Source organism: Pinus tabuliformis, chromosome 3_1, assembly GCF_031772625.1.
Source record: "Pinus tabuliformis cultivar Carrire ecotype Pingquan chromosome 3_1, CPIR1, whole genome shotgun sequence".
Lineage (NCBI taxonomy): Eukaryota > Viridiplantae > Streptophyta > Pinopsida > Pinales > Pinaceae > Pinus > Pinus tabuliformis.
The window spans coordinates 48,592,307-49,169,022 of record NC_142301.1 but is presented as its reverse complement, the minus strand read 5'-3'; the positions used below and the strand labels follow the sequence as shown (position 1 = coordinate 49,169,022).

Below are 576,716 nucleotides of genomic sequence, written 5' to 3'. Positions count from 1 at the left end.
GTGAAACACTTAAGAAAATAACAATTTGACAAAGAAAATACTTCATTGAAGTGGCTCAACACATGAATCCTATAATGTAATCTCTTTATTAATCAGTCCAGTCTGCTCACTTGAAAAATTGGTACAATGAACCCTTAGGTTACAGATCAATACAACTATAGAAATGTCTAGCAATCCACACCCTATACTTCGAATTATGAAGTATTTATATAAAATAGTTTACAAAATATCCCAAACAGTCTTGGGAATTAATCTAGGAAAAATAAATATCTCCATGCAAGAAGATAGAGATAGACATTCAATTGCTGCAATCTGTCCCTGTTTATTAGGCTGTGTTGTCTTATTCTTTGATCTTTTGTTGTTTATTCTCCTTTGCTGTTGGTCTTCCACGCTGACTGTTCTTTTTAATTTTCTCTTTTAACTTATACTCTTTCATCTGAGCTGACCTTTTCCTTTTCTTTTGCATCTGAGCTGACCTTTTCCTTTTCTTTTGCATTTTATAGTAAGTCATTTAATTTCTCCCAAGTGTCTTGATTTGGTAATTTGATATTTACCATTTTTTTGTAGATTTCATCTGCTTCTGTGTACTTTGCAACGGTGGAACTATTCACAAAAAGGTGTTTTACCTCATTCTGGAGGTAAAATAGGTTCTCAAAAGTTTTGGTACATAACCTTTCCTATAGGCATCCCTTTCATAGAAGAGTTATTGGCTTGATCTCTTTCCACTTCTCTGATTTGACTGTTGTAATCTTCATGTGGCATCAATCTATCATTTATAACCAAGGGATTTGGCAGGACTTTCTGCCTCAAAGCATCAAACTTAACCATGAACCTGTCTATAACCAACTCCATGGTTTGGCATTTTTCCTCAAGATTCATCATTAAGTTTCTCTTGGTGAGCACTTTATTCACCTCTAGTATGGTGCCAGTCCTGTCAGCTATGTCCAGCTCCTGCAATTCATATTTATTTTTGGAGTTAAGGAATTGGATTATTCTGGTGGCTTCTTCTGGCATGTCTCCAAGTTCAGCCTTAACTCATTGAATTGCTTCAGTAGCCTCTTTGAATAAATAATTTTGTTCAAAGATGACTTGTATAGATGGACAAATATCATTGACAGAGTTATCCTATTTGATTTCTTTCAGTTAACCTGTTTGATTTCTGTACTTCATTCTCGTGCATAAGCTGTGCCAGTTTCTTCTCATCCTCCAGACTTGTTATTTCTTCTGTTAGTTTATTTATCTCATTGATCTGAGTGGACATGTCCTCCATTGTTTTGACCAGTTTGCTTGCCTCATCACTTGGCTGAGCTGCTGCTGTTGTTGAACCTATTGCTAATGTAGATGTTGTTGTAGCTAGAAGTGCTATAGCTAGTGGAGCTGTGGGGACCAATGATGCTGCCAAAGTTTATGGAACTGATATAGTGACTGTTGGAATAGTAGTGGCAGTGGCTGTCTCAAGGTTGGCCTGTTTCCACTGTATCAAACTGTCCAATTCCTTCTCCATTTCTTTCAATTGATCATTCAATTGAAGAATGAGATCCATCATTTCTTCCTGCTGGGTTTGGCTCTCAAGGACCTCCTAGGTCTGTGGATGCTTTGAATGAGGCAACTTCAGTTGCTTCTTTAAAGAAGCAATATCCTCATTTTTATTCTTTATCAATTTCTTTGCAGCCTTGACATCACTGGGATTATATCCAAGCTCAATCACTAGGTCTTCCAGTGACTTGATTTTGTTATCCTTGGCCTGTGAGGATGCCTTTTCCAGCTTATACTGTGTTGTGATGTTGTCTAGTGAGCTTTGAAGTTTGTGCACAATCATTTCTTTATTTGTCATTGTGGAGTAAATCATTTCACCCGCCTGCTTATGGAACTGAATTTGGTCAATAGGGTGAACATCCCTAGCCAAAAATTCAAATTCAGTCTTCCTGTAGTCTACTGATGATTTGGGCTGCTGGACTGTAGGTTGCATGAATGTCATTTGCATCTTCCCAGTCTTAATGTCAAAGGCTGACATTAATCTATTTTGATTGGCAGGTGTTTGTTTGAAGTACTGGGCATAAGTCTTAGCCTTCAATGCCTCATTTCTCAACTTAATTTCCTTGTACTTCTCTTTAATATCTTTCTCTTTATCCACAAGCTTGCTAGATGAAGAAACTTCAATTCTATGTTGTTTCTCAATAAGTTGAGTGTTTGAAGTAGAAGGCTGGTGACTTTCCTTTGAAACTGCTGGGCCTTTACTCCCTCCAACCATTGTGTCAGCGTCAGTCATTTCCACTATATTAATGGTGTCTTCTTGTTCGGTTACATGATTAAGCTTAGGCCTCTTCCTGTAATTGATCTCAAATTGGTCATTTGTGGTGTCCATCCTTGAGCTAGAACCTTCTTCCCTGGTTCTTTTCACATTTCTGTCCTCATTGGCTGGAGTCTATAGGATGGGAGTAATAGTCATTTGTTCTTGTAGTTCTGGAACCTGCAGAAAGGAACTAGTATCAATCTACTTTTCCACATCAATTAAAGTACTCTCCACATCTATCAAAGTGTTTTCCAACCATTCTGACTAGTTGGCATATCTCTCAATGTATGGCCTGGGATCATGTATGAAAGGACTCAATTTGAGTTTGAGCCTTAGTTTATTTATGACTCCATTAGGGTCATAGTTGCTGTAAGATTTTGTCTGCCTCTCGTCCAACTTCCCTATTATTACAAATAAAAGGGCCCAATTGGTTTTAATTTTAAACTGAGTCTTCTTCCTAGCTAACAGGAAATTAACTTCATCAGAGTTTATGATTTGTCTAAAATACTCTAATGAAAATATCCTCATGGGGAGGTATTTGGGCAGCTTGTAGGGAGTGAGTTGGCATCCATATATTTTGATTTCTGTGTGGTCTTGGTATAGATACCAGTCTCCCACTCTACTGTTCTTAGCCAAATGTAAAACTCTCTTAATCTCTTCACTTATTTTGGGCTGATAGCTACTGGTTAGCATGTTTATAACTGGATGAACAAATGAATCAATGAAATATTTATAAGAAAAAAGAGTGGAATATATTTGGATCAATGGTGTCCAAAAGATGACATATCTTGGATTTCCCTTGGTGTCTAACTTTTGAATGCTGACTGGAAACTTATCTGATTGAAAATATATGAACATGTGAAACAATACTGATGAGTATTTGAATACTCTCTCATTTGGTAATCTGATAAACAATTCATGGATTCTGTCTGCTATGAACTGAGAAAAGTTGTAAACTATAGCAGGAGGCTTGCCTGGGCAAAAGATAGAAAGGAAAGCAAGAACAACCTCATCCACATGTTCATCTGTGGTGTACCCTAGAATGCAAGAGAGCATGGTAATAATTTGTCTGCCTCTCTCAGAGAAAATGGTGGCAGCATATGGAGGACTATCTGTAGGAGTATGAGACTCCTCTATGATGAAAGTTTGAAAAATCTGAGCCTTCTTAGGAAGGTCTAGCTTTGTGTAGAGTTTAAGTAAACCTTCAATGGAAAGTGGGGTCTCATTTGGGCCTGGCTAGATTTGCAGCATTTGATTAATTGATTCTGCAGTAATGGTGAAAAAAAACTTGCTGGTTAGGGGAGATTATGGCTCTTTGACTGGGAACATAGCAAGCTTGGCAGAAGTGGATGATTTCTGGGAATAGGTGTACCTGTGGGAACAAGTACTTGGGCAAATTGGACTCCCATAGGTGAATGTCATCATTCTGGTTCAAAAACTTGTCTTTACTCCAGTAGTGGAGTTTCAGTAAGTGGGCAGGGGAAGCAGTATCTTTAATTTGAAATTCTCTATCGGCTAATGGGAGGTGGTCAATATCTAGGTGAGGGGTTTGCAGGGTCTTACATCTAGAGAGGTTTGGGAAGCCATAATTTGGTATATTGAATTGAATTACTCTTTTTGTGGCTTTAGGAGTAAGGTTGGAAGGTCTAGAACAGTGGGGAGGGTAATAACAATATGTAAAAAGGGGTTTGGGTGCACAGTGGGATTTTCTTCAGTTTAGGAAGGTTTTTTAATTAATTTAATTAATTAACCTCGGATAATTACTATGTATAATTTAAATTCATAGGGTCATTCTGGTTCTATCAAGAATACCTGGAAATTTGACAGTTTGATGCACAAACAGGGTTCTGTGGTGGCAACAGAGGCTTCTGAGGCTTCAATTTGTCAATTTGCTGCTTCAATTGGGTGTCTGCAGCGTCTTCAGGTGGAAAAAGTTGGTAAAAATGGTCGCACAGAGGTTCAGGGTGTCAGAGTTGGTTTAACAGAGGTTTTCAATGAAAATAAGCGAAAAGAGCAAAATGGGGCATTTTTGGCCTTTTAACCAATAACGATTACATTTTGGTGCGAGAATTGGCGAATGAACAGTGGCCATTTTTGGTTTAGGTGGGGAGGTGGTTTTTGACCATATTGCATTTCTTTTAGATGGAGGGTGGTATTTTTCGCAAGCACACGATATAACCTAGTGCCACCACGTAGTATAACAGTGCTTAGCGAAAACCGCGAATATCACGTGCTCTCGGGCCGTTAACTGTCAGACGATGAATCCGCACGATATGGATGTGCACCATTGGATCTAGGTGGTGGGAGATCAGAGGGATATCGCACGGTGAAGTTGCACGGATGGAGTTCGAAAGTGGTGGGCAGGGCCCGGGGTTTAATTACAATGAATTGTAATTAATTAGCAGGTAATGATGGGTTTTTCATATAAGAAATGGGTTAATAAAGGTGGGGACCATGGGTTATATTGCGAGGTTTTTAACTATACACCAAGGCTTGGTGGGTTAAAAAAGGGTGTCAGGAAATTATAACGTGGGGGATTTATAAAGCGGGACTTTAGGAAAAACTTAGGATAAAGGGTTTTTTGTGGGTTTTTAAGGGGAAAAGGGAAATTAATAAGGGGGGAAAGTATTATTTGTGATGGAAATGTGTTTCACACTAGGGAAAGGGGTTTTGGGAAGGGGGAATGATTTTTTGAAGGGTAAGGTGTAGGGAAATGTGTGAAACAAAGGGATAAAAGGTAAAAATGAAGGGAAAGGGTTTTTATGAGTAATGAAGAGATAATTAGGGGAAATTAGCAAATAAGTATGTGGGGGTGTAGTGAAATGAGGAGAAATTAGTAAATAAGCTTTAGTGAATATCCTTTCTCTTTCACAATTCCTCCTGCACATGAAACATAGGATTAAGCACGATGAATGTGCTTTTTGACATAGCAACCTTATGCACTTGCAAAACTTCTTCTACCTACCCTTTATTTACCCTAGCATTTTTTCTTCATTCATTGGGTGCATTTGAGCTTGCTAACCCTTTATTCCTTTTCTTTTGATAAGAAAACTATCTAATTCTAACCTTATAACTTCTAATGGCTCAAATTAAATTGATGAGCTCATTATTATTCTCTACCTGACTACTGATCTGCCAAGATTAAATGGTTTGGCTAGATCTTTATTCTCTATCTATCAACATGAAATCTAAAGCATGAATGAGTCAAGATTAAATTATTTGACCATCATGGATTGTGGCATTTTTGACAAGCTACACACAATCTTATTTTTCAAAGTAAAGTAAAAGGTGGTGGCATTTGAATTTGCACACTTTCATGATCTATTTTTATCTCTTTTTGGGGTTCATACTTTTTACTTTTTTGATATTTTTCTTTCTTTTTGTCCTTTGATTATTCTTTTAGGACATACCCTCTTTACATTTTTAAATTTTAATATGGGAAAACATTTTGCAGAAAGCCAAAGTATGTACAATATTGTTGGACACCTAATCCTCTATGGGTTGGTGTAGAATGTGAACAGCCATGAGAGTCCAAGAGAACTTGGGATGTGGAACCCAATGGTCACACAAATGTACTATAAATGTATATCATTGTCAAATAATAGGTGTACTCTCCTCCTTATCATTTAATATTTTGTTGCTGCCATGTATGTGTTTAACATGATATCAGAGCTACTAGGTTCATAACCTACTCAATCTTAAGTGAGCCACTTGTTTCTGTGACCTTTATGTCTATTCTATTAGCAGACCTACGCTGCTCAGAAACGCCATTTTGGTGAGCCTGCCAGCACTGACATATAAATTATGTGGCCATGAGTGTTTGTTAGTCCTTAACACTCAACATTTCCATATGCTAATTCCTTCCATTTTTCAAGTTTTCCATTATTGCATAACGCTCCTCTGGAAATGAAAATGGTTTCAATAGTTTCTCTACTGAACCATTGTATGTGTAGACGAATTCCATAAGCCTCTCTTCTGCGTTGCCTGACCTCTGGCACTGTATACACTGCACCTGACTCTTTGGCTATTTTAATGCCCCCGCTAAATCCTGAACTCTCTGTGGTTGTCAGTGATATCTGGTTTTGACTGTCTCAACAACTTGAGTGTGTTCTACCCATCTATGTGCTAGTCTGTCTAGACCAGTCTCCTATTCTATCATGCGTTACTTATGCCTAGACCAGTACCACAAAAACTTTCACTGCATACCTAACGCTTAGCTCTCTACCATCTCTGTTAATTTTCTGTGGCATCTCAAAATCAAAATTCTGGTGTCCTCAACTTTGAATGTAACGATTTACAGTTTCCCTTATTCTCCGATCTTTTTATTTGACCCAGGGAAAGATTCAATCGCAGCAAGCCTTGCCACTTTCAAAAGCCATACCATCGTTGTGGAAAATTATTCGTGGGTCAATGGCGTAAATTCCTAGCTTCCCACTATTATTATTGACGAATGGTGATGTATTTCAGCCAACTTGGAGGGATTATGTATTTCTAAAGGCTTCGATAATGCTAAAGTCAAGGTCAAATTTGGGAGCATGGATTCTCCTTCAACTGGTTTGGATATAGTCAAGTCAGAATTTGGAGGTATAAAACATTTGGTGAGTTTGTTCTTGTTGAGAGACCCATCATTGAAACCTCGGGCCGATGGTTCAAGTCTCCTCATTTGAATTGTGCGTAGAGTGTGAAAGTGTACAGAAAAGGGGGATCGCCATGGAAAGGAGGTGTGTATGGTATAATTTCATCCTCTTGGTAGATCTTGAAATCGTTGCGCAGTGGAACAACCCAGTGTAGATATTCTCCAAGTTCTAGGAAGTTTTTATCAATGTGTGTGTCTCAAACTTCCATAATGAAATATCAATTGTGATACCACGTTCACGTTCAGCTTTGAGCTTGTCAAGAACCAAAGCATACTTGAATGACCTCTTGTTCATCTCAGTAGCATCTTTCTCAAAGCATTCTTGTCAATTCCTCCAATTGGAGCTGGGTTGGTTGTGCTTATTGAGGTGCCTAGCTATACCACCGTTGTTGGAAATCTTGCAAGATTGGTGGGAGGCAAGCATAATCCTTCTATGCTAAAGGAGATTCCTAGCAAGATGATGGATCACACTTCATTTATCAGTGAGTGGTCTAACTATGTAATTTGATGTTGGATGCAGGCTGTCATCATCGCTTGCTTTAATAAGCTCTATCAAAGATCACGCAATTAGCACTATGTATGAGTCCATAGGAATATTTTATACTGATCTTCCTGATTTAAAAATAAGGAGATCCTTAGCACAACCATGTGGAACTCGATGTGACAGTATTGGGTTTGTTTAGAATTTCTTAGAATCTCCAAGCTTGTAGATCAAATGCCTAGTGGTTGTTGACTTGTCAGAGTCGACATGGCCAATAACCACAATGTTGATATGGGTTTTCTCCTTTCCCATGATGAACTAAATTCTCTTACATAAATGGCTGCCTGAGTCTGGAAAATCAGAAGCACTGTAGAACAGCTTCGTAGCGGTGTGGAGAGCAGAGACACTCGCACAAGATGAAGAGGAAAAATGATTGATATCAAAGCCATTGTTGGTGTTTCTCATTTCAAATTCGCATTCGATGAGCTCATCCACACTGTGGTAGCTGGTCAAACTAAATTACAATCCAATTCAGGGCATCGATTTGTGCCACCATAGCTTGACTCCTGCCATCACATCTAGAGCATCTGTAAATGCCCGAACTGCATATTGCTCCACTCCAGAAATCTTGGCAGTGGTAGCTTGTACAACATGTGAACATAAAATTTCTACCACAAATAGAAACTGTCACTGCCTTTGAATTTGCACACTGTTCTATGTATAACATCCGATCCTTAGTTGTGCTAAATGCTTTAATTTGGCATTGAATGTATGGATGAGTTTGGGGTTCTTTTAAGAAGGAAAATTGATATGCGCGTGACTCATTCATGTACTGTTCGGTAGAGCGTTCTAGGTAGCCTTCGATTGACTTTCAGTCCTGTCAAACAACTAGTATTCATTTTTGAAATCTTTAATAGCTGGGGTTTGTCTAGCCTTGCTACAATGTCCACTAAGATTGTTGAGTGTTCAGTTCTTTGTGAGACAATGGCTAGAATTTATGATACATTAGAGTTTATGAGAGATTCTTCAGCGTAAATCACACAGAATATCATTTGTGACGCATTTCGAACCAACTAGTGTGGTTCATCGTCAGGACAAGTTGATGATGAACCACACTAGTTGGTTCGAAACGCGTCACAAATGATATTCTGTGTGATTTACGTTGAAGAATCTCTCATAAATACATTAGAGTTGTTAAATATACTAATTCATTCCACTGTTGATGGAATGGTAAAAATTAGGTCTGATACACTTTCTGATATTAAAATTTGTCTGTAAAATGCACATGAAAAAATTGACTTTTTGCAGCTCGAATCTTAATTCCAACAAGAACAGCTACATCAAAATAGACATCATTCTGAATGTGTTTTTGTTCAAACCATTGAGACAACCAACCATCAACAAGAAGTCAATATTTTTGAAGTTCATTCAAATTTAGTACCTAATGAAGCAGTAGTTGTACATGCAGATGCAAAAGTTTAGTTTGCACTTCCCAAGCCCATCATCAGACCTTGGGAAGAGCTTGTCCACAAAAAGAAAAGAAATGGTCTTAGATATGGTAAGGATGTGTCCTTTCACATTCCAGACTACTCAAATCTCATTCAGTTTCAGAGTGCTGGATTCCTTCATGACAGTTCACCTTCAGCTGTTCTAGATTCTGCTCCTCTTCCACAGCAACAACAACAGATTGTGAAATGCCAACACTGTGACCGAGTTGTCCATATGAAAGATCACTGTTTTGATCTTCATCCATGTAAGCACTGTCATAAAGCCAATCATTCTTCAAACAGATGCTTCAAAAACAAACCTCCTACAAGAACAAAGATTCATCTTGGATGGATCACTTCTTGGCAATGGGCATCAACAACCAAGAAGATTTTCCAGTCATATGTCAAAACTTGTTCTAGTGTACTGAAAAGTCTTGCAGTTGAGATATCTTCATCTTCTCACCTTGTATCTGATAGGGGGGGAAATGATGGTCATCTATAAGCTTCAAAGCCACATCAAGCGAGCCTGAGCCACAACCTGCCATAACAGATTTAGAGTTGTAGCCAGAGACAAAGATGCCAGCGAGCATGCCTTCAGTTTGTGACACCTCTTCAAAGAATTGGGGACACTTCCTCTAGCATAAGACTTCAACTTCTTGCCAGTTTTGGAAGAGTTCCATGAATTGCATTAAGCATTCTAGAGTTGTTGGTCATCCTTAAACCATCACAGGTTGAGACCTCCCTTTTCGGGTTGAGGTTCTCCCTTTTATGCGGGGTGGGACCTCCCTTTCATGGTTGAAGGTTTCCCTCTTCAAAACATTAGGAGCACTTCCTCTAGTAGAAGACCTCAGCTTCATGCCAGAATTGGAAGAGTTCCGGGAACTGCACTAAGCGTTCCAGTGTTGGTGGTCATCCTTAAACCATCGCCCTTTATACCAACATTTCAGAGAGCACATTCAGCCTAGTGCTGCCATGTTTTTTGCACATTTTGTATTACAACTCTCTTCTTGGACTCATACATACCCCTTTGGATTAGGGGGGGAATGTTGGACACCTAATCCTCTATGGGTTGGTGTAAAATGTGAACAACCATGAGAGTCCAAGAGACCTTGGGATGTGGAACCCAACAGTCACACGAATTTACTATAAATGTACATCATTGTCAAATAATAGATGTACTCTCCTACTTATCATTTAATATTCTGTTGCTGCCATGTATGTGCTTAAAAAATATTACAAGACTTACCATAGCCAATTCAAAATTATGAATCCTATTATTATAGGACCCTAACAGTTTCAATGATATTATTTGCAGCATCGGTCGCTCTGGAAATTTCTTTTTCTATCTGCTTTAGTTGAATGACCCAATCGGTAAAGAGGATGTCTTTATGAGATTCCTATATCCTGGGAAGATATTCTTTTCTGCCCTCTAGAGTGTCCTTCCATGTTATATATCTCGAGATCTTATCATCAATCTCATTAAAAGTCACCCTCAGATTGGATGCTTGATTCATCAGTGAATCACTTGTCTTGCACATTGGATTGATGATAGACAACTTTTGACAGAATGTTTCTTGTTGCTTTGATAATAAAGAGTTGACCTCTAATGCTTCCTTTATAAAATCCTCGACCTTAGGATTATCCTTCAACTGGTCTAGTGAAAACTGTAGCTGTTGTATCTGGATATCCTTAGCACTTGTTTTTGCTTGATACTGGAGCTTCAATTGGTCAAAGCTCTGTTGTAATTGGGACATTTGACTCTTCATTTGATGGTCAACATTCTGTCTCTCTTCTATCAACTGTTGCTCTAGCTGCTGGATTCTCTCCTCTTTCTCTCTTACTAGTTGCCTGACTTCAACTGCCTTGTCAATAGTAGCAGATGCATAAGCACCTACAAACTGTGATAATTTTGTCAAATTTTTTGAAGGATCCATGGGGGTATCCTTCCATACTACATCCATAGGTTCATTATTAGGAATTATTGCTGATGACTGTTCTATTCTCCTCCTTTTCCTCTGTCTTTTTACTACAACCCGATGCTTGGGACTGTAAAAGACATCAAGAGGAGGGATTTATTCTACCCTAAGAATGATTTTTGATGAAGGGAAGGCCGGGATGATCTCAACTTCCTTCGTAGTGACAACTTTATCAGTGGCCCTTTCAGTAAGCAAGCCCTACCCAATGTTTTGGGGAGTGTTGAATGTTGTTTCCATTTCAACATATTTTTACCCTTCTTGTCCTCTAAGTTTCTGTTCAAATTGTTTCTATGCCTCATATAGCTAGTTCTCGAAAGGAGATTCATCTGTATACAATTCAGTGGATACTGTTATCACTCAGGTTTTCCCAAAAGTTGTAAGAAAGGGAAGATTGCCGAGGTAACCACAGACCAATATTTTAGATAAAGAATCTAGCCAATCTGTATCTAGAGAGGGCTCTCTCTATATGATTTAGTTTTGTTTTTAAAGGTATTAGGCTAGTTATGAAATTCAAGGGTTTTGTTTGAGTTTGGGTGGTGAGATTCAATAGAGCAAAGAGGTAAAACAGAGTATTTCATTCCATTGGGCTAATGGAGTCAAATAAGATGGCTTTCTGGATTTGGTTTCTTAACAGAGGATAGCTTCACAGAGCAAGGTAGTTAAACAGGGAACAAATAAAGACTTGAAATAGATGGAATGGACTCAAATTGGGTGAAGAGCAGTTAAGAATCCTTCAACCTATTTAAAGAGGGAAATTGGATGATTACTGATAAGGAGCAATTAAGTATTCGTTAGAAAATAATCAACATGAAAGAATTAGGAAACAGGAGCAATTAATATTTCAGTGCTTATCCTAATTCTGAAGAAAACATAGAGAAAAATAATGACTGAAAATAGAGTGCAATCAAGAATATTCTGAAATTAATCTTTTATTTATCATTCAGATTATGAAACATAGATGATATAATGGACAAGAAAAATTTAAAACACAAGATATAGAGGACTTATTGATCCAGTGATTGATTCAAGAAATCTGTGACAAGTCCTTTGCTTCAATTCTTCATCCGGTAGGCCATACAACAGTTGATTCCAACAGCTCTTTCTTCCAAAAATCAATATTACAGCAAAGTCTAGGAATCCACACCCAATACTCCAATGGAGGGGGTATTTATGCTCAAAATTGTAAAACAAATATCTCAGTGAGATAATATCTAGGATGACTAATAATAAAATAGAAACAACTAGTCTTGAAAATAGAAAAAGATAACTGATGTTGTGTTGGAGGCAGGCCTCAAGATTAGGCTTGCAGCGATCTTCTTCAGTAACTCTGTGTTGGCTGCGTGTCTTAACTGATACTCTTTAATTCTGATCTACTACACTTTAATTCTGATCTGATACAATTTAATGTTGATCTGATACTCTTTGTCAGCTCTGATACTCTTTGATATGCTTTGACCCCTGCGCATCGCTGTCTGGTAAAACAAAAACTTCTAACGTGTCTTCTAATCATCTTTTCTCTGGAAATTTGTGTCTCTGAAGGTTCACTGGTTTGGGTAGCAAATCTCCCTGTATCTCTCTTTATTTCTCTCTTCTGCAAGCTTGGAAGTCCCTCGGTGTTGGTTTAAACTGCATTAAATAGGAAGAAACTGTAAAATTGCAAGTTGGTTGAGGTCGCGAGCTCATTGCTGGAGTCTTTGTGGTTAGGTGACGATCGAGAAACTGGAACTGTGAACTCGGTCGATTTTATGCCTGGAGCGTTGCATGCAGCAAACTACAGCTAAAATGGTAATTTTTCGGTTTTATTTGACAAAATGAAGGTTTGGCGGGTTTTTTTGATTTGATGGGGAGGATGATGTAAGCCGTACGACATATGACATGGCGGGGGGAAGGATGGATGACATTAGCAAAAGGATGGATGACGTCAGCAGATGACATGGTAGGTGATGTCAGCAAAGGACAGATGACATCATCAAAGGGTGGTAAGCGGTTTTTCCCGCACCACTTTTGGGCCTGAGTGGTTTCGGGCTGGGAGCGAGCGAGCACCTCGGATGGGCGACGTGTGGCAGAGGTACGGGGGAAAAACCGCTGGACCCCGCGAGTTAAACAACGGTGGTTAGGGGGGTTGCGAAATGGATGCGGACCGTCGGATGAGCGAGCGGTGATCGGACAGCGACGCGCTTTGGAGATGGCGGGAGGTTATGCTGCGAGGCCAAAACAAACAAATAATGTTTTTAATATATCGCGACTATTTTGATTGGTTTGCGGGGTTGGTTATTATTTAACCCAGATGGATAATTAATTCTGATTGCGGAGCGGGGTTTAGGTTATTAATAAATTTCAAATAAATCCATTAATCCCTATTTAACTATATAATGGTTATATACCATCGGGGCGGGAATACATAAAAATCAGGGTTTTTAATATAATTACATACTACGGGAAGGTTTTAACGTTTATATGGGATTTATATAATAAACATGTTAATTGTTAATATGAATTATGAAATAAAAAGCGCTAAGTTTAAAAACAGTTCACGTGTATTTTAAACTTAGGCTAAAGTGGGAATGGGGTTTATATGAGAAATGCGGCCATTTTCCTAGGTAAACTAGGGTTTTACTTAGGCAAACTTTACGAAATGGGATGAGTGGTTTATGAGTGATATTAAGAACAAATTCTTAATATTTTAGGGGGAATTAGTGAATGATTAGGGAAAAATATGAAGGGGATTTAGTCATGTAACCTTGCCTTGCTTGAACTGCATCAGGTATAATGTCCGCCATTGCACTTGTGATAGAGATAAATATTAACACATTTAGAGACATAATCTATCACAAGTATCATTCTGCAACACCATCTACCTACCCTGCCTACTTTAGCCTAGCATTTTTCCCTTCTTTACGGGGGCACTTAGACTAGCAAACCCTTTTTAATCTTCTTTTCTTATCATGGTAAGCCTACCTAAGTCTGCACTTATTACATCCAAGGGCTCAGATTAAACCGTTGAGCTTCTTCTTATTTTACCTACCTATCTACTTATCTACCAAGATTAAACAGTTTGGTCAAACTTTATTCTCTATCTTTAAAACAGGAAATTCAAATGTGAACTAGCCAAGATTAAGCTATTTGGCCATTCATCAATTGTGGCATAAATTAACAAGCTGCACATAATGCTTATTACAGAAAATGAAAAGTAGTGGAATTTTGGACTTGCATACTTTCCTGGTTTTTCTTTTTTTGGGGTTCATTTCTTTCACTTTTTTGACCATTTTATTCTTTTTACCCTTTGATTTTTCTTTTACTGTATACCCTCTTTACATTTTTTACATTTTTTTATTTTTTTGATAATATGGAAAACCTTTGCAACAAGGAAAGGAATGAATATATTACAGATCTCATCAAGTCAATCATGAAATATGACACCTATTGGTATAGGAGCATAACAATGGATCCACTTGGGGATGGCTTTCCCTGGTGGAAAGTCAAGAATAGCAGGTCAGATGGCCTTCTGAATAACTTAGACTATGCTCTGAAATCTCCTTTTGCTGGTTGTTTTATTGTATGTATGACAACACACTTGTGAAGCTTAGGGCCTTCTCTTCGGGTTTCAACTCCAGCAAATTACCATCCAATCCAAACTGTGACATTATCAAGGATATAGTATGTACATGTCAGAGTTAGAATACATTTAAAAAACTAGATCAAAGTAATGTTTTAGCATTTGACCATTCACTGGTCCTTCTTCTGTTTCTGTGCCATCTAGGCTCTTCAGAAAGTAAGTATTGTTTCCTTGCAATGCCTGTATGATAAATGGCCCTTTCCACAGGAAGTCAAACTTCCCATGTTTTCCTTTGTCTTCTCTCTTGAAATCCCACTTTAGAACTTTGTCTCCAAGGTAGAAGTCTTCTGCTTTGGTCCTTTTATCAAATATTTTCTTGAGTTTTTCTTGTAACACTTGGGATATTTGGTGCACTTTTTCTCTGGTCTACTGCAAATGTATGGTCTGATTTATTCTCTTTTGAATGTCATTGGGTTCCACCTGAGCTTCTTGCAGTAATTTCATTACATGAACTCCTAAAGATGAAGGAATCATAGCCTCCATGCCATAAACTAACTCATAAGGGCTACTTCCAATAGATTTATTTGTAGTAAGTCTGTTTGCCCATAATGCATTTGTAAGTTTCTTGTGCCAGTTTTTCTTATTCTCCTCCAACAATTTTTTAATAATATTAATCAAGCTTTTATTGGAGGATTCAGCTAGACCACTACCTTGAGGGTAATAGGATGTGGAATGGCCTAAAGTGATATGGTATTTGTTACAGAAATTTATCATTTTCTTGGACTTCAAAACAGCAGCATTATCGGTTATGATCTTTTTAGGACAACCAAATCTAGACTATATGTTGGTTTCTAAGAATCCTATAATCACTATATCATTGGCTTGTCTAGAAGGAATGGCTTCTATACATTTGGTGAAATAGTCTGTGGCAGCGAGGATCCATTTATGTTGGCCAGAAGAGGGAGGGTGTATTTCTCCAATGAAGTCCAAACCCCATTGTTGAAAGGGTTTTCCAGTGGAAATTGGTCTCAAGAGTAAGGGTAACAGTTTCCTTTTGCCTTAAAAAATTTGGCATTTGTGGCAAGCAGTGACAAACTTATTTACATCAGCGAACAAGGTTGGCCAGTAAAATCCAACCCTTAGGATTATGTCTGCAGTTGATTTCCAGTAAAGGTGTCCACCACAGTCCCCTGCATGAAATTCTTTGAGAACTTTGTCAGTTTCTTCTTTTATTAAACAATTCAATAGACTACCTTCATGATTTTTCCAAAAGAGAGCATTATCTCAAATACAAAATTTTGAAGCTTTCATCTTTAGGAACCTTTCCTTTGTTCTGGATAACCTTGGAGGAGCCTGCAGGTTTAATAATACATGAGTTATATCAGTATACCAAGGTGATTCCAAGAAGGCTTGGCTGATTTGTGGAGTCGCCATCTCCTATTCATTATCCAGTTCATTAATATCCAGGGCTTGAAATTTTGTTTCAGTCATGAGTTTAGCCAATCCCTATCCTTTTATAAGCTTTGTAGGTTTTATTTCAATATCGTACTCCAATATATTAGCTATCCATTTACCTCATTTGCCTTCAATTCCATCCTGAGTCAGGATGTCTTTGACAACAGTATTTGTTACATAAGCTATTACATGGGAGTACAATATATAGACTCTGAAGTCTTTAATAGCTTTCACAAGTGCAAAAGCCTGTTTTTCCGTGATTTTGTAATTTAGAGGCGCATATCTAAGTGATTTTCTGAAAAAAGCTATGGTTTTTTCACATCCTTGATCATATTTTTGTAGTAAAACAACTGCTATAGTATATTCTGATGCAAATGAAAAAATTATGAAGTCTCTATCGAACTTTGGACTTGTAAGGACTGGTGTTCTAGTCAAAGCCATTTTAATTTTTTCAAATGCTTGTTTGGCTTCCACTGTCCATTTAACCTTTGAATCCTTTTTTAACATATTGTTCAACAATCTAATTAATTCAGCTAAATTAGATATGAATCTTCTTAAAAAGTTAATCTTTCCTAGGAAAGCTTGAAGTTCTTTGACATTTCTAGGGTGGGGTATTTGCAGAATAGCTTCTATTCTAGCAGGATCAATTCTGATGCCATCTTTGGAGATGATATGGCCTAACAGTTTGCCTTCTTCTAGACCAAACAAAGACTTTTTAGGATTTAATGAAATACCATACTTTCTGCATTTTAAAAACACTTGTCTCAAATGATCTAAATGTTGCTAATCTGATCTAGAAAACACAATGAGGTCATCTAGATATATAACCAGAAAATCGTGAATTTCTTTTGCAAAAGCTATGTCCATTGCTCGTTGAAAGGTTGCCCCTGCATTCTTAAGTCCGAATGGCATTTTAACATATTTGAATGTACCCCATGGTGTTGTAAATGCAGTTTTTTCTTGGTCATCAGGATGAACCAAAATCTGATTATAACTTGAAAACCCATCCAAAAGTGAAATCCTAGAAGCACCTACTACTCTTTGTAAAATATGATCCATCTTAGGTAAAGGGTAATTGTCTTTCAAAGAAACCTTGTTTACATTTCTTAAGTCAACACATAATCTAATTTCTCTTGTTTTCTTCCTGGTAGGCACTAAATTAGACACCCACTCTGAAAATCTGATTGGAGCAATTATCCTTGCATCATGCATTCATTTGATTTCTTTTTCAATTGAAGGAAGCAGTACAAGGTTGATTCTTCTGAGCTTTTGTTTGAATGGTTTTTTATTTTCCTTGAGGGGTATTGTATGTTGAATTACAGAGGTGTCATAAGATTTCAGGTCTTCATAGCTCCAGGCAAAAACATCCTGGAATTCTTTGATCAGTTCAACATACTTAAGTTTTTGATCAGGGGGCAAAGATTTGGATAATTTTACCATTTTTGGATTCTCTTCAGTTCATATGTTGTAGTCTTCAATTTCTGCTTTTAGAGGTTCCATCTGGAGTTTCTTTGGAATATCGTTGAAATTAAAGAGATCTTCCAAAGGATTTAATCTTTGGGCAAATGATTGTCCTTCAAATTGATAACTTCAAATTCTCCTTCAATAATCTCATCAACATCTGTTTCTTTAAGATCCTGTATTTCCTTTTTGGTAAATTTCGTTGGATGAAGCATTTGAGTTGCATTTTCTACTGAAATGTCTGTTTCTATCTTATTTGTTGGATCAAACTCACTAATTGTATCTCCATCTACGTTAGTGCTAGAAAATTCTTCTTCCAGGGTTAAAAAATTGTTGATCTGACTATCACTGTCAAACACTTGTCAGTTCTTTACATTATCAGGTATGGCTGGCCTATGTCTAATTTCAGCTGTGAATTGATGATTTGGTTCAAATGGTAATTTACAAGTGCTGGCAAACATTGCCAGGCTATGAGCTTGCAAGTTATGTTTTCTCAGGATTTTGGCAAGCTGAGTTTCTAGAAATGTATTGAGGATCTTTATAGCTGTTCCTCTGTACTCTCTTAATCTGGGATCATTTGTTAAGAACTTCCATTTTATCTGTTCAAAGATTAAATCAGAATCTCCCAGGACTGACACTCTAGTTGCTCCCAGTTTCTTGACTAGTTTAAGACCTAGCAATAGAGCTTCATATTCAGTCATATTATTAGTGCACCTAAAGGTTAACATGTAGGCATGGTCTTCAGCATGATTGTTTTCAAGATTGTGCACCCAAACTCCTATTCATGCTCCTAATTTGTTCACAGAACCATCAAATTCTAAGTACCAAAGGATTTCATGTTCATAATTAGTATCTGGAGTTTCATGGATCTATTCAATAGGGAGATCTAGTTTTTTAATTTCTTCTGGTTTATCTAATGTTTCTTGATTTTCAGAAATTTCTTGGATTCAGACACTAGACCTTTCATTTTCTATTTCTTCTATTTCATCTGCTAAAACCTTTATTTCATGTGGGGGATCAATTTCAACATTGTAAAAGATAAAAGAATCCATATCTGAATGTATTGAGTAGATAGGTAAATTTTGAGGTTTCTCTTGACTACTTACTACATACTTCATTAAGGTTTCTCTGTATAGCTTCTTGGGTTGACCAAACACTGGAATGGTAGCATAAGACATGTCTAAATGTAGAGATCCTTGAAGCTTTGCACCCCAAGATATAGACAATAACATGCCATACTTTGGTGGAATATCAGCTACTACTATTTCCATTAAGATGGTTTTGGCAGGATATTGGACTAGTGACATACATAAGTCTTTGATTAAACCCAAACATTTGACCTGACTTGAATCAAGAGAGAAAAGGTATTTATATGTCTTGGTGATGTCAAGGTCTAGTCTCTCCAATACAGATTTAGGCATTAAGTTATGGGAAGCACAAGAATCAAACATGGCATTATGAAGTATTTTATCATGTATGTTTAAACTTAAATAGAAAGGAGGAACTTCTCCCTCTACTATTTTTCCATTTATTCCAGGGCCAAATATCAATTCAGGCTGGTCATCAAAAATATTTACTGAATATTCGTTCACAGAAATTTTATGTGATCTTCTGATTTGACTTCTATAGACATCATGTTTAGCTAATTGTGATAATGGAACAACTATCTTTAGTTTGCCTACTTTTGTCGCAAGATTGAAAGGTTTTTCGGTCTGAGTTCTTATATTTCGGACAGCTGGATTTTCTTCATTTCTCTCCTCTTCAGGAGTGGGATTATGGGCTGAAGTTACTTCCAAATCAAGTTCTAGAGGCTCTCCTACTTTTCCTTTAGAAGGAATAGAAGTGAAAGGTTGTCTGTTAGGTGGTTGATTATCTGATACATCTTCAACAATTGGGTTATTAGGGTTAGGATCTATTCTAGCAAGAATATGGACAGGAGGGGCACTGATCTTACCTTTGTTGGGTTGCTTGGTATTTTTCTGTTTACTGGTTTCAGGGACATCTATTTTTCTGCTCCTCAGATTGTATTGTTTGTGGACTTCATAAATGACTGTATCATATCCCTCCCTAAAGTCAAATGATTCACCTCACTGAGTTTGGAATTGTTTAAGGATGTGAGATTTTTGATCCTCTTGGGTCAAGAAAACTTTTTGTTCATTGTTGAGTCCCATCAAATTAATTTGAGTGTCTTTTGTTGGTTCATCAGAAGTTGAGGCTTCAACATAATTTTCTTGAAATTGGGGCCTTATATTTTGGTTAGGCCCTATCTTTCCAGTGTTAGGATTTTGGTTCTTCCTGAAATTTGGATTTCTCCCAGTATTGCTTGGTTGACCATCCCAAGGAGATTTTATCTCGATTGTTTCTACTATATCTCCAAGTCTATCCATTCTTTTAATAATATAATCTAATTTATGTTCAAAGGCAAAAGGTTCTTCTTTGAAAGGTGCCCTCCTTTCAGCTCTGGCTCTAGCTCGTTTCGATATCAGGTTGGCCTCAACACTGACAGCTATACTCTACATCTCTTCTAAGTTTCGAGGAGCTCTTTCCCTAGGTTGGTATGCCATATCAGAATCAAATGAATCATAGAATTTGATCAAGGCCAAATCTGGAGGAGGTATGAGATTTTGAGGAATGGCATTGTAGACATTATTGAATCTGGTACAGTAATCTTGGACAGTTTCTTGTGTGCCTCTTCTTAGATTTTCATACTCTGATAAAATGTGGAGAAGAGATTTCTTCTTTTCCCATCTGTTCAAGAAGGTCTGATAAAGAGCTTGTGGGTCATTGATACTATTTGCAGGGAGGGCTCTAAACCAGGTTCTAACATCTCCAATTAAACTTTGAACAAATACTTTCATTCTAACATCATCAACATCAACCTCATATCTTTCAAAATAGTCAGTCATTTTATTGGTATGCTGTTGAGCTGTGTAAGTGCCAGTATCTTCAAAAGAAGGGATTTTACTTTGATAGTATTGGGGCATAGCCCCTTGATTGGCAGGTAAATGTAGGGGAGTATATCGGTTTTCCATGGTTTCAGAAATAGATGTGACAACTGGAGGAGTAGGGATAACAATGGAAATGTGTGTTGTAGATGGAGGAGTGGAAAGGGTAGTTTGAGGTGCTGATGGTGAACTTGGAGAAGCTGTAGTAATCACAGAAAGGTTTGGTGTTCTTTTAGAGGTAAGCTCAGATTGAATGGAGTTCTGAAAATGTTTGTCAAGGTGTGAAGTAACAACTTCAATATGCAAATTTTCAATGAATATTGGATTTCGAACTGTGTGGGTTAACCTAGATTCTGAAAAGGTCTCAAATAAAGAGTTTTCAAAATACTCACCAAAAGGTTCGTCCTCAGGGTAGATCCACTTCACAGGACAAGGTCTTGATTTGTATAGAGGCCGAGAACTAGCAGAATTTTCTTGGCTCCCTTGTCTTCTGAGAATCCTAGGAATCAGATTAGGATTTTCAAACACAAGTAGTGGGATTTGGATCAGGATTTGATTTGGTGTAATGAATCTTTTCTGAAGCTAGGTTCCTAGGTGTGTTTTTGGTTTTTTCTTGAAATAGATTTGACAATACAACTTTAAAAATCTCTTTTAGGAGGTTTTAGATGTGGGAGTTTTGAACTTTCCTAAAGACTTTTTTGAAAAGAGGAACTGATCAAGTATTTGAAACCAACTGTCCAATCTATAAGCTAGACCAGAGATAGACTGAAGTAGCATTCATTTACTTCTGCAATTTCAAAGGCTACTTGGCTAACTTCAGGCTCCATCTATAGCTTATGAAATAAACAATAGTAACAAACAATTATTCAGGTCCCCAGTGGAGTCGCCAATGATGTTATCACTCAGATTTTCCCAAAAGTTGTAATAAAGGGAAGGTGGTAACCACAGACCAATCTTTTAGATACAGAATCTAGCCAATCTGTATCCAGAGAGGGCTATCTCTATATGATTTAGCTTTGTTTGTAAAGGTATTAGGCTAGTTATGAAATTCAAGGGTTTTGTTTGAGTTTGGGTGGTGAGATTCAATAGAGCAGAGAGGTAAAACAGAGTAGTTCAGTCCATTGGGCTAATGGAGTCAAAGAAGATGGCTTTCTGGATTTGGTTTCTGTTGATGCCTCGAAAATCGCTGCAACAACAATGGGGGATAACCACCCGGTCCGGACCTTAAAGCAGCTCCTTTTCCATTTGGTGTGGTGGCTCCGACTGGTTTAACTAGGTCCAGTTACCTTCTCCCTATCGCTATTGGTTTATGATGTTTCTTTAACTACCAATAGACAGGGATATCAGATCACTTCTTCTTGCTGATTAGGCAAGAGAATGACCCTTAAGCTGATTTGGGTTCAGCCAAGCCACAACTAAAGTTTTGCCTCTTTGAGAAGAGGACTTAAAAGAATGTAGAAATTACTCTAAATGCAAGCTTATTCTATGATGCAAGCAAAAGAAACTAATCTAAATCCTATCTTAATTAGGCAGATATAGATATAACCCAACTAAGAGCAAGATAATTAAAGTATTGAGATTTAAATATGTCTTGTTTATAATGAATATCAAGTTAATGAAGTAGTTCAATTAACTGATATTATGGATATCAAAACACATCCTATTGAGACCTTTTAACTGAAATAATAAACCAACAACATTCAGGAAGTAGTTCACAAAAATGATATTAATTATCAAATCAGTAAATCCAATAATTGAATAATGATATGTGGAAATAGTTCACAACACATTACCATTCAATTAAATCAGTTTTATAAGACAGATTTCTGAGTAAATAGTTACTCAGAAATCAGAAATTAATTCATAAGAGCAGAGATACATAATAACAACATTGAGACAAATTACCCATATTGACAATAGTGCGCAAACATGAATAAAATGAGACATTTCTGTTACCATAAAAATGAAACTGATATTTGAAACAGTAGTATTAGAAATACCAATTTATTGCATCCATTTCTCTGTCCTTGGTCTCCAACAACTATTTACATTGCTTGAACTTCTACTTTCAAAACTAAAGCCACAATAGTGCAAGCTTTACCCTTCATATATAATTCAAGATACAAAGAAAAAATCCTCAATAATCCCCAGATCTGAGATTTTCTCTCCTCCCTACTACAACTCTAAATTCCTATTACAAAAGTGCTTTCAGAAGTCTAAAATTTCAGAGGAGAGCAGCCCTTAATTACATTCTGCAATCTATTATTTATACTATTTGCAAAGGAATTTTGGAGAGGAGAGTTTATTGAAGAGAAATCTGCCAAAGACAATTTTATTTGCTCAAAATTCAAATCTTTAAATGTTGGAGCCTTCTCATTGATTGAGATCATTTTCTCCATATTCCTTTTACTGTTTTCCTGCAAAAAGAAATCAAAATGAATTAAGATGCAACAATAAAATCAAAATATCATTCTTGGCATTAAAATAAATCCAATCAAATTCAATTAAATAAATAATTGAAAATAAAATGTAAGTTTTCTATTGATGCATGGGATGGTTTGATTGGCCAAGGATATCATTGACGAGTGAATCTGCAATTAGAAGAGACTTTGGACAAATGAAAATGAAGAAAATAACTCAGAAAATTGATTTTGTTTTCAAAATTCGGAGCTTGATCTTCTGCCTGATTTTTGACCCAACAAATGATTAAATCTGTTAGTGAAACTTCCTAAAAAAATGTTCTCCTTGATTTTCTCTTTCCAATGAGCCGTCCTGGGCCTCATTTGGCCAAGTATAACTCAATCTATGAGCCTCCAAAGTTGATGGATGAAATCTGGCATAAATCTGGAAATTCTGTTGCTGGGCTAAAAATTAGAATTTTAATTAAAAATCTAATCTTAAATTAGAATTCTAATTATCTAATAATTAATTCTAATTTAATTCTTAATTATGAACTAAACTAATTAATTAATAAACTATTATTAATTAATCTTAATCTAACTAATTAATATAATCTATTTATAAATAAATTAATCTAATTAACAATTAAATTTTAATTTGATTTAATTAATTAAATTTTATATATTAATTAATTAAATTAATTTAAAATTTATTATTAAATATTTTAAACTATTTTAATATTAACACTAACTTACCACTCCCTTCACTCATTCACTCACAAATTAGTTTGAAACTAAAAACTAACGTAAAGTTTATAATAAAACTAAAACTTAATACCTTTGTATTTTATTATCGGCCATCGGCATCGGGGAGGTGTCGGGGTCTTTAAACTTATGACATTTGAAAGCTCCGATTGCCGATCTTTCGATCGGGTAAAAAAATAAAAATTTATTTTAATATTAAACTCAATAAACTTGCCATTACATGTATGTGTAACTTTTTGGGATGCTTTCATGTTTTTTTATTTTTCGCAATTGGCATATCGGATCGGGGGAATGAGGGGATATCGGGATTTCACAAATGTGTCAAGTAATAAACCTCCGATGCGATACATGCATTTTTTATAATCGGAATCGGGAAGATTGAAGTGTCGGGGTTTTTAAAACTTGTTTTTGCTCCGATGCGATCTCCCGATTACGAAATAAGTTATATATATATATATATATATATATATTTAATTAATATATTAATTTAATTTAATTAAATTAAGATTTAATATCATTTTTTATTTTGATTTTATTTTAATGAAATTTAGTTAAGTTGTGAAATTATCTAAACTACAGCCACTTGAAAAATAAATAAAAATAATAAAAATAAACTACAGCCACTTGAATGTTTGGGTTTTCGAGATTAGGATTTGATTTGGAAATAGGGATGAATTTCTTAAATCCCGATGCTTAATAATTTCGCTGTATAAGTAAAAAAAATTAAAATGTTAGTAAGAACTAACCAGGGGTAAATATTTAAAATAAATGCATTATTGAGCTAATTTATTTACAAAATGCAATATTTTTATATTTTATGCATTTTTAACCCAGGCTTAGATAAACAATGAGACTTCAAAGCAGTGCCATTTTCAAACCAGTTGACCAAATGACGCAAAACAAGCGTCAATGGGAAGCTTATAAAAAATCGATTCGAACAAAGCAATCAAAACAAGAATCCAAAGAAAATGAAAAATTATCAAAAGCGTATGACAATCAACTAAATAAAAATCCAAAAAGGTGCTTAGCCAAAAATTTTATGGAAAGGGTCCCCATTATTTGAGTTGAGCAAGTCAATAATGGGGGGGTTGTGTTTTCACCACAACAATGACAACACACGGGAGAAGAACCAGTTATCTCTGTTTGATATCAATAAGTTTTTCCTAAAATCAAAGTAAAAATAATTAATGAAGAGAGAATTATAATTGAAATGCTTGACTAGGTTCATTAGTCTGAATAAAAGCAAGGATCATCTAACTGTAATTTTCTTAAAATTTCTCATAAATTAAAATATTTCAAAACTCTATATCAGTCATTAATTAGTTGTAGAGATAAAGCAGGGGTCACTTTACAGCTTAGCTTTTAAAATATACTCATTTGTCACAGGTAGAGCCACTGCTGCCAGCAAACATCTATAGTCTCGACAAGGTTACCTTTTAATCATCAATGATTCAGAATCCCATTTCTTTAAAAATTATTGATCTAGAAATAAATCCATATATATATATATATATATATATATATATATTTTATTTTTTTTGGTTATAAATCTTAAAAGCCATTGTCCTGGTTTGGTGGCCAGATAGTTGACAATGCCATTCACTGGTTATAATCGGATTGAACAAGCTGGCTCGTGATGAGACCCTTTGTCTTATAATTATTTGCAATCATAAGCCATTACCCTGGTTTGTTTAGCAGTGTTGGTAATGTCAGCCTATTTTTCCCCTATGATCATGGTAAGCAGGCTCATGATGAGACATCTTATCTTTTAAGTTTAAATATATTTCTGGATTATACTCTAGAAAAATAAGATTCTTTGGGACGGGGAGAATCATTGACTCCTTAAGAGTTAAGAATGACAATTTCAGAGTTTAAGGTGCTTTGCTGTAAAGTGTCTTTACTTGGTTATAAATAACTTTTCTTAACTGATAATAAAACTTTGAAAGATTTTAATAAAAATTTTGAAATCTCAAAATGATTACAATTTTGATGAAAAAGAAATTTCTCCAGATTTTATGATACTTTGTCAACTTTTCTTGATTGATAATCTCTTCCTTAAGTATTTCTACCTTTATAATAAGAAAATCAAACTTCACTAAGAGATTTAAGAAAAAGCTAATAGGTGACTATTAACAATTTTTCTCCATGTATGCTGACCATTGTTAGGTAACAAGTAGGCCTTCCATATAAATAATGGCAAAGTCACCAAAATCAAAATTGAAATCCTAAGGAAAAGAATTCTTATGCTAAAATGAGAAAAAAATCAGTGAACAAAATAAAAACGAAGAAATCTTAAAAATGGAAAGGAAAATCCTAGTTTCGAAAGATAAACTCAAACAAGAATGTTTATACCAATGTCTCAACAATATGAAGAAGAAGAAATTAATCGCGTAATCATTTCTTCTTATGTCGAGATTTAGAAAAATCATACCTTGCAGGGTTGTAAATGCTTTAGGCTTTTTGGATAGCAGTGACGATTAAAATTCAGCCACAATGAAAACTTTCTGTCTGATATTATTCTTCTTGTTTCAAAGCATCATCTTAATCATTTTCTAATAAAATGAATGCTTAAAGAAACAAACTAAAGGTTCAGAAACTTCCTGGTATAGCTGTTTTGACGAAGGTTATCACTGCTTCTTGAAATAAAGCCAAGAGAAGAGTATAAGACCTCAAAAATCTGATTCGGCAGAGGATTGAAAGCTTCAAATGGAGAACTGCAAAACAGATTTTAAATATCAGAAAAACAAAACTGAAATTAAAGTAATGAAATGGAAATTAATGAAAGTGGGCACATGAATCTTACCATTGGATAATTGCTTTTGATCTTACCTGAAAGGTATCAGTTTCTCCAAACTAGTTGACTTCTTATTTTAATTATGAAGAAGTCAAACTAACCAAAATCCTATAATCCAAAATCATTATTTATTTTATTTACACTAAAGCAAGCAGTAAAATGTAAAAAATAAATGTTGTGTTCAAGGGAATTGAAATTAAAACCAATGCATCAGAAATGAGAATGATAATTTGCAGTAATGAATTTCTCAAAATATTATAAGTTTTATATAAACTCCATGATTTTATAAATTTTTGAGAATCAAGACCAAATCCAAGATAATAAAATTTAAATATGAAGATAGAAAGGTCTTGAATTTCTTATTTAATTATGGAATTATATATTTAAAACTAAAATATATGAGAAATCAAAATGATTTAAATACACTGCAAATTGGTCATTAACTGCTTTCTTACCATCGTAGTTACCCAAGCTTGCTTTTAAAATAACATATTGCTGTATCGGATAAGTCGCATCACATGTGTCTTCACCATGCTTCAATTTTAATTTGCAAGACTTCACTTTTGTTGTTATGCCATATATCGGTTAAATGTTAATGGCTCAAAGGCATGCATTGGAAGCTATCGCATCGGAGATTGCAATGGCAAATTGCCGATAAGAACATGTGCAATGAAATGAAGCGATCACATCATTAAAGAAATATTATATTGGGGATCGGAGAATATTTACATTGTGATTCCCATATCGCAAAACGCACATCGTAGATTCAGAGAAGTGACGTGAGCATAAAAAATGTGATGAAACGATTGCAATATCGGCGATGTGATGGATGACATAGCTAATCGGCAATCGACAAACTTTGGGTACCCGATGTAACACAATATGATTCCTTGCGATGCCAATATGCGATGAAGAGCGGACCCAATAACTTTTTATGATGGGATTCTAATAACATATCGGATCCGAGACATCGGCCCTTTTAAAGTTATGCTCCTACTATTATTGCGATTAAATGGATGCGATATTTTTTTAAACTTGATTTGAATTTCATATCGAGTCCGGAATTATGTGGTCATCGCAATATCGGTAAAGTCGATTATCAGAGATCGGCGATTCATGATAATGGAAGTATACTTCAACTGCAAAGCTCCGATATGCGAAATGCGATATGGCATATGAGTAAGATAATACATCGGAGGTCTTTTATGAACAATTTGTTATCAAAATAAATGCTAAGAACTACTTCCGATGAAATCTTATGATGCGAATGGTCTTATGATATTCCTTGAAATTTCAATTGGGTTTTCTAAGTGAATAAAAGCAAAGTTAAAGAATGTTCAAATTCTAATGAATCAAAAGTAAAATTTCCCTGAACTTGTTGCAAATTTGAAATGGGTTTACTGCTTACTTCAAGTTTTTGAAAACAAATGAAAATCTGTAAATAAAACAGAACACGAATAAAAAATAAACTAAGGAAAATAGAAACTAATAAGAGATGAGGACGGACTTTGTAAATGCGTACCTGGAAGGAAATTGTTTGAAGATTTTACCTCATAAATCTTCAAATTCTTAATTTGATTAAAATCATCTCATTATTTATTCTAAATCTAAGTGTGCAATCAGCCTGAATGAAATCAATTATTCATGTTCATAAAACAGAAAATTTACCAGAAATAAATATAAAAATAGACTTCCATTTTGAATTGAAACAACAATTTATTACCTTTGCTTATTCTAAATAACTTGAGAAGAATCCGTATTGTTATAGCGACTGTTCAATAATGTCTTTAGTAAATGAATATGATGCGTATTGCAGCATCAAATAATAAACTAAAGATTAGAATGGGATAAAGCCACTAATTGTAGAAAAATATCAAAATAAATTTGAATGTGTGCACTCAGCAAAATGGACATCCTTAAGGTCAGCTTTAGCAAATTCCGAGGAAGATAATATGAACTTCATATGATTATCGTGAAAGGTTAGACTGAATAATAATGATTGAATTAGAATTAAGCTTATCATAGACAGTCAATACATTTCATGGGATAACGGGATCATGAAGCTTTTATATCCTCAAATCCTTACCATATAAATTTCAAAAGAAAATCTTAGAAGGAAATCCCGAAATGAAGAAAAGTGGCTTTGAGGCAATCGATGCCAAGTGAAACTTTAATTGAATTTAATCAAGAGATTATTCAGAATAGACAGAGTAGAGGTATTGCTGTAAGAAATTTTGATTTAAAAAGGAAAACAAAAATAAAACTTTTTGATAGGAAGAAAATGTTTTCATTAAACATGAATGAGAAGGGTTGATTGCTTTGTTTTATTTATATCTACAAAACTGTTGAAAATAAATTAACTACATAAAACAAACTAACTAAAATTAATTCTACTCCTATTCTAACCATATACATGAACATGATTAGGTATAGTCATATTTCTAGTGTAACCATTTTCTCATTTTAATTCCTGCATGTATGTACATTTCAAATGTTAGTAATAAAAATAGAAATCTTATTGAACTAAGAAAATTAAATATGAAATCAAAATGTATAATTATTGTTAGCAACTTAATTAAAACCTCTTTTTCTTGAAATTTCCTTTCCAATTGAATACCAATTGGATCATAGAAATCTGGATGGATTTTTATTAAAAATTGGGAAATGTTCAAAGGAAGAGATAACAAGCCAGATTGTGAAGATGAATTTTTAGATTCAAAAGCCTGGAAAAAATTGTTAGTGTTATGTACAAATGTTAAGCTATTAACAATCTCCTTTGAGAGAAAAATTTTCAAATATTTTTCAAATGAATTAATGAAAAATGGATGGAAAACTTTCAAATGAAATGGAAAATTATTAATGGAATTGAATTGCTAGCCAGATTGCAAAAATACATTCTCTTGTTGACATTGTCTTTGAAAAAATAGAATCTTTTGATAAAACATTAGCATTGATTGAAATTGAAATATTAATATCTTTTGATGCTCATGATTATAATATGAAACTTCAATTTCCCAATCGGGCAATGCATCAATTGAGTGTTTGATAGTAAGGTGTTCAATATGCCAGTGCAAAGTGTGAAAATTTTGCAAAATAAAATCAGAAAATAAATCTAAATTTAAACAAAATAACTATGAAAGAAAAACTAAAATGAAATCACAATTTGTACAACTAATGTTACAACACAATTGGGATTGTTTTGAAATAATTTCTCTTTCACAAGGATTGGCTAGAATTATGAAATTTGGGTAATTTCGAATTCCAACTTGTGAAATAGAAAACGAATTATGATTATAAATAGGAATGGGAGTTTGATCCTGATATGAATCATAAATTGGGATGTTTTCTCGAATAGTGAAATCATGAAGATATTTTGTTGCTCTAAAATGAGGATTGGTTGGGATAATTTCTAAATTGAAGCGTTCCCCATTCTCAGATGTTATCCGAAATTTATCATGAGGATTCTCTTGAAAAGAATAGAAATCAACATCCTCAATGTCAGAGTAATTATCATAAATGAATTCACAATATTCTCTACAATTCCCTTCTATCTCATCCAATATATCCAGACAAGGCGGAACAAGAATTTCATGTTCATTAGTGGCAAAAGAATGATCATTAATTGTTTCTCTATCTTGATAAAAATTAATTGGTATTTCATTTAGATCAATCTTTATATTTTCTGAAATATCATTAATACCAAGAGGGGAAAAATTATCATCATTAAAAATATCAGGATAAAGGGAAAAATGTGAACCTGAAACAATGCATTTAAAACTGTCTCTGTTCGAGAAATCTTGTGCGTTATGCTCATTGTAAATTTCAGATTCTAAATCATTCCTTTGCGTGCTCATGCTTTCTTGAAGAAGGCTATTTTGCTGCTCTGATTTCGGCCTTTGCTCATCATGGAAAAATTCAGAAATTTGTACAGCAGTCTGCATGTTATTATTTACTTTGATTGTTGCTTGTACTTGTTGATTTGCGATTTGATTTTCTGAATTGACCGCAGAGTAATTTTCAGATTCCAAAGCAGCTCTTTCTCCAAAATTGTTGTTGTTGTCTTCTTACATTTGATTAGAAATATTTTCCAAGCTTTGTGAAACCATTTCATCACAATTTATTTGCACGTCCATATTGGAATTCTCATTTATATTAGAAGAGGATGAAACAAAGCTTGAATTAATTTCATATGGATTGGAAATGGGTTGAAGAGAAAAAATATATTCAAATCAATCTAATGATTCTTCTTCCATAGGTTTATCTTCATCTTTAAATCTTAAACAATTCAAATGAAATCGAGTATTAAAATCATTAACAGACTCATTTTCAAACCATCGTAGATATTCAATTTCTTCACATACCTGTTCATAATCATAGTCGTCAAATTTACAAAGGAAAATTGTAAAAAATTGATCCCAGCTGTGGATTGAGGCAACCGGAAGAGTTCTGTACCAGTTTCTGGCTCTTGCCACAAATGTGAGAGTAAAAATTATGCATAAAATGCCTTCATCAATTCCTTGAAAATCATAATTTGAAATATTTTGAATAAATTGAAAGACATGGTTAAAAGCAGAAGAATTTCTCTTACCATTGAATTTTACATAAGACAAGAGTCTTACCACTTCGGGTGGAGTATTGGAGGATGCACGTCTATGGATACAACTCCAAATTGGAAGTTTAAGAGGAGCCATCATGATTAAATAAAGTGTTAAATTGAAAAGACCCTAATAGACAAAATATCTCGGGCCTTCCTTCTAGCGCCAAAAATGTTGATGCCTCGAAAATTGCTGCAACAACAATGGGGGATAACTACCCGGTCCAGACCTTAAAGCAGCTCCTTTTCCGTTTGGTGTGGTGGCTCCGACTGGTTTAACTAGGTCCAGTTACCTTCTCCCTATCGCTATTGGTTTATGATGATTCTTTAACTAACAATAGACATGGATATCAGATCACTTCTTCTTGCTGATCAGGCAAGAGAATGACCCTTAAGCTGATTTGGGTTCAGCCAAGCCACAACTAAAGTTTTGCCTCTTTGAGAAGAGGACTTAAAAGAATGTAGAAATTATTCTAAATGCAAGCTTATTCTATGATGCAAGCAAAAGAAACTAATCTAAATCTTATCTTAATTAGGCAGATATAGATCTAACCCAACTGAGAGCAAGTTAATTAAAGTATTGGGATTTAAATATGTCTTGTTTATAATGAATATCAAGTTAATGAAGTAGTTCAATTAACTGATATTATGGATATCAAAACACATCCTATTGAGACTTATTAACTAAAATAATAAACCAACAACATTCAGGAAGTAGTTCAAAAAAATGATATTAATTATCAAATCAGTAAATCCAATAATTGAATAATGATATGTGGAAATAGTTCACAACACATTACCATTCAATTAAATATGTCTTATAAGACATATTTCTGAGTAAATAGTTATTCAGAAATAAGAAATTAATTCATAAGAGCAGAAATACATAATAACAACATTGAGACAAATTACCCATATTGACAATAGTGCACAAACATGAATAAAATGAGACATTCCTGTTACCATAAAAATGAAATTGATATTTGAAACAGTAGTATTAGAAATACCAATTTATTGCATCCATTTCTCTGTCCTTGGTCTCCAACAACTATTTACATTGTTTGAACTTCTACTTTCAAAACTAAAGCCACAATAGTGCAAGCTTTGCCCTTCATGCATAATTCAAGATACAAAGAAAAAATCCTAAATAATCCCCAGATTTGAGATTTTCTCTCCTCCCTCCTACAACTCTAAATTCCTATTACAAAAGTGCTTTCAGAAGTCTAAAATTTCAGAGGAGAACAGCCCTTAATTACATTCTGCAATCTATTATTTATACTATTTGCGAAGGAAACTTTGGAGAGGAGAGTTTATTGAAGAGAAATCTGCCAAATCCAATTTTATTTGCTCAAAATTCCAATCTTTAAATGTTAGAGCCTTCTCATTGATTGAGATCCTTTTCTCCATATTCCTTCTACTGTTTTCCTGCAAAAAGAAATCAAAATGATTTAAGATGCAACAATAAAATCAAAATATTATTCTTGGCATTAAAATAAATCCAATCAAATTCAATTAAATAAATAATTGAAAATAAAATGTAAATTTTCTATTGATGCATGGGATGGTTTGATTGGCCAAAGATATCATTGACGAATGAATCTGCAATTAGAAGAGGCTTTGGACAAATGAAAATGAAGAAAATAACTCAGAAAATTGTTTTTGTTTTCAAAATTCGGAGCTTGATCTTCTATTTGATTTTTGACCCAATAAATGATTAAATCTGTTAGTGAAACCTCCTCAAAAATGTTCTCCTTGATTTTCTCCTTCTAATGAGCCGTCTTGGACCTCATTTGTCCAAGTATAACTCAATCTATGAGCCTCCAAAGTTGATGGATGAAATATGACATAAATCTGGAAATTCTGTTGCTGGGCTAAAAATTAGAATTTTAATTAAAAATCTAATCTTAAATTAGAATTCTAATTATCTAATAATTAATTCTAATTTAATTTTTAATTATGAACTAAACTAATTAATTAATAAACTATTATTAATTAATCTTAATCTAACTAATTAATATAATCTATTTATAAATAAATTAATCTAATTAATAATTAAATTTAATTAATTATATTTTATATATTAATTAATTAAATTAATTTAAAATTTATTATTAAATATTTTAAACTATCTTAATATTAACACTAACTTACCACTCCCTTCACTCATGAATCAGTTTGAAACTAAAAACTAACGTAAAGTTTATAATAAAACTAAAACTTAATACTTTTGTATTTTATTATCAGCCATCGGCATCGGGGAGGTGTCGCGGTCCTTTAAACTTATGACATTTGAAAGTTGCGATTGCCGATCTTCCGATTGGATAAAAAAATAAAAATTTATTTTAATATTAAACTCAATAAACTTGCCATTACACGTATGTGTAACTTTTTGGGATGTCTCCATGTTTTTTTATTTTTCGCAATCGGCATATCAGATCGGGGGAATAAGGGGATATCGGGGTTTCACAAATGTGTCAAGTAATAAACTTTTGATGCGATACATGTATTTTTTATGATCGGGATCGGGAAGATTGAAGTGTCGGGGTTTTAAAACTTGTCACAATGCAAAAGCTCCGATGCGATCTCCCGATTGCGAAATAAGTTATATATATATATATATATATATATATATATATATATATATATATATATATTAAATTTTAATTTAATTAAATTAATTATATATTAATTTAATTTAATTAAATTAAGATTTAATATCATTTTTTATTTTGATTTTATTTTAATGAAATTTAGTTAAGTTGTAAAATTATCTAAACTACAGCCACTTGAAAAATAAATAAAAATAAACTACAACCACTTGAATGTTTGGGTTTTCGAGATTAGGATTTGATTTGGAAATTGGGGTGAATTTCTTAAATCCCGATGCTTAATAATTTCGCTGTATAAGTAAAAAAATTAAAAATGTTAGTAAGAATTAACTAGGGGTTAATATTTAAAATAAATGCATTATTGAGCTAATTTATTTACAAAATGCAATATTCTACATTTTATGCATTTTTAACCCAGGCTTAGATAAACGATGAGACTTCAAAAGAGTGCCATTTTCAAACCAGTTGACCAAATGAGGCGAAACAAGCGTCAATGGGAAGCTTATAAAAAATTGATTCTAACAAAGTAATCAAAACAAGAATTCAAAAAAAATGAAAAATTATCAAAAGCGTAGGACAATCAACTAAATAAAAATCCAAAAAGGTTCTTAACCAAATTTTTTATGGAAAGGGTCCCCATTATTTGAGTTGAGCAAGTCAATAATGGGGGGGTTGTGTTTTCACCACACCAGTTTCTTAGGAGAGGATGGCTTCACAGAGTAGGGTAGTCAAATAGGGAACAAATAAAGACTTGAAAAAGATGGAATGGGCTCAAATTGGGTGAAGAGCAGTTAAGAATCCTTCAACCTATTTAAAGAGGGAAATTGGATGATTACTGATAAGGAGAAATTAAGTATTCTTTAGCAAATAATCAACATGAAATAATTAGGAAACAAGAGCAATTAAGATTTCAGTGCTTATCCTAATTCTGAAGAAAACACAGAGAACAATAATGACTGAAAACAGAGTGCAATTAAGCATATTTTGAAATTAATCTTTTCTTTATCATTCAGATTATGAAACACAGATGATATAATGAACAAGAAAACTTTAAAACACAAGATATAGAGGACTTATTGATCCAGTGATTGATTCAATAAATCTGTGACAAGTCCTCTGCTTCAATTCTTCATCCAGTAGGCCATACAACAGTTGATTCCAATAGCTCTTTATTCCAAAAATCAATATTACATCAAAGTCTAGGAATCCACACCCAATACTCCAATGGAGGGGGTATTTATGCTCAAAATTGTAAAACAAATATCTCAGTGAGATAATATCTAGGATGATTAATAATAAAATAGAAACAGCTAGTCTTGGAAATAGAAAAAGATAACTGATATTGTGCTGGAGGCAGGCCTTAGGATTCGGCTTGCAGCTGTATTTTTTAGTAACTCTGTGTTGGCTACCTGTCTTAACTGATACTCTTTAATTCTGATTTGCTACACTTTAATTCTGATCTGATACAATTTAATGTTGATCTGATACTCTTTAATGCTGATCTGATACTCTTTGTCAACTCTGATACTCTTTGATCTGCTTTGACCCCTACTCATCACTGTCTGGTAAAAAAAAAACTACTAACGTGTCTTCTGATCATCTTTCCTCTACCAATTTGTGTCTTTGAAGGTTCACTAGTTTGGGTAGCAAATCTCCATGTATCTCTCTTAATTTCTCTCTTCTGCAAGCTTGGAAGTCCCTCGGTGTTGGTTTAAACTGCGTTAAAGAGGAAGAAACTCTAAAATGGAAAGTTGGTTGAGGCCGCGAGCTCGTTGCTGGAGTCTTTTTGGTTGGGTACCGGTCGAGAAACTGAAACTGTGAACTCGGTCGATTTTATGCCTGGAGCGCTGCATGCACCAAACTACAGCTAAAATGGAAAGTTTTCGGTTTTATTTGACAAAATGAAGGTTTGGCGGGATTTTTTGATTTGATCGGGAGGATGACGTAAGCCGTACGGCGGATGATGTGAGGGGAGGACGGATGACGTCAGTAAAAGGACGGATTACGTGGCAGGTGACATTAGCAAATGATAGATGACGTTAGCAAAGGGTGGTAAGCGGTTTTGCCTGCACCGCTTTTAGGGCTGAGCGGTTTCGGGCCGGGAGGGAGTGAGCACCCCAAATGGGCGCCGCGTGGCAGATGTACGAGGGCAAAACCGCCGGCCCTTGCGAGTTAAAAAGCGGCGTTTAGGGGGGTCGCGAAATGGATGTGGACCGTTAGATGAGCGAGCGGGGATTAGACGATGGACGCGCTTTGGAGATGGCGGGAGGTTATGCTACGGGGCCAAAACAAATAAATAATGTTTTTAATATATCGCGGCTATTTTGATTGGTTCGCGGGGTTGGTTATTAGTTAGCCCAGATGGCTAGTTAATTTCGATTACGGAGCGGGGTTTAGATTATTAATAAATTTCAAATAAATCCATTAATCCCTATTTAACTATATAATGGTTATATACCATCGGGGCAGGAATACATAAAAATTGGGGTTTTTAATATAATTACATACTACGGGAAGGTTTTAACGTTTATATGGGATTTATATAATAAACATGTTAATTTTTAATACGACTTATGAAATAAAAAGCACAAGTTTAAAAACAGTTCACATTTATTTTAAACTTAGGCTAAAGTGGGAATGGGGTTTATATGAAAAATGTGACCATTTTCCTAAGTAAAATAAGGTTTTACTTAGGCAAACTTTACGAAATGGGATGAGTGGTTTATGAGTGATATTAAGAACAGATTCTTAATATTTTAGAGGGAATTAGTGAATGATTAGGGAAAAATATTAAGGAGAGTTAGTCATGTAACCTTGCCTTGCTTGAACTGCATCAGGTATCATGTCCACCATTGCACTTGTGATAGAGATAAATATTAATACATTTAGAGACATAATCTATCATAAGTATCATTCTGCAACACCATCTACCTACTCTGCCTATTTTAGCCTAACATTTTTTCCTTCTTTACGGGGGCACTTACACTGGCAAACCCTTTTCAATCTTCTTCTCTTTTCATGGTAAGCCTACCTAAGTCTGCACTTATTACATCCAAGGGCTCAGATTAAACTATTGAGCTCCTTTTTATTTCCTCTACCTATCTACTTATCTGCCAAGATTAAACAGTTTGGTCAGACTTTATTCTCTATCTCTAAAACAGGAAATTCAAATGTGAACTAGCCAAGATTAAACTGTTTGGTCATTCATCAATTGTGGCATAAATTAACAAGTTGCACACAATGCTTATTACAGAAAATGAAAAAGTAGTGGCATTTTGGACTTGCACATTTTCCTGGTATTTTTTTATTTGGGGTTTATTTCTTTCAATTTTTTGACCATTTTATTATTTTTACCCTTTGATTTTTCTTTTAGGGTATACCCTCTTTACATTTTTTACATTTTTTTATTTTTTTGATAATATGGAAAACCTTTGCAACAAGGAAAGGAATGAACATATTACAGAGCTCATCAAGTCAATTATGAAATATGACACCTATTGGTATAGGAGCATAACAAATACATCTTCCACTTATTTCTCCTTGGAGGCTTTTTCTGTTTCCTTTCCTAGACTCTTTTCAGGAATCTTCTCTGGACTGTGCTCTGAGTTGTGCTCAGAGCCTTGTTTTGAATCATGCTCTAAACTATGTTCTGAGCCTTGTACCTATTTATTCCTTGAAGTCCGCTCAGGACCTTGGATCCAGTCTCAAAGTAGCCAAATGTTTCACTTGTGAAAACAACTCAGTAGACTCAAACAGGTCGTCAAAATCATCATCCTCATGGATGAACTGTCTAATTTTCACTTGGGTAGTGAAGTTCTGTGCAACCTTATTGGGGTCAAATTGTCTGCCAAGAATGGTGGCAAGTTTTAAACATGTAATGTGATTGATTTCAAGCATAACATGCTTGAAATCATGTAATGCATAAACACCGCATTGGAGGGGAAAGGAAGGCCAAAGAGACTTCTTAGATTCTTTTAGGGTCTTGGTTAACCCATCCCCTACAGTTTGGTAAGCAATCTCTCTAGCAAGTAGTTTATCTGGTACATACCATGGGAGAACATGGGGAGGTGCTAGGCTTCCATAGACTCGGACATAAGTAAACAGTTCTTCTCCAAACCACCTACCTATTGGTAAAAAGTCAATTTTGGCCTCATCAGACAATCTTGAGGCCCTTCTGTAAAAAATGACTTGGTGGATGGGAAGCATAACTCCTTGACAAATCTTATAGAAATGGGTTTGGAAATTGGATTCCCATAGGATTTTATGGTATATATGGATGGGAGTGGGATCTCGAATAGTCCATTTCCATCCCATGGTTGGGAAATTAGTAGTGAAATAGACTGCATCCATAATGTAGGAACTCGTGAAAAATAGTGGGACTGTTCTAGTGGTGACATATCAGTGTTGTCTAAAATCTAGGATTTGAGAAGCAATATTATTAGACAAGATAGTGCCCCAATCCATTATAAAATAATTAACAACAACATCAATTAGGGGAACCCACTCAGCAGAGAACTTAGTTGTATTAGCATAATAAAAAACTCTACACATCATAGCTGCATATACGAGTATGGAGCAGCAGAGACGATATAGAATACATACCCAATTTCTCATGTGTTATGTAAAAATTAGTTAGATTAGGTTTACTATTTAATTTTTAGTTAAATTAGATGAAAGGGCACGATCATAAGATCATGCCCTTTCCTAAAAGGGTGTCCATGGCAGTATATAAGCCAGGAACCCCATTTGTAATCAACATCATCTATCTATTCATCTTTTTAATAAATATTTATATATATAAATTTCTGCATATCATAAGTTCTCTGTTCTATTTGGTATCGGAGCAAGTTCGATCCTCTAGACAAATTCTCGTTGCATAGGTCACCACCTTACACGCACCCACCGTTTCTCCCATCCGCACCACTGTTCCAATCCTTCCGCCCGGCAGCGCTCCAGCCAACCATAGGTTGCTACCCGTTACTCCCTTATCACTCCTGTCCACTAGCGTGCATCCCACATGCGTCAACTCCTGGCGTCCACCTCACACTGTCACAACAAACCTCAACTTCCGTCCGCAGTCTTTGACATAACCGTCCCCATCCGTTCGCTGTCCAGACTTATCCCGTCCATTTCCGCCTTCCGCCAGTCACCTGTCACACCCACCATCGACCCGTAGCATCCGTTAAAAGACTGCGGTGATAAACTGCGCGATATTTTTTTTTAAACAGTCAAAGGGTTCCGTCAGCCAACGTGACTGTTCGATAGTAATATATAATATATATATAATATAGTTATATCATTAATTTATATATATATATATATATATATTACATAACTTAATCTAATTATATATATATATATATATATATATATATATATATATATATATATATATATAACGTCAATTTAATTAATTAATTTTTTATTAATTATATATATATATATATATATATATATATATATAGATATATTTTTTAAATTTTACGCTGGCAGATAAATATACGCCGCCACAAACTCGCTCAATGTCGACAATGACAATGGCGGATTTCCAAAAAAAATTGGTTGACGGAGAGCATAAGATAAATAACAACCACGACGAGGTCAGTAAAAGATTAAATGAATTCCAGATCAAGCTTGGGGAGCAAGCGGACGAAATCAAAAGTCTTCACGATACGACAAACCGAATAGAAACAAAAATGGATTGAAAAAATTGCCGCTTTTGACTTGGAAATACTACATAAAAGAGGTAAAGACAATGTAGTAGCAGATGCCTTATCCAGGAAAGATGAAGAACCAACACTACTTGCAATTTCGGTTGCTGTCCCTGAGTGGCTTTGTTAGCGCTTGAGATTTCACCCTAGGCTGAGGAAGGTAAACCTTCAAGGCAACATCAAACCATTTCACCTCGTAGCTAGCCCTACAGGGTATGAGAAGGCTCTCTCCGGTCAAACTCGGTAGATCTTTCAATAGGATGAGCTGACCCAATTAGGAACACTGATACTAGGCTAGTAAACTGATAAGGAGGGTTGATTTAAAGTTTTTTGGGGTTTTTGGTGGCAATTGGAGGAGTGCAATTCAGGGTGCGGGGATTGAGCTCAGTTTTTGCAGGTGGGTCTTTGGGGCAAGGAAGGAGTTTGTGCTGATGCCTTAAGCTGAGATGGATGATCAAGGAAGAAAGAGAGGGAGCTAAAGAGGGCAAACAATGACTTTGAATCCTCTTTAGACAGTGGAAAACATAAATATTAAACAAAATTGAAAGCTGAGCATGGCATGCATGAATTCAAACTTTATCACTTCTTTTGTTTAATTAGCAGCAATAGAATAAGAGATGGAACACATAAACACACTTACAATGACAAGTAGGAAACACACCATCAACACAATAATCCACAAGAATCCACAATGATGTCTGCAAAACCCTGGCCTTCCTTTTCCTCAAATTGCAGAGATACAAGTAAAATATACAATAGAGCTTCTCCCTCAAGAGTCCAACCATGAAAATGAGCAAGAGAAGGCATAATATAGATCATCTAACTCCTTTCCCCACCTCTAGGGGTCGAGCTCAGCTTCCTAGGAACAGTTTGAACTAATTCTAAACTGAGCACTAGATAATAGGCAGTCAAAACAACTTGCCTCTAAAACTTAGGTAATCCATCCATGCATTTAATATTCACTATTTACATCAAGGAAACTTCTAGAAGTGTTAAAGGAGAGTAAATGTATCCATGTGCCATGAAAATTACCCAACAATCCATCATTTACATACATCAAAAGTCAACTAAAGTAAAAACAGTGTTTTGCAGGCCGAAATAGTCAAAATGGTGAAATTTCCCTGAGTGGTCGCGCCCCTCCCTTGGAGTGGTCGTGCACATTGACAGCTGTGTTTGAAGGCCTTTCTTGTGTCCAAATCAGGTACACGATAGCTTTTTGGAAAGGTCTATGAGTCTACTTTCCAACCCCACTGGAATTTCTGAATTTGGAGTTGATTTGACCCCTCAAAAGTCATTTCTCCCAAGGCAGCTTTCTGCAACTCAAAAAAGGGGCAGAAAGTCAAAATTTGCATGTATTTTGAGCTTTTGGAAGCCCAAATCTCCATAAAATCTGAAACCCATCCATAGGCAAGTGTATTTTTGCATGAAAATTCCAAAAATGCAAAGTTTCCCCCATTCTGAGCTGTCCCCACGAGTGGTCGCGCGCGGGGTGAGACCACTCCAATGGCCAAAACCTGTAAAATTCCCAAAAATGCCAAAAATGCTTCAAAACTCTCAAAATTTCTTGGGTTTGCTGCTAGGAGGATGCTAATGAGTATCATGGTGAGTGAGAGAGGCCTCAGCCAAGATACGGAGCGGGTTTGGCCTTTTTCTCCGTTTTAGTGCCTTGGTCAAACTCCTTGGATCTGGCGATTGTAATTTTGGCATTTCTCTAAAACCATGACACCTGTGAAAAAAGTGAAGGATGTTTTTCTTCTTTGGCATGTTATGGACAACAACCTCTCTCAGTTTTCCAAAATTCATCTTTTGTTGCTCTGAAACATCATTTGAGTGAAACTTGTCCCGATGTGTGAAACAAGGGATTTTGTCGAAATGAAGCGAAATGAAAGGGATAGGGGGCTTCTAATTTCTTGGAGAAATTTTTGGGAGTAGGGAGGGATGTTAGGAAGCAGGGGAAAGTGGAATCTCAGAGATTGAGTGAGGGGAAGGGGTCCAAAAGGGCAAAACACAGGCCAAACCTAGAAAATTGCCAGATTGTAGCTAGAAACTAGGGTTTGTGCAAAAATGAGGAATTTGGCAGATCTAAGGGATGGGAAATGTTTGATAAGGTACTTTAAGGATAGGGGAAGGTGTATGAACATCAGGAAACAAGTTTTGCCGATGATTTGACCATCCAAGAGAAATTGCCTTCAAAACCCTAGGAGAGGGAAATGACCTTGCCTAGGTGCAACTGAAGCATGAACAAGGTGTGAAATGACTCATTAGACACTGAGATGATAATGACAACCCTATGAATGATGATAGACTCAGCTGAATGATGACATGGACTGACATTTGGGCAAACCCTAGACCTAATGCCTAGTGACCAAATTTTGCTTGAAAACTCTTTGAAATGACAAAATTTGACCTTGACACTTCAAAATCACTTTGTAAGAGCATATTTGATCACTGAAGGAAGGCTGGAAAGACTGACACTAACAGGCTTAACAAAATTCGAAGTGAGTATGCCAAGGATCTAGAAATAACATTAATAATCAATAACCTTCCCAACAACTCAAAATTTGAGTGGAAGAATGATATCCTATGGTATAAGGGAAGAATCTATCTAAATACAAATTCCAAGTTTAAGTTTAAAATACTCAAGGAACTACATGACTCACCGTCATCTAGACATGTAAGATTCTTTAAGACTTACTACAATGCACGTCAATCCTTCTTTTGGAAGGGAATGAATCGTGATATTCAGAAGTATGTAGCAGAATGTGACACATGTCAAAGGAATAAAAGCGAAAATATTACGACACCAGGATTACTTCACCCCTTAAACATTCCAAATCAGAAATGGGAGGAAATCTCGATGGACTTTATTGAAGGATTACCATTATCTGAAGGCAAGGACAAGATTTTCGTAGTAGTCAACAGAATCACCAAATATGCTCACTTTATGGCAATAAAGAAGTCATACTCAGCAAAAGAAATCACTGAAATATTTTGCAAAAATATATACAAGTTACACGGTTTTCCGAAAGTCATTGTGAGTGATAGAGATGCCAAGTTCAAAGGTAATTTCTGGAAGGAATTATTCAGCCATATAGGAACTTACCAAAATATGAGTTCCGCTTATCACTCTCAAACAAATGGTCAAACAGAGGTTGTCAATAAATGTTTGGAGGCCTACCTATGTTGCTACGCTACAGAAAAACAAAATAAATGGGCTCAATGGCTACATCTTGTTGAGTGGTGGTATAATTCCACTTATCATACATCAGCAAAAATGATGCCATTTCAAACTCTATATGGGTATGAACCCCCAAAATGGAAGGATCTAGCTATTACCCAGACAAATCTACCCGCTGTTAAAGATCAACCAGAAGAAACCCAAAAAATCGTCCAAATATTAAAAGAAAACCTGAATAATGCAAGGAATCGTATGAAGCAACAAGCAGACGGTAACAGAACCAAAAGAGAGTTTGAAGTTGGAGAATGGGTATTTGTTAAGCTCCAACCATACAAACAATTATCCTTAAAACAAAAAGGAAAAAACAAATTGGCACCAAAGTTTTATGGACCTTATCAGATCAACAAAAAGATTAGCCAAGTTGCGTATGGTTTAAGCCTTCCAGAGACAAGTCGTGTTCACAATGTCTTCCATGTATCTTGCCTTAAAAGGGCACTAGGTAACAATCAAACAGCGCAAACAACACTTCCATCCTTAGATGATGAGGGAAGAGTCATTTTAGAACCAGAAGGTATTTTGTCTACTAGAGAAAGAGAGCTTCGATATCGTACTATCAAGGAATATCTGATCAAGTGGAAGGACTTACCCGAAGAAGAAGCTTCTTGGGAGAATGAAGCATTTTGTCAACAACATCCGTCATTACGTATGCTTTGAGGACAAAGCATTCTTTCGAGAGGAAGGCAATGTTATGTAAAAATTAGTTAGATTAGGTTTACTATTTAATTTTTAGTTAAATTAGACGAAAGGGCACGATCATAAGATCATGCCCTTTCCTCAAAGGGTGTCCATGGCAGTATATAAGCCAGGAACCCCATTTGTAATCAACATCATATATCTATTCATCTTTTTAATAAATATTTATATATATAAATTTATGTGTATCATGAGTTATTTGTTCTATCATGCTTGTGCTTGTTCGAATTTGACCTCCATTGTTTAATTGGGTCTGATGGAACATCATTTTCACTTGAGAATTTCTCAAGAAAGGCTTTATCATATACCTTCTGTGAGTCTGGTACATGATACATTCTCTTCAAGTCTTCTGCGGTGAAATACCCTATAACTGTTTTCCTTGAAGTCTAAAATGTCCAATCAGTAATGTTAATGTTTTCAATTATCCATTTTACCATATCGGTGTAAGGATTTTTTTTGGGCCTAGCAGCAATTCTATGGAGAAAAGAGTTGGCAGCTTCAAAGTGGGAGGCTTCTGAAGAGGTAGTAGTGTCGGTTGTCGCTACTCTTTGAATTATCTTAGGACCCTCGCTCTCCAGCAACTGGTACATGGTTTCCCATGAGGAAGTACCGCTGTCGATTATGCATGTCGTATCTGAGAACAGTGGGGGCATTTCTGTTACATATGAAGCAGAAGATTGTGAAGCCTCCATAGTTTTCTTTCCCTTCTTTAACTTAGTCATCTTGTTACAAATTTCTTTCTCAGGCTAAATTTGCGAATTGAGAACACAGAGAAATGAAGAGAAATAATTGTGAAATGTGGAAACATACAAACACACAAGGCTTTGAAATGACAGAAAGGATAGTTTAAATGTAAATCAATCTATACAGGCCATCAAATCACCTTGGGCTTTGAAATCATAAATATCGTTAGAATTCTTTAAATAACTGAAATCATGGCTTTGCATGGTTATTTATTATCCATTAATATATCGCATCGCAAAAATCCTTTTCAAATGGTAAATAAAACTTATTTTCAAGCACTTTGCCGATATGCAATAACGATATCACTGTATCAATTCATTAAGTATGAGAGATGTGTGATTGCGATAATCATGATATCACAATCAGAGGTTGGCCAAAGGCTTTCTGCGATTTTGAAATCACGAGACATGATGTGGCGTTACAAAGGGCCCAACAGATTATTGACAAGCATAGCTTATTTTTTTTAGTTATTCAATCTTATGATTTTATTTAAACACCCCTTTTGAGAAATAACTTTATTGCAATCGAAAGGAATCAAGAGTAGAATTAGTGGGGAGATTTTGTTATAATCTGTGATTTAATCAGATGCAATACGTTTGTTATTTTATCGAGTTGGATTCGCTTATCGCATTTCGCAATAGGAGTGTTCCTTTGCCTTTTCGTATATCGTTTTCGTTATAAGTTTGCGATGTGAGCAAGTTCTGTTGTGAAGTAATTTTGTTAACACTTAAGCCTTTTAAGGAATATATATGCTTAGTTCTCGGGGGCTATCCTTTATCGCATCACAAGTTTCGAAAAGGTAAAAGAAAAGTGTTGTTTCTTTGAGACTTTGTGATGTGCAATATCGTCGGGATTTTCCTTAAGACAGGCTTTATTCAAGTTGTTTGGGGCTGATTGGATATGTTTTATTCAAAAATGAGATTTATTATTTCAAAGACTTAAACTATGTTATTTTCTTATGTTTTTAAATTTTTAAGGGTCCCCATTTATTTATATAATAATTTCCTAAGAGATTTATATATAAATAAATGGGGGTGGGTGGGTGTTGCATAACACAACCAGTTCCCAACACTAGGAATCTGCATTAATGAAAAGAAACACATTCCTAGATATTCTCAATCAGTGGAGCTCCAAAATTTGTGAAATAATTTCATAATATACTGTTGATTTATTATCCAATCTTGATCCTCTTGTAGCAGGGAGAAAGTCCCTAGATTATCTCATGCTCCAAATCTTCATAATCTTCCCAATATTCTCATAATATTCTACAAAAATAAATAATATTAGGCACAAATATGAAATTATATCTAAACCTTCCTAATTAACATATTAAAGCTAAAAATATGTCATCTAATGCAAAAATATAAGTTTAATTTGTTGAAGGATGGTCATATGGGCCTTAGTTTATGTCTAATTTGGAGGCCCATCATACCCCCTGCTGAAAGTGTTGCTCATCCTCTAAGCAAGTTAGTGACCTAATTGTGCCTCATTCATGGCCTTGGTGGCCTCCTTAACATCCCAAGCTACCTTAGAAGGATTTTGGCACTGATACCAAATGTAGGTTTTAACCCCGTACAAAAATTACCTGCATACATATTTTAAAACACAGAAAATAAATAATGCGAGAGCATAACACATAAAACACATATACACAGAGATTTTCCCTTGGATCCCAAAACCGGGACTACTAGCTTGATTTTTCATTATGTTCCTTTCAATGTTACAATACATATATATACATGGCGAAGCATCTAATACCATGGAACAAAAACCATCGCACCCAAAACCATGTGGGAAAACCATGCACAAAACCATAGGTAGGTCCACCCACCTAATATAGGGTCCCAAAAAATTTTCCCTGGGGCACTACCCTGGACCCCGTAGAGGTAGCCCCCCCTCAAACCCCCTGTGACCCCCCCATTGCGCAATCAACGCAATCAAGCGCGGGGGGGTTTTGACCCCCCTCTAACCCCTCAGTTAACTAGGGCGGCTAGTCATGAAAGAATATAACACAAGCCAACATTCTCCCACTTGTTGTTTTCTTTCTATAGGGAGCCACAAGAGAGCTTAGTCATTTATCTAGCCCTGCAATGCCCATTGTTTCTCTACACCAAGAGAACTTCTCAGAGCTCACAGATTTTGTCAATGCATCTGCAGTATTCTTCAAAGTGTCCACCTTTACCAGAAACACCTTTTTTTCTTCTATCATATCCCTCACAAAGTGATACTGAACATCAATGTGCTTTGTCTTTGAATGATAAGCAGGGTTCCTTGCCAAGAAAATTGCACTTTGGCTGTCACAGTCTATCCTTATAGCTCCTTGTACTAACCCCATACTTGAATACAATCTCTGCAACCAAACTACTTCCTTGCTTGCATGGGTGGCTGCCATGTATTCTACCTCTATAGTTGATAGTGCCACTACAAATTATTTCTTACTCATCCAACTAACTGCACCTCCAAATAGGTTAAACACATACCCACTTGTAGATCTTCTCTGATCTAGATCTTCGACCCAGTCTACATCAACAAAGCCACGAATATCCAACACTTTGTCCAATCCTGGTCTTCCTTGGTAGCACAAACCATAATCACTAGTGCCATGCAAATACCTGAAAACCTGCTTCGCTGCTGTCCAGTGCTCCTTCCCTAGTTTTGACATAAACCTGCTCAATACTCCCACTGCTTGTGCAATGTCTGGTTTAGTACAAACCATTGCATACATTAGGCTACCGATTGCACTTGCATATGGAACATGGAACATGTCTTCTTCCCCTTCTTGTGTCTTGGGACACTATTTTGTAGATAACTTCACACCTACAGGAATAGGAACCTTCATTGGTTTACTATCTTGCATATTAAACCTCTGCAGTATTGTCTTGACATACTTCCTCTGGTTTAACCAGAGCTTCCTCTTTTCTTGATCTCTTTTAATTTCCATGCCCAAAATATAGTTTGGAGTACCAAGATCTTTCATGTCAAATTTGGATAACAATTGGGTCTTCAAATCTTGGATAATTTCTTTGTCATTTCCAACCAGCAACATATCATCCACAAATAAGACCAAATAAATAACACGGTCACCAATTAATTTAAAATACACACAGTGATCTGCTTTGCTTCTGGTGAAGCCAAGTCCCATATAAATGTATCAAATTTCTAATACCACATCCTTGGTGACTGTTTTAACCCATACAAAGACTTCTTTAACTTGCATACCAGTTCTTTCTTACCCTTCACCGCAAAGCCTTCAGGTTGCTTCATGTAGATCTCCTCTTCTAGATCCTCATGAAGAAATGTTGTCTTCACATCCATCTGTTCTACCTCAAAATCAAAAGTAGCAACAACAGCTAGAAGTAATCTAATAGAAGCTATCTTGGCAATAGGAGAAAAAATATCACCAAAATAAATTCCTATCACCTAGAAATAACCTTTTTCTACCAATCAAGCTTTGTATTTCCCCACTTTTCCTTATGCATTTGTCTTCTTCTTGAACACTCATTTGCTGCTAATGGGTTTCCTTCCAGCTGGAAACTCCACCAGATCCCAAGCCTCATTTTTGTGCAAAGGTGTCGTTTCATCAACCATGGCCTCTTTCCAAAGTTTGCCATCCTCTGAATCTACTTCTTCATTCACAGTTCTGGGATCATCATCAGTAATAGATAAAACAAAATTTGAACAGAAAGAATATGGACTATACCTTTCTAGCTTCCTTCTTTCTTGAATTGATCTTTTCACAACCAGAGTTTGTGGCTCTTCATCTTCTGATTCCTCTTTTGCTGTAGAGTTTGATTATTCCTCCTTTAGCTCAAACTCTATCTTCTCAGGTTCCTTTGGTTGGACTTCATGTTTAATAACATCTTTCACCTCTCTGAACACCACATCTCCACTGTACACAACCTTCCTTGTTACTGGGTTCCAAAGTTTATAACCCTTTAAACCATCCTTATACCCAATAAATATGCACTTTTCATATTTACTATCCAACTTGGTTCTTTTCTGCTTTGGAACATGTACATATGCATCACATCCAAATACCCTCAAATGTGAAAGAGAGGGTTTCATACCAGTCCATACCTCTTGTGGAGTCTTATCCTCCAACGTTGATGAAGGTGATCTATTGACCAGGTAACATGCTGTCTCCACCGCCTCTGCCCAGAATTCCTGTCCTAACCCGACACCACTAAGCATGCTTCTTGCCCTTTCCATCAACGTCTTGTTCATTCTTTCTGCAACTTGATTTTGATCAGGTGTATATGGAGTAGTCTTCTGTTGTGCTATACCACACTTCTTATAGAATTCTTCAAATTCCTTACTGCAAAAATCTCCATCGTTATTTGTCCTCAACACCTTTATCTTCTTCTCTGTCTGGTTTTCCAGTAGAGCCTTAAATTCTTTAAACCTGTCAAAGGCTTCAAATTTCTTCTTGAGGAAATATACCCATGTATTCCTTGAGAAGTCATCTATAAATGATACATAGTACACAAACTTACCCAGTGATGGAACCTTCACAGGTCCAAACACATCACTGTGCACAAGCTCTAATATCTGTTTCGCCCACTTACCACTAGAAGGGAAACTCACCCGATTCCGCTTCCCTTATATGCAATTTTCACATAAATCAAAATTGAGAGAGATATTAATCATACCTTCTACCATACCTTTACCATGAAGTATTCGAAGGCCCTTCTCTTCAATATGTCCAAGCCTTTGATGCCACATCATGGTCTTTTCTCCAGAGACCACTAGATTTTCTGCTCCACTTTCAGGAACCACAGAACTGTTGCAGCCATCAACAACAGTGCAACCTTGTAGCTTGTAAAAAGTTCCAATCCAAACTCCCCGCATCAATACCAGTGCTCCCTGAACCATCTTGCAGGTATTTTTCTTGAACATTGTTTTTACACCTGCATCATCGAGGTTGTTTACAAAAATTAGATTTCTGGCCAATGCAGGAATAAGCAGAACACTCGAAAGTGTTCTAATCCTTCAATCTTTCAACTTCAACTTTACTTTTCTGTGACCAACGATTCTAGCCTTCTTGTCATCCCCCAAGAAGACATCACCACCATCATATTTATCATACTCATAGAACCACTCTCTATGGGGAGTGAAGTGAAAGGATGCACCTGAGTCAATCAGCCATGCCTTATGATCTACATGTGTACTTGAAGAAGCCAAGTACACATCCCCACCTTCATCTGAGGTGGTTTTCGTCTCTGCAAAAAGAGCATCATCAGATCCCTTTCCTTTGTCAGCAGCTTTAAACTTACAGTCTCATTTGTAGTGCCCTTCCTTTCCACATTTCTAGCACACCACCTTTACAGGTTTTCCTGGAGATTTAGTCTCCCTCTAGATTTAGATCTCCCACTCGATGACTTATTTTTGTTTATGTTTTGGGACCGTCCTTGTACAGACAAGGCATCACCATTCTGTCTCTCAATATTTTTTTCGTCTCATCTCCTCCGTCAGTAAGGATGAGACTATTTCATCAAACTGCAAGGCAGTTGCATTGCTACCTATTGAAATAACTAGACTATCCCACGAATTTGGTAGAGTACACAATAAACTGATGCACAAATATTCATCTGAAATTTTAATATCAACAGATAATAACTGACTTACCATAGTATTAAATGTGTTCAGATGCTCTGTCACCAAGTATCCATCTTTCATTCTTAGGTTATACAACTTTTTCCGTAGGAATAGTTTATTCACTAGAGACTTAGATTATTACAAAGTCCTTAACTTGTCCCACAAAGCCTTTGTCGTAGCTTCCCCTGATATATTCAACAATAATGAATCTAAGACACACAATCGTATTGTGCTCTTTTCCTTCTGATCCAAATTCTTCCATTCTTCATCAGACACTTCCGTTGGTTTAGTACCCAGATCTACCACGATCCACTGATCTTTGTCCACCAATAGATCCTCCATCTTGAGTTTCCACAACTCTGACCATTAAATTTCTCGATCTCTATATTTTCACTACTCGTCATCTTCTTTCACCACCAGAATCGATCCCGTAGATCTCCCACTGAACAGGGTCTACCACAGGCTTGAGCGAAACCCCTCAGTAACAAAGGTGTCTCCTTGAAGTCAAAACAACTCTGATATCAAATGTAGGTTTTAACCTTGTACAAAAATTACCTGCATACAAATTCTAAAACACGGAAAATAAACAATGCGATAGCATAACACATATACACAGATATTTTCGCCTGGATCCCAAAATTAGGACTACCAGCTTGATTTTTCATTATGTTCCTTTCAATGTTACAATACATATATATACATACCGAAGCATCCAATACCATGGACCGAAAACCATCGCACCCAAAACCATGTGCGAAAACCATGCACAAAACCATAGGTAGGTCTGCCCACCTAATATAGCGTCCCAAAAAAATTTCCCTAGGGGACCCTGTAGAGGGGGACTAGCCATCCCCCTCAAACCCCCTGGATATGGGGGGCTGCCAACCCCCCTGTGAGCCCCCCTGCCATTCAATCGGTGCAATGAAGGGGGGGCTCCTCGCACCCTCTAACCCCTTGGTTAACTAGGATGGCTAGTCGTGGAAAGAATATAACACAACCCAACATTCTCTCGCTCCATCCTCTTCCTCTTCTTCTTCGGTTTCTTCTTCTATAGATCTGTCATTTTCTGCAAGTTCTAATTAGGCTTGTGCTTGTGTCTTAAGAAAAGTCTCCTTGTCTATGTCCACAAATTTTTCCCATGATACAAGTTTTCATAACATATATGATAATTGACATCCTTGATGTGTTAGTGGACTCTCTTTAATTGAAACCACCCCCCATGATTGTCACTATGATTTTCCAAAGTTTGGAAAACCAATACTCCAAATCTACTACAGGGGTAAAAGAGTAGTTTTTTTCATATTGGTTAGAGGAAGGAAAACTTCAAACTCAACTCAAAAGCAAATCCATCACCTTTTTAATCTTTCTTAAATCAAAATAAACACTCACATTCAATTTTTTATTCTCAAACTAGCATCATAATTTTGTCAAAGTATGCATTGTTTTGTTCCCTAGATGATTCATTTCTTTTTACTTTCTACAAAACAAAAAATTTCATTAGGCATCTTCCATTTCAAGAAAAAAAAATTACATTGCATTAACATTCTCATTCATTTTTTTTTTGTTTAATAAAAACAAAAAAAAAACTTCTCCAACACCAACCACCCCATTTGATCACGTGGTGCAGTAAGAGCCACATCACCATCCATTTTTATAGGTAGAAGAATACGAGGTGATAGAGAAGGTAGGATAAATGGATGGAGATGATGACAATGAGGAAGATCCTATTGGATTTCCCATTCAATATATCGATAACAGTGTTCATATGAAGAACATCCCTCCATATTTTTTCCCAACTTCCATGGTATGAGGTCAGAGGATCAAGAAACCTTTCTCTTTGAATTTGAAATCCTTTATAGATCTTATGGTTACTTATTGTTGGGATGACGTTCCCCAGGTCAAAGTTTTCTCTAAATTTTGAGTCAATTTTGATGTAATATTGTAAAGTCTCCTCATTTTGAGGAGCAGAGCGCGAATAACACAGAAAATTAAGAGTCAAAGGGGCTTTTAGGCAGGTTAAAACCCCTTATTTCATAAAGGGATGGGATATTTTGATTAAGTAATAAGCTCTGCCCATAGTTCGCTAACCATGGTAATGTAATGTAAAAGCTATAAAAATAAGTCATCTAGGAATCATTAGGCAATTCATGAATGGGATTTTGAGTCTATTTTGTCTATAGTTGCGTATTTTAGTGAAGGGGAAGGCTCCTGTAGCTGAGTGTGCAGAGACCTTGGCAAGTCTGCAACTGAGTTTAAAGGCCCCTGCAGTCGTATGCATAGGGTCAGAACAAGTGTATTCATTGAATATCTAAAGTAATAAAGCCTATTTGGAGCAATTCCGTGCATTCTATGTATATTTATATGTTTCTGTGTTTATGCTAAGTTATGATTTAATTCTCAGTAATATTGTTTTAGTTGCATCACGAAGGTCCATATCTACTTTGGTATGATAACTTATGCATGTTAGAACAATTAGGAAAATCTCATATATCTATTTAATTAGAAACCACTTTAATTCTGTGATTATGAAAATAAGGGTTCACGAAGGTCGGATCGGGCCCTAGAATAAAGAAACACCTTGCTGCTACATCACATAACCTTCTGGATGGAGAAACTTGGTTCTAGAATCCCCTAATACTACCTCGGGTGAGACTGTGGTATGCGCTAAGTGGCCTGTTGCTGAAAAGGATGGTAGTGTAGGGTTTTTTGGGTTAGCATAACTAAATCTCAACCTGGGTCCAAGCTCCCCCAAACCAACAAATGGTTCCATTTCTAGGACCGGGATCTATCTAAGGGATGTATGATGTGGCGTCCATGGAGACAATGACAGACATCAAGCATGGACTCCTTAACTGATTGAGTGTCTTGAAGAGTATGATCATAAGGTTGTAAGGGATGTCAACTATTGGATCAATAGTATTTTGGGTGGTTTCATCACTGAATTTTCAATTGACACATATGTATCTTATAGTGAAGTTGAACACCAATTCTTTAAGGGTTTGAGAGGTAAGTACCTGAAATCGATAGAAACTTGGATTAAAATGTTGTTGTGCAAAAAGGATGTTATGCCTTTGAATTAATACTCAAAAGAGGCCAGATGAGATCTACATAAAGTGGAAAAAAGTTTCTGAGTGGATCGTGAAAGATACACTGAAGGTGAATACAGTCCGTTGTTAGGGGATTCAGAAATTGATGAAGAGGGAAACCCTAACACACTTGGAGGTGCACCGCAGATAGAATGTTAGGGAACTTCTGGGATTCCACATCCATCCACTCCACCTCCACCTTCCTCGCCACCTCATATGCCTACGCCTCCACCTCCACCTCCACCTTCCCCACCACCTCATATGCATACGCCTCCACCTCCACCTTCATTATTCAATATGTCAAATACATTGAAAATCCCTGTATTCAAGGGTCAGGGATCAAAGGATCACGATCGGTTTTGGTTCAACAAAAGCTATGTGGAAGGCGTAGCAGGTTAATGATGATGATATGAAGAAAGAGAAATTGGTTACAGTGCTACAGGATAGAGCGCTTACATGGTATATCAAATATAGTACAACCAATATAAATGCTACGTTGGCTAAGACAAAGACTGTGTTGAATGCATAATTTAGAAAGCCGAAATCACAAGCTCAATGTGTTACTGAAATAAAGGAGATCAAGAAAACAATTAATGAGTCTGCGTGGGATATAGATTAGAGGTTGAAGTGCTTATTGAGACAAGCTAATCTTCAAATTTCAGTCAAAAAACAAAAGGAATGATACATAGCTACACTATTGCCACACTTAAGATTGCCTTTGTCTCAATAGAAGATCGGATCTCAGGTCGAAGCATTAGAGATCATGATGAAGCTGGAGGCTTTGACGATCCAGGACACAAATATAGGAGTCCAAAAGATCCAATAATAGTTAGAAACCCTGCATATGGAGTTGCTGGATCTAAAGAAGGGAAAGGAGGTTCAATTGGGAATACGCCTTGAATTTTGATGCATGAAGTGCAAGGCTATAGGCCACTATAAGGATCAATGCCTTGAGTACCGGGACTATATAGCTATGGGAGGTCCCAACCCCCTGAAACCAGAGTCTCAAGCTGGATCAAGTGTCAGTTCAAGTGTATGGTGTAGTATCTTCCGAGTGTCAATACTGCATCTGACAGACAATTTTTATCTATTGCAAAATTTTGTACAGTCACCAAAGCAACTATTTTGCAAATTTTGTAAATCGACTGCCCATGATGAAAGATATTGCCAAAGCTATGACTTGATGCTAGATAGAACCCTAATGTATAGGATGCAGGCTGAAACCTGTGCATAGAATAATCAAGGCTCACCTGTGGCTGACAAAGGATTACAAGGATGGGGAAGAGGATGAGGAGGAGGCGCTGGAAGAGGTAGCGGCCAATTCATTTTCTACAACTGTGAGAATCAAACCCATCCTTCTTGTCAATACTGTAATCAATTTCATCATGTTATAGAATATTGTCTTGCATTAATAGCAAAGATGCAGGAAAAGAAGAACCAACAATCGACACAGAACATTCAGATGATGAGATCCAAGTCATGTGGAGACAATCCTAGTGTTAATATAGTCACGCGAAGCGGTAGAGCCACTAGTGAAGACAAGGTAGAAGGAAAGAAGTTAGTATTAGATACATGGGTTCACAGGGCTAGTGAGAAGAATGTTGGATTTGAATTACAAATATAAAATGAGACGTTTATGGAGGCAAGAAATTTCTTTATGGATTATGTGTTTCTACGTCTAAAAAGTAGATACAAATAGCCCCACTAAAAGAGAAATCTGAAAAAATTACTGCGATGGAGAACTTTGATCGCACAGTGCTTAAGTCATTTCTACAGACATGCATGAAGCTACTGAGGGATTAGAAGGTAGTTGAAAGACTATAAGAACTGATAGATAACTACGCTAGCAAAGACAAGTTGTTACCAGAACAAAGCGCAGTGAATAATATGAACCGAAGAAAGAAGAGGACTGGTAGGGAGATGCGATTGAGAGCAAAGATTGGTGATTTTGACATGGACCAAGTAATTCTAGACTTAGGATTTGACGCTAATGTACTACCAAAAAATACTTGGGAACGTATGGGGAAACCTAAGTTACAATGGTCACCAATCCAACTGCGCATGGAAAACCAACAAAATATAATTCCGATGGGTCACTTGCATGGAGTGGTTGTAGATATTGAAGGAGCCAGTGTGCTCGCAGATTTTGAAGTTATTGAAATAGTAGATGACAATAATCCATACCTAACATTTCTCAGGATTGATTGGGCTTTTGACATGAATGCTATTATTAATTTGAAGAAGCGAAGCATGGTGTTTGAAAAGAACGACCTTAGAGTGGTTGTTCCATTAGATCCAGCTGAAGGTGTGTGATACATAGAGCCAGCCCGTGATGACTATGATGATGAAGACATTGATCACATATATAAGCTCACTGCGTGAGATGAAGACTGGATTAATCCCACTGCGGATGGATGGATCAATTGGGAGAAGGATAGTTCATGCCAATCAGACTTAGATGAAGAATTAGAAAATTCGCAAAATAGGTTACATGAGGTCTCTACACTACAATGAAATAGGCTTACAAAGTCTCTGCGATGTATATCAATGGAGGTATGAAAATTACCTTATTATGATGGGCTAGATTATGTCAATATTTTTCTTGACCATTTTGAAAGAGATGTACTAGAGGAGCATAGGTTTCAAGCTCTAGATTTGACTTTAAGAGCTACACCTACAATATGGTGGGGAACCCACAAGGATAATATCGATGATTGGAAGGAATATCGTAGAATGATGAGATTAATATTTGGCTACGCAAAAACACAGCTCAGTGAAAAGTATACAGGTAAGGATGACTCGCGCAAACATTTGGCTAGACTAAGGCTTGGGGTGAGGTACCTCAACCGAAGTGGGCACATATCTTTATTCATACTGTTGGGTTATGTTATATTCTTTCCACATAGTTAACAGGGGGTTTGAAGGGCACCCGTAACCCCACTTTATGGGGTTCGGGGCAGCGCCTCGGAAAATTTTGGTTTTGGACCCTATGTTAGGTTGGGTGGACCCACCTATGGTTTTGTGCATGATTTTCGCACATGTTTTTTTGGACGCGATGGTTTTTCGGTCCATGGTATTAGATGCTTCGGCATGTATAAATATGTATTGTAACATTGAAAGGAACATAATGAAAAATCAAGCTGGTAGTCCCAGTTTTGGGATCCAGTGGGAAAATCTCTGTGTATATGTGTTTTATGTGTTATGCTCTCGCATTGTTTTTCTGTGTTTTAGAATTCGTATGTAGGTAATTTCTGTACGGGGTTAAAACCTACATTTAGTATCAGAGCAAATTTGGCTTCAAGGGGACGCCTTTGTTGCTGAGGGGTTTCGCTTGGGCCTGTGGTAAACCCTATTCAATGGGAGATTTGCGAGATCAATTCTGGTGGTGAAAGAAGATGGCAAGCAGTGGAAATATAGAGATCGAGAAATTTAATGGTTAGAGTTTTGACTTATGGAAACTCAATATGGAGGATCTATTGGTGGATAAAGATTAGTGAATCACAGTAGATACGGGTACTAAACTAACGGGAGTGTCCAATGAAGAATGGAAAAAGTTGGATCGGAAGGCAAAGAGCACAATACGATTGTGTGTCTCAGATTCAATATTGCTGATTGTATCCGGGGAAGCTATGACAAAGGCTTTGTGGGACAAGTTAGGGACTTTGTACCAATCTAAGTCTTTGGTGAATAATCTGTTCCTGTGAAAAAAGCTGAATAACCTGAGGATGAAAGATGGAGACTCAGTGACAGAGCATTTGAACACATTTAATACTATGGTAAGTCAGTTAGCATCTGTTGATATTAAAATTTCAGATGAAGATAAGTGCATCAGTTTGTTGTGTTCTCTACCAGATTCGTGGGATAGTCTAGTTATTGCAATAGGTAGCAATGCAACTGCCTTGCAGTTTGATGAAATAGTCTTAGCCTTGCTGACGGAGGAGATGAGACGAAAAAATATGGAGAGCCAGAATGGTGATGCCTTGTCTATACAAGGACGGTCCCAGAACAGAAACAAAAATAATTCATTGAGTGGGAGATCTAAATCTAGAGAGAGATCTAAATCTCCAGGAAAACCTGTAAAGGTGGTGTGCTGGAAATGCGGAAAGGAAGGGCACTTCAAAAGGGACTGTAAATCTAAAGCTCCTGACAAAGGAAAGGGATCTGATGATGCTCCTTCTGCAGAGGCGAAAACCACCATAGATGAAGGTGGGGATGTGTACTTGGCTTCTTCAAGTACACATGTATATCATGAGGCATGGTTGATTGACCCAGGTGCATCCTTTCACTTCACTCCCCATAGAGAGTGGTTCTGCAAGTATGAGAAGTATGATGGTGGTGATGTCTTCTTGGGGGTGACAGGAAGGCTAGAATCATTGGTCGTAGAGAATTAAAGTTGAAGTTGCAAGGTGGAAGGGTTAGAACACTTTCGGGTGTTCTACATATTCTTGCATTGGCCAGAAATCTGATTTCTGTAAGCAAGTTGGATGATGCAGGTGTAAAAACAGTGTTCGAGAAGGGTACTTGCAAGATGGTTCGGGGAGCACTGGTATTGATGCAGGGAGTTCGGATTGGAACTCTGTACAAGCTGCAAGGTAGCACTGTTATTGATGGGTGCAATAGTTCTGTGGTTCCTGAAAGTGGAATAGAAAATCTAGTGGTCTCTGGAGAGAAGACCATGCTGTGGCATCAAAGGCTTGGACATATTGGAGAAAAGGGCCTTCAGATACTTTATGGTAAAGGTATGGTAGAAGGTATGAGTAATAGCTCTCTAGATTTTGATTTCTGTGAAAATTGTGTATATGGGAAGTAGAATTGGGTGAGTTTCCCCTCTGGTAGTAAGAGGGCGAAACAGATATTAGAACTTGTGTACAGTGATGTGTTTGGACTTGTGAAGGTTCCATCACTAGGTAAGTCTGTGTACTATGTATCATTTATAGATGACTTCTCAAGGAATACATGGATATATTTCCTTAAGAAGAAATCTAAAGTCTTTGACAAGTTTAAAGAATTTAAGGCTCTGGTGGAAAACCAGACAGAGAAGAAGATAAAGGTACTGAGGACATATAATGGTGGAGAGTTTTGCAGTAAGGAATTTGAAGAATTTTGTAAGAAGTGTGGTATATCATGACAGAAGGCTACTCCATATACACCTCAGCAAAATGGAGTTGCAAAAAGAATGAATAAGACTTTGATGGAAAGGGCAAGAAGAATGCTCAGTGGTGCCGGGTTAGGACAGGAATTCTGGGTAGAGGCGGTGGATACTGCATGTTACCTGTGTCAACAGGTCACCTTCATCAGTGTTGGAGGATAAGACTCCACAAGAGGTATGGATTGGTAAGAAACCCTCTCTTTCACATCTAAGGGTATTTGGATGTGATGCATCTGTACAAGTTCCAAAGGAGAAATGAACCAAGTTGGATAGTAAATCTGAAAAGTGCATCTTTATTGGGTATAAGGATGGTTAAAAGGTTATTAGCTTTGGAACCCAGTAACAAGGAAGGTTGTGTATAGTCGAGATGTGGTGTTTAGAGAGGTGAAAGATGTTACTAAACATGAATTCCAATGAAAGGAACCTGAGAAGATAGAGTTTGAGCTAAAGGAGGAAGAATCAAACTCTACAACAGAGGAGGAATCAGAAGATGAAGATCCACAAACTCCGACTGTGAGAAGATCAGTTCGAGAAAGAAGGCAGCCAAAAAGGTATAGTCCATCTGCTTTTTGTTCAAATTTTTCTTTGTCTATTACTGATGATGATCCCAGAACTGTGAAGGAAGTAGTGGATTCAGAGGATGGAAAACTCTAGAAAGAGGCCATGGTTGATGAAATGGCATCTTTGCACAAAAATGAGGCTTGGGATTTGGTGGAGTTGCCGTCTGGAAGGAAACCCATTGGTAGCAAATGGTTGTTCAAAAAGAAGACAAATGTAGAAGGAAAAGTGGAGAAATACAAAGCTCGGTTGGTAGCAAAAGGGTATTCCCACGTGTTGGGAATTGATTTTGGTGATATTTTTTCTCCTGTTGCCAAGATAACTTCTATTAGATTACTTTTATCTGTTGCTGCTGCTTTTGATCTTGAGGTAGAACAGATGGATGTGAAGACAACATTTCTTCACTGGGATCTAGAAGAGGAGATCTACATGAAGCAACCTGAAGGCTTTGCGGTGAAGGGTAAGAAAAAATTGGTATGTAAGTTAAACAAGTCTCTGTATGGGTTAAAACAATCACCAAGGATGTGGTATTAGAAATTTGATACATTTATACGGGGACTTGGCTTGACCAAAAGTAAAGCAGATCACTTTGTGTATTTTAAATTAATTGGTGACCGTGTTATTTATCTGGTCTTGTATGTGGATGATATGTTGCTAGTTGGAAATGACAAAGAAATTATCCAGGATTTGAAGACCCAATTGTCCTCCAAATTCGACATGAAAGATCTTGGTGCTACAAACTATATTTTGGGCATGGAAATTAAAAGAGATCGGCCAAAGAGGAAGATCTGGTTAAACCAGAGGAAGTATGTCGAGACAATATTGCAGAGGTTTAATATGCAGGATAGTAAACCAGTGAAGGTTCCTATTCCTGTAGGTGTGAGGTTATCTACTGAACAGTGTCCCAAGACACAAGAAGAGGAAGAGGACATGTCTCGTGTTCCATATGCAAGTGCAGTCGGTAGCCTGATGTATGAAATGGTCTGTACTAGACCAGACATTGCGCATGTAGTGGGAGTATTAAGTAGGTTTATGTCAAAACCAGGAAATGAGCATTGGATAGCAGTGAAGCGGGTTTTTAGGTATTTGCGTGGTGCTAGTGATTATGGTCGGTGCTACCAAGGAAGACCAGGATTGGATAGAGTGTTGGATATTCGTGGCTTTGTTGATGCAGACTGGGCTAGAGATCTGGATCAGAGAAGATCTACAAGTGGGTATGTGTTTAACCTATTTGGAGTTGCAGTCATTTGGATGAGTAAGAAACAATCTGTAGTGGCACTATCAACTACAGAAGTAGAATACATGGCAACCACTCATGCAAGCAAGGAAGCAGTTTGGTTGCAGAGATTGTGTTCAAGTATGGGGTTAGGACAGGAAGCTATAAGGATAGACTATGACAGCCAAAGTGCAATTTTCTTGGAAAATAACCCTGCATATCATTCAAAGACAAAGCACATTGATGTTCAATATCACTTTGTGAGGGATATGATAGAAGAAAAAAAGGTGTTGTTGGTAAAGGTGGACACTTTGAAGAATACTGCAGATGCATTGACAAAATCTATGAGCTCTGAGAAGTTCTCTTGGTGTAGAGAGATAATGGGCATTTCAGGGCTGGGAAAATGACTAAGCTCTCTTGTAGCCCCTTGTGGAAAGAAAACAAGAAGTGGGAGAATGTTGGGTTGTGTTATATTCTTTCCACGTAGTTAATAAGGGGTTTGAAGGGCACCCATAACCCCACTTTATGGGGTCCAGGGCAGCACCCCGGAAAATTTTGGTTTTGGACCCTATGTTAGGTTGGGCAGACCCACCTATGGTTTTGTGCATGATTTTCGCACATGCTTTTTTGGATGCGATGGTTTTTCATTCCATGGTATTGGACACAATGGTTTTCGGTCCATGGTATTGGATGTGATGGTTTTCAATCCATGGTATTGGATGCTTCGACATGTATAAATATGTATTGTAACATTGAAAGGAACATAATGAAAAATCAAGCTAGTAGTCTTGGTTTTGGGATCCAGTGGGAAAATCTCTGTGTATATGTGTTTTATGTGTTATGCTCTTGCATTGTTTTTCTGTGTTTTAGAATTCGTATGCAGGTAATTTCTGTACGGGGTTAAAACCTACACATACCTTAGATGTTATACCAATGAACTAATTGATACAAATGGATCCTAGAAAAACCTCTAAGTCTTCAAAATCAAAAGAATCGCGAAAGGATGAACTTTTCAAAAAGTCGGAAAACACTATCAGCAGCCAAAAACATGAAGAAATAGTGTAAAAATCGAGTATCGGCGATTTAACACTACTTTGCATGAGAGCCATCAGATCTGGCTGATCAACGGTCCAGATCCGATCGACATATCACAAATCAGCGATGGTAAAGGGAGGCTATCGGCGGAGACCTCAAAGAATATGCGACAGCGATCAGCGGGGTCAACAAGGACCGTCGATCAAACACGTAGATCAATGACCCAAGTTGAATCACAATATCGCTATCGGCAAATATAAAGGCGCATTTACAACGACCGGGGTATGTGCGATGTGCGATTGCGATCAATCTCATTGAAACATCGCATCAGGACATTTCAATGGAGTAGGGGCCAATAATAACCATGACTGTGATAGCCGGACCCGATAAAACTATGGATGATATTTGATAATATTTCAAGTTCCGAAACAACGCTTTTTAAGTGTAAACCACATTTTCGTTAAACAAACGAAATACAAGGGATAAAGCGCCGATGTGATGTTACGGACCCGAAAGGGTTTATTAATGTTGTTGAATACTAGTTCAAGTCCGATATGAGTGGGATTTCATGTGTTAATGTATTTTTTTAATATAAAAGGGAAATCACAAAACAGGAAGGATTTCAGGAGGACCAAGGCGATAAGTGGTTTGGGCCGGGCTCTGCCCAAGCCCATACATTCGCTGCCACGTGTCGAGGCTGAAGAGAGAGAAAACCACCCTTATCAGGCGGTTAACCTCGTACGAAAGGGTCGCTCGAAATGAACCACAACCATTGGATCTGGATCTCCCAGATCAATAGTGGAGATGCGATGATGACATAAAGGCAGATCCGATAGGAGTATAAGGCAGAATTATGGATGTTTGAAGTCGGATAAACAGTGTTTGGCAAACGTTTCCTGTGTTTGAATGTATTTCTCTGTGTAAACAGAGAACGGCGATTTCAAAGGATTTCAAAGGCTCGATGACATGTTCCGTTATAGTACAAGTGGCCACCATCCCTGAAAGCATTTAGCAATGATTGCTAACGCTCAGAGGGGGATCTGAGCGAAAAGAGGTTGGGAAGACAGAGAGCCCGAGAAGGTGAAATGAACAGACAATGCTGATTGGCTTTAAAGCCACAGACAGAGAACAAACAGAGGTAAGCAGCACTGAGACACAGCAATAGAGATAGAGAGTCAGTAAGGAGAGTCTGTGTACTCAAAAGAGACTTGGGGGATCCAAGTAAAGCATTATTGTTTTGTATATGTTGTGTGAGGTTCAATTTGAGATCACTATTGTAAAACTCTGCTTTTGAAGACATAATAGAGAGGCCACCACTAAAGGCTGGACCAGGAGACGTAGCCCAGGAGTTTTGGGTGAACTCCATATTAAACTTGTTGTGTTTATGTGTGTTTTCTATTATGCTTCTTTACTGCTTTATTGTCTGTGTATTTCGCAATCTTATCGATCCATTCCACAAAATAACATAGGCATATCCATGCACATGAGTTTGTAATACCTTAATAATTGTCTAAAATTTCATTATCAGATCACTAATATTTGGAGACAGAGATGCGACACAGGACTATTGATTTGGATGAAATGAAGGAGAGTTTTCTGCTGACATTCAACTTTGAAGACGGGTTCAAATGGATTGTTGAGGTGCTTCAATAGATTAAGGTAGCGATCTTCCGAACACCGATAGAACCTATAACTTAGATGCAACCTAATTGGAGCATGCAGCTACAACATGCTTTGGAATGCTACAATGTTACACAGAGTAAGGCAATGAGAATCTGCGAAATATACATATTCCTGAGTTAGAGGGACTGCGCAAAGTTGCAGGATCTGATGTAAAGATCCTTGTTGGGATAGGTCCCCAGGGTCAATCTTGGGTTAGCTTAACCAATTTTTGTAATAGAATTTGTAAAGAATGTAAGGACTCTATGAAATGTGGAAGTGGATTGCGCAGCTAAGTAGGAGTCAAAGGGACTTTAGCCCCTTGTTTTGGTAAGTAATAGGTCGGTATGAGACTCACCCATAGGCCGCAGGCCATGGCATTGTATTGAAAAAGCTATATATAGTTGAGTCATAGCGAGTCTAAAAGGCAGTCAATAGAATGAATCTAAGATAGAAGATTGTTGTTTGGGAAAGTGCTAAGGCATGAAAGCTCTATTTCATGTACTTAGGCGAAAGGGGAAGGCTCCTGCAACTAAGTGCATGGAGACCTTGGCAAGTCCGCAGAAAAGTGCACGGGCCCCTACAACAGAGTGCGCAGGATAGAAGAGTCTGCATTTTGAACATTGAACCTAATGAAGACTGATTTTGGAACAAATACCTCGCCTTTGTGTATTATTCTTATTCCTGTTCAAGTTATGCATTATGGCTTAATGATTTGTTTTCTATGAAATAAAGTGTAATTGATGCGTAGACCTCTTGAATATTTAATATCTATGCATGAACTAAGTAACAACTTATTTTCGCGAAGATAAAGGTTAATTCTATTACTATTTATGATGAACTAGATAGATCTGCGCGAAGGAATATCTAGGGTTACTATTTAGTGCGTGAAAGTGGATAGATTGCTTCCTTTAGGTCTATAAAGTTTGATCACAGACCTTCGTGAAGGTCTAAAGGCCATTTTCTTAGAGTTGTTGTAGTGGACCATAGAAGGATACAAGTATGCACGAAGGCAGATTTGAGATACAATGGCTTAATATCACTTATCACACGGTTTTTGGATGTAGAAACCTTGTTCTAGCATCCCCCAATACTACTTTGGGTGAGACTGCAACTTGCACTATGCAGGTTGTTTCCAAAAGGGCCAACAATTAGGGTTTTGTTGGTTGGCGTGAACAACTCTGAACTTGGGTCAGGCCCCCTTAAGCCAACAACTGTTTCTGTTGCTGAGATCGGGATCTATCTAAGAGATGTGTGATAAATGGTTTCTTACAAAGAAAGATATTGACAAGTGGATTGATTGAAACATGCACACGTTCACAGCTCAAGAAAACATGAGCCGTAAATTATCCAAGGAATAGTGGTTTCAAAGATTTTTGTACACAGACGAGACTAATGCATTCTTTTGTTTCTTTCGTGAAGAACTACATGAGTGGCTATCTAAATTGGTTGATAGTCAAGGAACGTGGAGGCTTGACGGTCCTATGGTGTGGACCCCTGAACTGGTGCAATGTCTGTGTTAGAGTCGGTCTAGTAGCCCTCCATCAGCGATCAAAGCTCTTTTCATTTGCATAAGTAGGTGTCTCATCAGTGTCATCTCATTGCATTCCATTAGGCATGTCATAACCCTAATGGAGGAGCTGGTGTCTTTATTCCCCTCTTGGCACTGCTGGATCAAGTTGTTTCAGCCAATAAACCCTTTCAAGGTTTCTTGTCTTGTCTTGAGGTCAAAAGTCCTAGGTCTAGGGTTTAGGTCCAATTTGACTTTGAGGTCATGTCTTTAAAAGTCAATAAATGCACAGCAGGCCAGAGGGATGACTATCAAAGTTTTTCTTCAAAAGATTTCATCTTGTACAGCTAATTTTTACCTTGGATTTAAAAACCCTGTTTTTAAAGACAAGGTCATTTTTTTTCATTTTTGTAAAAGTTGTGAAAATTCAAAATTCTTTGAAAGTCAGCATACAGCCCTGGTCCCCTTTTCTAAGATTCCTCAGAAGCTATCCCTGCAAAAATTTTCAAGAAAAAGCATCAGTTCAACCAATTTCAGGACAAAAGGAAACCATAAAGTCAGCAGCATTTAAATTTTGAAAAAGTGTCAAGTTAAAAACATTAGAAAGAGGGTTTGAGGGGAAATTAATTTAAATCAAGCCTAAAAAGCCCCTCTCTCCCTTCATTTGATCATCATTTTCCTCAAAGCAATAGTCAAGAGCGATTTGGAGAGAAATTGGGTGAAATTGTAAACAGAGCCCGCGCGTGACCTGTCAAGACCTGCGCGCGACGTGTTAGGGGGGTCTTAGCAGTTAGGAAAATACACTGGCATGACGTGTTGGGTGCGAGCGACCTGTCAAGACCAGCTCGCAACGTGTTGGGAATTCATCCACAAAAAATTGCCTGTAAACTGCCAAACGATCCCAAAATTCTTCAAGATTGTAGGTAGGCCTCTGATCATTAAAGTATATTGCTTGATAAAGAAAAATGAGCATGGGAAATGTGTTTTAATGCCATCAAGTTGAAATGAGAAGTTCATGTATATTTGCTGTAAAATGTCAAAATGCAAGTAGAGATAGGGTTTTGTTTTGCTGCTCTCAAGGTCATCCCTTTCACTCCCATTTTTTCCCCCACATCCCAACCATCTCCCTTATCATTTTTACCTAATCTCCCTACCAAAAAATATCAAAGTCCCAACACCCTACCCATATCCCTAAAATCCAATAATATAACTTTAAACCCTACTTCCCATAAAATCTTTGCAAATGATAATGGTATGATGTTGTATATGTCATGATTCCTTCCCTTAATTCCCTTTTTCATGTATTTTCCCTAATTCCCCTTAGAAGTCTCCCTTCCCTAACATCTCCCTTGTGTTATTTGTCCCCTTGAAGCAGCATTTCAAACAGGGAAAAACAGCAACTCATTTGAGCAGAAGCAGCAGTACATTTCAGCCACTTTGCCTTGAAACCATGTCAGAAACCGAAACCGACTATGAGCAAAGTGATGACCGTGAGTCAACACCAGAGGTTGAGGTACAAAGGAGGCCTCACAGGGGTGGTAAGAGTGGTCACCATGTGAGAGAGGAGCCCACCTCTTTTACCTATTTGCAGGCTTGTCCACTTGCAGTCACATGTTTCCGCCACCTCTCATGTTATGAATTTTGCGAGAGGATTTCTCAAATTCAGCACCATAGGGAATTGGTCCGCTTGTTTGTTTTGCATCTGCATGATGGGCATGTAAATCTTGCAGGGGTGGATTTTATATTGTCATCTGAAATTATTACTCAAGCAACAGGGATACCCAATGTGGGAGAAGAGTGGAACAAGCGCAAACTATTGGACAGATTTCAGTATGAGCCCTACATTAAACCTGCCTACATGAGGTACATGACTGGTGTATTTCCTTTCAGATTTTTGAGGGATGAGTATGCTCCCTTGATGAGGCTCATCATGCGCTATTTCACCTGTGAGGGCAAATTTTCATGTTTGTATTCGTACCATATTCGCTTGTTGATGCATTTCACACAGGTACGGATGATGAACATACCATTTTTCATGTGCCGGAATATTGAGAAGATGGTGCCCTTGATGCAGAGAAAGAGCCCAGCACAGCAACACAGGAGCATCTATCATTATGGTTTGATCCAGCTTGTGGTCATACATCAGTTGGCTCAACAGGGTATCCCATGGGAGGATTTTATCTCTCGAGATTTTTTCACAGCACCAGCATCATCACCCCCTGAGGTTGTTCATGAGGAGGGAGGGCCTTCACAGCAGCATGATATTCTTGAGACCAGACATGTCAGCTCCCCTCCATGGGTCACATATCAGAAAGGCCACAGGGCCTTATTTGCATCAGCTAGGCGGGTATTTTCTCCACACCAGGTGGAAGGGGTCTCGCCTTCTTCATCAGCACCGCGAGTGTTATCTCCACACCAGGTGGAAGGGGCTTCTCTTCCGACAGCAGCACAGGTACAGGAGAGAGGCAAGAAGCCCAATATTGATGAGGGGCCATCAAGTGATCCAGGCATAGATGTTGTTGACCTTGATATCAGTTCTCCTAGCCTAGAGCCAAAGGAGATCATCCAGCACCTAAGGGCTGAAAATGACTCGTTGCAGCAAAGATTGGAAATGGCAAATTGGACAATCACCTACTTAGAGCAGCGCAACAAGCAACTTGAAGATGAGCACACTCTTGATGAGTTGCGGAGGATCCATGAAGACCGCAACTTGGCTCGTAAGAGACCCGGTGATTTGGTACCCGTTGAGCGAGAGGCTATGCTTCTCCAGGTCAATGCTCATTTGGAGAGGTTGCTGTCCAAGGCCAAAAAAGATAAGGACCTACTCCGGAACATGAAGAACCACTATTGGGCCCGAATGCACGTATGCAAAGCAAGAATGAAGGTGCTCCAAAGACGGTTGGCCAAAGCACTAAAATGAAGGAAAAGGCCTGATCCCCTCCACATCTTGGCTGAGGCTTCCTTGAAGGAGCATGATGCTAAATGACTTAACTCCAGCACAAATTTCAAAAAAAATTGAGCATTTTTTGGTCACTTGTGAATTTTTGGGCAAAAACCAGGTTTTCTCCACCAACACGTCGCGCGCCGCGCGCGACCCTTTCGATGGGCAACTCCATTTTGGGAAAACTCAGCATTTTTGGATTTGTCATGCAAAGATACACCTGCTCACCAATTACCAAGAGATTTCATCAAATTTTGAGCCTCCAGAAGGTCAAAAAACAAGCAAAAAATGACTTTCTGCCACCTTTTTGACACACAGGAAGCAGTCTTGGGAGATTGCAATTTTGGAGGGGAAAATGGCCACCAAATTTAGAAATTCCACTTGGGTTGGAAAGTAGACATCCAGAACGTTCCAAAAGCCCACTTTGGCCTCATTTGGACACCTGGAAGTGCCTCAAAAGCAGCTCCAAAGGTGCGCGACGTGTTGGGAAGTTTTCACAGAAATTCACCTACAACTCAGCAAAACGCAGTTTTGACTGGATTTGACTTTTTGGAGTAGATTTTGATCCTCGTTGTAAATGATGTAATTTTATGATATTTTGACACTTATTTATCTCTTCTAAAAGATTCATTCATGATATAGGCAAAAATTTAATGAATGAATTGGTTTCCTAGCTTATAGAGGCAAGTTGTTTTGACTGCCTAGTTTTCAGTGCTCAGTTTAGAATTGGTTGAAATAGCTCCTAGGATAGTGAGCTCGACCCCTAGAGGAAAGGAAAGATGTTATATTGCCTATATTATGTACTTTCTTGGTCATTTTCATGGTTGGACTTTTGAGGGAGAAAGCTTCTATTGTATTACTCGTTGTATCTCTGCAATTTTGGCAAAGGAAGAAAGACCAGGGTTTTGCAGTCCTTTTTGGGATTCCTGTGGTTACATGTATTGATGGTGTGTTTCCCTTTGTACTTGTAAGTTTGTTATGTGAATCATCTCCTTACTTTTCCTTCTGCAAATTAGGCAAATGAAGTGTTAAAGTAGAATTCATGATTGTCATGCTCTGCTTTTAAGTTTGCTTAATATTTATGTTTTCATCTGTCTAAAGAGAAATCTTGAAGGTTTCTTGCTCTCTTTAGCCCCTCACCGGTCATTCCTATCCATTCACTTAATTCAAAGGCATCAATACAATCTCCTACCTTGTCCCAAAGAACCCCCTGCAAAAACTGTGTCCAATCCCCGCACCCAAAATTGCCTTTCCCCGATTTTCCACCAAAATCCTAAAACTTCCCAATTCAAACCTTTTTATCAGTTTACTAGTCTAAAATTAGTGTTTCCTTATTGGTTATCTCGCCCGTTGAAGATCTTTACCGAGATAGACCGGAGAGAGCCCTCTCCTGCCCCGTAGGGCTAGCTACGAGGCTAAGTGGTTTGATGTTGCCTTGGAGTTTACCTTTTTCAGCCTGAGGTGAAATTTCAAGCGCTAACATATTGGCGACAATACTGGGGAGAACAAACTTGTTTGTGGGTTGATGTGTTTGTCTCATAAGTCTTATATGGAGCCTGAAGTTATGCCAGGTAGCCTTCGAAACGCTTTTGCTTTGCATAAGCAGAAGTAGATAAATGCTGCTTCAGTCCATCTCCGTGAGCTTGTGAATACAGCACTTCATTTGCATTTCACCCCAGTACATGTATCAAGTTCAGATCTGATTGTTGATGGTGGACAACGATCAGACACTTGAAAGGCTGAAATCATTCACCTGGCAACTCTAAATCATCTTTGAGATCAGATCCAAAGACTCCACTGGAGGATGATCCCGACCAGAAAAAACATGAAAGGACAACATGGACAGACCAGGTATTCAAGTTGGAATTGCATCCAAGACATTTTGTTCTTTGTTCTAAATTATTTCTTCTCTTTTACCAAGAATGTTAAGAAGGCTTTGCAAAGTATATTGTATTTGAGAAGAGATCCTCAGCCTACAGTTGATTCTTTCCCTCTGAAGATTGTGAATACCAAAGATTTGCATGCCTTTGAGCTTGATCAGGATCCTTTTTCCGAATTTTGTGATGACCATCTACCAATTGATGAAACTCAAAAGACCAAGACCGATTCTATACCTGCTGTACATACCCCTACACCTTGTAAAATTCCATATCGGTATAAACCTCTTGTTTTACCTTCTGTTCTTCATGCTTTCCCCAAAAACTATGATCTATACTTTCCGAGGTTTGATGGTGAATGTAAGAATGTCAACGCTGAGCAACATGTGCAGAATTTTGATTATTTTCTAGACCTTTTTGAAGTTGATAGCGAAGATGTTATTATTAGGCTTTTTGCTCTTTCTTTGCAAGCCAAAGTGAAGAGTTGGTTCAAAGCCCTGCCCGATGCAAGCATTTCAGATTTCCAGCAGTTTGTCAAAGTTTTTCTCGACAGGTGGATGATCGGATAGAACCTTTTTCTTATTGTAGAAGAGTATAACCAGCTGAAAAGACTACCAGGGGAGACAGTACAACAATTTTCAGCCCGATTTAATCAAGTTTATTATTCGATGCCAGTTGATATAAGGCCTACTCCTAGATCGGCTCTCTTGCACTATCCGGGTGCCTTTGATCCGGAGATGGAGTTTCAGCTGAGAGAAAGGGATATTGCAACACTTCACGAGATGCAAAACAGTGCAGTAAATGTAGAGGCTCATCTGCTGATCCGAAGGGCAAGGTTGAAGGAAGAAGAGATGAAAAACATAGATCCGGAAAAATCGACATCTCTAGAGGTAAAGCTTGACATTTTGGTAAGTGCAGTAGAAAAGATGATGGACAAGATCAACGCAAGGAATGATTATGATGTTCAAGCTCATGGCACGCTAATTGAAGAAGAACAAGTTGCTGATCCAAAACATTTTGTTTCTTATCCTAGTTGTCATAGTGAATGTTTTATATATCCTTTTGAAGAAGAAAGAACTGTTGATATGACCTGCATGCTTGATGATATGTTTTATACTGATAATTTGCCTCAGTTTGATCAGTATGATGATGATTATGTTCTCCAAACAAAAGCTAATCTTACAGACAAATCAGCAGCTAGTTTGTGGGAGGAAGAGGTTCACTTACAGCAGCTCGAGTACAATGATCAAATGATGCATATCAGCTATGACAATGATGAGGAAAGTGCAGCAAATTTTGAAGTAAGTGAAGGATCTTTACCTTTTTGTTTTGATTCATGTCAGTTCATTAGAGACAACTTCCATGAAATTAGAAATCAGCTGTCAACAAGTCTTGATCTAGACCATCTTGAAGGCAATAAAAACCTTGTTCCATACTTCTCACATTCAGATTTGCAGCCCACAAATGCCATTGGTTTTCAAGTTGCAGATGAAAGCATGGAAGCTGACATATTTGATCAAATGATACAAGAAGGTTCCCTACCTTTCTGTTTTGAATCATTTCAGTTTTTGAAGGGAAATTTGCATAGTCCATCTTCAGTGAAGAATGAGCAGCATGTAGGCAATCATGTAATCACAATGGAACCAATAGAAAATGGGTTGCAACAGTATTTTCAAGTTTTTCATGATCCAATAGCTGATGTTTTGGATGAGGTTTGCAGTCAAAGTCTTTCTCCATTGACTACATGTGAGCTTGAAACATGTGCTGATATGAATTTGATCCGGCAGCCGATTTCTTTCTCATTTTCAGCAGAGGTCTCGTCACAAGGCTTAGATCAAAGTTTGCATTCATGGTATGAGGAAACGAGAAGTAATCCATTGGATGAGCTAAGTTCCAGTGTGCTTGAATTTCAAGATCCTTATGCAGTGTTTTTGGAGGTGGATAGTGAATCCATATCATTCAACGGATCTATTTCTAAGTTGTCATGGGAGTTTCCTTTCAGTAGTTCTCTCTTGTTATTCATAAGCGAGAACTTGTGGAGAATTCAACCAGCAGACGGGATACTTACTTGGTTGCATTGGTTGTTTCATTTCACTTGATCAGGTGATGAATGAAACTGTTAGAGTAGGTTTTGATGAATAAGCTCCACTTTGAGCATCATTTCCAGTTTTTCGGTTGTGTTTAAGTATTGAGTCAATTTTTAGTTGAGTGAGAGTCAATTTGTGTTGTCAAGTCATCGTTTTTCAGTCATGCATTTCAGCTTGAGTTTTTGACTCCATCGCCTAATGGATGAAGGCACTGTCTAGCTCTTACAGAGATCTGCGGTTCTTGGCACCTCCAAGGAGCTACCATCCCCATTGGAGCCAATGTTAGAGTCGGTCTAGTAGCCCTCCATCAGCGATCAAAGCTCTTTGCATTTGCATAAGTAGGTGTCTCATCAGTGTCATCTCATTGCATTCCATTAGGCATGCCATAACCCTAATGGAGGAGCTGGTGTCTTTATTCCCCTCTTGGCACTCCTGGATCAAGTTGTTTCAGTCAATAAACCCTTTCAAGGTTTCTTGTCTTGTCTTGAGGTCAAAAGTCCTAGGTCTAGGGTTTAGGTCCAATTTGACTTTGAGGTCATGTCTTTAAAAGTCAATAAATGCCCAGCAGGCCAGAGGGATGACTATCAAAGTTTTTCTTCAAAAGATTTCATCTTGTACAGCTAATTTTTACCTTGGATTTAAAAACCCTGTTTTTAAAGACAAGGTCATTTTTTTTCATTTTTGTAAAAGTTGTGAAAATTCAAAATTCTTTGAAAGTCAGCATACAACCCTGGTCCCCTTTGCTAAGATTCCTCAGAAGCTATCCTTGCAAAAATTTTCAAGAAAAAGCATCAGTTCAACCAATTTCAGGACAAAAGGAAACCATAAAGTCAGCAGCATTTAAATTTTGAAAAAGTGTCAAGTTAAAAACATTAGAAAGAGTGTTTGAGGGGAAATTAATTTAAATCAAGCCTATAAAGCCCCTCTCTCCCTTCATTTGATCATCATTTGCCTCAAAGCAATAGTGAAGAGCGATTTGGAGAGAAATTGGGTGAAATTGTAAACAGAGCCCGCGCGCGACCTGTCAAGACCTGCGCGTGACGTGTCAGGGGGGTCTTAGCAGTTAGGAAAATACACTGGCGCGACGTGTTGGGTGCGCGCGACCTGTCAAGACCAGCTCGCGACGTGTTGGGAATTCATCCACAAAAAATTGCCTGTAAACTGCCAAACGATCCCAAAATTCTTCAAGATTGCAGGTAGGCCTCTGATCATCAAAGTATTTTGCTTGATAAAGAAAAATGAGCATGGGAAATGTGTTTTAATGCCATCAAGTTGAAATGAGAAGTTCATGTATATTTGCTTTAAAATGTCAAAATGCAAGTAGAGATAGGGTTTTGTTTTGCTGCTCTCAAGGTCATCCCTTTCACTCCCATTTTTTCCCCCACATCCCAACCATCTCCCTTATCATTTTTACCTAATCTCCCTACCAAAAAATATCAAAGGCCCAACACCCTACCCATATCCCTAAAATCCAATAATATAACCTTAAACCCTACTTCCCATAAAATCTTTGCAAATGATAATGGTATGATGTTGTATATGTCATGATTCCTTCCCTTAATTCCCTTTTTCAAGTATTTTCCCTAATTCCCCTTAGAAGTCTCCCTTCCCTAACATCTCCCTTGTGTTATTTGTCCCCTTGAAGCAACATTTCAAACAGGGAAAAACAGCAAGTCATTTGAGCAGAAGCAGCAGTACATTTCAGCCACTTTGCCTTGAAACCATGTCAGAAACCGAAACCGACTATGAGCAAAGTGATGACCGTGAGTCAACACCAGAGGTTGAGGTACAAAGGAGACCTCACAGGGGTGGTAAGAGTGGTCACCATGTGAGAGAGGAGCCCACCTCTTTGACCTATTTGCAGGCTTGTCCACTTGCAGTCACATGTTTCCGCCACCTCTCATGTTATGAATTTTGCGAGAGGATTTCTCAAATTCAGCACCATAGGGAATTGGTCCGCTTGTTTGTTTTGCATCTGCATGATGGGCATGTAAATCTTGCAGGGGTGGATTTTATATTGTCATCTGAAATTATTGCTCAAGCAACAGGGATACCCAATGTGGGAGAAGAGTGGAACAAGCGCAAACTATTGGACAAATTTCAGTATGAGCCCTACATTAAACCTGCCTACATGAGGTACATGACTGGTGTATTTCCTTTCATATTTTTGAGGGATGAGTATGCTCCCTTGATGAGGCTCATCATGCGCTATTTCACCTGTGAGGGCAGATTTTCATGTTTGTATTCGTACCATATTCGCTTGTTGATGCATTTCACACGGGTACGGATGATGAAAATACCATTTTTCATGTGCCGGAATATTGAGAAGATGGTGCCCTTGATGCAGAGAAAGAGCCAAGCACAGCAACATAGGAGCATCTATCATTATGGTTTGATCCAGCTTGTGGTCATACATCAGTTAGCTCAGCAGGGTATCTCATGGGAGGATTTTATCTCTCGAGATTTTTTCACAGCACCAGCATCATAACCCCCTGAGGTTGTTCATGAGGAGGGAGGGCCTTCACAGCAGCATGATATTCCTAAGACCAGACATGTCAGCTCCCCTCCATGGATCACATATCAGAAAGGCCACAGGGCCTTATTTGCATCAGCTAGGCGAGTATTTTCTCCACACCAGGTGGAAGGCGTCTCGCCTTCTTCATCAGCACCGCGAGTGTTATCTCCACACCAGGTGGAAGGGGCTTCACTTCCGACAGCAGCACAGGTACAGGAGAGAGGCAAGAAGCCCAATATTGATGAGGGGCCATCAGGTGATCCAGGCATAGATGTTGTTGACCTTGATATCAGTTCTCCTAGCCTAGAGCCAAAGGAGATCATCCAGCACCTAAGGGATGAAAATGACTCGTTGCAGCAAAGATTGGAAATGGAAAATTGGACAATCACCTACTTAGAGTAGAGCAACAAGCAACTTGAAGATGAGCACACTCTTGATGAGTTGCGGAGGATCCATGAAGACCGCAACTTGGCTCGTAAGAGACCCGGTGATTTGGTACTCATTGAGCGAGAGGCTATGCTTCTCCAGGTCAATGCTCATTTGGAGAGGTTGCTAGCCAAGGCCAACAAAGATAAGGACCTACTCCGGAACATGAAGAACCACTATTGGTCCCGAATGCACGTATGCAAAGCAAGAATGAAGGTGCTCCAAAGACGGTTGGCCAAAGCACTAAAACGAAGGAAAAGGCCCGATCCCCTCCACATCTTGGTTGAGGCTTCCTTGAAGGAGCATGATGCTAAATGACTTAACTCCAGCACAAATTTCAAAATATTTTGAGCATTTTTTGGTCACTTGTGAATTTTTGGGCAAAAAACAGGTTTTATCCACCAACACATCGCGCGCCGCGTGCGACCCTTTCGATGGGCAACTCCATTCAGGAAAACTCAGCATTTTTGGATTTTTCATGCAAAGATACACCTGCTCAGCAATTACCAAGAGATTTCATCAAATTTTGAGCCTCCAGAAGGTCAAAAAACAAGCAAAAAATGACTTTCTGCCACCTTTTTGACACACAGGAAGCAGTCTTGGAAGATTGCAATTTTGGAGGGGAAAATGGCCACCAAATTCAGAAATTCCACTTGGGTTGGAAAGTAGACATCCATACCTTTCCAACAAGCCCACGTTGGCATCATGTGGACACCTGGAAGTGCCTCAAAAGCAGCTCCAAAGGCGCGCGACGTGTTCTGGATCAGGGCGCGACGTGTTGGGCAGTTTTCACAGAAATTCACCTACAGCTCAGCAAAACGCAGTTTTGACTGGATTTGACTTTTTGGAGTAGATTTGGATCCTCCTTGTTGTAAATTATGTAATTTTATGATATTTTGACACTTATTTATCTCTTCTAGAAGATTCATTCATGAGATAGGCAAAAATTTAATGAATGAATTGGTTTCCTAGCTTATAGAGGCAAGTTGTTTTGACTGCCTAGTTTTCAGTGCTCAGTTTAGAATTGGTTGAAACAACTCCTAGGATAGTGAGCTCGACCCCTAGAGGCAAGGAAAGATGTTAGATTGCCTATATTATGTACTTTTGGTCATTTTCATGGTTGGACTTTTGAGGGAGAAAGCTTCTATTGTATTACTCATTGTATCTCTGCAATTTTGGCAAAGGAAGAAAGACCAGGGTTTTGCAGTCCTTTTTGGGATTCCTGTGGTTACATGTATTGATGGTGTGTTTCTCTTTGTACTTGTAAGTTTTTTATGTGAATCATCTCCTTACTTTTCCTTCTGCAAATTAGGCAAATGAAGTGTTAAAGTAGAATTCATGATTTCCATGCTCTGCTTTTAAGTTTGCTTAATATTTATGTTTTCATCTGTCTAAAGAGAACTCTTGAAGGTTTCTTGCTCTCTTTAGCCCCTCACCGGTCATTCCTATTCCATTCACTTAATTCAAAGGCATCAATATAGTCTCCTACCTTGCCCCAAAGAACCCCCTGCAAAAACTGTGTCCAATCCCCGCACCCAAAATTGCCTTTCCCCGATTTTCCACCAAAGTCCTAAAACTTCCCAATTCAAACCTTTTTATCAGTTTGCTAGCCTAAAATCAGTGTTTCCTTATTGGTTATCTCTCCCGTTGAAGATCTTTACCGAGATAGACCGGAGCGAGCCCTCTCCTGCCCGTAGGGCTAGCTACGAGGCTAAGTGGTTTGATGTTGCCTTGGAGTTTACCTTTTTCAGCCTGAGGTGAAATTTCAAGCGCTAACAGTCTGGAGGCATCAAAAAGAAATATCACATGGGATGTGGATTACTGGATTGATCGCACACTGGGAAGTTTTGTGACTTATTTCGCGATTGATAGAAATATCAACGATAGCGAAGCAGAGAGAAGGCTCTTTAAAGGACTGCAAGGTAAGTATTTGAAATCATTAAAGACTGGGATTAAAATGGTGTTATGTGAAAAGAGGGTTATGAAATTACCTTGATGTTTGGGACTACACGAAGTAGGAGATTATTTAGAAGAAATGAAGGATCAAGCCCATAATATAGTCCTCTCATTTAAGCCCCTTCAAGTGACGACGAAGGGAAGGTACTGAATACACCGTGAGTGCAGTTTAGTTAATTATGCAGGGTATCCCAAGGATACCTCATCCATCCACTCCACCTCCACCTTCGTCTCTACCTCATACACCTATACCTTCACCCCCTCCCCCTCCACTTCCACCATTCAACATGGAAAATATGCAATAAAAGAAGGTGAAACCCTAGCAGCCTACGCAGAACATTCAAATGATGAGGGCTCAACCCTGCAAGGAGGATCAAAGCATAAATATAGTTACAAGAAGTGCTATGGTGACTGGTAGAGATAAAGGTAAGCAACCTGAGGATGACGGGTGGGTGCGCACAACTGCTAAGAAGGAAATACACTTCGGTCTTAATTGCACTAAAGCGAACTTCATGGAAGCAAAGAAGAACTTCGCTGAGGCCTCTACCTCAGGAAGTCAAGAGAAAATGCTAGAAACTAGAGTGACACAAGAAGTAGATCCTTCGGTACTAGCTACTTTTTCTCTATACTTGTATGAAGTTACTGCATGATCAGAAAGCAGTAGAAGGGTTGCAAGAGTTAATTGACAAGCGCGCAAATAAAGAAAAGACTCTTGCTGAACATCGCACTGTGAGGAAAATTGGTAAGCATAAGAAGCGCACGAGGCACGAGATGAGGCTGACCGTGCAAATAGGTGAATACGAAATCGACCAGGTAATTTTGGATCTCGGGTCTAATGCGAACGTCCTACCTAAGTATACATGGGAAAGGATGGAGAGACCTACGCTGCAGTGGTCTCTTATTCAGCTGTGTATGGAAAATCAACTTATATAGTGTAACAATGGACATTAAGGGCGCAAGTGCACTCGTTAACTTTGAGGTCATTGAAATAGTGGATGATAATAAACCATACCCCACACTTCTAGGAATTGACTAGACTTTTGATATGGATGTTTTAATCAAATTGAAGAAGTAGAAGATGACATTTGAAAGGAAATCGCTCAGGGTTGTAGTGCATTAGACCCTACAAAAGGAGCGCGTTATACTGAACCTGTTCGTGACTTTGTAGAAAGTGATGATGATCTAGATCAGATATACAAGATTACATCATGAGATGAAGATTGGATTAATCCTACGGGGGATAGATGAATTGTGTGGGACAGGGATAGCTCCTGCACCTTAGATTCAGATGAAGAGCTTGAATAGTGGAAGAATCAGTTGCATGAAGTATCTATGCTTTGTTGCAATAGGATGACCAAATCACTGCGATGTGTCTCGAATGAGGTAAGGAAGCTACTGCATTATGATGGCTTGAATGATGTGGAGCTGTTTTTAGATGAATTTGAAAGGGAAGTACTAGAAGAACATCACTTCCAGACACTAGAATTGGCACTGCGTGCTACGCCTGCCCGTTGGTGGGGTACGCATACAGAGAACTTTGCTGGATGGAAGGAATACAGAAGGATGATGAAATTATGGTTTGGATATGATAATACTCGGATGACAGAAAAATACCATGGGAAGGATGATCCACACGATCATTTGGCATGATGGATTAAGGCCTGGGGAATAGAACCACAACTAGAATGGGTACACATTTTCTATCATACCTTAGATACAATTCCAATGAACTGGTATTTGGAGACAGAGCTTCGCCATGGGACAACTGAATGGGACATTTTAACGGAGAGATTTCTATTAACTTTCATCTTTGAGGATGGGTTTGAATGCATTGATGAAGCACTCCAGGAAATAAAAGCCGCTATATTCAAAACACTTAAGGAACTGGTAGAATGGCCTTAGTCGGATTGGAGTACATAGCCGCGTCATGTGCTGGAGTGTTACAATGTGAATTCCGAAGAGGACAAAGAAGACCCATGAAACATTAACATTCTAGAAACAGAGGGACATCGCAAAGATGAAGGACTGAAAACTGCGAACCCAGATATATCAAAACCTTTGAAAACTAGACAAGTAAACTTTGGATCTGAAGCAGAGCCTAAGTTCGCGAAGATAGGAGAATATTGGGACAAAGATACAGTTGATAAGGTAGTTGAGCTACTGTGTGAGTGCCAAGATTTATTCCCAACAAAGTTTTCGGATGTGAAAGGGATCATCAAAGATTTAGGTGTTATGAATATTACGTTGAAGTCGAATGTGAAGCCTGTTAAGTAGATACCTTATTGGCTAAATGAAAAGTATAAGGAAAAGGTGCACCAAGAACTGGATAAGATGCTGGATGCCAATATTATTGAACCATTAGAGGAATCCGATTGGGTAAGCCCAATGGTGGTCCAAGAGAAGAAAAAGAAAGGCGAAATTCGAATATGTGTAGATCTAAGAAAGTTGAATGATGCATGCATGCACGATCCGTTTCCAACACCATTTACTGATGAAGTGTTAGAAAATGTTGGTGAATAGAAGGCTTATTCATTTACTAATGGCTTTCCGGGATATCATCAAATAAATATTGCGCCAGAAGATTGAAGCAAGACAACCTTCATGACAGAGTGGTGTTGCTTTCAATATACATTAATGCCATTCGGATTGAAGAACGCACTTACAATTTTCTCCCTAGTAATCACGGCATTCAATGAATTTTTTCATAAATTTCTAGAGGTGTATTTTGATGATTGGATTGTGTTTGGGTTGGTGAAATGCCATGTTGCGAGTCTGTGCCTCATGTTGGATACATGTCGAAGGTATCAGATTGCGCTGAACTTGAAGAAGTGCATATTCTATGTGCCCTTTGGAATTTTGCTCGGCCATGTTGTATGTAAGAAGGGATTAATGGTGGACCCCACGAATATTGTTGTGATTGTAAATTTGGAAGCTCCTAGGAATGTGAAATAGTTGCGTGTGACATTGGGGCACACTGGGTATTATAAGAAGTTTATCAAGGAATATGCTCAGATAACTATGGTGATGCAAAAATTATTGAAGAAAGATGCGATGTTTTGCTGGGATGAGGATTGTCAGCGCATTTTGGATGTCTTGAAGGAAAAGATGGTAACTGTGCTTATCTTGGTGTTTCCAGACTAGAAGAAAGAATACCATGTACATGTAGATGCCTCTTGCATTGCACTAGGAGCGGTATTAACACAGGAAGGTGAGGGAGAGATTGATCATCCGATAGCCTTTGCGAGTAGAAAGTTATCCAAGGATGAGAATAATTACTCCACTACAAAGTGCGAAGGGCTGGTGATGGTCTACACACTACAAAAGTTATGACATTATTTGTTGGGTGGACACTTTGAAATGTATACAGATCAGTTCGCGCTGAAGTACCTAGTCAATAAACCTGTGTTGGGGGGGAAGATCTGCTGATGGTTATTGTTGTTTCAAGAATATGAATTTGAAGTTATTGTGAAGCATGGAAGACTGAATGTAGGGCTTGACAATCTATCAAGGATTGAAACAGGTGAAGAACCAAATAGTTTGGAGGAAGGATTGTCGGATGCACAGCTCTTTGCGGTACAATTCCAGATGGATATTCTACTTAGCAGAAGAAGGAGTTAGTAGTCCACGCTGCAGATTTTTCAGTGATTGCAGGTCACTTGTATAAGATGGGAACAAATGAAATATTGTGAAGGTATGTTCCAGAGTTTGAACGCGCTAGTATCCTCGCTAAAGCACATGGAAAAGCGAAGAGGAGGAAGATTTTGCGTTCTGGGTTATGGTGGCCCACATTACATAAGGATTCGAAGGCATACTGCAAGGCATGTAATGCTTGCCAAAGGACGGGGAAGCCTTCGCAAAGAGATGAATTTCCTTTAAATCCTCAAGTTTCACTGCATGTATTTGATAAGTGGGCCATTGATTTCATAGTTCGAATACAACCACCAAGTAAGAAGACAAGCACATGGTATATCATTACTGCAACCGAGTAATTAACAATGGGCTGAAGCACAACTAGTAAAGGATTGTACAAATACCACCACTGTGAAGTTTTTGTTTGAATATGTCTTAACGCGGTTTGGATGCCCTAATATATTGATGAGTGATAGGGGTACACATTTCTTGAATGAAATGATCAACACGATGCTTGAAGAATTCTAGGGGTATCATTAAAAGAGCATGCCCTATCACCCACAAGCGAATGGAATGGTGGAAGAATTTAACAAAATTTTGGAGAATGCATTGACAAAGGTATGCAACGTGTAGAGGAATGACGGGGATATGTGCGTACCAGCAATTCTATGGGATTATAGGACGACCTGCAAGAAATTGATAGGCCAAACACCATTTAGGTTGGTTTATGGGATTGAAGGAGTGATGCCTATGGAGTATATTGTGCCAAGTTTACGTATTGCAACTTTAACAGAGATGGCGGACCACGAGACCTTGGAGGAACGACTCACGCAACTGATGAAGTTAGAAGAATACCGCTTTCTTGCAGGATTTCACTAGCAAGTTCAAAAGGAACGCGAGAAAGCATGACACAATAGGCATATTAAACTGCAAACTTTTAAGATAGATGATTTAGTGCTTCTATATGACAGCAAGTTCACAAAATTTCAAGGGAAATTTCAAATGCATTGGTTAGGGCCATATGTTGTTAAGGAGATCACGGATTGTGGCGCAGTTCAGCTCGCAAAGCTGAATGGGAACCATTCCCTGGAAAATTGAATGGAAGTAGGCTAAAGCTGTATATAGGGGATCCTGCCCCTGCGCAATGACTACATGGTAGCGGGACAATCTTAGTAATCCAGGTAGCTGCAAGGGATTGTGGGACTATAAACTACATCGCCTGAACAAGAGAAAAACATAGTAGGGAAGCTACGCGACAAAGGATAGGAGTACGATAAGTGAAGATGCACTGGATGAACTGCACCATGGGGGTTGGCACCACACAGGTCGGTCCAAAAGTAGTTGTCGGAGTCACTATTCATGATTTGATGGTCCTCATGGAAGGGGATCTCGATGAGATTGGCGACAAGATTAGAGACACCACAACAGAGTTGTGGCAGCAGTTTGAACAACTATACATGCATACGCTAGGGAGTGTCCAAAAGGATATGCGCAAGTTGTAGATCCACATAGGTTGGAGTCAAGCAAACATTGGGAAAACGAGTAGGGTGAAAGAAAGCCATGCACAAGGGAGTGAGAAAGTAGCAGAGCTGGAAGGATCTCTGGACCTCAGAGTCATAGCCTTACCATAAAGAACTGTTCGTGTGGAATCAGAGGAATATCGCGTTGTTTTGAGCACAATTAAAGATATGAGGGTGAAATTAGCCGTGCTACTACTTCTGACCTTCCATGCGTTGTATCAGGGGGTTTCAGACAAGCTGAGGATCAGAGAGCAGCGTGCCCTTACAGTCATCAGTGAATTCAAAGTAAACACCGACAAGATGTTCATGAAGAAAGGTCAGGCTCTGAAAGAAAAGGAGTTGCAAGCACATAGTCAGAGCCTGGAGACAGCAATAACGTAGACGTGCAAGACAACTCCAGAATTAAACATTTTGGAAGATGCCGCAGAGACAACAAAAATCAGGAAATTGGTTGCTGCGGTCCGCGTGTCCAAGGATGAGATAGGTAAATTCATGTTTTTCTTTCAGATGAAGATCTCAGAGCTTCAGCTAAGGTTGCAGCCAACCACTTCACCAGAGGTCTGGGAGCAACGTGGAGCAGCCATCAGGGAAAACATGGGCACATTCATTACAGTCGTCACAGATTGTGCGATGATATTTGATCAAGCTATGGAGTTATGGATGAATATGAAGGAGGACCCAAACCTGCAGAAGCTTAACACAGACATCTGGGAAACACAATGCACATTTGATGAAGTCAGAGAAACTGCATGCACTTTGGCGCCAGTCCAATGCCTCGCACGATTTCAGGAAGGCAAATAGTTGCAATCACATATTGAAGAGCTACATTGGAAAGAGACCCTTCTTAAGGCCAGACTACAACCATGGATAGAGGAAGCCTATCAACTTACACTATCACTTCAAAAAATGTTAAAGACACTGTAGGAGACACAAAGGATGATGTGCCTAGTAGTCAAAGGCCCAACGAGAGAAAAATTGGTAGAGGAAGTGCAACAGGTCGCGATACAGAGTTTTGCTAATGTAGCAGCATTGCAGGTCACGTTAGGTGGCCTCCACAATAAGATCGAGGTGCCAACCGAGTGACTTGAGGGTGAGTAACCACATTTTTGTTGGGGGCCTGTTGGGATAGGGTCCACAGGGTCAATTTTGGGTTAGTTTAACCAATTTTTGTAATAGATTTTATAAAGAATGTAAAGTCTTTGCGAAATGTGGAAGCAGAGAGTGCAGCTAAGTAGGAGTCAAAGGGGATTTAGCCCCTTGTTTGGGTAAGTAATAGGTCGGTTATGAGACTCACCCATAGGCCGAGGGCCATGGTATTGTATTTAAAAAGCTATATATAGTTGAGTCATATCGAGTCTAAGAGGTAGTCAATAGAATGAATCTAAGATTGAGGATTGTTGTTTGGGCAAGTGCTAAGGTAGGAAATATTTGTTTCTTGTACTTAGGTGAAAGGGGAAGGCTCCCGCAGATGAGTGCGCGAAGATATTAGCAATTCCACATCTGAGTGCATGGGCCCATGCAGCTGAGTGCGTAGAGTAGACGAGTCTGTATTTTGAACACTGAACATAATAAAGACTGATTTTGGAACAAATACCTCACCTTTTTGTATTATTTTTATTCCTGTTCAAGTTATGCATTATGGCTTAATGATCTGTTTTCTTTGAAATAAAGTGTAATTGATGTGCAAACCTCTTGAATCTTTAATATCTATGCATGAACTAGGTAACAACTTATTTTCAAGAAGATAAAGGTTAATTATGTTATGATTTCTGATGAATTGGATAGATCTGCGTGAAGGTAGATCTAGTGTTACTATTTAATTCGTGAAAGTGGATAGATTGCTTCCTTTAGGTCTATACAGTCTGATTGCAGACCTTTGTAAAGGTTTAAAGGCTGTTTTCTTAGAGTTGTTGTAGTGGACCATAGAAGGATACAAGTCTGTGTGAAGGCATATCTGAGATATAAGGGCTTAATATCACTTATCACACAATCTTTGGATGCAGAAACTTGGTTCTAGCATCCCCCAATACTGCTTTGGGTGAGACTGCAGCCTACGCTATGCAGGTTGTTTCCAAAAGGGCCAATAGTTTGGGTTTTGTTGGTTAGCATGAACAACCCTGAACCTAGGTAAAGCCCCCTTAAGCCAACAATCCCTGATATATCACAACCGGTAAAGACGGTTGGTGTTCAGATATGAATCATACAATTCACCCAATTCCACATTAATTGTCAACCCAGGGCTCTATGAGTTATTTCAAGGTTATCATGCAAAGTATATGCAGGCCACAGTTTCCCTACTCAACATTGAACATTCAATTATAAACTGAGCAATGTGTAACAACAAGCAATAACTATAATAGAAATAAGAGTAACAACAAGTAATAACTATAACAACAATAAGAGTAACAACAAGTTATGACTCACAACAACACATTGATAATAATTCACAACAATAAATAACTCAACAGAAATAAACCTATGAACACATCTATTCCAACAACACCTGGTCAGGAGAGTGGGCCCAACACCCTAATCAAGGTTGTGGCAAGCTCAAGAAGTCACGAAATGCTCATAATATCATAATTTCATTAATCAAAGGGTATTACAACGTATGTTGTTACAAACCCAAAGTTAATGTAATTCTCTACAATCTTAATTGTTGGCTTTCACAGCCCCGTAACTCTACTTATACAATTTGTTAACACTAACAACTCCTAGAATTACGGTAGTTGTCTGCCTACAATTACATAATGGTTTCCAAAGAAAAGAAAAATATAAAGATATTAGTGCGTTAATTGAGAGGTTGATCCATCATTGTAGTTGATGTCCTAGGATAGCGCTACTAGCTCAATGGTCACCATTCGTTAAACCATGGTCTTCATCATTCTTCCTCCAAATCTGCAAGAATAATCAAATTAGCGAGCCACTTAGGCAAAAATCCCCTATGACTATGCTTCATTGATTAATGATTCATAAAAACATGACAAGAGGTATACCTGTGTAGTTTAGAATGTAAATTTACCAATAATGGTGTAAAATGGATATAGGAAACTGTTGGCTAGTTGAATTGTTTATGAATTAAACATTCAAGTACCACATTAATTGTTGACCAGGGAAAGTCTTTTTATTTCAAAGGCACTGCATACTGTATGTACTTAAAGTCTAAAAGCATCGAAAGCTGTAGTATACGTAATCCTTACGCTATGTCATTACAGTACTTGTTAAAATGAAAGCAATTAATTAAAACTACGAATCTGGAAAGCAAAATAATGGACGCTCTGTTGGCAGAGGATCAGGACCCTATCCTCCAGATGGGGATGTTCAGCACCTGCCCCTGTAATCAGAATTACTGATGCACACTGCACTCTCATTCACCGGTGAGAAACAAACTCAAAGATCAATGAAACAGAGTACTAGTAAAACAAAGAATACCAGAGGTAATGCTATCAAATCCAAACAGAGTACCAAAAAGAAATTACTGCACACTTACACACTTGACAGGAAAGTAAATGGGTGAATCTTGTGAGGAAGGCGGGCCCAGTCCCTCTCACAAGATTCCCCAGGGAAACGAAGACGGAATTAAGTGCTCAAAACAATTTTATATTCATCTGCCAAAAAGATTAAATACAATAGAGTTCAGACTTGCTGATGTTCTCAGAATCTCGATTACAGACTGACCATAGACACCGACTAACTCCCTCTTCCTATAGATGTCTCCTCTTTATAGAGGAGACATCTATTACAATAGAATATTACAGCCTGTTCAGTTAACCCAAAAATAAGCAATTCAGAGTGTTGTTACAACAGTATGATAATACATTCTTTTCTTGAGCTTTAGCTGTTACACGGCGGGTAACTGACTTTGACTGTATCCTCGGGATCTTCATATTCCTTCGCCATTTCCCCATGTTGTTCCTGCTGACTGTGTTCTTCTTTCTTTAGACTTCCGCTTGATTATGCCACGTCACGATTCTCTAGATAGCTGCCATCTATTGTTCGTGGCTGTTACAAAATAGCTTGCTTTAGGTAATTGTTGTTGCTGGTGTTGCAGCAACTGCGTAGTTGTTGTTTCTGGTGTTGCAGCAACTGGGTAGTTGTTGTTTCTGGTGTTGCAGCAACTGCATAGTTGCTGTTTTTAGTGTTACAGCAACTATTCATTATAACTCCTGCAAGCTTAAGACAACTATTTGACAATTTAGTCAGCGTTTCCAAGGATAAGTATAAAGATATTCACGAATATGAAATAAACAATTAAACATAGACATGCGGAAGGTTACTTCATACCTTGGGGTTAATATGTCATTATAAAATAAAAGCTTTCACTTATGACTGCAAAAGGGTAATTATACGGCAAAAGATAAGGTCAAAAATAGGTCAATTGTGAGTCCCAACATCCCCCCCAACTGAAGAGATTGCATGTCCCCATGCAATGTCTACTCTGAGTCTGAGTCGGAGAACTGGGACGAACAATGGAGATTACTAAGACAATAGCTGTAGGGAGTAACATCAAACTTGTCTCTGAAACCATAAACAGTTCGTATCTGTTTCCATACTGCTGCCTCTTCTCTGTTAGAAAGTCCAAACTGACCCTTATACTGATCACCCGGCAACCATAAAAGTGGGAACTTGAATTTGTAACCTATCCAGTTCTCTGCACAAATTTGCATGCTTTCAACATACCGAGGTACCCTTGATAATGCTACTTGCAGATTTGATGGGTTATATGGGTGATATTCTTTCCTTTCTGCGGGGCAGTTATCCCAAAATAGTTTATTTGCTTTCACAGCCAATGATGCTTTGGTTTTTATATACTGCTGACAGTCTGTTAGGACCTCTGTTCGCAGTCTCATAACATGATCCTTCATCTTATCATTGTCTATCATTTTTAAATATTGCAAAATGAAAGTGGCAGCGTTCTGTGGTTCAGCCCGAATCCACAAGAGGCAATTCTGTTCGTTCTGGATGCCTGAGACATAGGCATTTTGCCAGGTGAGCTGATTCGCCAAAAAGGAAATGAAAGCTCTCAATTGTATGTCACCTGCTACAGGTGTCATATTAGTGTTTCTTTCTTCAGACACAACCTCATTATGGAGGTATAATTCACATAGCAGGTTTTGGTCACTTTTGGGTGCTTCTGCAAAAGTTTTCATAAACTGATCTGTTGTGACCACTTGATAAGGCCTCCCCTCCTTGATGGCCTTCAGCTGAATAAATGCAAGCTTTTCCCTTAAGAATGTGGCATAGTTGAAGGAGGGTTTCCTTGCGGCGAGCATCCTTTGGCATAACTCAAACATCAGGGACATCCTGTGTTTCAGTTCCTTAATTTCTTTATACTGGGCCCTGCACTGTTCCAGTGCTTCCCAGTTCCTATAGGCATGATCAAACCAGGTCCCTTTCTGTTGTTCAAATGCTTTCCCTCGAGATTGATGATATTCTCTCCACCATATGCGTTTCAATTCCAGAAGACTTTCTGTTTCTACACATGCATCTCTAACAGTGGGAAGCTCTGTTTGCATAGAGGCATCAACCAAAATCGTTTGTTCTGTTGAAGTGGGCTGGGATGATCCAGCATCTTTTTCTTCATCTTCCACCAGAACTTCTTCCTCCTGCTGGGCTAATTCATTGTTCTCCAGATTGATTTTGGTGGTCCGGGGTGAATCTGTCTCTTTTTCTTCTTCTGCTCCTTGCTTCAATTCTTCCTTGTTTTCTTCTGAGACTGTTTGCTCTTTTTCCATAGTAGTCTGGGTAGGCCGGGGTGAATCTGTATCTTCTTCCTTTTCCATAATAATCTGGGTAGGCCGGGGTGAATCTGTATCTTCTTCCTTTTTCTCCTGCATAGCATCGGGAAGCTCCTTTGTTTGTTCTTGTGCAGCCTCTGAGGAACTTACTGGTTCTTGTGTGTCAGTAAGTTCTTGATCTTGTACAGCTTCAGGTGGACTTACTGGTTCTTGTGTGTCAGTAAGTTCCTGTTCTTGGTCTTGCATGTTCTCTGGATGACCTGTTGGTTCTTGTGTATCAACAGGTCTCACCGACTGCATTTCTTCTAAGGATCCTGTTGGTTCTTGTGTAACAACAGGGTTCTCTTTCTGCACTTCCTCTGAAACTGGTTCTTCTATCTGCACATGCTCTGAAACTCCTGTTGGTTCTTGTGTGTCAACAGGCTTTTCTGTCTGCACTTCTTCTGAAGCTGGTTCGTCCATCTGCACATCCTCAGGGCTTTCTGACTGTACTTTTTCTGAAGCTACTGTTGGTTCTTGTGTGTCAACAAGGCTTGCTGACTGTGCTTTTTCTACAGATCCTGTTGGTTCTTGTGTAGCAACAGGTCTTTCTGTTTCAGCAGAGAATTGTGAAATTTTTACTTCAGCATCAACAGACTCCTTTGTTTCATTTTCAGCCTCGGGGGCTTCCTCTATTGGTTCCTGCACTAACCTATACCCTGCCTGAGCATATATCTCACCACAACTTGTACACAGATATTCGATATCTTTGCTTTTCTCTGTTGCCGAGGCTGCTCTTGCTAAAACATGCAGACTGAATTCTTCTTGATATGCTTCCTTGATTCTTATTATCTCTTCCTGGTAATCCTGAATCTGAGCTTTTAGAAACTCGATTTCCTCTTGCAGGGCGGGTATAGTAGGCTGATCCTGTGAGACAGTAGATTCCAGTGGAGGCAGAGGTTCTACTACGTCAATTTGGTCAATATTTCCCACAGGTGGTTCTTGTGTGTCACCTGGGGTAGTGGCTGGTTCTTGTGTTGCAACCACTTGCTCACTATCATTCTGGGTGTCGGCAGCTGGTTCTTGTGTATCAGCTGTCTTAAGATATGATGCCACGAAGCTATGAACGCTCTGCATCTCAGCCTCTGTGGGTGAGGGAGAAGGGTTTCGAGAAGTGGCTGGAGTACGGGGTTTTAAAACAATGGATGGTGGGCTGGAGGGATCAGGGGATCCAACTACTGCCGATTTTCGTTTTGGTAAAAAGGCAGGGAATTGAGGTGTTTTTCTCTTCCTGCTGGCTCTTGTGACCGGAACAGTAGTCGGGGTGGTGGGTGCTTTGGTTGAAACCCTCGTTCTTCTTCTTTTTACTGGGGTTTTCTTTGCCTGCTGCATTTTTCGTTTAAGCTGCGTAATTGGGATATTATCTTCAGAATCATCAGTGGAGATACTGAGTATGGGGGCGGGAGAATTGGTTCTTTTGGGCGACACAGTTAATTCCACTGCTTCTTGTTCATTTTCTGTAACATGCAGAGGTATTTGCTGGGGTTGTTCGGGGATATGCTCTGTCTGCTGAGGGTTTTCCGAAGGGGTTTGCTCAGGGGTGTCGTCCGTTTGTTGAGGAGGCTCCTGGTCTTGCTGAGGTATGTCCTCAGCTTGACGAGGAGTTTCCTCTTCTTGATGAGGACTACCCTGCACAGGCTGTGGACTTCTTTCCTCCGGATGGGGATTAATGGGGGGTGGAGGGATGTTCAGAGGAAGAGCTCTGTTAATCAGCAGTTGAACTAGGCGATGGTGTTTTAGGGAGAGGGCTGGATTCTTCGCTTTCATAGCATATTGTGCCATATTTTTAAGACAACCCAGCAAATAATATGGCATGTTCAATAATTGACCATTTCTTAAGTGATTTAACAGAACGAAGTCGTGCTGGTAGATTACTTGGTAACGACCTTCGCATGTTAAATACTGCTTGACGAATTCGGCGACTCTTGGCCATGGTTGAGGTAACGACCGCAATGCTACACCTCTACCCTTGGTTTCTACTTCCTCGCCCGGACGGAGAAAGTCTTGTTGCGCGTTCAGAATCAAGTGCTTCCTGCTGAACCATCTTGTACCAGTGGTTGGGAGTCCGGTGACTTCGGCTATGAATTCTTCCGTGACCGGAACTTGAATTCCTTGGACGACAGAGAATCCTTCTGTCAAATTGCATGTGAATTCCAGGACTTGCTGCTCGTCAAAGTCCGGAAGTCTCCTGAAATATTCTATCCATCCGGCTTGCAGGAAAATTTGGTAAATTTCCGGAAAGAGCTCTCTGAAATGTCGCTGGAGCATTACACAACCCAAATGGCAGTACTCTGTAGGCAAAGGTTCCCCATGGGCTGGTAAATGTGGTTTTGTCCTGATCCTGGGGTGCAATCCTGATTTGGTTGTATCCACTAAACCCATCCAAGAATGAGAAGAATTTCTTTCCTGCTAAATTATCCAATACTTGATCAATAAAAGGTAAAGGGAAATGATCTTTTTGTGTTGCTTTATTTAATGATCTATAGTCTACACATACTCGCCATTTCCCATTCTTTTTTGGTACAATTACGAGTGGAGAAACCCACTCGCTGTCAGATATTGGGTATATGAATCCTGCATTTAGAAGTTTTTGGAGTTCCTCCTTCACAATTTCTCTGAGGTTAGGGTTCATTCTTCGTTGGGGTTGGCAGACTGGTCGGGATCCCTCCTTAATGTATATACGATGAGTACATAATTCAGGGGAGATTCCTTTCATGTCTGTGTAGTCCCATGCGAATGCCTCTTTGTTTGCTTGGAGTAGCTTTATTACTTTCTGTTTTTCATCCTCAGTCAAATCAGGATTTATATTCAGCGTTTTACCAGGCTCAATTTCAACTGTCGTGCTCTTGGAAGAGTTACCTAGCGCTGTTTGGCATAAGTTTTCATCATTCATATTCTGCTGGGATTCCGGTTCTAGGATTGCAGCGAAGTGATTAGATGTTTCTTGGTTAACCGAAGAGGGTTCAGAAATAAAACTGCTAATTAGCTCATCTTCGGTGGAATCTTTAAAGGTCAAAGCTTGTCCAATAGTTAATATTGGTTGGGTTTCCTCATCCTCATAGTCTACCCATATAGAATTATCACTGTTAATCATGGGAGTGGCATGGGGATAGAGGGTCAGCTGTTTAGTTTCTTGTCCATTGGAGATGGTCATTGATCCATATCTACAGCTGATGAAAGCATCTGTTGTAGCCAACCAAGGTCTCCCTAGAATCAACGGATGACCCCCCAACTTTGTTTTGGTTTGTAAGACCACAAAGTCAACCGGGTAGTTCCAGGATTCTACAGAGATTATAAGGTCTTCAATGACCCCTTCAGGTTTGATCGTAGAACGGTCAGCTAGTTCTAAGATAGTAGGAGTTTCCCTGATAAAATTTTTCAGTTGGAGCAATTGAGCTGTTTCGAGAGTCATGATGTTTATTGCAGCTCCTAAGTCTACTAAGACTTTAGAGATAAAGGTCTTTCCGACCTGGACTGTTACTGTAGGATGACCAGGGTCACCGTACTTGACAGGATAATCTTTTTCAGTCATTAAGGCAGTTAATTCCCCCATCACATGAACTGTGAGGGGGTCTTTAGCCTTCCTTCCAGGTTTCTTTACACAAATGTCTCTAATAGTTCTAGCGTATATAGGAACATCCCTTAGTGCTTGCAATAATGGGATTTTGACATACAAGTTCTGTAACTCTCCTAAAAGATTGAAGGTAGGTTGTTCAGGTACTTTAGTGAGAGTTAGTCTTTCAGGGAATGGTGGGTCTACCGTTTGGTCATTATTGTTAGGTGTTGTTTCTATTGTTTCAGTATTAAGGTTAGCTGGTTTCTCTTTTCTAGTTTCTTCTTTATCACGGTCTGTGATATCATCTATAATAGGTTCAACTATTCTCCCTGAGCGGAGATGGATGTCATTACATTGCAGGGGAGGAATAGACTGACTCTGAATGTCAATAACTTGCAAGGCCTTATTATTCGGATTAGGGTTAGGTTGTACAGGCAGCTGTGGTCTCATTGCCTGATTATTCGGAGGATTATTAGGTGGTAAGGAAAAGATTGTTGTTGTTGAGGAAAAGGTATCTGTTGGGCTGCCCAGTTTGGGTTCCATTGATTAAAGTATGGTTGCTGGGGGGCCCAAGGATTCCACATAGTAGGGTCAGGAAGAGGTTGCTGCATAAGTGGAAAGTTCATTGTGTTGAAGGGTGGGTATTGCATTTGATTCATGGGTGGGTAAAAAGGAGAACTATTATTCCAACGATTGAATGTTGTATTAGAGCTCGTACCTTGTCTTTGCAGCCATTGCCTCCTCTGAGTCATTAGATACACCGCTTCAGCTTCTTCTTCAGTTGTTTGCAGTGCTGCTTTGATTCCAGGCAGAGAGGGGCATTGCTGTGTTTCATGATCCTTCTCGCAGATTGTGCATATAGGCATCCTATCCAGTGGGCATTCTCTAAGTGGGTGTTTCTCTCTGCATTTTGAACAGAAAATTGCCAGAGCAGCTTCTACTTCTGCCTGTTTCTTTTTGACCTGCAGAGCGTCAATCTGTGAAGCAAAAGAACTTAGCATTTCAGTTTTAAATTCTTCTAATAAGTTACCTATCTCCGCTCTTGTTGCTCCTCCACTGGCTGATTTTTGAACCCTTGAATACACATTATCTCTGCCTTTCGATCTGCCTGCCGCTCCCCTTGAACACCGCATACAGAGCTTAATTATTTCATCAAAGGGTTCTTTAGAAATGTCCCCTTTTCCAAGCATGTTCAGCATGTCCAGGCAATCATCTCTTACCCCTTTTAGCAGTATGGTCTTCAAAATATCTTTGCTCATATTAGGATGATCAGACCGCTGCAGATTATACTGTAATCTTTCCACGAAATCTTCTAAATTCTCATCCTCTTTCTGGACCATTTTAAACAATTCTTCCTTTCTTTCTCTTGTCCGACAGTAGTCTTGATACTTAGCCAGAAATCCCTCTTTCATTTGGTCCCAGGTGGTGATTGCCTGAGCTCCCAAGCTCATAAACCACCTCAATGCGTTCCCTTTTAGTGTTGCTGGAAACAATTTCAGCTTCTGATTAGTACTTATATAATCATAGCTTCTACACATTATGTCGAATTCGAAGAGGAATTCATCCGGATCTTCGGAGGACAACCCATGGAAATTGGGTAATGCCGAGAGTGGAATATTTTTCATGGGGGTCGTTCCTCTCGGAAGTTCCCCAATAGGGAATTCTAGGGTAGAGAGCGAGTTTTCCCCTCTCCCTTCTGTTCTGTTATCCTCCATCGGAATTTTCCCTGAATCACTTGCCTTGTCTTCTGTGTCTTCTGTTTCTTCAGGTTCCTCTTCCGGTTCCTCGGTGTACTCTGGTGCTTCCAGCTTCCTCTCAGGTCCTATCACTTCCTCCGTCTGCTGGTCTGTTTGTGAGGAGTATTGGATCTGGGGTCTCCGGGAACTCGTCCTCTGTGATGCTTCGACCTTAGAGATGATTTCGTCGATGTAAGTCTTCCTTCCTCCTTTGTCGCCTGTAAAATTAGGTTTCTTGCGTCCTCTCATACACCTGTTATTTTCACAAAGAAACCATTAATGCTTTTAGAATTCTTTAGTTGCCTTCCCCGGCAACGGCGCCAAAATGTTGGCTAGTTGAATTGTTTATGAATTAAACATTCAAGTACCACATTAATTGTCGACCAGGGAAAGTCTTTTTATTTCAAAGGCACTGCGTACTGTATGTACTTAAAGTCTAAAAGCATCGAAAGCTGTAGTATACGTAATTCTTACGCTATGTCATTACAGTACTTGTTAAAATGAAAGCAATTAATTAAAACTACGAATCTGGAAAGCAAAATAATGGACGCTCTGTTGGCAGAGGATCAGGACCCTATCCTCCAGATGGGGACGTTCAGCACCTGCCCCTGTAATCAGAATTACTGATGCACACTGCACTCTCATTCACCGGTGAGAAACAAACTCAAAGATCAATGAAACAGAGTACTAGTAAAACAAAGAATACCAGAGGTAATGCTATCAAATCCAAACAGAGTACCAAAAAGAAATTACTGCACACTTACACACTTGACAGGAAAGTAAATGGGTGAATCTTGTGAGGAAGGCGGGCCCAGTCCCTCTCACAAGATTCCCCAGGGAAACGAAGACGGAATTAAGTGCTCAAAACAGTTTTATATTCATCTGCCAAAACGATTAAATACAATAGAGTTCAGACTTGCTGATGTTCTCAGAATCTCGATTACAGACTGACCATAGACACCGACTAACTCCCTCTTCCTGTAGATGTCTCCTCTTTATAGAGGAGACATCTATTACAATAGAATATTACAGCCTGTTCAGTTAACCCAAAAATAAGCAATTCAGAGTGTTGTTACAACAGTATGATAATACATTCTTTTCTTGAGCTTTAGCTGTTACACGGCGGGTAACTGACTTTGACTGTATCCTCGGGATCTTCATATTCCTTCGCCATTTCCCCATGCTGTTCCTACTGACTGTGTTCTTCTTTCTTTAGACTTCCGCTTGATTATGCCACGTCACGATTCTCTAGATAGCTGCCATCTATTGTTCGTGGCTGTTACAAAATAGCTTGCTTTAGGTAATTGTTGTTGCTGGTGTTGCAGCAACTGCGTAGTTGCTGTTTTTGGTGTTGCAGCAACTGCGTAGTTGCTGTTTTTAGTGTTACAGCAACTATTCATTATAACTCCTGCAAGCTTAAGACAATTATTTGACAATTTAGTCAGCGTTTCCAAGGATAAGTATAAAGATATTCACGAATATGAAATAAACAATTAAACATAGACATGCGGAAGGTTACTTCATACCTTGGGGTTAATATGTCATTATAAAATAAAAGCTTTCACTTATGACTGCAAAAGGGTAATTATACGGCAAAAGATAAGGTCAAAAATAGGTCAATTTTGAGTCCCAACAGAAACAAGGTAAAAATGTGGTTAAAAACATGCAAATTTAGCCACCAAGGTCTCCCCCTAACTAGTCTTTCTGCATGTCCTCATGCAGATCATCGCCTGCACAAATCTGGGTTGGAGTTGCAGTGATCAACATGAAGCCATGCGAGATCATATTTTGCAGCAATTTGTGTTTCCTGAGGCTTATATCCATATTTCTGGAGGACTTCCTTCCACCAATCCTTGCTTACCATTTAAGCTGGTTTATATTGATCAGCTGGAAGCTAGATAATGGGGAACCGGAGCCTCAAACCCATCCATTGGACCCCATGAAGTTGCATGCATGAGATATACTGAGGTACTTTGTTTAAAGCCTAGGAAAAGTTGGGGGCCCCAAAAGGTTCACGTATCCTGACGGCTTATGACGACAGCATCCACTGGTTTTGGCAGTTGTCCCAGGCCTTCTCCTGACAAGTAAAAAATTGTTTTGTGAACATTTCAATGCACCATTTCTGGTTTTCCAACATCTGTCCTTTCTTTCCTTCGATCTCCATGAAGGTTTGGTGTCTGTTATAGACATTCACAGACTAAAAATTCTCCATCCTAAGGACAAGTGGTCTATTTTCTTGATTCTCTTTGAACGTTTCGAAGGCCTTCTTCCACTTAACTTGATTAATTGTGTAGGAGGTAAAGGCTCTCAACTAAATATCCCCCACGTATGCCACTGGGTTGAATGATTGATCATCACCCATAAAGTAATCATGCATATAGAGTTTGCACATTAGGTGTTGTTTTAGGGTATTGTGACTCCTCAAGATATGGAAAAAACTCTATCGGGTCCTCTATCACATGGTTGATTTCCTGATGATTGTTTTCTAAGAAAATGAATAAATATTGTTCATGGAGGAACAAAGCATAACTGTGGGTATGGGGTTGGCAAGCCATTACCTGCTGCACTAGAGTGAACATTTCTTCCTTGTCAGACTTCAGTAGCTGCACTTTCTCTTTTAGTTCCTCAATTTTCTTTTACTGCTTCTGCTTTTATTTCTCTATTTGCTCCATGTAATTGGTAACTATTTTCTCAGGTTTCTCACGAATTCCCCTCACTCATTCTCGGTGCGATTCCACAGGTATGGTCTCATTTTGAAGGCGAGATGCATTAGCTTTCCACTTCTGAATCTCTGCAGTCACTAAAAATTCTCGTGCCTCGATCAAATTAAAAAATGACTCAGTTTGTGTAGTTGTGAAGGTTATGGGACTGTCTTCGGTCTACACTGCTGCTGCAATGGTTTCGGCCCCAAGTTTTGTAAGATTCTTCTTATGCCTCCTCACCTTTCTTCGTAAGCGCATCACCTACCTCCTTAGCTTGACGATTTCCATTTTTAGCTGCATGTTTTATATGAACTGTGACTGTTACCTTTCCTTAAGAGGCCTTCTTTTTGCACATTGTGTAATGAATTCTTGTTTAACAACAACCTCCTCCACTGATCTCATAACTAGTGTGGGGTTTGGCAGATTGACATCGACAAATTCATCAACTGGATCTTGTTTTATCTTGATTCCCTCTGTTTGTTCCTCAACTCGGGAACAATCCCAACATCTTCTCCTTCGGGTCTCGAGACCTCCACATCTTCCCTTGGTGGCTCTAGAGTCACTGCAGGTGTTTGCAGGGTAGCTTCTTTGACACCCTTTTCTTGCGACTGCTTCATTTCCCAACCGTCTTCTCCTTTGGGTCTTGAGACCTCCACATCTTCCCTTGGTGGCTTTTGAGTCTCTGTAGGCCTTTGTGGGGTAGTGTCTTCGACATCCTTTTCTTGCAACTGCTCCGTCGCTCGACCATCTTCTTTCATCTGCTTAAAAGTTGTTTCTATCCCTTGTGGGTTAGTTTCAACAACAACATTCTCCTCTAATGGCCCTATGGAGACAATATCGGCCAAAATTTCTCTAGTTTGTCCTTTGTTCGGAACTGGTTCTTGTGTGGCAGTGCCGACCACCAATCCCTTAATTTTTGCAATTTGTTCATCAGTCAACACTGGTTCTTGTGTAACAATGTCAACGATTGTGCCTTTAACTGTCCCGACAAATTTTAAGATCGGGGAGATGATTTTTCCTTCACCAAGTGTACAGGGGAATTAAACTTCCTTGCCCCTCTTGGAAAATACGCAAGAAGAGGAGAATGAAAAATGTTTTCTTTAATGTACATTCTCTCAATGCCTACTACCTTAGGCCCTCCTTCAACTTACCTTGTGTTCATTGGCTAGTCTGTGCTCCCATTTTCTTTTTCTGCTTATGCTTCTTCCAATTTGTCCTCCTGCTCAACAATCGACACTAGTTCTTGTGGAGCATTTTCGACTACGCCCCCTGTTTCTTCTAAGGGTTCTGTATTCACTTGAGCAGTTGATGTTGGTTCTTGTGTATCGACACCTCTTGCAACTTCATCCAAAGGTTCTTCATTTTATTGGACATTGTGATGCTGGTCCTTGTGTGTCAGCACCACTTGCAACTTCATCCAAGGGCAGCGATTCTCTCCTCAAATTGGCAGTCGATGCTGGTTCCTACGAAACAACTTCGACTACATTCTCTTCTATCTCCATTATTTCTACTCCCATTGGGCCAACATACGACGTTGGTTCTTGTGGAGCAGCATCGTCTATGGCCCCTTCTGTCTCCATTACTTCTACTCCCATTGGGCCATAAGACGATGCTAGTTCTTGTGGAACAACATCATCTACGACCTCTTCTTCTTCCGCCACTAATTCTTCCTCATCCTCCCTTGCAGGCATCATAGCCACAGGTTCTTCCTCTGCTAACTCAGTGAATTGTGGCCAAGCCACAAAAGTTCGAGGCAGAGCATGCACCACCAATATTCTGACTAGCCCATGATTTGTAAGGACTGCTAATGATTGTCGAGACTGACAAGTAGATTGCGCCATTAGATGAAGACTATTCCATAGAAAATATGGCATAACTAAAGAATGAATCTGCACATGCTGGAACCAAAGGCATGCAAGAAGCTTGAAATGATATTTAAACAAGGTAGCAAACCGACCTTCACAAGTAATATACCTCATGAAAAATATGCAACCTCATCCCATGGGTGCGGTAGATACTTTCGATCATACTCCCTACCCCTATGGACTACTATTTCTCCAACTTGCAAAAACAATTCTAGGAACTATGACAAAGGAGATTTTCGAGAAAACCATTTCTGCCCTTCTTGCGGCAATCCGCTGACAGCTGAAATTACTTCCTCCAAGACGAAAATATCCAGCCCATGAACTCTAGAATGATTTCCATCCAAGTTTAATTTGAATTCGACTGTGATAGCTTCGTCAAATCCCTGTAGCCTCTCAAAATACACATGTCATCCTGCATCTAAAAAGACTTGCCATACATCTGGATTGCATCGAACCTACACTGTGTTTTCTGGTTCATGCCTAACAACTTGCCCACCCATTTTGTAGTTGCTCAATAGAAGTAATTGAAGTAATAGTGAGACCGTTGAGGAGGAGTGTCAGCAGGTAAATTTGCGGTGATAGGGTTTTTGGTGGTGACGAGGTACAGTGATAGTGAAATTTGGGAAGATAATGGTGAAATATGGAAAAAAAAAACATGGCGGATTATGGTAATAATGAGGGACAATTATGGTAATCATTTCACATCATTGGAAAGGACCATCCATTAACACAATTGCACTTATTTCAAGTCCTGATGCATATAAGTAACCATGCAAAGTATGGTGGGGGTTATGGAGTGTACGTGCTAGCACAGGGTTCAATGGTGATAATGACAAGTCATTACTACATTTTAATTATGGCATATTTGTATTTATTATAATACCCCCCACCCCCCCCAACTAAGGGATGACCGTCCACGGTCATGTCGATTCATGTCAAATGAATTATCGATCAAATCCACAAAGTTGATCGGGGATGTACCTGGCCACTTACCTTGACGGAGTAACAATAGTGGAGGAGAAACAACATGACAGGGAGTAACAACACCCGAGGAGTAACAACACTGGAGTACTTAGTCCAAATCGCCACGGAGTAACAATACCGGAGGACTAACAGCACCGGAGTACTAAGATGAAATCACCACGGAGTAACAACACCATTGAAGTACTTGCAAGAAAGAGAATGATAGAGTAGTAACAACATTATATATATATATATATATATATATATATATATATATATATATATATATATATATATGAGAGGTGCAGAGGAAGAGTTCTTTGCACTAACAATTTCAAAACCAAAATTATCAGAGAAATGTTTAATAAAGGAGTCTTTAGAAGTTGGACGGTGATACAGTCTGAGGCGGTGTCCATTTACAAGCAGAGGAGTGTGTGCCTCATCAATTGTTATAAGTCTAACAATCCCGTTATCAAACACCGTGTCAACTTCATATGGTCCCATCCATCTAGAGCAAAGTTTTCCTTTAAAATATTTGAATTGAGAATCATAGAGCAATGCCCAATCTCCTCTTTGAAACACCTTTTTCTTAATAAATTTATCGTGCCATTTAGTTCGCTACTACTAAATTGCAGCAGTATTCTGGACAACTACCAAACAAATTTCATCCAACTCATTTAACTATTCCAATCGATATTTCTATGCCTCTTAAAGATCAAAAACTACTTCCTGGGTTGTCTTGAGCGTCTTATTTTCGAATTCCACCAGAAACAAAGGGGATTTCCCATAGACAAGCTCGTATGGTGAAAATCCTGTTGTGTTTCGCCATGTTGTTCTATACACCCACAATGCCTTAGGAAGTTTTTTCAGCCCAATTTCAGCGATGGTTTTCTACGGTCTTTGCAAGAATATTTTCCAGTACCTTGTTTGTCCTCTTGACTTGACCATTCACCTGAGGATGATATGGAGATGTTACCCTATGCTTGATTCCATATTTCTTCATAAGTCCTACTATCAGATGTGATGTAAATTACACCCCTCCATATGAAACTATCTCTCTAGGAGCTCCATATCGAGCAAACATTTCTTCAAATAAATTTTTTGAGACAACCTATTATGTTGCTTTCACAATAGCCTTGGCCTCTACCCACTTTGTCACAGAATCCATGCAAACTAGAATGTAAACTTTCTAATGTGAAGGTGGATTGAACGACCCAATGAAATCGACAGCCCATTTCTCAAAGGGCTCAAGAGCTAGTTGCGGTTGTAACAACATCTCATCTACCCAACCAAGTTGACCCATCCATTGGCAACTATCTCACCCTCAAACATATTTCCTTGCATCACAAAAAATATAAGGCCAACAGTACCCCATTTGCAACACCTTATGACCTATCTGCTTATCTGCAAAATTTCTCCCATAGGGGCCATCATGAGCAGATTTCAAGACATCATAGATGTCATCTTCACTTATGTAGCATCGGATTTGTTAGTCAGGTCATGTATAAAAGAGATATCCTTATATCCATGAATACTAGGCACTATGATGGATAATCTTCCACTATTTTTATATGGTAGGTGTTGAGCCACTTTTCCTGTAGCAAGATAGCTAGCAGTATTTGCATACCACGGAGTGTGAGTAGAAATTACGAAGAAATATTCATTTGGAAAGCTATCCTCTACAAGTGTACCTTCATCACTAGTATCCATCCTATACAGGAAATATACAACTACAATATCTTTCCTTGGCTTATCTACAATGGTAATATCAAATTCTTGAATTAACAACAACCATCTTGTAATATGACTAGGGGTTATCGGTTTACTCATCAGATACATGATATCTGTATGATCAGTGCGCACGAAAGTAGGATACCCTGTAATGTAATGCCGAAACTTATTAATAGCATAAATAACAACCAAGAACTCCTTTTCAGTTACTGTATAGTTCAGTTTAGCAGGAGTTAAGTTCTTTCTAACATAATAGATCGCATACGGTTTCTTGTCCTCTTGTTTCCCTAGGACTGCCCCTATTGTTGTTTGAGAAGTATATGTAGAGATGTGAAACGAGAGCTTTCAGTTAGGACCACGTAATATCAGAGCTTTACAAACTAGTTCTTTGATTTCCTTAAAGGCTTCTTCACATTCATCTGTCCACACAAACTCTGCATCTTTAGGTAACAATTGAAAAAGTGGGAATGTTGTCTTAGATTTTTTTTTCTATAAAACCCCTGTAATAACCAACATAATCAATAAAGCTACGTACATGTGTTGGTGTCTTAGGTGTAGGAAAATTCAATATTACCTCTACCTTAGCAGGATCAACCTGAATTCTTGTAACTGAAAGATGGTGTCCCAACGCTATTCCTTCCTTCATCATCATATGACATTTTATTGTATTAAGAGAAACATGTGTTTTCTTACATATTTTAAGTATTTTCTCTAAATTTCCTAGACCTTTTTCAAAAGAATACCCATATGGGGTGAAGTCATCCATGTAGGTTTCAACACTATCATTGATTAGATCAGAAAAAATTCCTAATATTTCCCTTTGAAAGGTAGCAGGTGTGTTACAGAGACAAAATGGGAGGACTCAATAGGCAAAGGTTCCCCAAGGGAACGTGAAGGTAGTTTTATATTGATCCTCAAGATCTATCTGTATCTGATTGTATCCACTGAATCCATCCAAAAAGGAGAAAAACTTCTTCTCGGCTAATGTATCAAGGACCTGGTCAATAAAGGGTAAGGGAAAATGGTCTTTTAAAGTCACTTTATTTAATTCCCTGTAATCTACACAAATCTGCCACTTGCCATTCTTCTTAGGAACAGTGAGTAGTTGGTAAACCCATTGATTGTCCAATATTGGATAAATAAAACCCACATCTAATAGCTTCTGTAATTCATCTTTGACAATGTTTTTAAGGCAAGATTCATTCTTCTCTATGGCTGCCTAACAGATCGACATTCTTCTTTTATGTACATGTGATGAGTACCTAAATCAACAGCGATGCCTTTCATATTTGTATACTCCCAAGAAAAGGATTCTTTATGTTCTTGAAGGACCTTCAGTAATTGTTCGGTTTGGGAGGATGAAAGGTTAGGATTAATATTTAGCATTTTCCCTAGTTCAATTTCTACAAAAATACTATCACGGGGTACAATTATAGGAATATTTCCAGCTTCTGTTTCTAGTTCTATATCTTCCTGAACATTGCAACTCATGACAGATTCTAACAATTGGTGAGTTGGATCAGAAACGAAGTTGGGACTGCTAAGAAAGGTGTTAATGGCATCTTCCTCCATTTCATCCTTAAAACATAGCCTTATTGATGGTAAAGATAGGTCTAACTTCTTCATTCTCAGGTTTAGGCTCTTTCATAGGTAGATATTTTTGCATCAAGGTAAATCCTGGTTTATCTGATGAACTTGGTTCGGCAGGGGGGTAGAGGATAATATTCTTTGTAACTTCCCCATTGGATATTACCATATTTCCAGACCGACACCCAATGTAAGCATATGTGATCGCAAGCCAAGGTCTTCCTAAAATCAAAGGATGTCCACTGGCTGGGGATTTGGTATGTAAAACCAAAAGGTTGATAGGGTATTGCCATGAGTCTACGGAAATAGTTATATCTTCCAACTGCCCTACTAGTCTTAGAGTAGACTGATCTGCTAATTCTAGAATGGTGGGAGTTGGTTTAAGGTTTCGCAGACCCAAGGTAATCACAATTGTAGAGGTTATGACATTAATTGCTACCCTCAAATCTACCAGTACGTTTGGGATATCAACCCCATTAATCTTACTGTCAGAATCGAGTTCCCTGGATCCCCGAATTTTACAGGTATAGGCTTTCCCAAAATTATATCTGGTAGTTTTTCCATAACATGAATAGTGAGTGGATCCTTTGGTTTTCTGCTAGGCTTCTTAGAGCAATATTCATTAATTGTTTTGGCATAAATTGGTATGTCCTTCATAGCCTGAAGTAATGCGATTTTGACAAATATATTCTGTAGTTCCCATAAAATGTCAAATTCAAGATGATGGTTTTGTTTACTTAATGACAATCTCTCAGGATAAGGTGGACCAATCTGACATCCTCTAGTAACAATTGTTTTCGAAGGGGTTTTTTGTTTCCTAGGAATTTGTATTGACTCATCCCTAGTTGTTCTAGTAGAATCTCCAGGCTCTAGTTCTGAGACTTAATCATCAATATGTTCAACAATTATTGGTGCAGTATGAATATTCACCTTCTGACTGGATCAGAGATTCAATTCGTTACATTTCGTGGTGGTAATAATATATGAAGGGAGGTTGAGTGTCTCAACCTATTAAGCCCCTCTATTGTTTGGATTTGGATTGGGTTGAACATGAAGTTGTGGACGAAGAGGAGGATTACTAGTGGAGGCATTAGAAGGAAACTGTAGTTGTTCGTGTGGCATAAGTTGGGAGAATTGTCGTGAAGGAGGAGGAGGTCCATGCCAGTTCTGGGACCATGAAGGGTTTGGACCAGATTGTGGGTACCATGGTTTCCATGGCATTGGATATTGATAAGACTACAACCATGAAGGTGAAAAATGTACAGACTGAGGCCCATAATTAAAATTATTAAAATACTGAGAAGGGTCTTGAGGCATACCTTGATTCATGTTCTGTGGCCATGGTTCCCATGGTTTCTTTGATCCCATGAAATATCATTGATCTAATTCTTCATTTGTTCCTGAAAAACTGCCTTCACCCCAGGAAGAGATAGACAGGTGCTAGTGAAATGACTCTGTTCACATATTTCACAAGTCTTGATGGAATTCAATGGGCATTCCTTCAGCGGGTGCTTCTTCCTGCATTGAGGGCAGAAAATGGACATAGCCTTCTCTGCTTCCATCTATTTCTATTTCGCTTGCAAAACATCCAACTGTGATGACAGTGTGCTCAAGATATCAGTTCTCAAGTTGTCCAACAAGTTCCCAATTTTTGCTTTTGTAACTCCACCGTTGGATGTCTTGAGAGTTCGGAAGCCCTGCCTATGATTCACAACTCCTCATGAACACCTTCTACACAATTCACAGATGGTACCAAATTCTTCTTTTGATATGTCTCCTTTTCCTACTACATTCAATAGTTCCAAAGATTCCTCCCTCAATGCCCGAAGAAAGATTATTTTCAAGATATTCTTATCCAGATCACTATGGCCTAATCTCTGCAAACTATATTTAAAATGTTCCATAAAGTCCTCCATGTTCTCATCCTCTTTCTGCATAATCTTAAATATTTCTTCCTTCACATCTCGGGATTTGCAATAGTCTTGATATTTTTCGAGGAAAATCGTCTTCATATCGTCCCATGTAGTAATAGGTTCCCCCCCTAAACCCATAAACCATCTCAAAGCTATCCCCTTCAAAGTAGCGGGGAATATCTTCAACTTTTGAGCATCAGAAATATAACCATACCCCCAACAAACAACGTCGAATTCAAAAGGGAATGTGTCCGGATCCTCGGAAGAAAGACCATGGAGATTAGGTAATGTTGTTAAAGGAATAGGATTCATAGGCGCATCACTTCTGATATCTCCAATTGAGAATTCGATTGAAGAAGTTGCAGGAGCCATGAATATCTCCCAATATTCACTTGGAATCTCAATAGGTTCTAGCTCTAGTTGTTCTATAACAGGTGGTTGAGATTGTTTAACAACACTTCCGCGATCAAATGGTGCAAATAATTCCCTCAAATCTTCTTCCTATGAACTTGCGATATGCAGTTCCTCAGATCCTCTACCTGCTACTTCTTCTTCCCTGAATTGCACTTCTATTATTGGAGGAGGTTCTGGTTGTGAAACTGATTTCCCTTTAGATCTCTATGAGATCTCACCCTAAGAACAACTCGCAAGGATGCTCCTAGCTCAGCTCTTGAAATGATCTCTTCGATGTAGGTATTTCTTCCTAGATCTCTCCCTGTTCTTTCAGGGGTCTTCCTCTGCCCCTTTAATGCATATCTTTGTTCATGTAATCATAAAATAAAAAGGAAAACATTCAAGAAAATTGAAAGCTCAGGACCTAGAGCAGGGTGAGAAATTCCCTCCCTAGGATGAGAGAGTGGCCCCTAAAAGCAAAACAAAAGAAGAAAATAAACTAATCACAAATTTATGCTCAGGGCTTGAAACATGGTGACATAAAACTTCCCTTCCCAAGATGAGAGAGAGGTTCCTATGAAAAAGAAAATAGGACAATCTAATACTCAGGAGATGGAGCAGGGTGAAAGCTTCCCTCCCTAGGATGAGAGAGTGGTCCTAAAAAACAACAAGAAATCAAAGCAACCAAAATGCTATAATGCTTAGGACCTCGAGCAGGGGGAAAAACTCCCTTCCCAGGATGAGAGATCAGTCCTATGGTCAATACTGGTCATACTTTTGCGCCTTCGATAGCCTCCCTGACAACGATGCTAAAATGTTAGTATTTAGATATGAATTATGAAATTCACCCAATTCCACATTAATTATCAACCCAGGGCTCTATGATTTATTTCAAGGCTATCATGAAAAGTATATGCAGGCCACATTTTCCGTACCCAACATTGAACATTCAATTATAAACTAAAGAATGTGTAACAACAAGCAATAACTGTAACATGAATAAGAGTAACAACAAGTAATAACTATAACAACAATAAGAGTAACAACAAGTTACGACTCACAAAAACACACTGATAATCATTCACAACAATAGATAACTCAACAAAAATAAACCTATGCACACATCTATTCCAACAACACCTAGTTAGGAGAGTGGGCCCAACTCCCTGATCATGGCAATGACAAGATCAAGAAGTCACGAAATGCTCAAAAGATCATAATTTCATTAATCAAAGGGTATTACAATGTATGTTGTTAGTAGTGTGTTGATTGAGAGGTTGATCCACCATTGCAACTGATGTCCTAGGATAACGTTGTCATCTCGATGGTCACCATTCGTTAAACCATGATCCTGATAATTCTTTCTCCAAATCTACAAGAATAATCAAATTAGAAAGCCACATAGGCAACAATCCCCTATGAGTATGATTCATTGATTAATGATTCATAACGACATGACAATAGGTATACCTGTGTGGTTTAGAATATAAATTGACCAATAATGGTGTAAAATGGATACAAGAAGCAGGGTAAAAACATGAAAATTCAACCACCAACAAAGACAAAAAAGTAAATATTGGCTCAGAAGTAGAACCAAAGTTCGCACATATTGGTGACTATTGGGATGAAGACATGGTAAGCAAGGTTCCTAAATTATTTCATGAATATCAAATTTATTTCTGACAAAGTTCTCTGAATTGAGGTATAGTAGGTGATTTGGGTACGATGAAGATCAATCTAAATCCAGATGTGAAGCTGGTTAAGTAGTGCGCACATCGACTGAACCCCAAGTACAAGGAAAAGGTAAGAGACGAGCTGGATAAGATGCTCACGACAGGTATAATTGAGCCAGTAGAAGAGTCAGAATGGGTCAGTCCGATGGTGGTATAGGAAAAGAAAACAAAGGGTGATATAAGGATTTGTGTAGATCTGCAAAACTTAAATTATACATGCGTGCATGACCCCTTTCCTACACGTTTTACAGATGAAGTTCTAGACAACATTGGCGAACACGAGGCTTATTCATTCACAGATGGATTTTCGGGATATCACCAAATTAAGATTGTGCCGGAGGATAGAAGCAAGACTACCTTTGCTACAGAGTGGGGTTCATTCCAATATACAATTATGCCTTTCAGACTGAAAAATGCTCCTTGTAATATTTTCAAGGGTGGTAGTCGCAACATTCAAGGAATTTATTCATAAGTTTTTGGAGGTCTAATTCAACGATTGGACAATATTTGGGCTAGTTAAGAAACATGTTTCTAGTCTACGCCTAATGTTGGATAGATGCAGGAAGTATCAGATTTCCTTGAATTTGAAGAAATGTATTTTTTGTGTACCTTATGGAGTACTGTTGGGACATGTCATATGAAAGTAGGGATTGATGGTAGACCCTGCCAAGATCGTTGTAATTATCAATTTGGATCCACCCAAGAATGTAAAGCAGCTACACACAACTTTGGGTCATACAGGGTATTACAGGAAGTTTATAAAGGCGTATGCGCAGATCACTGTGCCAATGGAGAGGTTGTTGAAGAAGGATGCTACGTTTTGCTGGGATGACAATTGTCAGAAGAGCTTGGATGTTCTTAAGGAGAATATGGTTACTGCGCCAATCCTAGTATTCCCAGATTGGAAGAAAGAATTTCATGTGCATGTGGATGCATCTTGAATAGCGTTGGGAGTTGTTTTAACTCAACTAGGTCAAGGAGATAATGACCATCTGATTGCCTTTGCAAGTAAGAAACCATCTAAGACAGAGAGAAACTATTCAACCACATAATGAGAAGGAGTGGCCATGGTATGTGCACTACAAGAATTTAGGAATTATTTGCTAAGTGTGCACTTTAAAATGTACACGGATCATTCTACATTGAAATACCTGGTCAATAAGCTTGGTGGGGAAGATCTATAGGTGGTTGCTTCTCTTCCAGCAATATGATTTTTAAGTGATAGTTAAGTTGGGGAGGTTGAATGCTAGACCTGATTACCTATCTAGGATCGAGAACAACAAAGAAACCACTAATATTGATGAAGGGTTACTTGATGCGTAGCTCTTCACTGTCAGAGTTGCTGATGAACATTTTGCAAACATTATTTATTTTCTGTCTACTGGCATAGCTCCTGAAGGATACACAACATAACAAAAGACACAACACAACAAAAGAAGGAACTAGTAGTCAGGGCTGAAAATTTTTCATTGATTGCAGGACACTTATATAATATGGGACCGGATGAAGTTATGTGTCAATATGTACTTGAGTATGAACAACATAGTATTTTGGATGAAGCACATGGTGGTGTCACAGGAGGACACTATGTAGGTAAGGCAGTTGCGCAAAAGATTCTGCGAGCAAGATTATGGTGGCCTACGGTACATAAAGATTTTAAAGAGTACTGTAGTGCATGCGATGCGTGTCAGAGGATTGGAAGACCATCACGAAGGGATTAATTGCCCTTAAATCCATAGGTCACGTTGCAAGCATTTGATAAATGGCCAATTGAATTCATTAGACAAATTAATCCACCAGGAAAGAATATGGGTGCATGGTATATTATCACATGTGACATATTACTTGAATAGATGGGCCGAGGCACAACCCATGAAGGATTGCATTACGAAAATTGTTGTGAAGTTTATATTCGAGTATATTCTGTCACGGTTTGGATGCCTCAAGATCCTAATGAGTGACTGAGATTCACACTTCTTGAATGAAACAATTGAGACATTGACAGAGGAGTTACAAATGCGCCATCAGAAGAGTACACCGTATCATCCCCAGGCGAATGGAACTGTTAAATATTTTAACAAAATATTGGAGAATTCCTTAACGAAGATCTACAATGTTAATAGGAATGACTGGGATGTGCGCATACCAGCGGTTCTATGGGCATATAGGATGACTTGTAAGAAATTGACAAGGAAAACACTGTTTTGACTAGTATATGGACAAGAAGAAGTAATTACAATGGAGTATATAGTTCCTAGCCTAAGGATCGTAGCATTTCCTGAGATGGAAGATTGTGATTTCATGGAGGAATTCTTAGCGCAACTGCTTTCATTAGAGGAGGACCGCTTTTTGGCTAGTTTTCATCAATAGGTGTAGAAGGCTAGGGAAATGGTGTGGCATGATCGCCACATTAAGAAACACACTTTTAAGAATGGAGATTTTGTCCTGATGTATGACAAAAAGTTCATAAAATTTTCTGGGAAGTTTCAAATGCATTGGCTAGGACCCTATGTGATCAAGGATATTTCAGAGGGTGATGCAGTTTAGCTTGCACATCTAAATGGGGAGTTGTTTCCTAGAAGGATTAATGGGAGAAGATTGAAGGTATACAGGGAAGATCTTGCCCCTGAAAGGATGCAATGACTATATGACAATAGGAAAGTCTGAGTGCTTCAGGCAGTTGGATGGAAGCGCAGGACTATAAGCTACTCTGCCGAGGAAGGGCTCTACCGAAGAAGGAGGGTTGCGTGATGTTTAGGGAGATGGTGTAGGTAGAGAAAGTTGCGACAATGTAGCTGCGCCATAAGGGAGGGTCCAACACAACCTACCCAAAATGTGACTGTTGGAAAAGATACAGTTGATTTGACATCGATTTTTCCGTTAAAGGGAGTGGGGGAAGTGTATTTAAGGAACATATCTATGAAATCTGTTGCCAAATTTGCATTTATGAGGAGGATATGAAGGAATTCAAGGCATTATAATTAGAATTTGGCTATAAATATGGCATCCTGCTCTACATTTAGAAACTTTTCCTCTTGAAGAAATCTTGTAAGATTTTGTACCTAAGTCTGAGCCGAGAGAAGTGTTGTATGTCTAGTGAGGATTGCCAGGATGTCTACTGGGAATTTTTGGAATGAGGATTAACAAACATCATGACTTATACACCTCCTACACACACCACAACTCCTATATCACCCAGGTCGAAGCCCACGATTGCAGCAATGGCAACAACAACGGTAGAACCAACATAAACAATAGCACTAAAGAAACAAAAGAACCACTGAAGCGAGGAGCAAGGAAAATATGGACAAAGGGAAAAATAAGCAACTAATGGAGCCAGTTGACTTATAGGATGAAGAACCTGATGTAGGAATTGAGGATATAAGTGTCGATGAGGCTGAGCTGATTTCATGGTTACCTCCATATATGCCGCCGAGAAAGTTCACTGCTAAGGTGACAAAGGACCCTGATGCAATAAAATTTTCCACTTTTACACCTTTTCTACCATAAGATGTGCCCTTTGATGGAGAGTTGTTGGCACAAGTGCCACAACTACACATGGAGGATTGGGATTTGGTGGATAGGGCCAAATTTCCTCATTTTGAGGCAAATAAATACTTTAAGATGGTATACAATGAGGAGTTTGGTGTAACGAGATTAGAGCCAATGAAGTGGGTGGCTGGGATTCAATGCACCGGTTTACTGAACATGTTGTCTGTGCCTCATTTTGGGCACAACAACATCATTACAATATGTGTGCACCAGTTGCTGGCTTTGGTGCACGACAGAGCGTTATGGATTGGGATGAGGATCCAAATTGATGATATATTTATCAGGAGGATCATTGCACTGCCATGTGAAGGAGAAGACCCTACCAACGATTTTGTTGGCAAGTCTCAAGAAAAGAAGCTTGCATACCAAGTAAAGAAAGATTTCAATATTGTCAAGAAGTTGCAAGGCTACGATATAAGCTCGATTTCTGATAAGGCTATCGCCTTTTCCACGTCCATTCTAGCCAGTAAGATTATGAGGAAGTGTAGGGCAGACGAGGTGCCAACCCCAGTAATTCAATTGGCTACATAGTGCAGCCAAGGGGTGCAGTTTAATTGGGCAGGATACCTCTGCAAGGAGTTTTTGGATGATTGTCACGAGTCCCAAGAAGAGGGGAAACCCTTGCATTATGCATGGCTATTACGTTTGATTTCTTTGACAACTTGGAGAACCCCTGACAAGTCGCAGATCCCTACTGCCGACCCAGACTTGTGCAAAGCTAAGAGGTACACTTCATTGAGGGTGTCGAAGAATCCAAGTCGGGTGGTAGAGAATAAATTATTTTGGGTCTTGTTTGAGATGGATCTGCGCATTGTGATCAGCTAGAAGTCATGACTATCATCGATGTTACTTAACGAATATCGTGGAGTTGCAAACTTCAAAGAAAACTTCCACAACATAGACATACATGCGAAGAAAGATGCAGAGGGCATATGGTATGAGTTGCCCGATGGTATGAGTTTCCCAATTTGGTCACAGAGCAGGACATTTTTTCGGTAATATCTAATTGGTCAAGCGTGTGGTTGGATCCCAGCAAGGAAGTCGAAGGATACCAGTAAGGTACTAGCAAAGCAACGAAGGCCACAGGAGGTACACCGACTGTGAAATCTGCGCTGAAGGAAGACACAAAGAAGGTGCTTCAAAAGGTCACTATGGACCTTGAGAAGAATACCTCGCAGGAGCTAGAGTGCATAGAAGAAGAGGAGTAAAAAATGGAGGAACCAGAGCAGGGTGGAAGAAGAGGAAGAAAACCACCACTAGAGGTGTGTGAAAGAAGCAAAAGTCTGACAAGACCTCTAGCACTGAGCCGATGGTCCTCACTGAGGGGGACATTGATGAGATCGATGACATTGTGCGATTAGTCACCAAGGAAATGTGGGAAAATATAGAGGATCAGTACAAGTCAGTACTGACGCAGGTCCAACAGGGCCTTAAAGAGCCATAGGTACAAGCAAGTGCGATTTAAGTGAGCGCGATTCAGGCGAGAGAGAATCAAGCGAGCATGGGAACGTCAAGTTCGAAATCGACATTACCTTTGATGTTGGTGATAACCACAGAGGTCTGCGTAGTACCCATTCTAGGAGGGTTGATGCATTTTACTACTGAGGAAGATTAGGTAGTAGTGCCATATGGGAGGAATTCAATGCTAAACTTAGTAGCACTACGCATTCATGCATTGCATGAACTCCACTAGGGAGTGTATGGCGAACTGAAAATCCAAGAAGAGCGGGCGCTCTTCGTGATCCAAGACATAAATGGCCACAATGAGAAGCTAACTGAGGAAGCTTCTAGGGCCATCCAGGATAGGGACGTAGATGATGTGCATAGGCAACAACTGGAGGACGCCATTACCCATACTTGCATTGAGCTGCCAGAGCTCCTCATACAGACTGAAGCAACTTTCGAAGAGAAGCTCCACAAGCTGGCAACCACAGTAAAGGAGTCCAAAGTGGAGGTTGAATGAGTAAAGTTTGAGATGCAGATGTAGGTCACAGAGCTGCAGATGAAGCTACAACCAACAACACCTCCAGAAGTTTGAGAGCAGCATGAGGCTACTATTAAGGAAGACATGGATGTACTAGCAGCTGCAGTTATGGACTGCAACTAGATTTTTTAAAACACCATGGAGATGTGGGCCTCGTTGTAGGAGGACCCACATCTATAGAAGATTGAAGTTGACATAAGACAAAACAACTACAGTTCAATGAAATCAGGGCAACAACGCAGACCTTAACACTTGTGCAACAGTTCACCAGACTTCGGGAAGGGAATCTATTCAGACTCAGATAGATGAGTTGCGATGCAAAGCATCAATCATTTTAGCGAGAACACAGCCTTAGGTCGATGAAGCTAGTCAAATCTCTCAAGTTGTAGAGAGTAAAATGAAAGGTATGCAATAGACACAAATGACCATTGGCTTGGCAGTAGAGGGACCAACTACTAAGAAATTCGTCAAGGAGGTTCGTCAGGAAACCGCGTAGTGCATAGTAGAGCTTCAAGCATTGAAGACAGAATTCAACGACCTTAAAACACATTTCAAGGATGTACTAGTAGAGTGACTTGGGATGAGTCACATCTTTGTGTTGGAGGCCTATTGGGATGGGGTCCTCTAGGTCTAAGTTTTGTCTAAATTTTGAGTCAATTTTTATGTAATATTGTAAAGTCTCCACATTTCGAGAAGTGGAGCGTTAATAGTGAAAAACTTTAAGAGCCAAAGGCGCTTTTAGGTGGGTCAAATCCCCTTATTTAGTAAAGGGATGGGATGTTTTGATTAAGTAATAAGCTCTGCTCATGGTTCGTGAACCATGGTAATGTAATGTAAAAGCTATAAAAGGAAGTCATCTAGGAGTCATTAGGTAGTTCATGAATGGGATTTTGAGTCTATTTTTTTCTGTAATTCTATATTTTGGCTAAGCAAAAGTCTCCTGCAGCTCGAGTGCACAGAGACCTTGACAAGTCCACAACTGAGTGTTGGGGCCCTTGCAACTGTGTGCACATGGTCAAAAGAAGTGTATTCATTGAAGATTTGAAGTAATAAATCCTATTTGGAGAAATTTCGTGCATTCTCTATATATATGCTCAGTTATGATTTGATTCTCTATAATATTATTTTAGTTGCATCGCGAAGGTCCAAATCTACTTTGGTATGATAGCTGATGCATGTTAGAACAAGTAGGTGAAGGTCATAGATCTATTTAATTAGAAATCGCTTTAATTGTGTGATTTTGAAGATAAGGGTTAGCGAAGGTCAGATCGGGCCCTAGATTGAAGAAACGCCTTGTTGCTACATTACATAGCCTTTTGGATGCAAAAACCTGGTTCTAACATCCCCCAATACTGCCTCGGGTGAGACTGCGGTATGTGCTTAGCGGACTGTTGTCGAAAGGTCCGATAGTGTAGGGTTTTGTTGGTTAGCATAGCTGACTCTAAACCTGGGTCCAACTTTAATTGTGTGATTCTGAAGATAAGGGTTAGCGAAGGTCAGATCGGGCCCTAGATTAAAGAAATGCCTTGTTGCTACATTACATAGCCTTTTGGATGCAAAAACCTGGTTCTAACATCCCCTAATACTGCCTCAGGTGAGACTGCGGTCTGTGCTAAGCGGACTATTGTCGAAAGGTCCAGTAGTGTAGGGTTTTGTTGGTTAGCATAGCTGACTCTAAAACTGGGTCCAATCCCCCTCAAACCAACACTTATTAAACACTAAAAAAATGAGACTATTTCCGACAACATTGAAGGATAAAGCTCTTAAATGGTTCATGAGTTTAGGGACTAATTCAATAAGATCATGGAATGATATGCAAAATATATTTCTAGAAAAACATAAAGATCATGATATTAAAGAAGAAATATTTACAATGACTCAGAAAGAAGATGAGAGCCTTGAGGAATTAATAAAAAATTCATGTATAATGTGAAGAGGGAAAAATTATATCCAGGATCTGACACACTGGAACCCCTCTTACGTAGAACAACCAAGGATGAGTGGATTGATCTCATGAGTAGAGGTGATGTGTACCAATTATCATGTGAAGAAATTTGTGAAACATGCAAACACATATCAAGAAGAAGGGAAAGAGTAAGTAAATCAACATCAAGATCGATAAGTCAAGCTAAACTTGGAAATTTGTTTGATGACTTAAAAAAAAAAAATTCTTAGCAATCTACGCGAACAAGTAGAAATGTTAAGGATGCAAGATGAGGAAAATAAGATGTTGATATTTGTGTTGTCCATGCTGAATCACACGCTATTAAATATTTCCCCTCATTACCAAGGTTATGGGAGTTTACCAAGAGGACAATGGAGCAAGTCGATTGCCAAAGCAAATATGTTATGTAGCTCCAAGAATACCATGGAAGTCTAGTCAACCTAATATGATGCAAGAACATAATTGACAACTTCAAGCTTATGCATATCCGTATCAAAGTAATTGGAACATACCCTTTCCTTCATAACCTTGGCCATTTCAACCACAAAACCAATCTTGGAAACAAGGTTGGCAAGGAACTTATGGGAGCCATCCACAATATTTTCTTCAATATCCTCCATACCCAACTCCATGCTATCCCTACCCTCTGCCTCCACCACAACCACAACCCCAAACACATCAATCTCAAAGATCCAATCCTACTCAACTACCTGTATCACCATTTCCAAACCTACACAAGGAAGTAGCTTAGCCCACTTATAGTGCTGAGGTACAACACTTCCTAACATCTCCTCTTGATCTCAATGGTATTCATATTAGCTCAGGAAGAGTATTGCAGAAAAAAAATAAAAAACGTTATGTCATTGAAGGACAACATTTAGAACAAAAAGATTCAAATGAGAAGACCATAGAATCATGGGAAGCACTTGATTAAGAGCAGACATCAGAATCAGAGATTGAAAAATTTCCTTCATGTTTACCACTAGATCCTCCATGTGTTCAAGATAATAATCCACAAAAAGAGGAATTTTTGAATACCATGGTAGAAGAATACATGAATAATGACCCAGATGAGCAAGAGAACTAAGGGCATCAAAGCTATATTGAGGTTTAATTCCATAAAATCAACAAGATGGATCATTACTCTCTTCTTCAACTGTGCTTGATATCGTCAAAATCAAATCATTTGGTCTTTGATATTCAGGTACATGTCAAAGCATATATCTAGAGCCTACACATCAATTTATATGTCATATTGATGTGCACATGGTTCCATTGGAGTATTCCTATACTTGAAAGAGATTTTGTTTTTTCAAGTAGAGTAGGGTGGAAAAAAAGAAATAAAAAAATGAAAAAATAAGAGGAAAAATAAAATCTTAGATGAAAAACTCCTTTGAGGTGCCTGAGATTGGCTCATTGATTGAAAACCTCCATGAGGTAGTCAATGGGTTGGAAAAAGAGAAAAGTAAAATATCCTAGGTGAAAACCTCCTTTGAGGCACCTAGGTAGACCTACTAGTAGAAAACCTCATTGAGGCAGCTAGTAGGCCTAAAAGGAAAAAAATGAAAAAAATTATTTGCTCCATGCATCTCTCTCTGGTGAATCCAGGTGCTATCCAACCTTTGTAAGTGATAAAAAGAAGTTAGCACCAAAAGAAAAAGTTGGTCAAAAACCTAGTCAAAGGAAGTCAAACTTGGACTTTCTCCTCTTTTGCTCAGATGCTCCAAAAGGACCAAAGCTGTGTCAATCCATCACCCTCATCCATTTCTAACATCCACCCATCATTCCCAAGCCTTTCTCATGCATTTTCCTTGTTGTCCTAAAATGCTACATGAAGGCCAAAATACACAAAGCAAAAAGTTGTTTTTATCATATCTTGAAAACCATGCATCCATTGGCCACATTGTTTCATGGGGAGATGCATATGGATGATGGTAACATGCTTAAGCAATTTCAACAAATTCTAGTGCACATGTTTCAAAAAAGTTGCCTCCATCACATACAACCATTTTAAAGTTTTTTCTAGATTCGTACAACCATTGGAAATATGTTTTTATGGGGAAGTGCATAAGGATGATGGAAACATGCTCAAAAAATTTTAGGTCAATCCAATCTACTGTTTGAGAGATATGGTTAAAACAATTCTACTACAAGAGATTGTCCTTAAATATTACAGGAGGAGCCTGAAATGCTACAAGAGGAAGATTCGATTGGAGGAAGGGGTCAAAAGGTCATGCATTCTTTAGGAAAAGTTGAGAGGGGTCTTCCAACACCACTTTTATCACCCATACATTCCATCTAGCCAAAATTCATCTTCAAAATCCACTCTGCCATACATAAAAACAAAAAAAAATCTTTTCTTTCAATTTTTCCGCCACTTGCACCACCTCCCGATGATTTTATTTTTCTCCTTGTACCCTTTTTTTTTACTTTCCCTCAGCTCCACATGCAATATAAGGTCTCAAAGAAGAATTAAGTGACTGCTATAGGAGGGAAATTCCTCCTATAATAGCCTATATAGTCATGTCAAAATCCAGGACTCATTTTTTTCCACCTGTAGAGTAAAAGATCCATCCACCTTGAGCATCATGAAGCCATTTCTGAAGTGAGAAGGGGTGCACCAACAGATAATCCATCCACTCCAAAAAAAACAGATTGAAAACAAGAGAGATACTTGCAAGCAAGAAAGGTTCCATCAATCAACTATATCATGTGAAGACCTGTGCACAAGCAAAACAAGGAAATTAGCACCTCCAAAGAACCATGGATCAATCATCAGCCTAACAGTAACATGCATGCATCTCTAGAAACCATCAGGTAGGTATAGGTATGCAATATTCTTCAGCTCTTCTCTTGAGCATATTACAGTTAGAAATTTGTTGTCAATGCATGAGAGATGAGGTTTTATAACCTAAGGATGGGTCAACAGTCTCGGTCACCCTCAACTAGTTAATTGTAGCTAACTCCCTCACTCATCTAATGTGGAAAATCCAAATTAAGAAGGGTGATTATTATGAGGAGTGGGGACAAAAATTAAAAGATGAAATTTATGCAAAGGCGAAGTCACTGAAGCGCTCTAAGCCATTACCAAAAAAGGGAATAAAATTAACAGGCTCAAATTCACTTTCACAATTACTCATTCCCAAGAAACAGTTGGAGAAACCCATCAAGGTATAAAAGGAAGAGTTAGATGCTTCCAAGGGCTACCTAGGGTGCTATAGAAGAGATACAGGGTTGATTTGTGGGTGCCATGGGATCTAGCATAAGTTCTACAAGAGAAACAAGGTTGCTACATGAGAGACAGACTGTGTGCTACAAGAGAAACAAATTTTCTATAGGAGAAGAAATTTTTTCTACAGGAAGTTCAGAGAGCTGCAAAAAATATAAAACCCTATATTTGAAGTGAGACATCTCTCTTGTACATTCCTTAGTCCTTTATCTTAATAATCTTGGTTGTAGGTTCTGCAAGGGCAAGCACAAAACTGTAGTTGTTCTTTTCATGATTGTTTAACAATCCTTCAAGTACAAAAACATAACTTTCTTCAAAAGCATAACTTTCTTCTTTGCAAGTGAAATTTGTTGGCTTGTAGATCCATTGCATTCACACCCTCTCCCTTGACACCTTCATTATATTTTCGCTCATTTTTCCAAAACTATTTGTACATAAAAAATCACATTGTTTCTATTTTGATGGTGAATGCATTCTTTCCTTTTGTTTCCTTCTTCTTCTCTTTTGTGCCCTATATGATTGCTTAATGGGTTCTTGAGTTCTTGTTTTGATTAGGCCTCTCTTAGGAATTTCTATTTTAGTTTTTAGCACAATTTGTTCCTCTTATGGTTACCTCCATATTCTTCTACTTCTTCATTAGCTTGTTCTTCTCCTTCTTCTTGGATGTGGGTTTTTTATGGTTAGATACACCCCCCATAGCCTTCAATACAACTTTCCAAAGTTGGCAAGGCGATTCCCTATTTCTGCGACAAGTTTTAGATATTTTTGTGTAATAAGGGTTTTTAAGATAGAAGAAAAAAGAACAGTGTTATATTTCCTGGAGGAAGAGGATATCATGATTACCCAATAATAATTGCTATTCCCCTTCTTATCAGGCTCAATTCAAAATAAACATCCACATTTCATTTTTTATTTGTAAACTTCTATCAAAAGTTTCCCATAGGCTATATTACTAAAAAAATGAAAATTTTGCAATTTTCTTGTTCACATATGGCAAGTAGAAATATGTATTCACCCTTCCTTTGGATGTTGTCCTTTGAATCCTAGCGTTTGGGGGTGTAATTCTTCAAAATCAGGGCCTTTTGCAATAACTTCTGCCTTCCTGTAGCATCTCTGTTTTATCTTGTAGTAGTGATATTTCTCTTGTACCAACATTGTTTCTCTTGTAGCAGCCACGTTTCTCCTGTAATAGGTATGCCCGATCTTGTAGCACCAGCAAATCAACTTTGTATCTCTTTTCTAGCACCCTAGGAAGCCCATGGCATCATCTAGGTTTCCCCTCAATTCCTTAATGAGCCTCTCTAACTATTTTGGGAATGAGCATTAATACAACTGAAGTTGAACCTTCTTCTTTTATTTCTTTCTGTGATAGTGGGCTTGATGGGCTTGGGTGACTTGGCCTTTGCACGAGTTTCATCTTAATCATCACCCTCCTTAATTTGGCTTTTCCACATTGCATGAGTGAGGGAGTGATGCCAGCCTAAGCCAAATTTACCCACAGTATGCATATAAAATGCATAATCTCATTTGTCCCAGGAATTTCAAGTACCTTGCCTAGTCAAACCTTCATAAATTAAGGTTTAAGGCCCCTTAATTAAATCTGATGCGGAAACATTATAATTCACTGTCCATGGTCTTAAAATTTAATAAAGCCTTTCCAATGGAACTTTTTTCACCTTCATAAAATTTGGTTAATTCTATACCCCGCGCATATTAACCATACCCTCTTAACTCTGGTCTCAGTTTAACTCAACGTTAACCACACCATGGTCCTAGACTTGGTTAAACTCGACTTAACCTTTTAATTCATTAATCCCACTTTATTTCTATTACAATTTTCCTATAATAGAAATATAACATAAACCACACTTAACCTTACCTTTTTACCTTTCCTTGGCCTTTGCACATTTCCCAATGCTCACCTTTGTTGCATTCAACCTCCACCATTGATTTCACTCCATCAAATCAACGATTGTCGCGTCGTATCACCACTTAAACCCATTAATCCGACGGTTGTTGATACACTCGATCAACAAACCCAATCGCCAATCCTCCACCATTTGATATCACACATCGCACATCACATTTTCTTAAGGCCAAGGTTCATTCACTCATAAATGATTGCGAAGAAAAACTAATCGGCGATCCTCCACTGTTTGATCAAAGGCACAATTGATCCAACAGTTAACAACGATATCTTGCGAGCCACTTGCACGAGGATTACTCGTCCAATAAAGCGGTTTCCTCTCTCCTTCGACGTGCTATGTGTTGATGGCTAAATGGGATCGGGTGACCACCTCGAATTACCACTTACCACTTTTCTCCACTTGATAAACAACTTCCACTTATAAAACCACCTTCTTCCTTGACTATTGCATGCATTGATTGGCGTGCAATGACCATTAGATATAAGAGGCCATCAAATCTACGGTTTGTCGGACTTCAACTAGCACACAGTTTAAAACAACCTTAACCCCCGTAGTTGACTGTGATGTAAGACGTTGAATATAAGATGGACGGCTAGGAGTGAGTGCAGGGCTTCAGCTACGATCAAGGAAACTCGTACTCTCCTACCCTAGCAGTCGCTGATCACCGTCAATCTAACAAATTTGTCGATCTGATGATCCAGATCTATTCCTCCACCATTCTTCTTCTGCCATTAACATCCGTTGATCGAAACGATCCGACGGCTCCTGTGCACATTTACTTCCTTCCTTTGTGCCTTTACTTTCTTTGCATTTACGCTATTTCTTAATGTTCTTTTGCAGTTTCGGTTTTCTTCAGGGTTCTAGTCTTTCGTTGTTCTGCCACACAACTCTCTCCTAAGCTTAACTCTGCATACTCTTTAATCACTGTCACTCCCGAACTTCACTTTGATCCTTCAATTGGATTCAACGATCCGACACGATCCTTCATCCTCACTTCTTCTCTGTGTTCTGCCCAAACTCCACCTACATACATATACTATGCAGAACTTCTAATTCACGCACAATTTGTCCTTCGATTACTCAATACACACACATGAACTCAAAATCGTGTTGTTTGTATTAATAAACAAGTATTTACATAAGATTCTCTCTCTATGGCCTGATATTCTAATCACTAGCCTCTATTTTCCTACGTGCTCGTAGGCTTACAATCAAACCTATCTAACTCTCGACCTGACTAACTAACTAGTTAACCCCTGACTATGCCTTTTAGGCTTACATTTATACAAAAGGATTCTACAAGCAATTCCTGGTTTAGATCCATAACCTTCTCAACGAAATCCGAAAATCTCTTCCTTATCTCTAAGGATCCTCTCTAATCCACAAAATCATAAACTAACTCCTAATCTAAGTTTTACAATTAATTCTCAAATCTCTCAATCTCTCAACTATCCTGATTCTCTCATGTTCTCTTACATTCGAGAACATTTACAAATATGCCCCACTATAGTTAATTAAATACCTATTCTAGCTTCTCTCATTAAAATCACTCAAAACCTTGATAATTACATAACTCAAAACATAGAAAACCAACTTCCTTGAAAACACAAGACCCCATATGTCTATTAAGATACAAAACAATGTAAACTTTGAAACAAGAACTATAAACTCAAAACGAGAACTTTGCCCAAAAAACCCCGAAGAAACATGAAAAATAGTGCTAAAAACGAAAAGTGTGTATACTAGAACGATGGTTTTTTTTTAAGGTCAATTTTGAACATGTTTTAAAAATGGCAGTGAGAACGAATTTTTTGTGCAAAAATTGTGCAAAAACTAGCTTGAAAATGAAAAGTGCTAATAATGGAACGATGGTTTTTTTTTAGGGTTAATTTTCAACATTAAAAAAAATGCCAGTAAAACCGAATTTCTATGTGCAAAAATTGTGCAAAAAACACCCTCAAAACGAGAAGTGTTGATGTTTGAATAACATTTTTTTTCGTTTTTGGGTAATTCTCAACATTACGAAATAATGGTGTAAAATTTTTTGTTATGACTCTGAAAAACATTAAAATTTCAAAAAAATAATGAAAACATAAAATTAAAAATAAAAACAATGTAAAAAATACAAAAAAAAGTTTTCGTATAAAATTTGTGATTTTGACATGTCAATTCTAGCAAAAAATTATCAAAACATGTAATTTTTTAGTTATATTTATGTTAAAAATGGTTATTTTTATGTCCATTGTTAAAAAATATTGTTTTTTAGAAACGATTATTTCATGTGGATTGAAAAATTAATTAAGGATGTATAAATATGTAAAATATCGAAAATTCAAAATATCAACCTTATAATTTAAAAATGCAAAACAATAAAAACCTCACTACAAAAAATTTAAAATTAAAATAAAAACAAGAAAATATGAAGGAAACGACCACTTCAAAAATTATTAAATTTACAAAATAATTATTTACATTTCATACATTAGAAAATTTAAAGTAAAGAAATAGGCCTTTTAAAAAAAGGGTCTGATGCAGAATTACCACTTTTTAAAATCAACATGAAAATCACTACCATTCTAAAACGCAATGTACATAAAAAAAATTAAAGTGCCAAAAACTATGCTCTAAAAAAAACATGTGTGTTATACATCACCCATTTTTAAAATCAGGTCACTTTTCTGCTATCTCTATGAAATGGGTAACAGTATCAGTTCCCGTTTCAAAGTTTACATTGTTACAATGATATTGATGAGTTGAATGCTCCTGCATCAAACTCTCAAGGTTGAAAATAATCATGATTTCCTAATCATGTGCTTTCCATCTGTGTCCTCCTGGATCCCATATTTTGTTATGTAGTCTGTCCTTGGTTGCTGCTATTGTTTGTTGTTGTTCTCTAGGTCTCCACACTTTATACTGCATTGCCCCACTAGCTACGCTCTCACATTCTGCTGATGTCTTTTCTTGTTGCTTCTTTTCTTTCTTTCTGTTGTCTTCTCCTTTTGAGACACTTTTTTCATCAAATCCATCATCAATTCAATCTCTATGTCCAACTCATTTCTTTGTTAGACTCTTTCCTCTTCTTTTCTTACATATCCCTTGCAATTTTCATCAGGTTCTTTCTTCCTTACTGGTGCTTTCAGCCATTTCTCTAGTAGCTCCAATTCTTTCTCCCATTCACTGATCCTTTGATGAGAGTTTAGTCCTTCTTTATTGACTGTCTCAACAGTTTCCCTGGTTATCTCCACTATGCCTATCATCATGATGGAATGATGATCCTTTACTATGTTTTTAGCTAACATAGTTTTTTCTTTAAATTTGTCTTTAATCTTCTGCTAGTTACCTTCACTTTGTAGTTGATGGTTCCTTACTGCCACCTTCACATCCTTACCCTCTTGTTGCTTCTTAACTTCCATTTCATCTCCAGATAACTTCTGTTCAATTTCTTCGATCACAGCTTCACACTCAATCATTCTATGCACTGTTCCTGTAAACAAACTATTGGTTTGTGAATCAAAACTCTTCTGTCTCCATGGCTTTTAAAGACCCTCTGCTACTGTTAAGTACTATTGTAACCATTTCTTTTTTATTGCCATTTCCTCCTAGCAACTTCTCCAGCAATTCAATTTCCTCCTTACATTTAGCAAGTGTCTTATCACAATGCTCTTCATTTCCAGTTTCATCCTTCACATGGTCACTATTGCCCAATGATTCAATCATACTACCTTCCATAGACCATTATCTCTCATTCATCTCCACAGAAATAAGTTCTTGTTCAACACTTATAATCCCTGTATTCACACAACAATTTTCAGTTTGAAAAATGTAAGGCTCAACAGCCTCAACTAATGTTTCACATATCAACTCTTCAGGTTGATCTTCATCTCCTTCTTCCACAAGGAATTGTCCTTGTTTTGTGACAGTTCCAAATATCAATTCATCAATAATTTTTTTTGCTGCAACAATTCAATATTTTCCTCATTCAAGAGGCATTCTTCATCATACTCTACTCTAGAATACTTATCCTCTGAAAGTACTCTTCATCCTCTGTCAGTACATCAGTATGCTGATCCAAGTTCTCCTCTGGACTCTGGTAATTTTTATCAAGTTTTATGACAGCTTCATAAAGCTGCCAATCCACTGCAAAACCTACACTCACAAAACAATTATTATAATTAAAAACATAAGGCCTCAATAACTCTTCTTCCTTTGGCAACACTTCACTATGCTGCTCTGAACTATCCTAATAGTTCACTGATGTCCATTCTTCATCTTCACCCAGAACTTCACCCTGTTCTGGTTCACAAATGGAAACTTCCATTTTCAACTCAGCTTCTCTGAATTTTTCCACCAACCACTTTACTTGCTTCTGTTGTAGCATTCTCTATAACTTATGCCACTTTACTTCCTTTTTCCTCAAGACCCAACCTTGTCTCTGGCTTTCCTCTAGTATCCTCCTTAATGCATCGAGTTGTTCTTTTAACTTTGCAATTTCCTTGTCAAGCTCCTCTTGACTCATTCTCTTGCCATTTGCCTTGGCATCCTCTTTCTTCACTTTTCTTCTGTTGTGGTCTTCCTCAGAACCTCTGCTATGACTATCAGTAGTCATCTTCTTCTCCATCTCTATGAGTTCTTCACTCACTCACTATGAGCTGCATTAAAGCCTCTGCAACAACAAGTCCTCCCTGCTGCCTCTTACCTCACCAAGCTTTCCTCTGTACTTGGTCTTTTGGCAAGCCCTTGGTTCTCTATCTCTGGAACCTCTTTTGAGCACTTCTCTCTGCTCCTTCTAGGCTTCAACTCATCTGCATCTTCTAAGAACACAACTGTCCTCTTGTATTTCAATCACAATGAAATACTTGGTTCTAACCACCTATTCTTTCATTCAGAAACTTTACCAGCGTCTTTCATCCCTTAGCAATTCTACCCACATCCTCTGTGGAATTGCCTTTGTGAGCTGCAACAATACCTCTGCAATAACAAGTCTCCTTCTTGCTACATATGCCTCACTAAGCTTCTCTCCTCTGAGCTCAGTCTTTTGGCATCTCTCTGGTTCTTTCCTCTGGAACCAATTGAGCACTCCTTGCTCTAGGTTGTTGCAATCTTCTCACCTTCTTATGCTGCTACCTGTGCAACAATATAAAGACCACAAACTCTCCAGTATTCAAATCAAATTAAAACAAATCATATCATTTCACCTTCAAGATCTCTGCATGATCTTGTTCTACCATTCACCTGCACTTTGAATGGATTGTCCTTTGTTCCCTTGCATCTGCAAGTTCTGCTACACATTATCTCTGTGTGCCTACTATTTGTCAGATTAAAATCTGATCTCTTCTTGCCTGCATACACATCTTAAAACATAACTCTGTTCTAAATTTTTTCAAAGATGTTTTACACAAAATTCCCTTATTCTGTTTTAATATCAATTGTTTCAACCACAATTCTGCTTTGATACCAAATGATGCCAGCTTAAGCCGACTTTACCCACAACATGCATATAAAATGCATAATCTCATTTATCTCAAGAATTTCAATTACCCTGCCTAGTCAAACCTTCATAAATTAAGGTTTAAGGCCTCTTAACTAAATCTCATGCAGAAACATAATAATTGACTGTCCATAGTCTTAAACTTTAATAAAGCCTTTCTAGCGGAACTTTATTCACCCTCATAAACTTTGGTTAATTCTATACCCTGCACATATTAACCATACCCTATTAACTCTTGTCTCGGCTTAACTCAACGTTAACCACACCATGGTCCCAGACTTGGTTAAGCTCGACTTAACCTTTTAACTCATTAATCATGCTTTATTTCTATTATAATTCTCCTATAATAGAAATATAACATAAACCACACTTAACCTTACCTTTTCACCTTTCCTCGACCTTTGCATATTTCTCAATGCTCACCTTTGTCGCGTTCAGCTTCCATTGTTGATTTCACTCCATGAGATCAATGATTGTCGCATCGTATCGCCACTTAAACCCATTCATTCGACGATTGTTGATACACTCGATCAACAAACCCAATCACTGATCCTCCACCATTTGATATCGCACATCACACATCACATTTTCTTAAGGCCAAGTTTCATTCACTCATGAATGATTGCGATGCGAAACTAATCAGCGATCCTTCACTGTTTGATCAAGGCACACTTGATCCAACCGTTAACAATGATATTGAGCCATCCACTTGCATGAGGATTACCCGTCCGATAAAGCGGTTTCCTCTCTCCTTTGACGTGCTACGTGTCGACCGCTAAATGGAATCGGGTGACCACCCCAAATTACCACTTACCACTTTTCTCCACCCAATAAACAACTTCCGGTTATAAAACCGCCTTCTTCCTTGACTATTGCACGAGCTGATTGGCACGCGATGACCATTTAGATATAAGAGGCCATCAAATCTACGGTTTGCAGGACTTCAACTAGCACATGGTTTAAAACGGCCTTAACCCCCGCAGTTGACTATGATGTAAGACGTTGATGTTGACTCCTAATCCGAAACGGATGAGGTGAAGCTGGACAGTCATCTAGAAGATGAACTGATCCGTTGTGTATATGTATAAATAAATAATTGTCTAATGAATAAATCAATCAGTTTTGTCTTGCGCTCAGTAATATCTAGAGTTACCCTAGCCTGACATGGTATCAGAGGTCAGGTCCCAGTCCCTAAAATTAGCTGTAACTCCTGCCTGTGCGCTCTATGGCCTGAATACACTGCCTCTGTCATGCGTTTCATTCAAGTAACTCCTGCCTCTACTCTCTGGTGCGCTTAGCCCTGAGTATCAATAATTCTCTGTGCGTGGAATGCATTGTTGAATGTCAGGCTCTGCTGCCTCATGAAACCTCTGTCCTGAGCGCCCTGAGCTTCAGTTTCATTGCATGAGGACTCTGTATTGACGTTGGAGAATTTGCGTTGAGCGAGATTCGGATTGTGCGGAGGTCGACGAAGGCTGTGAGAGATGGAGCTCCATACGAATTTTTGAGATGAGGTAGGCGCTGCCTGTATCAGTCCACCCTCGGCCCATACTCGCTATCCTGGTGGTGAGTAGTGGCGATAGCTTAAGCTACGTCCGGAGTTCGAACGGTCCGACCTGCCGGAAGCCGGTGGGGTCTGGAGTGTTCCAGCTGTTGGTGCCTTAGATTTCGAGAGCATAACTACGACGGTAATATTTTACAACTTTATCAGTGGGTTGCACCTGTATTTAATCTAACTGTTGAAGAGTTGATTTGCTGCATTGAGGATTTTTTTTGCTGCGTCGAATGGCGTGCTATGGATGGTGCATTAAAGTCGAAGGTGCTGGTGTGCAGTAGCTACTGGTTACGTATATCCTAACTGTGTTATGTAATATGCATTGGTTTAATACACTGCAAGCTCATCACCTCGGCCTCGCACTCTTCCACCCTTCAACAGTCCTCCATTTGATCTCCCATACACATTGCGCCTCCATTGATATCATAAGCTTCTCTGCATAATCGTTGAGCCACTCTGATCTGTGTGTCTGCATACATGCTGCCCCTCTCCGCTCCGTGTGTCTATATTTTTTTTGTTCTGTCGGGAGGGATTTAACATTCAGGTGAAGCACTGCAGTGTGACTCTCTTGAATCGACTGCATGTGAAAGAGCTCAGCGATTTGAAGAAAAGGACTGTAAAAGTCGGTTCTGACAATCAAAGACTCGCAGAACGCAAGAACCTCAACAGTCGCCGGCAACACTGGGGTGGAGATGCTTTTTTTTACAGTGATATATGTGAGCAGTGATATATATGAGCGCCCTTTTTTTTATAGTGATATATGTGAGCAGTGATATATATTTGAGCGCCCTCGTTTTTTTTCTTAAAACATAATATTATGGAAGTGATATAAAGAAATGGTGATGCTCATGATATGCTGATGGAATGTTAGAAGAAAAATAAAATGCATAAGGCTATCATATAAGGATTTTTTTCTCTCTCAACAGAAGTGTTTTTGGTAGAGATATTTTTTTTTTACAGAATGCATTCAATCATTTCTATGGTCGGAATAGTTCTCACTAGCAAGGAGAACTATTATGAATGGTCCCAGATGGTAAAACACACCCTTATCTACAATGAGCTGTGGAAAGGAGTGTGTGTTGGAGAAGAAGATAAAGACCCTGTGCAGCCCACATCAGACAAAGAACTCGCCATTTGGGAAAACAAAAACAGCAAAGCCTTTGCATTGATCACAGCATCTGTAAATGAGGAAGTAAGTCGTCATATTTCATCCTATTCCACTGCCTTTGAAGCTTTACAAAAGCTGAAAGAACTCTATGATACACATTCTGCACTTGAAGTTGTTCAGCTCATGATTAAACTCTTCACTCTTGAACTGAAAAATAATGATCCTCTTACTCTTGCATCTGAAATAAAGTCTATAGTGCATGATATTAAATCCACTAAGGTTGAGCTGGATATCTCTCTTATTGCCTTTCTCAAAGCACTCTATCCTACCTACTCTAACTATCTTGAGTCTTTACAAGCAAATGGAAATCTTAAAGATATAACCTTTGACACTCTTGTGAAAAAGTTTGCTGAAAGAGAGAAAGCCTTTGGAAAGAAAACAGTCCCTGAATCTTCTGAAGAGACTGTTTGCCTTGCTCATAAAGAAAAGCATCCTGCTCAAGATTCTACAAGAGGAAGAGGTGGACGAAGAGGAAGAGGAAGATACTTCAGAGGCAGGGAGGGCAGACATCCTCAAGCAGAAAAGGCAGATCTGCATTGCATTCGCTGCAAACGAAATGGATCACATGATGCTTCTACATGCAAGCTACCATGGGACAAAGTTGAGCAGAGAAGAAATCAGCAGAAAGGTAAAACTGATGACACAGACAAAGGTAAAGCACCTGAATCTGCTCACTATATTGAGGCACAATGTAACATTGGAGTAAATGAAGATTTGTTTAATGCTTCACTTGCTTCTTCCAAAAATGATTGGTTGCTAGATTCAGGAGCGACCTGTCATATGACTCATAGGAGAGATTTCTTTGAAGATTTCACTGACAATGTTGATGGAGCAGTATACTTTGCAGATCAGTCAAAAATCAAGCCATCAGGGCTTGGCACAATCACGCTTAAACAACCTGGTCTTCCAGACTTTCTTCTGGATCATGTTCTATATCTCCCACAGCTCAAGAGAAACTTGCTGTCCCTGGTCCACATTCGCCAGCAAGGTCACTCCATTCACATGTTTGATGGCAAGCTTGAGGTAAGAAAGGCATCTGACCACTCACTTGTCATGAGGGGTATAGAAGAAGAAAGACTCCTTAAACTGCAAGGAACCTCTTCTCATGCACAACATTTCTCATATATTTCTCATCATGAAGAAGGTGCACTTCCATCAAGTTTATTATGGCATGCTAGATTTGGACATTTAAACTATGATAGTCTCTACTTGTTGAAGAAAAATGGTGTTGCTGGTTTGCCTACAATTCCTAGAAAACATAAACAATGTGATGCTTGCATTCTAGGAAAGCATAGCAAACAGTGTTTTCATGATTCACATTCAAGAGCACATAGGAAGCTTGAACTTATTCATTCAGATTTATGTGGTCCAATGCCTGTTCCTTCTGCAAATGGAAATAAATATATCATGACATTTATTGATGATTACACCAGAATGTGTTGGGTTTATTTTTTGAAGAACAAATCTGATGCTTTTCAAACATTCAAGAATTTTCATAAATGGATTGAAAATGATGCACAATCTCATATTGGGTCTATTCGCACTGATAATGGAAAAGAATATACATCAAATGAATTTGAACACTATCTTCGCCAACATGGGATTAAACATCAAACAACTGTGCCTTATAATCCTCAACAGAATGGTGTAGCTGAAAGAATGAACAGAACAATTTTGAATATGGTACGATCCATGCTTTTCTTCAAAAATGTAAAGACAATGTTTTGGGCTGATGCTGTTCTATGTGCTGCATATATAAAGAATAGATGTCCATCTAGTGCTATAAGAAACAAGACTCCTTATGAATTGTGGTATGGACATGTTCCTTCGATAAAACATCTCAGGATATTTGGTTCCACCTGTTATGCTTTAATACCAAAGGTACATAGAAACAAACTTGGTGCTAGAAGTCGTAAGTGTATCTTCCTGGGGTATTCAAACACATCTAAAGCATACCGCCTTTATGATGAAGTAAATAAGAAGTTTGTTTTATCTAGAGATGTCATTTTTATTGAATCATCCAAATCTGACAGTGTTGTTGAGCGGCAACTTGATCGCTTGGATAGATTCACAAAACCGAAATCATTCCAAGAATTTGATAATTAGATTCCACATCTTGAAGGGGGGATTCCTATACTAGATCAACATGTGGAATCTCCTTCTGAAGAACAATCTCCCCTGCATGACACTCCAACAACGGATGATGCTTTAAGTGATGTAATTAATAGAATTGGGAGACTCAATCTTGATTCAGACCCAACTCAATCAACAGAACAGCCTGGACCATCTCAGAAAGGTCCCCCAAAGTGGCTGACAAAGACACTTGAAAGTGTTCATCCTGATGAAATTGGAAAAACAGGAACCAGAAATTCAAACCGACAAGATGGAGGTGATGTAGATAACTCTAATTCACCTGTTGATATGGATGTTACTTATGATTGTGAATTGAACTTGTCTACAGATTTTGAACCAACTTCCTTCAAAGAAGCTGCTTCTCATGATGAATGGAAAGAAGCGACGCAGAAGGAGTATGATGCCCTCATAAAGAATGGCACTTGGAAGCTGGTTGATCCTCCATTTGGAACCAAACCAATTGGCTGCAAGTGGGTCTACAAGAACAAGTACAAAGCTGATGGCTCACTTGACAAGCACAAAGCTAGGCTTGTGGCAAAAGGTTTTGCACAGAAGGAAGGGGTCAATTATGAGGAAACTTTTGCTCCCACAACAAAATGGGCCACCATCCGGACACTCTTTGCACTCGCTGCTCAGAACGGTTGGAAAGTCCATCAAATGGATGTAAAAACCGCATTCTTGAATGGAGATCTAAAGGAGAATGTTTTTATGTCCCAGCGTGAAGGATTTTATTCCAACAGCAAATGAAATGTCTGGTCTGGTAGTAGTGAGGTAGATGAGACTTCCTACAAGCTGTCTATACTTTGTTGCATCCTCAAATTCCTTTCCTTCAGTAGATGTGAGCTTCAAGTTTTGTTCCATTGGAGTAGAAAGGGGATTGCACTCTGTCATGCGAAATCTGTATAACAAATCTCCAATGTATTTCTTTTGAGAAAGAAATATGGACTTTGGATGTTGGGTTACTTCAATGCCAAGATAGTAATGAACATAGCCCAAATCAGTCATTTCAAAAAAATTTCCTAATTCTTTCTTTATGGATGCAATATAGCTTTCATTGTTCCCTGTCATTAAAAGATCATCTACATATACCACAAGATATACCACTGTTTTGCCAACTTTCTTGACAAATAAAGTTGCATCATCAAGATCAAAATGATTGAAGTTGAGTTTCAGAAGATGCTCAGTTAGTTTTTCATACCAGGCTCGCGGTGCTTGTTTGCAGGGAAAACAAATACAATCAACTCCACTCATGATTGATAACACCTCTGCAATAAAATTGGCCAAGAACCCAAAGTTCCATGATCGTACTAAGCACATCAATACTAAATATCATCTGATCCGACATCATGTTGAGGCCAAAACAATCCATCTCCGTCATTGTTCCACAAACGAGCAAATTGCAGACATCTTCACTAAAGCGCTTGGAAGAGAAAAGCTTGAAAGATTCAGAATGATGCTTCGACTCACCAACATCCCTTCAGATTAAGGGGGGGAATGTTGACACCTAATCCGAAACGGATGAGGTGAAGCTGGACAGTCATCTAGAAGATGAACTGATCCGTTGTGTATATGTATAAATAAATAATTGTCTAATGAATAAATCAATCAGTTCTGTCTTGCGCTCAGTAATATCTGGAGTTACCCTGGCCTGACAGTTGAATATGAGATCGACAGCTAGGAGTGAGTGCGGGACTTCAGCTACGATCAAGGAAACCCGTACTCTCCTACCCCCACAGTTGTTGATCATTGTCGATCTGACAATCCAGATCTATTCCTTCACCATCTTTCGCCATTAAAATCCATCGATCTAAACGATCCGACGACTCTTGTGCACATTTACTTCCTTCCTTTGTGCCTTTACTTTCTTTGCTTTTACGTTATTTCTTACTGTTCTTCTGCGGTTTCGATTTTCTTCAAGGTTCTGGTCTTTCGTTGTTCTGCCACACAAATCTCTCATGAGCTTAACTCTCCATACTCTTTAATCACTGTCACTCCCGAACTTCACTTTGATCTTTCAATCGGATTCAATGATCTGAAATGATCCTTCATCCACACTTCTTTTCTGTGTTCTGCCCGAACTCCACCTGCATACATATACTATGCAGAACCTCTAATTCACACACAATTTATCCTTCGATTACTCAATACACACACATGAACTCAAAATCGAGTTGTTTGTATTAATAAACAAGTATTTACATAAGAGTCTCTCTCTCTCGCTCTGGCCTGATATTCTAATCAGTGGCCTCTGTTTTCCTACCTGCCCATAGGCTTACAATCAAACCTATCTAACTCTCGACCTGACTGACTAACCAGCTAACCCCTGACTATGCCTTTTAGGCTTACATTTATACAAAAGGATTCTACAACCAATTCTTGGTTTAGATCCATAACCTTCTCAACAAAATCCTAAAATCTCTTCCTTATCTCTAAGGATCCTCTTTAATCCACAAAATCATTAACTAGCTCCTAATCTAAGTTTTACAATTAGTCTCTCAATCTCTCAACTATCCTGATTCTTTCATGTTCTCCTACATTCGAGAACATTTACAAATATGCCTCACTATACTTAATTAAATCCATTATAACTTCTCTCATTAAAATCACTCAAAACCTTGATAATTACATTAATTCAAAACATAGGAAACCAACTTCCTTGGAAACACAAGACCCCCTATGTCTACTAAAATACAATGATATTGATTATCTTAATGCTCCTGCACCAGGGAGTTAGCAAAACTTAAATGATTGAGGGTAATTGAGACTTTTGGCCCATCCTTAGCTTATAAAACCTCATCTCTCATGCATTGACAACAAATTTCTAACCATAACATGCTCAAGAGAAGAGGTGAAGATTATTGCATACTTGCACCTTCCTGATGGTTGTTGGAGAGGCATGCATGCTACTGCTAAGTTGATGATCGATCCATGGTTCTCTGGAGGTGCTAATTTCCTTGTTTTGCTTGTGCACAGACCTTCACATGATGTAGTTAACTGATGGAACCTTTCTTGCTTGCAAGTATCTCTCTAGTTTTCAATATGCTATTGTTGGAGTGGATGGATTATCTGTTGGTGTGTCCCTTTTCACTTTAGAAAGGGCTCCATGATGTTCAAGGTGGATGGATCTTTACTTTGTGGGTGGAAAAAAATGATTTTGAGATTTTGATGTGACTATATAGACTGCTACAGGGGGAATTTCCCTCTTATAGCAATCAATTATTCTTTGAGACCTTATATTGTATGTGGATATGATGGCAAGTCAAAACAACTACAAGGACAAATATAAAATCATCAGGAGGTGGTGTAGGTGGTGGAAAAATTGAAAGCAAAGCCTTTTCTGTGTTTTTTTATGTATGGAAGAGTGGAATTTGAAGATGTATTTTGGCTAGATGGAGTGGATGGGTGATGAAAGTTGTGTTGGGGGACCTCTCTCAACCTTCCCTAAATAATACATGACCTTTTTACCCCTTCCTCCAATAGAATATACTTCATGTAACATTTTAGGCTGCTCCTGTAGCATTTCAGGACAATCTCTTGTAGCATAATTGTTTTGTCCATATCTCTAAAATGGTAGAATGTATTGACTTGAAAGGTTTTGAGCATGTTACCATCATCCATATGCACCTCTCCATAAAATATCATGGTCAATGGATGCACGAATCTAAAAAAACATTAAATATCGTTGTACGTGATGGAGGCTAATTTCTCGAAAAGTGTGCACTCGAATTCGCTGAAATTGCTTGAGCATGTTACCATAATCCATATGCATTTCCTTATGAAACAACTCAGCCAATGGATGCATGGTTTTCAATATATGATAAAAACAATTTTCTTCTTTGTGTATTTTGGCCTCTTGTAGTAAAACAAAGCCCTCATATAGCATTTTAGGACAACGAGGAAAATGCATGAGAAAGGCTTGAGAATGATGGGAAATGTCATGGAAATGGTTGAGGGTGATGGATTGACATGTCCTTGGTCCTTGAGCAATTTTCATGGAAGGTAAGAAGCGCAAGGTTGATTTTTTTTACTTTTTGCTTGCGTAATTGTTCATTTATTTATTTCTCTTGTTTTAGCGCTAACCTGTTTCTTTTTCTTATGTAGGTGGAGTACCTGCATGAAAGTACTTATATGCAATTGGAAAAACAAATCTTTTTTTTATTTCATCATTTTTCCTTTCTTTTTTCTCTCTTTTTATTTCATTTTTTTTGTTTAGGCCTACTAGTTTCCTTAATGAGGTTTTAATTTAGTAGGTCTTCCTAGGCACCTCAGAAGAGGTTTTCACTTAGGATATTATTCATTTTATCTTCTTTTTTTCCAACCCATTGACCACCTCATGGAGATTTTCAATAAATGAGCCAATCTCAGGCACCTCAAAAGAGGTTTTCACCTGAAATTTTATTTTTTCCTCTCATTTTTTATTTCTTTTTCTATCCTACTCTACTTGAAAAACAAAATATCTTTTAAGTATAAGAATAATTCCAATGGAGCCATGTGCACATCAATATGACATATAAACTCATGTGTAGGCTTGAAATATATGCTTTGACATGTACCTGAATTTTAGAGACCAAATGTTTTGACGATATCAAGTATTGTTGAAGAAGAGAGTGATGCTCCATTTTTTTGATTTACTGAAACCACTTCGACTCATTTGAAGACCCATGAGGTTATTATTGTGCCCCCACACCCACTAGGAAAAACACAGGTTTATTGTTTGGAGAACAAGGGACCAACCCCTTGTCCATCAATTTTGAGGGTCCTATTCCTCATTATGGCACCTATGGACCTCATCAGGCCACTTGGAGGGCCCTACTACATGTATTATTCATCATTTGACCTCTCAAGAGACTTATTCTTTCATTTGTGAGCTAGTTTGATGGGCTTGTCACCAAAAGTTAGATTATTAGTACATTATTTTATTTTTGGGGCTTATGTAGGCAAAGGAGACTAATTCGAACTCCTCATTAGTGTATAAATACAATTGAGATGAGTTCATTTGCTCATCATCGCTTTGGATTGGATCTCTTCCCCCTATTGAGAATTTCACACTTTTTCTTGGAGGATGAATTGGAGCTTTATGGATGAATTTTGATGTTTGGATATCTTATCTCGGAGCTTCTCTATTGTCAAATTGTGGATAGTTAGATATGTTCTATTACATGTAAGTACATGTTTTTAATGTTATTCTTGTTTTACTTTGTCATATACATTGGATTGGGATTGTCACTATTTTTAGGGCTAATTGTTGCATGCATTTATTGCTTAAATTGTGGAATTGTGTCTCTATATAACATCTCTCAATGTATGGGCCATGTAATTTGAATGAAATTTCCTAGGGATAATTCTATCAACGAATTCATCTTGATAAGCCAACACCTTTTGCAAGTCGAAGTATAAAAGTTGTAAGGTTGCTTCCCTTTGCCCTAGAAGGCTGGTGAGGTAGTCTAAAGGCTACTTTGACTAAGAAACAAGGTCCTTATTCATATTAATCATAGACTCCATTCTCCCAAGACTAAGGCATTGATCTACCAAGAGGTGGTCACCAAAATCAAATATTTTTCACCTTTTTCTAGGTGTAGCCAAGTTGGGTCACCTAGGGCATCATTTTCACGACAAAATAGCCCTCCAAAAAGTTCGATCTCCTAGCCCCTCTTGCGCTGGTGTGTCCTCAAGGCCTCCTCCAATTTTGAAGCCATTCCGATGGTGGAGTTGTAAGAAAATCCACGCCCTAGCTTCGAGATCAAACTTTTCCCTAGTATCCCCAGGGCTAGTTCCTCATAAGATCAATTCAATACCTTTAAGTGAAAATCCGTTCTTTGATCCTTTCCCCCTTCCTGTATAGGTTAAGAATATCATTGGTTGCTAAATTCTTGCCTCCTGACCTAAGCTAGGTCCACTTGGTCTCGTGTGGTCCCATTCCTTTGAAAGGACAATTCTTCAATAACCATTTGGGATACCAATTTCTATAAGAATTTTAGGGATTGGGAAACCTTTTCATAAGTCATATCCCATAAACCTAGCCCTTGAATCCCCACATCCTTCTCCTAAAGGGCATTGTACCTTGCATATAAAGCAAGCAAGCTCCATCCTTCAACCTCTTTTGGAAAGGGATTATTTGGGTCACTTTATATCCACCTGTTGATTTATCCTTCATTTGTGACTCCATATATACTAGGTCTCCTCCCATCGGTGAAAGTCGGTAAATAGTAGGGATCCTTAGTTGAGGTGATAGTGCGCTATGTCTCCACTTGTTGCCCTTGGTCTAACATTTGACCCTTTAGGAATCCCTGTTAGGCCCCTTGCTAGTTTGAGTGGTAACAATGCTCACCTCAATGTGCAAGGTTGTAAGTCATATGGCTACAAAATTTGCAGACTAGAAGGCCAACTTTTGGGGACAAAATAAAATATCCAACCCAAACTGTAGAATTTCAAATATTCTGTGGATATTTTCTACCTAAAGGAAGTAATTTTTTTTGTGCATATGTATTTGACACTTGCCACACATGAAATATGATCAATGTACACCACTGCACTCTTTGCTTCTCTATCAAGCTATTCAGGTTGACCATCTGTTGGGGCATGCCATATTGGCTTCATTTCTCCTTTTAACTTATTATCAGGTTCTTTATATAAACAATTAACTGTCACTAGATATTAGCAACTAAGCATTTGATCATAACAAAAATTTAAAATATAGACCTAACACAATATGAATGTGTTGATTCTGTGCAGTCTGCTTATTACTCTTCAATCTACAAGCCCTGATATAAGCAAGCCCTGCTGTTTATATTTACAAAAACACTACAAAATAAGCATTGGAGTTGGCTACAAAATTGAGCTTCAATTCATTCATCTCTTCACATCAACACTAATACAATTTGTTACAAGGGATATTTCTTCCCAATATTTCCATTTCACATAAAGAGGGCAATTTTTTGATCTCATGTTCACTTTTGACACAAGAACCTAAATAGATGCGAAGTACAACAGTCTAATTAAATATGTCCTTGAGAAATCTTGATGGCTTGGCTTCAAGATCCTCTCCTTCCATAATATGCTTAATATCACAAATTAACTATGTCATTGACAAATCTTGATGGCTCTGCTTGAATTTCCTCTCCTCCTATGATATTTGATGTCGACAATGTTATATACCTGTACCATTTTATTGCCATTAGAAAATAGATGAAATAAAATTTAAATGAATTGAATCACAATACAAGTTTGAAACTTCCACAGGACTTACAGACGCTGCATTGCCCTTGTTACTCCTACATAGAAAAGGCGGCGCTCTTCATTCACATTCTGACCAGACAATGGAAGCAAATCCTCTTGCAGACCAGTGATGAACACACAGTCAAATTCCAATCCCTTGGCAGCATGAAGAGTCATAAGCTTTACAAAGTTCTTGCCACCTTCACCCTAGAAAAAAGAAAAAACACCTTGTTAAATGTATTAGATAAAGCTCTTAAAGATGTTATAATATGATTTTCTTATTCCTTTGCTTTGCTTTAAGCATCAACTCAGAAGCAAGGAAAAGTTTTTGAATAAAAAACAACTCAAGGAAAGGCACATGTAAACATTGTATGTGCTCTCACTATTAAGAGGGCTATTTAAAGTATGGAAGAAGATAAAACATGTGCTCCGATGTAAATTAGACTAGATTAGTAGAGGTTTGCCAATCTCCAAAATTAGCATATTGTGGATCCCAGTCAATGAATAGGACTTGTGAATGTTTGATCCAGTGTTAAGAGAATTAAAAGGTCCCAATCCGACAGTGAGAATTCAGCGTCTTTAACTATCATTAATTCTCTAATTTTCATTTTGTTATTACATGGAGACCTAAAGACTAAAACATCTTAGAATAAATTGAATACTAACAATTGCAAGGTTTCAATCCACTTAAAACAGCTCTACATGTGTACACCAAGATGCTCAGTCACCCAGTTATGAAAATAGTGTAAACATGATAGACTGTCTCCACCTTAAGAGCAATTTGAAAGCATATACGCGGCAGCTACAAGGAAAGAAAAGAGAAGTCCCAAATTTTGGAAGGTTCAATTCCCTTACCATCTCACTCTTCTGATCAGATACAAAAGAAATTTCTTGAAGAAATCTAAGATGGGCCGACTGCCCAGTTCCATACTTCTGTGCTGATGAATCTGCAATGGTCTTCAAACACCAATGTAGAAGTCTTAGAATCTCCCCATATCTATTTTATTAAATTAAGATGCTACAAAGCACTAGATATTGAACTTGAAAATGTGCTTTATTAGTGCCTTTTTCAAACAAACTCTTAATCAATTTACTGGTGTTAATTACAGATAAAACATGATAGAGCTCTCTGCAGATTTCAGATGAATAACTAACTGTTGTCAGTAAATTTGAATTAGAGAAGATGAACCACTGAAAGCTGCAGGCCAGCAAATAGAACATACTCACACACAAGAAAAGCATAAGAGAGCATGACAGGAGATTTCCCAAACTTTATGCATGCTATACAATCATTTATATCACTAGATATAGATTTCAAAGTTGTGGAAACAGTGATAAAAAATGGTCATGTCTCCAATAAAATACAATGAAGTGGGCGAGTGATCAATTTAGATTAAGTCCCCAAAAGCAGTAAGGATATATTACAACATAGCAATGTACAAATATAATACATGTTGACACATGTTCACTAGCCTAAGTCTCGTGGATTCCTTCCTGTTGACATAAACATGATAAGCTGACTTTATTGATGTCTAACAAATGATCACCAAAGTAGGTCAATGAGACTAAAAGATACATCCAGTGTGAATATAATGTAGGAGTGCAAAAGCAGCTCCTAGGTAATGCTGAAAGTAAGACAAAAAAAACGAAAGAAAAACTCACGAGTGTGACAGCCATTGGCTTCAGCAGGCAAAGTGCCTTTGTGGCCCACCATGTAAGTGATAAATTATATAATTTGATGATGCCTAGTGGATATGCTGAGGAAATCAAGTGTATATTTAGGAAGAGAAGACTGAAAATATCAAATCGTGGACCCTGATTGCATGACTAGAACAGATTCCTCCAAGTGAGCTGGCTCATACATCGCTGACATTCACCTCATCATGATGCCAAGCTAAGGTGGGAGGTCCAACTCGAAGGCATTAGGAGTCAGGATCCATTTGCTGTATGATAGTGTAAGGGCCATATATAATGGGATTGAGCTTGTGATGCTGCTCATTCTTGAAGTGCTACTTATCCAAATGCAACTAAACATGGTCACCAACATGAAACTGTGGAGCAACTCGATGTTGACCATAAAGTACCTTGTACTTGTCCCATATGTAATAGAGGATGCCTTGAACCCTGTTGTAGATCTTGGCCAAGTTCTGCACAAAGGGGGAAGCTCTATCTTGCTCCCTTTGCTGGTGGGATGCGGATGGATCTGGAAGAGAAACATGAATTTTGGAAGGGTTAAGACACGAGAAACCAGAACAAACCTCAAAGGAGGCATGTCCAATCAAGATATGGGTGGCCCTGTTGTAGTTTTTTACTTGTTTCCAAAGGTATATTGAGAATCACAGTCCAAGAATCCTTACTAAAATTTTAGCACCATATAGTTATGCAGAGAAATGAATTAGGGTGGGCTGACCCTATCACAATATAACAGTTTTGTTCAGCACATCACATTGTATTGTTATTTCATCCATGTTAGCATCAAAAACAAGGAATCAAGTAAAAACTTGCGTACAAACAAAGATGTAACCTTCTTTAGGCTATGCTTTGAGGAAAAATCATCTTTTAAGTGGGATTCAATGTAACACACATAAAGTTGTATAAACTACATAATATTAATAATACTAATAATCAGTGTTGCGAAAATCACGATTAAATTGGCCGATTAAATCGACGATTTTTTCATTTTGAAAAAATTGCAATTTAATCACGATTTGTTCAAAAAAATCACAATCAGGCCCCAAAAAATCATATTTTTTTTGTATTTTTATTATTTTTTTAAATTTTGCCAATTTTTACCAATTTTATCCCGATTTTTACGATTTTTTCTTTTTCTAGGTCCTCGCTGATTTAATCCCAATCGTGATTATCAAAACATTGCTAAAAATAATATATTAAACACAACAACAATTAATAGACCAAAAGGTCATGTCTATTCATGCTGGTGACCAATCAATATATTTTATCAAAATCAATCATTCATAACAAATATATATTTGATCCTAAATGGATTTCTCTTCCCTTCTTTATTTGAATTTGATGTTTATTTAGTTATTGAACAAATTTGTTCATAACATAGTTCCAATTTTGATAACATTGATCTAAAATGCTCATTCAATGCAATAATTACTACTCTAGTCCAGAGCATGTTCTAAATAACGCAAGCAAGACCTTGGTACCTAAACTCCACTTAATTCTTGAGTCTCTTGTCTAAGGCTTGATTGCCAATGATACCTAATCACTTTAGGGAGTCCTCTCTCCTAGTTCTCATGGGATTCTGTGAGGAAAATAAGGTCTCTAGAAGTGAGCATACCCTAGAATGTGCCAAGGAACAATCATGCTAAGCCAACACAATTCCAATAAGCAAGAAGATATATAAGGGCTCCACCTTACCCCAGTGAGGGCATCATCTAGCTAGCTAAGGTTTTCCCCAAGTAGTAGAGGAAGAGTCTCAAATAATTGATTTGAGATCTTGAGCCACTACCAAATTTCCTTTTTCCTAGATCTACATAATTGTTCTAAGATCTCAAATTGTCACCAAATTTCCTTTTTCTTGGATCTACTTGTTCTCTTCCCCTCCTAAATTTGTTTGCTTGGAGCTTAATGAGATTTGATCAAGCAAATGATTTGGGGGAAGAGATAAAAGCTACTTATTGGCTCTAAGTGTGATACTCATCCTCTTGTAGAGAGTAGTACCTTTACTAGCACCTTTTATCCTTAGAGGAGAACCTTCCTCTTGGAAGGTCACAATGATGGTACTTTGAGGCATCATTACTTGTCCAACCTATTGGTGTTTCTATTGATCATCTTCTCACTCCAAGTACTCTCTTGATGCTCTTGTTCATCTCTTGCTCTCCAAGTAGCAGTTGAATTAGGTGATAAGAAAGAATATTTCTAGACAATACATACAAGTCCCTTGGATTCAGGATTACCATTCCCAAGGACCTTTGTCCTAAGATGGGTTTCCACCTACGCATTTCATGTTGGTAAGGGATGGTGTTCTTATGAGTATATTTAAAAATGATTGATGCATAGTCTCATGATTCCTTTGGGCCAATTTAGAGTTTGCTCATATAGGCCCTAAATTGAAAGAGATCATCCCATTTCAATATTGGAGAAGCTTTCTAAGGTTTTCCATCCACAAGACATTGAATCCAACAAGCACCTCATCTTTTATTATCTTGTGTACCACCGAGAGGGCGAAGTCATCAAGATTGGATTGATAATGAAATGAAAGAACACAATACTAAATAGTCATAAATACACAATGTTGTGCAATTGTAATGAAGAGTGTTGCATTTTTAGAATAGGTAGACATACACTTTCTAGCATTTTAGTTATAAAGATATTTAATATATGGAGAATGAAGCCTATATACTTTGATGTATATTACACATTCCCCTCTTTAAATATGCTTCATCCTTGAAGCATTATTTAGAAGAAATGTCATAAACACTTAATTGATTTTGCCAAATAGGTCAATTTGACTAATTTATAGGGGTCACTGGTTCAAACCAAGGGTTTAAACTAGAAATGGTTGGTTCCATCCTGAATTGATTGGATGACAAAAATTATCTAAAAAAAACATGTTAAAAGGCAAAACCCTAGTAATTAATAGAGCTCTCTACGGTTTTCATACGAATAACTATATTTTGTCAATAAATTTGAATTAGAGAAGATGAGAAAGTAAGAGTTGACATTCTCCTTTATCTTCCTTCTTTATCCTTTTATTTAATATTTAGAATTACCATTAATTGTTTCAAGATGTTTGAGAGTGGTTCCAACTTCATTGGCCTTCATAGGGAGAAAGTAAAATTTGAAATTCCATTCAAAATTTAGTGGACTTACTAGTTTTCATGATTTCAAGATTGCAGGATTCCAATGTTTACACTAGATTTTGTTATGTATGAGGCTATGGAATTGACATAATCAAGAACACCAAGCCCTCCATGTACCTCAATGTTGGTAGCGTTGATTATTGGACTCCTCTATCACAACCCTAGTAAAATGTACCCTTCACTCAAGCAAATTCACTGATTAGGCATGTTAAATTTTTTCTACCTTCTTTTAATTCTTAGAGGGTGACATTGATGATGAGGATCCCAATATAGGAAATATCTTTGATGATATGTAGTTATTCATTGTAGCTTGATTTTTTTGAACTCTATAGGCCATTTGGAACCTCTACGCTTATGTATTTTGGTTCATATATGGATTGCATTTGATGTTATTTTGGTTATATGCATCCTTTCTATATACACGAGAAAAATTATGTATTTGTGTCTAATGGTTTGTGTTGTTGCACAAACTAGCAGGCTTGGTATATAGGAGCTAGAGGGCACAACAAAAATTTGGGACAAAGGCCCACTGTCACCACAGCCTATGTCCCCTTCTCTTCTTGGATTTTCACTGATGAGAGGAGTCTTATTATGGAGGAAATCACTTAGGATGATGGATCACTGGTAAGGTCTGTAGTGATTTCCAAGGCCCATTCAAAGGAGAGGCTCAATATAAGGCTCTCTTACTTCAATGAAGCTCAAATGGCTCTCCAAGAAAGACCTAAAGGCAGGGATCAAGATATAGGGATTTATGAAATTATAAAAAGGTTAGGTATACCTAGAGTCAAGATCTCCGAATTAAATAGGTTCTTTTGAATAAGATCTTTGAAACAAGCGATTGCTTTGGGAAACATGTTGCTAAAATTGAGAGACCTAGGTTGGGTCCACAAGCGACTTAGGGTTTATGGATAATCAAGGGAAGAGGCCCTCCAAGGAGCTCACTAGGTCAAGGTAGCTAGAGAAAGGTTTTAAATTGATTTATTCCACTGAATACTATGTGCAAAACCCTCAAGGAGACCACTAACCAAGACGTTTAAGATGATTTTCAGAGATATGAATAGGGCTTGACTTTTCTCACAATCTGACTGTGGGAACAGGCTCAAAACTGAAGGATCACTAGGGGAAACAACAATGCAGTAGCCTAACCAAGAGATTTTCCAAAGTCAACCATCTAATGCAATTCACATCAAGCCCTAGCTAGCCATCCAAGGTTAGGGCCGAAATTTAGAAAGAGGAGAAAATGAGAAAGAAAGGAGGGTGATCACCAAGATTTTTTGGAACAGTGCCTTGTCCTTGGGTTATGAAGTCTATGTGATTGGCTGAAATCATCTTCAAGGAGGTTAGAAAATGATGCCCTAGCAAGCACTCTCTATCATTTACCCACCCAGGATTTATTGACTTTCAATGAAAGAAAACAAGTTCTACTCCACTAGGAACATTCATTTACTTGTTATCAATGAGTAACATGCACAAATTTGCAATCTAATAATCCTTTACAATGATATTCAATAATTAGGGCACAAAAGAAAGAGCTAGTCACAAAATTTCCACACAAAAATCTTCCAAAAGATTACTTACAAGACAACAAGAGATATATCCAAATCCAAGGTCAAGAAGATGGCTCCAAGAGAATGAAAATTTCAGCTCTAAAGATATCGAAATGCATCAAGAAATATATTGAAAATATAACTAGTATCGGTCTTCATAATTGTTGTCTAGCTTATGACCAATGTTCCACCAAGGTTTCGGGATGAGGGGGCGAGGGAGCGAGGAGGCGCGGGAGCGACCTATGCAAAAGCTCCCCACCATTTTTTAGGAAACATGGGGGAGCGTCAGGGTCTTAAAAACTTATAAATATAAAATATAATTTATTAATTAAGTCCACCATGACAATTGGGTTTGAATTGAAAAGCTGCAAAGCATGATCATTGATATGAATATCATTATCTAAATTTCTAATATCATATAAATTTAAAATTCTAATTTAAAATCATACATCATAAACTAAACAATCTATTCCAAAATTCACCAAACCAAACCAAACCACTTAAACTAAACAATCTATTACAAAATTCAATCCCAATTTTACCCATAACAATCAAATATAATGTTTTCTTTTAGACCTGCAAGAACAACTTTATAAAGCACGGTGTGAAATTAAGGATGAGCCGCTTAGCAATACAATTTTTCTCACAAGCCACGACAATTTTCCCTTGAAATCCTTAGCTTCTTACGGGATTAAAGGCCATGTGCTCTGAGCGGGCGTTGCTTCAAACTTTCAAGAACAACTGCTACTTAATAGCATAATTATATTCATTTCAAATCTCCAGAGATCTCGACAATTCTGCTAAACCAGACACATATACTAAGTCAACGACAGAAATCGTTGTATCTATAAAGTCATCAAAAATACAAATATAATGCTGAGAAGGGAGCGTTTTCAATTAACCACTTTCTTCCAATGTGTATATACATTCTATATGAAAATTTCGTACACCATTTCGTCAAACGAATACGCACATCCTGGAGTTTATGTATATATATTTGGAGTGATCAAAATACGGTGTTTTCCAGCGATATAGGAATGCGAGTGACGTTATTTAAAGAATATGAGGGTGGTGCGTGTACTTATACCTTGGAGACTCTGGTATCTAGAAATATTAACAATTATATTACTTATTAGTGACGAGGTTGAGCTGTTTCTTCATCCTGCAACAAAACGTGCTCTACATATGTGAGATCAAGATACGACTTGATGTTGGAATCTTACAACCTATCATATTATCAACCTCCAAAACGTTAGCAGTGGAAGATGTAGACGGGAAACGACCCCCCTCGTCCCCCTTTTCGGAAACGCCCCCTCAGGAAAGGGAAACAACCCCCCTCGTCCTCCTCTTTGGAAACACCCCCTCAGGAAAGGGAAACGACCCCCTGGCACGTCCTCGGAGTTTCCTCATTTTTGGAAGCATGGGGAAATGTCCCCTACTCGTCCCCAAGTCCCCGGAGCACGGGGGAGTGAGGAAACTAGATCCCTGGGGGGTCCCAATGGACCACTGCTTATGACATGATGGAATTCATTTGTATTGGTAAAAAGAAGAAAAGAAAAACTATTGTAAAGATCAAAGAAAATTATTTTTATAAATCATGGGTTTCATGCTCATTCTATTATGTTTATAGGTCAAAGCACCCATTTTGTGCTTCTAGGGTTGAGTCATAAGTCATTGTCATTGTCATCATGTCTTGGACCCTTATTGGGCATTTTGTATCAAAGAAGAAAAATTATTTTCATGTAATTTGGTCATGTAAACCTCCACCCACCAAGTTGGCCTCATGAAGGTGATTCGACCACACAAAGAGACTATAAATAAGTAGTGCATTCGACCTAGTATGGCATCAATCAAATGAAGTTCGATCTGCAATCAAAAGGAAGTGTGAAGGCCTAAAGGAGTGAAAAATACTTGAAGAAGAAGGAGACACCCTAGTGAAGGAAGAAGGAACCCTAGCGAAGAAAGGAAGGCTGATTTCCTCTTGTTTTAGCTCACACGTGTCAGGATTCCGAGCTGTAGGAGGGCCAAAAATTGCAGCTCTGCAGTAGAGGCCGAAATTCTAATGCGGGATGGATGAAATCTGTGATTGAAGAGGGTTGACTTTTGTTGACTAGAAGCAAACTTTTGTCCTCTTGAAAGGACTTTGTTGGATGGTTGACTTGGTGGATTGGAGGAGGTCTTCGTCTTGATCAAAGGGACTTGGTTGTCTCTTTTGATTTGGTTCTTGAAGAAGAGGAGATTTTTTGGGTTTTCCCCTAGTAGAGGGGTTTTGCCCTGGCTAAGAGCCTACATATTGTTTCCTTGTCATTTTGATCTTTATGAATTTATGTTTTGGTAGTTGCTTGATGATAAGAAGATAAAAGAAGGCAATAAGAATACACAGAAATCAGAAATAATTATCAAGATAAGAAAATCTTTCTGCCTTTCTGATTTCTAACATGGAATCAGAGCTAAGGTGAAGAAAGGGAAAAAGGCAGCTAGAAGATCATTTAGTAAGGGTTCAAGAAAGGATTTAAAGAAGTTTTGGACTCTTGAAGTGTTGAAGATAGGAAGTCTTGGGACTGTTAGAAAATGTAACTATGTTTGGTCTTCAATAATGTACTTGAGTCATCATGTAATGTACTTGTCAAAAGAATAAAGAAAAGAATTATTATTATTATTATTATTATTGTGACTTATTAAAGCATGGGGTTCATGCTTGGGTCGCCATGTTTTAGGTCAAAATCTCCATTGAGGACTTCTAGGATTTATTCTGAGTCAATAGAGTCATTATACTTTTAAACAAAAACTTTTTGGGCTTTTGAATCATGTCAAAAGGTTAAGTATTGAGTCAAATATGAATTATGTAACCTCCACACCATGTCAGCCTAGAAAAAGATCAAGTCAGCCTAAGGACCCTATTCGACCCCACATGAAGCCTATAAAAGGAAGCTCATTGAATTCATTTGGATCATCATTCTCTCACACAAGTTCGAATTCTCTTGTAGCTGGGAAGAAGTATGAAGTTCTCTTGTAGCTGGGAAAGGGTGCGAAGTTTGTTGTCGGGAAGTCAAAGTGAATGCGAGTTTGGGGAAGTCTAAAGAGAGAAGGAAAATCGAAATTTGGTGTTTCTCTTTCTATGTTTCGTGTCCTGGATTGGGAGATCGAAGTCTTCCAAGTTTCACTGTTGCCGGAGGCTGCCAGTTGTTAATCTAGGTTGTCATTGATGTCAATATGGCAGTCGCTGGGATAGAAAATATTCCTGAAGATGCCAGAAGATGACTATAACTCTTGTGCCCTACCTCCAATGATAAACCTCCAATAATGTTGAAGGAGACAAGGTGATGAAGAAGGCAATCAAGGACATGATGGTGTCCCTACATTGAAGAAGGCAAGCATGATGGTTTCCCTATATTGAAGAAGGCAAGCATGATGATAACCCTACATTGAAGAAGGCAAGGACATAATAATGAGGACCCTATGAAGACAAGGACATGACAAGGACACAATTATTAACAAAGGAATCACCATGAAGAAGCCCTACACTCCATTTTTGCACTAATAAATAATCAGTCACATTAAAAAATATTTTTTGCTACCTTAGAGGCAGAATTCTTCCATGAGACCTACACCATCTTAAAGAGCATAATTTTTCCTTTCCAACGAGCTATTACTCAGCCCGAAACTCCAAGCGGTTTAAAAGTTATGAATTTTACAAGTTAAGGATATAAAATTGGTCCTTGAGCCGACCTGTGCAAGCCTACTTATGTCGGCCTACTCCAGAGACGTGCCCCTTCACTTTGACTAGTGGAAAACACTATAAATATACTGTTTCGTCCTCATTTCTGTGAGGGAATTTCGGTGATCAATTCAGAAGGTAAGAACAGAAGATGAACAGAGGTTGAAGAAGACAAGAAATAAATTTGTTTGAGCTTTAATACCACTGGACAGAGATTACTTCTTGACTCGAACAATATGAAGCATCACAGGTCAATACCTCTTGCTGTTGGACAGAGTAATAGCCTAGCCTCGGTGCCTTAGATACCTGTGCAAACCACTTCTTGTAGCTCGGACTATACACGAGTAAATTCTCAGCCTCCCTATGATCAAATAATTAAGGCAGAGCTACAGGCAGCGGTGGATTTCTGTTTGATACACTACAGGACAGCATGCTCAACACTTATTGAGGCTCTGTTTTGAAGCTACTATTGAAGCTCACTCTGATATCATTTTCTGATCTTATACAGGAAATACTAAAAGGAAGTTTAAAGGAGGACAAATCAGAGTTTGTAAGCAGACCTTGAAGAAGATCTTGAAGTTGTTTTTGGTGCCTATTCTGGAGCAAAATTTGATATTTGTCTTATTCTTGAAGCAAATGTGACATACATCTTGGAATTGTCTTGAGCAGACCTTGGAGTATCATCTTAGAAGTACCTTGTGAAGAAGACTTTGCGAGCCGTGAAGTACAACCAAACATATCTTGACAAAGCAAAGCTATAGGATTGGTGTCCTTGGAGTTTGAGCTCCTAAACTCAAAGTTGGTGCCTTGGATAAGATAGGGTCAAAAACCTAGAGGTCAGAGCCTCACTAAAGTCCAAGTTGGTGCTTGGCAACAGGTTGGAGCTTGGGAAATTGAAGATTGATGTCTTCATCTAGGGTTGGAGCCCTATATATCAATGTTCCACCAAGTCTCCGGGACGGGGAGACGCGGGTGCGGGGAGACGCACAAAGGGGACGTGTGGGAGAACCCTGAAATTTTAGGGAAATTTAGGGGAGACGGGGAGACGTCGAGGTATATATAATATAATTTTTAAATATATATATTATAAATTTATATATATGTGTATAATTTTGAAAATTTCATGTTCATATTCATTGTTCAATAATGCTAATTCATCAAGATTCAATACCATAAGATTCAATAATAAAATTCAATATGAAATTCAAATATTCAAATACAATATACATTGATCCATATCAATTATCATTCATCAATCATCATTCTATAATTTACATTGAAAACCAAAATAATAACTAAAACTAACATATATTCCAAACAGTTGTTTCTATATGATTAAATCAAAAAGTTATAAATAAATTAACTAATAATATATCTGACCAACCTGTGCTATTTTGCTTTGGTTTTCACTAAAAGAATGACGATAGATGAACCACATACCTGTAATCTTACAATGCTCTTAATTTGTTCACGGTCTAGAGGTTGGAAAACAATATACTCATCAATGCGATTCATGAACTCAGGGCGGAATGTCGTTTGAGCCACTTCCATAACCCTGTTCTTCATTCTCTCATACAGTTCCTCTTTTGAGCCAGTTCATCATCAAGCCTACTTAGAATGTACTGAGAACCAATGTTTGAAGTCATAATAATGACAGTGTTGGTGAAGCTTACAGTTCGACCCTGAGAATCAGTGACCCTTCCGTCATCTAAAATCTGAAGTAGAATATTGAAGGCATCTGTATGTGCCTTCTCAATTTCTTCAAACGGAATAACTGCATAAGGCCTTCTACGTATAGACTCAGTCAACTGTCCCCCTTCTTCATAACCCACATACCCTGGTGGTGCTCCAATCAGCCTTGAAACTACATGCTTCTCCATGTATTCGCTCATGTCAATCCTCACTAGAGCTTCATCAGTATTAAATAAATAGGATGCAAGAGCCTTAGCTAATTCTATTTTGCCAACACCTTTTGGGCAACGACTCCTAAGTGCTAACAGCAAGCTGCTGCGTGGAGAAGAGTGAGGATGCGCTGAAGCTCTCGTGGGCACAGTGAGAGCATATGGAAGAAAAAAATGCGTTGAGGTAAGAGCATAATGAATGGCGGCAGAATGAAAACTTGAAAAGTGGAGTTAACCCTAACTTGTTCATGTAATTTTTTATTTGTAATTGTTAATTTAGTTTATTTTTATTTTTTATGTTTTTTTAATAAATTAATTTTCATTTTTAATTTTTTTTTTTGGTTTATAAAGGGTAATTAGACAAAAATGAAGGGGGGACGCCCAGAAGAACCCCATTTTTGGGGGGGACGCCCAGAAGTACCCCTTTCGGGGAGTCGAGTCTCCCACATTGGGGAAACGCACCCCCTTGCGTCTCCCCGAGTCTCCCCAAAAGGGGGACGTGGGGAAACGCACCCTCGAGAGTCTCCCCGTCCCGGGTGCGTGGGGTGCGAGGGGTGCGCGCACCCCACCCTGGGGGACGCGTCCCCGTGGAACACTGCTATATATATTGTACTTGATTCATTGTAAAGATTATATTAATAAAAGCATTTACTCCTATTGTTCATTTTGTGTTCTAAATATAATTGATTTAACTAGTAAAAGTAACAATTGAAAAGCAACACTGATTCAGCCCCCTCTTAGTATTTCCAACACTAGTTGCCGTAAGTTGTTGCCTAGTCGAAGTTTTTGGAAAGAGGTCGAAATTATAGGAGGTTGACTTGGTGTGGAAAGAAGGTCTGGTCTTGGTCTAGGGTGAAGAGTCTCAACGAATACTATTGAAAGGAAGAATTATCTTGAGTGGGTTTTCCCCTTGAGGGGGGTTTTTCCCTGGCATGTGCCTACATCCGGTGTCTATTGTTTTATGTGTTGCTACTTTGGTAATTGCTTGATGAACTAAAAGAAAGAAGATATAAAGAATCGTAATAATAAGAAACATCACAAGTAGTTATCAAGAATAACAAAATATTTTTGCCTTTCTAATTTTCTAACATGGTATTAGAGGTTTGGTGAAGAAGTAAAAGGTAATCTCAAGCACTTGATCTAGGAGCCATTCAAAAGGACTATCTCAGAGAAGGAATCTATTATAGGAAGATGTCTAACTCAATCAAGGGTGAGAACAAACTTGAAGGAGCCTCTAACTTCAGGTCATGGAAGAAGAGGATCGACCTAATCCTTGAAAAGAACAAGGTACTGGACTTGGTAAGAGGAAATGTAAAGAAGCCTATGAAGGAATCTAGTCATGCCGACAAAGTGAAATACAGGGAATTAGAATTGGTGGCCATGACTTTGATGGTAGAAGGAATAAAGGCCAAACTTGTCCCATTCATAGCTAACATCGATCATGCTCAGGAAATGTATGAAGCCTTGTCGAAGTTATTTACTATCAAGAACATTGGACAAGTAGCAATTTTGAAGAATGAGCTAAGGACTATGAAGATGACTAAAGAAGACACTATTGTAACCTTCTTTGTGAAGATAGCTAGACTTAGGGATGATCTCTTGGCAATGGATGAGATTGTTCCAGACAAAGAACTTGTGATCACTGCTCTATTGGGATTGCCACCCTCCTGGGGTGCATTTGCTGCAGGTCTCAACAATTGGAAGATAGCTCCCACCTTTGAAGAATTGTGGACCGCCTGGAATCAAGAAGAGTTAAGGATCTCTATGGTTACCAATCTTGAAGGAGTATCAAATGCATACATTGCTCATCATAAAGGAAAGAGATCGAAGGGACCAAGGAAGAAAGTTGACATGTCCAAGATAGAGTGCTATCAATGTCATAAGAAAGGTCACTTCAAAAGTGACTATCCCGACAATCCAAAGAATAAGAAGAAAGGAAGGGATCAAGCCAACCTTGTTGTAGAAGGAGAATCTAAGAAAGTCAACTCTAAAGAACCCGACATTAGGGACTTACACTACTAAGTCCTTTGCTTGTAGTTTTATATATATCTTGTTTTATATGTTTTAGAATTTATAGGTTTTTAATATATTTTGGAAAAGACATTTTATAAGTTTGTAGGTATCCCTCAAGCTTTGGAGGGAGCCCCCAACAATTACCTAAGATGAGTATCTCATGTATTTTCAGTTTTGGGTTCATGTATTCATTTAGTTTTGATTATATTAACTACTAATAAGCTTTCTCCCTCTATTGTCTTGATTAGGAAAAATATCTGCAAGAAGTATGAAGGACATCTCAAGACAAGGTTTGTTAAGAAACAGAGGTATGTTTTAAACACAATGATTGAAAGGATTACTCATTTGATGATCTATTACTAACCTTGTTTTGTTTAGTTATATTGAATCATAGTGATTCTTGTTTGGGTGATTCATCTCTTGATAAATCTACCCACCCCTCTCATATTCTTGAATGACTATGTAGAACCCTAGATAGGTTCTGGAAAACCCTAACCAAAGGGTATGCTAATGTGAATGTCTGAAACTCTTAGTTGATTAGGGTGATTGTGAAAAGCAATTTGAAGTCTTTATTGATGATGTCATGTTTGGGATTTTGGTATGATCTGGAAAACCTAACTTGGCAGGGTTGAGTGATGTCTAAAATCCTGAACCTTTGAAGTCTTGTTGATTGTTGGTTTTGCTATGTTTCTACATTGAAACCCTAGCCCATTAGGGTTTGGTGGAATGTGTAAGCAATAACCTTATATTGTCTTAGAAATGTTTTCCTTGGTATGTGTGTGTTTGTCTAAGCAAACCCTAGTCTAATTTGGTTTGTATATCTAACTCTTATTTAATATCGATGAGAAGATGGGTTTGACTAACACATGATATGAAATGTATTTGCATGATGATGAAATCTAGGCATATATAGATATGTCCTTTTGGTTGAAACCCTAGCTTGGTCTAGGTCAATTGTATTAATGTTGTTGGACATATGATATGCTTATGTTTGATTATGAATTCCTAGATATGTGTTGACCTAGTCATTGATGGTCATAAGTTTTAGGATTTAATGGAAGTCCTTGTCTGAGATTCTAGGATAATGATATTTGGAAATCTAAGGTTTTGTAGTTAAACCCTAGTGAATATAAATTGTCTAGTATGTGTGATATAACAATCTGGAAACTATTAAATGATTGCTGAAAATGAAAATCTAGGGTTTTGCAGTTAAATCCTAATAGTAACATTCTCTAGCGTGTGTAATATAACAATCTGAGATCTATATATTTAATGATTGTTGAGTCTATGAATATGGAACTCTAAGGTTTTGGAGTTGAACCTTAGTCAAAATAAAATCTTTTAAATATGATAATTTGAGATTTGTGTAAGATTGTTGAAATTGTGAAAATGGAATTCTAGGGTTTTGGAGTTAAACCTTAGTCGAAGTAGAAATATCTGATATATGATGACTATATGATAATTTGAAATTGTTGAAATTTGAGTTTTGGATGGATTTGATGATTAATCGAAAATTTAGGGCTTGCAACTAACCCTAGTGGACGTTGGTCAGGTTAATGACTAAGCTATGATTGACTCTGATTGGTTTTGTTGTGTGAAATCAAGGATTTGTATGAATCCATAGTGAGAAGTCTAACATATAAGTTTTGAAAGGTTGTTAGATGCCCTGTAGATCTATATTTGTGTGAACTGTTTCTAGGGTTTGTTATATGTTGGAGAAAGGTATGTCATACCTTTGGAAGAAACACTGAAACCCTAGACGGAATGAAAATTGTTATGAAGTAGACTAGGGTTTATGATAAAGTCCCTAGCAAGATGATGAAGGGTATATGTCTCTTGTTTGTGATTAAATCTGGGTGTCTGATATGTATAAATGCTTCTGTGGTTCTGATATGGCTAACATCATGCTTCTATAGTTTTGGTTGTACTTGCTATCTAAGTTGTGCAGGTACACAATCTTCAATATGGTGAAGATGCTCATTGATGTGACAAACATGATGGGGACAATGATAACTCTAATGAAATGGTTGGAAGCCGTGAAAGATTCTCCAATGACGAAAAGAAGTTGATCTCCCTAAATTAAGAGGAAGCATGAATAGAAGAGATCTCCCTAAGATTAAGAGGGAGTCCAAATGAAGAGATGCTTTCTAGAGAGAGGGAGGGCATAACTTGGTGTTAAACTTAAGAACGAATCTTGAAGGATATGTTGCTGCATGGGAAGTAGGAAGGAAAAGTGTACGATTGAGGAATCTTCTGTCAAAGATTCGGTTGATAGTCCTACTATGAAAGATGAGAAGCAACATCAAGTTGTCTGAAAGAACCCAGAGGTTTGTATTTGATTATGTACATATGAAAGTATATTATTAATTGGGCTTGTGTTTGTACAGGTGAATCTCTTGAAGGTTTTGATAGCATGTTGGTCACTAATCAGTTTGATTGAGAGAGATTGAACACTCTTGATCTGCTGGATCAAGGCGTGTTGAGGTTTTGCGAGTGAAGCATTGCCCAGGAAGACATATGCTGACACTTTATATTGATGTCTGAGTCCCGAAGTTGGAAAGATGGTGTTGGTTATTGAGCACCGTGTTGGATACACACCTGATTTTTGGGTTGATGGTTAGTAACCCTGAGGGTACCTAAAGGGGCTGAAAGCTTGAGTCCATCTTAGTCCCACCTGGATAGATTGCCTTGGTGAGGAATCTAGTCCATGGCATTGCAGTGCCTAAACTGTTGAGTGACTGATTGGATAGATTGCCCAGGTCAAGAATCTAGTCCATGGCATTGCAATGCCTAAAGTTCTTCATGGTTCATATAGTTTCAGATCTTCCATTGTATTTGTACATTATGAATACCTCCTTCGTTAAGAGGGAGTGTTCGAAATGCAACTATGTTTGGTCTTCAATAATGTACTTGAGTCATCATGTAATGTACTTGTTGAAAGAATAAAGAAAAGAATTATTATTATTATTATTATTATTATTATTATTATTATTATTATTGTGACTTATTAAAGCATGGGTTTCATGCTTGGGTCACCATGTTTTAGGTTAAAGTCCCCATTGAGGACTTCTAGGATTCTGAGTCAATAGAGTCATTGTACTTTTAAAGGGAGCCTTCTTGAGCTTTTGAATCATGTAAAATGGTTAAGTATTGATTCAAATATGAATTATGTAACCTCCACACAATGTCGGCCTAGAAGAAGATCAAGTCAGCCTAAGGACTCTATTCGACCCCACATGAAGCCTATAAAAGGAAGCTCATCGAATTCATTTGGATCATAATTCTCTCGCGCAAGTTCGAATTCTCTTGTAGCTGGGAAGAAGTGCGAAGTTCTCTTGCATCTGGGAAAATGTGTAAAGTCTATTGTTAGGAAGTCGAAGTGAATGCGAGTTTAGGGAAGTCTAAGGAGAGAAGGAAAATCAAAATTTTGGTGTTTCCCTTTCTCTATTTCGTGTCCTGGATTGGGAGATCAAAGTCTTCCAAGTTTCACTATTGTCGAAAGCTGCCAATTGCTGTAAGTTGCTGCTAGTTGCCATAAGTTGCTGCCTAGTCGAAGTTGCTGGAGAGAGGTTGAAAATCTGGGATGTTGACTTGGTGTGGAGGGAAGGTCTAGTCTTGGTCTAGGGTGAAGAGTCTCAAAGAATACTCTTGAAAGGAAGAATTATCTTGACTAGGTTTTCCCCTCGAGGGGGGTTTTTCCCTAGCATGTGCCTAGCTACTACTTTGGTAATTGCTTGATGAACTAAAAGAAAGAGGATATAAAGAATCGTAATAATAAGAAACATCACAAGTAATTATCAAGAATAAGAAAATATTTCCGCCTTTCTGATTTTCTAACAGGGACCTCCCTTGAAAAAAGTATTGATATAGTAAACAATCTTTTGGAAGTTCAATAAAAGACCTCATCAAAAGTATGACATCATCAATGAAATCCAAGAATAAACTTCAAGGAGCTTCTAACTTAGAGCATGGAAGACAAGAATGGACCTTATCATTACAAGAAATAAAGTATTGGACTTAGTACAAGGAAAAGTCAAAGAACCAATTGATGATGTTGGAAAGCAGAAGTACAAGGAAAATGACATTATAGCTATGAGCCTAATTGTGGATGGAATTAAAGACGACTTGATTCCCTACATATCCACGCAAACTACTTCAAAGTAAATGTGCGATGCCCTCTCCAAGTTATTTACAATCAAGAATATTGGACAAGTGGCAAGTCTAAAGAATGAACTTCAAACTATTAAAATGACCAAAGGCACTTGGGTGGTTAGAACCTCACGAGAGGTATCGTTAATGAGGCCATAACCTCCTTGTGGGCTTCTCCCTACAACCTACATTTGAGACTAACTTCAAAACAGTTGAGCAAGAGGACTCACCTAGATAGGGCATGTTACCCACCATTTTGTGGGTGATATCCCTAGGAGAAATTTTTTCTCCAAGATGGTCCTTTGCTGGCAGCGAACAGCCTCTTACAGCCGCCAATTAGCTCGTTGTGCCATCTCTCTGCCACATGATCCAGCCATGTAGCCCCTCACCCATCTGTCATGATTGTATGTTTGAAGGTGGGACTCCCAAACCTAAAGGTATGCCTTATCAATTGGTAATTGAGTATTGTAGTTTACTTATCATTGAGACTTTTAGGCATGAATTAATGGGGGGATTTAGCGTAAAGAGTGGGCTAGGTCTGCGCTCTTGTCCACTAGACCTCTTTTGGACGTTATCCTTGGACCCTAGTCCCATGGGATCTCTTTTATTGACCTTTAGGCTCTCAGAATGGTACTTCATCCGAAACCTCGATTTTGGTTGTGGTCCCGCTCCCTCATCCACATACATCACTCGCCCTCTACCTATGTTACCAGAAACGAGAAACGGGAAACGAAACGAGAAACGAAAACGGTACGAGAAACGGAGTTTGGAGGTTTCGCACTCAAGAAACGAGGAGAGAGAAAATGAAAATAAAAATAAAAAATACAGCGTTAGTTTCAATTTTCAATATAGTTTCAACTAAATTTCCAGCGCAAATTTTAATAAAAACCTAAATAATTTAAATAAGAAACTGATGCTTAGCAAATTGACTATTAAATATATACATTCTTATGCCTCCTAATCAATTAAGTGTATACATTTTTATCCATTTTGCGCCTTCAGCTAATTATTATTTTCTTAAAAAAATTCCAAATAATTAGATATATATATATATATATATATATATATATATAAACAATAAATAGAATCTGCAATTAAATGTAAATTTCTTGAGTCACATATGTGTTTAAACTATGAATTTTAACAATATACATGTTAAAAGAAAACAAATCAACTAAAAAAGGGACAATAGTACAGAAATGATCAACTTTCTATATACTTGGTATATGTCTCTAAGTTATTGAATGAATCTACAATAAAGAGTGAAAATAAAGAGCTGATAATGATATGCAAAAGAGCGGTAAAAAATTTCTCATAAAATATATGCACCGGTTGACTAAAATGACCGTAGAAAACGGCGTTTCCGTCTGGTTTCTGTTTCTTACACGTTTTTTTACGGGAACGGTGGCAACTGTCCCGTTTCTGGTAACATAGCCCTCTACTCATTATAACCCCATTCATCATTTCTCCCACCTGGGTCAAAATTCCTCCACTGGGTCAACATAGGGTTAGCCTCCCCTTCCCCTTGCCCACACCTTGGGTCGGGCCTAGAACGATGCCCCAGAGGTTGATGCAGCTGAAAAGAAAAGTAAAAGCATAATTGGCCACATTCAACAGGAAAATGTACCACAAAATGCAAAAGATGGTTGGGACAAACACATTTAGCACATGGGAAAAGGCTAATGCGTAAGCTCTACCCCATTCTCATGGCCATCACCCTAGTTCCTATAAGCCCTAGATGAGCCTCCTTTATCATTCAGGAACCCATGATTGTCCCAACCCCTAGTGGGCAATGAACCGCCCCACCTCAAGTGGGTATCCACTATTATACTTTACATATCATGCTCTTACTGCTTGAGCCCCGAGCAGTTAACCAGAGAAAAATCATAAAAAGTAAAAGGCAAATGAAGAAGGGTGGAAAAATCAAGACTGAGGTGACTCATGTACCATGATTTCTCCCACCAATACATTATATAACCAAGTGTGGGTTTCCCCTTTATTAGCTACCTTGTTAACTTGGCATATAACCCAGGATTGCCCCCTCCATCTCCTACTCCGTTCCATCACTTTATCACATGTCACCACCATTTGAAGGATGTACCTTGGACATATCATCCCCTTTAAAAGTAGAAACCACCTAATAGGGAACTTCGTTAACCCCCCTTGGAGCTTGGAGACATTAGCACATGCCAAAGCCCACTATGGAAGGGCATGCCATTATGAAGTGCCCACCTGTTGTCCATGGTTTGTAAGCTCTTTAAATGAGTTGTTGTACTAGAAGGCAAGGGGACACAATGGTTCTTATGCAGGATTATAGATGGTCTCCATTTTGGGTTTGGTCTCCCTATACAAGGTCCTAACCCTCCAGAGGGCTACATTAGAACATGTAAAGTGTGTGTAGAGAGCCATGGGCCTCCATGGCAGTAGACGACATTCCATGGATCCCCAAAGATGTTCAGAGATTGCTCGAGTTTCATCTATTGGACAAGGAAGATGCACCTGGTTCACCATGCCCGGTCAAACCCACAATTGTATCATGCACTTGGTAGATGACCCAGGACTTGTATGATGATGTGGCATCACTTATACCATCATTCGAGCCCTTGCAGATGGTCTACAAGAATCTTCAATCTATTTGGGGACCCATGAGGACACTTGTGTGCCCCCACACCCATTGGGAGCACCACAAGTTTATTATTTGGAGAATAATGGGCCAACCCCTTGTCCATTACTTTTGGGAGTCCTATTTCTCATTATGGTACCTATGGACTTCACAGGTCCCTTAGAAGGCTCAACGACATGTATTATTGATCATTCGATGTCTTGAGAGGCTTATTCTTTTGTTTATGACCTAGTTTGGTGGGTTTGTCACCAAAAGTTAGTTATTTTACACATTATTTTATTTGAGGGGCTAATGTAGGCCTAATTAGCTAAATCAAACTCATTAGAAGTGTATAAATACAAGTGATGTGAATGCATTTTAGCATCATCACTTGGATTGGACTTGTATCTCTCTTGAGAATTTCACTATCCTTCTTGGAGGATGAATTTTGATGTTTGGATTATTTTCTCTTGTCTTGGAGCTTCTCGATTAACAAATTCTTGATAGTTGGATTTACTCTTAATACATGTAAGTACAATTTAATGCTATTTTCTTTTCTATTCTTGTCACGTACATTGTTGTTGGGATTTCGCTACACTAGGGCTAATTTACTGCATCCATTTATGTGAAGTTGTGGAAATTCAGTTTCTAGATAGTGATGTTTCATGTATGGGCCATGTATGATGAATGAATGTTCCTAGAGATGCTTCTTCATTGAAATTCATCTTTATAAGCCATCAATCTTGCAAAACGAAGTATAAAGTTCTTGAAGCTGCTTTTGCTACTTCCCTAATGCTATGCGAAGTTATCTTTGAGGCCTCCTTGACATAGAAAATTCAATGTCCATAGTCATAATTACTCTTGACTCCAAATCTCCCCAAAGGATTAAGCACTGGTCCACCATAAGGTGATCACCTTAAACCTATTTTCCTTCTCCCCTCTCCTCTTCTCTAGGTCTGGTCATCCAGGTCACTTAGGGCATCAATTATCTCACAATCTAGCCATCCAAATACTTTGATTTTTGGTCCACAATTGCGCTGGTGTGTCCTCAAGAAGCCCTCCAAATTTCATGAGATTCCGACGGTGGGATCTTGAGATATCGCAAGCCCTAGCTCGAAGACAAATTATTTCCCTTAGTTTCCCTTAGGCTAGAAACCTCACTGGGATCCTTGCATTGACTTTCATTGAAAATACATTCCTTGATCCCTTTACCCTCCCTAATTAGGTCAAGTATATCATTGGTTGCTAAATCCTATCCCCTTGACCTAACTTCGGGTCCACGTGGTCCCATGTGGTGCCATGCACTATCAAGGATAATTCTTCAAAGATCACCTGGAACCCAAGTTTCCCCAAGAATTCTAGGGCTTACGGATCTCCTTTATAAGACATACTCAAAACCTAACCCTTGAAATTCTCCCCAAGTCCTTCCTTGAGAGCCTTCCATCTTGTCTTCCAAGACAATCAAGCCACATATTTGAACCTCTCTTGTGAATAGGCTTCCAGGATCAACCCTCACCCTATCATTGGTCCATCCATTTCGTGATCCTTATCATAACGGGTCTCCTCCCATCGGTGAAAGTCTGTAAAGATTAGGGAGCCTTATCTGAGGTGACAGTGGGCTATCGTTCCATTGTTGCCTTTAGCCTAGTAGTAGCCCTCAAGGATCCCCTTTTAGGACCCCTGCTAGTTTGAGCGGTAATAGGGCATTTAACTAAAATCTACCAAGATCTTGCATTTCACTTAGATTTAGGTCTTGCACTTCATTTAGGATAGATTTGCATCCTGCAACAATTGTTCATCGGGTGACTTGGAATTATAATTCTGTTAAATTGGAAACTAGGGCCAAAACTCCATGGGGGTCATCTTATTTATGGCCGCTGACATTTTTATTGGATCCCTCTCATCGAGAGGTGTAGGACTGATATAAAGATCCTCCGATTCCGTCAAGTATTCAAGGAGTTATGAATTTATTTATGTTATAAGACAAATTGTCAAGTCGGCCAGCAACTTGAGTAGGCTCAGAAGCCCAATAGTCATGTCTATTCATCATCTACGTTTTAGTATAAATAGAAGAGGATTTGAAGTCATTTTGATACACTCTTCATGTGATCTTCTCTCCATGTCTTGGGTTTTTGGAGAAGGAGAGACACTAAAGAATACACTGGCCTAAGATGATGCCCTAATCCAACGCAGCCATGAAGACATCTATCCGCTGTAAATGGAGACACCTTATCCGCAGCAAATGGAGACATATACACAGATCAGGGAGACTTATACCCTGTTCATAATGGAGACATATACACAAATCAGGAAGACTTATACGTTGTTCATGATGGAGACTTATACACTGTTCATAATGGAGACATATACGCAGATCAGGAAGACTTATATGTTGTTCATGATGGAGATATTCCTACGCAGTCATGAAGACTCATGTCCTTATACATTATACGCAGGGCATAGAGATATTCCTACGCAGTCATGAAGACTCATGACCTTCTACATTATACGCAAGGCATAGAGATATTCCTACGCAGTTATGAAGACTCATATGCAGTCAATGGTGACACTCATACGCAGTCAATGGTAACACTCAAACGCAGTCAAAGGAGACATGTAAAACGCAGTCAAAGGAGACATGTAACACGTAGCTTCCTCCCAGAAATTCCGAGTATAGTAGCCGCAGTCAAGAAGCGAACTGAACTCGGGTACAGGGACTAGCATTCAAGGGTGATAGAGAGCAGCAAGGTCACCTAATAGACAATCTCAGCATAGAGATGTCTCTGAGGTACAGTTGTAACTAGGAGGCGTAATGATGAACAACAATGATAGAATGGCATACCTGTAGCAGCACTATCACAATGAACAACAGTGATAGAACTATGATGGTCAAAAGATCCTTGGTATGCCTGTAAAAGCACTCAACATAATGGAAATGATAAGGATGAACAGTCTCAGATCATAATGATAGAAGTAGCATCATGGGCATGTCAGTAAAGCGCAGCATGATGATGAATGAGACAGCATGATGGGCATGTTAGTAAAGGGCAGCATGATGATGAATGAGACAGCATGATGGGCATGTTAGTAAAGGGCAGCATGATGATGAATAAAACAACATGATGCAGCACGATGGTGCTACATAGTAAGGTGCAACAAATGAACGAGAGGCAACATTATGATAGGTGAAGGAGTCATCTTAGAGAAATCAGTTGAAGCAATATGTCTTCAACTGATCTCATGCTGATATCAAAAGTCAAAGTATTGACTTCTACTGTAAATGTACTCTCTCTCACTTTCTCTGCTGAACTTTGAAGAACATACAAGAAGAATTGATCAAGGGTTTCCCCACATTGTGGGGTTTGTCCCTGGCTAGTGCCACATCGTGAGTCCTCTTGTCTTGGCTTGTCTTCTGCGATTTATGTTTATGTTCTATCTGCAGTTTACTTTAATGCTGATGTGATTGCTAATTTGGAAAAGATATCAAGCTAACTGTGAAAATTTAAATAAATTGCTCTAGCATAGAACATACCTAAACTTAAAATGGTATCAGAGCTGAGGTGAAGACAATGCCCAAGCAAGAGTGAAAGAGCAACCTCCAAAGACAGATGGGACAAGACAAAAGGATCAATGGATTCCTCATCTCTCTTCAAATTCACCGAGGGCAAAGTCGAAGTAGAGAATATTATCAAAATAGCGTAGCGGAAGTTTTTGATGGCCTACCTAAAGATCACTTCATTGGGAAGTTCGGATCGAAGGGTGGAAGGAAAGGCGAATGCCTTGCAATAAGTTCAGCCATTATGCAGAGGAGTGTCTGAATGGCAGCGACACATCTCTTGATGAAGATAAAAATCATTCTTGAGACATCTTCAAATGATCAAAGGAATGACAAGTAATGTAGATCATCAGAAAATGGCTGACTCTTCAAAGAAAGCAAGGAACCCCAAATACTTCATCGAAGAGATGGGTGCACTCTCTAACTTGGTAGAAATGGAAACAATCGTGGGATTATACTTGGAGCTGATGCCACCTATCCTGGAAAGGGTGTAGGGAATGTTATCCCTCAATTGAATGAGGGTAACTTGATTCATTTAAAGAATCCCTTTTATGTACCTGATCGCAAAACGAACCTAATGTCCATTTCAGCAATGGAAGTCAAAGGTCTCAAGGGGGCACTCATCGATAGAAAGGTACGTGTTTGAAAATAGAATTTTCAAAGATGTTTTTGAGTTCAGGGTTGTATCAAGTTGCAGGAAGACCATTGGTGACCATGTCCATTGACAAATAGCATCGAAGGTTTGTAAGTCAGATGATGACTGGGATGTCTGAATTCAAAAAGAACATGAAAGTACATGTCTGAGATGTACTAAATAAAAAGGGGACCATTACCCTCATGTAGTAGGTCCTTAGGTTTGGAACAACCCGAGGGGTTTGAGATTGATGATTAGGAATCTCATGTATATAGATGGAAGAAAGCCCTCTATGGCTTGAAGCAAAAACACCCCGGGCATAGTATGAGGATTGATAGCTGTCAAATGAAGCTAAGATTCACCAAGAGTGAAAATGATCCAAACCATTAACCGAAGGTTGTGGATGATAGACCTCTCATACGACACCTTATGAGGACGACTTATGTCTAACAGGTGCAGACCCTCTCATTTCCAGAAGAGGGAGTTGGATTCTGAATGTGGAATGATAAATTGCAAGCCTATGACTACCTCGAGGATCTTAAGTTATATGGTAGTGATGTCGGACCACATTTGGGAAATGCCTATGAGTTCCATAAACTCATTCGCGTTGATGTTCTTGGTGAACCTCCGTTCGGACATATGTTTTGCAATTAGCATGGTGAGCTCATATTTGGTTGAGCCTCATTGCATTGGTGCCAAGAATATTTTGAGATATCTTCAGGGCACAATCTCTCATGGATTAAGACACGCTGCCGGAAATATGAAACTGCATTATTATTCGAATGCTGAATGGGCAGGCAGTGTGTAGGATCACTATAGCACTTTTCAGTGCTGGTTCTCTTTGGACTCTGCTTCGATATCATGGAGGAGCAGGAAGCAGAAGTCGGTTGCTATAAGCACCACCGAGACCGAATACATGGCTACGAGTATGATCTCATGTGAAGCGGCATAGTTGCAGAAGCTCTTAAGTGAGCTGTTTGTACACATGGTGAATACCACTGTGATTCTCTGTGACTAATAGAGGTGGGATTAGATTATTGAGGAATCCCGTATTCGATGATTGCTCCAGCAAATAGATATCAAATACTGCCTTATCGGGATATGGTAAGTCGATAAGCGAGGAGCCTCCATCACACTGAGGCTGATGTACAGGTCACAGACATTTTTGTCAAAGCCCCGTGGAAAGGTCAAATCTGTGACTTTCCCGAACAACTTGGAGTCGTTGCGAGACCTATTATAAAGGTCCTGCATGTTGCATGCATTGAGCTCTGGGAGCTCTGGGGGCCTTGGGGTACTTACTGGAGCAACATACGACCACAGGGCGACTCACCCTCCCCTGGTGGTGCGTTATAGACTGGATGATGTGTTCTGCATGGCGACTTTGGAACAGGATGATTAGCTCTCCTGTGTGTCTGGATGATGTGTTCTCCATGACGATTGTGTAGCAGGATGATTAGTTCTCCTATGAGGGCTGGATGATGTGTTCTCCATGACGATTGTGTAGAAGGATGATTAGTTCCCCTGTGAGGTTTGGATGATTAGTTCCCCTGTGAGGTTTGGATGATGTGTTCTCCATGACGATTGTGTAGCAAGATGATTAGTTCTCCTGTGAGGTCTGGATGATGTGTTCTCCATGACGATTGTGTAGCAGGATGATTAGTTCTCCTGTGAGGCCTGGATGATGTGTTCTGCAGGGCGATATTGGAACAAGATGATTTGCTCTCCTATGGGCCAAGATGATTAGTTCTCCGTGTCATCCACTAGACATAATGATTCGCTATCCTGTGGACAGGATGATTAGTTCTCCTGTCGAGGCATCCTACCCATGCAGTCTAGGACTCATGAGAAGTACCTCTCCTCTGATCAATGAGCAGGGAAATGAGGATAGGGACCATAGTAGTACCGATGGACGCATCACTGTATCTAACATACTCCCTATGCTAGGACGACCTTCATTGATCTGGGATCAATGATACTGGTCTGGGACCAGTAGTAGGAGTTGTACCCACTATGACACTGACTTCGGGTCAGTAAAGGATTGGTTTGGGACTAGTGGTACATACTCTGAGATTGACTTCGAGTCAGTAGAGGACTGGTCTGGGACTAGTGAGAGTGGTACTTACTATGACACTGACTTCGGGTTGGTTGAGACTGGTCTGGGACCAGTAGTACACATTCTGAGACTGACTTCGCGTTAGTGGAGAATGGTATGAGACATTCTCGATCAATTCTTCTTCTTCATGGTTCAACAGAGCAAATCTGAGTAGAACAGAGCTTACCAGAACTGAGCAGAGCAGAGCTGAGCAGAACAAGAGCAGTGCAAGGCACTGATGGCAGAGATAGTACTATTGGATTTATGGATCAACAGATGGAGTTCTCCCTAGTTGAGAGGGAGTGTTAAATTGGCAACTAGGGCCAAAACTCCATGTGGGTCATCATATTTATGGCAGCTGATATTTTTATTGGATCCCTCTCATCGAGAGGTGTAGGATTGATCTAAAGATCATCAGATTCCGTCAAGTATTCATGGAGTTATGAATTTATTTATGCTATAAGACAAATTGTCAAGTCGACCAGCGACTTGAGTAGGTTCAGAAGCCCAATAGTCATGTCTATTCATCATCTACCTTTTCGTATAAATAGAAGACGATTTGAAGTCATTTTGATACACTCTTCATGTGATCTTCTCTCCATGTCTTGGGTTTTTGGAGAAGGAGAGACACTAAAGAATATGCTGGCCTAGGATGATGGCCTAGCTGTAGATGATGCCCTAATCCAACGCAGTCATGAAGACATCTATCCGTTGTAAATGGAGACATATACGCAGATCAGGGAGACTTATACGTTGTTTATGATGGAGACTTATACACTGTTCATAATGGAGACATATACGCGGATCAAGAAGACTCATACGTTGTTCATGATGGAGACTTATACACTGTTCATAATGGAGACATATACATAGATCAGGAAGACTTATATGTTGTTCATGATGGAGATATTCCTACGCAGTCATGAAGACTCATGTCCTTATACATTATACGCAAGGCATAGAGATATTCCTATGCAGTCATGAAGAATCATGACCTTATACATTATACGCACGGCATAGAGATATTCCTACACAGTTATGAAGACTCATACGCAGTCAATGGTGACACTCATACGTAGTCAATGGTGACACTCAAACGCAGTCAAAGGAGACATGTAAAACACAATCAAAGGAGACATGTAACACGCAACTTCCTCTCTGAAATTCCAAGTATAGTAGCCGCAATCAAGAAGTGAACTGAACTCGGGTACAGGGACCAGCATTCAAGGGTGATAGAGAGCAGCAAGGTCACCTAATAGACAATCTCAGCATAGAGATGTCTCTGAGGTACAGTCGTAACTAGGAGGCGTAATGATGAACAACAGTGATAGAATGGCATACCTGTAGCAGCCCTATCACAATGAACAGTGGTGATAGAACTATGATGGTCAAGAGATCCTTGGTATGCCTGTAAACAGACTCAACATAATGGAAATGATAAGGATGAATAGTCTCAGATCATAATGATAGAAGCAGCATCATGGTCATGTCAGTAAAGGGCAACATGATGATGAATGAGACAGCATGATGCAGCATGACGGGCATGTTAGTAAAGGGCAGCGTGATGATGAATAAAACAGCATGATGGTGCTACACAATAAGGTGCAGCAAATGAACGAGAGGCAACACTATGATAGGTGAAGGAGTCAACTTAGAGAAATCAGTGGAAGCAATATGTCTTCAACTAATCTCATGCCGATATCAAAAGTCAAAGTATTGACTTCTATTGTAAATGTACTATCTCTCTCACTTTCTCTGCTTAACTTTGAAGAACATTAAAGAAGAATTGATCAAGGGTTTCCCCACATTGTGGGGTTTGTCCCTGGCTAGCACCACATCGTGTGTCCTCTTGTCTTGGCTTGTCTTCTGCGATTTATGTTTATGTTCTATCTGCAGTTTACTTTAACGCTGATGTGATTGCTAATCTGGAAAAGATATCGAGCTAACTGTGAAAATTTAAATAAATTGCTCTAGCATAGAACATACCTAAACTTAACAAATTCAAATTGTGCAAGTAATCAATTTTAAAGGCACTGGTCTCTAACTAATAAACTCAATAAATATAATCAAGTGGTGCTTAATAATCATACTTGCCTATAAATTTTAACCAAGTTTCTAGGCCATTTAGTTGTGTCTCCTCATTTGTTGGTTTCCAACAAGTAGTTCATCTCTTCATCCATAGGGACTACCCCCCTTAGTCTGCAATTAGGAGACAAATTAGATGGAGAGGGTAGGGATCAAAGTGACAACCCATTCCTGAACGTTGTCCATTTCCGTGTACAATTTGAGCAACAACAAGCTCATGATGGAGTTTCCGGCATGTATTTAGCTCATTTTTTTATGTATCCTTGTTTTAGTTCATAACCAAACACAAGGGAAGATTTGGCGATGTAGATGAGATAATTTTAAGTGGTTACAATGGGTATTTGATTTCACCTAGCAATGGCATTTTCCAATTTGAAACTAGGGTAGGAAGAATAACCTAGATTCATGAGCATTAGGTTTCATTTTCCATATTTTGTTTGGCAATTTGACTCATGCCTTTCTTTGTAAATCCAATTTTGAAAATTTTGTAACTTAAAACAAAAATACTAGATTGTTTATAGTTGGGTTACGGAATGTGAAGCTTGGATCCATCTCGCCACTATTTTTGCTCACTTTCATTTCACAGTTTTAACAGGTAAAATAGAGATCTGAGGTTCTCTTACAATCCTTGAAAAGTGAAAGTCCCTGTATAGAGCCAGTTGTTACCACCCAAAATGCATAACCATTTTGGATCTACAAAGGACTCGTATCAATAATTGGGTGCTAGGAAGATGGTGATGAATGTTGAAAAATTAGGTACCTGAGGTCGGTATTTTCATCATGTGAAGAAATTAAAATTTTGAATTTATATGTGCCTCCAAAATATTCCAAGTCAACCTAATGTTGTTTAGGTTAGCTGGGCCCCTAAAAGGCACCCATTCAACCCCCACTTAAAGGCTACATAAACGAGATCATCACTCCTCATTTGGACACATCGAAGTTACCTTGTGCATCTCTAATCCATTGAAATTACAGGGACGTCCGAAATTTCAAGGAGGGCCAAAATTTAAGGAGCTTGGTTTTTGTCATGGCACTTGATCATGATTTTGGTTACTAGTTTGGCTATTATTCTGATATTGTTATTTATGGTGTATTGATGAATCTAGAAACTCTCTCTCTCTCACACACATAAGGAAGGACTTTTCTGGGTTTTCCCCTTGTAGGTTTTTCCCTGGCTATTTGCCTAATTTATGTGTCTTGCGTCTCATCACTTCTGCTGCTCTTTGATGGTTTAATGGTTGATATTTTCTTTTGTATCACTGCTTAATGATTTTTTGAATGAATGCTATTTGTAAACTCTCTCTCACTCTCTCATAAGGAAGGACTTTTCTAGGTTTTCCCCTTGTGGGTTTTTCCTTGGCTGTGAGCCTAATTTATGTGTCTTGTGTCTTATCATTTCTTATTGCTCTTTCATGGTTTAATGGTTGATATTTTCTTTTGTATAGCTGCTTAATGATTTTTTTAATTAATGCTATCTGTAAATTAATGCTAACTAATCACTGGAAGTAGTTATCATGTAGAAGAAAATTTGTTTCTAACTGTTTTCCCTAGAAATTCAACATGGTATTGGAGTGAGGTTGAAGAGAAGTGCAAGTAAAGTTCTCCCCCATGACAATCAAGCTTCTCTAGCTAAGCAAATTCCGTGGCAAATTATCTTGTAGGAGAGGGCAAAATTCTATAACTCATGTGCAAGAAGGTCGTAGAACAAAGGTCTGGCCTGTGATCGAGTATCCTCTGAGGTATGAAAGACATTATTTTCTATTTATACCATTGTTTTAAAAAACAACCGAGTTGACTCTGACTTGGCCGAGTCAGACTAAGCCAATGCCTAGACAGGTCGGCTCGGTGGCCAAAACGGAATGGCTAGCCGGGTTGTTACCGAGCCAGTCATTGACTCGGTCGACTCAGTAACAACTCGACCAACTCAGTAATGACTCGGCCGACTCGGTAGCAACTTCGCCGACTCGGCTCTTTGACAAAAATTCTGAAGCACATTTGTCAAAAGTTGTTCTGCCTCCTACATGTCAATGGTTGGGTTGTTGTTTATTGCATATTTATAGCTCTAAAATCTCTCTGAGAAAGTTTTGAAAATTACAAGGCCGAAGTATGGTTATCCTAGTGGCATGAATTAGAAAACTGAAACAATGCATTGAGGCATACAATGTTTTTAAAAAGGCAAACGTTCTAGCAATGGACTAATAAATAAATATTTACCTTTGATTGTTCTAGAGCTTGACCAGAATGAAATCAAGGGTTTTGAGACTTCATTAGGGGCAGAGAATTGGTATTATTGTTGTTGTAGTCTAGTGATTGTCCTTAGACTGAGGCAGAAAAGAATCCTGGCATTGGTGGCTAAGTATGAACTTGTACTGGACAGTGCACTGGGTGCCATTTTGATATAATGGATATATTCACGAGCCTACTTTGATCATATGTTGTCTTCTCTCTATATTCTAAAGCTTTGTGTTTGGACACATCAATGAAAATCTTTGAAATTATGTTTTTATAAAAAAATAAATATTTAATGTATTTTTTATAACGATTGAGTCATTGAAATCAAATCGGCCGAGTCAATACCAAGTCGGAGTCGACCCTCGGTCGTTTCCGAACCGGAGTCAGAGTTTTAAAACACTGGTTTATACAAGCAATCTTCTTGTCCTCCTATGATATGGCACCTAATTCTCTGAACTTTTGCGGTCTTGTGGTTATTACTCTGCGTTATTTTCTATGATATTTTTACATGTGAAATTTGTGTACTCTATGATGTTAATTTTTCGGTGTTCTATGCAACACAATCACTTGTTCCAATTCATCTTTTATAAGCAAACAATTTATCCAATATAATTCAATCTTCCAGCAACAATAGGCAATTGTAAATAGAATAGTAAATCTAATGCACAATATAAGACAACTAAGAGCAAGAGAAACACAACAGTGTCGTGAACATCACGATTGAGATTAAATTAGCGAGGGCCTGAAATCAGAAAAAATCGTAAAAATTGGTAAAAATCGGAAAACTCGACAAATAGAAAAATATTCATTTTTTTCAATTTATTTAATATCTAATGCTTCCACAACATAAATTAAATGCACTGATACAAAAATATGAAAAAAAGAATTAATATATAAGATGTGTAATATCATTTCTAGTGCTACATCACACATAACAATGAATCATGTCCTGAATACTAAGTTCTGAGTCCCAACTCAGCCTCAAAATATCAACAAAAAATATAATAATGTATCTCATATCATGAGTCATAATGTCATATACAATGAAATGAGCCAAATAACTAATACTACTGATTTCCTCTGCCCCTCTTACGAGAAAATACAACTTTCCCTCTAGATGTAGATGGCGGTAGAGCTCGCAGTGCACTTTGCTGTGCTCTAGAAGTTGAAGAACTAGGATCTATAGGAGGTAGACCACGCCCTCTATTGGTGACAGGGGTAGGTGGTATCACCTCCTCCTCCTCTACCCCCTCAACTACCTCCTGCTCTAACCAATTAGGGGCCGACTCCATGATAGGCCTCTCGGCCTCAACCCTCCATGCAGCAGTGGTGTCAATCCCATCCAATGAGATTGCCTCCACATCAGGTGTTCTCTCAAGTTGCCTCACCCACAATCAAAGATTGTAGTAGATGTAGAACATGTCATTAAGTCGTTGGGACTCCAACCTGTACAAGGGTCATAATTAATAAACTATAAATAATAAAATAATAATTATTTAATGAATTCAAAAATTAATTGGAAAATTGGAATATTTTAACCTGTTGCGCTTCTTGGTGTGTATTTTTTCAAATACACTCCAGTTTCACTCGCATCTCGAGGATCTATATGTTTGGTTGAGCACTCGAATGGCAAGCTTTCGAAGATCAGGTACTCTGCCACCATAGCTTTTCCACTGTGCATCTAAAACAAATAAGATAAACAGGAGAAGAAAATGAAAGTTGAAAGTTGAAGCAAAGTATGAACTTGAAGAAACAATGAAAATTGAAACAAACTAAAGCTTACCTGGAATTTTAGTCTTCCTATCCACAACAACCATGTCAAAGCTAAATGTGCCACTTGCCATTCTGAATATCTCCATTTCTTTAGAGATTTTTGCACGTTTTGTTGGAGATGGCACCATCCTCTAAACACAAGTGAATGTTGATTTTGGGTAGCATCAGATGTGCTCTAGCCTTGAAATTTGGAGGAGAGGCTAAGGCACATGAGATCTCCAAGACCCAGAAATCGTTTTCAGAAATTCCACACAGATGAGGAGTTATTAAAATAATTAATATTTTTAATGGGTTCCTAAGTCTAAACTTAGGAAAATAAAAATATTAATGGGTATTAATAAAGATAAGGGTGAGAAGCTTCTAAGAGACAAGGATAAAGTTTGTTTAATCTTAGCCGTTGATTAGAGACTTAATCTCGGTCGTTGATTCATCAATAAGAAAAGTATAAGAGAAGACTTGAAGATCATTTGGAGACACACCAGAAGATACTCAGTATCTCAAGGAAAATTAATTCTCAAGAGAAAGAGATTGATTTCAGAGGGAGAGTTGCAGGGTGGAGGAAGAGGAGAGCATCAACAGCGGTCAGTGACTGAGGAGGAGGTGACGCAAGGACATTGAGATGTTGATTTGGGGTAGCATCGGATGTGCTCTAGCCATGAAAATTGGTGGAGAGGCTAAAGCACATGAGATGTCCAAGACCCATAAATGGTTTGGGCAGATTCTACCCAGTTTGGGAGATACTAAAATAATTAATACTTTTAATGGAGTTCCTAAGTCTAAACTTAGGAAAAATAAAATATTAATGGGTATTAATATAAAATTGGGTTAGAAAGTTCCAAAAGACATGGATCAAGCCAAATCTAATCTTATTCGTTGATTAGAGATGTAATCTCGGTAGTTGAAGGACCAATAGGGAAAGTATAAGAGGAGGCTTGAGGGTCAGTTGGAAAACACACCAGAGTGATCAGTCATTCGATTTTCTAGAGCGGGGTTTGCTAAGAAAAGTCGAATCAGTGATCAGTTTGCAACGAGGGGCAGTGAGCACTGGACAGAGAAGAAAAGATAGTGCCGAGAGACCAACGCAGATGCAGAAGCCAGAGCAGGCCACACAGAGGTTAGTTGAGACAGCACAGAGGCCAGAGGGCCTGCGTCATCCATGCAGAGGGCAACAGGAGTGACGCAAAAGGCCGTATAGGCTGCATAGTGCCTCCAAGGGCTGTCGCAGTGCTTCAGTTGTGATGGAGAGGGTTTCGTGGGACAGATTTTCTAAATATTTGCTTCCGAATAGAGAGGTATTACTGCCGTTTATTTTTCTCTGTCGAGTAAGCCAGTTTGACACCCAATTGTACTCAAGGATATACTGCATAATAAATAACCCTCAGAATCGCTACACCGGTTTTCCCAAGTTGGGTTTTTTCCGGGGACAAATTGTCCAAAAATAACGGTGTCACTTGTGTGTTCGCTATTTCTTTCAACTATTGATCTGTAGATGGTTGAGATTGTATTGCGTTTATTTCGATATTTATATGTTTAAATAACTTGTTCGTAATTAACAAGCAGGAGAAATAAACCAGAGAATACAGATAAAATTTCTAACGGGTAATACTTAGAAATTTCAACATGGTATCAGAACATGGTTGCAGAACACAGGAGAGCTGAAGGCATCAACTGAAGTAGAGAATTTGTAGTAGAAACCAATGTCCTGAGTGACATAAGTTGTTCTTTGCAAAAAGCGACAGAAGAAGGGTTGACGCAAAGGGATCGCGTCATCAGTCCGGGCTAGAGAGAGGCCAGTGCGGAGACTAAGGAGGGCAGAAAAGGCTCATGTAGAGACCAGGAGGGTTGACGCAGTTGGCTAGGGGAGCATTCGGCAAGTGCCGGGATTGTGGACAGCCTAGAGGCTCAGTCCTTCAGTTGTTGAGGCATAGGAAGCTGTGGGCAGATTGCGAGGAGTGAAGTTGGTGGGGTGTTGTCGCTGCTGAGATAGAACAGTACCTAACAGGGAAAAACCAAGGTAGAGGGAGTCGCTACCAAGGTGGATTTTTAGCCAAGGAATTCGGATCAGTGTTGCAAGTGCACAGGATATCGAATAGGTGTGACTTGACGGATGGCAGGAAGATTTCCAGGAGGGAAATCGAGACCCAGAGGGAGTCTAGCAGAGAACTTCCAGACGGGAAGTAGCGACTCAGAGGGAGTTGAAGAGAGAACTTCCAGAGGGAAGTAGAGACTCAGAGGAGTTGAAAGGAAGAGCAGAGAGATGCCCATGAATGGACTGAGGGATTAGGACAAGCTGGACGGGGCATCCAACTTTGTGGTATGGAAGGCCATGATCCTGTCCATTCTAGATAGACATTGCATCAAGGCCTTTGCCTTGAGAACAGTGGCTATACTAGTTGACCTGGCTGATAATGAGAAGTATGAGGCAATGGCCAAGGCGAAATTCATCATCCTTGATGGGATCAAGGATCATGTGGTCCAACATATTGTCGAGAAGGATACAACAAAGGAAATGTGGGACACCTTGAAGATGTTGTACCAGCATACTTTCGTGCAGAGGAAGATGTTACTTGAGAATTAGCTACGGTCATACCAGATGCAGAAGGGGGAGCAGATAGATCACTTCCTCGGTCGGTTGAAGGAGATCCAAGACCAACTGACTTCCATAGGGGCCAAGCCAAATCAGGAGTTGATGGTGAAGACTGCTCTAAACGCAGTCTCCGAGGAGTGGGAGACATTCGTCCAGAGCATTCTGGGCAGGGCGAATCTTCCAAATTGGGAAGAATTGTGGGCGACTTTTTGCCAAGAAGAGATCAGACAGCTATCTAAGACGGGAAGTAGCAGCAAAGGAGTCTGGATCAAGAAAGAAGATGAAGAGGATGCAACTCTGGCATTTGCGGGGAAGCAGGAGAAGAGAAAGAAAAAGGACCTTTCCAAGGTCAAGTGCTTCAATAGTGGGGAACTGGGTCATCATGCGAACTAGTGTCCGAGGAAGAAGAACGAGAGAGAGGCGTCTGACTCCAAGGCAACGCCAGTGAAAGCGAAAAATGAGGTAGAGGAGGATGACAATTGTGCCATAAGTGTTCATGTACCTCTAGAGAAGAGGTGGGGAGACATCGAGTTGTAGTTAGGAAGACTACAGGCGATGAGGGGCAGGATCCTTGAGGTACCCAAACTCTTGGATTGTACGTTGCTATGGGAGCCCCGAAGAGAGAGTAACAAGACTGGCGGACGTCAGTAGAAACGGATGCGGATGAAGCGATAGAGAGTGCTACAGTGCAGGAGTCCCAGGCAACGCAAAGCTAGCAGGTTGCAATAGTGCGAGAGGCATAGAGAGGGTTGCAACAGTGCAGGATGGTACAAAGAGGTTTGCAGTGGTGCGAGAGGTAGGGAGTTGTTACAGAAGTGTAGAGGCAGTAGAGGGAGCACTTGATAGAGGCAGAGAGAGCTTCAGCATTAGGAGTGTTTCTAGCCTGATAGGGATGTCAGTAGTTGGGTGGATTAGTTACTTACTTCTCAGTAACTGAGTTGCAGTGCAGTGGCAATTAGCAGTAGCATGATGCAGCATGATGAGAGGGGGTTGCAGTGCAGATGCAGTGTTGGGAGAAAGGACCAGCAATAGCACAGATGCAGAGGGAGCTGCCGTATAGATGCAACAGTGGCAGTGGCAAGGCCATGGGCAACATTACAGGATGCAGCAGTGCAAAGGATGTTGGATGTGGAGGCCTAGCATCAGCACAGGTACTAGTGCCATATAATCAGGGTGATGCTCAGTGTGGAGTATTACTAGAGCACAGTCCTCGCTAAGAGGGAGTGTTGATTTGGGGTAGCATCGGATGTGCTCCAGCCATGAAAATTGGTGGAGAGGCTAAAGCACATGAGATCTCCAAGACCCATAAATAGTTTGGGTAGATTCTACCCGGTTTGGGAGATATTAAAATAATTAATATTTTTAATGGAGTTCTTAAGTCTAAACTTAGGAAAAATTAAATATTAATGGGTATTAATATAAAATTGGGTTAGAAGGTTCCAAAAGACATGGATTAAGCCAAATCTAATCTTAGCCATTGATTAGAGATGTAATCTCCGTTGTTGAAGGACCAACAAGAAAAGTATAAGAGGAGGCTTGAGAGTCAGTTGGAGAACACACTAGAGTGATCAGTGATTCGATTTTCTAGAGCGGGGTTTGCTAAGAAAAGTTGAATCAGTGATCATTTTGCGGCGAGGGGTAGTGAGTACTAGACAAAGAGGTAGAGATAGTGCCGAAAGACCAGCGCAGAGGCAAAGAGGCAGACGCAGAAGCCAGAGAAGGCCACACAGAGGCTAGCTGAGACAACACAGAGGTCAAAGGGCCTGCGTCATCCACACAGAGGGCAACAGGAGTGATGCAAAAGGTCGTATAGGCTGCGCAGTGCCTCAAATGGCTGACGCAGAGGCTAGGAGAGCTAACGCAGTGCTTCAGTTGTGCTGGAGAGGGTTTTGTGGGTCAAATTTTCTGAATATTTGCTTCCGAATAGAGAAAAATTACTATCAGTTATTTTTCTCTGTCTGGTGAGCCAGTTTGGCACCCAGTTGTACTCATGGATATATTTCATAATAAATGACCCTCAGAATTTCTGCACCGGTTTTCCAAAGTTGGGTTTTTTCGGGGACGAGTTGTCCAAAAATAATGGTGTCACTTGTGTGTTTGCTATTTCTTTCAGCTATTGATCTGTAGATGGTTGAAACTGTATTGTGTTTATTTCGATATTTATATGTTTAATAAACTTGTTCATAATTAACAAGTAGGAGGAATAAACCAGAGAATACAGATAAAATTTCTAACGGGTAATACTTAGAAATTTCAACATGAAAGACAACGCACAGTGAGACACAGTCCAGAGGAGAGACATAGCCCTCATGCAGGCTAATGCAAAGCCACTCAGAGCCACGTTGAGCCATGCAGAGTGACGCAAAGGTGACGCAGGAGTGGGAGAAGGGTCTCCAAAGTGTCAAAAAATTCCAGGGGAAAGTATAAGGTGTTTTCTTTCAGTTTCTCTATAAAATTATTCCTTTTGAAAGCGATTGTTGCTGAAGATTAATAAAATCCTCATCTGCTGCACCAGTTTTCCTGCATTGGGTTTTTTCGGGGACAATTGTCCAAAAACAACTGTGTTGATGTGATTGGTTCTTGTGCATGTATTTTCTTTGTGTAATTATGTGATAACTGGAGTAGAATGTATTTTAATATTTGCTAAAGGGATTTTGTAAATAGCTTATTGTGAAGAATAAGTAGGTGAAATAAATCAGTTGTTGAAGTAGAATTTTAGATTAGAAATTTTCACATGGTATCAAAGCAGAGATTTGGCAACAGGAGAGAAGAATTGACTATGGGTCAAGAGCATGATGCAGAGGCATCAACTCAAAGGGACTCACACAGATTTCTAGAAGAAGGCACAAGGTACATGGATCACGATTATTCTATGTTAGCTTCCACATTGGAAGAAGAAGTTGCTTGCCTAGCAAGCTCTACCTCCTCTGAGGTTTGGTATGTAGACAGTGGAGCTTCCTGGCATATGACAGGGATTCGAGAATGTTTTGCAGATTATCAGGAAGAAAGAATGAATTTTCAGATCACCATGGGAAATAAGGCATAGTGTACCCCAGTAGGAAGAGGTACTGTAGTCTTTCAAACCGAAGCAGGAGAGCGACTTTGAGCAACCAATGTTCTGCATGTGCTAGGATTGGGGATGAACTTACTCTCCGTATCTCAAATTCAAAACAAGGGCTATAACGTTTTCTTCATTAAGGAGAAAGTATATGTCAAATACCTGAGTTGGAAAAGGAAGGCCTAGATTGGAATCAGAAGTAACAGGCTGTATAGATTACAGCTAGAATCACCAATGGAATTGATAGGCAACAATGAAGACAAAGATTTGAATGAACTATGGCACAAGAGGATGGTACACTTACACCATGGGGCTTTGAGAATTTTTAGGAAAACAGTATCAGGAGTTCCAGAACTAAGTACCAAACAAGATGATGTATGCAGAGGGTGCGCTCTGGCCAAGTATGCCAAAGCAGAGTTTTCCAGAAGCAAAAATAGAGCTAAGAGTGTTCTAGGATTGATAAAGTCAGACATCTGTGGACCGATGTCCACAAAAGCTCTTAGTGGTGTCGAATACTTTGTCACCTTCATCGATGACCATTTCAGGAAGACTTGGATTTACTTTATGAAAACCAAGGATGAAGTTTTTGGTCGATTCAAAGAGTTCAAGGCTCTAGTGGAGAATCTGACAGGAAAGAAGATAAAAATGTTGCGCTCAGACAATGGTGGAGAGTATCTTGACAAGGAGTTCACCGATTTTTGCGCTAAGGAAGGCATCAGAGAGAGTGGACAACTCCTTACAATCCTGAGCAGAATGTAGTAGCAGAAAGGAAAAACAAGACTATTGTTGAAGCAACTAGGGCAATGTTGTATGATCAGGATATGCCCAAATTCCTATGTTGGAAATACTGAGAGGGGGGCTGAATCAGTGTTTCTTTTCAATTGTTACTTTTACCAGTTAGATCACTTATATTTAGAACACAAAATGAACAATAAGAATAAATGCTTTTATTAATTTCTTCTTTACAATAAATCAAGTACAATTAATGTAGGGCTCCAACCCTCGATGAAGACAACGATCTTCAATTCCCCAGGCTCCAACCTGTATTTTGCCAAGCACCGACTTGGACTTCCCAAGGCTCCAACCTTGTCACTTTGAGGCACCAACCTCTAGGGCTCCAACCCTATCTCTAGTACAGGCACCAACCTGGTCTCTTGAGGACTCCTATCCTCTAGGGCTCCAACCCTATCTTCCAAGGCACCAACCTTGTCTCTTTGAGGCTCCAACCTCTAGGGCTCCAACCCTATCTTCCAAGGCACCAACCTTGTCTCTTTGAGGCTCCAACCTCTAGGGCTCCAACCCTATCTTCCAAGGCACCAACCTTGTGTCTTTGAGGCTCCAACCCTTAGCTTTACTTCATCAAGATATGTTTGGTTATACTTCACGACTCCCAATGTCTTCTTCAACAAACCCTATCAATCTTCAGCTATGCCTTCACTTAGTCTCCACGTCACATCATCAATGACAACCTTGTTCTTCACATGGTGGTGTCCAGTGTTGTGAAAATCGCGATTTTATCGTTTCATCGCTAGTTTTTCAACAGAACGAAAATATCGCGAGTTTTATTCGAAATTATCGGCGATATTTTTTTTTGCCCGATTTTTGGAAATTATCGCGGGCAGTCGGGGCAGCGAGGTTTTATAAGGGATGCTAAATGTTCGAAATGCAATTTTTTTTGAAAGAAACAAATAATTTTTGAGTGGGGCAACCTAATGATCAAATTTAGGCCCTAGTATTGATATGCTATTCATGGTAATGTTAAATTCTTAAAGTAAAAGTGACATTCTCCTTAATCTTCATTTTCATCCTTTTACTTAAATTTTTAACATTACCATGAAATGACTCAGGATGTTTGAGAGTGGTTCCGGCCTCATTGGATTTCATATGGAGAAAGTAGAATTTTAGATTTCATTCAAAATCCAACAGACTTATCAGTTTTTCAAGATTTCAGGATTGAGAGATTGTAATGTTTCCAGGTGACACCACCTACCCAGGCTACCCCTGCCACCAGTAGAGGACGTGGTCTACCTCCTTAGCTCCTACTTCTAGTTCTTCAGCTTCTAGAGCATAGCAGACTCCACTGCCAACTCCACCAGCACCAGCATCTACATTTAGAGGGAAAGGGAACGCTGTGGCATTTTCTTGCAAGAGGGGCAAAGGAAATCTATATGATTAGACTTTAATTATTTTCTTCATTTTACTGTATATGACATTATGACATGATGAGATACATTATTATATTTTTTGTTGATATTTTGAGGTTGAGTTGGGACTCAAGAGTCGGGACTTACTATTCAGGACATGATTCAATGTTATGTGTGATTTTAGCACTATAAATGATATTAAACATCTTATATATTAGTTATTTTATCATATTTATGTGTCAATGTATTTATTTTATGTTGTGGATGGTTTAGATATTAAAAAAATTGAAAAAAAAAATGAAAAAAAATGAATATTTTTGTACCAAATGATTTTTTCCTGATTATTTCCGATTATTTCCCAATAATTACAATTTGTTCTAATTTTTTCCTCGCATTGATATTATCCCGATAACGATTAATGCAACATTGAAGGTGTCACCATTGCTCTTCATGTTATCCAAACAAAACTTCTTCAAGGTCACCTCATGATGGCTTCAATGCATCATGGCCTTCAATGATCTCCACAAAATCTTCAATATGTTGCTTCACAAAGTTCTCAAACTCTGCCCTATTCTGTTCTCAAGAGAAGACTTCAACAAGCTCTATTTGTCCAATCCCAATAAATCAACACTTCGACCATGGCAACTATGACAACTTTGACCACGACAACTTCAACCACGGCAACTACGGCAGCTTCGACCACGTAAACTACGACAACTTCAACCACGGAAACTACAGCATCTTTGACCACAGCAACTATGGCAACTTTGACCACTGAAACTACGACATCTTTGACCACGGCAACTACGGCAACTTCGACCACGGCAACTACAGCAACTTCGACCACGACAAATACGGCAGCTTCAACCAAGATTTTATGCCAAAACAGAGTTATCCTTTTTTCGTCCTAAACAATAGTCTCCTTGTTCTCCTCGACCTTCTGTCTTCTCCTGTACTTCGTATCACTAAATTCTTGCCCGAATTGCTGATCAAAATGAAGTGTTTAGACGTCTATTTATAGAGATTTCATTTATAACTGAAGGGACACGTCTATTTGAAGTGAGGCTGACTTGTATGACTGAGTGTAGGTCGTCTCACTGCTAGGAATAATTTCCTTAACTTAAAAATTCAATATCTCACAAACTATTGGGAGTTTTAGGGCAAATAAAGGCTCGTTAGAAAGAGGAAAAAATCCTCTTTAAGATGATCTAGGATCCATTTTGAAAGGATGCCTCCAAGGTGTCCAAAATAGTTTTTCTTTGTCACTGTCCTTAAATTTTATGCATAAAAAGTTTGGAACAGCATGAGGAATGTTTGGAACAACGTGGCTTCTTCATCCTTTGGCTTCTTCATTGTTATCAATGTCATCATAGGATCATAAAGTCATTATGTAGGAGTGCAACATCCATGTAGCATGACACAAGAACAATGTCATCATATACTAGTGCAGTCATAGTGCAACATCATTATGAGAACTCCAAAATAATCTTCCAACCATCAAATCATCTCCAACCATGTTATCAAGACCTCATCAAGTGCCATCATCAATTGTGGTCATTTATCAAGAATATGACATCATCAAATGTATTCCTCCATATGTCATCAAGGGCTTCTAAATACTTGGCACTTCTTAAGACTTCTTCAAAAAGTGACTTGACATATTAATTGATGACATTCTTATGAAACAAGAGTTATGACATCATCATTTGGATCCAGGCATCTCAACAATATTTGCCATCTTGGCTAGTGCCATATTGACATCAATGACAACCTAGATTAACATCCTATGGGCAGAAGCATGCAACATAGTTTATGTCCAGAAAGGGACTCCACACAGGGCATTGAGCAAAATCACTCCGGAAAGGGTCTTCACTAGGAAGACACTTGAAGTCAGTGATTTTAGGATATTCGGGAGTTTAGTGTATTGTCGTGTATCCGAAGAAAAGAGAGAGAAATTAAATCAAACTGCTGAGAAAGGATATCTTGTGGGATATAGCGAGAATGCTAAGGCATATAGAGTCTATCTTCCAGGGAGTAGGAAGGTAGTAGTTCGGTGGGATGTAAAGTTCATGGAGGACAAAGCTTTTAGGAAATCTCGAGAAATGCCTTCCAAGGAGCAGTTAAAAGACGATCCGTTGGTCCAACCACTTTGACCATCAGAAACTAGTACCAGAAATTCTCCTAAAGACAAAGCTTCAGAACAAGAGGAATCTCAAGAAGAGGAAGAGTTGATAGATGTACCCACTACTAGTGGAAGAACGAGCTGTGAACTTTGACAGTTCTACGGGATGCAGAGGACTTCATTGGTGCACCCAGGAATGATAAAAAGGAGTGAAAACATCCATACAGATATCAGGCCCTAGTAGCTCAGGTTGGGGAACCTTCTAGTTTTCAGGAGGCCGTTCAGCATTAAGTATGGGTAGATGCTATGGTGGAGGAATACAGTTCTATAATGCTCAATGACGTCTGGGAAGTGGTACCTAGGCCTCAGGACAGGTCAGTGGTAGGTTCGAAATGGACCTACAAAGTCAAATATGCTACAAATGGGGATGTGGAGAAATACAAAGCCATGTTTGTGGCTAAGGCGTATGCTCAGAAGGAAGGGATAGACTACGAAGAAACCTTCACCCCAATAGCTAGGTATACTTCTATTAGAACCATGATATCTCTTGCAGCACAGATGGGGTGGAAGATTCACCAGATGGATGTCAAGACGACATTCTTGAATGGGGTAATAGAAGAGGAAGTATACATTGAACAACCAGAGGGTTTTTGACACATGAGAAGAAATATCATGTATGCAGATTAAAGAAAGCCTTGTATGGGCTTAAACAGACACCTAGAGCATGGTATGGTCGAATTAATGGCTACTTGCAGAAGATGGGGTTCGTCAAGAGTGACGCATATCCTAATCTCTACTATCTTGTTGTAGAGAATGAGCCTCTAATCCTAGTGTTATATCTAGATGATCTTTTCCTGACAGGATCATCCAGGCTCATCAAAGACTGCAAGAAAAACCTAGCGACAGAATTCGACATGAAGGATTTGGGACAGATGCATTATTTCCTGGGGTTGGAAGTTTGGAAGCAGAAGGGTGAGATCTTCCTTGGACAAGGGAGATATGCTACAGAGATCTTGAAGAGATTCAGGATGCAGGACTGTAGACCTATGGCTACTCCAATGATCACCAATTGGAAGAATATTGATGCATCAGAAGATAAAGACGTTGATCCCACCTTGTACAGGCAGCTTATAGGGTCCCTGATGTATCTGGTCAATACTAGGCTATACATTTGTTAAGCTATCAACACCCTCAGTCAGTTCATGGTGGAACCTAACAGGGCGCACTGGGCAGCAGCCAAACATGTTCTCAGGTATATACAAGGAACAATCGAGCATGGACTATTGTACACCGAAGGCAATGACATCGGGCTGAGTGGGTTCACTAACGTAGATTGGGCTGGAAGTTCAGTAGATTGGAAAAGTACAAATGGGTATTGTTTCAACATTGGATCAGGAATGACCTCCTAGTGTAGTAGGAAACAGAAATCCATGGCTCCGAGGTCAACTGAAGCAGAATATATGGAAGCTAGCACAACTTCGTGCGAAGCCATATGGCTTAGGAAATTGCTTGTGAATCTATTCAGGATAAGGATGGAAGAGACTAGGATCTTGTGTGATAATCAAAGTTGCATCAAGCTCTCTGAGAATCCAGTATTTCATGATTGGCCAAAGCACATTGATATCAGGGGTCACTTTGCCAGAGATTGTGTCCAATGAGAGCAGTACAGTGGAGGTACACTCCTACAAGAGAACAGGTGGCAGACATCCTCACTTAGGCTCTAGGAAGAATAAAGTTTGTTTATTTCAGGGAGAAGATGGGAATGGTGAAGAATCCATTTTAGTAGAAGAAATGGATAAGTGTCGGGAGTTACAGTGCAACAGTTAACAGTGGCAGTGCTATGGGCAGCATCATGCAGCATGTTGAGAGGGAGTTGTAGTACAGATGTAGCAGTGGCAGGTAGCAGTGCATGAAGCAACAGTGCAGTGGATGTGGGGCAGCAGGCCAAGCATCATCACAGAGGACAGATGTGGAAGATCAATGTGATGCTTCTATTGTGAAGCATTGCTAGAGCACATTCCTCGCTAAGAGGGAGTGTTTATTTTGGGTAGCATCGTATGTTCTCTGGCCTTGAAATTTGGAGGAGAGGCTAAAGCACATGAGATCTCCAAGACCCAGAAATCGTTTTGAGAAATTCCACCTGGATGAGGAGTTATTAAAATAATTAATATTTTTAATGGGTTCCTAAGTCTAAACTAAGAAAAATAAAAATATTAATGGGTATTAATAAAGATAAGGGTGAGAAGCTTCTAAGAGACGAGGCTCAAGTCTGTTTAATTTTAGTCGTTGATAAGAGATTTAATCTCGCCCGTTGATTCATCAATAGGAGAAGTATAAGAGAAGACTTGAGGATCATTTGGAGGCACGCCGGAAGATATTTAGTGTCTCAAGGAAAATCGATTCTCAAGAGAAGGAGATCGATTTCAGAGGGAGAGTTGCAGGGTGGAGGAAGAGGAGGGCATCAACAGCAGTCAGTGACTGAGGAGGAGGTGACGTAGGGACATTGAGAGACAACGAAGAGTGAGACGCAGTCCGGAGGAGAGACGTAGCCCTCACGCAGGTTGACGCAGAGCCACTCAAAGCCACGCTGAGCTACGCAGAGTGACGCAAAGGTGACGTGGGAGTGGGAGAAGGGTCTCCAAAGTGTCAGAAAAGTTCTAGAGGAAAGTCTCATGTGTTTTCTTTCAGTTTCTTTGTAAAATCATTCCTTGTAAAAGCAATTGTTGTTGAAGATTAATAAAACCCTCATCTGCTGCACTGTTTTCCCGCGTTGGGTTTTTCCAGGGACAATTGTCCAAAAACAACTATGTTGATGTGATTGGTTATTGTGCATGTATTTTCTCTGTGTAATTACGTGATAACTGCAGTAGAATTTATTTTAATATTTGTTGAAGGGATTTAGTAACAACTTATTATGAAGAATAAGTAGGTGAAATAAAACAGTTGCTGCAATAGAATTTCTGGATTAGAATTTTTCACGGTGAAGAATCCATCCATGACCTCAACATCAAATAAGAAAATACAAGAGAAAGAAAATGCGGGGTTCAAGTAGATCCATACAATATGAATGGGACTATGGAGTGTATTATTCCATCATTCATCAATCATTTCCCATATGAGTTGTTGTTTCTTAAACCCCTCATCCCCCTTATCATCATAGCAGTTCCGAATGGATTTTTTGGCCCTATCCATGGCCTCATACAAGTAGCCCATTGTTGGCATGTCTCCATCAACTAATCGAAGAAACTTTACCAAAGGTTCAGTAACACCACACACCTCATGCACTCCTGCCCAGAAGCTTTCCTGGTATGAAACTAAATTGCATATGGCCTCTCCCTTTCGTTTGCGGCTAAATACCAAAGCACGCCACTCCTTTGAAAGAAACATTCTCTTCACATCCCACATAATTCAAGAGGGATTGAAGAAATATGAAACTGGCGGAAAACCGTGTAATGGCAGGGCGGACCAACTCCTTCTTGTTGGTGAATGTTCTCATCAAATGAAGCACAAATGCATGATTATCTATGGATTTTGTAATGTTTTTTTATGACTCAACAATAGCCTTGACAAAAAGAATTTTTCCTATGTCCTCCAATATCAAATCAATGCAATGTGTAGCACAACGTGTCCAAAATAAGGTAGGATGCCTCTCCATAAGCATCTTGCCAGCAACAACATAATTTGAAACATTGTCTATTATGACTTGGACAACATATTGTGGACCAACCTCCTAAATGAACACATGCAACAAATCACATAATAATCGTGCATCTTTGATTTGTGCAGATGCATCAACAGATTTCATTAACATTGTCCCCTTGGGAAAATTAACCAAGAAGTTAATAAGGCTTCTACCCTTTTGATTGGTCCAACCATCTGACATGACAGTGCATCCTGTGTGTCCCCATGATGCCCTAAACTCCTCCAATCTCTTAGTGTAGTCAACCTTTTCATTTTGAAGAATGGACCCTCTAAAGTCATCATATGGAGGGACTTTGTACCCTGAGCCAACAATAGCAATCGCATCAACCGTGAGCTGGAAAAATGGATTGTCGCTGACAACGCTGAAAGGAATATCACTCCAAAGAAGAAACTTGCCCAACAACTTGTCAACTTCTTCCTTCTCCTTTTTTAATAATTGACGAGATAGATGGTTGTGCACCAGGTGTGGTTTTAGGAACAAAAAATGATGATGTAGCTACAGGGTTGGATGTAGATGCTGATGGTGAAGTAGAACCAGTACTATTCTCATGGTCATCTCCCAATCCCGACACTCTACTCCTTGCTATTTGACTCTTCAAAGCTGACTTGGACAATTTGGTTGTCTCTATTTCTTCCAATGATATGAGGGCTTTTCAGATGATTTTGGATTTGTATTTGAGCAAGGCCCTACATCAGGTCCAAGAACTTGTGCAAGCTGATACTTCAATATGTATATTCCCCTGTCATATGATGCCCACATAACTTGCAAGTCAAATTTGATCTATCAAACCCTCAATCCGGTTCACCAAATTCCCATAAAGGGTCCAATTTCCTTGGCATGTTTGTAACTTTGTTGAACTCTTGAGTTTTAATGTAAGATAAAGTTTGAAGTTTAAACCTAGGGCACAACAAGAATTGCAAGTTAAAAAATTAAATTAAAATTTACATACGACATTTTGAATTTTTGACCAAAAAAAACCCTCAGCTCAATGCCACAATAATGGCAAAAAATACACATTTAAACCCAAGCAAAAATGATGGAAAAAACTAAGGCACAAAAAGAAATTAAACAAATAAATCTAACAATCAAGTTTTTGTATTTTTGACCAAAATAAACCCTCTCCACTAAATGCAACAAAAATGAAAAGAAAACACAATCAAATCCAAACAAAAATCATGGAAAATAAATGGGTGATAGAAACCCAAGGAAAAACAAGAAAAAAACAAAAAAATGGCCAAATTTAATGCCCATACCTGAAAACCATGCTTTGTTGAAGAAACTTGGTCCAAACTTGAATTTTTTTCGCTTGGGATGCTAAATTCCTTCACTTTTCTCCTCTCTTGCCCTTGTAGATGAGTTATCCTCCTACTTATCTCTCACTCTTGCCCTCTGTCTACAAAAAATGAGCAAAAAAAAACCAAAATTTGCTTTTAGAAGTCTCTATTTCACGCCCCCACGATTTTTTCAGGTCAGATCACGATTTTTTGAAAATAAAAAAAAATTGCCGAAAAAATCGGCGATTAAATCATTTTTGCGAAAAAATCGTAAATTTTTAAAAAATCGCAATGTTCGTATCACTGAAACATAATATTTGGTCAAAGACTAGGGAAAAACCCCACAAGGGGGGAACCCTTTTAAAATTCTTCTTCTATTAGATTGTCATCAAATGTTCAGCAAAGAGATACAATGTTACAATTCATTGACAATGAGTCAAAGTCAAACCTTTGACTATCCAAGAATCAATTAACCATATATCAAATCCAATGATGAGCTCAAAAGTCAAATCTGGTCAACAAGTCAAATTTGCAATTCTGGTCAAAGTCAACAGCAACAACAACAACCCTAATTAGTCAATGGTTAATGATCCTCCAAACAATTTGGTCAAAGTAGCATCAAATTCAGCCTTCAAAAATTAGTCAACCCAAGTCAAAATAGTCAAAATTCAGCCAATACAAATTCGGTCAAAGTCAACCTTTAACCTGTGAAAACCCTAGCTGCAAGACAACAGTCAACATTAGTCAAACTTACTCAAAAAAATTTGTTCAACCTTTCAATCAACTTTGCCTCCCAAATAGATCATAAATTTGGTCAAATAGAGTCAAAATCTCCATGGTCAACATTGGTTAAACTGTCCCCAAACAAAAGACAATGCACCAAAACAGAAAAAGATTCCTTCCCTTCGCATGTGTGGAGTCAACCTTGCAATTTCAGATGTAGTAAGAACTAATCAAGAGGAGAGATGTGTGTGATGATGGTCCAAAGTGATGTGACATGAGGTCTATTTATATGTGGAGGAGACCCAATTTGTCCTTCGGGTCGACTTGTACTTTTGTGCACATGTGGGTTTCACATTGAAAATAATATTTTTCCTTTGACCAAATTAAATTCTTCCAAGGCCTAGTAGGCGCTTCTTTAGATGAGGAAGGTTGTCGAATGGAGGGAATTTCTCCCCGAGCTACCAAATTTCAACATATGGCAATTCCTACACAAGCAAACACAACATCCAAGCTCTGCGATCTATTTTAATATAGTCCTATAATGATGTTATTGCGTCGTTATATTGTGCGAGCCCCTATGATGCTACTATGCGAACTCTACTATTATTTTCTGAGACATTACGTCTCTACACAATGGAATGATTTGAAGACTGTGATCTAGCCCAAACACTGCGATTCCTAACTATGTGATCATCTGAGTTCTGTTGTCTTACTATACTCTTACTAAGCAAGAAAAATGCAAACCTATCTGTATGCAATCTTCTCTATGACGTAGGCTTCTTTGTGCAAAATCAGTGTATCTTTGTGGAATAAGAAAACTGAGTCTTGTTATACGCATCTTTGTGGATTAAAGAAATAAAAAACTCACCTTTGCAGCATCCAAAGCCAAATTACGAGTTTTGTAGCACCTTCATGTGAGCATCTCTGTAGAATTGTTCCCCTATAATATGTGAGTTACTAAGCAAGCATCTATGTGGTATTGTTACCCACCATTTTGTGGGTGATATGCCTAAGAGAAAAAAATTCTCCAAGATGGTCCTCAGTCAGCATCTAGCAGTCCTTTGCAGCCACCAACTAGGTCATTGTGCCATTTCTCTGCACTTGAGCCAGCGATGTGATCCCTCACCCATCTGTCATGATCGTATGTTTGAAGGTGGGCCTCTCAAACCTAAAGGTATGACTTGTCATTTGGTAATTGAGTACTGTAGTTTGCTTATCATGGATACTTTTGGGCATGGATTAATGGGGGGATTCAGTAAAAAGAGTGGGCTAGGTCTGTGTTCTTGTCCTCTAGACCTCCCTTTGAGGTTAACCTTGGAGTTTAGTCTCGCGGGATTTCTTTTACTGACCTCTGGGCTTTAGGGATGGTACTACATGGGAAACCTTGATTTTGGTTGCATAGTCCCGCTCCCTCATCCACACAGATCACTCCCCTTCTACCCATTATAACCCTATCCATCATTTCTCCCACTTGGGTCCACATTCCTCCATTCGGTCCACATAAGGTTAGCCCTCCCCCTCCCATTGCCCACACCTTGGGTCATGCCTGGAATGATGCCCTGGAGGTTGATGTAGCTAAAAAGAAAAGTAAAAGCATAATTGGCCACATTCAACAGGAAAATGTACCATAAAATACAAAAGATGGATGGGACAAACACATTTAGTGCGTGAGCAAAAGCCAATACATGAGCTCTACCCAATTATCATGGCCATCACCCTAGTTCTTATAGGCCCTAGATGAGCCTCCTTTATCATTCAGGAACCCATGATTGTCCCAACCCCTGGTGGGCAATAAACAGCCTACCTTAAAGGGGGTATCCACTACTATACCTTACACATCATGCTCTTGTCTCTCAAGCCCTGAGCAGTTAATCAAAGGCAAATCATAAAAGGTAAAAGGCATATAAAGAAGGGTGGAAAAATCAAGGCTCGAGAACCTCATGTACCACAATTGCTCCCTCCTATACATTATATACCTAAGTGTGGGCTTCCCTTTTAATAGCTACCTTTATACCCCAACATGTGGCCCATGGCTGCCCCTTTCACTCCCTACTCCATTCAACTCTTTATCACATGCCACCACCTTTTGAAAAATGTACCTTGGACATACCATCCCCTTTAAAAGTAGAAACCACCTAATAGAGTACCTGGTTATCCCCATTTGGAGCTTGGAGTCATTAGCACATGCCAAAGCCCACTATGGAAGGGCATGTCATTATGAAGTGCCCACCTATTGTCCATGGTTTGTAAGCTCTTTAACTCGATTTCCTTAAATGACTTGTTGTATCGGAAGGCTAGGGGACGCATTGGACCTTATGTAGGATTGCAGATGGTCTCCATTTTGGGTTTGGTCTCCCTATACGAGGTTCTAACCCTCCAGAGAGCCACATTGGCATATGTAGGGTGTGTGTAGAGATCCATCAGCCTCCACAGCAGTAGATAACACTCTATGGATCCCCAAAGATGTTTATAGATTCCTCGAGATTCACTTATTGGACGAGGAAGATGCACTTGGTTCACCATGCCCAGCCGGCCCCACAGATGTACCATGCACTTGGTAGATGACCTAGGACTTGTATGCTGATGTGGCATCACTTACAACATCGTTTGAGCCCTTACAAATGGTCTGCAAGCATTTTAGATCTACTTGGAGATCCATGAGCTTACTCGTGTGCCCTCACACCCATTGGGAGCACCACAAGTTTATTATGTGGAGAACAAGGGGCCAACCCCTTGTCCATTACTTTTGAGAGTCCTATTCATCATTATGGCACTTATGGACTTCATCAGGCTTCTTAGAAGGCCCAACGACATGTATTATTGATCATTTGACCTCTTGAGAGGCTTATTCTTATGTTTATGAGTTAGTTTGGTGGGTTTGTCACCAAAAGTTAGTTATTTTGCACATTATTTTATCCTAGGGGCTAATATAGGCCTAAATAACTAAATCGAACTCCTTAGAAGTGTATAAATACAAGTGATGAGAGTTCATTTATCATCATCACTTAGTTTGGACTTGTATCTCTTTAGAGATTTTCGCTATTCCTTCTTCGTGGAAAAAATTGTGGAGCATGGAATGAATTTTGAGGTTTGGATTATCTATTCTTGTCTTGGAGCTTCTTGATTAGCAATTTGTTGATGGTTGGATATATTCTCTTACATGTTAAGTACAAATTTAATGCTATTCTTTCTTTTACTTTGTCACATTCATTGTAATGGGATTTGCGCTATACTAGGGATAATTGTTGCATGCATTATTACGAAATTGTGGAATTAGTGTTTCTAGATAGCATCTCTCCATGTATGGGCCATGTATGTTGAACGAATTTTCCTAGGGATAATTCTATGGTTGAATTCATCTTGATAATCCATCTCATCTTGCAAAATGATGTATAAATCTTTAAGGTCACTCCCTTTTTCCCTAATGTTAAGCGAATTAGTCCTTGACGCCTCCTTGACCTATAAACAAAGTTCATTCTCATTATTCATCTTGACTCCAATCTCCCCAAAGGATTAGGCACTGGTCTACCATAATGTGATCATTTTAAGAATCATTTTTCTTCACCTTTTCTTCTTTATTCTAGGTCTAGCCACATTGGGCATTCTAGGGCATCATTTTCCCGACAAACTACCCACAGAAAAACTTCGATCTCTTGGGCATTTCTGCACTGGTATGTTTCCTAGGTCTCCTCCAAATTTGAAGGAATTCCGACGGTGGGATTGCGAGATATCCCAAGCCCTAGCCTTGAGACCGATTTTTGCTCTAGGTTTCCCTAGGCTAGTACCTCATAGGGATCATTTTAGCACCTCTAAGTGAAAATCCTTTCTTTGATCCCCTTCTCTTCCTTGTTTAAATCAAGCTCACCATTGGTGCTAAAATCCCTCCTCTTGACCTGACCTGGGTCCACTTGGGCCCGTGTGGTCCCATATCTTATCAAAGTCAACTCTTGATAAACTAGTTGGGAAACTGAGTTCCACTAGGATTTTATGGTTTAGGAAGCTCCATTGCAAGTCACATTCCCTAAGCCAATCCCTCAAATCCCTATTCCCCTATCCTAGAGAACTTTGCACCTTGCTTAAGAAGCAAGCAAGTCCCACTCTTGGGTCTCTCCTACAAAAGGGTCATGGAGACCACTTCACATCCATCTCAGTTGATCTATCCTTAATAAGTGATTCTCTATATAGCATGTCTCCTCCCATAGGTGAAACTCCGTAAAGAGAAGGAAGCTTTAGTTGTGGTGACAATGGGCTTTAGCTTCATTGTTGTTCTTGACCTAGCAAGTGCCCCTCTAGGACCACTGCTAGTTTGAGTGGTAGCATTTTGGCACCGTTGTCGAGGAGGAAGCAGGTCTACCTCCCTAGTGAATCATTGAGGAATAGATTCATTGACGACAATTCAAGTATTCCTCTAGCGACTCCACCCACTCTTAAAACCCCTAGTTTACTTGAAAGCGAGAACATTCCTGCCGAAACTAGGGCTGCTACAAAAGAGAAGGAAAGAGCCCCATCACCCGTTGGGACTACTCTTCTCCCTGAATTTTAAGAGGTCAATGACCCTTCCCCATAGATGGCATCTAGTTCTAACACTAACCCAAAACAAGACCAACCAAAGATGACCAAAAGTGAAAGACACTTGGTTAGTGTCTTTGCCCCTTTGAAATTGAGTGATGACCCCAAACCATTATCTAGAAAGTATAACCAATGGTTACCAAAGTTCAAAGGGGATGGTACTTGGAATGCTCGTGACTTTGTTGAAGAATTCTATTGGAACATGTCCCCTAGGATGATCTTCGATGAAGATAGGCTCATGATGTTTTTTTCTCTATCACTTGAAGGACAAGCAAGAGAATGCTACCTTAGTCTTCCCCTAGCATGCATAGAAGACTCTGATGACTTCGAGGACCTATTCATGAAGAGATGGTCATGCAATGCCCAAGGAACCTTGAACCAATGTGGAAAAAGTCGAAGTCGGGATTAATTCGACAAGGGTCCAAAAGTTGAAAAATTCGTCAAAGTCGGGAGTTTTTTGAAAAAGTCGGCAAAATTAAAAAAACACAAAATTATTCATTTTTTTAACTTCTTTTAACATCTAGAGTGTCCACAACATCAAATAAATGAATTTCCACATAAACATGTAAAGTAAGCTAATATATGATATGTATATGAAGTCTAGTGCTACATCACAAATCAAAATAGTCAATCAACTCCTGAATTTTGAGTCTTGTCTGAGTCTCAACTCTCAAAAGTCAAAATATCAACAAAAAATATAATAAATGTATATCATGAGTCATCTAAAAGTCATCAAGTAACTAGTCACTGAGATCCTCTTCCCCTTTTTATTTTTGTTTCCTAATTGTATTAAGAAATAAGTCATGCATTTATTCAGTAGATTGTAATATGCTTGGGTAATAAGGTGTCAAGTGGTAGGTCCAATGAAAATTAACAGTGAGTATCACAATGGATGTGAAGATTAACGCATGGTGACTCCAAGCTGCTTATTTTCTAAGAAAACAGTAGATGTTAGATTACTAACCTAGCCTTGGCATCTATTATTCAAAAACTCTTGGAGGTAAAATCCACCTCTGATACATAACCTTTCCCCACATCTACAAGGAGTTCACCACTAAAGAAGATTCCCTTTCAAAACGTGCTCTCATTGCAGGAAGGATCTTTGCTATCACAAGATTTCACAAGTACTTTGTTCCTGTCTGAGAAATGGGTTTTTTTAGGCACTGGTTTTGTTTTTTTTGGATAGGTTGTTGTTATTTAATCTTCATGACCTCTTTGTTGTTTCTTCTAGAATCATTCAACAATTGTAACAATGTTTTTGATGGTGTGGGGTTCTTTCTACGGAAGACTATTGTATGCCTGTCCTTTTGGTACTTTTGTAATCTTTTGAAGGGGCAGTGGTTGTTAGAGTCTGGATCACTGAAAGCCTAGAGGCTTAGCCAATGTATACTTTGCTTTCTAACTAGAAATATGAAGTATAAAGATTTGTTTTTCCTTGGAAAACAAAAACATATCTTAACCTCAAAACTAACAGATTACAAATGAGACTACTATGCTCGTAAAAAGTATGACAAACAATACAATGCAATAACTTGAAAATGCATGGATGGAAGCTTCAATTTACAGTTTTTTTCACCTTTGCGGCCTCTTTATCCGTAGCCTGGGAAGGGAGGAAGGCATTTTGGGTCGACTCCCGATTAAATCGGGAGTGTAAGGAAAAAATTGCGATTTTTTCCTTTGTGAAAAAGTCGCCAAAAAGTCGGGGGATAAAATCGTTTAGTTCAAAAAATCGCGTTTTTAGGATTAAATCGGGATTTTTTGCAGGCTTTTTCCACACTGCCTTGAACATTGAAAAATTCTATCAAATAACTAGGGGAAGGGAAGACATTCGGGAATTCATTCAAAAATTTGATAGGGTAGTTAGGGATATCCCTGATCATTTGAAACCCTCTGAAGCTAACATCCTTGACAAATTCATAAAAGTTGTGGGTGGCCTATGCATTAAGGGACAAGAAACCTTCCACATTAGCTGAAGCCAAAGAGATAGCAATGGAAGTTGAGGAAAACTTAAGAATCTCGAAAGTGGATGTCACTAACCACCCTAGGGCTAAAATCGAGGTCAAGAAGGAGAAATCTAAAGATCAACACGAAGAGACCCTCCTGGCCATCCTTAATAAAATGGAGAAGTTTAGTGAAGAAGTCAACTCACGTGACAGGGTTATCATGAATAAAATCACTGCCTTGGAAAGGGCCCAAAAATCTAGTTATATTCCAAAAGGAAAACCCTTTCCCAAAAAGCAAAATGAAGAGGATAAGTCGAGCTCATCTCAAATCCCAAACACTTTGGCTCCAACTAATGTAGTTGAGCAAGACTCGTCTTCTGAAGATGAGGGAAGTGAAGAGGGGGGAAAGTGATAATGAAGAAATAAATGAGCAAGCTAACCTTGTGGAATATGATATTTTCAACATTTTGCTAGGAGGATCGTACACGCATCCTCCCATTAGTGAAGTCACTCTTAAGGAAGAAAAGGAAGAACCTGTTCTTAATACTGATAGCAAGGGGAGGTTCAAAGGGGTTCAATATTCACGAAAGGACAATAACAAAGACTTTACAACCTCTAAGGAACCACCTAAAAAAACCCATTGCGCAAGCAAGCCCCTCCCACGGAGTCTCTCCGTGAAATTCCTCCCAAAAAGGATCCCCCAACCAAAGGAATTCAAAAAAGGATCCTCCAAGGAAATAAAACATCAAGAAGAAAGAGAAGGGAAAAAAGGCTAGGCTTGATAGTGACGTAGGGGTTGCCATAGGAAAAATAACCATACCCATTCCTTTAAAAGAGATTGCAAAACTTCCCAAGTAGCAACAACAAATCAAGAAGTCCCTAGGTATTTAGGAAGAAGAATTACTCAAAGAATTACAAAAAAATTCATATTGCTGATCGAAACCCTGGGTATGAACCATTTATTCTCACTTTGGCTATCAACGACCTCCTCTTACACAATTGTATGTTAGACTCGGGGGCTTCCACAAACATCATGCCTTTAAAATTTATGAAGCAATTGGGTCTCAACATCACTTGCCCATACAAAAAGGTATGTGGTTTTAATTCTAAGCCCGTAGAGGTGGAAGGTCTCATAAAAGACCTAAAGGTCTCTTTGGCTAGGAACCTTGATATATCGCTTCTCATGGATGTTGTGGTCATAGATGTCCCTGATGTATGGGGGATGCTCTTATCTAGGAAATGGGGAACCACAGTTGGAGGCCATCTCCAAATGGACTTGTCATATGCTACTATCCCACACCCAAAGGTCTTTTTGGCTAGGAACCCTGATATATTGCTTCTCATGGATGTTGTGGTCATAGATGTCCCTGATGTATGGGGGATGCTCTTATCTAGGAAGTGGGGAGCCACGGTTGGAGGCCATCTCCAAATGGAGTTGTCATATGCTACTATCCCACAAACCGATGGTACTCCTTTTGTCCTCAATAGAGAGCCTACCTATCTTTCTCATGCGATCAAGCCCGGACCAATCCCATATTATGAAACATATGAAATCAAGAAGCCTTCTCCTATTCTCCCATCACAAGAGGTCTTCATTCTCAAACGACTAAACCACAAGGCGAGCAAAAAGTGGAAGCCTAAAAGGGAATATAAGTTCAGGGACTATTATTACATTGCCAGACTCAATGACGAACTTTGGCTCGAGCCGGTCAAGTTAAGTCGTATCACCCCTTTCCTTGAGACTTGAAATTGTACCATATGCATGGTAGAGTAGGATGCATTGCATTAGAACTAATGTCATATGATATTTCTCATGACAGATTAGCAACATTTAGATTTAAAAATTGCATTTGAAAGATTACTTCTATGAGTTGATTTTATGGGTCTAATCCAAGCATGTGCGATCATGAGACATCGCGAAAGCATGCTGCTCCGTGTTCTTCATCTATTATATCTGTAGGTAACAGGTCTACGGTAACCAAGAGATTGTTGAAGTTCTTGTGACCTCCTGTTTGAGTAGTTTCGTCCACTTTTCTGAGAGATCACATCCCATTTGGAGCCAGATGTTAAAACCATTTTGTGGGTGATATTTGTTACCACTCAAACTAGCAGGGGTCCTAAAGGGGGATCCTTGAAGGGCTACTACTAGGCTAAGGGCAACAATGGAGCAATAGCCCACTGTCACCTCGGCTAAGGCTCCCTGCTCTTTATGGACTTTCACTGATGGGAGGAGACTTGCTATGTTGAGGATCACTAAATGGATAGATCAATGATAGGGTGAGGGGTGATCCTAGAAGCCTATTCACAAGAGAGGCTCAAATATGTGGCTTGCTTGCTTTGGAGGCAAGGTTTAAAGCTCTCCAGGAAGGGCTTAAGGGGAATTTCAAGGTTTAGGTTTAGGGTATGTATCTTATAATGGAGGTTTCTAGGCCTTGAAATTCTTGTGAAAGCTTGGATTCCCAGTGATCCTTGAAGAATTACCCTTAATAATGTATGGGATCACACGGGACCAAGTGGACCCGAGGGGTAGGGTTTAGGAACCAATGATATGCTTGACCAAATCCAGAGGGGGAAAGGGACCAAAGAAAGAATTTTTAACGCAGGACAATGTGAGGGTCCCAAAGAGGCTTCTGGCTTAAGGAAACCAAGGGCAAGATTCAATTTCAAGGCTAGGGCTTGAGATATCTCAAGATCCCACCGTCGAAATTTCTTCAAAATTAGAGGCCACCCAGGAGACACACCAGCACAGTAGGGGCCAAGAGATCGAACTTTTTTGATGGGTAGTTTTCAAGATAAATGGTGCCCTAGGAGACCTAATGGGGCTAGGCCTAGAAAAGGAGAGGGAGTAGGATGAAAAAGGTTTAAGGTGATCACCTTTGGGTGGACCAATGCCTAATCTTTTAGGGAGAAATGAAGTCACATAGAATTATGACTAAGGACCTTTGAATTTTCTAGGTCAAGGAGGCCTCAAACACAAATTTGCTTGGCACTAGGGCAGTAGCAAAAATAGCTTCAAAGACTATATACTTCATTTTGCAAGATAAATGGCTTATCAAGATGAATTTCAGTAGTGAAACATCCCTAGGAACATTCATTCATTATACATGGCCCATACATGAAGCATACACTATCAAGAAACAAAATTTCCACAACTTTGCATAAGAGATGCAGCAAATAAGATCTAGTATAGTGAAATCCCAACAACAATGTATGTGACAAAATTAACAAGAAAGAATAGCATTAAAATGCACTTGCATGTATAAGAATATATCCAACCATCCAGAAAGTTGCCATCAAGAAGCTCCAAGACATATGAAAATTATCCAAACATCAAGATTCATTCCATGCTCCAGAAATTTGTCCTACAAGAATGATCACGAAAATCTCTAAAGAGATACAAGTTCCAAATCCAAGTGATGATGAGAAATGAAGTCTCATCATTTGTATTTATACACCTAACGAGCTCGATTTAGCTACTTGAGCCTAGATTAGCCTTTAAAATAAAAATATGCGCAAATAACTAACTTTTGGTGATACATGTCAAATGACCAAGAGGTCGAATGATCAATAATACATGTCATTGGGCCCTCTAAGAGACCTGATGAAGTCCATAAGTGCCATAACGATGAATAAGACTTCCAAAAGTAATGGACAAGGGGTTGGCCCCTTTTTCTCCACATAATAAACCTGTGGTGCTCCCAATGGGTGTGAGGGAACACAAGTGACCTCATGGGTCTCCAAGCAAGTCAAAGATGCTTGTAGACCATCTGTAAGGGCTCAGATGATGGTGTAAATGATGCCACATCAACATACATGTCTTGGGTAATGAAACGAACAAAGTTCGTCCTTCAAGTTAAATACTCTAGAAGACTTCAAATATGAAAATATCCATTGAGGATACAAATATTATTATATGTAAAATGTCTGAAAAATGATGAGACAATGAGAGTGAGGGTCCTATATATATAGCTAGGTAAGTACCCTTTCACGAAGAGTCATCTCTGTAGAGACATGCCTCTTTGTTTAACTAATTATTATTTAATTATATATTATTATGATTATTATTTCTTATCTATATTTATTACTTTTACATAATTTATGTTCATACCATTGCCTTCCCCTTCAAAAATATTTGTCCTCAAAGTTTGTTGATGAAAGGGTTTGATCTCTTTTTTTTCTACAAATGTCTTTTCGTCTCAAGACAATCATCTTTGTTGATACAAGTTGATATGATCCTTGGGGAGTGATCTATAAAATTGTCATATTGAGAACGAATCGGACCATCCTAGAATGATCTTTTGTGGAATCAAATTTTGTGATAAATAGTCATTGTAGGACTGGATTCTACAAACTTCAGTATTCCCGAGAACATAAATTTGCCGTTTATGTTCTGAGTGATAATGACAAGTCGATTGATTGGAAAGGCTGCTCTTGTGATTCGGGTGCCGATAAATAGTTCTTCTGTTTGGACATTCCCTTATCATGTTAGTGGTTGTTTTCTAATTTCTTTCAAGTGTTGTTGTTGCTGAGTTGGCGACTGAATCATTGTTAAACACACATGGACAGTAAAACAATGTGAAAGGATAAATCATTCAGTTCATTTTTTATTAACATAAGATACACATTTATAGTACAATACGTGACTCTTGGGATTCAGATCCCAAGGTCTCTTGGACTGCTTTTGTCCATTCGAATTCCACACTAACCCTTTAGGATTAGGTGTCCAACATTCCCCCCCTTAATCCGAAGGGTTATGTATGAGTCCAAGAAGAGAGCTGTAATACAAAATGTGCAAAAATGCATGGCAGCACTAGGCTGAATGTGCTCTATGAAATGTTGGTAAAAAAGGGCGGTGGTTTAAGGATGACCACCAACACTGGAATGCTTAGTGCAGTTCCCGGAACTCTTCCAAAACTGGCAAGAAACTGAAATTTTCTGCTAGAGGAAGTGTTCTCAATCTGTGATGGTTTAAGGATGACCAACAACTCTGGAATGCTTAATGCAATTCCTGGAACTCTTCCAAAACTGGCAAGAAGCTGGTGTCTTCTGCTAGAGGAAGTGTTCTTAATCTGTGATGGTTTAAGGATGACCAACAACTCTGCGATTCCTGGAACTCTTCCAAAACTGGCAAGAAGCTGGAGTCTTCTGCTAGATGAAGTGTCCCAGATTGCCAACTGAAGGCATGTTCACGGGCATCTTTGTCTCTGGCTACAACTCTGAAACTGCCAACTGAAGGCATGTTCACGGGCATCTTTGTCTCTGGCTACAACTCTGAAACTGGTGTGGCAGGTTGTGGCTCAGGCTCGCTTGATGTGACTTTGAAGCTTGTAGATGACCATCATTTCCCCCCCTGTCAGATACAAGGTGAGAAGATGGAGAAAACTCAACTGCAAGACTATTTAATACTCTGGAACAAGTTATGATATGTGTTTGGAATATCTTCTTAGCTATTGATGCCCATTGCCAAGAAGCGATCCATCCAAGATGAATCTTTGTTCTTGCAGGACGTTTGTTTCTGAAGCATCTGTGTGAAGGATGGCTAGTTTTATGACAGTGCTTACATGGATGAAGATCAAAACAGTGATCTTTCAAATGGCCAACTCGGTCACAGTGTTGGCATTTCACGATCTGTTGTTTTTGTTGTTGTTGTTGCTGTGGAAGAGGGGCAGAATCTTGAACAGCTGAAGCTGAACTGTCATGAGGAGCAGCTGAACTGTCATGAATGAATCCAGCACTCTGAAACTGAATGGGCTTTGAGTAGTTTGGAATATGAAAGGACAAGTCCTTGTCATATCCAAGACCAGTTCTGTGCTTGTTGTGGACAAGCTGTTCCCAAGGTCTAATGATGGGCTTGGGAAGTGCAGGCTGAGTTTCTGCATCTGCATATACAACTGCTGCTTTATTTGAATGAACTGTAACATTATTAACATGCTGCTGATGGGTGGTTGTCTCAAAGTTCTGAACAAAAACAGGTTCAGAATGATGTCTATGTAGCTCTTCTTGCTGTAGCTGTGATTCAAGCTGCAAAAAATCAATCTTTTCCTGGGCATTATATAAGCATGTTTGAATTTCTGAGAGAGATCATTTGCTGATTTTTAATGTGTCATCAACAGTAGATTGTATAAGAGTTTTCATGAACTCTAATACTTCACTGATTCTGGCCATCTGTCTTAATGCAGAAAAATAATATCTACTCACAATACACAGCAATATCCTTTATAAATGTCAGCAAATGATCAGTGTGCAGCATAAAAGATTACAATCAGCTCACCAAAATCTTTATGAAGCAATTGAATCAAGGAAACAATGCACTATAATGAGTTTTAAGTACAATGCCACAATTAGGGCAGCAGCAACTGCAAACTTGCTTGGATCCTTCAAGTACTCCTTCACTTTCAAATCAGTATCAGCAAAAAGTTCCCAGAATCCAGGTTCTTTAAAACGGACTAATAACATACATCTCAGCTTTTTTTTTTTTTTACCCAAATCAAAAACCTCAATAGCTGGCAATTTCACAACTGTACCATTTGCATGCGGAGGCTTATCTTTCATGTGGTTCAAAAACATTCACCACTGATTTCATACTTTCATTAAAAGTCATCATATATGGAATTATCTCAATTCCCATATCTACTCATCAGCAGGCAAATTTATAACTTCTTAAACCCAATGACTCAAATCATTCAAATGCTCATCAACCCAATAAACATCATTCATATATGACCAAAATACAATGAAACAATGTGCCCATTATTTTAATCAATGAAAGGCTTGGACTTGTCCTTACTCAATGCGCCCTTGATATTTTAGCATTGGTACAAATGATCCCCAATGAATCTCAGCCCCCTTTTACATACAAAATCAAATTGCTGAAACGGCAAACACTGATATATCTCGTCCCTCCAGGTTACAAAATCAAAATATTGAAATTGTAGTCACTCCAGTTGAAACTTATATTTCAAAGCAAGTTCTTTGCATTAAAACTGAAATTATAAGCCCTTAGACCAAAAGAGAACTGCTTACTGCTACTGGAGACTAGATATAGATTTACTTACTGCTTCTGAGATTTACTTACTCTACTAAACACTGGTCTTCCAGAAAAGAATACAGAGATAATAAATAGCATCATACTGAGAAGCAAAATTCAAAACTTCCCATGTTAACAAATGGTGGTCTCACCCAAAGTATTTAGTTGGCTGCAGAGGCCTTGATGTTATTGCTCAGCATGACTGCCTTACTGAATTTCCCATAGAACCCAACGTTATTGAATATACCCTAAGCATTATAGATTTCTCTCCAGTGTTCGTTTGAATCTATCCAACGTTACAGGCAGCCGTGTATGTTTGGATACTTGAAACCACCGATCCAGCTCATTTAGTAGCTTCTCCTTTTGGAATGGAAGCCGGCAAGTACATTCGGTATATAGCAGAGCAGGTGGAAGTTCTGGAACGTCTTTACAATGACAGCGCAAAGCCCAGCGCTCTGCGTCGCCAGCAACTCATCGTTTGTATGGAAATATATCACAAATTCAAACGAAACAATTACCCTTATCAATGTCAGCAGTTGTGGCTCCAGTGCTCTTAAATTTATGCTAGGATCAGAGAAATTTCACTCACCGTAGCACAGTAATTTTCTAAAACTACTTGTCTCAGTCTGGTCCTTCGCTGCAGCTAATGAGTCATTCTGAGAACAGCAGTAATAATGGCAATAATACTATGCATGTGATGGGTGTCGGTGTTAAACGTGAATATAGTCTTCTCAACAACATGACGAGAGTGAAAAGGAGAGACGAGGAGGGTTCCCCAGCTCGGTTTCTGAAGAATTGGAAGGTATAATATGACGCCGGAACGGAAAAGCTCGAAGTTACTCCTATCTGTCTTCGGCTACCTAGGCTCCCTCTGCATCTCTGGTTAGGATATGTGTCCCATGAAATCGGGACAAGCTGGGCTTCTTTTATGAATCCGACTTCTCTTTTCTGCAGAGTCGATATATGAGGACGTCTTTCATTTTGGCGCGCTTAGATCTGACCAAGGGTATAGCAGATTTCATCACCATCAAGCGGGACAGTCCATCCTACCATCAACCTCTCGACTACGAAGGTGTACACTTCAAATGCGGAAAGTGCAGAGATTATGTACACTTCGGGTCCAACTGTGCCATAGTCGGGGTAGGCAAACGTTGATTTAGGAAGGCGCAGTTACATTCAGAACCTTCCTCTCAGTTCCTAGAGTCAAGGGACCCATATAATATATTCCAATCCATTGTTGTTCCTGAAGCTCCTCAAGCTCCCTCACAGGTCTCCTCGACCCCAGCAGAGACGCAGGCTCCTCCAACTTCAAGAATCAGCTCGTCCGTATAGTGGCTGCTTGCCTAGCAATCATATCAACAACAACCCAAAAAGTGTTGAAGTCATGGCCTCTCTGCCTCCTTTTTCAAATTCGGACCTCCGGTAACAGGAAATAACCACGCACTAGAAACACTGCTTCTGAATCAAACTCGAATTTATGTGGATTGAATGCACTTCATACCATGCTATTCTATTGGGTCTGAATGCACAACTTCAGATTTCTTTCTACATGTATATGGGGTATAAGCGTTCAGTTTAATTTGCATGGGAGAATACAGAAAACGCATACCAATTCACTGAAAAAACGCAGAGGATAGAGGCGTTGATGACAGAGGCGTCAGAACAGTTAGCGCAGAGCGACCAGCGGAACCGATGGGGAGAGCGCCAGGGTGAGCGTTAGACTCGTTAGACTGAGAATGGCAGAATATATAAAACGCATAGATGATAAGCGCAGAGAATTGTCAGACAGTAGAGGCGCAGGTGTAATGAAGACTAGCCCAACACTATTCAAGGGAGCTCAGACATTGAATTATGAGCAGAGGTGCAGGATTGACATGCACATAACAGGCCACAGAAAAACAAGTGGCTCTGATACAATGTTAAACACACATGGACAGTAAAACAATGTGAAAGGATAAATCATTCAGTTCATTTTTTATTAACATAAGATACACATTTATAGTACAATACGTGACTCTTGGGATTCAGATCCCAAGGTCTCTTGGACTGCTTTTGTCCATTCGAATTCCACACTAACCCTTTAGGATTAGGTGTCCAACAATCATCGTCTGGAATGTCCATCGTTTGAACTGCAACTTCTGCATGCGTCTCTACTTCAGTAGGGTTATCCTTTGCTTGAGTTACGATTTTGACTGGATCAATATTTGTTCATTTTTCGTCAAACTGGATTGCTACCTCTGAAGATTTTGATGCTTCCTTTGCGACAATTTCTTCGAACCTATTCGTCAATGATTTCTTATCATCCTTAAGTTTTTTAATCTGTTTGAGCAGATTTTGGTTATGATTTTTGAGATGTAAGCATTCCTCATTTCCTGAGTCAACTTTATTTTGGCATTCAAGCATCTTGTTTTTTAAACACTTTATTTGTTCTAATAATTTTTTGTTAAGGTCTTTTAAGCATAAATTTTCCTCTTCTTTCTCTGATAGACTTTCGTTGAATTTCTTGTCGAACCTTTCTTTTTCTTGTTCTAACTTGTGCTTCTTAGTTTTACACTTTTTGACTTGTGCAAGAAGTTTCTGGATATGATCTTTTAAACGAGAATTTTCTTCATTTTTATTGGATATAACTTCCTCAAGCTCTTTTTGCTTCTCCGATATTAAGTTTTGATTCCTTTGAGGTATTAATTTTGTGACATCTTTAAAGTCTTCTGATGAGGACATTATCGATTTTGACTTCATTGTCATGTCTCGAAATGTGATCATCTTTCCCTTATAAGAAAACATCAAATTTTTTTCTCTATGTTTAACATGAATGCACCCAATTCTCTAAACCAAGGTTGACCCAGAATTATGTCAACCTCCATGTCATACATTTTTACAACACTAAATTGGGATGTGTACTCATAATGATCTACTGTTATTTGTAAATCATTAATTTCGTATTTCTTTCCAAAAATATCTGTTGTTTCGCCTACATTGGCATCTGAAATTAGTAGTTGATTCGCTAGATTAATATTTATGTACTTTTCGTCATTGCTTGTACTAATAGCAATATTAACTTTTTTCCCTTGGATATTCCCTCTTAATGTAATTAGCTTGCGATGTGTGAATAAAAGGATAAAATATCCTTATAGGAAAATCGTCCGTCCTTCATCATTTTCGAATTAGGCTCCATTCACTTTTTTCTTCAAAAATGGATTTCTTTTTTAAAATAAGTGCCCTTTTATTTGATAAACTTGAACACCTTTATAAATTCCTTTAACTTTTATTTTCCTCAATTAATTTTTTCCCACTTTAAAAAAAAAGTTAATATAGCTCCACTATTTAAATAAATTGCGCCTTATATTTATTATGATGCTTTTAAAAAGTACTAATCCTTTGTTATAACTTGTTATCCTTACGTCTCTTTATAGTTCTAGATTTAACCCTTTATAAACTTTAATATATGGATCTTTCAAATAACCTTTTATAATAATACCCACTTTGTACTTAAATATATTTTCAATAATGTTATGACTTGAACTTTTCTTTAAATACCCCTTTATAATATAATACTTCTCTTTATATATATTTTATTTATAATTTTTTATTTATAATTTTTTTTTTTTTTTTGGAAAAGTTACAACCCTAGTGAAATGTGGCTATTCACCTCTTTGGGGTATAATATAAAATATATGTCCACTTATGTGCTTTTGACTGGGTTAATGTTCTCCACATAAAAAGTAAAACTTACCATTCACATCAAGAGATTATGTATTCCTTTTGTTTTTTTTTACCTTTAAACTACCATGGGCAATTACCATGGGTTTCTAAAACCACAAGCTTGTAAACCACTTAATGAAGAATCAAGATAATATTATCTACTCTTCCTTTTCTTACATATAGTTTTAAAGATATTTGGAAAGATTCCCTTTTTACTTTGTCATGCACTTTTTATCAATAATGTAGAACCTTTATACATACATATATATATATATATATATATATATATATATATATATATATATATATATATATGAATGTTCTCCTTCAAAATTTACCTTGGACTATATATATATTTAACTAGAATAATTGAAATGTGAATGGCCAAAGGCCTTTTTTTATTTTTTAATTAACTAATTCTTTTTTTTTAACTCTTTTCTTTTATAAGTGGCCTGGGGCCTGACCGAAAATGGAGAAACTCCAAACTCTGAGTGAAACACTTCAATTACACAACAACAAGGTTGATGGGAGGTTGATGGCCAAAGGCCTGGTGATCAGCCAAAACTGGCTTTGATACCAATTAAATGAACAAAGTTCGTCCTTCAAGTTAAATACTCCAGAAGACTTGGAATATGAAAATATCCATCGAAGATACAAATATTATTATATATAAAATGTATGAAGAATGATGATACAATGAGTGAGGATTCTGTATATATAGCCAGATAAGTACCCTTTCACAAAGAGTCATGTCTGTAGAGACATGCCTCTTTGTTTAACTAATTATTATTTAAATATATATTATTATGATTATTATTTCTTATCTATATTTATTACTTTTACATAATTTATGTTCATAACAGATCGTCTGCCAAGTGTATGGTACAACTATGGGGTTGGCTGGGCAAAGATGAACCAAGTGCATCTTCTTCGTCCAATAGGTGAATCTCGAGCAATCTTTAAACATCACTGGAGATCCATGGAGTGTTGTCTATTGCTATGGAGGCCCATGGTTCTCAACACACACCGTACATGTGCTAATGTAGCCCTTTGGAAGGTTAGGACCCTGTATAGGGAGACCAACTACAATCTTGCATAAAATCTAATGCGTCCCCTAGCCTTCTAGTACAAGAAGTCAATAAAGAAATCGAGCAAAAGAACTTACAAACCATGGAAACCAGGTGGGCACTTCATAATGTCGTGCCCTTCCATAGTGGGCTTTAGCATGTGCTAATGTCTCCAAGCTCCAAATGGGGTTAACCAAGTATCCTATTAGGTGGTTTCTACTTCTAAAGGGGATAGTATGTCCAAGGTACATGCTTTGAAGGGTGGTGGCACGTGATAAAGAAATAAATGGAGTAGGGGATGAAAAGGGACAGCTCTAGGCCACATGCTATGGTACAAGGGTAGTAGCTAATAAAAGGGAAGCCCACACATGGGTAAATAATGTATAGGAGGGAGAAATCGTGGTACATGAGGCCCCCTGACCTTGATTTTTCCACCCTTCTTTATATGTCTTTTATGATTTTTCTTTAATTGATTGCTTGAGGCTCAAGGGGTAAGAGCACGATGTGTGAGCTATAGCAGTGGATACCGCTTTAAGGGAGGGCGGTTCATTGCCCACCAGGCGTTGGGACAATCATGGGTTCCTGAATAATAAAAGAGGCTCATCTAGGGCCTGAAGGAACCAAGGTGATGGCCATGATGATGGGGTAGAGCTCATGTATTGGCTTTTGCCCACGTGTTAATAATTCCTCAACCGGGTGGAATTTCTCAAAACGTTTTCTAGGTCTTGGAGATCTCATGTGCATTAGCCTCTCCCCCAAATTTCAAGGCTAGAGCACATCCGATGCTACCAAAACTCAACTCTCCCTCTTAGCAAGGAATGTGCTCTAGAAATGTTTCACTATAGAAACATCACATTAATCTTCCGCTTTGGTACCTGTGTTGATGCTTGGCCTGTTGGCTCATATCCCCTGCACTACTGCTTCCTATATTGTTGCCTATGACACTGCCACTACCACTGTCGTACCTGTACTGCAGCTCCCTCTCAACATATTGCATCATGCTTCCCATAGCATTGCCACTGCTAACTGTTGCACTACAACTGCTGACACTTATCCATTTATGCTACTGAAATGGATTCTTTACCATCCCCATCTTCTCCCTGAAATAAACAAACTTTGTTCTTCCTAGAGCCTTGGTGAGGATGTCTGCCACCTGTTCTCCTATAGGAGTGTATCTCAATTGTACTGCCCCTCGTTGGACACAATCTCTGACAAAGTAACATTTGATATCAATGTGCTTCGACTGATCATGAAATATTGGATTCTCAGAGAGCTTGATGAAACTCTAATTATCACACATGATCCTAGTCGCTTCCATCCTTCTCCTGAATAGATTCACAAGAAATTTCCTAAGCCATATGGCTTCGCACGAAACTGCGATAGCTGCCATATATTTTTCTTCAGCTAAGCTCAGAGCCACGGATTTTTGTTTCCTATTACACTAGGAGGTCATTCCTGATCCAATGTTGAAACAGTACCCAGTTGTACTTTTCCGATCTACTGAACTTCCAACCCAATTTGCGTCAGTGAACCCACTCAGCCTGATGCCATTGCCTCTAGTGTACAATAGTCCATGCTCGATTGTGCCTTGTATATACCTGAGAACATGTTTGGCTACTACCTAATGCGCCCTCTTAGGTTCGACCATGAACTGACTAAGGGTGTTGACAGCGTCACAAATGTCTGGCTTGGTATTGACCAGATAGATTAGGGACCCTATAAGTTGTCTGTACAAGGTGGGATAAACGTCTTTATCTTCTGATGCATCAATCTTCTTCCAGTTGGTGATCATTGGAGTAGCCATAGATCTAGAGTTCTACATCTTGAATCTCTTCAAGATTACTGTAGCATATCTCCCTTGTCCAAGGAAGATCTCACCCTTTTGCTACCAAACTTCCAACCCTAGGAAATAATGCATCTGTCGCAAATCCTTCATGTCAAATTCCGTGGATCGATTCTTCTTGCAGTTTTTGATGAGTCTGGATGATCTTGTCAAGAAGAGATCATCCACATATAACACTAGAATTAGAGGCTCATTCTCTACAACCAGATAGTAGAGATTAGGGTCTGCTTCACTCTTGACGAACCCCATCTTCTGCAAGTAGCCACCAATTCGATTGTACCATGCCCTAAGTGCCTATTTAAGCCCATATAAGGCTTTCTTTAGTCTGCATACATGAGATTTCTTCTCTTGTGTCTCAAAACCTTCTGGTTGTTCAATGTATACTTCCTCTTCTATTACCCCATTCAAGAATGTCGTCTTGACATCCATCTGATGAATCTCCCACCCCATCTGCACTGCAAGAGATATCATAGTTCTAATAGAAGTATACCTGGCTACTGGGGCGAAGGTTTCTTCGTAGTCTATCCCTTCCTTCTGAGCATACCCCTTAGCCACAGATCTGGCTTTGTATTTCTCCACACTGCCGCTTGCAGCATATTTGACCATGTAGATCCATCTCGAATCTACCACTGATCTGTCCTGAGACCTAGGTACCACTTCCCAGACACCATTGACCATCATAGAGTTGTATTCCTCCACCATAACATCCCCACCCATACTTGATCTTGAACGACCTCCTGAAAACTAGAAGGTTCCGCAACTTGAACTACTAAGGCTTGGTATCTATCTGGCTGTCTTCGCTCGCTTTTACTATTCCTGGGTGCACCAATGAAGTATTTTGCATCCCGTAGAATCTGTCCGAGTTCCTGGCTCGTTCTTCCACTGGTAGTAGGCACATCTATCAACTCTTCCTCTTCCTGAGATTCCTCCTATTCTGAAGCCTTGTCTTCAGGGGAATTTATGGTACTAGTTTCTGTTGGTTGAAGTGGTTTGACCAACGGCTCATCTTTCGACTGCTCCTTAGAAGGAATTTCTCGGGATTTTCTGAAAGCTCTATCGTCCATGAAATTTACATCCCGTCGAACTACTACCTTCCTACTCCCTGGAAGATACTCTATATGCCTTAGCATTCTCGCTATATCCCACATGATATCCTTTCTCAACAATTTGATCTAATTTCTTTCTCTTTGGGTATACGACAATACGCTAAACTCCCAAATATCCTGAAATGACTAACTTCAGGTGTCTTCCCAGTGAAGACCTTCTCCTGAGTGATTTTTCCCTATGCCCTGTGAGGAGTCCTATTATGGACATAAATTGTTGTGTTGCATGCTTCTGCCCACAGGAATTTAGGCATATCCTGATCATACAACATTTCCCTAGCTACTTCCACAATAGTCCTGATTTTCCTTTCTGCTACTCCATTTTGCTCTGAATTGTAGGGAGTTGTCCACTCTCTTCTAATACCTTGCTTAGCGTAAAAATCGATGAAGTCCTTGTCAACATACTCTCCACTGTTGTCTGAGTGTAGCACTTTTATCTTCTTTCCCTCAGATTCTCCACTAGAGCTTTGAACTCTTTGAATCGACCAAAAACCTCATCCTTGGTTTTCAGAAAGTAGATCCAAATCTTCCTAGAATGGTCATCATGAAGGTGACGAAGTATTCAGCACCACTAAGAGCTTTTTGGACATCGGTCTGCAAATGTTTGAGTGTATCAATCTTAGCACACTCTTAGCCCTATTGTTACTTCTGGAAAACATTGCTTTGTCATACGTGCCCAGAGCGCACCCTCTACATACATCATCTCGTTCAGTACTTAGTTCTGGAACTCCTGATACTGTTTTCCTTAGAATTCTCAGAGCCCTATGGTGTAAGTGTCCCATCCTCATGTACCATAGTTCATTCAAATATTTGTCTCCATTACTACCTATTAGTGCCATTGGTGATTCTATGCAACTTGTACAACCTGTTACTTTTGATTCCAATCTGAGCCTTCTTTTTCCAATTCGGGTGTTTGACATATACTTTCTCCTTAATGAAGAAGATGTCATAGCCCTTGTTCTGAAGTTGAGATACCGAAAGTAAGTTCATCCCCAATCTTGGCACATGTAGCACATTGGTTGCTCAAAGCCGCTCTCCTGCTTCGGTTTGAAAAACTATAGTACCTCTTCCTACCGGAGTACACTTTGCCTTATTTCCCATGGTGATCTGAAAATTAATCTTTCTTCTTGATAATCTGAAAAACATTCTTGGATTCCTCTCATATGTCGGGAAGCTCCACTGTCTATATACCAAACCTCCGAGGAGGTAGAGCTTACTAGGCAAGCGGCTTCTTCTTCCAATTTGGAAGCTAACATAGAATAATCGTAATTTATGTCCCTTGTGCATTCTTAACCTGCGCGAGCCCCCTTGAGTGGATGCCTCTGCATCATGCTCTTGACCCATAATTGATTTTCCTCTCCTGTTGTCAGATCTCCGCTCTGATACCATGTGAAAATTTCTAAAATAAAATTTTACTACTACAACCACTGATTTATTTCACCTACTTATTATTCACAATAAGCTATTTACGAAATCCCTTAAGTAATATTAAAATAAATTCTACTACAAATATCACACAATTACGCAGAGAAAAACACATGCACAAGAACCAATCACATCAACACAGTTATTTTTGGACAATTGTCCCCGGAAAAACCCAATGTGGGAAAGTCGGTGCAGCAGATGAGGGCTTTATTAATCTTTAGCAGCAAATGCTTTTACAAGGAATGATTTTATAGAGAAACTGAAAGAAAACACCTGAGACTTTCCTTTGAGACCTTCTGACACTTTGGAGACCTTGTTCCCACTTTTGTGTCACCCCTGCGTCACTCTGTGTGGCCCAGCATGGCTTTGAGTGGGACTGCATCCCTCTGCGTCAGCCTGCGTAGGCTCTGTGTCTCTCTTTGCATTGTCTCCCACCGTCCCTGTGTCACCTCCTCCTCTTTCACTGCCTGTTGTTGATTCCCTCCTCTTCCTCCACCCTGCAAATCTCCCTTTGAAATCGATCTCCTCTACTTGAGAATCAATTTTCCTTGAGATACTACATATCTGTTGGTGTGTCTCCAAATGATCCTCAAGTCTTCTCTTATACTTTTGCTATTGATGAATCAATGGTCGAGATTAAGTCCCTAATCAATGGCTAAGATTAAAACAGAGTTGATCCTCATCTCTTAGAAGCTTCTCACCCTTATCTTTATTAATACCCATTAATATTTTTATTTTCCTAAGTTTAGATTTAGGAACCCATTAAAAATATTAATTATTTTAATAAATCCTCATCCGGGTGGAATTTCTCAAAACGATTTTTGGGTCTTGGAGATCTCATGTGCCTTAGCCTCTCCTCCAAATTTCAAGGCTAGAAAACATCCGATGATACCAAAAATCAACATTTAAGTCTTGTGATGTATGATCGAATGAGACGAGCTTACATATTCTAGGTACTCGTGTGGCTAAAATTTTCCATTCCCAAGTGTATTCATCCACATCGCCTTTTTGTTGCAATTTGGTGAATGTTGAGAAAAAATCTTCCTCCTTGACACCTTGGAACCTCTTAAAGAATGCATTTTTGAATTTCTTCCAACTGATGGCAAGTGTCGTCTTCTTCCACTACATATACCAGTTATATGCTTCGCTTTCCATCTGCATGGATGCATACCCGATCTTTTCATCCTCATTATCAATACCATAAATTTCAAAATATTCTTTTGCTTTGTTGAACCAAGCAATGTTGCACTTCTTGTTACTGTCAAATTTCGAGAGTTCAAGTTTCGCTCTTCGTTGATACGTCGCAACTGTTGGAGTAAAGAAATGGTATTGATTCGCAAGTTGCATATTTGAGAATTGATACCAGAGCTGCATATTTTGAAATTTCATGTTACTATTTTGTTGAAGGGGTATGGATGATGCTTTTGGGGACTCGGGTTTCTCATGTGAATATGACGAGTTTGACGAATCCGGCAAATTGCGATGTTGAGTAGCTTCATTATTCAGGGGTATTTGATCGGGTGTAATCTTCAACTTGTCACAAATACAAGTCAACATCACCATTGCTTGACTATGATTTTTATTCACCGTATTTGAAAGGATTGCATGATCCCTTTTAAATTCATTATGGCACTGCTCGAGCTCATTTTATTTTCTCTTTGATGTATTTTGGAGTTCCTCGATTACCTTAGTCTCTAGATCTACCAATCTTTTATTGATCGGATATACTTATCCAGTTTAAGTTTCCTTAAATTTATTCTAATTTATTTTTTTAGAAGAAAAACCTCTTTTTTAATTAAATTAAATTTTATGTAAAAACTAATTAAATTAAATACTTTATATTATAACTATATTATATAGTTATATATAATTTAAGTGGACCGCATATTTAGATGGACTCAACGAGTGATGGTTGACCGGCAGAAAAGAACAAAAGGAGGATGGGACAGTGTTGGTGAAGGGGACGTAAGATGACGGTCAGAACGTGGACGAGGGATCGGGGAAAGGTGTCAGTGTCGAGGTCGAGGAGGGGGGCACAACGACAGTGTCGTGGTTTACCCACACTATGGTTGTGGTTGGATCTAAGGGTGAGCGGGTCGGTAACGGGTCTATGGTGGAGGGGTGGTGGTGGCACGCGGGCCGATAGAAATAGGGACGTCAACGTGGGTGGAGATAGCGTGAGTTTAGAAGAGTTGTCAGGCGGGGGAATGGTGGTACATGAAGACGGGACAAGACGGTGAGGGAAGCGGAACAGCAAGGGAAAAACCAGTGGTGGAATTGGTGATGGCAGGGGCAACGAAACGGTGATGAACTGCACGTTGAGGGGTCGTGGATTAAATGAGGATGTCGGATGTCGAGCAATGGACGGACGGAGTTGGGCAGCAGATGTTTGATAGGGGCGGAAAAGGGGACGGCTTGGAGGGTGGAGAATGGTGGTGGAGAAAGGGATGGCGTGGAGGGAGGAGAGATGAGACAAGGGAGCCGATGGTTGAGGATGACGATGACGGAGTCGTAGCAGTCTGCACAGTTTGGCTCTAATACAAAATGGAGCAGAGAAACCCAACATTTAACAGAAAATGATATGTATATATTATTAATGAATAAGATGACGATAAAATTGTGGGAGGCCCCTGGCCTAAACACTGCCTTGGGTGCCTTCTGGTGAATGGGCGTGATCTTTGATCATGCCCTTTGCCTTAATCTAACTAATAATTACAGGGATAATTAATTTTTATATATCATTCTTATTAGTAATTGTTAGAAATTTTACTAACAATCTGAAACATATGTCATAAACCATAGCCACACATGCCACAATTCAGTGAGCAACTAAACAGAATAGCATCTAAGATTGCTAAGTTCTAACATTTTCTACCTTTGTTACTAGTTGCTAATCAAGCATCTCAAAACAGACAATCACACATTCATCATCTCTTTCGTAAATTCAAATGGCATTCCTGCAATGTGAGTTAGGCCTTTATAAAAGGATCATGTATGTTATCTCCTCTTACTAACTTAAGCATACACAGGCATCAGCTATGACGCTAAAAGCTTTTAATGTGTAAATAGATCTTGGACAAGCCTATATTCTTATTTAGTGCGCGTCATAACCCAATGAAACTAAAGATAGGTTAAGCTATATAGACATGCTCTGTAAATTGTATAAACTTGCACCATCCATAGTAGTCTAACGGAAACAGTGGGTTAGGAGAAGTGGAAATCAAATTGTAAAGTTCAAAAAAAAGCTCATCATATCACTAAAACGTGAATGATTACAAGTAAAAGCCAACTTAAGTTTTTCCTAGATAAGATTTCTATATATATATATATATATCCCATTGCAATATATTAGTTTAATGATTTCTAACCAACCAGCTATATATTCAAATTCCTAATGTAGGTTCTAACTGTATTTTAAGGGAATGAACATTGAAAACATGTTACCTGCAAAACTGAAAGTCGATCTAATCGTTCTATACAACTTTTCTCACTATCATCAAGTCTTTTGACGTAGCTTTTAAAATCAGTCCTGCAAAAGAATAAAGTCAATAAATGGAATCCATAGAAAAATATGAAATATACTTTAATGTTGTGCTGAAAAATAAAAATTCTAAATATGCCCAGTCAAAACACAAATGTTCAATGGATCTTGCACCAATCATACATTCAAACATATGAAAATATAAAGGAAAAAGGCAAAATTTCAAATACATGGCCTTATCCTGATATCTACTTCAACATCTGGAATTGTTAGGAATCTAGGTGTTACATGAGATTTTCAATTTAACATTTGTGATAGGCCTATAAGAAAATGTCGGTTGAAGATGCTCACATGTTTGAAGCTAGAGTATGTGAAGGCAGCTAAATTGTTTAGGAATAAGTGTAGGTAAGTGTTACTAATCCACAATAGAAAAACCAGTTGTGAAGCGCAAAGTCAACTCTCGACAAAGTAATCATGCTAAGGTTTTTAAGAGAACAAGGTGGAATTCTTCAATGTATCAGACAATTTTCATAAATGTGAGATGTAGGAATCCTTTGGAGAAAATTACATTTGAAGAAGCTTAAAAATACCTCCTAGACTGTTTATCCTACATATTCCTCACACAATCCCTGCAACACTAAAAGAACATTCAATGAAAACATTGAAAAGAATGAAACAAAATCACATCTTCTATATCTAGAAAATTTGGTGTAAGCCCAACCGGGTATCAAGTTTCTGTGGAATCACAAAAAGTTAAATGCCCAACACATGTTTTATGCTTCTGTCATAAACAGGAACATTTTTCAAAACAGGAAACAACATGAGCCCACTCTACCCGTTCACTTCTGCTTTTGCTGAGAAAAGTACAAGCAACCCATAAATTTAACACAAGATATTTTTGGTCGAATGACCCTCGAAAAACCTTGAAAGGAAAACCAATGTGAGAAAGATTTATTTCTCATCAGAGAAATTATTACACAAATAAATGCAATGCACACAGCCAACGTATCTCATTTGATTTCATGCTCATAACTCCTTGGGAAATGTGTTGACAGATCCTTCAAAAATTTTGCTAGCAGCCCTCAATTTCTTTGTTGTACAGACCTCGTTTTTTGTGCCCAGATTTGCTCAGAAAATTGTGCCTCAGCCCCCCTTGATATCTGTACCAGCTGCATGAATTTATCTGCTGTTTTTCTCCCTCAAAATCACGCTAGGTTTCTCGAAAATCTTGCTGGTCTGTAGCTCTATCAGACTGCAATAAATGTGGTTTGACCTGCTCGGTTTTCACGCTCAGTTTCCTTGGAATCTGCACTGCCTCTGACAAAATCAGCCCTAGTCTGCCTCGAAATCTGTGCTCACGCAGCAGCAGCAATTGCACAGAATTTTCTCCTCAAAATTTGTGCCATCCTGCTCAGCCTCTGCCTTGGAATTCATGCATGTAGCCTTGTTGTTGTAGCTGTTGTACTCTCCTTCCTCTGTTGTACTTTGTCCTCTCAGCCTCCTCCTCTTCTCCAAATCTCATGAAGAAAGTACGCAAATGGTGCCTCTGCCCCCTTGCTTTTTTCTTTTTGTTCTCTCATATTGAGGAGAGACTTAACCCTAGGATCCAATGGATGAGATTATATCTCAGCCATTGAGATCAAGGGTGGGGATTTAATTCCTCATTGACCCATAAGTCACGTTATCCCCTAAATCCCCTTTTCATTAATTAACTCAAAAATGCACTTTATGACTTTGTCTTATAAAGTCACTTTATGACTTTATGTATTATAAAGCCACATTAACTTTATTTCTCATAAAGTTAAGTCAAGGGGGTCATGCACAGGATTTCTAATGCACAGGACGGTCGTGAGGGCTGTGATCAAGCTAGAATAAGGGAAGGAACTGTTCAGATATCAGTGCAGGAGTTTATGGGCCATCAAGAGAGGTTTATGGCGTATGCAAAATTTGAGGGCTGTTTTGGGCCGCAGTTAGGGCATCCATGAGGCTGCTACAGGAACCCTAAAAGAGGGCCAAAAATCTTAGTGATATAAGTGCCTAGGCTGAGTTTCTTTTGTTGGAAATATTGAGAGGGGGGTGGAGCATGTTGGTTTTGGGTAGCATCGGATGTGCTCTAGCTCCGAAATTTTGTGGAGGGGCAATAATACAAGAGATCTCCAAGGCCCAAAAATCGTTTGGATAAATTCCACCCGGATGATGAGTTATTAAAATAATTAATATTTTTAGTTGTGCTCCTAAGTCTAAACTTAGGAAAATAAAAATATTAATGGGTATTAATAAAGATATGGGTGTGAAGCTTCTAAGAGACGAGGATCAAGTTTGTTTTAATCTTAGCTGTTGATTAGGGACTTAATCTCGGTCGTTGATTCATCAACAGGAAAAGTATAATAGAAGATTTAAGAGTCATTTGGAGACACACAGTGAAATACTCAGTAACCCAAGGGAAATAGATTCTCAAGAATAATGAATTCGATTTCAGAGGGAGAGTTGCAAGGTGAAGGAAGATGAGGGTTTCAACATCAGTCAGAGATTGAGGAGGAGGTCACACAGTGCCTCAGAGAGAGCGCAGAGGGAGAGCTCTAAGAGACAACACAGGCAGGGACGTAGTTCTCACGCAAATGACGTAGGGATGACACAGTCCTCACGCAGATGATGCAGGGGTGATGCAGTGAAGGATAGAAGGTCTCTAGGGTGTCAAAATTTCTCCTAGTTTAGGAGGAAAATTATCTTCGGTGTTTTCTTGAAGGTTTCTCTATGTACTGCAAAATCATTCCTTGTAATGAGATTGTTGCTGAAGAATAATAAATAAACCCTCATCTGCTGCACCAGTTTTCCCGCATTGGGTTTTTTCAGGGACAATTGTCCAAATATAACTGTGTTGATGTGGTTGATTCTTATGCTTGTGTATCACTGTTATTTTCTCTATGTTATTATGTGACAACTGTAATAGAATTTATTTTAATGTTTACTGAAGGGTTTTGTAAATAACTTATTGTGGAAGATAAGTAGAAGAAATAAATCAGTTACTGCAGTAGAATTTCGTGTTAGAAATTTTCAAATGGTATCAGAGTAGAGATCAGGCAACAAGATTAGAGAATTTGTTATGTGTCAGCAGCATAATGTCGGGGCAATAACTTAGAAGGACTCATGCAATTCTCCAAGGAAAGGATAAAGCACGAAGAACATGGATCACGATTATTCTACCTCCTGGCTTAGCAAGTTCTACCTCCTCTGAGGTTTGGTTTATTGATAGTGGAGCTTCTACGCACGTGCTAGGAATACGAGAATGCTTTTTGAATTATCAAGAAGAACAGAGGAACTTCCAAATCACCATGGGAAATAAGTCAAAATGTATCACCGTAGGAAGAGGTACTGTAGTCTTTCAAACGGAAGCAGGGGATCGACTTCAAGCAACCAGTTTGCTACATGTGCTGGGATTGGGGATGAAATTACACTTTGTATCTCAGCTACAAAACAAGGGTTATGATGGTTTCTTCACTAGGAAGAAGGTATATGTCGAACACCCAAGTTGGAAAAAGAAGGCTCAAATTGGAGTCAGAAGTAACAAGCTGTATAGGTTACAGCTAGAATCTCCAATGGCACTGATAGGCAACAATGGAAAAAAAGATTTGAATGAACTATGGCACAGGAGGATGGGACATTTACACTATGGCGCTCTAAGAATTCTCGGAAGAACAGTCATAGGAGTTTTAGAGTTGAGTACCAAACAAGACGATGTATGCAGAGGGTGCGCACTAGGCAAGTACGCCAAAGTGGCTTATTCCAGGAGTAACAATAGGGCGAAGAGTGTTCTAGGATTGATACATTTAGATATCTGTGGACCCATGTCCACGAAAGCTCTTAGTGGTGCCGAATACTTTGTCACCTTCATCGATGACCATTCCAAAAAAACTTGGATCTACTTTCTGAAAACCAAGGATGAGATTTTTGGTCGATTCAAAGAGTTCAAGGCTCTAGTTGAGAATTTGACAGGAAAGAGGATAAAAGTGTTGCGCTTAGACAATGTTGCGGAATACATGGACAAGGACTTCACTGATTTTTTCGCAAGGGAAGGCATCAAAAGAGAGTGGACAGCTCCCTATAATCCAGAGCAGAATGGAATTGCGGAAGAAAGAACAGGAGTATTGTTGAAGCAACCAGGGCGATGTTGTATGATCAGGATATGCTCAAATTCCTATGGGCAGAAGCATGTAGCACGACAGTTTATGTTCAGAACAGGACTCCTCACAGGGCATTAGGTAAGATTACTCCAAAGAGTGTCTAAACCGGTAAGAAGCTTGAGGTGAGTCATTTCAGGATATTTGGGAGTTTGGCATACTACCATGTACCTGAAGAAAAGAGGAAGAAATTCGATCAAACTGTAGAAAAAGGATATCTTGTGCGATATAGCGAGAATGCTAAGGCATATAGAGTCTATCTTCCAAGGAATAGTGTAATATCCCTTATCAGGAATATACCTCAAACACAAGAAAACTCCAACCAGAGATGGACTGGGAGGGCATTTACCAGATATGTCGCCTCTAAAAAGAGGAGGAGATCCGGAGGCTACCTGGCCCTTTCCAGACTCTGTCTAAGAGTATAATAGAAACAAACAAGTGGTATAATAGCCGAGAATGCTCAAAGAGATACAAATAACAATGGTATGATATATATCAAATAAACCATAAGCAGATACATAAGAAACGCAGAGAGAATGCTAAGCCATTTTATTATACTGAGTAATAAAATGAGTACAGGAGGTGATCAGGAAGATGGACCTCTACTCGCACTAGGCAAGTGAAGAAATACACTCAGAATAGTGAAGGAATGGCCCCTCTCTGATCTGCATCCAAGCTGCTGGGAAACTGCTATGTTGTTGTTGCTACTAGAAATCAAATGAGGATTTGGGGCTGCTCACCTCATCAGAAAAGGCTGAAACTCTAAAATCAGACTCTACTCAAGAAACCCAGAAAAACCCAGAAAGCTCTCGTGGAATGGTCAACCCCCGAAAATCACCCCCTTGGGGTTCTGCGCAGTTCCTCATTGCTTTGCGTTGCCACTGAATGAGATACTCCAGAAACCTACCTGAAACCCTTGCCAAAACTCCGCAATATGCAAGGGTTGATCCCCTGCTCTATCTCTCAACACCAAACCTCCTACAAACCCTCAACCCAGAACTACGTCCCTCTCACAGTACTGCGTAGTCCTTCAGAACTGCGTCCCTTTCCTAGTGCTGCGCAGTCCTCCAAAACACTGCCACTACTGCTACAAAAGGCTGATGAAACTACTGCTGAAATGCCAATGGGAATACCTTGCCCAAGCAGGCACTCGAAGTCCCCCGGGGCTAAGGGTGAGATCTTTGAACGGAGACACTCAATGCACTAAACAATGTTGCAGACTAGCTAAACAGCCAGCGTGCTCCAAGTCGAAATGACTATCACAAATGCTCATAACAGAATGATCAAAATGAGGGGGCTCCTCTCTCATTTATAGCCTTTGCCTCTCTCAATCCCAAGGCTCACCTCCTCCTGCGTGATTCCCCTCTTGCCACGTATCTCTTCCCTCCTGCGCAGTCCCTCCATGTGTCTGTGTGGGCTCCATTTCTGCGTCCCCCTTTAGCCCCCTTGGCTCCCCTTTAAGTCACAACGTTGTGCTACTAGGAAGTGACTTTTTATTCTAAAAGTGAGTTATGTCCCCCTTCCTCACTTTTTTATTTACAAATAACTATAGAAGGCAAAATCTGGACAAAATCGAATATTCCAATTAGCCATGGCTAATTAGGAATATTACAGTCTCCCCCGGCAAAATGTTGCTTGTCCTCAAGCAACTGAAGTGATGGATGCTGTAAGATCTTCTCACTCTCCCAAGTGGCATCCTCATCCGGCAAATTCTTCCACCTCACCAAGAATTCCCAGACCATCCTGCTCCGCAGCTGCCTCTCCCTGGTATCAATGATAGCCTCCGGCTGCAATACCAAATGCCCCTCATCATCCATGGGTGGTAGCTCATCTGTCATCGTCACCTGCTGCCCCAATGCCTTTTTCAGGCATGATACATGAAAAATGTTATGAATCTTGCTGCCTTGGGGCAACTCCAACTCATATGCAACCTGTCCAATCCTGCGTATCACCCTGTATGGCCCATAAAAGCTGGGCTTGAGCTTCTCAGCCCCCTTCTGCTTCAGTGACGACTTTCAGTATGGCTGCAATCGTAGGTAGACCATGTCCCCTACCTCGAACTATCTCTCCACCCGACCCCTGTCGGCATATAGCTTCCGTTGATTCTGTGTTGTAGCCATGTTGTCCTTGAGAGCTCGGAGGATATCCTGACTCTCTTGGATCCAAATCTTGGCTCTAGGAGCCCTGCTATCACCAAACATCAATTCAACAAAAGATAAAGGATGATACCCATACAAGCATAGAATGGTGACATACCAATGGACATGCGATGTGAAGTATTGTAGCAGTACTCCCCCAGATGCAGCCACTTCAGCCATGCTCACTGCTACCCACTGACATAGTTACGCAAGTAGCCCTCCAACCACTTGTTAACTATCTCTGTCTGCCCATCCGTCTGTGGGTGATAACTGGTACTCGGTGTCAATTCTGTCCCCACCAACCAGAAAAGCTCCTGCCAAAACCCGCCCGTGAAACGGTTGTCCCTATCACTGACGATGGTTTAGGAAGACCATGTAGCCTGAAGATCTCCCTGAAGAATAGCTCGGCCACCTGTGCTGTTGTATAGTGTGCGGAAATGGCAAAAAAATGTGCGTACTTTATCAGTCGATCAACGATGACAAAGATACAATCCTTGCCCTGTACCAGGGGCAATCCTGTGATGAAGTCCATCGAAATACTCTCCCATTTCCCCTCCGAAATGGGAAGAGGCTGCAATAATCCCGCAGGATGGCTCATCTCCCCCTTGTTTCTCTGGCAAACATCGCACTCCTTAACATGCTGGAATACGTCCTCCTTGAGGCCCTTCCATGAGAACCTCTCTCTAATGGCCCTGCAGGTTTCGGTAAACCTCTGATGGCCTGCCAATGGTGAGTCATGTGATGCCTGGAGTATCTTCTTCTTGAGCTGAGACCCCTCAGTTAAGAAGATCTGATCCCTGTAATAGATGATCTCATCGATCACCCTCTACCTGTCATCTGCCACCTGCCCGTCCAGAATCTCACATGCAAACTTGTCCTTGGAGTACTCTACTAAGAGTCGAGCCCTCCAGTCTGTATCCAAGCTCATAAGAGACAACGTGGCTGGTCTACGAGAAAGGGCATCTGCTACCACGTTGTTCTTACCCTTGACATACTCAATATCAAAGTCATATGCTTGGATCTTACTGATCCACTTCTGTTGCCTCTCCTGTAGCTGCTTTTGCTCCAAAAAGAACTTGAGGCTGTTGTGATCAGTCCTCACCCTGAACCTATTACCCACCAAATACTGCTGGTACTTAGCCAATGCATGCATGATGCCCAGCATCTCCTTGTCGTATATAGAATACAGCCACTTGTGCGGAAGGAGCTTCCGGCTCTCAAAGGCTATAGGGTGACCTCCCTGCATCAATACTGCGCCAATCCCCTCTCCTGACGCATCACACTCCAAAACAAATGGCTGCGTAAAATTTGGCAATGAAAGCACTGGGCAGCTGCTCATAACCTCCTTGACCCTGTCAAAGGCTTGTTGCGCTGTGTCCGACCAACTGAATACCCCTTTCCTCATCAAATTTGTCAGGGGTGTAGCAAGCTGTGAGAAACCTTTGATGAACTTCCGGTAGTAAGTACAAATGCCAATGAATCCTCGAAGTTCTGTCACATTTCTCAGCTCCGACCATTCTCTGATGGCCCTGATCTTCTCCTTGTGGACTCTCACTCCGTCCACCCCTATGATGTGTCCCATATATAACATCTCCATCAACCCAAACTCACACTTGGATTTTGGCATACAACTGCTGCTCCTGTAAGATACACAATACTGTCTCAATGAGCTGGAGATGCTCCTCCCAAGTCCTGCTGTAAATGAGAATATCATTGAAGAATACCAACACAAACTTCCTCAAGTGACTACGGAAGATGTGATTCATGCAGGACTGAAATGTAGCTGGTGCGTTGGTTAGCCCAAAAGGCATCACCAAGAACTCAAAGTGCCCATAGTGACACCTGAAGGTGGTCTTGGGAATCTCCTGCTCCCTCACGCGAATCTGATGGTACCCCGATCTCAAATCAATCTTTGAGAAGAAACGCGCCCCTCTCAACTCGTCCATCAACTCATCAATCCTGGGTATGGGGTATCTGTTCTTCAGGGTCTTCTTGTTTAGGGCCCTGTAGTCAATGCACATTCTCAACGTACCGTCCTTCACCAACACCACAGAAGAAGCAAAAGGACTCGTGCTCAATCGAGTGCGCCCAAGAGCCAGCAACTCCTGGATAGTCCTCTCAATCTCATCCCGATAGGCCTTGGGGTGCCTATAGGGAGTGGTGATCACTGCATGTATGCCTTGCTCTAGCTCGATGGTGTGCTCAAACCCACGATCCGGTGATTTCCCTGGTGGAATCGCTCCAAACACTATGGTATACCGATCAAGGATAGACTATATCTCTGGATGTACCGTCTGCCCTGTAGACCCTGCCTCTGATGCACGCAGCTCCACTGCCCACTCTATGTCTCCCTTTCAGAAGACTGCCTCCATCCCATGAGCCAAAACAGTCTGAGGCAGATATGTGTGCTGTCCCCGTATCTTCTCATGCCTCCCTGTCTTCTCATCATCCCACTCCATCTCTAGGGTCTTCCAATCTGTCGTGACCTTCCCTAGAGTGATAAGCCACTGAACACCCAATATCATGTTGGTGTCCAGAATATCGACCACGAAAAAGTGGTCAGTCAAAGTGTAGGTGCCCATTGTCACTGAAAGCTCTGGAACATAACGAGCACACGTCATGGTTTGATCTCCTGGGACCAAGACTAAAAACCCATCGAAGCTCTCTGTCTGTATACCTCTCCGCTCAACCATCTGTGCATCGATGAAGTTGTGGGTCGCCCCACTGTCGACCAAAACTGATACCCGCTGGCCACGCATTGTCCCTCGTACGCGTAGCATCAGATACTTGGGAACTCCTCGCAATGCTGCAAGGGCCCCTCCAGTGGGTGCAAATGATGCACCTCCCGCTAGTGGTGGTGGAGGTGGTAAAGGTCCCTGTACGGCATGGCTATCTCCTGCCTCCCCATCATCCTCGTCATCCTCTTCTCCACTGCTCTCAGAGAAGACCTCAATAAAATGTGCTTTGCCAGCAGCACATCTATGTCCTGGTGCCCATGGCTCCTGACATGTGAAGCACAATCGCTTCTTCTTCAGCTCCCTCCTGGCATCATCATCAAGCTATACTCGTCCTGGATTCCCCTTTGGAGGTGGAATCCTCACGTCCTTCCCCTTAGACTGGAAAGTCTGTCTCTGGGGGTAAGGTGTCCAGGTCCTGGGTAAGACATCCTGTAAGTCCCGGGTCCTGCTGATAGCGTCCTGAAGTGTGGCTGGTCTAGTGGATCGGACTAGACCCCAAAGTGGCTCTAATAACCCCTCAACATACATATAGACCCTTCGTGCCATGGATAGGTTTGGCACCATCACAGAGACTCTCAAGAAATCTGCGATGTAGGTCTCTGGGCTCCCTGTCTGTTTGAGCCTCGTCAGCTCAACAAAATGTTGCTCTGGATCCCTCCGATCAAATCGCTCCATCAATCTCCTGGTAAACTCAGCATATGTCGTCACTGTAGAGTGCCCAAATGTAACCATCCCATGAAACCACCAATCCTGGGCCTCACCATCCAAATGCAATGTTGCCACCTTGATGGCCTCTATCTCCGACATCTGGTTAAGATGGAAATAAATGTCCAGCTTCTCCACCCAAAGACTTTGCCGAACTGTTTGATGAACCATCAAACGTAGGCAAGTGGAATCTACTTGCTACACCGTGGGTGTCACCATCATGATAATGTTGGTACCTTCTGTGATGGTCGCAGGGTCTACTATCCCGTTGGAGTTGAACAAAATCTCTGAATGAGAGGGCTTCCCTGAACTCCTGCCCATAGGCCTGGTACTCTGTGAAATAATCACCCATATGTCTAAGCTCTGCCTCCTGCTGGGCTACGGCCCCCGTGTCTGCTCCTAAGAAAGTGGGCATGGTAGAGCGTGTAGGGGCATGTGAGGCCACCAGCTGCGCAGTATCACGCTGCTCTGGAAAATGGTGGAATGCGCCTGATCCCTCACCAACCTGGAAAACCCGTGGGCTCTCACGCTGTCTGGTCTCTACTGCCGTGAATCTCTGTCTCATCACCTCAATCTGCCTCGACAGATCCTGCACCGATTTGATGAGCATATCCGCAAATCTCTTCCCGTCATCATCTGCCATTGGAGCCTCCTACTCTGCGTCCACCACAGGCTCCTCCTGTTCTACGTCCACCACTGGAACACAGTCTCCCTCTCCGTAGGTATTCTCCAACCTAGGCCCAGTGCCTCTATATCTCTGACCTCTATAACAGATATATGGTTTTTCCCCCGGTGTCATAGATTGCTAGCTCCACAGGCTGAGCCAGATCTATGCTCTGATACCACTGTAATATCCCTTATCAAGGATATACCTCAAACACAAGAAAACTCCAACCAGAGATGGATTGGGAGGGCATTTACCAGATATGTCGCCTCTAAAAAGAGAACGAGATCCGGAGGCTACCTGGCCCTTTCTAGACTCTATCCAAGAGTATAATAGAAACACACAAGTGGTATAATAGCTGAGAATGCTCAAAGAGATACAAATAACAATGGTACGATATATATCAAATAAACCATAAGCAGATACATAAGAAATGCAGAGAGAATGCTAAGCCATTTTATTATACTGAGTAATAAAATGAGTACAGGAGGTGATCAGGAAGATGGCATCTCTACTTGCACTAGGCAAGTGAAGAAATACACTCAGAATAGCGAAGGAATGGCCCCTCTCTGATCTGCGTCCAAGCTGTTGGGAAACTGCCATGCTGCTAGAAATCAAATGAGGATTTGGGGCTGCTCACCTCCTCAGAAAAGGCTGAAACTCTGGAATCGAACTCTACTCAAGAAACCTAGAAAAACCCAGAAAGCTCTTGTGGAATGGACGACCCCTGAAAATCACCCCCTTGGGGTTCTGCGCAGTTCCTCACTGCTCTGCACTGCCACTGAATGAGATACTCCAGAAACCTGCCTGAAACCCCTGCCAAAACTCCCCAATATGCAAGGGTTGATCCCCTGCTCTATCTCTCAGCACCAAACCTCCTGCAAACCCTCAACCCAGAACTGCGTCCCTCTCACAGTACTGCGCAGTCCTTCAGAACTGCGTCCCTCTCCTAGTGCTGCGCAGTCCTCCAAAACGCTGCCACTACTGCTGCAAAAAGGCTAATGAAACTACTGCTGAAATGCCAATGGGAATACCTTGCCTGAGCAGGCACTCGAAGTCCCTCGGGGCTAAGGGTGAGATCTCCGAACGGAGACACTCAATGCACTAAATAGTGTTGCAAACTAGCTAAACAGCCAGCGTGCTCCAAGTCGAAATGACTATCACAAATGCTCATAACAGAATGATCAAAATGAGGGGGCTCCTCTCTCATTTATAGCCTTTGCCTCTCTCAATCCCAAGGCTCACCTCCTCCTGCGTGATTCCCCTCTTGCCACGTGTGTCTTCCTTCCTGCGCAGTCCCTCCATGTGTCTGCGTGGGCTCCATTTCTGCGTCCCCCTTTGGCCCCCTTGGCTCCCCTTTAAGTCACAACGTTGTGCTACTAGGAAGTGACTTTTTATTCTAAAAGTGAGTTATGTTCCCCTTCCTCACTTTTTTATTTACAAACAACAATAGAAGGCAAAATCTGGACAAAATCAAATATTCCAATTAGCCATGGCTAATTAGGAATATTACAAATAGGAAGATCCTAATTCGACGGGATGTAAAGTTCATGGAAGACGGAGTTTTCAGGAAATCCCAAGAAATGCCTTCTGAAGGGCAGTCAAAGGATGATCCATTGGTCCAGCCACTTCGACCAGTAGAAACCAACACCAGTATTTCTCCTAAAGATAAACCTCCAAGGGTATCGCAACAGGTGGAGTCTCGGGAAGAGGAGCAGTTAGATATACCCACTACTACTGGAAGAACGAGACAAGAACTTCGACAGATACTACCGAATGCAGAGGATTTCATTGGTGTGCCCAAGAATGAGAAAAGGGAGTGTAGACAGCCTAACAGATACCAAGCCTTGGTGGCTCAGGTTGGAGAACCCTCTAGTTTTCAGGAGGTCGTCCAGCATCAAGTATGGGTAGATGCTATGGTGGAAGAATACAGTTCCATAATGGTCAATGATGTCTGGGAAGTGGTACCTAGGCCTCAAGACAGGTCAGTTGTACGTTCGAGATGGATCTACAAAGTTAAATACGTTGCAGATGGCAGTGTGGAAAAATACAATGTCAGGTTTGTGGCTAGGGGTTATGCTCAGAAGGAAGGGATAGACTACGAAGAAACCTTTGCCCCAGTAGCCAAGTATACTTCTATTAGATCCGTGATATCCCTTGCAGTGCAGATGGGGTGGGAGATTCAAAAGATGGATGTCAAGACTGCATTCTTGAATGGGGTGATAGAAGAAGAAGTATACATTGAAAAACCATAGGGTTTTGACACACATGAGAAGAAATCTCATGTATGTAGGTTAAAGAAAGCCTTGTATGGGCTTAAACAGGCACCTAGAGCATGGTACGGTCGAATTGATGGTTACTTGCAGAAGATGGGATTCATCAAGAGTGACGCAGATCCTAACCTCTACTATCTGGTTGTAGAGAATGGGCCTCTAATCCTGGTGTTATATGTGGATGATCATTTTCTGATAGGCTCATCAAAGATTGCAAGGAAAACCTAGCTACAGAATTTGACATGAAGCATTTGGGACGGATGCATTATTTCCTGGGGTTGGAAGTTTGGTAGCAAAAGGGTGGGATTTTCCTTGGACAAGGGAGATACGCTACAAAGATTTTGAAGAGGTTTAGAATGCAGCACTGTAGACCTATGGCTACTCCAATGACTACCAAATAGAAGAAGATTGATGCATTCAAAGATAGAGAAGGCGATCCCACTTTGTATAGGCAGCTCATAGGGTCCCTAATGTATTTGGTCAATACCAGGGTAGACATTTGTTAAGCTGTCAACACCCTCTGTCAGTTCATGGTGGAACCAAAGAGAGCGCGCTGGGTAGCAGCAAAGCATGTTTTCAGATATATATGAGGAATAGTCGAGCATGGACTAATGTACACCCAAGGCAATGACATCAGGCTTAGTGGATTCATTAATACAGATTGGGCTGGAAGATCAGTAAATCGGAAAAGCACCTCTGGGTATTGTTTCAACATTGGATTAGGAATGACCTCCTGGTGTAATAGGAAACAAAAATTTGTAGCTCTGAGTTCAGTTGAAGCTGAAGCTAAATATATGGCAGCTAGCACAGCTTCGTATGAAGCCATATGGCTTACGAAATTGCATGTGAATCTATTCAGGAGAAGGATGGAAGCGACCAATATTTTGTGTGATAACCAGAGGTGCATCAAGCTCTCAAAGAATCTAGTTTTTCATGATTGGTCGAAGCACATTGACATCAGGTGTCACTTTATCAGAGACTATGTCCAGCGAAGAGCAGTACAATTACGGTACACTCTAATAGGAGAACAAGTGGCGAGCATTCTCACCAAGGCTCTAGGAAGAACAAAGTTTGTTTATTTCAGGGAGAAGATGGGGATGATTGAGAATCTGTTTTAGTAGCAGAAGCAGATAGCGCAGGGAGTTGCAGTGTAGCAATTAGCAGTGGCAGTGCTGTGGGCAGTATATAGCAGCATATCGAGAGGGAGCTGCAGTACAGATGCAGCAATGATAGTGGCGGTGTCATGGGCAGAAGTACAGGTTGCAGCAGCGCAGTGGATGAAAAAAGCAAGTCGAGCATCAGCAGCAAAGAGGACCGATGTCGTGGATCAATGTGATACTTCTATTGGGAAGTATTGCTAGAGCACATTCCTCGCTAAGAGGGAGTGTTGATTTTGGGTAAGGTCTAGAATACATGAGATCTCCAAGGCCCAGAAATCATTTGGAGAAATTTCACCCAGATGATGAGTTATTAATATAATTAATATTTTTAGTTGTGCTCCTAAGTCTAAACTTAGGAAAATAAAAATATTAATGGATATTAATAAAGATATGGGTGAGAAGCTTCTAAGAGAGGAGGATCAAGTCTGTTTTAATTTTAGCCATTGATTAGGGACTTGATCTCAGTGATTGATTCATCAACAGGAAAAGTATAAGAGAAGACTTGAGAGTCATTTGGAGACACAACGGGCAAATACTCAACAACCCGAGGGAAATCGATTCTTAAGAAGAAAGAGTTCGACTTCAAAGGGAGAGTTGTAGGGTGAAGGAAGAGGAGGGTTTCAGCATCAGTTAGAGACTGAGGAGGAGGTGATGCAGTGCCTTAGAGAGACAGCGCAAGCAGGGATGCAGTCCTCACGCAAATGATGCAGGGGTGACGCAGTGAAGGCTAGAGGGTCTCTGGGGTGTCAAAATTTCTCCTAGTTGAGGAGGAAGATTATCTCAGGTGTTTTTTTGAAGGTTTCTCTATGTACTGCAAAATCATTCCTTGTAAAGAGATTGTTGTTGAAGAATAATAAATAAACCCTCATCTGCTGCACCAGTTATCTCGCATTGGGTATTTCCGGGGACAACCATCCAAAAATAGTTGTGTTGATGTGATTGATTCTTATGCTTGTGTATCACTATTATTTTCTCTATGCTATTATGTGATAACTGTAGTAGAATTTATTTTAATGTTTACTGAAGGGTTTTGTAAATAACTTATTGTAGAAGATAACTAGGAGAAATAAATCAGTTACTGCAGTAGAATTTCGTGTTAGAAATTTTCACAAATCAACGTTTCACTTACAATTAGTTTATTTTTAAATTATTAGAGAAAGAACAAAAAACATCAATCAACACATCACAAAAACAGTACACAACAAATTTTTGGTGGGAACCCTTCCAGGAGAAAAACAACCAGTTACCAAACACTTCTCTAAGATTTTTAAGAGTACAAAATATGCTTCAGCCCCAACTCCCTAGTACTCTAGAAAAGCATTCAATTTACCAGCGTCAACTAAAAGGATGCTCCAATGAACTATTAGCTCCAACTTGCCCTTGCACCACCCTGCCACCTTGAAGTGTTCTCAGACTACATCTTGAAGGAGACTTCAATCTCCTGCCTTGCACCACCCTACCACTTTGAATTTGATAATAAAATAGATAGGCAATTGTGGGCTCTTGTACTAGGGATAATGGCCCACTTACAAAGGAAGTCAATCAACCCTTGTGTGCTTCAAATATACAACAAAAGACCGAACTTCCTTAATTGTTGCAAATACTGATGTGACAATGACAGAACCATGGATAATGTACCTCGGATCTGTTGATATAAGAATAGGACTAACCTCTGCCTTATCTATCCTCAATGCCTGTCTTGATTGCTAAAGAAGATTTGATATAGATTAAAACAAAATCTATGCAATTTGTAGTGTTAAAAAAAGGAGCAATACAATTTTCCCATACTTCTCATATCAACAGAAGATCAAAGTATAAATTAATTATGTAGAGTGACAAATCTTAAGCTAGGACTTCACGTAAACTCTGCTTGATAATGGCTTCTTGTACAAGGGTTTAAATGGCTCACAAGAAGTGCATGTAGTTACTCGAGTAAAGTACCAAAAACTTCTTCAGCAAAAGATGCAATAGGCCGAAACTTTCTAGAGAAGTTACTTCAAGTCTACAACAACTTATCGAGCCAAAATTCTCCAGACTTCTTCAAAATTTGGTGCCTCTTTTCTCAATAGAGTTGATATTTAAGAGCAATAGAGAATTTCTCGTCATGGTAATTACTTGTGATTGTGTTATGTATTTATTTTTCATTTAGTTCTTTACTTCATTCATTAGATCATCAAGAAATTACACAAATCCAATACAAAATACAATAGACCCTAGAGATTAAGCTCCAAGCGAGGGCAAAACGCACAAGGGGAAAACCCGTCAATCCTTTCCTTATAGAATTTTTGCCAACAAGAGAAATCCAAGTCAAACTAACCAGTGATCCAAGTGCTAAATCAGCCCTCTGAATGCAGCATCATCATGGTAGAATGTGTCTCTGAAACTTACATCAATATATGACTTTCAAGTTTGCATTAACCATTGGAAATGTATCTTGGGAAAACACTGAACATGTACCATAGAAGACTTGCATCAACGACAGAATACATAGCATAGGGAACTCGCATCAGCCACAGAAATGTGTCATAGGTAGCATTGCATCATTCACAGGAAATCCACAGAAAAAGTATCATACGTATCTCGCATTATACACAAAAGGTAACTCTTATTTGCCTCATATCATATGCCACAAAGAAACTAACATTTGTCTCATAGTATAGACTACAGGAACTTCGCATTAATCTCAGAATATGCACCACAGGAAACTACCTCAGATGACTCGCATATATAACTCATAACTCACCATAGAAGACCAACAAATTACTTGCCAAATGATTGAGGATACACCCCAATTTATAGTTCTTTCCATATGTCAAAAGGTCATGTCCATTGGGTAAGCCGACATGAACTTTAGGAGGGCCGATTTGGAAACATAGAGGAATAAATAACATTTACAAAATTCAAAATTTTCTTTCTTTTTATAGGGTCACAAAGAACATGACCTTTTGATTTTTTCATTTTGCTCTCACAAGAAATACATATTGATACAAATACATTAATTATGAAGGTCGAACCTAGTTACAATTTCAACACTCCCTCTTAAGTAGGGAGGTATTCATAATGACTTCTCAACATACTCTAAATTTGAGAACTTCTATAGGAAAGGATCCAGATTGATAGGCATCATCAAGCATCGTCATAACCAGCATTGTCAATTACAAAATAGCAAGGCTTTGAATGACAAGCTCTATGTCTCCACTATATCAAAGCACAATGCTGGGAGGCATACATTTGGACACCACCACCACCGCCTCTCAAGGCACATACCCCATCCGAATGTTCACCGGGTATGTCCTTACAAGACTATTCTTATCTTGGATTCCCAATCCTCAAAGAATTTGGGTCCTCCCTAGAACTACTTTTATCTTGGATACCCGGACCTATCCTCAAAGACTATCAATCCTCGGGACTGCTACCCACCGCTTGTGAGTGACACCCATAGGACATTTTTTTCTCCTAGATTGTCTTCAGTCGGCAACCTCTTGTAGCCAACAAATAGCTCAATGTGCCACCATCTCCGCCACTTGAGCCCACCATTATGTGTCCTCGCCTATCTATTATGATCATATGTTTCAAGGTGGGCCTTCCAAACCTAAAGGTATGGCTTTCATTATGTAGTTGGGTATTTTTGCTTGCTTATCATGGGCACTTCTAGGCATGGATTAGTGGGAGGATTTGGCGGAAAGAATGGCTTGGTTTGTATTCTTGTCCCCTTGTCCAACTGGGTTGTTAACCTTGGATCCTAATCCCATGGGATCTCCTTTATTGTGTTGGAAACAGTGTTGCGGGGGAGCGCCCCCCCCCCCTCCCCCCTCGATCCCACTCCCAATTCATGCTCCGGACGGCAGCGACTTGGGAGCTGGTCGGGAGCGCGCTCCCAAAATCAATCCCGAAAAGGGAGCGATTTTGGGAGCGCGCTCCTAAAAAAAAACACCCCCTGCCTTTTCGGGAGCGTTTAGCCTTTTTTACATTTTTTTTTTTGCAGTAATGTTCCAAATCTTCATTTTCATCCTTTTACTTAAATTTTTAACACTACCATGAAATGACTTAGGATGTTTGAGAGTGGTTCCGATCTCATTGGATTTCATATGGAGAAAGTAGAATTTTAGATTTCATTCCAAATCCAGTAGACTTATCAGTTTTTCAGGATTTCAAGATTGCAATGTCAATGTTTCCATTGAAATTAGGGTATGAAACTCATATTTAATCAAGAGCACCAATCCCTCTATGTACCTTGATGTTAGTGACATTGGTTTTCAAACTCCTTTATCATGACCCTCCTAAAAATCTACGCATCACTCAAACAAATTCTTGACTTGACATGCTATGCTTTTTCTATCTTATGTTAATGCTTAGAGGGTGATATTAATGACAAAGATACCTATACAGATACAAAGGTAATGGATACCTCTGGATATTAATGCGTAAAGGGTGATATTAATGACAAAGATCTTGATTTTCCAACAAGACTAAAAAATTAGACATTTCTCTTGGTGGCAAGAGGCCCAAGCATAAGCAATAGATAATAGATTTACTTGTCTTTTTTAGTTTCTAGTAGCTTTTATAACTATTGACTCTTTCATATTTATTATGATATTTTTTTAAACAATATATGACAATTTAAGTTTGAAGTTGGCAATTATAACTCACTAGTAATGAATTATGAATATGATGCTTCATGAAAGCTCAAAGTCGTTTCATTTCATTTTATAACATTTCATTTCATGTTAGATATTATTTGTTGTAATGGTTACACTTAGCTTACAAGTACAACTTTGGTGATCAATGATGATAAATGTTTATATTGAATTTTGAAAGCTTGAAACTTTAAGATTGATGAATCACGAGACTTAATATGTTGTATGTTACTATGTTACTAACTTGTGGACATGGTTGATGAAGATTATAACTTCTAGATGATTGTTGTTATATGGTTCAATCTATGTTTTTTTATGTTTTTCATATCTAATTCATAATTCTACATGTTTTTGTTGACATATATGTATCAAAATATAAAAATATGAAAATTATATATATTATATAAAAAATGCTCCGGGATTCGCTCCCAAACCAGGAGCTTTTGAAAATGTCGCTCCCGCTCCCGTTTTCGCTCCTGCTCCCCGCTTTCGCTCCCGCTCCCAAGTAACACTGGTTGGAAAAACTAAGAGAGAGGGTGAATCAATATTTCTTTTCAATTGTTATTTTTGCCAGTTAGATCACTTATATTTAGAACACAAAATGAACAATGAGAATAAATGCTTTTATTAATTTCTTCTTTATAATAAATCAAATACAATATATATAGGGCCCCAACCCTAGACGAAGACACTGATATTCAATCTCCCATGCTCCAACCTGTATTTGCCAAGCACCGACTTAGACTTCCAAGGCTCCAACCTTGTCAATTTTGAGGCACCAACCTCAAGGGCTCCAACCCTATATCTAGTTCAGGTTTCTTGAGGACTCCGATCCTTTAGGGCTTCAACCCGCGGCTTCAATTTGTCAAGATAAGTTTAATATTTCTTCAAGGCTCCCAATATCTTCTACAACCAGCCCTGACAATAATCTTCACCTTCAAGGCTTCAACAATGCCTTTGATCTCCAAAGGACTTAGCTCATCAATGACAACTTTATCTTCTCAGAAGGTGTCTCCACAACTCTTCATGTTACCCAGACAAAACTTCTTCAAGGTCACCTCATGATGGCTTCAATGCATCATGGTCTTCAATGATCTCCACAAATCTTCAATATGTTACTTCACAAGTTTCTCCAACTCTGCCCTATTCTGTTTTCAAGAGAAGACTTCAACAAACTCTATTTGTCCAATCCCAATAAATAAACACTTCGACCACAACAACCATGACAACTTCGACCATGGCAGCTTCAACAACAGCAGCTTCGACCACGGCAACTACGTCAACTTCAACCACGGCAACTACGACAACTTCGACCATGGTAGCTTCAACCACGGCAACTATGGCAGCTGCAATAGCTTCGACCACCGCAACTATGGCAACTTCAACCACGATAGCTTCAACCTGGCAACTACGGCGACTTCAACTATGGCAGTTGCGAACACGACAACTAAGGCAGCTTCAACCACGGCAACTTCGACCACGACAACTTCTCTGCTCCTAGCTCAAACCTGTGGGAGACTATTTAACCCAAGAATAATTCCACAAACTTGTCTTCCTTGCTTTTCTAGGCTGCGGCTACTTTTCTACCTCCTGTCTTGTCTCCACCGAAAAATCTAAGCTTGAATGGACAAATTTAGGTTTATATTCATAGTGGTTTTTCCATATTCTGAAGGGACACGTCTCTTTGCCAAGGGTGATGAGCCTACTCTAGTTGGCTTGGATAGTTTGACAATTTTTGACATATGCTAATTTCAAAACTTGATTTCTCTTCAACAGTAAGGAATTAGGAGGCAAGTGAGTACTCATTGGAAAGTTTATGACCTCCTCTATAAGCTGATATAGTATTTCCTTCAAGATATACCTCTTATGATGGAAATTTAATTTTTCTTTCATCATATGCATATTGTTTCATAACAGCCCTATTAAAGAATTTCTTTTATGGAATTAGAGCATCAAGTGGATTATAATTTTTTCACTATTTTGACATGCTAGTGCATGTGATCTTCATGCATTAGGATTGCATACAAGGACTAGGGTTTCTTTGACATATTCATACATCTAGGGTTACTAGATTAGGGCTTCATCACATGGGAATTATGAGCATCATTCAACAAGGCTAGGGTGCCTTTTCAATATGTCTTCATGGGCATCTTCAACAAGGTAACTTCTTTCTTAGGGCATCTCCAACAAAGCTTGGGCAATGCATATAAGGGCAAGTTATTGGCTTGCCATCATTAATGACCAACATGGCTAGCTTCAACAATGCAAACATGATATCATAATGACATCATTGCTAGCGCTTTGTTATGGAAAGTGCATCTAGAATTTCATTAATATATACATGCACCTAGGGTCTAGTCAAGTAGTTAGGGTTTAGGTCGCGTGGGGTTCGCACAATATCCAGGGTTTGTTTCAACAATTCAGCTATGGTGCCATCAATGACAACTTTATTCAACATATTGGCTACTAGTTTTAGGAATGGCACTACATGAGAAATCTCGATTTTGGTCCCACTTCCCAACACCACATACATCACTCCCCTCTGCTCATTATAAACACTTTCTACAAATTTCCCATCTAAGTCCACATTTTTCCATTGGGTCCATAAGGAGCTAGCATCCCCTCCCCTTGCCCACAGTTTGGGTTGGGCTTGGAAAGATGCCCTGGAGGTTGATGCAACTAAAAATAAAGTAAAAAGCATGATTTGGCCACTCTCAATAGGAAACACACCATAAAATGCAAAAGATGGTCGACACATACAAATTTAGCAGGTGGGCAAAAGCCAACATGAGCTCTACCCCTATCATCATGGCCATCACTTTGGTTCCTAGGGTCCTTGTATTGGCCCCCTGCATCACTAAGGAGCCCATGATTGTCCCAACCCCTGGTTAGGAATGAACTGCCCAACCTTAAAGGGGGTATTCATTGCTATATCATTCACATCATGCTCTCATCCCCTAGAGCCCCGAGTAGTTATAAAAGAAACATCAATAAAAGGCAAAAGGCATATGAAGAAGGGTGGAAAAAAAAGGCCGGGGTAACTCATGTACCATGATTTCTCCCTCCTACATCTATACACCCGAGTGTGGGCTTTCTTCATCATAGCTACCCTTGTACCATGGCATGTGGCTTGGAGCCTTCCCCTGATGCCCCACTCTGTTCCATCATTATATCACAAAACACCTGCCATATGACGGATGTATCATGGACCTATCACTCCCTTAGAGGTTGAAACCAACTAATAGGGTCCTTGATTAACCTCCTTCTTGAACTTGGAAACACTTGTACACTCTAAAGCCCATTATGGAATGGCATGCCTTTATAAAGTGCCCACTTGGTTCTATGATTTGTAAGCTTATTTGCTTAATTGCACTAAAGAATTGTTGTATTGGAAGGTGAGGATATGCATTGGATCTTATACAGGTTTGCATGTGGGTCTTCATCTTGGGGTTTGGTCACCCTATACGGCGTCCAAGTCATCAAGAGGGTCATATTGGCATTTATAGGGTGTGCGTTGAGAGCCATTGGGCTCCACTATAGCATAGAGCAGATAGCCATGCCATGGATCCTTCAACACCATTCATTGTTCGCTCGCGTCCCACTTATTTGATGATGATGATGCACCTAGACCACCTTGCTCAGTCGGCGACACTCTTGCACCACACACTTGCCAGTTGATCCAGGGCCCAAAAGGGGTTGTGTCTCACCATGGGAGACAGAGGGAGGGCTTGCATCATTGTTTTAGCCCTTGCAAATGGGATACATGCTTGTTCGATTCAATTGGAGACCCAAGAGGATGATTTTGTGCCCCCATAGCCACTTAGGGACACCATAGCTCATTTGCTTGGAGATCAAGGGGCCATCCTCTTCATCACTATTTTTGTAGCCCTTCTATTCATTTTGCACATGTTGGACTTCATTTGGCTTTCCAACAACCCTCTTAGCTACTTATCTATCATTTCGGCCTAATTGAGAGGCTAATTATTCTTATTGTGGAGCTATTTGGTGGGCTTGTCACCAAAGGGATGTTATTTTGCACAATATTATTATTACAGGGGCATTATTATGCATAATTAGGCCATTCAAATCCCTTGGAGGATCATATAAATATGAGAGAGCTTCATTTGATCTCTCATCATCACTTGGAATGGTATATCTTTGGAGAAAAGTACTTGGACCTGCTATTGTTGGATGATTTGGATGTTAATTGATGCATTTGATATTTGGAAGATTGTTATCATGTTTTGCAGCTTCATTATTGCAAAACAAATGGATGGATATAATCTTTTTGTCATGTAAGTGCTTTCTTATGCGAAAATTTTCATGCTTTATGTCTAATGTATGGATGTTATTCTTGGATTATGTTTGTGCCCTAATTATTGGGCGAAATTCATAAACACATATAATCTTGGATCGTTCTATATACTACTCATCTTGGCAAGAAGATCGAACTATGCCTAGGGGTGGCTTAATACCTTTCACCTTGGAACTCCACTAATTTGTCTAAAGACGTATAAATTTCTCTTGTAACCTAGTTGCTGCATCTCTAGCCAAAATCCTAAATCAATTTCACTTTGACTCCATTCTCCACAAATGGCTAGGCACTAGTCTCAATCCTTGATGATCACTCTAAATTTCCCTACCTTCCACAATTTTTTTGCATTAACCCTAGAGGGCAAAGCTAGAGCATCCAACAAATTCCATTAGAGACATCATCTTGCTCAGCGATTTGGCTAAGAACTGCATTGGGGTGTCCACCACATGTCCTCCAAGTTTGAAGTCAATCCCATAGCCAGTTTGTGAAATACACCAAGGCCTAGGTTCAAAATCGTTTCGCTTTTGGTCCTTCTAGGTTAGCGACACTCTTAGGAGTCCTTTGTGCTTGAAAACTCAAAGGAAGTTCATCAATTGTAGAGAGCTCTGACACAGAGGGAGAGCTCTGATGTAGTAACACAGAGGGAGAGCTCTGACGCAGTGACGCAGAGGGAGAGCAGTGACGCAGTGTCGCAGAGGGAGAGCTCTGACGCAATGGCGTAGAGGGAGAGCTCTGATGTAGTGACGCAGCTCCTAGAGGAGGTGATGTAGTTCCAGTGCAGAGCTTGGAGCAGCCATCGCTGCCCAACACTGGGAACAGCGCAATCACCTGTGGGGTTTGTTCATCTGTCTCTGGATAGAGGTACTTCTGCCGAGTTTATTCTCTGTTGGGTGAGCCAGATTTGGCACCCTAGTTGTATTCATAAATCTTCTTAATAATACAAACCCTCTATATGTTGCATCCGTTTTCCCGAATTGGGTTTTTCTGGGGATGATTGTCCAAAAATAATAGTGCCCCTTGTGTATTTGTCTCATTTTATTTCAGTGTGTAGTCTGCAATAGTGTTTTCATCGTTATTTAAATAATTAAATAACTTGCTGAATGTAAAAAACAAGTAGGAGATGGTAAACTAGTGATTGCGGTAGGATTTTTGATGTGTAGATTCAGAAATTTTCATTACAACTGGACCCAACATGCCCCTACGGCGGCCTTGACACAAATTGATGGATAGTAGCTAATTCAAAGCCCAGATGAGGATGGTCTCACATTGATAGACTAGGGAGGGCTTGTTCCACCCAAGAAGCTCTCAACGATAGTGCAAAGGAGGCCATTCATAGCAGTTGGAAACCCATGGAGATCACTTTGTGGTGTCCCAATTGGATCTTGAGCCCTCGCAGGAGGCAATGAGGTGAATTTGAGGTCCAACCCTCAAATCATCGACTTGGCATACTTCTACACCACCTTGGACACCTCATCACCCTTGGACATGCCATTTACAACACTTTTAATTGAATGATGTTACCCTATAGATCTTATGGCTCACACATGAGGGCAAACTAGGGAATATTTCACAGAGCTAATGGGTTGGCTTTTAATCCAAGCATGTTTAGACATCAAACATTTTTTAAGGGCTTGCACTAGGCTAATTATAGTCCTAATCCTCATATAAATAGAGGAGAGATTCATCATTTTATATCATCGTCCCTTGGACATAATTTCAGCCTCATAGAGATTTTGGCCTTTTTGGAATCTTGTGGAGATGTGATTCTATGGAGTACTTGCTACTCGGAGCTATTTCTTTGGCAATGGAGATGTTACTTTGAATCAATAAAGGATTATTCATGCATTTTTTCTTGTAAGTAAGCCTTGTATTTGAAAAGTCTTTGTTCTTGTGTCTAATGTATGGAATGAATTGTTATCTAGGATTTTTCTATTATGCATTTATTATTGAAGATCAATTGTATAGAATCTAGATAATGACATTGTATGCATTATTCATCTATGAAATGTGAATGACAATCCCCTTGGTGAATCTTTAAACTAGCTTTGCCAAGTGACCATGATCCCTCACAAAATTAATAGCTATGGTTTGAGCTGGGGCTTGAAAATTCTCTTACTCCTTACCAAGATTTAGCCCATTTTCAATCTCATAGACTCCATCGTCCCAAGCATTAGGAACTGGCTTTGTCACTTGGTTGATCACTCGCAAATTCAACCCTAAACTCATTCTCTATACTTTTTCTGATTTTCAGTCCTCTTAAGGTCAAGTCGCTAAATAGGGCTAGGGTGTGAGTTGATCTAGAGTTGGAATTTTGGCTTGTGGAAGGATGCAACATTGAAAGGAGCCTTGATTGTCTCAAAATCAACTCCCTTTAGTGGCCAATCCATCCATTCTAAGCCTGAATTCTCTTGCCCAAGGTAGATTTTTCCCTAGGCTTCAACTTTGGGGCATATTGAAGGTCTCTTCATCCATTTGATAGCTAATAATCATTGTTGGGAAACCTTTTCTTGGCCTCTTCATTCTAGGCTAATTCATTTGGCTTGCTATCCCTCAAGCCCTAGATCAATTGTACCCTAAATAGGAATTCTTAGAGGATGTGGGTTGCCTTTCTTAGCTTGTTGAACCTTGTTCTTAAGAAGAGTTGTCCTCTATAAGCCTCTCTTGTCACCTTGATCCTTTATTTGATATATCTTTGGGTGACCTATCAAAGGGAAGACTCCCAGTGGTGAAAGTCCACAAAGAGTAAGAGGTAGTGGCTGTGTTGACAGTGGGCCACACCTCATTTTTGTCCCTTGGTCTAGTTTTTGCCTTTTAGGTTACCCCTCACAAGACCTACTTGATTTTTAGGCAACATTGCACAATGGGAACATGTGGATATATTCTTACAAAGGTGGCATATTTCAAGCTTTTTGCACAATTCTATGCAAATAGCACAAGCATTTTTAAAATGAGATTCATGGTTGTATAAGAAATTCCTTGCTTTGAGCTTTCCAAATGAGCTCTTGACCAAAAAAGATTTATGTTTCGAAGAAATAAAGGAAACAGAGATAAGATAAAGCACAGCACAATGCAAAAGAATAGACATTATCCACTGTGGACAATATGTCATGACTCATTACCTACCATACATAGAAATCTTGCAAACAGATTACCAGAAACAGGTATAAATTTAAAAAATTACAATCCTTGTTCAAGTAAATGGCTAATCAAGTACCTTTTAATGACAGCTTCCATAGTCCTGACAACTGTCTCACTGTGACATAGAATTCTGAGCTCTTCAATCAGTTTTGAGAATTGCAGCAAAGAATCTCTACATAACATAACTTAGCAATTGTCACGACTGGACTTTTTCAACCTCAAAGGTCATAGTTGTGATTGACATTTAACACTGATAACAAACATAGAAATCTGGAATATAACCTTGCTTCAGGTGTTATGTTCAACTCCTCATGACTGATTTCCTCTGCATGGATGAACTGCACGATATAGGTTCTTTAGATGGCATATCAATAATTTCATATACCATGCACAACTAATCTAAGAAAATTCTTCACATGCAAACCTAGTTTTTCATCATACATACTAACTGTTGAAAATTGCACACATTTAAAAATTACTCGTAATATGAACACCACGACTGAAACGATATACAACAGTAAAAGGGCGTTTCACAAAGTTAAGGCCATAGACATGATAGAGTGGAGATATGATCATTTATTAATTATATAATGAGGTCTGTTGATTTCAGGTAGCATCGGATGTGCTCTAGCCACGAAAATTGGCGGAGAGCCTAAAGCACATGAGATCTCTAATACTCAGAAATGGTTTGGGCAGATTTTAAACAGTTTGGGAGATATTAAAATAATTAATATTTTTAATGGAGTCGCCAAGTCTAAACTTAGGGAAAATAAAATATTGATGTGAATTAATATAAAGCTGTGTTAGAAGGGTCCAAAAGTCATGGATCAAGCCAAAATTAATCTTAGCCATTGATTAGGGACTTAATCTCGGCCATTGAATTGTCAATGAGAAAAGTATCAGAGAAGGCTTGAGGGTCACTTGGAGAACACACCGAGTTGATCAAGATTTCGATTTTCTAGGGCAGGGTTTGCTGAGGAAGTCGAAAGAGTGATCAAAGTTGCAGCTGAGGGACAGTGAATACAGAAGCAGAGAGGCTGAGAGGGTACCGGGAGAATCAGCGCAGAAGCCGGGAGAGAGGGACGCAGAGCCAACCAGAGGCCACACAAAGCCAGCTAGGTCCCACGCAGAGGCAGCTAGGAGCTGCGCAGTGCCTCAAAGAGCCAGCGTGGGTGACATAGAGGCTCTAGAGGCTGACGCAGTGCCTCCAGAGGTTGACGCAGGGGTTATTGCGCTGACGCTGGGCCAGGAAGGGCTGATGCTGGGCCAGGAAGGGCTGACGCAGTCCCTAGAGGCTGACGCAGGGGTTTTCGTGGGGCAGATTGATGCTGGGAGTTGTCGAAGTGTTTATCCGGGGTTTCAGCTAGAACATCTGTCTCCAACTGAGAGGTATTACTGCTGAGATTATTCTTTATTGGGTGAGATGGTTTTGGCACCCAGATTGCATTCAAAAACTGCATAATAATAAAACCCTCAGATAGTTGCACCGGTTTTCCTGCATTGAATTTTTCCAGGGACATTGGTCCAAAATGTGTGTTTGTTTTGTTTCCTTCAATTGATGATCTGTAATGTGTTGAGCATGTACTTGTATTTATTTTCAGTATTTACATGGTAAATAACTTGTTAACTAATCATAACCAGTAGGCAGAAATAAATCAAAAAAGTACATGAAGGGTTTCTAACAGTTAGACTTAGAATTCCAACATGGTATCAGAGGGTGGTTGCAGATCATAGGAGAACTAAGGACATCAATGGAGCAAAGCAGCAGCAGCAGAAAACAGTTGTCCCAAGTGACAAAAGTTGTTCCTAGCAAAGAAGCAGCAAGGAATGGGTGACATAGTGCCTGCGTCATCAAGTTTGAGTTGGGAAGAGGATTAACGCAATGGCAGAGGGGAGCAGACTCGACCTACGCAGTGCCTGATCATCTTTCTCAGTCAGGAAGGATTGACGCCCATGGCTAGGAGGTGCGAATCTTGCTGGTGCCAGGATTGCGCAAAGCCTAGAAGCTCTAACCTTCAGTTTGCTGGGGCTTAAGAGGCTGTGGGTAAGTTGCAAAGTGAAGCTGGTGAGGTACTTTAGTCAGAACAGTACCTAACAGGACAAGACCAAGGAGGAGGGAGTTGCTACCGAGGATTTCTAGCCAATAAATCTGGATCAGTGGCGCAGCTGCACCAATGTTGCAAGAAGCGCCCCCCCCCCGGCGGTTCCAAGCCCCGCACGGAAGTGCCTAGGAAGCGTGGCCCGAAGCGGCGCTTTCGAATTCGGAATCGCCGCTTCCTGGAGATTTGGAAGCGCGGTACGGAAGCGCCGCTTCTAGGCCTCCGAAGTGCGCTTCGGACCTCAGAAGCGTGACACTTCGGAGGAGGAAGCGTACGCTTCTGTACGCTTCAGAAAGGAGGCCGCGCGCAAGGCAAAAAAACAATTTTTTTTTTAATTTATGTTAACTTAACATAAAGGGGGTGGGTTAGGGTGAAGTTAGAGTGAGATTAAGGTGAGGAATGAAAAGAATAAAGCCCCCATTCATTCCTCATTTTCTCACTTTGAGTTTATGAGAGTTGGAAAAGAGAAGAGAGGAGAGGAGAAGACAAGAGAGGAGAGGGGAGGAGAAGAGAGGAGAGCTTGGAGGAGTGAAGGAGGAGGAGCTAGGAGAAGGAGGAGGAGCTTGGAGCAAGAGCTTGGAGGACTTCATCTACAAGAGCTAAAGAGGTAAGTTCAAACCCCAAACTCCCTTATTTTTTTGACAATTTTTTTGTATTTTTCTCGTCCCTCTCCTACTCTTTCCCATTGTTTCTACTTGCTCCTTTACTTACAGGTTGTCCACCACCTATATCCATATTCCAAGATGGTGTTCTTTTGGCTAATATGTATTATTCCACTCTGGGTTTTAATGATGGCAAGGGGGAATAGAAATAGAAGGGATGAAACACAAGAGGACATTGGTCCCAATATGAGTGACCCAATGTATGATGAGGAGGAAGGGTTTGAAGAGGAAGGGGATGAACCTGAAGAGGACACTGAAACACAAGATGGGAAAGCTACATCAACACCCTTGTGGAACTATGTGACCAAACTTGATGGGGGAAAGGGTGGTGGATCTTACAAATTTGTGTGCCCTCATGGTTGTCATGAAGGAAAACCATATTGTGGTTCATATACCCGTTTGAGGAGGCATCTTTGTGGGGTGCTGGACAGTGATGAAAAAAAGGGCCCTGTGGGGGTACAAATTTGCCCAAACATTTCAACTAAAGAAAGAAGAAAATACATCCAAATAGAGATGGTTGCACAACAAAAAAACAAGAAACAAAGAACTCATTCTGAATCAAGTGCAACCTCTAAATTTGGTAGCTACTCATCTCCTCATGGTACTTCTGCAAGCTCTGGAGGTAGAAGAACAATAGGGGATTTCCTTAATGTTGCTAGGAGGGATGATGTGGATGGAAAGATAGTCCGTTTTCTTTATGCTTGCGGTGTACCATTCAATGTGCTTCGCTCTCCCTATTGGCATGAAATGGTAAAGGCCATCAATGAAGCCCCAAAAGGATACAAGGCCCCCATCTATGAGAAAGCTAGAACAGTGTTATTAGAAAGAGAAAAAGCTAAGGTTCAAAGAGCTTTGACACGTTTTACAAATGAGTGGGTAGATTCTGGGGTATCCATTGTATCAGATGGGTGGACAAATATTAGAAACCAACATTTGATAAACGTTCTTGGTGTTTCTTCTAGTGGTGCAGTATTTATTACATGTCATGACTCCTCCTCCATCACTGCATCTGCACAAAACATTGCAGATCTCCTATTGAAATCAATCAAAGATGTTGGTCTGAATAATGTGGTTCAAGTGATCACAGATAATGCAGCAAATTGTAAGGCAGCAGGAAAAATTATTGGGCGTACTCATCCACACATCTTTTGGTCTGGGTGCCTGGTTCACACATTGAACCTTTTGATGCATGATATTGTGAAGCACAAAGAATGTGGGTGGACTACTGAGCCTTACAGGAGAGGGAAGCAGCTCATTAAATTCATCACATGGCATACAAGGGTAAACTACTTCTATGGCACTTACTCCAAGTTGCAATTGCTTAAAATTGCAAAGACAAGATTTGCTAGTTATTACCTTACCTTTAGGCGGCTAGTGAAGGTGAGACAAGCTTTAACTAATCTGGTGTGTGCTAAAACATGGGATGAAATTAACACTGACATAGATGGTGCTAATGCAGTCAAGGACACTGTTCTTGACAGTTACTTTTGGTCACAGGTTAAATATGTTTTGCAATTCACCAAACCAATTTATTACATGATCAAGTTTGCAGATTCAGATCGACCAATAATTGGGGAGGTGTATGAGCAAATGGATAGCATGTTGGGGCGGATTAAAGACATTGTTGAGCCTAGAGATACCACCTTGTACAATTATATTCGTGTAGAGGTGCAAAACCGATGGGAAATGCTAAATGTTCCATTGCATGCATTAGCATATGTTTTGACACCTAAATACTATCATCCATCATGGCTTTCAACACCAGCACCTGGGCGGGGGAAGCAGGAGAAAACCACACCAAGATCAAGAGGTTCACAGAAAATATATGGCTGCATTGAGTAAATTAATCCCTAATGAGGAGGAGGCTGCATTGGTACGGAGACAGGTGAGCAACTATACGCTTAACACTGGTCCATTTGGGAGCATGCATGCAATTAAAGATCGAGAGACTTTTTCTTTTCTTGAGTGGTGGAACATGCATGGAGGGGGTACTCCACTTCTACAGGCTTTGGCATTGCAGGTGCTACCACAGGTGGTAAACACTTCTTCTGTAGAGAGGTGTTGGAGCTCTTATTCTTTCATCCACAGTGTTAAAAGGAACAGGTTGAGTTTATACCGGGCAGAGAGCTTGGTTTATGTTCATTACAACTTGCGATTGTTGTCCCATTACTGTGAAGATGCAAAGTCTAATAAAGACCTGTTGATTTGGGACAAGAATCCAGAGGAGCCCAATTTGGAGGATCGAGTGTTGCGATTAGAGCAATTAGAGGATGCTCTTATCCAGGTATGTCCATTGTGGTATGAATTTTCCAATTTTTCCTTATAAAGCATTTCTCTAATTCATGTTTTTTATTTTTTTGTTAACTAGTGTTTTTTTTGCATGAATTTTTTGAGCGATTCCAGGATGATGATGATCGTGTTGATATGCCACCCCCACCCCCATTTGTTCCCTTGGTTCCTAGGTTCCATGGTTCAACACCAACAACAGGGGGTTCTTCTTCATCAGTTTCAGTGCCACTTCCACAACTTCCATCGACACCATCTTCTTCATTGCCACCATGTGGAGGCCCCGGCCCGCCGACACGTTCTGTTCGTGGTGGAAGGAGGAGAGATTAGTAGATATATTCACAGTCTACTACCTTTTGTCATAGATTACCCATTAGACTTGTAGGCTTGTGAATTTGAATTTTGAACCTTTTTTGTCTTGGCGGTGACCAAGTGACATATTTTGTAAACATTATTATTTGAATTTTGGACATGACAAATGTTGACAATTGCTTACTTGCTAGATAAATCATAATATGCTCTATGTTTTATGTTTTATAATATGCTTAAACGTTTTATGTTTTATAATATGCTTAAAAATTTGATGTATGTTTGTAATAGCTAGAATATAGATGATTGTTGTACATACTAGTAACTACAATGGAATCATGGATGCCATATCTATCTTGATTTATGCAAAAATATGCATGTTTTCATGTCTTCTACAATTAATTTGCTATTTGGGATGTTTGTTTTGAGTATAAATGCAAAAAAATATAAAATATATATATATAGCAGACGCTTCCACGGACGCTTCGCTTCCTAGATTTTTGGAAAATGACGCTTCTGCTTCCAAAAAACGCTTCCGCTTCGCTCCCGCTTCGTGCAACATTGAGCTGCACTAAGGATCGGAGTGGGGGCATCTCGACATTAGCAAAGGGGTTTCCAGGAGGGAAATCGAGGCTCAAAGGGAGTCACACCGAGAACTTCCAGAAGGGAAGTAGAGGAGCAGCGAGATGGCAGTGAACGAGGTAAGAGACCAAGACAGACTGAACGAAGCCTCAAACTTCGTAGTCTAGGAGGCCAAAATCTTATCCATTCTAGACAGGAACCATCTCAAGCAATTCATCTTGAGTACAATAGCGGTCCTAGTTGACTCGGCTGATAACGATAAGTACGAGGATGCAATGGAAAAGGCCAAGAGCATCATCCTTGACGGGGTCAAGGACCATGTAGTACCACACATTGCCGAGAATAATACAACAAATGAGATGTGGGAGGCCCTAAAGAAGTTGTATCAGCATACTTCCGTGCAAAGGAAGACGCTACCAGAAAATCAACTGCAGTCATACCAGATGTAGAAGGGAGAACAGATCGAGAATTGATGGTGAGAACAACCCCAAACGCAGTCTTAGAAGATTGGGAGGTGTTTTTCCAGAGCATATTGGGTAGGGCGACCCTTCCAGATTGGGAGGAAATGTGGGCGGCTCTTCGCTAAGAAGAGGTCAAAAGGCTAAGCAAGGTGGGAAGCAGCAGCAAGGGGATTAGAATCAAGAAGGAGGAAGAGGAGGATGTTGCCCTAGCATCTGAGGGAAAGCAGGAGAAACAGAAGAAGAAGGACCTCTCCAGGGTCAAATGCTTCAACTATGGGGAACTGGGTCACTATGCGAGCTAATGTCCGAGGAAGAAGAGCAAGGGAGAGGCTTCCAAGACCAAGGTTGCGCCAGCAAGGGCGGAGAATGAATTGGAGACAGATGATGACTATGCCATGAGTGCTCACACGCCACTTGAGCGGAAGTCAGGAGACATCGAGCTGTAGTCAGACGGACCACAGGCAATGAAGGGCAGGATCCTCGAGGTACCCAACCTCTTGGATTATACCCTGCTACGGGAACCCCAAAGAGGAGTAGCAGGACTGGCAGATGTCGATAGAGACGGATGCGGATGAAGTGAGAGAGGAAGCTACAATGCAGGAGTCCCAAGATAGCGTGAGGCAACAATGTGAGATGCACAGAGTTGTGGCAGTGGCACAGAGGTCAAAGAGGGAGCACTTGTCATTAACAAAGGGAGCTTCAGCATCGGGAGTTTTTCTAGCTTGACGGAGATGTCAGAGTGGGAGATCAATTACTTAATTCTCAGTAACTGAGTTGCAGTGCAGTAGTTAGCAGTGGCAGTGCTATGGGCAGCACGATGTAGCATGATGAGAGGGGTTGTAGTGCAGATGCAACAGTGGCAAGGCCATGGGCAACAGCACAGATGCAGAGGGAGCTGTCGTACAAATGCAGCAGTGGTAATGGCAGGGCCATGGGTAGCAGTACATGATGCAGCAGCGCAGAGGATGTTGGGCAGCAAGCCTAGCATCAACACAGGGATCGATGTTGGATGATTAGGGTGATGCTCAGTGAGAAGTATTACTAGAGCATAGTCCTCGCTAAGAGGGAGTGTTGATTTGGGATAGCATTGAATGTGCTCTAGCCACAAAAATTGGTGGAGAGGCTAAAGCACATGAGATCTCCAATACCCAGAAATGGTTTGGGCAGATTCTAAACAGTTTGGGAGATATTAAAATAATTAATATTTTTAAAGGAGTCCCTAAGTCTAAACTTAGGGAAAATAAAATATTAATGTGAATTAATATAAAATTGTGTTAGAAGGGTCCAAAAGTCATGGATCAAACCAGAATTATCCGTTGATTAGGGACTTAATCTCGGCCGTTGAATTGTCAACAAGAAAAGTATAAGAGGAGGCTTGAGGGTCACTTGGAGAACACACCAAATTCATCAAGATTTCGATTTTTTGGGGCAGGGTTTGCTGAGGAAGTTGAAAGAGTGATTAGAGTTGCCGCTGAGGGGCAGTGAATATAGAAGCAGAGAGGCAGAGAGGTTACCAGGAGAATCAGCCCAGAAGTCGGGAGAGAGGGATGCAGAGCTAGCCAGAGGCCACGCAGAGCTAGCTAGGGCTGACCAAAAGGCAGCCAGGAGTTGCGCAGTGCCTCAGAGAGCCAGTGTAGGTGACGTAGAGGCTCTAGTGGCTGACGCAGTGCCTCCATAGGTTGATGCAGGGGTTATTGGGATGAAGTTGGGCTGACGTTGGGCCAGGAAGGGCTGACGTAGTCCCTAGAGGTTGACTCTGGGGTTTTCGTGGGGCAAATTGGAGGTGGGAGCTATCAAAGTGTTTATTTGAGGTTTCAGCCGAAACATCCGTCTCCGACTTAGAGGTACTACTGCCGAGATTGTTCTCTGTTGGGTGAGCCGATTTTGGCACCTAGATTGTATTCAGAAACTATATAATAATAAAACCTCAGATAGTTGCATTGGTTTTCCCGTATTGGGTTTTTCTGGGGACATTGGTCCAAAAACAACGGTGTCAATTGTGTTCTTGTTTAGTTTCCTTCAGTTGATGATATGTAATGTGTTGAGCATGTACTTGTATTTATTTTCAGTATTTACATGGTAAATAACTTGTTAATTAATCAGAACAAGTAGGCAGAAATAAATCAGAAAAGTACATGAAGGGTTCCTAACAGTTAGACTTAGAAATTCCAACAAGGTCATAATCCAATGTTAGGGGCCTATCTAAGGTTGGCCTTAACCTGGTAATTCATTAATAGATTATAGACATCTGACAGTTAAAATGGTCTAAGATAACAGTTGGGCTTCAATATACCTTGATGTATAAAAAATACACACCAGAATATGCTAAAACATTTACGAGACCAAAACCAATCATTTTCATAACAATAAGATTGTCTAATTTATTTACAAAGGCAAGCATCTTATATTATAGTGGAGAATGATAAAATTAGAGTAGTAATATCATTGTTTAAATAGGAGACAATTCAGTTGGTTTCCACTTGAAACATATAAGCAACATCTCAGTCTTAGCTCTAAATTCAAGACACAATAAGATAAGATAATTTTACTAACGTCCAACAAATGACCACAAATGTAGGTCAATGGGAATGACGAAGAGTACAATCGGTATGAAAATACAATGTGGGAGTGCAAGCACAGCATCTAGAAAAAGCTCTTCACTAGTAGTTCTGCCATGACATGCATATAAAAATATAAAAGACTCTGGCATGATACAAAATAATCAATATCCTACCAAAGAAGAATGAGTCAAAAAGGAATATCAAGAAATGGAGCTAAAGATGTCAAGGGCTCATAAGTCTGATGACCGATGGTAACAGAGGCGAACTGGGCACTAGCTTGATATCGAAGTCTCCTAGAATCAACAGTAAGGTCCGATGGTATGATCCTATGGAGGATCTCTGCGGAAGGGGTACTGCTAGCATCTAAGGTAAAAAAAAAAAAAAACTTTGATACACCAATTCATTCTGTTGACGATTGCTCAACCACGTCAGCCTTAAATATAACCAACTTTCCAAATAAAAAGGTGATCGATACATTAAAAGTTGTCCTGTATCATATTTTTTGTGAAAGTGATCCCTGTTAGCTTAAATAATGATCCATATTTTCCTGCCATCTTGTTTTACCGTTGACAGATATCCTCAGATCTACCCCTTCCAAGTCAATGTTTTAAAATTCAAACTTGGCCTCAAAATCAAGTGTCAATGCAGACATGGACTGATCTGATTTTAATGACTTGGTTTACTAGAAAATACATAAAATATATAAATTTTAATGAAAATTATATTTTAAAGTTTCCGAACCATGATTCCAAAAAAATAATGAAATTTTGAAAGAGAACATTACAAATAAATGTACAAGAACATCTAAATGACAAAAATAAATGACCAGCAATGTTCCGCCATTGCGTATGTTGGGATCACATCATTAGTATCAACCTTTGCCTCTTGTATACCCTTCACTTCTATGTATACCTTGTGGTCATTGAATAGTCAATAATTAATAATATTTTTTTGCTCCTAAAATCCGTCTAACGTTCACTTGTTGAGGACCCTCTCAACTCAAGACATTCATATAAATAATGACCCTCATATCCTCCTCTAGTAGGGATTTTGTGGCTTAAAACAGGTCATCGTGGCATTTTCGCTATAACTTTTTTTCTTGCGAAGCTTCAAACGCTGAAATTAAAACCCATTTGAGCCGAAGTCGTGGTGAACCTCATCACCAAATTTCAGATCTTGTTTCGCTATATTTTCGGAGATATGATCTGAGGAAGTTAGGGTTTTTGCAGGCTCCCGAATTCCATGTCAAACAGGTGACGTTGGGAAAATCGTCATAACTTTCTCTCTGAGCATTGGATTAAAATTTCGTAAATAGTCACAGAAAGAGGACGGACTGTAGTTTGTTCAGTAGCGTTTTCAGGACCTAAGGTCGCAACAATGACATGTGGCACTTCGTACAAGTTCGCTCTACTGAACCAGGCTATAATCAGGACATCATGGGAGATTGGGCATAACTCTTTCTTGAAGAATCCAATCTTGATCAGACCTATGGTGTTGGAAAGAGGACCCAAAGGGCTATGACAGGATGAAATTTCAAACCTTGGAGAGCCGAAATTACATAGATACAACAGATTCAATATTGAGCTCCTAGATGGAAAGAAAAAACACGCATTCAAGGATCACTGCACTAAGGACCACACATCCACAGTCAAGGTTGAGTCTCCTACAGCAAGGTATGTATGATTAGTGTTTACATTTATCTTTTGAGTATCATCTCTAACATATGTTTTCGCAGGACAACATAAGTATATACAGTGTCTCGGTTATAGCTGCATGTCTCTATATGTCACAATTAGTTTTTCGGATGTCCTATTCTTGATACTACACATTTATGCCACATATTCTTGATGCTACGCCACGTTTGCTAAATCTATATGATGTTGTAAGTTCATTTTACTTGTCTTGTCATAGTTGATGGAATGGTCTCTGTTGTTGTACTTAGAACTTGGTCCATCACAAGTCTAGGGTCCATCATCTATTTTTATTGTATATATCTTTAGGTCAGTTTTGGATATAGTCTTGCATAGAGTCTAGGCCTATATCAAGGGTGGGAGTCTTTTTCTACTGCTGCAACAAGTCAACAACAAAAGTGACAAGCACACTTTAGGTATACATTGTAATTTTAATTTGTATTTATTCATTATTATGCACTTACATGTGTTTTGCAGGAAGAGGTAAGTTGAAGGGTATTTTGCTTTTGTTTTGGGATTGGTTTCGCCAGGCAAATTTTGCATGCAGGTAGAAGAAGATTCAAGTAAAACTTCAAGCAAGAATTCAAGAGCTGAAGTATCAAAGCAAAGGAGGCATCGTAGCGGGACATCCTTTGAAGACATGACAACCATCTACATATTGTCAAGAAGTATCAAGGCCAAGAGTCAACGCGACATCCTTTGAAGACATGACAACCATCTGCATATTGTTAAGAAGTGTCAAGGCCAAGAGTCATCATTGTAAAGTTGTAACAGAGTCATTTGTAAAAGTGTCATCATTGGAAGAGTCATTATTGTAAAAGAATCAATCTGCCTAGAGTCGAAAAGGCATTGTTGGGAGGTATAGGAGTCTCTCTTGGGATGATGTCATGGTCAAATTGCAGGTCATAGTGTGATTGGGTGTTCAGTCAAAATCATTGTAAATCATATTGTATCGTGGATCGTTGTCTCTGGTACGGGAATCCACACTCTTGTCTCATTTCAATCATTATAGGGTGGCAGGGAGGTGCTAGGTTGGTGCTTGAAGTTGCCTACAGGTTGGAGGCTGTGAACACTTTAGGTTGGTAGGTTGGTCTAGGCCCTAGGGTGTTGGGGCATCCATTCAGTTACTAAAGAAACTAGGGTGTTGGGGCGTCCTTCAAGTGGGCGTTGGAGAAGAATGTTTTTCTAGAATTCTAGGAAGTTGTTGCTTTCATTTCAGTTGGGGCTGAAGATTAAGAATTTATTAAAAAAGCATTCGGTGGTTTTTGAGCCAACGGGGGTTTTCCACCTAAAATTCTTGTGTCTATTGTGTTCTTTTATTTACTGTTATTATTGCATAAACATTAATAATAATTGAAGATTAACTAATGCTCTGAAAAGATTTAAAAGTACTAACTGCTAAGGAAAACTAATTCACCCCCCCTCTCAATATTTCCAACAGAAACTTTATAAAGCTCAAAAAGGAAAAGGGGTGAAATTTCCTAGGCAAGTAAGAAGTCACTTTAACTTTATAATGTGAAATATCATAAAGTGACTTAATAAAAGTGAATCTAATGAAAAGGAGAAGGTGAAAATGCAACCCTAAATTAATAAAAGAAGGAAAATGAGGAGACTCTCCTCATTCGTGCATTTGGTGAATTTGGAGAAAGAGTTGTTGGAGAGAGTTGAAGGAGACGCTTAGGGTTTTGGAGCAGTAGCCGCCATAGTAGACTTTCACCACTGAGCTTCAATGGAGTAAAGATTTTCAGTGAATATTGAGCTATTGAGGTGTTACCAGTGGATTTAATTCACTGATGTTGTGTTTTTTGTAAATCTTCTTTCACAGGTGGAGGCCAAGGACAAATCTGGGAGTTTACTGTGTGAGAAAAGGAACCATTAAGCGTGCATGCTTCAGACCTCAAGAAGGACGTATACCTTTGTTCTCAAGCCAGACTTTTTCACAGTTGGGAGTTCGAATTTGTTCATAGGAGTTTATATACAGCGTAGAGGACATCTGGGGTAGCTAGTGGTTCAATTCATTTCTTTGGAGGCTTAGTTCCAAGTCACAGACATAGCTGAGTGTATATTTAACTGTGGGCTGAGTTTTCCCTCTGCCTGGGCTGCATATCAGTTAAAGGCCTGAGCGTATAGGTTGGAAGTGGTAATGTATGGCTACCCACAGGTCGTATTTCACACCTGGGCAAGGTGTCAGTTTTTAAAGGGGTCGTTTATATTGCTGAGAGTGTTTACAAGTTCCTAAGGAGGTCGTAACCCATCCCTGTGCTAGCATATGAGCTCTGGAGTTGTCTAAGGGAAACAGAAATCACCTCTGCATATAATAGCGTGGTTGTAACCTCACTATTAGACTTCGTGTTACCTCAAGAACCTGTTCTGGATGAAGTTTCATAGGTTACCATTAATTGTGAACCAGTACATGTATTTCTGGCAGCATACACTACAAACCAGAACTGGAACGTTATTCTGGTGGGCTGATATCTCATATGTACATTCAATATCATTAGTTGTTTCCGCTACCAGGTTCCATTCCCTCAATCTATACTCTTTTGTTCTAATCTGAATGAAAAATGGTTATTCTGTAAGAGCCATTCTCTATTTTCAGTCATATTGAATTACTGAAGTGGTTATTTAAAATAAATGCAAGTTCACTTGGGATTGTTGATATATGTGAAAGAGTTAATAAACTAAGTACAGTGAAAAAAAAAATGAAAAATCTCACCTACAGCAGAACACATTCAAACCAGTCAAGGAGAGTTGTCACTGAAAAATTTTGCTGCAAACTCAGAAATTTATTAAGAAAACTGGGGTTACCTTAAGTGGGAATTTTACAGTGGTATCAGAGCCTTAGTCTTGGCTCAGCAGTGGGTTAACAACTTCTAGACAGTGCTTTCATGATAGAAGCAAATCCCTACATAGGGATAAGTTGATAACATTTAGGAGAAAACATACTTACATAGAACCAACTCCCCTTACAGAGGAAAATATCCCTAATACAGGGAGTGAAGAGACACCAGAAAGGGGCAAGGGGATAGAGAAAACACCTAAGATTGAAAGACCCGGCAAGCGAGATAAGGAGGAACAGGTTTTTAATAGCTTGCTCAGGGCTATAAATAACTTGGCTAAGGGGCAAAAAGAGATGGTGGAATTGATAAAAGGTATGACAAACACAAAAACTTCCACTAGTAAGGAGTCATTGAAAGGAGAAGGGTTCTGTTGACCACTGGAGTGGCACCTGAAGATTATCTGAAGACTCCATGCCAAAGGATGTACCAAAGGATGCTTGTTGTGAAGCCCTAAATTAAGAATTTTAATAGGCTATGACCAGAATTAATGTTCAGAATATCATAATTTATCAATTTGATTGTTAAGTACCTACATGGGGTTTTTGTGGTTGAAGATGCATCTGATTTGTCGTGGTTCTTGCTCCCGCTCCGGCTCTTGTTACCAAACGATTGAAACCTCCCTGCCAAACTGGGCACAAACACAGTACCCAACTCCAAAGTACTTCAAATTCGAGGTACTCTGGCCCCCATGCCCAAAATTTCAAGAACAATGAAAGCCCAATCCCCTTTGTACTGACTTTGTTAAGAATTCCTCCTCTTTGTAAAAACTTCTCCCCCCTTGTTATGACCTCCTTGACTCCCTTACATGCTCCATTCGATCGTCCCCATCTCTCCACTACCCTTGCACACTATCTTCCTTGCTCCTCCCTACTACTTGCCACCTGCAATGTCTTAGTCTCTCAATCTCCCTTGCGTTTAAAGTGTATTTATACCTTACGTGACTCATGGATTTTGTACTTGCCACCTTTATTATTTTTCTTTTAATTACATAAGTTCTATATTATTTTTCTTGTTTTGTTTAGTTAATAAAATGTTTTGTGAATATGTTCATTGTTTTATTCATAGTTTTTAATAATTCACTTCATTAAATATTTAAATAAGTTATTTTATTTGCTTAATTAAATTATAAATCAAATAAATTCAATTTATATTTGATTATTTCCTTTAATCACATATATAGATATATACATATACGGGTGGTATGTATCAAAGGCCTCACTTGATATATTTATTATATTATGGTAAGTTAGGAATTTACTTCGATAATTGATTTATTAACCTAACTTAGATATTTCCAATATTAGTCGGTATGTATACTAGTGCAGTGCATGTGATGCATGCATATGTAACTATCATATGCATGATAATATTCACATTCTGTTTTTAATTCTAGGAGGGTCATTACACTTGTAAAATTAAAGATAATCATATTAACAGAGTTTTTTAACTCTACTTCTTCTTCTTATCATTCTCTGTTGTACCCAAATTCCACAAGCCCCACGAGGATGATGTAAAGTGATGTTAGTATGATGAAGAGTCATGTAACAGGCCTAGGTAGTTTGGGACCTTGTCATGAAGTGAGTATTACTCTAGGAGGTTTTTTTCACTTCGTTAATTATCATCTCCTTACGAGGACTTAATAATTAATTGAGTTTTTTCCTCCAAGCATAACCGCAAAGTCGAAGTATGGCTTGATGGCAAGGCCTAGGGTGAGTCCTGGAGTCTAGAGTCATTGCATATTACCATACTAGATCACTCGTAAAGTTTCGTGGAATTTGGTTAGGTGCAGGGGGTCATTTTTTATTTTTTTAAATTTCATGCAGGGCAGAAATTGGAATAAAATTTGTATCTGAAATGTAATAAGTGATGTCTAGAGAAATTGTATGGGGTATGAGTAATAAAAATTGCATCTCTCGCCCTCAACTTTCTACTAAGACATACTATGACGGGTTAAAAATGTGTACTTGACCCTCAAAACCCATTTTTCTTAAGTTTAGAGGAAAATGTGACAATAAATTAAGCCAACAATTAAATAAATGGAGAAAAATAAATATCCACACATGCCAAATGATGTGGTGTTAAAATTGGCAACTAGGGCCAAACTCCATATGGGTCTTCTTATTTATGGCAGCTGATATTTTTCTAGGATTCTTCTCGTCTAAAGGTGTAGGATTGATCTAAAGATCATCCGATTTCGACATATATTCATGGAGATATGAATTTATTTGTGTTATGTGACAATTCGTCAACGTCGGCCAACAACCAAATTACCCCAACCTACCCTCAACGTTTTATTATAAATAGAAGAGGTTTTCAAGTCATTTTGCACACACTGATCTCTTGTGATCTTTCTCTTCATTTGTTTGGGTTTTTGGTGAAAGAGAGATCTAGAGGGAGTGCCCTAGCCATAGTCATGGAGGAGTCTTATACACTTCCCTAAAGAAATCAAATCACAGTCTTGGAGGTGCCCTAGCTGCAATTAAACGTGACCTAGCCATAGTCAAGGAGGAGGCCTAATTAGCAGTGAAGTGCAAGCCCTAAATGCTGTCAAGAAAAGGCTCCAATACGCAGTCAGTGAATGCTCTAATACACTTAAGGAGAGCCCTAATCTGCTAATCTAAGAGGCCCTAAATCCGCAGTCATAATTTTCCCTAGCCGCAGTTAAAGAAGGAGGTTCCAACCACAGTCAAGAGTGGCTCTTCTACGCAACAACGAGCGGCCTTCTATATGCTATTTAAGGGAGCTTCAACGCTGTCAAAGGAAGCCCTAAAAGAGCCCTAGCCGCAGACAAGAGGAAGGCTTCTATACATAGTTAGACGCAGTCAAGGGCAGGCTACTTCACTATATGAAGGAGGCCCAACGGAGATCTAAATGAAGGCCCTAATCCGCAGTTAGGAAATGTCCTAATTTATTGTCCTAAAGGCAATCATATGTGTGAAAAGTCTATCATTGCAGCAACTGATTTATTTTTCCTACTTATTCCACAATAATTTATTTATGAAATTACTTCAATAAACATTAAAATAAATACTACTACAGATATCACACCGTAATACAGAAACAAACATATGCACAAGTATTAACACGTTGACACAGATATTTTGGACAACATTCCTTGGAAAAACCCAATGTGGGAAAACTGGTGCAGCAAGGGAGGATTTTATTCTTCAGCAATTCTTCAGTACAACAAGGTGCCAAACTGGATCACACAGAGAGAAATAATTCTCCAGCACTTCTCCCAATCCCAACATCAGCTTGGATGACCTTTGCGTGGCTCTCAAACCCTCTGTGTCACCCATGCATGCCCAACTAGTGATTGCGCAGTCTTCTACTGCCTCTCCTGCCTCAGCACTGATCTCCGGTGGTTGATCCCGCCTCTCTACTCCGTACTTGTTGCCTGCTAACTGCTCACCAAACCACTGGTTCAATTTTTTAGCTAAACCCGCTCTAGAAATTGAACTGACTAGTCTCCCTCAGTGTGTTCTCCAAGTGACCCTCAAGCCTCCTCTTATACTTTTCTCGTTGATGAATCAACGGCCGAGATTAAGTCCCTAATCAATGACTAAGATTAGATCTGCCTTGATCCATGACTTTTGGACCCTTCTAACACAGTTTTATATTAATTCACATTAATATTTTATTTTCCCTAAGTTTATACTTAGGGACTCTACTAAAAATATTAATTATTTTAATAACTCCCAAACTGTTTAGAATCTGCACAAACCCTTTCTAGGTATTAGAGATCTCATGTACCTTAGCCTCTCCACCAATTTTAGTGGCTAGAGCACATCTGATGCTACCCCAAATCAACACTCCCTCTTAGCGAGAACTGTGCTCTAGTAATACTCCTCACTGAGTATCACCCTAATCATCTAGCATCGGTTAATGCACTAATGCTAAGCCTCCCTACCCAACATTCTTTGCACTGCTGCATTGTGTACTGCTGCCCATGGCTCTGCTACTGCCACTACTGCATCTGTACAACAACTCCCTCTGAATCTGTGCTACTGCTAGTCCTTTCTCCCAACACTACATCCGCACTGCAACTCCCTCTGCATCATTGTTGTTATCACTCCCATTTTTGCTACTGAAACGGGTTCTTTACCATCCCCATCTTTTCCCTAAAGTAGTCAAACTTTGTCTTTCCAAGGGCCTTGGTAAGGATGTCTGCCACCTGTTCTCCTGTAGGAGTGTACCTCCACTGTCAGCTCCTTGTTGGACACAGTCCCTGACAAAGTGACATCGGCTATCAATATGCTTCGACCTATCATGAAACATCGGATTCTTAGAGAGCCTGATGCAACTTTGATTATCGCACATGATCCTGGTCGCCTCTATATTCCTTCTAAATAGGTTCACAAGCAGTTTTCTAAGTCATATGGCCTCACACGAAGTTGTGCTTGCCGCCATATATTCTGCCTTAAATGTGCTCAGAGCCACGAACTTCTGTTTCCTACTGCACCAGGAGGTCATTCCTGATCCAATGTTGAAAGAGTACCCAGAGGTACTTTTTCGATCCACTGAACTTCCTGCCAAATCTACATCAGTAAATCCACTCAATCCGATATCCTTACTCTTGGTGTACAAGAGTCCATAATTGACCGTTCCCTGTAAATACCTAAGAACATGTTTGGTTGTTGCCTAGTGCGCCCTCTTCGGTTCCTAATATCCTTACTCTTGGTGTACAAGGGTCCATAATCGATCGTTCCCTGTAAATACCTAAGAACATGTTTGGTTGTTGCCCAGTGCGCTCTCTTCGGTCCCACTATGAACTGACTGAGGGTGTTGACAGCAGAGCAAATGTCTAGCTTGGTATTGACCAAATACATCAGGGACCTTATGAGCTGCCTGTATAGGGTGGGATCGACATCCTTGTCTTCTGATGCATTAATCTTCTTCCTGTTGGTGATCATTGGCATAGCCATAGGTCTACAGTCCTCCATCCCAAATCTTTTCAAGATTTCTGTAGCATACCTCCCTTGCCCAAGGAAGATTTCTCCCTTCTGCTACCAAACTTCCAACCCTAGGAAGTAGTGCATTCATCCCAAATCCTTCATATCGAATTTTGTGGCTAGATTCTTCTTGTAATCCCCAATGAGTCTGGATGATCCTGTCAGAAAGAGATCATCCACATATAATACTAAGATTAGTGGCTTGTTCTCGACAACCAGATAGTAGAGATTCAGATCCGCATCACTCTTGATAAAACCCATCTTCTGCAAGTAGCCATCTATCCTACCATACCATGCTCTCGGTGCCTGTTTCAGCCCATATAAGGCTTTCTTCAATCTACATACATGAGACTTCTTCTCATGAGTCTCAAAGCCTTCTGGTTGTTCAATGTATACCTCCTCTTCTATTACCCAGTTTAGAAATGTCGTTTTGACATGATGTATACCTGGCTACCAGGGCAAAAGTCTCCTCATAGTCAATCCCTTCTTTTTGAGCATACCCCTTAGCCACAAACTTGGCCTTGTATTACTCAACACTGTCGTTTGTAGCGTATTTGATCTTGTAGATCCATCTTAAACATACCACTGATCTATCTTGAGGTCTTGGCACCACCTCCCAGACATCATTGACCATTATGGAATTGTATTCCTCTACCATCGCATCTAGCCAAACGTGATGTTGAGTTGCCTCCATGAAACTGGCAGGCTCCCCATCCTAAGCTACTAATGCCTGATATCTATCTGGCTGTTTTCCCTCCCTCTTATTGTTTCTTGGCGCACCAATGAAGTCCTTTGCATCTCATGGAATCTGACGAAGTTCCCTGCTAGTTCTTCCTCTACAGGCAGGTGCTTCTGTTTACTCCTCCTCATCCTGAGAATCTTCTTGTCCTGAGGAAGAATTCTTTACCTCTGTTCGTTGATGAGGTTTAACCAACAACTCCTCTTTCGACTGCTCCTCGGAAGGCATCTCGCGAGATCTTCTAAAAGCCCTGTCCTCCATGAAATTTACATCTCATCGTACTACTACCTAACTACTCCTAGGAAGATAGATTCTGTATGCCTTAGCATTCTCACTATATCCTACCAGATATCCCTTTTCCGCAGTCTGATCTAGCTTCTTCCTCTTTGCTTTGGGAATGCGACAATATGCTAGACTCCCAAAAATCCTGAAATGACTAACTTCAGGTGTCTTCCCTATGAGGACTTTCTCTGGAGTAATCTTGCCTACTACCCGATGAGGAGTCTTGTTCTGAATATAGACTCTTGTGTTGCATGCTTTTTCCCATAGGAATTTTGGCATATCTTGATCATACATCATGGCCCTAGCTGCTTCTACAATAGTCCTGTTCTTTCTTTCTACTACCCCATTCTGCTCTGGATTATATGGAGTTTTCCACTCTCTTCTGATACCCTTCTTAGCGCAAAAATCAGTGAAGTCCTTATTGACATATTCTCCATCGTTATCTGAGCACAAAACTTTTATTTTCTTCCCAGTTAGATTCTCCACCAAAGCCTTGGACTCCTTGAATCGACAGAAAACCTGATCCACCAACTTGGAATCAGAAGCGTGAAGCTTCTTCCAGTTAGTGATCATAGGTGTAGACATGGGTTTGCAATCCTCCATGCGAAATCTATTAAGAATACCCACAATGTAGTTCCCTTGTCCCAGGAAGTAATGCCCCTCCTCCTACCACACCTCCAATCCCAGAAAATAATGCACCAGGTCGATATCCTTCATCTCAAACTCTAAAGCAAGATCTCTCTTGCAACCCTCAATGCATCTCTCTACACCAATGATGATCAAGTCATCAACATACAACACCAGAATGAGAGGATCCTCACCCACCACAATGAAGTATAGGTTCGGATCAGCCTCACTCCTTGTGAAACCCAACTGCTGCAAGTATGTATCAATCCTAGAGTACTAACCTCTAGGAGCTTGCTTCAGGCCATAGAGTGCCTTTTTCAATCTACATACATGGGACTCCTTCCCATGCACCTCAAAGCCCTGTGGCTGCTCAATATAAACCTCCTCCTGAATGAAGCCATTGAGAAATGTGGTCTTCACATCCATCTGGTGGATCTTCCAACCCATCTCTACTGCAATCGATATAATGGAGCGAATAGATGTATACCGAGCTACGGGAGCGAAGGTCTCCTCATAGTCAACTCCCTCTACCTGTGAGAACCCTCTCGCCACAAATCGAGCCTTGAACTTCTCGATGTTGCCATCTGCAGCATGCTTTATCTTGTAGAGCCATCTGGAAGTAACAACTGATTTACCTTCAGGCCTCGACACTACCTCCCAAACATCGTTCTTCATAATAGAAGAATACTCCATCATGGCCTCTCTCTAGACCTGTTGGCCGACTACCTCCTCATAACTAGAAGGCTCGGACTCAACAATGCTTGTTACCAATGCCATGTAACTACAGAACCGCTCAGGTGGTTTACTCTCTCTAACCTGTCTCTTTGGCCCAGCAACTGATGTGGCCTCACGCAAGGTATCTTGAAGCCACTTGGGCTTCCTCTTCCCTAAGCATACTTCTCCCACTGGAGTGAAAGAATCCTCATCATCATCAGAAGCCTGAACTCCTAAAGGCCTGCCAACTGACCTCATGCCTGAATCTGTGCCTGTAAATGCTGAAGTACTGTGCGAACTGTCCATTAATGGACTACCCTGTAAACTGCTCTGTCGACTGCCCTGCATGCTGCCCGAAGAACCACCCACCTGATTTTGAGAGCCATTGCTCACTGATGGACCTGACACTGTAATCGATGTACCTCCTGATCCCTGACCACTGGATCCCTGTGACAAACTCAGTTGCTCCCAATGTTTTTAAAACCAGAACCGGTGACCAGACCGATCTGCCTAATGAACCAGTTTACCGACCGGAACCGATCGAACCGGGACTGGTTAGGTCTAAACAAAGCGGTTTTAGAAAAATAGATTAAAAAATTAATTTTTAACGAAACAAAACTATTTTTAAGATTTAAAACCATGATTCCAAGCCAATAGAGACAAAATATGCAAAGTTTGCTCATTTATATACCATGTAAAGGTGAATATATCAAAATGGCATCGAGTCGACAAAATAGTAAACTACATAACCAATGAGGCTCTAAATGGCCTATAAAGTCCAAAAACAATGTTGCAAGCTATGAGGCCATTGGCCTACTGTACACATGATCAATCATCAAGTTCATCACCACTACTAGACATAGGATCATCATTAGGAGCTACATAGACATCATCTGGTTCAGAGTCTGAGGATGCCTCAGCCTGATCTGCAACTTGTGATGTGGCGCATCGCTATTGATCCGTCTTATGTGTGTTGTTGTGTGAGTTGAATCTTTCAGTCATTCTTATGTGTCTTGTTGCATGAGTTGAATCTTTCAATCATTATTATGTTTGCAACATGTCGCTTTCATTTACAACTTATCATGATAAGCCCTTTTCCTTGTTGCAATTTACTTGATATTGAAGTTTTACTTTCTTGTGAGGTTGAAATTTTTTGAAAGTTTAAGTAGCTTGCAAAATGCAACACTTGCAAATTCTTCCTATCATAAGGATTGCAGTTTTCAATCTTTCATTTACATTTGATCTGATGCACATTATTGAAAATTCCAAACTTGTTTCTTTTGCTTTGTGGCTCTTATGGTCTTATTGCACCTTTATTGATACCCAAAGGTACATCATTGTGCAACGTGTTGTGGTAACTTTGAACTTCAAAACTTGCAAACTTTGTACCATAGGTTGATACAAAAAATCAAAAGATAGAGGCAGTTGATCAAATGACACAGGCTTAAAAGGTTCAAGTCTAGGAGATTTTCACCTTGTCATAAGTATTAAAAATTTAAAAGCTTCGATGATGCATGTCATATTACAAAGATAGAAGGTTGCCAAAAATTAGTGAATGTTGTTGGGACTAGCAAGTTCTAAGTTTAAGTGACATGAAAAGTGTCACAATGAGAGTAACTTTCAAGGAGGTGTGTCAAAGCTTGAAAACTTCAACAAAAGACTTGAGGTGAAGATAAAAGAGGGACTAGTAGATGGAAAATTAAGGCTTATCACCACTCCACAAATTTCACAATTCATAAGCTCAATGCCAAAAAGGCTTTAAACAACACAAGCTAAAGATCTAATGTGAAACAAGGAGCTTGTAGGTAAAATGTAATTGTTTCAAGATGTAGGTGGACTTTAAGTGGCAATGGACGCTGATTCCAACTCAAGCTTGTTTCGTTTGAGTCACAACCTCTACTAGTTGCACATCTTGAAAGTTTGATGTTAGTTGAACCAACCTAGCTCATTCACATAAACATTATATAGCAACCAGCCAGTTTAGGATGGAACCGGCCATTTGACTACAAACTGGTCGGTTTTGTCCTAAACCGGCTGGTTAGGACCGGTTAGGGCCAAAAAACCGCCACATCGCCTTCCTGATTGAGATTTTCAGCCGGTTCCAACAAGTGGCGTTGCTAACAGGTCGACTTGACCGGTTACCGGTTAGGAAGGCTGGTTTTAAAAACACTGGCTACTCCTGAGGGTTTGCTGACTCTGGATACTCTAACTCCCGTGACCTGCTGAAAGCTCTCTCCTCCTTGAACTTCACATCCCGCCTGACAACCACTTTCCTCTACACAGGAATATAAATTCGATAAGCTTTCGAGGTCCCGCTATAACCCACAAAGATGCCCTTGTCTGCAGTGGGCTCTAGCTTGGTCCTGTTCTCCTTCAGGACATAGGAATATGTAAGGCACCCAAAGATACGAAAGTGCCCAACATCAGGCTTCTTCCTAGAAAAAGCCTCCTCCCGAGTCACATTCCCCAGGGCATGATGTGGACTCCTGTTCTGCAAGTACACAGCAGTGTTGCAGGCCTCTGCCCACAAAAATAAAGGTAACCCCTGATCATGAAGCATGGCTTTGGCAGCCCCTACAATGGATCTATTCTTCCTCTCCGCAACCCCATTCTGTTGGGGGTTGTAAGGAACTGTGAACTCCCTCCTAATGCCTCCCTCAGCACAAAAATCAACAAACTCACCAAAGGTATACTCTCCTCCATTGTCCGACCTGAGGACCTTAATCTTCCTACTTGTCTGGGTCTCCACAAGAGCTTTGAACTCTTGAAACCACTTGAAGACCTCACTCTTGGTCTTCAAGAAATAAATCCAGGTCTTCCTGGAGTGGTCATCAATGAATAAAACATAGTACTCATAGCCACTCAAAGATACATGAGACATCCGACCACTCACATCGGTATGAATCAAGTCAAGGATCTCGGTCGCTCTGTTGTCACTATTGGGAAAAGGGGATCTGGCAAACTTCCCCATAGCACATCCTCTACATACATCAAGGTGATCAAAATTGAAATGTGGCACACCAGTGGTGATCTCGCACAATGTACTCAAGGCCCCATGATACATGTGCCCCATCCTGCGGTGCCAAATCTCACACAACTCTGAACTACTAGATCTGTTGTCAGTCATGTCTTAGGTGCTGCTACTCAATGCCATTAGGGGCTGGAATGAGAACTTGTACACCTTGGCACGGTGCACACCAATCACTCTAGCTCAAGAAGCTAGAATTGCCCTAGGATATATAATGTTGAAATTTGGTACCGGAGGACAGGTGGTTCCCTAAGGCTTTGATCTTTGGCCTAGGGAAAAGTGTCCAAAAGAATTTAATTTTTCTCCTAAAGTAACTTTATAATTTTTTATAAAGTTAAATCTAATTTGAAAGTGACTTTAAGTGATAAAGTTACTAAGTCTAATTTTAAAGTGACTTTATAAAGTCAATGAAAAATTAGAAAGAAAAAGTGACTTTGGAAATAAATGACTAAGTGGGTCTTTATTAAAGTGGGGTGAATTAAAAAATAGAAAGTGAGATTTAAATGAGCATTTAATCTCAGCCATTGATCTAAATCTATTTCAGCCATTGGATTTAGGGTTGGGTTAAGGGAGGAAAAGGAGAAAGAGATCATTCATTCTTTCATGAGCAGATTGGGAGAAGGAGAGCAAGAGAGCAAGGGAGATTTCTGGACAAGGAGGAGAAAGAGGCAGCAGTTTGGCACACACACCAAGGCAGCATTTCAGCAAATCTGAACAGCATAAAGAACAAGCAGAAAAAGGCAGATTTAGTGAGCAAAACAGTGAAAAAATTGATTTTCAGCACGAATATCGAGGAGGCGATTTTCTGCACGAATTTCGAGGTCTGTCCGTACAAGTCCGTACGACCGTCCGTACAGTCCGTACGGTCCGTACATCCGTACGTACGTACAGTCCGTACATCCGTACGGTCCGTACAGTCCGTACAGCCATTTTCAGACTGTCTGTTAGCTGAAAAAACAGATAAGTTTGCTTGCTGGAAAATTTCTGTTTTTGCTGATTTTTGCTGAAAAATATTTTCTCTGTAAAAGGCATTTTCCAGAAATAAAGAAGAGCTCTCAAACTGGTTTTCCCCAAGAGTTGTAGGGGGTTTTTCCAGGGTCAAGTTGACCAAAAATCACTGAGTTTAAATGTGTTTTTATGGCTGTTTTAATTGCTGATTTTTTATTTCTGCAATTTCCAGCACTCTGAAAAATTTCCAGAATTTGTGTTTTCAGCAATATTTATTTTTTTCAGTCTGTTAAATGTATGGCTATGGGAATGGGCATTTAACTATATGGGAGAAATAAGGTGAAACTGAAAACCGGGGTGGGAAACAGAAAATTTTACATGGTATCGGAGCTTGAGCGCTGAAGGGCAGTTTGGGACAGCAAAAGAAAAAAAATACAGCTGCTGATTTTTTCACTCAGAAAATTCCAGCAAGCTGATTTTTCATAAACAGCAGTTTTATCTTTACCACAGCAGTGCTATTTTTCAGTTTTAGGACAGCAAGATGTCATTGGGATTGAGGGTGGAGGATAGGTTGGATGGGCATACAAATTACAGCGTTTGGAAGGAGAGAATGCAGAGTATCTTTGAGGAGGCAGAAGTCTGGGATATCATGGTGCATACAGCACAGCACCCTGTTGTTGTGCCTACTGATGCTACTCAGTTGGCAGCTTATAATAAAAAGAACAACAAGGGTAAGAGGCTGATTCTAGACGGAATCAAAGACCATTGCATTCCTCATGTGAGAGGAAAGAGCAATGCCCATGAGATGTGGACAGCATTGTCCAATCTCTACCAGAGTACCAATGAGAACCGGAAGATGGTCCTGAAGGAGAAGCTGAAGAACATTAAGATGGGGAATGATAGTGCAGCTGGATATCTCACAAAGATTACCAATGTGAGAGATGAGTTGGCAGCGATTGGAGAGGCCATTCCATCCACTGAGTTGGTGCGTATTGCAGTGAATGGCCTCCCCCGTTCATGGTTGAACTTTGCTGATGGGGTTTGTGCACGTGAGACCCTTCCCACATGGGAGAGGTTTTGGGATGATTGTATACAGACAGAGATCAGGAAAGGACAGCTTGGGGCAGCCAAGCCAGTTGAGCAGGATGAGGACGTAGCACTGGTGGCAGGAGGCAAGAAAGGCAAAGGGAAGAAGCAGGCTTCCACAAGCGGTGGTGGAGGCAAAGGCAAAGGTAAAGGTAAACAGGGTAACTCACAAAAGGACTATTCCAAAGTGAAGTGTTGGAATTGTCAGAAGATGGGACACTATGCAATTGTGTGTCCGGAGAAGAAGAAGAAGAAGGGGAAGACCCAGGATGTGGCAGCGTCAGCTGAGATTGAGGACTTTGCAGGTCGTTTTGACCGGGAGTTTGCGTTCACTACATGTGAGTCCTCTAGTGCAGGATCACCTGCCACACAGGTTCAGAGGGAGCATGCTTTTCCCTCGACTAGCGGAGCATCTACAGGTATCTGGTATGTGGACAGTGGGGCTTCACGTCACATGACAGGAGTCCGGGAGTACTTCTCAGAGCTTTCAGAGAGTGGCACTGATATTGAGGTAGTACTCGGTGATGACAGAGTTGTTAGAGCAGTCGGGGTGGGGACAGTGACATTTCAGAGGGAGTCCAAACCTCCCTTGAAGGTGTCAGAGGTTCTTTATGTGCCAGGGATGAGGAAGAACCTCATATCCGTCTCAGCGTTGGAGGACAGAGGATATGAGGTACTGTTCAGGGAAGGACAGGTGTTGATGTATCCCAGGGGCTCTCCAGCTGATTCAGCTAGAGTGATAGGTGTACGCCATGCAAAGGTGTACAAGTTTGCATTCCAGCCCCCTTTGGCATTGAGCTGTAGTACCGACAGCAGAGCTAGCAGTTCTGAGCTATGTGAGATTTGGCACCGCAGGATGGGGCACATGTCTCATGGAGCCTTGAGGACATTGCGGGAGATCACTACAGGTGTGCCAGATTTCAGTACTGATCACCATGATACTTGCAGAGGTTGTGCGATGGGCAAGTTTGCCAAATCCCCTTTTCCCAGCAGTGACAGCAGAGCGACGGGGATACTTGATTTGATTCATTCCGATGTGAGCGGTCGGATGTCTCATGTTTCCTTGAGTGGATATGAGTACTATGTCTTATTCATTGATGATCACTCCAGGAGGACCTGGATTTATTTCTTGAAGACCAAGAGTGAGGTCTTCAAGCGGTTTCAGGAGTTCAGAGCTCTTGTGGAGACTCAGACAGGTCGGAAGATCAAGTCCCTGAGGTCGGACAATGGAGGAGAGTACACCCTTGGAGAGTTTGTTGACTATTGTGCAGAGGCAGGCATTAGGAGGGAGTTCACTGTTCCTTACAACCCCCAGCAGAACGGGGTTGCGGAGAGGAAGAACAGATCCATCATAGGGGCTGCCAAAGCCATGTTATATGATCAGGGGTTGCCATTGTTCTTGTGGGCAGAGGCCTGCAACACAGCTGTTTACTTGCAGAACAGGAGTCCGCATCGTGCCTTGGGGCACATGACTCCGGAGGAGGCTTTCTTTGGGAAGAAGCCTGATCTTGGTCATCTTCATATCCTTGGATGCGTTACATACTCCTATATACCCAAGGAGGAGAGGACCAAACTAGAGCCCACCGCAGAGAAGGGTATCTTTGTGGGCTACAGTGAGACCTCAAAGGCCTTTCGGATTTACATTCCTGCACAGAGGAAAGTTGTTGTCAGACGGGATGTGAAGTTCGACGAGGACAGGGCCTTTAGGAGGTCACGGGAGTTAGAGTATCTGGATCAGCCAGACCCTCAGCAGCAGTTGAGTCAGTCGCAGGGATCCAGTGGGCAGGGATCAGGAGGATCCGGAGGTACATCTATGAGGATGTCAGGTCCATCAGTGAGCAGTGGCTCGCCGAGCCAGAGGGGTGGTGCTCCGGGCAGCATACAGAGCAGTTCACAGAGCAGTTCACTAGGGAGTCCACTGATGGACAGTTCACACGGTACCTCAGCTTCTACAGGTTCAGGTGCAGGCAGGAGGACAGCAGACAGACAGTCAGGAGTTCAGGCTACTGATGGGGATGAGGAGGAGGAGTTTCATTCTCCTATGGGAGAAGCATGCTCAGGGAAGAGGAAGCCCAAGTGGCTTCAGGACACCTTGAGAGATGCCACATCTGTTGCTGAGCCGAAGAGGCCGGTCAGAGAGAGTAGACCACCTGAGAGATTTTGTAGCTATATGGCGATGGTTACCAACATCCTTGACTCTGAGCCTTCTAGCTATGAGGAGGCAGCTAGCCAGCAGGTCTGGAGAGAGGCCATGCAGGAGGAGTATTCTTCTATCATGAAGAATGATGTTTGGGAGGTGGTGCCGAGGCCTGAGGGCAAATCCGTGGTTACTTCCAGATGGCTTTACAAGGTAAAGCATGCTGCAGATGGCAGCATTGAGAAATTCAAAGCAAGGTTTGTGGCTAGAGGGTTCTCACAGGTAGAGGGAGTTGATTATGAGGAGACCTTCGCTCCCGTGGCTCGATATACTTCGATCCGCTCCATTATATCGATAGCAGCAGAGATGGGTTGGAAGATCCACCAGATGGATGTGAAGACCGCATTTCTCAATGGCTTCATACAGGAGGAGGTGTACATTGAGCAGCCACAGGGCTTTGAGGTGCATGGGAAGGAGTCCCATGTGTGCAGATTGAAGAAGGCCCTTTATGGCCTGAAGCAAGCTCCCAGAGCTTGGTACTCCAGGATAGATGCATACTTGCAGGGGATGGGTTTCACAAAGAGTGAGGCAGATCCGAACCTTTACTTTATTGTGATTGGTGAGGAGCCTCTCATTCTGGTGCTGTATGTGGATGACTTGATCATTACAGGTGCAGAGAGACTCATAGAGCACTGCAAGAGAGATCTTGCAGCGGAGTTTGAGATGAAGGACATCGGCTTGATGCATTACTTTTTGGGTTTGGAGGTGTGGCAGGAGGAGGGGCATTTCTTCCTGGGGCAGGGGAAGTATATTGTGGACATCCTTAGCAGATTCCACATGGAGGATTGTAGACCCATGTCGACACCGATGATCACCAACTGGAAGAAGCTTCATGCTTCGGATTCCGAGTTGGTGGATCCCACATTGTACAGGCAGCTGATTGGTTCCTTGATGTATGTGGTCAACACCAGACCAGATATCTGTTTTGCAGTCAACACGATGAGTCAGTTTATGTGTGAGCCTAGGAAGGTTCACTGGGTGGCTGCAAAACACATTTTGCGGTACTTGCAGGGGACAGTGGATTATGGTCTGGACTACAGGCAGGGAGATGGAGTGAGATTGGCAGGATACACTGATTCTGATTGGGCAGGTTGTGCTTCTGATAGGAAGAGCACTTCAGGGTGTTGTTTTGGGTTGGGTTCAGCAGTAGTGTCATGGTTCAGCCGGAAGCAGCAGTCAGTAGCACTGAGTTCAGCGGAAGCAGAGTATATGGCAGCCAGTCTAGCTAGTTGTGAGGCCATCTGGCTTCGCAAGATGTTGTTTGGCTTATTTGGTCAGCCGTTGAGACCTTCAGTGATTTACTGTGATAATCAGAGTTGCATTAAACTCACGGAGAATCCAGTATTTCATGACAGGTCAAAGCATATCGGGATCAGATATCATTTCATCAGAGACCATGTTCAGAAGGGAGCTGTAAAGCTTGAGTATATTTCCACTGATGAGCAGGTTGCAGATATTCTTACCAAAGCCTTACCACGGGGCAAGCATGTCTACTTCAGAGACAAGATGGGTGTGGTGAGGAACACCTTCCTCGGTAAGAGGGAGTGTTGAAATTTGGTACCGGAGGACAGGTGGTTCCCTAAGGCTTTGATCTTTGGCCTAGGGAAAAGTGTCCAAAAGAATTTAATTTTTCTCCTAAAGTAACTTTATAATTTTTTATAAAGTTAAATCTAATTTGAAAGTGACTTTAAGTGATAAAGTTACTAAGTCTAATTTTAAAGTGACTTTATAAAGTCAATGAAAAATTAGAAAGGAAAAGTGACTTTGGAAATAAATGACTAAGTGGGTCTTTATTAAAGTGGGGTGAATTAAAAAATAGAAAGTGAGATTTAAATGAGCATTTAATCTCAGCCATTGATCTAAATCTATTTCAGCCATTGGATTTAGGGATCACCCAAAAGTCATTTAGGGTTGGGTTAAGGGAGGAAAAGGAGAAAGAGATCATTCATTCTTTCATGAGCAGATTGGGAGAAGGAGAGCAAGAGAGCAAGGGAGATTTCGGGTCAAGGAGGAGAAAGAGGCAGCAGTTTGGCACACACACCAAGGCAGCATTTCAGCAAATCTGAACAGCATAAAGAACAAGCAGAAAAAGGCAGATTTAGTGAGCAAAACAGTGAAAAAATTGATTTTCAGCACGAATATCGAGGAGGCGATTTTCTGCACGAATTTCGAGGTCTGTCCGTACAAGTCCGTACGGCCGTCCGTACAGTCCGTACAGTCCGTACGGTCCGTACATCCGTACGTCCGTACAGTCCGTACATCCGTACGGTCCGTACAGTCCGTACAGCCATTTTCAGACTGTCTGTTAGCTGAAAAAACAGATAAGTTTGCTTGCTGGAAAATTTCTGTTTTTGCTGATTTTTGCTGAAAAATATTTTCTCTGTAAAAGGCATTTTCCAGAAATAAAGAAGAGCTCTCAAACTGGTTTTCCCCAAGAGTTGTAGGGGGTTTTTCCAGGGTCAAGTTGACCAAAAATCACTGAGTTTAAATGTGTTTTTATGGCTGTTTTAATTGCTGATTTTTTATTTCTGCAATTTCCAGCACTCTGAAAAATTTCCAGAATTTGTGTTTTCAGCAATATTTATTTTTTTCAGTCTGTTAAATGTATGACTATGGGAATGGGCATTTAACTATATGGGAGAAATAAGGTGAAACTGAAAACCGGGGTGGGAAACAGAAAATTTTACATATAAGCACCTACCTCTCCTGAACAACACATCATACCCTCTGCCCTCAAGTGCTGAGACAGATATTAGGTTCTTCTTCATTCTAGACACATAGAACATCTGACACTTTGAGGGGAGGTTTTCATCTCCTATCAAATGTCAATGTCCCCACACCAGCTGCTCTAACCATGTTGTCATCACCAAGTACTACCTCCATATTAGTATCATCCTCTGAAAGCTCTGAGAAGTACTCTCTGACTCTTGTCATGTGGCGGGAAGCGCCGCTGTCAAAATACCAAATGCTAGAAGATGCTCTACTAGTAGCGGGGAGTGCACACTCCATCTAAATCTGTATGGCAGGGGATCCTGCACTAGTGGCCTCACAAGCTATGAACCCAAACTCCCGATCAAAGCTCTCTGAGAAGCTCTCTATCTCTGGAGAAGCTGCCATGTGTTTGTCTCTCCCTTTCTTGTTCTTCTTCACCGGACACACAACAGCATAGTGTCCCAACTTTTGACAATTCCAACATTTGACTTTGGAATAGTCCTTCTCCTTGTTCAGCTGCTTGCCTTTACCTTTGCCTTTGTTTGCACTGTTGGAAGCTTTGCTTCTTTTCTCTGCCCTTCTTGCCTCTTGCTAACAATGCCACATTGTCATCCTCCTCCACCTGTTTGGCTGCCCCAAGATAGTTCTTTCTGATCTCATTCTGAATGCAATCATCCCACAACCTCTCCCTATTGGGAAGGTTTTCCCGTGCAACAATGTCATCCACAAAATTCTCCCAAGTCTTGGGAAGACCATTCAAAGGTGGGTGCAATGATCTCACCTACGGCTGCCAACTCATCTCTCACTGAAGTGATCTTTGTGAGGTATGTTGTAGCACTGTCAGTGTTAGCCATTTTAATGGCCTTCAGTTTCTCCTTTAGGACCATTTTTCTGTTTTCATTTGAGCTCTAGTAAACACTGGTCAAGGTTGTCCACATCTCATGTGCATAAGTCTTTCCTCTCACATGAGGAATGACATGATCTTTGACTCCTTCCAAAATCAATCTTTTTTCCTTAGCATTCTTTTTGTTAAACTCTGCCAACTGTACAGGGTCAGCAGGTACTGCTACAGGGTGCTATGTGGTATTTACCATAATGGCCCAGACTTTCGCTTCCTCAAAGATGCTTTGGATTCTATTCTTCCATGCACTATGTAGTTGTTCTACCCACCCTCCAACCTGTCTTCAACTCTCAAACCCAAAGACATGTTTCACTGTCCTACCAAACTGAAATTTTCAAATCTGTGGTAAAAGTTTTGTTTTCTGTGTAAAAATCAGCTTGCGGTAATTTTCACTTTGTTGTCCCAAACTACACTTTTCAGCCAACCAAACTCTGATACCATGAAGAATTTCAACCCCCAATCCGGTTATCAGTTTTCCTTATCACTCCATGCATTTAGTTTTAAATTTAAGCATGATAAAAAAACTCTAAAATCTGGAAATGACAATATTTTCTGAAAACACAAATTTAGAGATTTCACAACTGCTGAAATTGCAGAAATAAAACACAGCAAAATTATGACAGCCACACACAGAAAATAACACAGTGATTTTTTGTCAATCTGACCCAGGAAAAACCAATTTGAGAGATCTTCTTTATTTCTGAAAATGCTTTTACAGAGGAACTAAAATACACAGTAAAAATTCCAGCAACCACAAATTACAACTTATCTCGATTTTCGTGCTTGAACTCCGCCTCAAAAATCGTGCCAATCACAAAACAGCAAAAACAAAAAAAAATTCCAGCAATAAAACAACATTAAATGATGTACGGCCTACCTCGAAAATCTTGCCCAAAACCTACTGTACGGACTGTATAGATTTCAACAATATGGTTGCCTCAAAAATCATGCCCAAAACCTACCTCGAAATTCATGCCCTTGCTATTGTCCCTCTTCCTCAATTTTTGTGCCTTTCTCCTGCTGTACAGTTTTGCCTTGGGATGTGTTGTCGCGCAGATTGGCACGACAACGCTCAGACCGGGGGCTGTCACTCTGATCCCCGATCCCTCCATTTAAGCCTGTCTCCCGCGGCTAAGGGGGGTAGTCCCTGTGAGATGATGAGGCCAACTGTCTACCAGTTGGTTGGGAGACACGAGATACGATATAAAAAGCACTCGATGGATTTGAATAATTTAGCAGACTAGTGCCTTAAGAGATTGTGGTTAAAACGATTACATGTTAAATGATATAAAAATATGGACCATGAACAGCAATCATCTATCATCAACTAAATCATAATGCTCAAAACGATATCTGGCAACTGAAAATTTCGAAGAGATAAATGCCTTAAAACACCACGAGAATCGTAAATCATTAACCAGATATCAATTTCGTATCTCGACTTGAAAATTTATATCTCAACATGACAAATATAACATGAAAAACCACTGAAACTGGCAAAAATAATTTTCCACAAAATTTTTATATTTTTTCAAAAAATTTTAAATCTTTTTTTTTTTATTTTTTTTTTCAATATTATAAAAAAAAGAAAATTAAAAAATCTAAAAAATTTAAAATTTAAAATCTATTTAAAACTAAAATCTAAAACACTAAACCTAAGCCTAAATTTTTTTAAATAAAATCTAACTAAAAGAATGAATTACAAAGCTAAAGTTATCAAAGTCTAACATTTAAAACAATTAAAATCTAACAATAGTTAAAATCTAGACACCAATTAAATATAAAAAAAACAAAACTAATACATGAAATATACATATGCTTACGTCTAATAAAATGAAACTAAAAATACAATAACGAATCTAAAAATTAAAGCACAAACCTATAACTAAACCCTAGAGAACTACGACTCACTAACCTACGATGAAACTATACCTAAAAAACCCTAAGGAATAAAACACATATAAGGCAAATATGACTACGGCTTATGTATAACCAGCAATGAAAAGACCCGACGCATGCCCAAAACGAAATTCGATTTCGCTATCACGCATAAACCTTCGACCAGGGATTCAGCTGATCCACGCGATGTCAAAAGGGGCACAAAAATTCGTTTAAATCAAATGATCCACGATAAGGGTAAACCTTGATGCTGAACGAGAGGAGAAAGAAAATCCGGACAGAGAAAATCGATTGGGATTTACCTGAGCGATGAATCGATCTTACCTGCGATGATGGGCTCAAGCCATGAAACGTCTTGCTATGCAGACGGCAGCAACAAAATCAACACAGTCGATGGCAATAAAAAATCGATTTAACGCAAACATAAAAGATTCACCTGAGCCGACGGATGATAATCTTGAAGCTCTGAAAAATGAAGAATTTTGACCTGCTACTGCGCGTACTTGAGGATTTTGGTACAAATACGTGAATCAACAGCTGAGCTGGTGGTGCGTATATGGCAAAGATAGAATCGAAACCAAGCAGAGACGTCTTTCTGATGCCCACGCTGAAAAACGCAAGTGATGGTGGTCGTAAATTTTGGGATGCAGGTTCGATGGAACATCTGCTGATCAGATCACGTCAAAGGCTGTTGAACCCTTTCCACGCTGCATAGCCACACCCTGCTGTCGGCTTATATAAAAAAAATTTCGATGCCTGGCCTATGTTGTTTGCAGGTGTGCACGGTAGTTGCGAAGTAAATGGATGACGGCACAAGAACACAGGGGGGACTGAAGCATGCAAATGTAATGGCGGCAAAGAGAAGATGCAACGCAAGGATTAAGTATGGCCTGAAGCAGTATTGCAGAAGTGGCAACAGGATGAGAGTGATAGTGCTTAAAATCCAGATCACAAATTTTTCAATCTTCCCAGCTCCGAAATCTTGAAGAATTTCTCAAAACCCTATACCTGCAAATACAAGAAAACAAAAACCCTAATGTTAAATCTGCATAAAGCAAAAGATTGAAACCCTAGATCAGCTAGTTAATGTACAAATTGTGGCCCCTGAAATGCCAGATTTAGCAATAACAGCAGTAATACTTTCGAAATATCAGAAAACTTGAATTCTGCTGTGAACAGAAAGAAAATCCCTCATGCAAAACAGGAAATAAATTTTAAATGATTAACCCAGGGCAAAAATCAGCTGGGCTCTGCAAAGAAAAGCCTGTGGGAGTCGGTTGGTTCAGCCTAGAACTTCCCCAAACGCCCACCAATATTCTCTACTAAAAGGTTTTCCTGCACATCTCAAGCAACCATCAGCAAAGAGAGAGAGAATGCTGCTAGATCTCAGGAAATAATGGAGATACCTGCCATTATTTCAAAAACCCTAGAAACGCTCAAACCCTAGCAAGTGAACAAGATACCTGTGCTCACAATACTCTAAAAACAAGCTATGATTAATGGCTGAAAACTGAAATATGCAGAAAATTTAAGATCTCACAGCAATTCCAGAGAGTAACACCAGCACGATTTGGACCCCAAAGTCTTTTTATTAACCAGATAATCAAATTACAAGAGAGCTTTTTCAGTACAGACTCACAGATCAGAGAAACTGAAATGACCCCTAGCACCCTACTTAAAAGAAATGCCTCCAACGGCTAGTTCGAGTGATCCATGTAGAAATGATCTCGACCGTTGATGAGGATCAAGACATCTCTTGATCTCCTCCGTCGATTTATTCACTTAAAATATTATTATTTTATTAGTTAGGGTTTTTGCTTTATTTTTATTTCATTTTTTAATTTTTACTTATTTTATTGTTTTATTATTTTTATTCATTTTTTAATTTTTTAATTCATTTTAAAATGGATCATCGAACTAAGCCTTCGGAAACATCACCTAGGACCTAGGACCTAGGACTCATGAGGGGATTTAAAACATTTTTCGACCCTCATGACACATTACATCATGACTTTTACAATTTACATCTTAAGGGAGAAAACCCCTTTAACATAGACCCTCACAAATCACCCAGTTCTGCGACACAACTATAATCTAGCAGATCAACACACTAGGATTCTCCTAAAATTCTAATGACAAAATCAATCCCGGCTTTGGGGTCAGGTTTGAAGGAAAACTCTGCCGATCCGTGGATCGGTGAGACGAAAAACCTTCCAGGACGTAGATTATCATCAGGAAGTTAGGTCCACCTAGGCAAATTACATACATGACTCATGTCTGCTAAGATTATTTACAATCAATACATGCAGACTGGGTTTACAATCAAAAAGATCAAGTTGCTGATGATGGCAGGATGGCACGGACATGCTGATCAGGTGCTGCCCCTTTTTGCCAAAAAAGGGGGATGTACTGCATGGGTAGTTGACCAGTAGAGGTCAACATCTGGCTCTACTTGGGGACATGTTGTTGCTTGCAGGAATGTGAGAATCCAGAATCTGCATCCATACAACACAAAAATAAGTAGCGTCCATCCAAAAAATCAGCATATACATTAAGCACATAAAAGCTCTTCATTTATTAACTATCTAATAACATGAAAAGTAAATCTAATCCTAACGCAGAAATGAAACGCTGAAAAGACGAGGAGTAGAGTTAGAAATACAATACAAAAAATGCCCCACGGCATCAGATGTGTTCAATATAGTGCATACTGAGCATTTGCCTGCTTTCAGGCAAATCTGTCGGCTGCTTGTCGGATGTGCCATGTCCAATTTTGCATATGGTAGGACTTTTTCCTATCCGAAAATCAAGCAGCTCGAGGCCGTCTGATGCGTCAAATCTTCTTCTCATTTTCTTCCTCTTGCGCTTTTTCTTTCTGGCAGGATGAATTACTGATGAGCTGGAACTTTTTGTCTCGAAACTATCAGATGAAGTATGCGTGATATGTCTATCTTTAGCCCGCATCTGATCTATATCATTCTTAAGTCCATCTTCAATCAACCATCTTTCAACTGAACTAATAACCTCCTCATAATAAGATGGAGCTTGTTGCAACAAATGAGAAGGCTCCTGATCTATTGATGTTATCTGGTTTCTTTCATTTTTCAATTGCTGAAACTTTTGAACCTGTATTCTAATGGCATCCATCTGTCTAGAGTGTTCAACCTTTATAGCACTAATTTGTCTGGCATGATGTTCTTCCATGTCTTTTATTACTTTAACATTTTCTTCCTTTATGTTCATCAAGCAATGCTGCATGGAATTTATTTCTTCTTCATGATTCGCTTGCATGTTTCCAATTTCTGTTTCATGTTTAGTTTTCATGGCCTCAATTTCATTAGCATGCTGATTTTGCGTGTCCTCAATCTCCTTATTAAGTTTTTCAAGATGGGTGCATAAAGTTTTAACATCATTGATAAGATTAGTTTGGTTGCTTTCCATATTTTTCACCAGCATCATTAAATATTGTATTATTTGCTTTTGCTCTTCCTTTTCATTGTCATTTATCCCTGATTTTTCACTATCATGAACTTGATCTACAATAGTTCCGGTTGATGACACATTCTGATCTTGAACTCTTTCTTTCTGTTGCACAAATTTAGGGGCAGAAGGCAAGTTGTTTGGACTATCATATCTATCTTTAAAAGCATTGAGAATGTCTTGTAAAGAAGTGAAAAAATCATTAGGAAAATTATTAAACCAATTCAAGGCATCACCCTCTAAAGAATGGACAAATAGACGCATCTTGAAATCTTCATGATTATATTGAGGAAGTCTACAATATATGGTCATTACACAAGTAAACATGTTTAAATGATGTCTAACAGCTACCGGATCATCACCCGAGAACTTAAATAATTTAGAACTGGCCTCTTTCGGAAGATCATGGAGATTATTAGTAAAATGACATGGTTTACATGAATAATCCATGATGAACAACAAGGGATCAAATGGATGATGGAAAGAGATTTCTGCTCAAGAGAATTAAGAGATGAGAGAAGTGGAGTCGCCACTTGAACAATGAATCTGATTCTAGGATCCAAAAAGTAACCACAAGCAGATATGAGGAAAGCTTCTTGTCTGGGAAAAATGAGAAAGTGGAGTCGCCACCCAAACAGGAAACAAACCCAAGAGGCGCTGCTGATATGTGATGAAAAGATGCCAAAATATTGAATCTGCCAGCTCAACTGAGAGATTAGAAAGATGGGAAGATGAATGATTGTCGTTTGAAACACCGAGAACAAAGTTTCCCCGGCAATGGCGCCAAAAAATGTTGTCTTGCGGATTGGCACGACAACGCTCAGACCGGGGGCTGTCACTCTGATCCCCGATCCCTCCGTTTAAGCCTGTCTCCCGCGGCTAAGGGGGGTAGTCCCTGTGAGATGATGAGGCCAACTGTCTACCAGTTGGTTGGGAGACACGAGATACGATATAAAAAGCACTCGATAGATTTGATTAATTTAGCAGACCAGTGCCTTAAGAGATTGTGGTTAAAACGATTACTTGTTAAATGATATAAAAATATGGACCATGAACAGCAATCATCTATCATCAGCTAAATCATAATGCTCAAAACAATATCTGGCAACTGAAAATTTCGAAGAGATAAATGCCTTAAAACACCACGAGAATCGTAAATCATTAACCAGATATCAATTTCGTATCTTGACTTGAAAATTTATATCTCAGCATGACAAATATAACATGAAAAACCACTGAAACTGGCAAAAATAATTTTCCACAAAATTTTTATATTTTTTCAAAAAAAATTAAATCTTTTTTTTTTTAATTTTTTTTTTCAATATTATAAAAAAAAAGAAAATTAAAAAATCTAAAAAATTTAAAATTTAAAATCTATTTAAAACTAAAATCTAAAACACTAAACCTAAGCCTAAAATTTTTTTAAATAAAATCTAACTAAAAGAATGAATTACAAAGCTAAAGTTATCAAAGTCTAACATTTAAAACAATTAAAATCTAACAATAGTTAAAATCTAGACACCAATTAAATATAAAAAAAAACAAAACTAATACATGAAATATACATATGCTTACGTCTAATAAAATGAAACTAAAAATACAATAACGAATCTAAAAATTAAAGCAGAAACCTATAACTAAACCCTAGAGAACTACGACTCACTAACCTACGATGAAACTATACCTAAAAAACCCTAAGGAATAAAACACATATAAGGCAAATATGACTACGGCTTATGTATAACCAGCAATGAAAAGACCCGACGCATGCCCAAAACGAAATTCGATTTCGCTATCACGCATAAACCTTCGACCAGGGATTCAGCTGATCCACGCGATGTCAAAAGGGGCACAAAAAATCGTTTAAATCAAATGATCCACTATAAGGGTAAACCTTGATGCTGAACGAAAGGAGAAAGAAAATCCGGACAGAAAAAATCGATTGGGATTTACCTGAGCGATGAATCGATCTTACCTGCGATGATGGGCTCAAGCCATGAAACGTCTTGCTATGCAGACGGCAGCAACAGAATCAACACAGTCGATGGCAACAAAAAATCGATTTAACGCAGACATAAAAGATTCACCTGAGCCGACGGATGATAATCTTGAAGCTCTGAAAAATGAAGAATTTTGACCTGCTACTGCGCGTACTTGAGGATTTTGGTACAAATACGTGAATCAACAGCTGAGTTGGTGGTGCGTATATGGAAAAGATAAAATTGAAACCAAGCAGAGACGTCTTTCTGATGCCCACCCTGAAAAAACGCAAGTGATGGTGGTCGTAAATTTTGGGATGCAGGTTCGATGGAACATCTGCTGATCAGATCACGTCAAAGGCTGTTGAACCTTTTCCACGCTGCATAGCCACACCCTGCTGCCGGCTTATATAAAAAAAATTTCGATGCCTGGCCTGTGTTGTTTGCAGGTGTGCACGGTAGTTGCGAAGTAAATGGATGACGGCACAAGAACGCAGGGGGGACTGAAGCATGCAAATGTAATGGCGGCAAAGAGAAGATGCAACGCAAGGATTAAGTATGGCCTGAAGCAGTATTGCAGAAGTGGCAACAGGATGAGTGATAGTGCTTAAAATCCAGATCACAAATTTTTCAATCTTCCCAGCTCCGAAATCCTGAACAATTTCTCAAAACCCTATACCTGCAAATACAAGAAAACAAAAACCCTAATGTTAAATCTGCATTAAAGCAAAAGATTGAAACCCTAGATCAGCTAGTTAATGTACAAATTGTGGCCCCTGAAATGCCAGATTTAGCAATAACAGCAGTAATACTTTCGAAATATCAGAAAATTTGAATTCTGCTGTGAACAGAAAAAAAATCCCTCATGCAAAACAGGAAATAAATTTTAAATGATTAACCCAGGGCCAAAATCAGCTGGGCTCTGCAAAGAAAAGCCTGTGGGAGTCGGCTGGTTCAGCCTAGAACTTCCCCAAACGCCCACCAATATTCTCTACTAAAAGGTTTTCCTGCACATCTCAAGCAACCATCAGCAAAGAGAGAGAGAATGCTGCTAGATCTCAGGAAATAATGGAGATACCTGCCATTATTTCAGAAACCCTAGAAACACTCAAACCCTAGCAAGTGAACAAGATACATGTGCTCACAATACTCTAAAAACAAGCTACGATTAATGGTTGAAAACTGAAATATGCAGAAAATTTAAGATCTCACAGCAATTCCAAAGAGTAACACCAGCACGATTTGGACCCCAAAGTCTTTTTATTAACCAGAAAATCAAATTACAAGAGAGCTTTTTCAGTACAGACTCACAGATCAGATAAACTGAAATGACCCCTAGCACCCTACTTAAAGGAAATGCCTCCAACGGCTAGTTCGAGTGATCCATGTAGAAATGATCTCGACCGTTGATGAGGATCAAGACATCTCTTGATCTCATCCGTCGATTTATTCACTTAAAATATTATTATTTTATTAGTTAGGGTTTTTGCTTTATTTTTATTTCATTTTTTAATTTTTACTTATTTTATTGTTTTATTATTTTTATTCATTTTTTAATTTTTTAATTCATTTTAAAATGGATCATCGAACTAAGCCTTCAGAAACATCACCTAGGACCTAGGACCTAGGACTCATGAGGGGATTTAAAACATTTTTCGACCCTCAGGACACATTACATCATGACTTTTACAATTTACATCTTAAGGGAGAAACCCCCTTTAACATAGACCCTCACAAATCACCCAGTTCTGCGACACAACTATAATCTAGCAGATCAACACACTAGGATTCTCCTAAAATTCTAATGACAAAATCAATCCCAGCTTTGGGGTCAGATTTGAAGGAAAACTCTGCCGATCCGTGGATCGGTGAGACGAAAAACCTTCCGGGACGTAGATTATCATCAGAAAGTTAGGTCCACCTAGGCAAATTACATACATGACTCATGTCTGCTAAGATTATTTACAATCAATACATGCAGACTGGGTTTACAATCAAAAAGATCAAGTTGTTGATGATGGCAGGATGGCACGGACATGCTGATCAGGTGCTGCCCCTTTTTGCCAAAAAAAGGGGGATGTACTGCATGGGTAGTTGACCAGTAGAGGTCAACAGGATGCATGTTGAAATGTCTTCTTGCTGCTCTCCTTCACTTCCTCACTACTCAGAAATTTTCTCCTTGCTCTCTTTTCTCTCTCTCAAATGCTCATGAAAGAATGAATTAATTTTCTTCTCCTCTTCTCCTTTTACTCTCTAAATGACCTTTTGGGTTACCCTAAGATCTAATGGTTGAGATTCATTTAGATCTAGGAATGAGAATAAATATGTATTTAATTCTCACTTTCTATTTTTTTAACTCACCCACTTAAATAAAGACCCACTTAGCCTTTTATTTCCATAGTCGCCTTTTCACTTTCTAATTCTTCATTGACTTTAATAAAGTCACCTTTAAATTAGAATGTAATTTTACCACTTATAAAGTCAATTTTAAATTAGAATGTAACTTTACCACTTATAAAGTCACTTATAAATTAAATTGACTTTACCACTTACAAAGTCACTTTAAAATAAAAGTATAAATAAATTTGAACACTTTTACCTAGGCCAAAGATCAAAGCCTTAGGGAACCACTTGTCCTCTGGTACCCAAATTTTAACACGGTCTATACTTTGAATATATCATTGATTATTGCTCATATACTTATGTGTTTGTTTACATCTTGGAATTGCGTCATCTTTGATAAGTAACTCCTTCTAACCTTAGTTTCCTAGAACCTCACATTTCCTTCATTAACCTTCTTTAAGGACCACCTCCCTTAGCTTAACTGAGAAAGAGTTTTAACAGAGAGAGTTGAGATTAGGTGACAACCCCATCTCTTAGTTTGCCACTAAGATCACATGTTGCAGGGTTGAGGATTTTTCCTACACTAACCTAGGTATGCAAGCGAAGAAGCAAAATTTTTGGTGTTGTTGTTGAAAAATTGTTAGTAGCAGCTATTATATTTATTTTCCTTAACCTCGACACTTTCTTCTAAATCTTATCTATCTTCTTTATGTTCTTCAGTTAGATCTTTTCAACAAACAATATCAAGAACAACAATAGAGGAGACAGATATTAGGCTCTCAACTAGGGAAAACTCGTAAACTCTTCTCTTCTTAGAATCTGCTCAAATGGGACACAAAGACCCAAACCCTAGACCAAGTCCTTCTCCTAGTACCAAGTCAAACCTTCCTTAAGTCCTTCCTTGATTCTGCACCAAACTACTTCAAACTGCAACTTCGACCTGCCAGTTACACTACTACAACTAATCCTGCAACTTCATCCTTGCAGCTTCTCCGAAAAACCTAATCTAGCCATCTCCTGAGACCTACCTAGAGCAAGACAACTTTCCCAAGGTTAATGAGGGCAATATAAGGTTTTCTTCCTTGACTCTATACTTCGTCCTACTGCAACTCGAACCTGTAATTTCGGCCTCCTCCTGCAGCACCACAAACCCTAGATCTTTGCACATGTGAGAGAGATAGAGCCCAAAACAAGATACTTTCATCCTTCCTTTTCTTCCTTGACCTTCACTCTCTTTTTCTGTTTCTCCCAACTTCAGATCGAACCCTTTCTTGATAGATCGAACTTGATGAGTGAGTGTGTCCAAATGAGGTCGCACTGCTTCTTTATATAGCCTTCTCAAGGGGTTGAATTCCCTCCTTTAGGCCAACTTGTATTTTGTGCTTCCAGGACTTTCTAGACTCAAAAATAATTATTTTTACAAATATATTTTTGCCCGAAAGGGTCTCATAAACATGATGTTGACTCCTTTGACTCAAGACAATAAATCCTAAGACCTAACAAACCTTAAAAGCACAAAGAACATGTTTTTACCTAGAAGACCATCAGTAATGAACATGAAACCCATGCTTTAATAATAATATTTTCTTCTTTTCTTCTCTTGTTCATTACATAGGATACATATTGAAATGAGTACAACAATTATGAAGACCAAAACTAGTTACATTTTCAACACTCCCTCTTAACTAGGGAGTTATTCATACTTGTAAAACTAGTACAACATCATATCTCAAACTGAAGAGTTCTCACAAGAAGAGTTGGATTGATAAGACATATTCTAAGCATCAACATCATGACCAACACTATCTCTAAGGCCTAACTAGACAAGCTCTTCTTTAATTAAGAGCATTATGTTGGGAGGCTTTACGTGTGATACTACACTACCTCTATAAGAAACACACCCCATCCGGATGTCTACAAGGTATGTCCTTCTAGGACTATTCTTGTCTTGGATCTCCAATCCTGAGTCCTCAAAGAATGTTAGTCCTCTTTGTTGAAGAATGTAACTAGTATCGGTCTTCATAATTGCACTCGAGTCATATTGTAATGTGTTTATCAAAAGAAAGAAAGAAAAAATTTATTATTATATAACTTGACCTATTAAAGCATGGGTTTCATGCTTGGGTCACTTATTTTTAGGTCAAAGCCTCCGTTGAAGGCTTCTAAGGTTTATGTCAAGTGTCCTTGTTCATGTCATATTGTAAAGAACCCAAAGAAAAAAATTATTTAAATGAAAAATAGGTCAATTAGGCGTCCTCCACCAAGTCGGCCTCAAGGAAGGACAAGTTAGCCTCAAAGGAAGAATTCGATCACCTAGAAGGACTATGTATAAGAAGCAACTCAACTCATTTGGAGGAGATCACTCAACAAGTTTGAATTGCAGTAGCTGGAAGCAATAAAAGTTATGAATTCCAAGTAAGAAGAAGGAAAGGGCTAGCGAAGGAGAAGGAGGTCATTATCTTGATAAGGAAGTCGAAATGCTCTCTCTTATCTCACACGTGCGAAGGCACTGAAGCTAAAGGAGGCTCGAAATTGCAGTCTTGAAGCTAGGCCGAAATTCTAACGCAATAGGTCAAAAATTTGTCTTTCATTAGGGGAATTTTGAGGTCTAAAATGGGCCTCCTAAAGATATTATAAAATAATAGTGGAAATAATAAAATAATATTAGATTACATCATCAAATTTTAGAGGGAAAAATTAAACAAACTATATTTTCAACTCGTATTTTCAACTTATTTCCCTATGGGTTTACTCAAATTTCGAGTAGAAACACTCGTTGGATGCAAAACTTGATTCTTCATCCAAGGAGTACCTATGTTGCATACTTTAGATGCACAATAACGTTTTTTCATGTGTTTCTCATTTTTCGTGTAGCAGGGTCCATTGAAAGTATGCAACATGGGTACTCCTTGGATGAGGAATTAAATTTTGCATCCAATGAGTACTCCTGCTAAAAATTTTAGTAAAACTTTAGAGAGATAAGTTGAAAAAGTAGTTTTATTATTTTATTATTTTTTAATCTTTTTACTTTTTTACTCCAAAAATGGCAAATCATCCCCCATGGTTGACATCATCATCTTGAATCCTATTGGTTCTTATAAAGTTTATTTTGGTTGTACATTTTTCTTAGGAGGCCCATTTTAGACCTCAAAATTCCCTATGGATGTAGTATTGATGTAGTATTGAAGTAGTGCTGATGCAGTATTGTTGCAATTGATCTTTGAAGGTTGCAAGAACAGTTTGAGGGTTGACTTGGTGGAGGAGGAACGTGTGTTGGTCTAGGGTCTTGGTCTATCCCATCTTGAATTATTGAAGAGTTCTTGACTAGGTTTTCCCCTATATAGGGGTTTTTCCCTGTTTATGTGCCTACATCTGGTGTTCTTGATCTTTGTGTTTTAATTTTGATAATTGCTTCATGAACTAAGACAAAAGAAGAACATAAGAAAGATGATAATAACTCAATCTAATCACAAATAATTATCAATAAGGAAAAATATTCTACCTTTTTTTATTTTCTAACATGGTATCAAAGCTAAAAGATGAAGAAGAAGGAGAAAAGCAGGTCGAAGATCTATTAACGAAAAGGAAATCAAAGAAAGGTCATTAAGGAAAAGAATCATATAAAGAAACAAGCCTACTATCTACAGGAACTATGACAAACTCAATGAAAGGAGAAAACAAATTAAAAGGAACCTCCAACGACAGGGCCTAGAAAAAGAGGATAGACCTCATTCTCGAAAAGAACAAAGTTTTGGATCTCGTACAAAGAAAAATCAAGAAGTCTACTGATGAATCAAGTGATGCAAAGAAAGTAAAGTTTAGAGAAATCAAATTGTGGCAATGAACCTGATAGTGGATGGAGTTAAGGATAACCTAATTCCATACATATCCAACATAAATTTCGCTTAGGAAATGTATGAGGCTCTCTCCAAGTTATTCACACTCAAGAACATTGGTCAATTAAGAAGCCTCAACAATGAGCTAAGAATTGCTAAGATGACAAATGATGATACCGTTTCATCATATTTTATAAGGATATCTAAAATCACAGATGAACTCCAAGCAATAGATGAAGTTGTCCCTGAAAGGGAGCTCGTAATTACTTCCCTTCTAAGACTACCAAAATCTTGGAGTGCCTTTGCATCAAGACTTAACAGTTGGAAGGATACTCCAACATTTGAACAAATGTGGAATGCATGTGGTCAAGAAGAACCTGGAATATCATTAGTAAACAACAAGGAGGAGGAAGAAGAAAGCACCTCAAATGTCTATTTTGCTCATCACAAAAAGAAGAAAACCTTCAAGAAGTTCAAAGGACCAAAGAAGAAAGTGGATCTATCCAAGATTGAATGTTACAACTATCACAAGATGGGTCACTACAAAAGCCAATGTCCAAAGAATCCAAGAAATAAGAAAACAGAGAGGAAACATGTGAATGTTTCTGATGAAGATCCACCAAAGAAGAACAAGACCAAAGACTCAGAAGTCTAGGACTTATACTACTAAGTCCTCTCTCTCTCACATAACCCTATCATTGTTTTGAATTGTTTTCCTTTATGTTTTTATTTCTAGAGATTATAGGGCCTAACATATCTTGTTAGAAAAATTTTCATTTTTATAAAATTGTAGGTATCTCTCGAGAATGGATTAAGAGAGAGCCCTCATCATCTTGACAAAAATAAGTATCTTACTCCTTGTCTTATCTTTTATGTTTGGTTTTCCTGTCTTATCAGGATGTGTTTGTATTGTATCCTAATAGCCTTTTCTTTACATTTTCCTTGGTTAGGAAGGCCTGCAAAATACACAAAAGCTATTGAGGATACTTCAAAAGATAAACTTGAAGCATAGAATAAGTTATGTTGCAAAGGAAGCCTTTCAAGAATTGATGTCATATGTTAAGGAACAACTCGAGGTATGTCTTAAACTATAAGCTTTGTTATAAAGTTCTATTCATGCAAAAGGTACGGTCATTCTTCTTTCAAATTTGTTTTACATTACTGACATCGTTATGTCTAAGTTTTTGAATCATAGAGATTCTTGTTAAGGTGATTAATTATTAGATTGAATCTACCCTCATTATATTAGTATTCTTGTGGAACCCTAAAAAGCTTCATTCTAAAACCCTAACCTAAGGGTGTGTCATTAGTGATTATGAAACCCTAGACTACTTAGGGTTGTTGATGAAATCTAGAATTCTTGTTCTTTTGATGTTTTTGTATTGTTATGATAAAAACCCTAGCTCTTTAGGATTTGTTGTCAATGTCTATGCCATGTATTGAAACCCTAGATCTTTGGGGTTTGGTGAATTAGGGTTTGTGAACAAAGCCCTTGAAAGTAAGATTCTAGGAATGAAACTCTAGGTGTACATTAGTCTGATCAAAACCCTAGTCTAAATGAAATTGTTGTATACCTAATTTTGATGTATTAATGTTTGTGATATTGTTGTGATATACTAGTGCATGATTATGAAATCCTAGATATGTATATGTGAGTATGCTAACCTAATTATTGATGCTCATAGTTAGTGAATTCTAGGATTTGTAACCAAACTTTAGCAGAAGATTGATATTCTAGAAAATAATGATATTGTTTCCAATATGTTTTAGTTTTGATCTAGGGTTTGCAACAAACCCTAGTAGAGACTAACATATAAATTCTGAAAATTGTTGATCCCTTGTATGAATTATAGAATTGATATTTAAGGCTTTATGTCTCGAAGATGGATTCTAGGGTTTGCAATATATCATAAAAGAAGTTGTCATATATCTCTGAAAGTAATAGTGAGACCCTAGATACAATGAAATTGATATCTTGATTGAGTTGCTCGAAGTCTTGATGATGAAGTCTAGGGTTTATGACAAAACCCTAGCAAGAAGTTGATGTCTAGTATATGTGTCTCTTAACTAGGTTTAGGTATTTGATGTCTAAAATTGCTTCCATTATAATGACTTGATTTTTGGTTAACTTCAAACTTTTGTATACTTGTATTTTGTTGTACCTGCTATTGAAGGATTTCCAGGTACACAATTTTCAAGATGATGAAGATGCTCATATAAACATGATGAAGGAAGATGACCTTGATACCATATGAAAGAATGAAAGTCATAGAAGATTCTATGATGTCATGGAAGAAGAAAGTAGTTAATCTCCCTAAGAGGAAGCATGGTTCGTAGAAAAGAGTACATCTCCCCAATTGAGAGGGAGGGCATATTATGATGGATACCTTGTAAAAGGAATCAGAGAATAAATAGATGTGCAATATAAAGTAGAAGAAAGCTTCTGACAATTTGCATACGGTTAACTTGATGATAATATAAGCAACATCTGAATGAATGAGGTCCCTAAGGGTTTGTGTTTACTTGTTTGTATATTTGAAAGTTTATTGTTGATTGGAGTATGTGTTTGTACAGGTTAATCTCTCCATAAAAAGGTCAAACACTCTAGAAGCATGCTTGGACAAGTGGATATATCTAGCTTATTAGGGAGAGTTGAAGCATCTACTGGCAAATGCTTGGGAGGACATTTGGTCGGATTATGTGTGTTTGATGTTTAGATCCCGAAGAGGGAGGGTGGTGTTGGTCTTAGAGCTCTAACCTTCGATACGCACTTAGATCCCTGGGTTGATGCTTAGTTAGTAAGCTTGATGGTACCTAGACTGGTTGAAAGTTTTGTCCATTGCAGTCCCACCCAGATAGATAACCCTGGTCAGGTATATAGTCCGAGGCACTAAGTGTGTCAGAACTCTTCTTAGTTCATTTTGGAGATTTTCCATGTACCTTTATGTATAGGTAACTATGAATACCTCCCTAGTTAAGAGTGAGTGTTGAAGAATGTAACTAGTATTGGTCTTCATAATTGCACTTGAGTCATAATGTAATATATTTATCAAAAGAAAGAAAAAGAAATTTTATAATTATATAAGTTGACTTATTAAAGCATGGGTTTCATGCTTCGGTCAATTATTTTTAGGTCAAAGCCTCCATTGAAGGCTTCTAGGATTTATGTCAAGTGTCCTTGTCCATGTCATATTGTAAAGAACCCTTCTTGGGATTTATTTGTCAAAGAACGAAATTATTTTAACAAAAAATAGGTCAATTAGGCCTCCTCCACCAACTCGACCTCAAGGAAGGGGCAAGTCGGCCTCAAAGGAAGAATTCGATCACCTACAAGGACTATATATAAACAGCAACTCGACTCATTTGGAGGAGATCACTCAACAAGTTCGAATTTCCGTAGCTGGAAGAAGTAAAAGTTACGAATTCCAATGAAGAAGAAGGAAAGGGTTAGTGAAGGAGAAGGAGGTCATTATCTTGCTAAGGAAGTCAAAATTTTCTCTCTCTTATCTCACACGTGCGAAGGAATTGAAGCTGCATGAGGGCTGCAATTTCTGAAATTGCAGTTTTGAAGCTAGGTCGAAATTCTGATGCAGTAGGTTGAAAAATTTTCTTTGATGTAGTACTGATGCAGTATTGAAGCAGCCTTAATGCAGTATTATTGCAGCTGATCTTTGAAGGTCGGAAGTATAGTTTGAGGTATGACTTGGTGGAGGAAGGTTTGTTGGTCTAGGCTCTTAGTCTATCTCATCTTCAATTACTGAACGAAGAGTCCTTGACTGGATTTTCCCCTATATAGGGGTTTCGCCTTGGTTGTGCGCCTACATCTGGTGTTCTTGATCTTCGTGTTTTGGTTTCGGTAATTGTATGATGAACTAAGACAAAAGAAGAACATAAGAAAGAGAATAATAACTCAAGCTAATCAGAAGTAATTATCAATAAGGGAAAATATTTCTGCCTTTCTGATTTTCCAACTCTCTTTGACCACTCTTCTCTTGGATACTTGTCACGTCCTCAAAGTGTGTCGGTCCCTTTCATTTCTTGGACATTTTATCCTCAAGGAAACCACAGATGCTTATCTAATCCTCAGCCATTCCATCTTCATCACCTAAAGAGGAGAATGCACATGTCATGTCCAACATCACTCCCTCTCAACTGAAGAGGGCATCTCTATTCTCCTTTAATCTTGAGGAAAGAACCTTGCTCCTACACAAGGAGACTTCTTTACTACCTCTCATAATAGAGGAGATTTGGACTTCCTTTCTATTTGGGAAGTCATCATCACAAGCCTTACAGCTTGTCTTCATAAGAGTATTAGCTACCAATTCTTCATAGTTGCCCGACTCCCTCTTTCCTCTATATCATTAAGATTTCTTTCTTTTAAGGTATCATGGAGTCACTTTCTCTCTTCAAGCTTATGACAGGTTTCAGGTCACCTTTCTTGCTCATCACTTTCATTTTTCAACATGAAGGCATTGCATGGAGCCTTCCTAAACTTCAAGCTGATCATAGCTTCCTTTCGAAAGTGATCTTTGACCTTCACGTTATCTTCTTGTACTGCTACCATCCAATACCAAGATGAACATATCTTGTCTTCATAGTTTCCAGGTACCAAATATTGAGCTTCCCTCAATATATTCCATCCATACAATCAAACTTACCTCAACTATCATCATGCATTCCTGCAACATCCTTCCAGGTAGCAAAATAAAATGTTAACCAGATAACCAACAATAATGAAAATTAGACTTACCTTACCATAACATCATCGTGGTCTATCTCCATATGAATCTTCCTTCATGCATTAGCGTGCCCAAGGATCAAACTTGATTACAAAGTTACAACTTGTCTTCCAAAGATTATATTGGATGTTAATCATGATTATCTTAAACTCTTTATACATCCTTAAGTAAGTCAAATCCTATCCTTTTCAAGCATCATATATACATATACTTAAGCATATTTTATGACCAACTTCCTTTCCACAAGATTCTATACATATGAATCTTACCCAGAGTTTTATATCCAACATGCTTTCCTATGCTTTCATCCGATCATCTAGCTATCCATATATCTCACAAAGAGCCTGCATCCTGACCCATTACATTCTTTCATCCTTTTCCCAGTATGGATTCCACATTGCATGGAATGTCTACTAACCTTTGTCATAGTGCTAATCAACAAAAACCTTTCATAATTATGGTTCTTCCAGGATCATGATGATCCACTTAAGCAAGATGACTTCTTCTAACACAATCTTAGAAATGTTTGAATGATCAATATGCAAAATAGTCTATCTATCCATCTATCTAGATGATCTCTACAAAGCAACTTAATCATGTTACTATCATATGCTTATTTTCCATGGTGTTATGCAAAACATATTATCCAAAAGAAAGATTAATTTTTACAAAGAACCTGGCAGTCGGTGAATTTCTTTAGTAGTAAAGATCCTTCACTTCTTCCTTCCTTGCCTTCTTCTCAAGTTCTCCCACTGCCTTGGCTACATGAGCTTCACTCCTTTCCTTTCTCTTGTTGTTCTATAGGCTTGGACAATCCCACTTAAAGTGTCCAAACTCATTGCACTTGAAACATTGAACCTTGGACATGTCTTTCTTCTTGGACTTACCAAACTTACCCTTCTTCATCTTCTTGACTCGAGCTAGAAAGGCTCGAGATTGCTCATCTAATCCAATATCATCCTTGACCTTGATCCTTGATTCTTCCAGTATGCACTACGTCCACAACTCATCAAAGGGAGTTGAATCCTTCTTGAAGTAGATGTTTGTTGCAAAGCTGCTCCATTCTAGTGGAAATGCATTTAGTACATATATGCTTACTTTAGAATCAGTGAGAGACTCGCATGAGGAAGGATGCCACATCCTCATCCTTTGACTTCTTCATTTTGTACAAATGTTCCTCAACGACATCTTCTAACCTGTTGTACTTATCAAATATAAATTCACTAGCTTATCATACAAAGCCTTGGAAGTCTTCAAGTTTCCAATGAATGGAACAAGAGAACACTTGATGGATTCCACTATGATCCTCTATGCCCTTATTTCCCCTTCCTTGTATTTTGCTAGTTCTTGTGTCTTATCATTCTCAGGTTCAGTAATCTCCCCAGTAACATATTCCATTACTTCTTGTTTTGTGAGTATCAAGTCAATTCTTTTCTTCTATGCAAGATAGTTTGATGCCCCAATGAGATTATTGCTCACCTTGGAGAAAGAACCCATAAGACTTGAAGATTTAGGCATGATGTAATCTTTGAAGGGGCATGAAGTAATCTTCAGTAATCTTTGAAGAGTCTTTGATGATGTCCTTTTGTTAAATTATGGTATGTTCTATGCTTAGAGCAGTTTACTTATTTTTCTTCTTATTAGCCAGAGATTAGCAATCACATATACACTAAGTAAAGTGCAGATAGAACATTAAATAATCAACAGAAAACAAGCCAAGACGAGACACAAGATGTGGCGGCTACCTAAGGACAAACCCCAATGCGGGGAGACCCTTTGATCAAATCTTCTTTTATCTTCAATAGTTCAGCAAAGAAAAATAGTACAAAATCTGAATTCTGTAATTTTATATCAAACCCTAGATCAGCAAAGTCAAACTTGGTTAAACTAGCTGAAATTGACCTCTAAAATACTTGGTCAATTTCCTGTCAAATTGTCCTCGAACAACCTTAAGAAACAGCCCTTGAACAGACCCAAAACTTCAGTCAATTTGTAGATTTCTGAAGTCAACTTGCAGCCCTAAACTAGGGCAGTCAACACCAGTCAAACCAGAGGTTAGATCACCTTGATTTTCATGCCAAAAATTGCGGCCTGCCTAGGAGAGGCAACCACACCCAATCCGCACTTCTGGAAGGTCAACGCTGGTCAAAGAGATGACTTGCTGCCCTAGCGTCCTTCTTTCTGCGTCTTCCTTGCCCTAGGACGTCTTCCTTTCAGCCACGTGTGAGAGAGAGAGAGGCTCCTTTTATGCGTAGGAGAGAGAGAGAGAAGATGAGTGAATTGAATTGTCCAAATGAGGAGAATGCTCCTTGTATTTATATGCAAACGTTAAGGTTGAATAGACATGATTGTTGGGCTTCTGAGCCTACATAAGTTTGTTGGACGACCTTGACAATTTGTCCATAAAAAATTCATATCTCCATAAATACTTATCGAAATCGGATGATCTTTAGATCAATCCTACACCTCTCGATGAGAGGAATCTAGGAAAAATATCAGAAGCCATAAATAAGGTGATCCACATGGAGTTTGGCCCTAGTTTCCAATTTTAACACTCCCTCTCAACTAGGGAGAACTTCATCTACAATCCGTCAGACCATCGCTACTATCCATCCATCAAATGCACTGTCCTGTACAGCTTGACCCCACTCTGCTCTGCTTTGCTCTGCTCTGCTCTGCTCTAACTATGAAGAAGAAGAAATGATCGAGGATGTATCATACCATCCTCCACTGACCCAAAGTCAGTCTCAGAGTGTGAACCACTCTCACTGATCTCAGATCAGTATCATTGATCCCAGATCAATGGAGGTCATCCTAGCATAGGGAGTATGGTAGATACAGCGATGCGTCCATCGATAGTACTACTATGGTCCCTATCCTCATTTCCCTGCTCATTGATCAGATGAGAGGTACTTCCCATGAGTCCCAGACTACATGGGTAGGATGCATCGACAGGAGAACTAATCATCCTGTCCACAAGAGAACAAATCATCCTGTCCAGTGGATGCCACGGAGAACTAATCATATTGGCCTATAGGAACTAATCATCCTGCTCCACAATCGCCACAGAGAACGAATCATCCCGGCCCACAAGAGAACTAATCATCCTGCTCCACAGTCGCCACAAAGAATGAATCATCTCGGCCCACAGGAGAACTAATCATCATGTTCCACAGTCGGCTCTCCGATGAAGTTCTTTGCATTATGCAAAATCTGACGAAGTTTCTTGCTGGTTCTTCCTCTGCCAACAGGTGCTTATGTTTGCTCCTCTTCCTCACCTTGAGAATCTTCCCGATCTGAGGAAGGATTCTTCAATTCTGTTGGTTGAAGAGGCATGACCAATGGATCCTCTTTCGACTGCTCCTTGGAAGGCATTTCGCGAGATCTTCTGAAAGCTCTGTCCTACATGAACTTTACATCTCATCGTACTACTACCTTCCTGCTCCTTGGAAGATAGATCCTGTATGCCTAAGCGTTCTCGCTATATCCTGCCAGATACCCCTTTTCTGCAGTCTGATCCAGCTTCTTCCTCTTTTCTTCAGGTATGCGACAATATGCCAAACTACCAATATCCTGAAATGACCAACTTCAGGTGTCTTCCCAGTGAAGACTTTCTCTGGAGTAATCTTGCCCAATGCTCGATGAGCCTATGAGGAGTCCTGTTCTGAACGTAGACAGTTGTGTTGCATGATTCTGCCCACAGGAATTTTGGCATATCCTGATCATACAACATGGCCCTAGCTACTTCTACAATAGTCCTGTTTTTCCTTTCTGCCACCTCATTTTGCTCTGGATTGTAGGAAGTTGTCCACTCTCTTAGATGCCCTCCTTAGCGCAAAAATCAGTGAAGTCCTTATCGACATATTCTCCACCATTATCTAAGCGCAAGACTTTTATTTTCTTACTTGTCAGATTCTCCACAGAAAACCTCATCCTTGGTTTTCAAAAAATAGATCCATGTTTTCCTCAAGTGGTCATCAATGAAAGTAAGGAAATACTCGGCACCGCTAAGAGCTTTGATGGACATAGGTCCGCAGATATCTGACTGTATCAATCCTAGTACACTCTTGGCCCTGTGGTTGTTCCTAGAAAATGTCGCCCTAACATACTTTCCTAGAGCGCATCCCCTGCATACATCATCTCGTTCCGTACTCAGAACCGGAACTCCTATTACAGTGCTCTTGAGAATTTTTAGAGCTCCATGGTGCAAGTGACCCATCCTTCTGTGCCATAGTTCATTCAAGTCTTTGCCCCCATGATTGCCTATTAGTGCATTAGAGATTCTAGTTGTAATTTGTACAACCAATTCCTTTTGACCCCGATCTGCACTTTCTTTTTCCAACTCAGATGTTTGACGTATACCTTTTCCTTAATGAAGTAGACGTCATAGCCCTTGCCTTGTAGTTGTGACACAGAAAGTAAGTTCATCCCCAATCCTAGCACATGCAGCACATTTGTGGCACGAAACCGCTCTCTCGATTTTCTTTGAAAAACTATGGTACCCTTTCCTACTGGAGTACACTTTGCCTTGTTCCCCATGGTGATCTGAAAGTTCATCTTCTCTTCTCAATATTCTGAAAAACACTCCCTGATTCCCGTCATATGCCACGAGGCTCCACTGTCTATATAACATACTTCTGATGATGCAGCACTAGTCATGCACGCCACTTCTTCCAACCTGGAAGCCAACATAGAGAAATTGAAATCTCTTTCTCTTGTGCAATCTTCTTAAAATCTGCGTGAGTCCCCTGAGGTGGATGCCTCTGCATCGTGGTCTCGACCCATAACTGATTTTCCCTCTCTGTCTCTGATTACTTCCTTTGATACCATGTGAAAATTCTATCACTGCAACAACTGATTTACTTTTCCTACTTATTTCATCATAAGAAATTCATGAAATTACTTCAACTAACATTAAAATAAATATTGTTGCAGATATCACATCGTAATACAGAAACAAAAATATGCACACATTGACACGGTTATTTTGGACTAATGTCCCCAGAAAAACCCAATGTGGGAAAGTCAGTGCAACCTCCTGTCTACTCTCCAGACCACTGGTTCAATTTCTCAGCAAACCCCGCTCCAGAAAATGAATTGACTGGTCTCCTCAGTCTGTTCTCCAAGTGCCCCTCAAGCCTCCTCTTATACTTTTTCTATTAACATCTCAACAGCCAAGATTAAGTCCCTAATCAACGGCTAAGATCAGATCTGGCTTGATCCATGTCTTTTGGACCATTCTAACACAGATTCATATTAATACACGTTAATATTTTATTTTCCCTAAGTTTAGACTTAGGGACTCCATTATAAATATTAATTATTTTAATATCTCCTGATCTATTTAGAATCTGCCCAAACCCTTTCTGGGTATTGGAGATTTCATGTGCCCCAAGCTCTCCACCAAATTTTGTGGCTAGAGCACATCCGATGCTACCCCAAATCAACAATTCTTGAAAAATTGTCTTTTCAAATGAATGGGACCATACGGGACCAAGTGGACCCAGCCTACGTTAGAAGGTAAGAGTTTACCAACCGATGATGTTCTTAACCCAGACAAGGAAGGGGAAAGGATCAAAGAAAGAATATTCACTTAAAGGTGTTGAGTTGATCCTATGAGGCACTAGCCTTGGAGATACTAGGGCAAAGTTTGATCTCAGAGCTAGGGCTTGGTTATTCTCACAACTCCACGATTGAAATGGCTTCAAAATTGGAGGAGGCTTTGAGAAAACAACAGCGCAGGAGAGGCTAGGAGATCGAACTTTTTGGATGGTTATTTTGCCAGGAAAATAATGCCCTAGGTTACCCAACTTGGCTAGACCTAGGAAAAGGTGAAAAAGAGTTGATTTTAGCTTACCACCTCTTGGTAGATCAGTGCCTTAGTCTTGGGATAATGGAGTCTATGATAAATATGAATGAGGACCTTGGTTTTTAGTCAAGGAGGCCTCAAGATTACTTCGCTAGCCTTCTAGGTCAAACAGAAGCAATCTTGCAACTTTTATACTTCGATGTACTAAAGGTGATTTCTTATCAAGATGAATTCGTTAGTAGAATTATCCCTGGGAGATTTCATTCAAATCATACGGCCCATACATCGAGAGATGCTATATATAGAGACAAAATTCCACAATTTAAGTAGTAAATGCATGCAACAATCAGCCCTAAAAATAGCGAAAATCCCAATCCAACGTATATGACAAAATAAAACAATAATAGCATTAAAAGCATGTACTTACATGTAATAGAACATATCCAACCATCCACAATTTGATAATAGAGAAGCTCCAACATAAGATAAACCAAATCCACACATCAAAATTCATCCATAAAGCTCCAATTCATCCTCCAAGAAAAAGTTTGAACTTCTCAAGAGAGAAGAATGATCCAACCCAAAGTGATGATGAGAAAATGAACCCATCTCACTTGTATTTATACACTAATGAGGAGTTCGAATTAGTCTCCATGGCCTACATAAGCCCCAAAAATAAAATATTGTGCTAATAATCTAACTTTTGGTGACAAACCCACCAAACTAGCTCACAAATGACAGAATATGCCTCTTAAGAGGTCAAATGATGAATAATACATGTCGTAAGGCCCTGTAAGGGGCTTGATGAGGTCCATGGGTGCCATAATGAAGAGTAGGACGCTCAAAAGTGATGGAAAAGGGGTTGGCCCCTTGTTCTCCAAACAATAAGCTTGTGGTGCTCTGAATGGGTGTGGGGGCAAAATAATAACCTCATGGGTCTCCAAATGAATCGAAGATGCTTGTAGATCATCTACAAAGGCTCTGATAATGGTGTAAGGGATGCCACATCATCCTACAAGTCCTGTGTCAACTGCCAAGTGCATGGTACATCTATGGGGCCGGTTGGGCAAAGGTGAACTAGGTGCATCTTCTTCGTCCAATGGGAGTATCTCGAGCATCTCTAACCATCCTCAAGGATCCATGGAGTGTTGTCTACTACTGTGGAGGCTCATGGCTCTCACCACACACTCTACATGTGACAATGTAGCCCTCTGGAGGATTAGGACCCTGTATAGGAAAACCAAACCCAAGACGGAGACCATCTGCAATCCTGCATAAGATCCAATGCGTCCCCTAGCCTTCCAGTACAACAATTCATTAGAGAAATCGTGTAAATGAGCTTACCAACCAAAGACCACAGGTGGGGACTTCATAATGGCCTACCCTTCCATAATGGGCTTTGGGATGTGCCAATGTCTCCTAACTCCAAATTCGGTTAACCAAGTATCCTATTAGGTGGTTTCTACTTCTAAAGGGGATAATATGTTCAAGGTACATCCTTGAACCAATGTATAAACCATAAAGAGACAAGAGACACAGAATATAGGATATCAGCCAAGGCCAAAACCTCTCCTACTTGAAAGGAAAACTCAAACAAAATCTTCTTCTTATAGAGATTCAAATTGAAAAATACCAAGACCAAGACCCTTGACCTATTTGCCACTCCAAGACCAAGACAAGTTCCCTTGATGAGATCCGTAGACAATGACAGACAGCCTTCTGCTCCCCTTTTCTCGGCTCCTCTTCCACTTCAACCTCCTTCTGCTTCAAATCTTCGGCCTCCTTGAATTAGGTTTGCAATCCTAATTCAGAAACCCTATCTCATGTACAAGACCTTATCTTATGCTTTCACTTTCTTCGCTTTGGATAGGGTCTTCTTCTAGCTTGTCTCGGCCTCCCTTATGACTTGAACTTATCCCAATTCGGTTACCTTGAATCTCGGCCTTACTGCAGCTTCTTCTTCGCACATGTGACAGCAAATCCACCCTAAAACAAACCCAAATCTGAAGCTAAGAACTTCGCTCTACTTCCTTCTTCCTTCATTGATTGTTAGGCTTCCTTCTAGGTGATTTTCGCACTTCTGGATTTTGGAACATCTTCACTGAAAATTTGATCCTGAAATAATGTCGAGCTTCCCTATTTATAGTTTTTGCCCTAGATAATTAGCTGACTTGACATGTAGGGGAGTCGATGTGTCTTTTGGTGCAGATATTAGTATCTTTCTTGAAGCCGACTTGTTGGAGGAGACTTTGCTTGGTCTTGGAGGGCCTTCCTATACATTTAATGACTTATACAAAAATGTAACATGCCCAAGAAGGGTCCTTCATGCATGTCATAGACTCAAATTGACTTGGATGACTAGATGACAAATCCTAAAGGCTCACAATGGGAGCTGTTGACCACTACGTGTCAACAACCCATAGCAGTACACTCCATTTTTCCGCAAAAGGGATAGTGCCTGATCGATGTTTTTGTGTCGTCTAGTTATCATCATTAGTCTGATCATCATATTATAATGTAAACCCATTCTGCATGTGTATAATGTAAATAATCTCAGCAGATCCGTGTCGTGTATGTAATTGCCTAGGTAAACCTACTTTTCTGGTGATGATCTACATTCCAGGAGGTTCTTTGTCTCACCGATCCATTCTCGAATAGTCTGCAGAGTTTTCCTTCAGCATTACTCCAAAGCCAGAATGGATTTTGTCACTGGAATCTTAGGCAAGTCCTAGTGTTATAGATCGAGTCTATGTAAAAGTGATTTGGGAATAATCATAACTATTTGGTTAGGTTATTTTATTACAAATTGCTTGGTCTATTGGATTATATTTGTGTCGCAGAAATGGGTAGTCTCTGAGGGTCTTTTTCAAATGGGTTTTCCCTCTTATGATGTAAAAATATGAAAATTATGATATAAAGTGTCTTGAGGGTTGGAAAAAATAATTTATCCCCTCATAGGTTAATTAATTAAATTTTTTGGCCAAAAAATTAATTAAAATCCTACGCCAAAAATTTAATTAGTTCTAGGTCCTGGGTAAAGTTAAATTCTCCATAGGGAAAATTCGTCAGTCCTTAAAATTCAAATTTTAAGAGGTCTCGGGACCAAGGTAAATTAATTATTTTGCTAAATTTTAAGCCTTTGGTCCTTGGGTTAAGTCAAAGTCAAAATTTTGAGGAAACTAATTCAAAATTTTAATTTTTGAATTAATTAAAATGCATTTAATTGAAAAAATCAAATTTCCTCAAGAATTTAAAATTTCGACAAATGAGATTAAAAGAAATTTTGATCCTCATCAACGGTCGATATTGCTTTGACGAGGATCACTCGAACTAGCTGTTGGAGGATTTATCTTTATATAGGAAGTCATTTGTCAATCAATTCAATTGATCTTTGAATCGTGTACTAAGCTCTCAAGCTCTCTTGTATATTTTTTTGAATTTATGCAAAAGTCTTTGGAGTTTCAACGTGCTGTAGTGTTCCTCTTCATGAATTTATAGTAGCATTGTTTTAATTTCTGTTTAATATTATGTGAAAATTGTCAATCAATAGCTCTCTTAGAGTAATCTAAATACAGGGATCTTATTCAGTTTGTTGGATCTAGGGTAACATTTTTAATTTTGATTGAAGTAGCAGGTATTTCTATTTCTTCAGAATTTTATTGTTGTTCTATGTCTCTACTTGATTTGATAGTTGATCTAGTGTTTGCAGAAGATCTCTCAGGTTCTCATTGAGCGTTTGGGGATAGTCTTTGATTGGACCAGCCAACTCTCAACACATATTTTCTGAAGAGCCTACTTCATATAAGCCTCAGGATTTATCTAACAATAAATTTTTTTTCTGCAGAGTGTTTTTGGGCTAGTACCTCTCTAAAATTTCAAAATTTTTTAAATATTTTATGGAAATTTTGATAGATCTGGATTAAGAGCCTTAAATTATCAGATCTGGGAGTGGAGTTGGACTCATACTCTTCAAATCTGATAGATCTGTAAATTATTTGTATAGATCTGTTATTTACTTGTGTAGATCTAAAATTTTGTAACATAATTTTGAATTTTAACACTTGGGTTTTTGGGATTTTCTCTATTTTTGTACATATTGGGTATTGGGTTTTCTTTTTTTCAATTGTGCAAGAATAGATCTGAGAAATCAGCTAAGAAAATCTTCAGATCTAAGCTAGATCTAGACCCTGAAGAGCAAGATCTGGGCTCAAAGATTGTTTGCAGAAATAAATCTGAGAAATCAGCCAAGAAAATCTTCAGATCTGAACTAATTCTAGACCCTGAAGGGCAAGATCTGGGCTCAAATATTGTTTGCAAGAATAGATCTGGGAAATCAGCCAAGCAAATTTTTAGATCTGAGATTTTTTCAAGCAGATCTGGGGGTTTTGAGACAGATCTAGGCTCCGAAGGGCAGTATCTTGTCCCAAATATTTTTGCAAGGCCAGCCATTAAAGATTTTGCAATAAATCTGAAGCAAAATAATTCTTTTCAGAACAAGGGTTTCAAGTTTTAGGGCTTCTAAGCTCAGATTTGCCTTCTCCTAGCCCAACGCTAGTTCTATTGGGCTTAGTGTTAGCTCTCATTGGCCCTAGATTCCCCTTGCTCCATTTATGATTTTAATATTTGATTTTCTAAGCTAATCATTGGTGGGTTTTTGTAGAGAAATTGGTAAAAAAAATTGTTTCAAGTATTGAAATTTTTTTGGCAACTTTGGCAAGTGATCTTCAAGGCCTAGGGCCTAAGGGTTTGATCTCTAAACCATCGTTTTCCTCACTGTTTGCTACAGCAGTCATATACCTTTCTAATAGTGGTGAAAAACACATCTAAGTGGTTTGAAATTAACTAAAAAAATTGCTAAATACATTAATAGGTCATTTATGTTTGATGTGTATCAAGAATTTGGCCTAGATCTACATTTTGGGTGACTGTTATCTCTGAATAATTCTGTTTCTGAAGTCCGAAATATAACAGTGGAAAAATTTCATGTGGGTTAGCCTAAAATCAGTTCCTAAGTTGTCTAATACTTTAAGGATTAATTTCTTGAGTTGGGCATTCATCATTAGACTTATTTCATGTTTTAATTTATGGCTGTAATAAGTATTTCAGATCTGATATAATTCTAGAAATCACATCATAACAGGCTGAAATTACTTTTGATAATTCATGTGGGCAAGTTTGGAAAAATTTCGGTAGATCTTTGGCATAAAGATATCATTGATAGCTTACTGTTTTCATTGTCATATTGTTGTTGTCATAAAGTTTTTCTTACTGCTGTCCTAAAAACTAATTTTTGAAAATTAAGTACTCTGTCATGGAATTGTGATAAAATGCGTATCTTTTGTTTCATAAACTGAGTATTTTTCGAGCATCTAATATTAATTTGTGAAGACGCTTGTGTTCTTTTTGAGCTATAATTGCATTTAAAAGAATCTAGAAAATTTGAAATAAGCTTGTGGTCTAATTGTGATATTGCTAAGAAGTTTATCTTTCAATCTTTGTCTATGGAAGTGAACATTCATTTTGATAATTAAGGGCTTTGATATATAACTCTAAATCAAATCATAGCATAAGCACTTTTCATCTTTGAATCTAACTTCATCTCATGCGTTTGCATATTAAGTTAGTTCTGCATAACTAAAATTTACTTCCAAGCATAAGCTTGGTCGATAGAGAGATAGGTACCCATCAATCCTTGCTTGAGAAATACTTAAAACGGTGACCTTGCAGTCGTCAGAGCCACAACTCTCTGCAGCGTTGGAGGCACCAGGTATGTTAGATTTTCAAGAGAGGTACCGTTAATCACACCTTAGTGTGCTTCGCCTTATCTTCTCTCTGCCAATTACTACGAAATCAGGCTCAACACAGAAAGGATTGAAGGATTCACATTTAAATAATCATTTAACTAAAATTAACCAAGATTCTTGCAGCTCACATTAGTTTTAGGATCTGCATTTCATATAAGATAGTCATTCATCTAAGCAGCAATTGTTAATCGATTACTTGGTCTTAATTTCCCTAGCAAGATCGTTGACTCCATAAGGCATTGGTATCAATCGTTTAAAATCTAATCAAATCCTATAAGTCTTGTTAAATCTTAATCAAGTACTTGATCACTTCACTATGTCTCCCGAACTGATTGGTTCCCAACTAGTTCTTCTTCATTCCATCTTTCCATAGGACCCCCCTTAGCCTGTTGTAGGGACACATCTTAAATGGAGAGATTGGGGATCAAGGTGACAACCCCCGATCTGAGCCATTATCATGGTGCCTAGACATTTTGTGTGACAACAGGAGCCATCACTAAAAATAAAATTTCTTGCTCATGAAACCCATGAGTCAACCATTACAATAATAATTTAATTTTTCTTCTTTTCATCAATTACATAAAATCACAATTACACATGTCATTATGAAGACCGAACCTAGTTACACTTTTCAACAATGATCTCATCTGTAGTAGTGGTGATGCATTTATGAGTGATCATGTTGATAAGTAATTTGTGGTAGGCTAGTGGACTAGTAGCTTAAGTTGTAGCATTGTTTTTGGGCTCTAGACTCCTAGAGGCCATTTAGAACCTCATTGGTTATGTAATTTGTTGATGATACCATTGATATGTATTGCAATTTGCACTAAGTGTCATTTTGATATATGCACCCTTACATGGTATATAGATGAGAAGACTTTCCATATTTTGTCTCCGATGGTTTGGAATCATGGTTTGTAATCTTAAAAATCAGCTTTTTTATTAAACATTAATTATTTTATGTATTTTTTCTAATTCCTGTTTGTTGAATCCAATTCAATCCAATTTGATCTAGTTCTGGTTCAAATCCTAGTTAGATAGGTGGTTGGTTCAAAACTCAGCTGTGGTTTTTAAAACTATGGCCCCAGGTAGACCAATCAATCCATAGGTGTATGCGATGATTTGATCATTGACTAGTAAAGACTTCAAGGACTATGCCACACCCATGGGACCAGCTAATGGAAGTCCAACACCCCAAGTGGAATGATGTGATGAGGGAACAATTGAGGAGCTGTGAGTTACCCCTTTCCTCCACCTGCGTTTTCCACCCGTCTAGTGCACCTTCTACTTTAATGATTTATGTTTTTTTCTTGCATAGCTTGGGATACATAGCTTCCTTTGTGCTTTTCCAATACCACTTAAACATATAGTAGTGTCTCACTCATCGAGGTTGGGACAATCCAAGATTTTCCTTTAGATAGAGCATGAGATGCTAAGGAACTAGGTGATGCCTAACGAGGGGGATAGAGCTCATGCTACACTTTTGGCCATGTGCTTACTATATCCCAGCCAGCTCTTACATTCTATTTTTGTGGCTTCATATGCTTTTATCCCTCTTTCAATTGCATCAACCTCTTAGGAAAAATTTCTGGGCCCTGACACAGAGATCAAGGATACAGGCCAATTCCAATGATAAATGATAATCAACTCAAAGAATGGATGTGGATAATTAGGGACACATGGAACATGGTAAATGTAGATTACCTTGGACATGCTACTTCAATCAGTACCTCCTATTAGTGTCCCTTCTGAAGGAAGGACCTTAGGAGAGGTCACACTAGACTACGCGCAAAGGATAACCTCCTAGATGAAACATGGAAAGAAGGGTACAATCAAGAGTGGTCAATCATCTGGCTTGGCCTGTGATCCATATTAGAATGCCCCGAAACATTATATGAAAGTGCATAATTATAGAAATGGTTAATGTATTTTACAATAGATGACCCACCTTCCTTCAAGGAGCATGCCAGATGGAAGAGAGCATTGACTGGAGCATAAGTGGAGAGCTCTAATCTAACACTATCTGTGGGCCATCATAGTGCTGCTGGCAGGCTGGCTGAAAAATGAGGAGAAAATTTTCCTCCTATGGGTTACCCACTTTTGATGGGTAACAATACCAAATTGGCCAAGCCGTACATTGACTTGCCCAGTTCAGTGCCAAACCAATCTGACTGGACCATGTTTGTACCTACTTGACTAAGTTGTACCCTATAGGTTTGTGGTACATATTTTGAGGATAACATTAATTTTTAATTACACCTAATACCTAATTTCATAACTAAAAATATCCACAACGAGAGATGACAAATGGTTGCACTGCCTCTACTAATAACTCCTAAGTGCTTACCATACTGGTATTAACCTAGAAAACAGCACCTAACCCCATGCAAAAAAACCCAAAAATAGCATCTCCACTCTGATAAATATTAGAGCACAATACTGATATTGATACAGGAACAGGGATAGTTTAATAATACAAGTAACATATAAATAAGGCTTAACATCAACGCCCTGATACTAGTAATAACTCACAAAAATCAACACCCAAAGAGGACAAAATCAGTTCTCAACCATTGCTTATCAGTTTGTCAAATAAACATCCTAACAGCAGCACTTCAGATGTTATGAACAGACGAGGCAGTATTGGCAATATGCATGAAGACAGATCCTTTTCGAGTGGCATTAAAACACACCAAGACCAGCTTTCTGAACATGCAACAAACAGCAGCTAACTCAGTCTAATCCACTCACCACAAAGCAGTCTTATTCATCAAGATAAAGATAGCAAGGAAAGCAGCAGCCTGCTGAAGCTGGAAATAGCATACCAAAGCAATAGTTTGCCCTCAACAATAGCAACTCACCACTGCAAGTTAATCTTCCACAGCTGGTATGCACCCAAAATGTAGCTTACACAGTAAGGTACACAAAACAACACTGTTATATCCCAAAGGAATCACTGGAAAGTGTCGAAACTAGTCTCCCAGTAGGTATGGTCCCTGAAAAGCAGATCTGAACTGATAATACTGGGTACAGGTACGACAGATAACAGATCTATATACGATGTTCAGAAAATTAATCAATCCATTGTCTTGACAGCTTCAGCGTGAAATATAGTCAACTTATCATAAGTTCATAACTTAATAATTTGAATTAACAAGGCTTCAATACAGTCAACCTATCCATGCAAGTTGCAAATTATGTTCAATGGGTTTCATCATCAAAGTAACTGGAAACGAACATCTATGGACAGAACAGAGGCTGACTCTAATGAACACAGATGGACTAGACTTGCAAGGATATCAAATAGATTTGAAGACAATTATATCATTTACTTGAGATACCAAGTGGTATTCTGCTATCTGCAAATCCTCTCCACTTTTGGATGTTTGGTGAAAGTGCACAAGGCTTTGTTGACTTCAGGCAAAAACAGGACAACATTTAAATAAGGATGACGACAGTACTTGATTGGTCTCGCACATACTCCTTGAAATTCATGAATGTATATTCAAATAGAGGCAATGTTCAGCTGCTTAATACTTACGTTCTCAAACAGTTGAGTCGTCACATAAGGTTATAGTAGTTCAAAGTTCTTTTGATAAGTTTTCTAATTGCATAATGACAACAGAGGAAACAAAATCATATTTATGGTATTTAAGATTACAACTAATCTCATAAGGATCCCTTTCACATTCACTGTTTTTCAGTTCCAAAAATCATGTTCCTTTACAGCACAGCACATACAACATCACAAACATTCTAGATCTGGTTGATTTCCAATGCTCTTGTTACAAGCTCTTTAACAAAACAGTATTTGGCATCCCAATAAGGATTCTTACATGTGGGTTTCTTATGCCCAGGTTACACTCTTCATTCTTCAGTAAGACTGTAAATAGAAAAATAAGCCAATAAAAACCATGCTTGAACCTAATTCATCTATGGTCATATCAATCACAGTTGATTGACTTGACTACTAGTGAGTGTGGACATGCAGACAAATCTTCATTTACTTTTCTAACACACCTAGAGTCACTCCTTTGCCTCACTAGACTGCAGGTGACCTGTGAAATTTCATGAATACACACACATATATGCCATCAAGCAAACATCAATGGTTAATTTAAAACAAAAATGAGAAAATCTGAATTAGATTGAAACGATGGATGGGATGTAGTAATCTTCTGGAGTTACTGGATGACCTTACCTGCAATGCTCTCGGAAGTGTCAGATTTTGACAGGATGCCCATTGCTTAATTTGAGCCAATGTATGTTGCCCAATACCTGCAAAACAAGGCAGACCATATTTATCATCTAGCTTTAACAACTACTAGCAAACCTTGATAACATAAACTATGAATGATAACAACAGCTAAATTAATATGAACTAGTGAAACGAAGTATACTATCAGAACTGCTACAGTGAAACTGCCTTGGCCAGTTTCACTTCCATCATTTTGCCAAACTGGTCCAAACCAGGGGCTACCTCAACTAAATTAAACCAAAACCAGTCACTCTGCCAAGTTAGCAAGGACTTGCTGAGTATGAAAAGTTGGCTGGGCTTGCCTACCAGTGGGCCGAGTCAACCTTTAAAAAATTAAAAAGAAAAAGAAACAATAAACGTCTTGTTATCACTCAGAATTTTCTCTAGAAGTTATCAGAGGAAAGAAAATGACCGAGGTAACCACAAACCAACTTTTAAGCATAGGCTCTAGCCATCCTATGGCTCAGAGAGGGCTCTCTCTATATGATTTAACTTTGTTTGCTGGGATTTCAGGCTAGTTCTGAAGGTTCAGGGGGTTTTTGATTTGTATTAAAGATTGGATGGTGGAATCCTTAAAACAGATGGATAGAATGATGTCTTTAGACCATTGGGCTATGGAGTCAACAGAAGGGCAGCAGAATTGGAATTAACTCACTAAAGGGAATGTTCAAAGGGCAAGATAGTAGAGTACAGTGCAGGTCTTTGGGCCAGAAGGGTGAAATGGTTTGAATCAGGGTGAGAGAACAATCAAGAATTCTCAAACCGGGACTTAAACAAGGAACAGAGGATAATCAAAAACAAAGAGCAATTAAGAATCCTTCGCTATAGATTACAAAGAGACAACCTAAACTAAAGAGCAATAAAGAATTCCTTAACTTAGATATCAATAGAAAACATTCAAATGCATAACAGTTAAAACAGAGTGCAATTAAGCAAATTCTAAGATATCATTCCATGTTATAGCATTCAGATTCAGATATACATTGTGGAAAAACTTTAAGAAAAATAACAACAACATGAGAAAATATTTCTCTGCACTTCACTCTACACATGAATCCTGCGAAATATCTTATCTTTATTCATCAATCCAGCCTGCTGGTCCAATCAGTGATACAATAGCTTCACAGCCTTTTGATCAAGAAGTCTACAGAAATGTCTAAGAATCCACCCTACATACTTCGAATTGTGAAGTATTTATACAAAAATTATTACAAAATATCTCAAACTAACTTGAGATTTAATCTAGGAAATACAAATATCTTCTTACAAGAAGATAGAAACAGCTATTGATGTGCTTTCAGTTGTCCATTTTATTGTGGTGTTGCTGGCCTTTACGGTTTGGTTTGTAGCCCTTTATGCTCTTCGTTGTTTGAACTTTCACACTGGATGCTTTAGTTACTTTTGGCTTTCATCTGATACTCTTTGGCACTGATGCTCTTTAACCATGCTGACCTGCCTTTACCTTTTACCCTGTTGACTATACATTAACCTTTTACTACATTTTACTATAGTAAATTAGTCAATTTTTCCCATAATTCAGCATTAGGTAACGTGATTTTCAACATCCTTCTATATATCTCATCTGCCTCAGTATACTTAGCAAAAGTAGGCCTAGTGATGAATAGGTGTTTCACCTCATGTTGGAGGAAAAACAAGTTTTCAAATGTCTGGTAAAGAACTTTGCCTATTGGCAATGCTTTTATCGATGATGTACTAGCCTGTTCTTTAGCTAGCTCTCTAATTTTGTTGTTACAATCTTGTTGTGTCATGACCAAGGGACTAGGTAACCATTTCTCTCTCAAAATTTGAAACTTGGCCATAAATCTATCAACTGCTACCTGCATATTTTGACACTTGTCCTCCAAGTCCATCATTAAGTTTCTCTTGGAAAGGTCCTTTCTTACCTCCAAAATTGTTTATGTCCTATCCTTTATATCCAATTCTTGAAGTTCATACTTGTTTTTACTGTTGAGGAAGTGGATAAGTCTGGTTGCATCTTCAGGCATGTCTCCTAGTTCTTCCTTGACTTTTTGGATAGCTTCTGTAGCTACCTTTATCAGGTCTATCTGTTCAAAAATCACTTGAATTGATGGCCAAATATCATTGACAGAGTCAATGATATTGGCCCATAATAGTTCCTTGGCTTGCCCAAGGGGTTCCTTTAGTGTTAGATCTTTCTCCATGGCCTTTAATCTTTCATTCATTCTGGCAGCTTTCTGCACTTCTTCCTTGTGCATGATCTTGGCAAGCTTGCAATCTATTTCCAAGCTTGTCACATGTTCTTTTAGTTTGTTCATTTCTATAGCCTGAATAGACATTTCCTCCATGGCTCTAACTAACTCTGCTGCTTTTTCTCCTGATGCACCTGCTGTTGATGTAGACTTTGTTGAAACTGGTTGTGTTGTAGGCATGGGAGCTGTGGGAGCCAATGAGGCTGCCAACGTTGAAGGGACTGTTGTTGAGACTGTTGGGATGACATTTGTAGATGTAGTGGCAATATCACTTTGCTTCAATTGAATTAAAGTGTCTAGTTCTTTCTCTATCTCCTTTAACTGATCATTAAGTTTTAGGACCAAGTCCATCAACTCTTCATGTTTGGTTTGGCTCTCTAAGACCTCCTGTGTTTGGGGATGTTGCAGCTAAGGTATCTTCAATTGTTTCTTCAATGCAGCAATGTCATCATTTTTCTTCTTTATCAGTTGTTCAGTGGCTTTAATATCTTTGGGATCATGTCCCAATTCAATCACTAAGTCTTCCAAAGACTTGATTCTAGTATCCTTGGCCTGTGAGGAGGCCTTCTCTAATTGATATTGAGCTGAGATATTGCTCAATGAATTCTGCAACTAATGAGCAACTATGGCTTTACCTGTGAGGGTGGAGTATATCATCTCTCCAGCCTGTTTGTGCAATTCAATTTGGTCTATGGGATGAATATCCCTTGCCATCACTTCAAAATCAACTCTCTTGAAATCTGTTGATGTCCTTGGCTGTTGTGCAGTTGGTTTTATGAAGGACATCTGTAATTTTCCCTCCTTGATGTCAAAAGCTGACATCAACCTTGTCTGATTGGTAGGTGTGAGTTTGAGATACTGAGCATAAGTTTGAGCCTTTAGTTTCTCATTTCTCATCTTGATCTCTTTATATCTATCTTTTATATCCTTATCCTTATCAGCAGGCCCACTGAACGAGGATACTTCTACACTTAGCTGTCTTTCCAAAATCTGGGTCTGTGATGTGGATGGCCCTTGTGTTTCCTCAGATAGAGCTGGGCCTTTACTTTTGTCCGGCTCAGTGTTAGTTATTTCTACTGAGCCTTATGTGTCTTCTTGCTCTGAAACAAGATTCAGCCTAGGTTTTTTGCTCTAACTGGTCTCATACTATACATTTGATGTGCCCATTCTTGAACTTGAGGGTTCCTCCCTAGGCCTTCTGGGGTTCTTTTCTTCATTTGGAGGAGTCTGCATGATAGGAAGGGTGCTCATCGTTGGCTCTTGTTGTTCAGGTACCTGCAAAAACGAGCTCTCATCAAACTATCTTTCTAGGTCACATAAGGCATTCTCTACATCTACCTTTGTATTGTCTCTGTCTACAAGAGTGCTTTCCACCCACTCAGATTGATTTTCATATCTTTCTATCTCTCGTATGGGGTGGTGAATATAAGGTCACAACTTGGCCTTCTTTCTCAATCTGGTCATAAATTCTTGAGGGTCATACCTCCACATGAAACTCTTTTAGAACTTCATTTGCTGCAAAATTTGGTCTGCCTCCTTCCCTGCCTCTCTAGAATTGCAGATGAAGGGGCCTAACCACTTTTTTACTTTGAATTATGATCTTTTCTTGGTCGAGACAAAATTTATCTCATCAGAGTTCATTATTTGTCTATAGTACTCTAGAGAAAATAACCTCATGGGGAGGTATTTGGGTAGTTTATATGGTGCACGCTGGCAACCATAAATCCTTATCTCTGTGTGGTTTTGGTAAAGGTACCAAACTCCCACTTTGCTTTGTTTAAACAACTGAAGGACCCTTTTGATCTCTGGACTTATCCTGGGTGGAGGGTTTCCTTTCAGCATAGTCATGACTCGATGAACAAAAGAATCTATGAAATCTAAATAGGTATATGGTGACTCAAACTTATGGAATAGTGGGGTCCAAAAAATGACAGACCTGGGCTGGCCTTTGGTATCCAGCTTCTGGAGGGGGAAAGAAAATCTATCTGGCTGATAATATAGGAACATATGGTAGAGGAAAAATGACTACTTGAACACTCTTTCATTGTGAATCTTGGTGAACTGTTCATGCATTCTCTCAGCTATGAACTCAGCATAATTGTACAAAACAGCAGAAGGTTGTCCTGGGGTATAGATTGACATGAAGGCCAAGACAAGTTCATCAACAAATTCATCAGTGGTGCAGCCTAGGACACATGATATCATGGTGATGATTTGTTTGCTCCTTTCAGAGAGCATGGCAAAAACATATGGGGGGGGAATTTTAGGAATGTGTTGCTCTTCAACAATGAAATCTTGGAACAATTGGACCAGCCTAGAGGGACTTAACTTGGAATATTGGTCTCACAAATCTCCAATTGAGAGTGGGGTCAGGTTTGGTCTTCGTTGGAGTTGCAACATTTGATTTATGGAATCAGTTGTAATGGTGAATAGAATCTTTTGGTCAGGGGACATAATAGCTCTCAGGCTGGGAATGTAACAGGGATGGCACTGGTGGGCAATTTCAAGGAAAACATGTACCTCCGGGAACTGGTATTTGGACAAATTTCACTCCCAAAGGCCAATAACATCAGCATGGTTGAGGTATCTATCCCTACTTAAACATGGATTTTAAGCAGGAGGTTATGGGTAGATGTATCCTTAATTTGGAAATCCCTGTCAACCAAGGGAAGGTGGTCGAGGTCCAAATGGGGAGTCGTGATAGGTCTAATGTCCAGGGCAACAGGGGCAGCCATAATTTAGTTCTTGTGGATTTAAATTAGGCTTTACAGGTTTATTCAGAAGTTTTTTACGGCAACTGGGATTTTTCAGAGGGTTTGGCCGTGGGTTTCAAAATTTAAAGTATTTATTCAATTAATTTTACTTAATTGAAACATTGAACAAGGCTGAGCATTTCCGAATTTGAAAGGGCGAGTGATAATTTGTGGTAAAATACCTAGAATTGGGTGAATAATCTACAAATTTGGAGGCAGCTGCAGAGGTTCGAACCATTCTAGTATGGGCTGAGAGGTCGAATGGGGTCTCTGCAACTTTCTTTAGGGGTGAATTCAGAGTTTAAATGGTGAATTCGGTGTTTGCAGGGATCACTGGTTTGCAGAGGTTCACAGAGAAAACAAGCGAAAAAATGAGAAAAGGGGCTTCTCGGCCTTTTATGGTGCAACGGTTATTTTTTGGCGGCAATTTTATGAATGAACAGTAGCTGGTTTGGCGGGTTGAGTGAGGAGGCGGTACTGGAGGGCCATCGCACCGCTTTCGTGGCATAGGCGGTTTTTAGGAGGGGTCACCCGATCTACTTTAGAGCGCAACACGTAGCATTCCATGGGTCGGGGAAAACCACCTTATCGGGTGGGTAAAGGTCGGCTATCGGGCTCGGTCGTTATGGCTGTGGTCCATTAGATTTGGGCACTTGTGATCTAACGATAGTCGGGCAGAGAAAATGTGCGGAGGAAATGAACCAAAGTTGAGGGGTGTGGCAGGGGTTTTAATCACAGCGGTTTGGGATTAATTTAGGAATTAATCCTAGGTTAAGCGATCAGACGAGGCTTAATTGCGTGATTAACTTAGGTTTACCAGGATTATGTAAATTAAGTAAGGTCGTATCGGGATATAGGGTAAATGTATTAGTTTTTATTAAAACTAAGGGTTGGGGTATTTATATAGGGATTTAGTTAATATACGGGAAAAAGGGTTTCATCGGGGAGTTATGTAATAAAATTAATAATTAATATGAAATGTGGCAGAGTGGGTTTTTCCTTAAGTAAAAAGGTAAAATGTAATTTTAGCGCACATACAGTCAATACTCAAGATAAAAGGTTTTTGTGGGTTTTTGGGTGAAAAGGGATTTACATGGAGTTGTTTTTACATTTCCTAGGCAAAAGAGTTTAACCATATGAAAAAGGGGGTTTTATTAGGGAAATGAAGGGGGAATGGATTTTATAAAGGAGATTCTAGCACTTGTGTCCATAAGTCATTAAGCCGAGGGTCTGGTCCCACCAAAAGTCAGAGAAATGCTCTAAGCCTCTTTGACTTGTAGGATTTAAAGTACTAGAACATACTTGTGGATAGAAGATTAGTAAGTAAAGGGGAAAAATGAATGAGGGGAGTTAATCACATTAACTTGCAAACCTTTGTTTTTGCTTTCACGATTGATCATACATATTGAAATATGAGGGTAAGCATGATGCATGTATTTTGATCCAATTAACTTTATAATTCATCAACCTTTCTTCTACTTACCCATTTCTTACCCTAACATTTTTCTTCATTTATTTGTGTGCATTTAAGCTAACAAACCCTTATTCTATCTTTTCTTTAATAAAACAAACTATCTATTTATAACCTTATATCATCCAAGGGCTCAGATTAAACTCATGAGCTCCTTTTATTTTCTCTACCTACCTAATGATCTGCCAAGATTAAACTCTTTGGTCAGATTTTATTCTCTAACTATAAACATAAAATTCAAAGCATGATATAATCAAGATTAAACAGTTTGATTACCATGGATTGCAGCATGAATAACATGTTACACACAATCATTATTATGCATAAAGTAAATAGTAGTGGCATTTAGAATTTCTCACTTTCATGGTCTCTTTTTGTTTTTGAGGTTCATATATTTTCATTTTTTGACCTTTTCTCATTCTTTTTTGTCCTTTGATTAGTTTTTTAGGACATACCCTCTTTACATTTTTTAATCTTTTAATATGGAAAACATTTGTAGAAAGAAAAGGTATGTACAATATTACAAGGCTTAACCTTAGTCATTCAAAATTATGACTCCTATTGGTATAGGAAGCTAACACATCTAATGCCCTAAAACTCTAAACCAATGTTGCACAAAGTGGGGACAAAGTGGGGATGTTTTTTGGAAGCGGGGACGCCGAAGCATCATTTTCCAAAAATCTAGGAAGCGAAGCATCTGCGGAAGCGTCTGCTATATATATATATATATATATATATATATATATATATATATATATATTGCATTTATACTCAAAACAAACATCCCAAATACCAAATTAGTTGTAGAAGACATGAAAACATGCATATTTTTGGATAAATCAAGATAGATATAACATCCATTGTACATTAATGATTAATTATTCAAACATCAACCATTTAGATGCATAAACCATCTAGAATCTAGATTCTTCTCCTCTTGTCTAGCCTTTGCCTCTACCTCGATTGTCTAGGGATATTAGTCAAGACTCAACATTGCCCAATTTTGATCAAACTACCTAATTCAAGACTCAAAATATGGTAGAAAAAGCTTAACATGCTTGATCGATGATTTTGACTTGATTGAAAGGTAATTTTTTGCTAAGGGCGTGCCGTGTGACAAAGGAGTTCAACAATTAACACCACCAACACTAAAGTACATATAGGGCTTGGTGCTCTTGATTAAATTCTAATCGCATACCTTCATACTTGATATAATCTAATGAAATGCCACAATCCCATTGATCCTGAATTCCTTAAAACTGTTAAGTCTGCTGAATTTTGAATAGGATATGAAATTCTATTTTCTCCATATGAAGTCCAATAAGGCTGGAACCACTCTCAAACATCCTAAGTCATTTCATGGTAATGTTAAATATTTAAGTAAAAGGATGAAAATGAAAAATAAAGGAAAATGTCACTTTTACTTTAAGAATTTAACATTATCATGAGGGAGCATCTGCTATATATATATATATATATATATATTGCCTTCATTCATCACCCTAACCCAAGGTGGACCCACCCCCAACAAGAAAACTCGCCTAAAATTTATAACAAAAAAAAAAATTGAAAAAAAAACGTTTTTCCGAAATCGTACAGAAGCGTACGCTTCGCCCTCTGAAGCGCCATGATTCGTACTGCCGAAGCGTCGTACGAAGCGCGCTTCCGAGCCAAGCTTTGAAAAATTCCATGAAGTGGAAAAATCAGGCAGAAGCGCACTTCCGCCGAAGCTTCCTAGATGCTTCCGCACGGGACGCGGTTCCGGGCTTGGAACCGCGGGGGGTGTGGCGCTTCATGCAACATTGCTCTAAACCCAACATTATGACCACCCTCCCCATTTTCCATCACACACTTCTCACTCTCCCCATTTGATGATCTTGAAAGTTAGAAATATTGCATTCACCAACAGTTTGAAAGTAGGAGTTGATTCAGTGCTGAGTTGGGGCTCATTTAGTGGCAAAATGATCTACATCGGTTGTTTCACTTGTTACCTCCCAAATCTGCACTTCAAATGTTACAAAGCCCTTTAACAAAGTGCAACCTTAGGGGCACTTAGGAAGGTTGCCCATTGTCAATGCAGCAACTCGTCCACTCACTTTAGGCTGGCTATTTTCCAGCACAAGGGGGAAACCCTAAAGATTGTTCTTGATGCTTTTCTTTAGGAAAAAAAGGGATGTTGGAATTTGACAGGAGGGTCAAAGTATAATAGAAAAGACATAATTAAACCATCATATAAGTGTCCTAAGTCACCACATTTGTGTCCGTGTTCAAGTTCGACCGCTTTAAGGTTCAGATAACATTTGGCACTTAAAATTTTGCCAATAAAATTCGGCATTAAGTTCGACATACTAAAAATTTGAATATATATATATATATGGCAGAAATAAAAATAAACTTTGAGGCTTTAATGAAAAACAATAAACTAAGCTCTCGGGGGGGCAGCTCAATTGGTAATCCGAGATATGTGAAATCATTAAAACTCGAGAGACCCAAGTTCAAATCCCCCTGTTCGTGACCCGGTTTATGGAGAGGAGAACAGGTCGTAGACCCGCAAAAGTTTACTAGTAGTTACGTGTCAGGCGGGATGCTGAGTTCCTCTAGGTCACAAAAAAAAAGAAAAAAAAAACTAAGAAGATAGCAACAACTTTGTATAAAGTTAGTTGCAAAATGTAACAAACTAGTTCTTTATTTATAAACTTATACCTATTATGACTTTCATGACTTTCCTGCTTTGAGCCTCTAACAACGTGGCATTCTTCAATTTGCCCCCTTACTAACATGCCCTCTTGTGCTTTCAACTAAATCTTTATTCAATAAATAAAGGTTGGCTGAGCATATATTTATTTTTCAAATATGAAAATAATGCAAGGAGAAGTGTCGTGGGTGGCCATTTTGCAACTTCCCGAGTGAGGGCATGGGCACTTCATAAAAATAGATCTATGTGTTGATGTTTGATTTTGCTTAGTTGAAACTTGAAAAATGAAATATGAAGCGAACAACGAACAGTAACACATGTAATGAGACAATGAGTCTGCAATCTAAGAAAACCCCTGAGATTTAATGGAACAAGTTGTACCTTGTCGACACTAGCAAGTCATTGGCCAACGGGTCGAGTGGACTCTGGAGCAGTCTGTCAAACATCGTAGCTACAGTGTCACAAATGGTTGATGTTGTAGGCTGTTTGGTAAGCTGCCAAGTTTCAAGTTCAACTTGTGTAATGTGCTTGCCCTCGTGTGGTGTTGTCAAGATGCAAGGGTCGAGAGTGGAGTGTGAGGCAACGAGTTTCAACGCGATGTAGATTTACGATTACAGTTTTGATTTTTTAATTATCAACCGTCAATATTACCTGAACATGAAGCTGAATTTAATCGAATTTAAGGCGATTTTTTTAGTTTATTTGTGTTCGTGTTCACATTCTAGTTTGAATCGAGTTCGATTTTGGGCTCGGGGTGATGTTCAACGAATAAAAATGAATAAATTTAACATGTGTTAAAGTTCGGCAAACTTCAAACTTGAAGGAATTTGTTTTGCCAAACACAATGACTTAGGATGTGTCATTGTTAGACCAAAACAGAGTTTCAGATTTCACAAGAATAAAGCGAGACCCCTTAAATATGACACACCATCACAACCATGAATTTACAGCCAATGAAATTCTCCAAGAAATAAATAAGGCAGCAACAACCTCTTTGAACAAAAGAAATGACAACAGCAACTTCCATCATTAATTCAAGGTTACATAAAATATTGTGGAAGGTTTATCAACCTTAACCCTAATCTTCTCTTTCCAGACAACATAACACTTATACATGCAATGCATACACAAATTCTTAATAAACAAAAAAGAAAAACAATGGTAATCACATATTACACAGCTTTACCCTGGAAAACTAAACCAAGAAAACTAGCAACCTATTTAGAGTTGCACCATTAAATTTTTATCATCAATCAACTTTATTGTTTAAAATACAATATATAGAATTCTACAACATCCAAAACCCTTAATCCATTAACCCAAATTAGATTACAACCTTAATTCCTTAACCGTGTTGGAAATACTGAGAGGGGGGGTGAATCAATATTTCTTTTCAATTGTTATTTTTACCAGTTAGATCACTTATATTTAGAACACAAAATGAATAATGAGAATAAATATTTGTATTAATTTCTTATTTATAATAAATCAAGTACAATATATGTAGGGCTCCAACCCTAGATGAAGACACAGATCTTCAATCTCCTAGGCTCCAACTTGTATTTGCTAAGCACCGACCTGGACTTCCAAGACTCCAACCTTGTCAATTTTGGGGCACCAACCTCAAGGGCTCCAACCCTATATCTGGTTCAGGCTCCGACTTGGTTTCTTGAGGACTCTGATTCTCTAGGGCTCCAACCCATGGCTTCAATTCGTCAATATAAGCTTAATAATTCTTCAAGGTTCCCAATATCTTCTGCAACTAGCCCTGACAATAATCTTCACCTTCAACAATGCCCTTGATCTCCAAAGCACTTAACTCATCAATGACAACTTTCTCTTCTCAGAAGGTGTCTCCACAACTCTTCATGTTACCCAAACAAAACTTCTTCAAGGTCACCCCATGATGGCTTCAATGCATCATGGTCTTCAATGATCTCCACAAATCTTCAATATGCTCCTTCACAAGGTTCTCCAACTCTGCCCTATTTTGTTCTCAACATAAGACTTCAACAAGCTCTATTTGTCCAATCCCAATAAATCAACACTTCGACCACGACAACTATGACAACTTCGACCATGACAGCTTTCAACAATGGCAACTATGGCAGCTTCGACCACGGCAACTACGGCAGCTTCGACCACGACAGCTACAGCAACTTCAACCACAGTAGCTTCAACCGCGGCAACTACAGCAGTTGCAATAGCTTTGACCACGACAACTATGACAACTTCGACCACAGTAGCTTCAACCACGACAACTACGATAGCTTCAACTACAATAGCTGCGACCACGACAACTACAAAAACTTCAACAACGATAACTATGGCAGCTTCGACCACGGAAACTACGGCAACTGCGACAACTTCTCTGCTCCTAGCTCGAACTTCTGGGAGACTATTTAACCCAAGAATAATTCCACAAACTTGTCTTCCTTGCTTTTCTAGGTTGCGGCTACTTCTCTACCTCTTGTCTTGTCTCCAACGAAAAATCTAAGCTTGAACGGAAAAATCTGAGCATTGATTTGATTTACAATTCGTAACCTTACTCTAGCATCCTGTTTGAGGAGGAAGGGCTCCCTCCTCTAAGCCCGGATTGTTGTTTCCTACAGTGAGTAAATATTCTTCATTTCCTTTGTTATTAATTGTGTTGATTTACAGTTGCAATTGAATCGTTGTTCATTTCCATTATTTAATCTATTATTCATTTTGTTATTTAGTTCATTTCTCTGTTGTTATATTTTCGCTTGTTGCTTCTATGGTATAATTCTGATTGCTATTTATTTCATGTCTTGGTTACCATTCCCTTTTCTACTATTTTCATTTCTCATTACAGAGTATCGTTTCTATTGATTTACGACTTCTATTGATTTATGATTGTCATTTTCTTTAGGTTGTATTGTAATTGTTTTTCCTCTCTATTTCATTATGGTTGTAGTTTCGATTTGTAAGTAGATTTATTTTCCAAGCCCTAGATTAGCATTTGAATTATGTTGTGAGCCTAGCATAATTTTCATTCTTGCAATTTATTTTCTGTTATTTGCAATTCCTTTCTTGTCACCTTAGTGTTACATTTTATTCTTATTGATGAAGAATGAGCTTGATAGTTTAGAACATAGTCATGTAGAACCAGTATTAGTTGTTGGTAGCCACTTGCATAAACTTTGTCGATTGCCTTGAAATAAAAACATGCTCCCCGGGTTGATAATTAATGTCTAGGTGATTAGTTGTTTTTTTATTAAGCAATTAATTTCCCCAACACCTAGGTCTCGTGTAGCCTTCTTTCAAAGGGGTTTTCGTGGAAAGTCTTACTAGCTTCTCCCAAAGATCATACTTTTGTTGAACCTTTCCATTGAATAAGCTAGCTTTCCTCACTTCGAACCTATCATAGATACACATCTATCATAAGTGAGTATCACTGGGACTCCTCCAGCCAGTGAAAAATCCGAGAAGAGTAGGGGACTTAGGTTGTGGTGACAGTGGGCCTCTATCCCAAGTGTTGTTGCGCCCTCTAGCTTTTGCCTATTCACGAGGCATGTTAGTTTGTGCAGCAACATTTTTGGCGTTGTTGCTAAGGAGGAAGTAGGTCTCCCTCCTTGGTCAAATATTTGAAGAGGTCATCCTTTCAATGACAATATACGCACTTTTCTGGCAACTCCATTGGAAGAACGAAGCCCTTGTTCTTCATTGAGCTTTAAATTCCAATGCTTGTAGGGTGAAGCAAGCATTTGTTAAGGTAGTTTTTATTCACCCTGGTGACTCCCATGTCACTAATATCTAAAGACTCAATGGTTGGCCAAAAGCTTCATGAATGGTTCCATGTTTTGGATATCACATGTATCCCAAGATGCCCAAAAGGCCTGGATATGAGGAGTATGCAAGTTATGTCACCATTTGATGGCCATTCATGTTTAGCGGTTGGTCATATAGCAAAATACATCAAGTATGCTTCCGAGGTGAATGTGACACATCTAGACAACCTAATCGAGTTATTTATTATCTCTATCGGGTATGAACATCGGGGTTGGCTTGATTCATGTAAGACTAAGAGCGTTCCATCTTTCATCGCATCAATCAACAAATTCTTGTAGTATAAGGGGCCAAAATTCCAAACAAATGAAGCTACTTGTCCAAGCCTGGAGGTAGCCCTGCAAAGGGAGGGTCTCATCAATCAAGACGAAGAGGTTGAAGAAGACCTTGGGAATCTAGTTCATTGACCAGGAAGGAGATGTGAAAATTTCTAAATAGAAATCCAATTGCAGTGATTAATATTATTTCTACTTATTAACCCAAAAATAAGTTATTCACGGTGTCCTTAAGGCAAATATTGAAATAAATTCTACTGCAGCCTTCACAATTAAAATACTGCGGAAAGTAAATGCAAAGAAAAAAATATTGTTACAAATACAACCACAATGACAGTTATTTTTGGACAATCGTCCCCGAAAAAACCCAATGCGGGAAAGTCGATGCAGCAAATGAGAGTTTCTTTATTATTCTTTAGCAAAAATCTCATCTACAAGGTATAACCAGCAAAATGGAACAGGATTCTCTACGAGAAAAATTACAAACGCTTCCTAACAAGTTTCTGATCCAGGAGAAGTGCTCCTCTTCCCTCTGCATCTTAGTGTGTCCCAGCGCCAACTTAACCTCGTTGTCCCAACATCAAAACTGCCCCACGCAGTCCCAACGTCAAAATGCCCCTACGTTGTCTCTCCCTGCATCACAACTTCTGCGCTGTTGTTATGAATATAATTCATAGCAAGTGAGATAAATAAAAATTAATATAAATATTAAATATTTAAATATTGGTTATGTTAAATAGTCATTAAGTTAAGCGAAAAGGCATGTCTAAAAGAGATGCCTAATCATGAAAGGTCACTTGCTAAGGTATAAAAGCAGGGCCTCATTGTAACATTCATGACTTGTACAATTTTTATATATTAATAAATTATTATTTCAAATACCTCTGTGTATTTTTACATTCAAGTTACCAAGCTATCAATGTTCTTGCTTCACTATCCGTTTTTATGCTTCAATTGTCCTCCCTTTGCTCTGTGTCTTCCTCCCTTGCACTCCCGACTGATGTTGATTACCCTCACTCTCTTTTCCACCTGCAACTCTCTCTCTCTGATTCGATTTTCTCTTGCTGAACTTCGACCAGTGAAAAAATCAATCTTACTCAGGCAACTGAGTATCTACCTCTGGTGTGTTCTCCAAGTGCCCACCAAGCCTCCTCTTATAATCCTCTCATTGATCTATCAACGGCCCAGATTCAATCCTAATCAATGGCTAGCATCATATTGACTTGATCTTCTCCTTCTTCTAGAAGTTTCACCCACAATTTAGATTAATACCCATTAATTATTTTAATTTCCTAAGTTTAGACTTAGGGTCCCATTAAAAATAATTAATTATTTTAATAAAACTGTCTCTGGGTGGAATTTCCTAAAACGATTTCTAGGTATTGGAGAATGCATGTGTCTAAGCCTCCCAGCAAAATTTGAGACTTAGAGCACATTCGATGCTACCAGAAATCAGCACTCCCTCTTAGCGAGGAATGTGCTCTAGTAATCCAACCTGCTGAAGTATCACCCTGTTCCGTAACATCTCCCTCAGCGCTTGTTGATGTCTGACATGCTTGTTGATGTCTGACATGCTTGTTGATGTCTAACATCCTGCCCACCAACTACTGCTCAAATGCCGCATATGTACTACTGCTGACCCTGCCACTTGTCAACACTGCATCTGTACTACAACTCCCTCTGCCACTATAACTGAGAAATCACCTATTTCTGCTACTGAAACGGATTCTCTACCATAACCATTTTCTCTCTGAACTAAATGAACTTAGCTCTTCCTAGAGCCTTTGTGAGTATGTCTACTACCTGATCTCCTGTGGGGACATACTGTAGCTGTACTGGCCCATGTTGAACACAATCTCTAATGAAGTGACATCTGATATCAACGTGTTCTGACCGATCATGAAATACTAGATTCTCACAGAGTTTGATACAACTCTGATTATCACAGTAAACCTTGGTCGCTTCCATCCTATTTCTGAACAAACTCACAAGCAGGTTTCTAAGCCATATAGCTTCGCACGTAGTTGTGGTGGATGCCATATATTCTGCGTCTGCTGAGCTCAGAGCTACCGACTTTTGCTTCCTGCTACACCAAGATATCATCCCTAATCCAACACTGAAGCAGTACCTCGAGGTACTTTTTTGGTCTACTGAACTACCTGCCTAATATGCATCTGTTAACCCATTCAAGCTTACATCCTCCCCTCGGGAATATTTCAACCCATATCCAATTGTTCCACACACATACCTAAGAATGTGTCTAGTTGCCACCCAATGCGCCCTTTTTGGTTCCAGCATGAACTGACTAAGAGTGTTGACAACAAAGCAAATGTCTGGCCTAGTGTTGCCAGATACATGAGTGACCTATTGAGTTGTCCATACAAGGTGCAGACCACTTCCTTGTCTCCTGGGGCATCTATTTTCTTCTAGTTGGTGATCATGGGAGTAGCCATGGGTCGACAATCCTGCGTGTTGAATCTCTTCAGAATTTCTGTAGCATATCTTCCTTGCCCAAGGAAGATCTCCCCATTCTTCTGCCAAACTTCCAACCCTAAAAAATAATGCATCAACCCCATACCCTTCATATCGAATTCAGCTTCAAGATTCTTCTTGCAATCCTATATGAGCCTAGATGACCTTGTTAAAAACAAGTCATCCACATATAATACTATAATAAGTGGCTCATTCTCTACCATGAAATAGTAAAGTTTGGGATCAGCGTCACTTTTGACAAATTCCAACTACTGCAAGTAACTATCAATCCAACCATACCATGCTCTAAGTGCATGCTTGAGCCCATACAGGGCTTTCTTTAATGTGCAAACGTGAGTTCTCATCTCATGAGTTTCGAAGCCTTCGGGTTGTTCCATATACACCTCCTCTTCTATCACACCATTCAAAAATGTTGTCTTGACATCCATCTGGTGAATCTCCCATCCCATTTGAGCTACTAGGGATATAACAGATCTGATAGAAGTGTAACGGGCAACTGGGGCGAAGGTGACTTCATAATCTATTCCTTCTTTATAAGCATACCCCTTTGTCATGAACCTAGCCTTGTACTTCTCTAGACTGCCATCTACAGCATACTTGATCTTGTAAATCCATCTTGATCCTACAATTGATCTATCCTCTGGTCTAGGTACTACTTCCTAGACATCATTCATCATGATAGAGTTGTACTCTTCTACCATGGCATCTGTTATCAACTAGGTTGGTCGGGGTTGGGCTGTGTCAACCCTTCAACCCAACGTAACTATTTCAAACCAGCTTTTGATTGGAAGTTAGCCCTTCCAATCTGAGAGGGCTCTCTCAATATTTTTTTTAAATACAGATGGCTAACTCTGGTTTTCTATGTGATTTTTCAGGTGAAAGAGTGTGAGGACAACCACCATTGGGCATGGAGTCAATTAAAGAAAAACAACAACAAACAACACTGTTTTATGGAAGCTGAGGCATCTTTGGTTTACTAATGTGGAAATGGACATTCATAGTAATCACATCAAATTGAAGGAAGTTGGAGCAATGCAACATTGAATTCCAAGTAATCAAATAAGCTCTGAAACCAGAATGAATCTCAGATTAAAACAAAGTATGTTGCAACTGTATTTTCTATTAATTGAAAACAATACAATAGTGGTTCTCACATCATCGATCCCCCCTTTGCAGAGTCGAAAATCTACCTATTTATAGAGAAACATTTATTTACATAATTTGCCACATAAGCTAGATTCAATCAACAACTATGAGATCTAATAAAACCTAGAGCCTTCAAAAGGATTTTCTGTTACAACGGAGTTCGAATACAAATGGGAATCATATTAATTGTTACAATAATTTAAAGCACGACACTGTATTGGTGGAAACTCGAACATCTGGCTATTCAAATCTGTTGTGTTGTTTCTTGTTGAAACGTGTTGAAAATGCCTCGTTGCCTCTGTGTCTTGCTGTCTCTTTGTTTCGCTGCCTTCTGTGTCTTGCTGCCCTGTGTTCTCGCGCTCTGTTTAATGACCATGTTGCTGAAGAAACATCGAAAAACACCTTCGTTGTCTCATGGAGCGGAAGCGGAATAGATACTTTAACGTGTCGTTGATCCGAGATCAATGTTTTAAAACTCCGACTCGGCCGAGGGTCGACTCCGACTCGGTATCGACTCGGCCGGCTCGATTTCAATGACTCAGTCATTGTAAAAAATACATTAAATATTTATTTTTTATAAAAACACATAATTTTAGAGATTTTCATTCATGTTTCCAAACACATAGCATTAGAATATAGATAGAATACAACATATGATCAAAGTAGGCTCATGAATATATCCATTATATCAAAATGGCACCCAGTGCATTGTCCAATACATACACGATGATGATATAGAGATCAAAACAAAAACACATAACCAAGGAGGCTATAAATGGCCTCTACAACAAAAGTCTGTGACCAGTACTACTGGGCCCTAGCTATTGCTAGAGTTGCCAACATCATCTGGCTCAGTGTTACTTGGGAGCAGGAGCGAAAGTGGGGAGTGAGAGCGAAAACGGGAGCGGGAGCGACATTTTCAGAAGCTCCTGGTTTGGGAGCGAATCCCAGAGGAGTTCGACAACCAATGTCACTAACATCAAGGTACATAGAGGGATTGGTGCTCTTGATTAAATACGAGTTCGATACCCTAATACATGACAAAATTCGATGGAAACATTGCAATCCTCCAATCCTGAAATCCTGAAAAACTGATAAGTCTGTTGGATTTTGAATGAAATCTAAAATTCTACTTTCTCCATATGAAATCCAATGAGGCCGAAACCAATCTCAAACATCCTGAGTCATTTCATGGTAATGTTAAAAATTTAAGTAAAAGGATGAAAATGAAGATTAAAGAAAATGTCACTTTTACTTCAAGAATTTAACATTACCATGAAATTTGAATAGCATATCAATAGTAGAGAGCATTTGAGTGTGTTAAATAGGTTTGGGAGGGGGAAATGGACCCCAAATAACATTTAACTAATTCATAAAACACATTGGAGTCCAAACCAATCAGCAAACACTTCAAAATTTCATTAAAAAAATGTCAAATCGTTGTTTTGATGGGATTACAGGCCACTAGTTATGACTCGGCCGAGTCATGGCTGACGCGGCCTACTGAACCGTTTCTTCCACCAAGTCACATTTCAGGGCAATGAAACGGATCAACTCGGTCGTTTCTGTTTTGAATCGGTTGAATTTTAAAACTATGTCCGAGATTGTTGACATCGCAATCGCAATATAGGAGAGGGTCCCTTAACACTGATTCATAGTAATTTCCTGATTTTCCGAATGTGACAGTTTATAGAACGCATCACATAAAAAATCGCATCCGGGGAGGGTTCTCGCAGATCGCAATCGCAAGTCGGAAAGGATTTCGGGGAGCAGGAACTTTGACTATGCGATCGTCGATTGCGATATCGCAATCTGTGGGAGAAGGGCTATCGCAATCGGTGGAGAGGAGGAATATCGCAATCGGCGGGCGGAACAATATCACAATCGGCGGGGGATGTGGCGATATGTGATATCGGCGGAGGGTTTTGCGATATGCAATATCGGCGAAGAACTGCAATATCACAATCGGCAAGGGGGAAAAGAAATTTATTGCGACAGGCGGGAAAGTTTTACGATATGTGATATCGGCAGAGAACATAATATCGCAATCGACTGATGAAAGAGGATTTGGATATGATAATCGGCGAGAAGGGATATTGTGATATACAATATCGCAATCAGGAAGGGGGACGGGCAGAGATATATGCAAAGGAAAAAGGGAAGGGCCGATAGCGATACGATTTGCGGGTCCAGCCTTATAAAAGGACTGCGGCATATTATAAAGTATTTCAAAGGGGAATGGGTCACGGCTAGAGTTTGGAAATGGATAAATGCAGCTTAGAGTAGGAAATGGGTCGAGTGAGAGAAATGGGTTACGGCTAGAGTTGGAAATGGGTCTGCGGATGAAATGGGATGAGAATATGGGAATATGGGAATTTCTCTGAAACAAATAGAATAGACTTGTCCTTCCTTCTTAATCTTCAAATGTAAAACACAGCAACCTCTTTCAGAAAAAGCAACAAATAGATGTAAAGATCAGTGGTGGAAAACTTTAACTAATAAAACTAAAATTTAGTTTAGTTGTTATCATAGATAACAGCATCCCACCCAAACTTGGTGTTGAATGGCTTCCTAAAAGCTAGAGGTTTCTTCAACCTGAGCTACCAATGCCTGGTATTTGTCAGGTAGTCCACACTGTCTTTTCTTGGTTCTAGGAGCTCCAACAAACTCATTTGCGTCCCTTAGTGTCTGTCGTACTTCTCTGTTGGCTCTACCACTAGAGGTGTAAGGCTCAATCAAATCCTCATCCTAATCTTGTCGTTCCATCTACTGAGAACTATCTGGATTTCCTCCTGAGGAAATACTGGAAATGGTCACTGTACTCGATCTAGGTGTATGTCCTCTTCCCTGTCCTCCTTGCTACCCCTGCTGCTCCTGGACTAGTGGAACATTTACTGACTAACCTTCTGCTGGCATCTCTTGCAATTTCTTGAAGGCTCTATCCTCCATGAATTTTGCATCCCATCTCACTACAATTTTCCTACTACTGGGAATGTAGATTTTGTATTCCTTTGAGGTCTCGCTATATCCTACGAGATACCCCTTTTGTGCAGTCTGATCTAGTTTACTGCACTTCTCCTCTGGAATGTGACGATATGCCACACTTCTGAATATCCTGAGATCACTTACTTCCGACTTCTTCCCTGTGAAGACTCCTTCAGGCGTTTTCTTCCCCAGTGCTCTATGAGGAGTTCTATTTTGGATATACTCTGTTGTGTTGCAAGCTTCTACCCATAAAAACTTCGGTAGATCTGGGTCATACAACATAGCTTTGGTTGCCCCGACAATAGTTCTATTCTTCCACTCTGCTACTCCGTTCTGCTCTGGATTATATGGAGTTGTCCACTCTCTTTTGATGCCCTCCTTTGCGCAAAAACCCCTGAAGTCTCTGTCTATATATTCTCCACCATTATTTGAACGCAATACCTTTATCTTCTTCCCTGTCATATTTTCAATGAGATCCTTAAACTCTCTGAATTGATCAAAGACCTCATCCTTGGTCTGTAAGAAAAGATCCAGGTTTTTCTAGAGTGATCATCAATAAAAGTGACGAAGTATTCGCCACCACTAAGAGCTCTTGTGAACATTGGACCACAAATATTTGAGTGTATCAATCCCAATACATATTTTGCACTATTGTTACTTCGGGAAAAAGTTGCTTTAGCGACGTAGCATACTTTCCTAGCACGCATCCTCGGCATAAGTCATCATGCTCACTACTAAGGGTCGGTAATCTTGTAACAGTCTCTCTGAGAATCCGTAGTGCTCTATGGTGTAAGTTTCCCATTCGCCTGTGCCATAATTCATTTCGTTCCTTTTCACCATTATAGTTGTTGCCTATTAGTGCCATTGGAGACTCAAGTTGCAACCTATACAATTTGTTGCTTCGAGTCCCAATTTGTCTTTTCCTCTTCCAGCTTGGATGCTTGACGTATACTTTCTTTCTTATGAAGTATACATTGTATCCATTGTCTTGTAACTGGGAGACTGAAATCAAATTCATTCCTAATCCTAGCACATGCAGAACATTGGTGGCTCGGATGTTGGTCCCTGTTTCGTCTGAAATGCTCTGGTGCCTCTCCCTACTGGAGTACATTTCGTTATGTTTCCCATAGTGATCTGGAAGTCCATTTGTTCTTCTTGATAGCTCGAGAAATGTTCTCGTGCTCCAGTCATATGAGTTGAAGCCCCGCTATCAATGTACCAAACATTTGTTGACGTTGAATTTGCTAGGCATGCAAATTCTTCTTCTAATAGGGTAGACAATTGAGACACTTTGAGTATTCATCTTTGCATTATTTTCAACTAATTTCTTATGCTACCCTACCCTAGCAACTGCTGCAAGAAAAACTGTGTCCCACCTATGAAACCCCTCTTCACTGAATTTCCTGCTGCATTGTTCCTTCTACCACTGACAGATTTTGATCAGGAAATCTTACCTCTGTCGACTCACTCAGAGAGAGCTCTACGCCGAAAATCTAGTCCTCCTGGCTTGAACTGCACAAACCCCCTGGGGATTCAAATTACTGCCCCTGCAGGAATTTCAAATTCCTTTCTTCCTTCAACATTGGGTCTTCCGGCTCTTTTCTTCTTGCTTTACCTCAGCTCTGATACCATGTGAAAATTTCTAAATAGAAATCCAACTGCAATGATTAATATTATTTCCTCTACTTATTAACCCATAAATAAGTTATTCACAGTGTTCTTACGACAAATATCAAAATAAATTCTACTGTAGCCTTCACAATTAAAATACTGCGGAAAGTAAATACAAAGAAAAAAATATTGGTACAAATACAAACACAATGACAGTTATTTTTAGACAATCGTCCCCAGAAAAACCCAATGTGGGAAAACCGGTGCAACAAATGAGGGTTTCTTTATTATTCTTCAATAAAAATCTCATGTACAAGTTATAACCAGCAGAATAGAATAGGATTCTCTGTGAGAAAAATTACAGACGCTTCCTAACAAGTTTCCAATCCAGGAGAAGTGCTCCTCTTCCCTCTGCGTCTCACTATGTCCCAGCATCAACTTTCCCTCGTTGTCCCGCGTCAAAACTGCCCCAAACAGTCCCAGCGTCAAACTGCCCTTGCGTTGTCTCTCCCTGCGTCACAGCTTCTGCGCTTTCCTCCCTCTTCTCTTTGTCTTCTTCCCTTGCGCTCTCAATTGATGCTAATTACCCTCACTCTCTTTTCCACCTGCAACTCTCCCTCTGATTCAATTTTCTCGTGCCGAACTTTGACCAATGAGAAAATCGATCTTACTCGGGCAACTGAGTATTTGCCTTTGGTGTGCTCTCTAAGTGCCCATCAAACCTCCTCTTATAATCCTCTCATTGATCAATCAACGGCCCAGATTAGATCTTAATCAATGGCTAAGATCATATTGACTTGATCTCTGTCTTCTTCTAGAAGTTTCACCCACAGTTTAGATTAATATCCATTAATTATTTTAATTTCCTAAATTTGGACTTAACATCCCATTAAAAACAATTAATCATTTTAATAAAACTGTCTCTAGGTGGAATTTTCCAAAACGATTTGTATTGGAGAATGCATGTGTCTAAGCCTCCCTGCAAAATTTGAGACTTAGAGCACATCCGATGCTACCATAAATCAACAGGAGAGTCCTCCTTAGATCCACAAGATGGAAAAGGTGATGAAGATAATTTTGAGAACATGTGTGATGGGGAGGATGAGTCTATGTAAAGTGAGGTTGAGGCTAACCCTACATTTTTGAGGGATATTATTTTTAATAATGTACTCCTTGAGAACCTTAGAGAAGGTGATCCCATTAATCCCTTAGAAGTTGACATTGGGAATTACTTGCATGTTGAAGAAGGGAAAAGGGAAATCATTGGCCATCAATTTGACAGTGACCCTATTTATGATACTGACAAGGAAGATGAGGTAGTCTACCCTTTCTCCAGGACATTACTTATAATGATATATCTATCGATAACCTTGAAAAGCAAGGGGATCATTTTCCCTTATGGGAAGAAGGACGATGGGAGGTAACTGACTGTCATTTTAACAAAGGTCCAATCTATGATACCAACGATGACATCAATAGGGTCATTGTTTCTCCCTTCCTTCCTTATGATCCCAAGAATGTATTCAAGTCATCCATGAACCATTGCCTCACCTCTTTTAATATGGTCACCAACGATGATGAGTCTTTTCCCCTTCCTAAGAATGATCATGGGGAAATTCAACCTATTTACCATGATCCTTCGTGCCGTCCTCCTCCTTTTCCTTCCCGCAATAGCTTTAAAGAAACCATAAGGCCTGGCACCACTAACAAGGATCTTGATAAGGAGTTCATGAGCTCAATTATTCGATCATTCGTTCTATGTTTGCAGGAAAGGATCTGGCTCTACAAATTGGTGTCCTTATCTTCCTCCATGACTCCCTCCTATGACATATGGATATCATATTTTCCTACCTCACACTCTTGTGACCTTACATATGATTGTTCCTTTCATTTCTCTTGGCTTTATAGTATGAGTAATCTTTGAGGAAAATGTTTTTATATCGATTTGATGATATGTTGGTTGCCTTCGCACTATGATTACACTTAGCATTTGCATAATGTAACATGCATGTTAGAGTAGGATGCATTGCATATTCGCTTTTACATAGCTAACATCATCATATCACTTTCTCATGCTAGATTAGATGCATTTAGCTTAGACATGCATTTAGAATAAATTTTATTTTCTGTATGGTTTTATTATTATTTGATGAAAACATGGGCGATCAAAGTACGCCCAAGACACATGCTTCCTTTGTTTGCTTGTTGATGATGTGTAGGTAACAGGTCTACAGTCCCAAAGGATAGTTGGTGTTCTCATGACCTCGCCATTCAAGTACATGGGTAGTGCACTCTACAAAGAGCTCACGTTCTAATTGGAACCAGATGTTACCCACCACTAGTGGGTGACCCCAGAGGAGAATTTTTCTCCTAGACTTGTCTTCAACCGACAGCCAGCAGCCCCTTGACAGACACCTGATAGCTTTGATGTGCTACTATTCTCCACCACTTGAGCCAGCTATTGTGTACCCTCGCTCATATGTCATGATCGTATGTTTAAGGGTGAGTCATCCAATCCCAAAGGTATGATCTTTCATTATGTAATTATGTGTTTATGCTTAATATTCTTGGGAATTCCTGGGCATGGAATATTGGGTGACTTGGAAGAAGGAAGGGTTGTGATTGTACTCTTGTTCCCATACCTCAACTAGGAGGTTAATCCTAAATCCTAGTCCCGTGGGATCTCCTTTATTGGCTATTAGCTTTAGGAGTGGCACTACATGCGAAACACTGATTTTGGTTGTGTGGTCCTACTTCTCGGTACCATATATCTCACTTCCCTCTACTCATTACAAACCCTTTTCACATTTTCCTTATATGGGTTCACATTTGTCCATTAGGTGCACAAGTTGTTAGCCTCCCATTCCCCTCGTCCACACCTTAGGTTAGGCCTAAAACGATGCCTCAGAGATTGATGCAATGAAAAAAAGATAAAAGCATAATAAGGCCACATACAATAGGAAATGTACCACAAAATGGAAAATATGGTTGCGACAATAACATTTAGCACGTGGACAAAAGCCAAACATGAAATTTATCCCCTATGTTTATGGCCATCACCTTAGCTCCTAGGGCCCCTATTGTTAGTTTTTGGTAGCATTGGATGTGCTCTAGCCATGAAAATTGGTGGAGAGGCTAAGCCACATGAGTTCTAAAGAACCCAGAAACTGTTTGTGGAAATTCCACCCAAATTGTATTTTAATAAAATAATTAATATTTTTAATGGGATTCCTAAGTCCAAACTTAGAAAAATTAAAATATTAATGGGTATTAATCAAAATATGGATGAGAATGATCTAGAAGGCGGATCAAGTCATGTTTTAATCTTAGCTGTTGATTAGAGACTTAATCTCGACCGTTGAAGTCTCAACAAGAAAAGTATAAGAAGGAATCTTCGGCATCATTTAGAAACACACGAAGAGGTGATCAGATAGTTTGATTTTCCTAAGGTGGCGTTTTCTAAGGAATTTGAACCTATGATCTAGCAGTGAGGATCAGAGGCAATACTGGAAGGAAGTGATTTCCAATTTCAGTGAATGTACGTCAGAGAAAACAGTGAAGGATAATATAGCCAGCGTTGTGCCAAGGAGGGACAGTGCAGCAACTGGAGGAGATTAACGCAGAGAGACAGCGCAGCAACTGGAGGAGGTTGACGCAAAAGTGCTATGTGATAGCAGAGATCAGTGCCAGGAATCACTGTGGGTGATTGGTAAGAGAAATCTCGATTTCTCAGCAGCAGAAGCAGCAACAGCCAAGGTTGACGTAGTCAGAGGGAGTCTCCACGCAGAAGTCACGCAGTGGCTGTGTAGGCTCACACAAAGGTTGTGCAATGGGTCATCCAGTAGCGGGGGGCAGTATAAAATCTCCAGATTTAGTGTGAGAGAGTTCTCAGCTATATTCTCTGAGTGGATTGCCATTTCCTCTAGGGCATCCAGATTTGTTAAATTTGGACAACTAGGTCCAAACTCCATGTTCTGATGCTCAGATTAAGAGGCTAATATTTTTGTTGGATTCCTCTTTCTGAGAGGTGTAAAATCCATATAAAAATAGTCTTAATCCGATGAGCAGAACTTATATTTTGAATTTATTATTCTTAATAAATTATATGTGCAAAGGTCAGCCAGTTTTGTAATGTAGGCTCACATGCCCAACAGATGTGTCACACACCCTCATTGATGGATATATATATACAGGAAAAGTTGGAGAGAATTTGATCACAACACAAATCACATCTTCCTCTCTCATCCTAAAAGTACGAGCTACCTGGAGGACGAATTTCAGCCACACGTGGGAAGGACGAAGAGGATTTTTCTGCTGCTAGGGTTTCTGCTGCTAGGGTTTCGCAGAAGTTTGACCAGCGTTGACTTTGGTCAACGCTTGGTCCAAACAAGCTGAAAACTTGTGGGAGGTTCGATTTTTGAAGGCCATACTACTTGGCACAAAAATCGAGGTCAAAGGGTTGACCGTTTTGCTGCTGCGTTGACTTTTAGCTTGCTGCCCCTACGTTGACTTTTCAGGACAGCGTTGACTTTTGTAGAACTGACTTGGGTTGACTCATCTACTGGTTGGAGGGTTGTTGTGACACATGCTGGGCTGGCTGACCAAAGGAGACTTTGCTGGTTGAAGCATCCTGTTGACCGCCGAAACAAACACATACATTTTTCTTGTTTCTGATTTGTCTTCTGTAAGATCTGCTTATATGTTCTATCTGCATTTTGCTTATCTACTTGTATGATTGTTGTGAGAAAAGTGAAATTGCTCTTAGCATAGAACATCTACAAAACTTTACATGGTATCAGAGCTGAGGTGAAGACAAACTCTATCTATAGCAATCATCATCGAAGGAAATGGATTCCTCTAAGCTTGAATTCAGGGAGAATGACAAGATGACTGGAAGTGATGACTTCCATGCCTGGAAGATGTTATTAGATCTCAAATTAGAAGATCATGATCTCCTAGATCATGTGACAGGGAAGATTCAAGAACCTCCATCAAATGCCTCTGCTGCTGTTAAACACAAGTATAAGAAGGGAGAAATCAGAGCAAAACTGCTGATCAGGGAATCCATAAATAAGAGTCTGGTTGCCTACATATCTGAACTAGGCACATCCAAGGAGATGTATGACAAACTGATACTTATGTTCCGAGTAAACAATGTGAACCAAGTGCTATTCCTCAAGAACAAGTTGAAGAATATGAAGAAGGGCCGAGACGAGTCTATTCAAACTTTCTTTATGAAGTTGACCGAAACCAGGAACAATCTGCTAGCTATTGGGGAGACAATAGCTGATCATGAGATGGTTCTCACCGCACTTGGAGGACTTCCATATGAATGGCAAGTATTCACAACTACCATTCTCAACAATAATACCATCCCTAACTTTGATGAGCTTTTGTCTAGATGTATGCAAGAAGAAACAAGGATGAAGGAATTTGATAATGAAAGAAATGTTGCCTATGTTGCTCATTCCCGAAAGAAGAACTCTGGTGGTTCCAAGGACAAAGGAAGGACTAAGACTCAAAAGAAGAAGGGTAAATGTTTCACCTGCCATAGGACTGGACACTATGCTAGAGAATGCCCCTTCCAGAAGAATTCTCCCGATAGTGACGACAACAACAACAACCGAAGGAATGGGAATCAAAGAAATGACAAATCCAAAGGAAAGAGGAAGGCTCACTTTGAAGGAAACCATCCACCTTCTAAAAGGACCAGAAATACCAGGTATGAGGAGTCTAATGTTGTTGATAAAAGAAATGAGTATATTCTAATATCTGCTCTCTCAGCTGCATCTCCGCCCGACACTATGGATGTCTGGCTAATCGATAGTGGTGCCTCAAGACACATCACCGGATTCAAGGAAGCACTTTCTGACATGGTTGAAAGGGATACTAATCTAGAAATTATCCTTGGGGATAATGCCACTTATCCTGTGAAAGGGACCGGGACTGTGACCCTCCACTTGTCTCAAGGACAAGTCCTCCATCTACAAGATGTACTCTATGTACCCAAATTGAAGAAGAACCTTGTGTCTGTATCTGCCATGGAAGACAAAGTATTCAATGTAACTTTCTCTGATGGAAAGGTACTCATGTGGAAGAAGAGCTTCAAGGAAGCTATCTCAATTGGTTTTAGAGTTGGTACACTCTACCAGGTTGGAGGGAGTCCGTTGGGAGCTATGACTTGTGATACTATCCGTCAAACCGAACTATGGCACCGAAGATTTGGACACCTTCATTACAAGGCTCTTCCCAAAGCAAGGAAGGTGGTGACAGGGATGCCTGATTTTGGAAATAATCATAAAGGTGTATGTAAGGGCTGTGCTGAAGGAAAACATACAAGGGGACCTTTCCCCTCAAGTGTCACAAAGACATCTGAGATATTGCAACTGGTCCATTCTGATCTTTCCGGTATGTTGCCTGTAACATCCCTGGGGGGATGTTCTTACTATATGACATTTACTGATGACTTCTCTCGCAAAACCTGGATATACTTCTTGAATAAGAAGGATGAGGCTTTCATGTGGTTCCGTACCTTCAAAGCCTTGGTGGAAAATATGACCGGAAAGAAGATCAAGATTTTGAGGACTGACAATGGCACTGAATATGAGTCAAATGAGTTCAAAGACTTTTGCAGAGAAGCTGGCATTAAGAGGGAGACTACCACTGCATATACTCCTGAGCAGAATGGTGTTGCTGAACGCAAGAATAGGACTATTGTGGAAGCTGCCCGTGCCATGCTATGTGACCAGGGTCTTCCAAAGTTTCTGTGGGGAGAAGCTGCAAATACTGTTGTGTACATTCAAAACCGATGCCCTCATTCCGCTTTGGACTCCAAAACTCCCGAAGAGGTTTTCTCTGGTAAGAAACCTGATGTCTCACATTTTAGAATTTTTGGATGTCCTGTCTATTTTCATGTGCCGAAAGAAAAGAGAAGTAAGCTGGATGCTACTGGGAAGAAAGGAATGTTTGTGGGCTACAGTGAGACTTCTAAGGCATATAGAGTCTATGTACCTGGTCAAAGGGAAGTAGAGATAAGCCATGATGTCACTTTTGACGAAGATGCTTCCCTGAAGAAAGTAGTAGATCTTCCTAGATCTGAAGAAAACCATGAAGAAAGACCTGGAAATCTGGAAGAACCCCAGGATGAGACTATGCCTGATGTTGAAGGGCCAATGGACCCTATTGATCCTTCCCCTTCTCTAGGAAAGAGGCCATCATGGCTCAGGGACACCCTCAAAGATGCTGAGGGTCATGCTGCCCCAAGGGGAACATTCCGAGAAAGCAAGAAGCCGTGTAGATACCAAGGGTATCTAGCTGCCATGAGTACTATTATACAATCTGAACCTGGATCTTTTGAAGAAGCCATCAAGCATCAAGTCTGGAAGGATGCTATGCATGAAGAATATGAGGCTATTATGAAGAATGATGTCTGGGATGTGGTCCCGAGACCGAAGGACAAATCTGTTGTCACCGCTAAATGGCTCTACAAGATTAAACATGGATCTGATGGGAGTGCTGAAAAGTTTAAGGCAAGATTTGTTGCCCGTGGCTTCTCTCAAAAGGAAGGAATTGACTATGACGATATATTTGCACCTGTGGCTCGATATACCACCATCCGATCCATCATAGCCCTTGCTGCTACGCAAGGATGGAGTCTTCATCAGATGGATGTCAAGACCGCTTTTCTGCATGGTGCAATAAAGGAAGAGGTGTATGTAGAACAACCTCTGGGATTTGAAGTTCAAGATCGAGACACTTATGTCTGCAGGTTGAAGAAAGCCCTCTATGGGTTAAAGCAAGCACCCAGAGCTTGGTATGAGAGGATGGATAGTTACTTGATGAAGCTGGGCTTCACTCGAAGCAATGCTGATCCAAACCTTTACTTTAAGGTTGAGGAAGGAAAGCCTCTCATTCTAGTGTTGTATGTGGACGACCTCTTCCTGACAGGTGATGACCCTCTCATTCATCAATGTAAGAGGGAGCTTGCTGCTGAGTTCGAGATGAAAGACCTAGGACTGATGCACTATTTCCTAGGCCTGGAGGTCTGGCAGAGACCTGGAGAGATTTTCCTTTCTCAAGGAAAGTATATTGTGAAGCTTCTGGAAAGATTTGGGATGGTGGACTGTAAGTCCGTGTCGACACCAATGGAACTCAACTTTAAGAAGTTGAGTGGCAGCGCTGCAAGGCCTATCTTGGCCAATCCTACTGAGTATCGTCAACTCATAGGAGCTTTGATGTTCTTAGTGAACACCCGTCCAGACATATGTTTTGCAATGAATACTTTGAGTCAACAGATGGTTGAGCCTCATCATTTTCACTGGGTTGGTGCCAAGAATCTTTTGAGATATCTTCGGGGCACGATAAACCATGGGCTGAGATACACTGCCGGGAGTGTGATACTCCGGGGATATACTGATGCTGATTGGGCTGGCAGTGTGGTGGATCGTAAGAGCACATCTGGATGCTGTTTCAATCTTGGTTCTGCTTCGATCTCATGGATGAGCAGGAAGCAGAAGTCGGTGGCTTTGAGCACCGCGGAGGCCGAATACATTGCTGCTAGTATGGCCTGTTGTGAAGCAGTTTGGTTGAGGAAGCTCTTTAGTGAGCTGTTCCAACATGTGCTAGATACCACTGTAATACTCTGTGATAATCAGAGTGGGATTCGTATGACTGAGAATCCTGTGTTCCACGACCGATCCAAGCATATTGATATCAGGTACCACTTTATCCGGGATATGGTACATCGAGGCGCCGTAAGGCTCGATCATATAGGAACTGATGAGCAGGTCGCGGATATTCTCACTAAGCCCCTGGGGAAGGTCAAGTTCCTAACCTTCCGTGAGAGTCTTGGTGTCGTGGAAAGACCCTATGATGTGGGTCCTGTTGGACGATGAGCTCTGGGAGCTCTGGGGGGCTTTGGGGATAGCTTCTCGGAGCTATAAGCACTCATAATGCTTCTGCCCCACCCTTGTGATTATTGAGCTGGTTCGCCACTCATTTAATCTGTGCCCCGTATGCATCCTACCCATTGAGTTCAGGGCTCATGGGAAGTACCTCTCATTTGGCCAATGAGGTGTGGAAAAGCTAGAGACTATTAGCGAAGACTGATGGACGCATCAGAGATTGTCGTACTCTCTATCTAGGATGGCATGGTCCAAACACTTGATCTGGGATCAAGATTTGTGAGGTCTGGGACCTCTGGACTGATTATGTCAGTCGGGGAATGATGTCTTTGTGACTGACCCACTTCTGTTCTGAAATAAAGAAGCCAGCAAAGCAAGTTTCGGCGGGATGACTCACGATGTTAATTGCACTAATAGATGGAGTTCTCCCTAGTTGAGAGGGAGTGTTAAATTTGGACAACTAGATCCAAACTCCATGTTCTGATGCTCAGATTAAGAGGCTAATATTTTTGTTGGATTCCTCTTTCTGAGAGGTGTAAAATCCATATAAAAATAGTCTTAATCCGATGAGCAGAACTTATATTTTGAATTTATTATTCTTAATAAATTATATGTGCAAAGGTCAGCCAGTTTTGTAATGTAGGCTCACATGCCCAACAGATGTGTCACACACCCTCATTGATGGATATATATATACAGGAAAAGTTGGAGAGAATTTGATCACAACACAACTCACATCTTCCTCTCTCATCCTAAAAGTACGAGCTACCTAGAGGACGAATTTCAGCCACACGTGGGAAGGACGAAGAGGATTTTTCTGCTGCTAGGGTTTCGCAGAAGTTTGACCAGCGTTGACTTTGGTCAACGCTTGGTCCAAACAAGCTGAAAACTTGTGGGAGGTTCGATTTTTGAAGGCCATACTACCTGGCACAAAAATCGAGGTCAAAGGGTTGACCGTTTTGCTGCTGCGTTGACTTTTAGCTTGCTGCCCCTACGTTGACTTTTCAGGACAGCGTTGACTTTTGTAGAACTGACTTGGGTTGACTCATCTACTGGTTGGAGGGTTGTTGTGACACATGCTGGGCTGGCTGACCAAAGGAGACTTTGCTGGTTGAAGCATCCTGTTGACCGCCAAAACAAACACATACATTTTTCTTGTTTCTGATTTGTCTTCTGTAAGATCTGCTTATATGTTCTATCTGCATTTTGCTTATCTACTTGTATGATCGCTGTGAGAAAAGTGAAATTGCTCTTAGCATAGAACATCTACAAAACTTTACAAGATTGTATTAGGAATTTTATTGCCAATATAGTAACCCTCAAATCTGTTGCACCAGTTTTTCCATATTGGGTTTTTATGTGCACGATTGTGCAAAAACAAGTGTGTCAATGTGATTGTTCATATGATGATGTTTCTCTTCCGTTTTAATTTTCAGTTCTCAATTTGTGAAGTCAGCAGCTAAATTTATTTTGATATTTACTGAAGCATTGTTGAATAACTTATTGTAAATAAGTAGCAGAAATAAATCAATTACTGCAGCAAAATTTTCACATGGTATCAGAGCAAGGTCCAGGAAAGATGGAAGCAAAGAAAAAGAGCATGGAGAACTGTAGGCATCAAAATATTTCTGAATTAGCTTCCAGGCTAGAAGAGGAATTTTCTTGCTTATCGAGTTCTGCATCAGCCAAGGATTGGTACATTGATAGTGGGGCTTCAGCTCATATGACTGGAGAACGAGAATATTTCTCGAGCTATCAAGAGGAATAGATGAACTTCCAAATCAAAATGGATAACAGGACGAAATGCACCACAATAGGAAAGGGAACCGTTACATTCCAAACAGCAGCAGGAGATAGTCTTCGGGCCACGAACGTACTACATGTGCCAGGTAAGAGAGTGAATTTGATTTATGTATCTCAATTACAAGATAAAGGATATGATGTGTACTTCATCAGTAACAGAGTATATGTCAAGCATCCGGAGTGGAAAAAGAGGGCCCAGATTGGAACTCGAAGCAACAGGTTATACAAGTTGCAGCTCAAGTCTCCTATGGCACTGATAAGCAATAATGTCAGTGGAGAAAAAGACTTAAATGAACTGTGGCATAGAAGTATGGGACACTTACATCATGGGGCGTTATTGTCAGGCCAGGCAGTAACTCTCCAAAGGCAGAAAAACTGATTGGTGTATTATTCCATAGGTAACCCATTGTTATATACAATAGGGAGTGATTGTTCAGTTCATCTCCCGATGACTGTTCACCTTCCCAATTTATTTATTTACATAAAATTCCCAATCATGAAGATTAGGTGTCAACATTCCCCCCCTTAATCTGAAGGGATGTTGGTGAGTCCAAGCATCATTCTGAATCGTTCAAGCTTTTCCTTTCCAAGTGCTTTGGTGAAGATGTCTGCAATTTGCTCATTTGTGGAACAATGACGAAGATGGATTGTTTTGGCCTCAACATGATGTCGAATCAAATGATATTTAGTATTGATATGCTTTGTTCGATCATGGAACTTTGGGTTCTTGGCCAGTTTTATTGCAGAGGTGTTATCAATCATAAGTGGAGTTGATTGTACTTGTTTTACCTGCAAATCTTCAAGAATTTTCCTGAGCCACACAATTTCTTTCGTTGCTTCAGCTACTACCACGTATTCTGCTTCTGTTGTGGAATCTGCTGGAACTGATTGTTTGCGTGATCTCCAGGAGATAGCTCCTGATCCAAGACTCATAGCATATCCTGAGGTAGATACCCTAGTTTCTTTGTCTCCATTGAAGTCTAAATCAGAGTATCAAATCAAGCTGAAGTCGTCCACCTGTGTATACTTGATTCCAAGGTCTTGAGTTCCCTTCAAGTACCTTAGAACTCTTTTTGCAGCAGACCAATGTCCCTCACAAGGGTTTTGCATGACCCTGGAGAGGATTCCAACAGTAAATGAAATGTCTGGTCTGGTAGTAGTGAGGTAGATGAGACTTCCTACAAGCTGTCTATACTTTGTTGCATCCTCAAATTCCTTTCCTTCAATAGATGTGAGCTTTAAGTTTTGTTCCATTGGAGTAGAAATGGGATTGCACTCTGTCATGCCAAATCTGTTTAACAAATCTCCAATGTATTTCTTTTGAGAAAGAAATATGGATTTTGGATGTTGCGTTACTTCAATGCCAAGATAGTAATGAACATAGCCCAAATCAGTCATTTCAAAACTTTTCCCCAATTCCTTCTTTATGGATGTAAGGTAGCTTTCATTGTTCCCTGTCATTAAAAGATCATCTACATATACCACAAGATACACAATTGTTTTGCCAACTTTCTTGACAAATAAAGTTGCATCATCAAGATCAAAATGATTGAAGTTGAGTTTCAGAAGATGCTCAGTTAGTTTTTCATACCAGGCTCGCGGTGCTTGTTTGAGGCCATACAAGGATTTCACAAGTTTGCATACTTTATGTTCATGTCCTTTCACAGCAAATCCTTCAGGCTGGGACATAAAAACATTCTCTTTTAGATCTCCATTCAAGAAGGCAGTTTTTACATCCATTTGATGGACTTTCCAACCGTTCTGAGCTGCTAGTGCAAAGGGGGTCCGGATGGTGGCCCATTTTGCTGTGGGGGCAAAAGTTTCCTCATAATCGACCCCTTCCTTCTGTGCAAAACCTTTTGCCACAAGCCTAGCTTTGTGCTTGTCAAGTGAGCCATCAGCCTTGTACTTTTTCTTGTAGACCCACTTGCAGCCAATTGGTTTGGTTCCAAATGGAGGATCAACCAGCTTCCAAGTGCCATTCTTTATGAGGGCATCATACTCCTTTTGCATCGCTTCTTTCCATTCATCATGAGAAGCAGCTTCTTTGAAGGAAGTTGGTTCAAAATCTGTAGACAAGTTCAATTCACAATCATAAGTAACATCCATATCAACAAGTGAACTAGAGTTATCTACATCACCTCCATTTTGTCGGTTTGAATTTCTGGTTCCTGTTTTTCCAATTTCATCAGGATGAACACTTTCAAGTGTCTTTGTCAGCCACTTTGGGGGACCTTTCTCAGATGGTCTAGGCTGCTCTGTTGATTGAGTTGGGACTGAATCAAGATTGAGTCTCCCAATTCTATCAATTACATCACTTAAAGGATCATCCGTTGTTGGAGTTTCATGCAGGGGAGATTGTTCTTCAAAAGAAGATTCCACATGTTGATCTAGTATAGGAATCCCCCCTTCAAGATGTGGAATCTGATTATCAAATTCTTGAAATGATTTCGTTTTTGCGAATCTATCCAAGCGATCAAGTTGTCGCTCAACAACATTGTCAGATTTGGATGATTCAAGAAAAATTACATCTCTAGATACAACAAACTTTTTATTTACTTCATCATAGAGACGGTATGCTTTGGAGGTGTTTGAATACCCCAGGAAGATACACTTACGACTTCTAGCACCAAGTTTGTTTCTATGTACCTTTGGTATCAAAGCATAACAGGTGGAACCAAAGATCCTAAGATGTTTTACCGAAGGAACATGTCCATACCACAATTCATAAGGAGTCTTGTTTCTTATAGCATTAGATGGACATCTATTCTTTATATATGCAGCACATAGAACAGCATCAGCCCAAAACATTATCTTTACATTTTTGAAGAAAAGCATGGATCGTACCATATTCAAGATTGTTCTATTCATTCTTTCAGCTACACCATTCTGTTGGGGATTATAAGGCACAGTTGTTTGATGTTTGATCCCATGTTGGCGAAGATAGTTTTCAAATTCATTTGATGTATATTCTTTTCCATTATCAGTGCGAATAGACCCAATATGAGATTGTGCATCATTTTCAATCCATTTATGAAAATTCTTGAATGTTTGAAAGGCATCAGATTTGTTCTTCAATAAATAAACCCAACACATTCTGGTGTAATCATCAATAAATGTCATGATATATTTATTTCCATTTGCAGAAGGAACATGCATTGGACCACATAAATCTGAATGAATGAGTTGAAGCTTCCTATGTGCTCTTGAATGTGAATCATGAAAAGACTGTTTGCTATGCTTTCCTAGAATGCAAGCATCACATTGCTTATGTTTCCTAGGAATTGTAGGCAAACCAGCAACACCATTTTTCTTCAATAAGCGGAGACTGTCATAGTTTAAATGTCCAAATCTAGCATGCCATAATAAACTTGATGGAAGTGTACCTTCTTCATGATGAGAAATATATGAGAAATGTTGTGCATGAGCAGAGGTTCCTTACAGTTTGAGAAGCCTTTCTTCTTCTATTCCCCTCATGACAAGTGAGTGGTCAGAAGCTTTTCTTACCTCAAGCTTGCCATCAAACATATGAATGGAGTGACATTGCTAGCAGATGTGGACCAAGGACAGCAAGTTTCTCTTGCGCTGTGGGAGATATAGAACATGATCCAGAAGAAAGTCTGGAAGACCAGGCAGTTTAAGCCTGATTGGGCCAAGCCCTGATGGCTTGATTTTTGACTGATCTGCAAAGTATACTGCTCCATCAACATTGTCAGTGAAATCTTCAAAAAATTCTTTTCTATGAGTCATATGACAGGTTGCTCCTGAATCAAGCAACCAATCATTTTTCGAAGAAACAAGTGAAGCATTAAACAAATCTTCATTTACTCCAATGTTACATTGTGCCTCAATATAGTGAGCGGATTCAGGTGCTTTACCTTTGTCTGTATCATCAGTTTTACTTTTACCTTTATGCTGGTTTCTTCTCTGCTCAATTTTGTCCCATGGTAGCTTGCATGTAGAAGCATCATGTGATCCATTTCGTTTGCAGCGAATGCAATGCAGATCTGCCTTTTCTCCTTAAGAATGTCTGCCCCCCCTGCCTCTGAAATATCTTCCTCTTCCTCTTCGTCCACCTCTTCCCCTTGTAGAGTCTTGAGCAGGATGTTTTTCTTTATGAGCAAGGCACACAGTCTCTTCAGAAGATTCAGGGACTGTCTTCTTTCCAAAGGCTTTCTCTCTTTCAGCAAACTTTTTCACAAGAGAGTGAAAGGTTATATCTTTAAGATTTCCATTTGCTTGTAAAGACTCAAGATAATTGGAGTAAGTAGGATAAAGTGCCTTGAGAAAATCAATAAGAGGGATATCTAGCTCAACCTTAGTGGATTTGATATCATGCATTATGGATTTTACTTCAGATGCAAGAGCAAGAGGATCATTAATTTTCAGTTCAAGAGTGAAGAGTTTAATCATGAGCTGAACAACTTCAAGTGCAGAATGTGAGTCATAGAGTTCTTTCAGCTTTTGTAAAGCTTCAAAGGCAGTTGAATATGATGAAATATGGCGACTTACTTCTTCATTTACAGATGCTGCGATTAATGCATAGGCTTTGTTGTTCTTGTTTTCCCAAATGACGAGCTCTTTGTCTGATGTAGGCTGCATTGGGTCTTTGTCTTCTTCTCCGGCACACACTCCTTTCCACAACTCATTGAAGATGAGGGTGTGTTTTATCATCCGGGACCATTCAGGATAGTTCTCCTTGCCAGTGAGAACTATTCCTACCATAGAGATGATTGAATGCATTCTGTAAAAAAAAAAACTTCTGCTGATAGAAAAAAATACTTCTGCTGATATACAGTGAAATTGTACTCAAAAGGGCAAAAAAAAATTCAAATACTTTTATGTATTGTTTCTTCAAATCCCTCCAAGGATCCTCATATAATATATCCACCATATTCCATATGTACAGGCTATTTTAATGCCGTCATGATCCATTCATGAGACAACCTCCCTTTCTGCTTACAATATAATATGATGTGTTTAAATCCTTAACAGTACCACATTTGTAATATACAAAACCCAATCATAAACAAAAGCTAAAAAAAAGGGCACCACGGGATCATATCAAAGCCTCAATGCTACTTACATCAGATAAATTCATGATCCACCAAGAAGGTCAATGTTATCAGCTATATTATAAACAGCCAGACGTTTCCAACTAGAACCAAAGAGCTCTTCACCGCCTATGGAAAATGTCAATGCCCATGATAGAATCACCGTTGTATACACTATAAATCCAATGGTTGAACCGACAAATGTCAGGCTTATTCAAACAGCGTCCAAGGCATATACAACATTCAAGCCATAGTTACAGCGCGTTCAAAACATAAACATAAATGCGACTTCAGCTTTAATTCAACAGCGCGTTAATATGACTTCAGCTTTTCAAAGGAGCCTTTTATCTTTCAAGGAGTTCAGAGAATTGAATAAAATAGCAGATACCAGCTTTAATGCACTGCGCATTCAGAATGATGATACCACTGCGCATTCACCATTCCAAATCTCCGTTCTGGAACTCATTCTCGGTGGAACCTCCATGTCTGAGAGAATTCGCAACTCGGTCACGGGTTCAAAACAAGTTGCTCGGTATTGGGTCCAGAATCCGTGGGCTAAAGTCTTTAAAACGGCTTCGGCTTCAGCTTCGCAGAAGACTCAAGATTCCAGAGCATGACAAAATACCTTCCTTCTGTCTTCATATAGGAAACTTCTAAGGATTTCCATGATATCTACTTGATCCTCAAACAAAGCACATCATTCACGGTTTTCACTTCAAGGCATACATACGCCCATCACAATGCGTACTGGTCAAACACCTTCACGTAGAATGCAACACCTGATGCACCATATTGTGACCATCAGAAATGATTTTGCACCAACACATAGGAGTTATGCACAGTTCTTTCAACGCTTCAAAAACTAGCGCTCACGGTGGACGCTCAACGTAGCTCTCAATTGATAGCTGGAGGCAGAGCAGCGCTCAGGGCAGAGTAATCAAGTGAATGCAATGCAATGGAGGCAGAGCATTTCAGGACAGAGGCAGTGGCAGAGATGAAGGGAGTTACAAATAATTTTAGAACTGGCTCTGATACCATGTCAGGCCAGGCAGTAACTCTCTAAAGGCAGAAAAACTGATTGGTGTATTATTCCATAGGTAACCCATTGTTATATACAATAGGGAGAGATTGTTCAGTTCATCTCCCGATGACTGTTCACCTTCCCAATTTATTTATTTACATAAAATTCCCAATCATGAAGATTAGGTGTCAACAGTTATGAAGCTCAAGGAAACTGTTACGGGGGTTCCAGTGCTTATCACCAAGCATGATGATACATGCAGAGACTGTGTACTAGGCAAGTACACCAAAGCAGCTTATTCCATAAGCAACAATAGAGCTAAGAATGTAGCCTAATACACTCAGACATCTGCGGTCCAATGTCTATAAGATCTATCAGTGGTGCTGAGTATTTTGTCACCTTCATAGATGACCATTCCAGGAAAACTTGCATTTATTTTCTAAGAACCAAGGATGAGGTCTTTGATCAGTTTAAGGAGTTTAAGGCTCTAGTAGAAAACCTGACAGGAAAGAAGATCAAAATATTGCGCTCAGACGATGGCAAAGAATACACGGATAAAGACTTCACAGATTTCTGCGCAAGAGAAGGGATCCGAAGAGAATGGACTGCACATTATAATCCAGAGCAGAACGGATTCGCAGAAAGGAAGAACATAACTATTGTTGGAGCAGCAAAGGCGATGTTATATGATCAGAATCTACCCAAGTTTTTATGGGCAGAAGCATGCAACATGGTTGTATACATTGAGAATTGGACTCCTCACAGGGCTTTAGGAAAGAAGACGCCAGAGGGTGTTTTCACGGAAAAGAAGCCAAAAGTAAGTCACCTCAAAATATTCGAAAGTGTGGCTTATTGTGATATTCCAAAAGAGAAGCGGAGCAAATTAGAGTAGACTGTCGAAGTTGGATATCTCGTGGGTTACAGCGAGACTTCAAAGGCGTTCAAAATCTACATTCTGAGCTATAGGAAGTGTTGTCGCACAGATTGTCACGACAATGCTTAGACCGGGGATTGTCACCCTGATCCCGATCTCTCCGTTTAAGCCGTCTCCCAAGGCTAAGGGGGGTAGACCCTATGGGATGAATGAAAACCAACTGTGGACCAGTTGGGTTGGGAGACAAAGCAACGCAAATTAGCACCTAATTGATTCAAGCTCATACTTTTGTTGAAGCTTTCTATTGAATGAGCCACCTTTCCTCACTTCAAACCTATCATAGATACACATCTATCACGAGTGAGTATCATTAGGACTCCTCTCATCGGTGAAAATCCGAGAAGAGTAGGGGACTTAGGCTATGACGACTATGGACATTTGTCCCAAATGTTGTTATGCCCTCTAGCTTTTGCCTATTCACAAGGCCTGTTAGCTTGTGCAGTGACACCTACTATTAATTAGACTCACAAAAATAGTAAGCTCACCATCAAACCGCAAAATGCCAAGATACTATCAATGGGAAGACTTATTAGATATAGAAAGTCTAAAAATAAGAATTGTTAAAAATAGCACCATCCCGCATGTCATTGAAAAAATATCGATTTGACCCTTGTGCCTCTAAGGTACAAGATAGTGTTTTTTTCTTTCCCATGCAAGTCCTCCAATTCCAACTACCAAACATAACAGTTTCTCAAAATTGCATCCAAGTCACATTTAAACTAACAACAAACTCCACAAGCACTTGTAAAACATGTACATAAAGATAAGTCTATTAATGTCCAACAAATGACCAAATGTGGTTCAATAGGATTGTTTAGTATATAAGTAGAAGTATAAAGTTGGAGTGCAATGGCCACTTCTATAAAAGAAAAATTTTGTGCTACTCTAATAAATCGAAGCACGACTATCACAATGGAGAAAAACACTGCTTTAGAGACAAGTACAAGGGAAGGAGCCTCAATACTCAAAATGCCCCTTGTCAGAGCCTTGCATGTACCCTGCATCATCTCTAAAGCATTAAATTTGGCATGTTAAGTATGAATGCATCCAACTAAATACAAAAAAGTAGCAAGAATTGTGCATGCAAGTATATTGGATCTCCAAGTGACGTCATTGAATGAACTAGTGAACCATCCATAGCTCTATAACTACTACCAACTAATGAATATGAGAGTAAATCTCAAACTTGGCATCAAGACTGAACATGGTGTAATTTAAGCACTAAAAACTACGCATATCATCATGCCTATAAATTAGATTAAATTCATAGAACAATCTTAACATCCAACACAGTTTCTAGATAAGTGATTGTAGTACACGCACCTCGAGCAGGGACATTGATAATACTTTCCAAGGCCATTTGATTCTCGTCATTGCTTACGAATTGTAGATATGCAATGACATATTTGATCTCCTATTCACAAAAATATGAGTGCTAGATAAGAGAGAAGCCCTAAAGTGCGACATTGATTAAAAATACCATTCAAATAAACTAAAAAGGCAATTGCATTTGTACATCAATAAAGATATGGTAAAATACAATAAACTACAAGATAAACCAAAACTAATAATATGATAGGTCAATCCTAAATCACCAAAAACTAGAAAATCTAAAAATCTCATGGATAATCCTAAAGATACACCATCAGTCGTTGAATGCTCACAGTATTGTACTACAACATGTACAAATAATCTCAGACACACTTCCAACATTTTTGTGTATGGATTATCATGCCACCAAAACCTTTGTTTGTTGCATATCCTCAATTGCAATCTTGGATCTAGAAGGGATTTCTACTTACCTTACATTAAATCATATTTCGATTACCTTATGTTGATTGACTATGACGAGACCTTCACCCCAATGGCCAGAAATTCATCCATCAATGCAATGATTACTATTGCAGCATAGAAGGGTTGAAGGATTCATCGAAAGAACATGAAGATAGCCTTCCTCAGTGTGTGGTTGAGGAAGATATTTACATTGAGCAGCCAAAGGGTTTTGAGGTGCATAGGATGGATTCCCATTTGTGTAGAATGAAGAGAGCATTGTATGGACTCAAGCAGGCTCCCATGGCATGGTATGCTAGGATTGACAACTACTTCCAGAGCATTAGCTTCACCAAGAGTGGGGCAGACCCAAACCTTTATTACATTCAGGTCAAGGGTGAGACCCTTATTTTGGTTTTGTATGTGGATGACTTATTTCTCACAGGTTGTGATAAGCTCATAGCATAATGCAAGATGGATCTAGTAGCAGAGTTCGACATGATGAACTTAGGGTTTATGCATTATTTTCTAGGCTTGGAGATGTGGCAGAAGGACAGAGAGATCTTCCTCATGTAGGGAAAGTACACAATTGAGATCATAAATCGATTTAGGATGATGGACTGCAGACCCATGTCTATGTTACTAGTGTAATGTCCCCAACCACTTAGGAATCTTATGATGTAGTCCGTTGGCCTTACATGGTTCTCGAAGGGTAAAGCAAGGAAAAATTTAATAAAGGGACTTAATTTGCCTCAGGAAGCATTACAGAAATTTAAGGGGTGAAAAGTGGACATTTCATAGGTAACTAAAAAGTCACTTTAACTTTATAAAGTGAAAATATTATAAAGTGAGTTAATGAAAGCTAAAAGGGTAAAATGGCAACAGAAGTGGCCATAAGTTTATAATGGAGAAAAGTGAGGAGACTTTCCTCATTCATTCGTATGTGCTTTTGACTCTTGAGAAAGAGCTCTTGGAGAGAGTTTTGGAGAAGAAGCTTAGGGTTTGAGACTAGACACTCTAACGGGTTCAAGGAGTGGAATCAATCAGATTTCACCATCGGAGTTCAAAGGAGAAGATGATTTGTAGTGAATATTGAGGTATTGAGATTTTATCAGTTGATATTATTCACTGATACTGTGTTTTCTATTTAACCTCTCTTACAGGTGGCAGCCATAGCCAAATCTGACTAGTGGTCTCAATGGGGAGAAACCCATCAAGAAAAATTTAGTTTCTAGGTCTCTTCCCAATGGGTCGAATAGCAACGGAACCAGTCTCTGCTCCTAAGATTGGTCGAGTTCCCTTGTGAAGAGAAGGTCGTACCACCATACATTAATCTTGGACGTATTTTGCTGCAAAGAGGGTTCAAGCTTCCTTAAATAAGAAAACGAGATTACTGTTGCATCTACTGTGTGGGACACATATCGGAGAGGGTTGTATTTTGAATGTGAAGGGCAGTATATTTATTGAGGGACTGAACGTGTTTGTTGCTTGGGCCTATCTTCAGTCATAAACATGTTGCGTTTATTGTTTGATAGACGTGAAGACTGTGTCTACTTCTCCCTGTGTGTGTATATCAGTTGTACTGGCTTTTGTGATATATTGGGAGTCGTTCTAGGCTTGAAGAATCTGTATTACTCTTGCTGGACAGGACTTAGACTTGCATCATCTGCATTGAGGGTTTATTGAGTAGAAGGGCCACAAGCTTTTTATTATTTGACTGATATATGATTGGGAGGTAAGTGCTGCTCCCTGATATTATTTGTTGGATGCCTGGAGTATATATCAATGGCACATTGATATGCATTGTCTCTGCTGGGAGGCATTCTATTTGCTGGTGTAACTGCTCACTTCCTCAAAGCCCATTCGAACTGCTAGATTAAACCAGGTTCTTCTGTGTACTCAGAATGGCATGAAATCTATACCTATTTAGTTTATCACTGTGTATCACACTTGGATGGTAGAAATTAAAAGTTCAACTACAACAAAGTATTCTTTGGGTGTTTGACAAAGATACTGCACATAAAACAACACATCAAACCCAGAAACTCAGTGGCATTTTGGATATTCTCTAGTTGGGAATTTTACAAATAGTGACCGACTAGAAGAAGATTAATGCTTCCAGATCAGAGGCAGTGGACCCTACATTGTATAGATAGACAATTGACTCTCTCATGTACTTGGTCAATACCAGACCAGACATATGATTTACAGTCAATACACTCAGTCAGTTCATGGTAGAGCTAAAGTGATTCATTGGGTGGCAGCAAAGCATGCATTGAGATACCTTCAAGGCACAGTTGATCATGGACCTTGATATACTCAGATCGATGGAGTGAAGCTAGAGGTGTACACCAATGCTGATTGGGCACGCAGTACAGCTGACATAAAGAACACTTATGGTTGTTGTTTCAGCTTGGGATCAAGAGCAATTTTTTGGTTCAGCAGGAAGCAGAAGTCATTTGCACTGAGTTCTGCTGAGGCCAAGTACACGACTGGCAACATGGTAGCTTGTGAGGCAATCTGGCTTCGAAAACTCCTCTTGCGGCTTTTTAATCAACAGATGGATGCGACTTTGATTCACTATGACAATCAGAGTTGTATCAAGCTCTCGGAGAATCCGGTGATTGATGACAAGTTAAAACACATTCAAATCAGGTACCACTTCACTTGATACTGTGTGCATAAACTTTAAAGGGACAGTAAAGATACAATATGTACCAATGGATAAGTAGGTAGCAGACATTCTAACCAAGGCTTTGATGAAGGGAAAATTTGTATTCTTCAGAGAGAAGCTAAAGGTGGTGTAGAACACCTTCCTCACTAATAGGGAATGTTGAAAATGTAGCTTGGAAGGAGATTCCGCATTGGTCAAGTGCCATGACATGCAGTGAATCACCAAAATTCTCTCACAGCACAATTAATTAAATATTTTCTAAGTTTGGAGCTTAGCCATAGAATCAATAATTTCATTTTTTATTTTATTGGCCACTTATTACAAAGTTAAGAGGCCAAAGATTATATCATGACCATTAATCTCAAATGTGGAGATGAAATCTCAGCCCTCCATCACTTTGGTGATTACGTCAGAAAATTATAAAAGAAGGAAATAGGTTGGTGGAAAGTTTAGTTCGATTTAACACAAGAGCTGGGCATTTAGCAAAAACAGGGAGTCAAAGTTACAGCAAAGTGTGATCAGCACAGAGGCAAATTTCAGGGCAATGAGTAGGCTTGAGGAGGCCTAATTATCCAGACCACATAGGTTGATTTATAGAAGTAGAAATAGACCGATTTGACAGGGTTGAGTTGGGAAAATCGATTGGATTGAAGGGGGGCAAGTTGTTGGGCCATACATGCCAATACACAGTGAGTCGTACAGATCGATTTGGCTGGGAAGGGCAGGCCAAATTCCACTCCACCATAAAGTTACTTTGTTGGGTCAAAGGGCTGAAAATATCTGGGTAAATTGCTGCTGTAAATTCCTGAGAAAATGTTTACTATAATCAATTTTCGGTAGTTGAATAAAGAGCCCAAGTTTGTTGGTTTTCCCCAAATCGGGGTTTCCAGGGTAAAAACCATGTCAAATATTTTTATTTGCCTAGTTTACTGTTTGTTTATTTCTGCTGTGCATACTAAGTTAGAAACCCAGAGTATTTGTTATAAATTTCAGATCTGAGGAAAATAATTTTATTTCTATTCTGAGAAATTTTATTGAACATTAAATCTGATCTAGGTTCAAGAAAACTAACAAGAACTACAATAATCATTTTGGGCATCCCTTTTTGTAGATTGGAAACCTAGAATTGACCATAAACTCCTTGGGAATAACCCTGCTAGAAACATCAAATTAAGCTCCAGTTTCCTATTTTATCTTTTACATTCAGTACAAGATTTTATTAATATTTATTTAGTTCAACGTCCTAAAAATACCAGTAGTCTGTGGTTTTATCATTTACGAATTTTGGAGGAGACAACACTCCTTTCTACTGTATCAGTCTTTATGTAATGACTTTTATCCCTGGCAAAATTGACATCAGTAACCAAAGCTTCACCTTTTCTCAATGAATTATTTGCAATATATATATAATATATATAGGAAGAGGTGGAGAGATGGATAGACATCCATACTTTGTGTGAAAAAAACGGCAGAGTCCCAAGGACTGAATGAGGAATTTGTAACCTTGTAAGACAAGCTTCAATCCATGATGACTGCATCAAACAGAAAAACCAACATTAGATAGCATAAAACATGGATTAACAAAATATATGCAAAGGCATGTAGAAATGTACCTGAACATGGGTACGAAACAATATTGCAAAGCTACCCCACATAGCTAAATTGGCTTTCACAAGCATCTGAATCTCGGTTGCAATGAACATTGCTTCTCCAATAGGGCTTGGTAATATCTCAATGCGAATAGGCTCCCCAGGTGGCTGCACTCAGTGAAATATCAATCAAGAAAAAGAACTTTTGAAACACATCACACGCTGCAATTATTTCAGTTATATAATGATTTGTACAAACTAAAACAGAAAAGCATGAAATAAATGCATCCTACCTTCATGGGCACAAGATCTAAGGCCTCTGTTAAACCCCTTTTCCTGTTATCAGGAATATTTCTTAGGACCAGAGATGCAACCTTCACAATATTACTCGAGGAACGATAATTTCTAGTAAGCTGCAAGATGCCACATGATAAGTAAAAGAAACTCATTGTCATCATAAGTTATAATCTACCTCAAAATTTTAGTTGTGCAACTACTCACTTTCCAGATGAAAATTTCCATATGGACTAAAACTTATTAGGCAATCACCCACAAACAAACACAATCTAACCTAATTGTCAGTCCAACCATGTTACGAACAAGACTAACAATTTCACATTCACCAAGAAGAATCATCTTTCTGTGAAATTGAATTAGTCTTGTTAAGATTAAAAAAAGTAACCAAGTTTTTTGAATAACTACTTGACAAAAAGAAAATTGAAACAAAATTATAATAATGTCCAAGGGTGAATGAATGTTGTATGAATACCTCCCTAGTTAAGAGGGAGTGTTGAAGGAATGTAACTAGATTCGGTCTTCATAAATGTACTTTTGATATTTCTATTTATTCAAGAAAAGAAATATTATTTTTATAATATATGTCAATGAGTTTCTTGCTCATTGAAATAGGTCAAGCACATGATTAAGTGCTATAGGTAAGTCAAATAGTCAAAAGAAAATGTTGAAAACCTTAAAGACATGTTATACTATGCATATAATTGTATTAGAGTCAAACGGAATACCTCCAAGCAAAGTCAAAGTCTTCAAGCAGCAAAATGGTAAAGAAATAAACAAGTCGGCCTCAAGTCTACATGTTGGCCTCAAGTCAGCTCAAAAGAGGGAGAGAGACTCCTATATAGGGAGCCATTAGACCTCCTCAATGTAGAAGTGAATCATCTCTGAAATCTGTGAGATGGACGACGAGAGAAGGATAACAAAAGTATAGTCCAAGGGTCTCTAAGTGCAGCGAAGAAGAAAGGAAAGAAGACCAAAGTTCTGGACTGTTTCTAGGGCTAGAAACAGTCACAGGTGTGAAGAAAAAGGAGGACTGTATGCAAGTATAACAGCAGTAACATTTCAGTCAAGTATCCATCTTTGTTTGGGCTAGATCTTAGGCCTACAAGGCCTCTCACTCAAGCGAAGGAGTCCCTCCCTCAAGCGCAGATAAAAGGAGTCTAAACTACAAGCTAATCTATCACACGTGCGAGTATTTAGAGCTGCTGTACAGTCATAACAGTTTGCATATATATCTCAAGAAGTATTTCGTTGGAGCAAGAAAAGGGTGTCTCCATAACCAAAGGACATCACCAAGAATTAAATAAGGAACGTCTCATCTAGATGCTCACATAAGCAAGGTCTATCACTAGTTGCTGAAGGAAGTAGGAGGACGAAGTGTCGGGGAACGAAGTGCCGGAAGGAGGAGGACGAAGTGTCGGGAAAACAAAGTGTTGAAAGAAGAAAGGACTTGACTTGTGCTTGGAGGATATTCTTAGGGTCTAGGATTTGGCATTGATCAATAAGAAGCTTCAATAAGAGAAACTTACTCAAAGGTTTTCCTCTCAAGAGAAGAGAGGTTTTGGCCCTAGCAGAGGGCCAACATCTTGTGTTCTTGTTGTTATGTTTTTGGTAGCAGTTTGATGAAGTACACACACATGCATTAATAAGAAGAAGAAGATTAAGCTAACAAGAAAAGTAAAGACTCCACAAATTGTTATGAAGACAAGAAGAATCACACTACATAGAATTGCCCTAGATTCTTCAACAAAGACAACATATGATCAAAGTATGCTCATGAATATCTCTATTATATCGCACCTAGTGCATTGTCCAATACATGTAATATATAGAGATCAAAACAAAAACACATAACCAAGGAGGCTCTAAATGGCCTCTACAACAAAACATCACTAGTCACTACTCCTAGGAAAGCCAACATCATCTGGCTCAGACTTTGAATCAGAGTCAGACGGGGAAACCCATAGCTCCCCCTCTTCATCAAGATCTCCAACTGCAACTATAGAAGTAGTAGCACTAGCAGGCGCAACAGTGTCATGCTGAGATAAACGAGCTACGCACCTATGTCATGGCTAAGTAGAGGAAGTGCCTGCAGCTAGAGGACTTGGGGCTGGTACAAGTGGATTTGCATTTAACTGAAAAATCCGTATTGCCTCCATCTCTAAATCCAAATCAACATCAATATCCTCATGAGGGTCAAACTCTGCTAGTTGACTCTCCACTACCCAATCTGAGGATGGATCAATATCTTTCAACACAATGGGATCTGTATTAGGTCTTCTGTTCAGCGATTGGTTGCGTCTTAGCCGGAGGTTGTATTCGACGTAGAATAGATCATTTAACCATTTTCATTTTAAACAATTTCTCTTCTTCGTGTGAATCCTCTCAAAGACAGAACAAGCTCACACCCAGAAGCACTGCAAGTTTGACTCAAAATACGGATTGCAAACTTTTGTAATTTAGGACAATGGCTACCAAAAGGCGTCCCACCATTATGCTGCAAAAAACATAGTTTTGTAATGAGTTAGTTCAACAAATTATATCCAACTTTCAAATTATAAACAATTTAACAAAATAAGAATTTGAAAATTGAAATTGTTTACCTAGTTCATTTGCTTCCCTTGCAATCCTTGCTAGGTTCTTGCCAAAGGTACCAGTGGCTCTAAAGAAAGAAGTGATTTGTCAGTGTATCTGTAAAAGGCACAAATCACTTGCCAACAGCACAAATCACTTGCCAAATGAAAATATTAATGAGCAAACACGCCATTTTTTTCCCGCACTGAGCTTAGCGAGTCCTAGAAACAAGACACATGTCCCAAAATCGCAACACGCTTTTGAAAATCGTGACACGACCTCGGATTCGACGTGTCGGAAATGGACACGACGTGTCATATAATTTGGACATGAATCCGGACCGAATCGTGTCGAATTCGCTGGATTCAGGATTCGTAGGGGGTTTAGGACGAATCCGGTGACTTAGATTTGTAGTCATCAAAAGAAAATCAGATGAGGAAAGTGGCCATGATGAAAGCCAAGAAACATTATTCATGGCATTCACAAATGAAGATAACTCAGGGCTAGAAGGAAATGTAGATGAATTGTTAATAAGTGCCATTGAAGAAAATGAGAAATTACGGAATAAAATCATTTCTCTCAAGGTAGAAAACGAGGAAACAAGAAGAAGAGAAGATCTGTTGGAAACAAAGCTAAAAGAAAAAGAAGAGACTTGCGAAGAACATGAAGCCGAAATAGTATCTCTGAGGAAGAAATTGGAGCAATTCAAAGGGGTTGGAAAAGCTCTCAAATACTTGAGACTATCCTAAAAAGTCAAAAACCTCAACACGACAAGTTTGTAATAGGCTTTAAAGGAGAATCATCAAGCACTAAGAACAGTGTGAAAAGCTATGACGATGCACTTTCCAGCAACCCAAAAGAAAAAGTGTCATCAAAGGCGCATCCCACATCCAAAGAATGAAGAGAAAATAACACCAAAGAAGAATGTGGATTCGAATCATGGATATTACAGCAAATACAAACCAGTATTCCATCAAAGGCCCATCTCAAATCCAAAGAATGAAGCAGGAGTAATTCCAAGGAAGGAAATTGACTCAAACCATGGCTACTACAACAGGTACAAAACTATCTTTCTTGGACATTGTTTTCACTGTAAAAACTTCGGTCATCAAGCCAGACCAATGTTGCACGAAGCGGAAGCGCGCGGAGCGCGGAAGCGTCATTTTCCAAAAATCTAGGAAGCGAAGCGTCCGCGGAAGCGTCTGCTATATATATATATTTTTTTATATTTTTTTGCATTTATACTCAAACCAAACATCCCAAATACCAAATTAATTGTAGAAGACATGAAAACATGCATATTTTTGCATAAATCAAGATAGATATGGCATCCATGATTCCATTGTAGTTATTAGTATGTACAACAATCATCTATATTCTAGCTATTACAAACATATATCAAATTTTTAAGCATATTATAAAACATAAAACATTTAAGCATATTATAAAACATAAAACATAGAGCATATTATGATTTATCTAGCAAGTGAGCAACTGTCAACATTTGTCATGTCCAAAATTCAAATAATAATGTTTACAAAATATGTCACTTGGTCACCGCCAAGCCAAAAAGGTTCAAAATTCAAATTCACAAGTCTACAAGTCTAATGAGTAATCTATGACAAAAAGAAGTAGATTGTGAATATATCTACTAATCTCTCCTCCTTCCACCACGAATAGAACGTGATGGCGGGCCTCCACGTGGTGGCAATGAAGAAGATGGTCCCTGTGTAAGTCGTGGCACTGGAACTGATGAAGAAGAACCCCCTGCCGTTGGTGTTGAACCATGGAACCTAGAAACCAAGGGACCAGATGGGGGTGGGGGTGGTGGCATATCAACACCCGTGTCATCATCCTAGAATCGCTCAAAAAATTCATGCAAAAAAAAACACTAGTTAACAAAAAAATTAAAAACATGAATTAGAGAAATGCTTTATAAGGGAAAATTGGAAAATTCATACCACAATGGACATACCTGGATAAGAGAATCCTCAGAGAATCCTCTAATTGCTCTAGTCGCAACACTCCATCCTCCAAATTGGGCTCCTCTGGATTCTTGTCCCAAGTCAACAAGTCTTTATTAGACTTTGCATCTTCACAGTAATGGGACAACAATCGCAAGTTGTAATGAACATAAACCAAGCTCTCTGCCCGGTCTAAATTCAACCTGTTCCTTTTAACACTGTGGATGAAAGAATAAGAGCTCCAACACCTCTCTGCAGAAGAAGTGTTTACCACCTGTGATAGCACCCGCAATGCCAAACTCTGTAGAAGTGGAGTAGGCCCTCCATGCATGTTCCACCACTCAAGAGCAGAAAAATGCTCTCGATCTTGAATTGCATGCATGCTCCCAAATGGACCAGTGTTGCTCGTATAGTTGCTTACCTGTCTCCGTACCAATGCAGCCTCCTCATTATCAGGGATTAATCTACTCAATGCAGCCATATATTTTTCGTGAACCTCTTTATCTTGGTGTGGTTTTTTCCTGACTCCCCCCCCAGGTGCTGGTTTTGAAAGCCATGATGGATGATAGTATTTAGGTGTCAAAACATATGCTAATGCATGCAATGGAACATTTAGCATATCCCATCGTTTTTCCACCTCTTCACGAATATAATTGTACAAGGTGGTATCTCTAGGCTCAACAATGTCTTTAATCTGCCCCAACATGCTATCCATTTGCTCATACACCTCCCCAATTACTGGTCGATCTGAATCTGCAAACTTGATCATGTAATAAATTGGTTTGGTGAATTGCAAAACATATTTAACCTGTGACCAAAAGTAACTGTCAAGAACAGTGTCCTTGACTTCATTAGCACCATCTGTGTCAGTGTTAATTTCATCCCATGTTTCAGCACACACCAGATTAGTTAAAGCTTGTCTCACCCTCACTAGCCGCCTAAAGGTGAGGTAATAACTAGCAAATCTTGTCTTTGCAATTTTAAGCAATTGCAACTTGGAGTAAGTGCCATAGAAGTAGTTTACCCTTGTATGCCCTGTGATGAATTTAATGAGCTGCTTCCCTTTCCTGTAAACCTCAGCAATCCACCCACAATCTTTGTGTTTCACAATATCATGCATCAAAGGGTTCAATGTGTGAACCAGGCACCCAGACCAAAAGATGTGTGGATGAGTACGCTCAATAATTTTTCCTGCTAACTTACAATTTGCTGCATTATCTGTGATCACTTGAACCACATTATTCGGACCAACATCTTTGATTGATTTCAATAGGAGATCTGCAATGTTTGGTGCAGTTGCACTGATGGAGGAGGAGTCATGAGATGCAATAAATACTGCACCACTAGAAGAAACACCAAGAACATTTATCAAATGTTGGTTTCTAATATTTGTCCACCCATCTGATACAATGGATACCCCAGAATCCACCCACTCATGTGTAAAACGTGTCAAAGCTCTTTGAACCTTAGCTTTTTCTCTTTCTAATAACACTGTTCTAGCTTTCTCATAGTTGGGGGCCTTGTATCCTTTTGGGGCTTCATTGATGGCCTTTACCATTTCATGCCAATAGGGAGAGCGAAGCACATTGAATGGTACACCGCAAGCACAAAGAAAACGGACTATCTTTCCATCCACATCATCCCTCCCAGCAACATTAAGGAAATCCCCTATTGTTTTTCTACCTCCAGAGGTTGCAAAAGTACCATGAGGAGATGGGCAACTACCAAATTTAGAGGTTGCACTTGATTCAGAATGAGTTTTTTGTTTCTTGTTTTTTCGTTGTGCAGCCATCTCTATTTTGATGTATTTTTGTCTTTGTTCACTTGAAATGTTTGGGCAAATGGTTACCCCCACAGAACCCTTTTTTTCATCACTGTCTAGCACCCCACAAAGATGCCTCCTCAGACGGGTATATGAACCCGTATATGGTTTTCCTCCATGACAACCATGAGGGCACATCCATTTGTAAGATCCACCACCCTTTCCCCCTTCAAGTTTGGTCACATAGTTCCACAAGGGATTTGATGTACCTTTCCCATCTTGTGCTTCAGTGTCCTCTTCAAGTTCATCCCCTTCCTCTTCAAACCCTTCCTCCTCATCATACATTGGGTCACTACTATTAGGACCAAGTTCATCCCCTTCCTCTTCCCCTCTATTCCTCACCCTTGCCATCATTAAAACCAAGAGTGGAATGATACATAGAAGCCAAAAGAACACCATCTTGGAATATGGATATAGGTGGTGGACAACCTGTAAATAAAGGAGCAAGTAGAAACAATGGGAAAGAGTAGGAGAGGGAGGAGAAAAATACAATTTTTTTTTCAAAAAAACAAGGGAGTTTGGGGTTTGAACTTACCTCTTTAGCTCTTGTAGATGAAGTCCTCCAAGCTCTTGCTCCAAGCTCCTCCTCCTTCTCCTAGCTCCTCCTTCTTCACTCCTCCAAGCTCTCCTCTCTTCTCCTCTCCTTTCCTCTCTTCTCTTCTCCTCTCCTCTCTTCTCTTCTCCAAATCTCATAAACTCAAAGTGAGAAAATGAGAAGAGAATGGGGGCTTTATTCTTTTCTAAAGTCACCCTAAACTCACCCTAAACTCACCCTAACCCACCCCCTCATGCTAGTTAAGTTAAATTTTAAAAGAAATTAAAAAAAAAATACGTTTAATTCGCTGCCTCCGCGGGTTGCGTGCGGGTTGCGCCTGGGTGGCGTGCGGGTGGCGTGCGCTTCCGGGCAGGTTGCGTGGCGCCACCCCTTGCCCGAATCGCCTCCCGAACCGCGATTCCGGGGGGCCGCAACCTCAAATGGCAGGAATCGTTTTTTTAACCCGGAATCGCGCCACCTCAAAAACGGAATCGCGCTTCCTGTGGGGATTCCGGATCGATTCCATACGATTCGCGATTCTGCCTTTGGATCCGGGGGGGGCGATTCCTGCAACACTGAGCCAGACATTGCATGGCTCGCAAAAGAGAAACACCAAAGCTGAAGGATCAAATAATCAAACCATATGCCCCCAAAAGGCAGGGACAAATCAAAACCTTCAATTTGTTTGATCCCTTGACCAAATTTGATCTGATTTGCTCATTATGCTACAATAATGGACACTTTGAACAACACTGCCCACTCAAAGGAAGAAAAGCGAGTAGTGAGAAACCCAACATGGATAAATGCGGCCTGGCTCTATATGCTCAAAATAATGAAAATCATTGGTTTGTGGATAGTGGGTGCTCCAGACACATGACAGGGGGCAAAAGGAAGTCTGTCTCATTGAGAAAAAAGGAAGGAAATGTGTCCTTTGGAAATGAATCTGGCAGAATTGTGGGAAAATGAACTATTACTCTTATCAATGGAAAAGGAAAAACTCAAGATGCTCTGCTAGTAGACGAGCTCAAACACAACCTCTTGAGTGTTAGCCAAATCTGTGATCAAGGACATAAGGTTGTCTTCAGCACCAAACACTGTGAAATAAGGAACTCTTTCTCAAGGGAACTTGTGGCAAAAGGGGTTAGAACACCAGCCAACATTTACATTCTAAACAAGATTCAAGAAAATAAATGCTACCTAAGTTAGACAGATGAGAGTTGGTTGTGGCACAAGCAACTTGGACATACAAGCTTCGAAAATCTGATCAATATCAGCAAGATAAGAGTTGTACGAGACATCCCAAGGCTATTCAAACCAAATCAAGGTGTATGTGGTCCATGTCAACATGGAAAGCAAACCAAAACCAACCACAAGACAAAAGGAGCTCTCTACATCAAAGCCCTTGGAGATCATCCATGTTGATTTGTGTGGACCAACTAGAAATCAGGCACTGCAAGGAGAAAGGTACTTTGTGTTATTTGTTGATGACTATACTAGAATGATGTGGATATATTTTATAAAATATAAATCTAAAACTTTCGAGTGTTTTAAGAATCTAAAAGCTCTTGTAGAAAATGAAAAAGACTCAAAAATTAAGTGCATCAGAACAGACAAAGGCGGAGAATTCACATCAAAAGAGTTTAATGAGTTTTCTAATATTCATGGAATTAAACGGGAATTCTCTGCTGCGAGAACACCCCAACAAAATGGGGTAGTTGAAAGAAGAAACAGGACAGTTCAAGAAATGGCAAGAACAATGTTATTAGCAGCAGACTTGCAGCCAAAATTCTGGAGAGAAACAGTCAGGACAACTGTCTATACCTTGAATCGGACTCAATTAAGACCAAATTGTGAAAAAACTCCTTATGAATTATGGAAAGGAAGACCTGCTTCAGTAAAGTACTTTAAGATCTTTGGAAGCAAGTGCTTCATAAAAATCAATGATGGCTCACCAGGAAAGTTTGATTCTCGGGTTGATGAATGGATATTCCTTGGATACTCTACACAGAGCAAAGCCCAAAAGTGCTACAATTTTCAACTAAAGAAAATAGTGGAAAGCATTGATGTAAAGATTGATGAAGACCTTCCAGAAAAAGAAATTGAAGAACATGAAAATGATCTTCTCATTGAAGAAGAAGAACCTAAAGAAGAAGAATAGATCAAGAAGAAGAAGAAGAAGAAGAGAAAAAGAACCACCTCATACCCCTTCAAAGATGAAGTTTCTCCGGAAATATCATCCAGAAGAGCAGATTATTGGGAGATGAAGGGATGCAAACCCGAAGTAGGACGATAATTACACCAAAGAGAAACGTTATTGCTCTTCTATCCATGACAGAACCAAAAACATTTGCACAAGCAAGGATCCTCATTGGGTAAAAGCCATGGAAGAAGAAATGTCCCAAATTGAGAAGAACGAAACATGGGAGCTGGTACCTCGTCCAAAGGACAAAAACATAGTAGGAACCAAGTGGGTATTCAAAAATAAAATGAATGAAGATGGACAAGTTATCAGAAACAAGGCAAGGCTTGTTTGCAAAGGCTATTCACAAATTGAAGGAATTAACTTTGAAGAAACATTTCCACCAGTAGCTCGGATGGAAGCTATCAAGATGTTCTTGGCATTTGCTTGCTCAAAAGGATTCAAAATCTATCAAATGGACGTAAAATCGGCATTTCTAAATGGGGAACTCAAGGAAGAAGTCTACATGGTGTAGCCAGAAGGGTTTGATCTAACAGAAGGAAAGGACTTAGTCTATAAGTTGAAAAAGGCTTTATATGGGTTGAAACAAGCTCCTAGAGCTTGGTATGCTAGATTGGATCACTATCTACAACAACAAGGCTTCAAAAAGGGAGTCGCTGGAAGTAATCTATACCTAAAGACACATGAAGGTAAGTTACTAGTTACTCTTGTTTATGTCGATGATCTGATTTTTGCTAGCAATAATGATGAAATGAGCCATGAATTTTCTCAAAACATGTCAAAAAAGTTCGAGATGTCAATAATAGGAGAGCTATCTCACTTCCTTGGACTTCAAGTATCTCAAACCAGAGCAGGATTGTGTATATCTCAAGCCAAATATCTAAAATACATGCTCAAAGATATGGAATGGAGGACTGTGCACCCATGAGCACACCTATGACCACAAACTGCAAATTGAGCAAAGATGATGACTCCCCTCCAGTGGATGCAACTCATTACAGGTCAATAATTGAAACCCTTCTATACTTAATAGCTACAAGACGAGACATAATGCAGGCAGTAGGAATGGTGGGAAGATTTCAATCTGCTCCCAAACAATCCCATTTATTAGCTGTAAAAAGAATTCTCAGATATCTGAAAGGAACTCTTGATTTCGGTCTTTGGTACCCTACGAGCTCAACACTGACTGTAACAGCATACACCGATGCTAATTGGGCTAGCAGTGTAGATCATCGAAAAAGTACTAGCGGAAATGCGTTCTTCCTAGGACATTGTTTAGTATCCTGGCTCAGCAAAAAACAATCATCCATATCATTATCCACAACCGAAGCCGAGTATATAGCTGCAGCAGACTGTTGTACTCAAATACTATGGATGAAGGAAGCTCTAAAAGATGTCAAAATAGGTACAGATCAACCGATTACCATCTATTGTGACAACACAAGTGCTATCAGTCTAAGCAAAAATCCAGTGATGCACCCAAGGACCAAACACATACCAATCAAGTATCATTTCCTTCGTGAACAAGTAGCTAAACAAAATTGAAAACATCGTCTTGGAATATATCAGTACTAAGGAGGCAATAGCTGAGATTTTCACAAAACCTCTTCCTAGAGAGGCATTTGAACATCTGCGTCAAAAGATGGGGGTTATCTCTTTAGCATCACTCAAGTTCACTCATAAAGATGTTGCAGGACAGGGGGAGCAGTTCTACAAGGGGAGCAGTTCGACAGGGGGAGTCTGTATGCATTCCTTTGCCATTGATGGCAAAGGGGGAGAGCAGAAGAATATTGCCATCAATAACAAAGGGGGAGATTGTTGACATAGATTGTCATTGATGTCAATATGGCAATATTCGAGGAGCCAGAGGAAGCAAACAGAGCCATCAGAGAAAGCAAACAGACCCAGAGGAAGCAAACAGAGCCATCGAAACAATGGAGGAAGCAGAAAGAGCTATCGGGAGCTATCGTAGCAATGCATGCCACAAAAGGGTCATATGCATGCAAATGAACTATCGGGAGCCATATATGCCACAGATTACACCATCAGGAGCTATTAATGGAGCAAGAATGCCAAAGGAATACACTTTCTGATGATGACATGGCTGACTCATGGATGAAAGTGATGGATGGTCGGTGCCATATGTAGAAGTCCCAAACATGAAGACTCCTCGATAACGAAAAGAAGTTCATGACATCGTGAGGAGGAGTTCTTCAAGCAGTTGGTTGTCCCATCATCTCCACCTGAAGAGCTATTGTAAGAGGGAGCCTGGAAACAAGTTTCTTACTTGGAAGAAACTTGGAAATTCCTAAGGCAAGAGGGAGCTTAGGTACATTCCTTCCATAGGAATGAGTACATTCCTTTATTGGAATAGATATGTCCTCCCTAAATAAGAGAGAGAGATAGACACATCATTCTTGTCTTCACTTGGGAAGACAAAATGGAGGATTGGGTAAACATCTAGCATTTGATGCTCTTTCAGGATGTGTTAAGGCATCCAAGATAAGAGTAGTCGTAGAGGACCGATATTCTTTGAGGACCGGGAATCCAAGATAAGAATAGTCCTGGTGGAACACACCCTGAGAACCCGAGTGGGGTATGTTCCGAGAGAGACAATGATGAGGGTGTCTATACATCATTGGTCTCGCCAGCGTTGTGCTCATATCTCGTGGAGAGATAGAGTTGTTAGTCAAGGCCTTGCTATGTGACAATGTCGGTTGATATGATGCTAAACAGATGGGTTACCAATCTGAATCTTCCTATGAGAATTCTTCAGATTGAAAATGACCAAGTACCATTATAAATACCTCCCTAGTTAAGAGGGAGTGTTGAAAAGTGTAACTAGGTTCAGTATTCATAATGAAATGTGTAATTGTGATTTTATGTAATTAATGAGAAGAAGAAAAATAAAACTATTATTATTATGCTTGTCTCATAGGGTTCATGAGCAAGGAATTTTATTTTAGCGATGGCTCCCATTGTGAGCCTTTAGGATTTGTCATCTAGTTATAAAAGTCAATTTGATTCTATGTCATGTATGAAGGACCCTTCTTGGGCATGTTACATTTTGTATGAGTCATTAGATAAGTATAAATAGCCCTCCAAGACAAGCACAAGTATCTCCCTTCAAGTCGGCTTCAAAAGGAATAATAAAATCTCTTCAAAGGACACGTCGGCTCATCCTCCTGTCAAGTCAGCTAATTAGCATGGGCAACAACTATATATAGGGCAGCTCAGCATTATTTTAGTATCATATTTTTGGTGAACAAGTCTAAAGTCAACAAGTGCAAAGGTCATCAAATTGAAGCCTTATAACTAGCGAGGAGAAGGGAAGGAGCAACGAGGTCTTTAACTCTGGTTTTGGCATTGTTTTAGGGTGATCTCCCTTCACACGTGCAAAGTAAAGGGACTGTTCTTCTAGTGTAGAAAGCGTCGAATTTGTTACAAGCCTATTAGAAGGGTAAGTCAAGGAGGAAGCAAGGGTATACTACTAGTCGAGTTACTAAAGAAGAGATCTCTAACTAAAGCGAAGGAAAACAAGGCATAAGAGAAGATCCTATGCATGAGTTAGGGTTTCTGATTTTTGGGAGACCGAAATAAGCAAGAGTCTTAAGCAATGTTACTTGGGAGCGGGAGCGGAAGCGGGGAGCGGAAGCGGGGAGCGGGAGCGGAAGCGGGAGCGGGAGCGACCATTTTCAGAAGCTCCCGGTTTGGGAGCGAATCCCGGAGCGATTTTTTAAAAATATATATATTTTTTATATTTTTAAATTTTTGATACATATATGTCAACAAAAACATGTAGAATGATGAATTAGATACAAAAAACATAAAAAAGCACAGATTGAACCATATAACAACAATCATCTAGAAGTTATAATCTTCATCAACCACATCCGCAAGTTAGTAACATAGTAACATACAACATATTGAGTCTCATGATTCATCAATCTTAAAGTTTCAAGCTTTCAAAATTCAATATATAACATTTATCATCATTGATCACCAAAGTTATACTTGTAAGCTAAGTGTAACCATTACAACAAATAATATCTAACATGAAATGAAACAACTTTCAACTTTCATGAAGCATCATATTCATAATTCATTACTAATGAGTTATAATTGCCAACTTCAAACTTAAATTGTCATATATTGTTTAAAAAAATATCATAATAAATATGAAAGAGTCAATAGTTATAAAAGCTACTAGAAACTAGAAAAGAGAAGTAAATCTATTATCTATTTCTTATGCTTGGGCCTCTTGCCACCACGAGAAATGTCTAATTTTTTAGTCTTGTTGCAAAATCAGGATCTTTGTCATTAATATCACCCTCCAAGCATTAATATCCAGAGGTATCTTTGTCATTACCTTTGTATCTGTATAGGGATCTTTGTCATTAATATCACCCTCTAAGCATTAACATAAGATAGAAAAAGCATAGCATGTCAAGTCAAGATTTTGTTTGAGTGATGCGTACATTTTTAGAAGGGTCATGATAGAGGAGTTCGACAACCAATGTCACTAACATCAAGGTACATAGAGGGATTGGTACTCTTGATTAAATATGAGTTCCATACCCTAATACATGACAAAATTCAATGGAAACATTGCAATCCCCCAATCCTGAAAAACTGATAAGTCTGCTAGATTTTGAATGAAATCTAAAATTCTACTTTCTCCATATGAAATCCAATGAGGACGAAACCACTCTCAAACATCCTGAGTCATTTCATGGTAATGTTAAAAATTTAAGTAAAAGGATGAAAATGAAAATTAAAGAAAATGTCACTTTTACTTTAAGAATTTAACATTACCATGAATAGCATATCAATACTAGGGCCTAGACTTGATCATTAAGTTGCCCCACTCAAAAACTATTTGTTTCTTTCAAAAAAAATTGCATTTCGAACATTACTACAAAAAAAAAAATGCAAAAAAGGCAAAACGCTCCCGAAAAGGCAGGGAGCGAAATTTTTTTTAGGGAAGGCGCTCCCGAAATCGCTCCCTTTTCGGGAGCGATTTCGGGAGCGCGCTCCCGACCCGCTCCCGAGTCGCTCCCGCCCGGAGCGCGGATCGGGAGCGGGAGCGAGGGGGGGGGGGGCGCTCCCCCGCAACACTGGTCTTAAGGAAGTCGAAGAAGGAGCAGAAGGTTGATTGTTGTTGACTAAAGGAAGCTTTGTGTCTTGGTCTTGGAGTGGCAAATAGGTCAAGGGTCTTGGTCTTGGGATTCATCAATTGGAATCTCTATAAGAAGAAGAATTTGTTCGAGTTTTCCTCTCAAGTCTGAGAAGCTTTGGCCCTAGTTGATAGCCTATATTTTGCATCTCTTGTCTCTTTATCGTTTATGCATTGGTAGTTGTCTGATGAAGAACATTAATAATTTAAGTAAAAGAAGATCATAATCTAAGAAAGTAAAAAGCATTCAGAAGCAATTATCTATAGAAGAGAAATTGCTTTATATTGATGCCCTAGATTTCTCAACACATATTTGAGGCAGTTTTGGTGACATCTTAAGTACAGGTGGAGGGTTGTTATTAGGTGCCTAATTGTGGCCAGAGAGCAGATCTTGTGAAGGACAACAAGAGTGTTAGCAGTGGTAGAAATATTGAAGCCCAGGAGTTTGCAGACTTTGAAGGAATAAAGGAGCAATGAAGTGGGCAGCGTCCAAGCCCTAAGTACAATCTTTTGTGAAGGATTATAGGTTGTTAGTGGGTAGGTTTTGGAGAGCTCTCTAAGTAGGCAGGATGGCCTACAAAGGATTGAGAGTAGATCAATGTTTAGAGGGCGCATCAGACTTTGTTCCATGGAAAGGAAGGATTATGATAGTTTTGGAGGATAATGGCGTGGGAGAATTTGTAAAGTAGGTTATAGCGCCACCTCAAGATCCCTAGTAATTGGCTGAGCATAATAAGAATGATATCAAGGCAAGGAGGATTATTCTAGAAGGGGTCAGAGATCATATAGTGCCTCATATCAATGAGAAGAAGACAACTTTTGAGATGTACAATACCATCTCGAAGCTATATCAGAGTACTAGTGATACCACGGAGCTTGCTCTTAAGGAGAAACTAAGGAGTATCTGGATGACCAAGGATGAGCCCATCATCACATATTTGTCAAAGTTCACTCAAGTACGACATGAATTGGGTGGTGTGGGCGTGGTTGTATTTGATCATGACCTTGTGAGTTTTGCCTTACTTGGACTTCACAAGTCTTGGAAAGAGTTCCAGGATGTTGTTACTGGGAGAGAGAACTTCCCAAATTGGGAAAGGTTTGGGACTAACTGCATACAGGAAGAGATCCGAAGAGGAACCATAGAAGGGAGATTAGTTATGACAGAGGACGAGAAGAATTGTGCCCTGGCAAGCAAGAGTAGCAACGCTAAGAGCAAGAAGGGCCAAGGAGAGATCGAGTCCAGTGAAAAGGGAAAGAAGATGGATCTAAGTAAGATCAAGTGCTTCCATTGCCATAAGTTTGGACACTATGCTTCTAAGTGTCCTAATCGGAAGGAAGAGGAGTCCAGTAAAGATCATGTTGCTGCATCAGTGGAGGTAGATGCATTTTCTGCCCCGTTCGAGAAAGATTTCTCATTGATTGTTCGCATGGAAAGCTCAGCAAAAATCATTATTAGGTATATTGATTCAGGAGCATCCTTCCAAATGACCTAGAAGAAGAAAGGTTTTAGCTACCTAAAGGAGAATGACATGCAGTTTCAAATTGAGCTAGGAGATGATGGTCCGTATGCAGCTAGAGGACTTGGTACTAACAAAAGGAGTCAAGTAATCCTCTTCATCTCAAAGATGTTATCTATGTTCCAGGATTGAGGCAGAATCTTGTTTCAATAGCAACCCTCGAGAACAAGGGATAGTGAAGCATACCTCTAGGACTTAGCTTCTGGATGTAAGAAGCAGATAGGTGTGAGGGTGAAGAATCTCTACAAGTTGCAGGTAGAGACAAGTGCAACCTTGAGCAACAAGGCAGAGTTGGATAGAGCTCTCAAGATGGAGCCTCAACCAGTATCTCAGTTTCAGTCTAAGCTAGTTAACAGTTGGGCTGACCAACAGGATGAGGAGGAGCATAGCCCAGGGTGAGTAGAGGTAGCCACTCAACCAGAGACTTCCAGTATATGGAGAGTTTCAGCCAAGTGGGCAGAGGATTTGGTTAATGGAGATCACAAGAGAGTTGAGTCTCCCAGCATCAAGAAGCCGATAGAGGTACACAAGGTATATGGCACTTATGACTAAAGTGGTGGACTCACAAAGCATGGTGGGAAAAAACAGGTCTTCAAAGCAGGTTCCACAGAAGAAAGCAAGGAATTCTTCTAGTGTAGAGTGGTAGTTGCAGCAGCGAAGAACTTGGTAGTGTTGGAGAGAGATCGAGGTGGACGAGGTTCTTCCAAGAACACCTTCCTCGCTAAGAGGGAGTCTTGAAAATAATAGTGAGAAAGGGTTCATAGATTTGTACCTTAATCAAAGGTACCACAACGAGTTCTTCTTTAGCATGCTTGAGTTCCTATAAGTTAGGCACCAATTCCTATAAGTTAGGATGAATTCCTAATATTTAGGATGAGTCCCTACAAATTAGGTCGAGTTCCTATAATTTAGGATCAGATCCTAAAAGTTAGGAGTTATGAAACAGTTAACTGATGTGTTAAAGTGGAAGGCCGGGTTATTAGTCTTCTAGTGCGAGTTAATTGAGGAAATAAACGTGTGTTTGAGTCTCAAGTCCTTGATTTGAGATAGGACAAGTTGCATGAGTAGTTAACTCATGCTAACTCAATCAATCACAAAAGCAAACTCCTTAATTAGAAACTCACTAAACTTAGCCATTTGAATTGCTTTAAAAGAAGGAACAAAGGAACAATTTGATAACTGTCTTGTGAGCACAAGTTGGTGAGACAAGACAATAGAGCTCACGGGTTTGTAAGAAGATTTCACAGGTTTATGTGTGGAGTTTGTGAGAGGAAGAGTGTGCAAGAGAAGCTTGTGCACAGATTGGTAGAGGGCAGCAGAGATCAGCAGTCTTGCAAGGGTTTCATGCTTGGAACAAGCAGGGAAGACAAGTGTGTTTTCTGATTGAAACAATTATTTTATAAGAGATCTATTGTTCAGTTTTTTTTCTATCAATAAAATTCTAGAACAAGCAGAGGGTTTCCCCAGTTGGGTTCCCTAGAAAAATAGTGTGCTTTTATTCTGTGATTGTGTTTATTTCTGTTCCTATTCCACTGCAGAGTTTAGTAGAGAAATTCTGTGTTTATATGAAAAGAACGTAGTTTTCAGATTGTTCATATTAGCAGTTGCAGAATTTTGTGGATTTTCTACAAGCATCAGACAACACAGTTGTCATGACTAGAATAGAGAAAGAAGGGCTGCTGAAGCTGCAAGGACTAAGTGCCACTAAGGTTGCCCTTTGTTTTGGGACTTTCAATATTATTGTGTGCATGTAGGAGAGGTAACAAGATGTGCACCATCAAACAATCTACAATGAAAGCAACCGCATATATCCTCCAGGATTATTAGATAGATTTTCTGAAAATTTGTCAACTGGCATTCTGGTGAAAAGGTGTAGTGCAGTTGTCCATTAGGGATCATATGTGTTAAAATGAAGAACCAAACAGACCCTATATCTTCCACTATTTAACTGCTTATTGCCATGGTCCAGTATGATCATCCATACATTTCTTCACAAGCTTCTTCACACAAAATCAAATTCACATGAGAGAACATGGTCAAAGGTAAGAAGAGAATAAGAAACCAGGAATTATACAGAATATCTTGAAAAGTGCAAGTAACTAATCATAAAGTGTTTTCTCCAACGCCAGACCTGAAAAGTGATAATTTCAGGAAAATCACAGTCTAGAGCATACTGCATGAGAGAAGAACTTGCTCCACGCCATCCATATATAGCCTGAAAAATTCAACCATTTCAGCATAATTTTCTTACAAATAATGAAGAATGAACTTTCAGTGAGTGCTGAAACATCACTTTGCCCAAGTAGTCATGCTATGCTGATCATATTGAAAATCTTATGCACAGAACACTATATATAAGCCCATCTACAAACCAATCCTATATGTAGCATCACTGCAAACAAAATACAATGTACAACCTGAAGCAGAAATGTTTCCCAGGTAATACAGACCTGATCTGCGTCACCAACAATGAAAAGGCTTGCATTTCTAATTGACAAAAGACGAACAAACTCATACTGTATCTGCAGAAGAGAAAAGTCCAATCAAGCCTATTTTCCTTACCTTTACCAAACTAAACCTGCCTAATAAATGTTCTAAATTTAATCCCACTGAGCATAAAGAGAAACCAGCAACAAAAAACAGATATATGGTATCTTACTTCATCAATATCTTGAAACTCATCCACCAATACATGTTTCCATATGTCCCGATATACCTGTCTTACTAGACATAAATAAAGTTAGTAATCAAAGCACTGTGGTAGACATCACTATTAAGATTCAAGGTGATATTCAATCGGATTATAATAGGTAAATACTAGAGAGTGACCAAATCTAAGCTATAAGTTTGCATTTCAGCTACAACATTTTTCTAGAACTGAATACCGAAGCATCCACAAGACAAACTGAAATAAAGTATATGGAACTTCAAATTTAATCAACTAAACCAAAACAAGTTCTACCAACAGATAACCATTTTTAGGTGCTTACTTTAATGCTGCTGACACATTAATTACAAATTGTAATTAGTAATAGTAGCCATGCTGATGCAGAAAATGTATTTCAGTGGAATGACCTAAGTGAATGATACTTCACAACAGCCAATATCCATTCTGATCCAATTTAGTTCAGATACACAGGAAAAAAAACAGAGGAACTTACTGAGGGTGAGGGTTGCAGCAAAAGTAAACTTGACTAACATTATGTTTGCCGATGATACTCTCCTAATTGGTGATGGGGCAGTGATGTGAATGAAAGCCTATGACAGAATATTAAGTCTCTTCAGTAGTGCTGCAGAAATGGAAGTGAATATCAAAAGGTCTAAAATATCTTTCACTCTAGTGAGTCAATAATCAATAGGTATGATATTAAATTTCCTCCTGTTTGTTGGAGATACTAAGACGGGGTGAATCAATGTTTCTCTTCAATTAGTATTTTTAACTTCATAGAGCATTAATTATCACTAACATTATATCAACATAAATCATCATCACATGAACAATTAACAACACCATTCAACAATGCACAAACATCAACATAGTAGACAACAGATTTTTAAAAGGAAACTCTTCCAGAAGAAAAAACACCGAATGCTTCTTAATATTTGTCTGCAAAAGATTTACATCAATTAGGAAGCTCCAACCCACTATTTTACAGACTCCAACCTGAAGGATGCTCCAACACCTAGGTTTACTAGCTCCAACTGGAATGACACTCCAGCGCCCTAATTCACAGGCTCCGACCTAAAGGATGCTCCAACACCCTGTTTACTAGCTGCATCTGGAAGGACGCTCCAACGCCCTATCACCCTAGTCAGTCGGTGGACCACATTTCACAAGTTTTAGACTGGATCCACCTGCACTCAACATCAATATAAAATAAACTGCAACACAACTTCTGCTCAACGATCAAATACCACAACACTGCTTAACTATCAATCTGATCTCTGCAATACAAAGCCAATGCTCTTTGCTGCTCAATACATCATGCTCTCTCTGGATATCAAACCCTAGCACTAGTCAAATGTGCTTCTACACCAAACATCAAACTTTATCAATTCACTGCTCAGCATCTCTGCAACAATGTATTGTCAGTCCATAATCAGATATGCTCTTCTTGGCATACAATCTCTGCACACATATTACATCAACCTGTCATCCTGGTTCAACGAGCACTAAGAAATCTTAGCATTCATCAACTTTCCACTCAGCCAATAACACTGCTCAACGGATTAGTGAATACATAATAAACCCTAGCAGCATGTCATCAATGGTCAGACCATAGAAATACAACCAAGCAAGTCTTCTACCATATGGAAACTCAGAGTCACACAAGTCTTCAAACTGCTATTTTACATGACATCCCAGCAATGTCGCTATCAAATCATAATCTGTCATCCAAAACACAAGGTAGCTTGCTTCTAAATATCAGCACGCTATCTTGATCGGGGCGTACTCTGGATCAAGCAATAGATTACATATTCTGTGTCGAATCCATGCAACAAATTTTAATAACAGTTGGTGACATAAACCCTGCTCAGCTCATTTTCAAGATCAAACCCTGGGCAGTATGAAGACAGACTCCAACCAGCCCTTTATCCTCTTCAAAAGATAAGACAAATATCCTTCTTGCAGTCCTGTGACAAGGAGAAGAACTTCGTTGCTCCTATGACAGAGTACTCAAACTGTAATCTCAGAGATATTGCCCTAGATAGAGATCAACCCAAAGAAACCCTGAGCCCAAAACAAAACAAAAAACTACCCTCTTCGTCTAATATAACGGTGTCTCCACAGGGCCGAAAAAATCTCACAGCAATATCACAAGATGTTTGTGTTGAAGTGCATGCATAAAATGTGAGGATTAATGTCCTTTTATAGATTTTCTTAGGGTCAATTAGAGGGCAGTCAACCTGTACTTGTGGAGGCCAATTTGGATTTAAAAATGAAATTCTTTTAAAGTCAAAATCCCATTTAATGAGGTCAACTTCAATTTTGGGGGCTATCTTGAGTTGAAATTTAAATTCCTTGAAGGAAAATCCCTCACAAATTTTAAATGATTTTGACACGCTTCATGAGCATAAAACAAATTTAATTCTTGGTGAAAGAGCCTTATTATCTTGCTCAAAGGGGTTTTTACCCACAAATTTGGTCCTTCATCTTCAATCAAGTGCAACATACAAACCGTGAAGGCTCTTCTAGCGTGCCACATACCACTGGAATCAGCTCAATGAGGAGAATTCAACAAAGATGTCTGTGACTCAAAACATCACGAATTGCCACGTAATTTTGGTCGACAAAGGTGGGGCATCTCCTGGTGTTGCTTGGGTTGACATCAATGACAACCACATATCAAAAAGGATGGCAAGTAAGGTGATTTATGTTTTTCGTCACACAGTAAAGCAAGTCTTGAAACAGGTAACAAATCGAAGAATTCTCCCATGTGTGAACCTTTAACCCCTCTGGGGGGAGTTTTCAAAGGAAAAAACTACCGTATGTCGTGGGGAGCCACTATATAGCAATACAGATATGGCATTGGAGCAGGATTTCTCCTTTTGGGCTTCCCAGGTTAAGAACCTGCTTCAAAGGGTCAATCTCCTAGAAGACAAAAATAAACAACTCCATTAAGAGGTGACTAAGTTAAAACAATTGTTACTTGAACAAAAGGAACAGGAGAACTTACAGTAACAAAAACCAAGGGTAGACCCCCTCGTTCCAATCAGAGCTCTTGAACCTCAAAGAGGAGATGAGGCCATAGCATGCGCTCCTTAAACAAGGGGTAGAAACACAGCAACAGATGCATAACTCTTAGGTGGAAGTCGGCCAGAAGGGTGAGCATCCCCAACTTCCCCCGCTCTCGATGGTCGAAGGGGTGGTGCAGGCCAAGTTACATAAGGAGCGTCTCCACCAGTTTCGATAGCTAAACCTTTGAGTACATGGACTTCCAGCTCCAACAGCCCCAGTAAACCCCTTACAAGCCGACACCTCCTTCCCCCATGACACATTGGGCCTACAGGACATCTCTTTAGAGCATGCGTGGACGGGTCCCAATGCAACTCTCTTCCTCCACTTTCAAACACATGAGGACCAAGTCAAAGCCCTCCAAGCCAAGAAAAAACTAGCCACTTCTTGGAAACACTAAGAGGAGGTGAATTATTATTTCCTTGTTTTTCAATTGGTTCATTAATCTTCCTAATCATTTAGATTATTCAGAACATAAATGAAATCATCACATCATCATCACATCAAATAAATAGTACACAAGTATTGGCCAAACATCAGCAGCTTGACAAAGGGTGATACAGAGACAGAGTGTTGTAGCAATAGTGCAGCACTTGAACACCTGTTAGTTTTTGTAGCATCGGATGTGTTCTAGCCACGAAATTTTGTGGAGAGGCTAGAATACATGAGATCTCCAAAACCCAGAAATCATTTCTGGAAAATCCACCTAGAGTGACTTAATTAGATTATCAGTCGTTTTTAAATATTTCCTAAGTCTAAACTTAGGGAATATGACTAATTAATCAAAATTAATGAAGTTATGGTGTGAATGTTCTAGAAACTCACATAGATCGATAAGGAAATAATTTGAGCCATCGATTATGTTTTAATCTTAGTCGTTGGTGCTCCAATGGAAGATTATAAGATGAATTCCATGGGTAGATGGAAAATACACCAGTGCAGTTATTTAGTTGCCTAGGCATATCAATTTTTATCAGTGGTTGTGATTCAGCAGAGAAGATAGAGTCAAAGGGTAAGTAGTTGGTGAGAGAAATAGGGTAACAACAGGAGTCCCAAAGGCAGATTTCCGAATTCAAGAAGAGGTAGCATGATGGAGAGTGTACTCCATGAGAGCACTGTGTAGAGAGTGATGCAGAGGCATCAGCGTATGGGCAGATTTCTGAATTGAGGAAGAGGTAGCATGAGGGAGAGTGTATTCCACGAGAGCACTATGCAGAGAGTGATGCAGAGGCACCAGTGTATGGGCAGAGGGTCCATCTCTTGATCAGGAAGTTGTTGTGAAGAGTGAGAAATTTTTTATAAAATTTCTTAGTTTTTTCTCTCTGTCTAGATTGCAGAAGTTCTTGTACTCAGATTTGCTGTTGAAAATTAATAAGAAAACCCTCATCTGCTGCACTGGTTTTCCCACATTGGGCTTTTCGAGGGACAATTGTCCAAAAATATATGTGTTAATATTTTCTATGTGTGTGCTAGAATTTCTCTATTTCCAGACTTTTATTTTCAGCTGGAATTTATTGTGAAAATTGCAGTGGTAAACTTATTCGATAATTGCCGTAGCAAATAAACTGCATAATATATTTGATAGTTAGAAGCATATTTTTCAGTTATTGCAATAGATGAAATTTTCACATGGTATTAGAGCATATATGATTAGCCAGACAGCTCAGTAGCAGAAAAGAAGAGGTTCACTGCTCAGGGTGAGCAGCAATTCGGATCCCCAGACGGCAACGTAGTCTCTTGGCCAGGAACTCGTAATTCTTGAGGAAAATCATCTTTTCTGAGAAAGCGGCAGAAAAACTTGATTTTTCCAAATCAAGAAAGTCCAAAGGTAGAAGGAGCAGCCCCATATTTTTGCAGAGCAGATCTCTAGTTGGACGTAGTAATTTTTGCAGCAGTTTCCTGAGCAAATTCATCATCAGGAGGAAAGAGAAATAGCACAGAAAAATTATGGACAAAATTAACAGTCAGGATGATTCAGATTTATCTTCTAGATTGGAGGATGAATTTGCTTGCCTATCAGGATCAACTTCACCTGGTGGTTTGCATATAGATAGTGGAGCTTTAGCTCATATGACAAGAGTTAGAGAATATTTCTCTAGCTACCAAGAAGAGCAGATGGACTTCCAAATCACTATGGGCAACAGAAAAAAATGTACTCTTGTAGGGAGAGGCACCATAGAGTTTCAGTGGGAGTCATTAGCCAGCACCAGTGCTACTAATGTATTGCATGTGCCTAGATTGGGTATGAACCTAATTTCAGTGTCCCAGTTGCAGGACAAGGGGTATGATGTACACTTCGTAGTGAAGAAAGTGTATGTCAAACACTTAGGCTGGAAGAACGTGAAACAAATTGGAGTTGGAAGCAACAGGTTATATAGGTTGCATCTCGATTCTTCAATGGCACTAATAGGCAGTGACAATCGCAGTGGAAAGGAGTTGAATGAAATGTGGCACAGGATGATGGGACATGTACACCATGGAGCACTCAAAATGCTCAGAACTGTAACAAGAGTCCCAATTTTCAGTAAAGAGCACGATGATGTATGCAGAGGATGTGTACTTGGGAAGTATGCAAAGGCAACATTCCCAAAAAGTGACAGTAGAGAAAATGGTGTGTTAGGACTGATACACATAGATATTTGTGGCCCTGTGTCCACTAGAGCTCTTAGTGGTGGCGAATACTTCATCACCTTTATTGATGACCATTCTAGAAAGACCTAGATCTATTTCTCAAAGACCAAAGATGACGTTTTTTATCAGTTCAAACAATTTAAGGCACTCATAAAGAACGCAAAAGGGAAGAAGATCAAAGTGCTTCGTTCAGATAATGGTGGAGAATACACTAATAAAGATTTCACAGATTTCTGCATGAAGGAAGGCATCAAAAGAGAATGGACAGCTCCATATAACCCTCAGCAGAATGGAGTAGCGGAGCGGAAAAACAGAACAATAATTGGGGCTGCGAAGGCTATGTTGTATGATCAGGATTTGCCCAGATTTCTATGGGCAGAGGCATGTAACACAGCAGTGTACATTCAGAACAGAACTCCTCATAGAGCATTGAGGAAGAAAACGTCAAAGGGAGTCTTCACAAGAAAGAAGCTTGAAGTACGTCACTTGAGCATTTTTTGGGAGTGTAGCTCACTACCACCTGCCAGATGAAAAACGCAGTAAATTGGATCAGACTACAGAGAAGGGGTTCCTCGTCGGGTATAGAAAGACCTCAAAGGCATACATAATCTACATTCCTAATAGTAGGAAGATTGTCAAGAGATGAGATGTAAAGTTCATGGAGGACAGAACTTTTAGGAGATCTCGGTAGATGCCTGCAGGTGATCAGAATCAACAGCAGAAGTTTCGTTAGTCCAGCAGCAAGGACAGCTAGTGGGACCAGTAGGAGGACAGTCACAGGGATAAAGTATAGTGACTAGTACCAATATTTCCTCAAGGTTAGGAGATCCGACAAGTTCTCAGCAAACGGAGCAGTAGGAACAAGAGGAAGAACCGATTGAATCTCCCACCACCAGTGGTACAACCAACAGGGAAGTTTGTCAGACATTGAGAGATGCATAGGAGTTTATTGGAACTTCTAGAACGCACAACAGACAGTGCAGACAGCCTGATAGATATCAAGCCTTGGTAGCTCAGGTGGTAGAACCCTCCAGCTTTCAAGAAGTTGCACAACATCAGGTGTGGGTGGATGCCATGGTAGAAGAGTATAGTTTTATCACGACAAATGATGTTTGGGAGGTAGTGCCGAGGCCGAAAAACAGATCAGTTGTAGGTTCTAGATGGATCTACAAGATCAAGTATGCTACAGATGGCAGTGTAGAGAAGTACAAGGCTAGGTTCGTGGCAAATGGGAATGCACAGAAAGAAGGAATAAACTACGAGGAGACCTTCACCCCAGTGGCCAGATATACCTCTATCAAATCTATTATATCCCTAACAGCTCAAATGGGATGGGAGATTCATCAGATGGACATCAAGACAGCATTCTTGAATGGGGTGATAGACGAAGAGGTGTACATAAAACACCCTGAAGGCTTCGCAACCCATGAGAAGCGCACTCATGTGTGCAGGATGAAGAAAGCCCTATAGGGGCTCAAGCAGGCACCCAGGATTGGTATGGTTGGATTGACAGTTACTTGCAACAATTGGGATTCGTCAAGAGTGATCCAGATCCCAACCTCTAGTATTTGGTGGTAGAGGACAAGCCACTCATTCTAGTTTTGTATGTGGATGATCTCTTTTTGACAGGATCATCAGGGCTCATAAAAGATTGCAAGAGGAACCTTGCAGCTAAATTCGACGTGAAGGATATGGGGTTAATGCACTATTTTCCAGGATTCAAAGTTTGGCTGAAGAATGGAGAAATGTTCCTTGGGAAAGGGAGATATGCTCCAGCTATTCTGAAGAGGTTCAAAATGTAAGATTGTTGGCCCATGACTACGCCCATGATCACCAATTGGAAGAAGATAAATGCATCAAGGGGGAAGGAAGTAGACCCCACCTTGTATAGACAACTCATTGGGTCTCTCATGTATCTAGTCAACACTAGGCTAGACATTTGTTTCGTTGTCAATACCCTTAGCCAGTGCATGGTTGAGCCGAAAAGGGTACATTGGACAGCAGCAAGGCACATTCTGAGGTATGTGCGCGACACAATTGGGTATGGGTTGAAATATACTCGAGGAGATGATGTCAGATTATGCGGATTCACAGATGCATATTTTGTAGGCAATTCAGTGGACAGAAACAGTACCTTCTGGTATTGCTTCAGTGTTGGATCAGGGATGGTTTCTTGGTGTAGTAGGAAGCAGAAGTCAATAGCATTGAGCTCAACAGAAGCAGAATATATGGCAGTCAGCACTGTGTCTCACTCTGTGTTGTCTCTCACGTTGAAAATTCTAAGTATTACCCGTTAGAAATTTTATCTGTATTCTCTGGTTTATTTCTCCTACTTATTAATTACGAACAAGTTATTTAAACATATAAATATCGAAATAAACACAATACAGTCTCAACCATCTATAGATCAACAGCTGAAAGAAATAGCAAACACACAAGTGACACCATTATTTTTGGACAACTCGTCCTCGGAAAAACCCAACTTGGGAAAACCGATGCAGCAATTCTGAGGGTTATTTTATTATGCAGTCTATCCTTGAGTACAACTGGGTGCCAAACTGGCTCACCCGACAGAGAAAATAATCCGGCAATAATACCTCTCTATTTGGAAGCAGATATTCAGAAAATCTACCCCACGAAACCCTCTCCAACAACCTCTGAAGCTCAGTGTCAACCCACCTAGCCTCGGCCTCAGCCCGGAACATTCTGCATAAGCCCTCTGATGCACTGCGCAACCTCTACGGCCCTCTGCATCACTCCTGCAACCTCTACGTGGATGACATAGGCCCTTCTAGCCTCTGTGCTATCTCTGTTGGGCTCTACGTGTTCCCTCTGGCTTAGTGTCTACCTCTCTGTGCTTCTGCGTTGGTCTCTCAACAGTATCTCTGCCTCTCTATCTCCTACTCACTGCCCCTCACTGCAACTAATCACTAATTCGACTTTTCTTAGCCAACCCCACTCTAGAAAATTGAATCGTTGATCACTCTGGTGTGTTCTCCAACTAAGGCTCAAGCCTCCTCTTATACTTTTCTTATTGGTCCTTCAATGGCCGAGATTACATCTCTAATCAACGGCTAAGATTAGATTTGGCTTGATCCATGCCTTTTGGAACCTTCTAACTCAGTTTTATATTAATACCCATTAATATTTTATTTTTCCTAAGTTTAGACTTAGGAACTCCATTAAAAATATTAATTATTTTAATATCTCCTAAATCGAGTAGAATCTGCCGAAACCATTTCTGGCTCTGGGAGATCTCATGTGCTTTAGCCTCTCCACCAATTTTCATGGCTAGAGCACATCTGATGCCACCCCAAATCAAGAAGACATACTCACAAGGCTCTAGGGATAGCTAAGTTCATCCAATTCAGGGAACATATGGGTATGGTGGAGAACCCATTTCAGTAGCAGATACCAGGTACCATAGATGGTTTTCAGTTGCAAATGTTGCAGTTGCAGCAACAGCAAATGAGAGGGAGTTACAGTGTAGATGCAGTCTTGACAGCAGTTCAACAAGGTCAGCAGCAGCATGGATGCAGCGTATATTAGAGTTGGGCAGTGGTTGGTGGGCAGCAGTAGCCTGACATGAGATGATGCAGAGACAGGGTGTTGTTTCAGTGAGTTGCAACACTAGAACACACACCTCGCTAAGAGGGAGTGTTAGTTTTTGTAGCATTAGATGTGTTCTAGCCATGAAATTATGTGGAGAGGCTAGAATACATGAGATATCCAAAATCCAGAAATCGTTTCTGGAAATTCCACCTAGAGATGAGTTAATTAGATTATTAGCCGCTTTTAAATATTTCCTAAGTCCAAACTTAGGGAATATGACTAATTTAACAGAATTAATTTAGTTATGGTGTGAATGTTCTATAAACTCACACAGATCGATGGGGAAATAATCTGGTCCATCAATTATGTTTTAATCTTGGTCGTTGGTGCTCCAACAGAAGATTATAAGAAGAAGTCAATGGGTAGATGGAAAATACACCAATGCAGTTACTCAATTGCCCAGGCAGCTCGATTTTTCTCACTGGTCGTGATTCAACAGAGGAGATAGAGGCAGAGGGTGAGTAGCAGGTGAGAGAGAGAGGGTAGCAACAGGAGTTTGGAAGGAAAATTTCTGAATCTGGGAAGAGACAACGTGAGGGAGAGCGTATTCCACAAGAGCATTGCGCAGTGACTGTGAAGAGAGTGACGCAGAGGCACCAGCAATGGACAGAGGGTCCATCTCTTGGTCAGGAAGTTGTTGTGGAGTGAGAAATTTCTTATAAAATTTCTCTCAGTATTTTGCCTCTATCTAAATTGCCAAAATTCTTATACTCAGATTTGCGGCTAAAAATTAATAAGAAAACCCTCATCTACTGCATCGGTTCTCCCACACTGGGGTTTTCTAGGGACAATTGTCCAAAAATATCTGTGTTAATGTTTTCTATGTGTGTGCTAGAATTTCTCTATTTCTGGCATTTTATTTTCCGCAGTAATTTATTGCGAAAATTGCAACAGTAAACTTATTCGATATTTGTCGTAGCAAATAAACTGCATAATATATTTCACAATTAGAAGAACATGTTTATGTTATTGCAATAGATGAAATTTTCACCAATTGCAAAAACCAACGATAGAGACCCCCTTGTTCCAATCAAAGCTCTCGAACCTCAAAGAGGAGATGAGGTTACAACATGTGCTCCTTAAGCAAGAGGTAAAAACACAACAACAAATGCATAACCCTTAGGTGGAAGTGGTCAAGAAGAGTGAGCATCCCCAGCTTCCCTCGCTCTCGAAGGTCTAAGGGGCAGTGCAGGCCAAGTTACATGAGGAGCGTCTCCACCAGTTTCGGTAGCTAACCTTTGAGTATGTGGATAGCCCCAGTAGACCCCCTACAAGTCGTAACCTCCTTCCTCCATGACACATTGAGTCTACAGGACATCTCTCTAGAGCGTGCGTGGATGGGTCCCAATGCAACTCTCTTCCTCCACTTTCGAACACATGAGGACCAAGTCAAAGCCCTCCAAGCCAAGAAAAAACTAGCCACTTATTGAAAATAGTAAAACGAGGATGAATCAGTATTTTTCCGTTTTTCAATTGGTTAGTTAATCTTCCGAATGATTTAGATTATTCAAAGCATAAATGAAATCATCATATCATCATCACAACAAATAAATAGTACACAAGTATTGGCCAGACATCAACAGCATGACAAAGGGTGATACAGAGACAAGGTGTTGTAGCAGTAGTGCAGCACTAGAACACCTATTAGTTTTTGTAGCATCGGATGTGTTCTAGCCACGAAATTTTGTGGAGAGGCTAGAATACATGAGATCTCCAAAACCCAAAAGTCATTTTTGGAAATTCCACTTAGATATGACTTCATTAAATTATTAGTCGTTTTTAAATATTTCATAAGTCTAAACTTAGGGAATATGAATATTTAATCATAATTAATTAAGTTATGGTGTGAATGTTCTAGAAACTCACACGGATTGACAAGGAAATAATTTGGGCCATCGATTATGTTTTAATCTTGGTTGTTGGTCCTCCAACAGAAGATTATAAGAAGAAGTCGATGGGTAGATGGAAAATACACTAGTGTAGTTACTCAACTGCCTAGGCAAATTGATTTTTCTCAATGGTTGTGATTCAACAGAGGACATAGAGCCAGAGGGTGAGTAGCAAGTGAGAGAGAGGGGAGCAGCAGAAGTCCAAAAGGCAGATTTCCGAATATAAGAAGATTCAGCGTGAGGAGCACGTATTCCATGAGAGCACTGTGCAGAGAGTGACGCAGAAGCACCAGCGTATGGGCAGCGAGTCCATCTCTTGGTCAGGAAGTTGTTGTGGAGAGTGAAAAACTTCTTATAAAATTTCTCTCAGTATTTTGTCTCTGTCAAGATTGCCAAAATTCTTTTACTCAGATTTGTTGTTGAAAAATAATAAGAAAACCCTTATCCACTGCACCAGTTTTCAGTCATTGGATTTTTCGAGGACAATTGTCCAAAAATATTTGTGTTAATGTTTTCTATGTGTATGCTAGAATTTCTCTATTCCAACATTTTATTTTCCGCAATAATTTATTGTGAAATTTGCAGTAGTAAACATATTCGGTATTTGTCGTAGCAAATAAACTGCATAATATATTTGACAGTTAGAAGAATATTTTTCAGTTATTGAAATAGATGAAATTTTCAAATGGTATCAGAGCCGATATGATCAGTCAGAGAGCTCAACAGCAGAAGGGAAGAGTCTCACTGCTCAACGTGAGCAGCAATTCAGATCCCCAGAGGGCAACGTAGTCATGTGGCCAGGAAGCCATAATTCTTGAGGAAAATCATCTTTTCTGAGAGAGCAACAGAGAAACTTGATTTCTCCAAATCAAGAGAGTCTAGAGGCAAAGGGAGCAACCCTATATTTTTTGTAGAGCAGATCTCTAGCCGAACGCAGTAATTTTTACCGCAGTTTGTTGAGCAGATTCAACGTTGGGAGGAAAGAGAAATAGAACAGAAAAATTATGGACAGAATTAACAGTCAGGATGATTTGGATTTATCTTCCGGATTGGAAGATGAATTTGCTTGCTTATCAAGATCAACTTCACCTGGTGTCTGGTATATAGATAGTGGAACTTCAGCCCATATGACAGGAGTTAGAGAATATTTCTCTAGCTATCAAGAAGAGCAAATGGACTTCCAGATCATTGTGGGCAACTGAACTAAATGTACTCCTGTACGGAGAGGCACCATAGAGTTTCAAAAGCAGTTAGGAGCCAGCAAATAACTGTGTAAATTTATGTGTGTGTACTATTGTTTCTTCCAGCATTTATTCCTTCCGAAGTTTATTCGTGTCGGTTGTAGTGTGATTAATTCAGTATTTGTTGCATCAAATAGTAAATAAATTGTTAAGAATTAATTTAACAATTATGAGAATTATTTTCAAATGCTGGAATAGGATTTGGGATTTGCCGAATTTTCACATCCCCCTACTTGGAACAAACCTATCATCCACCCTATCCACAAGTCAGGGAGTATTTCTCATCCAAATAACTACCGAATTATTATGGTGGGTTTCCGCAAAACTAGAGCGACGAAATCTCAGAGCCAAGGGGCAAGCGGGTTTCAGTCCAAACCACCAGACGGTTGACCACATATTTACACTTTGAGCCATCACTAAGGAGGCCTATCATCGTTCTTCAAGAGTCTACAGCTACCTTGCTGACTTCCGGAAAGTGTTTGACACAGTGTCAAGGGAGGCGCCTTTTCAGAGAATCTGTGACATTGGTATTTCCAAGACTCTCTTAGCAGCGATCATGAGATTGTATGAGTTTGTTATGGGATGCCTAAAGTTGGCTCACGACCTGTCAGATTTAATTCATAGTACCATTGGTGTTAAGCAGGGTTGCCCTCTCTCGCCTACCCTTTTCGGCTTTGGCGAATGTAACAAGATTTGGTCTTCATAATGACTTTTGTAATCATGACATTGTATATTTTATATAAAAAGAGAAAAAGAATTTTTATTTATTCAAGCATGGGTTTCATGCTCAAACTCTAGGTCAAAGCATGTTCTTCATGCTTCTAGGGCTTGTTGAGTCAAAGAAGAATTTTTGTCATGTATTATAGTCCTATTTGGACTTGTTGTAACAAAAGAAAATCATTATTTTTTAGTCTAGAAAGCCAATTTGTCCTCCAAGACCAAGTCAGTCCTGCCATGGAGAAGTCGGCCTAGAAGAGGCCTATTCGACCTCTTGAGAAGTATATAAATAGAAGGGACTTCGACATATTTGGGAGATCACACAAGTAGTTTGCTATGCAATAAGAAAAGAAGGAAAAACAAGAGCAAACGACAAGAAGACAAGAAGAAATACCAAGCGAAGTAAGGAGACCGAAATCTAACCTATTTTTGTCCAAACGTGTGAAAGCATAGGGTTTATGGGATTCCAAGCTAATTACAGGGCCGAAAGTTGCAAGCCAAAGTCGCAACCCTAAATTGAAGGTCGAAACTTTATTAGAGTAGACTTTCAAGAGGTTAACCTTCGTTGACCTTGGCTGACTCGGTGCTTGGGAGGAATCTTGGCTTTGGCCTTTGGGTTTTGGAAGTCTCATTTTGATTTGATTCTATAAGAAGAGAAGTATTCATATGGGTTTTCCCCACCCATTTACCCCCACTTTGGTGGCTCAAGCTTTCATGGACCAGATCTTCAAACTGCATGGCATGCCGACTTCCATTGTGTTTGATCGCGACCCCACTTTCACCAGCAAATTTTGGCAAGAAATTTTCAAGCTACAAGGCATGCAACTCCAACTAAGTACTACCTATCATCCCCAAACTGATGGTCAAACAGAAGCAGTCAACAAATGTTTGGAGACATATCTAAGGTGCTTCACTTCAGAAAAGCAGCATCAATGGGTACAGTGGCTACCTTTAGTTGAATGGTGGTATAATACTAACTATCATGAAGCCACCAAAATGATGCCATACAAGGCAGTGTATGGCCAACTCCCACCTTCACCTATTTTTTATATCCCTGGATGTTCTAAGGTACAAGCAATTGATCAACTCCTACAGAACCGTGCCACCATGATAGCTCATCTCAAAGATAATCTCCATCAAGTTGAGAATCGAATGAAGCAACAGGCAGACCAGCATCGTTCCGAGCGCACATTTCAAGAACGGGATCAGGTATTCCTGCGACTGCAACCATATAAGCAAACATCTCTCAAAGAAAAGGGTTGCCAGAAACTAGCACCAAATTCTATGGACCTTATCACATACTTCAGTGCATTGGAGCAATCGCCTACAAACTAGCCTTGCCATCAAATTCAAAAATCTATCTGGTCTTCCATGTATCATGCCTCAAGAAAGTGGTGGGGAACAATTGCAGAATTCAAACCAGTCTACCTGAATTGGATGAGGAAGGCTCACTCTGGCTCCAACCAGAACAGGCCCTCGGTACCTATGAAAGACATCTCCACAGTCGCACAATCAAGGACGTCTTCGACAAGTGGAAAGGCACCTCTCCAAAATATGTGACTTGGGAACCAACCACTATTCTTCAGCAGTTTCCGCAGCTTCAGCCTTTGAGGACAAGGTTGCTTTTGATGGGGGAGTGCATGTTAGGCTCCATCCCTAACCCCTTTATTTATGTAGTAGGCCCAATGGGCTGAGTCATAGTCATAGTTAGTTAGAGAGTAAATAAAGCCCGCATTAATAATTGTAAGTGGTTGACCCGCATTAGAGAAAAGAGACCACAATTAGTTGTAAACGGGCCATAGTTAATAAATAAAGTGGTTAACCCGTGTTATGCAAGGGACCACTAGTATTTAGGGTTTTGCATGTCATTTAGCTATAAATAGTCTTAGTTAGTAAAGGAAAGATCATAGAGTCTTATTGTAATCGAGCTCTGCTCTGCTAGAGGTTGCCCCCTTGAAAAGGCAAGTGAACATTGAATCTATTTCTGAATAATAAAATACTTGTTTCTCTCATTTTATTCTGTCTTCTGGGTTATATTTCTTCACATTTCTACTATTCTAGAATTTCTCGCAGGTCAAGAGCATAACAAGTGGTATCAAAGCACTTTCCAGGGCCGTTGGTACCTCCAATTTTCATAGAATTGTTTGTAGGCTAGAGACGCGTTATGCCATCTTTAAACCATGGGATCTGTCGTTGAGTGCATAAACCTATGGATTTGGGGAGGCATGCACACAAAAACTACAAGAGGTGGTCACACTTGTTGGAGTCCCTTGTAACCCCTGTGGGTGCCCCTTCGAGTAGTAGCACATTAGACAGAACCGCGAACGGACTGCACTTCCACGTACCCTTAGGTAGGCTCACCTGAAACCTAGCCTTAGATAAGTCGTCGATCATCTTGCTGCTACAGTACACTGACAAAAGCACTCGGAGAGTTTACTCGTGCGTATGATAGGGTAGTCAAGTAGTACGGCTAAGGGTACAGTTGATCCTCCATAGTTAGCGCCCTGAAAGATTGGGCTGAGTACTATTGTTGGACCCCTGTGTATAGTGCGATCTGTAGCACCTGACACTCCTTTATGACCACTGTTCCCTCAACTATCTGAAGATCACCCACTATCTTATCTTCCAGATCAGATCCAACAGTTGGGCTTCTGCCGCCATAATGCAAATCAAATCCCACAGTTGGGGTTCTATTGCCACCATACAAATCAGATCCAACAGTTGGGATTCTGTTACCGTTGTGCAACTCACATTCAACAGTTGGGGTTTCGCAGTGCCGATTAGACTCTTTGTGCAGTGAGGCTTGTTGCTACTACAATCTGGGCCCTATTTTCACAGGACATTGGGCACGATTGAGTTTTCTGGAATTCGGCCACTACAGTATTGATTAGTGGGGAGTAAAACTCCTTTTGGAGTAAAGAAAAAAAAAGTCTAAGACCATCCTGAGACGATTGCAAGAGACTTAGCCCATAAGCTTCAGGACGACACGCTGATCGCAGTAGTACCATTCAATTGTCAACCTCAATTTTCCGATGGTCCCAATTTTTTCTGAAGTGACTTCAAGTGACCCCCGCCAATAGATTCCTGAGCTTTCCATCTTTCCAAGAAGACTACTCTTAAGTAATTGATTGGGGTTTGTGTATGGTAGGTACCAGATCTCAAGTCATGGCCTATGAGAAGATCAAGAGCCTTGAAAAAAAGTTGGAAGAGTTCCAGGGAAATATGGACCAAATTACTACCACGCTTTCACAGCTCACCAATATGATGCAAAGGTGTCCTCGGGAGGAGCATATTGTTGATGAACACCTCGAAGGAGAATCGAGCCATCACATTCACTTCCATGGAAATCACCAACATTCCCACCCTCGGCCACCCAAGTTGGACATGCACAAATTTGATGGCTCTAATCCTGCAGTATGGGTGGCACAAATGGAACAATATTTCTCCCTTAATGATATCTACATAGATCAAACTAAACTACGAGTGGGAGCCCTTTACTTGGACCAAGAGAGATGGCAATGGTGGCAGTGGCATCAGAAATGTTATCCTGGGAACATAACTTGGCACATGTTCTCAAAAGCCCTATGTGACCACTTTGACAGGGAATCTAATTTTTTGGGTCGTCTCACTAAGCTCCGACAGACAAGCACAGTAAAAGACTACATTGCAGCCTTTGAGACATTGGCCATCAGAACTAACGGTCTAGGAGATGACTTCTACTTGGAGTGTTTCATCAGTGGTCTCAAAGAAGCCATCCAAGCCCATGTTCGGATGCACCACCCAGCTACGTGGATGGACGCCTGCAAAAAGGCTGTCAAGGTGGAACTCGCCTTAGCTGCCCAGTCCACTCGTCCAAATTTCATAGCCAAGGGGTGTCCCACCCAGGCTCAGGGCCCTACCCAAACACTTAAGGTTCAAAAGGTGTCTCCAGCAGAAATGGCTGAAAGAAGAAAACAAGGATTGTGCTACTACTGTGATGACAAATACTCCCCGAGGCATAAATGCAAGGAACCAAAATTCTTTCAAATTGATGCTACTGATAACAACTCATCTGAGGAAGCCCCACCCCTTGGGGGGGTCGAGGATGAAGTTGAGGAAACCCAGCCTGACAATGATCTCACAGCTACGCCAGATGAACCAGTTATCTCACTACATGCTTTGGCAGGCATTTCTTCGCCTCAAACTCTCAAAATCCAAGGCTTTCTTAAACATCGACCAATAGTGGTATTGATTGATAGTGGCAGCACTCATAACTTTATCCATAAGCGAGTCGCCAAAGCTGTTCATTGTTTTGTGCGGGTAGTCTCTAATTTCCAAGTCCTTATCGTTGATGGGGGGACCATGAAATGTGAAGGCCATTGTGAAAATATTAAACTTCAGATGGGAGACTACCACCTAAAGACCCACATGTTTGCTATTGAAATGGGTGGTTGTGACATTGTCTTGGGTGTTGAATGGCTTCGCACACTGGGCCTGATCACAATGGATTTCCAGGAGTTATATATGAGCTTTAAGCAAAACGACCACATTCATACATTACAAGGACTCCAGGCAAGTGCTCCTACTATCATCAGCTCGCATCGAATGGAAAAGCTTTTGAAAAAGGGCCATCACAGAGTCATCACCCAATTTAATGCCATCCAGGCCATTGAATCCACTACTCCTCATATTCATCCTAAGATGCAACAGGTCTTAGACTGCCACCAACATGTATTTGACAAACCTAAAGAGCTTCCACCCTCTAGGGGTGAACATGATCATAGCATCCCTTTGGTCCCGGGGGCCCTACCGCCTAATGTGCCCCCATACGGATATCCTTTCACCCAAAAGAATGAAATTCAAAAAAATCATCAAGGAACTCCTCGAAGCCGGTGTTATTCGTCCCAGCATCAGTCCTTATTCATCACCAGTGGTCATAGTGCTAAAGAAAGATGGAGAATGGCACATGTGTCCAGACTTTCGGGCCTTCAACAAGCTCATTGTCAAAGACAAATTTCCTATTCCAGTTGGCGATAATCTTCTTGATGAACTACATGGTGCTCAATTCTTTACCAAGCTAGATCTTAGCTCTGGCTATCACCAAATACGCATGAAGGAAGTAAACATTCCCAAGACTGCCTTCTGAACTCATGAACCATTATGAATTCTTGGTCGTGCCATTTGGTCTCTATAATGCTCCATCTACTTTTCAAAACCTCATGAACCACCTGCTGAAACCATATCTCCAAAAATTTGTCCTCGTCTTTTTCGATGACATTCTCAACTACAACCTAACCTGGGACAAACATCTTCAGCATGTGTCTTGCAACAGCTTCGGAATCACATATTATTTGTCAAATTGTCCAGGTGCTCTTTTGGTGTGGAAGAAGTCAAGTATTTGGGACATATTGTGGGTGGTGAAGGAGTAAGGGTTGATCCAAAAAAGATACAGGCAATGCAAGATTGGCCCCAACCAAAAACCTTGAAGAGTTTGAGGGGATTCTTGGGTCTCACTGGCTACTATCGCAAATTTGTCCGCAATTATGGTCGCATTGCTAGACCCTTCACTAATCTTCTCAAGAAAAATTCATTTCTCTGCACTGACGCAGCTCAGCAGACGTTCATGGCTCTCAAATAGGGCCATGTGCTTCACTCCCGTATTGGCCCTACCAGACTTCACCAAATCTTTTGTGATTGAATGTGATGCTTCCGGTACTAGTATTGGTGTTGTATTGATGCAGGAAGGTTGACCATTGGCCTTCACCAGCCAACAACTGAGTGGTAAACATCTAGATCAATCTACCAATGAGAAAGAAATGATGGCCATCTTACATGCAGTAGACACCTCGCAACCATACTTATTGGGGCGATGTTTCCAAATCTACACGAACCATCAAAGCCTAAAATATTTTTTGAAGCAACGTCTATCATCACCAGAGCACAATAAATGGCTGACCAAAATGTTGGGATATGATTATGAGATAATTTACAAGAAAGAGCGTGAAAATGTAGTAGTTGATGCTTTATCGCACCAATTTGAGGATGAAAGCACCCTGCTATCAATCTCTCTTCCCATACCAAATTGGATTGAAGAGGCCCACAAGGAATGGTTCTCACACCCCTCTCTCTCCCAACTTATTAATAACTTGAGAGAAGATCCTAATTCCTCAGCCAACTACCCTTGGAAGGATGATATTTTTAGCTAAAAGGATCGAGTAGTTATATCGTCGGCATCCACCCTCAAAACCCGCATTTTGGAAGAGTTGCACTCATCTCCAACTGCAGGGCATTTAGGCTTTCAGAAGACTTATTCTCGCACTCGTCGTTCTTTCTTTTGGACTGGCATGAAAAAAGATATTCTTATTTTTGTAGCTGAATGTGATGTGTGTCAACACAACAAAGAAGAAACAATCAACCTACCGGGAACCTTATAGCCATTTCCATTCCTTGCCTCTGTCTGGACGGATGTTTCCATGGATTTCATCACTGATCTCCCAAAGTCTAGCAACAAATCCGTCATCATGGTGGTTGTGGACAGACTTTCCAAATATGCTCATTTTTGCGCTCTACCCCACCCATTTAACCCCACTTTGGTGGCTCAAACTTTCATGGACCAAATCTTCAAACTGCATGGCATGCCAACTTCCATTGTGTCTCATTGCAATCCCACTTTCACCAGCAAATTTTGGCAAGAACTTTTCAAGCTACAAGGCATGCAACTCCAACTAAGTATTGCCTATGATCCCCAAACCGATGGTAAAACAGAAGCAATCATCAAATGTTTGGAGATATACCTAAGGTGCTTCACTTTAGAAAAGTAGCATCAATGGGTACAATGGCTACCTTTAGCTGAATGGTGGTATAATACTAACTATCATGAAGCCACCAAGATGACTCCATACGAGGCAGTGTATGGCCAACTCCCACCTTCACCTATTTCTTATATCCCTAGATGTTCTAAGGTGCAGGCAATTGATCAACTCCTACAGAACCGTGCCACCATGATAGCTCATCTCAAAGATAATCTACATCAAGCTCAGAATTGAATGAAGCAACAGGCAGACCAGCATCGTTCCGAGCGCACATTTCAAGAAGGGGATCAGGTATTCCTGTGACTGCAACCATATAAGAAAACATCTCTCAAAGAAAAGGGTTGCCAGAAACTAGCACCAAAATTCTATGGACCTTATCAGATACTTCAGTGCATTGGAGCAGTCGCCTACAAACTGGCCTTGCCACCAACTTCAAAAATCCATCCAGTCTTCCATGTATCATGCCTCAAGAAAGTGGTGGGGAACAATTGCAGAATTCAAACCAGTCTACCTGAATTGGATGAGGAAGGCTCACTCTGGCTCCAACCAGAACAGGCCCTCGATACCCGTGAAAGACATCTTTGCGGTCGCACGATCAAGGAAGTCCTCGTCAAGTGGAAAGACACCTCTCTAGAAGATGCGACCTGGGAACCAACCACTATTCTTCAGCAGTTTCCGCAGCTTCAGCCTTGAGGACAAGGTTGCTTTTGATGGGGGAGTGCATGTTAGGGTCCATCCCTAACCCCTTTATTTATGTAACAGGCCCAATGGGCTGAGTCATAGTCAAGTTAGTTAGAGAGTAAATAAAGCCCGCATTAATAATTGTAAGTGGTTGACCTAGCATTAGAGAAAAGGGACCACAGTTAGTTATAAACGGACCATAGTTAATAAATAGAGTGGTTAACCCATGTTATGCAAGGGACCACTAGTAGTTAGGGTTTTAGATGTCATTTAGCTATAAATAGTCTTAGTTAGTAAAAGAAAGATCATAGAGTCTTATTGTAATCGAGCTCTGCTCTGCTGGAGGTTTCCCCCTCGAAGAGGCAAGTGAACATTGAATCTACTTCTGGATAATAAAATACTTCTTGTTTTTCTCATTTTATTCTATGTTCTCGGTTATATTTCTTCGCATTTCTTGTATTCTGGAATTTCTCGCAGGTCAAGAGCATAACAAATGGTCACTGGCATCCCTGAATTGAAGGAAGAACATGAAGGAATATGTAAAGGATAGGCAAGAATGTGAAAATGTCCTTTGCAAGAAGTGATACAAGATCCAAGGACATCTTAGATCTCATACATTATTATGTACGTGGACCTATGGTAGTAAAATCTCTTGGAGGTCATCAATACTATATGACATTTGTTGATGATTACTCTAGGAAAACATGGATATACCTCCTCAAGAATAAAGATGAGGTATTTGAGAAATTTCAAGAATTCAAGAATGAAGTAGAAAATCTGACAGAAAGAAAGATAAAGACCCTAAGGTCTAATAATGGTGGAGAGTATACCTCCAAAGAGCTTATAGCATTTTGCAAGGAAGCAGGAATAAAGAGGGAGCTAATTGTTCCTTATAACCCTGAATAGAATAGTGTGGTCGAAAGGAAGAACAGATTAATTAAAAAATGTGTTAGAACCATGCTTCATGACCAAGATCTCCCTAAGTTCTTATGGGGAGAAGAATTTGTAATAGTTGTCTACTTGCAAAATCGAAGCCCTCATAAAAGTGTAAATAGTACGACTCTAGAAGAAGCATTTATAGGAAAGAAGCCTAGTGTGGATCATCTCTAAGAACTTCGATGTCCAGTTTATATTCACATTCTAAAGGACAAGAGGAAGAAATTGGATCCATGTTCAAAAGGCATCCTTGTTGGTTATAGTGCTTCATCAAAAGCATACAAAATCTACATTAAAGAGGATCGCCATATTGAAGTAAGCAGAGATGTTATCTTTGATGAAAAAGTAGCTTACAAGAGATCCAAATATATTTCGATTGATTCTAATTAAGAAAAGGTACCCATTTTTGAAGAAATCTCAAGGGATGACAATGGTCAAGATCCTACATCTATTCATGAAAGATGTTCAAGGACATAGTGAACCTATGCAGCATGTTGTATATTATGGAGTCACCAATGAGGGATAAATCAATGAGTGGATGTGGAGTGACCCAAATGATCCCTTTCCAGAAGAGGTTGAAGGATAGAGCTTGCTTGCTTTCTAAGCTAGGTAAAATGTCTTTTAGGAGAAGGATGGGAAGATCTGAGGGTTAGGTTTAGGGAATATGACTTGTGAAAGAGTTTCTCAATCCCTAAAATCCTTATTGAAATTGGTATCCCGAATGGTTCTTGAAGAATTGTCTTTTCAAAGCAATGGAACCACACGGGACCAAGTTGACCCAGCCTAGGTCAGGAGGTAACAGTTTAGCAAACAATGATGTTCTTAATCCCTACAATGAGGGGGAAACGATCAAAGAAAGAATATTCACATAAAGGAGTTGAATTGATCCTATGAGGCACTATGCTTGGGGATACTAGGGCAAAGTTTGATCTCAAAGCTAGGGCTTGGCTTTCCTCACAACTCCACCGTTGGAATGGCTTCAAAATTGGAGGATGCCTTGAGGATACACCAACACAAGAGAAGCTAGGAGATCTAACTTTTTGGAAGGCTAATTTGTCGGGAAAATGATGCCCTAGGTGACCTAAATTGGCTAGGCCTAGGAAAAGGTGAAAAAGAGTTGATTTTAGGTGACCACCTTTTGGTAGATCAGTGCCTTAGTCTTGGGAGAATGGAGTCTATGATAAATTTGAATGAGGACCTTTCATTATTAGTCAAGGAGGCCTCAAGAATACTTCTCTAGCCTTCTAGGTCAAAGAGAAGCAATCTTGCAGCTTTTATACTTCGATGTGCAAAAGGCAATGGCTTATCAAGATGAATTCGTTAATAGAATTATCCCTAGCAGATTTCATTCAAATTACATGGCCCATACATTGATAGATGTTATATAGAAACAAAATTCCACAATTTAAGTAGTAGATGCATGCAGCAATTAGCCCTAAAAAATAGCGAAAATCCCAATCCAATGTATATGACAAAGTAAAACAAGAATACCATTAAAATCATGCACTTACATGTAATAGAACATATCCAACCATCCATAATTTGACAAGAAAGAAGATCCAAGATAAGATAAACTAAATCCACACATTAAAATTCATCCATAAAGCTCTAATTCATACTCCAAGAAAAAGTGTGAAATTCTCAAGAGAGAGGTCCAATCCAAAGTGATGATGAGAAAACAAACTCATCTCACTTCTATTTATACACAAATGAGGAGTTTGAATTAGTATCATTGGCCTACATACGCCCAAAAATAAAATAATGTGCTAATATTCTAACTTTTGGTGACAAGCCCACCAAACTAGCTCACAAATGAAAGAATATGCCTCTTAAGAGGTCAAATGATGCATAATACATGTCGTAGTGCACTCTAAGAGGCTTGATGAGGTCCATGGGTGCCATAGTGAAGAGTAGGACCCTCAAAAGTGATAGATAAGGGGTTGGTCCCTTGTTCTCCAAACCAATGTTACCAGACTCGGAATCGGCAATAAATCGGCGAGGCAAAAGAGCGAAGAGTTTTAATCGGATCGGCAAAAAATCGTTGAATTCATTAAATAAAAATATACACATATATTGAATTAAAAAAACCATTTTTCGTTAATATTGGGTAAAGGTATGTCCAAACAATGCATAATATCAATAAATGTCCAAAATATCATGAATAAATAAGTATCTCATATGTGTTATGAGTCCACACATGATCCGATTCCGAGTCTGGTAACATTGGATTGAAAAAGGAAAAACTTAGGCAGGTAACATCATAGTTATTAAAATATATATATATATATATATATTTTAATAACTATGATGTTACCTGCCTAAGTTTTTCCTTTTTCAAAATTCAATCAAGTTTTTTATCAATTTAAATATATAAAAAATGGTAAATATAATAAAAATCGATTTTACAATTAAAAATATATATAATATCAAAAATTAAAGAAAAATATTTATAATTTAAAACCATATACATAGTTTCTATAGTTCACTCTAAGTTCTTATTTTTCCAAAGCAATGCTTTGAGCACAGCCGCCACATCAGGGCTACAAAGCCCGATGTAGCAGTGAGCTCTGTCGGTGGGCATATGCATCGTATACTCTCATTTCACTGTCGGTTGTCGTCTTTATTGTATATCGTGTTGGTTTTGTTTTTGTCCTACATTTTACCATACCGCGATATTCCACAGGGTAGTAAAAACCCTAAACTCCATCGTTTGACTCGTTTTCGGTGTTTTTTGTGATACCATGGTTCTTCTCTGTTCGGCTCTGTAAGTTCACCTGTGTTTCTCCATACATGGGCCCAGGTTCCTGCTATACAAGGCCTTTGGTATAGTCAGTGCAGAAAAGTTCTTGTTATCAATTTACAATAATAACCATCCCCGTTATCAATATCCACAACTCGGTAAAAGAAAAATCTCCCGACCGTTGCTGACGGAAGTGAAACGAAAATGAAAATAAACGGTGAAATCAATTTCCGTCAATAATGTTCGCCTTAATTGGCATCCTGGAGGTCAGGAAAGTTGCTCTAACAGTGCGTCTGCGATTGTAGTTGTCCCTCGGTGATATTGCAGAGCATCAGGGAAGACCCTCCCTCTCTGCCTCTGCTCAACATTCTCTTCAGTGAATGGAGCGCAGTCTGCGATCCACTGTGCACGCACGCCTGTTTTTCTCTCAAGAAACTTTCAGGGCTCACAACCATATCAATACTTCATATGTGATAGGCTCTGCGGCTTCGAATGCTGCTCTGTGGCGCTGCGGTGTTTCAAGTCGGAACTTTTTGCCGCCGAGCCGAGTTTCAAGTCGGAACTTTTTGCCGCCGAGCCGAGTTTCAAGTCGGAACTTTTTGTCGCCGAGCCGATTCATACTCGCGATTAATCGCCAGAATCGGCGATTCCTGTTTCACTGCTCCAAACAATAAACTTGTGGTGCTCCCAATGCAATGTTGCACGAAGCGGGGACGAAGCGGGGACGCGGAAGCGTCATTTTCCAAAAATCTAGGAAGCAAAGCGTCTGCGGAAGCGTCTGCTATATATATATATATATATATATTTGCATTTATACTCTAAACAAACATCCCAAATACCAAATTAGTTGTAGAAGACATGAAAACATGCATATTTTTGGATAAATCAAGATAGATATAACATCCATTGTACATTAATGATTAATTATTCAAGCATCAACCATTTAGATGCATCAACCATCTAGAATCTAGATTCTTCTCCTCTTGTCTAGCCTTTGCCTCTACCTCGATTGTCTAATGATATTAGTCAACATTGCCCAATTTTGATCGAACTACTTAATTCAAGACTTAAAATATGGTAGAAAAAGCTTAACATGCTTGATCGATGATTTTGACTTGATTGAAAGGTAATTTTTTCCTAAGGGCATGCCGCGTGACAAAGGAGTTCAACAATTAACACCACCAACACTAGGCTACATATAGGGCTTGGTGCTCTTGATTAAATGCTAATCGCATACCTTCACACTTGATATAATCTAATGAAATGCCACAATCCCATTGATCCTGAATTCCTGAAAACTGTTAAGTCTACTGAATTTTGAATAGGATATGAAATTCTATTTTCTCCATATGAAGTCCAATGAGGCTGGAACCACTCCCAAACATCCTGAGTCATTTCATGGTAATGTTAGAATTTAAGTAAAAGGATGAAATGAAAAATAAAGGAGAATGTCACTTTTACTTTAAGAATTTAACATTACCATGAGGGAGCATCTGCTATATTTATATTTTTTTTTGTCTTCATTCATCACCCTAACTCAAGGTGGACCCACCCCCAAAAAGCAAACTCACCTAAAATTTAAAAAAAAAAAATCTAAACGCTTTTCTGGTGTACGGAAGCGTACGCTTCACCCTCCGAAGCGCCACGCTTTGTACTGCCGAAGCACCCTAGGAAGCACGCTTCGGAGGAAAGCTTCCAAAATTTCCAGGAAGCGTCCAAAATAGGCAAAAGCGCGCTTCCGAATTTCAGAAGCGCATTTCTGCCGAAGCTTCCTAGACGCCTCCACACGGGACACGCTTCCGGGTTGGAACCGGGGGGGGTGCTTCGTGCAACATTGTCCCAATGGGTGTGGGGGCACAATAATAACCTCATGGGTCTCCAAATGAGTCGAAGATGCCCGTAGATCATCTACAAGGGCTATGATGATGGTGTAGGGGATACCAAATCATTTTGCAAGTCTCGGGTCAGCTTCCAAGTGCATGGTACATCTGTGGGGCCGGCAGGGTAAAGGTGAACCAAGTGCATCTTCCTCATCCAATGAGAGTATTTCTAGCATCTCTGACCATCCCCGGGGATCCATGGAGTGTTGTCTACTATTGTGGAGGCCCATGGCTCTCAACACACCCTACATGTGCCAATGTAGCCCTTTGGAGGATTAAGACCCCGTATAGGGAGACCAAAACCCAAGATGGAGACCATTTGCAATGCTGCATAAGATCCAACGCGTCCCCTAGCCTTCCAATACAACAACTCATTAGAGAAATCGAGTAAACGAGCTTACCAACCATGGACCACAAGTGGGGACTTCATAATGGCCTTCCCTTCCATAATAGGCTTCGAGATATGCCAATGTCTCCTAAACTCTAAACGGGGTTAACCAAATATCCTATTAGGTGGTTTCAAATTCTAAAGGGATAATATGTTCAAGGTACATCCTTCAAAAGGTGGTGGCATGTGATAGGTAGATCAATGAAGTAGGGGATGAGAAGGAGCAGCGTTAGGCCACATGTTGGGGTATAAGGGTGGCTAATAAAAGGGAAGCCCACACTTGGGTTTATAATGTATAGGAGGGAGCAATCGTGGTACATGAGATGCACAGGCCTTGCTTTTTCCACCCTTATTTATATGTCTTTTGCTTTTCTATGATTTTCTTTGATTAACTGCTCGGGGCTCAAGGGGTAAGATCATGATGCATAAGATATAGCAATGAATACGCCCTTTTAAGGTAGGGCAGTTCATTGCCAACCAGGGGTTGGAACAATCGTGGGTTCCTATATGATGAAGGAGGCTCATGAAAACTCTAGGAACTAGGGTGATGGTCATGATGATGGGGTAGAGCTCATGTATTGGCTTTTGCCCAAGTTCTAAATGTGTTTGTCCTGACCATCTTTTGCATTTTGTGGTATATTTTCCTATTGAATGTGGTCAAATATGCTTTTATCTTTCTTTTTAGCTGCATCAACCTTCAAGCATCATTCCAGACCTGACTCAAGGTGTGGGCAAGGGGAAGGGGTGAGCCAGCACTAAGTAGACCCAGTGGAGGAATGTGGACCCAGGTGGGAGAAATGATGAATGGGGTAATCATGAGTGGAAAGGGCTAATATATGCGGATAAGGAAGTGGGACCATGCAACCAACATCAAGGTTTCTTCTGAAATACCATCCCTAAATTCAAATGGTCATTAAAAGAGATCCCATGGGACTAGAATCCAAGGTTAATATCCAAAAGGGGTCTAGGGGACAAGAGCACAGACCTAGCTCATTCTTTCCGTCGAATCGCCCCATTAATCCATGCCTAGAAGTGTCCATGATAAGAAAACTACAATACTCAATTTCCAAATAACAAGGCATACCTTTAAGTTTGAGAGACCCACCTTCAAACATACGATCATGGCAGATGGGTGAGGGACCACATGGCTAGCTTAAGCAGCAAGAATGGCACAATGACCTAGCTAGTAGCTGCAAGGGGTTGTTGGATATCGGTTGAGGACCATCTTCGAGAAAAAAATTCTCCTAGGGATATCACCCACAAAATGGGGGGTAACATTAGGCTCCAACTAGGACGTGATCTCTCGAAGAAGTGGATGGAATTACTCGAATGAGAGGTAATGAGAACTCCAACAATCTCTTGGTTAGCGTAGACCTGTCCCCTGCACATACAATAGATGAACAACATAGGGCAACATGCTTTCATGGCGTCCCATGATCGCACATTTTAAATGTTAGGCCATAAAATTAACAAAAAAATAAAATGTGCAAATTTTATTTTAGATGCATCTACTATACTATGAGAAATATCATATGACAATAGTTCTAATGCAAAAATACATCAACATATCATCACATCAATGTGCCCGCCAGTATGATTACTCATGTGGCAACTCCCAAATCGAATGTGGACATAGCCACATGGCGGATGAAGCGGGTGGGAGGCCGGAAAACATGATCTCCACTCGAGGTAAAGGGAAGTCCTAGGAGAAAAAAATAGGTTGATCTATAAGTCTCGGGTTTTCCTTCTAAGAACACAATGGTGGAATCAATGATCACTCTTAAGAACTCTTTATCACAATCATTGTCTATAATATTATGCTTTGTAGGTGCCACAAGGTTGTGGTGAGACGGGAACAAAGGGTGAGGGAAAGAAAGGGTGAAATATATAGGTTGCTCAAGGTGATGTTTACATCGGAAAGGGGAGGTCATGGGGTGATCAAAATCCTGAGGGCGTATCCAAGGAGGTAAAGTATAATCAATGAGGGGCTCTTCCTTGACACTATACTCGGAAGGGGGAAAGGGCTCATGGTCACTTAAGATCGTATGACAAGGGGTGAGGGAATCACTTGATGAAGATTCAAGGTGATGAACAACAGAAAAGGGCAAAGGGGAAGGTGAAGTCTCAACTAGATCCTTTTCCTGAAAATTCAACTCTAGAGGCTCAAATATACTCTCAGAATCATAAGGAACATAGGTATGAGCAAAGGCCTTATCAAACCTATCATTGTTGTTGCCAAAGATAGAGCCTTCCCAAAAAGGGGAGTTAGTCATCTCCAACTGCTCCTTTTCACGCAACGGAAAATGATAATTCTCCTTCCCAAGGGTATCAATGGATGTGTCCTCGTAAATAATGCTTGGGAGAAAGGGAGGGCCACTCTCAACCTCATCCTCCTTGTCAATGTCATAAATGGGAGCACAGTCAAATTGAGGATCAATGATTTCCCACTTCTCCTTTTCAATGTGGAAATAATCTCCAATGTCATCTTCTAAGGGGCTAATGGGATCATCTTTCTCAAGGTTTTCGAAAGAGGATTCATTAGGAGTAATATCCTTGAGGAAGGTAGGGTTGGTCTCAATTTTACTTTCCATAAACTCATCCTTCCTAGCACGTGTCCTCAAAATCATCATTTTCATCATGTGGACCCAAGGAGGACTCGTCTTCCTGCTCATTACCTAGATTCTTAATGTCTTGATAATGCTTGATGAAGGCTTCCTCTTGGATGCTTAATGTAGGGTGTACTTGAAAATGTCTGAGAAATCCATCAACGAATTCTTCAATAGATGAGATGCTCCTAGGTTCATGATCATGCAAACATGAGTTATGACCACCAAGAGATCCCATGAACAATAACATAAGGACATCTTGGTGAACAACCTTCTCTCTTGAAGCATGTGCATTAAATCTTTCTACATGGTCAATTGCGGAGAGTTGATCACCATCAAACATGGGCACCCAACATACCATCCTTCCAGTCACATGATTAGGATGCCCAGGGATGCTAGCAATGTCCAATGTAGGAAATTTACCAAAGAAAGGCAACCTATTTGATGTATACATGAAAAATACGTAGGAGTCGCCAGTGTGAAATTAAAGATGCCTAGAAAAATGCTTGCTTCACCCTCCAAGCATCGACCTTAAAGTTTGATGAAGAACTAGGGTTTTGTTCTTCCAATGGAGTCGCCAATAATGATATGTCAATATGTCGTACGTGCAACAAAACACACGTTTTGTGTCACCGGTAACGACGCCAAAATGTTACCACTCGAACTAGTAGGGGATCTAAAGAGGATCCCTAAAGGGAAAATGCTAGACCAAGGGCAACAAATGGAGACTTAGCCCACTTCACCTCAGCTAAGGCTCCCTACTATTTATGAACTTTCATCGATAGGACGAGATCCAGTATATTACAGAGTCACCAATGAAGGATAAATCAATGAGTGAATGTGGAGTGACCCAAATGATCCCTTTCCATAAGAGGTTGAATGATAGAGCTTGCTTGCTTTCTAAGCAAGGTACAATGTCTTATAGGAGAAGGATGGGAAGATTTGAGGGTTAGGTTTAGGGAATATGACTTGTGCAAGAGTTTCCCAATCCCTAAAATCCTTATTGAAATTGGTATCCCAAATGGTTCTTGAAGAATTACCTTTTCAAAGCAATGAGACCACATTGGACCAAGTAGACCCAACCTAGGTTAGGAGGTAAGAGTTTCGCAACCAATGATGTTCTTAACCCAGACAACAAGGGGGAAAGGATCAAAGAAAGAATATTCACTTAAAGGAGTTGAACTGATTCTATGAGGCACTAGCCTTGGCGATACTACGGCAAAGTTTGATCTCGGAGATAGGGCTTGGCTTTTCTCACAACTCCAGCGTCAGAATGGCTTCAAAATTGGAGGCCTTGAGGAGACACTAGCGCAGGAGAAGCTAGGAGATTGAACTTTTTGGAAGGCTAATTTGTCGAGAAAATGATGCCCTAGCTGACCCAACTTGGCTAGACGTAGGAAAAGGTGAAAAAGAGTTTATTTTAGGTGACCACCTTTTGGTAGATCAGTGCCTTAGTCTTGGGAGAATGGAGTTTATGATAAATATGAATGAGGACCTTTCATTCTTAGTCAAGGAGGCCTCAAGACTACTTCGCTAACCTTCTAGGTCAAAGAGAAGCAATCTTTAAACTTTTATACTTCGATGTGCAAAAGGCAATGGCTTATCAAGATGAATTCGTTAATAGAATTATCCCTAGGAGATTTCATTCAAATTACATGCCCATACATCGAGAGATGCCATATAGAGACAAAATTCCACAATTTAAGTAGTAAATGCATGCAGCAATTAGCCCTAAAAACAACGAAAATCCCAATCCAATGTATATGACAAAGTAAAACAAGAATAGCATTAAAAGCATGTACTTACATGTAATAGAACATATCCAACCAGAGTTGTCTTTAGTGCGACTTTATGGATTTTCCGGTGCTGGAATCCAATGGAAAAAATTGAGGTGAAATCTTGATTTATGTTATTTAAACTGATTTTGACTGTATATATGGATTCAGCACCCTGAAAAACCCTTAGGGCACTCAGATTTTGAAGGGGTTACCCATCAAACTTGTGATTTCAATAAATTCCTGTCGGACTTTAGACAAATTAGACAGGAAAAACCCACCGGCAAAGCTTCCAAAAAGTCACACTAAAGACAACTCGTATCCAACCATCCACAATTTGACAATAGAAAAGCTCCAAGATAAGATAAACTAAACCCACACATCAAAGTTCATCCATAAAGCTTCAATTCATCCTCCAAGAAAAAGTGTGAAATTCTTAAGAGAGAGACGAGATCCAATTCAAATTGATGATGAGAAAATGAACTCATCTCACTTCTATTTATACACTAATGAGGAGTTCAAATTAGTTTTCTTAGCCTACATAAGCCCAAAATAAAATAATGTGCTAATATTCTAACTTTTGCTGACAAGCCCACCAAACTAAGTCACAAATGAAAGAATATGCCTCTTAAGAGGTCAAATGATAAATAATACATGTTGTAGAGCCCTCTAAGAGACCTGATGAGGTCCATGGGTGCCATAATGAAGAGTAGGATCCTCAAAAGTGATGGACAACGGGTTGGCCCCTTGTTCTCCAAACAATAAACCTGTGGTGCTCCCAATGGGTGTGGGGGCACAATAATAACCTCGTGGGTCTCCAAATGAGTCGAAGATGCATGTATATCGCCTGGAAGGGCTCTGATGATGGTGTAGGGAATACCACATCATCCTACAAGTCCTAGGTCAGTTGTTAAGTGCATGGTACATCTGTGGGGCTGGTTGGGCAAAGGTGAACCAGGTGCAACTTCCTCGTCCAATGGGAGTATCTCGAGCATCTTGACCATCCTTGAGGATCCATAGAGTGTTGTCTACTGCTATGGAGGCCCATGGCTCTCAACACACACCCTACATGTGCCAATGTAGCCCTCTGCAGGATTAGGACCTCATTTAGGGAGACCTAAGTTGCACGAAACGGGGAAACGGGTACGAGTTTCCGAAACGGGAAGCGATACAAAACGCGACCTTCCCAAATTTTGGAAATGGGGAAACGCGAATATATATATATTAGGAGATTTAAGAAATATGTGCAATCATAAAGCATATATGATACATTCTAATTTATTACATTATGATAAAATTGTCAATTGTCAATGCATAAACTACAAGTCTCTAAATTTACATCACATTTACTCATGAATGATCACATAATGAAAATAGAAATATCCAAAATCAGCCACGAGAAATTTCTAATTTCTTGTCTGGTGCTTGATTGGGAGTCTCCTCCTACATAGTCGAACGACCTTAGTGCTCTTGATTAAATATAAGTTTCATACACTAGTACCCTACATGCTCTTCATTATTGGGAGTCTCCCCTACATAGAGGGCTTGGTTCTCTTGATTAAATACAAGTTCCATACCCTAGTACATGATAAAATCCAATGGAAACATTGCAATCCCCCCAATCCTGAAATCCTAAAAAACAGATAACTCTACTAGATTTTGAGTGAGATCTAAAATTCTACTTTCTCCATATGAAATCCAATGAGGGCGAAACCACTCTCAAACATCCTGAGTCATTTCATGGTAATGTTAAAAATTTAAGTAAAAGGATGAAAATGAAACATAAAGGAGAATATCACTTTTACTTTAAGAATTTAACATTACCCTGAACTGCATATCAACACTAGGGCAAAAGTTCACTTTTATAACTTTAGACAGGCATCTAGAAATAACTAGAAGTCACTAGGATAACCTAAAAATAAATTAGAAAACAAATTAAGAAAAAAAAAACACACACACACACAAGTAAAAAGCTGAAACGTGAGTCGTACGGCCCTGAAACGCGTTTCAGGCCGTACTGGCCACATTTCAGTTTCGTGAAACGTGGCAGTACAGCCTGAAACGCGTTTCAGGGCCATAACATACGCGTTTTGTACTCGTTTTCGTATGGAAACGCCCCCTTGCCCTACGTTTCCTGCAACATAGAGGGAGACCAAAACCCAAGATGGAGACAATTTGCAATCCTCCATAAGATCCAATGCATCCCCTAGCCTTCCAATACAACAAGTCATTAGAGAAATCGAATAAATGAGCTTACCAACCATGGACCACAGGTGGGGACTTCATAATGGCATGCCCTTCCATAATGGGCTTCGGGATGAGCCAATGTCTCCTAAACTCCAAAAGAGGTTAACCAAGTATCCTATTAAGTGGTTTCTACTTCTAAATGGGATAATATGTTCAAGGTATATCCTTCAAAAGGTGCTAGCGTGTGATAGGTAGGTGAATGAAGTAGAGGATGAGAAGGGGCAGCCCTAGGCCACATGATGGGGTACAAGGGTGGCTAATAAAAGGGAAGCCCACACTTGGGTTTATAATGTATAGGAGGGAGCAATCGTGGTATATGAGGTGCCTAGGCCTTGATTTCTCCACCCCTCTTTATATGCTTTTTGCCCTTTTATGATTTTCTTTGATTAACTGCTCGGGGCTCAAGTGGTAAGATCATGATGCATAGGATATAGCAGTGAATACCCCCTTTTAAAGTAGGGCAGTGATCCAGGTGCCTCCAGACACATGCAGAAGTCCTAGAGGACTCCGGAAGGGTCAAAATTCAAAGTGGTCAGAACGCTGCCAAACCAGCACCAGATCAAAGTGCTCGTCGCCCTAATTCCAATGGTGCGAACGACACTCAAATCTGAGCTCATATGAGGGAGAAAGAGCCAGTCAATGTTTTGTAAAAGTTGCCATGTGGACCAGGTTTAATGGTCCTACAAATTAACCGAGACACAGCGCATGGAATATGGCCATCAGGCAGGCGAAATTGTTGCCTCTTTAAACGCCCAATGACCCTTAAATTCGGCAAATTCGAAAATGTTCTTTACTGTTATAAAAAAATCAAAAAAAATATTTAATTAGGTGGCGGGCCATGACCCTCGCCACCTCCATCAGACCCCAACCACATTACAAATATAATATTAAAAATAGGGTCGGCGGCCATGACCCCGTCGGACCCTCCAACTACCCCAACCAACGTTATAACATTAAAAATAAAAAACGGGGTGGGCGGGCCACCTCTGGTGGACCCGGCCCACACCCCAACTACTATGCACATAAGACATCAAATGTGGAGCCGGCAGGGATTGAACCTGCCCGGCCCATGTGGGCCGGCCCCCACTGGGCGGCCCCATGTGGCTCACTCAAATGCACAACTCCACCCACATTGAAACGGTAATAACAAACCGCCACATTTAAATCAAAGCCAACAACGCCATGAATATATTTAACTACAATGGTTACAACATACAACGAACCGCGCCCATTTTTAATAATAAAATAAAACTGTTGTGTGTAATTTTGGCAGAGGTGGGAATTGATCCCCCGACCTCCCTGCTTTGGTGTCTCTGCCTTAACCAATAGGCCACAACGGTCTCTTGGGTAACTCCACCCACGAAATCATATATAAACCTTTGTTTCATTTGCACGGGGGACTGAATGAAGGTGGAACAGAGTCGAAACGAAGTTGTGGCAGCAGAGGGGGTTCGCCTTGGGCACGGAAAATGAGGCAGATACCCAAAATATTCCAGGGAATATTCTCATGCAGATTCTTTGAGGAATCTTTAAGATTCCATAGGAGGTAAAAATTCCTTTTATCAGAATGTAATCAAGTTCACAGTCATCTTCCTCAGATTCTCGCAGGGAACGCTATGGCAAGGTCGGATTCGTCTTCTGAGCAACAAATTTGCAGATTCCCAGTGGAGGAGAATCTTTGAGAATCTTGAGGGAATCTTCTAGATTCCTTAGAGGCTGAAATTCGCTAGAGTCAGAATGCAGCCAACATCATACTCATTCTTCTCAAAATTTCGCAAGGATCTTGATGACGCAAACATAATTTTGACCTAAGCAGCAGATCTTCAGATGACCCAGAGGAGGAAATCTTTAAGGAATCTAGGGGGAATCTAAAAGATTCTTGTAGCCTCATATTTTCACTTTGTCAAAATTCAGAAATTTGGCAATCGATTTTACACTATTCGACGCCACGAATCTGATGGTGTAATCAGATTTTCCATTTGGTCATTCCATTTTTCAAGCCACTTTTCAAAGTGGAGTGCATGTGTCAGCATTCAATGTGCGAGCAGTCATGTCCATGATATTCGACGCCACAAGATCGATGGTATAGCCAAATCCAGCAGTTTACCATCATCTTCTTGAGATAACTCCTTGATGTGAGGTATATGCAGTGTGATCATGTACTTCTTTGTCTCTTTACTTGAGATGCATTGTGCTATATAGATCCCTACTTGATGTTTGATGTGGGATCTTGTTTTGTTCTTAATATGAGATGTACTTATTGTCATGTTTTAATTGAAATCCCTTTGTCACCATGTTGACGGGATACTCATGTGTCACCATATATGTTTGAATTGAGATCCCTTTGATGCCATGTTGGCTGGATGCCCATTATTATCATACATGAAATTATGTCATGCTGATGGGAGTCCTTTTGTGAATAAGAGTTCCTGCAGCAGAACATCTCGTGGAGCCTCTCCTGTGTGAGGGCATATTCCTTGTATGATAGAGAAAACACATGCATGTACATCATCACTCTTTCCAACACTTAATGCAGCGGCCTACACCATCTTGACACTGCGGCCTAGAGACGTAGTCCCTCTTGGACGAACTCCATTATCAACGTCTTGTGTATTATGTTGCTAATTCTTGTCATGTTCCTTCTTCTTTACAACATGCATATATGTTCCTTTATGCTCTTTTAAATGCAGTTCTAGCCACATCACAAAAGCAAAAGATCTAGGTTAAATTTGGGAGTTGAGTCAACTTGGATCAAGTTTGGTATCAGAGCGGTCTTTGCGTGGATGTGAATTGCGAGCGTGAACAATGGAACGTGCAGCGAAGGAGGATAAAAAAGCGATGTATGAGACCATGCTCAGAGTTTCCCAAAAGGTGGAAATAATGTATGAAGCTCTACAAAAAGAGACAAAGGAAAAGCAGCGATTACAACTTTAGTTGCGAGCCACGTAAGAGGCCCTGGAAGAACTAAAGCACAACAACCAAAGTCTTCAAGCAAATAATGTTGAATTGAAGAGGCTTCTACAAGAAGAGAAAGGGGAGAAACATTGTTTGCTTCGACAACTGCAAGCTAAGGACGAGGCCTTGGAAAAGCTACAGCGTGACCCATGTGAGGTAAAAAGTAGTTCTCTGACTTCATGTATGTTTCCTGATGATGATTTCGCTATTTTTGAAAATCATACCACAGGAATTGGCTCCAGACTGCTGAAGAGAATGTGGTAAGAAGGAAAAGGCTTGGGCATTAATGGCCAAGGAATTGTCTCCCCCCTTGACATCAATGGCAAAGGAGTGCACAAGGACTCTCCCCCTGTCGAAATATTCCTCCTGTCAAACTGCTTCTGTTATTTATGAATATAAAATTTTTATGGTTATGTTACTCCGCCAGTCATGGTGCTCTTCTTTTTACTCAAGATAGAAGGATTTTTGCCTCATCATCAACTAGCACATTATCCCCTCTTCATGTCTCAGAACTTCTTCATAATGCTTTCAACAATGCTTAAATATGCTCCACTTCAATGCTTCAAAACAGACTCCAAATAGTCATACAAAAATGTCCAAGTCCAATTTTTTATGCTTCTACACCGTATTTTGTTGTCTCCACAGCCAGAATTAAGAGGCCTTCACAGTCCGAATCAAGAGAAAATGCCACTGAAATTGTCATTCTCGCTATCTTTCTTCAAATCAGGATTCCTTTGTATCTTTGTGCTTCTCCTTAAGTTACTGAGCTATATTCGACAACACAACATTCTCCACTTTTTTTTCTTTTTTTTTTTAATATCTAATTCTTGACTGTCTTTAAAATTCTTTCTATTGGTTGATAACTTTTTGCAATGCTTCAATTATGCTAGATTCTTCCACCTGCTCTTGCTTCAAGCTCCATTTCCAGATGTGTTTGTTTGTTTGAAGGTTGCCTCTATTACTGTCCTTGATTTACCTGTTCTCACATTATATCCTTGAGTCGAGACATTCAACTTCTGTAATACCATCATGTTCTGAAAATGGGGCACTAAAGGCTTCTTATGAGCTTACAAGAACCTCTCCCACTTCCAAAGCTTAAATATTCCCAAGATCTAGTGATTAACCAATTGCGGAATTAATAATACTTGAAAATAGGTGTATACTGGTGCTTTTTTTTTAAACGATTTATGTGTTTTAAGTTTATTTGCTTGAACTGATATAAAACATATAATAGCAAATAAAGCAGCAGGTACAATGATCTGTATTGGATCCATAGAAGACTGTCAAAGAACCATGACTGTATCAGGTCAAACAAATCTCTGAAGACATCCAAAACAGCGATCAAAGACACCCTGAACCAGTGGCAATGGCAGCCAACATGGAGCGACAACGACCTCAGTCAAAGCACGCTAACCGAGGCCCATGAAGACCGCGCAGGAGGCCAATGTAGCCCATGGGAGCCCCGAAATGGGAAAAGGAGGTGATTTTTGATGAGCGCTTAGCGCTAATCGCGCATCGCTAAGCGAACAGGGCTGCAAAGGAAACGCCCGAGCACTCGGTCGCATGAGGGAACCAGAGGACCGCGGGCAAAAAAGGGAAAAAGTGCCAAAACACAACGGCGGGACCCGCGCTCTTGAAACCGGTGGTTTTGATCGGGGCACCCTTAAACGGTAAGAGGTTTTGGACGAAAGCGGAGCGATTCCATACAATGATTGACGCATGGTAGGCGGAGGTGAGAGAAAACCGCCGTTGATCGCGCACTATCAGTCGAGCAAGTCAAATGCGCGAAACGTGCATATGGCGTCGGATCTGGAGGACCCAGATCGGACGGCTGAGATCGCGCCCGATGGAGGAAGCGGAATTGACAGGGAATTAAGCCACGTTTTAAAGGGATTTGGAATCCGTTTGACCGCCACGGTGGAGGAAGAACGCATCCACGACGTAACTAAATAAATGAACCGACGAAGCACGCTGGCGCCCTTTACAGGAGGACAAGTGGCCACTCCATGAGCGTTCATGATGATGCCGAACAGGGAACTCCAGGCGCAGCTGCAGAAGGTGAATCAATAGGCGGAAGACGAACCGAACAGGCAAAGGGTTCGAATAGCTAAAGCCAGGAACAGAGACAGTTGGGTGAAGGGGGAGTTAGACAGAAGTCGAGAGACGAAGAAGTGGAACAGTGAACCCTGAGAGGAGGACTGAACACGGAGAACAATAAAGCAAGGTAGAAGGAGACAGAGGGCCGAGCTGACCAAACGCTGCGTCGAGCACCAGAGAGCTTGAAGATTCAAGCCATCCCATAGAGGAATCTGTCCGAACTGAGCATCACATTTGGCTCTTTCCACTATAAACCAGAAGGTCACAGAGCTGTAGGAAGAAGAAGTCTATGTACTCAAGTGGCTTGGGGAATCCAAGAACCACCTTGCCAAGCAAAACCTGCTTCAGGAGAACTCACATTGAGTCCCTGTATTGTAAGTTCTCTGCTTAAAGACACAATAAAACAAGGCCACCATTGAAAGTTGGACTGGAGACGTAGCCCTGGAGAATAGGGTGAACTCCTTATTAAAATTGTTTGTGTCTTTATGTTTGCTTACTGTATTTCTCTATTGTCTTTCCATTTTATTGTCTGTGTGTTGGCAATCTGATCGATCCGTTGCTTCAATAACACAGAACACACACCAGCACATGAGTCTGTAATACCTTAGTTTAATAAATCTTTAACTGATGTCACTCATAGGGTGAATATCAGATCAAGTGGTATCAGAGCTCTAGGTTGTAAGGTTAGACAAGTTTGTGTTGGTTTAGCTGTGAATGCTCACAAGATCAAAGCTCAAATTAGGAGAAGGAGAGTTGGTGGAAACTAATCCTGAAATTGGGAGAGTCTATCCTCGAAAGACAATGTCAGAGGAAGGTTCTGTAGGGCCAGACCCTCAATTCATAGAGAGTTTCCTAGCTATAAAGTCTATGGTTGAAGAAATGTACAGAGACTTTAGAAAGCAAAAGGTGGAAGATGCATCAGGCTCTAAGCAAGAGAAAGAAGAAGATGAGTCTCACTTCCATGACAACTCCAAAGGAAAGGAGAAAGAGGAAAGCTTTCTCACACCTCTTAATAGCTCTGTGCATAATAAGAAAGCATCTTTGATTAAGCTAGATGTTAAATTTGATTTGCCTATATATGATAGAGAGCTAAATGCTGAAAAGTTGGAAAATTGCATTAGAAAAATTGATATGTATTGCAGGGTACAGAACATAAACTCAGACAAGAGTAAGATTCAACTAGCAAGCCTACGCCTAGGAGGCACTGCCTTGGTTTGGTGGCAAGGCAGAACCCAAGCAGATATGAAAAGACATACCAAGACCATCTCTGTCTGGAGTGAATTTGTTGTTGCAATCAAAAAGCAGTTCTATCCATTGGCCTATATGCAACAAGCCATGATGAGTTGGCAAACTCTCCGACAGTTGAAAGGGCAAAGTGTGCAAGGGTATACTCAAGAATTCAGAAAGAGAGCATTGATGTTGGGTATCTCACTAGACTCACCAGAGACTCTTTTGAAGTACATTGGTGGTCTACATAGCTACATGAGACATACCATCCTTATGTTTAATCCCACTAGTATAGATGAGGTATATGTACAAGCTACTCATCTAGAGGCTAGAGGAAACAATGGCAATCCAGAAATTGGTGGACCATCCCAATCCACTGTAAGCAAGAGCAAGTTGAAAAAAAAGCAGAAGTGGAAAGCAAGGAAGGCTAACACTGCACAGAAAGCCAAAGCTTCATGCACTCACTGTAAAAAGTAGGGCATGATGATGAGCATTGTTGGATTCTGCATCCAGAGCTGAGACCTAAGAAGTCCGAGGGCAAGAAGAAGAAGACAGCTGTAGCTATCCAGAAAGATTTGGGGTCAGACTCGGGAGATGAAACAACTATAGCAGCCACAGGTATAAAAGGTAACAATTCTGAATCATCTATTAGTAATTCTGCTCAATCTGTTATTGATGAAGAAAATGAGAGAAAAAGACATGAGCTTTTCCATATTCGAGTTATTTCCAAAAATCAAAAGATTGATACTTTGTTTGATAGTGGCTCACAAGTAAATTTGATTTCTGAAGCAATTGTAAAGAAATTGGGATTAGCAACTACACCTCACAAGAAACCATACCCATTAGGATGGTTGAATGATAAAGCCCAACTACAAGTGACTAGATAGTGCAAACTCAAGTTTTCTTTTGGGTCAGCATTTGTAAATGAGGTTGAGTTAGACATAATTCCTTTGGATATATGTGGAATTGTTTTAGGAAGTCCTTGTATGATAGAAATGTTATTTTCTATAGAGCTGAGAACAAGTATCTACTTGTTAAATATGGAATCGAATACTTTGTAAGAGCTCAAAAGCTCAAGAATAATTATACTCTCATAAACTCAAGACAGATGAAAAGAATGATAAATTCATGTAAACAATTCTTAATGATGGTTGTAGAGGAAAAAAAACCTGATAAAACCAATGTATTTGAGGGCTGTAACGCTGAACAACAAGCTGATATAGAAAAGGTTGTTTCAGAGTATGATGTCTTGTTTCAAGAACCTAAAGGTCTGCCACCCAAAAAGGTACGTGATATTATTTTGCAGCAAGATGTTCCACTGCCTAACATTGGGATGTACAGGTTGTCTGCTCTAGAGAATGTTGAAATCAAGAAGCAAGTGCAGGAGTTGCTCGAGAAGGACTTCATCAGGCCTAGCACATCACCATGTGGGTCACCAATTGTTTTGGTGAGAAAGAAAGATGGCGCTTGGAGAATGTGCCTTGATTACCGAACACTAAATAAGATAACAATCAAAAATCGTTATCCCCTTCCTCGCATAGATGATCTTTTAGATCAATTGAAAGAAGTTGTTTATTTCACCAAGCTGGATTTGCACAGTGGATACCATCAGGTCAAAGTTGCAGAGCAAGATGCATGGAAGACTGCTTTCAAAACAAAGCAGGGATTGTATGAATGGTTGGTTATGCCTTTTGGCTTAACTAATGCTCCCGCTACTTTCATGAGATTAATGAATGATGTACTCAAACATTTTCTTGATGATTTTGTTATTGTGTATCTGGATGACATTCTGATTTTTAGTAAAACGTGGGAAGAACATTTAAAGCATGTTAAGCAGACATTAGATGTTTTGAAAAGAGAAACACTTTATGTTAAACTCTCAAAATGTGAATTTGGAAAAACATCTTTAAACTACTTGGGTCATATAGTAGGGGGGGGTGAATTGAAAATAGATCCCTCTAAAGTTGCAGTCATTGTGAACTGGCCTAAACCCAGGTCTGCTAGAGAAGTGAGAAGCTTCTTAGGAGAAGCACAATATTGGAGGAAGTTCATTTCTAACTTCTCCTCGATTGCAGCTCCCTTACATGCTTTAACCACCCTGCCAAGCAGAACCTGCTTCAGGAGAACTCACATTGAGTCCCTGTATTGTAATTTCTCTGCTTAAAGACACAATAAAACAAGGCCACCATTGAAATCTGGATCGGAGACGTAGCCCTGGAGAATAGGGTGAACTCCTTATTAAAATTGTTTGTGTCTTTATGTTTGCTTACTGTATTTCTCTGTTGTCTTTCCATTTTATTGTCTATGTGTTGGCAATCTGATCGACCCGTTGCTTCAATAACACAGAACACACACCAGCACATGAGTCTATAATACCTTAGTTTAATAAATCTTTAATTGATGTCACTCATAGGGTGAATATCAGATCATACAATGCAGCAACAAGCAATCACACATAACAGCGATGTAATATGGAGTTCACCCAAAACTCTTGGGCTACGTCTCCTTGAGCTCTAGTCAACTCAACTAGGCTCTCTGGGAATATGGCAACAGTTCTTTTACAAGCTACACGCTCAACTCCATTGGTTTACACAGAACACCATCTCATCCCTAGCTCTGAAGCTCTCGGCTTCCTGGCTCTCGCTCTCGCTCTTGGCTCTGGCTCTGGCTCTTGGCTCTGGCTCTCGGCCCTGGCTCTAGCTTGGCTCTCGGCTCCGGCTCTGGCTCTTGGCTCTGGCTCTGGCTCTGGCTCTTGGCTGTTCGGCTCTGGCTTTGTGAGCTTTCAACAGTCTGCTTGACCTCCAAGCGATTGTCTCAGGTTTTTCCACTTCACCTCCAAGCGACTCCAAGACTCCCTCAGCTACTCTACGCGTTAGCTTTTCGCTAGTTGCCCCGTTAATTGGGATCTTTGGCTCCCTTGAGGCATTTTTCCAGCTCTGCAGCTTCCCCAGCCATTTCTCTGCATGTAATCATCCCTCTGCAGCTTTGCGGCTTCTCTGCTCCTTGTTCCTTCGACTGCCTATCTGGCTCTGTGACTCTGTGGCTCTGCGTGTTCCCAAACACATCATTATCTGCAAAATGCCTGCTTGCAGTGTGGCACAATGATCAGGAGTTGTTACAAAGGTATCGGGGCCTTTTTCCAAGCAAAAACCCGAAAATGGACAAAAATTCCAATGCACAGAGATGTTCAGAAAATTACACTATCAGGCGTGAATTCCGAACTTCAAATTCCTTAAAATAGCCCCTATAAACCATATCGGGTCCGCCATCAGTGGCATATTGCATCGCATAGGCGGATTGGCCAATACCCCGAATACACGGGCATACATTGAAAAATCCGAATTCCCGGACTTCAAAAATTATGAAATCGGGTCTATAAACCCACCGGGTCTGGCCTGTTAGCACTTGAAATTTCACCTCAGGCTGAAAAGGGCAAACCTCAAAGCTACATCAAACCATTCAGCCTCGTAGCTAGCCCTACGGGGCAGGAGAAGGCTCTCTCCGGTCTATCTCGTAAAATCTCCAATAGATGAGATGACCAACAAGGTAACACTGATATTAGGCTAGTAAACTGATTATAAAGGTTGATTTGGGGATTTTTTGGGTTTTTGGTGGCAAATTGAGGAATTGCAATTTTGGGTGCGGAGATTTGACACAGTTTCTGCAGGGGGTTCTTTGGGGCGAGATAGGAGACCGTATTGATGCTTTTGATTGAGGTGAGTGGATGGAAAAGACCGGTGAGGAGCTAAGGAGAGCAAATAATACTTTGAATTCTCCTTAAACAGCAGAAAACATAGAAATTAAACAAATTTAAAAGCAGAGCATGGCAAGCATGAATTCTTACTTTAACACTTCATTTGTTTAATGTGCAGAACTAAAGAAAGGAAATGAATCACATAACAAAGCTTACAAGAACATTGAGAAACACACCATCAACACATGAGTCCACAAGAATCCCAAAGATGACTGCAAAACCCTGGTCTTCCTTAGCCAAAAATTGCAGAGATACAATGAAAATATACAATGATAGCTTCTCCCTCAAGAGTCCAACCATGAAAATGAGCAAGAAAGTACATTATATAGATGATCTAACCTCTTTCCCTGCCTCCATGGGTCGAGCTCACTATCCTAGGAGCTGTTTGAACCACTTCTAAACTAAGCACTACAAAATAGGCAGTCAAAACAACTTGCCTCTATAAACTTGGAAACCAGTTCATACAATCGATTTTTACCCTTTACATGAAAGAATCTTCTAGAAGAGTTAAACAAGAGTAAAATTATCCAAAAAGTGTCACAATTACATCCAAGAGGACCACCATCAACCTCAAAAAATCAAACTAGAGCCAACCTGCGTTTTCTGGGCTGAACTGGTCAAATCTGGCAAAATTTCCTCAACGGGTCGCGCACTTTCGAGCTCTGCTTGGGGCACTTCCCGATGTCAGAATTGGGCGCAGGATAGCTCGTTGGAAAGGTCTCTGAGTCTACTTTCCAACCCAACTAGAATTTTTGGATTTGGAGGTCATTTGCCCAGTCAAAAGTCAATTCTCCCAAGACTGCTTCTGCAACTCAAAAAAGGGGCAGAAAGTCAAATTTTGCATGTATTTTGACCTTCTGGAGGCCCAAAACCCCATAAAAACTCAAGTCCATCCATAGGCATATGTAACTTTGCATGACAAATCTAGAAATGCTGAGTTTTTGCAAAACGGAGCTACGATGACAAAGGGTCTCACCGGGGGTGAGACCCGTTGAGAAGCCAAAACCTGTAAATTTCCAAAAAATGCCAAAATTACCCAAAATTCTCAAAAAAATTTGGGATTTGTGTTGTAGCTGATGCTAGTGAGTGCCATGATCTTTGAGGGATGCCTCAGCCAAGATACGGAGTGGATTGGTCTTCTTCCTCCGCCTAAGAGCCTCGGACAACCTCCTTTGGAACATTTTCATCTTGGCTTTGCATACATGCATTCTTGCCCAATAGTGATTCTTCATGTTTCTCAACAGCTTTTTCTCTTGGTTGGCCTTAGCCAACAGCCTCTCCAAGTGGGCGTTCTCCTGAATGAGCATTGACTCTCGGTCAACAGGCAATGGATCACCGGGTCTTCTACGGTTCAAGACTCGGTCGCTACGAATCCTCCATAGCTCATTAAGTGCCTTCTCCTCCTCTAGCTGTTTGTTCCGCTGCTCCAGGTAAGTAATAGTCCATTGGGCACCCTCAAGTCTCCTCTGTAGAACATCATTTTCAGCCCTGAGATGCTGAATGATCTCCTTCGCCTCTTGGCTAGGAGAACTGACCTCAAGATCAATCACCGGATCCTCATGAATCATGGGCTCTTTGCCCCTCTGTAGTGTCTGTGCTGGTGAAGAAAACGAGGCCCCTTCCACCTAATGTGGAGATAACACTCGCTGAGCTGAAGATGAAGGCGAAACCCCTTCCACCTGCTGTGGAGATAGTACTCGCCTAGCTGAAGATGAAGGCGAGACCCCTTCCACCTGCTGTGGAGATAGTACTCGCCTAGCTGCTGCAAATAAGGCCCTTGGGCCTCTCTGATAAGTGACCAATGGAGGAGAGCTGACATGTCTGGTTTCAAGAATATCATGCTACTGTGATGGCCTTCCCTCTTCATGAACAACCTCAGGGGGTGAAAGGGATAACCTTGAGAGCAGCAAAACAAAACCCTATCTCTACTTGCATTTTGACATTTTTAAAGCAAATATACATGAACTTCTCATTTCAACTTGATGGCATTAAAACACATTTCCCATGCTCATTTTTCTCTATCAAGCAAAATACTTTGATGATCAGAGGCCTACCTGCAACCTTGAAGAGATTTAGGGTCATTTGGCAGCTTACTGGCAAATTTCTGTGGAGAAATCCCCAACGGGTCGCGCCCCTCCCAACAGGTCGCGCACGTTGATTTTCTAAACTGCAGAAGGGCTTTGAACGGGTCGCGCACCACCCAACGGGTCGCGCTTTTGCAGGAGGCTTTTGGAGGCCTTCCCGATGTCGGAATCGGGTGCAAGATAGCTCGTTGGAAAGGTCTTTGAGTCTACTTTCCAACCCAACTGGAATTTTTCAATTTGGAGTTCATTTGACCTGTCAAAAATCAAATCTCCCAAGACTGGTCAAAAAGTACCAAATGAGGCTGCCTCAAGGAAGAGTGCTGTTGCAGTCAACTTTTGAATGCCTTCCTCAACCCCAAATTGAGCTCATGATAGCTCATTGGAAAGCTCTTTGTGTCTAGTTATCATTTTATCCATCAAGCAAATCATTTGGCCAACCAAGCTAGGAGAAAACTTGATTTTCCCAAGGTCACTTCAGAGGTGTCTTTGATTCTCCTGAGGCAACGATATTCTTGACATTTCTCTCAAACCATGACACCTGTGCAAAAAGTGAAGGAGGTTTTTCTTCTTTGGCATGTTCTGGACAAAAACCTCTCTCAGTTTCCCAAAATTCATCTTTTATTGCTCTAAAACATCATTTGAGTGAAACTTGTCCCGATGTGTGAAACAAGGAATTTTGTCGAAATGGAGCGAAATGAAGGGGATAGGGGGCTTCTAAATTCTTGGGGAAATTTTTGGGAGTAGGGAGGGATGTTAGGAAGCAGGGGAAAGTGGAATCTCAGAGATTGAGTGAGGGGAAGGGGTCCAAAAGGGAAAAACACAGGCCAAACCTAGAAAATTGCCAGGTTGTAGCTAGAAACTAGGGTTTGTGCAAAAATGAGGAATTTGGCGGATCTAAGGGATGGGAAGTGTTTGATAAGGTACTTTAAGGATAGGGGAAGGTGTATGAACATTAGGATACAAGTTTTGTCGATGATTTGACTGTCCAAGAGATATTAGCTTTCAAAACCCTAGGAGAGGGAAATGACCTTACCTAGGCACAACTGAAGCATGAATAAGGTGTAAAATGACTCGTTCGACACTGACATGATAATGACAACCCTCTGAATGATGATAGGCTCAGCTGAATGATGACATGGACTGACATTTGGGCAAACCCTAGACCTAATGCCTAGTGACCAAATTTTGCTTGAAGACTCACTGAAATGACAAAATTTGACCTTGACACTCTGAGACCACTTTGTAAGAGCATATTTGATCATTGTAGGAAGGCTGGAAAGACTGACACTAACACGACCCTTATCAGCATATCGCTATCGCAATCGCATTGGCCCTGACATCGGGGTTCGCCGATCACCGATCGTCGATTAAATCGGGATCGTTGATCTGCTCCCCGATTGAACGGGCCATATCACATCGCACATCGTTATCGCCATGGCCTGAGTCTTTTCATATGCCATACGCCGACGCCAATAATAGGCAATCGCATGTCGTATTGGCCCAAGGGTCCTTCCCTTTTGGGTGTGCTGATCGTCGATCTGCCAATCGCAATCGCTTCATCGCATAGCCTGGGGTCCCGATATCGCATGCGGGCCTATCTCCGATGCGATAAGTTGGAGGTCGCAATCGGGGATCCCTTCCACCTCCGCTCAACCCTTTCGATGCGATTTCCCTTTATTAAGGCCTTAAGCCCATTTTTAGGAGAAATGCCTTATTTTTCGAAGGACAAAGGCAATCTTCTTTCTGCGATAACTTCTGCATCCGAAGTCCACTTTAGCCCATTCAAATTGCAGTAGATTCAGAATGAAAAGATCTACGCAATGGAACTATTTCCAAGAACATCCTTGCACTTTCATTTTTCTCTGTGAGGAACACTTTAGACTTAGAAGTCTATTCTAGATCCATTTTGGATCACACCTTCCCACTAAAAGAACTTTTGGTCTCCAAAAGACTGATATACTAATCTGAACAGTAAATGAGAGTAATAGCACCCTCTTCTCTCAGCCTCCATACACTTGCCTTGCATAGTGCCTCTGAACCAAAGCCTTTGACCACTCTCTTTCCTGGATGTGCTGGTCCTCTTGGGAAGAACTGTCTTCCTCCCTGACTTCATGCAGAACTCCTGCTGAAATGGTCACAGAAGGTAGTTTGAACTTCTCTGACTTGATCATTGATCCAAGGTGGCTCTAAAAAATGTGAAGTACATCTGCTCCACAAAATTTCCATTTGTACCTGTTTGAAAAGCTTCCAAACAACAACAAAAATACAGACAACCACTAGATGGCCTAAACTCCTTCAACAAAAGAAACAGATTTTCACATCTTGTGAACACCTCCATGTCTTACATCTGCATACAAATGATGGACTAGATAGCAAGCCCACAAAACATGCCTTTAAAACAAATGACCCTTCAAGTCAAGCATGTGGAAAAGATCTCAAGGATTATTTTCAAAAGATGAAACATTTCATCATTATCTCCATCTTGGAGACCAAGTTAACTTCTCCCAAATCAACATTGCATCACATGCATGTTTACAACAAAGCAATGAACCCTGCAAGTTAATTACACATACATGTTTCAAATACAAGGAAATCATCAACATCCCTGTGTTCATGCACACAAGCTTATGCATGCATTTCATCCTTCAACTTTCGCTTAAGCACACTATACTTTCGAAGCTAAACTGAAATATAATGTTGCAGCAACAAAGTAAGTCTCCTACTCAACTTCTTCATTCACATTCTTGGTAAAATCCGGCAATCTTGCATTCCATTAACAAAGAAATGCAAATAGATGCATCAATAGACATGCAATATTAATTGGATAAGAACTCTAACCATTTATTACCAACCCATTTCAAAGGTGCTACCTTTGTCTGCACATCAGCATCAATATGTGAATCACCCTGAAACACATCATTCATAGAAACTTCCTTTCCATTTATGCCATTTTCTCTTTCCACCTTCTTCAAGTTTCACGGAAGCATTGTTGGATTCAGAGTCCAACACTTTGCAGCAAGATGTCCTTGCTTATGGGAGTAAGTACACTGCATGTGCATCCTCTTGACAGCATGATTTGCCTCATCCAATGGACCTTTGGCTTCTTGCTTCCTTTCCTTCAAAAGTTTCTTGTATGTGGCCATTCTCTTCCAACATCTAGAAACATTATGGTTATCCAAACCACAAAAGGAACATGCAATTCTTTTCCCATATCTATGTGGAAATTTATCATGCTTTGCAAAATCAAAAGGAAGATGATTAGAACCAGATTTATACCTTTCTCTTTCACTTTGTTGCCTTCATGAGGAGGTGAATCAAATGAAGAAGTGGCTCCCTTTAGAACACCATCAATCTCTTCAAGGCTTTTAGAGTTTCCACAACTCCCTGATTCAAGTGTGTGCTTCTAAACACCTGCATCCTGCAAATGATGTTTCAAGCTATTGCATTCCTCCTGAATACAATCTTCACACTTCTGAGGTAGAGGACCTGCAACGAAACTTCTTCTTGGAACTATTTCAATGGCCTTCATGGCAGCTTTGGAACTTTCTCCATAAGATTGTCCATAGCCAAGACCCAAATACTTAGGCCTTTCCTCAACCATTATTGGCTCAACAATACCTTGTGCATGTCTGCCCAAGCCTTTTCCTTCATAGCCCATCTTGGACATTAGCTTGGAACCTATGCCTCTGGTATGTTTTTCAAAAGAACCAATACACGCATTCTTAGAAGAATTTGAAGACAAACAAGAATGGTTTACCTCTTCTTCAAGCTGATACTTGACTAAGGCTTCTTTGGCAACAAAGAGCTGTGACTCCAACTCATGCATCCTTTTCAAGTTCATATTTGCAATATGAAGTTGCCTCTCCATTTCCTGCAATTTGTCAGAAAGCAACTGCTTCTCTTCCTCCACGGAATTCAACTACTCTCTAAGTATGTTGCTTTTCCTTCCATCTTCATACATTCCTCACACCATATCCATCATGGTGGCCAAGTCTTGCTTCATGTCTTCAACAAAGACTTTTGTGAAGAAAAAAGAATTTGAGGACTCACTTGTAGAAGTAGTCATTATGCCAATGAACAAAAGAACTTCAAACAAGATTAATAAAGAGCTTATTCAGCAACCTTTTGCAACAAACCTCTTGTGCTTCAAGGATTGCCGTGAGGTCCCTTGGGATAGAAGAATGCCTTCAGCCCTTCTTCCTTCTTGTCCTTCCTAAACTGACATATCATTAGCTTTCCCTTCACCTCTACAAACTCAAACAATAGTCAATCTGCAACAAGCATACAATCAATCAAACAATCAATCCTTGACTGCCCAAACACCTTTCAGACAAGCAATCTTTTCTCTACCAATCAAGCATTCTGATATAACCTTCTTTAAAGGTGGGGTTAACCAATCTCAGGCTCTGATACCACCTGATCTGAAAATAGGGCATTAAAGGCTTCTTGTGAGCTTACAAGAACACCTCCCACCTCCAAAGCTTCAATGTTCCCAAGATCTAGTGATTAACCAATTGCAGAATTAATAATGCTTGAAAATAGGTGTATGATGGTGTTTGTTTTTAAACGGTTTATGTGTTTTAAGTTTATTTGCTTGAACTGATATTAAACATATAACAACAAATAAAGAAGGAGGTACAATGCAGCAACAAGCAATTACACATAACAGCAATGTAATATGGAGTTCACCCAAAACTCTTGGGCTACGTCTCCTTGAGCTCTAGTTAACTCAACTAGGCTCTCTGAGATTATGGCAGTAGTTCTTTTACAAGCTCCACGCTCAACTCCACAGGTTTACACAGAACACAATGGGCTTAAAACACCATCTCATCCCTAGCTCTGAAGCTCTCGGCTTCTTGGCTCTCGACTCTCGCTCTGGCTCTGGCTCTTCGCTCTGGCTCTGACTCTGGCTCTTGGCTTTGGCTCTGCCTCTTGGCTCTTCGGCTCTGGCTTTGTGAGCTTTCAACAGTCCGCTTGACCTCCAAGCGACTCCAAGACTCCCTCAACTGCTCTGCGCGTTAGCTTTTCGCTAGTTGCCCCGTTAATTGGGCTCTCTGGCTCTCTTGAGGCATTTTTCCGGGCTCTTCGGCTTCCCCAACCGTTTCTCTGTGTGAAATCATCCCTCTGCGGCTCTATGGCTTCTCTACTCCTTGTCTGTTCAACAAGCCATCTGGCTCTATGACTCTGTGGCTCTACGCATTCCCAAACACATCATCGTCTGCAAAATGCCCGCTTGCAGCGTGGCACAACAATCAGGAGTTGTTACAAAGGGATCAGGGCCTTTTTCCAGGCAAAAACCTGAAAATGGACAAAAATTCCAATACACAGAGATTTTTTGAAAATTACACTATCGGGCGTGAATTCCGAACTTCAAATTCCCTGAAATCGCCCCTATAAACCCTATCGAGTCCGCCATTAGTCGCATATCGCATCACATAGGCGGATTGGCCAAAACCCCAAATACACGGGAATACATTGAAAAATCCGAATTCCTGGACTTCAAAAATTATGAAATCGGGTCTATAAACCCATCGGGTCTGGCCCTTATCAGCATATCGCTATCGCAATCACATTGGCCCTGACATCGGGGTTCGCCGATCGCCGATTAAATCTGGACCGTTGATCTGCTCCCCGATTGGACAGTCCATATCGCATCGCATATCGCTATCGCTATGGCTCGGGTCTTTTCATATGCCATACGTTGACACTGATAATCGGCAATCGCATGTCGCATTGGCCCGGGAATCCTTACCTTTTGGGTGTGTCGATCGCCAATCTGTCGATCGCAATTGCTCCATCGCATAGCCCGGGGTCCCAATATCGCATGAAGGTCTATCTCCGATGCGATAAGTCGGAGGTTGCAGTCGAGGATCCCTTCCGCCTCTGCTTTAAGTCCTCCGCTCAACCCTTCCGATGCGATTCCCCTTTATTAAGGCCTTAAACCCATTTTTAGGAGAAATGCCTCCTTTTTCAAAAGAAAAAAGGCAATCTTCTTTCTGCGATAACTTCTGCATCCGAAGTCCACTTTAGCCCATTCAAATTGCAATAGATTCAAAATGAAAAGATCTACGCAATGGGAATATTTCCAGGAGCATCCTTGGACTTTCATTTTCCTCTGTGAGGAACACTTTTGACTTAGAAGTCTATTCTAGATCCATTTTGGATCACAACAACATAGTTATTTTCCCTATTTCTCTAGCATTGGATGGCCTTCTCTACTACTCCAATTTATCCTTAGTGATCAAGTGGAAAACATCTTCAACAACAGTCCAAAGAATGGTTACAAGATCATGTTCTTCAATGTAGTGCTCCTGAGAAATGATCTTTATCAAAGAATGATTGTTAATATAGCTCATCAAGGATTTCATAAGGACCCTTTCACGAATAGCTTCTGCAATAATGATCAAGAATCACAGGCTCCCCCTAACTGTATGCATCATCTCTTTTGGCAGAGTCTTCCCATCAAATGCTTAGATTGTCAAAGATCAGGTCAATAACATGTGTTGTTGGCTGGAGAGTTCAAGGGACTTTCGGATTGTATTTGCTTCCTTCTCCATACTTGTGTAACTTTCTTATCTGGCATAGTTCTAGCTTGAGAAGGTGCCCAAATCAAGTTACAATTACGTGCCATATGACCAATGTTATGACACTTGAAGCATTCTATGTTGTTCATGAATAAGAATTCATGACTTCTTCTTGCGAAATTGCTTCTCGGAGATTGACGAGGATCATTATAAGCCCTACAATCTTTCGCCATGTGTCCAAAGTTTGTAAAGAATAATAATAACTAAGAAATAAACTTTGGTACCTGGGAGATGGAGGTTTCCTTGATGTACTTCTGAAGCCTTTCTACCTTTGGATTCCTTGATAATATTCATCGCCTTTTGTATTCTTGACATCATCTGCAAGTCTTCTTGGAACAAGACTTCCTTCATTATCGCCTTGACCCTTATCTTTACCTTTGTTGAAACTGGGAGCATCAACATTTCTTTCTGACTTCCTCATATCCTTGTTGTTTGAAGCATTATCATTCTTTCTTGAGGATTCACCTACATACCCGAGACCTGATTTATCAAATGAAGATCTTTGATGGTTGAGCATGTTGTCTAAGGCTTGAGAGCTCTTCAAAAATTTGTCCATCCCTTCAACCTTTTTCTTGAGGGAGACAATTTCTTCTTCCAATCTTTCGCAGTCTTTATTCTTCTTAGCAAGTTGTTTCTCAATCTCTTCCTTGATACAAGTTGCTTCATTTGCTTCTATTTTAAGAGAGATGATCTCTGATTTCATTCTGAAGATTTCTTCATTTTCCTTAGCTAGACCGCTCTCCATTTCTTCCTTGATCCTTGTAGCTTTACATGTTTCGGCCTTGAGAAGGTTGATGTCAGATTTTAATTTGAAGACTTCTTCATCCTTTGCTTTTAGTTGACATATCATGGTGTTTCTCTCCTTTCTGCTTCATCAACCTGTCCTCCTATGATTTCCAATGCTTCCATTTTCTTCTCAGCTCCTTGTGCTAACTTTCTTGCTTCTTCTAGTTGAGATTTGAGAGAGGAGACCTCTACCTTGTACTGACCAATCTCTTCTTCAAGTTTGTTCAAGCTCTTGTGCCTTTGTTCACGCTGACTTGACAGAGTATCTTCCTGTTTCTTTGCCTTATCCAATTGATTTGTCATGGATATGACTTCTTCATGATGCTTTCTTTTGTTTTGATGAAATTCCTCCTTAAGCTTGGCGGGCTCTTCATCTCTTTCTTGTACTTGAAGCTTGACAAGGTCAACTTCCTTCCTTGTTTGGTCTTGGTCACCAGCTAGTACTTTCTTCTTAAGTTCCTCATTTTCCTTTTTCAAATTGATAATCTCTTCCATGGCAGCCATAAGTTTAGTGAGGAGATCTTCTTCAAAGTCTTTTTCATTCTCTTCATCTTCTAGGTCTTCTTTAGCCTTGATGTCATCAATCTTATCTTCAGCTTCCTTGATGGTCCCTGGATTTTCTTCTTGTTTTCCATCATTTTCTTGTCTAGAGATCATTGTCAAAGCTCCCTTTGAGTGAAGGTCATGAAGTTTGTCCCTTATACCTTTTGCTGACGAACATTTTCCTAAATTGTTCTCTATAGAATCAGGTAGCCCATTCAAGATTGCTTTCATTGCTCTTGTATTATGTTCCTTGGATTCTCCATCCATCATGCTATCAACAATCACCAATTTCCAAACTTCAAGGCCTTGAGTCTTTAAGAAATTCCTCATTCTTGCCTCCCATATATCAAAGTTCCTATTGAACCATGGAGCCGCCACAAATTGATTGACGTCTATTTCAGTGGTAGAGGGAGACACATCTTTAGGAGGATTGGAGACTTTCTTCCTTGGCTTCGCCATTTGTGTTCTAATGATCAACCTTCAAGCTGTTAGGCTTTGAGTGAAGGTACTGGCTCTAATACCAATTGTTGGAAATACTGAGAGGGGGGGTGAATCAGTATTCCTTTTCAATTGTTATTTTTACCAGTTAAATCATTTATATTTAGAACACAAAATGAACAATAGGAATAAATGTTTTTATTAATATAATCTTTACAATAAATCAGGTACAATATATATAAGGCTCCAACCTATTGCCAAGCACCAACTTGGTCTTTTGTGAGGCTCCAACCTCTAGGGCACCAACCCTATCTTCTCAAGGCACCAACCTTGTGTTTAGGAGCACCAACTCCAAGGACACCAATCCTTCCAATTCTGAGGCACCAACCCCAAGGGCTCCGACCCTATCTTGTCAAGGCACCAGCGCCAAGGACACCAATCCTTCCAATTCTGAGGCACCAACCCCAAAAGCTCTGACCCTATCTTGTCAAGTTATGTTTGGTGGTAATTCTCTGCTCCCAAAATCTTCTTCATCGAGTTCTGTCAATCTACAGCTTCACTGTAGTCTCCATGCTACATCAGTAATGAGAACCTGTCTTCATATGAAGGAGTCTTCACAACTCTTCATATTGCCCACACAGAGTCTGCAAAAGTTACCTCGTGATGATTTCAAATCGCCATCATAATCTCCAATAATGTCTCCAAGATCTGTTGATGCTTTTCAACAAGATATCTTTGATAAGTTGCGCTAAGCCTCAATGTCTGCACAAAAGAAAAAACAATTCTCTGTTTTTCAACCCTCTGTTCTTACTGTTGCAGTAACTATTTTGGGAGTGACAGCTTCTTATTGTCGCGATATCTTACTTCCAAGAAACAAACTCACAAACACTTCAATGCTGGTGCTGTCTACTGCTCCCTTCAAATGATGACAGATGAAACTTTATTTCCTTTCACAAAACTGTTCTTCAAATTGTGTTTTATACTTCTTCCATAGATTAATTTATCACAGGTTTGAGCCTTTTAAAGATTAACCCAATCAACAGAATGTTTTTACCTTCGTCTTTTGTTGGACCTTCCGGCTTCCTTCTTCGCTCGCTCGACCTTCGGCTTCCACTTCGCTCGCTCGACCTTCGGCTTCCACTTTCATTCGCTCGACCCTTTGGCTTCCTTTCTTATGCTAATTCACGTTCACGAGTTGTGAACTGTCCTTCTTCTCTGTGATAGATGCCCAAAATCCGTTACCTGAAGTGAAGCGTTTCAACTTGTATATATATGAGTTTCACCAATGACCAAAGGACACGTCCATTTGGAAGGAGAGGCCGACTTATGGATATTCATCCAATTACTCATAAACTTGTTTTATTTACGGAGGATTTCATATTATAATAGATGTCTGGCAGTCCCACATGCCACGTCATTGCTTAAATCGCAATCACAACTTCATAAAACTCCTGCAATCGCAACCCTTTGGCTTCACGATATAACATTGCCGATGCCCCTATTTCCGAATGAGCGGATGCGATGTGATATTAAACAATTGTTAATAAATCCGTCGAGTCCACAATTCTATCGCAATCAGCGGTTTTCCATCGTTACATTTCTTCAAGACTTGCGATATGTGACGGATGCGATATTTCTTTAGGACGTATTATAATGGTGCAGCGGGTCTGCATACTATCACAATTGGGGTTTCAACGTGATAAGGCTTTAAAGCTTGCAATGCACTAGATGCGATATTTCAATAGAGTTGTTACCATAAAATGATCGGGTCCGCAGTACATATCGCAATCGGCGGATTTCAATGTGGCAAGGCTTTAAAGAGGCTTGCGATGTGGCGGATGTGATGTCATATTAAGACGTATTGTAATGGGGCTATCGGGTCCGTGTTACATATTGCAATCAGGGGTTTTAACGTAACATCCCTTTAAGTCTTGCACTATGAAAGTTCTGATACGACGGATGCGATATTACAATAGGGCGGTTACCATAACCTGTTTTCGGGTCTGCAATACATATCGCAATCTATGGTTTGCGGGACTTCGACTGGCACACGGACTAAAAACGACCTTAACCCCCGCAGTTGATTGTGATCTAAGAGTTGAATATGAGATCGACGGCTAGGATTGAGTGCGGGACTTCAGCGACGATCAAGGAAATCCGTACTTTCCTACCCCCACAGTTGCTAATCACCGTCGATCTAACAAATCTGTCGATCTGATGATCCAGATCTATTCCTCCGCCATTCTTCTTCCGCAAGCACTTGGGTTCTTGCTCCTGTGACTTCTCTTCACTCTTCCGCTCTTCCGATAGTTGTTGCTCCTGTGGCTTATCTTCCTATGACCTCCGAAAAATTTGTTTATGCTCCTCCGTTGTTTTCTTCCTATCGGTTCTTCTTGGGCATATATTACATGCGATATTGTTGGACACCTAATCCTCAATGGATTAGTGTGGAAGCCGAATAGACAAAAGGAGTCCAAGAGACCTTGGGATGTGGAACCCAACGGTCACAATATGTACTATAAATGTATATCACTTGTTAATAAAAATTGTACTCTCATGTTTTATCCTTCATATTCTATTGTTGCCCATGTGTGTTTAACATGGTATCAGAGCCATGATGTGTCGCCTTCTCCCACCATTATTTGGGTGGTCTTCTTCAAACTGGTTGCGCTGCCATTGTGCACTATTTTAGTTGTCCTCTATGGCTTTTGCACTGTCCTTCCTGCAAAAATGTTACATTTACCTCACAATGAATCCTATCAGCTATATTGTAGTCGTGATTTTCTACCCATATTCTGCATTTTTTCAACCTGACATATCTGACCTCTGTGTCTGTCCCTTTAGGAGTAACTGAAATATTTCTCTGCAAAAAAAAATCCGTATACGTTATTTTTCCGGTGTCAGTACAATCACTCAAGCCAAAACGCCTCCACAATTCCTGCGTTATCGATGCTGCCAAATTTAGCTTTCTGCATTGGTAACTCTCCTGTTAGTTTCTTGTCATTAAATTTTGTGCTTTGTCCTGTTATTATTATTTTTTGAATAATCTATGCGTTGAAGACAGTGCATACCGAATTTCACTGTCATTGGCATTACATTGGAATCGTTGATTGTCACCGTGTTGGAATGTCTTGATTGTGATATGGTGTACGCTTGTGTGGTTGAAAATCGGTGTGAAAGACTGTGCGTTAAAACTTCCACAATGTTGAGTTTGGTCGAAACATGGAAAATGTGTTGAATTGAAGGTCGAATGGTCTGTGTTATGCTATTCATTATATCACTGTGTTAAATTGTATGTTGAGCGTTGATGAGCGTCAATTATGCCACATTGAAACGTTGACCATGAGCATTGTACTTCAAAAGCCTATTTGGTGAAATTTTTTATGATTGTGTGTTGTTTGGCCTAAAATGTGTGCGTTGAAATGTTCGCTAGCTGAGTTGAAATGACTGCATTGAATAGTTTTAAAGGGTCGAAAACAAGGTTTAATTTAATACATGTTGTGCTCCCCTTTTTTCAAAATCAAAAAAAAAATGGTCGAAACGCTGTTGTGGTGAATGTTGGTCCAACCGGGACTCCTCTCTCAACACCATCGAAGAGCTAATTCCATGAACTGTTGAATTCAAAGTGGATTTGACACGGTGGGTCCTGCCCTGCTCCTCCGCCATATAACTCTTTCAGATCAAATATAGTTTCCTCGCTTGAAAAAGAACACAGTGACACCAAAGCGTTGATTGTCGCTATCATTTGTATATTAATCCAGCATGAAAGCATGAAGTTAATCATGCGGTTTCATTTGTATATTAATCCATGGCTTCGGCGGGTTTGTGCTTCATTTAGGCTTCTTCGTGGTTTCACAGTGGCTATGGCATATTTCGTTGCCTGAACCTTTTTCAGGAAGAACGATATTAAACCACGAAGAAATTTTAGTAACTTGCCTGCAAAAGAGCCAATAGTTCTGTCTTTCGTTAAAGAAAGCATAGATATAGACTTCCGTGGACTGGTTCGTTGTGACTTCTTGGTCTGGTTCTGGATATGGTTGGGGAGTGACTATTGCTTGAATTTCACTATTGGCAATTTGAAAGGGATAACTCATTGAAGGTTGTGGTCCTTGGATAATGTGAATGTTAAGGGAGGGAGTTAAGAGGTTTATGTTTGCATAGGTGTCTTCTTCCGTCGATTTAGGAGCAAGTAGAAGTATTGGAAGCTTTCAAGGATCATTGTTGGAAGCTTTGGAACAGCAGGAACTGTCAGCAATGGCAGGAGCTTTTGGAGGCCCATATGCCTCTATGATATCTCTGCATTGAATGGTATGGTATGAAAGAAACTAGTATGTATTGTATGCATTCAAAACTTCTAGGAACCCAATATTTCAGGTCATATCCATACCCAAAACTCCAAAACTCGGCCAAAACTCGACCATCATGTAATCATTTACGAGAGTTAATATAGACTTGGTTTTCCTTCTATATTGTCATCTATGGGTCTTATTCCCTATTTTCTTTCAGGATAATGTGTTATTCACTTATTTATAAATTTCTTATATATATATATATATATATATGGTGTTTCAATCAACGTTTCGACCGATTTTTCCATTTTTTGTGGGTGACATTTCTAATCATAATCATTTCGGAAACTCTGAAACGTTTCAGCGCTTCGTGCAACTTAGCTATGAGATTAGAGGGTGTTTCCACTGTCTCTATAGGGACTCCACGCTCCCTCTCTACTTTTTTCGATGCCTAGCCCTTTTATCAGGGAGATATTTACATACAAATCTCAACTCTTGCACACATTGACTCACCTTGACGCTTCTAGAACTATTACCTCTTACTTCCATGTTGTTTAGCCTATTCGAAACAACAAACAGCAAGCAGAGTTTTAGTTCGCAGCAGATGGGAAAATGGTGAGACCTCAGGGTTTTCTGCAACCCCCCCAGTCTGAGACAGACAAGTACATTTGAGATCGGCCCACATACGTCATACCATGCTTCATTCGACCTACCCTCAAAGAGTCAAAGTGAATAGCTCAAGGCAAAGATAGAACAGGGCGCCTCCTGCCAGCCAGACCTCCTCTCAGACACATCACAATAGATAGAGAATAATTAGCAACTTCTTCCTTTCCGCCTCGGATGTTAGGAGTAGCACTTGCTCTTCTACTCCCCCTAATATCACGCAGTTGGATTCCCTAGTAGTTCTCGATGACCCAGGCAGGGAGAGATTGCCTTGCTCGCCTCCCTTGCCATCGGCCAATAGATTCGGGAAGAGCTGATCCCATTGGCTTCATCTTCAGCTCCCCCCCTCCCTTCTATGTTGTTGCATAGTCCAACAGCAAACATACTTCGCATTTCTCATTTTTGGTCATCTCATATGACTTTATATAGTCTCTACTTGTACTTTTATTTTATGTTAGCCCTATTTTAGCCATATCCTAGTCTTATTAGCTGTGGAGTCACAATGGAGTTGCATTTGCACTCCCACATGTCTTGTATTTAGACCAGATGTATCTTTTAGTCCCATTGACCTAATTTTGTGGTCACCCGAGGACATTAATAAATCTTTCTTTCTTTCTTTCTTTTTTGTAAGTTCTGAAGATAATTTTAAATGATGAACTGATCTACAAGAGCAAAAATAATTGTGCACTGTGTGTGATTGCTTTTTTCGTTTTCCGCTGCATGCAAGAGTTAACAATTCCAGCAAGTAACTAGATCTGATTTGTTTGCTTAGGTAGTTGGCTTTAGGATAATTTAACAAATACAACACTAAATCATAATTTACACTAGGTCAACAAGTGACTTTATTAATATGCATAACTCTAGTCTAGATGAATATTATGAACTGAATACCTTTAACATTGTTCACGAATATTCTTTCTAATGCCCTTCTTAAGCTCCCACTTTGCAACCAGAAGGTGATGGTGGCATCAGAGAAAAAGCAGCACATCATTGTTTAGTGAAGCAGAGTCTCTGATCAAGTTTCATAGTATCATATGCTGAAAGCAAATCAGGCTAGGGACATATCATGCACTTGAGTTGATGGGAATGATTACCTCAAGTGGCTTCCAAAGCACAAGGATGCTCATAGAAAATACATGTTATTTAAATTTTAATGTGTGTTATTCTGATTCAGAGATGGGCATCTGATAATATTTTGGTTGGCCATTGAATTTATAAGAAATCAATAATTCTTCAAAGCTTTCAAAGGCAAATAGAGAGTTAAGAGAATCCTCCACCATGCAGATTAAAATTGCCATATGGTGTAAATTCTATAGTACAACATACTACAAATATCTGACTTCAATTTTTGTGTAAAGCCTATCTACAAATGACTGAAAATTATGTAGTGCACATGTTTCTTTAAATAAAACGAGATTTACTTCATTCTCCAATTAAGGAACTTGTGCACAAGATCATAGAAGAAAGCAAATTCAAAAGTGCCACAAATGACTTGTAAGTAAAACAAATCATCAAACAATGAATAGATTGCTAAAGTCAAAAGTCTCGCCAGTTTTTGGTATTTCTTGTATTAGCATTCATTCTAAGCATTAAATGAACTCCTCTATAGTTTCACAATTTATAACTAAAACTATGTTATTTTAAGAAACAAATGGGAATTACCTTTAGTATGTGAGGATATCTGTGCAATAGCTGAACTACGAGGTACAAAAGATCATCAAAATCTGCAGCATTGCATCTCCTAAGTTCAAGCTTCAAACAAGAAAAACAAACTTTTAGTTTAACTATAGAGATATGTCAGTTACACTGTTGCACGATGGGACTCTAATACATATGTTTCTGCTTTCTTCAGATCTTTGCATGTCACTATCTGTTATGTTTTCCTTATTCTGCTTGAACCACCTGGCCAACCATCTAGACTATTGCCTAGCCAACCAAACACAAAACATTCGATGATAACATTGGGATTTCAAAAGAATCACAATGATAAAATTCTAGACAGGACCCATTTATGACACTCTACATGTACTGTTTGCAAATGCTTAACAACATTTGTGTGATTATGCCATGGTTCATAAATTCATACTAATATAAGACCAAACACTCTACATACCAACGAGGAAAGGAAGTCATACATATTTGCAAAATGATTGTTGTCGAAATAAAGTAAGCTGTAGTCATAAAAGAATTCATATAGTCAACCTCCAAATACAGAAAATACTTGCTCAGGTCCAAGATGCATGAAAGTATCCCGTGTGTGGTATCATTCAATAGTGATTATTTCTGTTGTCCAGTTACATGTACTATGGTGGTTGTCAGGAGTCAGGAGCCATCATGAACTATTAAAAAATGTACAAGCCCATGTAATTCATAACGCATAAAAATAATGAATATTGATATAGATTGATATGAAAGATGATGTTTACAATTGACTGTTATCTTTATATAATATTTGAAGAAATGAGTCACATTAAAAGGTTGTAACTTTTAGATTTCCTAATTAAGAATGATTATATAACTAGGTTAATTACATGTAACCTGACTTTGATATGTTTCATTCACAGCAGGATTAAGTAACGATGCAAAAAGCCAACTTCGACCCCGAGTTAACAACAAATCATATCCTTTATCAATACATGACAGCCCCTGTTCAACATGACGATAGGCAAATATTTTCCTTGAAAAATTAGAAGAATATTGTATATCTGGAAAATAAATCCTAGAAATAATGAGTAGAAGATGATGCAATACAAGTGTCAATCCTGGAATTTAGTTGGTGATATGTAGGATCTCCAAAGAAATCTGTTTTAATCGTTTGTGAACCAGTGTGGATTTGAAAAGCAAAGACTAAATAATTACCCTCGTGACTTGAACCTGCTGACTCATATATGACTCACCTGTTGTAAGCCTTCAATTTATTGCAAAGCTTGATATCTCTTATGTTGAACATAAACTAAAGTAGGTGGGGTCTCATTAGCAACAATGTTATATGTTAAATGGCTTGAGTTTGTTTGAAGTCGCATCTTTTGGCATAAATGATGCAACAATATGGTTTACATTGCATATTACATAGAATACTTGGTATATATGAAGGATTTCATGTTGCTAATACCAACAAATACATGGTTACAAGGTTTTTATGAGAATATATAACAAGTGATGATCATATCTCTTTGGTTGAATTCATTGTGATTTTGTTCTAAAAAACTTCTGCGCAAAACTCTTATATTGAGAAGAGGTAACACATATGACATTCTATTAAAGTTTGATATATAAGTCATAAGGAGTGATGGTACAGTTACGAAAATAGAACAAGGCAAATATATCTATGATAAGTGGTAAGCTATATGGTTCGCATGGCAACATGGGTGGCATGCAGCTTGCAGTCATTGATGAGGATGGTGGCGTATTTAATCGCACAAACCGCCAGCTCAGGCATTACTCTTGAAGTGGTTAAGGGTCAGACTAGGACTTCATTTGCTCTTTTTGAACTTGATATAATGCATGCAGCTCTGTAGCTAGTAAGATTGTGAACCACTCTGTCACTGTGGCCATTGGATAACCAACTTGTGGGAGCATTATAGAAATTTTGGGTCATCTCAACAGCACAAGTTTTGGCTTGGATTAAAGATACGCAGTTTTACTTATGTCGCTTAAGATAATGTGACTAGCTATGATTTATAAAATATTTTATTTTGGCTCGGGTTTGACTAAACTGTGTTCTGAGTTAAAACCCCGCAAAGAAAAGGTAAGTTTCACTCTGTTTATGATTATATTCTGACCCTGAAAGCAGGTATTCCATATGTTAAAACACCCTAAGTATGCTATGTTTATAAAGTTTCTCTGTTTAGAAATTTGAATATATGATGGGTTGTTGTGAAATTTTGGCCGCTGTAACATAGCCTATAGCCAACTGTCACTGCAGCTGTTGATTACCTACATACATCATCCAGTATGTGGGCCTGGCTGCCACCATGAATGTTTCGCTCTTGGCTGTCAAATGTGATGATGTTAGAGTGAGGACAAGAATGAAATGCCCAAACAATGAGACAAAGTCAACCCAATATTGACAGACTGCAGAAAGAGGTACAAGAAAGTCACAGCGACAATAAGAATAGGTATGCCATGGGAAGGATCAGTGAGCCAAAACTGCCTCAGACATACATGAACAAGAACATGCCAGCCATTAATTGCCAATTAGTTCACAACAGGTCACTGGCATGGCATGGAATAAGCAAGCACAGATTCAAAAGCAAACACACATGCAACAGCTACAAACTAGTCCATATGAAGCGAACAAAGTTCCTTCTTAAGATTAATTACTCCAAAAGACTTGGAATATCAAATTATCCATTAAGGATATAAATATTATATTAAATAAAACGAATAAGAATGAGTATGAATTAGAAATGAGAACGAGAGGCTTGCTTATATACCAAGCAAGTGTCTCTTCATGAAGAGTCATGTCCTATTAGACATGCCTCTTCAACCTAATTACTAGCTTAACTAACTATTATTTATGATTATTATCTTTTACATTATATTTATATTATTTATATATTTTATTCGTTACATTGCCTCCTTCCTCAAAAAGCTTTGTCCTCAAAGCTTGTCGATGAAAAAAAGCTTGATCTCTTTTTCGGCTTTGAAAGTCTTTCTCTCTTGGAACAGTCATCTTCGTCGATACAAGCTGATATGATCTTCTTAGTGACAAACAAAATTGTCGCATTGAGAAGGGATCAGACCATCCTAGATTAATCTTCTGTATAGCATTCTGATCACTAAAACTTTGTAACGACTTGTCCTCGTAGTACTGGGTTGAGGTTACATTACTCTTTTTTGGAACATTAGTTTGTTGTTTCGGTTCTGACTGGTTCAAATATGTAGTATGGTTGATTCGTCTATTCTCATGATTTGGATGCCGATATGGAACTTTTTTTGTTTGATTTTTCCTTACTGGGCATGTGCCAATTTTTATATTTTCTTATGGCGAAGATGTTGTTGAGTTGGTTATGAAACATTCACTGGGGATGTTCATCGTTTGAACTGCAACATCCAAGCGAGTGTTTTCTTCAACTTGCTCGTCTTCTTCCTGAGTTGTGACATTCACTGAATCGATATTTGTTGTTTTGTCATCAACTTGAATTCCTACATTTGATGCTTCCTTCTTGATAAGTTGTTGGACCTGGCTTTCTAATGACTTCTTATCCTTCTTAAGTTTCTTAATTTGTGTCAGCAATTTTTCGCTATGGTTTTTAAATCGAGAAACTTCTTCATTTTTGTCAACATTGATTTTGTCAATTTCTTTTTGCATATTTTGTAATAGCTTTTACCTTCTTGAGACATTACTTTTGAAATATCTCAGATATCTTCTAGTGTTACAGAATTTGGTTTAGTGTAAAATCTTGGAGCGTTATTTTCTTCTTCTTGTAAGAAAATGTTAGAAACTTCTTCTTTGTATTTAGAATAAAGGAACCTAGAGTTTCCATCCAAGGTAACCTCAAAACAATGTCACTATCAATGTCAATATCGTCAAAACGTAAGGTTTTCACGGTGAATTTTGAGGTAAAAGTATAATCTCCAATATTTAGGCGTAAATTGCTTATATTGTATTGTTTACCAAAAATATTTGTTTCAACTATATTTGATTCAGGAATCACCAATTGGTTAGCACATTTAGGACTAACATAATTACTTCTTTCAGCACGACAAATAGAGATTATATGTATCAACATATTTACCAAAGGTTTCACGAAACCTTTCATCTCTCATTTTTGGACTACACTCAATTTGTTTATTGGTTGACTCCATTTTTACTTTGTTAAGATGAAATTGGGATTTTTATTTTTTTTCTTTTATATATAATATTTTTTTTAACTCTCTTTTTATTTTAATCTATAAAATATATTTCCACTTCTCTCTTATAAAAATTTAATATATATATATATATATATATATATATATATATATATATATTTCAAATATTCTCTTCTTTTGATTCTTCTTCTTCTTTTGTTCATATATTTATATATATTATAAAGTTATAATTATATAAAATTTATATATACTTTTTTGAGACCCACTTTTCTTTTTATATATAACTATATAAGGCTTATATAGTATCCTTTTTTAATAATTAAAATGATATATTTTTTAGAATTTGGATGAGACGTGAATCTTGGTACGGTCACAATCTTTAGATTTGAACGATTAAAATTATTTAGATCACACCCTTTTTCTCCAATGTTATCAAAAAATCTTTACTTTTAAAATACCATGGGTTGTTTTTAAAACCGCGGGCTTCTCCACGTAATAAGTTTTAAATATTTACGTTCACGTAAGAGCTTTTGTATCCTTGTTTTTACTTTAACTTTTAAAATACCATGGGTTATTAAATGTTCTCCATGTAAAAAGTAAAACCTCCGTTAAAATGTTCTCCACGTAAAAAGTAAAACCTCCGTTAAAATGTTCTCCACCTAAAAAGTAAAACCTCCGTTAAAATGTTCTCCACGTAAAAAGTAAAACGTATTCCTTTTGTTTTTTGTTTTTCTTTCTTTTTCGTTTAACTTTCTAAAATACTATGGGCAATTACCATGGGTTGTTTTTAAAACCGCGGGCTTCTCCACGTAATAAGTTTTAAATATACTTGAAAAGATTCTCGCTTATCTTTATTATGCACTTTTATCAATAATGTAAAACCCTTTTATATATATATATATACATTTTCACTTTTTTTTTCTTCGGAATATATTATTTCCTTTCCTCTTTTTTTTATATACCCTTCTTCTTTATTTTTTATTAATTTTTTTTTTAAATAATGGCCAAAGACCTAAAAAATGGAGAATCTCCCAATATGTAGCGAAACACTTCAATTATGACAACAACGAAGTTGATGATAGGTTGACAGCCAAAGGCCTGGTGATCAGCCAACGCGGCTCTGATACCACATGAAGCGAACAAAGTTCCTTCTTAAGATTAATTACTCCAAAAGACTTGGAATATCAAATTATCCATTAAGGATATAAATATTATATTAAATAAAATGAATAAGAATGAGTATGAATTAGAAATGAGAACGAGAGGCTTGCTTATATACCAAGCAAGTGTCTCTTCATGAAGAGTCATGTCCTATTAGACATGCCTCTTCAACCTAATTACTAGCTTAACTAACTATTATTTATGATTATTATCTTTTACATTATATTTATATTATTTATATATTTTATTTGTTACACCATAACATATTGCCAGTATCAAAGAACACAAACAAAAATAGTGAAAATACCGGACAACCAATACAATCACTATGAGTAAGCATGGGAATCAGTGCCAGACATGAAGACTTCTTATTAGTGTTGCTGCCAATACAAGTTCATATCCTACAATTCATCAGAGCTCAACAGTGGAACATGGGCTGCTCATACAATTATCCAATACAAAACCCTAGCCTCACCACAGCTCACCCTACTAGCTTCCAAGATCCCAGTGCCTCTAACTCTCAAGCATAAATCAACTATCTGTTGTTTGTCCCAGCTCAAGTGCTAAACATCCCCCCTACTAAATGAGGCATGACGGTACATTTATTGAGGTGAGGTGACTATTCACCTACCGTGACATTTTCGTCTACCCTCATGACTCTTGAACTTCCTCACTGCTTTCTGATGTCTAATGACTATGACATGACCAATTGATATTTGTATGGCTGTTAACAATATGGTGAGAAATATTTACATATTGATAGAAGAGAAATAATGAAGAGAATAAAGTAGGTTGTTGGAAACCCTAATGCTTGTTGCCAATGTTGTTGCAATGATATGGTGACTCACTGACTTGTACAGGCTGATGAACAGGGTGGTGATGTTCATTTGTTGTGTAAATTGTCCATTTGCCTGCTAATGCACCTGCCATCATGGCTGAGCCCTGACACAATGCCTCGGGCAGCTTTGAGGGGTCAGTTGGCATGTTTGCTAAAACCCTAGTTATGTTGGAAACACTGAGAGGGGGGGTGAATCAGTATTTCTTTCAATTGTTATTCCTGCCAGTTAAGGTTTTTCACAAATGAACCAGAAGTTAAGATAGATGAAACGATTTTATTAACGAGAAATTGAGGACACCAATCCTCTTATATACAAAATAGTCTCAAGGCCACAACCTTGAGGACACCAATCCTTTAAATAAGTTCCAATAAATTCAAGGCTCCAACCTTGATCAAATTTCCCAAGACCCCAATCTTGGGTGAGGACACTTATCCTCTTAGTAAAGCACCAACTTGACAAAAACTAGGACACCAATCCCACCAAACTTCAAAAATAACATCAAAGTCTTCCATCAGGTCTAAAGGAATGCCTTCAAGAAGTGACTGTGTACTTTTCTCCAAAACACTGTAATCTTCAGAATCGAAATATAGTTTTCAAGGCTGCTATCACAGGTTTACAAATAGTCTAAAACAATGACTCCAACAAAGCCCAATACTGTGACTTCGCAAGTCCTTAGCGGAGGCCTGAGAGAAGTGTCAATATTGGTGCAAAAACTCGATCAAAAGTGTTACTACAAATCTTGAGCAGAAATGCAAGTTCATCTACAGTGTCACCACAGGTCCTGCAAAAAGATCACTATTGTTCTGAATAGATAGCAGCCACGAGATATTCTTCACAGGTGCTACAACATGATGCTACAAGTCCGAACAAGATGATGTTCCTGGTACGAGTATACACAGATCTGTATTGTCTTTACTGGTCTGCAAAAGAATGTGCCAAGATATCTTCACAGGTGTGTGAGTTCCACCACAGATTCTTCAGTAGCAAAGTAGTATTCCTCAGAAGTTTTGCTCAAAATCCTCTGTAATAAGCCACTTCAGTGTCTGCAATAAGATGTCTCTACAGGCTTCCAATAGTCTCCACAAATTCGCAAAAATGCTGCTCAGGTTTCCTTAATGTCTGCAATCAAGTCCCTACAAATTCGCAAGGGAAAGGAAACTAAATGTCTGCGATAAAGTCTCCAGAAATTCATAGGAAGGTTACTTGAGATCTATAGTGAAGTATTTCTACAAGTCCACAAATAGGCTCTATTACAGATCCACAAACAAATAGATCTTCACAGGTCCGTCAGCTTTAGATGTGTAAGACTTTTTGACCTCCTTGCTCAATTCACGAGATGTGAACTCCTTCTTACTTCCTCACTGTATGTTCTGCACTAGCTTGATCGTCAGATGGAGAGGCATTATTGTCAATATATACTGTTTAGCCTATATACAAATCTTTTTGGAGAGTTATGTGAGCCAACTTATGTACACTCATCAATTTATTCTTTTTGATGTATTTTCCTTCAAAAAAAATTGATTCTTCTCAACGACAAGGATTTTGGGAGACTGTACTCGTTAGAAAGGTTTTAAGGTCCTCCATCAGTTGGTGTAAGCGCCACATTAGAATTTTGTTTTAATGTCACAAGTAAATTATTTTTTTTATGGTGATCTTTACAATTTGTGGCAGCCTTTAGAAATTTATGGTAAGGTCATTTAGGATTTGGACGGGCCAAGGTATTGGGATTGGGTCATCATCAAGAACAAGGGTTCCTAGGATTAGGTAAAGGTCTGTAATTTATTAGGGTTGGCCCTTGGGGTATCATCAAGAGCAAGGGTTTACGGTTAGGGTTAGGTCTTCATAATTTCCAAGAGCAAGGGTTAGAGTTAGGCTTAGGGTTAGGCCTTCATCATCTTCAAGAGCAAGGGTTAGTCTTGACATCATATTAACCTCAATGACAACCTTATTCAACAATCTCCCCCTTTGTCATTGATGGAAATACATTCTCTTTTCATCATTTTCTCCCCCTTTGATATCAATGGCAACCTCTTCATATGAAGCTCCCCCTGTCATGGTGCTGCTTGTAATGATCCATTTTGGTTCTTAAGCAAAAGGGTATTAGCATGTATATGATGTATGCATATGATAGCTACATATGCATACATCGCATATCTTGCACTAATATACTTATTGAATAATTATTCAAAATAACTAAATTATTTAAGAACTAAAGCCTAAAAATTTGACACCTCCAAAAAAAAACATTAAATACTTCTATGATTATAAAGTTACTAAGTAAAATTAACACTTTCAATCCCCTTAATGTAAATATCCACAAATATTTATTTTTAAATATTCATTTTATATATATCTAACAATTGACAACTATTCATTTATTCTAAAAATTAAAAATTAAGGTTATGTATTAAGATTCATTTGTTAAATGTTATAATTCTAATAAAATAAATTAAAATTTAAAATTCATCCTCCGCTTTATATTAGCATATAATGCCTTGAGGCAACACGTAAAAACATGACTAATGAATCAAATTGGATAAGGGCGATGGAAGAAGAAGACGACCGCCTGAAGACAAGCATTTATCCATGCACAAAATAATAGAAAGGGGAAAAAGTTTTGGACGGAGGAACAAAATTACACAAAAAAGGAAATTCCATGCCACTGATAAGAAAAACTCTGAGCTCAGTTGTTCTTGAAATTTTGGGCGCGGGGGACCAAGGTCCTTGAATTCGAAGTACTTTGGAGCTGGATACTAAAGGTGTGTCCAGTTTGGCAAGGTGGTTTTGGTCGTTTTGGTAACATAGCGGGAGCAAGGGTTGCAACAGAGCAAATTTTCAGCTATAGAACACCAGAGCAATTGTTAGAAACACCATCAGACAGAATTCCGAGTAAGTAATATCAAATGAATAATTAGATTTCAAATTCTTTGTTTAATCTGAATAACAAATTTTGTTAAATTTTGTTAATGAAAATTACGGCTTCTCTGAGTAGCAGTTCCATTAAATTTCCTAAATTGAGCATCTTACATGGATACCAATATGAGATATGTTATTTAAATTAATATTGTTGAATTATGAATACCAATATGAAGTTTAGTATTTGATTAACTTTGCGATGAAATCTAAATTATGAATTATGTTATAGATGAGAGAACTATAATTTTATTTCATTTCTGCATACCGATATGATTGATGAGGTAGAAACAAAAGAATGACTACATTTTATATGAAAGCTAAATAACACGAGTTGGATATGGCCAAGTATGTTACTGTGAATATATTGATGCATATGTTATTATGTGTGGACAAGTGTTTACATTGCAGATCACATCATTACCAAAACGACCACGTGATGACAAAATTTCAAGAACAATTGAGGCTCAACAAGGTTCCATGATAGGGTGTTCATTTTGATCCTACTAGGACAGGTGGAGGTGTTGCCCACCGTTTATCTTCCAAAACCTGGAGTCATGGAAGGACTGTGGGAGTTACGCTCCCCTAGACGTGTAATGATGATTGTCAGATGCCTACTGGAAAAGAAATAAGTCGATACAATCGACATTATCACCCTTGAGGTTTATGAATGGTTAGATTGGTATAGCCGATGCTATGGCATAATCTAGTAGAGAACGGATAGGATGGGAGTGGAAAAGATTAGGAAGGATAGGATGATTCTAGAATAGCTTGGGAACTGTGCTGGGGCAGGGCATGAATGTTCAAAATACAAATTTTAAAATATCCTCACATTAAATAAGCATTTAATCATGAAACATAATCCTTATATAACTGCACTAATTACTAAAATAATAATACACTATAATTACGAGTATACCATATAAAACTCAACTTCGGGACGAAGTTTTCTGAAGGAAGGGAGTATGTAATGACCCCTTTCAGTTCTTAAGAAAAAGGGTATTAGCATGTATATGATGTATGCATATGATAGTTACATATGCATACATCGCATATCTTGCACTAGTATATTTATTGAATAATTATTCAAAACAACTAAATTATTTAAGGAGGGAAGCCTAAAAATTCAACACCCTCAAAAGACACATTAAATTTTTCATGATTATAAAGTCCTTCTTTCATCTCTGTTGCCCCTGTTGTCCCTTCGATGCAAGGGTTGTGTTATCCTCCTCCTCTACTTTGGGCTTTGACCCACTGCTGTTGTTGCTTCTGTCAAGTTTGACCTTTGACCAGATCTCTCCTCAACTCTTCTTGTTTCATAGCTGCCCACATCTCGTCCCAATTTGGCAATGCTGCTCTACCCAAGATACTCTGGACAAAGGCTTGCCATTCATCCGACACAGAATTTAGAGCCAGTCTCACTAATTCTGAATCTTGAAGTGTGTGCCCGACAGCCGACAACTCATCACGAGTCTCCTTCAGTTTCATGAGTAAAGGATCCACAAGTTGTCCCTTCTACATCTGAGCAGATTTCAGCTTTTGCTCTAAGTACATCTTTCGTTGCTCGGAAGATCCCTGATACAATGTGGCCAAGGCATCCCACATCTGCTTAGCAGTCCCTCTGCTAGCAACGTGACATACCACATGATCCTTGACTCCATCTAGGATCATCATTTTTGCCTTAGCCATCTCAGCTCTGTACTTCTTCAACGGATTTGCATCTGCAGGGACAGCTACCACGCTATCAACATACATCTTGAGGGCATGCTCATCTAGAAGGAAAGACATTCTAGCCTTCCAAATGACGTAGTTGGAAGTCCCATCCAACCTGTCCTGATCCCTTAAGCCACTGGTTGCCATATCCTCCAAAAAATGTCGAATAGCTCCCTCTTTCTCCCTACTGCGTAGCTTCTAGGATGGCTTACAAACTCCCTAATGGAGCTGGTAAGTTGTGGCTCCTCTGTTGCTCAACAAATGAGATATACAAATATCCTCGGTAAGAAATCACTAAGGAAGTATTCCGTCACTATGTGATCTACTTCTTCCTTCTGACGGCTTTTCTGCCCAGCACTTAGCTTGCAGAAAACTGCGTCCCTCTAGCTCTTCATGGCTCTGCGTAGCTCCTTCTGCCTTGGCAAGTTTTTGATCTGGCAAGCTTACCTCTCTGTCGGCTCACTCAGAGAGAGACACCCACGAAAATATAGCCCTACTGGCTAGAAATGCGCAATCGCTTAGTGGATTCGAACTATTGCTTGTTGCAACAAGTTAGCCCTTGCTTCAGTGCTAGATCTGCTCTTCCCTGTTTCACATCAACAGCTCTCATACCATGTGAAAATTCCTAGATCTAACAATCTCAGGAATCCTACTGCAACCAACTGAATCTACTTCACCTAGATTGTAAATTACATTACAAGTTTATTTCAGATTTCTTCTTGAAACATTTAGGTAAATTATTGAAGTAGCCTACACCAAATTAAATATGATTCTAAAACATAGAAACTGAGCAAGGAAAATAGAAACACATAGGACACAGTTATTTTTGGACAATAGTCCCCGGAAAAACCCAATGCGGGAAAACCGGTGCAGCAGCTCTGAGGGTTTATTATTATTAAGCAGTAGCAAATTTTGAATACGTCACTGAATACCTCAGGTGGCTATTCAGTTACAAAGAGAAATATTGGCAGAAGCTTTGTGAGTTTACCTCACACAATCACTGATAAAAAGTCTCGGTTGTTCTGGCTGCTGGATGAGGTGCCCCTGAAAAGCTCTACGCTGCCTCTATGTTGTCCCAGCTTCAACCCTCTCAGGCATAGCGTCACCCAACTAAGGAATCGATCAGTAGCCCAGAGTCACTGTTCTCAACCTCCCGGTCTCACACCCCAGCTTCCGGCTGCTAAAACTGACCCTTTGCTCTGACTTTCGATTTTCTCTCTCTCCGGAAGCTGCTATTCCTGCCCCTCTGCTACAAGAAATCTCCTCAATCAATTTTCCTCCTGAGAACTTCTCACTTCAGAAAATTGATTTCCTCAATCTCTTTGTGTTTTCCAAATGACCCTCACACCCCTTCTTATATCTTCCTATTGGAAAACCATTGGCCTAGATTAAATCATAATGAAAGGCTTAGATCGTTTTGGCTTGATTCGTGTCTTTTTCTAGAAGTTTCACCCCTGATTAGGTTAATACCCATTAATATTTTAATTTTCCTAAGTTTAGACTTAGAAACCCCATTAAAAATATTAATTATTTTAATAAAATCACTTCTGAGTGGAATTTCCCAAAACACTTTCTAGGTTCTTTGGAATGCTTATGCCCAAGCTTCCCTACAAAATTTGAGGCTTAGAACACATCCGATGCTACACCAAATCAACAAATTCATCCTTTTCGAGAGTCTTGATCTCATTGTCCTTAAAGAACTAGTGGTGAAAGTCTGGCTGATTTATTGGTGGAAGAAAAGGTCTAGGGTTTGGTCTTGGATGTCACCTTTGATTTGATTCTATAAGAAGAAATTCTTGTGGATTTTCCCCCTTTGGAGGGCTTTTCCCCTGGTTTGGAGCTCATTTTTGGTTTCTCTTTTATGGTTGTGATCTTGTTGATTTGGCATTTATTTGATGATAAGAACATACGCAAAATAATGAAGAAAAAGAACATAAACCACAAATAACTGTCATGGATGGAAAATGAAATAATAAGCTGCTAACCTTCCAATTTTCCAACATTTGTTATATAAGTTTTCTTCCCATCCTGATCTATTGGTGAAGGAGATGGAATTTTATACCCATCTATGACCAATTGCCATCCTTCCACTCCTTGAGACATCAAGTAGAACTTCACCTTGACTTTCCAGAAAGCAAAAGTTGTGCCATCAAATTGAGGGACATTTATTGAATCCTTACCGGCCATTGTGACTCAAAATCCTTCTTCCAACTGTTAGACTAGTTATGAAGAAGTTGGCTCTGATACCAATTGTTGGAAATACTTGGGGGGTGGGGGGTTGCGGTGGGTGAATCAATATTTCTTTCAATTGTTACTTATGCCAGTTAAGATTTTTCACAAATGAAACAGAAGTTAAGATAGATAAAATGATTTTATTAGCAAGAAATTGAGGACACCAATCGTCTTATATACAAAATAGTTTCTACGCTACAACCTTGAGGACCCCAATCCTTTGAATAAGTTCCAATAAATTCAAGGCTCCAACCTTGATCAAATTTCCCAAGACCCTAATCTTGGGTGAAGACACCTATCCTCTTAGTCAAGCACCAACTTGACAAAAACTAGGACACCAATCCCACCAAACTTCAAAAATAACGTCAAAGTCTTCAATCAGGTCTAAAGGAATTCCTTCAAGATGTGACTATGTGTACTCTACTCCAAAGAACAGCAATCTTCAGAATCAAAATATAGTTTTCAAGGCCGCATCACAAATCTACAAATATTCTAAAACAATGACTCTAACAAAGCCCAATATTGTGAGAAGTGTCAACACTGGTGCAAAAAATCGATCAAAAGTGTCACTACAAATCTCGAGAAGAAATGCAAGTTCATCTACAATGTCACCATAGGTCCTGCAAAAAGATCATTATTGTTTTGAATAGGTAGCAACCACAAGAGGTATTCTTCACAGGTGCTACAACATAATGCTACAGGTCCGAACAAGATGATGCTCCTGGTACGAGTATACACAGATTTGTACTGTCTTTACTAGTCTGCAAAAGAATGTGCCAAGATATCTTCACCGGCGTGTAAGTTTCGCCACAGATTCTTCAGATTGGAAGTAGTATTCCTCAAAAGTTTTGCTCAGAATCCACTGTAATAAGCCACCTCAGTGTCTGCAATAAGATGTCTCTACAGATCTCCAGTAAAGTCTCCACAAATTCACAAAAACCCTACTCAAGTCTGCAGTAACCCACCTTAATGTCTGCAATCAAGTGTTTCCCCAGGTCTGCAATAACCCACCTTAATCTCTGCAATCAAGTCCCTACAAATTCGCAAGGGAAAGGCAACTAAATGTCTGCAATAATGAATAAAGTCTCCAGAAATTCATAAGAAGGTTACTTGAGATCTATAGTGAAGTATTTCTGCAAGTCCGCAAATAATCTCTATTGCAGATCCACAAACAAATACATCTTCACAGGTTTATCAGCTTCAGAAGTGTAAGACGTTTTCACCTCCTTGCTCAGTTCACGAGATGTGAACTCCTTCTTACTTCCTCACCGAATGTTCTGCACTAGCTTGATCGTCAAATGCAGAGGCATTATTGCCAATATATAATGTTTAGCCCATATATGCATAGACAAGTCTTTTTGGAGCGTTATGTTAGGCAACTTATGTCGGCTTATCAATTTATTCTTTTTGATGTATTTTAAAAATTGATTCTTCTCAATGACAAGGATTTTGGGAGACTGTAAGTCCTCATTAGAAAGGTTTTAAGGTGCTACATCAGTTGGTGTAAGTGCCACATCAGAATTTTGTTTTTAATGTCACAAGTAAATTTTTTTTTTATGATGATCTTTAGAATTTGTGGCAGCCTTTAGGAATTTATGGTAAGGTCATCTAGAATAGGTCCTTTAGGATTCGGATGGGCCAAGGTATTGAGATTAGGACATCATCAAGAACAAGGGTTCCTAGGATTAAGTTTAGGTCTTTAATTTATTAGGGTTAGGGTATCATCAAGAGAAAGGATTTAGGGTTACAGTTAGGTCTTCATCATTTCCAAGAGTAAGGGTTAGAATTAGGGTTAGGTTTAGGTTTTCATCATCTTCAACAAGGGTTAGTCTTGACATCATATTGACATCAATGACAACCTATTTCAACAATTTGCACAGCTTGTTGTAAGAAACCCTAGCTTTCTTCATGCAAATCAACATCTTCTACCGGCAAATAGATAACACTATTCATAGATACTTTCCAACAAAGAATGACATTAAAAAGCATAATCAATTGACTGAGAGAAAGACATTAATTGGACCCCTATATAGTCCTCTTTTGTGCAACAATGTTGTAAGAGTGAGTGGCTTTTGCAGGGCTTTTCTTGGGCTTCAAAAATATTCACAGCAAATCCCAAAAGAACTACCAACATCAATCTTTTTTGTTTAAACATTAATAGTGGTGCTTTCGTTTCAGTTTAGGCATCCTTCAAATCAATCCCGCAATTCATACCATAAGGGATCTTGTTTTCATATTCTCGAAGCCATTCCCTTTGACCTGAGTCATGTATTTGACACTTAAACTAATGGAGGCATCATCCAAAGAACAATTGTTGAATGTCGCATCATTGTCCTGCAATGCCAAGAGGCATGTAATTTTACCATAAGATGCTCGCTTCCCTAAACCTTTTTTGGATGACCACATTGCTTACTAGGAAGAGGATCCTTCTTTTTTCTACCATCATCGTCTTACTGTTCAACAGCTTTTGAATGTTCTTTGCATGAAGGAAAGTAATTCTTCCCAATGAACTAGGTGAGTCATCTTATCAAATTCTTTGGCCAATTCGACAAATGTTGTTACATCCTCCTCATTAATTACCTTAGTCGCATTTGCTAGGAATTTCTCATTCGAATTATCACCATGGCAAATGAGGCGACGACTAGCATTTAGGGCTTCTTTGTCAAGCATTGTGCATAGACAAATGTGTCAAAGAGCACCTCAAAAGCGACCAACTCAACACTAGAATAAAGAGCCCCAACTTCCGGTAACTTGACTGCTTTTGGTAGTTGTTAGATTAGCATAGCTTGTGCACTTCCTGTAACTCGACCATTCTTCACTTCCAGTAGTCAGATGATTTTGTGCTTCTGGTAGTTAGATTGTTGTGTGCTTCCAGTAATTAGAGTGACACTTGATAACCCTGGAGGCTGCATAGAAACTAGAAAAATATCATGAGTAATAAATCAAGCATTATCCAGTTTAATCCATTGAAAATAAAGGAAAATGATAATAATAAACTACTTCAGAATTCTTGGATTTATTATGTCACATTTATGGAGAAATCGGGTAAGAAAGGAAATGGATAGGTAATAGATGGTCAAAGAAGTATGATAAAATAATTGAAAATGGGTACTTGGAATGGTGAAAAAGGTGACAATTTGGCGACTCATTAACCAGGCTCCTCCCCCTCCACTGGATGACGCAACAAACTTTCAAACCCTCGTTGCTTCTCTCTTTAAGAAGACTCGAACCAAGAAAGCTCAAACAAGATTTGTGAAGAAGGTGGAAACTATACCCTCGGTAACTCTTCCCATGGGGTTTAGGCAAACCACTCTGGCAATTTCAGATCGAGCCCTAGTGGGAAAATTCATAGGAATGTGGCCATCACCAAGATCCATGGAGCAATGGCTGGACAAGATGTGGAAACCTTTGATGAAAGGAAATATTGGAATGTACACATGTGGGAGTGGGTCTTTCGCCTTCCTGTTTGAACTCAAGGAAGATAAAGACGTAATCTTCCGGAATGGCCCATACTTCTTTAGAACCCGGGGCACGTACCTAAACAAATGGTCAATGGATTTCAATCCAAATGAAGATATTCCAAACACAATGCAAGTTTGGGTCCAACTTCCGCGGCTTTCGCTCTCATGTTGAAGTGATGATTGCCTACGAGCGATAGGACATGGTCTAGGGAAGTATATGGATAGGGCATAACCCAAAGGCTCTCAGTTTGCATGCACAAGGATATCCATTGAAGAAGATCTTAAGAAAGGGTTACCCTCATAAATAAATCTCACGCAGGGAAATTAGATCCATCATCAAATTCTTGACTATGAGCAATTGCCCTTCAAATGCAAAATATGCCATGACTATGGTCATTTTGCAAGAGATTGTAAGAAAGCCCAAGCAAACAAAGGGGAGGAGACAGCAACGGGGCAAGAGGAGCAATGACAAATCCAAAAAAAGGGGGAAATACAAGGAAAGCAACAACAAATAAGCCCCATTCCTTGCAAGACAAAAATGTGGCCTCGACTTTAGCAAACCCTTTTCAAGTCCTGCAATCTCAATAAGAGAGCAACAAGGAGGAAGCAAATAACATCAAAAGGAAAGGGGCTCCTTAAGGGAAAGATCTTAACACAAAAGGAGAAGAAGGGGAAAGAAAGGAACCTGAGAAAGTTAAAGAAATGGAGTAAGAAGGAAACAGCCAAACCTAGTTTCAGTGCAGAAATCTACTCCAATTGAAGCTAAGGGAAGCCTCTTCGAGGGGGCAACCTCCTTTTCATTACATAAACGAACAATTCTTGGATGATACAAATGACAAGACCTCCTTTCTATATATAGGGGTCTAAGGGGTCACTGTTGATTTGGGGTAGCATCGGATGTGCTCTAGCCACGAAATTTGGTGGAGAGGTTGGGGCACATGAGATCTCCAATACCCAAAAAGGGTTTGGACAGATTCTAAACAAATCAGGATATATTAAAATAATTAATACTTTTAATGGAGTTCCTAAGTCTAAACTTAGGGAAAATAAAATATTAATGTGTATTAATATGAATCTGTGTTAGAGTGGTCCAAAAGACATGGATCAAGCCAGATCTAATCTTAGCCGTTGATTAGGTACTTAATCTCGGTCTTTGAGATGTCAACAGGAAAAGTATAAGAGGAGGCTTGAGGGTCACTTGGAGAATACCCCAGATGATCAGTCGTACTATTCTCTAGAGCGAGGTTTGCTAAGAGAGATAGAATCAATGATCAGGAGAGTAGTTGAGGGGCATTGAGTACAGAGAAACAGAGAAGGCAAAGATTGCGCCGGGAGAGCAGCACAACAGCCAAGGAGGGTGACACAGAGCCAGCAAGGGCTCACGGAGGGCCACGCAAAGGCAGCCAAGTGCTGCGCAGAGCACCAGAGGGGCCAACGTAGCTGACGCAAAGGCTCCCAGAGCTGACGCAAGCCAAGAAAGGCGCAGGGCCAGCGTGAGACAGAGAGGGGCTGACGCAGTCCAATTTGGGCAGATGCTGGGGTTGCAAAGCAGTTTTGTGCTGAGGAGCTGCCGGAAGGATTTTCCGGGGTTTCAGCCAAGATATTTCTCTCAAACTGTGAGGTATAGCTGCTAAGGAAATTCTCTATTGGGTAGGCCAGTTTCGGCACCCAGATTGTACTCTAATATTGCTTAATAAGAAAACCCTCAGATAGTTGCACCAGTTTTCCTGCATTGGGTTTTTCTGGGGACATTGGTCCAAAAATAATGGTGTCATGTGGTGTGTTTGTTCTTGTTTCTTTTAGTTGCTGATCTATAATATGTTGAGCATGCACTGGTGTTTATTTTTAGTATTTACTTTGTAAATAACTTGTTAAAGAAAAATAACAAGTAGGTAGGAATAAATCAGAAAAAGTGCATGAAGGGTTTCTAAACTAAGTAAACTTAGAAACTTCAACATGGTATCAGAGCGTGATTGCAGATCATAGTAGGACTAAAAGACATCAACTGAGCGGAGCAATAGCAGCAGAAAACAGTTGTCCTGAGGTGACAGACGCTGTTTCTAGCAGCACAAAAGCAAAGAAGTGTGACATAGAGCCAGCAAGAGCCACGCAGAAGTCGTCAGGAGCTGCGCAGAGCCTCAGAGAGGCCAGCGTTGCTAACGCAGAGGGCCAGAGGGCTGACGCAGGCCCATCTGAGGTGACGCGGAGCCAGCGTGAGGTAGAGAGGGGCTGACGCAGTTCACGGAGAGGCAATTGCTAGAGTCTACAACGCTACAGAAATATTGCAGAGTGGAGCTAGTGAGGTCCTGTAGTCAGAACAGTACCTGACAGAGCAAGGCCAGAGGAGTTGTTACCGAGGGTTTCTAGCCAAGGAACCTGGATCAGCAGTGCAGTTGCACAAGATGATCAGAGTAGGAAGCATCTCGACAAGCGACAGAAGGATTTCTAGGAGGGAAATCAGGACTCAAAGGGAGTCCAGAAGAGAACTTCCAGACGGGAAGTAGAGACTCAGAGGAGTCGAACAGAGAACTTCCAGGAGGGAAGTAGAGGAGCGTCATGGCACTACACGGGGTAAGAGACCAAGATAGATTGGACGGAGCATCGAACTTCGCAGTGTGGAAGGCCAGAATCTTATCAGTGCTTCACAGGAATCGTGTCAAAAACTTCGCCTTGAAGGTTATAGCTATCTCAGTCGACCCCAACGATAACGACAAGTACGAGGATGCGATGGTCAGGGCCAAGTGCATTATCCTTGACAAGGTCAAGGATCATGTGGTACTACATATAGCCGAGAAGGAAATGGCAGTTGAGATGTGGAAGGCTCTTAAGAACTTGTACTAGCATACTCCTGTGCAGAGAAGAATGTTGCTCGAGAAGCAGATGAAGTCGTATCAAATGAAGAAGGGTCAAACGATTGACTCCTTCCTCGGAGGACTGAATGAGATCCGAGATCAATTGACTGCTATAGGAGCGACACCGGATCAGAAGCTTATGGTGAGGACAGCCCTGAATGTTGTCTCAAAAGAGTGGGAAGTGTTTGTCCAGAGCATCCTGGGCAGAGGGACTCTCCTACCTTGGGACGAGATGCGAACAGCTCTTCGCCAGGAACAGATCAGACGGCAGTCAAAGACAAGTAGCAGCAGCAAAGGGATCAAAGTTCGGCAAGAGGAGGATGATGTGGCCCTAGCATATGAAGGAAAGCAGGAGAAGCGGAAGAAGAAAGATCTCTCCAAGATCAAGTACTTCCATTGTGGGGAGATGGGTCATTATGCGACCTAGTGCCCAAGGAAGAAGAGTAAGGGAGAGTCTTCCGAGACTAAGGCAGCGCCAGCACGGGCAGAGAAGGAAGTTTTGACAGATGATGATTGTGCCATGAGAGCACACACCCCACTTGAGCGGAAGTGGGGAGACATCGAGCTGTAGTCAGGTGGACTACGGGCGATGCGGGGCAGGATCCTCGAGGTACCCAACCTCTTGGATCAGACCTTGCTACAGGAGCCCTGAAGAGGAGTAGTAGGACTGGCTGATGTGGTTAGAGACGAATGCAGATGGAGCGGCAGAGAGAGCTACAGTGCAGGAGTCCCGACACAACGCAGAGCTAGCAAGCTGCAGCAATGCGAAAGGCACAGCAGTGTTGCACAAGTGCAGGAAAGCACAGAAAGGTGTGCAACAATGCGAGATGCAGGGAGTTGTTGCAATAGCGCAGAGGTCAGAGAGGGAGCACTTGTCAGTAGTACAGGGAGCTTCAACATTAGTAAGTGTTTCTAGCCCAACAGGGGGGTCAGTTGGGAGATCAGTTATTTACTTCTCAGTAACTGAGTTGCAATGCAGCAGTGGGCAACATGATGCAGCATGATGAGAGGAGGTGCAGTGCGGATGCAGTGCTGAGAGAAAGGACCAGCAGCAGCACAGATGCAGAGGGAGTTGTCGTACAGATGCAGCAGTGGAAGTGGCAGAACCATGGGCAACAGCATAGGAGGCAGCAGTGCAGAGGATGGTAGGCAGGAAGGCCTAGCATCTGCACAGGTACCAATGTCGGATGATCAAAGTAATACTCAGTGAGGGGTATCGCTAGAGCACCGTCCTCGCTAAGAGGGAGTGTTGATTTGGGTTAGCATCGGATGTGCTCTAGCCATGAAATTTGGTGGAGAGGTTGGGGCACATGAGATCTCCAATACCCATAAAGGGTTTGGACAAATTCTAAACAGATCAGGAGATATTAAAATAATTAATATTTTAATGGAGTCCCAAAGTCTAAACTTAGGGAAAATAAAATATCAATGTGTATTAATATGAATCTGTGTCAAAGTGGTCCAAAAGACATGGATCAAGCTAGATCTAATCTTAGCCGTTGATTAGGGACTTAATCTAGGCCGTTGAGATGTCAACAAGAAAAGTATAAGAGGAGGCTTGAGGGTCACTTGGAGAGTACACTAGATGATCAGTTATTGATTATTCTATTCTCTAGAGCAGGGTTTTCTAAGAGAGATAGAATTAGTGATCGGGAGAACAGCTGAGGGGCATTGAGTACAGAGAAACAAAAAAGGCAGAGATTGTGTCGGGAGAGTAGCACAGTAGCCAAGAAGGGTGACGCAGAGCCAACAAGGGCTCACGCAAGGCCACGCAGAGGTAGCCAAGTGCTACGCAGAGCATCAAAGGGGCCAGCGCAACTGACGCAGAGGCTCCCAGAGCTGACGCAGGGCCAGTGTGAGACAGAGAGGGGCTGACGCAGTCCAGTTTGGGCAGACGCTAGGGTTGCAGAGTAGTCTTGTGCTGAGGAGCTGCCGGAAGGAATTTCCGAAGTTTCAGCCAGGAGATTTCTCTCAAACTGTGAGGTATAGCTACTAAGGCAATTCTCTGTTGGGTAGGCCAGTTTCAGCACCCAAATTGTACTCTGATATTGCTTAATAAGAAAACCCTCAGATAGTTGCACCGGTTTTCCCGCATTGGGTTTTTCCGGGGACATTGGTCCAAAAATAATGGTGTCATGTGGTGTGTTTATACTTGTTTCTTTTAGTTGTTGATCTGTAATATGTTGAGTATGCACTGGTGTTTATTTTCAGTATTTACTTTGTAAATAACTTGTTAAAGAAAAATAACAAGTAGGTAGGAATAAATCAGAAAAAGTGCATGAAGGGTTTCTAAACTAAGTAAACTTAGAAACTTCAACAATCACAATATAATCAGAGCCGACATAAAAATAATAGTGCAAGGGCACAACAATAACAATATGGGGACTACATGGGGCACAATAATACAATAAGAGGGTACAGTGACAATAACAATGAGGGAATACACTAGTATTATAGGGACCTAACATGACCCTCTCCATCAAAAAAAGTTGTCCTCAACGCTTAGGTAGTTCTGGATGCTTCTATATAAAATTCTCATCCTCCCATGTGGAATCTTCAGCGAGTAAGTTCTTCCACTTGATGAGATACTTTGAAATTGATCAATTTCATAGCTATCGAGTTCTTGTTTTAGTGACTGTTTCAAACTCCAGTATTATTTTTCCTTCCTCATCAAGTTCTGGCAATATTGTTTGAACTGAGAGCTTATCACCCATAACCTTCTTTAAGCATGAAACATGTAAAACTGAGTGCACTCGAGAAGATGTAGGAAGCTCCAATTTGTATGCCATAGTACCAATCTTTTGCAACACCTTGTAAGGACCATAATACTTTGGTGATAATTTCTTATCCTTCTTAGCTTGCTTGAGGGACATTTGTTTGTATAGTTGTAGTCGTAAAAATACCCAGTCGCCTACACAAAAACTTGTTTCGCTGCAATGTTGTTCTGCCTGTTGTTTCATTTTATTCTATGCCAAAGTGAGGTTATCCTTTAAGAGTTGGAGAGCTTGTTTTTCTTGCCCCATGTGATCTTCCACTACTTGAACCTTAGAATTTTCTCTTAAACATGATGTGATAGATGGTGGATGATATCCATAAAGTGCCATAAACGGGGTCATTTTTTATGCAGTATGGAAGGAAGTGTTATACCACCATTCTGATACAAAGCAACGAAGATATCCTTCCAAACATTTGTTCACAATCTCAGTTTGCCCATCAAATTGAGGATGATAAGATGAGCTATGAGCTAATTGAGTACCCAGACAAGGAAATAATTCTGTATAAAATTTTCCAATGAAAATGGGATCTCTGTCGCTTACAGTAATATTTGGGTTTCCACGTAGCTTTTGAATTGTTTCCATAAATGCAGTAGCAACTATACTGGTTTTAAATGGATGGGATAATGCACAAAAGTGTGCATACTTGGTAAGTCTATCGACTACCACCATGATGACGTTCTTTCCTTCGGACTTGGGTAAACCAGTGATAAAATCCATTGAAACCTCCTCCCAACGTTGACTTGGAATGGATAAAGGTTGTAATACACCCAGAGTCCTGATTGTCTCAACTTTATTTTGTTGGCAAACCAGACAATCCGCCACAAACTTTTGAATATCAGATTTAAGGCCATCCCAAAAAAATTCCTTCTTAACCCTGTGGTAAGTTTTTAAAATTCCTGCGTGCAATTCCAAAAGAATCTTTTGTTTGTGTTGGGAATTCTTACAAAGGTATAACTGATCTTTGTACCATAATGAATCATTTTCAGCTAAATGTATCAGATGTACTAGGATCTTGCTGCAACTTTTGAATGAGTGCCCACATTTCTTTGTCATTCTTCCATTCATCCCTTGCTTCAATTATCCAATCTAGTTGGATAATAGAAATGGCACAAAGAAATGCTTCCACATCCTCATCCTTTCTTGAGAGTGCATCTGCAACAACATTTTGCTTCCCTTTTTCGTAGATGATTTCAAAGTCATTACCCAACATCTTTGTGACCCATTTTTGTTGTTCTTCAAAAAATAATCGTTGTTCTAAAAAGTATTTAAGACAACCATGATCTGTTTTTACCTTGAAGTCTCTTCCTATTATGTAAGGTTGTCATTTCTTAAGTGCATGTAGTATTGCCAACATTTCCTTCTCATAAAAAGCTTTGTGTAAATACTTTCCTTTAATTGGACGACTTTCAAAAGCAATGGGTCTTCCTTCTTGCATTAAGACAGCACCAATTCCGTTTCCCGAGGCATCACACTCTGCAATAAATGTTTTTGTGAAGTTTGGTGTAGCTAAGACTAGTCCTTGGCACATTGCCTCTTTAAGATGTTCAAAGGCCTTAGTTGCTTCTGGACTCCAAGAAAATGCATCTTTCTTCAATAATATTGTTAGAGGTGCAACTATTCTCCCATAATTCTTAACAAACTTGCAATAATACCCTGTCAACCCGAGAAATCCTCACAGATACTTTATGGATGTGGGGATTTTCCATTCCTTAATGACTTTAATTTTGTTAGGGTCTACCTTAACACCCTCATGAGATACAATATGACCCAGATATTCCACCTCCTGTACTCCAAAGAAACATTTGGATGTTTTTGCATATAATTGTTTCTCCTCCAATAGTTTGAGCACCCTGTCAACATGTTGAACATGATCCCTCCAAGACTTGTTGTAGATTAGTATATCATCAAAAATACTAAAACAAATTTTCTAAGGAAGGGTTTGAAAATGAAATTCATCAAACCTTGAAATGTAGAAGGTGCATTGGTAAGGCCAAATGGCATGACCAAAAATTCATAATGACCTTCATGAGTTCTAAAAGTTGTTTTCGGAATGTCTTCAGTCTTCATTCTTATTTGATGATACCCTGAACGAAGATCCAACTTGGTGAAGTAAACTGCTCCATGTAATTCATCTAATAAGTAAACTACTCCATGTAATTCATCTAATAATTCATCAATGACAAGAATAGGAAATTTATCTTTAATAGTGAACTTGTTGAGCTCCTTATAATCCGGACACATGTGCCATGATCCATCCTTCTTGTGCACCAATACTACTGGAGCAGAGAAAGAACTTTGACTAGGTTGAATTATACCAACCTCTAGCATTTTTGCAGCCATATGCTCAATTTCACTCTTTTGAGTATAGAGATATCTGTAAGGTCTGATGTTTGGAGGAACACTTCCTAGAATCATATGAATATCATGATCATGATCACGAATAGGTGGGAGGCCTTTGGGAATCTCAAATACCTTGGAATGATTGTCCAAGACTTTTTGAAGATCCGGAGAAATAGATGATTTCATTGCTTGGACCTCTAGTGAAAATAATTGTACAATTACGCCCCGTTGTTCTTTTTTTAGAAGCTTGGTCATGCTATTAGAATTGATTATCTTTCCTAGTTTCCCTGTGATACCTCTTAATTCAACATCCTTTCCTTTCCAAAAAAAATTAAGAAAAGTTCTTGAAAATTAAAAGCTATTGTACCCAAAGATTGTAACCATTGGACTCCTAGTACAACATTAGCACCCCCCAATCGGAATGGAAAACATTGAACTATTCAATATGTATTCTCCCATGGATAGCTTGATATTATGGCACTTTCCAGAGCAATTTATGGTTCCTCCATTTGCAATCATCACTTGACACTCTGGTGTTGGATATAGGAAGCAATTAAATTCCTTGGCTATCTTACAATGAATAAAATTATGGGTACTACCTGAATCAATCAAAACTATGACCATTTTCTTCTTGATATGCCCTTCTATCTTGAGAGTTTGAGGAGTGGTAATTCTCGCCAATGCATTACAAGATATGTTCAAATTCATTTCTTCTTTCTCTGAGGTTGGTTCATGTCGTATATCCTCCTCCTTTGATGTTTCTTGTTCATTTTCTTCCTCCTCTTCACAATCTATGTAGAATAATTTCTTCTCAGCACGATTATGACCTTTAGTGTATTTGCTATCACAATTGTAACAAAGCCCTTTTGCTCTTTTTCCCTCCAATTTTTGTGGTGTCAACCTTGTAGGTTGTAGAGGACTAGGACCAACAACACTTCCATCTTTATAGTTGTGAGTGGTAGACTTCCATGTTGCCATAATTTTGCTTTAAACTTTTTTTGCCACCCTAAATGTCTTCTCCAATGAATCAAGTTTTCAAAGGCGAACCTCATGTTGGATGTTATCTTTTAAAGTCCCTATGAAGACATCAATCCTATGCTCCTCTGGAATATCAACTACCCTAATATTCAATTTTTTGAAGTCTTCAATGTGCTCCGCCATTGAACTCTTTTGTTTAAGATTTATCAATTGGGTAAAGAAGGTGTTGCTATTTGTATCTACTATCTTCATAATGTGCTATCATTTCCTCCGTAAAAATTGAGCAGGTGACAAGTGGTTTACGAGAATAAAGGAATTTATACCATACAAACTAATTGGGTTCTAAATATAAAGATGCAATGTGTACCTTTTGTGAGTGTTGCACTTCATGTAGATCAAAAAATTGCTCCATCTGTACTATCCAAGTTACCGGATCCTTGCCATCAAACTTCCTCATATCTATTTTTGGAATGTGATGTCTTAAACCCCACATGGGAGTCTCTAAAATCGTGATTGATATTTCTTTTGTCTTCATCGTGATTTTCATGGATTGCAGTGTCACCAATGGGACGCCTTTCTTCTAGCAACTTTGCCAAACCTTCTTTCAATCCTTCTATCTTGACATTCATCATTGCTTCCATGTCTGATTTTAAACCATCATTGAAAACTACCATGTCCCTTTTTATACCATTTATCTTAACATTCATCATGGCTTCCAATTCATTTTTTGTTACTTTTTGTGAGAGCGAAATTTGTTGCATTTGGTCTTGCAATTTTGATATATCATGTTGCATTTCTTCCTCTTCTTCATGTGTCATAGTGGAGCTTGCGGGTTTCTTAATAGGTGTTTCCATTTTCTTTCTTTGGGGCCTCAATGAATGATAATTATGCTTCACTATGCCCTTTGAATCACTTCAAAATAATTCTTCAAACCCAACTTATGCAAATTTTTAAAAAGACTACAAACCTTTTTTTGCTTCGTACGAGCTCAATATTGAATCTGTTGTATCTCTGTAATTTCGGATCTCCAAGGTCTGAAATTTCGTCCTACAGTAGCCCTCTAAGTCCTCTTTCCAACCCCACAAGTCTGATCAAGATTGGAGTCTTCAAGAAAGAGTTAGTCCAAATCTCCCACGATGACCTGATTATAGACTAGTTCATAGAGCAAACTTGTAAGAAGTGCCATGTGTCACTGTTTCAACCTTCGGACCTGAAAACGATGCACAGAAAACTACAGTTTGTCCTCTTTTTGTTCCTTCTTACGAAATTTCAATTTGATACTCAGAGAGAATGTTATGATGAGTTTCCCAAGGTCACATGTTTGGGAAGTAATTGACGATCCTGCAAAAACCCTAACATCCTTGGATCATATCTCCGAAAACATAGCGACACAAGATCTGAAATTCGGACCCGAGGTTCAGCAAGATTTCGGCTCAAATGGGTTCTCTTTTCAGCTTCTGAAACTTCGCAGAAAAAAAGTTAGAGCGAAAATGCCACGATGACATGTTTGGAGGAGCAAAACCCTAGAATCCAAAGCTCTGATACCAAATGTTATGCAACCAGCTCACAAAATAGAAGAAGAGATAGATCAACAACTTCAGAATCAGCCTCTTTGAGGGGGAAACCTCATTTTCATTACATAAATGAACAATTATTGGATGATACAAATGACAAGGCATCATTTCTATATATAGGGGTCTAAGGGGTCACAATACAATCAGAGTCGACATAAAAATAATAATGTAAGGGCACAACAATAACAATTTGGGGCACAATAATAACAATATGGGGCCTACATGGGACACAACAATACAATAAGGGGGTACACTGACAATACCAGTGAGGGAATACACTAGTATTATAGGGGCCTAGCAGAGCAATTGTCCTTCAAATGCAAAATATGCCATGACTATGGTCATTTTGCAAGAAATTGTAAGAAAGCTCAAGCAAACAAAGGGGAGGAGACAGCAACAGGGCAAGAGAAGCAATGACAAATGCAAAAAAAAGGGGAAATACAAGGAAAGCAACAACAAATAAGCCACATTCCTTGCAAGACAAAAATGTGGCCTCGACTTCAGCAAACCCTTTTCAGGTCCTGCAATCTCAATAAGAGATCAACAAGGAGGAAGCAAATAACAACAAAAGGAAAGGGGCTCCTGAAGGGAAATATCTTAACACAGAAGGGGAAGAAGGGGAAATAAAGAAACCTGAGAAAGTTAAAGAAATGGAGCAAGAAGGAAACAGCCAAACCCTAGTTTCGGCACAGAAATCCACTCCAGTGGAAGTTAAGGGAAGCCCAGCAGCAAGATCAGGAAATCAAGCTGGTGAAACTCCAAAGAAACCAAAGGAGACAAAAAGGGATACATCAAGTGTCGAAATTTTAATAATTGTAGCCCCAACCCAGTTTCACAGTTTGTATGTAATTTAATGCCCACAACCCACAAATAGATATGGTTGATATTTATATACATACATTGAACTTGAAACATTTTAGGCTACTCTACCAATTTTTTGACATTTTCAGCTGATACAAGAAAATAAATATAAACATTCATCACCCATGACATTTATTTTTGGTCCAATGACCCTAGAAAAACCCACAATGGGAAAATCAGTCATCAAGGAGGATTATATTCCTCTTAGAAAAAATTTAACACAGCAAAAATAATGACAGACTTATCACCCTTTTGCTGATGAGATATTACAGTCCTTGTAGCATGAAAAATTTTGCCACATAGTTGATTCTCCCAGCCACTAATTCTGCCTCTGTTCCGACATTGAAGGTGCCTTGAAAAATGAGTCAAACACAACAGATTCTTCCCTCAAATTTATGTTGTCAGTCGGACTTAAATTCCTAAATCTGTGTGCCACTGAGTCACTGACAACTCTATTCCAGCCTTGAAATATGTGTTGTTGATCTCAGAATTTCGGGCTACTGTTTTCCTAGAAATTTGGGCCTCCACAGATTTTGGACCTCCCCAGAATACCTGTTGCCCCAATATTTTCGGGCCTCCACAAATTTCAGACCTCCCTAAAATTCTCGCTGCCCCTATATTTTCAGGCCTCCACAAATTTCGGACCTCCCTGAAATTCTCGCTGCCCCTATATTTTCGAGCCTACACAGATTTCACACAGGTCTCCTAGAAATGTGTGTCAAGTTTCCAACTTAGAAACTTGGGCTATGAGAAGACTCTCCTTATTACCGTGTTGAGGAATCTCTCCAAGTTGTTGTATCTTGTTTCTCCTTCAGCAATAGTTGTAGCAGCCTCCTCCTTCTCTCCCCCTCTCCAAAAACTCTCATGTAAAGAATGAATGGAGTCTCTCTTGCCTTTTCCCTTTTTATCTCTCATTAGAGTAGGAAAACCTAACCCTTTTGATCAAGGGCTGAAATTGAATCTCAGCCCCCATGAGATCAAGCTCCCCACTTGAACCCCTTTCTCATTTGGTCCCCCTCAATTAATGAGTCTCCTAGTCACCTTTTAATGTTGTGTACCTTGTGCATTTTTCTCCACATAAAGTCAACATTTAATTATAAAAGTGACCATAATAACAAAAGGCACTTTGTATTTTTTCTCCCTAAAGTCACATTTAAAACATAAATTGACTTTATTAAAAAGTACCTAGTACATGTACCACCTCATAAAGTGACTTTACCCCATGACATTAATATAACTCATAATGTCACATGACAAAAAGGACATTAATGTGTTTTCCTAGGTAAAAAGGCCAATGCACTAGGAAACACTTCCTTGGTACCTATTATCACTCAAGCTAGCAGGGATCCTAAAGGGCAACTACTAGGTCAAAGGCAACAATGGAGAAATAGCCCATTGCCACCTCAGCTAAGGCTCCCTACTCTTTTTGGACTTTCACTGATGGGAGGAGACCCGACATAAAGGGTAATCACTAGATGAATAAGTCAATATGAGGATAAAGAGTGATTCTTGAGGCCTATTCACAAGAGAGACTCTATTGTATGGCTTACTTGCTCAAGAAGCGAGGTGATATGCTCTCTAGGAAGGGCTAAGAGGATTCTCTACGCTAGGGTTTGGGAATCTATCTTGTACAAATGATTCCTATGCCTAGAAATCCTTATGGAGACTTGGTCTTTATGTGATCTTTGCAAAGTTGAAGTTGTAAAGTTGTGGGACCACATGGGACCAAGTGGACCCAGAATTAGGTCAAGGAAGTGGAATTGATCAACCAAGGAAGAGCTTGACCTAATTAGGGAAGAGAAGAGGATCAAAGGACAAATTTTCTTTTGAGATTTAGATGCAATGATCCTAATGAGGCCACTAACCCAAAATCAACCTAAGGCAAGAAATGGTCTTGTGGCTAGAGCTTGCTATATCTCAAGATTCCACTGTCAGAATTGCTTGAAATTTGGAGGACCTCTTGAGCAAACTACAGCGCAGTAGCGGACCAATTTTCAAGGGTTTTGGATGGCTACAAATGATTTCCTGTGATGCCTTAGGAGAACTCCTATGGTTAGGCCTAGAATTGGAAGAAGCGAAGAAACAATATGTTATTTTGACCACTAAAGGGATAGAAGGATTAGTGCCTTATTGCTTGGCCTTAACGGAGTCAAGATACACATAGATCATGAAATTCCGAGAGCTAACGAGCCCTAATTGATCTTTGTTAGCCTCTCCAAGAGCAACAACTAGATCAATAGAGATTTATACTTCAAATTTGCGAAGGAGACAAATTTTCGAGGTTTTCAACCTAAGGGGTGCCTCTAGGAACATTCACCCAATCCCTCAAACGTCAACGCATGTATTTAATCACTTATTCAAGGTCCAAAAGAATTTCGCATTATATTAAACCCATACAAGAATAAAGATAACAACTTACATGAATTGTTTAGATTCTCTTCCGGATCCATCGCATAAGGATTCTTTTCCATCAACGTTTCAAACCAGCAACGATGGTTCATCTTCAGGATGTGAGAAACCATCGTTGCTGGTTCGAAACGTCGATGGAAAAGAATCCTTATGCGATGGATCCGGAAGAGAATCTAAACAATGATGTAACTCGCAGAAACCTCAAAGACAAGAAACTTACATGCAGTTAACCGGTAAGATAACAAGAATAGCATAAAAATTTCAACTTACATGAGAGAGAGAGAGTATATCCATTTATCAACTGGGAATTAGAGAAGCTCCAAAACAATAGCGAAAAACATCATAGTGCATCAAGAAAAGCTCCAAAAATTCATCCCAACAAAAACTGCGAAAATCTCATAATAGAAACTAATCCAATCCAAGTGATGATGAGAGAATGAATCACCTCTCATCTATTTATACAATCTCTAATGAGTTCAATTTGCCTAATTTTGCCTAATTGAGCCCCAAATAATAAAATAATGTGCAATAATATCTTCCCTTGCTTACAAGCCCACCAAGGGTCATCCTCAAGATCCAGAAGGTCACCAAGGGTCATCCTCAAGCTCCAGAAGTGAGGGAAAGGCAAGCAGAGGTCAAAGGAAGGCTCAAAAGGCAGATCAAAGCTCACATGTGTGGCAGCAAAAACTGTGCGGGGGGCCGAAATTTCAGATCTGCAATGGAGGCCAAAATTCTGCAGCTGGATATCGAAGAGGTGCTACTGGAAGAGATTTGACTGGGTTTGACTAGATCAAGGTTAGCACATCATCTGAAGAGGTTGGTCTTGGTCTTGCAAGGTATTGGAGTTAGTCTTAAGGTCTTGGAATTCGTCAATTGCAGAATCTATACGGAAAAGAAGGGATTTGCAGGTTTTCCTCTCAAGTGGAGAGGTTTTGGCCCTGCCTTGCAGCCTATATTCTGTGTTCTTGTTCTTCTTGTTTTTGGTAGTTGTTTGATGATACACACATATAATAATAGTAACAAAGCTAATAAGTGAAAAGACATCACAAGTAGTTATCAAGTAAAGAGAAATCATTGTAATCATTGCCCTAAAAATTTCTCAACATGGTTTCAGAGCTAAGGTTGGCCAAGGGCATTATGAAGATCTCTACTACATTGAGAAAGCTCTTCAACAACTATTCAAAGGTAGCAAGCTATCTCAAGAAAGGCATCAAGGAAGCATGGAATCTTCTACTCACTGCAAAGAAGTAAGTAACCAAGATAAAGGATGAAGAACTCTTCTCGACACTCACTGGCACATTCCAAGATGAGAACATTTGGGTAATCGATAGTGGTGCATCTAGACACATGACTGGTCATCACAAATCTCTAAAGACATTATCAAAGGGAAAATATTCTTACTCAATGGAACTCTGAAATAATAAAATCTATCCTGTAAGAGGAATTGGATCAACCTCTATAGAGCTGTAAAATGGAAGCAACATTCATCTCAACAACATCCTATTTGTTCCAGGTTTGCATAAGAACTTACTTTCTATTTCAAGTTTAGAAGATAAGGGTGATAGAGTAGCTTTCATTGATGGAAGAGTTGTAGTATGGAGTAAGAAGTCAAGCATAGAGAATGCTAGAGTAATTGGTATTCGGGAAGAAAGACTTTATAGGTTGATATCTCCTATTGCACAAGCTTTGGTTCACATTGAAATCAGCCCATGTGAACTCTGGCATAGAAGATTTAGCCATCTTCATTTCAAAATCCTTCCAACTCTAAGTTCTATAGTAGAAGGTATCCCCGATTTGAAAGAAGATCATGAAGGAGTATGCAAAGGACGTGCATTGGGTAAGAATACCAAGAGACCATTTCGAAGCAGTGCTTCACAGTCAAAAGAAATCAAAGGAACTTCCCATGGGCTATGATGATGAAGAACTTCCAGTATTTGAAGAAGAAGTTGACAGGGGAGAAGAAGAATCTAACCATGAAGATGAAGGTCCTAATGAACCTATTCAACTTGTGGTCATCCCTGAATCAAGAAAGAGACCGAATTTATTGAAGTCCACACTACTTGATGCAGAAAGTCATGGAGCAACTCAAGTCACATTCAGGGAAAGTAAGAAGCCCAAACGATATTTTGGGTATGTAGCCTACATGAAAAAATTAATAGAAGCAAAGCCATCCACTTTTGAAGAAGTTGTCAATCATCAAGAATGGAAGGATGCCATGAACAAAGAATATCAATCGATAATGAAGGATGGAATTTGGGATATCATGCCTTGGCCCGAAGACAAATCTGTGGTAGCTTCCAAATGGATCTATAAGATCAAACATTCAGCAGATAGAAGTATTGACAAGTATAAGGCAAGATTTGTGGCAAGAGGTTTCTCTCAACTTGAAGGCATCGACTATGAAGAGACATTTGCTCCTACAGCAAGGTATACAACTATACATTCGTTGGTCTCTTTGGCAGCATCAATGGGATGCAACATCCACCAAATGGATGTCAAGACTACACTTCTGAATGGCACAATTGATGAGGAAGTCTATATAGAACAACCCTTATGATTTGAAGTTAAAGACAGAAAGCCATATGTTTGCAGATTGAAGAAGGCATTATATGGCCTCAAACAAGCTCCAAGGGCATGGTATGCTAGGATGGATGCATACCTTCATAGATTAGGCCTCACAAAGAATTATGCTAATCCAAACGTTTATATTAAGGTTGTGAAGGGTGAACTGGTAATCATTCTTTTGTATGTAGATGATCTCCAATTGACAGGTGTAGAAGGTCAAATTGAAGAATGTAAGAAGCAACTAGCAAGAAAATTTGACATGAAGGATCTAGGGCTAATGCATTACTATTTGGGACTAGAAGTTTGGAAAGGACTTGATGAGATTTATCTGGGTCAAGGGAAGTATGTGATCAAGATGTTGAAGAGGTTTGACATGGTGGATTGCAAACCAATGACAACTCTGATGATCATAAACTTGAAAAGGCTAAGGAGTTATGAATCGAGCTCCATGGATCCTTCCAAGTATAGACAACTGATTATCTCACTGATGTACTTGGTGAATACTCGACCAGACATATGCCTTGCAGTAAAGTTCTCAGTGAATTCCAAGTGGGGCCGAAGCATGATCAGTGGATAGCAGCAAAACATATTCTGAGATATCTGCGAGGAACCATCCACCACTGCGTGAAGTACGATAGGAGGAATCATGTCCACCTTATTGGATATATAGATTTCGACAGGGGAGGCAGTGAGCAAGATGGAAGGAGCACTACAAGAGGATGTTTTAGTTTAGGATCCTCCATGGTCTCATGGATGAGCAAAAAGCAAGATACAGTTGCTTTGAGTAGTGTTGAGGCAGAATACATTGCAGCCTGTGATATAAGCAGAGAAGCATTCTGGTTGAGGAAGCTACTATCTGATCTATTTGAAGGACCAATGAACCCTATAGTGATACATTGTGAAAACACCAATTGTACATGATTGTCTGAAGACCCAATGTTTCATGGAAAGACAAAGCATATCAACAACAAGTATCACTACATTCAGAAGTTAGTACAAGATGGTGTGTTGCAGCTACAATATATCACCACTAATGAGCAGGTAGTTGACATATTGAAAAAATCTCTTCCTAGTAAGAAGCTTGTGTATTTGAGAGTCAAGCTTGGTTCGGTTGATGTATCTTTGATCCAAAATGGATCCTAAAAAAAAAACCTTCTAAGTCTTCAAAAATCAAAAAACTATCGCAAAGGATGAACCTTTAAAAATGGCGAAAAACATTATCGGAAGAGAAAAACATGAAGAAAAAGAGAAAACAAAGCCTATCGGAGGTCAAAAGAATGATGCACAGGAGCCATCTGATCTAGCCGATCAACGGTCCAGATCTGATCGGCATATCGCAATCGGAGGTGGCAAGCAGAGTCCATCAGAAGCAGCTTTATGAGAAATCGCGATTGCGATCGGCGCGATTAAACGAGAGTTGTTGATCTATGCGCACAGATCAACGGTCCAGATCTACTCGTGCCATCGCATTGCCAATACACACACAGAAGGACTACCGGGGCCCGAGGACTATGCGATATGCGATTGCGATATATCGCATCGCGACAATACAGAGGAGCGAGGGCCAATACATATGCGACTTGCGATAAAGCCGGACCCAACGGGTCTTATGGGTATAAATATATATATTTTGAGTTCTGGAAGAAAAGGGTTTTCCTATGTAAATTCACATTTTCGTTAAATAAACGAAAATCAAAGGAAATGCGAATGAAGTGATAAAACGGACCCGAAAGGGTTTATACATGCAACGATATATATTTTGAGTTCCGTAACGAGTGGGATTTCGGGCGGGCCTCAGGCGGTAAGTAGTATTGGACGGGCTCCACCCGAGCCCATACACTAGCCACCACGTGGCTCGGCGCCGAAGAGAGAAAACAGCCTTTTCGGGCAAGTAATCTCCGTGCGCATAAGCCACCCGAAATCAATAGAAACCGTTGGATCAACGATCACTTGCGATAGCGCCCGAAGACGGATCCGAAAGGATTATAGGGCAGAATTAATGATATTTCAGGTCCGATAAACGGCAGTTTGGCGGATTTTCCCGTGTTTTTGTGTATTTCTTTGTGTAAACAGAGAACGAGGGTCGACAAGGATTTCAAAGGCACCGATGGTCCCTTCTGTTACAAAACAGGTGGCCACCATCCCTAAAGACGTTTAACAATGATTGTTTAACGCTAAGAGGGGATTTGAGCGGACAGAGGCCGGGAGCCAGAGAGCCCAAAGGGGAAGATGAATAGACAAATGCCGATTGGCTTAAAAGCCACTGAATGACAGAGACATAGGCAAGCAGTGCTGAGACAGAGTGAACATAGAGACAGAGAGCGAGAGGGAGAGTCTGCGTACTCAGAGAGACTTGAGGGATTCAAGTAAACTCCTATTGTTTTGTATCTATTGTGTTGAGACTCAATTTGAGCTCACATTTTGTAAAACTCTACTCTTGAAGACATAATAGAGAGGTCACCACTGAAGGCTGGACCAGGAGACGTAGCCCAGGAGTTTTGGGTGAACTCCTTGATTATTTGGCTGTGTTATGTGTGTATGTCTATTATGTTTCTTTAACTGTTCAGTGTCTATATTATTCGTAATCTTATCGATCTGTTGCACTAAGTAATATAGGCAAATCCATGCACATGAGTCTGTAATACCTTAAAAGTAATCTAAGATCTCATTTTCAGATCAATCCTCCCTAGTTGAGAGGGAGAGATAGGCACATCATTCTTGTCTTCACTTGGGAAGACAGAATGGAGGATTGGGTAAGCATCTGGCATACAATACTCTTTGAGGATGAGGTAGGGCATCCAAGATAAGAGTAGTTGTGGGTCGATATTCTTTGAGGACTGGCTACCCAAGATAAGAATACTCCAAAGAAGGTCTCACTCTGTGAATACCTGGGTGGAGTATGTACCTTGAGAGACAATGATGATGGTGTCTATAAATCATTGGTCTCGCTAGCACTGTGCTTTGATCTTGTGGAGAGATAGAGTTGTTCGTCAAGGCTTTGCTATGTGACAATGTTGGTTGTTATGATGCTAAACAAATGGGTTACCAATCGAACTCTTCTTATGAGATCTCTCCAAATTGAGAATGTCCATGTACCATTTATGAATACCTCCCTAGTTAAGAGGGAGTGTTGAAAATGTGTTACTAGGTTCGGTCTTCATAAAGATGAAATATACTTTTGATTCTTGTAAAGTGTAAAATGAAAGAAAATTATTATTATTATTATTGGAGCATGGTTTTCATGCACAAGGTCTTTTATTTTATAAGTCAAGCACCCATTGAGTGCTTCTAGGGTTTGTCCTAGGTCACGAAGTCAAAAAAGTCATTGTCATAAGTTGAAGACCCCATCAGGCACATTGTAACTTGTAAAGAAAATTATTTTCGTCTTAAAAAGTGTCCAGATACCCTCCAAGACCAAATCATCCTCGCAATGGGCAAGTCGGCCTAAAAGGAAGAGCCACGTCCACCTTGAAGAGCCTTTATACAGGAGGGAACTCGTCCTCCTTAAGACACATTCACTCATCTCTCACTCTAGCGAAGAAGAAGGAAGAAGGAAGAGGACGAAGAAGATATTTGTTTAGGCTATTTCTCTCTCACACGTTCTAATGAGGACGAGGGTTTTTGCAGCAATTCTAGGGTTTCTATCTACAAGTTCAATCTTGGAGAAAACAAGGCAAGTAGGTCAAGCGAAGGTCACCAAGGGTCATCCTCAAGCTCCAGAAGTGAGTGAAAGGCAAGCGAACATCAAAGGAAGGCTCAGAAGGCAGATCAAAGCTCACACGTGTGGCAACAACAACTGCTTGGGGGGCCAAAAGTTCATATTTTCAGCGGAGGTCTAAATTCTACAGCTGGAGGTCGATGAGGTGCTATTGGAAGAGACTTGACTAGGTTTGATTGGATCAAGGTTAGCACATCATTCGAAGAGGTTGGTCTTGGTCTTGGAGGGTATTGGAGTCAATCTTAATCAATGTTTTTAAAACCGGAACCAGTGATCGAACCGGTCCACCTAATGAACCGGTTTACCGAACGGAACCGGTCTAACTGGGACTGGTTTGGTCCAAATGAACCAGTTTTCGAAAAATACATTAAATAATTATTTTTTAATGAAAAAAACTATTTTTAAGATTTAAAACCATGATTCCAAGCCAATAGAGACAAAATATGCAAAGATTGCTCATTTATATACCATGTAAAGGTGAATATATCAAAATGGCACCGAGTGCAATACATATCATCGACAAAATACAAAAGAAATGAGGCTCTAAATGGCCTCTAGAGTGCAAAAACAAAGCCTACAAACTATGGGGCCAGTGGCCTACTACAAGACTCCAGTCTACATATATCATAATACTATAATAGTGATCAACATTATCATTTGAAACTTCTCATGAGTCATCATGATCAAACTCAGTTGGTTGAGTCTCGACTCCCAAACTTTGCAGTCACAAACTTCTCTAATGGTTTAGTGACTTGAGTCTCAAACTTCTGAAGGTATTATGCCCTAATATGCCCTATTATTTCATTTGGTGCTCCACATGGCTTTACATGGCTTCCTATCTCAGCCAAGTGTTGCTTCAACCTGTTAATACCCCCTCCTTGAATGGATTTTTGGCAATATTTGCAGATCATTTTGCCATCAATCATATCACAATGAGCCCATGCAGTATCTCTAGCTTTTGGAGGCATGATGACTACCTGAAAATGCAAACTAGCTTCCTTAGCCTCCTCTTAAAGATGGCAACTCCACTGACAGCTACACACTATCTCCAAAATAGCTCCAACTCCAACTCCAAGATGACTACTTCAACTGCGCAAAAACTCAACACTCTCCAAGCTCACAAACAAACTCACAAACACTCCAAATCAATTGTGTGAGACAAATGAGAGTGAGAGGGGCCTCTTAAAGGCTTGGAGAGGGTGTTTTTGGAGGGAAAACACCTTTAGTTTCCCTCCAAAACCCCTAAAACATAGTCAGAATTCCGCTTTTTTAACTTTACGGTGGGCATGTCTCTTACCGGCCAGTTAGCATCGGTTAGGGCAAAAAAAGGAGAAATGGGCTAATGAACCAGGTTTTTTGGCCGGTTTAGATCGTCGGGCTTGCTAACCCGCCGGTTAGACCGATAACCGGTTTTTAAACCTATGGTCTTAATGTCTTGGAATTCGTCAAATGAAGAATCTATAATGAAGAGAAGAGATTTGCAGGTTTTCCCCTCAAGTGGAAAGGTTTTCACCCTGGCTTGCAGCCTATATTTTGTGTTCTTGTTCTTCTATTTTTGGTAGTTGTTTGATGATACACATATAATAATAAGTAACAAGGCTAATAAGTAAAAAGACATAACACCAATGTTACTTGGGAGCGGGAGCGAAAGCGGGGAGCGGGAGCGACATTTTCAGAAGATCCCGGTTTGGGAGCGAATCCCGGAGCGTTTTTTATATAACATATATATTTTTTATATCTTGATACATATATGTCAACAAAAACATGTAGAATAATGAATTAGATATAAAAAAACAAAAAAAAACATAGATTGAACCATATAACAACAATCATCTAGAAGATATAATCTTCATCAACCACGTCCACAAGTTAGTAACATAGTAACATACAACATATTGAATCTCATGATTTATCAATCTTAAAGTTTCAAGCTTTCAAAATTCAATATATAACATTTATCATCATTGATCACCAAAGGTGTACTTGTAAGCTGAGTGTAACCATTACAACAAATAATATCTAACATGAAATGAAATGTTATAAAATGAAATGAAATGAAACAACTTTCAACTTTCATGAAGCATCATATTCATTATTCATTACTAATGAGTTATTGCCAACTTCAAACTTAAATTGTCATATATTGTTTAAAAAAATATCATAATAAATATGAAAGAGTCAATAGTTATAAAAGCTACTAGAAACTAGAAAAGAGAAGTAAATCGATTATCTATTTCTTATGCTTGGGCCTCTTGCCACCACGAGAAATGTCTAATTTTTTAGTCTTGTTGGAAAATCAGGATCTTTGTCATTAATATCATCCTCTAAGCATTAATATCCAAAGGTATCTTTGTCATTACCTCTGTATCTGTATAGGGATCTTTGTCATTAATATCACCCTCTAAGCATTAACATACGATAGAAAAAGCATAGCATGTCAAGTCAAGATTTTGTTTGAGTGATGCATACATTTTTAGGAGGGTCATGATAGAGGAGTTCAACAACCAATGTCACTAACATCAAGGTACATAGAGGGATCAATGCTCTTGATTTGATACGAGTTCCATACCCTAATACATGACAAAATTCAATGGAAACATTGCAATCCCCCAATCCAGAAATCATGAAAAACTGATAAGTCTGCTTGGATTTTGAATGAAATCTAAAATTTTACTTTCTCCATATGAAATCCAATGAGGCCAAAACCACTCTCAAACATCTTGAGTCATTTCATGGTAATGTTAAAAATTTAAGTAAAAGGATGAAAATGAATATTAAGGAAAATGTCACTTTTACTTTAAGAATTTAACATTACCATGAATAGCATATCAATACTAGGGCCTAGACTTGATCATTAAGCTTCCCCACTCAAAATTATTTTTTTTGTAGCGACTGAAGTTCTGTCAAATCCATTTGCGAAAGAGGCAAAACATTTCACTGAAATTAGAGTTTTAAAAAGAGATGTTCAGATTGTGTTAGAAGGTGTTGATAAATTTAGTAATTTAATCAGTTCAGTAGATTACCCTGATGGTGATAATGCAAAGGACCTTGCATTAGAACTTGAAGAAATGGTTTAGCTTAATTTGTTGAATGGAGTGCTAGTATGATGGAGGAGGATGCCAAAAGGTGCCTAAAGAATGCTAAGCTCCACGCAAAAGAAGGTCAAAAGATCACTTGGAGATCTGGACTAATTACGTTCTACCTCTGTCCAATTCAAAAGCAATTCGTGATGGCAAGTTTACTGGGAAGGTTGTGGAGGTTGTTAGTGGAGACCTGCATACAATAAATGAATACGTGTGTAGATCTGCGTGTGTAGAGTTGGAATGTTATAAACCAGCATGAAGATGTATTATAGAAGTCTGGTGCTTGAGGAATTGGAGCCAAAGTGAAATGCGTAACTGAGGATTGGAGCTGTATGTTGAAGGAATATGGAACAATGTTGGAAGGTATCCAGAATTGCGTGTTGGGATCCTTAGTTTCATAACTTCGGTCAGAGCAGGGTCAGAGGTACCAATATATCAAACATTTTGTTTATGCTGTCAATTTCATAGATTATCCTAGCATTGGATAGAGTTAATATTTCAGTGAAAAGAACTATTGAATTACTACAGTAGGCTGTAATTGCGAGTTCAAGTGTGATTTAAATCATGTTTGAAGTTGATTGCATGGGTTGGAATAAATGTTTATGAGTCATGTAAGAAGAGGATTAAAGCCTTGTGGAAGGAAATCGAATGTTGAATTCGGTGTCATGGGAAATGTTCTTGGAGAAGAATGTTGTCAATGTCATCGTGTCAAGAGCAGAGAGGCACATGATCTTAATGCAGAAGACGGAGCACAAAACGTGTTGAATTGTGAAATCACAATTTGTTTCAGTGTGAATGAAACAGGAAATTAATTTCTTGTTCCAGTTTCGACAAAAAGGATTTTTTTTATTAAAACCTGAGCGCCTTGGAGGCATTAGAGAAGTTTTATTGTTGTATAATAAATGGATTTCATCAAGACATGGGCCCATAACCCACAGGTTTTCGATGAAGGAAACCGTTGAGAGAATTAGTTTTGACGGACTAGGCTTAGTGTCGTCATCAGTATTGGAGTCAGCCTTAATATCTTGGAATTCGTCAATTGAAGAATCTATAATGAAGAGAAGAGATTTGCAGGTTTTCCCCTCAAGTGGAGAGGTTTTCACCCTGGCTTGCAGCCTATATTTTGTGATCTTGTTCTTCTTTTTTTTGGTAGTTGTTTGATGATACACACATATAATAATAAGTAACGAGGCTAATAAGTAAAAAGACATAACAAGCAGTTATCAAGTAAAGAGAAATCATTGTAATCATTGCCCTAAAGATTTCTCAACAACCCAAGGTGTGGACGAGGGGAGGGGGAGGCTAACCCCATGTGGACCCAGTGGACATGTGTAGACCCAAATGGGAAAAGAGATGAATTGGGCCTAAATAAGTGGAAAGGAGTGATGTATATGGTGTCGGGAAGAGGGACCACGCAACCAAAATTGGGATTTCCCATGTAGTGCCAACCCTAAAGCTAATGGCCAGTAAAGGAGATCCCACGGGACTAGGATACAAGGCTAACCATGAAATTAGGCAGTGGAGACAAGAGTACAAACCTAGCCCACTCTTTCCGCTAAATCCCCCCACCAATCCATGCCCAAAAGTTCCCATGACAAGTAAGGAAAATTACTCAACTATACCAATGAAAAGCCATACCTTCAGGGTCGGGAGGCCCACCTTCAAACATACAATCAAAACAAATGGGCAAGGGGCCACATGGCTAGCTCTAGTGGCGGAGGTAATGACACATTGAGCTATCTGGTGGCGGCAAGGGGCTACTGGCTGCCAGCTGAGGACCATCTAGGAGAAAAAATTCTCCTATGCATACTACCCACAGGTGGTGGGTAACAGTACCATTTTCTCAACATCAAGAATCATGATAAGGCACAAACCCTAATCTGGGTTGATGAGAACAACAACCAAGAAAAAGAAAGGAAGACCCCTAAAGAAGACAGCCCAGGAACTTCAAGCAGAACAAAATAAGAAATTAGGAACCCAGTGGGAAATTACTAAAGTTCTCAAGCCAGTAGCACTCAAATAATAGGAAGAAACATAATAGGGAGGAGGTAAAACACAAAACCCCCCGTAAAAAATAATGAAAATCTTATCATGGAATATAAGGGGTTTGGGAAGCCCCTCAAAATCCCTGTCAATTAAAGATCTAGTTAAGCAGGAACATCCATTGATACTTCTCCAAGAAATGAAACTCGAAGAATTAGATATTTGAAATGTAGCAAAATCCTTCTGGGGAGACATTTCTAGAATAGCGCAAAGCTCTTGTGGAGCATCTAGGGAGTAGGTACTTTCTGGCTAGACACTTTTTTCACTTCGATTGATAGTCTTAAATCGAAATATTGGATAGTAGTTTGACTAGAAAGGAAGGATACAAAGCAGCAGATCTCTGTCATACATGTTTATGCTCCAGTAATATATGGAGAAAAATGTGAGTTATTGGATTCATGATCTCTTTAAAAGAAAAGCAATCACATAATAACAACATCCTAGGAGGGGACTTCAATTCCATTCTCCAATCTACTGAGAAGCGAGGGGGAAATTCTCGCTCGAGACCCCTTTCGTGAAATAATGGAGGATCTAATTACTGAATTGGACTTCATTGATACACCACCAAAGAAAGGCAAATATACCTGGATGTTGAATAGTATTGTCATTGATGCCAACATTAGTTAATGAACGCTCTTATATTTTTTTGGATTACATCAAGTTGGAAGCTCCATAGAAGGATGGCTGGAAACCCTCGCTCCAAGGTTTGGATTCCTTGGGTGATGAATGTACATCGCATTTGTTGGAAGTGTTTGAAGTAGATCACTAAGTTTGCTTTGGAGATTTTCGTCATTGGATTCTCCTTATCGAGTTGTTTCTGGTGGTATGTGGCACGCCACAAGATGACTCACAATTTGGGAGTTTGCTAAGAAGTTGAAGGACCCATTAGGCAGGCAAAAATCCCACAAGTAGATGTTGTGGCAATCCCTTATTAGCCAGCATTTTATTTAAGTAAAGAAAGATGGACCTTCATCAAACTTTAAGACCACTATATTTTGTGAAGGGTTTTTAAAGATCATTTCATATTTACAAAGGGATCTTAGCCTCAAAGAAAACTAAAACCCTAACTCCAAAAGCGTAGCTGCCTCACCTTGGATGTTCAAAAGTAAATAAAATTAAAAATTAAAGAGGAGATTTACCTCCTTAAAGCCCTCCAACGGCCCTCCTATGTAGCCCCTCAATCTTTTATAAAAATAAGCCATATTTCACCTCGATTGATATAAAATATTCGATTCATGACCTTGTGAACTTATTCTCTGAATTTCTACTCAGTCCCTATGGGAAAATAGAAAGATCAAGCGATCATTTGGAATTGATTTTTTTGTTTTTACACTTGGATGTTCTGGGATTCGGTTGAGATTTTTCTTGCAAGTGGATCTATCTCATACGAACATCCAAATCTACATATTATAATGTTGCATGGAAGTCTTGTACTATAATCTCATATCATAATTGAGACAGTTAATGTCTTCAGCCATGCTTTCTGGACATTATATTATCCACGACTTCATTATTTAAGGCTTGTTTCAAGGTTGCGACCCTCTGTTAGGGCATGGTTATGTGTATAACTCAGACCTGATATGAACCAGTGATTCTTGCGGCCTTGAACTGAGACAGACTATTTGGAGTTTTGTAAAGGATTGGAGGTCTGTTATATACTGGGATTCATTACAAGAATTTGACTATTTATTTAACCGAAATTTGATGCAATCTCCTATAGTTCTCAGTTGTTCTCAAGGGTAGATTTATAAAGCAACGTATGGACAGATTTGTGGTGCGGATGTTTACTTGAGGAATGGTTCTGATGAATTCGCATGGCACGCTTGGATGGTAGAATCAATTGTATCACATCTAAAAGTTTCGATCTATATAAAAGTTGCTTCTATCGTTGGCTTGAGCCTTTTCAAAACTCATCCTTGCGGCCTTAATTCCTTTCAACAGAAGTTTGCGCATTTTATTTCAAAGGTTCAATCTTAAGCAATTAAATAAGGTAACACCTGAAGGGGCTTAGTTCTGAGAGAGCAAAAACCATAATTTGTGTTGACAACAGTGACATGATCATACTTTGAATTTGTTGTGGTTTAGGTGCTCTCCTATACTTGCAGCTCACATGGCTGAGCATAAGTGGCTTGCATCTAAGATATAACTGTGTCTCTTATACGTGAACCAGTGAGTAATAATGATTATGAAAGGCATGTGACATTGATTCTATTCTATGATACATATGATTGACGTTGGTAAGATTTACAATGATAAGAACCTTGGATGACTCTAACCCTTGATGTGCCAAAAGCCTTGTGTAATAGTAACCTATTTTGTGGAAGTAACAGTGACCTACAGTACAGCTTTCATTTGATGTTATTGGTGTATGGTTGATATACTTCTAGGCTAGGATAGTTGTTTGAAAATAAGGTCATGATTGATATGGCTGGTATATATTGATAGACAACAGTTTTGTATTAGCAGTGTTGGTGAGCAAAAGTTGACCTGGTCTTAGACAAGATTTGGCTTGTATTGCTAAGCAAGGGTTTTGAAAGCTATCATTAAGATTCAGAATTTGTCGAGTACTAAGCAGAGCATATATGTCAGGGTCTATATTTGATAACAGTACACTTTTACATAGCAGTTAATTGGTTGAGGTTGATGGTTGGTGCAGCTAGGGTTTGATATGCAGATAGAGCAGAAGCAATTGTCAAATTGGGTACTATGTTTAAGCAGAACTAGGGTTTGACAGTAGCACATTGAGCAGGACATTATATCTGTGGATAGTTGTTGAATGCAAGAGTTTACAGTATTAGGGTTTGATGAGCAAAATTAAGCAGTGAAGTTGTCAGGGTTTGGTATTGATGTTGAACAGAAGCGCATTGTGACAGTGAACTTGACAAATGATGACCAGTTAGGGAAAAGACATAATTGTGTTGATAGTTGACATTGACAGCTAGAGTTTGATGTACAAATTAAACAAACGCATATTTGATTAAAAGAGTTTTTGTTGTGTTTCTCTTATCGCAGTGTCTTTTATTGATTTAGAGCACAGGTGGATCCAGTCTGAAAATTGTGAAACGTGGTTCGTCAGTTGATCTAGGTGGTTAGGTGGTGCAAGGCAGGAGAGTGGAGTCTCCTTCCAGTTGGAACCTGAGAACACTTCAAGGCGAGAGGGTTGTGCTCGGGCGGGTTGGAGCCTGCATAGGGCATTGGAGTGTCCATCCAATTGCAGTTGGTACACAGGGTGGTGGAGCATCTTCAAGTTGGAGCCTATAAACTAAGACGTTGGAGCGTCCTCCCAGATGCACTTGGTAAACAGGGCATTGGAGTGTCCTATAGGTTGGAGTCTATAAATTAGGGGGCTGGAACCTCCTTCAGTTGGAGCTGAAAACTTGATGTAAATCTTTTAAAGACAAATATTAAGAAGCATTCGATGATTTTTGTCCCAGAGGGGTTTCCATCTAAAAATTTGTCTATTGTCTGTACTTGTTAAGCATTATTGAATGGTATTGATGATGTTTATGTTTATCTGATGGTAATAACAATTAATGCTCTATGGAATCGAAAATATACTAATTGATAAGAAGTATTGATTCACCCCCCCTCTCAATTTTTCCAACACTGGACAAATAGGAGACGAAGAGAGAATTGTTGGAAATACTAGGGGGGTGAATCAGTATTTCCTTTCAATTGTTATTTTTACCAGTTAGATCACTTATATTTAGAACACAAAATGAACAATAAGAATAAATGCTTTTATTAATTTCTTCTTTACAATAAATCATGTACAATAGATGTAGGGCTCCAACCCTAGATGAAGACACTAATATTCAATCTCCCAGGCTCCAACCTGTAATATGCCAAGCACCGACTTGGACTTCCAAGGCTCCAACCTTGCCAATTTTGAAGCACCAACCTTAAGGGCTCCAACCCTATATCTGGTTCAAGCTCCAACCTGGTTTCGTGAGGACATCGATCCTCTAGAGCTCCAACCCTATCTTCCAAGGCACCAACCTTGTCTTTTCAAGGCTCCAACCTCTTGGGATCCAACCCTTAGCTTTACTTCGTCAAGATATATTTGGTTATACTTCACGGCTCCCAATGTCTTCTTCAACGAGCCCTGTCAATCTTCAGCTATCCCTTCACTTTAGTCTCCACGTCTCATCATCAATGACAACCTTGTTCTTCACATGAAGGTGTCACCACTACTCTTCATGTTACCCAAACAAAACTTCTTCAAGGTCACCTCATGATGGCTTCAATGTATCATGGTCTTCAACGATCTCCACAAATCTTCAATATGTTGCTTCACAAAGTTCTCCAACTCTGCCCTATTATGTTCTCAAGAGAAGACTTCAACAAGCTCTATTTGTCCAATCCCAATAAATCAACACTTCGACCACGACAACTATGACAACTTTGACCACAGCAACTACAACAACTTCGACCACGGCAGCTTCAACCACGACAACGACGACAACTTAGACCACGGCAACTACGACAACTTCCACCATGGCAACTTCGACCACGGCAGGTTCAACCATGGCAACTATGGCAACTTCAACTACGGCAGTTGCAACAACTTCGACCACAGTAGCTTCAACCACGGCAATTACGACAGTTGCGACCACGGAAACTACGGCAGCTTCGACCACGGAAACTACGACAGCTTCAAACACGAAAACTACAGCAGCTTCGACCACAGCAACTTCAACCACGGCTTCCTTAAAAAGTTGCCCAAACAATAAACTTCAATGTCCTCCTCGGCCTCTTATTTTCTCCTGTAATTCTTGTCTGAATTCTGTGCTCAATCTCAGAAAAGATCATCGAAATCTGATGGCTAGAATGAGGAGACAGACTTATATTTATACTGGTTTTGCGTTAAGGTGAGGAGACACATCACTTGAATGAGAGGCCAAGTTGCATGAGTCGGCTCATGTCGGCTTGCATTAAAATATATATTTCTCAACTTAAAAATTCATTTTCTCAGCAACCACTGGGAGTTTCAGGGCAAGTAAGGGCTCATTAGAAAGAGGAAAAAATCCTCTTTAAGATGGTCTAGGTCCCATTGAGAAAAGATGCCTCTAAGGTGGCAAAAATAATTTTTCTTTGTGACTGTCCTTAAATTTTATGCATAAAAAGTTTGGGACAGCATGAGGAATGTTTGGGACAGTATGGCTTCTCCATTGTTTGGCTTCTTCATCATCATAAGATCATGTAGGACATCCATGTCATCATGATAATATCCAGCAATGAGTGTATCATCCTATGTCATCATATAATGGTGTAGTGATATGTCATAGGTTGCTTTCCAACCATCAAATGAGATCTTCCATGTCATCATCTAGTCTTCCAACCATGTTATCAAGACCTCATCAAGTGCCATCATCAAGTGTGGTCATTCATCAAGTGTAGTCCTCCATATGTCATCAAGGGTTAAGGTCTAGATCATCAAATAAGGCACGTGATGGCATTGGCACTTCTTAAGACTTCTTCATTAGTGGCTTGACATATTAATTGATGGCATCCTTGCCAAACAAGAGCCATGACATCAGCGTCTGGAACCAGGCATCTCAAGAATATTTGCCATCTCGACCAATGCCATATTGACATCAATGACAACCTTGATTAACAAGAATCATCTAGTAGTTAAATTGGATCACTTTCTGATGCACAGGAATTGGCTCCTCCAAGGGTTGGATTGTGCTTCTGTAATTCTGGGGCAAGGCGAATCAAACCACCAGCAAATAACCCTAGCAACAGCTCAGTTGGAAAACTCCAAACCTATTCCATTCACATAAAATCCAAGATGGCTAAAGAAGGATGGAGTCATTGATATAATAAGACAAGCCTAGCTGACTCCAATCATAAGATCCCCCTCTTTTGTTTGGGAGTCAAAATTGAAGGCGGTTAAACAAGCATTAAGAATTTGGGTGAAGGAAAAATACCAACCTCTATGTCATAAGAGACTCGAGCTCGTAAAACAACTCGAGAATCATCAAAGTTTGATAGAAAATTGTCAGGTGGAAAATTGGCATATAGAAAAGCAAAAAGAATTGACCAAGCTGTTGGGAATCACGATTGCCGTTAGACCAAAACCCGCAGGTGTTACTCAATGATCACATCGCTAGACATAAGGATCCACGAGAAGCGTTTAGTCTATGTCGCAAAACACACGGGGAGTGATGATTTATCCAATGTCCAACAATCTCCCACCCCAGCACGAGCCAGGTGTGTATCGAACTCATAACCTACGCTCTAATACCACTTGTTGGGAATCACGATTACCGTTAGACCAAACCCGCAGGTATTAGTCAACAATTGCATTGCTAGAGATAAGGCTACATGAGAGGCGGTTAGTCCATGTAGTTAAACACACGAGAAGTGGTGGTTTATCCAATCTCCAACACAAGCAAATGTTCTTAGCAAGTCGGCAAGAGGAAGAATATTGGTGCTTAAAATCAAGAAGTGTGTGGCTTCAAGTAGGCGATCAAAATACAGCCTTCTTTCATAAGCAGGCTAAGGCTAGAGAAATGCAAAACGGGTAAGAGAAATTGTGCCCGAAGGGAGGCCAAGATTGACCATTTTTGCTAACATAAAGTAAGGCATTTCTATATTTTCAATCTCTTTACTCTGAGGATAGAGAACTTGAGCCGGAAAAAACACAGGAGTTCCTTTCATGTGTACCACCAATTGTAGCAAAACTGGAAATCAACAACTAATTAAAGAGATAGAGGAATCAGGTGTTATAGAAGCAATTTGGGCATTGGATCCAAATAAGGCCCTAGGTCCTCATGGATTCACCATTAGATTTTATCGGGCCTTCTAGCCAATGATCAAAAAGGACTTGTTGAGAATGCTTGATGGGACAAGAAGGAAAGACAAGATCAGGGGAAGTACTAACTCTTCCTTTCTTACATCAATCCCTAAGGAGTGAAACCCTTTGAATTTCACTTGGTTCAAACCTATATCCCTTCGTAACACAGCATATAAAATTCTCACAAAAATAATAGCGAACATATTGAAAATACTTTTGCCAAAGATTATTTTAGAAAATCAAGGGGGTTTTATGCAGCATAGACAAATTCTGGATAATATAATTTTGGTACAAGAAGCTAATCACTCTAGCAAGGAAGCAGGGGAACCTGGATTGGTCATCAAGCTGGATATGGCCAACGCTTCCAAATAAGTAAGACACTCATTTTTATATATATTTCTTGACAAGTTGGGTTTTAGCAGGGAATTCATTCGTTGGATCAAAGCTTGTATATGCTCCCCTTGGGATCGCACCTTTGGTAAATGGTCGACCCACCCTTTTTTTTGTGGCCTCTAGGGTATTAAGACAAGGTTGCCCCCTTTCCCCCTATTATATATAATAGGGGCGGATAGCATGAGCAAGGACTTAGAGAAAGCAAGAATTGAAGGCAAGTTATCAGGTTTGAGTATAGCTCAAAATGTAAGAGTAATCCACTCTTAATTTGCAGACGGTACTCACCTACTATGAGGGGCCTTGAAAATAACAATGAATCATTTTAAATCTCTTCTAAATGTTTATCTAGATCTCTTGGGTGGGCTAGCGAATAAAAGGAAAAGTCAATTTTACAGCTGGAACTGTCTAGAATCAGTTTTAAGAGAGATCTCTAGGGCATCGAAATTCCCAATGGCAATAGGATGGAAGTCAATTAAATATCTTGAAGTTCCAATTTCTCTGGGAGCATCAAATGCAAAGGACTAGGAGGACCTCCTGCAAAAATTCAAGAAGAAGATCCAATCTTGAGGAGCGCAATAGCTAAATGGAGCTAGGAAGGTTGTTTTGATCAAATCAATGATATCCTCACTACCTGTCTGTTTGGGCTCTAGTTTTCTTGCCCCAAAAAGAGTGATCAATTAGATCGGCGGTTTATTGCGAAAATTCCTATGGAAGGGAGGTAAAAACAATTAAAAAAGTTTCATTAAGTAAATTGGAATATTGTTAGACTTCCAAAGTTTTGTGGCATCCTAGAAATAAAGGTTCCCCAACTTATGAATCTTGCATTAGGGGCTAAAATTGTGTGGCGCATCCTCTCTGACACAAATGAAACGTGAAAATAGACCTTTCTTCAGAAATATTTTCATAAGAACAAGCTTCTCAAAGCAGAGAACACGAATTGGGCAAGGCGGGCTTCAAAAATATGGAAGCTCTGTAAGACCACGACTCCCACATTCTTGGACAATCTAAGTTGTCAACCTGGAAACAGTGCTTGTATAAACCTATGGAAAGATAATATACCTTCAGCAATGTTAATGGAAGAAAGCCGGGAAATAAGGGAGATAGCGAATTGGATGAGGCGATCAAAATATCCTAGGATCAAAGATATCTCACAGTGGAATAGGCAAGGGCAGTGGAAAGTTGGATATCTAAAGAACTCCCTGCTAATCCTCAATCTCAATGGGAGACGCTAATAAATTTGCTAAAAGGTTTCGCTCCAATCAAATCCTTTAAATCTAATCAGCGCTCATGGACGAGCATTCCAAAACAAAAGTATCTAGTTAAAGATGGATATGAATTGCTTGTCAACAAATTGTCGCAGCCAACTTGTTGGAAAATCAAGGTTCTTGTATATTATAGTTGAGTTTCCTTACTTGATAATTACTTGTGATGTTAGTTGGCCTTTTCTTACTTTTTACTTCTGTTCATCAAGTAATTACCAAACAATGAAGATCACAAAGAGATAAAGAACACAAGATATAGGCCCCAAGCCAGGGCAAAACCCCTCCAATGGGAAAACCCAAAAAGAATACTTCTCTTCTTATATAATCAATTCAAAATGAGACTTCCAAGACCCAAAGACCAAAAAAATTCCTCCCAAGCACCAAGTCAGCGCTTCAACAAGATCTCCTTCAAGCAAGATGAAATCTTCAAAGTCAACAAAGATCGAACCTCTTCAAATCCCGCTCCAAATAGGTCGAGGCCTCCATTTCAAACCTACAATTGTGGCCTGCAATTCTCGACGTTGCAATTAGCCTAGAAACCCTGGTTTTTCGCACATGTGGACAAAATTAGGTTTGTTTTCCTCTGTCCTTCCTTCGCTAGGTATTTCTCCTTGCCTCCTTGTCCCTCACACTTGCTTTTCTTCTTCTTTGATTACAGATCGAACTTGTTGTACTTGATTTGTCAAAAGAGTCGAAGTTCCTTCTTATTTATAGCCTTCTTGAGGAATCAAATAGGCTTCCTTTGGGCTAACTTGTCCTTGTTAAGACCGACTTGCTCTTGGAAGATAAATTAGCTTTCTAGACTCAAAAATAATTATTTTCTTTTATTACAATGAGTCCAAATGGGACTATAACACATGACAAAAAATCTTCATTGACTCAATAAGCCCTAGAAGCATGAAGAACGTGATTTGACCTAGACTTTTAGCATGAAACCCATGCTTTGATAAATAAAAATTATTTTTCTCCTTTTATATACAAAATATACAATGCCATGTTTACAAAGGTCATTATGGAGACCGAATCTAATTACATTCTCCAACACTCCCTCTTAACTCGGAAGGTATTCATAATCCCATCATGAGGTAGAAGGAATCTCATATTTAAGTATTCTCATAAGAAGATTTGGATTGATAAGCCATCTTTAGAGCATCTACACCACAACCAGCATTGTCAACAAGGCCTTAACTGACAAGCTCTACCTATATGAGAGCATAAAGTTAGGAGGCTTTACATGAGACACCACACTACCTCTAAGGGCACAGACAGCATCTGGATGTTCACCAGGTATGTCCTTTTAGGACTATTCTTATCTTGGATTCCCAATCCTCAAAGAATATCAGTCCTCTTTGACTACTCTTATCTTGGATGCCCTACCTCATCCTCAAAGAGCATCGGTCTATGGCTTTGCTTCTATCTTGGATTTTCCAATCCTCAAGAAGTGTTAACCTTAGATGCTTATCCAACCCTTTGGACCCCATTCTCTCTTCATGGCCTTCACTTAGACTTACAGTTGCTAGTCCTAGTCTAGTGCATGACACATGAAGAAACGAATATATTGTCCATCATCACTCCCTCTCAATAAAGGAAGAGATATCCACCAGACCAAGCTTGCTTCTTAAGTATTCAAGCTTCTTGTTTGGTAATGTCTTTGTCAGAATATCAGCTATTTGTTCATCTGTAGGAATATAATGTAGCTTCACGACCCCATCTCATACTAGGCTTCTGATATAGTGGTACTTATTGTTTATATGCTTTGTCCTAGCATGAAACATTGGGTCCTCTGTTAATTTTATGCATCTTTCATAAGTATTCAAGCTTCTTATTTGGTAATGCCTTTGTCAGAATATCAGCTACCTGTTCATCTGTAGGAATATAATGTGGCTTCACGACCCCATCTCATACCAAGCTTCTGATATAGTGGTACTTATTGTTTATATGCTTTGTCCTAGCATGAAATATTGGGTCCTCCATTAATCTTATGCATCTTTCATTGTCACAATATATACTTGTAGGGCTTAGTGGTCCTTCAAATAAATTTGATAGCAACTTTCTGAGCCAAACAGCTTCTCTGCAAACTTCACTTGCAACAACGTACTCATCTTCAGCACTAATCAAAGCAACAATATCTTGCTTCTTTCTCATCCAAGAGATCATGGAAGATCCCAAACTAAAGCATCCACCTATAGTGCTTCTTCCATCTGTCTCACTGCGACCCCAATCAGAATTTGCATTATCCCAAAAGTTGGATTTCATTACGAACATATCTAAGGCAATGATGCATGGTTCCACAAAGATATCTTAGGATGTGTTTGGCTACTATCAAATGGTCATGATTTGGTTCCATCTAAAATTGATTGAGGACATTTATTGCAAAACAATTATCATGTCTAGTATTCACAAGATACATTAAGGAGCCAATCCACCGTTTGTAGCAAATAGGATCCACTGGACTAGAATCTGAATTCCTCAACTTCTTTAGATTAGTAATCATAGGAGTTGTCATTGGTCGACTATCCATCATGCCAAACTTCTAGTCCTAGATAGTAATGCATAAGCCCAAAATCCTTCATGTCAAACTCGATTGCCAACTGCCTCTTACATTCCTGAATCCGGTGTTCCACACCTGTAAAAAGTAGATCATCCACATACATAAGTATGATCACTGGTTCATCCTTGACCACTTTAATGTAGAGCTTAGGATCTACAAAACTCTTGACAAATCCAAGTCTCAATAGGTATGCATCCATCCTGGCATAACATGCTCTAGGTGCTTGTTTCAAGCCATATAAAGCCTTCTTCAATCTGCAGACGTGAGTCTCCCTTCTATACACTTCAAATCCTTGAGGTTGCTCAATGTAAACCTCTTCATCAATGGTCCCATTTAGAAAAGTTGATTTAACATTCACTTGATGAATGCTCCATCCCCATAGAAGCAACCAAAGAGACGAGCGATCTAATAGTTGTGTATCTAGTTGTAGGAGCAAAGGTTTCTTCATAATCGATACCTTCCTTTTGTGAAAAGCCTCTAGCCACAAATCTTGCTTTGTACTTGTCAATGCTCCCATCCATAGCATGCTTTATCTTATATATCCATTTTGAAGTGACTATAGATTTGTCACTTGGTCTAGGAACAATTTCCCGACATCATTCTTCATGTTTGACTGGTACTCTTCTTGCATTGCATTCTTCCACTTTTGATGTTTAGTTGTATCTTCATAGGAGGAAGGTTTAGCTTCAATGAGCTTAGTCATATAAGTTGCATAAACAGAATAACTTTTAGGTCTTTTACTTTCTCTAAAGGTTCCCTTTTTTGTTGCATGTCCCTCTACCTGTTGCATGTCCCTCTACCTCTTGTAGAGTTGTCCTAAACCAAGCAAGTCACTTACAAGTTTCTGGAATAATAACATGTTGCATAGGTTCACTAGGTCCTTCAACATCTTCTTGAATTGATGTAGGATCTTGAACATTGTCATCATTAGATATTTCTTCAAAGATGGGTATCTCTTCTTCATCAAAATCAACTGGAATATCTTTGGATCTCTTGTAAGCTACATTTTCATCAAAGATGACATCCCTGCTTACTTCAATACGACGATCCTCTTTAATGTAGATTTTGTACGCCTTTGATGAAGCACTATAACCAACAAAGATGCCTTTGTACTGGTAAGATCCAATTTCTTCCTCTTGTCTTTTGGAATGTGTATGTAAACTAGACATCCAAATATTCGAAGATGATCCACACTAGGCTTCTTTCCTGTAAATGCTTCTTCTGGAGTCATATTATTGAGAATCTTATGAGGACTTCGATTCTGCAAGTAGACAGTTGTTATCGATGCTTCTCCCCATAAGAATTAAGGGAGACCTTAATCACGTAGCATGGCTCTAACACATTCTTCGATTGTTTTATTCTTCCTTTCAACCAAACCATTATGTTTATGATTATAAGGAACAATTAGCTCCCTCTTGATCCCTGCTTCCTTGCAAAATGCTATAAGCTCTTTGGAGGTATATTCTCCACCATTATCAGACCTTAGGGTTTTGATCTTCCTTTCTGTCAAATTCTCTACTTCATTCTTGAATTCTTGAAACTTCTCAAATACCTCATCTTTGTTCTTGAGGAGGTATAACCATGTTTTCCTAGAGAAATCATCAATGAATGTCACATAATATTGATGACCTCCAAGATATTTTACTGCCATAGGTCCACACACATCAGAGTGTATGAGATCTAAGATTTCCTTTGATCTGGTATCACTTCTTGCAAAGGGTTTCTTCACATTCTTGCCTAGAGCACATCCCTTACAGATTCCTTCATGATCTTCCTTTAATTCAAGGATGCCAGTGACCATTTGATTTAGAGATGGCAATATCTTGTAGTGAAGGTGTCCATACCTTCTATGCCATAGTTCAAAAGGATAACATCTAAGTGTATTAGGGTTCGAGGGAGAGGTGTAAAAGGTGTATACAACGTCCCCTCAAGAATCTCAATTATCTTAGCATGATCAATACTAGATCCCTTTCCTCAAACCAAAACTTTGCCATCAATAAAAGCAATCCTATCACCTTTATCTTCTAGACAAGAAATAGAAAGTAAATTTTTTTTCAACCCTGGAACATATAGTATGTTGTTGAGGTGAATACTTCTACCAGTCTCTAGCTCTAACGAAGTAAACCCAATTCCTTTCACAGGATAGCTCTTCTTGTCTCCAAGTTCGATTGAATGAGATGAGGTTCCTTTTGACAAAGTCTGGAGTTTACTACATTCGCTTGTCATATGTTTGGAAGCTCCACTGTCAGTAACCCATACATTATCATCATTGAAAGTGCTTGAGAGAGGGGAGAAGAAACTTCCATACATCACTTATTTTGCAGGCTTGTAGATGTACTTCAAGATGTATCCCTTGATGGTTACAACGAGGCTCCCAAGAAATTTGAAACCTTTCTTCATAAGCCTTGACATTGAGAAGAAAGTGCCAACTAAGATGTGATCTTCAATCTCCTTCCACCTCAGAATTTTTGGCAGCGTTGCTTATTGCCACGTGCCAAATGATAAATGGACCAAACTGGATCACACTGCAAAGAAGGGGTTCTTTGTTGGGTACAGTGAAACCTCAAAGGCATTCAGAATATACATTCCTAGCAATAGGAAGATAGTAGTAAGGCGAGACGTGAAGTTCATGGAGAACCGAGCTTTCAAGAGGTCTCGTGAAATGCCTGCAGGTGATCAAAATCAGTCAGCAGAAGCTCCTTTAGTCCAACAGCAGGGGCAGCTAGTGGGATAGGCAGGAGGACAGTCACAAGGGTCAACAACTGTGACGAGCACCAGTATTTCCTCAGGTGCAGGAAATCTCGAGAGTTCTCAGCAGATGGAGTAGCAGAGACAGGATGAGGAGGAGCTAGCAAAACCTCACACGACTAGTGGTCGAGCTAGTAGAGAGCTTCATCAGACATTAAGAGATGTAGAGGAGTTTATTGGAACTCCTAGGACGAGCAAGAGACAGCACAGACAACCTGACAGATACCAAGCATTGGTAGCTCAGGTTGCAGAACCTTCCAGCTTTCAAGAGACCGCACAACACCAAGTGTGGGTAGATGCCATGGTAGAAGAGTATAGCTTTATCATGATGAATGATGTTTGGGAGCTAGTACCAAGGCCAAAAGACAGAGCAATTGCAGGTTCGAGATGGATCTATAAGATCAAATATGCGGCAGACAGTAGTGTGGAAAAGTACAAAGCTAGGTTCATGTTGGGACGAGGTCCCCTGGGTCCAATTTTGACTAAGATATTGTAAAATATCTGCATTTTAAGGAGCGGAGCATACAACGCACAAGTCATTAGGAGTCAAGGGGTGTTAGGAAGGTCAAAACCCCTTAATTTTTGTATTTTTTGAGATCCCCCCATGGTTTGCGGACCATGGTATTGTAATAGGAAAGCGTATAAAAAGGGATTTCTTAGCAAGTCTAAGGAAAAAAAGTAGAATGAGATTCGATATGTTTTGACTCTGTAAGCATAAGATCTTTTGTATTTTGGGCGAAGGGGAAGGCTCTTGCAGCTTAGTGCGCAAAGACTTTGGTAAGTTCGCGGCTGAGTGCACGTGCCCCTGCAGCTGTGTGCATAGGATCTGGAAAGTCTGTTTATTGAAGATCTGAAGTAATAAAGAGTATTTGAAACAATTCTATGTTAAATTTATATGCTTGTGTGTTTTCTGTAATTATGCGCAATTGAATGCCAATTATCTGTATTTTTGTCTTAAGTGATCTACGAAGATCTGGATCTATTGTTATACGTTATTTTATGCATGATTCGACGCTTACGCGAAATTTATAATTCTGTTTAACTGAAACCACTTTAAGTTTGGGGATTTCAAGGATAAGGATTCGCGAAGGTCAGATCAGGCCTGAAACTGAAGAAAAGCCTTAATCCCGCATCACATAGCCTTCCGGATGCAGAACTCTGGTTCTAGCATCCCCCAATACTGCATCGGGTGAGACTACAGCATACGCTAAACTAGTTGTTGCCGAAAGGGCCGGTAATGTAGGGTTTTGTTGGTTAGCACAGCTAACTCTGAACCTGGGTCCAAGCCCCCTCAAGCCAACAAATGGTTATGTTGTCGTGACCGTGATCTATCTGAGGGATGTGTGATTTGGCGTAAGTGGATACCAACGAAGAAAGAAATCGAGAAGTGGATAGATCGGAAGTTGCACGAGTTTACAACTCAAGAGAATCAAAATTCGTGCTTGTCAAAAGAAAAGTGGTTCCCTTGTGAATTATACGAATGGTTGTCCAAACTAGCAAATAGAGAACCTACTTGGAAGCACGACAATCCTATAGTGTGGACTCCAGAATTAGTCAAGCAGCTTGAAGGATCTGATTATAAGGTTGCAAGGGTTGTTGATTACTAGATTGATAGTATCTTGGGTGGTTTCATCACTGAATTTGCAATCGATACATCTGTGTCTTATAGCGAAGTTGAACGCCGATTCTTCAAAGGTCTGAGAGGTAAGTACCTAAAATCGCTAAAGAGCTAGATTAAAATGTTGTGGGAAAAGGGGATTATGCCTTTACCTTAATGTTTAAGAGAGGCCAAACTGGATCTACGCGAAGTGGAAAGCGATTTAGGGTAGATCTAGACAAATTCGTTGAAACAAGAAAGAAGTAGCCCTAGTATGGCCAGAGATATGACGCAGTCAATAGATCAAGGTACTTCTGGAAATCCACATCCATCCACTCCACCTCTGCCTTCACCTCCGCCTCATACACCTACACCTCCACCTCCACCTCCACCTCCATTGTTCAGTATGGCGAATATGGTGAAAATGCCTAAGGTCAGGGATCAAAGGATCCCGATCAATTTTGGTTCATCGCAAAAGCTGTGTGGAAAGTACAATAAATCAACGACAATGACATGAAGAAAGTCTAACTGGTTACCATGCTGCAAGACAAAGAGCTTACCTGGTACATCAGATACAGTATGACTCATCTGGCTGCTTCGTTAGCTAACAAGAAAGATGCCCTCAATGCAGAGTTTAGGAAGCCAAAGTCGCAAGCTCAGTGTGTGACTGAAATCAAGGAAATCAAGTAGAGAGTTAATGACTCTGTGTGGGATATAGATTATCGACTGAAGTGCTTACTGAGCCAAGCTAATCTTTAGATTTCAGATGAACAACATAGGGACTAAACCCTAAACCCTAGAATTTCTCAGTTTCCAGTATTTTTATTTTTCACAGTATTTTTAATGGTGAAAATTGCAGTTGTGATTTTATTCGTTATTTGTCGTAGCAAATACACTGCATAATTAATTTCTGAGTTAGAAGAATAATTTCCAGTAGCTGCAGTAGATAAAATTTCATATTTTCAACACAATGAAGTAGTGTTGAATTTGTAAAGGTACTGGCCTTGTAACTAGATCAAGTTTATAATATAGGTTTTAACCCGTTTCATTTATTAAAAAAAATCCCTAATTTATTCTCTAATGCCTAATAAAATCCCTCTTTGTTTGTTTTTCCCCACATTGAGGTTTTCCAAGGTAAAAGCTATGCAAGAGTTTACATGCTTGGATTTCTTGTTTCCGTTGTGCATAATTTGTTAGAAGCTCAATTATGTTAATTGTGCATAGATTTCGGATCTAAATTTTTTTGGGGATTTCAATAAATATAAGTTTCTACATATAAAAATTTATTGGCGCATTAATCATTTGGTTCGGGTTAAAAAAACTAACAAGCCCATGCCACTAGAGATGGCCTTATTTCCAAACCTGCATATACATGCGAACACTAGATGCATGCCCTGCGGATCCTCTTTGTACAGTTTTGGGTAGGATATCATTGGCTTTGGGTTAAGATTGATCACCTCATCCCACATCCTAATAGGATTTGCTAGGAATGCCACTCATAGGAAACTGTCTCAAAGTAGCATCTCATCTTAAAACACCATGTCTATTAAGAGATCAAAGGGAGGTTTGACTGCCTTTATCAAGGCTTGGGTAGCTCCCTGTCAACTTTCCTCTGTTACGCATACCAAAGATGCCTAACTCTTTTCATTAGAGAAATTTTTGAACACAAATTATAGTCCTCATAAGGACCCCTTGGTCACAGTGCACAAGGCCAATCATTTTTCTCTTCCTTGTTGTCAAGTTTGTGAATAGTGGTAAACAACAAGCAAAAGCCCATACAACTCTAGATATATCAATGAGATTTTGGGTTACTTCTTAACCCCCCAGCACGAATGGGTCAACCAACTTCCTTAAGACCTTTGAGTTCTTTCTCCAAGCTTGCGAACTCAAAAAGTCAAGCTCTCTCAAGGCTCAATCCCACTCTCCAAGTTTACCTAAGCAGCCAATCCTCCATTTATATATTATTCCTCCTGACCTTAGATGTTAGAAGTGACAAACCTCCTCCATTTAGGGCTCCTTCCAGGATTACACATTCACAACCCCTCGGTCCAAGGTATTCTCTTGACTACTTTCTCAAACAATGCATAGGCCCCTTCATTGTGATTGATTACTCAGCTAAGGAGCCTTCTTCTTTCTCTCCTCATCTAGCCTCGGCATCTAACTCGAACATGCCTTGACATCCTTTCCACTTATCATGGTTTTGTTTATTTATAATAGAGTAGCATAGGAGTTGCTATTGCATTCCCACTATGTACTTTTTTTCATCCTATTGAACTAATTATTGTGGTCATCCATTGGACATTAATAATATTTTCATCTTATCTTATCTAACTTCCAACTACAACACCAAGGTCCAAAACATCTCATACTCTCTGTGACTGACAACAAACTTGTGACATTATGATATAGCGGAATGTTTCTCCCAATGGCCAGATACACATCTTACTTCTTTCATATCATCCTGTTGTTAAGATTGCCATGTCCTGATTTTATTTCATTATTGGATACTCAGTAGTCAACTTGATCTGTCACTTCCCATGTCCTTTGATGGCCACATTCCACACTCAATTTTGACATTAATCGTTGTCATTTGTCCATTCCACCATGTAGCTAAAAGTCATCAGTCAGCAATTATTATTTGGATTTCATATATTATGATGGACCATAATCCTGGCATCATTCAAAGTGGGAGGCTAAATCAACTGACAAATGTTCAACCCATTAATATGTCAAAGAAATTTATGAGGAAAATAGGATTAGTACATCTTAGAAATGATTTATAATTGTTCATGTATAGTCTTTGGATAGTCAGATCTACTTCAGGATAGTTCCAATGCATCATAAATTGCATCCTTCCGTCTTTCTCATTTAAAGGAGCAGTTATCTTGAATTTGGGTTTAACTCATATGCAAATGGCTTCAAAACATGCTGAGAATTAAGAATGACCTTTTTAGTAAACATCTAGTTCAATCAAGAAAATTAAACTGCAGATTGCAAATATGAAATGTTAACCATGATACAAAATCAAAAATAATATAAAACACATACATGTTATACCTCATATATCACTGCCATCTTGAAAGCAAATGCATTAAGTGAATCGGAGGATGGGTGCAAAGGTTTTCGATCGTTTTTGGCGATAAATGCTTGCACATTGTGTAGTCTGGCTGTTCTTATAATATTTAACAAATCTTGTACAGCATTTGATGTAACTGTCATCCTCTTCTTTTGCTCAGGCTTCATTTTAATGTAACATTCCAGGAACTCCAGTAGTTGTGATCTAGCAGGTGCATTCTCTGTCAGAAATTTGTTTCGAACAAGATCTTCCCAAATTGCACTCTGAGATCTTTGCTCAACACTTTCATCCAAATTTTCAGTAGATATATGTTTGAAATCTGCATCACCATTTGAACATTCCCTTCTAATAGATGCATCCATTGCATTAAAAGAATCTAGTGCCTGTATATACATCAGAAGATACACAAACTAGAAAATGAACTCTTAAAAGTCTGCCAAATGTTTCAAGAACAAGGAACTAATATCATGCCAACTAAATCTCAATATTCACAACATAATACAGTACTTCATATATTCCTTTAGATGTTGACAACCTTCAACTCTCATTCCTAATTTTCAAAAACATGCAACTTTTGGGTACCAAAACTAATTTGCGACAAAATGCTGTGTTTCTAGTAAGTTTATTACAGTTAAGATTTTCTGACTTGTTTGAGATTGTATCCTTCATGCTAAAGATGAAGCATCCAAAGAGAAGAAGCATCATGAATTCATTTTGATCTAATAGGCAAGCCCGTGCCTTTCTCAATGGTAGAAAAGAAGGAAACCAAAATATCTCCTAAAACATAGGCTGGACTGAATGTATAAACAACTGGCTAAGATTTTAATATCCAACAAATAACGACAAATATGTAAATGAGGTTCGCAAATACAGTCCAGTGCAAGTACATAAAGAGAAGATTAAAAATACTAAATACAGCACTGACCTCTTGAAGAATCCTTTTAACAATCTGTTCTGAATTATACCTATCATAGATTATGTAATTCATATTCAAATTATAATCAGAAATTTGTGCCGAACGTCTTAAAATCCTTGCACATACACTATGAAAGGTTCCAACCTGGAAGCATAGTAGGAAAATCAATCAGCGTTCAACAAATAAAACAAAATAATAATGCAAGCAAATTACAACTCTGATAAGAAATGCTAAGTTCTCAGGTATCTTCTACAAAAAGACCAACAAAAGCACATAAAAAAAGTTATCAGTTATCGGTACAATTAGGACTGCCGTGAACCTGAACACAGAAAACTAGTAGACAAAGTAAATACCCTTCTTTCATAACAAAGAAACTTACCATTGAGAAAGCAGCAACATTAGTGTTTTCATCATATCTTTAGAAACCATGAATGCTACCACAATTAAGGTAATTAAGAATATTTTAAATGCTAAAATGACAACTGTCAAAGTAATCTATTATCTAACAAAGAAAATTATCCAAATGGATTCTAGCTCCTTAAGTTTCAGTGACCCAATATGATGTAGGGATTTACAAGAGAGAGAGAGAGAAAGGATGTGATCAAAACCCCAACAAACCCTAAATCAGCAAAAACAAAAGATAAACCAACCCTGCAAGCAAAGATAAATCAGCACTAGTGCACAATAGAAAGAAACCTGCAAGTGCTCCTTAGAAAGAAATCACCCAAGAACAACAGATTGCAATACTTGGGAGAAACCAATGAACAAGAGACCGCAATGTTACATAAGGTGTAACCAATGAACAAGAGACTCCAATGTTAGATAAGGTGTAACCAATGAACAAGAGACCACAATGTTAGATAAGGTGCCCACATGCTAAAGAATGAGCCACTTGTATTAGATATCCATAGATACAAATGTTGTTACAAATGGAGAGGTGATTTGTCTATTTATACACAACTCAAAGGGTAAGGCACTTTCCCCGGGGGGTTATGGGCCCACTCTGATGACTAGGTCAGCCTTAACCACCTAGGAATATATAAATGTGTTGATTAGGTCAGCCTTAAACACCTGGAAATATATAAATGAGTGTTGATTAGGTCAACCTTAAGCAAAACCTAGAAACACAATAATACACACTGATAATGATTATAAAGTGAGGTTGGCCTTGGCCTCAAGTAAAGCGTACATGAGTATGTTGAGAAATCTAGGGCATAGTAATTAAGTGACTTCTCTTCTATTAGTAACTGCTTGTGAATGATTTTTACTTCTTTAGATTAGAATCTTCTTTTATTTAGGTTCTTAGTGTTCTTCATCAAACAGCTACCAATGCATAAACAATAAAGAGACGAGACACAGGATATAGGCTATTAGCCAGGGCCAAAACCTCTCACTCTTTGAGAGGAAAACCCAAACAAATTCTTCTTCTTATAGAGATTCCAATTGACGAATACCAAGACCACGACCCTTGACCTATTTGCCACTCCAAGACCAAGACACAAGTTCTCTTGATGAGATCCTTTGACAACGACAGTCAACCTTCTGCTCCTTTCCTTTTCTCGGCTCCTCTTCTTCTTCGACCTTCTTCAGCTTCAAACCTTCAACCTCCCTTCTAGACTTGACCTTCTTCTTATCTCGGCCTTCCTTCTAGACTTTACCTTCTTCCAATTCTTGTCTCGGCCTCCCTTCTAGATTCGACCTTCTTCCAACTCGGCTAGGAGGAGTGCTACTCTTTCTCGGCTTCTTCTGCTGCAACTAAGCTCTTGCTGCCTCACACGTGTAGATAATATAAACCCAAAAACAAATCATAAAAGAGCTCGGACTATACTCCTCTTTCCTTCGCTTGATAATAAGCTACCTCGTTGTACTTCGCACTTTTCTACTTCAGACTTGATCACCGAAAATTATGTCCTGAAATGAAGATGCACTGCACTATATATAGTTGTTTCCCAAGGTAATAAGCCGACTTGATATCAAGCTGAGCCGACATGTCAGTTGGAGAGATAATTAATTCCACTTTGAAGCCGACTTGAGGTTAATGCTTGTGCTTGGTCTTGGAGGGCTACTTGACATTTCTATTGACTCATACACAAGTGTAATATGCCCAAGAAGGGTCCTTCATACATGACATAGACTCAAATTGAATTTTATGACTAGATGACAAATCCTAAAGGCTCACAATGGGAGCCATCACTAAAATAAAATTCCTTGCTCATGAAACCCATGAGACAAGCACTACAATAATAATTTTATTTTTCTTCTTTTCATCAATTATATAAAATCACAATTACACATGTCATTATGAAGACCGAACCTAGTTACTTTTCAACAGAGTAAAAGGCCATGAAAAGAATGATGAATACAAATGAAAGAGTAGTTTATAGATACCTAGCTCCAATATAGAGTCGATCGTACCAACATACAAAAGAAAGTGGTTTATGTCTACAACTCAATTACAACTAAGAGTGGCTTTACAAATACCCAACTCAAATACATCTAAAAATGACAAAGCACTTATGGATCCTAAACTCAAATATCATCAACTCAATTAACCCTATAAATGGATATGGGGATTGTTGCCCCATCTGTCAGCAAGTGTACATATACTTTTTAGTGCAACATTCATCACCATTGTAAGCCCAAGGTCACAAATCAAAAGCCACGCAAAAAACATGCGAGGCCTTGAGGTCTATATTCAATTGTTTGGTCGAACAATGCCCTATCCCTTGAAGTCTCACTTAAGGTCTCTTTCGTCCCTAACCAGATTGGTGGGCTTTAGGTGAACTTTCTTGAGGACTCATGGTTTTAACGGAGCCTACATTTGTAGGGGTGATAATCGGTGTATGGGCTAGTCTAGCCCACATCAAGGTGCACCCATGTCATTCCACATGGTTAAAGTCTATTGAGCTTGTATGTGACCTCTGCTTGGTGAAGTATTCTTCATTACAGTTCTCAAAGCATAGCAATTTCTTTTGACAACATTCACATTTCCCGAGGCGATTCATAGTTCCCAATGCATGTGGTCCTGATGGTCAAAAAGTCAACTTAGTCTCAAATTGCAGAGCATGATGAGAAGATTCCATGCCATGTGGAATTTTCATCCGAACTTCTAGTGGCTAGTTACAGCTTGGTCAAACTTTCAAAATGGAAAAATAATTAACTGCAGGAAAAAGGTCAAAAGTGACTTAAGTGAAATAGAATTAAATTAAAAGGTCACTTAAGAGGAGCTTCTATAATAATAAAATAAGATGCTTCTAGAGGTTTGGAGATCTATCCATCAGACCTATAAAGGAGGAGGAGAAGATCATATGGGGACAGCGTGGAGTTGAGTTTTCATTCTTGTGGAGAGGTTTGGAGAACCAGGGGTTCCCAGCATCAGCAGTGGCCCCAAGATGGAAACCCTCGGATGATTCAGTAAGAATGGGCGACTACCCAACTCTCCCTTTGGTGGATTCATTCAGAATTCACAGGAGATTTCAACAGATCAGTATTTTGGAGGCTATTGATTTCTAGTGGCATCGAATATGCTCTAAGTCTCAAATTTTGCAGGGAGGCTTGGGCACATGTATTCCAAAGAACCCAAAAAGCGTTTTGGGAAATTCCACCCGGAGACAGTTTTATTAATATAAATAATTACTTTTAATGGGACGTGTTGATGGTGTGGGACCCGCCAACAAAGGGGATCTCGCCAGTGTGAAGTCCCAACTAGACCTCACACCGTTTGGTGTAGGAGTCCCATCCAATACGATGGCCCAGTTGACATTATCTTAGAGATCTGCCTTCACTCTAGCTGTTAGCACATGAGAGTGTTATGCTGGTATCTTCAAACAGTAAGGTACATGTGCTTGGTGAGTGCGTAATGTAACTCGTGTCTAGATTCTCTTACTGTAGAAGGGGAGAGTGAAGTGAGCCTCTTGATGAGAGAGAGTAGTCCCAACCCAGGAAGAAACACATGCAAAAACAACAAGGGTTTGTCCAGCATCCAGCAGAATAGTCCACAGCAGATACGGCAGTAGTTAAAACAAAAGTTCAAGGGAAAACACGTACACCATCCAGCGGAATAGTCCACATGGGGGTGACGGTCGTTAAAACCAAGAAAACACAAGGATGGTCTATCTAATGTTCGGCGGAGTAGTCCACACGGACGGGACAGCAGTGATAAACAATACAACACATCTTCAACAATGTAAGTACTAAAATAACTGAAGTAGTTCAACTATCTTAGTACAGGTTAAGCAAACATGCATTACAAATGTTTAAAGAATAGTTTTACAAACGGTTACAAAACATACGTGAAAACGTGTTGGCCTAAGACAAGCTTCTGAATTAAACAAAAGTTCCAAGACACATTTGTACACCATACATCACTAGCCCCAGTAGTGGGACACTGAAGCCACTCCTCACTCCTCAAAGAACAAACTACAGACTCTCAAGGCTATGTGGGAGGAGCAAAGGTGAAAAGTCCTTTGCTCATACAATGAAGGGGTATATATAGCCAACTGGGGATAACTGACCCTTGTGACTCTTCGACTTCCCTCATGATTGTTTGACTTCCTACGGCTTTTCAACTTTACATGACTCTTCAACTTCATATGTGGGTCTCTTGGACTTCCACTTTACATTACACTGATTAAAACAAGTATGGCCCATATCAGTGATGCGGCCGAGACAACTCATGACACAACTCGACACGACAATACTGACATGTACTGGCTGACTGTGGTGTCCGTGTCAAGCTGTTGTGTTGTTGAGTGATGGTATGCTCTCAGTGTAACATGTCTTCACCTCCGCATGGCAAAGTGTGCGGGGTCTTCAATGGTCTTGGTCTTTGCTTGATGGTGCATGTGAATGTGTCCCTTTCTCTCATTGCTCAATGTGCTTCGTGTGCTCGTTGAACTGCGAGCAAGTCTTCTAGCATGCGCTCCTTCTCCATCCCGTTCGTCGTCGCGCCATGTTTCATCGATGTACTTGTTCCTGCAATCAATCATGACGGGATGACATCAAAAAAAATATCTTGTCTAACATGACGCATTGCTTTCTGTTTCGGTGCAGGTGACTGGGAGAGGGACAAAGCACTGAAACTACGCAGAGGACAGCTCAGGCCGGGACGCGAGGTTCCAGAGCACTGTCGGGAAAAACTGTGCAGATGTCACTGGAAGGCAAATTTGTGCAATCCGGGACAGCAGTGACAGCTGCGGGGAAACCCTACTGGGAGGTAGAATTGCGCAGTTTCCGGGAGGAAGACCAAGCAAGGTGTCAGGGAACTGTTGGCCAATCTGCACAATTTTCAAGGGGAGCACTGGGCAGGTCAGTCAACTAGGATTTGCACAGTTTCTCTGGGGAAGGCAGAGCGAGCAGCAAGAGGCACTAGCAGGAAAACCTGCGTAGTTTTCCAGAGGAGGACAGGATCAGGCTACAAGAGCTGCTGGTCAAAATTGCGCAATTCTGGGAGACAGTCCAGGGCAGGCAGCGAGGCCTCCCAGAAATAACTGCGCAATTTCTGGTTGATTGCAGAGCGGGGTAGAAGGGCAGGTGACAGAAAAATCTACGCAATTTTCTGAGGGAGAACAAAGTAGGTCAGCAAAGAAGCCTGCCTGTCAAATTTGTGCAATTTCCCAGGGTAGTGCAGTGATAGGCAATAGAGGCCTGTCCCACATGTCTATGTAGTTTCTGCAGGCAATGCAAGGCAGTCAGGCTGGACAAGTTCTGCGCAGTTTCGGAGATCAGTCCAGCCCTGGGTCACAGCTCAAGTCATTTTTTCCGGTTGACCAGCGAGAGGCTTGATAGGTGATCTTGCCGATCAGGTTGCGGGACAACTTCTGCGCAGTTCTAGGAGACAATCAACTGGCTCATTTCCGGAATTGCGCAGTGCAAACTACCCAAAGGACAGCCTCAAGCTCTGTGCAGTTTTGGGCAGTAGTGCAAGGTCACTGAGATCGGGGTTCGATTGAAGGAGAGTTGTCTGATTGACAAGTTTTCAAGAAAAATGACTAAGTGTGAAAGCAAGTGTACTTGTGCATACATGACCTTGTGATCACACACTTAGCATGACTCAACGAAGAGACACCTCAAACCAACAAGACAAACATGTGCTTTGTGAGACTGACTCAAAGGTTGAGAGCAACAAGTGCAACAGTTGAGATATGTCATCAAATGACACTTACGCGACAGTGTTTACAACTTTGTGTGTGAGTGTGACCGATGTTGACAGAGTGAAAACAACTCACGCACGCAAAGACAAACCTTCAAAATTGCCGGAACAAACTCGCAAGCATGACATAGCGATCAACATGCGAAAAGACGATCGGTGGTCAATCAAGCAAAAAGGGTGTGAAGGCTCGACAAGAGCTCATGGGATGAGCCCTAGTGTTTGCGACCATCAAAAGGAAAAACCAAGGAAGGCTCCAAAATTTGGATGCAGGCCAAAATTTTGGAGCGTGTTGCAGTCACTACAACACTTGGCGACACACTGGTTGAATACCAGCTTCTCTGTTTTGGTTCATTTTCAACACAGGGCCTTGGCCTTTCAGGGAGTATTGATTCGTTGCGCAGGTTACTTTGGCTTCCCCACTTACCCATGGACAGACATGGTTCACCTTGTACCAACTTAGTCAAACACAGCAAAATTTTCAGCTAGATCACAATGTTTCAAAATTGGGAATGGTAGTTTGGTTCGCAAGCTTAAGATTTGCAAAGTATAATTTTTCATCTTTGGTGTTGCTCTGCTGCCAGCAGGCCTAAACAGCACCCCGGCGGAGTCACGCAAAAACAAAAGCATTGCTCCACTGCCAGCGAGTGAAGCATAAAAACTGATACTGAAGCAAGAAAACCGATAGCTTGGAGACTTGAATGTAAAAATACACAAGGTATTTAATAATAATAATTTATTAATATATATGAAATGTATAAGTGATGAATGTTACAATGAAGACCCACATTTATATACCTATGCAGGTGTCCTTTCATGAATGGGCATGTCTTTTAGACATGCCTTTTCACTTAACTTAATGACTATTTAACCTATTTAATATCTACATTTATTTTATTTATTTTATTCTTATGAATTATATTCATAACATAGCCCCTTCCTTCAAAAGTTTTGTCCTCAAAGCTATATTGCTGGCAATTGTCTTTGTTGTTGTCGTCTCAGCGTATGGAAGGTGGAAGGTCTCCGTCAATGGTGGCTCACCTATAACTCTATTTTGAGTCCAAGGTTGTCTTCTTCTTCTTTTTTTAATAATTTAATTAATTAAAACATATTAATTAATTAAATTATAATTATAATATATTAGTTATAAATATAACCTTATATAATAGTTATAATTATAACACTATATATATATATATATATATATATATATATATATATATATATATATATATATATATATATATATATATATATATATATATATATATATTTCCGTAAAGTTTTTTCTTGAATTTTTTTATATAAAATAATTTAATTAATTAAATTATATTAACGTAATTTGTAATGTAACTATATATGGCTAATGGCTATCGAATCGGTGTATGAATCGACACCACACCCATATGAATCGAACCACTTATGAATTGAGCCACACTTGTTAACCTTTCTTTCGACTGGTACCAGCTTGACAGCAGCAGTGACTTTGTTGTTTTTTTTGTTTAAAATAATTAATTAATTAATTAATTAAACTATAGTGCTATACTTTATAGTTTAAAGTGTTCACATAAATCGATTTTTTTTTTGTTTTTTTTTTTTAAAGTCGTAGCAGCCAACGGATCCGTTTTGAGTCACCTCCATTGACCGTGACCCTTCCCGTGCTTTTACCAACGTCACACCATGGCCTCTTCTCTGCCTGTGTTACTTCAAAATCGTGACCTCGTGGCTCCAACGACTTCAACCCACAGCGTTTGAGACAGTAACAGAGTACCAACGTCACGGAGTGCTGGTCTTCTATGCCACGGAGCCAGGGAAACAGGGAAACGTGGACGTTGTGAAGATGTTGGTTGTGGACAGACGCCGGCTGCGGACAAGGAACGATGACAACAATACGAGGGACAACAATTTTAACTAAGTGGAGTTGCAATGGCCTGAGGCAGCAGTCATAATCTACAGAGAGCAGACTGCACAACGTGGACATCGACTGTATGCGTGGATTTGCATAATGTGGGCAGCAACTGTTGTATAGCACTCCTTTTGCAACATGCCGAGTGTGTGCAAACAACGACACAGGTTTGGAATAACGATCATCAACAAATATAATGTTCCTCAAATCTCTTCTAAGCACTGACAGGTCCTTCATGCCATCCACATCTCCAAATTTGCTGCAATGCTCATTCAACCGGCAGTGGGTGGGCTGAATTATATTCAGCTTTGTATCATAAACTGCAAAAGATTCAGTCTCATACCCTAGCTTCTCCCCATCCTTTGCAGTACCTGTCGAATTGATATACATGTAGATTGGTTTCTCAGGGTAATCATATTGCAGATAGATTAACTCTGCCATAATCAATTCTGTTACGGCTAGAACAAGTGACATTCTCAAATAAACAATTCGACTTCTAAACAAGTATGATGCTAGATCTGGAGGTGGTTGCTCCCAGAGTCCCATGCAGATCCTCTTTGGAAGGGAATAACCATGGTAACAATGCCATGGGTACCAGGAGAACGGAGAGATGCCAAATGCAGATTTCTGCAAACAGAAAAGACCCCTTGCCTAACCAAATTCACAGCAACATCTTTGTTGGGTTCTTCTGTGGACAAAACATCAACCGGCCCTTGCTCACTTGTTACCCAATTCAAAGCAACATTTTTGATGGGTTTTTCAGTTGACAGAATATCACCTAACCCTTTATTCGATTTGATACCAAATTTATTTGTTTCCTTTTTATTCTTATTTTCACAACCTTTCTGTGATGCCTTCTCATGGGGAATACCAAGTTGAACTCCCTTTGTAGGCTTGTAATCATTTTTCTCTCTTTTGATGCGCTCTCTCTTTTCTTCTACCTTTTCCTTTGGTCTCTTAGCACGAAGATTGACCACGTCTATACTATACTGAGTTGGCTTGAAACACATGTGATGATAGCTAGGATCGATCATTTCAACCTTTTTGTCATCAATTGGGTCTTTATGATATTGTTCCTTTTTCTCACTTTCATCATAAGCCATCTTTACATGAACTTCATCATTAACTTCGATTTCCATATCATTTCCATCTTCCTCATTCTCACTATCTGTGTCCATATCATTTATATTCACAAATTCTTTGTCTCCCTCCAAATCAACAATTTTGATATCTTCCCGTTCACCGTCAATGACATCTGGATCATTATCTTGATTTACATAATCTTCATCGACATCATTTTCATCTCGATCATCATCTTGATTTATATCGTTCTCATCTACATCGAGATCAACTTCATCTGGATTTTCAACATTATAATTTTCTTGATCTATATCAGCTTCATCGGAGTCATTATCTTGATCTAGATGATCCTCATTCACATCAAGATCAGCTTTATTTGAATCCTCATCTTGATCTGCATAAGCTTCCTTGGAATCATCATCTAGATCATTTTCCTTATTATCGATTTCCTTTCAACATTCTTTAACTTCTGCAAATGATTTTTCTAAACGCTAAAATGCTCCTTGAATTTTACTAAATTGTTCAACGCATTCAGGACGTGAACGTAATGGCACATTGTGCTGCGAACAACGTTCAAAGACTCGTATCATTATATTGTGTGCCATGGCTCTGATACCACTAAAGCATAAAAACTGATACTGAAGCAAGAAAACTGATAGCTTACACAAGGTATTTAATAATAATCAGTGTTCCATGTGGACGCGTCCCCCAGGGTCGGGTGCGCTCACCCCTCGCACCCGGGACGGGGGGACGTCTGGGGAAACATTTCCCCACGTCCCCCTTTTGGGGAGATGCAGAGGGGATGTTTCCCCGGTGTGGGGAACGCGACTCCCCAAAAAGGGGATGCCTAGGCATCCCCCTCAATATGGGCTATGCGTCCCCCGCTAAATTTGATTTTAAACAATGATTTATGACAGGGAAAACCTAGTATTTGAGCATATTTCCCTACTAATGCTATGCAATTCATGGTAATGTTAAATTCTTAAAGTAAAAGCGAAATTCTCCTTTATCTTTCATTTTCATCCTTTTACTTAAATTTTTAACATTACCATGAAATGACTCAGGATGTTTAAGAGTGGTTCCGACCTCATTGGATTTCATATGCAGAAAGTAGAATTTTAGATTTCACTCAAAATCCAGCAGACTTAACAATTTTTCAAGAATTCAGGATTCGATGGATTACAATGTTTCCATTGCATTTTGTCATGTAGAAGGGTATGGAATTAATATTTAATCAAGAGAACCAAGCCCTCTTTGTACTTTAGAGTGACTTTTAGACTCATCACTCCACTGTTTTTGAGTTTTAGTTATATCAATTTACTATTTTAGTATCTATTATAGTCTATTTTGCTTAGTACTAATTAGATTCCAGAATGATGAATGATGAATTCTAATCTTAAATCAATTTAGAATCTAGAATGATGAATGATGAATTTAATTTTTAAATCAATGTAGATTCTAGAATGGTGAATAATGAATATTGATTGGAGTATTTCATTATTGAATCTTGTGGCCTATGGATGAATCATGTATGTATTAGTAAGGATGATGAGTATGGATCAATGTATTTCATTATTTAATTCAATTATGTATGTGTCATTGTAATTATGCTTTCATTATTGAATATGAATTTGATATATATATATATATATATATATATATATATTAAAAAGGAAAAATATATATATACCCCGACGTCCCCCCAAAATTTCCCTAAAATTTGAGGGTACTTCCACACGTCCCCCTTGTGCATCTCCCCACACCTGCGTCTCCCCGTCCCAGAGTCTTGGTGGAACATTAATAATAATAATTTATTAATATATATAAAATGTATAAGTGGTGAACGTTACAATGAGGACCGGTATTTATATACCTATGCAAGTGTCCTTTCGTGAATGGGCATGTCTTTTAGACATGCCTTTTCACTTAACTTAATGACTATTTAACCTATTTAATATTTACATTTATTTTATTTATTTAATTGTTATGAATTATATTCATAACAGCGAGCCTGGTCAGTACCCCGGTGGAGTTGCCTGCTTCACCTCTCTGCGCAGGAAGCCTTTCTCTTCTTTCGCCTTTGTATTTTTTTTTTGAAAGAGGACTGTGCATAGGCACTTATTTATTTTTGGGGCGGAAGAGGGATCCCAACCTATTGAGAGCAAAAGAGGTTGTTCCTTCAAAGAAGCATGTGAGACCTTTGATTCAGGTTTGCTCGTTTACATTTTTCCCCTTCTCTGTTTCTACTAGTTGGATTAAGCTTGAACACACAAAGCGAAAGACTGAGTACAGGCATGGGGTTTACCAGTTTGGACACAAGTTCATGGTTTGAAAGGAGCTTCCCTTACACACGGATCGTATTTTCCGTCAAGGCTTCATCGGCCAAAAGTTACAACCAAGCACAGAGAAGATGGACACATGACTGGCCAAGTGTTGTCGTGTCACAAGACTCCTGTACTTCAGCCACATACTTATTCAAAAGCCAGAACACGGAATAGGCACAACACTTATGCGCATAGTGAAAACAAAAGGAAAACTCAACACGAAAGGGAAAAACAAGACACAGAATAAGCACAACACTTACGCGCGTAGCGAAAACAAAAGGAAAACTCAACACGAAAGGGAAAAACAAGACAAGGAAATGAGTACACAAGTAAACAAAACTAGAAGACAAGAAAGAAAAATGGCTAAAGCAAACATAATGAAAATAAGAAAACCATGACGGACTATGAGTGCAAGGAAGGAAAACTAAGATGCAGCTAATCCTACTCCTATCCTAACAACTAAATGCTTGGGATTATGTGACATGAAATTTCCAGTGAAGCCATCGTAGTCGTTCCCGACCTGCAACCACAAAGATACAAGCGATTAAAACAGATAACAAATAGTGTGCAACAGAAAATACAAAAGCTTGAAAATCTTGCACATGGAAAGGAAGGTCTTGCCTGTGGGCAGAAAAATGTGTCACGACCGCCCAATACACATGCTTACCTTTTCAATGGATACTATTATTCAACAAACCTCGGAAGCCACTTATGAGTATGTTCATTTGCAATGAGCTTCTTAGCGAGCGTGAGGAAGGATTGAAGCTTGTTGCCTACAACATGGCTCGCCAAGTAAGATTGTTCCAGCCATTGAGCGATTGGATCGTGAAATTCATAATGGTTGTTTGGAAGGTCTCGTGACCTGTGAAAAGATGGCTTTCTAATTGGAGAGACAGGATCACGATGGGAATCTTGTACAGAAAAATAAATCCAATCATTCTCATTAGTCGTGCCAAGGCAATGAGAACTTGCCCTAACCATCAGCGTAGGCTGAACTACCCCACCCGCTTGACAGAAATCTAAGGAGACAGATGTTAAACAGTGAAGATCGGAGAGCACGAAGTAACTGTCATTTAATGCACTATTGGGAAAATGATGAGCTACATGATAGTCACCCGAGATGGGGGAATGATCAGAAGAGTTTGTTGAGATGACAAATTCCTAGTTTGCAATGAACAAAGAAGAATTCAACTGAACAATCTTGTGAATGCGTTGAACAATGGAACCAAGTTCGTTGTGAATTAAACATGACGGACCACCCCCCTGCAGCTGGTGAAAAATTGCACAAAAATCATGGTCATCACAGGAATGTAAAAGGGATGCCAATACTGTGAATGCGTGAAACCAGTTGGGGCATGGTGAAATGAAAGGAACTTGATTCACGTGATAGCTTGTGCGCTCATCATCACACAGGGGAATTGTTGGTGTGATGAGCGAGCAGATTTGAAGTACAAGATTTGCAAGGAGACTGAGGAGCTAATCATGAGATGGAAAATCCAATAAGTATGATTGCAGGCAAAGACAATATTTGAGATGATCAACTTCATAATTCCATGATTTCATGAGGGACAAACATTCCCATCCCGAGTTTGATGCAAGAGATGTGCATGAAGACGGATGCGCTATGACAAATTTGTGAATTTGGTCATAAGTGAAATTTTGAAAATTTGAGAGATCACATCCGGAATACCAAACATTTTTTACACGTGAACTCACATCGAGTGCAACCATGCAGATAGACGGATTGTGCGTGAGAAACCAGATCTGATTGGGTTATGGGGGCTTACCAGAGTCGCGAGGTCCTAACATAACCATCAATGGACGTTGAAGTGCCTCGACTCCCTGGCACATCCCGGAACTTTCCAGAATTGTAGAATCATATTTTGAAGCTTGAACCAGATCATGCATGGCTTGAGGGTGGTTGTTGTTGTTGATTTGAGCATTGCTCTCAGCATGGCAGCAATCTCTGTCACAAGTTGCACTAGATTTTTCAGCTTCAACAAGTTGACTTGAAGAGTTGTCTTCATGCAAGAGAAGAGATGACAGGGAATGGGAAGTACGCTCTATGATTAAATTGTTTTCAACTTCATCATGGACAGCCTCACTGCCTTGTGTCAATTGAGGAGATAACTCATCGAATGAAGAAGTGAGAGAACATGGAGTATCTCCGACGCATGTGGATGTGTTGTGAATGGTAGGACACACAGGCAAGTGAGGTGAAGAGGAAGTTTCGATATGAACATCTTCTTTGACCGGAGGAAATTCTAGATCTGAGTTAGAGTATTCATGATAAAACGGAAGATCACATGATGTGCTTGGGCGTTCGTCATGGCATATGGATGCATGAGAGTGATGACTGCGCAAGACTGGTGGTTGAACGAAAGAATTAATTATACAAGATGTTTCAACTTTCACCGAGATTAGCAAATTGAGAATTGTTAGAGAATCGAAGCCCATTGTTTTGATGCGGACAATTTTGAATCAAAGAGGGGGAATTGATAGTGTCCTCACCTTTCTGCTCCTTTGTTAGTGTAATGTGACTGCCTTGCACCTGATCGCAATTTGAGCCAGCAGCTTGAGAATCGAGAAAATGCACATAGCTGGCTGGTGAAATAGATTGATCAAGCGAGTCATGGAATAAGGAGTCATGGCTTCTTAATGATGGACGAAGGCAAAGAGGCAGATCAGCTTCGAGACTTGAGTTGTGAATGGTGATGTCCTCTTGCGAAATGGAGGAGTGAGGCTTGACTATAGGCTTTCTAAGCCATTCTGGAACTTCCTCCATGGAAGCGAGAGACAAATGAGAAGATAGGTTGGAGAAATTCTACGCAGATCCCTCAGCTTTGCAATCACCTCAAGGGGGTACCCACATTGAGACCGGAAAAGCAGTAGGACAAGGAACAAACGGGGTGTTGAGCTACTCCTCTACAATCTGAGGTGCCTCATGATCCACAAGAGTTTGGGAAGCAGAAAAATCGGGAGGTTCAAGTTCACCATATGAAGAGACACAAACCAAGCGCTTGAACTCTTGTTTTAAGAAATCCAAGTTCAAATCTTCTTCCGAAATTTCATAGCAAAGGTGAAGAAATCGATCAGAAAATTTCTCAACTGATTCATTAGGCTCCATTCTTAATAGGTTGATTCTTCCACAAACATCTCGGTAGTTATACTTACCGAAGGCTTGATGGAGCTCCTTGAGGAAAGGGAGAAGGGAATGGACGGAAGCAGGTGGCAAGGTATGACACCACCGATTAGCACGACCTTCAAGGGTGAGGAAGAAAAGCACACAAGAAGATTTTTCATCATCGATTTCATAAGGTTCGCAAAATTGAAGAAAATCATAAATGTGCTTGGATATGAATGTTTTGTACTCACCATCAAACTTTAACTGGGACAAGTGATTGAGAAGCTCATCGGGGAGTGAAATTTGATCAAGGGAAAAATTGGAGAAACACCCCGGGAGCACGATTGGTGTATGAGCCATTTTAGATAAGAGATTCAAACCAAATGCAATGGGCTCAACTTGTCATCTGGCCCTCCTTCTAGCGCCATTTTGTTGACGGTGTTGGACCCGCCAACAAAGGGGATCTCCCAGGTATGAAGTCCCAACTAGACCTCACACCGTTTGGTGTAGGAGTCCCATCCAGTACGATGGCCCAGTTGACATTATCTTAGAGATCTGCCTTGGCTCTAGCTGTCAGCACATGAGAGTGTTATGCTCATATCTCCAAACAGTAAGGTACATGTGCCTGGTGAGTGCGTAATGTAACTCATGTCTAGATTCTCTTACTGTAAAAGGGGAGAGTGAAGTGAGCCTCTTGATGAGAGGGAGTAGTCCCAACCCAAGAAGAAACACACGTGAAAACAACAAAGGTCTGTCCAGTATCCAGCGAAACAGTCCACGGCGGATACGGCAGTGGTTAAAACAAAAGTTGAAGGGAAAACACGTACAACATCCAGCGGAATAGTCCACACGGGGTGACGGTCGTTAAAACCAAGAAAACACAAGGATGGTCTATCTAATGTCCGGCAAAGTAGTCCACACGGACGAGACAGCAATGATAAACAATGCAACACATCTTCAACAATGTAAGTACTAAAATAACCTAAGTAGTTCAACTATCTTAGAACAGGTTAAGCAAACATGCATTACAAATGTTTAAAGAATAGTTTTACAAATGGATACAAAACATGCGTGAAAATGTGTTGGCTTGAGACAAGCTTCTGAATTAAGCAAAAGTTCCAAGACACATTTGTACACCATAGATCACCAGCCCCAGTAGTGGGACATTGGAGCCACTCCTCGCTCCTCAAAGAACAGACAACAGACTCTCAAGGCTATGTGAGAGGAGCCAAGGTGAAAAGTCCTTTGCTCATATAATGAGGGGGTATATATAGCCAACGGGGGATAACTGACCCTTGTGACTCTTCGACTTCCCTCGTGACTGTTTGACTTCCTATGACTTTTCGACTTTACATGACTCTTCAAATTCATATGTGGGTCTCTTGGACTTCCGCTTTACATTACATTGATTACAACAAGTATGGCCTATAGTGGTGTTGTGGCCGAGACAACTCATGACACAACTTGACATGACACTACTAACATGTACTGGCTGACTGTGGTGTCCGTGTCAAGCTGTTGTGCAGCTAAGTGATGGTATGCTCTCGATGTAACATGTCCTCACCTCCGCAAGGCAAAGTGCGCGGGGTCTTCAATGGTCTTGGTCTTTGCTTGATGGTGGATGTGTATGTGTCCCTTTCGCTCACTGCTCGATGTGCTTCGTGTGTTCGTTCAACTGCGAGCAAGTCTTCTAGCATGTGCTCCTTCTCCATCCCATTCGTCGTCGCGCCATGTTTCATCGATATACATGTTCCTGCAATCACTCATGACGGGACAACATCAAATCCAAAATCTCCTAGTCTAACTAACATGATGCATTTTCTTTCGTTTCGGTGCATCTGACCGGGAGAGGGACAAGGCACTGAAACTACGCAGAGCACAGCTCAGAGCGAGATGCGAGGTTTCGAAGCACTGTCTGGAAAAACTGAGCAAATGTCACTGGGAGGCAGATTTGTGCAATCTGGGACAACAGTGACAGCTGCGATGTTGAAATTTGGTACCGGAGGACAGGTGGTTCCCTTAGGCTTTGATCTTTGGCCTAGGGAAAAGCGTCCAAAAGAATTTAATTTTTCTCCTAAAGTGACTTTATAATTTTATAAAGTTAAATCTAATTTAAAAGTGACTTTAAGTGATAAAGTTATTAAGTCTAATTTTAAAGTGACTTTTATAAAGTCAATTAAAAATTAGAAAGGAAAAGTGACTTTGGAAATAAATGACTAAGTGGGTCTTTATTAAAGTGGGGTGAATTAAAAAATAGAAAGTGAGATTTAAATGAGCATTTAATCTCAACCATTGATCTAAATCTATTTCAGCCATTGGATTTAGAGATCACCCAAAAGTCACTTGGATCACCCAAAAGTCACTTGGAGTTATATTAAAGGAGGAAAAGGAGGAAAAGGTCATTCATTCTTTCATGAGCAGATTGGGAGAAGGAGAGCAAGAGAGATTTCTGAGCAGGAAGGAGAAGGAGACAGCAACTTGGCACACATTCCAAGGCAGCAGTTGAGCAGATTTGTACAGCTGATTCAGCGCATAGTGAAAGGCAGATTTTTGCACAAACATCGAGGAGCAGTTTGCTGATTTTTCTGCACACAAAACGGAGGTCGTACAGCATTTATTGCTGTCCTGTTTGCTGTAATTTCCAGATTGCTGTGAGGCACGGGAAAGGAGATAAGTTGTAAATTTGCTTGCTGATTTTTTGCTGAATAATTCTCACTGTAAAAAGACAATTTTCAGAAATAAAGAAGAGCTCTCAAACTGGTTTTCCCCAAGAGTTGTAGGGGGTTTTTCCAGGGTCAAGTTGACCAAAAATATTAGTGTTTTAATGTATTTTAATGGCTGTTTTTAATTGCTGATTTTTATTTCTGCAATTTCCAGCATTCTGAAAATTTTCCAGAATTTGTGTTTTCAGTCATATTTATTTTTTTCAGTCTGTTAAATGTATGGTTATGGGAATGGGCATTTAACTACATGGGAGAAATAAGGTGAAACTGAAAACCGGGGTGGAAAAACAGAAATTTCTACATGGTATCAGAGCTTGAGTGCTGAAGGGCAGTTTGGGACAGCAAAAAGGAAAAATTACAGTTGCTGATTTTTCACTCAGAAAATTCCAGCAAGCTGATTTTTTCATAAACAGCAGTTTTATCTTTACTACAGCAGTGCTATTTTTCAGTTTTAGGACAGCAGGATGTTATTGGGATTGAGGGTGGAGGATAGGTTGGATGGGCATACAAATTACAGCGTTTGCAAGGAGAGAATGCAGAGTATCTTTGAGGAGGCAGAAGTCTGGGATATCATGGTGCACACAGCACAGCACCCTGTTGTTGTGCCTACTGATGCAACTCAGTTGACAGCTTATAATAAAAAGAACAACAAGGGTAAGAGGTTGATTCTAGACGGAATCAAAGACCATTGCATTCCTCATGTGAGAGGAAAGAGCAATGCCCATGAGATGTGGACAGCATTGTCCAATCTTTACCAGAGTACCAATGAGAACCGGAAGATGGTCCTGAAGGAGACGCTGAAGAACATTAAGATGGGGAATGATAGTGCAGCTGGATATCTCACAAAGATTACCAATGTGAGAGATGAGTTGGCAGCGATTGGAGAGGCCATTCCATCCACTGAGTTGGTGCGTATTGCAGTGAATGGCCTCCCCCGTTCATGATTGAACTTTGCTGATGGGGTTTGTGCACGTGAGACCCTTCCCACATGGGAGAGGTTTTGGGATGATTGTATTCAGACAGAGATCAGGAAAGGACAGCTTGGGGCAGCCAAGCCAGTTGAGCAGGATGAGGACATAGCACTGGTGGCAGGAGGCAAGAAAGGCAAAGGGAAGAAGCAGGCTTCCACAAGCGGTGGTGGGGGCAAAGGCAAAGGTAAAGGTAAACAGGGTAACTCACAGAAGGACTATTCCAAGGTGAAGTGTTGGAATTGTCAAAAGATGGGACACTATGCAGTTGTGTGTCCGGAGAAGAAGAAGAAGAAGGGGAAGAACCAGGACGTGGCAGCTTCAGCAGAGATTGAGGACTTTGCTGGTCGTTTTGACCGAGAGTTTGCGTTCACTACGTGTGAGTCCTCTAGTGCAGGATCACCTGCCACACAGGTTCAGAGGGAGCATGCTTTTCCCTCGATTAGCGGAGCATCTTCAGGTATCTGGTATGTGGACAGTGGGGCTTCACGTCACATGACAGGAGTCCGGGAGTACTTCTCAGAGCTTTCAGAGAGTGGCACTGATATTGAGGTAGTACTCGGTGATGACAGAGTTGTTAGAGCAGTCGCGGTGGGGACAGTGACATTTCAGAGGGAGTCCAAACCTCCCTTGAAGGTGTCAGAGGTTCTTTATGTGCCAGGGATGAGGAAGAACCTCATATCCGTCTCAGCTTTGGAGGACAGAGGATATGAGGTACTGTTCAGGGGAGGACAGGTGTTGATGTATCCCAGGGACACTCCAGCTGATTCAGCTAGAGTGATAGGTGTACGCCATGCAAAGGTGTACAAGTTTGCATTCCAACCCCTTTTGGCATTGAGCAGTAGTACCGACAGCAGAGCTAGCAGTTCTGAGCTGTGTGAGATTTGGCACCGCAGGATGGGTCATATGTATCATGGAGCCTTGAGGACATTGCGGGAGATCACTACAGGTGTGCCAGATTTCAGTACTGATCACTTTGATACTTGCAGAGGTTGTGTGATGGGCAAGTTTGCCAAATCCCCTTTTCCTAGCAGTGACAGCAGAGCGACGGGGATACTTGATTTGATTCATTCCGATGTGAGCGGTCGGATGTCTCATGTTTCCTTGAGTGGATATGAGTACTATGTTTTATTCATTGATGATCACTCCAGGAGGACCTGGATTTATTTTTTGAAGACCAAGAGTGAGGTCTTCAAGCGGTTTCAGGAGTTCAGAGCTCTTGTGGAGACTCAGACAAGTCGAAAGATCAAGTCCTTGAGGTCGGACAATGGAGGAGAGTACACCCTTGGAGAGTTTGTTGACTATTGTGCGGAGGCAGGCATTAGGAGGGAGTTCACTGTTCCTTACAACCCCCAGCAGAACGGGGTTGCGGAGAGGAAGAACAGATCCATCATAGAGGCTGCCAAAGCCATGATACATGATCAGGGGTTGCCATTGTTCTTGTGGGCAGAGGCCTGCAACACAGCTGTTTACTTGCAGAACAGGAGTCCGCATCGTGCCTTGGGGCACATGACTCCGGAGGAGGCTTTCTCTGGGAAGAAGCCTAATCTTGGTCATCTTCATATCTTTGGATGCATTACATACTCCTATATACCCAAGGAGAAGAGGACCAAACTAGAGCCCACCGCAGAGAAGGGTATCTTTGTGGGCTACAGTGAGACCTCAAAGGCCTTTCGGATTTACATTCCTGCACAGAGGAGAGTTGTTGTCAGACGGGATGTGAAGTTCGAGGAGGACAGGGCCTTTAGGAGGTCACGGGAGTTAGAGTATCTGGATCAGCCAGACCCTCAGCAGCAGTTGAGTCAGCCGCAGGGATCCAGTGGGCAGGGATCAGGAGGTACATCCATGAGGATGTCAGGTCCATCAGTGAGCAGTGGCTCGCCGAGCCAGAGGGGTGGTGCTCCGGGCAGCATGCAGAGCAGTTCACAGAGCAGTTCACTAGGGAGTCCACTGATGGACAGTTCACACGGTACCTCAGCTTCTACAGGTTCAGGTGCAGGCAGGAGGACAGCAGACAGACAATCAGGAGTTCAGGCTACTGATGGTGATGAGGAGGAGGAGTTTCATTCTCCTATGGGAGAAGCATGCTCAGGGAAGAGGAAGCCCAAGTGGCTTCAGGACACCTTGAGAGATGCCACATCTGTTGTTGAGCCGAAGAGGCCGGTCAGAGAGAGTAGACCACCTGAGAGGTTCTGTAGCTATATGGCGATGGTTACCAGCATCCTTGACTCTGAGCCTTCTAGCTATGAGGAGGCAGCTAGCCAGCAGGTCTGGAGAGAGGCCATGCAGGAGGAGTATTCTTCTATCATGAAGAATGATGTTTGGGAGGTGGTGCCGAGGCCTGAGGGCAAATCCGTGGTTACTTCCAGATGGCTTTACAAGGTAAAGCATGTTGCAGATGGCAGCATTGAGAAATTCAAAGCGAGGTTTGTGGCTAGAGGGTTCTCCCAGGTAGAGGGAGTTGATTATGAGGAGACCTTCGCTCCCGTGGCTCGATATACTTCGATCCGCTCCATTATATCGATAGCAGCAGAGATGGGTTGGAAGATCCACCAGATGGATGTGAAGACCGCATTTCTCAATGGCTTCATACAGGAGGAGGTGTACATTGAGCAGCCACAGGGCTTTGAGGTGCATGGGAAGGAGTCCCATGTGTGCAGATTGAAGAAGGCCCTTTATGGCCTGAAGCAAGCTCCCAGAGCTTGGTACTCCAGGATAGATGCATACTTGCAGGGGATGGGTTTCACAAAGAGTGAGGCAGATCCGAACCTTTACTTTATTGTGATTGGTGAGGAGCCTCTCATTCTGGTGCTGTATGTGGATGACTTGATCATTACAGGTGCAGAGAGACTCATAGAGCACTGCAAGAGAGATCTTGCGGCGGAGTTTTAGATGAAGGACATCGGCTTGATGCATTACTTTTTGGGTTTGGAGGTGTGGCAGGAGGAGGGGCATTTCTTCCTGGGGCAGGGGAAGTATATTGTGGACATCCTTAGCAGATTCCACATGGAGGATTGTAGACCCATGTCGACACCGATGATCACCAACTGGAAGAAGCTTCATGCTTCGGATTCCGAGTTGGTGGATCCCACATTGTACAGGCAGCTGATTGGTTCCTTGATGTATTTGGTCAACACTAGACCAGATATATGTTTTGCAGTCAACACGATGAGTCAGTTTATGTGTGAGCCTAGGAAGGTTCACTGGGTGGCTGCAAAACACATTTTGCGGTACTTGCAGGGGACAGTGGATTATGGTCTGGACTACAGGCAGGGAGATGGAGTGAGATTGGCAGGATACACTGATTCTGATTGGGCAGGTTGTGCTTCTGATAGGAAGAGCACTTCAGGGTGTTGTTTTGGGTTGGGTTCAGCAGTAGTGTCATGGTTCAGCCGGAAGCAGCAGTCAGTAGCACTGAGTTCAGCGGAAGCAGAGTATATGGCAGCCAGTCTAGCTAGTTGTGAGGCTATCTGGCTTCGCAAGATGTTGTTTGGCTTATTTGGTCAGCCGTTGAGACCTTCAGTGATTTACTGTGATAATCAGAGTTGCATTAAACTCACGGAGAATCCAGTATTTCATGACAGGTCAAAGCATATCGGGATCAGATATCATTTCATCAGAGACTATGTTCAGAAGGGAGCTGTGAAGCTTGAGTATATTTCCACTGATGAGCAGGTTGCAGATATCCTTACCAAAGCCTTACCACGGGGCAAGCATGTCTACTTCAGAGACAAGATGGGTGTGGTGAGGAACACCTTCCTCGGTAAGAGGGAGTGTTGAAATTTGGTACCGGAGGACAGGTGGTTCCCTTAGGCTTTGATCTTTGGACTAGGGAAAAGCGTCCAAAAGAATTTAATTTTTCTCCTAAAGTGACTTTATAATTTTATAAAGTTAAATCTAATTTAAAAGTGACTTTAAGTGATAAAGTTATTAAGTCTAATTTTAAAGTGACTTTTATAAAGTCAATGAAAAATTAGAAAGGAAAAGTGACTTTGGAAATAAATGACTAAGTGGGTCTTTATTAAAGTGGGGTGAATTAAAAAATAGAAAGTGAGATTTAAATGAGCATTTAATCTCAACCATTGATCTAAATCTATTTCAGCCATTGGATTTAGAGATCACCCAAAAGTCACTTGGAGTTATATTAAAGGAGGAAAAGGAGGAAAAGGTCATTCATTCTTTCATGAGCAGATTGGGAGAAGGAGAACAAGAGAGCAAGAGAGATTTCTGAGCAGGAAGGAGAAGGAGACAGCAGCTTGGCACACATTCCAAGGCAGCAGTTGAGCAGATTTGTACAGCTGATTCAGCACATAGTGAAAGGCAGATTTTTGCACAAACATCGAGGAGCAGTTTGTTGATTTTTCTGCACACAAAACGGAGGTCGTACAGCATTTATTGCTGTCCTGTTTGCTGTAATTTCCAGATTGCTGTGAGGCACGGGAAAGGAGATAAGTTGTAAATTTGCTTGCTGATTTTTTGCTGAATAATTCTCACTGTAAAAAGACAATTTTCAGAAATAAAGAAGAGCTCTCAAACTGGTTTTCCCCAAGAGTTGTAGGGGGTTTTTCCAGGGTCAAGTTGACCAAAAATATCAGTGTTTTAATGTGTTTTAATGGCTGTTTTTAATTGCTCATTTTTATTTCTGCAATTTCCAGCATTCTGAAAAATTTCCAGAATTTGTGTTTTCAGCCATATTTATTTTTTTCAGTCTATTAAATGTATGGTTATGGGAATGGGCATTTAACTACATGGGAGAAATAAGGTGAAACTGAAAACCGGGGTGGGAAAACAGAAATTTCTACATGCGAGGGAAAACCCAGCTGGGAGGCAGAATTGCGCAGTTTCCGGGAGGAAGACCAAGTAGGGTGTCGGGGAACTGCTGGGCCAATATACACAATTTTCAAAGGGAGCACTGGGCAGGTCATCCAGCTAGGATTTGCGCAGTGTCTCCGGGAAAGACAAAGCGGGGAACAGGAGGCACTAGCAAGAAATTTTGCGTAGTTTTCCAAAGGAGGGCAAGATCACGCTGCAGGAGTTGCCAGTCAAAATTGCGCAATTCTGGGAGACAGTCTGGGACAAGCAGTGGGACTCCCATGTAGGAATTTATAGGGTAAGTTCCTCAGACAGAACACCAAAGGACACCGCTCACAACCAAATCGCAGATCAATACACCAGTATTTTTGATGTGGTTAAAACCCTCAAAGATGGAAACAGTCCACGGCCTGAGCCAACGCGGCCACTTCAGGCAATTTATTAATAAAAGAATGAAAATTTACATAAGCTTCTCTCATAGACAGATTACCCTACAAATGACCCTCCATGCGCTTTAAATAGAAATCACAGACCAATCGGGTGTCAAGCCACAGATCAAGTGTCGGTAATACCGAGGAGAGAATGAACCGTCGGATCACTACATATCGTGACCATCGAATTGTAAGTTACAAAATGTACAAGGTAAAGAAACACACTTTACCTAACTCTATACTAGACCAAGTTGTACTTAACTATTTCCTATGTGTCGGAATATCCTAACATCCCTCCTTAAGAACAACTTGGGATAGGATTGAAGGATTTACAAATATGACACAATAGGAGAAGGAAGGAGGCACTAGAGCCTATCCCCCCTTAGTGACAACTTCCTGAACTCCAACCATAAATCGAAGTTTAGTGAACTTCGCCTCTGTGAGAGCCTTTGTAAAGATGTCTGCAACTTGATCATCTATTGAACAATATTGCACTTCAAGAACATGGTCATGAATGAGCTTTCTGATGAAGTGCATGTGCAGTTCAATGTGTTTGCTGCGCTGATGTTGGACTGGATCTTTGCATAGCTGAATGGCACTTTGATTATCACACCAAAGTGTAGTTGGATGCTGCTGCTGAAAGCCAAACTCTGACAGGATCTGACGAAGCCACAAGGCTTCCTTACTAGCTTCTACGGCACCACGATATTCTGCTTCTGCTGAAGAAAGAGAAATGGCACCTTGTTTCTTGCAAGCCCATGTAATAGGTCCTGAACCAAGAGTGAACACATAACCTACAGTAGACTTCCGATCATCAGGGTCACCAGCCCAATCAGAATCAGTGAAACCAACCAATAGAGGAGATGCTTCGGCACTGTAATGAATCCCAAACTGAACTGTACCTCGAACACAACGAAGTATTCTTTTAGTTGCTTTCCAATGACTTTCACGTGGGTTTTGCATAAACCGAGCAACAAGGCCAACAACAAAGGAAAGGTCAGGACGAGTATGGGTTAGATACAGAAGTTTTCCTACAAGTTGACGGTATAAGGTAGCATCAACTTCAGGAGAAGTACAAGTGACTGAAAGTTTGACTCCAGACTGGAAGGGAGAAGGGGCTGGCTTACAGTCTTCCATGTGAAAATGGCGTAGAATATCACAGGCATACTTGGACTGGGAAAGGGAAATACCCTCCTTGGATTGCAAGACTTGAAGACCGAGAAAATAATGTAAGTGTCCTAAGTCTGTCATTTCAAATTTCTTTTTAAGGCTGGACTTCACATGGTTTATAAGGTTGGGATCACTACCGGTAAGGATAAGATCATCAACATAAAGAACAAGAATGATAAGAGACTTGCCCACTTTCTTGGTGTAGACAGTATTGTCAGAATGACACCTAGAAAAGCCAGATGCTAAAAGAAAGCTATCCATTTTGGCATACCAAGCTCGAGGAGCTTGCTTGACACCATAAAGGGATTTCTTAAGCCGACATACAAGGCTGGAGTCTGTTTTTATGAAGCCAATGGGTTGTTCCATGTAGATTTCTTCATGCAAGTCCCCATGCAAGAAGGCAGATTTAACATCCATCTGATGGACTTCCCATTTAAACGAGGCAGCAAGGGAAAGAACAAGGCGGATAGAGTTCATTTTGGCAACAGGGGAGAAGGTTTCAGTGTAGTCAATGCCTTCAACCTGTGAAAAACCTTTAGCAACAAGACGAGCTTTATGTTTATCAACTTTCCCATCTGGTCCATACTTGGTTCTGTAAACCCATTTGCATCTAACAAGTTTTCGTCCCTTTGGTAGAGGAACAAGATCCCATGTATCATTTGCCAATAATGAATGATATTCTTCATTCATAGCTGCTTCCCAATCTGGATGGCCTGAAGCTTCTACAAAGGTGTCAAATTCATAATTTACTAGAGCTTGAGCCAGTAAAGAAGAGGCTCTGTCAAACTGAGAACGTGTGCGTCGCTGATCTGTAGGATCACCGGTAAGATCACCTGCTGCATCTCGAGTAGCACGAACCCATTTTGGAAGCTGAGGAGCTGAAGGAGGATCCTGAGATGGTGGGGGAGGATTGTCATCCTCATTTTCATCATCTGAAGAAGAAATGTTTTCAAAAGTAGAAGAGATAGGGAGAGGTGGCACATCCGCCGGACTAGGCTCGCAGGCTGATATATTTTCATCAAATTTTACATCTCTTCTAATGATAACATTTTTGGACTTAAATGGAATAAGTCTATAGCCTTTGACATCTTCAGAATATCCAACAAAAGTACATTTTTCACTCTTAGGTTCTAAAGCTTTATGCTTTTCATCTAGAATATGGGCCCACGCTTCACTTCCAAAAACACGAAAGTGACTTACATCTGGTTTGATTGAGCTCCATGCTTCTTCTGGAGTGATATTCTTTAAAGCCTTAGTAGGAGTGCGATTTATTATGTAATTTGCACAGTTAATTGCTTCTGCCCAAAAACTAAGACCAAGTCCTTTAGATTGTAGCATACAATTAGCCATTTCCTTTAAGGTGCGATTCTTCCTTTCAACTACACCATTTTGTTGTGGAGTATATGGAACAGTATGTTGCATTTGAATTCCATTCTCAGTGCAAAAGTTGATGAATGTGTTTTTAACATATTCTCCGCCATTATCAGATCTTAGCTTAATAATTTGATGTCCAGATTGTTTTTCAACAAAGGCCTTGAAGCCAAAAATGTGTTAAATACTTCACTCTTGAGTTTTAAGAAGTATACCCAAGTGCGTCTGGAGAAATCATCAATGAAAGTTAAGAAATACTTGCAGCCAGAGAATGAAACAACTGGAAGTGGACCACATAAATCACTATGCACAAGCTGTAAAGGGGCTGAGGCGTGCCAAGAGGCACGTTTTTCAAAACTATCGCGATGATGTTTTCCGAGTACACATCCGGAACAAACACCATCTCTGCAAGATACCATAGGAAGACCTGTCACCATATTTTCTTTACATAGATGCTGAAGGGAGCGATAGTTTAAGTGACCAAATCGCTCATGCCAAAGTTTGCTCACTTCATCGTTATGAGCAACAAATACTGAGGGAAGATTTGATGACCCAAAGTTGTGAAACTTATACAACCTTGTAGAATCATCAGCAATGCCAGTAGCTAAAATCTGTTTAGGATCTCTTAGGTCCTTGATTACAACATCATGAGGTGAAAATTCAATGATTTTACCTTCACCTGAATGAGTTATCTGATATACAGGTAGAAGGTTGCAGGATAAGGTTGGAACACATAATACATCATTAAACTGACCGTTGTCTAGATGAACAGTTCCAGTCCCTACAACACTAAGAGATCTATCATCACCAACACATATATTTTTGGTGTTACAATCATTTAAGGAAGAAAACATGGCTTTGTTTTTGGCCATGTGATAAGAAGCTCCAGAATCAATGAGCCACTCATGAGAATGAGAAGAAGAAGATACATTTAATGCATAACCAGACCGAGATGATTGACAACCACATGCAGAAAGTGCCATTCCTGAAGATGAAGTTGAAGTTGAAGAATGCTCCACATGGATGTTATGTTTCTTCATCGCTGCTTCCAAGGCTTCCATCTTCTTAAAGTATTTGGATTCTAAGTGGCCATCTCGATTACAAAAGTTGTAATGTCTATCAGTCTTCTTCCATTTGTTTTTATTTGTCTTATCATTTTGTTGAAATGATTTTTCATTTTGAGGCTGAGATTGCTTAGGACCCTTGTTTGGTTTAGGACCATTCTTTTTAGGATATGACTTCTTAGGATTCTTTGAATTTGGTTGCTGCTGGGCGGCTAACGCTTTCTTGGAAGAGTTTCCAAGATTAAGAAGACCAAGGTGTAAGAGTTTTTCTTGTTCTCTTATTAAAGAATCACAAAAAGAGTCAAAGGAAGGGGACTTGTAGTCTGTTCCTTGAGAAATGAAGGCTTCTCTTGTAGAATGGAAGGTGGAAACAAACACAGAGTAGGTTGGTCCCAACTTAGTAAAAATGGAATAGATAAGGTTACTATCTTCTTTCTTAACCTTAACGCCTTCCAAGAGATATCTAAGGGTCTTGAACTTGGACAAGAAATCTTCAATGCAAGAAAAATTATTAGGGTCCAATGTAAGCAACTCATTTTCAAGTTGATGAGCTCTAAGTTCATTTTTAATCCCAAAAACTTTATTGATTTGTTTCATTGCTTCATCAGGAGTATCAAGTTCTGCAATATGGAATCTAAGATCTGGAGAAATAGACATCCCTATCGATCCACGTGCTTGATCTTGCCTGTTTTCCCATTTAGCAGCCTTATCTTCATCCTTCGGTTTCTTTTCTTGGCCTGAGGCTATTCTGTACAGACCTTTACTTCTAAGTAAATCCTCAATGTAGGACAACCATTGGAAGTAGTTGGTGCTGTCAAGGGTAACTTGGTATTGACTTTCCATTTCAACGGAAACTGAAGCTAAAGATGCTGAAACTAAGTGTTCTAATGGATAGATCTCGAAAAATTAGGCTGGTTTAAAAAAAACGGCTCTGAAAACGGCTTCCGGATGAAGAAGTTATGGCTTTTTGAAAAAAAATTGATGAAGTCGCCGACGAAGTGCGGGAATGTGCGGAAATGAAAAAGTCCGCCCCCAAAAAATGGAGACTTGAACCCAAGACCTCTACTCTCTTCAAATAGCTTTGAACCAATTGAGCTATACAAAAAATTTGAGAGAGAGAGAGAGGGGGGTTGATGCTTTGGGTTGCGTGCTTGCTTTGAGAAGACTCTTTTTCCCTACAAAACAAAAAACACAAAACCCAACACGGACATACAAAAAAAACGAACCTTGCGGCTCGAAGTTAGCTTTAGCCGAAAAACTAAATATTTTCAAAAATGAACCTTGCGGCTCAAAGTTAGCTTTAGCCGGAAACTAAATATTTTCCTCAATGTTTCTGATTTCCGAGATCACACTAAGGCGCAGGGAAAAGAGCATACGCATGAGAAAAATCCTTCCTTTTTGTTTCTGATTTGCCCAGATCGCACAGAGTCGCAGGGCAAAGAGCATACGCAAAAATGAAAGGTATAGATCCGGTAATAAAAAAAGCTAAATAAACCGAAACCGAAATAAACAGAGAGAAAATAATTGTAAACTGCAAATAAACACTGTATACCTCCAGATCTTAAAAATGACGCAGCTAGGGCTACCGGAAACCTTTTCGCGTGAAACGAAAGGGGTCCCTCACTGGAACAGATGCTCCCAACACAATAGAGCAGTCCTCTCAGCCCGAAAGTAGTCAGAAACAGTAGATCTGGGAAACAGTCGGATGCAGTTCTACCGGCTTCAGATTTGGATCACCAACGGACGCGGCCCTCAAATAGCTCTGATACCATGTAGGAATTTACAGGGTAAGTTCCTCAGACAGAACACCAAAGGACACTGCTCACAACCAGATCGCAGATCAATACACCAGTATTTTTGACGTGGTTAAAACCCTCAAAGAGGGAAACAGTCCACGGCCTAAGCCAACGCGGCCACTTCAGGCAATTTATTAATAAAAGAATGAAAATTTACATAAGCTTCTCTCATAGACGGATTACCCTACAAATGACCCTCCATGCGCTTTAAATAGAAATCATAGACCAATCGGGTGTCAAGCCACGGATCAAGTGTCAGTAATACCGAAGAGAGAATGAACCGTCGGATTGTAAGTTACAAAATGTACAAGGTAAAGAAACACACTTTACCTAACTCTATACTAGACCAAGTTGTACTTAACTATTTCCTATGTGTCGGAATATCCTAACATCCCAGACATAACTACACAATTTCTGGGTTGATTGCAGAGCAGGGCAAAAGGGCAAGTGACAGACAAATCTGGGCAATTTTTTGAGGGAGAACAAAGTAGGCCAGCAAAGAAGCCTGCCTGTCAGATCTGTGCAATTTCCTGCGACATTGCAGTGACAAGCAGTAGAGGCATGTCCCACATGTCACAGCTCAAGTCATTTTTTCCGATTGACCAGCGAGAGGCTTGATGGTGATCTTGCGAGAAGCGCAGACTGGATCGGGTTCTAGACAACTTCTATGCAGTTCTGGGAGACAGTAAGCTGGCTCATTCCCAGAATTGCGCAGTGCAGGATGCCCGAAGGACAACCTCAAGCTCTGCACAGTTCTGGGCAACAGTGCAAGGTCACTGAGATCTGGGTCCGATTGAAGGAGGGTTGTCCGGTCGACAAGTTTTCAAGGAAAATGATTAAGTGCGAAAGCAAGTGTACTTGCGCTTACATGACCTTGTAATCACACACTTAGCACGACTCGACAACAAGACACCTCAAACCAACAAGACAAACATGTGCTCAGTGAAACTGACTAAAATGTTGAGAGCGACAAGTGCGACAATTGAGATATGTCTTTGAACAACCATGACGACACTTGCGCAACAGTGTTTACAACTTTGTGTGCGAGTGCAACCGATGTTGACATAGCGAAAACAACTCACGCACACAAAGACAAACCTTCAAAATTGCCAAAACAAACTCGCAAGCATGACATAGCGATCAATATGCAAAAAGACGATCGGTAGTCAATCAAGCAAAACGGGTGTGAAGAATCGACAAGAGCTCATGAGATGAGCTCGAGTGTTTGTGACCATCAAGAGGAAAAACCAAAGAAGGCTCTGAAATTTGGATGCATGCCAAAATTTTGGAGGGTGTTGCAGCCGCTACAACTGGACCCTAAGTCTAAACTTAGGAAATTAAAATAATTAATGGGTATTAATCTAACTGTAGGTGTAACTTCTAGAAGAAGACGAGGATCAAGCAAAAATGATCTTAACCATTGATTAGCTTCTAATCGGGTCGTTGAATGTCAATGAGAAGATTATTTAAGGAGGCTTGAGGGTCATTTGGATGACACACATAGAGTTGATCAGTGAGATCGAATTGTTGAAGCTAGAGGTAGCGCAGTGATTTCGTAGTGATCACGCAAAGAGGGGCAGAGAGAGTTTTGGCTGGAGGATCTTCGTTGGAGCCAAGAATACTCAACAGAGAGGTGGAGAGACACACAAAGGAGGCAGCGCAGTTGGCAGAGAGGTTGACGCAGAACCAGGAAGGGCTCACGCAGGACCCATGCAGAGCAGCGCTGAGGCCTTCCACGCAGAGGTCCAAAATTTGCTGAGGAGGCTAAGGTTCTAAGCTGGGAGGGTTGGAGTCAGCGCCTAAGAGCAAATCGATTCCCAGTAGAGGTGACGCAGTGCCTTAGAGGCTAACGCAGGCCCACACGTGGGCAGCACAAAAGTAGTCGAGGACTCGTTGGTTCAGCGGTCGGATCAGTCGAGACTTGCAGTGTAGAGTGAGGTAATCTCACTAATTTCTTCTATCAAGTGATATTCTCTATACTGGATTGCCAGCAAGGCATCCAGAGATTGTCTTCAGAAATAACTTTGGCTTAATAATAAAAACTCTCAGATTCGCTGCAACAGTTTTCCCGCGTTGGGTTTTTCCGGGGACATTTGTCCAAAAATAACTATGTCATTTGTGTTGTATCTTTCTCTTGTTCAGTTTCTTGTTTTGGCATATTATTTAAATGGTGTAGGATGCAATGTACGTATTTCAATACTTGTCATAGCAAACTGCAAATAACTTGTTCATGTAAGTCTAACAAGTAGGAGAAATATCATCAATTGTTGCAATAGGGATTCCGATTTAAGGAATTTTCACATGGTATGAGAGCAGTGTAGGTGAGACAAGAAGAACAGTGCCAGAGAACCCAGAGCTAAGCAGAAAAGGAGATTGAAATAGCTGCAGGAGGCAGCAGTTAGAATCCCTAGAGGGATTGCGCAGTCCAAGCCAGGAGGGCTGAATTTTCGAGGAAAGTCTCTCTCAGAGTGAGTCAACAGAGAGGAAGGGCTTCCAGATCAAAATCTTGTCGTGGAAAAGGGAGCAGTGTTGATCCTCAGCGTGAGGAAGAACTGGTGGGACGTAGTTTTTCAGCAAGCAAATTACTGGGCTAAAAGACATCAAAAGAGAGAGGAGAAGCACAGTGAGGGAATTTTTCCTCAATAGACTTCCCGCCAAGAAGTCCGTTTTCTTATTCACTGAGCAGCAGTAGTAAGAAGCAGAGAGGAGCAATTCAACATTTTCGTGGCAGAGATGGCAACCAGTGGGCTAAGAGATCAGAACAGGTTGGATGGGGCATCCAACTATGTCATCTAGAAGGCAAGGATGTCATTCCTTCTAGATGAGCATTCTCTCAAGACCTATGTCGACAGCGTGGTGGTTGTGCCTACAGATCCAAATCCATTGAAGAAGTACCAGGCATAAATGGCGAAGGCCAAGAGGATGATCCTTGATGGAGTGAAGGATCACGTGGTTTGTCACGTCGCTAGCAAAGGAACTGCTAAGAAGATGTGGGATGCCTTGGCTACACTATATCAGGGATCTTCCAAGCAGCGAAAGATGTACTTAGAGCAGAAACTAAGATCTGCACAGATGTAGAAGGGGGAGTGCATTGATATGTTCCTCACAAAGCTTCAAGAGACCCAGGATGAATTGGCAGTTGTGGGGTCTACACCTCAAGGGTCCGAGATGGTAAGACTAGCCCTAAATTCTGTTTCTAAAGATTGGCAAGTCTTTGCCCAAAGTATCCTGAGCAGGGCAACTTTTCCAAATTGGGATGAGATGTGGGCAACTCTTAAGCAAGAGGAGCTGAGGAGAGATCTAGTCAAGTGTAAGCTTGACGAAAGCAGTAGCAGTGGGTCGAAGCCCAAAGAGGAAGAGAATGCATCCCTTGCATCTAACGGGCAGTAGGAGCAGCGAAGGCGAAGAAGGACGTCTCGAAGATCAAATGCTTTGGGTGTGGTGAAATGGGTCACTACACAACACAGTGTCCTCTCAAGAAGAAGGACAATGATAAGAAGCACGATCTAAAGGCTGCACCTGCGAAGATCGAGGAGGAATTTGCCATGACAGTCGAGATACCTCCAAGAGGGAGGTGGGCTGATTTGGAGTTGTAGTTCAAAAGGGCTACAGATGGGTAGGATCCTTGAGGAGTCCACCTCTCGGATCAATACCTTGCTACGGGAGCCTAGATGAGTAGTAGCAAGATGGACAAAGTGTCAGATGATCCAAAGGAGTGTTGGAGCGATAGATGCAGTGGCTAGAACGCCAAGTCTAAGCAGCGCAGTGCGGAGTTGCACCAGTGTAGGGAGGCACAGTGCAGTAGCAGCAACAGCGCAGTGGCTTCAGAAGGATAGAGTGGGACTAGCAGCAATCAAATCTTCAACATCGAGATGCATCTATGTTGAACACTTGTTCAATAATTTGGGATGTTTTTCAATTGTGATGCAGTAGCAGCAACAATGACAACAGCGACACGGATGCAGAAATTCAGAGGGAGCTGTAGTACGGATGCAATATTGACAGTGGCATTGTCAGCAGTAGTACAGTTGCAGCAACAACACAGTAGTTGGTGGACAACATGTCAGACATCAATGGCGCAGAGGACGATGTTATGAATTCAGGGTGATGCTTCAGTGGGAGGCATTGCTAGAGCACATTCCTCGCTAGGAGGAAGTGTTGATTTCTGGTAACATCGGATGTGCTCTAAGTCTCAAATTTTGCAGTGAGGCCTGGGCACATATTCTAAAGAACCCAGAAAGTGTTTTGGGAAATTCCACCTGAAGACAGTTTTATTAAAATAATTAATTATTTTTAATGGTACCCTAAATCTAAACTTAAGAAATTAAAATAATTAATGGGTATTAAACTAACTATAGTTGTAACTTCTAGAAGAAGACGAGGATCAAGCAGAAATGATCTTAGCCATTGATTAGCTTCTAATCTGGGTCGCTGAATGTCAATGAGAAGATTATTTTAAGGAGTCTTGAGGGTCATTTGGATGACACACACACAGTTGATCAGTTAGATCGAATTGCTGAAGCTAGAGGCAGCAGAGTGATTTCGTAGTGATCACGTAGAGAGGGCTAGAGAGAGTTTTCGTTGGAGGATCTTCTCCGGAGCCAAGAATACTCAGCAGAGAGGGTGACGCAGAGTCGAGAAGGGCTCACGCAGGACCAACACAGAGCAGCGCAGAAGCCTTCCACACAGATGTCCGAAATTTGTTGAGGAGGCTGAGGTTATGAGCCGGGAGTGCTGGAGTCACCTCCTGAGAGCAAATCGATTCCCAGCAGAGGTGACGCAGTGCCTTACAAGCTAACGCGGGCCCATGCAGGGGCAACGCAGAAGTAGCCTAGGACTCGTTGGTTCAGCTGCCGGATCAGCCGAGACTTGCAGTGTAGAGTGAGGTAATCTCACTAATTTCTTCTGCCGAGTGATATTCTCTATACTGGATTTTCAACAAGGCATCCAAAGATTGTATTCAGAAATAATTTCTGCTTAATAATAAAAACCCTCAAATATTCTGCACCGGTTTTCCCGCATTGGGTTTTTCTGGGGACATTTGTCCAAAAATAACTATGTCATTTGTGTTGTATCTTTCTCTTGTTCAATTTCTTGTTTCGGCATATTATTTAAATGGTGTAGGCTGCAGTGTATGTATTTCGATATTTGCCGTAGGAAACTGCAAATAACTTGTTCATGTAAATCTAACAAGTAGGAGAAATATCATCAGTTGCTGCAGTAGGAATTCCGGTTTAAGGAATTTTCACAAAGCCCTGTTGCAGCTTTATTGTTGATCTTTTGAGGGCATCACCTCAGCCATATTTCTGCTCTATGTACCAGCACATTTTCTTATTAGTAAAATAAGGCTGAGATTCTCTGCATGTTTATTTTGTTTATTCTTCAGTTGCAGTTTATATTTTCAGTTTTTGCTGTTAAAATTGTGGCTCAATTTGTGCAAATGGTTTAAGGGATTAACGGCTTAAATTTTTAAGAAAATTTCTGCAAAAATTGTACTTGGGACATTGCATTACACACACTGATTTTATATCAAATTGAGCATAATTTTTCAAATGATTTAACACATCTAGAGGATAAAGGAGCAGTTTTAACAAAAATCAAATTAGTTTTTCTTGATTGACAATATTAGCCTGAACACCTTAAGGCTTAATTTGGGATTTTCTTGGCAAGATTAACAAATCAAGTTAGGGCTAGGACTTGACAAAGATGGTAAGGTGAATTATGGTTTTGGCAAGTCAAAGATGGAAAAAATGACCACTAAACATACCAACTTGAATTAGGGGTTTGGATTAACAACTTTAGAAGCTCATATAAATGGAAACACACCAATTAGCTGCCATGTGTCACACTGAGAAGACAATCCGCCTCAATACTCCTCTTGACTCGTGATCCTTCACACACCAGAAGCTTTGAACTACTCATACATCAATACCCTATACCTGGCACAAAGAAAGGCAGACTAACTAAAAAAAAGCAGGAAACACAGAAAATGAAAGGTAACTACTGTAAGATTGCTGCCATATATAGCACACCTAAAAATGGTAACATATTATATGTGGATAAAAGCAATCTCATTAGACTTGTTTTTGTGCAAAGAGATCAAAAATGTGCTCAAAATTGGAATACAAGCCCTGAAAAGCAAACTGCTAAAAACAGCACAATCACAAAACAGCTTCCATGTTGCTCAAAACAAACTTATCAGCACTGTGGACTCACAGGGACCAAGAATATGTAAACCTCTTTGACATGCAGGCGCCAGATCTTTGGGTCCTGGAAAAAAGTAAATTGCTAAAACTAGCAATTTCCTGGAATCTGATGAAACTAACTCTGAAACAAGCTCTAGTCACCATGAAAACTTGAATGCACCTATAATAGAACCAGTCTGATTCAATCTCCCTAGATCTTAACTCTCTAGTTGCACGGGCAATCTAGGAGTTAACACTGTGATGAACATTTGAATCCCCGTGTCAAGCGACTTAGTATAGCATGCTCCCTTGTTATTATTTGCACTTTGAAATAATACTTTTACGCAACATACATATCTAGTTTGCCATAATACTTATAAATACGAAATGCCCCACAAGCATTCAATATAAAAGACACAATAAAAACGCCACAAGCATTGTTATAATGAAACTCAATTTGATTATCCAAATAGCCCTCAAATGTGCTTTAACTTTCAATGAGTTGTAGTGTACTTTTTTCATAAAAAATTTCCGGGAAAGTTGAGCATAAATAATTAATTACGAATTCTTTTTGCTAAGGCATTTACATATTTTCCATGTCAAAGTCAAAGATGCTGAAATAATAATATAAAGAAACTTCAATCTGCTGTTTGTTTGTTAGAAGAAATATAAATACCAAATTTGTTATATAAAGGAGGATAAACTCCCCAGAAAATTACAGCCTTACATATTTCCAATTATTAACAAGATCAAAATCTAACCATTTAAACATGTGAAAATGCAGCTTATAAAGATTACGTACCATAATCTGACTTGAAACATTCATGCCGAGTAGGGTATCTAACCTTTCACAAAGTTCTTGAGCTGCTCGCTTTGTGAACGTCACACACTGAATAAAATCAAACTAAAGTTAATGTGTCATCTGTTAACTCATTTAGTGTATCTAATAAAAGAGAGTGTATGGAAATCGATGGAATGGAATGAATACAAACAAAACAGTCTTGCAACTAATAAAGAAAATAAATAATTATGGTAAAAGTGATGATGAATATGAATGTCAGTGGTCTGTAAAACATTTTAATGACTATAAAATTTGGGTCTAGACTTCTATTTACAATTGTATAAAATAGAGACAATGAACATAACTCAATTTTCTAGGTATGCAGACACTTTAAAAATAACAAAATACACTCTAACAATAGAACCGTTAAAATATATTAGAGTCTTTGAAAAGAATGTGTTCAATAAATTCACACATGACATGGCATGATGAGTAGCAATTGTGCCAACCTAGCAACAATTTTACATGTTATACAGAAACACTTGAACCATATCTTGAGATTCCTTGAACATAGGCCAAAATAACATGAAACAGAAACATCAATACTGGTATATTCTTGTCCCAAGCCGGCCTTGTAATCTCAGGTCCTTAATGACATGTGGGCAATAATCTTGATGTTATTATTAAGTCCTAACTAGGAAGTCCTAATTGATTAACTGAATAGTTGCTCCCCAACCATCACGTGTATGTTCCTCTATCTATAATGAAGCCCTTTCTTGATTGAGGGAAAGCCATCTTCCAATGCATATTCTGCTCATGCACTAACAACTACTCATTTGTTGTATTGTCTGAATTTTGAGAAACATGTTAAAGGTATTAATTCTAAGTAACTTTGTCGTATGGGCTATACAAGAGATGGACTTCATAAGCATGAACAAGGTAATATCACTACAATTGAGCCCAACACAAGACCAACAATACCAAACATTGGATATCTTGAAAGTACATCGTCAAATGTGAGTCACCATGTTCCTTACTCTACTATGGATCTCCAGGAACCAAACCCATACCTTTTCATCAATCAAAACCAAATTCTACCCCTAATTGTTGAGATTGAAAGAGAATAAGGGGATCAAACCGAACCAAATAGGTGACTAAAAAAACTTGTAAAAGTCTAGGAAAGAAAAACACTAAACAAGTGCACTAGAGTTGTCCAAAAGAAGTGCTAGAGAGATAAAAACACAGCACAGAACCAAAGAACACCAAAGAAATAGCACCCAAAGGCTTAATTAGTTATATAAAAGAATGATGCCCATTGACGAAAAAATGATCACACAACATGATTTAGAAATGAGGTTGATTTGTGTATTTATACACAACTCAAGTAGGGAATTTTCCCATGAGGGGTTACGGACCCACATAAGTACATGTACTCCCCAAGAGAGATATTGAGCCTACAAATCAAAGTTGACTAGGTTAACCTTAACCATAATCTAGTGTTACAATAAGTGACGACCTTAATCATTATTAATACCTAACAAAATGCATTAATGACACAAGAAAAGATCATCATGGCACATGTGCAGACTACACCATTATCAAAACTACCCCTTAAGCTAAATTGCAGACCAGAAAGAGAAATGGTGAATATAGAGGCAAGTGGATTTATAGATACCCAACTCAATGAAGGGTCAACAGGGGGAAAAATACAAATGAGAGTTGGTTTATGGAAAGCCACCTCTAATAGGGTCTATGGATACCTAATCCAAATAGGTTTGTCATAGCCAATATACTAGTTCATAGATACCCAACTCACAACACCATCCCTCAATCTGAATAGGAGGGGGGCTTGGAGTGAAGTCATTACCTCGTAACTTGGCCCTTGATGCTAAACATGGACCATCCTCATCCTGTGAGTATTATAAATGGGAGCACAATCAAATTTAGGACCAACAATTCCCCATTTCTCCTTTTCAATATGAAAGTAATCTCCAAGGGGCTAACGGGATTACCTTACCCAAGGTTCTCAAAAGAAGAGTCATTAGGAGTAATGTCCTTGAGATAGGGAAGGTTAGCCTCAACTTGACTTTCCATAGACTCATCCTCCCCACCACATGTGTTCTCAAAATCATCATTTTCATCATGTGGACCCAAGGAGGACTTGTCTTCCCGCTCATCACTTAGATTCTCAAGGTTTTGATGATTCTTAATGAAGACTTCCTCTTGAATTCTTAGTGTGGGGTGTTTTCACTCAAATTGTACAGGCACTGCGACAACGACTCAGGTCGAGGGTTGTCACCCTAATCCTCGACCTCTCTGTTCTAGTTGTCTCCCAACAGAAGGCTATCGAGGGTAGTCCCTATGGAAATGTGAAGGCGAAGGACAAGTTTGCAACCAACAAGTCTTAGAGACACAATTGAGTGGTCTAGCTACTTGGTTAAATTTAAGCAAGATCTTAAGGATTAGATTAAATTCAAATATGAAACCAGTGCTTTATGGAGTCAAAACTCTTGCTTATTATTAAATTAAGACCAAGTAACCAAATGGGCAACTATTGCTTAAATGCTTCACTAACCTATATTCAATGAAAATCCTAAGACCTAAGTGTGATGCAAGAATCTTGGTTAATTTTAGTTATATGCCTATTCTAAGTAAGACCTTCCTCTTAACTATTTTCGAATCGGTCTTTATAGTAGGTTGTGGGATGGAAACTAACGGGAAACAAGCAAAGGCTTGATTATCAATACCTCCCCATGTGTTCCAACCACCCGATGCCTCCGGAACTGCAGACACTGTGGCTCTGATGACTGCAAGGTAACCACTAGAAAGGTGTTGAATCCCTCAAGCTAAATCGAGAAAGGGTGGACTTAGAAGTCTATCAACCAAGTTTGTGCTTGGAGGTGAATTATTAGTGCAACTAGCCTTAGAATGCTTATGCAAGGTGGATGAGTGATTCTTAGTTGAGATTGTTTAATCATTTAAGTACTTAAGTTATGATTACTTCTTATGACAAGAGTACTTAATGGTGAATTATAAAACAATCTTACAACCAAGAATGTGTCGATTTTCTTAGTGCCAATGTAAACAATATACCAATCCACAAGATGTTTAACCAATGATAGCAATTAAAGGAATTTAAAGCAATTACTTAACAATTAGCCAATGATTACCAATCACAATTGCTCAAGATATTCCAATGATGATTATCAACAATCTTATGCCAAAGATAATGCCAGAAATTATGTTCTTTAGACAATGCCCCTTATTTAAGAGATACTTGATTAGATTTAAAAGCCAAAACAACCAAATACATTCTTCAATGTTTTAGATCACAATTAGAACAAGATGCCAATTTGCCAGCTCAACACAATTAGGTATCAAGAAACAATATGACTTAGATCACAAGATATCAATATGTCCAAGGAGACTTAAGATATTCAACACCAAGAGATATTAAGATTGGAGTGCTTTAGTGAGTGTTTATTAGATGTGATCTTATGGATCAACTCACAACAACAAACGTGTTAGTGTGCTTGCAATAATTAGAAGTCAATCTGCTATAAAACCATGAAGCATGAACAAAGAGAGATCTTGTGTTACTTATATCCCAATCACGTTTAAATGAGCAATTATGAAACTTTTAGGACAGGAGCAAGAAAATTACTCTAGATCAAGAAATTATCAAGCATGTAAGGACCCAATATGATCAATGAAACATTAAGTGATTTGCCAAGTGAAAACACAAGTTAGCAAATCATTTTATGATAAATTATTCAGTGCTATATCAAATCTGATACCATTTATTACAGCAGTATTAAAAGTTTAAACCATGAAAACAGTGATCTATCAATGTGAGGGTGTGTGCCAAAAGGTGCCCAAAATTTTCTGAATGCCAAAAATAAGTTTGCCAATATGAAATTATGAGATTTTAGCCCTCTTAAGATGTTATTTCAGATTTATATCAGATCTTATCTCCTGATTGTGCAGAGATATTCAGTCACTAAACAAGCTAGATCTATGCCCAACTTACCAAAACACTAGCAAAATTTTACCATGAAATTATTAGTGTGTTTAGGCAACTTATGAGTGAATTTTGGAGCACTTAAACATGAATTTTACCACTGTTATGAATTATTCAAAGAGCTGTAGCAAACAGTGAGGAAAAATGACAGTTTAGAGATCAAACCCTAAGCCCAAGGCCTTGAAGAGCACTTGCTCAAGTTGCCAAAAATTTTCCAACGTACTTGGCACCTGAAAACACCAAACTTGAGCCAATTCTTTCCTGCAAAACCCACCAATATTCAATCCAGAAATTTCAGAGATGGAGGGAGGGCAAAATAGGGCCAAGAGAGGCCAACGCTAGGCCTAATAGGGCTAGCATTGGTGTGAAAGAGGGCTAGAAGGCCTAGCGGCTAGGGAAGAGGGCTAAAGAAGGGTTGAAAGGGGTCAAAGGAGGGGCCAAGAGGGAGAGAGGAGGGCCACAGGAGAGGAAGGAGGGGGGCCGAGGCTAGGAGAGGGCTTATAAAGACCACGGCAAGCCCTTAGGGTTGCCGTCTAGGGTTTAGAGGGAAGGCCGAAGCCCTCTAGGCTTACGGCCAGGCCCAAAAAGGCCTTAAAAACCCACGGCCAAGGGCAAGGAAGGAGGTCGAGGCCTCTACGGGCTATGGCTCGCCTCCTAAGTGTTATTTTTTGTAGCATCGGAGGTGTTCTAGCCACGAAATTTGGTGGAGAGGCTAGAATACGTGAGATCTCCAAGACCTAGAAATAGTTTCTGCAAATTCCACCTAGAAGTGACTTAATTAGATTATTAACCAATTTTGTTAATGTTTCCTACGTCTAAACTTAGGAGAACTGGTTAATTAGTCAGTATTAATTAAGTCAAGGTGAGAATCATCTTGAAACTCACATGGATCGATCCAGAGATGATCCTAGCTATCGATTATGTTTTAATCTTGGTCGTTGGTGTTCCAACAGAGGATTATAAGAGGAGATCGATGTGGTGATGGAGAAATCACTTGAGACACTTGAGCAGCTCGATTTCTTGGCATATCGATTTCCTGAGTAGCAACAGTCAATTGTCGGAGAGAGCCAAAGATCGAAGCAGTGAGTGAGGCGCAGGGACAGTAATCCGGAGGAAGTTTTCCAGATCCGGAGAGGCCGCAGCAAGAGGGCTGAGTTATCCCAGTGAGGCAGCGCAGTAGCTTCAGAGACGGCAGTTTGATTTGCTGGAGAGAAAATCGTTTCCGATCTAGAGGCCAAGTAGAGGTTCCAAAGGGTCGGGGAGACGAATTTCTTAGCAGTAGAAGGCAAAACGACTTAATCAGAGACCAGTCAGAGGCTAGACATCATAGTGACTGCGCAGTCCAACGCAAAGGGTGACACAGAAGCTTCAGGAGGCCGAGTTTTCTGTAGGCAAGTTTTGCCAAGATCGCTTGAGGAGGAAGAGTAAATTCCCTTCAAAACTTTTGCTAGATTTTCTTGCTGTGGATTGTCAGTTTCGGGCATCCATATTGTAATCAGATTTTCACTGTTGCATAATAATAAAAACCCTGACTGTTGAACCGGTTTTCCCAAGTTGGATTTTTCTAGGGACATTTGTCCAAAAATAATTGTCTCATATTTTATGTGTGTGTGCTAGCATTTCTCAATTTCCAACGCATTATTTTTCCGCAGTATGCAAGGTGTTTATTTCGATATTTGTCGTAGCAGATAAATTGTTAAATTAATTAACAATTAGGACAAATAATACCAATCGCTGCAATAGGGTTCTAGCTTTGGAATTTGCACATAGTATCAAAGCACAGTTGATCAGTTGGAGAGCTCATAAACAAAGGAAAGGAATTTCGCTGCTTAGCAAGGGCAGCAGGCCGAAATTCCCAAGGGCAACACAGTATTTTTGCCAAGAGACTGAGTTGCTTGCGGAGGTTCGTTTTTCTCTGAGTGGGGGGCAGAAAAATTCGATCCTTCCAGATCGAGTGATTCCAGAGGCAGAGGGAGCAGCTCAGTACTTTCGTTGCGCAGATCTCTAGCTGGACGCAGGGGTTTTGTAGCAATACGCTAAAGCAAAGCCAACATTGAGTGGAAGAGAAAAGCGCACACAGAAGTGGGAAAATTTCGCTCAGGGGATCTCGAGTTTTAGAGATCTAATTTTTCCAGATGCAGATTGGTAGTAGTTGTAAGCAGATCTTCTCACTCCAGAATGGAGTGCGAGTAGCGGATCCAGCAGCCGAGCAACGAGAAAGAGGGAGATTCTCGGGTTTATTTTCTCCAGTTTTGAGTCTCACAAATTTTGCAGCTTTGCAAGGATGATCGTACGAGATTGCCAGAGGAGGTTATGCGAGTAAGCCAGAACGCAAATCTGGGCAGCAGATCGACTTCCAATTGTTGGAGGCAGATGCGAGTTGAAGTGTGAGTTGTCTAGTACAAGTTTCAAAGAAAGGTCCCATCCAGGGACTATGCTTGAAAGGAGATAGTGGGGCACCAGATCCAGGAGGAGGAGGAGTATAAGACTCTACTGTGCCAGATTGGGCAGGGTCCTTGAGGAGTCCACCTCATGGATCAATACCTTGCGCTATAGGGGCCCACAGTATTCAGTAGCAGGATGAATCAACGGTAGTTGATGCAGTCAGAGACCAAGTGACAAATGCAGAGACTAGTAGCAGTCAGATGCTGGGTAGCGCAGTGCAGAATTGGCAACAGTGTAGTTGGCTCAGTGCAGAGTCTGTAGCAACACAGATTCTCCAGTAACAATGCAGATGCCAGTGGCAGTCAGAGACTCCAGAGACAGATGCATCATACTGAACACAATCGATTCAGTATTTTGGATGCTTCTCAGTTGCAAATGTTGCAGTTGCAACTGCTAGCAACAACAAATCAGAGGGAGTTGCAGTGCAGATGCAGTGTTGGCAGCAGTATGACAGTGTCAGCAGCAGCACAGATGCAGTATCAGAGTTGCGCAGTAGTTGGTGGGCAACAGCAGCCAAACATCAACAACGTAACAGAGATGATACAGAGACAGAGTGTTGTGTCAAGGTGTGTAGCACTAGGATTCTAGAGATCATCCTAGCCATCGATTATGTTTTAATCTTGGTCGTTGGTGTTCCAATTGATGATTATAAGAGGAGATTGATTTGGTGATGGAGAAATCACTTGAGCAGTTCGATTTCTTGGTAGATCGATTTCCTAAGTAGCAGTAGTCAGTTGCCAGAGAGAGCCAGAGATTGAAGCAGTGAGTGAGAGGCGGGGACAGTGAACCGGAGGAAGTTTTCCAGATCCGAAGAGGCAACAACAAAAGGGTCGAGTTATCCTAGTGAGGCAACGCAGAGCTATGCATCGTAGCTTTAGAGAGGGTAGTTTGATTCGCTGGAGAGAAAATCATTCTCAGATCCAGAGACCAGGCAGAGGTTCCATAGGGCCAGAGAGACAATCTCTCAGCAGCAGAAGGTAGAACGACTTCATCAGAGACCAGTCAAAGACTAGACGTCATAGTGACTGCGCATTCCAACGCAGAGGGTGACACAGAAGCTTCAGGAGGCCGAGTTTTTTGTAGGCAAGTTGTGCCAGGATTGCTTTTGGAGGAAAGGTAAATTCCCTTCAATAATTTTGCCCAGATTTTCTTGTTGTGGATTGCCAGTTTCAGGCATCCAGATTGTACTCAGATTTTCACTGTTGCATAATAATAAAAACCCTCACTGTTGCACTGGTTTTCCCAAGTTGGGTTTTTTCAGGGACATTTGTCCAAAAATAATTGTCTCATATTTTATGTGTGTGCTAGCATTTCTCAGTTTCCAGCGCATTATTTTTCCGCAGTATTTTATTTGTGAAGGTTGCAGTGTGTTTATTTCGATATTTGTCGTAGCAGATAAATTGTTAAATTAATTAACAATTAGGAGAAATAATACCAATTGTTGCAACATGGTTCCAGTTTTAGAATTTTCACACTAAGGCCCTAAAGGACTAACGCTATAGGCTAAAAGGGTGATGCAAGGCCAAGGAGGGTTCAAGTTGGCCTTAAGAGGAGGACGTTGGGCCTCAAGGCCCTAAAAAATTTGCAAACCCTCACTTGAAAAAATTATTTTGCTTCAAATCTTCAATTTCCTAAAAACTTCTTCCGTAGTTGGCACACATCCACGAGCTCCTAATCCATAAGTATTTAAGTGGATATTGTGGTTCTATGTTATTGCTATCGAAGTGTTGTCCTTGGGCATTTAATCACTTGTTGGCCATATACCTTACATCATCATATTTTTGTTGGATTCATTGAATAAGTCACAAGCTTGCATAGATTAATTCACTAAAGAAGATTTACTTAGAGATCTATCATTGATACATAGGGATACCCCCTTGGCCTTTGGAGCTGGCCTAAAGTGAATGAGATATTGTACAAAGCTGACAGTGGTGTAATTCCCACCTTATTGTCCCAAGATAGCATCCGTGGTTAGACTTTCCACTTTGATACTAGTATAGGCAGTTTCCCATGGTGAAAGCAAAACAAACTTGCACAAGTAGAAGCAATCAATGGACAAAGTGGAGAAGAAGGCCACCAACATTGGAAATCCTCCACGAGAAAGTTTAAATGAGTGCAAACTACTGAAGCAGCAAACCTCGGCATTTCTACAAACAGTGGACTGAAAGAGGTGAAAGTGATCTTCATGAATGATAACTCCAAAGCATTTGCAGGTTAGTTTCATTTTGATGACTAATCAATACATTTCTTACTTCTCTTTGTTTTAATTTATCGAGCCCTTAAGCCAAGTTTTGTAAATATGATACCTAATAGTAAGGATACCTAATAGATAGGATAGTAGGATAGTATAAATAAATAGCAATAGAACCAGCAGATGTTTAGATTTAAACTGGTAAAGTGCTGTTGCTACATGTTTAATATGTCTTACCAAGACAATATGGTACCAATGGCAGCTCTATACTACCAAGCTTATGTCTAATACTATAAACTAGTGGAATATGCTGTTTTGCTCGAGGGAAAAAAATGCCTGACAAGACCCCATATAATCATGTATGACGAGTTTGTAAATCATTGCAGCTCTTAAAAGGACTATATAACAAGTGCAAGTTTGTCTCTATTGAAACCATAGATATGGATCATTCGCCAAAGAGAAAGCTAGGGTTTTAGGCATTGGGCAATATAAAGGACAGTAGAGTAGTCTCGTGTACCAGTATACTGCGAGGTGGGACATTAAGGTTGTTGATCATATGTGCAATTCGATGGGTCAAGACTCTGGTCTTGCCAGAACCAGGACCAGCTACAAGCCTCACAAAAGCCGTTTCCACCTGGACCACAGTGAGTTGCTCCTCGTTCAAACCCCACCCATGTTTCTCTTCATCAACCGCAGTTTCAAAATAAGAAGTCGTTGTCGCTGTTGATAGAAATGCAGCCTCTCCAGGTGTTCTTGCTGCCGTCGAGCTTACCGTCGCCTTCTTTGACTGGATAGCTGATAATGCAGTTTCCGCGGGGAAAAAGCCCACACCTCCTCTTCTATCAGTATGCGCGTCACTTGACACCTTCGCAATCCAAGGGCATTGAAGTCTCCATTGCCGGATTAGGCGCATTAACTGTTTCTTGCCCAAATGTAGTGCGCACAGAGAGCCTGGACGAAACATTCTCTTCAATCAACGTGAAAAAAATTTGAACGGAACTGCTACAGTCAAAGGAAGATTCAATTGCAACCATAGCATCTGTTTTGCCTTTCTCTTGGTGTTAAGCAAAAACGGAGCTGCCCATACATTCCCTTCGCTGCTCATGGCAGAATGAATATTCTACTGTGAAGCAACAACATAAATGATTCCACAAGTTTCTCATTACACACTACCCATTTGAATATGGCAATGAATTAAATCATTAATCAGTCACAAACTTCCTCTGAACTCATTAAATCGTTAATCAGTCACAAACTTCCTCTGGACTCTAGTTACAAAGCGCAGCACTAATCTATAAATAGGGCATACACAAACAGACACATATTTCCCTCGAAACCTTTTTGAATCCTACGCATCTATATATGCATCGTTCTAGGTTTTTCAATAATAATGAGTGTCATGCTCGCACATCTTGACCGCGTACGATTGTAGAGAAAGTTGTCCATAGTTGTTTTTGTTTTTTTAGTTAGTTATATGTACATATTTTTCAACTTTATAAAATGTTTTAATTTTTATCTCGAACAACTTAAAGAAAAAAATGTTTGGAAAACTTATATCACAAATTAACAATATCCATATAAGTGAATGTCTATATTTGTTTTAAAGTTATTTTTTTAACTTGATATTTACATCCAAACTAGTGAATCATGTAGTTAATCATGTTTGGTTATTCTCAACTCATAATTAATCATTTTGTCAAAGGAACAAATGTAAAATATATAAAACCCTTTTCCATTATCAACTTAATTTGATCTTGAGTCTCTTTATAAATTTATGCAATCGATTGGTATCATGTCAAGTATATCCATAACCAATTCACGGACACTCAAGCCAACCAAGCCATTAACATGGAACAAAATGGGGGTTTTTATTACAAGTGCACATATGACATACATTCAGTACCATAATATCAATCCAGCAAGTGTCAACTCAGCACAGTACCATTTGGAGTCGTCGTAATCCACCTCGCATCATGAACAACCCTCAATCACCTTTCCTCTCTGTTATCACTTAGAGAAAACCCTGACTATGGGGAAAAACTCTAAGGTATCCTCTAATCGCTTTTGAATTGAAAGTTATCCCTTTCAATTTCGAAGGGGGGTCCCTTCTATAACTCAGTCAATATAATTGGTTATGTGCTTAAACAATGACTAGATCTATTGTAATATGGCTTTAAAATGTGGTAGGGTTTGATAGAATTCCATTGGGCATGGATTCAAATATTTAGCTTAATCAAGAAAGTAAACTAAAACATTCATAGGGGCAGGGTAGCTGAGATAATTTGAGATTTTAAATTGTTGAGATGGAATATAGAATAGGAGGGCAATGGTATACTTATAAGAGCATCACAAGGATGAATTCTACAAAGCATAGATCAAAAAACTATGGATGATTGAACATATAAAAAGAGCATAATAAATATGAGTTATGTTCATTCACTGTCATCAATCATAGAATAACATACATATGACAACATAGAAAGGAAAACAGAAACAAGAGAACACATATCCAAATTTCCCAACACAATAATCTTTGTTGTAGAATCAAGCATACTTCATTAAACTTTCAAAAAATATATGGCGTACAATAAGTCTTCTAATCAAAAACCAACCCTTCTTCATTTTAAAGAGATTGTCTTTATAGGAAAAATTACAAACTAAAAAATAGGTTTCTCGTATGTTCTTAATTACAAAATGCTAAACATAAAGGTGCATATCTAATACATGAATATACTACCTAAACTCAAAAATACCTATATCTAAAGATAAAACAGTATGCTAAAATATCGGCTAGAAACTGTTGTCAAAATCATTGACTGATATTTTGCCTGGTTTCCTAAAATTTGTGCCTCGTCCCCATGCTAAAAATGGCATATTTTATGTTGCTCCTCCTTTCAGGATTCCCTGATTTACTAATGCTAACCAATTCACTGATACTTCTTCAGAACAGGATAATGGCCAGGATCTCTGATGGGCTGGTTGTCAATGCTTTTATAAAAATTGATTGCAAAATTGCACTGACACTGAAACTGCCAGCGCTCATCAACGTTTCGCAGTGCAAATCGCTAACAAATAGATTATTGGCCTTTAGTCAAAATTCCTTTGGGAAGTTGGCAATCAAAATTGTGATGTCAAAAACCGACTAGATGAGTGTGCTAGTTGCTTCCAATAGGATGTCGACATTTGCTTTCCTTTGTCTCGTAGTCCTCTGGGCCCCTGTAGCAACCCCTTTCCTTGAACCTTTGATTGTCTTGGTTTTCTTTGAGCTTGTGGACTCTTCTATGTTTATGATTGTGTCTTTTTGAGGGGTTTTGTCTACATCTATGACTTCTTTTGCCAACTCAAGGTTTTGCTTCAGTTTGATGTTCAATCTCAGCTTATTCCATGGTCTTTTGTGTGGTCTTTTTCCACCTTTGAACATCTCTACTAAGGTGGGTTCTTTGTCAACTGGTGTTTGCTCTATTTTGGGCTCAATCATTTTGTCCTTGTTTTTTTGTGTCCGTTTGCTAACTTGTGTGTTTGTAGGTAGAGGTACATTGGGAGAAGGGGAATTTTTTGTTTTTTCTCAGCCTCTCACTCTTTATGCTATAAACCTTTGGTAACTCGAGAACTAAAGGAGTAACCGATTCTACTTTTTGTTGACTCCTTGTTTGCACAAATGAAGTCCCTTGTTCTAGGTTTTGGGGTTCTTTAGCTTTCTTTTTACTTCCTTCTTTCTGCCCCCTTTTGGTTTTACAATTTGAAGTTCACCCTCTCCAAAACATAAAATGTTCTGAAGTCTTCCCTACCTTTCTCAAGTGGCTTTCAATCAGTAGTTTAATCAGACCTTTATGATTTATGAAATGAGTAGATGCATCTGGTCTTTCCCTAACCCTAGCAGACATATGCTTCAGACTCTCTAACAGAAAATAGGGAATGTTCATCCTTAACCAACCTATTATGTGAGCTAGGAACTAGAAATGGTAGAGATTCACCTGATTGTAGCATCCTTCACATGTGAAGTAAGATTGGGTAATAATCAAGATGTAATTCCACTTGTCTTTCAACCAAGACCTCTGAATTTCTGAGCGCCAATTCCTTTCCTTAAACTCATCCTTCAGAAAGAATGACACATTGATTCCAGCTAAAACATGGCTCTTGAAGGCCCTTTCTCCATTTCTAGGGAGGCCTGTGACCTCTGCAATTACCTCCTCGATAAAATGAAACAAGATTCCCCGAACATTAACTTGTTGCCCATCGAAACCCTCTGCAAAAGCTTCGACAACACCATCGTGATAACCTGTATAGCGGGAGAACAATTGTTCCCACCCTGCTTCCTGAAAATGTTGTTGAATTTCTGGATAGATTTCATGCAGGTAGGGTGCTTTGGGTTCTCCTTTATGTAATTTTCCACCCCTTCCCATAGCTTCCATTGTCAAATGTTAGCACTGGAATCGAGAGAGGGATTTGATCCTAAGCCTTTGGGACACTAACAACTTGTTTTCTCTTGACGTAAATCCTATAACAATTTAACCATACATCATACGGGCTTTACCATTTAAAAGAAATGATTTCATAGTTTGGCAATGGATAAATCATATGATCAACTTGACTAGTGCTTACTTAAAAAAAAGTGTGCATTCATAACCTTTTAATGGAACATTACCTCTCAGCGACAGAACCCATAAACCCATCACGTCGTGTCATCATCTAATTGATCAATGCTCACTTGACAGGTTTTCATTCATTTTCTGACGTGTGCTCCATCAGAGCATTATTCAGACATAAAACAAAATTTGAAAATTTTCCTTTGGCGCTGATACTCCAAATATTAGAGTTTAATTGACCATTTCTACACATATGCATTGCCACTCTGAATGTGAGCAATTTAACCTTGTTTTTTACAACTCGGCGTTGACACTGAAATTGTCAACACTTTTAAAATTATTTTTTACAAATCAATGTTGACACTGAAACTGACAGCGTTTTAAAACTGGTAACTAAAATTGTGATAACACTCTCAATGATGAAGCAATGTGTGTGAGAATCAAGGTTTAACTACCCACGTTTCTCTTTAAAATGCAACAAGAAAATCCTCATTTAATTTTCCCTTGAATTAAATTAGGAGAATAATTGTAATTCCACATCACAAGTCAACTTGTATGAGTTAACTAAGTTAATTGGACTTAGTTGGTTCAGTTAATTTGAGTTGAGGGTCCAACTTAAGTCATTCAGAGTGGCTCCTACTTTATAGCAACCATGGTTGAGTTTATTTTGAGTTGTAATTAATTAATTCAATTTAACTGAGTTAAAGTAAGTTAAACTAGTCCCAATTTATGGAGGAACTAGTAGGAGGTCTAACAGTGGGGTGTTGCTTCATGTGTTCAACAAGTTAACTAATAATTCAACCATAAATAGCTCATGCATGTGTGATTCGAGAGTTACTCGGTTGAGATTGGAGTTCAAGGGCAGTGTACTATCAGTGGTATAATCATCCAAATTGTACAGGTGGTGCATGCAGTAAGAGGAAGGCCTATGATAGATTGCACAATTCCAATTGAGGAATTTCCCTAATTAATAGGGGCTAATTCCCAAGGAAATAGGGAGCAGAAAATTGGTTAGTATTGGCCAAGGCTTGTCTAGGAAGTAGTGAGACATATAGAAATAGTACAAAAGGTTGCTCGAGCTTCAGCAAACCATTGTAATCTTTTCATATTTTCTGACTAATGCAATATACAAATAGCAGGGGTTTTCAGTTGTGGCTTTCCCCAGAAAATCATTGTGTAATGTGTTGATTGAAGTCTTTCTCTTGTGTGCTTCGTGATTTTGTGATTGTTAATTATTTCTGCTTATTAGTAGAGTAGATTCAAGTCTTTTGTTTTAGCATATTACATAAGCAGATTGAATCTACAAGGAATTTCTACATGGTATCAGAGCTGAAATCGCACTAAAAGAGAAGAATATGAGTTTGTCTTTGCAGGTGAAATTGAATTTGTAGGATCATTCTTCAAATCCAACAGGATGTCGTTCTATGGATTGAGACTCGAGTATGCCCTTGATGGTAGCTCGAATTATATTTCTTGGAAGGACAGGATGAACGCAGTGTTGGAAGACAATGGGATGAAGGAATTCATAGACAATGATATTCATAAGCCTCCAACAACCAATGCTCAAGATCTAGCAAAGTGGAAGAAATGTGTGGCAAAGGAAAGGAGGACCATACTAAGAATTTGAGATCAAAATCTCTCAATTCTCGACGATAAGGATACACCATATACAATTTGGCAAGTGTTGATATACTTGTTTAAGAATAACAGTGACCATGGGAAGTGGCATTGAAGGACAAGCTTCGAAATATCAAATTAGAGAATGGTGACACAATACCACAGTACTTGAGCAGGTTCACGCAATGTCAGGATGAGCTTGGGAGTGTTGATATTACATTTATTGAAGATGATATGGTTAGCCTAGCACTTCTAGGCCTTCCCAAGAGCTGGCACAACTACCAGGATTCGGTAATGGGAGGGAGCATCTACCAAAGTGGGAGCGGTTGTGGTCCGACTTAGTGCAAGAAGAGATAAGGCGGAACACCAGAGATGGTACCTCATCCAAACATGATGATGAGGAGAATTGTGCCTTGGCTAGAAAGGTAAAGGGAAGAAATCCCAATCCACAGGGGATTCCAGTCAGGGCGGCAAGAAGGACTTGTCTAAGATTAAATAGTTTCAGTGTCATAAGATGGGACACTATGCCACAAAGTGTCCACACAAGAAGGTCGGCAAGAAGCCCTCAGGAGGAGCGGCAAATGAAGCTCTTGCTTCACAATTCGAGTTGGATTTCACCCTCATTACATGCATGGTGACATCGGTGATGGGTAGTGTTTGGTATCTGGATAATGGAGCCTCATTCCATATGACAGGAAACAAATAATTTTTCAGTGACTTGGAGGAGAAGGACCTAGAGATGCACATCGATATGGGAAATGATGGAAGGTATAGTGCAACCCGTATTGATATTGTTACTTTTCAGAGGGATTTTTGTTCTCCTCTCATATTAAAAGATGCCAAATATGTTTCGGGTTTGAAGAAGAATTTAGTTTCAATTGCTATGTTGGAAGACCATGGCTACAATGTTATATTTATCAAAGTAAAGGCTTTCCTCCGTCACATATCCACAGGACAAGTGAAACGGGTCGGGGTTCGAGTGAAGAACCTCTACAAATTGGATGTAGAATAGTGTGCTTCTTTGAGCACGAAAGCAAAGAAGGTGTAGCGCTGAGACATCGGTGAATTATGGCATAGAAGATTGGGCCATTTACACCATGGAGCTTTGAAGATCATGCAACAAATTTCTATAGGACTTCCCAAGGGTGCACTAGAGCAATGAGGTACATACAAAGGGTGTACATTGGGGAAGTACACCAAAGCCACCTTTCATGATAAGGACATTTTAGCGCAAGCGATCCTTGAAAGAGTTTACTCATATGTGTGTGGACTATTCTCGGCAACCTCCACGTCCAAGCACATGTATTATGTGATATTTGTAGATGATTTTGTAGAAATTCCCACCTGTAGATCACCTGATAATGCAATAGACTAAAGCAAAATACTTGATCTACTTCTACAAACAAATTAGCGGAAGCTTAATCGAATATGAGCAACATCAATAAGAACACATATAACAGATATGGAGAAATCAATCACACATAACACGGAAGATATAACCAAGGGAAAACCTCAGCCTAAAACCCCAACTCTATATTATCATACAAGTGGAAATATAGCCAGTATTACAAAAAGAATCAACTCAAAAGCTATCCTTCTCTCTCTGCAATACCTATGTTGCTCATAGACAGTCAAAGACCTCTCTCAAACCTTCTCGTCTGCCCTCCAAGTCTCCTATTTCTTTACGCAATTTTGATTAGGGTCCAATGTTGTCACTTGTGTGAATTGGCCTCTTCACACACTCACTAACCTCTGATCGAACTACGCAATCCTGAAGGAGATAAATCCTTCTCCATGGATGAGCTTCCTTTATAGGAAAAAATTCATCCAACTGATAGTACATTGTCCCTTCTTTGATCTCAACTGGTTCTCTGTCTGAACTGACATGCATGAGTTATTCATGAGAGAATATTTAGTTATCTGAAGTGCAGCAGTTATATGCAAGCATGCATTAACTAACTGAACTCACAATAATTTAACCAAATTGTTTAAATCAATCTAACTGGACTTGACTCCGTTAACTGAGCCAACTAATTACAACTCAAACTAGAACTCATCCTTATCTCTTTAACTAATGGATAAATTCCTCAATTAATAGAGAAACTATTGCATGTCCTCACATAGACTTCATGTTTGATTTTTCCCAACTAATTAACTCATGGTGAATTAATTTATTTATTTTCAAACAACCGTTAAGTTCAAATTCAAATTTTACTTCCTATGTTAGTCCAGGGGCTGACTAAAATTGGAATCCATCCTGAACTGCTAAAAGTAGAAATTCTATTTTTAGCACTTCCATTTTTCATTCGCTATTGCTCAATCCAACATTGATACCCAAACAACTATTTATAGTAGTGTTATTTTTAGCATTTCTTGTTGCCATTTTCAACAGATTTCTCACGTAAGTGTTGGATATTCTTCATGCAGAAAAAAGACCAGACATTCTAAATATTTTGTGAATTTAAAGCACTTGTTGAGAAAGACACTGGCAGGAAAGTGAAGGCTCTTAGGAGTGATAATGGTGGAGAATATGTGTCGAATGAGTTCAATAACTTGTATGCATCAGAAGGTCGTCGACGAGAGTTAATAGCACCCTATAACCCACAACAGAATGGGGTCACTAAAAGGAAGAACATAAGTATTGCGGGAACTACACAAGCAATGTTACATGATCAGGGCCTACCGTTGCACTTGTGGGTTGAAGCAACAACACAGTTGTATATGTGCAGAACATGAGTGCTCATCGGATTCTCGGGATGAGTACACCAAAAGAAGAATTTTCAGATAATAAACCAGACGTGGCACACTTCATAATATTTGGTTCATCAGTTTACTGTCATGTTACCAAGGATGCAAGGAAAAAGCTAGAGCCGACAGTTGAGTTGGGCATATTTGTGGGGTACACTGATACACCTCACAACTATCAACTGCACCTGCCATCTCATAGGATGACTGTTGTTTGTAGAGATGCGAAGTTCGATGAAGAGAAGGCCATTAGATGTTCCCTTGAGAGGGAGCTTCAGTATACATGTAGATGAGGACATTTTAGCTCCAAAGGAAGAACCTCGGATGATGAGCAACAACCACATGCATAGAAGAGAGTGGAAGCATACACTCATGTAGAGACATCCAAAGATGGAAGGAAGCGTACCAGAGAAGTTGATAGATTAATGCATGATTCTAGAGAAAATGTGGGGGCACCCACATCACAATGCAGGTAGAGGAGGTCACCCGATTGGTACACTGGCTACATGGCTCTGATGAGCGAGAGTGCAGAGATTGAGCCATCCTCATTCGAAGAAGTAATGCAACAAGCAGTATGGGTTAATGCCATGGTAGAGGAGTATGACGCCATTATTAGGAACAGTTCTTGGGAAGATGTCCTAAGGCCAAGCACAAGATAATTTTAGGTTTCAAGTGGATCGACAAGGTGAAGTAAGCAATAGATGGGGGTGTCAAGAAACAAGGCCAAATTTGTGGCCAAGGGGTTCTCTCAGGTGGAGGGAATTGATTAAGAGGAGACCTTTTCTCCAGTAGCAAAGTACTCTTCAATTATATCTATTCTAGCACTTTTAGCACAAATGGGATCGAAGATATATCAGATGGATATGAAGACAACCTTTCTCAACGGAGTGATTAAGGAAGAGGTGTACATAGAGTAGTTAGAAGGATTTGAGAACTTCAACAGAGAGTCGCATGTGTGCAGGCTCAAGCGAGCGTTGTATGGATTGAAACAAGTACCTCGTGCTTGGTACACTAGTATTGGCAGCTAATTCACCAGGTTGGGCTTCACCAAAAGTGAAGCAGATGCAAATCTTTACCATATTGTGGTCTGAAGGTAAATTATTGATTATATTATTATATGTTGATGATTTAATTCTTATAGGTGATGAGAAGTTGGTCAAATATTGCAAAGAGGGTCTTGCAAGAGAATTCGAGATGAAGGGCCTGGGGCTCATGCATTATTTCATTAGTATGGAAGTATGGCAAGGAGACAGGGAATCATCTGTCTCTCAAGGCAAGTATTCCAGTGAGATATTGAAGAAGTTCCCCATGGAGAGAAGCAAATCCATGGAGACTCCTCTAGAAAGAAATTGGAGGAAGGAAGATGCTACTTCAGGTAAAGTAGTGGAGGCTACTATTTACAGGCAACTTGTGGGTTCACTGATGTACTTGGTGAACACACCACTCGACATGTGTTTTGCAATTAAACAACTTAGTCAAGAAATTGCTAATCCAACCAAACTATATTGAAAGGAAGCTAAACATATGTTGAGATACCTCAGAGGCACCACTCAGCTGGGTATTTGGTATAGACGTACAAAGGGAGTGAAATTGCAAGGCTTCACATATGCATATTGGGTAGGGAGTCCTTCAGATAGGAAGAGCACATTAGGGGAATCTTCACCATTGAGTCAGCATCAGTTTCTTGTTACAATAAGAAGCATAGATCGGTTGCACTCAGTTCACCAGAAGCAGAATACATGGCTGCTAGTCAAGCAGCTTGTGAGGCTATCTAGATGAGGAAGATCCTTGTTGGGTTATTTGGTCAGCAAATGGATCCTGCAGTGTTTTACTGTGATAATCAGAATTGTATCAAACTCTCTAAGAATCCTTTTTTCATGATCGGTCCAAGCATATCGACATCTGGTATCACCATCTCGAAGATTGTGTGTAGAGGAGAATCATGTTGTTGGAGTACATTCCTACAAAGGAACGGGATGCAGACATCTTGAATAAGGCACTATCAAGAGGCAAATTCGAGTTCCATAGAGGGAAGATTGGGGTATCTGATAATTGCTTTCTTGTTGAGAGGGAGTGTTGAAAAAGCAACAAGAAAATCCTGATTTAATTTCCCTTTAATTAAATTAGGAGAAAAATTGTAATCCCACATCACAAGACAACTTGTACAAGTTAACTAAGTTAATTTGACTTAGTTGGTTCAGTTAATTCAAGTTGAGTGTCTAACTTGAGTCATGTAGAGTGGCTCCCACTTTATAGGAGCCTTGGTTAAGTTTATTTTGAGTTGTAATTAATTAATTCAGTTTAACTGAGTTAAAGTCAGTTAAACTAGTTCCAATTGATGGAGGAACTAGTAGGAGGTCTAGCAGTGGGGTGTTGTTTCATGTGTTCAACCAGTTAACTGATAATTCAACCATAAATAACTCATGCATGTGTGATATGTGAGTTACCCAGTTGATATTGGAGTTCAAGGGAAGTGTATTATCAGTTGTATAATCATCCAAATTGTACAGGTGGTGCATGCAGTCAGAGGAAGGCCTATGATGGATTGTGCAATTCTAATTGAGGAGTTTCCCTAATTAAAAGGGGTTAATTCCCAAGGAAACAACACAAGGAAATAGGAAGGAAAAAATGGTTAAGTATTTGGCCAAGGCTTGTCTAGGAAGCAGTTTGATAGATAGAGATAGTGCAGACGTTGCTCGGGCTTGAGAAAAGCATTGTAATCTTCTCATATTTTTTGACTAATGCAATATATAGATAGCAGGGGTTTTCAGTTGTGGCTTTCCCCAGGAAATCATTGTGTAATCCATTGATTGAATTCTTTCTCTTGTATGCTTCATGATTTCGCGATTGTTAATTGTTTTCGTTGATTAGTAGAGTAGATTCAAGTCTTTTTTTTAGCTTATTACATAAGAAGTTTGAATCTACAAGGAATTTCTACCGTTTCCGTTGTGGGATATAATTAGAGTGTAGTTGGAAATAGATTCAAATTTATTTATTTTTACTTGGTCAAATGGTTTGGTTAGACACTCTGTGTGCTTAATTGGTGGCAATCGTAGTTTGCTCCTAATATCTTATGTTCTTTCCCCAACTCCAAAAACAGATATGGGTTTTGGGGAGCTACAAGCTACTTATAGCTCCTTTCAACAACACGCAACAACCATTGATGAACTGCATTTGGGGATGGACGTGCTCCAAAGTTGAATGGAAGCTCTAGAGATTAATCTAGGCAAGAAATTGGATATGTCTATGAGTATCTTATTACATCTCAAGTGGCGGCTTGATTGTTTGGATAAAAAAGGGTTTACAACATGGAAAAACAACTTGCAACTATGGCCCCACAATGACAAGGACTTGTTGGAGCCTTAGTGTAATCTTGGGTTAATTATGAAAATTTAATGTACATGTAAATGAAAAATGAAAATGTGAAATGACATGAAATGTAAATCAAATGAATTTGGAGTTGTCATGGAGGTAGTTAAATATATTTCCACTAAAACATAAAATATTCCCTCATAGGTTTAGGGTTTAGGGAGCACGTAAGTGGAATTTGAGTCTCTCTTTTTACTAGAGAATGTAGGGTTTGAGTGTGTGAGGAGTTCTGGAGGTTGCACAGCCTACCTACCACCATGGTAGGGAGGCCTGCATTGCATGTACATTTTTGTTTCAGTTAATGAAATGAATCCAGATTCTAGTTATTGATTTAATTTACAGCAGTTTTGTGTAGTTTAGTGTATTGGTTTTACTATCAATAGATGTTTGCAGATGCTTTTTATTGTGTTTGTTACTGCAAGTAGTTTTTTTTTCTCTTGTTGGCTCTCCTGGCTAGAGGATAAGAATTGTTTGTCTAACAAATTACACCAACTGGGAACAACTTGGTTCCCCTCTTTCGCTGAGCGGCAATAGTGGTGGGGAGAATCCTAGGTGAACGAACTTGTGGTCAAATGTAGGTTATGGGCCTGGCCATCCTTTAGCTTCAGAAAGAACACAACATTATTGATTTCATGGCTGGAAATTTCCCAGGTTTTGGTGGTTTGGTAGCTCATCATTAGTTTGATGGTTGTTTTGTGTTTCTGGGGGCTCTCATCAGTTGTGGGGCTCTTTCATTTCATTTATGAACTTGCACTAGTTGTCTATGCTAATGTCATTTTATTTTTAGTATCATATTGTTTTGTTATTTTTAGTTCAAAAAGAACCCGTGCAACACAGGAGTGAAATCTGGGAAAAAATGTATGGGTAATCTTCCTTAAGGCCCTCACCAGAGTCGCTAGTTGGTCCTATGCAAACTAGCTAGCACATTACTTTTTCATATGTATTGGAATAACAAACGATGAGAGATATAATTTTATAGCTAACAACTCCAACCCAGTAGAAGCAAAGGCACCCAACATCTCCAACAAGTGAAGAGGATTGATCATCTAAGCAGGTACATTGGACATGGACAATGGAAGAAGGGAAAACATCAGAGAGTTGGATGCAAGTTGTAGTAGTTATTATTGTAGAGAAGAAGAGAGTGGGGTCTTGTGAGTAGAGGTTGGGACACCCACAAGAGTAGGGAATAAATGGGGTCTTGCAAACAGAAGGCTGGGATGCCCATAGAAAGAGGAGGAGGTGTGCAAAGAGTAAGCATAAAATAGAGTAGAGTAGAGGAGCAGCCTGCAATCCAACATTCATAGGTGGTTTGGGATCATGTAGTGATAACACAAGTGAGCGTGGATTGTTGATTTTTGATAGCTTGGGAGGTACTCCAAGTCCTAGGGTTCATGGTGAGGTTGGGACACCCACGGGAGTAGGGAATAAATGGGCTCTTGCGAACAGGAGGTTGGGATGCCCATAGAAAGAGGAGGAGGTGTGCAAAGAGTAAGCATAAAATAGACTAGAGTAGAGGAGTAGCCTACAATCCAACATTCATAGGTGGTTTGGGATCATGTAGTGATAATACAAGTGAGCGTGGATTGTTGATTTTTGATAGCTTGGGAGGTACTCCAAGTCCTAGGGTTCATGGTTTGGAGGTTGGAGCACCACAAGAGGTTATTGTGGGCTTGGAATCCAATGTTGGGGTTTTGTACCCAAAGGAGTTGGGCCAAAACCATGAGGCATTTTAGACATGTGATGGATGGAGATGATAATTAAGGAGAATCCAACGCAACAAAAATCATCAAATTTTGAGTTGTCTACGATGAGTTATGAATTTTTGAAGTTTAAGATGGGTTTTTGGCACTTAAGTCATGTAGGCTTGAGAGTGAATGTGCCAAAAGACATGTCTCTTAGAGAATTTGTGGAGCTATCCTTTAGTGTATAAATAGGAGGTGACAAAGAGTCATTTTAATCATCCAAATGTGAATCTTCTCATATAAAATCATCCCTGAGGAAGTTGCAACTCTAGAAGAGGAAGTCAAGCTTGATTGGAGATTGTTTTGTGGATCCTTTGTTGACTTGGCAGGTCTATTGAAGAGCAGGAAGGTAGTCACACACCTGAAGGTGACTTGGGCAGGTGTTTGGAGGTATTTTGTGGGTTTTATCTCTCTTGACCAAGTCCGAGTGTTTGGAGACACCTACTGCTAGGTCGCAGGCCTTGTCTTGCTTGTGACAAGGGGCTGAAAGGGTATTGAAGTGCCCAGGTAAGGCGCGGGTCTGAATAGGGAAGCAGTGATCCAGGTGGATATTGGTGGCCACCTGCCAAGTCCACCTGGACCCCCACCATTGTCTTTCTCAACATTTTCAGTTTCCTTAATTGTAGCACAACTTACTATTTTTAGCAATTTTTCGGGTCCTGAACTTCCGGAGCCGTTTTGAGGCCCTAAACGACGTTTTTTGGGGAATCTGAGGGCAACATGGGTCCATGGAATGGACCCATGTTGCCCGTTCCAACAATCATAGTGCTCAGATAGATCTTTCTAATGAGCTATTGTACGCGTCAAACGGAGTTCATATGCCAAAGTTACGACCCCGGGAAGTTGATGTACCAATTTACCCCAAACGAGGCCCACAGTTTGGCGTTTCATCTCCTAGGGTTAGGTTTTGGAATGTTAAGGGTTTTTCCATTGTTTCTCAACAATAAATAGGCCTTCGAGCCTCATTGTAACACAGTTCGGAGGCATGTAGCCATCACATCTCTTCTCAGAGATAAGCTACCATCGCCCTAGCTGGTTTATTTCCATTTCTGGTTGTAAGCATATTTCAGTATTTTCCATTAATGAAATGAAGTATTATTTCCGCTGCATCTTTGTGTATATGGTTATCTCTGTAATTTGTTGCGTTCTTGTTTAAATCCGGATCAAGCAGAGAGGCATGTTTGGGGCTGATTTATAGCCCATAATAGTAGGTAAGGTGTGAAAACTTGGTTGGAGGGGAACTATAGCTGAGATAGAGGCCTGGACATGAGGGAGACGAGTTGTAGTAGTGTTATTGCAACCCTAACCAGAGGTACAAACCTAGAATAGAAGATATCAACCCATAAGATAACAAGGTATGTGTGTTGGTGATGTATACATTGGAAGCCTGTGAAAGTCAAGTGGTTGGGCTTGACTTGGTGGTTAGAAGCCCTAACCTAGGAGCAGATTCTACAGTGAAGTATTAGGCATCTTTGGACTGATGGAGCACAACGTGTAGACTATCAAAGTATCCCTTGAATAGATGGACAAGAAGGACATTGATAGTTGTGTGTTGGGTGAAGAATTGGAGCCTAATGTGCAACACTTTGATGGACAAAAGTGACTACTAAGAAGGCAGATTGGTGCTCAGGTATTGGCCAGCTAAAGGAGCACATTGATGATCTAAAGTTCATTGTAGCAGAAGTGACTTACAATAGTGATAGTAGGCAGCCCTCTTGGAGTCTCTATGTGTTGTTTCTTGATGGACTAAGGGGAAACTAGAGAGTAGATCGGAAACGAAGGATCGACAAGACGAGCTACGACATAGAGGTTGTGATTGTGCATTAGAGCGACAAGATTGTCATTATATCTTGTATTCTTGTACTTGTGGATATTTGAGGGCCATTATCCCTTGTACGGGAGCCCTAGACTGTTGTATTATATGTTAATAATATAACGAAGTTGGGTTACATATATTGTTGTTATTGTTGTTATTATGCACATGATTGGTTTACTACATTATATGGTTTCATTATGCAAAGTAGCTTTGTTGAGATTCTTGGTTTGGTAGCGTCAAAGATTTAAGATTCTATCCTAGACACCAGGGTCGTGGAAACTCAACATGGACGTTCAACTGCACCTGGCTTAGGATGGGCCAAGATCTGTGTCGGGGGCCTATTGGAGCCCAAGTGTGAGTTTGGTTTAGTTATGAAAATTTGATGTAAATGTAAATGAAAATTGAAATGCAAAAGACATGTAAATGCATAATGCAAATGTGAAATGACATGAAATGTAAATAAAATGAAATTGCATCTGTCGTGGAGGGAAAGTTAGTTAAAGATATTTTCATTAAAACATAAAATATTCCGTCCTAGGTTTAGGGTTAGTGGTTTTTGAGGAGCACCCAAGGAAAATTTGAGTCTGTCTTTTTGCTAGAGTGTTGCGCAGGAATTAAGTGTGTGACGAGTTTTGGAGGTTGCGCAACCTCCCTGTCGCCATTGCAGGGAGGGTTGAATATCATGTATATTTTTGTTTTAGTTAATGAAATGAATCTAGATCCTAGTGTTGGTTTAATTTGCAACAATTTTTGTGTAGTTTGGTGTGATGGTTTTGTTGTAGAAATTTTGAATAATAAACACATATTCAACAGAGATTATCATGATCATGCACTATTGTGGAATACATGCACAATACATAAGCTCCTCTACGTTGATCATCAATTTAGCAGCATCACAAACAATGAAACATCAATAGCATGCACACATTAACACAGTATGTAACCCGGGGAAAGCTTACAGTTGAAAACCCCACACTATCTATATATTAATGATTGAGAACATGTAACATTACATAGTACAATACTCCTCTCAAGTATCCAGCACTATCTCCACCTGTTACACACAAACCAGCTCAGACCTGAACAAGTCACAAGTTCAAATCTTCTCCACTGCTTTGCCTGCCTCTATTGCATAAACTTGCTGAGAATCACTCACACTGGAAATCACGTGAGCACAGGTTATTCTACTGGGAAAATCAACGCAATTCTCATTGGCATACTCAATACATTGCTTGTGCAAATCCTCATGCACAACTATAGTCACAACTGATAGCAATCTCATCCTCCAACACCTGTCCCTGTTGAACTGTACATGCACTAACATGCAACTGAGTTAACTGATGTATTCTTTAGTTGCTTTATGAGTTAATAATTAGTTTAACAACTCATAATTAGTCTATTTGCAGTTAAACTAATTACAACTAGTTTAACCAAGTCAAACTGAACACAACTCCATCAACTCCACCAAACTCAACTGCTTGAGTTCTAACTGAAGTCCTGCATGCAACAACTCAATTGACCCACAAAGAAAGCATATTTCCTTCTGACAGCTGCATGTGCCACATCTGTAGCTCAAACTGAAGTGCTCCAAGAGAATAAGATAAAGTTTATAGTCTAAATATTATTATGAGACAATAATATTTGACTTTTCTATTTTTGACTGCCAGTCTAAAAATAGACTTTGATCACTCCTGCTGTGATCCCAAAAATAGAAGTCCATCTATTTTTCCCAACATGACCAATCATCCATAAACAACATTCTGCAGCTCATAGACCATGATCCATATGTCTAAAAATAGACATAGTCTAAAAATAGACTTTGCGCCATAATTTGCCTGCGGGCCCACTTAGTGAAGGTGACTCCTTTCCACTAAACTCCATCATCTTGTTGCATTCTCAACAAGATATGGATTATCAACAACCCCTATCCTGCCTCGGTGGTATTCAAATTTTCTCCTGGTGAGCGCCTTCGTCAAGATATCAGCATCCTGATCCTCCGTTGGAATGTATGAAAGTAACATGATTCTCCACTGCACATAATCTCTGATATGATGGTACCTGATGTCAATATGCTTAGATCTATCATGAAATACAGGATTAGCCGAGAGTTTAATGCAACTCTGGTTATCACAATAAATCACAATAGGCTCCAAGTGAGAACCGAACAAACCGAACAGAATCTTCCTCATCCATATAGCCTCGCATGCATCCAAACTTGCTGCCATATACTTGGCCTCTGCTGAACTGAGTGCCACGGATCTCTGCTTCCTGTTGTACCAAGAAACTGTTGTCGACTCGATACTAAAGACCTCTCCTGATGTGCTCTTTCTGTCCATTAGGCTCCCTGCCCAATCTGCATCTGTGAAGCCACTTAGCTTCACCTCATCCTCCTGTTTGTACCACAATCCATATCCTGATGTGCCTCTCAAATAACGCAATACATGCTTGCCCGCCTTCCATAAGAACTTGGTAGGCTTAACCATAGCTTGTGAAAGTTGGTTAATACATATCATATATCGGGTCGTGTATTGACCAGATACATAAGCGACCCACCAACTGCCAATAAACAGTGGCATCCATTTCTTCTGCTGAAGTGGCATCCTCCCTCCAACCTCCAGGAAGAGGAGTATCAACAGGCTTGCAGCCAGGCATGTTGAACTTCTCCAGTATCTCCCGAGCATACTTACCCTGAGAAACAAACAGTCCACCACTGCGCTGCCAAATTTCCAATCCCAGGAAATAATGAAGGAGGCCCAAGTCCTTCATCTCAAACTCCTTAGCAAGATCATCCTTGCATGGAAGTATCAACAGCTCATCACCCGTTAGAATCAAATCATCTACATACAATACAATGATAAGCAAATTACCCTCCACCACAATCTGGTATAGGTTAGGATCCGCCTCGCTCTTGGAGAATCCAAGTCCAGTGAAATAGCTGTCTATCCATGTGTGCCAAGCACATGGTGCTTGTTTCAACCCATAGAGCGCTCTCTTGAGCCTGCACACATGCGACTCACTGCTGAAGATCTAAAAACCTTCGGGCTGCTCAATGTACACCTCCTCCTCAATGACTCCATTGAGGAACACAGTCTTCACATCCATCTGATGAATGTGCCATCCCATCTGCGTTGAGAGAGCAAGAATCGTCCGTATGGAAGAATACCTTGCGACAGGTGCAAAGGTCTCCTCATTATTGATCCCCTCTATCTGTGAAAAGCCTCGGGCAACAAATCTTGCCTTGTACTTCTCCACACTCCCGTCAGCTGCCTGCTTAACTTTGTAGATCCATCTCGAACCCACCACTGATTTCCCTTCCAGTCTAGGAACAATCTCCCATGCACTGTTTCTGACAATAGAATCATACTCTTCCACCATGGCGTCTACCCATGGGGGATCCTCCACAGCTTCCTCGAAAGAGGATGGCTCAGTCACAACACACTTGCTCATAAGAGCCATGTATCCAGTGTACCGATCAGGTGACTGTCTCTGCCTGCATTGGGCTGTAGGTGGTGCTACAACTTTCTCTGCATCTTGAGCCAATCTCTCAGCTTCTGTCAAGCGCTTTCGCCCTCTGATGGTTGGCGCTGCATGAGTGGTCTCTTCCACTCCATGAACCTCGTCCTGTGGCTGATCCACATCCTGAAGCTCATCCTTAGGAACTAATAGCTCCTCATCTGCATGCAAGTGTAGCTCCCTCTCAAGCGAACACTTCATGGCTTTCTCCTCCTAAAATTTTATATCCGTCGCACAACAGTTTTACCACTATCTAGAAAATACACACGATAGTTGTGGGGCGTACCAGTGTACCCCACAAATATCCCAACCTCTGCGGTCAGCTCCAACTTCTTCCTGGCATCCTTCATCACATGCATGTAAACATTAGCACCAAAAATCCTCAAATGAGAAATATCAGGTTTCTTACTAGAATAAGCGTCCTCGGGTGTACTCATGCCAAGTATCCTGCGAGGACAACGGTTCTGCACATAAACTACTGTATTGCATGCTTCCACCCACAAGTGAAGGGGTAGGCCCTGATCATGCAACATCGCTCGTGCAACACCCATGATTGTTCTGTTCTTCCGCTTAGCAACCTCGTTCTGCTGTGGGTTATGGGGAGCTATGAGCTCTCTTCGAATCCCTTCTGCCTTGCAAAAATCCTTGAACTCGTCAGAGATGTATTCACCACCATTATCACTCCTAAGAGCCTTCACCTTCTTCCCCGACTCCTTCTCGACGAGTGCTTTGAATTCACAGAACTTTGAATATGTCTCGCTCTTCTTCTGCATGAAGAAGATCCGGCACTTACGAGAGAAATCATCAACAAAAATCACATAATACATGTGTTTTGCTGTCGAAACAACTAAGAAAGGTCCACACACGTCTGTGTGAATTCTCTCAAGGATCATCGTGGCGTGACTATCCTTCTTGTGAAAGGTGGCTTTCACAAACTTTCCCAAAGTACACCCCTTGCACTGATCTAATTGCGCAAGAGTGCCTTTAGGAAGCCCTGTAGTGATCTGCTGCAGTATCTTCAAGGCTCCATGGTGAAGGTGACCCAATCTCCTGTGCCACAACTCGCCATCATCCCGGCTCACCAATCCTTCTGCCTTGCATGCCATTGCTGCGCATCCATCTACATGCAACTGATAAAGGTTCCTCACTCGAACCCCTATCTTCCGGGTTTCTCCAGTTGTCTTGTTGCGCAGGAATGCCTTTCCCTCGCTGAAAACAACATCATACCCCTTGTCTTCTAACATCGCCACAGATATAAGATTCTTCTTCAATCCTGGAACATGCATCACTTCCTTCAATACAAAGGGTTTACCAGACTCCCTCTCAAAGGAAATGGTACCGATACCGGTCGCACTGTATCTACCATCATCGCCCATATCGATGTGCACTCCAAGATCTTTGTACTCCAGATCAAAAAACAAATCTCGATCTCCTGTCATGTGAAAAGACGCACCACTATCCAAGAACCACACCGATCCCATCACACTTGAAACCAAGCATGCGATCAATGAAAAATCAAGCTCAAACTGCGAGGCTAGAGCCTGTCCTGCTGCAGATCCAGCAGCTTGCTTGTTCTTCTTCTTCTGCGGACAATTAGTGGCATAGTGTCCATGCTAGTGACAGTGAAAGCACTTCACCTTGGACATGTCCTACTTCTTGCCTTTCGCACCAGATTGAGAAACTTTCTTGCTCTTCCCCTTCTTTGCTTTGGCAACCAAAGCACAATTTTCTTCATCAGTTCCCTTTGATGAAGATCCGTCCCTAGTACTCCGACTGATCTCCTCCTGCACAAGATCTGACCACAGTCTCTCCCATCCTGGCAATTTCTCCCGGCCATTAACAGAGTCCTGATAGGAATGCCAACTCTTCGGAAGACCAAGGAGAGCCAAGCTCACCAAGTCCTCATCATCGACAGTAACCCCCACACTTCCCAACTCATCTCGACACTGAGTGAACTTTGTGAGATACTTGGGCATACTGTCACCCTTCTCGCATTTGATATTTCTAAGTTTATCTTTGAGCGCCAGCTTCCTCTGATCGCTCTTGCTTTGGAATAGATCTTTCAAAGCTTTCCACATCAAGTATGGAGAAGTCTTTCCATGCAGGCTGGACACAATGTGATCCTTCACGCCCTCCAACAGAATCCTTCGACACTTTGCTGTCTTCTTTTTCCAAGCATCAGCTTGAGTAGCATCAATAGGCTTTGAGACATCAGCCTCTATGAACTCCTTCAACCCGTTATCATCCAATACTGCCTCCATCCTGTCCTTCCATGCAATATAGTTTGAGCTGCCCTCAAGAGCATACTCCAATCGAAATCCGTTGAAAGATATTGCTTCTTTGACACCAAGAAAACACTGTTGCAAATTCGAATTCCACCAGCTCCAAACTCAACCGCCTCGGATCTAAGATTCGTGAGAACAAAATATTTCTCGTACAGAGATTGACTGTATGGGATTTTACCAAATATCTCACCTTCCCAAGGAAGGATGAATCCAGAGGCTACCTGGCCCGATTACAGACTCTGCCTGAAGAAATAGAATGTAAACACTTCCTGAATAGTAGATCTGACGATCAACAGTTCTGATACCATGTAGAAATTTTGAATAATAAACACATATTCAACAGAGATTATCATGATCATGCACTATTGCGGAATACATGCACAATAAATAAGCTCCTCTACGTTGATCATCAATTTAGCAGCATCAAAAACAATGAAACATCAATAGCATGCACACATTAACACAGTATGTAACCGAGGGAAAGCTTACAGCTGAAAACCCCACACTATCTGTATATTAATGATTGAGAACATGTAACATTACATGGTACAATACTCCTCTCAAGTATCCAACACTATCTCCACCTGTTACACACAAACTAGCTCAGACCCGAACAAGTCACAGGTTCAAATCTTCTCCACTGCTTTGCCTGCCTCTATTGCATAAACCTGCTGAGAATCACTCACACTGGAAATCACGTGAGCATAGGCTATTCTACTGGGCAAATCAACGCAATTCTCATTGGCATACTCAATACATTGCTTGTGCAAATCCTCATGCACAACTATAGTCACAACTGATAGCAATCTCATCCTCTAACACCTGTCCCTGTTGAACTATACATGCACCGACATGCAACTGAGTTAACTGATGTATTCTTTAGTTGCTTTATGAGTTAATAATTAGTTTAACAACTCATCATTAGTCTATTTGCAGTTAGACTAATTACAACTAGTTTAACCAAGTCAAACTGAACACAACTCCATCAACTCCACCAAACTCAACTGCTTGAGTTCTAACTGAAGTCCTGCATGCAACAACTCAACTGACCCCAAAGAAAGCGTATTTTCTTCTGACAGCTGCATGTGCCACATATGTAGCTCAAATTAAAGTGCTCCAAGAGAATAAGATAAAGTTTATAGTCTAAATATTATTATGAGACAATAATATTTGACTTTTCTATTTTTGACTGCCAGTCTAAAAATAGACTTTAATCACTCCTGCTGTGATCCCAAAAATAGAAGTCCATCTATTTTTCCCAACATGACCAATCATCCATAAACAACATTCTGCAGCTCATAGATCATGATCCATATGTCTAAAAATAGACTTTGCACCATAATTTGCATGCGGGCCCACTTAGTGAAGGCGACTCCTTTCCACTAAGCTCCATCATCTTGTTGCATTCTTAACATTTGTTGTCAGTAAATGTTTGCGGATGCTTTTTATTATGTTTGTTACTACAAGTGGTTTTTGTTTTCTCTTGTTGGCCCTCCTAGCCAGAGGGTAAGAAATTTTTGTTCAACGGGACCTAAGACTCATATTGAAGGTGCTTCTAACACCTCCTCTTTGCTTTTAGCAAGCCTCCTATCATATGAAATGCAATGTTTGGTCTGTTAGGCATTGGTTAGTCTTAAACTTTTGCTTGCAAAATTGGTCGATCACCTTTCTTTGTTATATGCCTTCTAAAACTTATGTAAAGTGTAAGCATTATCTACCTGGGAAGTTTGAAGTCTTGACTCGAAATCTATGATACCTATGTATCCAAAGAATGAGAAAATCTCTTATGTCCTTTCATGGAGATTTTTGTAATGCTTATATGAGCTTCGACCATAGCGTTTTTTAATACAAATATTTACCAACGCTTGTAAATGTTTTTTACAAGTTTTCAATATAATGATTGAAATGGGATTAATTTTGTATAGTTCATTTATTTCTTTAGTGTTTGAACATTTGATATTGTGGTTATTAAAAATGAAAGTGTCATATGATTTGGTCTAAATGGTATAATTGATATATTTGGTTTTGTGTGTTTTTTGTTTCTATAGTTATTTTGTGGCTTGATGATATATAAAAATTTGATTTTTTTTTTTTAGTTGACATTTTGAATTATGATGAATTGACAATGTATCACATGTATAATAAACTTATAATAACTTTAATAGTTAATTCAAGATGTTGTGAGCTATACATAAGACTTCTTATCTCTCCCCTAAAGTTAAGAAATTATGGGATTCGACTCTTTTGATCTCTTCAAGGTTAGGCTCTATAATGAATCATGGAGAAATATTATGAAGTTTTTCCACAATGGTTTCAATAGAAAATAGAATAAAATAATGAACTTATAATGTACTATATGTACTATATAAATCTCTATATAATACTTTTCTACATGGTGTAACCAAAGATAGTGATGGGAATGTTTCAACTTTTATTCAATATTTATAATGAAGTGTATTTATGATTGGATAGTATTTTGTTTCTTAATCTCCAATTATTATTGTATATTTGGTTCTTAAAATTATGATAAATGGATGGGATTTTATTTTTAGATCGTTTATTATCTTTTTTTTTTCCACAGAAAAAGACCAACCTTTTATTAATAAAAAGGGTTACATAAACTATGTAAGCGTAACGCCAAGACTGCAACCGCCAGCAATCGGGGCGAGTCTCAGCTACCAGAACGGCTCGCTGTCAGAGCAGCTCGTGTACATTGGCACACAAAGCGGCGAAGCGAGACAACCTTGCATTCAAAAGAATGCAAGAAGAAGAAAAAGAAGAGGGGAAGAGAAAGAGGAGAAAAGCGGAAACTGCAAGATCACGTTTTTCTCCCTTTCTTTTTTTCGACCTTGCGCCATTCTCCCAGAGATGGCTCACAAGAGGCAAGGACAATCTGGCTTTCGGCATGAGGAGTTCCTGTGTCCTTATCCGAATCTGATGTTTCTGAAGTATGTTGTCTTTTAATTCCTCCGCTGCCTGGGTCCACAACAATCCTATCAGACGATGGACGGTGTGGATCCACGGGAACAGACGTGTCCACTGTTTGCACCTCAGGTTCCTGTGTAGGTTTATTGCTTTCTGATGGTACTGGTTCCTCTTCTTCTTCTGACTCATCCTCTTCTGGCTCAGGAGGAGGAAACTGCCAACCTTTCCTCTGCTTCCTGATCGGTTTCTTTTTGCTGTTTGTTTTCTTAACCTCTGGGCAAGTATTTTGAAGATGTCCTGTCATCCTGCAATTCCTGCATCTGAATGCTGTATTCTCGTAATCAAGAGATTGCAGCCAGTTTTGTTGCTTATAGATCAGCATGATATTCTCTGGTAAACCTTTACTTAGATCTACTTCTACACAGATCCGAGCAAAGGTGAAGATTCTATTTTCTTGCCTTTCCGTGTCTGTTTTAATATACCGCCCAAGGCTGTTTCCGATGCTTTCCAAAACCTGTTCGTTCCAAAAATGAAGAGGCAAGTTGTGAAGCCTCACCCATACTGGTAGTTTGGAGACTAACATGGTGTTGGGGTCAAAATCTGCAAACCATGGGGTGATAAACAACCCCGTGGACCCCCAGAACCAAGGCCCCTCTCTGATTATTGTATCCCTTTCCTCCGCGGTTTGAAATTTAACAATAAAAAACCCCTTGGAACAGAGGTGTATTTCACATTCCAGAGACCATTGAGTAAAAATCCAGTGAAAGAGGTCCATGGGTTTCGGCCAGAAACAATTGAAGCGGCATATTAGTGCCTGGGCTTCATATATCTTTGTGTGCTCCTCTGTTGCTGTACTGTTGATTTCCAGTGCTGGGGTTTGTTCTTGAAGTTCTACTATGTAGGGTCTCGGTGTATTTCCAGCCTGTTCTGGAGGAGAGCCCGCCGCTTTTTTCCCTTGAAGGATGTTTCTGTAGGAGGGGCCTCTATTTGATTGCTGTTGACTGTTGGGCATATTCCTTTTGTCTCCCTCTGCAGATCTTGGGATGCTCTGAGCCGCACCTCCTCGCAGCCGCAAGTTTAGGGTAATGGTCATCTCTGGTTTTATGGAGTAGTCCTTTAAGAGCCGGCAGTCCTGGAGAGAGCGGAGCCCATTGACCAGATATTGGATCGGTACAGGATACCCCATCATTTCCCATATTTTATGCTTGAGTTGCAGGATAGAAAAATCATCGTTTACCCAGACAATATGAGGGTTACCCACAGGAGGTCTAATAAAAATTTGAAAGGGAGAAGAGTACGGCTGGATCTGGTTCATACCTTTTGCTGGGGAAGGGAGCACTTCCTGCTTATGCCGATCCCTCCTCTTTGCCTCTTCGTTCTTCTGATTCAGCTTTTGGGTCTGCGTGACAGGCTTGGGAGACCCTGCTCTTGCCGCCGTTTTCATTTTCCCTATCAGCAACAGCCTCTCTGAATCTCGACTCGAACAGCCGGGATCTGCCGAACAGAGAGAGCGGGAAAACCGGGCCGGCGAAGAGCATACGCTGCCCTTGGAGCAGCCATTGAGGGCCGAGAACGATTTCACCGACACTACGCCATTAAACTCCGATTGGGCGCCAAAGCCCTTGGCCTCTCGTCTGCGGGTGTCGACATGGGGTTCGACCTCATCTCCCTCGGAAAAGGTTTGGCCAAACTTGATATGCTCACTGTATCTTTGCCCGAAACCTTCATCCGAAGACCGTGTCGAATATTCGTCCCCAAAAGAATCCGCCATGTCATCCTCGTGACTCTGGTTGGTTTTCGCCCCAACCTCGACATCCGGTTTCTTCTGAGCATCCATGGCCGAGTCCGCTTCCAGAAAACCGGGATAGGTCCAAATCAACAACCTTTTCTAACTGTCCCGAGGACTCTCTTGTAATTAGTTTTATAGCATATCTATCCTAGATCGTTTATTATCACTATAATATATTTTGATTTTCAAAATTAGGATGAATGGTTAGTATAATATCATTGTTGCTAAGGAATATTATGGTTGCCTAATTTTTGAAGTACCCATGAATTATCTCTTGTTATGTTGATGGTTTTTACATGATGGTTCAATGGAATGGTGATAGTGTTTCACTCATTGTTGGCTATGCCAGCACCAATGGTAAGCTGTTCCTTCACTTTTTTATATATTTGAAATGATTTTGTTCCTTGATCAAACACCTATCAATTTTTTTGTCAAACGTGGATGATTTGTGCATATGTTATTATATTGAGTTATTGATGAGTTTTCTCTATTCATGTGGATTCAATTTAGCAGGCTAAACCTCCTTGCTAAAGACATAGACATTGCATTTTTGTTACTTCCCCTAGGGTTCTCTCACTTTATTGTCTACAATATTTCAATCGAGGGTCCTATCTTTGATTTGTATGCCATTTATTACTAAGTTGTGGGAAAGGTCATCCTCCTGGATGATTTAAGTACTTAGATTGAGGCCCTCAGAGCCCCTCTCCACAATAAAACAAAACAAATTATGCACATGGGATATTGATGCATATTCCATGGGACTCCACTGAACATATCTCTATGCTTTGTGGCCTCTTATAACACATGGTAGACACCTTCTAAAACTTGGTGAATATCATAACTTTATAATCCTTAACAACCTTCCCTCTTCCTAATCTCTGACCATTTTAGATGCTTTGCTTGTGGTGGAGGTTCTAGAGTGGTAGATTATATTGTGACCAACAAAGTCTTTCTTCACTTTATGCACCACCTATCAATTACCCCTATCTCTTTAGTCAACCATGCCTTCATTTTCCCCTTTAGGTTGATAACCCCTCTGCTCCCTCGACTCACCCCCACACCCAAAACCTACCTTTCCCTAATGTGGCCCACTTTAGACTATTATTCTCTTTAATGGGGGGCTTTCTCATCCCACCTTTACTATACAAAATACTTCTTATCTCTCCTCTAAAAAGTTAAGAAGGACATAGATTCGACTCTCTTGCTCTCTTAAAGTTAGGCTCTAGAATTAAAGTTTCCAATTTAGCTCACTTGCCATGCATAAATCATGGGGATATACTATGAGATTTACCATCCATGAATCATGGAAAAATATTTGATAGGTTTTCCATAATGGTTTCCATGGCAAATAAAATAAAATACCAAACTTATAATGTGGTATATCTAGCATATAAAACTCTATATAATACTGAAAATGGCAACCAGAGGGACGACAAATATGATGGCGGCAGAGAGGGTTTATGCAAGCTTCTCTTATGTGTTTTTCCAGTCCAGCAACCAAGGAGACATCAACGAACTTCGCTCTGGATCCGTCTGCCCACACAACAATTTTGCAATCGCCTTTATATGGTTTCGATCGGTCAACTCCCTGCGCGTTTTTTTTCCATGAACCAAAGCACAAGATCACTGCATCTGCATGGTCTTTGGTTGGATCCGGGTTGATCCTTCCCTATACGAAACACAATATCATCTTCAGATCCGTCAACGATCTAACAAATTCGGTCATCCAGAAGACTGATCGACCATCTCCCTGACCAGATCTGGAGGTTTGTTCACGCTTTCGCTCTAGTCTATATCGGATCACAGCCCCAAATCACAGAGAAGGGTATACATGGGCAGCACTGACTGGAGCCTGGAAATCCCAAATCCATTCGTTGTTCCTATCAGATGAACTTCAAACAACCTCGTTCCAACTAAGTTGAGGGTTTGCAAATAAGGCCATTCCTTTCGAAAATTGCATATTCAATCCTCCAAGGAATCTCGACCCTGATCTACCATTTATTTTCAAATATCTTGGCTCCTCATTGGAGATTTGGAACCTGCACTAAACATAACTGGAGTGTGACCCAAGGTTAAGATTCCATGGCCTAGATTTGGCGATTCAAGTAACAGATCGGTTTTGCTTTGGCCAGATTATCAGATCCAGAACTTTCGGCTGCAGATCGACCCCTCTCGGACAAATCCACTCACCACAGACTCGGATATGATTCAAATCTTTATCAGAATACTGCAAGGAAGGACAGTCTGCAAGCAGATCTGGAAGGGGAGGCGGATCCCAGAATTAAAGTGCGAAATTCAAACATATCTAGGCTTATTAGCATGCATGAAAAGTTTGATTTATTCAATACAAATTTTACAGGATAATAACACACTACAGGATAATGGCAATGCCTCATATTCGACCATCATCCTCAATCTGAGATTGCAAGGTGGATGCTCCAAAACCAGCTCAAAGGGCATAAGCTTTTTTAAAGATGTAGTCAAAGAGAGGGATTAAGTCCAAACCAAACCAACACCACCTCTAGAACTACCTGGACCATAGATAGTGGAGAAAAAATCCCAGATACCAACCTTAACAGTGACTCTATTTAAGGTAAATGAGATTTATTCATATTTCCATATTAAAGCATTTATATGTAGATTTAATGGATTTTCGCCCAAATCAGATGCTCTACACCAATGGATATTTTCTACATGGACACTAAATTGTAAATTTGGTTTATGTTCCAAAGGGTTTTTTATTAGCAGATTCAACACAGTGAAAGATAAGGAATACACCCTCAATGAGGGACCATGGTTCTGGGGCAATGCAGGGCTCTTCATGATCCCTTGGTTCCCATGTTTTGATGCCACCACTATGGTGGTACCTAAAATACCTGTATGGGTCAGGGTACACAATCTTCCACTACACTTCTGGCATCATAAAGTATTAGAAGGAATAGGGAATTCCCTGGGTAAATTTCTCAAGATTGATGATGATAGACTTACAAGAGGCATATTTACTTTCGCCATGATATATGTTGAATTAGATCTTAGCCAAGGATTACCGGATTGTATGATATTGATCACAATAATATATAGTGGAATCAACCATTAGATTACGAAAATACGACTTTTCGATGTTGTGGATGTCTACAAACATGTTACCTTCTCAGTACCTTCCCACAGGCTAAAAATACCCCAAAAGAAATAAGAAACAATATCAAAAGCCAAAAGGTTGGAAATGCACAGAGCCTCTAGAAGAAGCAACAAAAGAAAAAGAGACAATAAAAAATCTTGTAGACAACAATGTAAAAAAAATCAGAACAACTCACAAAAGGACGAGATATAACACAGCTTCGCATGCATTTTGAGGCCCAACAACCCTCCAAAATAGCAAGAGTCATACACATTAGGAAAGGAAGTAAGTGGCAACAAACGAATTCATGGAGAGAATCAAATGTCCAGTGTAATATCCACTCCCAACATAGGTGCTTGGCGAAGAGTGAAAAAGAAGAAAGGTAGAAAAGAATAGATCGGTTTATTTTTCTGTTTGTTGTTTGAGTATCTTCATGCCAGTTCCCACCATTTCCCGGCTCAAAAGATGGGTGTTCTCAATACCCTTGCTACTCGGGCCCTAAGGATCTCAGACAAGAATAACTTTGAGAAAGAGAAATCCCATTTACTTGATGTCTTTGTTGAGAATGGTTTTAGTAGATACATGGGTCAGAGGGCTTTCCTTAAAGCTTCCAAGAATTCTCGGTCTAAAAGAGAACCGAAAGAGCGAATTCCAGGTGTCCATCTTCCGTATGTTCAGGGGACCACCGATAGAATTGGAAGGATTCTCAGGAAGCATAGTATCCCTGTGACCTTTAGGCCCCTGAACACCATTCGTATGTCCCTCAGATCAGTGAAGGATCCGATCGACCCTAAGGATATGAAGGGCGTTTATCTGATCCCTTGTTCCTGTGGGACCCCCTATATTGGGGAGACTGGTCGCTCCATTAATCAAAGGATTAGCGAGCACGCAGCGGATCTTAGGCATAGGAGAGCTAAGTCTTCCGCCTTAGCTGAACATGCTGAGAAAACCAATCATCATGTTTGTATTGAGGAGGCTAGTGTTATTGCTAAGGTCTCGCATTTCCATCATCGAAAATTTAGAGAAGCGCTTGAGATTGAAAAGAGACCAAGCAATCGCAATAGAGAGGATGGCTGGAAAGTCAGTAGGTGTTGGGTACCTGCACTTTCGTCCTAATCGTTCTTCCGCCTTCCTCGTTAAGTTTTTTCTTTTATCTTTATTTTTAATTATTATTATTTTATTTTTATTTATTATTTATATTTCTTTATTTATTTATTATTTTATGTTATTTTATTTTTATTATTATTATTATTTTTATTTATTTTTCTTTTCTTTCTTTTTATTATTATTATTATTTTTTTTTAACATTATTTTTAACTGATTTTATTTATTTAATATTATTTAATTTATTTTATTTAATTAAATTTTCCCTTTTAGTGTGTTTATTTATTAGTTTTATTATTTTATACCAATTAGCTTTTAACTTTGATAATACTTAGAAATTAGCTTTCATTTCAATTAATTTTATATATATCTTTTATGACCTTAAGGTCCTTTATATAACTAATCTTCCATTTAAATTCTAATCTAATTATTTTTAACTAATTTTTCTAACTAGCGTAACATCTTTTGATATTCTTTATTTTATTCTGTTATTATAAGGTCCTTTATGCACCTAATTTTCCTTTTAATTATTAATTAATTATTAATTATTTTTAATAATACTTTTAAATATAATTGCTTTATATATTTTTATTTAGACATTTAAATTTTTTTCATATATTATAAGGTCATGTATTTATCTAAATTCTAACCAACTCATATTTTTATTAATATTTCTTGAATACCCTCGATAATATTTTATTTATTTTTATAGATACTGGTTCGTAATCTTACTAATTAAACTAATTTAATAATTTTGACCCCGGTCCTATTGTCAAACTAGCCGTTGGTCTAGTTAGTTGTTGGAGGCTCCGCTCAGACTATTTAGCATGCTACGCTGGATCTGTTTCTTCAACTTGTCCTGACGATGAACCACACTAGTTGGTTCGAAACGCGTCGACAAATGGTACTCCATGTGATTTTCGCTGAAAAATCTCTCACAATCTTGTTTTGTTGTTGCTTTTTTTTAATGGATTTTGAGAAATGAGGATTATATAATATGCATATGCTTTTTAGCATCTACAACATGTAATTTTTCTCATTATAAATAAAATTACGATTTTAACTCCATATAATACTTTTTTATAATGTGAAAATGTTTCATTTTTTATTGGGTATCTACAATGAAGTGTATTTATAATTGGGTGGAATTTTGTTTCTCAATATTTGTTATATACTTGCTCTCAAAATTATGATAAGTGGGTGGAATTTTATTTTTAAATCTTTGATAATCATTGCAATATATTTGATTTTCAAAATTATGATGATTAGCTAGTATACTTGCATTGTTTCCCGGGAATTATATGGGTTAGCTTATTCTTTGAAGTATACAAGAATAATATCTTGCTACATTGATGGTTCTTTAGATGATAGTTTAATGGAATGGTGATACTGTTTCACTAATTGTCACTTATGTCAACACGAATGGTGAAGTTTGCCTTCACTTCTTTAAATGTTTGAAATGGTTGCATTCCTTGATCACACACTTACCAAATGATTTATTTAACTAGGATGATTTTTGCATATGTTATTATATTGAGTTATTGATGAGTTTTCTAAATTCATGTGGATTTAATTAAATGGCTTAAACTTTATCCCTAGGGACATGTACATTGCATTTTTGTTACCCCCCCGCCAACCAAAGATCCTTTCACTTCACTATCTACAATATTTCGATTGGGGGTTCTCTCTTGGATTCGGATGCCTCAACATCTAGTAGTAAGTGGTGGGAAAGGTCATCCTCTTGGATGATTTAAATACTCAGGCTAAGGCTCTCCAAGCCCCTCTCCACAATCAAACACAACAAATTATGTTTATGGGAGATTAATGGATATTCTATGGGACTTCATGAAACACATGTTGATGCTTTGGAACCTCTTATAATATATGGTAGAAAACTTTTAAACTTGGTGAATCTCACGAGTTTATGTTCTTTCATAGCCTCCCCTCTTCCTAATCTCCAATCATTTCACATGTCTTACTTGTGGTGGAGGTTCCAAAGTGGTGGATTATGTCACGACCAACCAAATCCTTCTCCACTTTATGCACCACTTAACTTTAGTCAATCATGCCCTACTTCCTTTCTCCCTCTGGGTTAATTCCCCCTCCTCCATAGTAAAGCCTACCTTTCCCTAATGTACCCCACTTCAAATTGTTATTCTCTTTGATGAGGGGGAACCTTCTCATCCCACCTTCACTAGATGCTCACGCCTCCCCCAACCCACCACCAACCATCATCCTTAAAAACCTATTAATTATGGTTGGTCATACTTGATGTAATATTTATGCATTAGCCCTTTATTCAAAGCTTTACGAGGAGTTTGAGTGGAGACACCTTCAAGCTAGAGGATAGGTGTTATAAACATAATAATAATAATAATAAAATATAATAAATAATAATAATATAATTTATCTATTTAAACGTCAAAGGGCACATGCCCCTTCACCTTGTGACTAGTTAATGCTTATAAGTAGATCATCATAAGGTTCATTATAACATCATTCATTCATTTTTATTTATTTTTTCTATCATTATATTTTATTTGTAGAAATTATATCTTCTAGTAATAATTGAGAATTGTCTACTACATTTGGTATCAAAGTCTTCCATTCCTCAACTTATCGTGCTCTTGTTATCCATTTGTGTGTCAACTTCAATGATCCTCTAACTTTCTATAGATCATGAGTCAATCGTGTTTCCATTCCATTGTAAACCCTTGTTGTGTGTCATTCCCCATTCTTCTTTTCCATGTTATTCCCAACCTAGTCCCTACATTTTCATCCTTCAACGTGTTGTTGCATTCTGATTCGATGCCTTCCGAACCCTCGAGGCTATTTCTCCCTACTTCTGCCTCAAACTCCATCCATGTCCTTCTACACACCTTCCAAACCCTCATCCACAAATTTTCCTATATTAAGCTCCAACTTAGCTTGTGTATCCACTATTCTACATCTACATCCTCCATTCTATGTTCACACATAGATATTAATTAATGAAAAGATGAAGCAAATAACATAAGACATTATATGGGTAATGTTGAGAAGGGGAAGAAAGAGTTAGGGGAAGGATGAAAAGTCTTAGAAGTGTTCAAATGGTGTCATTGATGGTCAAAATCAGATGGCTGAGAAGTTATCACAAAACACGACACCTTCAGGGCTATGTTTGTTATAAAAAACACTCATAAAGTTTCTTCATCAACAAAGGCACAAAGATATATAGAAAATTATATAAAGAACTTCCAACAATGTATTTGTGACCACAGTAAGAAAATGTAACCCTAAAGCATCACATAATGATAGTCACTTTTAGTAGAGGTCACATTAAGCTTCCATTTTACATCTTGAAGAGAGATTCTACCATAGCAACAAGAGTGTAAACGCAAGGAATTTCTGGGGTTGATGTATTTCGAGCACCGAGTTAATGATTTTGTTTGTGGGTAAGGTTCTTTAAAGATCTAACCCTTCTCATGTTGAGAAATCTAGGGCATAGTAATTATGTGATTTCTCTTCTATTAATAACTACTTGTGAGTGATTTTTACTTCATTAGATTAGGATTTTCTTTTACTTAAGTTATTAGTGTTCTTATTCATCAAACAACTACCAATGCATAAACCATAAAGAGATAAGAGACACAAAATATAAGTCATCAACCAGGGCCAAAACCTCTCCCTTTTTGAGAACAAAAGCCAAACAAATTTTTCTTCTTATAGAGATTCCAATTGATGAATACCAAGACCAAGACCCTTGACCTATTAGACCTCTCCAAGACCAAAACGCCAAGCTTCCTATCTTTCCCTCTTGATTCAACAATGGTCAATTGCTGACTCCTTCCTTCTGCTTCGAATTCCTTTCAGATCTAGGCTTCCTTTCCTCTGTTTTAGGCCTGCAACATTTCATCTCTAAATCAGAACCCTTGCACATGTGTATGACAGTCCTTAATCTCCTTCACTCGAGGTGGAGGATAATTCTTTGGCAACTCGACCTTCCTTATGAATTTAATTTGGTTGCCTTTGAAACTCAGCCTTACTATAGGAGATGGTTACTTTTTCTTCACACAAGTGGCAACTACAACACCCAAAAACAGACCTAAGTCTTCCTTCTCCCTTCTCTAATCCTTAGGCTCCTTCTTGATCACCTTCACACTGTTTTTCTATACCTCGCACTTCAGAATTGATCACCAAAAATCCTATCCTAAAATGAAGGTGCACTGCACTATATATAGTTTCTGCCAAAGGTAATTAGTCGATCTGTCACGTAGGTGAGACGACATGACTGTTGGAGGACACAATTAGTTCCATTTAGAAGCCAACTTGAGTTAATGCTTGTGCTTCGTCTTGGAGGGTTACTTGACATTTCTATTGACTCATACACAAGTGTAATATGCCCAAGAAGGGTCCTTCATACATGTTAATGAGGTAAATCCCCTTTGCGGACAGAGGCGATCCCCACTAGCCCAGAATGGGTCTAGCAACAATCAAACAATGCTAACACGCAGGTTCCTAATTACAAATTAAAGGTAAATGATGAGAGCCTACTTGGATTCCAACACTAGTGTTGTAGAAGAGTCGACACTCCCGTTCCTTTGCTCCGGCTGGTCACGATCCTCACGATCTTCGTGAATGGACACTTGCACATGCAAAGAACGACACAAATACAAGCATAAAATCCAATAGATGCAATTATATACCGGTCAGAAAAGATATAACTCAAGCATCATTACAATGAACAACAAGAGTGGAACCATAATGATAGTCATCTATTATTGATAAACAACAAAGAAGAATACAACCATAGTTCTGACGTCAAATCCTCCTTTGGCTGGGTGATCAGCTACATATGTCTTGCAAAGCTTGTTGGGATTGGGAACAAGCCTCTCTCTCTTTGATTATGAATGCAAAGAAGACTCTTACAACAATCTCTTAGACTTCTGAAAGTACAATTCTCCCTATGCTCGAACTAGCTTGTCAAAGGCAACGAAACAAGCTTTTATAGATGGAGGAGAAGGAGATAAGATCAATCACACCATCTATGGGATTGGGTTTATCCTCAAAAAGCTATTATGGATAGAGGAAAGGGAGATAAGATTAATCACGACATCCATGGGATTGGCATTATACTTAAAAAGCTTCATGAGTCGAAAGGAAAGAACCTTCGCGCGTGCGTTTGTTAAAAAGGTTTCCCAAACTCGGTTGGCGCGAGTATATCTCTGAGACAGAGCGCCAACTGGCGCGTCCTCTTTGGAGGATTTCCCCTATTAGCGCGAGTAGTACACTGTGGATCTGCGCTAATGGAAAAAGGGAACTTTTTAAGGATATTCTGCAGGAGATGTCTTCAGGGCATATGAAGTCCATACTTAGAGGAATATAATGCAAGTGTTTTCAAGTTATGTCACTTCTCACAGGTCCCGGAATGAGTCCTCCAAAGTGCGGGAGAGGGGTGACAAGGACGGTGACAAATTACTGTGTAACAATACATGTCATAGAATAAAATTGACTTTTATGGCTAGATAACAAATACTAAAGGCTCACAATAGGAGCCATCACTAAAATAAAATTCCTTTCTCATGAAACCCATGAGACAAGCACTACAATAAAATTTTTATTTTTCTTCTTTTCATCAATTACATAAAATCACAATTACACACGTCATCATGAAGAGCGAACCTAGTTACTTTTCAACACTCCCTCTTAACTAGGGAGGTATTCATAATGGTACTTGGTCATTCTCAATCTGAAGAATTTATCATAAGAAGAGTCAGATTGGTAACCCATCTGTATAACATCATATCAACTAGAATTGTCACATAATAAGGACTTGACTAATATCTCTATCTCTCCACAAGATTTGAGCACAATGCTGGTGAGACCAATGATGTATATACACCCTCATCATTGTCTCTCTCAGAACATACCCCACCCGGGTTCTCAGGATGTGTTCCACCAGGACTATTCTTATCTTGGATTCCTAGTCTTCAAAGAATATCGGTCCTTTATGACTACTCTTATCTTGGATGCCCTAACTCATCCTCAAAGAGTATCAGATGCCAGATGTTTACCCAATCCTCCATTATGTCTTCCCAAGAAGACAAGAATGATGTGTCTATCTCTGCCTCTTAATTAGGGAGGACATATCTATTCAAATAAAGGAATGTACTCATTCCTACAAAGGAATGTGCCTAAGCTCCCTCTTGGCTTATGAATTTCCAAGTTTATTCCAAGTAAGAAACTTGTTTTGAGGATCCCTCTTAATTAGGGACCTATAAAGGCTCCTCAGGTGGAGATAATGGGACAACTAGCTGCTTGAAGAACTCCTCCTCACGATGTCATGAACTTCTTTTTGTTATCTAGGAGTTTTCATGTTTGGGACTTCTATATAGGGCACTAACCATCCATCACTTTCATCCATGAGTCAACCATGTCATCATCAAAAAGTGATCCATTAGTCCATATCTGGCCTTCTTTCATGCCATGTTGCTTTCTTCATGCCATGTTTACTTAAGGATATTTCATCCTACTACATGTGCATCAGTAGTGGAAGATATCCATAGATATTCCCTTGATAGCCCTGCATAAACCCATCCAGATATTTGTTCAAAAATAAAGGAATGAACATTAAAAAACAGAAACATTACCTTTGTGATGGTCTTTCATCATGACATCTTCTAGTTTGCATCAGCATCCTCCATACATATCGACACATCTCCCAAAAATATATATTGTCAAGGGTCTCTTTCCTTTTCAAATTTCATCAGAGTCTTCATATCTTCCATGGAGATAGCCTAGTCAATTCTTCTTGGTATTTCATATGTTGATTTCCTTTACCATGGTTGCATATTCCATGATCTCTTCCTTCCTTTCTTCGCAAATTACATTCCCATGAGCTTCCAATCAGAGTTCCTCAATTGTAGTCAGCCACCTCATACTTCATATAAGGACATATTATGTTGATTTCATCTAGTGAATGTGTGACACTTGCATTCTTGCATTCATTTGAGGGATAAGATCCTTTATTTTGATCATGCTCTTAAGATAGAGCGTTAGTCCATGTTACTTTCGACCATATGACATGACTTTTTAATATACACTGTAATCATACATACCTCATTTTCCTTTGGGTCATCCAAACTTCCTGCAACAACTTCCTTGCTTGAAAAAGCTTCAATCTTTTAATCTACTTCACTCTTATGTCATCTTACCATTATCCCATGAATTCCACAAGTTTGAAATTCTTGATGAAACACTTGCTTCCCCTCATGATTGGCGAAACTTTCAATGAAGATTCCATCAGAGAATCTTGAGGATCTAAAGTATCCCTATCAACATATGCTTCCTTTTGAGAGATGTATGATGAACCTTGTACTAGATGACCTTGCCATTTGTGATTCCAATGAGATTCCCAAGAGCTATATTCTTGACTTCCATTGATTCTAACCATCTTTCTTAATTCTATATGATGATATCCCAAGATCTTGCTTTCAATGCTTCCATGATGCTTTGATGCACCCCCTTATTTTACTTAGTGAATTAGGATAGCCATATCTTACAACATAAGGCTTAGGAACTTGAAAAGAACTTATGTGAGGAAGACTATCTCAGTAATAGAGATCTCTTACTTCCTCTTTCTTGGATTTCTTCCTTTTTAGCTTCCTCCACTTCCTCAATGATGTGAGCTTCTTCTCTTCTTATTTTCTTTTTGACCTTCTTGAGCTCTGGACAATCTCTCTTGTAGTGCCCATATTCTTGACACCCATAGCATTGAATTTTAGCCATTTTTTTTTCTTAGGACCAAACTTTCCAAATTGTACCTTTCTTTTTGTCACAACAACATAAGCTTGATTTTGCTTACCTTCTCCCACATAATATTTTGCCTTTACTTTGGATTCTTCAATCTTGCACAATGACCATAGATCCTGGAATGGAGTAGCTTCTTTCTTCACATAAATACTTGAAGTAAGTTACCCCACTCCTCAAATAGTACATTTAATAAAACTGTAGTCATTTCTCTATCATACATTACTTCTCCCAGATCTTGTAGTTGATCCCAGATCTCAGATATCCTCAAAAAGTATGAGGCTATTCCATCTTCCCTTGACATCTTTAGTTTTTAGAGTTCTTGTCTTAATGCTACAACAGTGCTTACTGAATACAACTCTACAAGTTTTCTTTTGAAGTTTCGAGTTTAGATACATGTGGGATGATGGGATCCTTGATGGATTCTATGAGAATCCTTTGAGTCCTAACTTCCCCTTTCATATACTTGGCAAGAGCTTGAGCATATTCCTCTCCTGGTTTTGTGATAAATCCTTTGAAATGTTCCATCACCTCATTTTCAATGAGATTTAGATCTTTCCTTTTCTTCCATGCAATATAGTTTGAAGGCCCAACCAATTTATTGCTTTCCTTGCAGAGAGACATTTTGATAGATATACTTACTTGATAGAATGCTCCTTCTTGTTGCTTCCTTGATGTTGGTGATGATATAGAGGATAGAAATCTTTCTTTTGATGAAGATAGTTTTCTTTAATAATAATCCTTGATTCCACAGAGAGGGAGATCCCTTGGATATTTCAATGATGATGATGTATTCATTGGTAGGGATCTTGTTTGAGAGAGATCGCCTTAGAGTCTTGATGACAATGCCTCTAACTTCCTTTGGATGAATCAAATTCAAAACGTTTTGAGTAGATGTAGGGTTTTGGCCTTCTCCTTCTTGATGATGATCCTAATAATTCTTTGTAGGCTTCTTTGATCTAAAGTTATGATGATCCTTGAGTGTCCCTTGATAAGATGCCCTTCCTTGACTTAGTCACCTTAGCTATGATACCATGTTGAGAAATCTAGGGCATAGTAATTATGCGATTTCTCTTCTATTAGTAACTACTTGTGATTGCTTTTTACTTCATTAGATTATGATCTTCTTTTACTTAAGTTATTACTGTTCTTCTTCATCAAACAACTACCAATGCATAAACCATAAAGAGACAAGAGACACAGAATATAGGCTATTAGCCAGGGCCAAAACCTCTCACTCTTTGAGAGGAAAATCCAAACAAATTATTCTTCTTATAGAGATTCCAATTGATGAATACCAAGACAAAGACCCTTGACTTATTAGACCTCTCCAAGACCAAAACACCAAGCTTCCTATCTTTCCCTCTTGGATCAACAATGATCAATTGCGTGCTCCTTCCTTCTACTTCGACTTCCTTTCAGATCTAGGCTTCCTTTCCTCTGTTTTAGGCCTGCAACATTTTAGCCCTAAATCAGAACCCTTGCACGTGTAGATGACAATACTTAATCTAAATTTTGAATAATTTAACACATATTCACAGAGATTATCCTGATCATACAATTATAAGCAGAACATGTATAATACATAATCTCCTCTACGTTGATCATCAATTTACAAAAGTAGAAACATTCACAGGCACACATAGAAGCATCAATCAAACTCACTAACATAGTATGTATCCCGGGGAAAGCATCTCGCTAAAAACCCCAACTATCTGTCTATTATAGTGATTGAATCATGTAACAATACATAGTACAATACTCCTCACAAGTACTCAGTACTATCTCCACATGCTACACACAATACTGCTCAGATCTGATCTCCAAATCTCCCCCGCTGCTTGCCTGCCTCCACAGCTCAATACCTGCTCAAGAACTGATGAGAATGGCTTCCCAAACTCGTATTTCACCTGCAAAATAGTCACTCACACTTTGTTGGACGTGAGCACAAGCTATAATGTGGGCAAATACGTGAGAAAACTCATTGGCATACTCAATCCCTTTATTGTGCAAGATCTGGTGCACAAGTATAGTCACAACTGATAGCAATCTGATTCTCTACCACCTGTCCCTGTTGAACTGAACATGCACTGACATGCAACTGAGTTAACTGATGTATTCTATAGTTGTATTATGAGTTAATAACTTGTGAATTAATTAATAACTAATTCACCCAACTCATCTCTAGTCTATTGATCAGTTAGACTAAATACAACCAGTTTAACAAAGCTAAACTGAACACAACTCCATCAACTGCACCTCCAGTCCACTAAACTCAACTCACTTGAGTTCTAACTGAAGTCCTGCATGCAAATATTAGTCATCCCATAGGTAACCACGTATTTCCCTCTGGGATCTGCATGTACCACATCCGTAGCTCATCCTGAAGTGCTCCAAGAGAATAAGATCAAGTTTATAGTCCAAATATTATTATGAGACAATAATATTTGACTTTTCTATTTTTGACAGCCAGTCTAAAATAGACTTTGATCACTCACACTGTGATCACTCACACTTTCATCAAAAATAGAAGTCCATCTATTTTTCCCAACTTGACCAATCATCCATAAACAACAACATGCAATCCATAGACATGATCCATATGTCTAAAAATAGACATAGTCTAAAAATAGACTTGCGCCAAAAATAGCCTGCGGGCCCAATTAGTGAAGGCGACTCTTTTCAATAAGCTCCATCATCTTGTTGCACTCTCAACAAGCATTTCTTGTTGCACACTTTTCAACACTCCCTCTCAACAAGAAAGGCTTCCTCTCAAACCCGATCCTGTAACTCTGGAATGTTCTCCACGCAACACATCTGGCCGGTCCACTTGCTCTGTCATCAAAGTCTCTGACTGCTATTGCCTCTGTCGACTGAAACTCTGCATCTCTGTGCTCTTTAGTATCTGACTGCTCTAGTCTCTGTCACTTTGATCTCTGACTGCATCCGTGCTGCTGCTAGTTCTATCTCCTAGCATTTCATCCGCACTGCACCTCCCAACTGACCTCCCTGTTGGGATAGAAACACCCTCTGATGATGAAGCTCTACCTGCTGCTGACAAGTGCTCCCTCTCTGACATCTGCGCTACTGCAACATCTCCATGCATCTCTCACCATTGCACACCTCTCTGTGCCACCTAGCACTGTGCAAAACACTTGTGCCTCTCGCATTGCTGCAGCCTGCTAGCTATGCGCTATCCTGGGATTCCCTGCACTGTCGCTCTCTTTGCCGCTCCATCCGCATTTGTCTCTACCCAATCAGTCAGTTCCTGCTACTACACATCTGGGGCTCCCGTAGCAAGGTCTCATCCAAGAGGTTGGGTACCTCAAGGATCCTGCCCCTCCTCCTTGGGACGATCAATCCACATCACCCCACCTCCTACCTGGAGGTATAGCTGCATGCGATCCCTCTGCCCACCCGGCTCGAAGTTTCCCGCTACTGGAGGTCTCTGGATGAGTAGATGTCTCTACTCGATCTCCTCTCAGCTTCCCCTGTTGTGGCTCCTCCACAACCTCCTGAAGCTGCTGCACCAATCGTGGCTCCTCCACAATCGTCTGAGACTTCTTCTGGCTCTGCATGTTGAGAGGTAATATACGCTCCCTCTCAACCACCAAGTCTCCATCAGTTGCCTCGCTGCTCAAGGCTTTGCATGCATCTTGAACCTCAAGAGAATACAGGTTCTTGACCCGTGAACCAATCTGCTTCACCTGTCTAGTGATGATGTGTCTAAGGAAAACCTTTCCCTTACTGAAGACTACATCATAGCCTCTGTCTTCCAACATCGCGATTGACACCAAGTTTCTCTTCAGTCCTGGTACATACTTGACATCGGTCAAGGTAAGGTGAGCTCCATGCTCCCTCTGAAAAATAACCATGCCTACACCTGAGACACTATACTTCTCATCATTACCCATCCCTATGAGTATCTGGAGATCTTTCTCCTCCAAAGTACTGAACAAACTTTTTTCACCGGTCATGTGGAAAGAAGCTCCACTGTCAAGAAACCAACCACTTCCCACCATGGATGAAACCATGCATGCGAAGAGTGTGAAGTCCAACTCAAACTGTGAAGCAAGTGAGGCTGCCTCACCTCCAGATCCTTCCCCGGATCCCTTCTTGGACTTCTTCTTTGGGCAATTAGTAGCATAATGACCCAACTCATGACAACGAAAGCATCTCACCTTCGCCTTGTCAACCTTCTTCCCATCATTGGAAGAACAAGATTCGAAAAGAGAAACCTTCTCCTTCCCCTTCTTCACCTTACTCGCTAAGGCACGGTTCTTCTCATCCTGCATGGATGAATAACCCTCTCTGGTGCTCCGTCTAATCTCCTCCTGCACACGATCCGAGCAAAGTCTCTCCCATCCTGGCAGTTTCTCCCTTCCATTCACCGAGTCCTGGTAGCTATGCCAACTCTTAGGAAGGTCAAGGAGTGCTAGACTCACCATCCTCATCCGACAGTCACCCCCACACTTCCCAGATCATCCTGGAATTGGGTGAACTTCGTGAGATACCTGGGCATACTGTCTCCATTCTCACACTGAATGTTTCTGAGTTTATCTCTTGCTTTGGAATAAATGAATTCCACCAGCTCAAAACTCAACCGCTTCCGATCTAGAATTCGTGAGAACACAATATTTCTCGTACAGAGATTGACTGTATGGGCATTCACTACATATCTCACCTTCCAAGGGAAGGATGAATCCAGAGGCTACCTGGCCCGATTACAGACTCTGCCTGAAGAAATAGAATGTAAACACTTCCTGAATAGTAGATCTGATGATCAATCCTCGCTTGATATCCTGTAAAAATCTCTTCTACAAATCAAGCAGCTCTGATACCATGTAGAAATTTTGAATAATTTAACACATATTCACAGAGATTATCCTGATCATACAATTATAAGCGGAACATGTATAATACATAATCTCCTCTACGTTGATCATCAATTTACAGAAGCAGAAACATTCACAGGCACACATAGAAGCATCAATCAAACTCACTAACAAAGTATGTATCCCGGGGAAAGCATCTCGCTAAAAACCCCAACTATCTGTCTATTATAGTGATTGAATCATGTAACAATACATAGTACAATACTCCTCACAAGTACTTAGTACTATCTCCACATGCCACACACAATACAGCTCAGATCTGATCTCCAAATCTCCCCCGCTGCTTGCCTGCCTCCACAGCTCAATACCTGCTCAAGAACTGATGAGAATGGCTTCCCAAACTCGTATTTCACCTGCAAAATAGTCACTCACACTTTGTTGGACGTGAGCACAAGCTATAATGTGGGCAAATACGTGAGCAAACTCATTGGCATACTCAATCCCTTTATTGTGCAAGATCTGGTGCACAACTATAGTCACAACTGATAGCAATCTGATTCTCTACCACCTGTCCCTGTTGAACTGAACATGCACTGACATGCAACTGAGTTAACTGATGTATTCTATAGTTGTATTATGAGTTAATAACTTGTGAATTAATTAATAACTAATTCACCCAACTCATCTCTAGTCTATTGATCAGTTAGACTAAATACAACCAGTTTAACAAAGCTAAACTGAACACAACTCCATCAACTGCACCTCCAGTCCACTAAACTCAACTCACTTGAGTTCTAACTGAAGTCCTACATGCAAATATTAGTCATCCCATAGGTAACCACGTATTTCCCTCTGGGATCTGCATGTACCACATCCGTAGCTCATCCTGAAGTGCTCCAAGAGAATAAGATCAAGTTTATAGTCCAAATATTATTATGAGACAATAATATTTGACTTTTCTATTTTTGACAGCCAGTCTAAAATAGACTTTGATCACTCACACTTTCATCAAAAATAGAAGTCCATCTATTTTTCCCAACTTGACCAATCATCCATAAACAACAACCTGCAATCCATAGACGTGATCCATATGTCTAAAAATAGACATAGTCTAAAAATAGACTTGCGCCAAAAATAGCCTGCGGGCCCAATTAGTGAAGGCGACTCTTTTCACTAAGCTCCATCATCTTGTTGCACTCTCAACAATCATTTCTTGTTGCACACTTTTCAACACAATTGAGGTGGAGGATACTTCTTTGGCAACTTGGCCTTCCTTATGACTTTAATCTGGTTGCCTTTGAAACTTGGCCTTACTGCAGTAGATGGTTACTTCTTTCTTCGCACAAGTGACAAATACAACACCCAAAAATAGACCTAAGACTTCCTTCTCCCTTCTCTGATCCTTAAGCTCCTTATTGATCACCTTCACACTGTTTTTTCTGTACCTCGCACTTCAAACTTGATCACTGAAAATCCTATCTTGAAATGAAGACACATTGCACTATATATAGTTGTTTCCCAAGGTAATTAGTTGACCTGTCATGTAGGTGAGCCGACGTGACTGTTGGAGGAGACAATTAATTCCATTTAGAAGCCGACTTGAGGTTAATGCTTGTGCTCCGTCTTGGAGGGCTACTTGACATTTATATTCACTCATACACAAGTGTAATATGCCCAAGAAGGGTCCTTCATACATGAAACAGACTCAAATTGAATTTTATGACTAGATAACAAATCCTAAAGGCTCACAATGGGAGCCATCACTAAAAAAAAATTCCTTGCTCATGAAACCCATGAGATAACAACTACAATAATAATTTTAATTTTCTTCTTTTCATCAATTACATAAAATCACAATTACACATGTCATCATGAAGACCAAACCTAGTTACTTTTCAACATCTTAGTTCCTTTTTGTTTGTTGTTTTTGTCTGGTTATTGTGGACGATTTCCTCTCAAGTGTTTTGTTGGTGTTATCCTCTATCTATAGGTTATCTAGAATGTTTTTTTCTCTGGATATTGTGTGTTTTTCTATTTTTGTTAGTATTTCCTGAAATTTCTACCTTCGAGGCACCATTAGTTCACTTCTTTGGCCATTGGCCCTAATGTTACGATGAAGTTTGTTGTTGGGATTTCATATATTTATTTACAACCCGATTATTTATGGCTCTTGAGGAAGGACCTATGTCATGCCTCCTTAATTTTTAATGAAGGTCATTCTATTCGTTTTTTTCTCTCTAAAAAAAG

The 576,716-nt window shown here is 39.6% G+C and overlaps 1 protein-coding gene across 8 annotated transcripts; it reads right to left on the bottom strand.

Annotated features, from left to right (window-relative positions):
- Positions 1–134,302: 134,302 nt before the first annotated feature.
- On the bottom strand, positions 134,303–532,629 carry LOC149185706 (uncharacterized). Of its 8 annotated transcripts, none has more exons than XM_089410778.1 (20): positions 531,755–532,625; positions 522,602–522,688; positions 486,707–486,841; positions 485,763–486,164; positions 425,679–425,768; positions 365,887–365,983; positions 365,385–365,449; positions 365,176–365,247; positions 364,857–364,940; positions 346,937–347,056; positions 346,668–346,811; positions 346,506–346,586; positions 341,934–342,024; positions 301,369–301,445; positions 235,884–235,939; positions 235,678–235,773; positions 209,619–209,703; positions 135,606–135,707; positions 134,782–134,957; positions 134,303–134,690 (listed from the first exon to the last, which is right to left on the bottom strand). In XM_089410778.1, the coding sequence occupies exons 1-20, from the start codon at positions 532,199–532,201 to the stop codon at positions 134,600–134,602; spliced, it is 2,598 nt and encodes an 865-aa protein (XP_089266904.1). In that variant the 5' UTR covers positions 532,202–532,625; the 3' UTR covers positions 134,303–134,599. The 8 variants fall into 8 exon arrangements, with proteins under 8 accessions (XP_089266904.1, XP_089266910.1, XP_089266905.1 ...); XM_089410784.1 differs by having other exon boundaries at positions 522,645–522,688; positions 531,755–531,840; XM_089410779.1 differs by lacking the exon at positions 135,606–135,707 and having other exon boundaries at positions 531,755–532,627.
- Between the last annotated feature and the right edge of the window lie 44,087 nt (positions 532,630–576,716).

Coding starts and splice junctions, on each gene's coding strand:
- LOC149185706 (XM_089410778.1), bottom strand. CDS start 532,201: ATGTTTCGTCCAGGCTCTCTGTGCGCACTACATTTGGGCAAGAAACAG. Junction 346,812..346,936: donor TAGATCTTGTGCCCATGAAG/GTAGGATGCATT, acceptor CACTGAGTGCAG/CCACCTGGGGAGCCTATTCG. Junction 134,958..135,605: donor CTGATCAGAAGAGTGAGATG/GTAAGGGAATTG, acceptor TCTTTTTTCTAG/GGTGAAGGTGGCAAGAACTT.